The sequence below is a fragment of the Tetrao urogallus genome (genome assembly GCF_951394365.1).
Source record: "Tetrao urogallus genome assembly, chromosome: 11".
NCBI lineage: Eukaryota > Metazoa > Chordata > Aves > Galliformes > Phasianidae > Tetrao > Tetrao urogallus.
Window position 1 is genome coordinate 8,562,352 of NC_136824.1, and position 576,716 is coordinate 9,139,067.

A 576,716-nucleotide genomic window follows, 5' to 3' on the forward strand; every position below is an offset into this window, starting at 1 on the left:
GTCCACTAAGATTTGATTTTGCAGCTTCAAGGAAAGAGAGTAAGCAAGTCTTACTAGAACACAGCAATCATATTTAAAGAGAAAAGGAAAACAAAAAAGCAGGTGAAAAAATTGGCAGTAGGAAGGTTTTACAAGTTTTTTCCTCTGTTTATTTAACATTCCAGCCATCCCAGCTCAACTTCTTTTTATCTTATATTATCTTGACAATGCAAAACATCGGCAAACATCACAAGGGAAATTTTTTTTTTTTGCCAAATCTAATTATGGATAGTCTAAAATAGTTGTAGATGTATGTATGAGGTGAAGCTAAAAAAAAAAAAAAAAAAAGGAAGATAGCATATAGGTCTATGCATTCATACTTTTTAAGCATCTGTTCCCCCTATAATCTTATAGTTGTTAATCGTTGTTTCTACTCAGTAATCCCAGAACTCACACAATTATGCAACAAAACATTATATACATACAGTTAAATAGCAGCATGTTTGTGGAGTACAGTACACTGACAGAAGTCTCTGTATTTCAATCAAGCAATTAAAAATTCAACACTAATATTGCAATAACAGTTATAAAACATTACCTATGTAGAAAGCTACAGAGCTAAAAAATCAGCATGACATCATGAACTCTTTTTGTACCGACGTGCAGTAATTTTCATCCATTCTTGCCTGGGCAGGTAGGAGGTTGTGCCCTGTTTAAGTTTACTTAGGAACACATGTTCCTTATGGATGATATCATGTTTAGTCATATACAAATGAATTCACGTACGTATTGGATATGTTGTGTCATTTTTTTTAGGTATGAAGTGGACTAACTTTTGACTAAGACTACCGTACACTGCCTATGGATTTTACAGCCTCTGAAGAGAAAGATGATAGACTTTTATGAAGCACTAGGCAATATATAAGCTTTTCTTTATTTAAAAAAAAAAAAAAAAAAAGAAAAACCACCAGAAACACAAGCACACACAACTTTCTTAGTAACACTGTGTAACTACAGAACGTACTAAGCAAAGTCATATGGCATCACTAGATTTTATTCCGTTAGGGCACCTATAACGTTAACACAGAGTGGGTATCTCAAAGACCCAATAATAGCTACCTTCTCTCATCTTATTGCCTTGAGCAACCAGTGCCGTCTCCAATACCAAAAACAGAATAACATCACATTAAATATGCAAAATCCAAGAAGATACCAGCTTTGAATACTCTTTGATCTTTCATAACAGAAGGAAGTGTAAACCGAGATCAAGTTTATTAAATACAGATAAAAGCACAGTCAAGTTCCTTTCTTTCCAACAGCAGTTAAAAATTGGACTTAGATTTCTTAGAGACAATTAGTTTTATATTTACATGTTACTCCTTCAATATACTATTCTAATTCAAAAATCCAACTTCTGAACACTAGAATCCATATTTCTTCTGCTTCTAAACTGGAAACTGCTCTTTCTTCCTAATGTGAGGGCATAAGTTAATTGAAAGTATGAACTTGTAGCACTCATATGGAGAGGGAACAAAGCTGTTGCAGTAATACAACAAAAATAAGAAGTTTGAGCATTATTTTAAAGTGTACTTTATCCACACATAAAACATCCTTCCATCCAATTCAGTTTTCATTGCATTTTAGTAGCAGGAGATTAGGGGTACAGGTTAGCAGAAGAGACATTGACTATTAAAAAAAAAAAAAAAAAAATAGATCTCTCCAACCTTGGAAATACCTTGAAAGCCTTCTGTTCCTAGCACCATGTGAATTCATCACTTAAATGCGATGCACAATAAACAACTGCAGTGCACTTCAATTTCACTTTTAAAAGCAGTTTAGTCACTTTTTATACTTCAAGGATTGTAATTCTTTACAACAGCAGCTTGAAATGCATTATAATGCCTAATTCATTTGAGACTTAATTGTAGAAAGCTTTTAATATGGCCTTTAAGATAAAACACAATCTAAGTACCATAAAAACCTTGCAGCTTCTTCCACAATTAAACTCCTTCAATGAAGAACACTATCTTGTAATTTTGCAAAGCATCAGTTGTGTATGCTAGAGCACAACACGGTGCAAGCAGATGCCAATAATGATGGAGGCTTTCCCTCAGCACACAAACAAGTATGACACCAAGGTAGGTGAATTATATTCTCTTCTCATGTATGCGTATAAATATCGGCTTGAAAAACAAGTATTTTCCTTACTGCTTGGATCATTCTCATGGCACTAAGCAAAAGGTTTGAGGTACTGTTCCTACTGATACCAGCAGCATAGGACTTGCTCCTTGTAAGGCATCACCACCCTGAGCTTTTGCTGAATGAATTCAGCCTTCCTAATGGTTAACACATACTAAAGTAGACTATTTCTTGAAAGATCAGTTGAGAGGTATGAGCAATAATAGTTAAAATTCAAAATTCAGCTGTATTAAAACTTACAGCCCCAACTCTGCAAATTAACATTTTCACCTTTCTGTCCCCTTTACCCCAAGCCTCTCTGCCACAGCGAGCCCCATGCAGCAATGGCTGGGTTGATAGAAGGCTGAGTTGTGCCCTGGGCTGGTTTCAAAACCATGAGGCAGAATGGCACCTATCCATATACATGCTCACCTATCATTACCACGTGATATTCAGCTCCCTCCTAAGATTGTTTTCCAAGCATACCTCAATATAAAGAGGTTGGCTTTTGTGTTTCGTTTTTATTAAACAAACAACAACAAAACTGTTTTAACAACAAAAAAAATATATATCTATTCATAACTACAGCCAATATAGTCATGTCTCTCTGCATTCCCAAACCAGTTGTGTAAGGTTGTTGCCCTTTTGGTAAGATAGTTCACACTGGCACTTCAGAAATGGCTGCAGTTTCCAAGAGATGACAGAATTTCACATCCCCGCCCTATTCCCTCTCAGTGCCAGAACCCTTCCCAACGCCTGCAGCAATGCTTTGAAGTAGGTGCAATTGCAGCAAATGCAAAAGATTAAAGGATTCTGGAGCTCATGAAGAGAGGTGCAGAGCTCACTATCACCAACAAGGTACATCTGAACATTTGAATTTTTTATTTTAAAATTTTCATCATGAAAAGAGTTGTACCATAATTCCTTTCCCCAGGATATATTTTACATAACTGCCTATTCTGTCTGTGACTAAATCCTTCAATGCATATAAATGGACACACATCTCAGCCTTCCATCTTCACTCTTGGGAGATTGTGCAGAACCTCACTCACAGACAACAGCATATCAAGAACCAAGAGGATGAAATATGTTCAAAACATACAGAAATATTACCACAGCATTTTCTTTTTTTAAGCAGCTCTCACATAGAATTCCCACATTTTAAACACCCTCCTATAAGGAGGAGCTGTAATATTCCTCTGACAGATTTTTGTTTTTGTTAAACATTTTTGTTTACTCAGTATTCTGTTAGTTTAGAAACTCTGAATTGAGGCTTTGAAAAAGCAGCTGACAACACACCAGCACCAACCATCCTGTGTCTCTCAAAGCAGCCTACCACATGCTATTCCGTTCAGAAAAAGGATCTCTACCTGATTTTCTACCTTTGCTCAAAACCTGCTCAAGTCCTCAGTTATGACTTGCCCACATTACTAACCAATCCTGAACCTCCTGGCAAGGGCCAGCACAACTGCACGCATGTATGGTACTACGGTACATTCACAAGAAAGCCTATGACAAAGGCTGCAGCAGATTTCCTTCTAATCTATAGCAATATTCAAGAGATATTAATATATCTGCTTGCAAGGAGCAGATCCCATGCTGCAAGGAGCTTTTGCTGTTTAGAGGCAGGGATGACAGATGAAGAAACAGGATCAGTCTGAGACAGACGATAAAGTAGTTCTGAGAATCTGAAATCTTCTGTTGTTTTATTATTTCTTGACTCTAAATCTTGGGGTCCCACCTCTTCCCTTCCATTATGGCACATCTTGCCATCCCTAATCTCACCATCATTTCCTTTTCTTCCAGCTCTACAGTCCCAACCCACCACAAAGCTTTTCACCTCATACTCATCTGTGCACCTTTCTTACCCTCTTTCCTGACTCTGCAGATCCCAGCATTGCCTCAGGTGATGCAGAGTGCATGGCTCAGCCAACAGTGGTGTCTTCAGGCAGTAACACGTTGGAGGTATCTATAGCAGCTGAGCTATCATAACCACAGCAAGCTGTTTCCACATTTACTGCTGAGCTCCTGAGCAGCCTGCTGGCCCTGATCTGCAGTTCCCATGAATCAGCTGGTCCTGGTGTAGAGAGTGAACTGCTATTACTGATGCACTTTGATTTTAGTCAACGCAAAATATCCAGCTACATTTAACAAAGACTGAACGTGGATTTTTGCTGAAGTCTGCTGCTTGCAGATCTTAGTTTCTCCTCCTGAGCACTTTATGCACATTTGTCATAAGACACTCGGTTACAGCTCTTTACTTGTCCCTCTATCCCCTCCATCCCAGCCAGAACTGCTGGAACATTTCACAGAAACATTATCAATCTCATTATCAGAGTCCAACTACTCCTTTTTTTTGAACCATTCCCCATTGCTGTATTACAAGGGTAATATTTTAGAAAAGGGGCAAGAGCAGAAAAGAAGGAATCACAGAGGGGTGTTGGTTTTATAGTTTAAACATCTGGAAATGCTGAAAGGCAAAGAAGACAGTAAAACTGGTAGAAATATTAGGAAAGATAAGCTTAAAGCCCTAACAAATAAACAGTACTTACTGAGTTACAGCATTCTATGTTTAACAGTCAGCATGAAAACCTTAGGGCTACAGTAAAGTCAATAGGCACAGAAAACAAAAATTGTGTGCTATTGTTTGAGACTATATCTTGTGCACATGCTGCTTCTGACGTGACTAGTTTTTACCAAAGGTAAACAGGAACACCAAAGAAAGTATCAACCTGTGGCACAGCGTTATCTAACTATTTGGCAAAATTACAAAGCAAGACAATACTGAGGAGTTTTAAAAATATTAATTGCAAAATGAATTAAGTATAGCTATTATATTTTGGATGAGGGCTAATGAGGTCATTTAAAAACATAAAGATCCTTCACTTGTGTACAGCATTTCAGATATTTCCAAGAAGGTTGGTGCCAAGAGATTATGAAGTGCGTCTGCTTCTCCATCCGGGCGGACACTTGCTCTCCCCAACCCTTACACCACAGCCACGCTAAGGGCACAACACTGCCTTAGTTGGCACACCCTCAGATGTTCCCTAGCCTTGGGAGCTAGATTTATCATTCTTAACGAGTACAGTAGTACTTACAAGCCCCAAACAGCAAATAGCCAGCACTCTCAGTAATGTGTCCCTCTTCCTCCCCTGCCCCCTCCCCCTCCCCTTTTTTTTTTTTTTGGACAAAGCTCTAATAACCCAGAGGTGTGAACAGATGAAAGTGATACTGCCAAAGCCAACAACTCAAAATACAGAATAATTCTATTCCCTGCCTGGTGACTTCTAAATTTCCTTGGCCAGTCCTCAAAGTTTCTCGCAGAGACCAGGGGCCCTTATCTGATGGAATTCAGTATCAGTAACTTCAAAGTTGTGCTCTGCGGGTGTGATGGGGAAATCAATCCAACCACGATACACAGTGATTAGATCAGCTATTGCCACTCAGAAGAGAAATGTGTGGACAGTCTTGTATAAGCGTTAGCTCAGCATTCATCAACAAAGGAAAAATGAATCAGAGGAGCAACACTGCAAGCAGCAGAGAAGGAAAGAAAATACCTTCATGTCTGTCACCACAAATCTATGGTATGCGCATATTTGTGGTTTTCCTATTTTATCCCCCCCCCTCCCCCCCCAAACTGTGTTAAGTTTTGCTTCTAACCCCAGAAGAGCACTGAGGGAAGTGAAATTCTAGAAGAAAAGTGTGGTTAGAGATACCAAGTGCCATCCATGCTGAAAGAGTCTATAACTACGGTATCCTTTCTGACTAGAAGAGATATGATTAACGTGGGTAGATAGTATCACAGAACAGCTCTAGAATTAAAAGCTCTCCTTGGCAATAGAACATTTCCACAAAGCACAACTCCAAGGACCCAATCTAGAGCTGATGAGCCACTGCTGGGATCCTCATTCATGGTCCCCAGTTAAAAGGCCATTTGAAGTAGCTCACAGCAGAACATGTACAGTAACTTCCTCACCACCACCCCCTCAAAGGACAGGATCAAACCAGGCTGACTTGGTGTTTTTACCAGATGGTGTGCATCAAGAGGCTTCCAACAGAGTGCTGGCTAGAAGTTAAAGCTGGCCTAAAGATAACGTGCAATCTGAAATTGGAGACTGAGCAAAGACACCACCTGCTCTGCCCTACAATGTAAGCCAGCCTCTGGAGTGGAGCCAATTCCAGGGGCAGAGATTACTGCAGTTTGTTCACACATACATGCATATGTGACGGAATGCATTTTTTCCTAGTGCAGAGCTGTTATTCCAGAACACACGGGGGCATTGGATTCCCCCCCCCCACTTTGCCTGAGGTAGGTGCCACGCAGTCTGGAGAGATGAAAAAGGGTGAGGAAAATCTATATCTTCTTAAGAATTCTCTTTAAAAAACAAACTCCCTTCACTGTCTTAAGCAGCAGATTCAAGTCAGGGTGACTTTGTGCTATTTTACCTTCAGAGAGTTCTCATCAAGACCAAGCTAACAAATACATTCCATAAGGGACAGGATCGCTGTTTCCCCTAGAGCAGGCCTGTCCCATTCCAGACTGCTGCTCACAAAGCAATCCAATGCTAAGAGCTCCCTCACCCTTTGAAATTCAAAATCAAGAATTTCTGCTCACAAACTCTTTAAATAAGGCACATTGGTCTAAATCCAAAAGCTTCTGATACAAGGAATTGTTTGTGTCTACATATCCATACTGCAACTCTAACCACAGCCTTACTGGACCAAAAGGTAAATTAATTCACAGCACCTGAAACTGAGTTATTTGTTTCATGTGGCTTTTTCAGCCACCGTTATATTTTGTATCTCTCCCTGCTACCTACAGCAGTTACAGGAAAATCTTGCCACTTTCTTTCCAGCCCTGGGAGCAGCGCACCTTCAGAACATCTGTAAATGAATTTGAACTCTGACCATTTGTCTGGTCCTGGAAAAGAGGTTGTCAAGCCCCCCCTTGGCATGAACTGGTCTGATCCATCAGATCAAACCTGAACTTAAATAAAGCTTTCACTTCCCAATATGTACTCCAGTGATCATTTCCACTTCTGACATAAAAAACCCTACCATCAACTGCCTCTCCAGATCATTAAGCTTGTTTATCCAGGTCAGCTGTTTTACCTACACTACTGAATGAACAAATAATGGAGGTTTTTGCTTTGTATCTAGCAATCTCAAAACAGTGATCTGAGCAGATGCTAAAAGATGTCAACTCTGAATGCATACCAATGTTTGTTATTCTGTCAGCAAAAAGTCATAGATTTGAGCAACACCTCAGGAGAAATCAAGTATAATCCTTGTGCCAAGCAAGATTTAGTTTGAATTTTGGACCACCAGGGTGATAGAAATGACTGAGGGAGGAAGAAAACACCGTGATCTGAGCTAAATTATTATTGAACTGAACACCCCTCTCTTTTATAGAGGAAGATGAGCATGTCAGCATGGTAATTATTACCTGACAGATCTAGTTCACGTGGAAGTCAGCTGCAAGTCTCAGAGAGTTGCAACACACTAGCCTGAGGAAAATGGAAAGCAAATGCTTTAGGTACTGGTATAAAACGTAGTCAATAATTTTGATAGTGAGCAACACTTCCAAGGAAGGGCATTCTAAAAGTCACATGAAATCACCACTCCATTGCTAAAGACTGGCCCTGTGAAGGTCATCCAAACTTAAGTACAACTTCAGTTGCTCCCTGGAGCATCTTGCACTGCATGCTTGAATTCCGTAGTTTTGGCTTCTTCCGGGAAACCACAGCTGCCTTACTTTGGATAACAACAGGTCATTAAGGTTTTCACAAACTATTTCAATCACTTTGAGTGTCATTGGTGTTTGCATGGGCAAAGGTGAAGGGAGCAATGTGTCAAATTTTGCCTTACTGGCTATCATTCTCCCAAATTGCAGATCTCAGGAAAAGACACTGAAGTGTCAGATAGTTTTCCTTCTGCAGCTTCCCACCCCATTAAAATGCTCTGCAAAGGTGTAATGTTTGAACAGGGGCAAAGCACCACCTCCTGAATCTTTACATCACCTTGCTCTTGCTTTAACATCATTTGATTGTATACTGCTGTATAAAAGTCAGATGCATTTGCCTGCCTGCATTGCAGAGTAAAGATACTTGCAGATACATGGCATAACCTTTAAGGAGCTTTATCCAACTATTAAATTGCAGGAAAATATTCTGTTGTCACTTTCAGCTGAAACTGCTGAAATGATCCTCTCATAGAAATAAGCAGCTTTGAGACTGTTAAAGAGATAGAAAAAAAAAAACCAGGCCTGATAGAAAAGAGATAGAAAAAAAAAACAAACTCCTGACATGGAGGACAGCTGCACAAAACAAAATTAGCAATGCTTTCACTGGTCAGAGCACATACTGAAATAATAACTAGAAACCCAGAGTGATGATATTAGGCTTTTGTTATATGACCTTGTCAGAACTCCCCCTAGCTGGAAAGAGTCCTGCCGTTTTGTTCTTTCATTTCACCCCTAGAGCCAAGTATCACTAAGATGCATCTATTTTCCCAGCATGTCATTTTAAGAAGTTGAAATTTTATTCAATACATTAAGTTGTTCGTCTATTCTCAAGAAAAAAAAAAGCCTCTATCTAAATTTGTCAATAGCATATCGAAACAGTAAGTAAAATTACTGCACTAAGAATGCATTTCATTACCAACCATTCAGACCGTTCTTTGTTAGGAAACTGTGAAGAATAGCACATTTATAATACAGGCTTTGTGTGTTCTACACTATGATTTGCCCACAATATCCACGCTCAACTTTCCTGCCCACTTTTGCAAAGGCTACAGTTGCTACAGAATCAGGTGAAGTTCCTATTTATTTTCAGGCAGAATTTCTAAACATACACATTTGCATTACAAATCCTGTAAAAACACAGACAGAGATGTGAGGACCTGTACATTCGGTCTTCTGTATCCACACATGCTATGCTGCTTTCTGCTTACATGGTTAATATTTACCTCCTTCCTTCTAGGTGAGCTATTGCATTGCATCTCCCATCATGCTTCAGTTATCCAAGGAACAACCTGGAGTGGCAGCTAAGTTATCGTTCTCCTGGAATCATTGGAAAAGCCCAGAGGAGCATTTGAAAAATATTAGAAAGAAAGCATCTCAGTAGAAGTATGGATCAGTTCTGACCAAGGGAGAGCCCTGGACAACCACTGTAGACACAACACTTCTACACCAAAGTTTAAGGAGCTTGAACTATTCTCAACACCACAGCAAGTCCCCAGTCCTGTCAATCAGGCCAACACAAACAACTGCATCTAAAGAAACAGTGTCATTCCTGGGCTATGATTGGCCTAGACAACAACATGATACAGGAACAGACTTCCTTTACTAGCAGCTTGTTTTATCATCTTTTCCTCAGTCTTCCGAGTGTATGTGCTGCTTTTCTAACCATATAATTAAACCTTATTCTGCTAAGCACCATATGGTCATGAGCCATTGAGTGATACTCTTTAGGGGTCAGAAGGAAAAAAGCAGAATGTCTCATCTAAAGGTCAGCTCCTATTTGTACCACCTGCCTCTCTCTGCAGGTGCTCACAGCCCTGCCCTTTCCTCAGCAAAAACCAACAGAATGGAGAAGGCTTCTGGTTGTCAGCTACTCACACACACCTTGTAGCAAATCAATCCTAGGAACTGAAGTTCCACTGCAGGCTTCAGCACAGTTTGGGGAACCTATTTCTCAAAGACAAGTTTCCAGACACACTGAGCACATTCAGCATTCATTAAATAAAAATATCTAAACCAACTGGCTCTCCAACTGGCCTGTCTATTGGTTTGACCATGGCACTCCAGAGTTGACATATCTCAGATAGCAGCAAGTTCTGCATTTCCACAGCTTTCTATCCTCACCAGGAAAAGCTCTCTTTTTTTTTTTTTAAAAGCAGTTTTCATATCCACTGTGGCAACATCGGGGTGTGATCCTAACCCACGTAACTGACTCCACACCTGCTTCAAGAGCAGCAGCCTAAGACAAGACTTTTACCAAGTGCCTTCATTCCTGAGGAATTAATTTCTCCCTCAAGACATCTACCCATTTCCTAGGATCAGGAGATCTTCCTAAGCTGTTTTCAGTCACCTGCCTGCTCCCTTTACACATGCTGAGTGCAACACAAACAGTTGTGAACAGCAACACCTGGATGCACCATTCTTGCCTGGCTCCCACAGCTGGAATTGCACAGCAAAGAGCAGACAGAGCTGAACTCACTGATGAGCCTCAGTACCTCTCTCTCCAAGGCTCATCAGAGGCAAGGAAATCCTTACACCAACTTGGTACAGAAATCATTAATATTCTTACGGAAGACCTATGTGGAACTCAGTGCTTGATAATTGCAGTTATATTGTCCTGGGTATAGAGACATCAGTCACGCAGGCCTCCACTTTGATATCTGCAGATGTGCTTGGTGAGCTTAAGTCACAGGGAGTCTGCAGACCTAGTGTAGATGCCTTGAACAACCACAAAAAAAGTTTCCAGCTTTCATCTATGATAATTTCCTGATTTAAAACGTCATGTATACAGAAAGCTTTTACTCTTCTGGATATGGTTTCTTTTTAATGATTTTTAGCATATTGTACTTAGGTGAAGTACTTCAGGAAAATCTTCTCCTTTAATAGTTTGCTTAAGAGGATGCTATTGCAGTGAATTATCTTTCTTTAGCCACAGCTGCCTCCCAATGGATTTCTTATGTTTCTTACAGGGAATTTAAGAGCAGTCTCTGAAGTCATACAGAACTGACAAACTACTCATTTAGAGAGGCTCCATGCTGGGTGACTCCCATGATCTCCTTTGCTTTACAAACAACATTTCTTTTAAAAAGGTACAGAGTTTGTTTCCATATGCTCATGATTTCTCAATACTGCTGTTCTTACAAACTAGTAAATGAATGCCTCCGGCTAGCACTAACATTTCTATCAATGTAACAGCCCAGCCTACAGGGATCTAATTTACTGAAACTGGTTAAGTGCTACACAAACATCATCTAGAGAGATTAATTGGCTGTTAAAGTTTGATTGCTTTGCAATCCCTTGGTCATGGTTGGAAAATGAAAAAGTGATCTTTTGTCATTACGTAAATACCTTAAGGTATAGAATATATGCAGGGCTTTGTTTACATTTTCTAAACAAGCAAGTCTTCAGCGGGAAGGAGAGCTATGACCCATTTATTTACACTGAAGTTTATTTAGTATATTCATTATGAATGACATTTTCCTGAAGTTTATTTAGAAGTAATGTCTTTCCAAGCTGTAATTAATCCAAATTAAAACACATTTATGCTGATCATTACAGCAATTTGTTGCAGACAAGTTTCCATTTGAACATTTCCCAAAGTCTGTTTTACTGTACTCTGAATCTTCAATTTCCGAAGCGCAACTTTCCATTTCCCCTATAAATAGCACAAACCAGATACCCCTTTCTCCTGGAGTTCTTTCACTCAAAAGTTCCCTGAAGTTCTATGGTAATTTAGTATCACTCTTATTACTCACTTTTCTTCATTCTTAGTCTGTGAAACTCTTGCTTAACCATCAGTTTTGTAACCTTTCCTTTCTCAAGGGAAAAGCCTTAATCAAGTGTAAGAAAGCCTGCAGAAGAGCTCAAAGCTCTGTTCACAGACCATGCTAAAAGACAAGGTGAGGCATGAGAACTGGAGACATCAGCCAAATGAGTTGTCAGTGAGTCCATTTCATACAGCTTGAGCAATTAAAACTAAACTATTTCCATAGTGCCATTCCATGGATACAAAAAACTTCTTTTCCTTGACAAACTTTCATCATTTATACACACACTACCTCTCTGACAACACACCTACAAAGAAACCTACAGGCATACCCAAAGCGATGGATGCCCTCATTATTGTTTGTACCAACATTCAGGATTATCCAGTAAGGATCGCAAACATGTAGACACTGGGGTAAAAATAAGATTAAGATCAGAATGGAATTGGCACAATTACTATTAGCAACATGCATAAGAAATAAAATTTACTGTGTTCCAGATACAGGAGAACTTGCAGCCTTTCTACACAGCAGGAAAAACTTTTCTTTCTCAGACTCCAGAAATACGATCGGGAATCAAATGCATTGCATATCAGACCCTCAGCATACCACATTCAATTTCTCTTCTACTGATATGTGAATAAACGGCCATAACAGTTCAGCATCTGGATTGCATGCAAAGCTGTAATGCAGAGAAGGTGGAGAAGAACTGAGAACGAGGAAGACAGTTCATATAAAACGGTTATGAAATAGTCTCTAAGACAGGGGCCCTACTGCTCCATTAAAATTAAACATTTAAATGATTTGAAGATAGCAACACCATTGTAGTCTGCATAGATAAGAAATAAACACAGAACTCCACCCTATACAAATACTTAGTTGTATGGATGCATATGCCAGCCCATTTACTGCAGAACTTCCACAGCTCTAAAGGAAGAAAATCCAAACAAACCATTTCATTCGGGTCATAAAAAAAAGCCCTCAACCGGTGTTGAAAAACAAGCATGAGAAAAGTAATGGAAATACACGTATATAGATAGTTTGATTCCATGCGTCAGCAGAAACTCAGAAATTATCAACACAAAAAAAGTGCTCAGATACCATGGTGATCAACACATTACAAAAACAGAGTGCCAGCATATCCAGAAAAGGTGCAGTTCTCTAATAGATCCACCAAATGGGCACAGGCATAGTTTTCTCCACAAAAAAAAACAAAAAGTCAGCATAGGAGGTACTAGGTCCTTTCGGAGGAGCTAAGTGCCACACTTGCCATTCTGACTGCAGCTTTGAACTTGATTTTGGCCACTGTATCCGAAGTTTGATAAAACAGAAAACGTAACATTTGGAAGCCAACTTTCCCCAAGCTAGGTGTAAATATTAACCCTGAAATTGTTTGAGGAAAGTACTACATGGACAGACACACATCCCCCTTCCCACTTTCTTGCTGCTCCCCTCATAGTTCTGCAGAGCCTGGAGAGCCATCCACATACCCAGGAGCACTTTGTCCAAGAGATACCACCTACATCCAGAGGACTGCCACTAGATTTGGTAGCTGAGGGATGCTTCAGGCCAAGCTTAAGAGTGGACAAGGAAATTCACTGTTCACAGAAGCAGTTGGCTATCATCTGCCACACAGTTTTTTGTCAACGCTGCCTGGGCAGCTGTATTGGAAGCCTGAATTTGCACAGTTCATCTGGGTGAACACACCAAACACTACTCAGAATTATTTAAAGGTACCAAACAGCTGGTTTGGATCATGTTTGTATAGAATAGCCTGCTCAAAGCCTCAGATTGCTTCTCCCATTGAGATTACATTCTCCAGTCATTGCAGTATCTAAATGAAGTGGTTTCAAAATAGAAACCTATATCACTTAGGGGAAAAAACAACCACACTTTAAAAGAAGCAATAAAACTGTCTCCTTTCTGCAGCAAAAAGAATCCTAGCTTCCTCATGCTTACCAACATCTCCAAGATTTATGGTGTCAGTTGGATTCACCTCCCTCACATCCCATTAAGGGTGGCTATTTCCTGTCAAAATTACACTGAGCAGAGCTGCCCTGCACTCCTGCCCCAAACAGCAGACGCTGAGAAAGGCAGCCCCCCTTATTGACACATCTCCTGCACTGACGCTGTTTGCCTTCTTTACTGCAGCTGCACATGTTGGGATCAGCACTTCAGTGATTTTTATGTTCACTTGAAAGTGTCTTTCCTGGGCAGCGCGCTCTGCAATCTCACCCATAATATATGAGGTTTTAACTGTTTCCTTTTAGGCCTTTTTTTTTTTTAAGCCTATTTATAGCTTCCTAACTGACTGCATTTTACAATTTATGAGCAACTTAAATGACCTGAATCTCCTGTATCTAATTGTAGTGGGAGAGGCCTCATTATTTGTCGTGCCTTTTCCCAATCCCTCGCTTTGAAATCCTTGCTTTGTGCCGCATTGTCAGAAGTGATTACAGCACGAATAAAGACTGCACTAAAACCCACAGATCTTGCGTTACGGGCTCTTCCCATCCTCTAGGGATGACTGATGGTTAATTTGCCTCTTGAATTTGGCTTCCTGAGCCATTTCTCCCCCAGAATATTAGCACTGAGAGATTCTAAGCATGGGCAGGACTCCCTCTCTCTCCAGCGCCTATCAAGAACAGTAGGATGCATGTGACAGAAGAGCTACCAGCATTCTGTAATACCCAGCATCACTTCTATGCAACATTTTTCAGAGCTTTAGTGGTTGTGGAAGGTTTTATTATTACTTTTGGCTTTCCATCCTCTTCTGCAACCCACCAGTGGGACTGGTCTATGCTTCAGCAGGTAAACAGTTAATCATATGACATTTTTCCAAGTGTTTTCTCATTTGGGCCATTAAAATTCACTTCAAATTTAAAACAACTTCTAAGACTTTCCACATGAATGACATCAAACAGTGCAGCCTAATGTTTTCCAGTATGTTACTTGACCCTCTCAAGTGAAGGCATTATATGTTAGTCACATTCTAGACCTCAGGAATCTCAAACTGAGCACTTCTATTATTTATATTTATTTGTTTTAAAGTCTGGTTAGAGCTACAAAAGCTTTTAATCTTTATTTCCCCACATAATACTGGTGGGTACTGATTATGTTTGCCACATGTTACTTGCTATTTCTGTTATTTGGAAGCAAACTGTTGCTCTTCAGGTAAAATACAACCTTTGCACTTTTAGCATACATAGTTACTGCATCTGCAAACCTTCCATCACAAGTCAGAAAAATTTATTCTTATTTTTCAATCGTTGCTTTCTCACTGGAGCTATAAGACTGCCTTGCACTATACTTTGGCCTTCTAAATCCAAAGTAATAATAGCAGGTTATTCCATCTCTATAGGCAGCCCAGTGAAGGGCTCTCTCAGTCCCTCTATAAAGCAGCACCCATTGCTAGGAATCTCTTGTAGCAGTTGTAGCAGATTCAGGTTGGAGCCACATCCTAGATATTTTCCACAAATCATGCCATAAAATAAATCTTTAACACTTTTAGGTGTTTTCTGTCAAAGTTTGAAAACAAATTCAGTATTCAAAAGAACAAGGTTTTGAGGTTTTTTTTTTTTATTTTTTATTTTTTAATTTTCAAATACTGTAATTTAGCATTACTTCTCTTCCACAGTTTTTAGCCTACTGCCTAGATACATGCCAGAGCCACAGAAAATGTGAAGTAGTTTCAACTCTGAGCCTCTCCCTGCTGTGTGGCATTTGATACACAAAATATGGCACAAACATTGAAGAGCTTAACAGATTTCCAGCTCCTTACATTTAAAATATTTTGAATTTTCAGCAGAAAAACAACAGTGCACATTATCTTCCATTTCATTCCTTCTCAGCTAAGTCTCCTTTGACTTTTCAACATGAGGATTTACACCAATATGCTAGAATATCTACAAAGACAATCAATACTGCCCACTTCATTTATTTTCTAATCAAGCCTTACAAAGACCAAAAGCCAACAGCTAATGTACACAACCCTCATTGCCAATCACTGGGTACCTGACTTTCCCTAGTCAGTATCTCCAATCAGAGCAAAATGCCAACTAATAATTGGCATCAACATCTGGACTGTCTGGAGGTCACCTCTTTTCACGTCAAGCAAAGAAAAACTCATACAACTTTAGGGTGGGGTGGAGTGTTTGTACTCTCACTGTTTGCATAACAAATCTGAGATGTTTATAAAAATATCTAAACATAAAAAAAAAAAAAAAAAAAATCAGTCATTTCAATACAAGTTTTCTAACATAGCCCTGGCAGTGCTGGGATTAAATTTTTGACAGGAGTTCATCAGCTCTTATAGCAAATACGCATGATGCTCTTCCTAAAGTATCCATCCCAGCAAGCAGCAGGTAATTGCCCATTACCACAGCCTGAATAGTACAGTATTTCTTGTCATTCCTGAAAGAATTGCTGTAATACACATAGCACTATATTCATATGGCACGAGCACGAGCACAGAGCCATAGTACAGCCTTCCAGGCAATTTGATCTCTGCACTGATTATCTTGTTTTCACTAGTCAGTTGTAAGTGACTGACTCTGGTACTACGATGCCCAATTTATTCACATCAGCTTTACTGAATGCTGTGCAACCCCACTGATGTGCCATTTTGGAGGATCCACACCTGCATTAGCCCAAGGTATCCATTTTCAGAATCAATATTAAACAGAATAAAATAAGAGGAAGACGAAGGAAGAAAAAAACAGTTATCAAGATCACATTTAACAGCAATTCTAGATCACAAAGTTCCTTCCTTCAAGTGACAGTTATAAGTTCTCCAAGGAGAGCATAAATGATAACTAAATTTATTCAAAATAAGGTTAATTCAACTATGATGTCTGGCAAAATCATTTTTTTCACCAAGAAGGGGATAAAATTCTGAAGTCAATCAGAAGTTTTAAAGATCATTTGGTTCAAAACATTTGCTCATGTGTCTCAGTTTACAAAGGAAATGTTTGCATCACTTACACAAGTATGGTAATATTATAAGGGCATATTAATATTCCCATTATGAGTCTCGATGCTTGAGTATCACAGATGTTTCACATTACTCACAGAACAACTTTGATTATTTTTAACAAACAGCTCAAGCTCTTATTTCCTCACTTTTGCCATGCGTTAAGAACTAAGAACATCTCAAAGTTTTTAAAAGGCCATTTGACTGAAAATTGGAAGTGGTTGACATTCTGATGCAATTTTAACTACCATGCGAATATCTAATTGGGCAATCCCTTAATGGACTGTTTCGAAGTGCTGCATCCGCAGAGCTAATGACTTTGATTCAGCACTGTATCAGCCCACTTTTACAGTACAACTAAGTCAGATTAAAGTTCTTACCATCCTACAACGAGCTCCTTTAAAAAGCTTAACCATTTACCAGTTTCCTTCAAGATATTTCTCACACCTTCTCTGCGTTATTTGGAAGAAGAATGGAGAGTGAAGACCTCTTTAGGAAGGGCATCTGATATCACCAAGCCCAAATAACATCTAAGTAAACAAATTTCACATTAATCACAGAGTTTAAATGTGTGTACAGCTTACGAAGACTCTGCATATAAAAGAAGTCATACCTTGCTACTAAACCATCAGTATTAAAAAAAAAAGAATACTTCCTAAAGAAATATAGTATGAATTTATGGTCTCAGTAACACAGCACATCTGTTCAGAAGGAAGTCAACACACACAAGATCTCATAGTTAGTGTTCTGGTCTTCTCATGTTCTGCAGCATCTTGCCATTGCTCGTTCAGAAGCATACCGTGCTTTCATAAATAAGAAATCCATGGGTAACTCAGTGAATGTTCATCACTTGGCTCTGAATCTGTCCCATTGATATTTTGAAGAATGCTGAGCACAGCAGACACATTAGTCCTTCAAATTTAAAGACAAGATGTGGGAAAGACAGACAACTTACCTAGCACTGATTTTTAAATCAAAGGCTAAAGAGAAGAGAAAGCCAGTAGCAGGATTTGGAATTGTCCAGAGACATGGAAGAACTAAATTGATTACAGCTCTCAGGAACTGCATATCATCACTCAGCTTTCTGCAGTGCTAGAACTCTGCCCATCCTTTCACTGAACCGGAATCGTAGTCTGCCTGCATAAAAAGGCCTGTGGATATAGTCAGGCTAACACGAAACTAGGGTGGTTTTTTTTTTTTTTTTTTTTTTTTTTTAAACCATCTTAATTATATTCTGTAGAAACACGTAGAAACATTGTGGCCCAAAACCAAATGTCAAAGAATACATTTTTCTTCTGATGGCTTTGTCATGACTCTAGAAGTTTCTTCATAATAGAAGACATTTCATATTCTATTATGAAGTCATCTATCCTATTCGTCACATGGATTTAAATATTCATTAAATGCTGCCAACTGATGCCAACACTGGGTGCAATAAAAAAGAAAAGGAGAAAGACTGAAAGCTAGCTGAAGTCTAACCAGATTGAAAACTTTGCAAGGTTTAGTTCATGCTGAAATTTTTAAGAGGAAATGAAAAACTTTCTATTTTCTTAAGTAGGTTTAAATGTTGTTTGTCTTTCTGTGTTCAGAGACTGGGGTCAGAAGTGGAATCATCTGTTTATTCTGAGTCATGACAGTGTATTTTCACTTATGCTTTTTCCTGGGAAATGCTGAAGCCAAAGTCCATTTAAAAACAATCTTTATTATATTCACTTCGACACTATAATTATTTTACCTACATCAAAACAAGCTTTGTATTTCTTACATTTCTGCCAGCTTCCTCTGAACTCAGGCATTGTCACCACCGCTGGTTTCAACACCACAATCCCAGAGCAGCAGAGCCCATAAAGGAACGTGGTCCTGAACAAGTCAGCAGGCATGGGCAAAAGGTCTGCAAGCAATGTCATGCTCCAAGCCTCGGCAGTTCACTTTTCATTTGCACCAGTATTTCTATTTTTACTATGTGGCAAAAATACCCAGAGGCATTGGTTGGAGGGATTTTTAATCTATGATTTGTTTAACTTCAAAACAATAAATAAAAACTAAAAATCAATTAGAACAGCCAGGAAGAGAGAGTGCTGCTTTTGTTGGCTGGAAATGAAGGAGACTAATATATCCTTTCATAAACAAACCTCCTCTATACAAGATTTTCTTGTAACAACAGGCAGGCTTCAAAAGACGTTTGGAGGTTTGGTTTAGGATAGGAACCCAGAAGTTCAGAAAATTCAGTTCTCTGCAAAACAGCATGGGAAGTCTTGCGAACAGCTTGAGTGAAATTTCTAGTGCTTTCCATGTCTGCTCAAGCAGAGACAGTACTGCAAAAACAACCTCTCAGGCCGCTTTTCAGGAAACTGGCTATTTTTCTGCTGAACCAGCCAGAAACCATTATGTTCAATACATAAAATGATGAAAAGAGAAGTTGGCTGCCCTCAAAGGTAAACAGAGGTCAAGGTGGAGCTTGGCATGCAGTTATTCTTTGGATAAAGAAGTACCATTAGAAGAAAAAAAAAAAAAAAAAAAAAAAAAAAGGGTGCTCCATGCAAATCTACTAAAATTAAAAGAAATAATTTACATAAAGTTTATGAATTCATCTGTTCATCTTCCAGAAGTAATTCAGTGGATGAGATTATTAGCAGGGCCATTAGCAGATCTGAACTTTCAAGGAAAAAAAAAAAAGAAAAGATTTGTATGTCTAATAAAATCAAAACCATAATGTTCAGTTTCAATTTGACCAACTAATTGTATATATACTTTCTAAATTAATAAAAATGAATCTCAGTAAGTTCTATTCAGCATCAAGTAAGCCATATACCTGAGAAGATTGAACGATCAGCAAGCAATGAGAAGAGGTTAAAATGCAGTGAATAAATCACCTCCAGAATAGATTCTGCAGGATATCTTATCCAAATAGGTTTGCTATTCCTTGACTGACAATAGTACATCTTCTGCAGTTGTAACAGCTCCTGTGTTTAAACAACCAGGAAAAGGGCTGGGCATGTTCATAGCAACAGAAAGACAGACTAAGATGTTCTTCCAGAAGCCTTGATTGACTGACCTCCTTTTCATAGGTCTCAATACACAATCCCCTGAATGAGCACAGGTGCTCAAAACTAGTATTTGCAGGTCTCAAGTTTTTGTGCATGTAGATGGAGTTAATAAAGCTACCAGGGCTCAGCCACTAAGTACAGTTCTCTTCTTTTCCTTCTCACCCTGCAGACAATCCCATTTTAATTACTGCCTAACTCTCCACATATCTTCATTCCTCACTGTACTCTTCATTATTCTCTTCTCCAGCCTCTTTCTTGCCCCAAGGCAAGACTGAGAAAGCAAGGACTGTCAGAGAAAGAAGTTGGAGGGGAAGCCCTTCCCCAGCAGCCTGGGACAGAACAGAACAGGTTTTCAGAAATCCCCTGCTTTCTCATCTCAGACAGTGCCAGAGCAAATAGCCAGAGAAAACAAACACCTGAGCCCATGGCCAGGCTCCCCCTCACACAACCCACCAGCCTCTGCAGCCTGGTGGATGCGATCAGACATGTTCCCAGCTCCAAGGAATCTCTGAGCGATAGATTTTACATCTCAACTCTCCAAAAGAAAGGTGAGGGTGATCAATCACAAGCGTTATTCATTATCAGTCCTCAGTGCTGCTAACAGTGCTACTGGCTGTAGGTGTATTTTCAATTTCATCACCCACTGGATACCTATCTAATTCCCAGGCTGATCAGAGCAATCTAGCTATACCTATGGCCTACAGAGGTTTTGGAACAATCCAAGTCAAACCACCCTTGCCTTGGAAAACATTAAAAATAGATACTTTGATTGCACTTGGAAAGGAGGCATGCTTTGACCCAGACAAGCCCAGGCTAGATTGCCCATGACCTTGACTAATCCTTTCTTGGCATGTTTTTGAGTGCATCAATTCCCTTGAGAACAGCACATGCAGCACTCCCAGTTCCTAATGCAGCTCTTTTTTTTCCCCAGGCACACTCAGATAAAGAACTTGAAGCAAGGCTTTCCTTTAAGGGCAAGGGAGGACTAGAAGTTTAGATATCCACAGTAAAACTCTGGGGAGGAAAGAAGTGTAAAATTGGAAGGTCCTGATCATATAAGAACAATGAATAAGTTCCCAGAGGGAAGACTAGACCAAGAGTTATGATGCTAGGAAGAAGGAAGCACTGGAATAGGAATCACCTCTCAAGAGAAGCTCTGTGTCCTGAAAGTAAGTCAATGAGGATTCCTCCTGAAAGGAAGGGTGCTAAGGCTTCATCATACAGCAGCATTAGGCTCTGGCTTTGCACCTTCCTGTCCTGCCTCACTGAAGCACCTACAACCATCGTTTGAACTGGTTCTGTAAGCATTATAATCCTTGGAATTTATTTTTCACTCTTTCTTAGACAAGATTCCAATGTATTTTTGCTGAATCTACATTTATTTTGCAACTTTGTCTACGTGTTAAAGCACAGAGACGTGTGACCTAAGCAGTGCCTACTGTACAAAAGGATGCAACAACATTTAGATCACCCAGGTAAATTAAGCAAGGAAGAACTGCATACAGTGTTCCAAAGACTTCAGCTAAGGTGTAATAAGTTGCCCTAGCCAAAAATCCTCACCCCTGCCCTTGAGCTATAGTTCAGATATCTTAATTCACAATTATGCAGCAACTTTCATCCTATGATCACAAAAACCTCTTACAGACTGTACATACATAATTTTTGCATACATGCATGCAATTCAACAGATGCAGCCTCACTGAAGTTGAAAGCAATATTACATTTTCAAATCTCGGTGAAATTTGAAGACATGTTTTTTAAGTCAGATTTCTTCCTTTAACCAAAGAAGCACCACACACTAAGTGGTATGAATTCTCTTATACAGGAATAAGGTCCCAATTATTGCTTAATTTTGCCAGTTCCTATAATTCACCAGGAAAAGATTAAAGCGAAAGTAAATGTTGGTTCCTTGTGTTGTTTACAGTAATCAGCTCAAACAAAGTAACCTGAGTCACATCATTAGAAGGTGCATATGGTTACATTTTTCTCATTAACTTTGCATAGAAGAAAGGAGATAGATGCCTGCAGACAGAACTCCCTGCAAACAACTGTTAGTCTGATGAATTAAGGAAGTCTAAGAATGCCGAGCCTGCCTACTAATGCAGTGCACCTTTTCCAAAGATTCACATCTGAGCTGCTCCCAATGACAGGTATGAGTAGTGGCAGTGGAGAGTTAAGAACATTGCAGAGAAACAGAAAAATTAGCCTTATGCAGACCAGCAGGCTGATGTTTATCAGCAGTCAAAGATTTTCTTGGTGCAGCCAAGTGGTCAATAAGTAAAAAACACCACCTACCAACCTCCCCTCTGCAAAGTATGTTTATCCTGAAAGCTGGCTACCAAATTGATTTTCCAGGAGAGCCTTAACATACAGAGCAAGTAACACTAAACATACTACATCCTGCTGGCATTCCTTTCACCCCATAGGATAATCCAAACAATTTAAATCAAGTATCTTTGCCTTTCTGCTCCACCATTTTTTTCTTAAGTGTCCAGATGTTTGATTATTCCTCTCATTGGATAGTCGGAAACTGAGCCAGAGAATCAGGATGAATAGCATGAGGATGAGTGGGCACCATTTCAAAAAGTCTGTGCCTTAAATCCATTAGTATTCAAGATGTTTAAGCACCATGATACTCAATTCATTTTATCACAACAGCATAATGGCAGAACAGGCTATTTTAAGTCAGATAATCAAGGATGTAAGCACTTTACCTCTAAAAGCTTGTACAGCTACACCACCAGTTAGTAATTATGGGTGTGCAATAGTACCTAAACACTTCTTTAAACAGGAAGTCTAGGTTCTCCCCCCCCCCCCCCCCCCCCATTGGCTCAACTCTTTTATTTACTGAACATTAAAGACATGTCATCTCCTCAAAAGTAATCAACAATTATGACACATTGCAAAAAGATCTGGCCTTTGAAGCACAACACTGTTCCAGTGAAAGAAAAGCAGAAGAGTTCACAGACTCAACTGTATGAATCTCTCACAAAACTCTGGAATTATAACCACAAAGAGGTGCTTTGGTGCAATCACCCTATCAGTCCAATCTGAATGTCAAAAAGAGAAAGCTGAAAAGTTTGGGTTCAAATCTGGCCAGCTTACAGGCTACGTTATAAAAATATCTCCACATTTATTGTTAAAAAAAAAAAAAAAAAAAAAAAAAAAAAAAAACAACAACAACAACAAAAAAAACGCAAACCTCAAAGCTCACTGTTTTCCTTTTCCTGTAAATAATCCATTTCACCCCTTTGCCCAGAAGCAACCAACTTAACAGTGGAATGCAGCAGCTTGTTCCTAACACAACTATATTGAAGCAAAAAAAAAATGCTATATGGAACAAGATCTAAAAAGGAAAAACACAGTCATTCACATGAGATTTTGAGCAAGATGAGGGCCAGCTCAGTTCTCCTCCTGGAGAGGAAAGAAATCCCTTTACTTCAGAATGAATGACAGGAGAGGTTTTTTGATCTGTGAATGCTGGCAAGGCACAACCTTGCCTAAGCACAATTCCTGGACACTGGCTTGCTCCCAAGCCTGTGAACAACGTCACAGGATGAAGGCACAGAAGAGCTCACAGTTTCTGTAGCAATTCCATGTAGTCCCTGCTTTCCAAGGGTATATTATAAAAAGTATGCCAGTTTTTCTTTTCTGCTCATAATCCCCAAATTTTTTTTTGAATTCATCCAGCTGCTTGCTTACAAGATTACCAGGAATACTTACTTTTATTTCACTCAGTTACAAATCAAAGTCTGATCAGCACTTCTACTGGAGTCCAATGATTGAAAAATCTTTTTCAATCATTAAATAGCAATAACAGGAATACCGTTATTCCAACCATTAATATTTTAGTAGGAAGAGTGCCCAATTACCTAGATTAATCATGTTAAAGGGATTAAAAGGAATGGTATTTCTGCATTGCTTCCCCGGGCACGTTGCATTCCTCTTCCATTGAATCCCCATACAATACTTTTTAAAATCACTACCAATTTAAAGAGCAAATGTTGCTCTGAGTATAACCAGGAGAGTTATTGGTAATTCCTTTCCAACAGCAGTTGTCAAAGATGTTTGATCTTTAAGAGTAATTGCCACTGCATGTTCAGCAAAATGATTTACGATCAAACCTCATAATTTTATGTGCTCCATTCTTAAACACTCACTGCAGCAACCAGCATGTCTTGCCACACAAAACATTTTCTTAAAACCTGAGGACTCCACCATTCAGTGACAGCAGTCTGAGGACATCTCAACTTGCTAGACAGATTTTTTTCAGTGCTAACTTTGCTGAAGACTACTTTGCAGTCTTTAATTTGGTGTCTACACATGCCAAGCACTTCTCAGCAACATCTTTTTGCTTCCCAACACCATGAAAAACTGCCAAGTTGCATCAACTTCCTGTTCTACAGTAAACCAAACCCTCCCACCAGCCCATCATCCTTCCCTTACCATCCTCTTTTAGAAAATAAATAAATAAAAAGGGGAAAGCTTCCTATCAAAAAAAAGAAATCACACCTTTCAAACATCCACAAGACTTGAAATGTTTTAGATCTGAAAGTCTTAGATTAGTTTTCAACTAATTTGCTACATTCAGATGATCTATCAATTTTCATTCCATTTGACAGAGCTGATCAAGCTTTAGAATCAGTTTTTAGCAAATGCCTTCACCAGTCCAAGTGCTGGCTTTGCTGCTTAGTTGTTTGTGTGATGGTGACTCAACAAGTAGATACTCAAAGTATTTCTAAATGAGAGAAGTTCCACAGCTATCAGTATTCCACAAGAGGCAGCACTTAGCAGAAATTATCTTGTAATGCTTTACATAATCTATTTGTAACTAGTCATTTAGCTTTCAAAAGATAAAATAGAAGCCAAGTAGTAAAAAGAGAGGAGTCTCTGCCATCCATCTAGAAATAACGCCTAAGCTGTGCGAGCCAAAGTGGCTAGCATTCACCACAGAGTGAAAAGTTATCAAGCCATCCATGATGAAAATTAATAAAATGCATTTGTGATTGAAGCTGTTAATTAGCAGTCAATTTTCATTTGAGATTAGAAAAATGGGAGCATGTACCAGCTCCAGCCCTATCCTACATTCACCTGCAAGGGAAAGCTGACCAAAATAATCAACCAAGCTTTGCTGAATTAGTATGTTATAGAACTATCTTCAGTGAAATGTGCAAATAGTACCAATGCTTCACTCACGGCTCTCTATCCAGCTGACTACTATAAAGGAAAAAACATTTTTTTCCTCTGCTGCTCATGAGGTTTTACAGGAAAAGCTCCAATGCTCCCTTAGCCTGTGTATTCTGAAGTCCAGTGCTGCTCCCAATTAGGCCAGGACAAAAGCTTGTAATAACTCAGTCTTTAACTGGATTTAGGCTGTTTCCTGCTTTTTTTTTTTATTCAAGGCCAAGCAGGCCTGTGTTTTAGTGCAGCAGCAGTCCTACTGGCAGACCCACTAATAAATAGGCAGGAGCCCATCCATCCAAGTAAGTTTCAGAACCATTTCACATCGATTTAAACATCTCCCTCTAGTCCTGAGCCATGTTTTCCTCTACGACATTCTTCAAACACTTCTTTCCAGCATTACCAATTGGGTCTAGACATTACATTGCATTTTAAAATGAGGTGCTGAGCTTCAGGCCATACCTCTGCCCATGACAGAAGGGCACTGATGACGGGCACAAAACTTAGGAGGTGTTACAGAGCATTTTATCTCTTAAGCAGAACAACTCCCAGATGTGTCAAGCAAAGAACTAGAAAGAATGAGGCAGTTCAGAAGGCAAGCAGTAAATAGAGGAATTGGATATTTTGACAAAGCAGAACCAGGCAATTCAAATTGTTTTCAAATAATTTGTTTCCTCACCAGTGAAAAGTATGAGAACAAAGAAAGAGAAACTCGGCATGTTTTCCCTTTTCCTATAAACCAGCACCAAGCCACAGACTTCCTCCTTTTAATACTGTTATCTGGTGCAGGTAACTGCACTGTGAGGGGAAAGAAAGATGAGTGGGAGACTAAGGACTGACTTACATTAGGAAGATTATCAGTAACATTTGCACAGAGGTAAAAGTAGATAACAGCACGATGAACGTCAACCAGAAATAGCAAAGATGGTGCAAATGACATCTTGATTTCATCAGTCTGCTTCACATCAGCCCTTGGCCACTAACAGGCAGTTTTTTTTCTGGAAATTGCAAATTAGCACTTTTGGTATATGCATGCCTGGATGGACAGGAGACAGAAGACAACGTTTAAGAGCATTTTAGTGTTCAAGCACAAACGCTCATTACTGTAATCCTTTGAAATGAGGAAAGAACTCTTCTGTACTTCTTCAGTTACAGCTCACCACTTATCCTAAAAACAAGATTTCCTGGAATAGAAGTGAAAAGACTTATAAATTGTTTATCTCTTTCAGAGCTTAAATCAGCAAAGTTATATCTTAAGCTGTAAATTATAGTAGCTATGCTATCTGTTGCAGTCCGTTTCTACAAAATACCATTATTAACACTTATCACAACTCTCTTCTTACTTTACATCTTCTGTCTGGCAATAACTTTCCTTATAAAGAAGTAAACAAGCCACAGAGCAGCCTGATCTGTCCTCTGCATAATTGCAGTAACCCATTACCTGCTTTACAACATCAGTAAGGTGGCCCCATCAAGGACAAGGACCACATTGCCCTACATACAATGGAAACAAACCAGAAAAGACCATCATTGCCCCAAAGCACCTTACTGTAAGCAAAAAGGAATCTAGTGACAGAACCAAGTCAGAACTGACTCCTGCGCAGAACACAAAGAAAAGGTAGGACTTCAGTAGGATAAAGACCTTCAGCAACTTTTCTTCCTTAGGTTAACTTTTTCTGTATTAAATGTAGCTTCTGTAACAAATGCATTTTCTCCTGTACTAAATGCATTAATATTAGAAGTTGTCATATCCTCATATAGAGCAAAATAACCTCATCTCATGTAACAAGAGCTAATAGAAAAAGATGAAAAAACTTTAAAATAATTCATCAATTGTTAATCCTAAAGTATCATAGTTTACCAATGTATATTTATATAGCATAAGCACAGCAGATACACAGTTGGTAATAACAATGTTGTATCTATAATATAACAGAAGGTTTCCAGTACTGATAGAGGAACTGAGTAGGACAAAGTTATCCCTGAATGTCGGACTTCCAAGACACATTGTGTGATATCTAAGAACAGGTATCCCAAAAAAGCATTAAAAACTGATGCCCACCCTTGGGCTCTGTCATGATTGCCATGGACCTCTGCACTCCAACACACCTTCCTACACAGAGACCCATACAAGATCACCTTAACAGCAGTGTACTCCTGTCAACCTTCACTGACCCCATGCAAGAAACTGAAGATTATAGAAACGTCAAATGATTTTAAGGTAGGAAAGATCTTTTCTGAGGTCTTTAAACACTGTTGAGAGATGACTGAGGGCTCAGTATAAAACTATAGATGGGCAAGTGGTTCCTTCTTACGCTTCTCAAATTCATCCCATGAGGACAAATCTAAAGATACCCTGCATTTGTTGTACAGACATAGATTAAACATTCTTATCCCAAATCTACAAGTAACCTAATTGGTGGGACTGTTGTAATTATTCCACACAATTTCATCATGCTTACCTCCACATGAGAATGTTAGAAAGTAATAGGAATGTTAAAAAAAAAAAAAAAAATGATATGCTGCATCTACAGTGAAAGTCTCTTAAATGCTTATTTTGACCTTTTTAATTAAAGATTCAATTTTGCCAAAACTACAGATACCACAAGAAGAATGATCATTGAATCAGGAATTTGAATACAAAAATATTAAATAGGAAACCAATTCTCTCACATGTGAAGTGCCAAAATCTTGACAGTAAGGTGGAAGACTGTTAGAAAGAAGCATGAGGTCAAGTACTCAGAATGCAAATAATCCACCCAGACCTAGGAGTTTATATCCACAGTAACCACATTGAGATATTTGCCAAAGTTGAACTGCAGCTCAAGTTTCACAGAAAAAAAAAGCACAACGGAAGACATCCATTTAGACTTGAAAAGGGCAGCTTTAAAAGATGCAAGAGCAACATCTCACAACGAGAAACTGAATCTGCTTTAGTAAAGCACAGCTTTCCATGAATAATAAAGAAGTACCCTGATGTCCTATGAAATGCAGCTTAGTCATGAAGTCTATCTGAAACATTTGCTTACAACATTTGCTTTTGAATTAAAAAAAAAAAAAAGTCACAGGCAGCATTTAGCAAATAATCTAAGGCAACCACATACTACAGTGATAACCACAGGAAGCAAAACCAGAAGGACGTTCTAAGAAATGAATAGGCTAAAATACTTTTTCTTCATACTGCTGTAGTATTCAGGAGCCCTAATGAACCCAGATCACACCGTGCTAGACACTACTGTTCAGCCAATTTATAAACCAGACATGCCTCTCAATGAACAAGAGAAAGTACATGCTAATAATGTTATTACAGCATCACAACAGCATTATCTTAGACAGTGAGAAATGTGAAAGTTTTATATGCTTTCCTTATTGTTATTAAAAGTAGCACTGTTACCTTGGCAACTGCTGAACCACTTGGGAATTTGCTAAAGAAACCCAAATGTTACTTGTACTTGCACATTTGCAATCAATTTAGGGGAAACAATTGGGTTTTGATTTTTTTTTTTTTTTTAAATCACACATTTTTTCCTTATGAGGACTATGACTCTGCAACTGACTTCCCCCTCCCCCCCCATGTATAAGTGAATTCTTGGAATTAAGCCACATCTTGTCTTATTTGCACCCAAAGCAATCTATACTTCAGTATGCAATAAGAGTCTAGTAACCCACCTAGGTTATGGACCAGAAATACAATGACATCATCCACTACACACAGAAACACACATCAACAGGCATCACACCAGTCGTGCAGGGACTGGGAAGACAGACAAGCATTGCAACTGGAGGGCCACTTAAAAGGGGGAAAAAAAAAAAAGGGAATTGCAGACAGCCATTTTGTAAGTGTTAAGCATTTGGACAACACCCCTGGGAAACACAACAAAGCGTAGGTAAGGGCACAGTATCCCAAATATACTATGCAGCCAAATACGGCTTTTATCTTCATCAGTACTGTTAGTACACTGTATTTCCTCTTATCTTATAAGTAGATCCTGCTAAAGAAGGGTAAGAATTAGGTGCACAAAGATAAGACAGATCACAGGAGGATCAGTCTGTGAGATATAGTGACTGTATAGGATAGCTGTTTTCTTTCTAGTTTTCATCAACATATTATTTTGAGTACTATACATGCCAACAGCAAAGAAAAGCAGAATTCTGGGACAGGAAAGTTGGGATTTATCAGTACTTTGTGAAACACAACATGTCTATGGAAAAAGGGCACTGGTTTCAGATAATCTCCGTATCTGAAATAGAGAACCATCATACAAGAATATCCTAATCAAAATGCCTGTTTTTCTTAAAATAGGAACAGCCTAGGCAGGCTCCTTTATAATGTATCAGCTGTTCAAGGTATATTGAGTGAACTGGATTAAAACACAGAAGTTGTATAGAAATCTTCTCAATACACAGGATGAGCCCCTTGCTTCAGTCAGGCTTTTGGCATCTTAAATTTCTGCTGCCTCATCTGAGTCCTCAGGAGACCATCCTCCTTTCCATTACCTCTGAAGCTTGCCTGGGGTTACTCCTCTCATCACCATCCTGGGCAGAGTTGCTGCTACAGGCTGCCTACTTGCACCTCCCCAAATCCTCCATCCCTGCAAGCCATGCAGCAACCTGCCTGGTAACCCACAAGGGTTTCACCTCTCCTGGAGCAGATGTAAGGAGAAGATAAGCAAGCTGCAGCTCACCACCAGCTATCATAACAGGACATAATATACCATGCATGCCCTCAACTGAAAGCTAAAGAGCAAGCTGATAAGCATCACCAAATGGATTAGAGTTGCACATCTTCTCAGCTAAACTGCTGAGGGACATGCAGACAAAAGGATGCAGTTCCACAAAAGAAGCATTCTTTTACAAATGCTCTGCAGAATGAAAGTTAAGTTTGCTTTAAAATTAAGAACATCTATTTGTTCTGCTGCCTGTTTGTCATGCTACACTCAAGAAGCTCAACTTAAATCATAGCCAGAAGTATTCTTATTTTAAATGACTTTTTTTTTTGATACCTTTCCTGACAGAACTTATTGAAACCTGCCCTCCAGAAACCACAAACACTCAAGAGAATGTGGAAGACTAGAATTCAAGTGTACTCAAATACAAATTAATTGTTTCAATATGAATCTTGAATAACTAGAGTCTTTGTTATTGCTACTTCATTAAAAATTATGAAGGACAGACATAGAGCTGTTGACACATACACCACAGGACCTAGTTAAGCAAAGATGAAATAAATATTTAATATCAATTCACAAACTTAGTGAAAGTAATACCTGGTATTCCCTAGTATTAGGAACTGAACAATTTAATTTTGTTGTATAATAATTGAAATAATGAATGAATAATAATGTAATATAATAATTGTTGTTGATCCACCAACATACAGTACTGTATATTTGCTTACAAGCGTACAGCTCTGAGACAATGACTCAGATGCAACCTTAGCTTTGAATTCTTTTTCATTTAGATCTCTGAGACAATCACATGAGGGTCCAAGTATTTTATTAAGTTCTAACGCAGTCTTGTAAAAATAGTAAATGAGGAGTTTTCCCTAAGTTTGTTCGTGGAGATAAGGGAAGGCATTACTGGGTAGTGGGCTTTTTGGTTCTGTTGTCTATGAGGCTAATACACGCTTCACATCAAGATGAAACAGCATTCAGACTACTTTGTTAGGATGCTCATAATTCTCTCATGTCAATGCCTATGACAATTTATTCTGTCAGTCCTTCTCCTTTAGTATGACTCTTCTGTCAGTCAATATTCCTGTGTGCTGAGGATGTAGGGACAACAACCCCTTGACCTGAGGCTGCTGTTACCACAACGTCTACATATAACAACAGTACAGTCAAATCACTTTTTCTAAGAACTACAGTATTGGAATGGAAAACTTGACAGCATAGGGGAAGTAACATGAAGAACAGTCCTCTTCCAGAAAGAGTGAGAGGTTGAGAGAAATAAAAAATGGCACCAGGACAACTGCCCTGGAATAGAGATTGATAAAACGTGCTCACCAACTTGCACAGACTCAAAGAACTTTCCTAAGTCTGTTAAGTCTCAAGTGCTATGACGCACAGTCAAAACAAAAAAACAACACTGTACGACACAGGAACACCAACAGTGCCAGCAAGAAAATTCAACATGCAGGCAGCAAAACCTTATGACAACTTGTTACTGGGAGGAACAACTTTCAAAAGAGGGTTGGCACAGACTCTGCCAAGTGTCCCAGAGAAGCCTGCAACAAGAGGGAGAGAAGAACAAAGACTCACTGCTGCCTATTGAACAGCACTTCTCCCTTTGATCTAGATGAGATGCTCAGGGCCATGTTCTGATGCAAATTCCTGCAGTAGGAGCTAACTACAGCCCCCAGTCATCTGCCACAGCCCTCCAGCCAGGCATCTCTGCTGACTAGGCCCAAGGACTGCAGGCAAACTGATATTCTTTTCAAAGTCTGAGAGCAACATAAGTTATTAAGTTTTAAGAGCCTGAGAGGTATAGCACCTATGTGCAGCATTATGCCAATCAGGTTAGTGTTTTAGTGAGAGAGCACAAGGAGAGGCAGCCATTTTCCACTCTCCACATGCACCTCATAACAAGCACTGAGGCAAGATGGCTGCCATGTTCTGCTCAGAGTTTTGCACAACCAGGTGAATACAGAGTGAAGGAAATCCGCCATGAGTGCATTATGCTTGCATTTTAATTATTCATACTAACCTAAGTCTATTAGACTAGTACATTTACCCTGTATCACATAGCACCAACACAACACTCAAGGCAATTACATCTATTTACAAGATATAATGAATAAACAGCTTTTAGTGCACAACATCCAACTGCAGAGCTGCTATACACTCCAAGATCATCTCCAAAAAAGGGCCAAGAGGGGCACTGAGTGTTGTTCGCTCCACAGAGGTGAGCAGCTACCTTACAGAAAACACGTCATTGCAGGGAAGGTAATAATTATGGACTTCTACACTAGAGAGAACAACATGCCACATGTTTTTTGTTGCTCTAGCTCCATAGTCCCTTCCTGCAGCCGCTGCAATGAGAGGGCAGGAAGAAGGGTCACAGATGAGAGCAAAAAGAGTAATGTATTCCTTTGACCATTCCTTGCCTTTACAGCAAGATGCATGGCAGCATCTGCATTTTCTTCTCCAACTTTTCCAAATCTCCTACCTAAAAGCTGTTCACCATTAGGAGGACACTGCCATCTGCTAGTTCACCTTTCCATTTTATTCCAAAGTCCCACCAAGCGAAGCTGGTCATTCCATCATATTTCCCCACAGCAGCACAATCAGTTAAAACAGATCTCACCAAGCAACAGCTCAGAAGTATTTATTTTAAGAAAGATCAAACATATCAGCCTAACAGAAGAGGGAGCCTATCATTATGGATCAGGAAAAAAAATTCCCCTTGCACTTCAAATACGTGCAACCTTTACAGTGTTAGTTTAGGTGTTTTTTTGCTCAGGTTTTCTTCCTCTTTGCATCTCCATCCTAAGAGGAAACCAGGTTATTTAAAATAGATAGAAGCAGAAGTGTTTAACTGCATCTGCTTACAAATATATATGTATTCATTAAGCTCTGGCCACTACGCACAAGATGATTCATAGCAGCACTTAGTTTAAAAAGACTGTAGAGAGCTCTTGCTAACTGGTGAATGCAAGCAATTATCCAAGAGAAGAGCATAAGCAACTCACTCTTTGCCTCCGCATAGCTTATCAAGTTTATTTTGCACTGTTACATTTCTGTAACTTACATAAAAAAGCCAGCAGCTATTTGGCAATATTTACATCTAGAAACAGCAGTTTTATCATCTATGAAACATCAGGGCATCTGGATGCCTCAGGACATTGGAAACTTCTCACCTCCCACTAACCTGTCTGAAACTTGCCTTGGTCGTGTTAATTGTTAACCAAAAATAGATTTTAAACGTGTTCTTATATTTGGCTTGTCCTTCTAAAGAGAAGCATGAAGTTTATTAAAGATATCATATGAAATATTGAATGCTTGCACAGCAGAAACAAGCAGCATGGAAGTTCAGCAATTTTCCTTCTGTAGTGACATAACTGATCTAACAAAGCAAAATTCCTGATGACTTCACAGCCAAGCAGATATAAGCTGAATGACAGATCATTAAAAAAAAAAAAAAAGCATTCTCCAAAATCATACTTGAAAATTTGACTTTTCTCCTTAAAATAATCAAATGCAATCACATCTAACCTTTATGTAGTAGCTTATTAAATATATCACCTTTGAAGACTGACTTAAGGATACTAAAGTTTTGAATGCCAGCACTACAACTAGCTAATTATCTCATTGGAGGCCATCCTTCATTTACTGCTGTTATAGATCACAGAACTCGTAATCACTCAGGCCTCTCAGAAGCCTCAATTCATTCTTCTTTAAAAACCCTTTTTGTGGGCAACAGTCGGAAAGAACCAGAAATTGTTTGATGCTCATAGAAGTGTTCTAAATCTGTACAAGCCTGCATTACACATGGCAACAGCTACCCCTCATGAACACTTGAGGACTGGGGTCAAGAACAGGAAGGGTGTTAAGTTGGCAGCATTAGCTTTTTAAACATGGGTCTAATGGCTGCCATATCAAAACTGATAGAGAGCATGGACAGTTTGTTGAGATACACTTGAACCATGGATAAATATCTCTTGCTTTGTTAATATTCCACTTCAGAGGAAGATGAAAATTCATATTTTAAAGTTTGGAAGGAAGAAAAAGGAAAAGCTTGAGTTCAATGTATGGCAAAGCTTCCCCCTCTAAGCAAAAAAAAAAAAAAAAAAAAAAAAAAAAAAAAAAAAAAAAAATTCTGCCACTTACCTTGAACTCTACTTCAGAAGGAAGATATAGATTTCTTACTTAAAGAAGTTACCCTTCTTTAATCTCTCTAGAAAATGAAGAATCTTGTCAGGAGCTATAGCCTTAAGGGGAATTTTTTTTTTTTTTTTTTTTTTTTTTTTTTTTTTAAACTACTCATTTTTCCTCTTTCTTTTTAAATGCAATCAAGTCCAGCACACAAGAGAGCTTGTGTAGATCATAGAGAAGCTTGAGCTGCAGAAAAACATGTTCATCTTAACACCAAGGATGGTGGAACATCACACAATTTCATTGTCTGATATAAACAACAAGGCTAAACCTCACCTCCTCCTATATATTCAGTTGCTTGCCAAACACTGTGTTTTGCTGCCTCAGCAGTAGCAAAACACAGTGCTTCAAAGCTGTTTCAGCATCCTAGATCTCCAACACCTGTCCAGCCCTTGCAGAACACTCATTAGGCCATTTTTACAGTTGTGTTCTTAGAAGAAAAAAAAAGAAATCAGACTAAATAAGTTAAATTGGGAACTCCTCACAGGTGCCCTGTTTAAGATGCACTGGAAGTAATAGAGAAAGCAGAGATAAGAGTTCATTACACTCACAAGTAATTCAATCTGTTGGATTTCTCCAGAAGCCCAGGCAATCGGCACTAATGAGATAAAATTCTACAAAACAGTGATAATAGAAACAGACCGATTTTTTTTTTTTCTTTTTACAAGCATAACTGAAATTTTAAAGTTTGGCTCTGTGTTGCACTTTATATCTTTTTCTTAAATCAAAAGGCATTGTGAATATCCATGCTACAGGTAACTAGTTATGTGCTCAGTTTCTTTCATCTCAGAAACCCAAAAGGATTCTCACAATCAACCTACTTAAATCTAATTTAAAACAACAGTTGTAAACATTAATAGGTTTAAACCATAAACGTGATTTGCCTTGTACTTCCATTTATAACCAAATCTATGTTAATTCACAGTTGATAGCTAATTTGTGTTGTGTCAGAAGGAACCACAGATGTGCTCAATTACTGCGTCCAGTAAACTATCAAGATTGGGAAGACAATAAATCCCTAAAGAAACACTGTGTATTAGGTATGTATTTTAAGCATAAATTTAATTTCACCACAAAAATGAATTTACTCTCCAATAACTTAATATTTGGGAGTTCAATATACTGAGATAAGGGTACAGAGGAATAATTTTTACTCCTACCAGGCTGCTGCTAGCATTTGTTCTCTATGCTGCTCTTGTCCATCTTCTTCTTCCTTCACCTATAGATGGTCCAAAAGGAACAGCTATTTCTTGCCATCTTAAACACAAGATATTTTGTTGTTCTTCCCAGTTAGCCTGCACAGTGTCATTTCAAATCAATGTTTGCAGGAAACTGTTCAAAATTTTAATCCCAACAGGAAAAACCAAAGCTGGACAGAGATGTATTATGCTGATCTGAGACAGTTAAAAAAAAAAAATCTGAAAGCCCACAGTACCTATTAGCAATCTAAGAAGTGCAGCATATGAAGAACCACTTACAAAAAGGAAACGCTTAAGATACTTTTCAGATTACATAGTTATTATATACATATATACATTATATATACACATTATATATATATTATATATTATATATATACATATATATATACATTATATATATGCATATATAATATATACATATAAATTTATATATATTAATTAAATTCATATATATTTATATGTATATATATTATATATATGCATATATATAATGTATATATATGCATATATATAATATATAATATATATAATGTATACAATATTATTATGTATTTTAATATTATGTATATTAATATGTATACAAAATTATATATATATACACAATACTTACAAGATACTTGTAAACTAGAAGCAAGATCTCTATTTATAATACATAAGGGAAGCAGTAGAACATAAATCCTTCTTTTGCTTCTCCTTCTCATTACTTTCTATTAACATGCTCTACTTGGTGATGTTTCAGCAATAAGATTTTTTTTAACGAGTTAATAAAAGAAAAAAGCTACAAAAAAGCTTTGATTCTGAAGCTTTGGAGCAATTTAAAATATATTTTAAGTGCTTTTAATTGTTCTCTGTAGGTTTTTCAGAACGTTCAAATTTGAAAAAGTGATTAATGTAGAAAAGAGGCGTTACTTCAACCAGACAGACTATGCTGTAGCTGACAGCAGTTTGGAGGAGGAAACAACAAATATGTTCTCTCCAAAGGACACAATCAAACTATATATACAAGGCACATTTGTTCTGAAATGCAACAAATTTACACCAACCTTCCAGATATTACTCATTTAATTTAAGCAAACAATTAACAGCTTTTCAGTTCACCCTTCAACAGAACAGTCGGCTGAATCTTACATCTGAGAGGGTGGAAATGACAATTTTCAGAGGCCTTTGAACAAAGAAGTCATGTAATCTATTAAAAAAAAAAAAAAATCAGATAACAACTGAATTGGACATAAGTCTTCAGATTTGTTCATTATTTCTGTAGTTTATTCATCCCTTCTACTTAATGTTGGCACAAGAACAAGAAAAAAAGATGGGCCTACAGAGTACGTGCCTGTGACATGTTAGGAACAAGTAGTAGCAGACAAATACTTATAGACCAACAACATTTCAGAATTCTTAAAGAAAATCCTCATACACTGAGAAAGAAATAATACCTCTGGCCCCCCACCTCCTGCCCTAGCTTTTGCAGAATTGCAGCTACATAAGACTGTTCTGTATATTTATATGTTTCATATGCAGGCCACCCAGAATATTTACATAACCTACAAAAATCCATTTTTGCAAGTAACGCATTAAGACACACTCAAGGTAAAATTGAAGTTCTCTTATTAAAAAAAAAAAAAAGTTATTTCAAAGTGAAAAATTCAGCATTCTAAACTTTTCCTAATAATACTTTCTGCCTAATAAATTTCCATCTCATAAAAACTACACAAAACATTATTGGTACTGTCATAAGATGTCAAATAATTACAGGCTTATTTTTTTATGTACAAATTTAGAACTTAAATGTAGGCTTTCTAGGTTTATTTTCAAATTCATTTTGGTGATTTACCACAACTCTTTCCTAAGCTGGCCTCTAGTTAATAAGCCTTCACATATGGCCTGACTTTCTAAAGGGCCTATTAGCAAAGAAAGAAAGAAAAAAAGAAAAGAAATTCCATTACTGTTTTCGTGCTTTTTCATTGAACCATCACTGCATTTGCTTGCAATAACTCCAAAGGAGGATTATAAAAGTGCTTTCCCAGAACGTGTACTAAAATGAAAGGAGCTCCAAACCTGGAAAGTATCTGAAAAGGGCCTCTTATGAAGTGAATTCTCCCATGCAGCCCTTTGAAACGCTTTGCCTGGTGAAACTGCCGGGCCACCGCATACAATTAGCTATGACTGCAGCTTATCCCCAATACTTTCAGCAGCCCATCGCAGCAGTAATTAGTAAAAGCCTTACTACACATCTTCGTATTGGTAACAGATCTGTTTGCAGAATCCTACTTCAGTACAGAGCAAATCTAAACAATTTTCACTTTCTTAACATATCTTCACTGCACTTGGGCTTTTGAAGAGCCACGTGTTTGCTACTTCTCTGCAGTACAGCTTAAGCGAGCTCTCCAGATATTAAGGCTTCAGAGATAAGTATTGTGGTTCTGTTTAACAAACTGAAAATGCTTCCTATTTGTAAACAACATGAGGGTAAACTGAGCCTCCCTAAAAAAAAATAAAAATAAAAAAAAATAGATATTCATTCACTGTGTGTGCTAGGAGATACAAATGAAGTAAGAGTAAGAAGTACCATCTGTACTGTTTACCATTAGAGAAGAACATAATAAACACTACGTGATTTCAAAATGACCAGACAGAAAGAACACATCAGAAGGGATCAAAGGGAAGAGTTGGGAACAAGAGTTTCTATATCAAGTTGTAGCAAAGACAGTGATGTAGCAAGTCTCTATTTCTCTACGTTGATGCTATTTATTTTTAAGAACATTTCCCAACCAACTTCTTAGAGGGATTTACTTGAACAAAGTAGTTGTGCATCACCAGCTACCCCTATCACTGAGAATCCTAAATCTCCTTATTGCTTTATTCTTATGCATGAATAAATTAAAGGAAGACAGAAAACATTGTCAGACACGCAAGAACCCCTGAAGACCGTGAATTGAACCAGAAATCCAGAACAGAATGAGGTCCCTGCACATTTTCAGTGTTAGAACCAAAATCTGAAGGAATGCAACAATACACCTTAAGCCACATTACTTCGGGGAAGAAAATAAACAAAACTCCACTGTTTGACAGCCACACAGCATCTAAAAAGCAGAACTGGAAAATCTACAGAGGTTGAAGAACTGCCAAGGGAAACAGTGGAATTTGCTGGAAGCTTTGAATTGCAAATGTAAGGGGAAATCCTCTTCTGGAAAATATATTCACTCTATATTCAGAGCACATGAATGCCAGAAGTAATCTGACACCTCTCTTTCACCTTTTATTTTCTTACCCTCTTTTCCTAACTCACTACTACACTCTTGCTTCTTTTTCATTAACCAAGCATTGTCATTGCTGCAACTTCACTGCAAGAGAACGTCTGCCCTACAAAAAGGAAGGGCTCAGTTTTCCTCAGGGGACAGAGAAAGCCCTGAAAAATTTCTCACATCAGGAGTTGTCCCACAAAGCTCTTGCCTTACACACATATTGCTTTTTGCTGCCAACATGTAGCTCCATTTGTTTTATCATTATTTAGGCTATCCATCAGAAACATCTCACCCTTGTAATGGAAAAGGCCAGGAATGATCCTACAAGCTCTGGTGCTGCATGGCACCATTACTGGTGCAATCAAGTCCCTAGCACCAGCTGAAGCAGGTTGGAAAGCTCCAGGAAGCAGGGAGAATCCTCAGTACAAACCCCAATGGTAGTAATTCAAGCCATAAATATGGATATACGTAAATGAAGCTTAATCTCGTTATCTTTACAATCTTACTGTCCAAAAGAATTAAGATAAAGAGTAAGCTCCTTCCTCAACAAGACAAGTAGTATGCTTTCAAGCACCATTAAGTACACACCCACAAATTCATCCTGCACCAAAGAAGTTAACAATAGCCTTCACATTATCATCACTAACTGCAGAGTTCTTAAAACACAACTAGGCATTCCAAAACTGCAGCCCAACACAACTGCACATGTGTTTCCCATCAGTGACTAATGGTTACCTTTTCACTGTGAAACCTTGTTTTCAGATTTTGACAGTGCTTGGAGATGGAGGGCCAGTACAGCTTTCAGCTGCTGCATTTGTAGGACAATCAGTTATGGAGTCATATAAGCACATTGTAGGCTTTATCACATTTGTAGGCACACAGTTCATTAAGTTGTACTGCAGTATTACTTCCCCTATAAATGATAAGTCCCACACATAGTTTTGGCTAAATAAGTTTAAACCAAGTACCTGGAACTTTGTCTGTGACTCCCCATGAAAGTGGAGTGGAAGCACAAAGCGCCTTGATGTTAGGAACTAACCGACTGCCCTTGGGAGATAGTACAGAACACCCCAATCAAAATAGACCACCAGAAAGACATCTGTAGACACACCACTCCTTCCTTTGCCCAGCCACATCAAGAAAAACAGAAATTAAGTTCACTCCTACTTTCACAAGCAGACCAGGGAAATGTGCTCATAGCAGGGACAAGAAATGGGACTTACATACGTACCAGTAATCAGACCTATATTAACTAGATATTATTGTCTGCTTTTGTGACCAGAAAAACTAGGATGCAATTGCATCTGTTGAAAATATCCTACTAAAGTAATTGAAGAAGGTGTTCTTTCTACTTACCTAACAAAATATGTCCGTACATTAAGAGAGGAACCAAGATGCCAGGAGCTACCTTAGCCACTAAATTCTGAAAACCTTTCTTGTTTTTAAAAGAGATTCAGAGAAAAGAAATCTGAATGCTGTTGGGGGAGAAGCAAGAGAACTTAAACCTCTACAAATTTTTCTCTACTATTCTAAGTTCCTAAACTGGGACAGAAGAAAATTACTTTCTGGAATAAGAAAACACATAGCCAGCTTCTGAGAACATTACATGTACATGATTTTTCTAATCAAACATTTTAGGAGATTACAAAGAAGCTTACAGAGTTTTCACAGCACATACATTTTAAATTACAACAGGCTCTGAAAATACCTATGCAGAGCATCTCTCCATACCACACTAGAGAAAAAACCTACAATTCTTATCTAGGTAGATTAAGCATTCATCAGTCTTCAAGCAAAAAATATTAATTTCACGTGCCAAAGATCAGAGAGCCGCAAGCTATACCCTATTGTAGGTTCAATTCACCTTCCACATCTTAGCTTTCCCCAAGATCAGCAAGAAAGAAAACTCCAACCCCTCTCTCTATACTTAGCACACAAATACCCGATAAGGAGAAACAGCAGCAGACTTGACTCTTCCATCTAGTGGTCCCTTAGACAACCTCTGCCCCTGCCCCCCTTTTGGCTAGGGCAGCAGAGCTACAGCAGCTGCTTCTAATCAGCTTCTCAGTCACAGCTGAGGAAAGTAATTAAGCCCTTCATTAGTTCTTTGCAGAGGATTGCTTCTAAGGCACACCTGTATTGCATCTCATCACCAAACACCAAATAACCTGTGTGAGGTATGGAGAACATGACTTTCATCACAGTCTTTAAATGTTAAACCTCTGTGAAGCAGCCACTTTTCTACAAGAAAGCCTAACAAAAGGCACAGTTCTGGCCACAGCAAAATCAGCTTTGCTCTATTCACTCACGATGAGAAATATCAGTTCTTCATGTATGCCTGTATAGGCCAGGATCCAAGGTGCATGTGGGCCACTATTCTCCTTCTTTGCTCGTATCAGCATTACACCAATCTGAAAGCTAATCATTTTCTATTCAGTTACACTTCCACCCAAATATCTTAAAGTGCTTCTCAAACAATTAATTAACCTCTATGTCCCCCTGCAAGGTGTGCACATGTAGGCAGAGGAGTGGGTTTGTGTGAGAATTACAAGCCGTGCCAGGGAGCAGCTGGAAGGCAGCACAGCTTATTCCTCCTCTTCGTTCTAACCCCCTATGCCTGCAGAGTGGCTGCGTATGGCCCAGTTTATAGATGACGGAAGCAGACATTGGGAAATTGCACATCATAAACCACGGATATGGCACAGCCAAAAAGCAGGTCATAGTGCATTGGGGATGCAGCTCTAATTAAAAATAATAAGGCAGGTCTGTGCTCTAACTTTCCCTGTGCTTCTGCTGAGGAGGATGAAAAAGAGGGTTGGTATTTCTGCAGCAACAAGGCTGCATTCTCAGCTTCTTCGCCCCTAAGGAAGACTTCAATTATTTGCTCTCTTTTTTTTTTTTTTTTTTTTTTGGAAGCACTGAAGTCCTCAGATAAAATTGTGTCTGTGTGCCAAATTTTGTTAGGCAATTGTTACAGTTGGAAAGATTAACATGGTGGAAGGGCAATACAGGAACGTAACAGCAAAGGGACTAGTACAAATGGAATGGTATTACAAAGGAAATGTGCTCACCCACCTGTGAAGATCTAGGCTCACTAGTAAGACTCCACAAAGGAAAGATCTCCAACTAGAGATCCTTCCCCAGTGGCAGTCAGCCCTTACATTAGGTCTAAGAGGCGCAGCCAGGCTGCACCCCTTCCACTCACACAGCTGAATTGCCTTCACCTGTGCTCCCAGGGCTGACCAGGTCCTTTCCCCAGCTGCTCAATCACCTTCAGTTCAGGCCGTGACTCAACAGTTCCCATACAGCAATCTATGCACCTTAACAGCATGTAACAAAGCATCTCTTCCAAAAAGTTGAACACTGTGCAGAATAGCACAAAAGACTTTAGGAAAAGTATTACACTGTCAAAGGAAAATTCAGGAACTCTGATGTGAATTCAGCAGGATCCCTGAGCAGATCCCACATCACGAAGCTGCCATCCTGCAGCTCTGCACTCTGCAGCACAGCCAGGTCTCTGTCTATTCTCATCTTAAGGAACCAGTTCAGCTCTGATCCTGCAGACAGCTTCTCTCCTGGTTTGCTACGTTGATTTTCAGTTTCAACACCCTGCTCAGGACCCGGGCTGAGCAGCCTCAAACATTTTCCTGCTTGGGAGGGGACTTAATTCAAGGTTGTCTTTCCTAAGTATAACTCCTACTATCGTAACTCAAAAAGATAACATTATCCTCTAGCCTGTGGATTTTCACATAACTCTTAAAAATGAAAAAGAGGATTTCAGCTGCTTTCCTTCCAGCTCCCATTGTCTTTAGGCTCCTGAGATATATTTGTTAGGTAATGCAAGATAATCGCCAGTTGTCGAGATAATTGTCAATTGTCAACTACTCCAGATAATTTCTATGTTTTCAACCTTTGCTACATCCCTGCATGCATACAGATGTTTAGGAACTGGAATATAATGTGTCTTTTTTTGTTTGCCATTACATGGGGCAGGATGCAGGTGTGGGAAGGGATTTCCAGCCAGCCTGCTTGTAGCTGTAGTACCCTTCAGCTTTTTATTTTTTCTGTGCGTATCTCTCAGCAGGCTGCCAACAAAAGACGAAATCAAGTGGCAGACTGTGGGGCAAATGCATCCCAAGCGTTGTGCTGCAGTGCTATAGAAACTTCACTTTGGTTGTTCTTGTGCATCACTGTAAAAGATGGGCAAAGCAGTCCAGCCAGCCCCAATGCTCCAACTGCGTAGTCCTGCATTTTCTTCAGATTTTCCCTTTCGAAAGGTAATTTACTTGGACAAAGAGGTGTCTTTGTCTCACCCTCGGTTATGAAATTCAAATGACAGCCCTTTGCCTTAGGTGCTGCTTCTGCTTTTCCTCTCTGCTTCTTTCATTTCTCCTCCCTGCTGTTACACTGGAGTGAATAATGCATTTTTTAGAGAATTTCCGTGGATTAAGTTTCCAATTAATTCAAGTCAGTTTTAAAGACTTTGCCAGTTCAGGTTGCTAAAATTCACTAGGAATTATTGGAGCAGGCTGGGGGGGTTTCCTATAAGTTTTTCTCCAGATTAACTACAAGAATATAGTGGAAAGAAGTTATTCATTTTTACATGTGAGTGTATACCATCAGCACGCATAGGATTTGTTTCAGCCCAAACTGAATGCGCAAATTACACTCCCTTCCTTTCTAAAAGGCCCAGACATGGTTTCACACCAACTGACAGTGGTAGTAATTAATGTGGAGGACCCCTGGGGTCTTTTAACCTCCTTTCTCAGCTTTTGATGGCTGAGACAGCCACAACCTGTGTGCCATTTAACTATCTATAAAACAGAGGGGTAAAAAGCATTTAAACACGACACTGAGTTTTCTTTAAACTCTCTAATGAGCTCTAGATAAAGCGCCAAGACTTTTACTGAGGATTTTAAGAAATGCTTTTTTCCCGTCAGTTGTTCTCCCTGGAACAGAAGAGTATTTCTGTCTTCTCATAGACAGACAAACTCTAGGAATAGCTTCCACAAAAACCAGGAGAACTGATGGTGTGCAGTAGGACCATACAGTAAAGATGTGCTGTACGACCATTTTATCCCTTTCATCAGCTTGGTGGTTGTCTCTCTTCATCACCAAGATTGTGACAAGTGCTTTCCCTTTGTTTGTTTGTTTGTTTGTTCATTTACTGCAAACCTCAGGACAATTCAGCATTATTTGTTCAATTTTATGGGACTTTGCTTAACTTATCACTAAGAGAAGTAGTGATAACTGTGGTTGGACCTGGGGTTAGGAACTCCATTTTGCCACCAAACTGTAATACTGGGCAAATCACACAATCTTATCCCAGTACTCTTTGTGCTACTTAAGAAAGGAAGCATCCCCCTGGCAAAGCATTTCAATATCCTCTAACAACGGTCGGCCAGGGAGAATTTGCTTTTAGCTTTATTTTCATTTCCAGTTCAGAGATTTCAAATTGCCAGTATAGAGGTAGCTTACTGCTAAACACTGTAAAATATTGTATATTACAAAGTAACCTCCCCAAAATACATACATTAAAGACATGACACAGATGCAAAATAATGCACTCATACCCTTGAATTAAACCTGCCCGTACCAGAGGTCTGCCTGATAGACAGACCCCACTCTGCCTCGTGTCTGTGCTGCATGGCAGGAGATGCTCAAGCACAAAACATCAAAAAATATGGGTTTCACCTGACAGCCCTGAACAAAACCATGCCAAGGGCAGCAGTTCCCTACACTGCCACCCAAGCTCCTTCGCAGCACCCTGGGCTTTGTGGTGTCCATCTGGGTGTCTGCTCGTGCATGACCACAAAGCTTCAACCTGTCAGATTCTCCATGCCAGTAAATGGAGTATCAGGTGGAGCAAGAGCTACACAAGAAAAAGGTACACACCTTCACTTCTCTCCCTGTTTTGTCGAGAGCCTGAAATTCCTCGTTAAGGCTGGAAGAAGAACGCAAGAATCTTTCTAAAATATAGCCATCTCTGGTTAATGATGAGAACAGAGAAGCAGTGCTCTAAGCTCTATATTCCTTTTATTTATACAATGCTCTGATTTACAGAAACTGCTTTATAGAAAATTTTGACACAGCCTCTCCCTGGAGATGAGGATAATTTAAGATTCTGTATCTGAAGCTAATTAAACATAAGATACAGCAGGTGAATAAATTGATTTTCCCATTTTGTGGTTTTGAGAAAAAGAAAATCAAGAAAAAAATGGAACAGAAAGGAAAGCCACTGCCGTTCTGGCAGAATTATTTCATTAAAAAAAAAGTTAGCTATGTCTTCCTACTCAAAGTGAAATGTTTTGAAAGTCTGAAAAGCTTCCAGCTATAAAATAATATGGTTTTATATGCTAAAATGCTATCCTCCCTCAGCTTCTAAATTTTGGCTGAAACAATTCCCCAAATTTACCCAAATTTCTGAGTATTTCAGTCTCCAGGAACTTCATTTTCCAGTGAAGTCACTTTACTTGGAAAGCTTTTAAACTTTTAGTCTTAATGTCAGAACAACTACTATGCAGTGACACAGTCAAACCATCTATTATTTATTTATTGTGATCTACACTTTAAAAAGTGTTTCGTGTTCTGACTGTCCAATTTGAGATACCTTCCTGAAATCTTATAAGAAATTAGACCCAGCTGACCCGTGCCTACACGTGTGTTTTGGAGGCAAGCCACCCCACCTCAACCCAGGCGTTTATGCTCCACATATCAAACCAGCATACAATCTTGTTTAATTCAATTCAGAAAGGAAGAACTAGAATTTTGTCTTCCAGTGTGAACCCCTTTATAGGGATATAGGGCTTGAGCCAGTAGTTAACTCTTTGGGCAGCTTCACACCACAGTGCTGAAATGTACTCCAGGAAACCATAATAAATTTGTTCTGAAGAAAAGCCTCCAAAATACATGCAGTACTGCAGTGGTACTGTACTAGATGCAGAATTCTCAGCAACAACTTCTTTAATCAACTGATCTGCTCCAATTTCACTGATTTATTTGCGAATGTGGCCATAGCATGAAGACATCTCATGGTGAACATCACAAAATTCTAACAAATCACAAGGAGTTCCTGAAATTAAAAGCAATAAAGGAGAGCAATTTTCAAGATAAATTGAAATAAAACAGGAAGGATAATGCAGTAAACTCATGGAATTATTGAACTTATATTTCTTCATAGTGGTTTCTTGGTCAGGGCAGGGCCTAATAATGTCCTGCATTAGTATTAAGGTGGAGATGTCTCAGTCACACTTTGCGGTGACATTAGGCAATCTTTGCATAGAAAACCAACTTTGCTGCTAACTAATTTCAACAAGAGTTCTACCAGCAGAGAGGCTGCAAAATCAGACTGCATCTGAGAAGCAGAAAATGCCATCGCTTTAATAGTAAAGTATTATTTCTGGTTTTTCTGAATGTTCCTTTAAAAGTTAAAATAGTGACTGTGAATGCAGCTCAGTATTTTTAATGTGACGTCACACAGCAGAATCTTGACTGGAAAAAATCTATGACATCATAAGTATTCATTACAAATCCACTAACTGAAAATCTACCAAAAAATTTTGGAGCAATTATGTTGGCATAGCACTGTAATTATGCCAACATCTCAGTAAAAGAAAAAGAAAGATGTTACTCATCTTTATGCCAAAACATTGATATAACAGTGAAGTCTACCACCAAAGGAAGACTTTTTAAGACGCTGAAAAAGTTTGCAAAATCATCAGCTGAGGTCCTGACATAAACTTGAGATCAAAAGGGAGACATTGTAGATGTCTTAGCTACACCCAAAGTTTTTAGTGCAGATATGATGAGATACCACGGCAGGCTTTGCTGTAATGCAGTCCTTGCATTTTCAGGTGAGACCCCCATGGATGTTGGCGGAGAAGAGAGAGTACATCAGTCAGGTTGTATGGAAAATGATCTCTGGCAGCTCAGCCATCCAAGAAGTTTGGTTATAGCTCATCCTGATAATCCTGAAAGCTTTATGCCACTAAATTAATGGCTAAACCTCAGTTTCTACAACATGTAAAAATGAATCAAGAGAAAAGTTGGCATCTGAACAAACTTCCATGCAAAGGCATGGAAGCTGCATAAAAGTTGAAAGTCCTCAGGAGTTGTTTTCTGTCTGTAGTTTGTTTTTGTAGCTTACAAAAAATTTCAGCTGAGCTTCACTTCTACCACAGAAGTGCAGTTTTCTTCATTTACTTTTGTCCAGTAAATGTGTATGCATGAGTGAACGCATGGAAGCAGCAGTGAAAAATAAGCTAATTCTAGCTAATGTGGGAGTCCTAACCAGCAAAGGAGATCTCCTTCAGCATCAACATTACTGTTAATCCTCTCTGCATTTCCTGTAGAACTATGACTATGAACCAACAATTTCTTCTTTTTTTGTTTATCACATTGTGAAAAAAACAGACAAAATAAGTTAGAACTAAAATGTCTTCTAATTAAAGCTGTATTGTTTTCTTAGAAAAGTTACAAGGGCTGCCCCATGATTAGACAATGAGCTGCCTAAATAATAAATGCGTGCTGCCAGCCAGGAGAAGTCACACATCCAATCCTTTAGGGTGACACAACTCCTTGCAAAGTGAAAAGCGCAAAGCCTGGATAACACTTAAGTGCTATTTTAAGAACTTCTGTACTGAACAAGTTGGATATGCAGTGGGTAAGTGTCCCATAGAGCCTTACTGTTTCGGAAGACAAATCTTCAAGTACTGCAGAAGACACTTTGAAGCGCTTTAGACAATAGAAAGTATTGAAGAAAATAAGAATGTCCCTGCCTCAGGATCTGATCCAACACTGAGTCTGGAGTTCCGCTTTTCAAACATGCTATTAATTCACCCATTAGCAAGTTCCACTAGCCTCTCTCTGTACCAAAGTTAAATGTAACCTTTCATTCCTGGAGCTGCAGAGAGGGCTGCACTGCTGGTAATGGTAAGCCCATCGGCCTGCTGAAGTTCTATAGCCATAATTCTGTAGCTCAATGCCAGATAATATTATAATACGATTTCTGTACTTACTTTGTACCATTTCAAATACAAAGCAGGCATGTCTCCTACCATGTCTCATAAAACATGAAACCAGTGTTTATGCCTGACAACCAAAGAGACCTACAGAATGTTTACGGTTTGTTTTTTTGAGAAGTAGAAATTTTTACCTGCAGAAAGATAATGAATTAAGTAAATCTAATGAGATTTACAGTCCCGTATTTCAGGGCCAGAAGATTTTATGGTTTCCTCTGCAGTATCATGTCACCTTCCTGAGTCCCCTAATCCTCCAAGCACATGCTGGAAGAAACTCTAGTTTGGGGCAGCTGGAATGAATGTTTTGGATAAAGCTTTAGTATTGGCTACCAAAAACTTGGGTCTTTTCCTAAGTGTTCTTGAAAACATGAGCAAGTGCTCTTGAGACTATTCCAAAATCAAGTTTATTTACTTTAATGATTAGAATTAAATGTGCAGAGAATGGTTCTTGCACGATAGGGTGGGGGTGTTGTACAACAGAGCAGCTTTCAACATTTATAAACCAAACATAAGGGCTGTATCCATAACAAACCTCTCTAAATTCCTCAGGATGACGGTATTTGCCGAGTATGTAACATACCAGATCTCCAGCTCATGCTCGCACCTTAAGAAATTGATCAATACTAAACAGTGAATTTTCCTGTTATTCTAAATAAGCTTTGTTCTTGACAGGGTGTAACATATTAATCGAAGAGTACAGGATTTTCATAATATTAAGTAATGCTGTGAAGTTCTGCAGTTTTAGAGCTTACCCTTTTAGCTGTGCAGGAGGCAAGCTGGATCTGGGGGCTGGGTAGGACAGTTAGAGAAACCCGTGTAGTCAGTAGGAATCATGGTGGGTGTTCCTTCCTGGAGACAATTTCACATGCACCACATCTGGGCATATTGCTTAAGTAATGAACAACAGAGGGAAAATGGACTCTTGAAGTTGCAAGCAGGTACTGGAAACTCTACTTAGAACTACCTTTCATGACCCAGTTTGCAACTGAAGAAAAACATATGCTGATAGAATCATCATAAATGTAAAAAAAACATATATCTAAATGCCAGACTAAGATGTACTGTCTAAATGCAGCTTAACACAGCTTTCCAAGGCCTTAGGAAAACAACTGTGTCAGTCTCTTTCATGTGTGAAATGAAACACCATTCATTTTCTTCTGAGAAGGATATTCAGGGAGATGAGAGGATCCGTATGTTCCTAAAGATGGATTGCAAATTGTAAACAGTACCTATGTGATAGGCAATCATTGCAAGTGTATACATTATTTTATCTAGTATTGTAATTGTGAAAAGTGAAGGTGATAATATTAATCAGGAGACAAGGACACAGAAGTTCTGACAGAAGAACTGGATGGCTGAAATGTAATGCTCAGTGAGTGTTGCAGGAAATCTCTTTTCTTTCTGGAGAGGGAGGATGCTCACAAAAAAATGAAGTACTGAGGTACATCCTAAGAGATACACATTCTGACGTTGTTCTAAAACTTGAAGACTAAAACGTTAACGTGTATCTGTGTATGTATATGTATATGTATACTAAAATAGGAATTATGCTTTTCCAGCTTAAGTGTACCTTTCCTATCATTGTACATCCTCATCATAGAAATCACCTTCTTCATGAGAAGCAAACTATGGCCCTTGTTGCTCTACAACAGAACTCCTCCGCTTAGAACTAGCAGCTCCCTTTTCAAGCATCAGCTTCATAAAACAAGATATATATATGACTCCACTGTAATGGCTTTTATTAGCCATTAGGAGTAAAAATATGAAGCAAATACAGGATTGTGTCCAATTCGCCTCAATTCTGGTAGAAAATCAAAATGATTCAACCAAGTTATTAAATGAAATAATGCTGAAATAATCACTGACTGTGGATAATTTTTTTTAAATATTTGTTTCGTGGCTTAAAATAAACAGTAATAAATAGAAGTTTAAGGTTCCTTCTTTCAATGCTTCATAATGGAAAACCCCAAAATTGAGAAAATGTTTTCATCAAATTTAACAAATAAAAAAACTCCTAATTTTAATCCATTGACAATCTCCAAGTCTAACAATGAAGCAAAGCATCCATAATTCTGTTTAACTCTGCTTGATGTGAAGGCTTTATTTTGTGATCATTTTAGTGTATAAACCCTGATGAATAATGGAATTTTCGAAAAAGAACCCCTGTTGAGTCAAGCTTCATTGACATCTGACTGGTAGTCCAAAAGCCTGCAGAGAGGGTCCAAAGCAATGCATCACAGCCTCCCAGCAGGTCATTAAGGCATTACCCAATTAGAAAGCAAGGCTACGGGGCGACATTGTTCACAGCAGAGCAAACATAATTGATTTTTATTTCAACTGGGGGGAGAACCTCCTTACTGAAGAGCTTTAGCATAATTTCTTATTTAGGAGAGGTTTAAAGAGATTTGTGCTAGAGTATTTAATTCCAAACCCTGGGACAGTCTCTGGCAGTTGTATAAATTAAGGGGCAGTTGACTTCACTCATTCATATACAGAATAGAGACTCGCCTGTTGCTCAAAAGTAGCATGAAAATTTCTGAGCAATGGCATCCAACACCAGCTGTGCAGGGCATAGTGCTTGGGCTCCCACAACCTTTATATGGTTCATGCAGCCAACAGCAAGCCAGCTTCCTACTTTAAGAGTCATGTCCTATGCATTTTAACATGCTAACACGCTAGGCAGTCAGGAGCTCCTTAAGAGCGCTGTGCAGATGGAATTTTCTCCTGAGACATCTTTATCACTATCTATCTCCTCTTCATTTTCATCTTTCCCAATTGGAAATTTTTGATCCCCTTGTTCATGGGCACGATGGGTAGGAATGTGCGGAGACAGCCAGCTTGCAGTAAGAGGGGCTGCTAATGAACGACAGCTCGAATTCTCCCAATTTACAGCATCACCGTATCAGTGGAAAATGTTACCTCTGATACCTCTCATAAGAAACCTGCATTGCCACTGCATATGATTCACATGATGCCTTTTCTCATTTTAAACCACATAAGACTGAAAAGTCCTTCTAAAGACACCAAGCTCCAGCTCTTAAACAAAACAGATCATAAATCATACAAAGAACACTTATTTTAATTTACTAACAGTGTTTCAGTGGCAATGAGTAACTTTTCAGAAGAGGCTTTTTTTTTCTGTAGACTTTGCATTTAAGGTCCACTTGAGAACACAGAGCTGGAAAATGCTATAAAATCCTCACTTTTTACAAGACCCAAAGCAACACAACAAAAATTTTTACTGGAAATATTTGTAGATTACTATCTCTAAACTATTTATACAGTAGACTTCAAAAAATGTATTTTCCTGTATTCCTTTTACTTCAGAGCAAATTAATTGCTATTTTAAAAAACAGAATTTTTCAGCTGCAAAGGCATCAGTCCAAGAAGCAGTGAACTTCATGTGCTGTGTCTATACCCAAGAATCACGTGATTCATGACTCTAATTTTCTGTTTTCCATCACGTTTCCAACAAAAATAATTATCATTTTCAACTTGACGTATGCCTTAAACACTCAGTTTTTATTCTTAGTTAAAGAAAAACATTGAAAAAAAATTTACATGGCATTTTCAATTCCAAGTCTGCAGCAATACAGTGACAATTTTATTCCCCTAAGTTGTTCACAGCACTACTCTATCGCAGTTAAGTGCTACTCTGAAATACTAAGAAAGCAAAGATATGGTGTAAATAATTTTTATAAACACTTATGTACTCAGATACATCACAAAGCTACTAGCAGCAAGGGCAATTTAGCAGTCATCTGTCTTAGCACAGCACTTTGAGCCCCAGGCACAGATTGCCACCCCTCAGTGTTAGTCACGAAGCCAACACACATCAAAGAAGCAATCACTGCCCCTGAAAACTTCCCCTGTAAAATTTATGCTCAAGACCAGCTGTTGATGAGTTTATCCATATATTCACAATTTTGTTCCCCTTTTTTAATGTTAGGAACAACATCAATTTTTACTGTTGTGCACATAAACACGATTATAAAATTTCAGCAGTGACAGCAATATACCATGCTGCTGCTTAGTCAAGTAGCAATGGGCCTAATGAGCTTCTCTGAGGACTGCCAAGGCACATCCAGTGCCCAGCTCACAACAGGACTGCCTTCTGTCTTTCTCTTGTGTTAGAAGATCTATGGCTAACACCAGCTTCTGTAGACATTTTACCACAGATAAATTTACTGTCAACTGGCAGTCAGTAGGGTTATTCAAATACACACGTTTATATAACTGACTGAAGGATCTGGTTCTTTCACGACATGAATACTAATAAAAAGAACGCCACATTTGAAATATTTGTGACAGAAACCATCAGTGCATGAAGCACTGAGGCCGTTTGTGTTAGTTGTATCTACTTGCTTGCTACTACTACTGCTACTACTACTACGCTTGCTACTTCATACTCTTCCAACTACAGCAATTTCTGGTAAACGTTCATTGTTCCTACCAGCAAACCAATAAAAATACTGCAGAGCCATCAGTACCACAGGTAGTTTGGTAACGAATAAGTTAAAGCCACAGATATCCAAAGATGGGTCAGGCTTAAGCCGTGCCTTACCTATCATGAGGTATCATTACCGTGCCTTACTTAACATGAGCCAGCAGTGCGCTCTAGCAGCTCGAAAGGCAAATGGGATCCTGGGCTCCATCAGGAGAGGGGTGGTCAGCAGGGACAGGGAGGTGATTGTCCCTCTCTACTCGGCTCTTGTGAGGCCCCATCTGGAGTACTGTGTCCAGGTGTGGAGCCCTCAGTACAAGAAAGACATGGAGATTTTGGAAAGGGTCCAGAGGAGGGCGACTAAGATGATCAGGGGGCTGGAGCACCTCCCCTATGAGGACAGGCTGAGGGAGTTGGGCTTGTTCAGCCTGGAGAAGAGAAGGCTGCGGGGCGACCTCATTGCAGCCTATCAATACCTGAAGGGAACCTACACCCAGGAGGGGAGTAAACTCTTCAAAAGGGCTGACAATAGCAGGACTAGGGGAAATGGATCCAAGTTGAAGGAGGGAAGATTTAGGTTGGACGTTAGGGGGAAGTTCTTTACAAGGAGAGTGGTTAGGCCCTGGAACGGGCTGCCCAGGGAGGTTGTGGATGCCCCGACCTTGGACGTGTTCAAGGCCAGGTTGGACGGGGTCCTGGGCAACCTGATCTAAATGTGTATGTTTGGTGGCCCTGCTAGGCAGGGGGGTTGGAACTACATGATCCTTGAGGTCCCTTCCAACCCGGGTGATTCTGTGATTCTGTGATTCTGTAAAAAACCTATTATCTGAGTTAGTGGCCCTCTACCCTTCCCAGTTTGTGATCCTCTTTTTTTTTTTTTTCTGGCTGTAATGAAGCCCCCCAAGCATAGAATACTAAACAACTTGGTTTTTTAGGCTGGTTATACTTGTCATGTACCCCTTAGAATCCATCATCAACAGTGGGGTTTGTAGCTCCAAGTTTAGCCACCACGGGTCAGGTGGGTACATTTAAAGTACAAAAAGTAAGAGTACAATGGGCAGGCCAGAGAATGTGGGAAGAAAGATCTCATGTGCTAAAAGCCAGACGTGGGTAGAGGATAACACCCTTTCCAGGCTGTAGAAGAATAAATGGAACAGTTTACATCTGGAATTCATAGGTCTCCTGACTTAATGAAAATAGGCAATACTTGCTTTTGTATGGTAGGTTAGAGTGTTTGGATTTGTAATGAGGAAAGTAAGTGTAGCATACACTGTACATTGCCATGTTCTCCCACAGGTGTGTGATGTGTGGGCTGGAGAAAACGGACTAATTTTAGAACTTTCACCTTGTTAAATGTTTCTGGATTTTAACTTTGTAATAGGAGACATGCTGATACTACAGTCCTTGAACATTCCTCACCAGTGAGAAAATAGAGGGAAATGGTCTGAGAATTCAGTACTTAAAATGATAACTATAAATTATACTGTAACTTCAGTCATTTTAAAATGCTTATTTTACTGGAGAATGTAGAGCAAGGCTGTGTTTTTCTCCAAGGAAGAAATGCTGTAGTTCACCACAGTAAATCCACATGCTGGCACTGAAGTTCACAAGCAACCATTATTTAGTCTATAAAATCCTTCCATAATATTCAGTAAATTGTGTTGTTGAATTCTTAAAAAGAAGTCTTGGAAGACCATTCTAAGTCTGCCATTTTACATAGTATCTTATATACCAGTTAATCTTCTACAGCCTTTATTCATATGCTTCACTAACTAGCTAAGTGCTCAGAGTTCGACAAGAATAGGCATAGAATAGCTGCACACACTGTATTTATTATGCTTATTTATATCTATACCAATTGAAAAACTAATTTCCAAAACGAGAGACAAGAGGAAGAAAGAGTCACTTGAACATAAAGAAGCTCTAAGAATTGTTGCCCGTGGAAAGAGCAAGTTTCTGAATGTCTGAAGAACTCATGAAAGGTCACCTCTAAGAGCACCTCCATCTAGTGCTTCAGGAGCAGCGCTGGAGGGAGAAAGCCAGAGGCACCAAGTTGTAACACACTCATTTAAGAGGCCAGAAACTTACTTCATCTATTTGCTGTAGTTTTGCCAAGCATTTTGCCTGAAATAGAAGAACTCATTTCTTAAAATCAGACGACGTAGCCCTGAGATGCTTTTTCTGATGTAAGCCTGTTCTGAAACACCCAAAATCTCAGTCCAGTTTTCTTCTCTGAAAATCAGAGTAACACTTAAGACTTCTGATTGCAGACAAGGGTCCTTCTATAGTAGATGTTATGCCACTGCAGAGCAAAAAGAACTTAAAATTTAATCAAAGGTTTACTCGATAGGACAAGGAGTAACGATAGGAAGTTTTGCATTAACATGTGGAAGAGCTTCTTTACAGTAAGGGTGATGGAGCACTGCATCAGGCTGCCCAGAGAGGTGGTAGAGTCTCCTTCTATGGAGATATTCAAGACCCATCTGGACACTGACCTGCGCGACCCTTTGTAGAGTACCTGCTTTAGCAGGGGCGGTTGGACTCCATGATCTTGAGGTCTCTTCCAACCCCTCTGATTCTGTGAAAAGTATCTCCTAAGCTGAATCTCAGTTTTCCTTCAATGACCTTCGAAATACTGATGAAAAATAAAGGAGGCTAGCAAGAAAAATGATCCCCCAAAATATGAATGAAATATGAATATGAAATAGCACAAAAAGTGATCCCCCAAAATATGTCACCAGTTTGAAGGCTGCTAAGTTGATATTACAAGACCAAAAAATTCTTTTGGAAAATCTGACAAGCGTTCCACCTTCTCCACCACATTTCCCCTAGTGACATTACAAAAATGAATTTGCTGTTCACTCTGGGCCAGGGAGAATTCTATCCTATTTCTAGAGGCCTAATAGCAAAAAAAAACCCAAAACAAACAAACAAACAAAAAAAACCATCAAACTCCACCTATGATCGCTGGTCGTTTTTTTCACTTGAAAATTATGTTACAATTCTTTGAATGAATAAAATGAAGCAAGCAAATGCCAATGCAAAAAAAAAGCCTTATTTGACAGCTGCTAACTCACTTCTACAACCACTGCATCCTCCTCAAACTTCCCACCTGTCTCTCACAAAACAGAAACTGGCATTTACATGTGAAGAAATGAAGTTCAGTGAAACAAATACAAGCCTTTATTACATGAGGAAGGTATGCATTCTGTTCTTCAAAACAAAACAGATCAGATTTTAGGGAAGTAAATGGACTTTTCTATTAAAACCCTTTTCTGAATGTAAATACAGTAATCTGATTGTCTTAACTCAAGTTTTTTGGTTGTTTTTTTTTCAAGTAATCTATATTCAAAGACACACACATGCACTGAAATCTCTGCTTGTGTATCTTGCATCTTTGGAAACTGCCTATTTAAAGATGAGCTTTTCCTGAACAGGAGTAGAAGGCAGAAGGAATATGTATACAGGACGTTAGGAGGTTTCTGTAGCAATATTTCTTTTAGTGCAAACTATTGGTGATAAGTGGACGATTGGACTAAATATTCTTGTAGTTTTTTTCCAACCTCGGTGTTTCTGTGATTCTGTGACTAGTACTGAAGCAAACTAATTTGCAATAAACTTGTTCACTGTAAGCAAGTCAACAGCTATCGATATTTTCATCACCCATAACAGTGTTCTGAATTGCAGCACTTGTCCAAAATAAAAATGTTAACCTTCACTTATTTCTGCAGTGTTTCATGAAAATCTTGGTACTAAACTACTTTAACTTTACTGATTTAAGACATGTAGTGTCCAACAATTTTATGTAGATCAAAAAACTACAAGCTATGCTGAACTATTTAAATCCATATTAAGAAAAGACACAAATAATGAGGTCTAATCACAGAATACTAGCAGTAATAAAATGAAAGAACACTATTTTCTTTAGCTTAGTACAGTAAAATCAAAGAAGAGTTGTGCCAGTAGTGATTATTTCTGATCATGGAGTTCAAACTCCCTTTAAATGGTACAATAAGGTCTGTCTTGTAGCTCCACAAAAAGTAGATGGCACACTAATGACCCAGGCCTGCAAGTCTTTGAACCTGCAGTGCCGTGTTCAGAGTTCATTGATGTCAGGGCATATCTGTCACGTGCCTTGGGCTTTAAACGAGGTCCATAAATATCAAGCTTGAAAGTGGTCAAAAGTCAGATGGAGCCATAAATGAAAACAGTCGAGAATACACTTGCTTGAACTCATTTCAGGCTCGAGTGCATGCAAAGAGGTCAGACCTTACTCAAAGATGTATCAGAAAATGATGTACAGTTCTTCACATTTGTAACACGCACATTGGTACATTTTCAGAAACTGGAATGTCGTACCAGATTCTATCATAAATTAGGAAGCACAGCTAAGATGTCTTTTTTCCAAATTCCCAACTCTTCCTAAACTTCCCCCTTAGAGCTGACCAACTTTTCCCTGTAGAGTTCTTACGGCTCTATAAGCATTTCAGTCATTCACAACTATAAAGAAGTGGTCAGTGTGGCATTTATCTGTGCATCATTTTTTGCATTTTGTACTTTCCATGTTCCTCAACAAGCTTTGGGATTATGCGTGCGAAGATATTTGAGGAGAATAGATTTAAAAAAGCTACAACTATGGAAAGTGGAACACTTTTCAACTTTTAAATACAGGGAGTGAATTTGTCCATCTGATGAGAAATATATTATGTGCCCAGGAGTCTATTCATTTACGTCACAAGTAGAATTGAGATAAATTTTTTAGCTATGATACCTACAAAGACATTCATGAAACTTGCTACTGTGTCTGGGCAGTTTAATGAAGCTTGCATATTTCAATAAATTATTCATTGGGATTTATTTTCCATAACTAAATATCACAAAAATTACTGATAAGTCTAGTGAAATCTGACGGCTGAAAACATCTGTCCTCCCATGCTTATACATCTTCATTTTTCTCCTTCTCTTTGTCTTTATTTCTCCAAATTAACTATGCCAAACAGCTTAACGATACAGTATATTTGATTGATGCCATGCAAAATAAAACTGTATGGCATACTATACATTTAGAAAGGATACAGAACATACTTTCCAAGGCTGGAATTGTCTTGGTAGAAACTCTAGCTTTTTATGCTTATGGCTAATGAATTTATCTCCTGAAATAAATGTATTTTTTGGACTTGGATCAATGCATGCCTTAATTAAAACCATGTTTCTGTATGAGCATCTAACAGGAACACATGAAGGAGCTATTTAAATTGGAATAGTATAAACCTGTACGGCTTTTAAAGCTAACTGCTTCCAGGTGCAAAGAGAATAGAGGTTTAATGCTGTTTCCATCTTAATGCTTGAATGCCTTTGTTCTTGAAAGTGTAAGGTTTCCCTCATTCTCAGTTTTACAGCTGCAGGTTTCTATGTTGCGTAACACCCTATAACAGAGCACCAAAGGGCTTAGTTTTATTGTTTCGTTTCATTTTATTGACTGCATGTTTTATTCAGCTAATATGTGCCATAGAGGCAGGCAGTAACATCTCAATTACAACACCAGTGCTCTTCCTTCTCTGTAAATGACCAGCTTCAATCTGCACTTTATTATATTCACATGCAGATGTTAAAAAGCAAGAAAAGAGTGATGAAGGAAGTCAGAGTTGAAGCAAGTCTTTTAAAGCATTCTGGTTGGAAAGGCTTTTTTCCCAGGTAATCCTCTAAAGACAAGCACATTCCAGCATATGATATTAATGCCATGGCAAGCCACCAACCACCAGCAACTATTGCAAAGAAATGGGTGTGAGAAAGTTCAAATCTAAATAAAAATCCCTCCAGAGTTTGATCAGAACTGGATCTGGTATTCCACTTTACTCATTTCTACTATTGTGAATCCCTGTTGGAGAGCCAAAGAGATTTTGGCAGCTCAACAAGTATACAAGCAAGAAATTGGCACTCTCAACAGCTTATTCAATGTCCTGAATATTAAGGTTTGTTTTACTAAGAAGGGAATGCTGAACAGGATGACATTAGGAGTCTTCATGGTTCTTTATGTAATGCCATTGGATTTTTTCATTCCCGCAGGGGCAAAGAAACAGACTGGCTCAACATTAGAGGCTGATAAAAGCTTTCCCTGTGAATCAGAGATACACTGAGCTGGTGGGGTGTCCACCTGTTGGCAGGGGGAATAGGTGGGAAGAAAATGCAAAAAAAAAAAAAAAACACCAATAATCCATTAAATAAAGAGAAACATGTCATTGCTTTGCAAGTGGAGCAGTAATCAAAGAGAATCAAAAAGGAAAGAACTCCCTTGTTTTATCTAAAGGCAGTCAACTCCTTCAATGCAGCAGCATCAATCAGTTCAGCATGAGTCCAGGTCCTGCTAATAGACTTGAAAGTTTAATATCTGGTTTTCTGGCCACTGACAAACAGCCAGATACCAACAACTACCAGAAAACACTGTCCCACCTCCAGCAAAGGGACACTAAATGTTGGAAGAAGTGTCTTTCTCTGCCTTCCCATAGGAAATGACTGTGAGCCAGCAATGTTCCTGAAGAGACAGCGGCATTTTCCAGCTATAGACTAGAAAATAATCTTTACACTGTTTCAGAGATACTAATAAATATTTCACCTGAATTGCTTATACTGCATTGTAAGCATTCCAGAAAAATGATATTTTTGCGTTGTTTATAAAAAACTCAACTATTCAATACCTAGCTCAGTTATAGACAACTAGAAACAGCTAGATGTATTTGCAGTGATGCTTCATGCCAATGTGACAGCAGTGAGAAAGAATGATTTCTTTTTAGTCTGTTATAAAGGGTAGCTTTTTACACAGACATTTCTCTGTCTTCAAAGGAAAAACCTGGCTCTGCTTTTTCAGTCTTGTCCCACATTTCGATTGTCAGCATACTTTCATCACTCTTCTCCTATGTTGGCCATTTTTGCCCAGTTCTTGCTTCCAGGTAGAAATGACCTGCTCAAAATGATTCTTAGCAACAGAGTCACAGCAATAAGTCCAAACGCCAGCATATATTCCTCACACAGAACTTCAGGTCTGTCACTCCACTCACTCCCTAGATCCACAGGATTTACTGCAGGGGAAAGGGAAAAGATTTCATGCCAGTGCTACAAGAAGTGCATTTCCTGCAAGTTGCTACCAGCGTTTGATCCTGCTGTGGCCCTAGGAGCCAATATTTGGGGTGAGACCTTACAGGAGCAGCATGCACTCTAATTTTACCCCACTGACCAACTGAGAGAGCTAAGAGCTGATACTCAAGTCTAAACAGAAGCTAGGTGGGGAACTTTTATCCCACTTTTAACCAGTTTTGTTCTGAAAGGTCAACGTCAACTTGCATCTTCAAGGAGGTATGCATTCTGCACAACACAGGCAGGAAGCTTCAGTCTATGGAAAGCCCAAGTAAATCTTACAGCATGACAGCAACCAATAATGACAGCAACCCCAATAAATAGATGGGAGGCATTTGAAGCAAAGCGGTTGCACAGTTAAGTGCTTCATATCAAGTAAAGAAGATGAATGAAGTCTAAAAGACTGTCAGAAGAAAGAGAGCAGGATGGAGTCCCTGGCAGAAGCCAGAAGCCCTTCATGTTGTCCGTAAGCAGTGTGTATAGGAGCAACATGCAGCAACACTGGGACCCAGCATGACGTGGGTCTCAACATCAAAGACTTATGCAGGACAGCTTCATAGATCAAGTTGCTCTGACTTCACTGTTGTTTATGATTATTTATTGAGTACCAACAGTATCTGAAACTGTACAGAGAACAAATAGAGAGCCCCTTTCCAAAAATGGAAACAATCAGACTTTGTATGAGAATCCTGAAATCCACCCAAATAAAAGGCTTTAGTCTCTGAGACTGCTAATTCAGCACGTATCATGAGCAATAAATTCACTTAAGAAGTTCTGGAAATCAGTGTTTGTTCTTTGACAGCTTGCTCCTATCCAGAAGTTATAAACCAGAGGATGAAATTAAACACAGTTTCGACCTCCCTCTCCACCTCAAATCCCCCAGTTTCTGTTTTGCCAAAGTATGTTAAAATAGAGTCAATATCTTTGACATCCAAATATGATTTCTTCCCCAGATTTTATGGCCACATAAAGATAATATCTTTGACATCTGGGCTGGATGCTCTGCTGATGTAAATCAGCGTCACACCACAAAAGCCAATTGAACTGCATGGATTGAAATCATGGTACAATACAGACGTATAAATATATTTGTTTTCTGAAAGGAAAAAAAGGATTGCAAGGTTTAATGATTCAACACATTTATTTCCTGCTGATAGAAAGAAAAACTATCATTCCAACTGTACGTGGTACATAATAAATTATTGTTATTGAATTTTCATGTTAAACCCCCAGTAATCTGAGTTCTGTTCTGTGGTGAAAACTATACTGCAGCTCTGCTACTGATAACATCATAAATACAGCATTACAATAACTAATACTGCCCTGCTATGACACACTGCAAATTAAGAACATTATTAACAAAACCTGAAGTAGATGCATGTGTCAAGTCTCAGTAGATGAAAGTGTTTTTTTTCAGTGTTTTACTGCTATACTCCCATGACTATCACAAAAACACCATTTTCAGCTCTGTATCACCATATTTTAATATTGTACAAATAGAAAACCTGTTACTCTATCCTATGCTTTGTACACAGGAAATCTCTTTAACCACTACAGTATTCACCATATTCTCCATTCTAAATGGAGACATTTTTATGTTCACTGATTTCCCCATTTCTGCCAGAAGAATGTCTTCAAGTCCATTTTCACATCTAAGAAGAGGACAAAGAATTCACTTCTACACACATAAAGTATCTATAGCTTTTTTCCAAGTGGTCATTTTGATTGATTTCAAAAAGGCTCCCAGCTTACACTGTGGAGATGCTTTCTTATGACCACATGCCCTGCACACTGGCGCAACACAGGACATTCAGTGTCCAGTATTATCCCCATACATTTATTTAAACAGTTGTGGAGTTTTACGTCACTTTGTTGAATCAGGTGAAAAAAATAAATTGTGTTAACAAAACACTACCAAGTTACAGACATTTTAATACGAGGAAAGACATCCTTTGAAGAAGTGTTCACAGAAAGCTCAATCTTCACCCATGTGAGATTCTCTCCTTTGCTGGCACAGACAAGAAGCCATGTGGCTGGACAGGATTTTTTAAAGTAGGCATCACAGCAGCTGCCTTAGTGTGACATTTTTACTCTCAGATGGGGAGAAGAGACACCAGCCATCAAGAGACATGGACTCATTCAGCAGCACTGCTAAATAAGTCAGTGCCAATTAATCCCAAAGGCTGGAAGAGAAGCCTGGTGGAGCTAATACTAGCTCTTCCTCTGGCCTGGGAAAAAGCAAGAAAAGCTATGATGAGACTTTATGGATTCTGTTTTCTTCCTTCTTACAAGAGATGCATTCTTAATCCATTTTGCTAGCACAAGCGGGTATCTGTTTATACCTATTGCCTGAAGGAAACACACACCAACACATTCAGCCACCAATTCCCCTTTTATAACTAGTTACACATGCCCTTAAGTAGTCAGGAAAAAACAGCCGTGCAGAAAAGACCACTCAAAGGCATCTCGTGAATAGCTGGAGCTGAGAGCTTAATAAAAACTCTTTTCTACCACAAAGCACAGCTTATAGCATCGTGTTCAAAATATTTCTCCACATACACACTAGTGAATTTCTGGTCCCACTGAAGCCCTTCACTTCAGTGGGGTGTATTTCACCTTTTGTGTTTCATTGCAAATTGTTAGGAAAAAGAATAAATTACACTCTGTTAAATCCAGGCACAGTAATAATCAACAAATTCTTTTTAAAAAGAAATAAATACTACTGGGAGATCTCTTTATATCTAGCTCAAGTCTTACAGAAGTTTTTGTTGCATTTTTAAAAGGTGTTCTAAAAGTTATTTTCTGATCTACTTTTTGTATTCCTGGATGGTTTCACTGCATTTATATCAAACCAACTGCAACAAGAAAAAACAAACATGGAAAAGGCATTAAGAAACAGAAGACCAGATTTAAAAGCCTTTCACAATCATCCACTTAAAAGACCACACTGTTTAGCTAGCTTGTCCAAATTTACAGTGTAGCAAGAGCAATAATCTCCATCAGTACTGCTTATAGTCCCTGCCAAACTGAAAGCAAAGTTTCCATTGACTTCTGAATGCAGATCAGTGCCTGGAAAAGAGGGATTGCATTTCAGAGTCAGAACGGTTAGATGAATGGCTGTAAACACTGAGATAGAGATATCCTTTCTCTTCAGGTTAAGTTATTTTGCCACTAACAGAACATTTGAAGTCTGTAACTCTATGGTATTGAGACAACATGCCCGTCTTTCAAGGCAGATTAGAGTTCATTGCAAATGGCACATAGCATAACTTAAGCCAAATGTCCAGAATTCCACTTGATGTTGGTAGCACACATCCTGCCTTCAGTCAAGTGTCTGAACACATTCCTAGCAAGCTTAAGCAGAGTGTAGTTAATAGAATCAGACTATGGAAAACTATCACAACAGTGCCATTGGAGGAGGTCCAGAGGATCATGAAGATGATCAGAGAGTTGGAACACCTCTCCTATGAAGAAAGACTAAGGAAGCTGGGCTTGAAGAAAAGAAGGCTCTAGAGAGACCTCATTGTAGCTCATAAGGGAGCTCATAAGCAGAAGGGGGGTGACTCTGATAGTAATAGGATAAGGGGGAAGGGCTTTACATTAAAAGAGGGCAAATTTATGTTAGATGTTATGAAGTAATTCTTTACTCAGCTAGTGGTGAAGCCCAGGCACAAGCTGCCCAGAGAAGCTGTGGATACCCCATCCCTGGAGGTGCCCAAGGCCAGGTTAAATGGGGCACTGGGCAGCCAGCCCACAGCAGGGGGTTGAGACTGGATGGGCTTAAAAGTCACTTCCAACCCAAGTGTTCTATAATTCTATGAATGCAACACAAAATTTCTACTTCAGAAGCCAGTCAGTAACTTGTGCTAAGAACCTCAGGTTTCTTCTCTCCATCTCTTCACTGTCCATAAGCCTTCCATCTTCTAGTTCCTCCACAATATTTTCATTTAGATATTTTCATTCTATCACTGTGTTTTATAGCATTAAAAATGCTTCCAGTCTATATTTCTTTATCATAAAACATGTTAGTGTTTATGTACCATTCACCAATGCAAATACAAAAATCAATCTAACCCATTCTTCCACCATTCTTACCACCCAACTAATTGATGCACAGAACCACCACACCGTTTCTTTCCATCCAACCCTTGGACAATCCTCTGTTGATTTACAGACCTCAGCAGGAAATTTGGGAGCCAGTTTTCTGTAGACTACAGATTTTCATTGGTCAAAGAAATATGTGCCATCAGCAGGAGAGAGACTGGAAGTGTAGTACTCCCTCATTAGTCAGCACTAATGCTCAGAACAATTATTCAACATGTTATTCATGTTTAACACATCAGTTCACCAAGCTGGCACTCTCACCCAAGTTACAAAGGTAAATGAAGACTAGAAGGGGCCTGGGAAACTCTGGAGCTAATGTGTAAGATCTTGGCACAATCTGCTCCTTCCAAAGAGCTAAAATTAATAAAGAACTCATCACACCCCTGCTGAGTGCAGGAATGCCAGCACACAGTTCCTGAGAGATGCACGCAGCTTTCAGCCATATTTTAGCCCTGTTGATATATAGTTTCTGCCAGCTTTCTAGGATGTGGAAATTTGAGGCATAGAAAGAACGGATGTGAGGTGTGAGAGGCAGCAGACTGGGGCTGCAGCTTTCTAACCAGGACTTCCCAAGGAGAAATATATCCCGATGCTCTGAGCAGAGCAGGACTGGGGTGATGGTGTTTGGGCCATGCCAAGTAACTTGGGCACATAGCTTCTGCAAGGGACAGCATCTCCGCATCTCCAGACTTTCCAGGTGCCTAAAACATTCAAAAATAGTCAAAGTCCTCAAAATTGAACTAAAAGTTTCAGGTGAAAAAAGAAGCTCCAGGAAGCTCAGGTGAACGATAGTCCTTAGTGGACCATAAGGCAATGTATCTGCTTTAAATCCAGATTCACTGTCAAGAAAAAGGTTGTCTGATCTCCTCCCTACTTCATGCTCCTTTCAACTCCATCCAGATGATGCTCTGAGGCCCCGTTACCCTGTGCATACCCATCATTATGCCCTCATTTAGGAGATGCAAGTCCCAGAAAGACACTAGGGGACTAGTTACATAGTGCTGCCATCAGCACGTGGGAAAATACAGTTTGTGTTAAGCAAAGCAAAGAATTCCTACCTCATTTTTTTTCCACAAAAGTATAGAGATCATAGAAGAAATGTATATTGTATTAGACATGCCACTGCAACAAACAGAATTTTTTGCTATTTTACTCAGAAGACATTTGCATGATTTTGAAACTGTGTAAGCAGACTGCCCAGCTATTTGCTTAGTTGCACAAGAGATCTCATGCTGCTAAATCCTTTTCAGAATTATCTTGCCCCCACTCCACTCCTCAGAAGAGATTTCCAAAATAAAATAAATCATTGATCCAGTGTCAGGAAAGCTGCTTTCTCAGTGTTATCTAGTCCCTGGGTGTTCTCTGTAGGACTGTTTCCTACAGATAATTGGGGTAACCCTGAGGCATTTTATGGATCCATACACTTTGAATTTTACACAGTCCTTTGCACTGATACCCATGTTACCAAAGATATTGGATCCCATGCACATTGGAATTCCAAAGACACGGACAGTAACAAAATTATTTTCCATACCAGAAAGTGCTACAGAAAATCAGAGGTGTGCAATGGATGCTTGAATTGACCAGTTTAAAATACCTACTTTGCACAAGAAAACTGTCCTATAAGAACATCATTGAATTTGCACAGTAAAATATTCAGAATGTGAGAAGTGTGAGAACTGGTTTGCTTGGCACACCATCTGCGCACATCCTGCATATCCCTTCAGTGGGGCATAGCCCCTGGAGTGTTGACCTCAGTTAGGTCCAGAGCAGCCAATTGCCCCTGGGTTTAGCAGCTAAATATCCCAGAGCTGTCCTTCTGGGGCAGTTTTGGAAATTCCAACAGTTTAGCCAAATATGCATAGACTAGAAATAGTAAAACATGTATCCCTAGATAAAAAGCCAGATATTCTTTCCCTTACCAAACTTTGTGTCCTGGAGATATTCTACCTTTTCAACATTCACCACATTGTTTTGCCCACGACATTGTTCTCCATCTCTGTTTTCAGACTTGTTTCGGCTGAGTTTCCTGAAGAGCTCAGCTTGATGGAGATCCTCAAAACAAAAAAAATTCCCTCCAAATTTAATTCAAAATGGTTGAAGCATACACCAATCAAAACAGGGGTTGCAAGAGGCAATGTTACACAACCTTAATAAGACACATCAGCAGCTCTGCCTGTAATATTTTTGCCATTTGCCTTTTCCAGACTATTAATTGCATCCTGAGAAGTAAAATAAGTAGCACGAAGAGGAGGAGGGTTTCCAAGCAACTGCTTCATTTTCATTTTGAGCCCATGCTGCAGAAGTGTTAGTAAATTCAGGGGCTAGTCTCAGCCCCAGGCCACAGGAGATTGAAGAAAGTAGGTTACAAACAGTAATTTTTTTTCACATAACCTCACATTGACACATAACAGAGGGATCAAAAGGAACAGCATTTTAAATCATTGCACCCACATTCAGTATCTGTATTCAACACAAGACGCAGTCAACAAAATGTATTTGTATGGTCAAGGCACATTTCCACTGATTTCCGAGTCCCCCAGATCTCAAATGAATAGGGAAGAAAATAAATGAATAAATAAATAATCCAGCATCAATATTGTCCTTTTTTTTTTTGTAGCTCCTTGCAAAATTCTCCCTTCCAAGCCCATTTTCCACCGGGCTCTGCATATCACCATACGCTCTCAGAGCTTTCCTCGCTCAGAAACTGCTTACGTTTTTCTCAAGTTTTTTGCTGAATGGTGCCTTGGGTCTGCCATGAGCCCAAACCCAGACCACCATACTTTAAACTTGGGCACCAAACAAGCAATTTGATTTCCAGGAGCTGCCGAGCAAGGAAACAGGACTCGCAGGCGCCCTGCACGCCCTGGAAATCAGGCCACTTTCCTCTGTGCTCCTACTTTCAGTTTTTTCAGTTTTTCCTCCACCCAGTGGCCACTGACTGAAATAAATTGCTTCGTAAAAATACACTGTCCTACCATCCTAGTTACTGAAATATGCTCTTAGCTTGGCAGCTGGCTGCTGATTGTTGCTTACAAAATGGGACATGCAGGGGGTAGAAACACCTGTGTGTGTGTGTGGATGGGAACGTATGCATGAGCAGCCAAAAACATTTATCCAACAAAGGAATATACAGGCAAAGAAACACAGCCACGTTCAAATACAGTCACCAGAAGTTATCATTGTCATTTTCAGCAGTGGAAATCAAAGATCAAAATGAATTGAAAACTGCTGCCTCAGCAAAATCTCAGAAACCTACATTCCGTCATATAAATCAACACATTGGTGAAGCCTCCGGACCAGTTTTATAGTGGTACAGGAGGAACACAGGTTTCTTGGCAGTTGTCTGCCTCACCTGTGCAGACATAGTGAGCCACAAGCGTGGGCTTCAGCATGGAGCTACGGACACACGAGAGGCAGAGTTCTTTTCAATCTGCTATGGACTGCTACAAAACTCTGGTAGTTATGATTTAATTTTGGATTTTAACATTCAGCCAGAGATTAGAAAAAATTGCTTCTGTAGATAATGAAAGCACGTTACCTTAGCCAGCTGGCAGAGTTATAAAGTTGCATTTATGTCTCATTACTAATAGCTATTGAATTAACTCTCTAATTGATTCTTTAAGAAAATTTGCAAGATATCCATATAAATCCGTACAGCATACTGCAAAGTTCTGTGAGCCTCTTGCAAGGCTAGATGAAAATACCAACATATATGCAGATGTACGTGCAACGTGCATCAACTCACACTTCTACACTTATGCATATGCACTAGAGAAAGACCAAAGAAGAAATGTACCACAGAATCACAGTGGCTTGGGTTGGAAGATACCCTGAAGCCCATGCAGCTCCAACCTCCTGCTATGGCCAGGGGTGCCACTCACAAGCTCAGACTGCCCAGGCCCCATCCAACCTGGCCTTGGGCACATCCAGGGATGGGATTCCACAGTGTCTCCAAGCAGCCAGTGCCAGTTCCCCACCATCTAGTAAAGAATTTCCTTCTAAAATCTAACCTAAATGTTCCATCTTTTAGTTTAAAGCCATTTCCCCTTGTCCTGTCACTATCAGACCATGTTAAAATCTAGTCTCCCATTTGGCATATAACTGTCCTTCAAGAACTGGAAGTCCACAATGAGGCCTCCCCAGAGCCTTCTTTCCTTCAAGCTGAGCAACCCCAACTCCTTCAACCTTTCTTCACAGGAGAGGTGCTCCAGCTCTCTGATCATCCTCAGATAACATACACCTTTCATCAGTATAGAATGTGATTCATCCGATCCATAATCAGGCAGGCTCCTTCATGCCTGCACTTACGTAAATTCCTCCCTTTAACAATCTCAGTGCTCAGAATACACATCCAAAATTACAAAAATATTATTCACAGTGTGTTTGACCCACAAAAATATGGGCAATGAGACCATACATTCTCTCTTCCTTTCTACAAAGTTCTGGTGTTACTTGTCAAAACGCATTATTTGTCTATGCTGAATGACACGCCATCACTGTACAGTGTTATTCTTTGCTTACACAAAAAAAAAAATGTATGGTTTTTTTTTTTTTTTTTTTTTTTTTTTTTTTAACCCTAAATTCAGTCAGTGTTTGGCCTACACCTATTTGGTCACATTTCCAGCCCCAGACTGCATACTCTTAGATCAGGACACCAATGAGCCAACAGCGACTATCTGCCATTTACTTGCTCCTCACAGCCAGCCCTTCTTCCACTTGGTGGCAAACACCTTCCCATACCAAGAAGGACACTCCAGCAGAACACAGAGCATACCAGGTACCACTGCACATTTCTGAGGCTCACAGCTCTTTTCACTTTTGTTGGGACCTTGGAAGAAGTCATCTGCTCAAGGCCAAGACACCGAAACCCCTCAGACAGAGCACAAAAAGCAAATAGGGGCTGGAAATACCATCCAGAGATTAAACCTTTTTCTGTTTGAAGGAACGATTGAGAAGACTTGCCTGATTATTTGCCCAGCTCTGCCTGTAAAGATTTAAACTTGTTTGCTATTTCCCTCTCACCTTGAGCCTGTGGTTTATGGCAAGCAGGGATGGTGCCGGGCAGGAGGAGCCCAGTGACTCCATGGTCCTCAGAGGACAACATCATAAAAGGGATCAGGGACACAGCTCTTAGCCATGACCTCTCTCAGCAAACAAAGCAGTAATTACTGGGCAAAAAACATTGCTTACAGTATTGTCCCTTAGAAAACACCTCTCCAAGAGCCATTGTGCTGGGTAGCAGCAGGAGGCTGCGTGCATCCTCCAAGTCAAAGAGCACAGGTTTGCACAGCTCTTTCTGACCTGGCACTCCCATACCAGCCCGCAAAGCCACAGACCTGCCACAGAGTTTTGTGAATTATGTTGATTGAGCAATTTTCAGTATTTCTCTGGCCGCCAGCAGCAGCGGTGCTCTGTCTGCCAGCACTTGGTGAGACAAAGCCGATTTAGTGTCCCCCATCTGGTAGCTGAACTCCACATGCAATCTGCACACAGCCACACAGCACTCAGACTGGGATCCTCACAGGGCTCTGACAGTGCTTCCAAAAGGAAAGCCAACACGGCATGCTGTGGTAAATCTGTCCTGCTGGGGAGTGAGTTTTACACCTGGGAGGAGCAGGAGTGGGGACAAACAGCTAGCCAGGACTGCAAAAAGCAGCTCTAATTGCTATGCAGATCAGAGAAAACCCACAGAGTTGGCAACACTTCTAGGAATTGTTTATACTTAATAGTGAATGATGGTTAGTACTAATATCTTGTTTAAAAGACAAGGCTATTTAATAGTCAGCTAATGATATTTTACTGTCCTAAGGTAAAAGGAATTACTGCCAGAAGTTTGCAATTAAATAAGCCATCATACTGTGCAAAAATTACAGCTTTTGCCCCCCTAGGTTGTTGCTTTGAATCCAGATCAAGTCAGCAGTGACCAAACCTGTCTACCTGCAAGGATGCTCAGTGACCTGCACAAGCTGTGCTTACAGGTACAGCCTTGTGGCAGGGCTGCTGCCCATCCTAACAGCCATCCTTAAAAAGCTGCATTACCACACTATCAATCTGATGTCACCTTCATCCCACATGATTGATTCTGAAATGACCTGAAACTGCAGAAAGTTTCATCATAGGGAAAGAAAGACTAGATGTTATCCTGACATAAAAATGAGTCAATCTAATTTTGGACTATGACAAAACTATTACAAACCACTGAACCTGAATTATCTCAGTTTTTCTTCCTGCTCCCACATTTCATTCCATTACTTTACATTGCAAGTGCATTCTGGTTTCAATCTGTGCAAGAAATTGTGAATCCACGTAACACTGGCCAAACAAAAATTGTGCAGCAGAGCCCTTCCAAAAGCAACCTGAACAGCCACAGGTGTGCTCTGCCCCTGCCTTCCAACCTTGGCCTCTGCCGCACGGCTTCCCCTGTTCATATCAGGCAGTGCCAGGCAGCATGAGGTACACATTGCTTATATGAGGGAGATCTCTCCCAGCTGCTTGTTGCTGCTTCACTAAGGCCTTGTCAGACAGCATGTGTAAACTGCAGCTCTTTGTCAAACGCAGCACTACAATTAGAAGAAAAGAAGCGCAGCTCCTCTTGCTTCTTCCCTCTTTCAGCTGTGCCAGTTTATGCATTCCAATCATTTCATAATTTTCTTAAATTTAGCACTGGCATATTCATTCTACCTGGATAGACCTACACTGGTTCAGTCCAGTAGTGTAATTACACAAGAATTGTAAATTCTTGTGCTCTCTAATCAAGATGGGGAGACGTACAGACATGGGCAGGTAGCACTGCAGATTGGTGCTGAAGGCTCGTGCCCATACAATAGCTGCCCTTTACACCACTGTACACCAAAATCCTCTTTCATCTTCAGGGTCTCCTCCAAAGTCAATGACAGCCTGAGGTCTAAACACAGCCATAGAAGCAAATCATTAGCAGCTTGGGCACCTGACTGGCTGAATTACCACCATCCAGAAGCTCAGTGCATCTCCAAACGTGTATGTTGTCATCTGTTTAACTCTTCCCCACCCCATTTTCTTAAAGAAGCAGTGATTTTTATGACAGCTACGTGCACACACACTATGCAACACATTTGATTCCCAGCTTCTCTAACTGAAGGAAGCTCTTCCTTTACTCACAAAGAGACAGATTTAAGATGCCAAGGTCTGCATCATGCTCTGCCAGTGCACAGTGACTGCACCATCATTAGCACAGCCAGAACACCAGGCACGAACATTCTATTGTGCAGTTTTATTCTGAGTGAGGTGATTGAGTAAGCCCACTAGACAGGCAGGCAGAGAGGGAGGGCAGCATTGGATCCTTCTTGCGCCTAATTAGCTGCAGGGCAGTAGCTGTCCTGTCTCCGCTGACTCTCTTCATTCTTGTCTTCAGGCTTTGAATAAATGCTGTCTGCCTGCCACACCTATATAGTTTTAGGCCAGCAATAAAATGCAGACATGAAAAACATATTGATATAAATCTATGCGGGATTCATAATTAATGGAGAAAAATTAAAACTAAAATGGCAAGTGTTCCAGTCTTCGACAGTCAGCACTTGTTCATTTGTTTCTTAATGTGAAACAATCATACATTTAAAATATGCGGGGACGCACACACAATTTGTATGTATAAACATACATTATTTAGACCAGCTGAATCCTCAAGAGCTGCAAATATTCCATGAATTATTCTGCAATTTACTTCCCATCTGAGAGTATACTTTCACCAGAAGATTTTTCTTTTTCAATTAAAATTCATTATGTTAGTGTCCCATCCAAGCAGACAAAATAACAGAGGGAACACAAGGCGTGACCCACGGGCTTTGCATGTCGGTCTGCTCCCAGATATCATTTTCCCCAGAAGCCCCCCAAGGCACGAGGAGAAAGCAGGCTCTGAGCCAAATGAGCAATTTCCTGTGCACACATCTCCCCGCCAACACCTTTTTAGGAGGCACCTCCAACACAACAGTGGATTAAGACCAGCAAAAGCCTCCTGCACACCCACAGAGCTGATCCAAACACCAACAGCAAGTCAGCCCAGCTGCTCCCCATGCGCTTGCTGGCTCGCCCCATCGCCTCACTGTTGTGAGATTTTAGGTACCACTGGTGTAACAAATGTTTTTACTCTCCTCTGTGATGTTTGTGTATGTTTGCGTGCTAACCCATCACTCAGACCTGGTTTCTAATATAAAATTCCTGCTGCACATAAATATCCAACTTTTCTTGGCTAGATCATCCAGAGAGCAACGGTTTCCTTTCTGACATGACTGCTCAGCTCCTACACCCTGCACAGCACTGTGACCATGGGGGGGCTGCATGCTCCTGTATTGTACTGAAGGCTATGAAGCTTCTGCTCCTAACTCAGAGCTTCTCCATTCCTAACCATGTTAAAAACAAAGAAATTAATTTTTCCTCTTAGCAGTGGTGTGTAAAGCAACACAAGAAGATACCCAAAAAACTGTTAAGGGGGAAAAATAAATAAAAATTGTTAACATTAAATATTAATACTTCTTCCATCCTAAAAAAGACCCTGGGAAGACTACTCAAATTGTGACTGCACAAGGAGATGATAGTTAAGCTACAAAGAACAAAGAAGTTACCAGCCAGGCTGGTTCAGATCCAACGCTCTGCTTGTTCCAGGAGCACCTGCTGCATCCAAGCACTTGGACAAAAGCTATTCTTCTAAAAACCGAATGCCTCCAACTCTGAGCTGTGCTTCACTTTTCTGTCCTCAAAATCCCAGGGGAATTGTGCAGGAGGAAAAAGGGAAGGAGAACAGAAGCAAAAGCAGGCTTTACATTCCTGTTATTTTTAAATATAATTACAAAAAAATCTGCAAGTAGAAAGCAGGGAATATTCAAAGCTTCCCAGACTTTTGTACAACGTTTTTAAAGCCCAAAGGGAAAAACAAAACAAAAAGGAGTGGTAGAAGCCAATTTTAAAGTTTCCTTTGCAGGTCACTTTTGAGATGAAGTCAGATTTCCTCCGCATAATATGGTCTGAAAATACATTATAAGGATATTGATGGTTTTTACACTAAAGCAGCAGTGCCAGAAATTGAACTGGAGCACTCCAGTCTTCTTCTCCAGAGCACTGACAAAGAGCTCAGTCTGAAGTCTTATTTTCATTTTAAATTATGATCAGATTAAAAATTTTTTTTACAGCAAATACAAACACATTAACACTTCTTACACGTTAGAATAGAATAACAATATTGGTATGAGCCATAGAGGCCCTTTCTAATGATTCACATCCAACTGCACTGTAGCACCCTGCACAGTGCAGGTGCTTGACATTTGAGACAAGTATTGTGATGCACCTTGTATAGCAGGAGTTCCATGTTGACAAATTAGCTTCTCCTATTTAGAGATACCTGAAAGCAATACAAATGGCCCATCAGAAACCAGCAACTCACTCTTAAAGCCTCTATCAAGGGTTCAGTTAGCATTGAAATCCTAATTAGGTTTATTTTTAAAAAGTCAGGATTGATGTGGAACAACACAGCTAATCTGAATCTATGAATGGTTTCCATTGGCTTTCACAAATTAGTGTTTGTCAGAAATCAACAAGGCCACTTTTTCCCAGTTTCATGTTACTATGGAGCTCACAGAATGGCTTGGGTTGGAGAAGACTTCAAAGATCATCTAGTTCCAAGCACCTTTCTACCAGCTGGCTGCCAACCACTAAATCAGACACTAGAACAAGTCCTCATCCAACAAGGCCTCGATCACCGCCAGGAACGGGGAAACTCCGGAGTATTCAGACTACACAGAGCTCAAAACCTTGTTGAGTTGGAACAAGATAATATTTGAGTTCCCTTCCAACCCAAGCCATTCTATGATATGATTATATGATAAGTAGTCCCTCGCACTACCCAAAAACATCATCTTTCACAGCTCACAGGAAGAACCCAAGTATCCGGACTGTGAAGGGTCTATTTGCAAACATAAAATTCTCCAGTCCTCCTATCCTCCTATCCTATCCTAAAGATATTTTAAAACTTATCCATTTTCCTTTGCTACTGCAGACCTTTCTGAACAAAGCAGCCTGATTGGAGGCTCAGATTCGTAATGAGGATCTAAATTGCAAATGGAAAATCCATTAATTATGTGTACCCCTGGAATGTATTCCTGTGCATTTTCTAACTGTAGCTCTTACAAGACCAGACATGGAGCCATCTTCCAAAAAAAAAAAAAAAAAAAAAAAAAAAAAAAAAAAAAAAAAAAAAAAAAAAGGAAGGACTGCAACTTGCAGCGTTAACATTTCTTTCTCATTTGTGTTCCACTGCTCCCCAGGACTGCCAGCAATGCCCAGCTGATCTCATGTGATCTGTATCAAACACTGTCTTCACCTGACACTGTTTTGTCCAAGGGGAGCTCTTCAAATTAATTCCACAGTCTTCACAGAGCTTTGACAACTCTTTTTTGATCCTCTCTGCTGCCTCCTAACACTTCTAGGGATGTTTAAACCCAGCCTGAAATGAATGGAAACTCTTATAACTCTGTCTCTATTGCTATGGCTACTGAATTCCCCTCAGACAATAATTACAGGCAAAACCAGGGCACTACCCAGCCAAAATTAGCACTATTGCAAATATTCCCTTCCCTTATCCATCAATCCCTGTTCAGCTGGGAAGAGCTGGCAGCACCAAGCCTGCTGTGGGCAGCTCCAGCAGTGTCCTGCCCTATGCCAGGGTGGCTTTACTTATTCACTGGAATGAAAAAAAATAAGCTTTGCTGCAATAAATCCTGTCTGCACAAATTCTATCTCCATGCTGAAAAACCTTTTAAAATTTCAGGAAAAGATCTCATATTAAAAAAAAAAATTGAGGGTGTAGCCATATTTCAAATATTCTAAATTAAAATAGCTGTAGTAGCCAGATAACCCCAGTACCATCTCAAAATATTTGCCAGTAAATTAGGCTCATCTCTTGCAGGAATGGCATGAAATAGATTTTCCTGTTCTCACTGGGTTCATGATTGGGTTTTGTCTCATTTCAGACCTTCTCGAGGATTCGTTAGGTTATGGGCGGGGAGAGCACAGTACTTGAAAGCAAAGAGTTTTCCTGCTAAGGCTAATAGCCACCATTTCCAAAGTTGGGCTAGCCAGATCACAGCAGGTGATTACAATAAATCCATGGCATGCAGTAGAAGGAGCTGAAGAAGTTCAGTTTAGCTGAATTTCACACCATGTCAGAGTCCTATTTGCAGCTTAGAAAATGAATTTAATAAAGCTTTACTGCTGTAACATGGACTGTCAGCTAGCAGATTCTCTGACACCTGCTGCTCTTTGAATCTGATACCATATTGCAGCATAATGTGGTCTAAAATTAGACTTCACACAACACACCAGGTTTCAATCTTTCAGAAAATAATTCTGCTCAGCACCTTTCATTCCCTAACCGTGTTTTAAGACATGTCCCTTCTCCCCTGACTCTCCTGGAATAACACTGGAATATTTAAACAGCATTTTAAATCAGGTTTGGAGGAAGGAAAAAAAAAAAAAAGCAACCTGGAACAGCCTCATTTCCACTTGATTGCAACTCACACCATGAACTGTACATGTGCCAATTTATATAGTTGCTTCCTACCTGCACCCCCCCAGAACAGAGATAGAGCTGGAAAGCTTTCAGTTTTGGGTGCAGAGAATTATTGTCTGAGAAGGAAAAATATCCGAAGCTTAAATGGCAGTTGAGCGCTGCAATATCTATTCAAAGACTGAGAACCAACCACAGGAAGAAGCCAGTGACAGCTCCTCAAGATAATGTATTTTTTCTGTATAAATTTCACTAATTACCAAAGAAAAGAATTAACCTGCTCTACTTCTTTCTCTAATCAAGACATATTTTTGTATTATGAATTAGAATGCAATTAAGTGATTGTTCATTCCTTTTTATAGAGGATTGACTGCAATTAATGCTACTTCTTACACTAAAGAGTAGTTAGACTTTTTTAATAACATGCCTAGCTTTGAAACACCAAATTGGCTCCAAAACCCATCTCTTGACTAAAATCACATAAGGAGCTTCTCTCACAAGACAAATTCCTGTCTTGTCTTTCCCAGCCTATATGCAAACAAAATGTGGAGCTAATGTGCATAGCATGAATAACATTTTGTTCCAAAGAAAGCTATCACTGGATTGTACACTCCAATAGACAATCTGTAACTTTGGAAGAATTTAAAAGGAGGTGTAATTTAAATACATATAAATAAATTACAAGTAGATCCATTAAAATGGATGGAATTTACTGTAGCAGAACAGATACAGTCCGTTCATTGGTGAGGAAGATGTCTGAGATATCCAATAGAATTAGTAGCCGTACTCTCACCTTGGAAATTACAATCAATCTGCTTTTTGTATTGAAATCAACTGCTTTCCAAACTTAGAATGCTACATCGTACTTCAGCTTGCAAATGAGCTAGAGGGAAAAAAGTAAACAGATCACTAACACTAAACTGTAAAAAATATAAATAGCATGCAAATTGAAGCAAATAAGGTGTCTGGTGAGAAAGAGGGGAAAAAAAAGCAACTTCTCTCATTTTAACTGAATGTCCAGAGTATTGTTCTGTATGGAACGTCACCAGTAAAATAGAAGCCGACTGACTGCCGTAGTCAATTCCTGAAACCTTCCTTCACCAAACATGTGGAAGGAAGTGGATAACCTTTTCTTACAGCAAATGAGAGAAATTTCACAAGGGCAGGGAAGAGGAGCACTGCAGATTCATGCCTTACAAATCGCAGTTGAAGCAGCACTGAAGCCATGTACACAGATTTCAGCTTTCCCCACATCTCCCAAGAACAATGTTGAGTGCTGATTGGCTGATAAACCCAAACAAAAGCCATGAAATCAAAGTTTATACATTCAGATCATTTCCGTGGTGTGAAATTAATTTATTTTCTGTACACTGATAGCACATTTTAGTTCAAGAATTGTACTAAAAAGAATGGGTTTACATTGAACAAATTGCGATCTCACCCTTCTCTCTAAAACATACCTTTCATCGTAATGTTTCTGCATCCACCCAAGAACATGGAGAAATGGCTGAAATTGCTTTCTGCATCAATCCAGAATCCCCATAAACTATCAACCTTTTCCTGAAATTTCGATGAGTCTAATTATCTTCAGCATAAACTGAAGACAAAGGAGAACATAAAGCTTCTACACATTTCATTTTGTTTAAACTAGCTTCGCATCTTTTTGAAAACGCAATCAACATATTGAAACAAAGAAACCATCTAATGGCTACGTTACAATAACAACTACTGCCATCAATCTACATTTACACTCATTCATCTTGCAAAAAACTGGTGATCTGAACAGAAAGAAATTCCTCAAGTACTCTCAGGTTATTCACCCCATCAAGTCTACATGTATATACATGCTCACATCCCATTTTAGAGATAATCATTATGCTCATCAGAAGTATTTTGTCTCATTCTTCATGTTGGGATACCTATCTATATTATTATTTATATCATTGTTTCAAATTAGCACATGTACTTTTTTTTTTTTTTTTTTTTTAAATCCAAGAACTTTTAATTACTGCAACCTTTCTGACTCAGAGGTGTTCTGCTAACATTGAAAACACTAGTGATGAAACCTTTCAGAAACATCAGTAATCCAGGATCTACTTGTTTGGAAACCTGGATTATAGCTGTGTCAGAGTTTGTTTCCATTTCTTACATGAGCTCTTGCTTCTTCTTGTACTTAGATGCACCTCTCTGTAAACCCAGGGTATGACTAAGCAGGCTTAAAATGACTTGAGCAGATTCATTGACAAAAAGTTGTATTTGTAAAATACCGAGCATACTCTGTTAAGGAAAAGCACGAATTTTAGAAATAATTGTGTTCTTAAACTACACTCATGAAAATAAGTATAGCTCGTGAGATAGACGTATAGAAATGTTGCTGTTTGAGACACATTCAGATCCTGGAGCAGAGAGCCAGGCTCGAGTACTTTGGGTACATGAATTCCTGAGGTCTGGGCAGCAGCTTATTAGCATCGTTTTGTGGCCATCCAAAGTTGAGGAGGGAGTTAGGCATAAATCATTTATCCTTTATTTTAATGTTCTTTCACGAAAACCAGTTATTACATTCTGTTTGATTATGGTGCTGGTTTGCATTTTAATCTGATTTAATCATCTTGAATGCTATAATTAAGAGGAAAGGCATAAAGGGGGTAGATCAGGACAGGCACAGTCTTATCAGATGTTCTTTACTGAACTGAGCCTGGGATCCCAGGCTGAAATTCAGGCACACGCTGAGAAGTAGCCCCAGAATGGTAAGATAGCAACTTTCTTTTGTCTGGTAAATCACTTGACATGCACATGGCCACAGGGAACCCCCTCCAACAGGGGAAAAACAGGTATTCACCCACCTGGGAGGAAATACATCCAAACCCTGACCCCAGTTTAACCCTGTATGCACCATTATCTGCTTAAATACCTGAATTAACAGGAAATGGGTTTGCCCAATTTAATTCACATACAGCGTTTTGGATGAGCACAGTTGAACATCTCGACCAGTAGGCAGGAAGAGTCCCTGTTAATTCAAGACACTAAAGGCACACTCATGCAAAAAACGAGATAAGGAAACCAGCTTTAAGCGCAAACTGTGCTTAACAGCCATGGACACAGCCAGTGTATGCACTGTTTGAGGCTTACAACACTGTAAGAAACAATTTCAGTTTTCAGTTTTGATGGATATATGGTTCTGTACTGATGTACCATTCCAGAACTAATTAAAATGGAGTCTTATTTCAGAAACAGGACAAAGTCATAGTTATCTAGCTTGAACTAATGAGTGGCAACACAGTTCATGGCAAGAGACTGGAACTAGATAGATGATCTTTGTCATCCTTTCCAACCTAAGCCAGTCTATGATGCTATGGTATGACTACTGGCTTCACAGGGACTCTAGCAATACAGCATTATAGGGTAAAGATTTGTTTACAAAAAAAAAAAAAATTTAAAAAATTGTTTATACTGTAACCATTGCAACCAACACCAATGTGCACACATTTTCAGTAGTATAAGGATGCCTCAAACTGATATTTACTTCATTCTCTGCTGGAGAATACACCAGAAGAATACAATCAGATCCACAGAGCAATAAAATACCACAGGTATTCAAGAACCATAGAGCAAAACTGCACAGAAATCGTTCATATGCAGGAGCTACAATAACAGTGTGATGTGGCCACCACCTCAGTGATTTGCAATGACTGTTCTCAGCACAGATCCTTGCAAGTTGCCCAGATCAGGGTACGCAGAGGAGAATGCAGCCCAAAGATGCACACTGTCTGGAGGAGCAGGGATACAACATTAGAGCAAGTGGGAAAACCTGAACCAGCCATACGCTGCTTTTCTGAGCCAAAAAAGAATACAAAGTCCTTTCTTGATTGCAACAGTCAAAACACTGAACCAGAACAAGTAAACAAAGCTGTTAATTTGCTGTTGACTTGATTGAGCAGCCATTGTAAATAGAAGTTAACTGATGCTAATCAGTTGCCTCTTGCTAAGCTATAGAGATTGAGGAATGGATGAAAAATATATAGCTGTTTCATACCTGCCTGAGTAGTGCACAGCCTGTGCAAAACTCCTGCCAAACTGTAGTGTACGTCATCTAGGATTTGGCTTTTCTATCTAATTTGAACGTGAATAACAGCAGCTGAAACCACTGGGTGGATGGAAGCTATGATCTATGACTGAGGATGGACAATAGCTCTGTAACGTGCCAGATATTTTTTACTGGATCCTCATGAAGTCTTCCCTAACTTACTGTTGCTAGGTAGCTAATCAAGATGAAGACTAAAAAACGTTAAATAATTCTATAGTTCTTAACTATTGGCTAAAATGTCTTTTCAGCAACCTAACTGCCTCATCCATGATTCTTTCCCCTGAGATTCAGTCCATCAAGCTGTAACGCAGCCAAGACTTGGATGTTCTCCGATTTTAGCAGAGGAGGAGAAACACACTTCCTTGCACCCCTTTACCATAAATGATTACCTCAACATCCAGATGGTGAACACAAGACTGCAAGCAAGCATGTCTGAAACAAATTCTCAGTGTGGAAGGGTAGAATAAGCCATATGTTTTCACAAATTAGGGGTGACTCTCTAACGCCTGAGTGATGAAGCAGATCCAGAAGTAAGTTATTCATGATCCTCCTCGATGAGTGAAGAGAAATGTTTTATTCAGTGCCTCATGCTGTGCGCTATATTTATCCCGAATGTATCTTTGTACATTTTAAAATGTTATCTATTAAAGGATGTTGCAACTGCAGCACAGGACTGCATATACTGTCATTTAAAATCCAAGAGCTTTGGGAGGGCTACATGCAGCCTTGATACCACCCAGCTGTGGTTACTTGTCCAGGTGACTCAAAAGCCCAAGACCTTAAAATCCAGCTAACAAGCTGCCTTGGAGAAAGTCTTTTTCACCCATAGACAAGGTGCAAAACCTCCAAAAATCAAGCACAACACCTTGCTCTCCCTTTTTTATTTTCTTTTATTTTCTTTTATTTTTTTGATGTAACAAACTGCCAGATATGACAGTGTGTTTGAGGATTTGGGGTTTGTTTGTTTTTCTTCTTCTTTTTGTAATCACAAACTTCCAGATCTTTGGGCTATGTTTGAACAGTGACATTCTAACATCACCTTTTTCCTTCTTTTACCTAAAGTCTCCCTGAAAGCTCAGGAAAAATTAGACAAACTGAAATTACTCCTTTAATCTCAGAACTGTGATGGAGAAATTGCAAGCCTCTGATGATAGCAAAGGCTGCTCAGGTGGAGAAGAACACAGGAGTTTTCTGCATGCCCACAGCCTCCAGCACTGCTGCCCTGCTCTGCCTTGAGATGCGGCTGGCAGCCAAAAGGAGACACAGCCAGCAGCAGAGCCATACTTCAAATGCAAAGAGAATAACAGTAAAAACAAAAGCAAAGATCATTCTGACTGAAAATCCATAGCTATCTTTAAACATAATAACTACAATCACATTTATTGACCAAGCTGCAGAGTTAGAGCCCATAGGCAAGATCATCAGCTAAGATGGATTGCTATAGCACCATTAACTTCACCACTTCACCACTCCACCCTTCATCTCACCCCACTGTGTTCCCAAAATGGCCATGGAATACAATTTTTTTCCTTTTATTGTACAAAGTCCCAACCATTTCAAGAAGTACTCTTGCTATACAGCTTACTTCTCACTTATTTTACACCTCACTGTAATTCATTCACCAGCCTTATCTCTATCTGAACATATGCATCAATGCAGTCCGCTCGCATCCTGCTTATGAAATTCTTGGACTAAAGGGACCAGCAGAAAAATTTTGGAGCTATCTCCTGACCTTTTAAAATCACTTGTTACCTTCTGAACCAGAAGGTCTCAAAGCTCAGCTGCTCTGAGTTCTTGCCTGTCTCATGTAATGAGCAGATGTGGCAAAGTAAGGATTTGTAACACTGGAAAAGTTATGATGACAGGTCTTTCTGTGCCAGATTTTTGTTTTTACAGGCTAACACTCAACTGCAGCACTTTTTTTTTTTTTTTTTTTTTAATTCAGCTTCTGACAAGAACACATAAAAAGCATATCAAAGGCAACAATAAATCTACTAAAATATTTCTCCTGATGCAAACCAGCCTGCACTTCACAGGACTGTGCAGATCACATTCAGTTTGAATTTACTTAAATACCAGCACCAACATCTCAAGACCCACAGTGCCCTGCATGTCCCTTCTAGCACCTAAAAATAGCCCCGTGTGCTACTTGGTGAGGGGAATCAAGATGATGATATGGAGGAGTGTTTAATTGGCAGAAGAAGGAGAAAAACCAAACCCACTGCTGAAGACAACGATAAAAGGAAACAGTCCTCTCTGTCCCCTGGGCAGTAAAGCAATTACGAGCGAGAGAGTTGCTCCATGGTTATTATTGCAGGCTGAAGTGGTAGCATTCTCCATGATTATCACAAATGTCTCCACTGGGAGGAGGGAAGTGGGAGGATTTGCCAAGCAGCAAATCCTCGGTTTCCCTGCCTCTGTTCCCAGCAATTCCTGCTGAACAAAGCTCCATACAAAAGATGGAGCAGCCTTGGGCATTGCCTTGCCTGCTCCCCCAGAGCTGCTGAGCACCTCCAAGGTAGGAGTTGGGTATTCAGTTTCTGATGTTATCTCTTGAACTTTCTGGCTGAAAGCCAGGGAATCTTAGTATCCTCTTACACGTCTTTAAACACTGCCTTTTATCCTTTATGCTTTGATTCAGGCCACTTCAAAAAAAGTTTTATGAAATGAAAAATTCCAAATTATTTCTCCCTAGAAACACCAGAATTCTTCATCTTAGCATCAACATTTCTAAGTGCTGTTACTCAAGCAAAACTTTGCTCCAAATATTTTTTTATAACAAAAATGGAATGAGTGAATTAAAACATGCTGATAACATCTCACTAGAGATTTTAAAAAGTGAATAGGAGGTTTTCCATCTAGCTGAAAAAGTACCCAGTGTCACCAATGCCTATCAGATCCCTCTACTAACCAGACTGGTCCATCTCTGTGCAGAATCAGACAATAACTGTGTCTACTTATTAAGCACACGCTTGTGCAATGCTTTGCAGATAGACAAACTTGTTCGAGCCATGTGCCAAACTAAAGATAATCCAAAAAAACAGTGAAGAAGTTTGGCAGGATACTGAGCCCAGAGCAGTGCTCTTTGCCACTTAGGCCATAGAGAAGGTCAGGGCTGGCCCCATGCTAACACTGCTTCACAGCTGCTGCCCAGAGAGAAGCTGAGCACAGATAGCTTGCACACGCCTGCTGTGCAAAACCCCAGAAACTTGCTTCTGAATGGCTGCAATATGATTAGGCTAACAAAAAGGCTCACCAAATTTAAAATACGTCACCATCCCTAGGACTACTTCCTCAAGAAGTGGAGTGTGTTATTAGTGGGGTAGAAGAGGGAAACAGTTTGCAATGTCTGAGCAATACCTGGTTCATTAAGGAAAATCTGCCTACTGGCCTGCTGGTTTAGTGTTTTCCTGGCTAAACCGACATATGGTTCATTATTATTGTGCATTACGATAGCCCCTAAGGAACCCAGCTCTATCAGGACCGCAGTCTGCTAAGCACTTGTACAAACACAGGAAAGGAGCCCCTCCTCTGAAGAGCTCGCTGTCTAAACAGAGACACACAAAGGGCTGCAATGCTGTGAGAGAGTTTGCAAACATCATCTTACATTCAAGGCTCCTTCCTCCAGTTGGTTTTTCCTCTTCTCTGAGGACGATTTTATTTTTCGAGACACAAAGGAAAGCAGAAAGGAGAATGAGGGACAAAGAAATCTGAGACGAATGGGCAGTGTGAAAACCAGAAACAGGGGCATTAGTGAGAATAAGCTGAGATATGAATAAATACATGCAATTTTTACATTTCCAAGAGGAAAGGGAGTATTTTTTCATCATATAAGCAATACACGAAGACTAATGAGCTCATACTTGTGGGAAGAATATCCGATAATATAAGAAAACTTTTGTAAAAGTAAGAATAGGGAAATCCAGGGGCTGACTACTAAGAAAGATGACAGCAGTCCAACACTGGAGGTATTCAAAAACACACAGAAGAAACATTTGTCAGGAATGACCTAGAATGAGGGACTCTGCCCACAGCAGGGGGCTGAAATCACTGACCTTGTAATCCCTCTGCCAGTCCTGTTATTCCAGGAGCATCACCTCTATTGCAGAGTTTTGAGCTAGAATAAATGCTCTGATGATGGCTGTACATGCAAAATAAGCAGGTTTAATCTCAACCAGAAACAGTCAGAAATGAAACCATTTATTTCCCTGTGTTCTCATTTAGTTCTGTATTCATGCTTTCCCAGACACCTAGTTATCTTGAGATGTATGAAATGAAATATGCCCAGAAGTGGAAAAGCAAACTCAGTCTTTTAAACTTCCTGCAGCAATCTAAGCAGCTGCTGAAGCCTGTGTTACATTTCCTAGGAAATGCTAAGAACCCCATGAGTCCACCTTACATCCTGCAAGCATGGAGGGCGGCTCTTCAAGGACTAGACAGGAAGAAAAAGCAGCAAACAGCAGTGCCAGCTGAGGTGAAAGACTTTGCCAATGTCTCAAACAAAGCCAGGACACTTCAGGTAGGGCTGGCATCATAAGAAATCCACTTGATTTGTGAAGGATCTCTTTCTACCTCTTAACTGAGGACAAAGTGAGCACTTAAGATAACCAGAGCTGGGAGCACTCTAGTTTATGACAAGGGGAGCCTCTGAATCTCTTCCTTGTCTTCTAAAGCATCACTCCTGTTCTCTGCTTCTCCAGTACAAGATCTTTTCCTTTTTCTAAGGGAAAAGAATAATTATTTCTCATTCACATTCTGAATTATCTGAGGGGGAAAAGGGAAGGAAATCCTACAAATTCCCTTTGCCCTTCTGGTGCTCATTGTGAAGTGGGCACCCCATCTTAAGAAAAAAAACTACAAATCAATATCTATCTACTTTTCCCCACAGTCACGAATAAGTGCATATTTGAGGTCCTATAATGCATCAACTGTGTCATTTGTATTTTGGACTTGTAAAGGATAACCATGTTTCTGCATTGCTACCAACTTCTCTTTTTTTTCCAGCAGGACAGTCTCACCCCTAAGATCTGCTCACCTGCTTCACCTTTATTTTCCTGCAACAATTTGTTCTGACAACGAGATGATGTTCCTTCTCCCCTCCTTTGAGACTATTATCCTGAACCAGAGAAAGGCTCACATACTGCATGTTTTATTCTTTAACAGGAGCCTTCCCACAGTCAAGACCAGCCTTCTGCAGAACAAACAGCAGTTAAGAGCTTTCTGTATCTGCTTTCAGCATCATAGATGCTATTGTTAACAGAACAGCACTTGGAAGGAGTGAAGTGCTCCAGACGTGCTTATCTTTATGACCTGCCTCTAGCAGAGAACTCAGCTCATTATTGTTATCTTAAATTATTTTTATATTAAAAAAATATATATTCTTCCATTGTTTGGATCCCTAGAACTCTGCTCTGTTCAGGGTGGCAGATTTCTTGTTAGCTTGTTCCAAATAACCTGAAAAAGACAGCCTACATTCTACTGAATCAAAACAAATTTTAGAATTGCAGAGATCTAATGATTCAGTTGCTTCTGCAGCCTGAAGGAAGCATTCAAAAAGATCCTCTCACCAAACCCAACTTTCCCCTCTCAATCACCTCCCCATCCCCACTGGAATAATTATCCTCAACAGTTAAAGAGAAATGGAGGAGAAAAAAAAAAAAAAAAAAAAAAAAGAAAGAAAACTAGACTCCAAAGCACATAAGCCTGGAACTCTTACTCTGAACATTTTTCCTTCACTGGTTCATCTGCCTGCAGGGAATTCAGTTGGTTACATTGCTAGACTAAAAAACCCCGAAGCTGTCCTTGAAATGAATGGCTCCATTCATTTAAGTGGGAGTGTGTTCTGGTTTTATTACCTGACCCCTTATTTCTACCACAGAATCACAGGGCAAGTAAAATAACCTGCTCTCAACAGTGGTTGTCTGGTTATATCCTCCTATTACTTTATTTTTTGTTATTTTTCTAGGACTAATTCAGTGCAGTAGAAAAGAATAATAACCTCCACCCTCTCGTGAAAGCAGTGTTCAAATATATTCTGAATGATTTAATGCCACTCTGCCCATCGAATTTCTGTCTCAGTAATTAGAAGGAAAATCAATTAATAAACTGAGAGGCTAAAAAAAAAAAAAAAAAGTATTTTGAAATAACTACTACTAAATCTCACTATAAGCAACAGCCGTCTTTCCATCATCTTCCATGGACTTCACATCAGATCCAAACCACGGTTGTTTGCTTCAGATGAAATAGAGCTGTTAAATTAAAACCCAAGAAAACCCCAGCAGCACTCGCACAGGTGAGAGGATGAAGAAATGACACCTCAGACACGTCAGTGCATGCATACACCCACGCCTACCCTGCTGCTCAAAGTGATCTCTCCGCATGGGCACCCTCCCAAGCCCAGAGCTCGATGCCTCCCAGCCCACCAGCAGCTCGTGCCAGCTGCCCAGGGCAGGCGAGGGCTGTGCACCCATGGGTGCTGCCCATCACACAGTAGCTCTATGCCCACTGCCAGCCTGTCTGCACATACAGAAACAATCAGCCCTGTATTTCTGACACAATAAGCAAATAGATCTGCCTCATTAACAAGCTCTGTAGCAGATAAATATACCTTGTAGACTAAATCATTATCTAGTTTTTTTTTTGAGGATCCAGGCAATTATTTTTAAGCCTGCTATGAGGAATAATAGCTGACTTCCCGGGGCTGGCTGTGAACATCCCATAATGCCTGGGGAAAATCCAAGCTGAAATGCTCTGTAGTTTAATGACACATTAGATAGAGAGAAAAATGTATTTGGAAGGAAATACCATTAAAAGAGATAAGAAACAAAATGTTGTACTGTAAAATGCGTGTAAGTGAAAAAAAAAATACCTGATTATTCAATTTTCAAAAGATTTCAGTCCTTGTCTGCTTTGTCTATGATCAGTAAAGCAAAGGAAAATATCCTGGTCAGGACAGAGCTGAAGATGACCTTGCAGGACCTTTTTTGTTCTGAGAGCAAACTAAGGAAGGTAAAACAGGTGCTATTGTTAAGAAAGGGATATTCAGCTGTAGAATGATGATGATTCTTCAAGCTGTAGAACTGCAGTCAGAGAAGTCTGCAGCAGCTTCACCTTCTATTAATAGTACAGAAGCATGTTCTGACATTAAAATAATGAGGAATGCTAATTCCAGATCTCTTTTGATCCCACTTTTTTTTTTTTTAGATGACATATCATTCTTCTTTCTTTAGTGTTTCTGATTATTCAGTAGATAATTTTCCATAGTTTCCAGTAAAACCTGTTTAATAACCCGTTTTCACTTAGCATCTCCAAGCAACGCAATTTCTAATTTCTAACATCAATGGTCACTTTTCAAAGATGACAGAGACCTCCCAGAAACACTCCCATTACAAAAGTGCTCATTGGATTTTTGGACTTGTAAGTCACAGCCTGCCTGTTGTATACATTTTCTACAGAGCCCATTGGGTAGATAAGCCACGTAAGGCTTTGGCATTTCCAAAGCAGCCTGATTAGACTCCCATTTCCTGACCATCCTTCAAGGAGAATTCTCCAGCTGGGGAATTCAGTCTCTTTTAAAATTCTGTCTGTATAATTGTTATTTTTCAAAAAGCAGATAATAGGTATTTTGCCTGCAAGCAGAAAGGCCACATAAATTGATACTGCAGCACTAGAAGCTCTTTCAAACAATTAAAGTCTTGATTGAGAATTCACGTATCAAGAGACTTATGAAACAAAAGATTTCTGCAATCAATACCCAGTAGCTCTTGTAAAACATAATCTTGAGACCCCACTGCAGCCAGCACCTGGTAAATGAGCATAAGAAAAACCCTCAGCCCCAGCAAGCTCTCGGTCCACATTAGGAAAGATTCAACAGATAGAACTTTATCTCCTATGGTGTCCTACTTGTTGTATAGTGGAATACTGGCATGCCCAGGTGTGGATGCCTGGGCATTGTCATAAAATGGGGAAACAGGGAAGATTAAAAAATAGTCAATAAATATAAAATCAGAAAGACATAGCAGAAAGGAAAATCTATCAGTAAATCTGGTTTCATTCATATGGACAGGTACTCTCAGTGATCTGGCTGCAAGATAAGAGTGACTGAATTAAACAAATATGAATTGTTAATGGAAATTCCTTTCCAGTGTTGCCTTTCCAAAGAGGAAAATGGAAGATGACAGGCAAACACCTGCCACCCAGAGCAAGGAGGGAGTCACTCACCCCTTGTGTGGCTCTTCCACTCACATCTCAGTGTTATCAAAGCAGCAAGTGAAGTGCAGGCTGGTACACAGCTACTCTCCTCGGGCAGTTATCAGTGTCAATCTTTATCTGTCTGACTGTGACCACAAATAATGAATGCTAATGGAAAAGCATGTGTTCCTGTGTCAAGTATGGCACGTCTTATTTTGTGACTCAGGCTAGGAGTATTATTGATACAGCACACTAGTGTAATCATCAACTCATAGCAAACAGGTAGATAGATGCAAGAAACCTGCAACAACAAGATAATCTGAGTTCAGCAATGATAAGAGAATGACAGCGTTTGATAGCCACAGTATTTTAGAGAAGTTGTGGAAGGTTTTTTGAAGTAGCAAAGTAGGAAGTTCAATACAACATTGTGCAATGTAGACTAAAATGCTCATCCCACCATTCAAATTAGCTGGAAGAGGCCAAAGAGACAATAGATTTAAAAAAAAAAAAAAAAAAAAGAAAGAAAAAAAAAAAAAAACAACAACAACAAAAAAAACCAGCATGAATTTATTCAAAATACTGCAGGAGGGAAAGGGCAAGAGCAACCATTACTGTCCAGATGCAGATAAGGAAGTTGAAGGACACAGATAATAGAAAGCAGGTTATGCTAATTGCCCCATAATCACCACCTGCATACTACCATCCCTAAGTCAGGCACAGGTAAATTTACTTTCATTAAAAACATATAGGGAATAAGTAGTTGTGGTGAACAGATGAATGCATTTCCTAGCAGCTGCTGTCTTTGAGATGTGAACGTCTTCTGTTTGATGTGGCAAAGCTCTGCTAATTTCCTTATGGAAATAAAATATGCTCCTGTCCACATGGGTACAAGCCTGAATGAAAGGTTTTCAAGGCCTCCCAGCTTTGCTGGAAGAGAATCTGGGAGGGGATTCAGTGAAAGGGATTTATTTGGGGGAGTTTTAAAAGTTTAATACAGAAGGGAAGATGTTAACATCAAGAATCAGATATAGATCATTGGTAACTGTCAGTCAAATTCTTGGTCTTTATCAAGAAATAAGCCAGTTCAAGAGCTATCAGAGGCCAAGGCTGTACTCAGCAAGGACTAGACCCAGTCCAGCAACCTCCAGTGAATATCAGTTCAGCATACTGTGAGCCATAAAAGTATCTACCACGTGCTGACTGTATGGCACAACCAGGTGGCTGCTTTGCAAGTCAGTCTGACAGAGCGAGGATGTACAGACATTATTACAGACACTATCTCTAAGCAGTGGACTAGCACCATACAGGGATCTACTGAACACACAGTCAGTCTCTCTGGATATATTTCAAATGACAAACTACACACAGTATAAGACTGAAGCCTCTGAAATGAAGATTAGTCACTGCAATCTTTGTTAGCAGGTACTGTAAGTAACAAGTGTGTTTCCAGTTTAGTGAAGCAAGTGCATATTGCATTTAACTTACCCTCTGTAGTGCTGTCACCTGTCAAAATCTCTTCGCTGTGTCATGATACCTCCCATAAGAAGTACTGCAGATGGGAACACACTGCCTCATGGCAAAAGGTTGACATTTCTTGGTGAGGACTCAGCCTCCTGCTGCAACAACAGCAACATCCTCCCAGAAAAAAAAAATCATTAGAGTGCCTCTATAAGGAAAAAAGAGTCCTGAAGATAAGAATAAAGAGCAACTAAAAAGCATGTCCTCAGAGATGTTTTACAATCTGGATAAAGGTAGAAAGACCATGCCAAATCAATTTTAAACTCAGGTGAAGCAAAAAGTCTCTAAGCAAGAAGGAAAACAAGCAAAATAATTCCATACCCTGAGAAGTGCTAGACTGGAGGAAGGTATTAGGAACATCTAACACTTTTATATAGTTCATTAGCAGCTTCACAGCTGAAACACCACAAGCCATGGAGTTTTCCATTGATCACTTTCACCTGCTCCACAGCACCCTGATATTCAGATGCATAGAAAAGCAGATACAACCAAAAACGAGCAGTGTATGACATGGGAAAAGGGTGAAAAATAACATACAGAGATGATGATTATTATTATTATTGTTCAGTACCACCTAATAAAATTGCCTGCTAGCTTCCAAGCAATTTCCAAGTTTGAGTTCATTGAAGCAGGTGCTACCTTCTAAGAAGTTATTTGACTGCCTCCTGGCTCAAGATGCTCAAGTTCAGCTTGTGACTAATTCCCTTTTCCTGAAGTACAGCTCAGGTGACAACAGGAAAAATACCTTCCTTTATAAGATTATGTAGATTATGCATAAGGTGTAATAACTTAAGCCGGGAATATATTTACACATTGCAACTCCCAAAGATGTTATCAAAGCTAGTTTTAAACCAGCTCTGTAACTGATGGTAACAACTTAATACAAGTTAATCACCAAAGTCTTTATGCAGCTTCTTGAGTGGGTTTTACACCTGCAGTGACATCTGCAAAAATGTATGAAGATGTGAATATGTGTCTGAAGCAATCACTGCAACACAGACATAGCCCTCAGTTGCACCAAAGTAGCAAATCAGGATCTGGTCTCCACACCTGAGATTCATGGAAAGCTAAGGAATATATCTCAATCCAACATAATTCATGAGCAGCACAGGACGCCACTGTTAATTAACTTTTATCACACCAGAAAAGGAAAGAGTCTCTCTGTTCCAGTTTTTGATACTTCAGCACATTTCTTCTCTGTTCCATACAGAAGTTGTTTTTATAACACGGATTTTGATAAGGCCCAGTGGTACAGAAAACCAAGGCTCCTTTGATTCTCAACATAACAACACATTTAAGGACAGCTTTGATGTTTTCCCACTGAAATACAAATATTATTTGATGATTTCTGTCTGGAGTTTAAGTATCAGCCCTGAAGAACTACTTGTGTGGCTACAGCTACAATCACGGACTTTCATTGTATCACTCAGTCTAACAGAAGATGTTACCTTTAGTATAAAATATGTATTTCTGAAATATTGATGTTAACCACCAATATAAGGTGCCCAAAAAGGGATGAGCTCTCATGCTTTTGGTAGCAATTATTATGGCCTGTACCATTAATCCCATTGATTTCTGGCCTTAAGTGTTATTTTTGGAGGTCAAATTTTTGTGACTAACCACTTTCAAGTCCTTTCATAGACCTACAAACAGAATGGAGAGCTATTCAGTGTGAGCAAAAACATCAGTTCTGGTGTAGATGCTGATGTTTGATGCACGTGGCACCAGTCCCAGGGGTATTAGAAGAGAATCTCTGATGAACAACATGAGAAACACATCTTCCCTTTTCTTTTTATTTTGGTGTCTAGTCCACTATGAAGTAGTGAAGTGTTAGAAGACAGCTGTGGAAACAGGGTAATTGTGTGACTTGTTCCTGACAGACAAAAAACTACAAAGGTACAAAAATCACACGAGGGGCATCTCAGCTTTTGCACTGGAGATTATAAGAGCTAGGTAGAATGTGAAAGCCTAGATAAATGTCTCTGAGCATTTCCACTGACCAAATGTCTACTCAATGTTATTTACTTGTATTGATACGGAATACATATTAACAGTACTATACAGGTGCTTTAAATAATTTCAATCAGGTGCAGGCTGGCACGGAAGGTGTCAATGAGCTTGTGATGGCTACACAATGGAAATCAGGATGAGATTTGTTAGCTGGGATGCACATTGATGCGGGCTTGTAAGAGCACCCTGATCAGCCTGTGAGGCTCAGAGATTGTCTCACTCTGTGCAACCGCTGGCAAACTGCTCCCACACATCAGCATATCAAAGCATGCACCAGCAACAAAATTAACAAAATGCAAAGAATGAAGGAAACATGCTGAAACTGAATTAAGAAACCAGAAAATAACCACACCTGCTATCATTTCCACTGCTATGTGTTCGTGGTTGAATATAATGAGCCCTAGAGAAAGCAAATCTGTGCGAGGCGGGTTTGGGCCTGATTCTACCTTACGGAGATGTTGTAATTGCACAGGTGACAGAGTGAGACTGTAGATGCTTATCTGTCTGTGCATGGAAGATGTACCTCTTGAAATTCTTAAAGATTCTATCTCCAGTCGTGGCCTGGTTCGGTATTGTTCATTCTGCTGTGTGCTGCTATGAATAATGAGGGATGTGGCAGTGCTCAATTAGCTTGCTGCTTACTTCAAATGGCAGCCTGTGAGTGCAGCAGTTTAAATAAACGAACCAATTTAATTCTGTAAATGTGCATAATATATTGGCTAACTAATAATCTAATTGCTATTTCCCGTGTGTTTATCCCACCAGCAAAGGGTATCAAAATTCTAGGAATGTCAAAATGATGCTTACAACGTTAGTTCACATTTTTTGTATGTGAACTTAGTGAAAGCTCCCTGCTTTCCATCCAAGTCCAACCTTATGCAGTAAATGTTATCTCTCTGCTATATCAAAGTAAGAATTAGTGCTCTGTAAGAGAATGCTCTATCATATTAGCATCTTTCTAATCCTATAAGCAAATAAATAATCTATTAATAAAAGAAGATTTGAGTTCAAAATGGGACTGTACTCTGTGCATTTGTTTTTTCTCAATTCAAACAAAATGGAAATCGTGAAAGGCCCATTCACCTCTGACAAAGGGTTACAAAGGGATAAAAAAGAAATCTGCTGTATCAAAATAATTATATAAAACATTAGTCTCAGAAGAAAAGGCTGGGATCACAAAACCCATTCAGCTTTCAGATGTAATCTGTTTAATATGAAGCTAGATTAAACAACATGAAGTGAAAGGGTTTAAGTATAAATCCATACAGATGCCCAAAGTATTTACAGTGTGCATTAAATAAATCATTTCATGCAAAAGGACAGTTATTGTTACTGGAAAGGTTTCCTAATTCACTTTCAGATAAAAATAAAGAGGGCTGCATTTAGAAGCTTTGTACACTTTTTCCCTTCTGACAGCTTTCAAGTGGCAGCATATTATTTGGTCTCTGCTACATACAAAGTGTCTTAATTAAAGGTTGTCTAAAAATACAGAACATTTTCACAGCCACATCTGCCATTAACTCTTCTGACATTCTGGTGGCGTTAAGTACCAGAAAATTCTTCTCGTATTAAATAGCATTCCTCTCTCATGCTCTGCCTCACAGCAATCCTAGCACATTTTAACAGCATGTTGCCATTGGTGCGCACCATCGTTAGGGAGGTGGGCACAGCCTGCTCTCAAGCACAGCAAAATGGCTGGTTTTCCATGCTGCTCCTAGCAGAGACAGCAGCCTGGTGCTGTACATGCAACCTGGGGATATTTGGGCTGCCTTGCAGCTTTGGATTGAGTCTTAAAACAGGGCAGCACAAGGCTGACCCACCCCGGGAGCAAACAGAAATGATGATGCATTTTCACCCTTCTCCTTCTACTAGGGATAAAATTAAAGCTAAACAGACCAAGACACAGCAAAGCCAAGTGTAATGGGATGTGGCTGGACTATCCTTGCAAGGTGATTTTCTTCTGCTTGGTTATTTATCCTGAGGAGACTTAATGACAAATGAAGTCATGAAGGTTATACTGTAAGAGAATATCCAGCCAGTTTGCTTGTGTACATAAAGGCAGAAGTTAAGAAAAATGCAGTTTTCTTCAGTTATGTTTTCCATATGTGGTGAAGTGTTGGATTCTCTGGTGTCTAATAATACAACTGGACTAATTCTGCAATGTTTTCCCTAAAGGGAGCACTAATTCATTTTTCTTTCTGCTGGACTGCCTCTTCTTATGAAATCTGGAAGACTGCAATATTCTTCAGACCTCCAAATTTGATTCAAATCAGCCTTCCCCAAACAAGAGTTGTAACACTGAAGAGAAGCACTGGCCAGCAAAACCAAAGTGTGTATTTTTATTTCCTCAAGAACGTTGGCTAAATTAGGGCTGGTTCAACTCATTTAGCATCAGGTGCGTTTAAACTATAGGAGAAAAAACATACTGCTGGCAGAATCTCTCTCTCATTCTGGCTACCTATTCAAGCATTGTGGCTCATAGGTACTTGCCATGTTTGCAATTATCTGCAGCAAATACAGTTCATGGGTTAGGAAAAGAGCCAACTCCCCAGCAAAATTAGGGAGTACTCTTCTTCCAAGTGCCATTCCTGTCCCCGTATGCAATGTTGAGCAAAATGAGCTACAGAGTTTAACTCCTTTCTCTCACTATACTCACTCCAAAGGCTCAGCTTTCGTTGGTGCTTAAGGACATTAACTTTTTAGACCAGATGTGTGCTCCTCTCTAGCAACTGTTTCACCCCTGAGAAGCTAAGATGCACCCACTAGAACAGAAATTAATTTATTATGCATCATAAAGACAAATCATTGTTATTTGGGCTTTTCTGTAGTTTGTTGCTGATGTTGTTTAAAAACAAACAAACAAACAGGACTGCTTAAGCCACTTGCATTGATTTTTTTCAAAGGTTAAAATACCTCTGGTGGATGTGTCCTAATGGAGCATTCAAGCTCAAAGAACAAGCTGTGTGACTCACCAGCAACCTTTAATGCACAGGATTCTGAGAACTGCAAAGAATATAGCACTACAAAGTACCTAAAGCTCCCTAGGAAGATCCTGATAATAAGAACCACGTTGTAATATTATTCCACCAGACAGATAGGTTGATGGGCGGGATGGCTGGTGTCTTTGGGGAAAAGGTGTTTCCACATAAGTGAAACATCAAACTAGAATGTTCCTTTATTGTTCTGAAGGGGGCTTGGGATAATTTATTCAAGTATGAAAACCCACTGGAAAATTGTTGTGAAGCTTACTTATGTTATAAACATTCAAATTTAGGATTTATCTGTTCTCTGTAGTTGTACAGCACCTAGCACAAAAACAGTCAGGCTCAATTAGCATATTTCAAGTTTTTATACTAAAACTGACCTTTGATGCTCTTACCATTATTTCATTCACTCACTATCTCATGTCCAGCCAGACCTCCTGAGAGACAATGTTCTAGCAGGAATATAGCAATCAATTTTCATTTTTATTGAAAATAACCCAGAGCTTCAAGAAATTGAACAATTCTGAAAAGCTCTTGACTGGCACAGAATTTAAAATCCCTCTGTGGAGTTAAAAGATAGAAGGTTAAATTTATATGAAGTACATGTAAAATGCAGAATGGTATGATTTGGAACATTATGGGCTTAAAAACAATTGTGGCAGAGGGAGAATTTGCTTTGGAAAGAGAGAAGAGACTGGAATCAAAGCTGAAGAATTCACGCCAGTATGTTTCAGCTCAGCGTGCCTGTATTGTAAATGCTTCACGAAGATGATCTAGGTAAAAACTGCCCTAGTAAATCTTTTTTATTAATCTGCCTGTTCAGAAACAGACACTTTGCTAGTTTCACTCATATCCTTTGCCCCTTCAAAAAGACTAATTTTCTTGTGGTTTCAATGAGGCCAGTGTCTTACACCTTGTCTCTTACAAAATCAGCAGAATAATGTGATCAGGAGTATGTTATATCTGAGCTTATTACTGCAAAAGTGCTCTGTTATTAATGCTTTTCAGTTGTTTTAAATTAAGATAAACGTCTGAAATACAATGGCATTATATTTGAACTCCTTACTGTTCAATATAAGCAAATTTCAAACAGGAAACTGATGGTCCTTTTGAATGTGAAATTCTGTATTAGAACCAAATGTAGCTTTTTAATCTCATTTTGTACATATACTAAAGTCATTATTACTTTATGAAACCTTTTTAAAGATTTATATATTCCATTGACTTGGGCTTATATGGCAACTACTTTTTCTTTTAGGTTTAAAATTAAAACAGGAAAAAAAATCTTCCACATTCTCAGAACTCTTATTTCTTTCTTGGCACAGAAAGCTGTTAAATGAAGTCATTTTCTCCATTGTGGAACAAAGCTACAGCTACTTGTATGTCAGTCAAAATATACTTTACCCAGAAAGCTCATAGCTGCTTTGTTACTGTAAAACTGAGGTTAGCCTCATTGTTCCAGTCACACAGTCACCAGATATAACCTTTGAAAGGGAAAAATAAAGTGCATACTATTGCTGTTAACTAGATTCTCTTACTCATGCTGAGAAGTCTGGCAATTGCAATGGAATTGAGCATGGACTAACATGGTTGTTACAGCCCAAAGAGAGGGTTGAATCCTGCCAGCATTTCAGGACATCTAAGAGAGAAAAAACTATGCAAGAATTTGAATACATTTAATGCCTGAAGAAGGTATTTGTCAAGGCTACAGATTATTACATGAGAAGAAACAATAATAAACGCATTAGCCATCTGATCACTCAGAGCCACGTTCTGATTTTCTAAGAAAGCTGTAATGTCACGTAAAAGCTAAATAAATATTCCTAGAGGTAGGAAGTAAATCAAAGAAAAAATACATCGTAATAAAATCCAATGGAGAGAAGAACCTCACAGGCATACTGTTTGAATACTTGCTTCTGGTTTAGTTAACTGATTGCCTGCGTTACTGCTGCTAAAGGCTGCATAGACCTCGAGCAAGACTGTATCACTCTCACACTGGGTAAATCCTAAACAAAGAGTAGCCCTGCTCAGTGGATGGATAATAGAAAAAACAGCTGCCAGATGAAGCATAAGCACTGCTATCTCAATTTGCTTAAATAAGAAAGGGAGGTACGGAGGAGCCAAGTGACCTGCATTAAATCACAGTGATGTTTGTAGCAGACCTGCAGGCAGATCTGCCACAGTTACATGCCTTGTCCAGAAACCACACTTTTACTGGCTTTTGGCTTTTGTTTTTCTCAAGTGATTATATGCAGTTTAGATTCAGCTACAGCCAAGTGGATTCCCAGGTCAGTCAGCTTATCTGGGGAGAACAGAAATGGCAGCAGTTAAACCATGTGGAGAGATCCTCAGCCAATAACCAGGTTTGGCTCAACAAAGGTAGAGCAGGGTCAGGTGTTTTCTTGGCACCTTTCCTAGATAATTGACAGATTTGAAAGAAAGGTGCTTTCCAGAGAATAAGTGCGGGCAGCAGGGTCAGAAAGCTCACCATGGGGAAACCAAAGCAAGAACTTCTGTGCAAATGCCAGTGCTGACTCACTCTGACAGGGGAAGGGACATGAACTCTCTGGAGAAGCAAAGAAAATAGCATTTCTCACAGAGAAACTGAAAAGACAACAGAACTGATTCAGATTTCTTATTTAGGTGAGTTCCTTTCTCTTTAAATAGTGTAAATAATGAGATTTAAACATCAGTTGAAAAGATCATTTGTGTATTAATGGTCAGATATAAATTATTCTTGCAGAATTCATCTTTATCCTGCACAGCTGATGAATCCTCTTTCACAGAGGACAGTCAGCTGTTTCCTGTGATCAGTTCAGATCAGCAAGTTGTCGTTCAGAGTCAAATTCTGAAAGCTTTACTAGGCCAATTTTGACATTCACAAACAGGCAGGAGAGCTCCACTGGAGCACAGTACTACTCAGCAGATGGGTGGAAGAAGCTGTCTTCTATATGACTCAGCTATTATCGAAGATGACTAGATTCTTCCAGGAGAAAAAGACAATTTAAAGCCAATACCACCCTGTACTATGAAAACACATGGCCTAACCCCACTCCAGCAATTCCCTGCACTGCAGCTTTCTCTTGTGACGTGAAGATGATGAACATATGAGAAAGCAGTCAACAGAGAGGCTCCCCAGGTTTCAGATAACCAGGAAAAAGACCGATACATCAAAAGAGTTGCCTTTTTTTCCAATGACTTCCCCTTTTCCTTTATACCTTTGAGTGAGAGCAGCCATGTAACAAACAGAAAGATGGGTAATCCTTCCCATGAGGAACCATGAAGAGAAACTTCTCTTGCAGTTACTGGTTTAGAAAGGAGGCAGGAAGGCATGAGGGAGGGAAGGAAGGAGAGAAGGATAGAAAGGAAAGGAGAGAGGAAGGGAGGAGAAAGGAGGGAGCAAACAACCAACCTTTGCGTCAAATATCTTTTAACAAACGTACATATGAAATAGTTTAATCAAACCTGCAGAAACAGATCACAACGCCAGCTGTTCAGAGTTACTCCTATCTGAATTGATCATCATGGAAAGCATGTTAGAAACAATTCTAGAATATCAGCTTTCAAAATGGTCTTCCTCTTACTATTCTACAAGAATAGGTGACCACAGTGGCTCAGGCTGTTCTTCCAATCCTGACCGACAGAGCACTGATGGCAGAAACCACAGAGAAACCTGATGTCATTGTCACTCTTGGGAGGTTTTACAGTCTTGCACCAATATTTCTGACTTCTTTATTTGTTTCTTTATTGTCTTTAAGTATGCCCAATGTGGGTTCCAGGTTTGAAGTGAGTGAAAGACTGCAGTCAAACAAGGTCTTCAATGGACCAGACCCTGGAGAGGCATCACTCAAGTGAAAGCAAATTATACTAATGAAATCAATGAGGAGTCAGTCCGTGGCCCTGCAAGAAACATGCCAACTTCTTCCTACCTGGCCGCTGTCCACAGATGTTTGTCTGGCCGTCCCTTTCCCTCTCACATTTGATTTACATGGGTCATCTGGTTGTCTTATTAGCATGTGCATACTGAGGAGAAGGAACCCCTTTCGGCCTCACTTCAGATCTACAGGTTTCTGACACCGAGTAGGGACAGAGATGGCTGGAGGAAGTCTTTAAAGCCAATGGGGAAAATCAGCAGCAATTTTAACAGCTGCCTCCAGGGAATGCAGCCATATCTGAGTTTAACGCAAACTCAGATACTAACCTACTGTTTCAGGCCAGCTCATTCTTCTCTTGTTCGTTGTGCTGAAAACATCTGCAGTTTTCCTTTCAGAATTAACTTACGTACTGTAAAAAAGAACCCCAAACCAATCTCTTGCCCACAACTAGGTTATAGAGCCTCTTTGTTAGAGCCTCTTTGAGGCTCTCCACATACAGACACAATCAGTCCACACCTCTCATATGAATTTACATGGTACCTGCTAAGGCTGCCACCAAACTCCTGCTCTGCTCAGACAGGGGCTCCCACAGTCCTACACATTGGAAAAAAGCTCAGGGAGCCGTGGTGGTTTTTATGGTATTACGTGACCAATGGATGGAAAACACTGAGCTGATGCAAATTCACTTTGACTTTGTAAATTTGTTTTAAAATGTCTAATGGGGTAACTTTGTAATGGAAGACTTTATACCAGATCAGCTTCTAACCTTGTCTGGCTCACTGTCAGCATCCTCCCACTGCAAGCATAAAGTTAATCTGAAAACATAAAGCTGCATAAACTTTGCATCATTCATCCTAGCTAATTTGACAGAAGTGTGATTGTGCAGCGTCTCTTGATTCAGATCAAATTTATGTTACCAGCTGAAAACTTGCATTGTGAACAGGCCCTTACTAATGATAACAGCATTTGTGAAAATGCACCTTTGCCATTCCCCAGTGTTGGCTCACTCAAAGTCAAAAGCAAACTTTCTTCTGAAAAGAGAGAGAGAAAGAAAAACAAATTAAATTTACAGCACAAAAATTTCCTATTTTTGTGCCATTTAGAGCACTGATCTGGTAGGAAATTTCTCCAAGAACAAGCAGCTTTCCGAGGGCAGTGCTAGTGGCTCTCATGCAGTCACTAGATTGCAGTGACTTCTCTATAAAAGGTCTTTTCCCTATCTCTACCAGACACTTGGTTTTTCCTCTGTACTGCTTTCTCAGCACACCTGCATTTTTGCCTATTTTGCTATGTCTTTTACATCTGTGCTTCTAAAGAAAGCCTCCCCCTTTTCCATTTGCATGAATAAGAGTCTTTCCAGACCGGTTTCTACTAGTAGGGTTTTTCCTCAAAATTAAACTATTTGAATTTAGAAAGTTTAGCAGCACTTGTACATAAGTACTAGCAGATGATCTGGAGCAAACGCTCATTTTCCTGAAATGCACACTGTACTGTGTTACTGGAACTTCTTGATTCAAAACCTTTGTTCCTCTTCACTGTCTTCCCTGTCTTTTCACTTTTCACATTACCTCTGCAATTGCTCAACACGCTCAGGTAACTGCTTGCTTTAAGGAAGCTCCACAGTCCATGATTATTTGTGCCTTGGCCTTCTCTCTCTGGCATTACTGGTCATTCGCTGCTGAACTCTCAAATTTCTGTTGTTTAAATAACATAGCAAAGGTGGCAAAATCCCTCCAACAATGTCTTTTGTCCTGCACACACACTCTACTCTGGTCTCTGAGGGCCGTAGCAGTATGCTGTTTACATCTCCAGTCTTAAATAAGAGCATTTTAGAAGGCTGTGTAATGGGCCGCAGCTCAGAACAAGTTTCTCTGAGCTGGCTCTTTACATCTTCTCCGTCTCGCTCAATCAAGATTAGCACCAACACCTTGCAGGGTAACACAACCCAAACCAAAACTGTCACATCCAACCACCCTTTCACCCTTGGGCATCCCTACTGAGAAACTGCTGTTTCCAAAGCTCCTCCTCAATATGCAAAGCAAGTCAAGCTTATTCTTCCTTCTCTAGGAGATATCTGCAGGCACATCATCCCCTCCTGGATCAAGGGTAGAGACACAGCTCACATATCACCCACCTGCCAGAACACAGATGGGGTGGCTATGTGAAGTGTAAGTCTTTGCACAGACAGCTTGAGCTGGGCTTTAGGACAGCACTGGACATGGCATTTCCAGACCCCGGAGAAAATTCCTCTCCTTTGATTTTTCTTCTCTCATTTCCCAAGGCTCTCAGCTACAGCAGCCAGACCCCTCCAGCCCTAAAGTCTAATAGGCCCTATCGTAATGTTATTCTTATTTCTTTATTTAAGAGAGTCATAAGTAGTAAAAAATAAAAAATAAAAAATGAGACAGGTGTATAAATACAACAGTTGAAAATATACTAGCCTTTGTAAACATTCCCACAGCAATAAGAAAAATTATGTTACTCAGTCAGGTCTGCAAATGGAAAAGTTTTGCTATATTTCAGCAAGTCAATCAGGTGAAAACAGGGTCTGGAGTCTTCAGCTTTAGAGGCTTTAACTTAGAAAAGCAGAAAAGATCATCCAAAAAACAAAAACAAAAAAACCTGATTCATAAAAATGGGTGGGGAACATTTTCTACCAGAGGTGAGTCCTGTACCATTACCACGGCTCCCCATACTGATACATAAGAACAAAAAAAGCAAGGCAACACAAAAAAAAAACATTACTGACGTTTTCAAAGTCCAAGCATATACCTAAAGGTAGTGAAAAGGAAATGAAAAAAATAATTAGGTTTTTAACGAGTGCATCAATGTAAGAGAGACCTGGCAGAGCCTAATCAAAAGAAGATATGCTGGGAGGCAGCTTGGTTACTACAGCAGAACCAAAATATCCAATAATGTGTTAAAACAAAATCTTACATGCACTAGCAAGACCAAAGCCAGATTCAGAGCAAGCAGGGGAAAAACCATAAAAAAAAATAATGTAAATAGTGATGTATCACAGTGAAGAGAGACAAAAAGGATCTGGAGGAGCTCCTTCAAAGGGTACAAATGCACTCTCTTGCAGCTCTTGATACTGCATACAGAACCTTCACAACAGGAAAAGCATGTTTCTGACTGGTGACAACACACACTCCCCAAGCTATCAGCTACAGAGAACGTATCAGCTCTGTGAAAACTCATGCATGAGATCACAGAGGTAAAGAAGCATTTACTTGCCTGGTAGGCAGCAAACATACACGACAGTGAAGTCCTGAGTTCACTGAGGTCAGGAACAAAGCTCACGTTGACTCAGGCAGCTGAGGATTCACCAGGATTTTTAAAATGTTTCTGTGCACCAGGTCAAATCCTTACCATTTGTTCACATTTCCTCTGATGTAGCTTGCCTGTAAACTACCATGACCTAAGAGTTTAAAGGTAGGAGAAAGCTCAGATTAGAAAAAACAGGAGCTTTGTACATGACTGTCTGCTAAATATAAGTGTTACCTGTTAAAATTAAAAAAAAAGGTTAGCAATAGAAATAGAAATGCAACATGATAGTACAGCTAAAGTCAATAAATAGAGTCTGATAGTAAATATTAAAAACAACACAAGTTACTCAACTTTTTGATAACCCAGCATGCAAGATATGTTCATCTTGCACAAATCGCTATTCAATTTTTAAGACATACAGAAAAGCCTCTCTGGAACACTGCAGATGTTGCTGTGCTGCTGACATCAGAAAAGCAATCTTAGAGTGGTGGGTATATCTTCTCCTACAACATGGTGTAGCTATTCAGCCACAGGAATTCAGTTTTATGGAATTCAGTCAGCTCTAGCAAGAAGAAATAGTAACACATTACACAAAGTTCTGATAAACTAACAAATCAGAATGCTGCATCGCTCTAGCTGCCATCAGTCCAGTCACTGTATTCTTACTGTCACTGTATTTATGTCCTTACACAGAGAAGTTATTGTTGAATGCCAAGGATTAGCCATGCTTGCTAATTTCACAACATCTTCACACTTCTAGTAAGCTCTCCAATGCAGAATTGTAAGCATAATTTAATCGAAGTTAACTTATCTTCCCAGCACCCTAATGCAGCACGCCAAGTTATTTCCCAGTTCAATCAGTGAGAAGCAGCGATTTACTCACACCATGTGGCACAGCTGCAAGCCCAGCTTAACTCTGTCCTCTGCGTGTCCCGCAAGAGCGTAGCAAATGTTTTTGCTCAGTATGATGTTCTTAGAAACACTGGAAATGGCTGAAGGATAATTTTTTTTGGCTCAGTTACCCCATTAATTCATTCAAACACTTTGAGCTGTCTGCTTCTCCAAGAATGGCTGACCCATCTGTTGAAAGTGGACAAAAATGGTGCCCTTCACCGCCCTGAAGAAATGCCACACATCTCAGTATTTCTGATTGCTTGACATTATGGAAGTAAGACATTTTTGTCATAGAGAGCACAGTGGCATCCCTCATCAAAGATGCTATTCAAGCCACGGAGCTAAGGTGGCCAGATTCAACTGTCATTTACAACAGTTTGGAGCTAGAAATAACTAGTGAGAATTATCACCAGTGAAAATTTGCTGTACTTTCAGAGATTCCCCCTCAGAAGACACTGACAAAACAGGTCTGCATTTCTCTTAAATACACAGACTTCAGATACGAGCAATTACAGTAATGTCAGCAGTGTGAATTGTGATTTATGCTTGCCAGAGATCAAAATTAGATCTAGTTCACTTCTAAGGAGAAAAAAAAGAAATTTAGCAGTAAAGCATAAGAGGCCAGTTCCACTCTCACAAAACACAGGTTTTACAAATCTGTTTATCAGTGAAAAGCATAAGTGCTGTGCTTTTAGGGTGCTAACTGGAAGATTCACCAGTTTTTCTGGTTTGCTGTCATTTTACCGCCACTGCTTCAATAGTTATCTTAGCCTCAGATGTCAAGTCTTTCTGAGCCTCTTGGCTAGTTTCCTGAAGTTTGCTGTATGATTTTTGCAAATGCATTGGCATTCCAACCTACAACGTAACTACCTTCCGATACCGACACAGAGATCTCAGGTTTACCAAGTTTTGATGTTTGCAGAAAATTATGCCTTAGATAGTAAACTGATATTAACTGCATATTTCTCCACAGCAGTACAATAATCATCCCTCAAATAATCATCTGTCAAATTCTAGAGTGTTTTAAAACTCTGAGTCATGTAAAAACACATGGCTCAGCAAGAGCAGAGGAGATTACAGAGGGCATCTTTAGTACGAGTTGATCCCAAAACTACAGGAAGTGCAGTAATGTCAGGGAAATGGCTGTTAACAATTGGCAAGACATAGGCTATCTGCAATCCTATCACTGCAAGTATGCCACCTCTCTGACCACAGCAGAAAGGATGGGTGTCTTAACTTTTTCCATAGGCCTGGAAGATTCCTCTAAATGGACTGGGACGGCAGTACTAGAGACATACCCTGCAGGGTCCAGGAGATGCAGAGAGCTGCTCTGCAGAACCAAGACAGTGGCTGCCAGGTGTGCTCAGGTTGCAATGAAGAGGTGCAGGGGAAAAGCTGTGCAGACTGTGAGCAACGGATCTGGGTCTCGATGGACTGGAGACAGAGATCACTGGTGTGGCTTTGACTCTAATACCTGACACAGAGCTCACCTCACAGTCAAGCAGTGGCTGGGAGAGGACAGACTCTGGTAATTCCTACTAAAGAGCTTCACCCTTACAAGCTGAACAAAGACTTGGTTTTCCTCCCTCTCAACTTCTGGATAGAGCAAGCTAGAAATGAAAACGAACACTATGACGTTTAAGTGTAACCTGATGCATTTTGGATTGACAAAAGTTCCAAGCAAGTCAATGGGATTGATACATTGAAACCTTAAACTTGGTTATGATTTTTTCATGCAAAAAGAGGTTAGACTTTTTTCCCTCTTCAAGTTGTAAAGTAAGGGATATTCACTGATATTACTGTTGATTTAGGGGGAGCTGATTAAATCAGTATGGATCACAGGATAGAGACAACTGTGTTATCACTATAATTAAGAGCTCTACTGTAAAGGTAAACCTCTGTCAGCTGAAAATGGGTCTTTGCAATTTGGGGTTTGGAATTGAGACATTTTCCTTCTAGAAAGAAAATAGAATAAATGGCATTTTGGTACTTTCACATCTTCTTTTTTGCTCTCTACTTAGAAAAGTAACAACCAGCATCTTAAAAAACTAATTTTACCAGCATTTAGCCTTGAATACATGCCAGTGGTAGTTGATACTTTAAAAGACAGAAAACTTTTTAAAAGGCAATAATGCATAAAGAGAAATGCATACAAAGAAAGAGGATCTTAAACAGTACTAAAAATAAATGTAGCTTAAAAAGATCCCTTAAAAACAGCTGTTGACGTTAGAGATTTAATTAAAATGTAATTAGTTATACATTCTCCTTTGAAATGAACAAGCATATTACAGCTTTCATCTACAATGAATTCCCTTTTACATTCATACCTTGCTTTTGCCTGTAAAAAAGGCAAGGTTTTACAGGAAGTGCTATAAAGATAGGATAGTTCTACCTAAAATTTTACAATCAAAGAAAACATAAAATGATTTTTTTACATACTGGTACAGCACCACATTCATTGTGCATTCAGTGTTCGTGAGGTACTTCACAAGTGTTCCTAAATGCACAAAACAATAGAGGAAAAGATAGAGACAAATGGATGAGGGATGGTGCTCTCCATAAATAAGCACTTTAGTGTCTGGAGAAGGATTCTGCAATAGGTGACTAAAAACTAAATCAGTTTGACTCCTCGCATGTCATTTACCTGACAGAGAAATGCACCATGGGCACTCACCACACGTGGATTTGTACAGGCAACGTGCAGCCAATGGCTTTCCCTGGGGCTAACACTTTAAGGAGGAACATTGACCTGGTTTTCTATGGAAACTACATGGAGGTTTTCCGTTCCACCATGGAACTGCAGCCTCGATCATTGCCATCAAACTCCACATTAGACATTCATGCAGCATTAGACATCCCATAGCTGCCAAGGGCCACACAATGAGACATTGTCTGACCTAAAAGTCACATAATTAGGCTTATGGGAATGACACCAGTAAATGGTGAATTAAGCATATCCTAATTTTGCACAGACCTATTGCCTATTTGACTACCAGTCAGCTGGGGAAGAAGCAAAGTCTGCTATTAGCAACAATTTGACTTGAAAAATCTGAGTTGGAGAAAAAAGTGCAGCCTCATAACTGATACACACTCACAGACAATGAGGGGACCCCGCTTTTAATTACATTTTTATTTTTGCAGAGTGGGTGACCCTAGAAGCCAGCTCTTTAGTGAGATGTCTTGTTTTCCTATGATGGCTCAGTATTGGTCCAACATCCATTGTAATGCCCAATACCAAAACACTTTTGAGGTAGCAGTAGCAGAATGAATATAGAGCTTATGGCTGAGAAAGAAGTGTGAAATTCCTCTTATTAGCAGCACTGCACATTTGTGCACACACTCTCCCTTCAGAAGGCTGACTTTCTGCAGAGCCAAGGAAGGGCTTTCCAACAACCATGTGACTTCAAAGACTGAGGACATTTTCTGCTGAAGTGGGTTTTTAATTCAAATTAGTCATAGAAAGTTACATTTTTGTGGCCTGAAAACATACTCATCTGCGTCAAACATGAAGCAGTTTCATAATTGCATGTGATTGAAATATATTTTTTAAAGAAATGACATAAGGAAAAAGAAATCAGAGTGTCTGTGGGGCTTTAAACCTCCTTCTTGCATCTGTGCAACAACCACAAAGAATTCCATAAAAATAGCTTGTAACTAATATTTTCAACAACAAAAAGTGTCATTCAGAAATCAGCGTGATTGGTCTCTGAAAAGAAACACAGGCACCAATTGAATTCACCTGTGTAACAATCAGAAAGGTCAGTGTGGTGGAAGGGCAATACAGGAGCACAGTAGCAAAATACAAACGGAATGGTGTTACAAAGGAAAAGTACTCATCTGTCTCTGAAGATCTAGGCTCACAGGGAAAACTCCACGAGGGAAAGATCTCCAACCAGAGATCCTTCCCCAGGAGCAATCAGCCCTTCAGTGAGGTACAAGAGAGGCGCAGCCAGGCTGCACCCCTTCCACTCACACAGCTGAATTGCCTTCACCTGTGCTCCCAGGGCTGACCGGGTTCTTTCCCCAGCTGCTCAATCACCTTCAGTTCAGGCTGTGACTCAACAGTTTCCGTACAACCTGATTGTCAACTGCAGTTTCAACATTAGGAAAAACTGAGTATGGATTCCATATTCGTTAATTAAAACAAGGCTCATGCAAATTCTGCTGTTTCCAGCTATTTTTGCCATTTTAAAATACATTGCCTAAGACCTGCACAGTTGTAGCCATATCATTATGCAACCAGCATCACAGGCGAAGAATAGATGTTATTAGGAACAATTTCACAACATCAATCCCCTTCCAGTTCTTTACCAAGAATTCATTCCTCTTTTTCTCCTCCATGCAGGAAAAGCTCTGTTCAGTAAGACCCACTCACATACATGGGGATTACTAGATCAGTGCTCTATGCTTTTGCACAATGCTATTTTCATGTCCATTTTTTTTTTTAAAGGCATTCAATTTTCGAGTATTAGTGATGTCATACCAATGAGACAAGAAAATTTCTATTCAAGTTGCTTTGCCATAGCTACAACAAAGACTATCAGGCCTCTATGTGTGTGGCACTGCAATCACATTTTTTCCCTTTGTTCAGCCCCCATACCTGTAAAAGCCATAAAAAGGATTACACTTCTTTACACTTAATTGTCCCATTAATGTATTAAAGACAGAAAACTGAAAACAAACAAACCACAGCTTTCAAACATAATCCAGTTATGTGTTTGTTTGCTCTAGACCAATATGATTCCCACACGCTAGCTACTGTTAACTGATTAATTAGGAACTATCAATAATAATATTTTGTACTTACATCAGGATTTCCACCTCAGGATATTTCAATAATGTCAATTAATTAATTTTCACAATGCTGCCTTTAAGTAGGTGCCATTAGTTCCTTCGCAGATGAAAATACTGAAGCATATAAAAGATGAAATTAATTAGCTGAGATGATACAATGACTCTGCAGCAGAACTGAAGATCCTGAAAAGTACTTCTCCTTTTCTGACTCTAAAAGTGGCATGATTTACTTACCCTTTACAGCTAAGCAGTGGAAATGATTTCCAAATGTGTAACGGAAACTTTTGTGACTCTATCAAAAACACTATTTCTAGGTCGTGATCTCGGTGATATTTTCTTTTGATTAAAATAACTTCTACTTTTTAGTACAGCCATTCAAATATAAAGAACATCAAAACCAAATAAAATCTTCCTCTAGATCTATAACAAACTGGAGCATTGCTATTGCTTTATCAGGTTTAAATTAAGGCTCTTTTGCAGAGCGTGGAAGTGAATAAAACATAAAGACAAAGGACAAAACAAGAGAAGGCAGACTATTCAGCCATTCACAACAATCAAATTTACAAGGCAATCGCCATTCATGCTAATGTAAAGTGGGCCAGCAAATTCTACCTCATATGAAAGGCAGAAGAGCCCTTATACATGAGAGAGAGGAAAAAGCACTTACTATATTTTACCTCTGTCACAAGTGGAATATCAAAAACCTCTTCTTGCCCTCTATTTACAACTGACAAGGCCACTTCTTAGTGCTATCTTTTATAAAAGTCTGTAAATTTCTAGAGACAGCAAATCAATCATGTTTGTACTGATGAAGCTATATGGTGCATTTAGTACAAATGTATTTAATTGGCTGAATTTTTTTCACCAATGATCTATGTACTAGTGGAGGGCGATAACTAACTATAAAAGAAACAGAAATAATTTCCCTGACAAAACAAACAAACAAACAAACAAACACCCAAAAACACACATCAGTAATGGCGAGACAAATTAACTGAGCGCCTTTGATGAGATTCTGTCCATATAGAAGCCTTTTTTTGCCAAAGTTCCATTTATGGGGAAATCAAATTGTGATCAAGTGGCACTTCCAGTGGTTCCACAGAGACCAAAACTCTCTGTTCCGTTCTCTGGAATGCAGTCCAGTATGGATAGAAACAACTTCTGGTGCCATGGCTCCACCTGATGCTGCATAAGGCCACAAACGTGATGTGATTTGCTATTTGCCAAAACTACACAGATCTTTGACGATCAGTGCTACATTGTACTCACAATATGTATCTGTCTTTAAATCTATGTCATAGAATTGCACCTGAAACACATGTAGGGGTAGCATTAAATAATCCATATATCAAAAGCCTAAATGTTTTTGATGCAACTTCATCACTATATAACACATGCTGCTAGAATATAATTCCCTAAAACTAAGCCAGAAAAAGCTTTTTACATTTTAATCAATCATAGAAATTAGATGCAATCCAATTATTTTACATATCCAACTGTGAAATCTCATTAAAATCCTTAATATTGAGTAATAAAACTACAATAAAACTTTTTCTAGTTTTTTTTTTTCCAGTGAGTTTCCATTAACATTAAAATACTGAAAAAGAAAAAACTTCTTACTCCATATTTTCCTGGTGGATTTTAAGCTGCCATCAATGTACATAGGCATATACTGAACACATGGTCATATATACGTATGTGTACATTTGTATATACTTAGAAGAAAGAGAGGGAACATAGTAGCTACGAGTGTCTTCTCACACTGCTTACCACTGGATAGAGTGCTGGTCTACCTGCAAACCCAGCCTCTGACATTTGCCAGGTAGACAATCAGAACAAGTTAAATCAGAAATGCAAATGCTTATACAGCCTAAAACACCCTTTAACCACATTGAATTTGAAATACTCTTTGTTCTTTAATTAAATTATCTCTGCTAGAAAGACAAAGAGTACAGGAAACACAAATAAGCAGAGGCAGGGTGAATAATTGCTTTCTGCTATTTCTAGATTGATTAAATGCAATACGCACCAGCATCCTCTCCAATGGCAGAATTCCCATTCCTTTCACTGACAGCAAAGCTGTCATTTCAATTTCCAGAATGTCAAGGCAAGGAAAATGGAGGAGGGAAAGAAGAAAAAGGAAAAAAAAAAAAAAAAAAAAAAAAAAAAAGAGGGGTAAGGAGGGTGGGAGAGAACAGTAAGAAACATCAAACAAAAAGCAATCTAATTGAAGTACCTGACTGAACTAAATTCTTATTGCTAACTTTAAAGTTTGCTTCTAAATGTTATTTTCATTGATTTGCCAATATATATATATATCTAAAGAGTACACTTAGATCAAATTGATCATTATAATTTATTTGGCAACAAAATAATATATTAGAAAGACCTTTCTCCTAGTAAATGGCTCCAGCTTTGATGTCTGATTGTTATGCAAATTCTGTGGAGTACCAGATACGGACAGAGACATAATTAGGCTCAGGGTTTTGTATATAATAATTCTCACAACTGAAAACATATCCTTTTTTACAGTAATGATGTGTTTTTGCACTGGAAACCAAACCCGTACATTTGTGAGGACAGGAGAGCAGTGGGTGCAGCCTGCACCCCACAGCCCCCCATGGCTGCCCGGAGCCTGGGGGGCTGAAGCTCCCAGCCCAGCTTTCATCACCAACGCACAAACTCTTGGAAAACAAAGTGATCTTTGTTCTGGAAGACAAACATTGGCCGTATACATATATGTATTTCACAGCACTCAATTAGAAACTGAACTTTGCCCCTTTCTCAGGCTTTGAAATCCTCCTGCACCAAACACGGGCTTGTGCTCTCCGGTTGTGTGGGCACTCCTCACACACACCATATGGCCCCAGACCCTCAGATGAATTCTGCACTGATTTATGGCCCCTGCAATCTGAGGCACTGACCTGCAGCATAAATCTGGCCTGGGATGTGCACCGAGGGGCAGCACACGTGCGTAGCCTGTGCGTTGCTCCCATGCTGGCTCTGCTGAAGGGCACCGGTCACCATGGGCAAAAGGCAATGGATTTTACACACTGCGTTGCGTGGAAGCAACAAGAAGATGAAGGCAAAGGACACAGCACGTCAGAAAGGCCCTCAGAAATGGGCCCTGCCCAAGGCTGATGGTGGAGGAGCTGCAGGGGGGCACCGTTAGTGCCTGGCATGCCCTGTTGAGGGCAGGGCCTGAGGTGCTGACTGGCTCATCAGACACCGAAGCACGAGCAATGCAGACCAGTTCCTTTGCAGGTGGAACAGCTGCTGACAAGGAATGGGCACTGGCAGTTGTTGTAAGGCGCCACAGGAGTCCCAGCAGGCCATCTTCCCTCCTCAGAACAACACACAAAGAACAGGAGCAGCGCGGCCCAGCGGTGCCAGGAGGCTGAAAGAAGAGCTGGGGGCATGGGCGGAGAGGTCACTGGCTCCGTTTTAGCCACAGTTTAGTGATGAAAATAACAAGTCCTGCAGGATGAGCGCAGGCACCGAGGCTGGTGGCAGTTAACGAAGCAGGGAGCTAACATCAGCCATGCTGAACGAGGCCGCATTGCCCAGATCAGGGCCTCGGTGCCCACCCCACAGGGGCTGCTCCTCAGGGGCACAGCTGCTGCCCACACTCCTCTCAACCACTGCCATTAATGAATGCCACTGAGTCGCACGGAATTGTACATTAGGGGGAACAAAAAAGGAGAAGTATTTCGTTTTCACTTTTTGTTCACCTGTTCTTTACCTTTTGGTGTCACTGATCCTGGGAGATTAAGCAAAGTGATCAAATTCACTTTTTTATTTTTAACCATTTTCACAACCTTTCCCAGACACCAGCACGAGATGCTTACATTGAAACAAGAAGGGGATTGAGCACGTTTCCTAAATGTTCATCATTAAGAATATACACGCTTGGACTTAAACTTTCTGACCCCTTTGAAGTAAGAGATTTTGTCAAGGTCTTTCAATAGCCGTGCCACTTCTGCATTTAAGCACATCGTCTCTGCCACTGTCTGGACTCCATTCTACAGCATTGTATTTTCTGTTCACCATTCAAATGACAAGCTTCCCAAGACAAACGCGACACTTCAGTGAGGAATTTTAACTCTGTAACTCAGACGATGCCACAATCACAGCTAAATGAAAGAAGCAAAAATCAAATCAAATCAAACAAAGAGATCCCATCATCCCCTGCCGCATCCTCCCTCCTCCCCTTCCCACCCAACTAGCAGCTCTGGATTCCATAAAAGAGATCAGAGCGGAGCAGCTCTGGCATACACTGCTAAGCACAAAGTAAAACATATGAGATATGCTACAGTTTGGGTTTGGTTTGTTGTTTTCGCTCGCCCGCTGCAAAGTGCACCAGCACGTTCAAAAACAAAAGTTTAAAATGATCTAGCTGCCTTTCTGAAATCTGCTCTAACACGCTTTACCCAGCAAGTTCACTTACACACGTTGACTACACTCAGCACCAAAATGCTGCAGTGTTTGCCTGGTGGGTTTGTTGACACGTTAGTCAGAAAGCTTCTGTACTTCCTTTGCCCCTATACGAGTGTGGGCATCATCAAAAGCAAACAAACTTTACACAGCAATAAATTTTTTATTCAAATAAGCTTGTCAGCACCAATTATCTGAACCACAGCTGCCAAATACCAAGAAGCAATTTCAAGAACTCAGGGAAGACACAAAAGCCCTTGTTCTGCTCTAGGAAATACTCAGACTGGGATGAGATTCTGAAACCCTGTGGAAGGATGGAGCAGGACTGGCTGCATTCACAGCAGGACCGGCTCTATCAGCACATTACAACAAAGGACACACCCCTGCTCTGTGCTTTTAGACCACAAACCCAAGAAGCTGCAAGCTCTTCTTTCTTACATATACTCTATTTGCTAAATGTAGCAACACATATGAAACCAAGTATTTTTCACAACCACGATTCTTAAGAAACAGTATTTTAACACGTGGAATAACCTCAGGGATATGCCATATATATATATATATGCACAAATGAAATTATACCTTTTTTTTTTTTTTTTTTTTTTCCCTTAAAAACATGTTTTACAGTATTATCACAGGAAGGACCACCATGGAAGCCTTCACAAGCTGAAGAGTTCCAGCAACACGAACATGACACAGTTCACACTCAGAACACATCTCAGTGATACAAGTGGGCAACAAAAATTCCAGAAGAAACTCTCAGCGCATCAAATCAAATCACCACACAGCGTACTTTTTTTTTTCTGTAATATTTTATTTATATAGAAATACTTAAAAAAACATGAAGTAGCACCATTACTTAAGTTTTACTTTTATTATGTAGAACTTTAAATGTCAGAAAAATAAAACTCTTGATACAATTTCAAATCTTGTCTCAGCAAATATAATATTAGTATTTGACCATGAGGTTAAAGGCCCTTTATCATAAAATAAAATATACTTTGTTTTTAAACTTTGCTCAGTAAAGTACATTTAAGCTCAAGTAACGTCACCTACATATACATAAACAAGTGGTAAACAAATGTATTAAAATAGAAATACTAAAACTATAGTGGTGCAACAGAATTTTTGTAATTTCCACTGAATTCTATTTATACAAATGTTAGAAAGCTTCAACAGTTCCTTTTGACATATGTTTATACATTTCCATTTTTGTAATAATATAGAATAAAATATGCTTTATATCACTGAATAGAAAATATGCTGGGTGAAGCAGATTTAAAAGATTTTTTCTGAACCTATAAAATCTCCATCCCAACAGAATACTGTTCAAAGCATTACACATTTTATGGTTTGTAATTCCGTTCACAATTGTGTGATATTAAAATAATACAGTGTTCTTTGCCATAAGGCCATACTAAAATAAAAAAGATTTAACCCAGCTACAAAAAAGTTCACTGAACTTAAATTAAAATACTTGTAAACATCTTTGCAATATGAAATATAATTTTTCAAGTCAAAAAAGAATAAAATACTTCAATCTGTATTAATGCAATTTATCTTTAAAACCTTTAAACGTTTTAATATATATAAGAGATATGTTACAGTTTGTTTCATTTTTTTTTTCCTTTTTGTTTTTTAAACTTTGATAAAGCTGCAGTATCATGGTTTTCACAGGAACTTCTTGCCCTTTCAAGAACATTCAGAAAAGTATCCACCCATAGATTTAATTATTTTGTAATACGCATCCTAGAAACTACCAGCACGTTTTACTAAGAGTCCACACACCATTGTCATCATCATAAGCATCTCCTACTTTCATTTTTTTTCAACAGTTTTTGTTCTTTTTTTTTTTTTTTTTTTAAAAAAAAGGAAGATTTGGAAGCTTCGTATTAAAGTACAGTGTAAAAACTAGCCTAGCACTAGAATGGAGTCGCCCGTTATTATGTATAGCATGCACCGCACAGCACCCAGCCGGCCGCCGGGCTCAGGAGAAGATGCGGATGGCCTGGGTGACGGCGCTGTGGCACACGGGGCACTGCGGCTCCGTCTTCTCGCAGATGCGGTTGGCGCACTCCATGCAGAAGAGGTTGTGGCCGCAGGGCACCAGCGCCGCGATCACCTCGCTCTCGAAGCACACCGAGCAGTCGCGGCTGCCCTTCCGCCGCACGCCCGACGACGAGCAGGACGAGCTGGACGACGAGCTGGACGAGGAAGAGGAGGAAGCGGATGAATCGGAGGGCAGACCTGGCAGATGGCCGCCCAGCCCGTTGGCGTACAGCGGGTAGGAGGCGGCCAGCAGCCGCCCGCCCGGGTCGCTGCGCACCCGGCGTGCCAGCGGGTGCTCGGGCCCCGCCGCCGCCGCGCTGCCGTGCAGGGGCGGGGAGAGCCGTGCCGGGGGCGGAGCGCTGCCGCCCCGCCTCGGGCCGCTCACCAGCAGCGCCAGGTTGGCATTGGCGGGCGCAGCGCCCGGGAAGGCGGCGGCGGCAGGCGAGGGCGCGGGCGAGGGCGGTGCGGCTGCGGGGCCGCGCTCGAACTGCGGCCAGAGGAGGGCAGCCCCGGGCGGCGGGGCGGGTGCCAGGTCGAAGCCAGGTGGCGAGTCGAAGGGCAGCTCGGAGCAGCAGTCCGGGGAGGAAAGCACATCCCCACCGCCTCCGCTGTAGACGTAACCGTTGGCACTGTTGTTGTTGTTGTTGCCGTTGTGGGTGAAGCTGAGCGCCGGGCTCGGGGGGCTATAGTCGGCCAGGCGGGCCCCGCCGCCCCCCGTGCCACCCCCGAAGTAGGAGTCGGTGGACGCGCTGCCCAACGAGCTGGAGCTGTCGTTGCGGTAGTTGCAGAAGGGCTTGCGGCCCGGGGTGGGCGTGATGCTGGGCGGCGTGGGCTTGCTCCACAGGCTGCCTGTGCCATTCAGCTCGAAGCCAACATCCGTGCCGTTGGCGTGGAAGTCGTTCTCGTCCGTCAGCTCGATGATGCCGCCGGTTCGCATGGCGATGTGCGCCTCAATCTCCTCCCGTGCCCGGTCCACGTTCTCAGGCATGCCCGTCACCTCAAAGACCGGCTCCTTGTCCCGGCTGGGCGTCACAATGTAGGTGTGCGTCTGCTGCTGGATGCGCTTAATCGTGGCCCCTTTGGGCCCTACGACCAAGCCCACCACGCGATAAGGCACCCGCACCTGGATGGTGGTTTGGCCGGGCAGGTTGGGGGGGCCGGGGACGGTGCCATTCAGGGCTGTGTTCTTGTTCCGCGAGGCTCGGATCATAGAGAAGTGCTCGGCTGCCGAGATGATCTCCCTGCGGGCCATGGCCACATCTTCCTTTCTGCCCGTCACAACAAAGAGCGGCTCCTCCCCGCGCACCGGGGTCTTGATGTAGGTGTTGGTCTTCGCCCGCAGAGCTTTGATTTTACAACCTGGGAACGAGATGCGGGAGACGGAAGGCGAAGGGGAGGGGAAGGAAAAAGCGCGGGGGAGAACCGGTTACAACCCATTCTTTGGGTGCAGTTGGGGGAGGCGGGGGGGGGGGAACACACCCACCCGCAGCGCGCTGCCCCTGCCCGGGGCGATGCTGGCACCGCGTCCGGGAGCGACGTGCAACGCGACGGCAGCCACAGCCCTGGCAAGCACCCAGCGGCACCGCGGGCGGCAGCGGCACAGCTGCGGGCACTGCCCGGGAGCTGCCAGCGCGCAGCCCCGAGAGCGGCGGCAACAAAGGGCAGCGTGCAGGGAGGCGGCACGGCCGGAAAGATGAAATGCAGTGCGATGCAATGCGATGCGATGCAATGCGAGCAGCCCGTACAAAGCCGCTGCTTAGCCCGCGTTCCTGCTAAGCGCTTTCCTTTCGGAAAAATAAAATCGGTTCTGAGGAAGGTGAAGAGCAGCGGCCGCACCAAGTGAGCCACGCTCCCCTATGCGGATGCTGTATTGCAATCCCATTGTTCCACTTCCCCGCTCCGTTCCTCTTCCTTAAAAATAACCCCCGGTTTCCCACTTCGGGGGACGAAACCCGCGCCGGGGCTCGCCTTTGTCCTCGTTCCCTTTAGCAAACCCAACTCGTGTAGTCAGATTTCGCGTTCTGCCCCCATCTATCTTCTCCCGGCGCATCCCGGCGCCCGGCCGCGCTCTTTGTCCGCCGCTCACCCACCTTGCCTGCCAACGATCTCCGCGACGTGCTCCGAGCTGGGCACCGGCACGCACTCCGTCATATTCACGCTCTTTTTCCGAGGCTCGCTGTCGTAAATGGAGCCCGCCTCGTCGTTGTCCAGCCCCAGCAGGGAGAGCTGGTCCAGGGCGATCTGCAGGGCTCGCTGGTCATCCAGGGTCTCTCCCCCTCCGCCTCCTCCTCCTCCGCCGCCGCCGCCGCTGCCGTTCCGCTCCATGTCGGCGAAGAGCGAGCTGGGCATGGTCCGCGCCGCGCTGCAGCCGCCGCCTGCGCCGGGCTGGGGCGCGGGGCTCCGACACAAAGGCAGCCCGAGGCCAGCGGGAGCGCGGGGCGGGGGGCGGGCGGCTGCCGCAGCCGGCGGGCGGTCGCCTTTCGCTGGGATATTTTGTATCTTTCTTTTTTTGTTGTTGTTTTTCCTCCTCGCTCCGTGCAATCCGGTTTATAAGATGGTTTCGGGACCCCCCCCCACCGCACGGCTCCCCCCTCGAGGCTTTTTCTTTTTTTTTTTTTTTTTCTTTTTTTTTTCCCCTTTTTTCCTTTTTTTTTTTTTTTTTTTTTTTTTTTTTTTTTTTTTTTTTTTTGGCTGGGGGTGGGGTGGGGGGGCGGGCAGCGGATAGCGAGAGGAGCTCCGATCGCTTCCCCCCCTCGAGTTCCTCGCCGGCCACAATGCCAGGCGATGGCAGCGTTTCTTTAAGGAGCCCCTCCCAGGCTCCACTCCACTCACTCAGCGTTTTTTCCTCCTCTCCCCTCCTCTGTCTGAGGCACCGCCGCAGCCAGACGGCCCGGGAGAGGCGGAGGCAGCGGGCGGAGGGCGGGGGCGCGCCGGGCGCCGGCCGCTGTCAGCCCCGCGCCGCCGCCGCCGCCGCCGTCGCCGCGCGCTCCCATTGGCCGCGGGCTGCGGAGGGGGGAGGGAGCGCGGGGAGGGGCGGCGCCGGGCCCGCGCCGCTCTTTGTTGTCGCGCGGAACAATGCCGGGCCTCAGCCCGCCCCGCAGCAGCCGGGCCTGCCTCAGCAGCGCGCTGATCGGGGCCGGTTTATTCCGTCCTCCCCCTTTTTTTTTTTTTTTTTTTTTTTTTTTTTTTGTCTTTCCGCCCCCCCTCCTTTTATTCGACCGAGGGGGGTGTGTCGACTCACAGCGCTTTGTCTCCCCGTTAAGGAGCGGTGCCCGAACGGTCGCCCGAGAAGGAGGCAGCGCCCCGGCCACACCGCCGCCACAGCGCGGCCGCACTGCGCCTGCGCGCCCCTCCCCCCCGCCATGCGCACTGCGGGCCCGGTGCCCTCGGCGGAGCGGGGTGCCGCGCGCCCCTTTGTGGGGCTCCCCGAGGGAACTGGGGCGCCGCCGTGAGGGCGCGGGGCCGCCCCTGAGGGCTCTGCGGGAGCCGCGCGCTTCCCTCGGGCGCGGGCGGACGAAGGCGCCGAGCCGGGGGGGCGTGGCGGCCTCGAGCCTTCACCGGCCTTCACCGCTCGCCGGGCTTTGCTGCGGCGCTCAGCGGGGCGGCGGTACGGCGGTACGGCGATACAGCGGTGTGCCCGCCGACCTCCTCGCCGGCCCTGCTCGGTGCTGCACCGGTGGCACACGCTGCGCCCGGCCCCGCGGCTTCCAAAGAGGGAGGGGTTGAGAAGAACGCACCGCGCCGAGCTGCTCCGGCGCAATGTCACCAGCGCCTCGGAGCCGACAGACAACAAAGCACCCGCCGGGCCTTGCGCACCCACACCCGGGCGGGCAGAGCAGCTCTTAATGCAGGTTCCCTGACAAAAACCTTTCCGTGCGCTGCTGGAGGGACGTTGCGGCCACCGACCTCGTAAAAACACTGCCCTCACGTGTTGGGTTCCAGGTTTTCTCCAATACCTACCGCTAAAGAGCCCGTGTTCTCTGCGCCCTTGCCAACTATCATGGGCAGAAGTCTTCCTGCAGAGAAAACCAAACACCAAGTAACTGTTTTACTGTATCCAGGTGGATGGGGACAGGAGTTTACAAGTCCCCCCCCAGAGCTGCCCCACAAACAGCTAACGAGATGCAGGTACTCGTTTACATGCAGTGTTTATTGCCAATGACTGCTACTTCCTCAGGATGTTTGCATGCTTTGTAACAAAGCCCCAGCAGATTGTTTTCCATCAAGGGCATTTACTCTAGGGGTGTCCTTTCCCAACTGCTGAGGTCGTCCCCTCTGCTGAGGAAATTCTGTAGTTTCATATTTTAAAGATTTCCTACTTTGCACATTTACACTTCCAGCAGCGATGGTGTCTGTGTGGGAGAATGATCTATTACTTACAAAGGCTCAAGGAGCCTGAAACATGTTACTATTCTGAGCACTGAACATCTTTTTAAAACAAAAAGCAGATGGACGTAACCTTCAACGGCAATAGAGATAATGCTCCTTATTATTAAATAAAAATGATAACTCTGCTTCTCTAGAGTCCTTTTAACTCTGGGAACCCAGAATCTGACAGGATATCTGTACCCATTTAGCAGATGGAGCAGGACAGGACAGAAGTGAGGGGACTGTACCCTTGAGACAAAGGCACGTCAATATAAAGGATTGCTCTTGTTGACATCTAAGACACCAAAATGCAAAGATATGAGCAGAGCGGTTGGGACGTACTTGGATTTTACCCGTTCCTTGTTTTGTTTCATTCTCTTTTCTTCTCCCCCGCTTCCCCTCACATCTAAACCTGTGACTGGGTTTCTGTCCCAGTTCCCCATGACTGATGAGCAAAAGAAAAACAAGTTACCCTCACGTTTATGTTCCTCTCCAAAGAAAGCGTTATTCTCAAGCAAGATCCATACAGATCTAGCTTTATATTTTAATGTTAAGCTGGAAGCACTAATTAAAAATATCTAAAATTAAATTTAGCCCCTTCTGTAGAAGAAGCTTTCTGGGAAGGAAGAGGCAGACCAGCAGACTAAGAGTGCACTGGTGTTTTAAGCCTCCTAGGAACCCTGTGGAATTGTCCAACATCTTGAGGGCTATTGCTTTTCTTCCTAACTGTTTTTGAAAACATTTGAGAGCAAACTACATGGAATAAGAACAATAGCACAGTTAGGCTGCTGTACATTAAAACATGCATACACCAAGTGCATGGTGCCCTGGGAACACAATCTATGCACTAGCATGCTCAGGTGGCAACAAGCAATACACACAAGACTGATGTGAATGTACTGCATAGAAGTAATTCTTCAGAATAACTTGATCAGATCTAAATTAAAGAGTATCTGTTTATAATCCTTTTCATCCCATACAACCTTGAACAATATGCAGAATTATAGTAAAGTCCATCTCTGGGGGAGAGACCAACCAGCAACCAATTAACAGCAAGTTAACAAAAGCAGGAAGGGAGGATATATTACAGGCAAATACAGGACTTATTGCAAGAGGAGTGTAACTCTCAGTCCTTTATGTTTCTCTCTTTTATCATTTCCCATTTGTGACAGAGGTAATAAAACTTCCTTCCTCCAACCTTTATTTAATTAAAGTGTAAGGTCTTTGGGGCAGTGAGCTTACTGTATGTATACACAGCTCTGAGCGTGAAGAGGTCATGAATTAATCCCAGGCCTTTAGCTGCTACTCTAAATACAAAGCATTAACAATAATAATAGAATATAATTTTCATTTAGAATAAATGGGATCTGCATTTTTGATGCATCTTCACAAAGAATAAATCACAAAGAATGCATCTCAGGAATGACTAAATTAAGGGACGAGGAAATCTCTTCATACCAGAGATTTGCCACTCTACTCTATCCCACATCCCTACCCCAAAGGACACTACTGCATACTGTTACACCACTTACTGTGAAGTTCTTATTTACCATAATCTTGCAAAACAATGCCCCAAATCCCACAGGCCAGATTATCAATCAGATTGGGAGTACAGGTTGTTTTCTTTGTTTTTTTGTTTTCCCCCAAGACAGTGCACATAATTACTGTGATAACACACCCAAATTAAACTCTTGCCTCTGCAACAAGCAGCAATTAGCAATCTGCAGACAACTGACAAGTTCCTTCGTTTCCTATAATACTTAACAATACAGAAGCCAGATTTCCTATTGAATCCCATATTAACCTACATTCAATAGCCATGAAATCTCAGAGCGCCGTGTCAGAATTTGTCATCTTTGATGATGCTAGCTCAGCCCTTCACACCTCTAGACGAGATGTTTACAAACAATTCATCCAGAATCTGAATCGCAGCTGAAAATGTCTATTATTTTCTACTACTTGTTCCATCTACACTTTCACTACTTGTTTGGGTGTTTCATGCTAAGGGATGAGCAGAACTCTCCAAACACTGTGTGTGGCTGTGTTAACAAACTAGATGAAATAAAAAGGAGATGGAATAGAGAGCGATTTAGTGATACATCTGTCTGGGAGATGGAAGCAGCTCAGGGGTGGGGAAGATGCAAAGTGCCCCTTTCCCCTGTGATACTGAATGTCACGTCTAGAAATACAAACAGGGAGATGGTGCTGATGGCTTTCTCTATCAGCACTCTCATCCCTATAACTCTACACCTCTCCTTGTTACAAAACTACAAAATTAATTTGCCTTTTTTTTTTTTAAGCAAAGATCTTCTGAGACAACTCATGAAAAGAATTTTGCCCAATCCAGAAAGTCTCAGACCTTTAAAGGTCACAATCGGTCTCAGAAAAACATTGATACTGTAAAGTTTTGCTAGTTGCTAGTGGCTTTACTGAAATGTTTCTTCCTGGTATATCAAAATGAAAAAGATTTTTGTAATGGCCATCACATGCTCTGCTTTCTTCACATGCATTTGCTATGTGTTTGACAGCAGTGATCAGAGTGTGGCTGTGTGCAGGGGATAAACTGCCTTATAAGAATGCAGTCTTGTTTAACGCGAGTGATGGAAGGCAATTCACAACGCCTACAGATGCCTTTATAATAAATCAGAAGTAACCATCTAGAACAGCTGCCCATTTTAAAGCTCTCTCCACTTGGAGTCTAAGTGGCCTCCTTCACTTAGTGCTCCATTCTGCCTCTCTGTTAAGAACAAAGGTTATCGCACTGCGTAGCCAGTTAAACGCTGTTCAGCAGTAGTGCCGACCAGAGTTCAAACCTGAAAACCCATCCTGCCTTCCCCCTGCTCTCACATGATGCAGCAGGGCCGGGCTCCCGGCTGCTCTGTGCGCAGGTCTCAGTGCAGCACTGCGCTGAGCGGGATTGGAGCTCTTTGTTACCAGGGCCCTTGGGCTGGCGCTCAGTGGGTGATGCAGTGCTGGCATCTCATATCTGTAATATACCCATCACAGTGCTGGGTCTGGGCTATTAAGCAATAGATAGATTAAAAAAAAGGATTTACATCTGTATGTTTAGACTGAGCTAGGTGATGCATAGATCTGAGATAGCTCATAACCGAGGGTTTTTTCGATCAGTTTTAATCTAGGAAACCGTAAATTATATTTTAATTCACTTTCAATCTCTGAAATAGTTAATTAAAATTACAGTCATAAAACACGTAGCCTTTGCTTCCCCTGCCCCCAGTCTTAGTGCTGTTATCAGAAGGATAACACAATTGTTCTTTAATGCTAATTGTTTATAAACTCCCTTGTAAGAGACTATAAATATGCAAAATGCCTCGTCAAACTCCAGGCACAAATGCAGTACTCATAATAAATGAGTGAATATTATGGCCCTGACCATAATTCCAGTGCTCTTCAGTAAAAGGAGATCTAATTCTTGTCACAGAATTGCTTGTAGGTGAAAGTTCAGCTTATAAATACACATGGGCTAAGATTAGATTTTAATTGATAAGTATTAATCATCATTCATTTCTGTCTCTGCATGAAGCACGGTGTTTGAACATCTAGACAATACCCTGTATAATGGATAACCTTGAGGCAGAACATTTTGCACCTGCCTCTGCTCAAGAAAAAACCCACATCAGCCTTTGTTGTAGTGAGATACCCTGACATCCGAATGGAATTGCTTCTGTGGGAAACCAGACCATCTCCAGCACAGTCCTGCCTAACATGAGTCTGGTGCTAAACTAGACATGGGCCCAAATTAAAAATCTTTATCTGTATACACCTGTCCGTAGAGATGTTTGAAACCTGGTCTGAGAATGCTGTGGTTGTGGCGCATCTCTGCTCTAAACAAACAGATTTCTCATGTGATGCTCTCACTGCAACCACAAAGCATTAGCACTCACAAGAGCATCATTGAAGATACTCAGGCTGTTCATTGAGGACAAAGCCATTAATGATTAATACTACAATAGGAGAAAATGTGGCAGTATTTCTTGGCAGCTGCAATGTGGCAATGCCTCTCCTACATGGAAAAGACTTATAAATACTTTTAGCTCTTCGTGCATCAAATGGTTCTTATTCACTCTGTGGGAAAAAATCAAACAAATTCCTCAGATTAAAGGAAAGTGAAGGCGATTTTCACATCTAAGACTGGACATACACAATACATCTCTCTCTGACTGACCCAGCAGATGCAGAGATACATTTAAGTATCACAGACATTACTGTCCCAGCAGATGCTGCAAAGTTGTCACTGATACAGACACTCACTGTTCCCACAGATCTGTATTTCGGGAGGGAACTTTCGTACCACAGACACTACTGTCCCTACAGAACCACATCTGCTGGCAGAGCCATTGTCTCACATACCCTTCTGCCTTCATCAGATGTGTGACACTGCCAGGACGACAGGCATTTCTGTCACAGCCAATCTCCAGTCACAAGGCATGAAACTGCAGCTTGTGCTGCTGTTATTACTGAGCCCTGAGAACAGACCTAACTGATGGAGAAACAACATAACCCCATGAAAATATACTGCTGGATACCTAGCACATCATCATTAGCTTTGTATAAATATGGTACTTGGAAGTACTGTGTTTGGGAATGTCAGGAGGAGAAAAAAAAATCTCCTTGTATCCTCCTCCCACCTGTCTTTAACAGGTAGACATCCTGAACAAGAAGTTTCAGTTTTTCTTCCATATTAGCATCAGAGGATTTGATTCCCGAATCTGAAGGCATGAGAGAAGACATAAAGAGAAGGAGGATGGTTTTCTTTCTTTTTAATCTCTTTAATTTAGGCCCCCACCTTTTGAGATGCGTCATCTCAGAGCTAGGGTTAAGCAGCTGTTGGCATGGGGAGCTCTGCTGCAGCCATGAAGCTGCACTGCCAAGCAGGGACAGAAACAGCTCTGGTATGGAGGTCAAAGGACAGCTGTCTGCTCAGCTTTAGCAGATCTCTGAGAACTGCTGCTGCTTCCAACATGGAAAATGCTCAAGCTGGTGTCAGAGGCCACGGCCCATATGCCACAGCACTGGTTCTCACCTGACTGGGGTGCACATGGCTCATGTGGTGCTCAGGGAACAGGGAAACCACCAGAGCTGCTCCTGGGAGCTGCAGTGCACCCATTTCCAGCCTGGTCCCACCTCTGGGGTGACAAAGCTTGGAGCTGGGCTAGGATGTTGCTAAGGCTAGGACATCCCTTTGGAGTACACTTGACCTAAGGCTCATACCAGAGCGTGTACTTACATATAAATAGTATGTATGGTATGTGAGCCTGAACCTGAGCAGCCTTGGACCTTTGTTTGCCTGAGTAGATGTATCCTTCTTGATTTGGTATGGGAGAGAAAACCTCCCCTGGTCCCCTGGTAATTCTGCAGTAATGTAAACCCCACTTGAAGAAACATCATCTAACTTTGGAATTCCCCTGTGGGGAATCTGGGCATTTATCTTTATCCGAAGCATCAAGGGCTGTCCACTGGCAAAGGCAGGACACACAAATTCCCAGAGTAATAATCTGATACAACACAGCAAAACCTACATCCTTAGAACAGATTGTGGGAAAGCATCAAGATTCTGGTGATCCTGCCAAAGCAAACAAGATGTTTTGAACCCCATCATCTGCTCTCCAGTTCACACCCTTCCAGCACTATCTTTCTCAGATGCCATGCCACACTGGTTAGTGGCAATGGTGCTGTCATGTGTGATTCATTCAATTGTACTGGAAATTAGAAAACCACACGCTGCACTGAAGAACTGCTTATTTATGTAGTCACATCATCCCAGAGAGCATGCATCCTGCCTTTATTTGTACACAAGATCTTTCATCCAAAATTTGGGAAATACTTTTTTTTTTAAAAAAAAAAAAAACAGAGTTCATTCAGAGGACAGATAAACCAATAGCACGTTGGTTTTCCAGCACCCATTGAGCCCTTAATAGCTTCCAGTGCCACCCTGAAAAAGCAAATGGCATTTTGAAAGAGGGTATCTTCGTCATGACAGGATGTGTGGGAAGCAGAACTGAACAGATAGCAGCAGAACTGCAGTTGTGCTAACAGGAGTCTATCATTATTTATTTGTGCTCTGGGCAGGTGAATTTCATCCACAAAGGAAAATACAGACTACTTTCGTCTGTTTTTCATGAAGTGCCTTTATAAACCTCATCAAGTGTTTCCTGAAGAGATCACAATGCTACATTTACCACAGCTATTAATTCTCAGTATGAATGATGAACTGACATGTTCAAGGACAACAAAGCAAATGCTAAGAGATGCCAACAGAGCACTCTTTCTTTGGAATAAGAATAACCATATAGAAATATTAATAGTATTAAGTAATATTTTCTGGTGGCAACAAATAAAGCTGGCTAAACTCTACTTTGAGTTCTAAAGCCCCGCTCTGGAATTATGTGTGTTTTCAAATAATTTCACTTCTTAGGAGATGAGTTTTTCTACCCTTTATGAAGTCAGTGCTAGTGAAGCAGTGGCACCAGAATCAAAAATCAGACATGACTGTGTGATTGGCAAAGTCTGGCCTCTCCAAATTCCTAAACTAGGAGATTGCGTTACTGTCTGCAGAGATAGATAAATCCAGTCTTATCTTTAGATGAAGAAACTACTGAGATGATTCAGGCAATACACCATTATGAAGGAAGAAAATAGAAATGTGAGCCATTCTTTTTTAAAGGTTAGCAAACTGAACCATTCTTGTAAATATTTATTGTCATAACAGACCAGACCTTCTGAAATGTTTTAGCCTTGCATTTGGACATCCACAGACTCCCCTGTACTTCAGTTGTATCACATGGCTGCAGCGGAAAGCAGAATTGAGCAAGAAAGAGGAAAAGACACAAAGTATTTCAATACCATTTGGAAAAAGTAAGAAGGTTGCTTTCAATGTTACTGACTGCCTTTCAGGACTCAAATTAGAGCTCTGTTTTATTTTAAAGCATTGCTTTCAAGCTTGCTGGAAGTGTCAGACGATTTGAATAGATCTCCATTTTAATTTCCAATCTAGCAATATGGAACAGCTGCCATAACTTGTGCAACATGGAAAATTCAACATCCTCATTCCTCAAATGACAATCATTGAGAGGGGACTCTGAAAAAGGCACATTATGCTTCCACTTTTACTGCCTTTCAGTAATTCCCAGACAAAATTATGAAGAACCCTCAGCAGTACTTCTAACTTGCACTGCCTACAACTGAGAGCAAAGGCTTTCGGTGGAAGCTGAGGGGAATGATATCAAAAGGGTGAACGGAGTCGAGGAAAGCAACACTTTGGGGTTCAGACAAAAGTTCCCCATTCTGGCATTATCTAGACAAAGACTGAGGCAGTTCAGACATATCCAAGGGAATTTGTAGGGAACAGAGTGTGCAGGTATCTTTATGATTACAAACTCCATTTTATACCTAGCTTGAGAAAGACTATAGCTTTTTTTCTTTTCATAGTGCTGTAATGCTGATGAGTTGGTCCTGTTACAGGAATAACGTCCTATCTAGTTCACACTTTCATTCATTTCACGTTATTCATTATTCATATTATTATTCATTCAGTTTACATATTGTGTGCATCTAGATAAAGCCACCTCCCACTGTTCCTTAATTCTGAATAGAAGGCTCACAGGAGTGTTGAGACCCACCACCACACAACACTGTGTAGCCAGAAGAACATCCAGCAAAGGTACTTTTGCTCCAAGACAGACCATTTGCTTCAGTACAAACAAAGAACAACTGAAAAGCCTCTAGCAAAGCTGTTTTCATTCACTTAATTAAAATCTCCATTCTCAGTTTTGTAACGCTTCTCTTCACTGAATTCATGGCTTCTTTCCTTCCACGTGACCAGCTTTCAGCCCTGAGATTCTTCCCTTTGGTAGCCTACATTTCTCACAAAACTCAGTCTCCTAGCATGACACCCACACTTACTAATCTACTTTCTGTTACCAGTGTACTGACAGGCACGTTTATACATTGGTGAGGATGCACACCAGGGAAGCATGGATGTCTCTTGCTGGAGTTTGTCTCTAAAAGTTACCTCTCAGCCTGAGAGCCTCATCTGCTCCAGACACTGTAAGTTGCGCAGCTGTTTTCATCAAACCTCTTGCAGAACAGCCCTCCCCCACTTCCTTCTCAGCCAGCTTGCTTTAACGCAGGCAGACATAAGTGAAAGGAAAAACAATGTGAAAGGAAGCTTGGGAGGGACAGGTTGGAAGGAGAAGGAAGAAGCAAAAGGTCCGACTCTGCAGACCGCGTGCATGACACAAAGCATTTGCACAAATAGCCTAATTTCATTCGGGGGGAGTGTGGGGCTGAGTAAAAGTACTACAAGTGCAAGCAACAATTGTAGAATCAGGAAACAAGAAGGAAAAGAAAGGAAAAGGAAGCTTCACAGAAATGAGACACCTGCACAGAGGAGAGCAGTCTCATACACACCAGGAAAAACAAATCAACCAAAACACTAACTGCCTTTGAGTGACTGCAGAAATGTTTATAGAGCCTTTCCTGACCTCTGCCTTGCTTCCTGGCAGGCAGCACCACAGAAAGAATTCTTACCACTGGCATCCCCTTCTTCCACCAAACAAAATTCAGTCCCTTCCTAATAGCACAGCAAAGCCAGCTGCTGTGCACAGGGGTGGTCTGGGCTTTACCTGAGGAAGGATGGATATCCAGTCTGGGACACGCTTGAGAACTGGGTAACTGCTCTCACAGGGGGATGGGCATCTCTTCTGTGTGATGAGTTGTGGAAACAGCATTAATTTTGAACAGTTTACTGTCAGCAAGGAGTCACCCAAGTCTCCCAGCAGCTCACTTTTTTCTTGTCTTTACAAAGCATATGAGGCAGTGAGAAGATGTGGATGCCCAGTAACTTGCATTGCTCCTCTTCCTGTGAGCTCTTCAAGGAATTCTTAAAACAGCTTTTGTGACAGAGCAATTCTAAATTCCTGAATCATTAAAACAATGTATTTATTTATCAAAAGCTCACCTCCTAAAATGAAACACTAGGGAGCAATGCAGTCATTCCAATGAATGCATACATTTGAATTCCCAGGGCTTATACTAATTGGCACTTCTCAAAATGTTTCCAGTTAGGTCTGTCCACAAACTTGAAAAAGAAAATCAAAATACGCCTCTCTGAGATGGGCTGATGTTTGTGAAACAGAACCATTAAATCAGTGAGATTAGGGACTGAATTCAAAGCAATAATGTTTGGGGATCATACATTAAAGATGACAGGATCTTTCTAAATCGCTCCAACACAAAACACTTTCAGTACTAGCTTACAAATCTGAAAAATACACACTACCACCTACTGGCAATTATTCGTATATGTTATTTACACACTGATAAATAGTAACAATATATGCACATTGGGTTTGCGAGAACTTTGCTAGGACTAAGATTAGTCTTCATTTCTATGTTTATTGGAATCGCATTTGAAGAAAAATACCTTCCTGTGCATGCAGTTCTCCAGTTTGTGACCAGTTTTCATTCTCTTCAGTAAGAAATGAAGCAATAATAAATGAGTAACATTTAAACAAACAGCTAAGAGTGTCATTTTGCAAGCAATTCACTTTAATATGAGACTGGTTTTGTTGCTTAGCAAGAGAAGGTTGGTAGCATGGTACCAACAGGCTCCATACCTTGCCATTTATATCCACCATTCTTGAAACTGGGCACAAATACAATAGTGGTATGGGACCAGGGAGGAGAATCTGGTTAAGTTTCAGTGCTCGGTGTGAGCTCTCTTCTGCATCAAGCACACCAACCCTCTGACATGGAGGGCCATGGCTGCACAGAGGTGATAATACCAGGGAGCAATTGCACTCAAACGCATTTTCTTTGAGTGTTTTCATCTCGATAAATGCCTTCTGCTGCAGCTCTCACCTCCTCGCCCTAAGGTTCGCTGTGATGCCTTAGAAGCACCTTGGAGGTAAAAGGGCTGTGATGTATACATCAGGAAGTAATGCTAAAGAGCCACATGCGAATAACATGACAGCAGAGCTTAGATGACATGTTTACAGCCTGTATGCTCTCTCTGGAGTCTTTTGTCTGTTGGCAAAAATCTGATTGCTGATGAAATGCTGGTGTGGATGATGAGTAATTTTGGACTACTTACCACCAGTCAAAATATAAGGCTGATGCTAGGACTTTGTCAACATGACCCACAGCATGACTGAGTCCTCACCTGTGAAGGGAAATGTGTCATGAGAACCGAGAATGACACCACTGTGTCACTCTGGAATCCACAGCGCGCTCGGACTCAGCCCTGGTGCTGCAGCACAGCTGTGGCCACTCCCGTGACATCGCCTCCAAGAACGTGGGCAGCAATGTCAGCAGGACTGCCTAGTCCTGAGCTAAGTGCTCACTGAGGGCTGAAGGCTGACACTGGGAAGAATCACCCCTGCAGTTTTACAGGGGGCACTGCCCACCACGGCACTAAGTTAAACTGAACACAATAGCTATCAAAAAATCAGACTAGCAGCAGTCCAAGCTGATTGCCAGGTACTGTACCCTGCAGTAAAGCAAGCTCTTTAGTGCCTTATAAATAAAACATTCTATCCAATAATGCCATTTTGTATACATGAATAAATGATTTTTTTTCTAAATTATGAACTTTGATATATTTATAATTAATCAAATTTATAGTTTGATTATACTCTTGTTTTTTGTTCTTTTTTTTACCTTAGCAGACTTTCAAAATATTTTTTTATATAACATATCTTAATTAAACACAAGCCTTCCTGCTGCCAAATACCAGACTAGCTCAAGACAGACCTTCAGATATGCTATGCTAATGCCTGACACTCAGGAACAGACACTTTTCGCTCTCTTCAATGTGTGCATTACAAGTAGTATTTTAATTGGGTTCCCAATGAGCCTGTGAGTCATTTTTACAAGTTGACTCACATGCTGCAAAACTGAAGAATTTGGTGCAGGAAAAAAAAAAAAGAAAAGAAAAAAAAAGGTAGAGGGTGGATTTCTGCACATCACTGTCACTGGAGAGAAGGGTGGGTTTGGCCCTAGTACCCAGCTGCAGCAGCAGGGTGGGTTCTGCAAGTGCATTACTTAGAGGAGGCTTTTTTTGTCAGTAACTGTTAAAGGGTGCTCTTGGAAGGCTTTTGTTTCACGAGAGCTGTGATTACAAGATTATATAAAGTATTATAATTTTGAGCTTCTTTCCCCTTCTGAAGAGGGACCAATCCTCGCATCACAGAATGCCGCATTTCAGTGTATTTCAATCAGTGCATTTCAGTGATTCCATTTCAAGGCTTGCTAACACACCAACAGCAGGGAGAGGGCTGCTCCTCTCCCTTATGTGCCAGCTCTGCAGACTCAAGCTCAAGCTGGAGACATTAAGCTCTTTTCTCCCTGCACATCACCAGCCTCGGAGCCTCAAACCATTTGCAACGGTGCAAAGGGATAGGATCTCAGTCAAAATAAAGGAAGTGGAATCAAATCTACCCTTCCATTTTTGCTGTGTCAGCTTCAAACAGTGGTAAAAACCATAGTTGCTTACTGAAGCAAGTAAAGGTGAACAGCAGTACACAGAAACTGCAGGTATGCTGAGTAAAAGGCTTTTTTGAACCGTCTTTTTTTACTGCAAATAACCACATTTCAGTATTTTTCTTTCTGTATTCTTAGAAGAATCCATACAATGCACAAATGAAAGGCAGATTCAGTGAAGGCAGAAAATACCAGAGTGTTTTTCACTGTCCTAGGGACAAATGCCAGAGCCCTTCTGGGACGTTCAGAACATCTAGTCACTGTATCTTATTCAAGGGAAAAGTCATTTGTCAACAAACTAATCACTGGACAGATTTTGAGACAACGGAACATAAAAAGCCAATACAAACGTGCAGATGAGGTTCCAGTCAGCAGCTAGTCATAGCAAACAAACAAATGTTTGTCCTCAAAGCATGGCATTTGGGCCCAGCCATTTTTCACACAAGTCAAAAGCAGAGCGGGGATGATGCAAAGTGATTTTCAAACTAACTTCTGAATCAATCAACATGACTATGGAAAAAAAGGTGGGCATGAACCAAATGTGGAGCCAATCCCTGCCTACTTCAGCCAGCAACAGAGGCAGAATTGGGTATGGACAGAACTGAGCCTGCTGCCACGTTATTAGCAGCAGTAAAAGCCCCACTGTTTCATATTTAAACTTAGAATAGCACTGATGCTTGACTCCTGGCTGAAAGCAGCTTTCGTTTTTGATTAGAAACACCACGCCAAGGGAAATAATCCCAGTGACTCACATTCCTGGTGCCCAGGATTCATCACCATGAAAAGTGAAGCATCTGCCCTATGGTGTGTGGGCCAAACTCCTGTATTTTTTCATGACTATCTTCTATGACATGGGACTCAACCTGAGAGACCTTTCCTAGCCTTCCTCTTGCAAAAGGAAAGCCCTCTGCTGGTTCACCACAGTCACACTTTCCTTAAGAACAAAGCCACAAAGAACCCTCTGTAAAGGAGTTCCTCAGTGACGAGGCTCTGTACTTGCTTCTTTTTTCTAAGCCTTATTTCAGAATATGCATGCAAATAGCAAAAGGATTCAATTATTTTGTTCTGCACCAAATCCTCTTCTCAACTGGTGAAAAAAATCTGAACACTACAGAGGAATATCATGGCATTTTAGGATGCCAGTGTGTACCATGTCAAATGCACAACAGTGAGATTTCAGTTTCAGCAATGTGGAACACAATAGAATTTCAGCTTAGCATGAGTTGAAATCGACCGGAAGCAGTCAGAACTTCTGAGAGCTAAAATCATAATTGCTTCCTTAAAGGCATCGCCTGTATAAAATTAAATGCATTTCTCCAAAAGCTTCACTAACACAGCAACTGATTGGTCCTTGAGGACTCCTATAGATACTTGTCATTCAGCATGAAATCAGGTCAGAGCTAAAATTAAACACCCACCTCTACCCTGAACCGCATGTGGAGTCATCGCTTTTAGTATCGCTCAGCCTCTGCCTCCTCAAATGGGCTCCTTCTTACCCCGAGCTTAAAGGATGCCTTATCAAGGAGCATTGATGGATGCAGTCATTCCTGTTCTGAGATGAAACTGTTGGGAATCAGAGCGGCAGTCCTGTTGACTCCATCTGCATTGATTAGCTCTCAGGCAGCCTGCCAACGCAGTGCGCTGCCTCTTACCCCAGCCACTGTTAATCTGCCTGAGCGAGGCCTGCAAGCCCTACATAAACTGCCATTTCTCTTCATTAGTGTGATTCTGCCTGCATGGATCTGATAACATATGGGATATTATCATAAAACAGCCTATTTCACCAATTCATTTTCTCTTTATGAAGATTATGAATGTACTGCAAGTGCACTGGGCAGGATGAAACAGAAGATCTGCAGTACAGTTCCTTTGATTTTGTTCCTAAAATGCAGATAGCGTTCCTTTTAAGTTCACATTTCCCAGTAATCCTCTGCTAATATATTATAAAAACTGCTGACTCTCTCTCCCTGATTTCCTCTAGTTCATTACAGGCCTAATCCACAATACAAGCCACTGCCTAGATTGAGACTTTAATGATCAACAGAGCTAGCAGATGCCTCACAATGGAAAAAATGAGAGGCACAGTAACATTTAGTCAACCCTAATCAGTGCCACCGTCTGACTAAGCATGACCACGAAACACAATCATGGTTTGACAACAGATTATGTAATTCCCAACATGTGCTTCGTGCCCCCTCGCTTCCTGCCCGTTTCAGATAACACCCGATGACCACAGTGGGCAGTTCTGGCACAGCTGAACGAGTGCTTTGTCTGGGAGTTCTGTGGTTGCAGGTAGACACCCACCTGCATCTGAGATTTATTAATTAGCGCATGTCCCCACTGAATGAAGTCTGCATGCCCTCTGCTGGTAAATGCATGCATTCCCAAGAACATCCACACCTAAACTGAACCAGTGACATAATTGAAGGCTACTGCCTTACATACAGAACTACTGCTGCAAGCCCCTCGACAATGCATGCACAGCGTGCTTGCCCTGGCATGCTTCCACATGCAATATAGAATAAAATGAAATTAAATCCCCATTCATTCTAAACCCCACAGCTGTTCTGCGCTTATAACTGCGAGGTTGTTTTCATGCCTGCACTCCGAGGGCATTTTCTGCTGAAATGTACCATTATAACTGCACAGCTCACATCTCCTTCAGAAGAGATTTTGAATGCATTGATCCTTTAAGGAGTTTGAATAAGGAGACATTGCACGGGATGGACACAGGAGCCTACAGCAACTACAGACTTTTGTTTAGAGCTGCTCCCAAGAAAAAAAAACATGTTCAGCTTTCCAGGATTAATCCATTAGCAAAAGCGACACTAACTCCTGGCTAATCTTTATCAATTGCTGAGTACAGATATGTGCAGCAGTGGTCATTTTAATAAGCAGTTCACTCCTTAAATTACTTCTACTGCCAAATCAAGTGAAGATCACTAGGAATCATAACCAGCTTAACCCATCTGGCATCCTTTTCTGCAGAACCTTCTGACTATTTTATACTGTCAAACATACTATTTCATACTGTCAAAAAACAATGGCAACAACAGACCCGAGAAAAACATAGAATGGCAATTTCTATTATGGAAAAGCAAGATACAGCACAGGCCAAAGGAGAAGCAGGGTGAAAGGAGCATCAGACAAAGATAAATATGCCCACAGACTACCAGATGCTGCCAGTGCCCAGAGAGAAACTGTTGGATGGTTTCCAGGGCAAAGGGGAAATACCCAAGTACCACTCATACATGGTAGCAGGGTAGAGGAAAAGCATCTTGCTGTGCTCTAGACCATGACAAATTCATCAAAACCCCTCAGAAAAAGAATATTTTCATGCTTCGCTAATGACATTTAAAACAATAACCACAACAAAAAGGAAACAGTTGAGTGCAGAGCTGACTCCCTGCCTTGGGAAGTGTGTCGGTGTACACTGATCTGTTCCTGTCAAGTGCACACCATCACTGGCACAGGTGAGAGTGCATCAAAAGAATTAACCAGTGCACATCAAAGAGAAGGTGCAGGCATTAGTGTAATTAAAATCTGGCTGCCCCAGGACATATTAAAAGCTGTATGAATTTTAAGTGCTGCTCATCTACAGGACTCAGCTCTGAACGCTGATGTACTGACCTACACCAGTGAGGTTTGCTCACAAGAGGAAGTTATTGCTATGATGCATATCAAGGACATCTATCTGTTCTTTCCTTACCTTTCAAACTGAGCAAAAGTTGTTGCATCAGTGAGTGAGTACAAACCAGTGCAAAGACAGAAATGTCAAATGGCCTCTCAAGAATAGAGATCTATTGTATTCGGTCCTACCTGAAAGTGTAGGACAAAAGGACCTATACTGGCATCTTCACACAATCACAGAATGGTCCGGGTTGGAAGGGACCTGAAGGATCATGAATCTCCAGCTGTGCTACTTCAATATTAAACTTTATTCTCTCTGCCATCTCATCCAGACTAGAAGAGGTCATGTCCAAACACGTTAGCAAACACAGCATTTCCCACAGATTTAAGCCCAGCGTACAGCTACTTCAGCTCCATCAAAATATTGTGGTCTACCCTGAAGAAGGAAGGGGAACCAAGAGAAAAGTGTAGCCATGTATTTGTTCAGAAGTGTTGAAAAGCATGAGTATCTAAGCAGAACCTGGCAAGAAAGAGATGAGGGTTCAGCAACCTGCAGAGGTGCTAATGTATTTTGAAACATAACCAATTATGCAGAACACTGCTCTATGGTCCAGGCATGGGAAGCTGTAAGTGTGGGTGAGCAGAGCACAGGGTCTGGTCAAACTGGACTGAGACAGCTTCCTGTGATAGACACAGAAAACCACACTGTTATTTCTCCAATTCCAGGTACAAGCTCATTGATTTCTTTTTCAAGAATTCATACACTGTTCTGGAAACACATTCTTGATAGGAAACCTCTATCTCTACAGGCTCAAATTGTTTTCCTGTAGGTACTGATGATGTCTGTTAGAATTGTATGACTACCAGTGCTAGCAGTATCCTCAGTTACTAAACTGTTAGTTACCGGAGAGCAACAAGTTGCTTAAACAACTCTAAAATCTTCATTCCAGTTGTACATCTTCCCTTAGTTTTACAAGTATTTAGATGGATTTGTAGGAGACCAGACCATTTCCTTTTCCTCCGCCTGTTCAGAAGATACAAAGGAAAACTAACGCAAGAGAGAGAAGACTGTAAGAACAGAGCATTTTGAGACAGCGACACAGTTCAGGGAAGTCAGCAGAGGAGAACCAGTTCATACTTATAGTTTATTTATGCGATTATATATATATAAATACATTTAAAAACTGGTCCACTAGTCAGACTAAGTTTCTGAAGCAATCAGATCAGCTTATGGAGTCAAACGTGAATTTTCTCACCTATGCAAGATTAAGAATGATGGTAGGTGGGTCTTCTGATTTCCTTTTATCATTCTTGAAGCTAGTTACAAATAAAGAGGAAGTGAAAGAAATAGCAGCCTTAGAAAGATGAGGTTAGATAATAAATGCCAGAAGCATTACTACAACTTTCAGCGTGTGAGGACATTAGTGAAGATCATTTCAAAGATCACAGAATGGCTTGAGTTGGAAGGACCTCAAAGATCACCCAGCTGCAACCCCTTGCCATGGGCTGGTTGCCCCTCACCAGCTCAGGCTGCCCAGGGCCCATCCAACCTGGCCTTGAGCTCCAGGGATGGGGGCACCCACAGTTTCTCCAGGCAGCTGTGCTAGTGTCTCAGCACCTGAGTAAACAATTTCCTCCTAACATCTAATCTAAATCTTCCCTCTTTTAGTTTAAAACCATTTTCCCTTGTCCTGTCACTATCAGACCACATAAGAAGTCAGTCTCACTCCTATTTTAAGCTTCCTATAAGTACTTCCAGGCCACAACAAGTCTGCAGTTTCCTACAAGCTGTACAAGCGCAAATCCCTCAGCCTTTCCTCATAAAGACATCGAAGCACAGAGATACAGAAGACTGTAGGTGGCACAGTGGGAGTCCAGTGGTCCTTGCTAGTTACGGGGCCATTCCAGCTCCTCATTACTAATGCTCTATTCTGCTTTGCAATGAGTCAACAGTATCAACTTGGATATACTATACTTGGATATAATAGAAACAGTCATGGTTCAGTCTTGAAATAGAAAAATATTCATCACTTTCCTGGATGTAGTTAATGTCCGAATATTTGACTCTTAATGTTTACAAAGTTGCCTGCGCCTGGTCTGTCTTCACTTCTCCTACACATCCTGATCAAGAACTAGCACTTTATATAAGTTTGGATTTTTTTCTTTTAGTCAAAACAAGTATAGAAAAAAGATCTTCATTTCCTGTGAACAGACCTGGCTCTCTTAGAGCCTTCTCAAGCCTTAATCCTAAGCTTCCAATGACCTTAGCACTTGGCACCTGTTACTGCATGTACCCTCTTCTCTGCTAACAACCAACCACAAGATTCACTGAAGAATCAAAGCAGTAGAACTTTTCTCTTTTTGGTAAAAAGGAAGTAGACTATTTCAAAGTTTTAAGAGCAGTTCCTGTACTCAGAAAGATCTTAGAGTTTAAAGTGAACTGAGAGTACTCATTAACAGTGACCCATTGATAAACTGAGAGAATGAAGTCCTGTTTCCATCCAGATAGCAGATAGCTTGCGCAGTATAAGATCTCACACTTCCACCTCAATCTTGCTCTTACGTCATGTCTAGGACTGAGAAATTTGCTTAGTCTCCACATCCATTCAATCATACTATTCTTGGAATTAGACTTGTGCCTTCAGGCTCCAACCAATTCAAAATTCAGTTGTATGAAGCATTCATAACGCAAGGCAGTCCCTGCCCCAAAGAGCTTACCATATAAATAGCACTTTCTGAAGGCAAAGAGCCCACAGTCAAGCTTTATATTTCTGTATCAGACCATCCGCAAGGATGCTAATTATTGCCAGGACAACTACAGTTACATGATGTGAAAAATCTTGTCTATTGGGAATCGAGTCTCATATTCTGCAAAGCAGTCATCAGAGGACGGTAACTATTTTTAGGCTACTTCTGACCTTTCCGAGAGTAAGGACTGTTCAAAAAAGATGATTAAAATACTAAGTAAATTATGCAGAGAGTTCAATAGTCTGAAGAAAATGTAACTTCATTTAGTCTTGCATAATGCCTTCAGTAACACGGTTAGATTCTTCTAGCCCTTAACAGTCAAATTTTCCACTGTAGTGATGAGACGTAAGTTGGGCTGGTTATTGAGTAATAGAGAGGGCTTTCTTATTTGTGCAAATTTAACCTTCAAGAGAACAAAGATTAATCAACAACATGGAAGAGGTTGTTGTCATGAGATCCAGTCATAAGATTTGTAGGGACTGGTGTAGTGGTTGCAATCCTTAAAACTTGGTTTGGAATAAAATCTGAGAGATGGGAGTCCACAGAGAAAATGTTTTCAAGACAAAATCCAACATCATTATTAACAATGGAAAAAAGTAGGCTCTACCACCACAGAAAAGAAATCCGGACAGCAAAATCCAGTTCCAGTGCATGAAGCAGGTACTGTGAGGACAAGGGGAAATGGTTTTAAGTTGAGAGAGAAAAGATTTAGGTTGGATGTCAGGGGGAAATTCTTTACACAGAGAGGGGTGAGGTGCTGGAACAGGCTGCCCAGAAAGGCTGTGGATGCCCTGTCCCAAGAGGTGTTCAAGGCCAGGTTGGATGGGGCCCTGGGCAGCCTGGTCAGTATTGAATGTGGAGGTTGGTGGCCCTGCATGTGGCAGGGGTTTGGAGATTCATGATCCTTGAGGACCATTCCAACCCTGGCCATTCTGTGATTCTGTGAGGTTGGGATAAACACAGACAAGGCCACCTGGTTATAAATTTGGCATTTAAAGCATCTCAGAGACTTTCAAAGCAAAAGCTCCTAATTCTGAAGCCATCTCCAGTGTACTTTTTGACTGGCTTTTCCTTTAGGAAATTTTTGGCGTTTGGAAGTGTTACCTGTATCCAGAGCAAAAAACATCTCAGTGACAAATGGCTGCATAGTACTGGTGAACACACACATGTAGCTGCACAGTCTACAAGGTTCCAAGAAACTGGGGACAAGATTTCCAAGAGACCCAGTTTGCTGAGCCCACTCTGCAGTGTCAGTACTGTTTCTTTTAATGGGAGCAGATCTTCACAAATGCTGTGTAAAGCCTCAAAAGGGTGTTTTGTAGCATTCGAAAAGGGGAGGGCGACGGTATTCACACAGCCCACAGACAGACCGATCTGCTCACAGTGGTTGAACTTGAAATCTTAGCAAACACTCCTAACATAAGATGGATCAGCAAGCGTTTGAAATTCCTTAACCAGGAGAAAAGCCTCATTTGCAGGCTTGTCACATAATGCAGCCTGGGACGGGTGGGCTCAGTCTGTCACATCACTTTTCTCCAAGCTGCTAAATATCTTTCATTGGGGCTTACAATAAAGCGCCTACTGCTACCTGCGAGTCAGTACAGCACCCATCAAGTTGAGGAGCTGGGACGAACCAAGTCATGCTCACCATTAGTTTATGCTTCCTTAACTCCCTACAAAATCACCACTTATCTATCAGGCAAAGAGAAATCTGGGTATTGAAACATCAGAGGCTTTGCTGTCAGATCTCTCAAAACAATGGAGAAAGGGAACATGTGGGTAGAGGGAACCAGCAAAAATGAAGGAGCTGAACTCAGAGAGGACTGGCTTAGAGGCGTCAGGAAAGCTGGAAGCAGCTGACGTGCACCTGACTGAAGGGCAAGTTCCTGGTGAGGAACCAGGGGAAGCAGTCATAGCACCAAAGGCTGGGCTGGGTGCACGTCAGACTGTGCTTCATCTGGTTCTACTGTGACAGGAGCAGGCAGCTCCAGACTCACATGTTGTGCCCGAAAGCATCAGGAGCAAACGGGCCAAAGATCCTGGTTTCTCAGCCACGTCTAACAGGAATGAGCATGGCATAGGAAAGGAAGCTGCAGCAAGCAGGCGCTCTGTCTGGAATGTTTTGATGAGTTTTCCCGGGGTTGTCAGCAACTCTTTGAGCATTTCAGGGCAGACAGAAAAAAAAAAAAAAAAGAAATAAGAAAACCAAAAACCACAGGGCAAACTGAAGGCAAAGGAGTGAGGGCTGAGCACAACAGCCTGCACAGTTCCTCTGAGTAGCTGCGTATCGGCGAGAGCGTGTGAAGAACCGAGACTTGCCTTTGCAGGATCCAGCGGTGGGGACACAAAGGCTCATAGGGAGAAGAAAAGCAGAACCAGGCACTGTGCCAGCTCAGATAACCAAGGGGACCGGAAGAAGGAAAACCACAGAGCTCCACAGTAAGCACAGGGATTAGGAGAGGGGTAGATGGAACAGTCAGACCCAAAACTGCCTTCTCAAAACTCAAGATTTGTGTTTTAAAAATACCGAGTGCACTTTCCCCTTCTCCTACTTCCTACTGTTTTGATTGTTGTTTTTGCTTTTTTTTCCCCCTTTTTTAAGGGGGTGTTTTTTAAAAAAATAAATAAATATATTTTTTTTAACACTTCCTGCTTTTTGCTTAAGTTGGATAAGAAGGTGCCAGAACACTGCTAGGATATTTGCCTGTTCTCAGTGTTTCTGGCCCAACCAGGAGTAGGAGAAAGCTGGACTCTCTTGAGAGTCTGTTTCCATTTAATTTCCAGGACAGTTTTGCAGACTTACAAGGTCAGGGTAAGGTGCCAGACTTCTGGGTGCTGCTGAAAAAACCTGAGCCCTTGGAAACTTATTCTTTCTCAGCTGTCAGGGGAAATAATGTAAACACAGAGGGTAGAGAGCTGAGGAAATGATGGTGTCACTGGTAGGCTACTGACATCCCATTGTGAAACGTGGGGGATTAGAGCTTCGCATGCCACCTGCTTTATCAAGTCACTCTTTCTTTCTTTTCTTTCCAAGACCAGGTCTGTTTCATAACAGAGGCCTACATGATATTATTCAAAGCACTGAGTCAAGGATAGCTCCTGGCTGGGTTGCACAGTACCAACCGGCCACTAAATACAAATGATTCCATTAACATCTTCATGTTTCTTCTAGTTCTGTATTTCATGCCTTTAAAAAAATATCAGGGAAACATTTGTCACTGTGACTTGGGCGATGTGGGTAACGCCTTGTGGAAACAGAAGGTGCTGGAGGACTTGATTGGTGAGAGGCCCCTGTGAGCTATTCACTGATGCGCTACAATTCCCTGGGTGTCATTTTGGGGATGCCGGAGAGGAAAGCTGTTCACAGGCTGATGACTGAGAGGCAGGAAAATCCTCCCCAAGAGCAAGCAGAAGTAAAAGCAAAGCCTCCTGGGAGCTGTCAGTGTGGGTATAACCTGCTGGAGGTTTGGGTTTTTCCTCCCCTCCTCCCACAGCAGCAGAGCCTGCTCTGGTACCTCACTTTCAGCTCCTGCCATGGCATTGCTCTTACACAGCTTTGCGATCACTGTAAGTCATGCCAATAAAGGGAAACTGTGCTGAACCTGCCACTCAAGGGGCTTGTGGAATTAGTGCAAGAATTTGTCCAGCTTCTCTTAAACACTTCTGTGGGATTAAATTCTCAACCCTTTTGAATATGTTCATTTTCTTTCAGCATATTGAAGAAATCTCTTTTACTTCACAAAAACTCAACTCATCCATGGTCAAAAGGTCAGTCACATTTTCTAGAGTCCAGGAGACAGAACAAAGCAAGTACCATACTACTACTACTAGTACTACTACTACTAGTAATAATAACTAAAACAACCCACAACTGACCTTATCTCTGATGCAGCTCAGACCTTTGTCATTTTCAGAGTTTTATTCTTCTAAAGCAATCTACTTCAGGTCAACTCTCTCTAAGCTGCCAGAACCACTTTCACACAGTCTAAAGGAAGTAACACCTCTCCTTGCTCTGTTTATGTAACTGCTACATTCAAAGCAGAATGACTGCACCAGCAAGTCCAGCACCAGGCTCAGAGCTAGCAGAAAAACAAGACATAAAAGCAGCTGCTTGACTTAAGGTAAGCGATGGCAACACATGACACGTGGAAAATGAATGTTAGGAACTCTGAAACACTCCTGAGAATGAGCGTATCTCAGTGAGAGCTTGCACTGAGCTTATCAAGGCACTGGGTAGAACAGGATTTTCCTCTCCTAACGTTGTATTTAGTGTGTTTAACAAATATCACTTTTCTAACTCTCTTCTGCCACCTTTTCAACTGTTCACCAGCCTATGTAACTAAAAAAGGGAATTTTTACACAGGGTGACAGAAGAAAAAGCAGTTGGAGTTTTGTTGCTGGAGGCATTTTGGAAATACTTGGGGGGGAATTGTCTGAAAGCAAACACTGTGAGACAGCACTACAAGCACAGCTTAAGATACAAGCATCTGTATTGCTATTCCAAACCTGGATTTGCCTTCGTAGAAGATGCATCATATACTCCATACATTTGAAGAATCTAGCAAAGATGTGAGAAACAGCTTCACTTATTAAAGACAAGGTGCAACACCAACGGTGAACCAGCTATAAGAGTTCCAGGTGCCAGCTACACTGCAGTGTGCCTCCAAGCCCAACAGCACAAACAATAATAATAATATACCTAGAGGTTCAAAGTGAAAAGCCACCAACACTGTACAGATATCTGCTCAATCTATAAAGTGTTTAGAATCAGAAAAAGGGAAGGCTAGACATTAGTAAATAGCACAGCTAACAGAAACCTGGGCTATTAATTTTCAGAACTGCAGAGATCATAGGAAACAAGTGCATAAATGGATATATTGAAAAAAAAAAAATCAAAACAAAAAACAACCAAAAAACCTCAGCAAAGAAATTTAATTTTCAGACTTAGAGCTTTCCAGGCACGTCACAGAATCACACAATTGCAGCGGTTGGAAGGGACATGTCAACTATGGTAGTTACAATACATACAAATGCTAAATGAAAGCCCAGGGCTAAAAGAGAAATCCAGGAAGAACCACCTGACCATAGTGATGGCATGCAGTACCATCTGCCTTCTCAGAAGAAAGTATTTAAAAGTTCCCTGAAGATAAAGAGCGTTCTGTAAATACAACTTTTGTGTACCAGCATCTTGTTCTGTGGTTGTTTGAATAGGAGCAGGTTCCATCATCCTCTCACACTTCCGGGGAGAAGGGCAACGACACAGAACGATGTATAAAAACACAACTTTTGATGCTACATGCTGTCAGATGATTTTGAGAATTGCATGGCTGATGACGTTAAAATTATTTGGTTTTGTTTAAGTATTGTGGGCTTTAACATTGGCAGAAAGGCTTAAGGCCTCCACAAGCTTTAAGTTATAAGCAGTAATTGTAAACTAACATTCTGAATGTTTTTTGGTCAGCCCACAAGGACTAGAATATATCCTTTAGTGCACTCAGCCTTCACCTAATGACTACCTCCAGTGATCCACAAGCAGGGCCTACGGCTGTAGGCACTGAACTTTAGGAGTCTTTGAAAGAAAGCCATAAGACAGATCTGTAATGCATCTGACAATCCACAGGGGAGCTCAAGTAAAACGCTAATGCTTTACCCAGCCATGTAGCTTTCGGCTTCTGAAGATAAAAGAAAACACATTAATTATTAAAGCCACCCACTCTTCCCAGTAATTTTAAATCATGGACTGAATAAACATTTTGTCTAGTTCAATAATGACATCTACATATCTTGGAAAGGAAGAGTTAATGGCCGCAGCACATGATGGAGAAACCACCAGTGCTCCTACAACACAACAGCCGGTGGGTTCACGGCAGCAGCTGCAGCTCACAGCCCGCTCCCCAGCTCAGCTGTCTCACTGCACACTGGGATGCGAGGAACCTCTCCTGGCCTAGCAGCTGTCTCCCTTAACGGACTGCCCGGCTCACTGCTTCCAGACATCATCAGTTTTCTCCCTGCTCAAACCCTCTTTGTACCCTTTCATGCAGCTCCGGGTTCAAACCTGCCCTGCGGATACACAGTCAGATCCCTCTCTGCCTTCCACAGGTGAGAAGCAGAACGCTCTCATTCTGGCACTCAGGCTGGGAACCAGATAGTCCTGTAAACGAGCCGAGCCACCACTTTGAAGCTTTCGGAGAAAACAGTTACAGTTTCCTAACAGACTTCAAAATCAGTATGGTAAACACGTGCCCAAGGCAGACCGCCCTCTGAAGGATACCACAGATAGCATCTTCCTAAGCAGATCTCGACTTCCTTCAGTGCAAACAGAACGCTGGGGATAAGTGCTGAGACATGTCTTTAAGTGAACTGGCATTCAGCTCTTATCTCTGTCATCTTGTCACTGTGATAGGAGCGGGTGAGCAAAGCCAAGGTTAGCTACCGGCCTGCCAACAATAGCAGCATGTGGTGCCTTTCAGAGCATGAATGCCCGTTTTTTACTGCAGGTGCTCTTGTGGTGCGGCCACAGGAGGAAAGCAATAACTGACATCCTTTTCCATTCAATTTACGGTGAAAAGAGTGTTTGTAATTTTGAAGTTGACTGGCTGAAGCTCAGCCCATATGGTGGCTGTTGTTCGACAAAGGAAAAAAAAAAAGTACAGTGCTTAAAGAGGAAAGAACAGGCAGTCTGTGCCTGGCTCTAAGCTACAAGGGGTTCTGGCCCACTTTCATTCATATTTAAATATATGTGTTCACACTCGGGGGAACAGGGACACCGAGAAATGTTTCCTAATATTGCAAATTACAGCTTTCCTCTTGGTCTTGTGTGTAATGCACAAAGAAAAAAACTGAACGCAGATTTGCATCAGTGTCCCATGAGGAACGTTAAAGGTTAGAAGCACAAGCAGCTGGAAAATGCATAAAGAGCACAACACAAAGTACAGTTCAGTTCCTTCTTTTCAGAATATTCCCCTCCCATTTGCCTTCTGATCAGCAGCTCTGAAAGGCCCAGAAATTGCTGTCTACAGCACATAATCCTGTGCACAAACGCAAACGGCACAGATCACTTCATCTCTGTCGGTGAGGGGAAATGTAATTCTGAATGGAAATGCCTGTACGTAGGAGGACAATCTCACTTGGTTTTAGTTTTCAATTTTCTTATCTAGGTTGCTAGCAACATTTCCTTAAAAACAGGTACACAAATTGAACATGGCAAATACCTCACGTAGACTCTTGTAGTAAAGAACACTTTGAACAAGAAACTGGAACAATGACATTGAGGTGAAGAGGGGAGAATGATGACTTCAGGTTCGGCTCAGACTAAGTTAGCTATCAAAACAGCGTGCAGTGGTTGCACAGTAGAGCCAAGAGATGAACAAACTGCACAATGTTCAACACCTCTGGGGCTTCCTAGGAAAACAAGGAACAAAGTACAGCAGACAAAGAGAAGCAGCAGCAACCTGGAAGGAAGGGAAGGACAAGGTGACAAACACTATCTTTTCTACACCTGGATCTCACTACTGTCCAGCACAGTTCTTAAAAACATTTATAGGGGGATCAGTAGACCTGAAACTGACATAACTTGAAGATGTGGCAATTTCAGTAGCTTTGTACACAATGCTTATTAAGTTGTTTTTCCTGTGCAATGTAATCCCAGAGATAGGAACTTCATACAATTGTACCTGCATGTCACTGTATGCACTGGCAGCTACTGCCAATCAGCTGCTTTTGTCTGTTTTCCCTGCAGTGCAGGGCAGGACACGGATCACATTAATAAGCCAAAGAGGATGCATGTCAACCTCTAATGTCATCAATCGAAAATAGTCAATAACAGCATCTGCAGCCTCCTACCACTTCCCAAACTGCCCATCACAGGTACCTTGTGCTCGTATCTTCTTAGGGACAGCTTTCCTGTAGTGTAGGAAAGGCCATACAAACAAAACAGGAGTGTGTCCAAACATGCAGGGCAAGGAGTGAAAGCGACTGTACACAAATCAATCTGAAAACATTGCTTTGATTTTGTTGATTTTGATACAGTCATTATAAGACATTAATTAGGCACTGGAGTTTAAGACCAGTAACACAGGAAGGCAATACTGCCCTAGAGACAAAATCCACATAGGCCAGCCCATGTTGGCAGGGCCAACAAAGGCAGAAGGCTCCCTTTGCTTCAACCTGTTACAGACTACGGCAAGAAAATTCAGTTTTTCAGACTCAGAAAAACTGCAGGATGACAACATGAAGGTTAGTACTAAAGACAGTAATAAACACCACTCAGAGGAAGAACCATATCTAAGAAGGTCCACTGAGACAAGCTGTGTTAAACGAGGAAATTACATTTGTTGGTTCCCGTAAGATTGCTGCCTTCTATAAATGAAGGACACTTGCTGTAGGTAAAAAACAATAGACTGATTTTTTGCTATGTGTCTGAAATTCAAAAGTTAATGTTTGTGGAGAAGAGTTTCTTTGCTGTTGTGTCTCAGATAGAGCTATTTGGGTGGGAATTTAAAAGATGTTTGTAATACATGGGTTGACTTATATGGAGTGCGTTAGGAACACTGAACGTGACTACATGGATGCCAATTTACTATCTCTGAAATGTTATTTTGAGCAGCTAAGGTAGTTGCACATCTAACAATATTAACATAAGCATGTTGAGCTCTGCCCCATATTTCTGAAGGTTTTACTAGCAAGGCCAGGAGTCAACATCAGTGATTTACAGTAAAAAGGGTGATGTCATTGAAATGCAAAGAAGATCAGAAGCCCCAGAGACAAATTATCTTAACAGCAGAGTGAGATCATTCCATATACTCGTCCACTCCAAGGAGCAATAATCATACAAACCTACACATAAAGACTATGTTGAGCATTAGGTAAAAGCTACTGAGGCAGCACTTCTTCCCCCGTAATACAGCAGAGTGCTGTAGATTTTGCTCTGAGCTTCACCATGAAAAAGCTTACTCTGCAGAAGCCCTGATAGATTTTTGTTAAACACTTTTTTTTTTGCTAAAACACTATGAAGAAAATATTCTAACCATATGTAAAGTTGAACAGAAAGATTTTTGGGTTCCATTTCACACAGAAACACTGATATCTACATGGAACAAAATAATGGGGCTCACTAGGAAAAGGAAGTTTGCCTTCAAACCTCTATGAATGTTTTAAAATAAAGCTGCTCCCTGCACTAAAATTCTACAGGCTGGCTAAGATCCAAATCTATGAAAAGAATGAAATTCCCTATTGATTTTCATAGGTTCTCAATCAGAATTGTTTAGCTTCATGGATTTCACAAAGCTCCATTACCAAAATAACATTAGCTGCCAAGACAACAGATTTATATAAGTTTACAAGTAGCTGAATAAAGATTCATGGTTACTACCAGAGTAATTTACACCAAATCCTATTGGATTTATATCTCCATTATCTCCTGCCCATTTCCATAGGAGAATGGTGGTTGTGCTTTGCAAAGAAAACTCATCTCTCCAGAACAAGAAGACACTGTTCATCTGCAACAAGAATGAACAACTCATCAGCATTTAAAAATAGAGTTTTCAAAAAATGAGTTTGTATCACGAAGTCTCCTCTCATGTAGAAATTATAAGCTTTGAATTATTAGCTTGTCTCTTTCACCTCAGATGAAGCCAAACTGCCAAAGTTCAGTGCTTCCAAAGTGAAAAGGAAGACCTACATCATTCATCTAATAAAAAATTGCAATTGTGCTCTCACATGAGCTCGCTCGCTTCCTGGATGTGGGTGTTTCATCCAAGCTTCTAGGAGGACATCAAAACACGTTTACATGAATATACATCACTGCTTCCGCTGGGTGATTTTAATGCATCTCACAGCTGTAAAGGAAGAGTTTTCTCAGTTTTCAAAACATTCTTCTTTAGAAAAGGTGTTATAAACTCATTCCTTTCTTTCTACGTACATCAATAAAATTAGATCTACCTCTGAAACCCCTTATCATCCTAGCATCAGCCCCCACCTTCTTCCCATTTACCCTGCCCTAAAACTCTGATACTTTTACCTGACATTTTGTAACACATTCTGATCTTAAGAGTGAACGCTCCTCTAGGTGGTAGGCATGATCCACAGCTATTCCCTCCCGATGCCATCATAAAATCAGGTGCTTCTATTACTGATTAATATTGCTGTGCTGGAAAGACCAACCATCATGAGTTAAGAGACTCCACTGTCAAATAGGTTTCTCCTGGGTATTCCTTCCATAAGACAGGGATAACCTTGGCAACAAAACCTACACCACTGTGGCTGTTCCTCCGGTAGAAAGCATCGAGCGTAGAAACACATTTTTGGACTTGTCTCACAAAGTATTTAACTGTGTGCTCATCTGGCAGACAGTCTGCGTGGGTGAAGGTGAAAGATGCAGCCCTATCGGCTGATCTCAGGCATGTGGTCCACTAAAGAACCATCCTGCCTTGAGGGATGCCACAAGGTCTCTTGTGTGGAAAGTTTTATCAGTTAATGCTGCACAAACCAGTAATGACTTCTGATTAGGTATTATAACACATCTTTGAGCAATCAGCATAGAAAAAAACACCCCAGATTTTGCCAACAGTTTCTCCACTGCTGCACAATCCACAAATCATTCATTTCACTTCCCACAAGTGTGCATTTAGCTTTTTAAAAGCCATTGTATAGCAAATTATGCAGCGTTTAAGAAGACACTTGCCAGGATTGAAGGAAGAGAGAAAATACATTTTTGATCCATTGATGAGATCCAGAGATGTTCTCCCCTATTTTGGTATCTCAAAGGAAAAGCAGCATTCTCTCAGGGAATGTAACCATCAGCCAGTAAAAATATCCCATCACAAGGAGGTCTGACATAGCTGCGTCATCAGAAGAAATACGGCACAACAGGGAAGTCTCCATCTTCACCTTGAAACTCTAAAAATACACCTGTGATTAAAAGAATTTCCTTAAATCCACAGAAAAAAAGGAAATAAAACACTCCCTCCTTACATCGCTATAAATCTAAAAAATGCTTCCTAAAGGATAACCACATAGAATCAAGGCACAGAAAATATCCTCTGATTTGGAAATTTACACAAGTTACAGTATGTCAATCGAAGTACAAGGAAATCATTATTTGTGCAGACTTTCTCTGCAACAAGTCCACCAACCTTTCCAAAATAATGAGTTATAGAAGAAAAGGTTACTGAACCTTCCAAATTCTTATTTTCTCTGCTATAACGTTACTTCTAGTTGCACAATTTCCAAACTAGAGCTTGCTCATTTCTCCAGTAGCCATCTCTCCATCTTCTGGCCCTGGTTACTGTTACACCTACAACAGCATTTATTGTCAACAAAACCAGAGTAAAAACCTCCCACTGTGATCTGCTGCCCTTTTGTTACTTATTCAGAATAATTAAAGCTGACCTGAAATACTCAAGTTCAAATAGAATTTTACACCTAAAATACCAAACATTATTTTGTTTCTTTCCCTTATGTTGCAAGACTGTCTAATGGCATTGTGCAAGACTGACACATACAGTCTTTTTTTTACTGAGCAAAGAAGAAAGGTTGATTTGTAAGAACCAGTGAATGAAGGAAAGCTCCAGTCCTCTTTATAGTCTCATTCAGTACCACTTGCCCAAGTACCCCAAAGATTTCACCTAAGCGCTTCAATTCATGGAATTCATCAACTCCCTCAGTAAAAGCACAGCACAAACACATCTGCTCTAAGGCAAGCAAGAGGCTAAAGGAGTTGTAGCTGTGGTGTTGTGCTTTGTTTTCTTTTCTAAAATCCTACTTAAGTCACAGAATCATAGGGGTTGGAAGGAACCTCCATTATCAGGGCACCCTCCCCATCCAGCAGTGGGTTCGTGTTGCCCTAGTCTTCCTTTTGCCACTGAGATACTTAAAAAAGCCTTTTGTGTTGTCCTTGACCTCTCTTACCAGATTTAATTCCAAATGGGCATAAGCCGTCCTTGTTGCATCCCTGCATGTTCTGACAACGTTCCTATATTTCTCTCAAGTGGCCCCTTTTCCACATTCCATAGACTTTTCCCTTGAATTTTTCCCATGAGCTCCTTGCTCATTCATGGGTCTCCTGCAACATCTGCCCGATTTCTTACTACTAGAGATGCACAGATTTAACTTGGAAGAAGTGGTGCCTGAATGCCAATCAGCTTTCTTGGGCCTCCCTACCTTCTAATGCCATGAGATGCCTCCATGTAGGTCCTGGAAGAGGTCAGGTTTGTCTCTCCTGAAGTCCAGGGTTGCAATCCCACTTTCCTCCATTAAGATCCTGAACTCCATTATCTAATGGCTGCTGCACCCAACACTGTCCCAACCAGTCCCTCCTTGTTTGTAAGAACAAGAACCAGCAGCACACCTCTCCTCACCGGCTCCTCCACTGCCTGCATCAGAACTTTATCTCCCACGCACTGCAGGAGCCTCCTGAGCTGTGTGTGCCTGAGAGCACTGCTTTTCCAGCAGATACCAGGATGGTTGAAGCCTTCCATGAGAACCAGTGCCTATGATCACAAAGCTACTTCCAGCTGTCTGTGATAGTCATCATAAGGAAAACGCAAGGTACAAAAAATAAAACAAGATCAAGTACTTGAATATTTACTTTGATAAAAAGAAGGATTAGGTCAGCGTGAAGAAGTGATGAACAAAAACTAGCAATAACTACCATTTTACCCCCCAAAGCAGCTCAATATTTTAGGACAAGAATTACTGTCAGCCTCCAACCCTTCTGCTTTGGAACATGCAGACTCAAAGCAAGAATTAAATCTAAGGAAGAAGGCATCTGTTCAGAGACTATTAGCAGTTCTTCGTTTTACCAAGTGACCAATGTTTTCAAAGTATTCAGCACCTTTTCTTTTTAATTAAGGATTCTGCAAGAAGCTTATCTGCAATCAAACAAACAAATAAATAAATCCTTTATAAAAAGTATTACAAAAGTCACTTTTTCAGTTACAGTAAAAGACCACAACACAGACTTAAGAGTCTGCCCTTCAGAACCACAGGTCTTTCATTTGCTTGGTGGTTTGGGACTTTTTGTTTGCTTTTTTAAAACAAAATACTATATTTGGAGGTTCTTGTATGCATTTGGGTTTTTTTTTTGCCATCATGACGAAGCTGCAAACATTTTCAAGTTTTTCTCTAATTTGATGCCAACATCAAACTGGAAAGTTGTTGGGTTTTTTTTGTTTTTTTTTTTTGTTTTTTTTTTTTAATGAAAACAGAGATTCTGATGAAATGCAAGAGGTCTTTAGGAAGAACAAAATATCACGAGATTTGTCATAAAAACATGGAGCTGGCAACAACAACAGCCTCTTCATACACAGTAGTTTGCTGTTTGCAAGAGTGCTTACAAGCCTGTAAAAATATTTCAGCTCTCCAGTAAAATAAAAAATGAAGAAAAAAAAAAAAGGCTCAGCTAGCATTATTACAAGTATCTGGTATTCACTAAATGAAGCATCACAAAAAGCAGCTCTTCATCAGGCAGAAAACAAACAGGACTCAACTGAAGCAACAGAAGCCACAGCGATTTTTTCAAGCGATACTTTGGTACAGAATCTCAACCTGCATGTATTAAATCTGAAAGTTAGGCTGTGTTACATACCACACTTCCATGTAATCAATTGCAAAAGGAGTGCAAAACTTCTACAGAGGCAACTTGCCGCTCTAATGCAAATGCCATGCCAGCTATATGGCACACTGAAGACTGTCTGAAAATGTGCCAACACCACTATTAAAAGTATGCATGCTTTTCTTCACCTAACAGCTCCTCTGTTGTGCTTTCACTTTTCTCCCAGCCCAGGTTATAGCAAATATTCAAGTTCACTGAATTTCAGCTCTTTTGGTCTCTGTTTTCCCTTTGGCTGCCTGCCCAAAGGAAATACAATCTCTGGCTCAAGATGGCCAAAAGCATGACCTGGGTAACTCTTTTTTGATTGTCTACGAGTGACTCACACATCATATGACAATGACATTGCTCAAGTGCAAACTATCAATACTAAAGCTGTTTATACAACAAAAGCAAGGAAAACTTAAGGTTACTTCACCCCTCAGACATGCTTAGAAGATGCAGCCATTTGCCAAGTCAGCTATGAGAGAAATCTACAGTTTCTTTCTTTCTGGCCAGAGGAATAAGTCACCCACAAGCTCTAGAGCAAAAGCAGAGTCCACTATGCTGGTCTCCTTTTTTCACAGTTCAACATTTTCCTTTGTCAAGCATTGTTCTGGCATCTTCCCTTCGGCTTGGAAGAAATGGTGTTGATAAGCTCAAGCACAAGTGTCAGCTATCAAAAAGCAGGACAGTTGCTGTACTTTCCTCTTCTATGGCCCAAACTCTTCAAAAGCCCAGGATGGCAAAGGCCCCTTCAAGTATGTAGCAGCTTTGGGGTGCTCAACTGGGAGAGAACACAAGAGCAGGAAAATCATTATACTTTCCCTTATAACAGTCTCTTATATGCTCTTGCATAAGCTGTGGATCTCCGAACACCTCTTCAAAGATTCCTCTGAGCAGACACTCTTTACTTTAATAGAAGCCATGATTCATTGCTGCGTCCCTGAAGAAAGGGCTTGAAGTTATACAGAGCTGCTTTCCATGCATCCAGGAAATCAGAACTCAGGGAACTGCTGCTGCTGGGAACGCACAGCTCCCATCATGCTTTCTGGAGTGATGAGACTGCCACAGCCCAGGGGTTTCTGTGAAATCTAAACGACAGCGAGGAAGACAGAGAAACAAGTGACAGAAGTTCCTTCTTCATGCTTTTCTTCACAGAGGCAAGACTATACAGAAGAGATAATCTGAGTGGTAGTTACATTCTGTCTGTCAAGACAGCATCTTCCATACTGCAGACTTGCATACTACTACTGAGCACTTTCAGAGAAACACTGCAATTCCATTATGCAATTGCTACAGTTGCTATACAGGCATCCACAGAAGAAATGTGATGTGATTTTTTTCATTACATTCTTACATTTCTTCCCTAGCCTTTCTCTTTGACATCAGCTGCAGTTCATTTACTCACTCGCCTTGATGCTCACAGTGTTGGATGTGATAGGAACAGACGAGACATTGTTTTAATACAGGAAGGTTAATCTAAAATAACCTTCCTAAGCTGTTCATACTGCACGACAGTAACATTACAAGAGACATGGGTTCACGAATAGGATCAGCTTGCAATCCCCAGACCAGTGATAACAGCACTTGTCATGAAGATACTGAGCCTAGTCTCCAGGGGAAGTGCAGCTTCAGCTGCCACTTAACGCAGCTCCTTCTGTCAATCACTCCATGAAGCAATGCCAGCTGCTTCTTCTAAAAAAGTCATTTTCTTCACCTCCTAAAGGTAAATGCTATCATGAGAAGAGATGAAAGACGGGAAGCAATTTGCTGCAAATATGCTCCATAGCATCCCCATCACCTGTTAGTGTATTACAGCACCATGTGGCTCCGAATACATCTGTGTCACTGAGCAAATAAATCAGTCTTTGGAATTAGATGGATTATTATAAACCCATCATACAAGGGAGTTTTAGAAAAATAAAAATAAGGATTTTTGGTCAAACATGCATGAGAGGCAACAAGTATTCATTGCTAAATGAGCATATCATTCACAATACAATTTGCTTTTTTTTTTTTTGTCATCTCAGTCCATACTCCTACATGACTGATCTTTACTTTAAATGCTCCCCTTCATAGCAAGTAGAACTATAATCTCAGAGCACTAAGCAGTAAGCCTAGTCCAAAAGTTACACTGCCTTCACACATGGCAAAGAAATAGACCTCCTGAAGCTGCCACGGACTTTAAGTTCTCTTTAATCATGACTAAATCTGCCTTTTCATCAGCCTTCGTGCAGCTCCTATAAGGACAGCACTTGGGCTTGCACCACAAACCATTCCAAACCATTTTCTTGAACCCTACAATTACAGAACAGCTGAATTCCCCTTCTTCAAATTCTATGAAGTCATCGAGAGAGCAAAAAATTGTATTCTGACCTCCTAGTTAAGAGATCAGAGATCATTTGGTACCATCCCTCTCCAAAATTATTTTTGTCCCTCTAAAGCCATCTTTTAAAATGAAGTTTGTGGGTTTCATCTTTTGCAAGGCGTGGAGGCAGGAAGCTACTGTCTGCAGGAGAATATGGCAGAAGGGACAATGGTGCACATGACTGCTGTAAGTCATCACTGAAGCTCAAGGCCTCCCTAAGCCTGAAGACCTGTACTACAGCAAAACGAACGCCATAACATTCCAAAGTAGCAGTTTACACCAGTGTAAATCATTCAGAAAGCAATGAAACATGAGTGACTTATTCACTACCTGACTTCATTTGTTACAGTGTAAAAGAACCACCAGTGAAATTCTGGAAAGAACTCTCCACAGAAAGGAGAAAAAGGCCAGCATTGAACTGGTGACAATGATCACTCCACCTCCCATTTGTAACTTCTCTTGAGGAGATGCATATTTCAGCTGTGCTTTGTGACCACTTCATAAAAAGCAGCATAACATTACAGAATTCCCCTCCCTTTTGCAGGACAGCAAATGTGTTTGTGAGCATGTAGGAAATGCATAGCCTAAAAAAGGCTTTGGATTTTTTCTTGACAGAAGTCTACTTTCATTGCCTTTGTAAATCATTATTTATTGTCAGCTTTCTACACTAGCAGCTTTTCTGAGGGAAAAGAGAAAGCACCTAGGAATCTCACTGAAGAACAATGAGGCATGATACTTTTGTAAGGGTGAAGGACAATCCTTTTATGCAGCCACCAAAAATGCAAACAGGAAACACTACTGAAACTTGGCTCCTCTTCTTTTTGGTTCCGATTCCAGAATCAGCAAATCTTTATAAAGACGAGCAGCTTCAGTAATGATATTTCCATAAATTGATAATAAAAAGACTCCTCTAAACGTCAGTGAGGGGTTATGGAGTTGGATCCCTCAGGAAAAAGGAAGTCAAGGAGGAGGAGTGAGTAGGGAGGAGGAAAGAGAAAGTAAAAATAAATAAATATACAACGCATCTGTAGAAAAACAGGATAGGCTGAAACAAAAGTCTCTGCCCAAACCACACAACTTTAAGGTATCTATTTTTCCTTCCTCTTTGTCATGCTTTGCAAGAGTTTTATGATCATGGAATGATACTGCTGTAAAAGATGAATGCCTCTACACTTTTCAGTTCAGTTGATTAACAGAAACTATAAAAAAAAATCATTTTCATCTTATTTCCTTTAGCACAAAAGGAATCAAAAAGCACACTACTCACAATGAAGAACATGAAGTAGTCACATAAAATAGAGACCAAAATTCAGAAATATTGATAAATTAAAATCGTATTTACATGTAAATGTTTTATCTTACATGTAAACTATTTTTCTAAGCCCCAGTGGAGTCAGTCAGGCCCATACAGGCCTACACAATCATTTCAAGTTACTATCTCAAGGGATAAGAAGCAAATCACAAATACTAACAAGTTTGAGGAGTAAAACTGCAAACTGGTGAAAAATAGCACAATCAGAGATGTACGCACTTTTCGTCACTTCACAGACATAAGTATGCATCTGGATCTAACACCAAGCAGTAGAAAAATTAATAACATTTAACTTCAAAGAAGAATTTCAAAACATTATAAATACCAAAGGATTATGTGTCAACACTACAACAGGTAGTGAACAAACTTTAGTTGCTTTCTTGACTGTCCTCCCTGACATAATGCAACGAGGAAAACTATACTTCCTTGCCTAAATTCAACCCTTCTATTTTTATAAGCAGTCTGAACAAGAACCAAAGTGAATCAGAAGTTACGTGAGAATTCAAATCATGCATTAAAAACAAGTGCTGACAAAATAACTGCATGCATTCATATCCTCTCCTCCACATGCTTTACTTCTGCTTACAAGGAAAACCAGCAGGAAGCACAGAATAAGTCTACACAGCATTATGAACCACGCTGAAGTAGAACAGAGAAACTGTAATACAAGAAGCAAGTCCTCGAGATACCCTGCTCACAGAACTCAGTTTGATACGATCAGAGTCAAGAGAAAAGTCACCTGAATTTGCAGTTCCAGTCCAGCTGCCAAGTCACAGTGCAGAAGGTTTTATAATCTGCAAGCTTCTGTTCCTTAGGTCACCTCCTCCATAAATGGCACTAGGTTTACAAATGAAAAAAAATTCAGGCATACTGGAGAAATAACTGCCTAAGCAACAGTGCTGTTTACTCACATAATTGCCAATTGCTGTACCTCCTGCACACAGTACAAGAATGAAACGGATGTTCAGATTCTCAATTATACCAGAAACATCTATTCTCTCATCTACTACATTATCACTTCATCTGTGGAAAGAAGCATCATTCAGCAACAGTTGCAGTTCCTTCATCCTCATGGGCTTGTGGGTCTCAAGTAGCTGCACAAACAGGTGACTCCTTGCACAATAATTAGACAACCACATGTTCTTCAGGCATGGCAATATTTCAGGCCTAGCTGTAACGTACTCCTTAGTTTAAGGCTCCTTTTCAATCTGTTTGTCTACAAGATGAGCTAAAGATGTCCCGTGCAGTACCAAAGATTACCAGGGACTTGAGACTGTATTCACATCTAATTTAGGGATTCTGTTTGGTGCAAAAATATTTTACACTCGTGGTGTCTCTGCTCTTATCAGCATTAATACTGATACTGTCCTAAATGGACATAGACTCATAGGAAAGAAAATACAGCACAGCATTCTAATTACACTCTGATTTCTCCTTCAGACTCTTTAAGAATGTGAAGTTCATTGAAAAAAAAACAAAATTCTGTGGAAAAAGATGGCCAACCACCTAAATTACTAGTGCTTGAAAGATTTTTAAAGCTAGAAGATAAAAGCAACATCCAGAGTCAACAGGAAGGGTCTTGCTGGCCACTGCTTGGCCTTCATTATTTTTCACTGGAGAAATAAAGCTCCTTTTTCTTTTTTTCTCCCCCCCCCCCCCCCCCCCCTCAAAAATATGGAATCACTTGGGATACCTTCCCAGTGAATAACTGCCATTCTCTAATGAATATTACCACTTAGAAACTTATGTTGTTTTTATACATTATCAGTTGCAAGGAAATTTGATTCTCCTAAATATAACAGAGCCAAATCAAACCGAGTGCTTTTTTTTTTTTCCACAAAGTTAAAAAATTGAACATTTACCCAAATGAAGTACCTTAAAAGTCGTGTATGCTCATCTTAAATATGCACTATACTTAGCAATAAAACTGATGATAGAAGACAGTATAATGGCTACTTCTCAAGCCAATCTTTCCATCGCTTGCTCCATCAGCAAATTACTTATTCTGCTTGGCAGAAGTTTTCCAAAATTATCTCATATATATGTAACAAAGATAGGCAAAAACCAGCTACAGCAAGCTAAGTTTCCAATAATCCAGAGAAAAAAAAATTCATTGTATATAAGCAATTAGATTTCCTTGGCACTAGAAGCCATTACTAAAGATAAAAGACCTAGCACTTGTAGGATGGTTTGATTTTCTAGCGTTAATTAGTGGAGTTTTTGCCCCTTACAAATATTAGGGTTGGAGCATCCTTAATTAATTCTCATCTTCATGCCGTTTGAGATGCAATCTGAAAATAAAACAAAGTATGAAAGCTATTGATAAATCTTTTAAAACCTATGTTAATGCTCTTTCTGCTTACATAAGTATAGTATATTACAGTTAATGATGTGGTCACAACAATGACCAACACCTACCCACCTCTGAAGGGCTACTTCAGCTGTGCAAGCACCTCTGTTACTGCAGGCCAGACATCCTTAATTGCACCCTGGATTCAGCTGGCAGAGTAGTTGTAGTAGGCAAGGGGTCATTAAACAAACATTTATTTATGTCTTAAGCAGTTTCTGTAGGCTGCAGTACCTTCCACAGATACACAGCTGGCAAAGCCCGAACAACGTCAGTTGTATTTGTATAAGCTCTATTAGGGCTGCTGTGCAGATATACCCCTTGCAAAACAGCAAAAATTTATGGAACAACCTTCTAAGGAAGGTAAATACCATCTGCTTGAATAATTCATAAGCAACATCTTAAAAGGAAGCATTTCCATAATGAAAGCAAACAAACTGGAGAAGAAAAGACTGCTATTTAAAATAAAAGCTAAGCAGTCAGAGTTATTCTACTTGTGAAACAAGTAACAGTTTTCTTTCCCCTGAGGAGCAGAAGTGATATGAGTAACTTCTGCCTACTGCATTAATCGACACAGAGATTATTTATTCAGAAGGACCAAGTAGGTGCTAAAGAAATGCTAAGCAATCACAAATTAAAGTGGCTGTACTCTGGAAAGAAAAGAACAACCCATTTGCATGGTTAGCTGAAACACAACACTTTGCCAATAGTAAGATAAGATTTAGCAGAAAGTCAGTTGGCACAAGATTCAAGGACTTAATTACTCATTCATTTAAATAAATATAAGAAACTCTTCAGTCATCCATCTATTCAGCCCTTTCCAGTTTAAAGCAGTCACATGAGAAGACATGAGAGGTCATACAGCACGTCTCTCTTGGGCAAGATTTCCATTTTCCTCAACTAAAACTTCCACCCTTTGGGGAATTTGTTAGTATTGGTCTGAATCACTCTGGGACTTCAACATCTAGCCACCTGCAAACAGCAAAACATTTTGTATTATTCCTGCAAGCTTTTCTCCTCACTGTATTCAAGACAACAGGATAAACAGGTATAAATGTCTGCAAAGAGTCTGTAAATACTCAAACAGGATTGGCAGGAATAGCTGTGTACCTCGTTCAGAGATGGCAGCTCCCAGCTTAGGATAATTATGTAAACCTTTTTTTTTTTTTTTTTTTTTTTTTCTCCTTCTACAAGATGCCTTTCTATGGAGAAGAAAAACGAAAAGCCTTGTCTGGTTTGCAGTTCTCAGTCTTCCACATGTGCTATTTTTGCCCTTTGGTTTAAAGGACAATGCATTGCTACAACCTGGGAGCAGAGACTGCATCACCACTTTTAGGTGACTGTTTACACTAGGAAAAGAGTAAAACAAATAGAAACTCCAAGAAAGATTACATGTTTGCATATAGGTAACTATGGAAAGTGCTTGAGGGCAACAAATACATTACATAAATGAAAATTAATTTTAAAAATAGAGACAAAAACATTGAGGAGCTAAATTCATTGCATAGTTTATTTGCAACAGACTAGGTAACCAGCTCTAACTGCAATTACATCTGAAAAATCAGAAAGAAACCAATTAAATTAGGAGTTCCCAATCCCGTGACAGCAACAGTGCAGAAAGCTTTAAAATCTGAGACCAATTCTAAGAAATATGCCTATGATTTAAGTAAATAAACTATTTTCTCAATATAAAAGTTGGAAAGGCTCATGTTTTTCAAAACATAAGCCATAAACATTAGAAAGCGTAAGAAATATGGTGTAAAAGAACAAGTCCAGAAGATATTTTTAATCTGCTGCATAGAAAACTTAGCTGAACCAGGAGAGAAAGGAAGCAGATGCAGCTACTTATTCCTACTGAGGGTTCTCTGCTTTTCAGCATGCTCCACAATTTTTTCTTCTACATAAAGTCCCTTTCGCTTTCTCACTGCATTCATGTACTTGCGGGCCTGGTTCTCAGAGTCTGCCTTTTCCCCAAAGTGCAAATATTCTTCTTCAGTGGTTGGTACCCAGAATGGATCACTTGAAATGATCTATAAAAAGAGAGGGAAAAAAATAATAAAGTAGCATAAAGGTTTCCAAGTATTCTTAGTACATTTCAGGTAATTCTCATCTTTAAAGTACACAGATGAAGATAGAGTGGATAGTTTTCTGGACAGTTTATTAGCTACTTAAGCACAATACATGAACTAGGAACACCATGTAGCGTTCATCACAGAAAGCATGGGACAGATTTTGAAATTCAGTTGTATTTATCTATGTACAAATTTATTTTAAAACAAATTTAATGGCCAGTCGGTAACAGCAACAAATCACATTTATAAAATTTTTTGTTTTGAAAAAGGAATTCCTTCTTTAGAATATTATGTCACCACGACCTTATCAGAATTTATAAGAACTGAATGTTTCTGACTGTAGATTTCCTCCCTAGATGCAGCTATAGGTAATATTTTACCAAAAGAAGAACAGAAACGCTGCATCCATTAGTTAACCAAAACCTCATGGGAGAAGGAGCACAGTGCATGTTAGTTACTGTGAGAACAGCAATAGTTATGGCAATAATTGAGAACATCACTCCATGATCATTTCTGAAGTCTAATATTAGCACTGACAAGGACAGAAAAAACTTCCCTACATTCTGACTTAGTGTAATAAACCATTTATTCTGACAAATACTTTTAACTGCCATATGCTATTTCAAGCCAAACAAAATTACCTAAAGCTCATCTAAGTGACATAAATCAGAAAGAAGGAAATAAAAAAAAAAAAAATGAAAAAAAAAATTGGGTTAGGACAAAGATTTTTCCTAGAAAAAACAAACACCAAATTTTTTACTTTGGATGCTAAATAACACCTAGCACTATGAATGGAATTACATATACAGTATATAGAAAGTTAGGACAATAACTGCGGTACATAGCCTGCCCCAGTAGTAATGCCTCCTATTTATTTCCACAGAGACCTCATCAGATACGAAGAACACAGTAACACATTGTGTTCCTCAACAGAGCACATTCTCAGCTACAGAACAGTATTCCTCAACGCAGTCTCTGCTGCCATCTCTTACATGGCAACAACATGTTGCAGAATATTGGTGGGAAGGTTCAATCTCTACTGCCATACCACCAACATCCAACACTGACCTCACGAGCCAGTATCATAAAACAGGAAGCATTACTTTTGGAGCAGTCCTCATAGAAGATGGCTACTTTTTATTAGGAAACATTGCAGGTTAAATCCTGCAAAATAGAACGTTAAGCCTCTAAGTTAAAACAAGCAAACAAACAAAAAAAGCATACTAACTTGCTACAGTTAAGTACATATATAGTCCTGGTAAATTAAATGGGATATCATTCATATGCTAAAATAAACCTGCAGCCTCACTTATTTAGGTGGGAAATGAACATACATAAAGTTGTCGAGCTCAAAACAAAGGCAAGCAGAACTCATAAATAAATGGTACAAAATTTTGGTTTCCAAATGTTTCTGCATTTATTTTTAACATACAAATAAGAGTTGTCTAAGCATAGAGGAATCCACATGAGCTATACCCATTCTGATGTCTTATACAGGGCCTTTCTACCAGCGCCTTGAAACTTCAAGGCAGCTCCTTGACAGTATATGCCAGTAAACAGAAAGTAAGGGGGCACCATTATGCACTTGAAATAAAGAAAAGGACAGTGAAAATTGCTGGGTTTTTTTGTTTGGTTGGTTTTCCTCCCAGCTTCTGGGCAAACACGCATGCTGACTGGATCAGGTTGTTGTGATGTTCATACTAATCATCATCATGCTGGAAAAACACCAGAGACTTCCCCCAGTCAGGACCTATCTAAAGCGCCGAACAAATGAAAATGTCCAAGTTCAAGAAGAAACACAGGAATGAGAAGTGACTCACACTCAATAGACATGCTCCAGAACTACTGCCAAGGGAGAGCATGCAGCTACAAACTATACCAACTTAAAAGGCTGTTACTATTCCCTTTGATTAAGTTCTTTCATATCCGCAAGTTACCTAACTCCCAAATTACATTCTGAGAGAAACAATGAACAGTGGTTCCTAAAGAGAAGTGAAAATACACTCAAGACTGAACTTACAGATCTAACGTACCACTGCACTGTGCAGAGCAGAACTGGAAAGAGATCAAAATCAGGTTTTGAAAGCCACATCAGTACCTGCAGGGACTGCCTTTGCATCTCATCACGTCTAAATAGCTCTGGTATTACATTCTGCTTCTGGAGCAAGTTATGGAGGCACTTGAGAATTCCTCTTTCTGAGGATCAGAACTCCAAAGCAAGACGTTTCATTAAACATCACAACTATTCAAACTAACACACCCAGAGAGCAATGTCTCCCAAGACTTGTTTAGTAACAGCATGCAGAGTAACATGGGCAAAACAGCTGTCGTTTTCTTTTAGCCTAACAACTTACACACTAAATATTCAAGCAATGCATGCTCCTATCTTTTTCAGACATAATCTGAATGCCTGCAATAATTAACCAATAAAAATGCAAATAATATGAGTACTATTTTAATACTGAAAGACAATACAATATATACTAAATTCTGCAAGTGATTATGTAAGTTCATCCAACTTTTCAAGACTTGAGTTAGAATAAATTACTTTCAATTCCAGAGAACTCAAAATTTTAAGCCTTAATCCGAGGATGATTTATTATTTGCATTTCAGTGGCACCCAGCTGGCTCCAATAGTGGTCTGGGTCCCATTGTCTGGTGTATTTCACAAAACCAGGCATGAAACAGCCTCTGCCTCAGGCAGTCTAATTATGCAAAAATGAGGTTGAGGGATGCATCAAAAGCAAACAGACTGGATCTGCCTAGTTCATCCAAAAGGTCAGGCAGATCTGGGAACCCAGCCATGTTGCTGGTAGCATTTCCCCTCCTGGTCCTTACTGTCTGATGGAGACAAAAACTTTCTTTTGAGCCAAGTAACATCAATGTGGAAAATGCTTTAGTTGGACCACAAATATAAAGAGCAATCTTACTCTATCCAGTGAAGACTACAAGACTAGCAAGTAACATGTGAACCACTGTGAACCATTTAAGAAGGCTCAAGCGTGACAAAATTCAGCTCAAGCACTACCAAGGATAGCTTCTGCATGCCAGGAACAACACTGTGCTAGAAGTGGTTTCTCACAAACAACCTCAGCAGGACTGTCACACACCATGTCAAAGGGCATATGCACCTCAGGGTATCAGAATCTTTTCTACCTTTGAAAACTCAATGCTAGAAAGACACTTCAAGAACACTGACAGTCCAAATGGTGGCCAGCACTCAGTAACGGCAAAGACTATGTAACTAATATGCATATTGCTGATATGCCTTTTAGATACCTGAAGCAGCCTTGTCAATTAGAAATTACCCCTACTTTTCATGTAAAATGGCAGAAGTTTGCTGAGGTTTATGTGAAATGTGACTTTGAAAAGCTGTCATCTCCAAACTGAGTTTTTAATAATAAGCTGAGTCATGCTGTAAAAATGCTTCTGCTTTGAGCATAACAAAATGGTGAGAGAGAAGCTTGGATGCTGGCAGTGTTTTTAGCACATAGAGCACCAGGAAGCATACCCAGTAAGATTAGGTAGATTGAGCTGCACCCATTTAATTCCAGTGGGAAGCAGGTGTCATTGCTGTTCCCACTTAGGAGTACTGAGCAACTGTGCAAAGTGCTGAGCACCTGAAACACTCATAAAACATTATGCTGGGGATGAGGATGAGATGGTAGAGGGTGGGAGGAAAAGTACATACAATATACTTAGGAATTTTACAGAAGTACCTACACATAAATGTTCTTAGGAAAAAAAATAATAGTCACAGTTATATTACTGAAACACAAACTTTCACACTGTACCAAATACTTTGTGTACCAGCTTGTCCATTTTATAAATAGCTAATCTCTATACCATATCCTGAAAGAACAGCAAAAACAAACAAAAAAAAGAATTCAACTCATCTTCAGCCTCCCTTTTTTGCCAGTTCTTTGACAACTCTGTAGTCAAACCTGGGCTTCTCAGAAGGATTTGACCACTTTGCATCACTACACATCAATTTGTAGCAAACAAATAAATACATCTTCTTGAGATTATTACATATAATTCCATAATATTGATAGCTACCTTCATAACTTGACAAAAACTGCACTTTTATTTCTCTCTGTATCCTTGTATTTTCTTGCAAAAGCTCATGATTGTAAATTACATGGCTTTGAGAAAATACAATGAGAAAGACCAAGAGCATACAAGCATAAATCCAATTCACAAGTTTCATTTCTATAGTCATTTGACAAAAGCCTGAAAAAAATGAGAAAACAATCAGAAGAGTTTTGTTTCAGAGAGGATTTTAGAGAATATGGAATAACTTACATTCAAGCTTGAAGCATTTAACCTGCAGGTTAATGACTAGAGTGCAGATTCCCTATAAAGTAACCCCAGTACCCAAAGCTCTTCAGAAGAATCTAGAGATTCCAATGACAATATTCAAAAGGGTTGGCTCAGGCCTTAAAACATATGAAGTCAGATATGACATTGCTTCTTTCAATAAACACTGTAATAATGAACGTTTCCACATTTAGTTAGAAAATAAACCCACGTAAGTTTACTTTGGCTTAAGAACATCATCCTTGTTTGTGCTCCAATCAGTGACAGCTGAGCTTTAGCTGTGACTTCAGTCAGTAGCTACAAACAAGGATTAGGGAATTGGAAAGAAAACAAGGAAACCTGTGGCTTTACTGTTGCGTTTTTTCCTGTTCCTTAAGAAAATCAAAGCCACACAGCTTTTATTTACTACCTTCATTAGCTTCAGATGTTCTGGTTAATATAAAGACCTTTTCATACTTGAAAGGTTCCAGGTCACTCCTAGAATTTCTTAGCATGCCTGAGCTGACACTTGTGCAACGATGTGAAGTCACAATTTATAGCAAATAAAGATTCATGGACTCTTATGAGTCTCTCATTACATTACCCTGTGTCCTGTTTAATGCTGGCCAAACAGCCTCATCCAGCAACTTCCATATTAAATCCTTATCTTCTATTTGACTTGTAAAATGACAGTAGGAATGAATAAAAAAATTAGAGTATAAAACTTCCAGTGATTCAAGACACATCAGATTCTTATCATATATAACTTGCAGCCCTTTTTTTTTTTACCTCTCTGCAGAGCCTTACAGCACAACCTAGGCACTATTCTGCTCAGAAGGAATAGTCAAACAGAATTTGGATCAAACATATTTACAGATCCCCTCCTCCCCCAAGAATAAAAGACAGTCAATGCAATCTGAGAGATGTGCGTTAACAGGAAAACCATACATTTCACAGCTTTACAAGAAGCAGTTCTTTGAATATTTTTGCATTTGCAGACAATTGTCATTCGAATTGAGCCACATGCATTATTTTCACTATAATGCATTTCTCAAATGGGATTAAAGCTCCATTATTCTAAGTGCTGCTCCATCATAAATATCTTCTTACTCACAGAACTTCATGAAAAGACAAAATGGCATGACTCAGTGCAACAAGCTACTGCTCTACTAGAGTTACACTCTAACTGAATGTATATTATTAATTCAAAGATTAAAAAATAGAAAAAGCACTAATTACTTCAAAGCTATATACTTTTAACTAGGAATTAAAAAGAAAGTTTAAATCACAAGCAAAGAAAACACGGCCAAGTCAACCCAATCCACTTAACACAGGGATAGCATAAGGAAAATCACACGACTACCTTTTAACATGTATTTATTTAATCTGGGACCAAACTGAAAGCTCCCACTGCTGGTTCCATTCTTTACAGGCAGAAACAAATTTAAGTATGACAGGAGAAGTGAATAAAACAAAGGCGTATCTGACAAGATAGACCTTGATACATGTACTGCTCCATTCCCTGGGGCTGGAGTGATATGAACTACACCAGACAAATTAACTGGAAATCTCATTTCCAGAGACTAATTTAAACATCTGTGCCATCACTGATCTCCCTTATTTTATAGTCTACAAGACATATTAATGAAATAATAGTAATTTAAAAAAAAATAAAAATCAATCCTGATTTCCTTAAATATACTTCATACATATAATTCCTATGAGATTAAGTCTTTGAAATTTAAAAATACCAAAAAGTGGTATTTCAAATGTAAAATGGGGAAAACAAGGTCTTAGAAGCAATCTGTGCAGAAAAACCCAAGTCCTGGGCATCCAGGTAATGAGCAAAGCACACTGAGGAAACACCACCTGGAAGCAATGCAGAGTGGCACAGAAGGGATCACACAGAATGCAGTTAGGCAACAGACACACACTCAGTAACATAGCAAATGTGAAAGAAAACCCAGTAGCTACCACACTGCCTATCCATCTTTAACACAAAGGAAAACATAGTATGAGATCTCACAGAGTTCATGCTGTATCTTACAGTATGATACATGAAATAACTGGCATGCAAAAAAAAAAAAAAAAGAATGGTATTTATTAAGCATACACCATGGATACTATGAATATACTGTGACAACTCACCAGTAATTTTAGACCGCCAAAGTCACACCTAATACTTGATGAAAACTGTTCTCTTGTTTTGTTTTTAGCAGAAGAACCAGAGAAAAGCTTCACAAATTTCTCATGTGATCTGAGACACAAACTATTTCTTCTGGCTTCCCTGTCATACCACCACTAGAGATTCTGAAAATGATATTTATTTAGCAATTTTGCTGATGAAGTGAGAATAGAATACATTCCCTCTGCCATGGTTGCACAGAGCCAACATTGCTTGTAGCTTAGTAAAGGGCTCATTTTGTCAGGAAAAAGAGCAGACTTTAAAAGCAACAAAACACAATCCTCCTCACCAGGAAAGGTGACCGGCTTCCACAGTCACTTTTTCTACTACCACCACATTTTAACAAACTAGCTATAATTACAACCTCCCTTGAGGATCAATTTAAGAAAATGTCACCAGATGCTGAAATTTCCCACTCCTATTCATGCTTGTAACTTTCTTTTATGTGAAATTCCTAACATCTGACAGTGTGAAAATGTACGGTACAGTTTAGGGGTAGAAGGGAAGGTCATAGAGGCAAGGGATTTCGTTTTTTGCTTAGCAGTGCGGCACAGTAGCCACAAATCCGAAAGAAACTGGCACAGACCAATGGTTAGCTGGAACTATCGTACTTCTGACTGATTTCCCTCTGGGGCACTGATACAAGAGACACTTCAGACAAAAGACCAGTTAAGCCACAAAACCTCAGCAGCTGCACTTCAGACAAGGACATCCAAAGCTGAAACAAAATCTACTGTACACAATTCTGCCAATTGTTATGGGTTTGAAGTATCTAATCTGTACTGGCTCACATCCCTATATACACCGAGTTGTTGTCTATTTTTTGAACACACACTATTTATATGGGTTGCATTTATCCATTGCATTTTTAGCACCAGTAAGGTGGTGCTGTCAAAGGAGATGAGAAGTACTGTTTCAAGGATTCACAACTCTTTTGATAGCACATGACTGGTTTTTGGAGATGCTCTTTTTCCAATTAGGACTTGCACAAAATTCCTGAGGCAGTTGCAGGAATTGCTAAGAAAGAAATACTGCTACTGAAGTATTTAACAAATACTCCTATAAGGACAATTTAGCTACAGGAAAATGAGGAAGAATATATGCAGTGTGAAAAAAACAGCGCATATTTTGCAGAGAAACAAAGGTGAATGGATCATACCTGGTAACTGCATGGAGCACTCCTGGCCTCAAAAATCTGTAGTTGTTTGCACTCACAGATTTGACATTTGTCATAAAATTGGAGATAAAACAATAAGACTTTCTAATCCATTTATCAAAACCTCTACAGTCCTAACATCAAATAAAGGAACATCTGACCTTGAAAGAATTAAAAATCTAGACTTTAATTATTTTAAAAAGCTCATGTTATTGGTTTAGGCTCTTTCCCCTGAGCCTATTTTTAGTTCCTTCAATTAAGTCTTCCAAGGCCTCCTACAATGCAGCTTTGTTTTTCTTTAACAAGGAACTCTAATTTAAAGCTTTCCATTTTACTTCTTGAAGATCCGCACTGTAGGAACAAAATGAAGTGCATTCTCAATTGATACCAGTTCTTATTAGCTTTCCCATCTCAGTATTTCCTTTACACCTCTTCTTAAACCTGTTCGTTTCCTTAAGTGATAAAGATGAACAAAGGAAATGATTTTGAGGACACTTCCATCTACTGTGATCAGACTTGATTTTGAAAGAATTGAATCAATTCCCTTTACCTTTTAACATGGAAACATATGCTGAGTTGGAATACACAAGCACAAAAAAAACCGTGAAGTATCTGTCAATCACTAAGAGGATAACCATCAGATAAATCAGATTTCTTATTAGCAGTAGTATACCCCCTCCACCCAAATAGGTTTATCAGATAACTTATTTTAAAAGGCATGTAAAATTTACAGAAACCAATTTATGAAGAATCAGTTCCATTTCAGAAGCACTTAGTTGATATTGAAATAAAAAGCATCCCATCTCAAGAAAGTATAACTCCATTTCTGAACAGCATCATCAGTAAATTAAGTAAGACCAATATAAAGCTGCATTTTTTCCTCTTCGTTTCAAAAATGAATTACTCAAACATCTTGACCAAAACTTAACCTTTTCCACTTATTATTCCCGTTTGCCACATCTACAGGAAATAGATCACCAAACCAGATGGAGCAAATAGATATTTTTTACCTCCCAGTGGCTGAACACCAGCTGCGGACTGGCCAGGCCACTAGTTCTCTTCCTGATTTCATCAGCAAAACCAAAGCTTTCTGCTACTGGCAGCACTGCCTTAATAATAAACACATCCGTTCCTTCTTTCATCTCCTCTTGTAATACTCTGCCTTCTCTTTTGGACAAGACGGCATACACACGACCTGCAAAGACATTACTTTGATGAGCTTACCAAGACATTCATATTCTGATCTGTTAAGAGAAGTACATATTTACTCAGGAAACTTGAGCATAATATAAAGTACATCATTTCTTTGGCTCTCGTTCTTCCCTGCAAAATTTTAAGCAAATCCATTAAATTCAGACAAACAACATACTCTGCCAATACCACATGCAGAATCATACAAATAACAGTTAACAAACTATAGCTACTGTATGAATCTAGATAACACACGTACTTTGTATATTTTTAAACACAGGCATGTGATAGCATCAAAGGCACTTTGCCAGATTATGTGCCAAACTTGCTTTACTTCAGCTAATCAAATATTAGAGAAACATTACCAGCTAAGTGATGCTACTAAGTAATAATGCTACTCAGAAATCACATCCCAGCTACCTTTAAAAGTTTATTTGGTTCAATGTTTCCCTATAAGCCACCTGTGTCCCAAGTGCTGCAGTGCTACTGTAAGGCACAGAAAACTTGTTTATTGGGTATTTATTACATTTAATGTGTCCCAACTAGCATTTAACTAATGAATCCTTACATTTGTCAGCAGCAATTTTTACTTTTCTTTCCCAAATATCGAGTCCTTTGAAATACACTGCAGATATCAACAAAGCACTTCTGAAAAACGTTCAACTTTACAGAAAGCATCACGTTAATTTGCAGTTAAAATGTTTTTGCAGGTTACAGACAAAAACTCACAACTACATTTCTACTGATGAAAATAAAAAGCACAGAAAAATATATACACTGAAAAAAATGCTTTAGAAATGCCTTAATTTACAAGTATGAATAATCACTCTTAGATGTACAAATTAACTTTAGAAATACCTTACAGCAAAGAACAAATTCATATCAATTTCTAAGATGTTCAAATATTTTATACTCAACTGAAAAAAAAAAAACAAACCAAAACCATGGACACGTACAGGCAGCTTTTAAACAGTGATCCTTCCTGGAAATAATTAGGAATATCCATTACTTCCTAATTATTCTCACCTATTCTGAGTTGGCGGAAAGATACTATTAAATATTATAATCACATGCATTGATTTGCAGATCTATTTTAAGCCTTCTACAGGATATCAGAGGAAATATTTGCATAGGTTTATTTGCTTTTATTTTTTTAAGTATAGAATCTGGTCCTTGGTAAGGAAATCTAGCACACAGGTAGTGCAGTTAAATCTTCCTGTCAGGTGTGGATGATGAAGCATGAGTTCAATACCAACTGCTGCAGAGTTTCTAGTTCTCTAATAAAACATGGGCTGAAGTATTCTTCCTATCATCAGTGATGATTTTATCTGTTCGTGCCCTTACAGGACCTCCTCACTGCTCCTCTGGCTGAACGTCACCTTTACTACACACAATAGTCTTCCTATTGCTTGAGAGGAAATGGTGGAAATACTTAAGATTCTACATTTCAAATGACAGGAAGATTAAAGCATGTTGCAGAGAAGTCACTCGAGTCTGCCATGCAAGGAGAGCCTTTGTTCGCATAACTAAATGACTTCAAGTATAAGAAAATTCCACTGACTACAGAAAACTCGGAGCTATGAAAGGGTCACACATCAGCACAGCTCACAGATCAGTAAGTGACTTTGGTTAAGCACATACTGCTTTAAGATTCAAGTTAAATGCACACATTGCCAAAGAGCATCACTGTTTATACGTTGTGGATGAACCACACAACGTGCATTAAACACATTTGTTCAAGCAAGTAAGTCCAAAACCACTTTATAGGTTATTAATGTTAAAAGTCAAAATATTTATTCTTTTCATTATAATAGGTAGGACCTAGAAAAATTTGATTTATATTAATAAGAAAACAATTATCAGAAAGCACTTTAGATGAACATATTTTCTAGACATAGTTCGCTGAAGACTGGTCTACCAAAACACAGAAACCAGAAGCCAATTTATTCAGCTTACTTCGGGTTTCCAGCAACACACATTTCATTCATGCAGCCTGGAGTACTGTCTCAGTTTAGGCTATCACAAAGAAGCTATGTGAGGCCTTCAGTTTTACCACTACGGGCAGGTGCCAATATACTGGAGAGAAACAGGTCCTAATTCTGCACTAATAAGCTGGAAGAAAGAATGGCTTCAGCAGCAGCAATCCCTAAAAAAATGCCATGACTTGCTGTTCAAAAATTGTTGAAACAATTACTTTGAAACAATGATGTTACTCAAAAAAAAACCCCTTCAAGATGCTGCAACGTACAGAATAAATATGCGCATAACAGATTCACTTTAAAGATGTCTTATGTTCAGCTCCTTAAAATATTTAAGTCTTGTTCACCATTTCGCTATACTGCAGCACTCTTCAGAAGGTCAAAGGAAAATGCCAAACAATGGCATGGATGCTAAAATAACTTCTTTTAAAAAAACAAACAAGTTTCATACTGGATAGAAATAGTGTACAACACGATCAACATTTTCAGGTCTATGGGTGACCATAAGCTTAGCAAGCAGGGAAAGGAGCTGCTCTTCTGTTTTGGAGTCAGTGTGTTTTTACTTAAAGAACGGGGCCAGAGATAAAACTGTGAAGCTGTGTGAATTGTTCCCTTAAGTGCTCTGATCTTGCTTTCTTTTTTTTTTTCAAATACTAACATGAGCATTGCTATCAAATCCAGAAACAAAGCCACAACACTGTCTGATAAAATCGTTTCTCAATTAATTTTCATTTGCATAAGCAAAATGAAAAGACAGTCTAGCTTTAAGTGTTCTAAACACAAAAGAGTTTGCTATAAAATCTTAGAAACAAGCAGGTAATACAAAGATGCATTAAGCTCAACTGGATATCAGTGCACGGAACACCAACAGAAAAAAATTAAGTTATAAAAGCCAATGCTTTATCACAAGTCAACTGTCAATCTTTACTGCAGAGCAAGCATGCTCTTCACTCACCCTCAAGGACACAGTTTATTGGCTTCAGCTTATCCATAATAAAGGACACAGTTTATTGGCTTCAGCTTATCCATAATAATGGATTTGTAATGAACCAGTGCATGTCCATGGCTATCACCATCTAACACGCATTCACTTAACTGGACTAATCTGCTTGTACATCTGAGTCCTAAACCACACTCATTAAAAACATATCCACGTATTAGAATGCCGTGTTTCCATTTCATTTTATGGCACAACTGATGAGATGATGCATGTTAATCACATCACTATAAACAATCATGCAGTAGTGGGCATTTTTTGTAAACAGCAATTTAGATTATGTTTTTCTCATTTAAAATTGATACACTTGCTTACAGTGTCAAGTATCATGCTTGCATGCATGACAGCAGAGTTTCACAACAAATAACTACATTTTTCACTATATCAACTTCTACGGAAAACTCCAGGAACAAATGTTAGGGTAAGCTTAGTGGTATTGCAAGGAGGCATTAGAGAGTCATTGCAAAAATCTACCAGAGAACAAAGAAAAACCTCTGACATTTTTCTCACCTTTTTCTACCTTCTGATTCAGTCAAATTTTATGTATCTAAAAATTCATGCATTAACTCAGAAAGCAAATTCTTGACAAAGGGTTGCGTTGTCTTACCTAGAACTTCTGCAGTAGCCATAATTTCACAGGTGTACATTGCTGCCATAAGCCTCTGTGGTTTTGCTTGCAAAGCGTAACGACAAGCTTCCTTCATGGTGGCAATCAGCTGTCCAGAGAAGGGACCATAACAATCCATAAGTAAAACTTCTCCCTTGTTTTTACTATTTTTTTCAAGTGACTTTGGAACACTTTGACTGCTCTGTTCATGTTCATTCTCACTGCAAATGTTAACAGTGCAATTGCTTGTTGGAGAAACAGTATCTTCACTTTCTTTATGTTCTACAGCACCACATTCCCCTGAATTCTGACTTTTAGTTGGAAGTGTCTCTCCAACCTTATTCATTTCCCATTTTTCCACTGTAAAACACACACCCATGAGGGGTTCTTCACACATGGGACCCGAAAGCGTAGCCAGCTGAAATCCACTTACTATGCTGTTGTCGAAGTCTCCATACTTACTTACTTCTTTCTCAGCATTTTCAAGGCACTGCCACACAGAATTTTTATAACCCTCAAATTTATGTAACAAAATATTAGGCCCACATTTCCGTGGTCCAAATGACCAGATATGATCAACCGCATTTCTCCACTTCCTTCCCTGCAGATTTTGCTCTAATTTTTGTTTGAATTCCTTTATCTTGTCCATAGTCTTCTGATCTATTTCATGAGCTTTTTTATCTTCATTCAGAGACGTGCTGAGTTGCTCCATAGTTCGAATCAAGTCGCTGTTTTCTTCAAGAAGTCGAGTTACCTCCTCAGGAAGTGGCAACGCTCTTACACTGAGAGTAGCTTGTTTATTTGGAGTAGACATTGTGACAAGCCCATCTGAATCGACCTGAATTCCTTCAGGAATTCTGTTCTGGTCCTCTTTTGTTTGGTGTATGACAGCAACTTTCTGCTGCTTTCCTATTTCTTCATTTACCATGTCGACTTTTGGAGGTCTTGTTATCGTTTCTCGAAATGGAATAATAGGTGCTGACACACTAATCTCTATCTTTGCAAACCTGTAAAATAGAGTTTTTTAATTAGCTTAAATTTTAAAATTACTTTTAAAACGAGGGGTTTTGGAAGATAGGGCAGTGGCCTTAACACACAACAGATGTTCATGAATAAATTGAACTGCAACACGGATTACCAGATAATGCACTTCAAACTATTCAAAATACCACGTACTTCAAAAAGGAAAGTAACAGTACAAAACAAAAGAAAGTACTGTTACTGAAAGTCACTGTATAAATCACTGGTTCACTCACATCTTGAAAACTACGTGCTGTTCTCCTTCCTCAAAACAGCTATAATAGAACTAGAAAAAATAAGGTATGAAAATACAAGTAGTCTTCAGATGTTTCAAGGATGTGATAGAAGCCTACAAAACCATGAGGGGCATAAGGAAGGCTAAGAGGGATTAGCTGATAACCAAACCACAGCAGGCCCTGAACTGTCCGTGAACTGAAGACAATGAAGGCCCAACAGAGTACCAGTAGGAGTTTTTACATCTGGCTGCTCTGTTTTCACTCTTTCCTAAACATCCAATTTAAGCCACTCTGTTGGACACATGGAGTTAGACAGACATTTGGTTTGAACTAGAACACCTGTTATTACAGTGAGTTGCTCTGAAAAAATGCAGCCCTGGGTAAACTGAAGAGTTTTTTGTAAAGAAGTATGGAACCATGCTAGAACCTTTTGGGTTATACTAGAGCTAATCTAAATAGCATTTCAAACCACAACCTTTCCTCTTCACAGTTTAGTAGTTTACTAAAGGATACCACTATCAGAACTCAAAAAGCTAGTAAATACACCTTGCCACTTTTCCTTTTGGGAGCTGGTATCCAAGTGAGAAAAGGCATCAGAAGCCATATGTCAAGTGAATCAGCAGTGGGAGTCCTGCCACTCTGTGCCTTCAGGTGTTTCTCGTTTCTGCTTATGACACTACAATCACAGTGTTCACGTGCTTTGTCCATTTGGGACATCACAAAATGATGACTCTTGACACCTTATAATTCTTTTAAAAATCAAGTGAAATGGCAATTCAGAAAAAAAAAAGTCAAAATCATGTTTACAAAAGAAAATGTTAGACAAGTAAATACATAGACTGCTACTAGCTGCTCAGTAACATCCTATGTCGTCATCATTTAATTATTCCAGTAATTTTTTTTTTCCAGAAGTTGGAATAATGCCAATAATAAGGATTTTACACACCCTGAGGAAAAATGCTGTGCAAATTGCAGCAGTACATCTGTTTTCAGAAACAATACAAATATATTGCACTAAGTCACAATAAAGATACTGTTAAAAACCTATTCTAAGTAATTTGGAAGTGATCCATTCCAACTTCCAGAAGAAGTAAGCATTGTCTGATACTAACCGAAATTGGCACAATCAAGAGCAAAGGAACAGGACTTTGGTCTTGCAACCTTCTGTCACATTACTTCCTAATTTTGGGGAGTTCTGTTGCCAGACCTGGTTCCTCTCACAATTTCTATTTTGTGTGACTTACATCATTACACTCTTCACCGGAATCCTGAAGCTACTGCCATTTATAATTTCCTTGAATATGGCTTTATAAAGGCAGTGAACTAGTTGCCTCTGCACATCTGCACACACTACAAAAAGGTACAGTTATGATCCAATGGTGAAAGCTGTTTCACCGTAACATAAATCAAAGATGGATGTATCTAACTGACAAAGGAATAGGAAACAGTTACTGAACAAAAATATTCCATCTCCCTGACCCTTCTAACCTTTCCTTTAGGTCATCCAAGCAACGCTGCAGATGAACTTCTCCTGCTGTCACTAGCACATGCTCTCCTGTCTCCTGGATCAAAACTTGGACGCATGGATCAGCTTGGTTTAAAAGCTTCATTCCTCTCACCAGCTGAGGCATATCACCTGGCAAAAGAAGGTATTATCAACAAAGAAATACCGAGGAAGGAATACTTGAAGACAAACATATTTAAGTTGAGGAAACAGTAATACTCATTTTGTTGGGAGTCTAAACACAAATGCATAGTTAATCTGAAAGTTTGTGAATAACTTTTAAGTTCTAAGGCGCTTCTACAGCAATTTTTTATTTCTATTCTGCACTTAAGCATTCTGAAAAGGAGGAATGGCTTTTCTTTAAGAGTTTACTGTAACCATACAGGTACCCATGAGACAACATGCGAGCCTCACCCCAAGACTATATGCAGTTTAACAGGAAACTGATCACTTCCAAGCTGAGCCTACAACAGCCTAATCTTGCTTGTCTTCTGATACTTCAAGCAGCACCTGACTTTTAGGAACTTTCACAGGTGTAGATAAAATTTTTGAGACTTCTGTATCTCTAACAAATCTGGCTCAAATAGATTCAGGAGTTACTGAAGGAAATAGTTGGTGATTAAAGAATGATACAGCTTTATCTCCTCAGTGAGAAAAAAAGGCTCTCTAGAATTACATGGTAATTCTAGAATTATACTCCTCAACAATTTTCAACTTAATATCACACTTACTAGAGCAAAAAACTTTAAATATTTTCTAAACTGCTTTATCAAATGAGGATATACAATATTTAACTGTATTTAACTATTAACCAAACATGAGACAAACATCTGCTAGACTCTCCTACTACTTTAGAAAAAAAGTAAAAACTGAACAAGAAGAAGCCTATGTAACTTTAATGTTAGAAAATTTTGGATCTGAATTGGAAGCTAGTTATTTTGTTTCTACTAACATCACAACAAAAAATGAAAACTGGACTGAAACATAGGCAGAGATATGCTACCCTGGTTTGGGTAGTGGGTAGGAATCAATTAGAAACCCAAAGTAGTAGAAATACTGTAAATCTGTGTCAAAGGCTTAATGATATAGCACAGAATGGCAACAGAAGTGAAGAACACAAAGATCACACACTTTACTTACCTTCACAGTAAAGGAATACTGAATTGTGAGCATCATTCAGTATCCTACTTGTGATATAGCTAAGTGACCACAAAATGTGCAGCAAGATCTTCTGTAGCTCACCCCTTACTGAGACATGGGCAAACCAGCTAGAAGAATTCACTAGGACAATGAAATACATCCATCTAGATTTATTTGATTTGTATTGGACCTATCACTAATGTTAGCATTAGAACATACAGTAGCTCAATCAGTGAGAGTGGGAAGCTGAGTTGCTGTCACACTGAATTCTCCTTTCAAACTTACTTGGATGTTTTGGTTCAACAGCTACCCGCACAATCGGTGTAGCTTCAAAGTTGAGAGGTGTAAAAGGCGGGCAAGCTGGTGATGTTGACAAAGTTGCAGACTTTAGCACAAAATCTTGCAGGCCTCCTATTCCTAAAAGAAATTGGAGAGGAAAAAAGAGAACAGAAAAGAAAGTGTCAAATGAAAAGAGTCCAAACACACAATCTTTAAAAAAAAAAAAAAAAAAAAAAAAAAAAAGCTGAAGTTATTCCAATCACAAAACCAGAATTAAAAACTCCTCATTGTTCTTATAAACTATTTAACTATTTGTTAAAATGTGTGCAGTAATTTTTCCTGCACTATTCTTCCATAAAAAACAAACATTTCAGTACATCTAATGATGTACAAATTCAATACACATGTAATTTAATATGAAAAAATGGAACCTTTAGTTCATATTCTGTATCTGATTAAAATTTAAAGTTGTATTTGGAAAATGCAGGGACGGATCTGTGCTCTCTCCTCCTCACTCTCTCCTAATGCCAGAGCAGGGATAAGGAGAGAAGCTCTTAGCCTCAGCCCTCCATTATCACCCTAATACTGTTCCAGGTTCTTTTTTGGCTTTGTCTTATTTATTTGAGAACAGAAACAAAGAGAGTCAGCTTCCACCCTATGAGATCATGAAGGAGTTTAAATTCTGAAGAGCCTGTCTGGTGCAGAGTTATCATCTGCAGAATCAGACTGTTTCTAGAGCTCTGAAGGCCAAGTGTCTGCCCAGCAGGGAATGCCAAAATCTGAAAAGACGCTATTTAAGAAAACTTGCCTCAAAAATAACTGGAAGCAGAACAACATTCAAGGGCTTTAAATGCAGGATAGCAGATGCTACAGTGAAAATAAATCCATATAAACTCTGTGTTGCACCTGACCTCTGACCAGCATGTATTTCCTTTTTTCACTTATTCAACATGTGGTTTAAATGAAAAACAAATGCTGGATCATCATCATCACCAGGGACTGAGTAAAGGGATGGTCAGTTTTATTCTGATCTTCTGCAGCTGGTAAAAAGAAAATGATTTAAAAGGGAGGCAAACAGCTTCTTTTCACAATGCAGTGTGAACCAGAACAATCACGTTATCAAAGCTTGCATCAGAGAGACTCAGCCTTTTCTTGACAGACACAGCACTCTCACTACCAAGAAGAAAATCTAAAACTCTCTGCTCTTGTTTTGCATTTGAAGGCAAAAGTACAAAATTTATACCTGTGTCTGGCAGTAGTAATACACTAAAATAAAAAAAAGATCTGTTTCAATGTAAATCTGTTTGATTTACAGCCTGAGTATTTTGATTGCTTAATTGCATGTCCTAGCAGAGAGCAGCGTTCAGACCCTGGTAATCCATTTATTTTAATAAAACTATTGGTAATGAATGTTTGCAAAATAAAAAAAAATAAAAAATAAAAAAGACAAAAAAACAACACGCCCAAAGATACAAACTTCTTGGACAATTCTTGCATTACATAATTAAAAGCAAATGCTAACATTTCTGAATAATACTACAAGAAAATGTAACATAACTAATTCCAATGTACCACATGACAATAAAAGCATCCTACTATTATGCTGCTGCATCAATCTTACCACTGATCCCATTGAAACATTCTACTTCATATTTAGCTTAGGATATTAATGTTAACTGGTTGAATGGATTTAAAAAAGCCACTCCAAAATTATGCTTGTATATTTGCCTCCACTTTTAAGATTTTGATGTGTTCAGCCCTCCTTTGTACATTTATTTTCAAAAAGAAAGGAACCATAGAGAACAAAAATCTGCTTATGCAAGAAAGATGACAAAAGCAACTGCTCTTATGTTTTAGGTGAGACAAGAATGAAAGCAGAAATACAGTGCTGCAAGTATTTTTGAGTAGTTATATCTCAAAGAGCAACCTAGTCCACTGTGCTCTGTCACAACTAAATAAAGATGCCATTAGGTAGTTTGTTGCACATTGGTTTTATTTATTTTATTAAGATAAGGTGGAGTTAAATTATCATGGGAAGCTTTTAAATCTGAGAATTAACATGATCAGGAAACTGCTCCTTTTTATTAACTCTGCCTTGTGACAAATCATGTAAATTCTGTACGAGAGTAAATGCTGAAGTCTGACTCTTCTGAGGAGTGTTTAAACTTCAAGACACAACAGCTTGTTGTACATGAACTCCTTACCAGAAATATCATATATTTCATTACATACTGTGCAACAGCCTTCACTTTGCAGAACAGTCAAAGTACCTCTACAGATTCTGCAACGGATGGCAACAAGCCTCACCTACTAAACGGGTTAGTACTGTATATGTCTTTGTCCTTTTACTAGAAGATAAAAACAACATGGTAAAATCAGATAATATCATAACAGGACAAGGGGAAATGGTTTTAAACTGGAAGAGGGCAGATTTAGACTAGATATTAGACAGAAAAATTTTCCTGTGAGAGTAGTGAGACACTGCAACAGGCTGCCCAGCAAGGCTGTGGATGCCCTCTCTGTGGAAGCACTCAAGGCCAGGCTGGATGGAGCTGTGAGCAACCTGGTCTATGATTCTATGATTGAAATCAAATTTTAAGACAAGACTCCATGCATTTTTTGCTTCTGTGCCTCGCTAGTAACCACTACATTTTCAATGCTAATTTGGCATCCTTGAAAGGTAAAGCACACTTTACCCGTTGAGTTCAGCTATTAGGATCCATAACAGATAAAGATTGATGTAATTAGTTTCTTTTGATGTCAAAAGACTTAGCATTTGATGTTCTTTCCAGACACAAAAAATGAAGCAGAAAACACCACGTACAACTTTTTCAATCAGATAAGGAAACAATTCACTTTGCAGTGTCAAAATCAAACAAAGAAGAATGAAAGCTGTTTAAATGTTGACTTCTGCCACATTGTTACTGGCCTCAACACATCAGTTCAGTGGATCTCTATCTTCTCCCACTGATGATATCACCACTTAAGAATCCTTGGCTGCACAGGAATGGAGACATGTCAAGCTTTGACAGTGTAAGGAACTAAGAAATGCCAAGAGCTCATGTTAATCTTCCCAGTAAGGCTCTGTCTCCACCGAAATACAGTTTCTTATCAACACAGTTTATTTGAAAAGATTAGAACTTTACAATATGTAAAGCCTCCTGGTTTAAGCACTCCTGGCACTGCACTATGCATTAGTGAAGAAAGGCCATGCGGGCCCATTCATCGTTTGTGTAAAAGGAGGCGTGATGTAAGCTTTGGACATCTACACAATATAAAATCTTAAAATCAGTGTGTCCTTTTTTTTTTTTTTTCCCCCAAAGGGAGTTTACAAATACTAAGACCTTTACAATTTTCTTTGGACTGTAACATAAATACCCTTTTCATCCTGCTGAGAGATCTTTTAAAAGAATTTTTTTTTCGTTAAAGATATTTTAAAACACACAGTAGGAAATAAAATTCACAAATCCACCTTAAAAATGTAATTTGCTCTTAGACATTTCCTGCTTTTCCTCAAGATAAACAGGCTAAAAGCCAACAAAGACAAACAGAAGGGTAAGATACAGTTGCCAAATATTAAAAAATTCATTAAGAAATTAATGGCAATAACTCCATAGCAATCATCATTCTCACTCAGACCTATCTAGAGAATTTGCTGTTGCCCATTGTCTAACAAAAAAAAGAAGTGGATTTTTGCAAGTAGGAACTGATGTCTGTAGGAGTAGACTCAAATATAATAGCAAGTCTTTTTATTTTCAAGATACCTCAAAATGTTTTACAGATTACTAGGATTAAATGACAGCAACTCTGGGGACTTTGGACAAGTAAGTAGCTACTATGGCTTAAGAATGCTTCGTATTATACATTTATTGTATGAGATTTTAAAGCATGTTTCCATTGAGTCTCATGGGCACTGCACAGAAACATCTGAGGGCAGAACTTGACCTTTCTATATTAGAAACTGTTTCAGGAAGAGAAGGGAATGTAAATCAAGACACAGACCACATTCTAGTTGAGTTTTCATCAACTTTGCCATAATACAGACCACATGTTAGCACAGATTGCTCGTGAGCCTCCTCATCTCATCTGTGTACTTATCCCTCAATCGTTCCTATTTGCTTCTGAAGCAAGTGAAATTGCTTGTAAAATAGAATATTGTACAATATCTGCATGACTTTATCTGCTCTCAGTACTTCGTTTTACAAAAAAGCTAATTCAACACGTTTTTTTTTTTTCATTTCATTTCCTCTTTCCCTGCTTTTCTTAAGAATTTCTAATGGTCACTACTATCCAACAGACTTTAGAAGCCTTCATCCTAGTTTCTTCTTAAGTTTCAAAGAAACCTACCTAAAAATTCTACCTAAATGCTAGAGATTGCCAACCAGACACCTCAATTCAGTTCCTCAATACAAGGGAGTTAAGTTGAAATTTCATTGTAGAACTTTTCCAGTAGGATCACAATTTGGGGGTAAATTGAGTGTTAGCTTTCTGATCAGATGAAAGTAAACCCACATTATAAAGAAATTAATTCCCCAATGGACACAGTTACATGATAGAACATTAGATGCAATAAGCAACTTTTGATGGAAGAATCACCTCAATGCTTTACTACTGCATCACTGAGCAGCAACAAAAGATAGCATGGCAAACCACTGAGTTCTTCTAGAAAAAAGTTTATGGAACAAATCTTTGCATCTGCTTTTACAAGACAACACAAGGAAAGCAATAGTGTGACCTAAAACACAATCCACTAAGATTTCCCATTGCAAGATTACAGCTTCAAAGAGGATTGCAAACATATATAATTAGTAAACAACTATCATTTATCTTGTGCTGAAATCCTTAAGAAAATATACTATATAGTTGATGATACATTTAGACTGCATGATAACATACAACAGTTCCAAACTGCTGATTGAGCTGACAACTGTAATTAGGATATTTCCTACACTTTCCTGAGGCTAAAATAAAAACATTTTAAAGGAAACTATAGAACAAATAATAAAAAAAGAATCACACACAACCCTTTATATTAAACAGTAAAATATTACATATGATGAGATGGATGTAGAGGAGGCCCACCTACAGCCAGTCTTCATCTAGAGTTGGGAATTTCATTGCTAAAGTACAAATGTACCTTAAAATAAACAGAATGAAACAAAACTCAGTTCACTTTATGAACCTGATTTCTGCTTTTACAAATAGGTATAGCCAGCATTAAATATTCATTTCCTTAAGTTGCTCAATGAGACAAATAAATAGAGAAGATCAAAGTATTTCAGATAATGATAGTTTTGTTATGCTCCAGGATTACTTGCTTTGGCAAGTCATACTAACTTTTGGAACTCAGAACTAAAGGGAACGATGTTGTTTTTTAAATATTTATGGCTCAACATAACCATAGAAGTATGGAAACTTAGAAAATCCATGCTTACATCTGTAACTCTGCTACATTTCTCTTTGATTACTATGAAAACAATGCACTTATTTGCTGGCTTGTGACTTCAACAGAAATAAAAATGAAGCAAGAAAATCTTTACTCCCATTTAAGTTACTTTAATCTTTCAATCATAAAGCGCTTTTGATATAGGCACTGAACAGTGTGACTTCATAAAAGTGTCAGTTGTTCTACTCGGGAGAACAGATGTTTGGCCCAAGCCCATGCACTCTAATTCCTTTACATATAGTAGCTCAACTTAATGTAACAAGCAGGAATACCAAACAACAATAAATATGTGGACAGACTGTTGTACAGAGCGACAACATAGGCATTGGAACTAACTTCAGTTACCCTGTACATCAAATTAATACTTCCATTACTGCATGTGGAAAGCATTTAGCACCATACAAGAAGTCTTCAACCAAGTTTTACATTCATAATTACTTTGAATAGATGATTTTAATTTGACTTGACAGCAACTCGTCTGAATTTACTTAATTTATTTTTAATGACTACCAGAAGTTTAGGTGCAGTTCAACACAGATGTCATCCCAAGCAAATGGAATTTAAAAAAGGTTGTTTCAACATATTTACTTTGATAATCTAGAAACCTTTTTAAAGTATTGTTTTGATGTGGTTTTAGTTAGCAGTAATAAATGTGTTTTAGTAAATAAACTCAAATTGCATATTGTACTGGAAAACAGAGCAGCTCAACTCATATGGAACATCTATGTAAAGGAAAACATTTTGCCCAGCCATCCTCTAAGGAAAAAGAAAAGCTGCCAGAAAACAGAGCATTAATTAAACTCTCTGAAGCACATACACAGACTGCGGAGATGAGAAATTGGTTACTAGTGTCACTCCCGATATTCCTAGAAACCTTTCCTACTTTTGTCATGCAGATAAACACACACACATCCTGATGATTTCCACTGGTGTAGTGTGAGAAATATTTCAAATAAAACAAAATAAAAAAAGAATCTTTAATTTGTAACTCCTATACCTAAACCCTCCAAAACTCTAGCTATAATGCCGATATCTGCCTAGCAGAAAACAGAAAAAGATGGGGCTAATTACTCTTCATAACACCAGCTAGTACATAATTAAAATTTTGTAATATATTTTACCCATGGAAAAAAGATCAAGAAAAATAAAGAAAAAGTTGAAGTATTTGGTTTTTTTTTTTTTTTTTTTTTGTTAGGCTTGATATTAATTTCTAATTAAGTTTGCAAAAGGAACATACACTAAAAGATACAAAGTACCAGAAGGACAAGAAAAGTCTATGCTGCAGAAGTCCCCAGCAAAGATATAGTTTACATTGGTTATATTCTGGAAATAAAAAAACAAATCAAAATATTTTATATAGTAAACATCTGATTCATTCTGATTTATTCTAAAATCAGATGAGTTACAGCGTAGTCTAAAACCAAACTGACCCTTAAGAAAATGCCCTTTTATTTTTTATACAGTTGTAACAGCGCATCCTGAAAACCAGAGGACTTCATGTGTATATTGTTCTCTTACACTGTAGATTCTAAGATGTAAGATGTTACTAGATGTTACCTCCCAAAATCAATTATAAATGGTGTCAAAATTAATGAGGCCTTCAGGCACTGATCTTGCAAAGAATTCATTGTAATCTTAGCTGTCTTGGAGGTTTTGACGTGTCTGTCTAGAAAAGGAGATATGAACATATTGGTACAACTGCTGCACTACACAGACAAGGTAAGTGGGGAATTTAAAAACTACTACAATACCAGTTAGAAAAGATAACGGTAACTTTAAAAGCTTATTAATTTCACTTTGTTTCGTGCTGGATTTTAGAATTTGTTTAGTTGCAGGATCCCAACATATTCGATTCACACCTCAACCATTAAAAAAATAATCTGATATCTTTACCATTCAGTATATTCAGTAAATGCAAAGATATGACATCACAACTAGAAGCAGCGAACTAATTACCAAATGTGTTTAATATCCTATGGGAAATGTTCTACCCAATCACTGACCATTTATCCTGTTAACTTGTAAGACATGCAGGTAACTACTTAAAATTAAGTTTTCCTAGATCTAACCCAATGCCTTATTTTCTCCATTACAGGCAATCCCCACACACATCCCACTACATTTGACTATAAATGATTCCTGTTTATTTTGTTGCCTTGGGAAATATGGCTTGAAGTGTTGCAAAGTACCATGAAAGATAGATAATTTCAATCTTCATTATACAGAAGCTGATGTTTATTTTAATTACAATAATTGCCAAGATGATAAAGGATAATATAAAATGTCTTGAAGCTAAAAGAAACCTTTAAATATCTGATCACCACTTACATGAAAAAAAAATTCTGGGGAATATTTAATTAGAATAAAATTTTAACAAAGGAAAGTACCTTCCTAGAACCTTGGATAACAACTATTTGACACAGTAAGTGTAGAAATAAATGGCATGTGATGAACAGGGAGTGCCTTTGACACACTTGTTATATTAACAACTTCTAAGTTAATGATATTAAGTTATTTGTAACTAATTTCAGTTTAATAGCAAACCAAATTCAGAAATAAACTGAAATGCATTTAGATGCAAAAAAAAAAAAAAAAAAGTTATTTCTGCAAAACAGCCCATGACTGGGACATAAATACTCATTCACACTGAAAAAAGATGCGCTTGAAACACCATCTCATAATGTAGCTGGAGTAGTGACAAAATTTTTAGTGAACAGTAAAGGTGGGATTTCAGAAAGTTAATTAAAAATACACAAATTAATAGTTAACACTGCCATTCTCCCCTCCAATACCTCATTACTTCAGTTACCATATTGCTATTGAAATTCATAGTCCATGTAACTTCGGCTTCCTAACATATTTGCTTTTATTAACTTTAAGCTGAGAGAAAATGGGAAAAAATATACAGAAGAGATCATTTCTAAGATATGAGAATTCTTAATGACAGTGCAGAAGACCACATAATTGAATGGAGTTTTAAAATGCTCCTCTATTTCAAAATAGAGAAATTAAATACAACTAATCTTGACTGTTAGTGCTGCTTACAAAAGGTTCACCACTGAGGCTTAATTTTACTTACAACTCATCAGTCTACATGCAGTGACAAAATCCAGTGTTCTCCTCAACTGTTAAAGGCATGAGCAGAATAGAGCCTTATTTTTTCTGCCCATTAATGTAGTATGTGGAGCCAACTACTTATCAAAGAATCATAGCATCATTAAGATTGGAAAAGACCACTAAGATCATCTAGTCCAATCATCAACTCACTGGACCATGCCCACTAACCACATTCCTCAGTGCCACCTCCAGCCTCTTCCTGAACACCTCCAGGGACAGTGACTGTGACACCACCCTGCGCAGCCTGTGCCAATACCTCACCACTCTTCTGGAGAAGAAATGTTTCCTAATATCCAACCTGAACCTTCCCAGTGCAACTTAAAGACACTGCGGTCCAGAGACGGGTAAGTTTCTTTCCATGTTTCACTGTCACCCCCTCAAGGCAGAGTAAAGCACAGAACTTCAGATACTTTTATGAACAAAAGAAATGAGGCTATTTGCCACTGCTAGGCAACAGCTTTAAATGCTTAAGAGTTCTGGTGTATGGCTTTCGTTTCCACTGAAAACTTGTTGATTACATAAGCGACTTTCTTCAGTTGAGAAGCACTGTTTCCAACGCAGTATGTCATGCATTGTGATGGGATGCGCATACAGAAGAATCCGTTTAACATGTTTTTAGTCTCTCTTCCAAAGAAAATGCAACTGCTGTAATCACATATTCTCCCTTCTACGACTTTTAAACATGCTGTCAACTTCCACTAAGTTTAACCATGACTGAGAGGAGAGGGTTCAGATATAATTAAGATTCCACAAGTTATGTAAGAACCAACGGCTAACTACTGAAGGGAGACCAAAATCGGTAAACTCACACAAACAAAAAAAAGGGCAGGCAAAGCACAATGATTACATACCCTGCTTGGAAGCAGCTGCTGGCGAGCAGCATGCACATCCTGGCTGGCCCACTGGGATATACACAACTGAAGCATGGGAGCAGCTTAGAAGGAAGCTGAGCATCTTAAGGACAGCAGTTCTCAGGAAAATCCAGGCTTTGTTAAGGTCACTGCTCAGACAGCTTGCTTCTCGAGCATACCACAAAACAACTATCCTTTTGTAGAAAAGCCCTAACAGCCAAAACCACCAGGATTTCATACATTTTAGATCCTGTTTTATATGCTTCTCAAGATAGAGCACTTTGCATCAATGAATCATGTAGACTGTCGCTGGAACTCATCAGATGTGCTCTCAACTTCCTTGTCCTCAACAGCTCCAGCAGACTAGAGAACAGGGAACCAGTTTGACTGCCATTGCTGATATTTTGAAGACAGTAACTGATGTAACAAGAAGAACCAGTAGGTTTACATTTCCACTCAGATTAATGGGTTCACAGTCACACAATGGTTAACCAAAAACTTAAACATTGCATAAAACAGTATTTGTACAATTTTTATCATACGACACTACCAAAGCAACCAGGATTTAGCCAAATACTTATTCCTTAATAACATATTTCAGAAGTACAATTAGTCACTGAAATTGGACTTCTATCAGAGTTTGCAATGATGATAATTCAGCCAGCAAAGCTTAAAATAATAGGAACAAATAAACTGACTTATTCTCAGTGCACTAACTTAATCATACATCTAATTACACATTCTGAGTGCGGGTTTTCTTTTTTCCTCCAGAAGTACACTGCCTTGGTTCTGGCCAACCTACACTGAAGACGTGTGTCTCAGCTCCTTAAGGAAAAGCTCTCAGGTCTCAGCTGGGGCCCTTATCTTCTTTACTATTTTTTCTAATGAAATCTTACAGTCTTTGTGTAGACAAACGCAGAGAGATGGCAATACAAAACATTCACTATTTAATTAAATGAATTACCTACCAAGTATATATGCCTTAAGAATGGCTGCCAAAAACGAAGCCCTGCTAGAGCCCACGCCAGTTATGACAGGAGTGCTGTCTTAGAAAAATTGAACCACTGATTTTTCAGATGAGCAGACTGATTTTTGCCCAAGTACATAGCACGCCTCACTGAAGGAAATAATAGATTAGGGAACAAGAAGAGTTAGAAAAGAACCAAATTTCTTTTAGTCAGTTTTAACGGTGCAGAAAAGTACTTAAATTTAGTTTTATGCCAATACCAAAATTTCAAAATACTGTCAAGACACAGCTGTTCTGTATCTTAAGACAAAAACTCAAAAGCTTTAATCTCTTAAACATTACTCTTGGCTACTATAAGTGGAATAGAACATTTTTTCTAAAAGCAAATTCTTAGAAATGCCATTTCTGAGACCCATAAGGTGCACAAGAAGTCTCCTCTATGCTTACTGTTCTCATTTCCTGCAGTTTTTAAGACATTACCAGGCAAGTAAAAACAGCACTGAAAATCACACAGCTCAGCTTGCAACCTCTGCAGAGGAATATCTGTAGCAAATATACATTTTCCAGTTATTTACTGAATGATAAACAGTGATTGCACAATCTAAACCTTGAGTCTCAACTACCCCTGTAGCACTTGCTAAGCAGCGCTCCGCAGTTTGACTTCGGTTGATACTCCTAAATATAGCTCTGCCTTAACTCCCCCCCACAGTTCACAAGCCAGACAAAGCCAACTTTATGACTCACACCCTGATACAGGCCAAACAAGCCTCACAACACTTCTGCAATTTAACAAGAAGCATGAAAAAACATCAAAATCTCAGAAAATATTTAGAAAATAACTCCCTGAAACAGCCTTTATTAACAGTCTCTTGACTTGTAACCCTCCCATTTTTGGAACAGATGATTTCTATTTTCCATGCGCAGTGGGGCTGTGTGCAGAATTAATTCCAAACTGGTCTTCTTCACTCACACTCCCATGCCCTCACTGTAACCTCCTCCTGCTTCTCCCGACTCCTTGAAGAAATTCTGGTAGCGGCAGACAATGGAAGGAAAAGAAATATACAGAGTAATGAAAGACTTTTGTGGCTAGCTCAAATGCAGAAGTAGAGGCATTTCACAACCACAGATGGTATTTATTGCAAGAATGCTGTATGCTATGAGCACTGGGTCTATTACACAATAAGATAAACACTTTTTCACATGCGGGTATGAAAGCACAAACACTGCTTCTCACTCCATTACACAGGAGGCCCAACTAAGATTAGGAAGTGTTCTAGCAAGACTGTAAAACGTATTCAAATAAATTGCCCTCGTGGATTAGTGGTTTATATTGCACAAACAATGCCGGCTGGGAAAAGGGCTTTTGAATTTGCTTAGGATGTCACTAACTACAATATTCTCAGAAGCAACAATATTTTGTATTATTAATATGATTATCAAGGCAGGCTGGTTGTGTTATTTAAGAACGTGTTGGGAAAAACTCGTTGTTCTAATTGAGACTGTAAAAAAAATAAAGCAGCAGCACTGCAAATGAGGGCTGGCAAGAGCTAAACTACATTAGGAACCAACATCCACACACATTTCAAATAACTCCATGATTTAAAAACTGGTAACTTCATAGGCTTATGTAAATTCTTACACCCTCCAATTCCAAACTCTGATAGAAGCTTGGGCCAAAAGACACCTATGAGACATCAGTCCGATTGAATTTCTGTTCAGCTACTTGCTACAAAATATGCTAAAGGACAGCATGCTTGATGCTGTGACTTGCTACGTTCTTCAACTACTTTTGCTATGAAGCCAAAAAGTTCAACTCATCTGGCAATACCTAAGCTTCATCTGACCAGAAGAGCTGTAGTAACAGCCAGCTGAAAGTACATGTTTTTCAAACATCACTATGTGATGCAAGTACACCATCACACAAAATGTACTTCCTACAAATAACATTGGAGAACTAAAACCTGTTTAAGAACAGAACATTTTTCTGCTTATTAAATACAGATATCCCTCAACAGATTTGATGTATGGTGTCTTCTAAAAATTTGAATTGCTATGCATGGATTTACATGTATTTTCAAACATATTTGCACAGATCCACTGACATCAGTGTCACAATACCACACAAATATTGTTATACAAAATAGTTCTTTTTTTTTTTTAAATCATCACACTGAAGTGTTGTTCAGTGTCTGATTTACTGATTTACTATCATCACTGAACAACACTTCAGTGTCATTAATTAGCATTGACTACAACAACTCAATCCTAAATTTTTTTTTAATACATAAATAAAAAAAAATATGTAATTTTTTTTTAATATGGAAAAAGGGCAGATATCTGCAGAATAGCTGTGTATTTATAAATGTATACACATACACAACAGTTTTTCCTCAGAAAACTGAAATTCTTCAGGTGCAACAATGTGTGTTACCTACGTACCTCAGGGTGACATTTACACTAAAATGAGAACAGTTAATTTTTTGAGCTCAGTGTGCTAAAATCATCGTGCTTAAATCAGTGGCAGAGATGAAAATTTTTCTGTGCAAAGCATATGTGAAGTTAATGCTTCTTTTCTGGATTGGTTTTCCACCCATTAGTGCTCTGTGGAAGTTTGCAGTCAGAAATACTTAGAGGGACAATAGCTCCCCAACAGCAATTGAAATGTTCTTTTTGTATATGTGAGTAACAAATTTCAAACCTGACTCAAGAGTCACACGCATCCACTGGGACAGAAGAACTGTTAATACTTTGGCAGTCAAATCACACAGCACAGCTTCACATCTCTTGGCCATTTACTTTGGTGCTTTGCTGTCCTAATTCATTCCTGAACTGATGCTTCCCAGTTCAATATGCAGCACGTCATAGCAGCACTCACAGGCAGGATAGTCTTAGATATGGAGCTCCAACAGTTTGGAGTGCAAAACCAAAGTTACTTTGATTCATGTATCACAGATCCTTATTTATTAGCAGATACAAACATCATCTCTTTAGACAATTTTCTACCAGGAAAGTCAGATATATCCTCTTAGACCCATGTTTGTAAGAAAGGAGAAAGCACATAGCTAAATCACAAACAGTCACTCAGCAAGCTACTGATGCTCACTCTCCTTTGAAAGCAAATGCTACTAGTTAGAAAACATGCAAACAAAGACACCAACAGCACAAAAACATGACCCATGTAATTTGTATAAGTAGGCTGAGGAACAGAATATTTTCAGGCTCTTCACACAAAATGTTAAGGAACTTACCCAAAATCAGCTGTGGTCTCACTGTGTTGGACAAATTCCTACATACAGCATTATGGATGTGAGCTCAGGCAATGGCCTCGGAAATTCACCTATTATCATTTTACATTGGTGGAAGTAACTACTTCAACACTCCTCATACAGCATTGGAAAAAATACAAGGTACATTACCCAAATAACTGTTTCCCTTTATGAAACAGAACATGTTCACGTATAGAGGGAGAGACTGAGAACAATGCATCAATGCTGACTAAGGAAAGTATAAAGCACTAGGGAAAATCACCATCCTTGCATATTAATTAAAAGAGACATGAAAAATCACACCCAACCAAGCACTCACATAGAAAACTTGGAAATTTTGGAGATAAGCCAGCAAGTATCTGGGATCTAAACCCACAAACAGCTAGCTATTGAAAGGCTGAGTAGCATCTGCCTAGAGGCAATGACTGCACAAGTCAATTCTCTACCCTTACACAAGAAAAAGAAGTTGTCTACTGAATTCTGATCCAGGCTACATTCAGTAACATATATTGATATAATAATAAGCATCTAATAAATCTGAAGCCCCAGGCCAAATAAAAATAAAATTAAAAAAAAAATCACTTCTTTCTGGAGCAAACAGGAGTGATAAACAGAAATGACTGCCTGCACCTCAACCCTCTGCACAGCCTATTTCTGGATCTTATCCATTCAGCAGCTCCAGAGCATGTGCATGTGAACTTCTTCAGGCAGCAATGGAATGAAATTGCCTTGATTCTTCTGTGTCCTGCTGCTGCCCACAGGCTCACAAGTAGCAACAACAAACACCAACAAGTCTGGGCACTTTTCCTCCTGGTTTGGGAAACCTCAAACATCAGCAGCACGCACCTGCATACAAACCTTAAGCAATCAGGAATGCTCACATCAGATTTGGAAGATTATCTAGAAATTAATTTTCATTTTTGCAGATGATAATAGCTAAGAGTTGCTTAAAAACTGATTAACATACTTCACTACATTATCTCCTTTCCTCATGATGCGGGATTTCGGATAACACTCAAAAACTTAATTACTTGAAAATTCTGACATCGCAATCCAGTGTGGTCAAGAGCAAATTTAAAGGCGTTTTTGGCCAGAGGAACATGTGATTTTATGATAAATTACCCCAATACAGCTCAATTTTTAAATATGACAAAAAAAACGTGCATACCAGTGGAGAGACTAGACACATTTTTAAGATCTCATAATAACCCCTGAAAATTTGAGCAGAGAACATTCCAGAAGCACTACAGAATTTAGAAGTGGTTTTCTTCAGAAAGAATTACTACACATGTGATTTCCTTTTATAGTCTTGAGAAGCTACGCTCAGAAAAACAGAAAAAAAATGAAGCTACTGAAAAAGCCACTGAAAATCTTCAATAGAAACTTAAAAAAAAGAAAAACAACCATAACTTAAGGCTTTATAAGGAAACTATTAACCATACATACTATTTCTTCTGAAAAAACTACAGCTATATCAAAGACACAAACGTCAGTGTTACATCTCTGACCTCAGACTTGTCTTATTTTTTCCTCTCCATTAATCTACGTATGCCCTAGTGATGCATTGATATTGGTTCAAAAACAAGATAATTAATCACTTCTATTGCAATCCAGTTTATGAAGTCAAATCCCATGAAATGAAAGCACAAATAAAGTGATTAGCATAACAGTAAAGCAAGCTTATCAGCAAAATACACTTCCTATGTCACCTGATGCTAGCTGTGTGCCATGCCATGTTACACTGCCAGTGAGTACAGGTACGTTCCTCAGCCTGCCTGAAACAACGCCATACAGAGAGCAGGAACTGCAGGAGGACAAAATCCACTACAGCAGAGATAAGAGCTAAGAAAATGGTTGTAGTAACCAGCATAGAAAAAGGCCAAATTACAGATCAACTACTACACCCTTATCTCAAAGAAGCAATTTTAATATGCTCAATTTTTCAATTATTTAACTATTTATAAAAACACCCATTGGTAGGAATTCAGTATAAATACAACAAAGCCAGGTAAACACAATGGTTCACAGACATAAAACGTCATCCAATAACAAAATCTTTTCAATTAAATATCTTTTCCCGATTAATGCTAAATCACATTTTTATTTTAATGAAGTTGTAAGATGGCAGTTAGCAATTCAATCTGTAAGTATACCAAAAGCGAAGACAAAGGGTTGAGTTTTCTTTGTTTCATTCACTATTTTCTGCTCATTTCAGTAACATTCTTGAGAAAGACTGCCCTCCTGTGTTCACTGATGGATGCTGAGACCGCCCAATTCAGCTCGGATCACTTGGGTTTGGTCTTTGTGGTTTTGTTTTTTTTGTTTTCTGAATAATCGCATTACTGATTCAGAGATCGAAATTAGCCCACCAAATGTTTGCACAGAAATAATGGGCTGGTGCAACAGCAGTACTGTTCCTAGGGCTTTCACACAAGGTGGTAATGCTTGCTACTTGGCATCAGTCCTAGAAAGCCATTCTGGGCCTTTAAAATGGCACCGCTGCTCGCAGCTGCTTTTTGCTCTTAACAGAGGCTGCTTATTAAAAGCTCCTAAATCGTTCGATGAAGCCCTCAAGGAATAAAATGCTTGTTAGACACCTCATAATGAGGTTAGCTGCACTAATTCATAGCAGCTCCTCACACTGACTGCATCTCTAGAGCACCTATCTTTAGAAATCCAGAAGTATCAATCCCTAATTACCTTGTTCCCATGTTATACTGCTTAAGTTTCAAGAATCCTTCAGTTGCTTTATAAATAATTAAAAATTGAAAGAACATTGTATGGGGAAACAAGCATTTCAGAAATGGAAAAAAAAACCCGAGGGTACTCACAGTCATTCGTATGGGAAATGAGTTCATAGCAAGCTGACAACAGGAGTGACTTCTATCTCTGCTTTTAACATCATCATTTGATCTATTAAAAAAAAAAACACTCCTAATTCAAACACTTGACTCACATGGCTAACTGCATTTCAAAATATAAGGAAGTCATCCAACCTCTGAGGAGCACTACACCAATGCACTATTGAAGACAGTAGAAAACTTCCTGCAGTATTCAAACACGCAGAGCACTGAAGGAAAAACCCAATTTCCGTACATTAGCAAACATAAGACTACTGCTGTGGTACTTGTGAACAGAGAGCAGCACCTCAAGTTTTTGGATGCACGTTATTTGGAACCCATGTGCACACTATCAGAACAATTATTCATGTATGCATGAATATATGTATATATCCCCATGTATAAAGCCATGCTTTAAAAGTACTGCCACCAGTGTTCTCACAAACACGTTCCCTTGCTCACGTCAGTATTTGCTTAAATTATTCAGAAGTTTGAACCAGCACAGGAATTGTGGACCTTTCATCCTTTCATCTGCTCATGGCATCACAACAAACACTAATTCTTTTTGCCTACATAAAAATATGTTTTTGCATCACCTCCAACACCTACTTTTGGTATTGAATCACTCTTTTTTTTCTTTTGAACAGAAAGAAAACATCATTTCACCTTCAACAAAAAGAAAAAAAAATAAGACTAGGCCAAACATATACAACAAAAAGGAATAAAAAAAAAAAAAGAAAAAGCTGTTTTGTGCATTTGAAGAGCATGTGCTTGCTCAGCTTTAACTTCTGAGCCCAGATTATTGTTTTCCTCACAAACTGCCTTCTAATATTCCTTTGCCGCTTTGAGGATCACCCACTACGTTCTTTCTATCCTTTTCATCACATCAGAACAACTTTGGTGAAGAGTTCTGAACGTTAATTCCTATCTTGAATTTCTAATGAATTCCTCCAAAGACAACAAACCTTGTACTGACATTTCACACTTCTGTATTACTCTACTATGTTTCTGTTTATGGAAAAGTCACATCCCATGGAAAAGTAGTTTTCAGCAGTAGAGAATACTCACAGTAGGGTTTATATTTGTTTATATTTCTTGAGATTTGGCCCTACACAAGATGAAAGATGTCACACAATTTTCAGAGTATTTTCTTCTTGACATGATGCAACTGTAGGAGTACTTCCTATTTGACAAGCAGACAGATGTATCTATCAACATCATTAGTGTTAGCTGGTATTAAACGCTTAAATATGTTACTCTTCCAACATTTTTTTGTATAATACAGCAATGTTTTCACTGTAACATTCTGAAAACCATAATATATGCATTAAACAATCTTGTATTTTGGTGTAGTCTATATTCAACCACAAATGAAAAAAATTCTAAATACTATTTTTGATATTTAAAAAAGACAAATGAAGGACAAAACCAGCAATGAATGTAAACAATGCTCTCGAGCAAAACTGTTCAAAATATAACTCAGTGACTGCAATGACTTAGCATTCAAAAACACGTGCATGGAAAATATTCAAATCTGCCATAGCCGTACCAGAAACAATTTTTAGCACCACAGGTCCAATAAGAGAACTACAATTATCCACATCAGTAGAAATGTCATACTATCGAGCTTCCACTGCTGCAAAAAAAGTTATTTATAATCCTCACAGTGTACAAACTATTAGACCTTGCTACAGCCTTTGGCAATTCCTGGCAGTGATGCTTACCTGGCAATACTTCAACCTGAAGATAACAGTAAATAAAGCTACTGCAATCCCTAGTTGTCCGTTACTCATGCATTTTTTCCCCATCTCATAATTATAAGTTCATTGAAAACACAACAATTTGAGTGCCTTCATTTTTTGCACATGCAACATAATTAAAATCACTCAAATTCGTCTAGGTTCTCTTTCCTTTAATCATATCAAAACAAATCTCAGTGCATTTTGGATGATGTAAGCATTCAAGCTCTGAGAAATTAAAATGCATTGAAGTCTTACCTAGAACATTTCCTGCAGGCACTTCTTCAAGCTCTTCAAGTTCTCTTCCCATGAGCAAGTATAGATTCTCCAATGTACAGCAAGACATATGAGGTACTAATGGCAGATCCTCTGTAGCAGAACATTGGGATGACAGCTACACAGAATAAAACAACCAGTAGTGGATATTTATCACCTACTTCTGATACAAACCTCCTCCTGAAAGCCTCCTTGAGCCCCAAAACTAAGAAATACATTCTAAAGTATTTTCATTTCATAAGTTAGACTTGTATACTTAGTTGTTTCCCTTCCGAGAATTCAGTTTTACAGCAAACAAGCAAATGGTACCCAGAAAATAAGAAACTCTGCTTGCTTTGTTGCTGTTTAAGTGCAAACTACTTGTCTCTTACTGTTCATCGTCATTAACAGAAAAAATGTTTTAAGGTAATTATTTTAAGGTAATTATTAGCTTCATGATTGCAATCAATACATTTACCACCACTTTTTCAATATCCTTTTTTCAATACCAGCAAAATCAGTTGAATACATAAAACCAAAATATATCATTATAGTAACAGACTTCAAACTTTCTTTCAAACAAGATAAAAGTTTTTATTGATTAGCAGTTATTCGTCTGAGAAGAAAACTTCCTCTAGCAGGTTAGAATGTACTTCAGTAAGAAGCTTTTACTGGACTGGACAAGTTTTATGCTTCGCTTTAAAATCTGCAAACCAATTTTATTCATACAACATAAAATTCATATTAAATAGAAAAATAAGGGCAGTTTTATCCAGATGTAATGCTAGCAAATTCCATTTTTGAAGAACTGCTTCTGCTTTGGAGGTACTTAGATTTACTCTATTGTCTAAGACATTTCAAAGACACAAAGCAAAATTAAATCCAACATGAGCTGGAGTCAGCCATATCTAAAATGTTTCACCTTCATCGGATTTGAAATAGTTACTTTCAATAACATATTGCAAGTGAAATCTTCAAGCAGATTTTTGAGCCACTACCTTCACATTCTATGATGAAATTAAGATCATAAGTGCACATCTGGTATTTACTAAACTATTTCATCATCCTAAAGAATTAAGCTAAATGAATGTTTTTTTAAACATCAAATAATTAACTGTGGAGATTAAGCAGGCAAAGTAGGAAAAAGAATATCAGAAGAATCAACAAGATGGAAAATGCTGCATATCCGTAACATAACGACTAACAGCTTCCAGCCTCTCAATAGTTTAACAGGTCTTAAAATACACCCTTATTTATATTGTATTCAAATCTTTACACAACTCCTCTGTCCATGGATATGCAGCCACTACGATATAATTATTCTCATTGCAAACCTCTGGGTTCAGCATACAGCTGAAAGTCAAACAATAAGCTTTGAAGCATCCTTTGTGCTTACAAACGTGTTCAGACATTTTGTCTTTGGTTTCATAGGAGAAAAAAAAAAATCAACACAAGGTTTTAAATCAAATTATCTTGAATCTAATTAAAAACAGATTATACGTGTAGACATTTAACTGACGTCTCTTTATAGGACAGCAGAAAGTAAAATATCTTTTATTAGGCACGAATAGGCTATAATCCTTAGATTAAGGATTATCTATTTATCTATTCCTCTTAAAGAAAACATACATAGGCTTGAGATCTTTAGCCAAAAAATAATAAAGAAAGTCTATACCTTCTTCACAACAGCAACTTTATTACTAGAATAAAATAAACAATAACTTATATAAACTACTTCCCTAAGTTACATTGACTCTTCTTGGAATTTCTGATTTGACCTTTTTTTGGAGTAGGCAATACATTAAAAGTTGCCAATATTTCAAAAGAATGCCAAGTTATGGTAACATTTCACTATCACCTCTTACCTTATGCAAAGATTCAGCAGGATCATATTTGGGTCCCAAAACAAAGATCTTTTGCCCTCTTCGTACCACACCACTGAACACTCTAGCAAAAGCAATGAAAGACTCCTTGTTGTCTGCTTCCTGTTTCGCTGCCTTTGAGGTCACGACATCCATTTGATCAGTGAGCTGTTGCTCTTCACCTAATCAAAGTTACAAAAAATATATCAAGTATAAAGGCAGCTTCTATTTCATCAGCTGAAGAAAAACAAAAAGTCAGTTACATACTGTGGTATTACATCTGACGACACACCGAAAGACAGAAAGAATCCTCCACTGTACCTCATAGTCCAGCCTCATTTATCAATCATTGCTTCTGCACCAATTTATTCCTAGCATTTTCTTCAAAAATACAACACATACTCTCATAAAAGCTTTGAGGAATTAAAAGTTGTATTGGCATAAAGTATGTTAGCAACAAGTCTGTAATGCAAATTTAGTAGCAGCAAACCAAATAAACCTGTCACTATCCACATGGGCAGAAATAAACCATTCTGCATTCCTACTTAAAGTGAAAAACTATTTTTTCTGCAAATTATCCCCTAAAGGCATCATCTACCCACAAGTGACTCCAAGACTATGCACAATAGCAGGCTTATAAACAGGTATCCATGACACTATTACAGCATTTATAAACTATCAGCTTGCCAGTAACTCCCTCCTCACTCTTCATTTAGTCCCACCTATTGAGCTGTTTAGACTTGACTGTTCATAATCAGCCACTTGACAACACCCAAAAGCTACAATTATATATACTATAAGGAAACAGCTATCAGATCATTATATACCTTTCTTATCACCAGTGCTTCCAGTCCCTTCAGATGAATTTTCACTTGGGGGCCTTTCAGAAACCTCCTTTCCTTGACTTGCTGCCATTTTTCCTGCATGCCTCTGTTTTGCAAGTTCACGTCGTTGAGCTATTTCTTCTTGGGTTAAAGGCCTAAATTGTATTTTAAAATATTAGCATTTGGAAATGCCTTTTACTTTAAAACAAATTAAATCACACCAATTAGAACATTAATTTCTCCATGATAATACGTATTTTAATCCAGCTAAAATAAACAAACTATTCCTCTGTCATGTTTAGAAAGAGGTTACCACATTAAGCTTTCATATATTTCATTAAAATAAATGCAGTTGCTCCCAGTGATGTGTGAATTCTCACTTTTTCTGAAAAAGACTCAAGCCAATTTTTTAAATTGCTCTTTACATCACGTCCAGTGTATTATTCTGAGCTAGAAAGACAGCTAAGACTAAGTAGTGTGCAAATCTAGACTTATCTGTACCAAGATGGTCAGAAAAACTTTTCTTCCAAATTTGCAAGAATCAAATGCTCTCATTTTAAATTACTTGTGATTTCTTTTTTTTTTTTTTTTTCATTAAACTATTCTTGGCTGGTTTTACAGCAGGTGTTAAAATGCAGGAAACAGACTTTGCCTGCTATAATATCCTTCCCATAAAATAACCTGTCCATAAAAGACAAGAGCCTTGACTGAAGCAACAACAAAGAAATGAATTCAAATATTCTGATGCCATTTCCATCGGCTCACTGGTAAACCCTATCTCAAAATAAAGGGCTTTAACATATGATTTAAAACAAAAAAGTAATAACAAAATAAACATATAGATAAAATAGCAATATTTAAGACAGGCATTTTCACCCTTCCTTAACACAGGCAGCACAAAAAGATGTACTTTTAAATACAACCCTTCCCAAGCAACTTAAGCTGCAAAGTAGATACACACCCATTAAATCGGAAAGTGCTGCCTGAAGTTGTGTGCTTGATTTTTGAATCTGGCCCTAAGTGAGAATCTGTGAGATGAGGTTTTCAAAGCCCAAGGAAGTTCATTTCAGATACTGGACATCTGTCATTTCTGTCCCTTCTCTGCTTCTATTTCCCTCATAAAAGAGCTACACACATTCTTAAAAATAAGAAATTCTGTTTAGGAAATTCAAGATCCTCTATTTCTTGTGAAACATGGTGTCAGGTGCCAACACCAAAAACATTTTCATTATTGTGGCTTAAAAAATTGGGGAAAAAAAATGTTACGCAGATTTTTTATTTTCCATTGGAATTAGAATGTTTTCAATTTATTATTCCCCATTGTGAGCAACGAAATATGTACTGCCTTCCAGCATTAATAAATTTATTTCCAAAATAACAACAATGTATTTTTTCCCATTATATAAGTATTTGTAAGACTTCTAACCTAACCTGAGACGAGACAGAATTCTCTCTACCACCCACCTGCACTTGTAAAGCACAAGCAGACCAGCAAATCACGACACATGAAGTGCTTGTTTCTTCTCAAGAAGGATAACATAATCCCACAACAAAACCCCATCTGCATTTGCTAATGTGACGAGAGCAAGGACAACAGCTCTAAGTATGAAGATGTTTTAGGGTTCTTTCAGTACGAAGCACACAGACCAACCAACAACAGAGAGAATCAGAAGTGCCCTATTAGCTTTATATTGTTTAGTAGCTGCAGACAAGTCACTGGGTCTCTTTAATTTCCACATTGTGAAGTGTAAACTATACTCCTCCTCTGCAACAAAACAGTTCAAGATTTGTTGAACCCTCTTGGATGCAAAAGAGCCGTGTTTCTTCACCAAATGACAAATAAATATCAACTTTAATTAATGAATGAATCACATCCACATATCAAATCGACCACCCCAAATGACAAAGAGGGAAACAACCCGTCACTAAAGGGTCAAAGTTTTGGTATAAAAGTACAGACAGCAAGGACACTGGTTGGACATTTACTCTGCCCCTAATTGGATTAATTAGATAGCCATGGGTAGATGATGTGGCTGAGGCCAACTCAGTCTCAATTCACCTTTTATATCATGATATGCATGTCTTCTGTATATCATACATTCTGTAGTAAACTATTTATTAAAAAAAAAAAAAAAAAAAAAAAAAAAAGTTTAATAGAACACTTCATTTTACCAAAATACTTTCTAGAACTTGAGAAATACACTTTGAGCAGTTATATCAAACCCAAATAGTAAACTCAAAAGACCACAAAACTTACCTCTGAATTTAAAAATACCTCTAAAAATTACCTAATAGACACTCTCTAATCCACCAAGAATAGAATGCTAGAATTTGAAACAGTTTCACAACTTGGAACCTGGAAGAGACACATTACATGCCACGGGAAAGGCAAACATGACAAAACTGCACCCATAAACTTCCCAGAATGTTATTATTAGTGATTTAAATAACCTCTCATATAGCCATTGTGACAGAATCAAGAATCTGCATCTCTGAAATTTCACGCAATGTGTTCAATTTGTTTATTTTATTGCAAAAGAGAGTGAGGCTGAACAATAGAAAACGCAAAGCAGATGGTGAAGAAGAAAACTTTTTAAAATGAAGACTTCTGTCCTGAAGGCAGTTGTTCAAAGCTATTTAAGGGTTTGGAATGCCTGAAAAATTCCCAGGGGTAAGAGAGTGATAGGAAAAGTAGTGAGGAGACAGCCAAGGGATAAATGCAGCCTGTATGCGAAGGCACAGAATGCACATGAGGATGTATGTATGCATTCCAACACATTTTATTATCCAAAAATGCTTTTCATTTGTGTAAATAATTCCAAGAGCGCAAGTAAAATGTATGCTCCCCTCCCATCTCCTCCTTATATGGTACTGTTATAAATATCACTGCATTTAGGTGTCAGACAGCCTTTACCAAAAATCTCAAAGGTGTCTCAAAATTCTGAATGCACAAACTGCAATACACACATAAGCACTGTTAATCACATTCTCAATTTTATAAGAAGCAGATTGAGTGTGGGCAGGTTTTCAGCTAGTAGGTAAAACCCCGACTTCCACCCTAGTTTGTGTCAGCATTGATTTTCATAAAATTAGTCACCCCTACTAGTATCATCAGAAATCAGAAAAGTGAGATCATTGAGATCATGAGATGCCAAATAAATCCTTACATAGAATTGTAACACACTCAAGCAGAACACAGCACAAGATAAATGCACAGATCTGCAATAATCCCCAGGTTAAATTATACCCTGATTTATTCTATTTGTCCAGTTGGTAAAACCAATGAAAGTGCATTCAATGTTGAGCGAATGGTGACCAAATCAGAAGAGCTATTCTCTTCTCTTCCTCTTCCCTAATTTTTTTTTTTCCCTCTAGTCCATAAGAAAAAATACAGACCACAAGAAAAGCCGATGAAGAGAGTCCACATGGTCATAGAAAATGAGTAAATTTTGGAGCAGAAAGGAAGAGGTTCCCTGCCTACAAGAGATGGTACAACACGCACACTGTACACATGAACCAGGCACAGTGGCCAACCACATTATTACTAACTCACATTAAGCTCAACCACATGGTAAACAAGAACTATGGAAATAACATGGCAAGCAGTGTAACATACACAATATTATCACCCAGCAGACTGTTGATGCAAGAGACTTCAGGTAAAATAAACAAGCTGATGACAACTATTTTCTTACTGCCACATTCCTCATGGATAGCTCATTCCTTTCAGACCGAATGACAACTAAACTTCTTCACTCCATCAATGCTATGAATGATAGTTTTTCTGCCCTTCCATGTTATGAAAGACAGATTCTGTTGGAAAACATTTGAAAAATTCATAGTCAGAAATCACACACAAATTGGCCTCTGGGTTCTAAATAAACGACTGGGTTAGGGTTTTTTGTTTTTGCTTTTCTTTCTAAATTTTAGACCATTTGAAGAAGGAAGCATCAGCCAGAACACCACTTCCACAGATTGATACCGCCTGCAACAAGTGTCTGCAGTGCATCTGCCACGCCTTTGGAGGATGAGGATACTTTCTCTCCATACAGTTTCTAAACTTGAAATTACATGATCTCATGGGCACATGTTTGATTCTGTCAAACTAAGGAGGCTTAACATCTTAAAATCTAAGTAATGGAACAAATTGCACATAGAGGTTGTGGATGCCCCATCTCTGCAGGCATTCAAGGCCAGGCTGGATGTGGCTCTGGGCAGCCTGGTCTGATGGCTGGTGACCCTGAACATAGCAGGGGGTTGAAACTAGATGAGCATTGTGGTCCTTTTCAACCCAGGCCACTCTCTGATTCTAATTTATAGAGAATCTTCTGGATTGCACTTCACGACACCAACATAAGCATCTTTTTTTTAACGTCACCACAATCCCTATGCAGTTTCTGGTAGAAATCCATGTCTATACACAAAATGAACAACCAAAAATTACCCAAAACAGTATTTACGTAAAATCTTAGTGGTCTTACAGGACTCCAGAAAAAAAAAGGAATAAATGGATAACTTTTCATCTTCCATTATCATACACTAAACATCATTCACTCAGAGATGCAAAACAAAACTAAGACATCAGTATCAAGCTGTCATACCTTATTCTGAAAAACTGCCCTGACTGACACACCAACCTGTGATGTACTGGCATATTAAGTGCACGACAAAGAGAGAAGAAACTTGAAACACAACTCCTTCAGAATGCTATATGCTTTTCTCTCCCAGGCTCACAAATACAAATACTAAATTATGCCCGGAGTTTCACATACCAGCTCTTAAATCAGTTCCAAAAATTCAAGTGCATTCTGGATTTAAATGTACATTGTTACAATGACATTTATTTCACCATTTTGAAAAGCATATATGACTCTGTCAATGACACAACTGGGTGCCTCTCCAAATGTAAACCTGTAAATACGACAAGCTGTTTGAATGACTCAGGGCATATTCATTTCTAATGCACCAGCTGCAATTTAGTACAAAATTCTGTTTAATGCAAACAGAAAATGATGGGTTCAGCTCAAACTGAAGTCACTGAAAAGCATACTGTCTTTAACTACCTAAAAGGAAACAGTAATTCCTTAAAGAGCATGAGTTTTTATGACTGTTACCTACTTATAATCAAGACAACGTAAAGTGTTTTCAGTTGAAGTCAGGCAAAAATCACTGGATTTGCATGTTTTCTGCAATAAAGCATTTAGGAAACAATAGAAAGGAGACAAAGTACACTACAGTCTGCTGGTTTAAGACATGCAAACACGGGAAAGAAACTATTATAATAATTTCATGCAGAGTTGTATAAGAAAGGACTAATCTCAAAGTGACACAAAAAAGACAAACTCTGATTTCCAGAGTTTGCACTGGAATGTGGAGAATGCACTATCTTTCAATACTATCTTCAGGAAAATGCCAAGGATATTATAGGTTTTATATTCCTTCTGCACTTATGAAATACCATTTTAGCAGCTCAGGTTATTAGGTCAGCAGGCCTTTCTTTACTACCATTTAGAACTAGAAGTTGAATATGTAACAATAAATAAGTACAGCTATCACAAATAATTGTGATCTTTTAATACAAAGCAAGGAGATCCAGAGAAGCCAATCTGGTCCTATTTCCCATTAATTTTGGTTTTAGGTATTTTTAATATCTAAGGTGAAGTAGATCATATTGCACTGTTTTAGTAGTCTCTTAATTTGTTTGCCTACTCCACCCAACTGAGGGACCAGCAATTTTCACAAGTTTACTGAACTTAATATCTTCAAGATCTCCACCTCTGTCTCAATTCATTGGAATTAGCAAATAACTTCACAAGTTCATCCAGAAGAAACTGGAAGAAAAAGCATGCTTACACAATTCTTATTTCTTAGAACACTGACAAAAAACTCAGTGTCACAGTGGTACAAGAAGTCAAATTCCAAGTCTTCCCAAAGTGAGATAAACATAAACTGCCAGCCAGTTGAAACCTGATCACAAATTCCAAAAATTCATTTTCTACTTATTCTAGTATTATAACTTCTGGCAAATCTTGTTATTTAAACAGCAAAAGAAAAACAACAACAACAACAACAAACAGCAATTTTAGTATAGAAACTATTGATTTTTAAAGTCACCTTCTAGACGATATTAGTTGCCAGCAGCAGTCTCAAAGGAAGATGGATTTTTAATTAAAACAACCTTCTTTATCATTTACTGAATGCCCTGGACATAGAAAAGCCTTTCTCTTTTCCCAGGCCGCGATTAAAAAGTATTACAGGCAGGTGGAAGAAATAAGACAAACTATAAAAATAACACTATAAGACAAAGTCAATTTGCAGCTACAAAGAAAACTACAAAAAGGTAACATTACACAGTAGCACCTTGCAAAAGGAAAGGAAAAGAAAGCAAAAGCATGGATCTGCTTGTTACCTCTGGAAGCACAACAGCATAAGCCTCCCGAAACAAAACAAAGAAAAATCCAACAAAGAACACAATGCACTCTACAGAAAAGTATCTGTTTCTTTACATGCTTTAGCACATTTAAAAATACTCCCCCTCAAGAGGATGCAAACAACCTAGCAGACAGGTCCTGCAGTTAAGCATCAGAACACTCAAGAACAGTAATGGCCCTTGAAAGTCAACATGAAATCGAAACATACAATACACATATCTTTTGATATTAGCAAATATGAAACCACTGTTATAACACACTCTTCACCTACATAGGTTAAGCATGTAGCTCCCTCTGTTCACACATCCTTAAGGAGGATCCTCAGGGAGCCTTATTTGATCCTCCTGGTTTCAACACTGCATCTCAGCACAGCCATCACAGTCTTTGCTGCGCCACTGTAAACAGCACATATTGGCCAATTTATTTTAAAGCACATTGAGGGACCACATTACACAATTGTATAATTTTAAAAACATTGGTATTTTGTTGCACTGACAATATTTTTTTCAGTTTTTCCTTCTTTTTTAGAAATAAACCCATTTTCTGAATTCTTCAAGAACTGCTTATCTATAGAACCTTAACCATTAAAACATTGAATCACACATTCAGTTACATTACTAGTTTTCAAAATAACGGGATCCAACTATCACTTCAAAACAAACTCCCCACTGTTACCTAATCAGCAAAATTAAATGGTGAGGATAATGACTGGTTACTTCGAAAGTAAAGTCAGGCGATTTCACTTTAATACAGACAACCAGTAACTAATTGAATAACTAAAGACTTCAAGAAAAACCATTCAGAAAAGCTAATAAGAAAAACACCACAGTGTTCAATTTCCTAAATAAAGGTAGGAAAGGACACTGCCTACAGTCAGAGCTGGTATCCTACAAATTCCCCAGAAACAACTCCAAGCCAGTTCTCACTCTGCTGCAATATTATCTCAAAAAAACCCACTTTTCAGTGATTTAGTCTAGACACATTTACCTACATTTTGTTACAATTTTTGGATGAGCTTCGCATCATTAGAACTATCACTCAAATGTAATCTTCCACTCAACTCAGTAAACAATTTGATGTTTTCCAACCCTGATCAACGACTGTCAGAATTCCTGAGGGTGTATGACTAAAGAAAATTTCAAAAAAAGGCAAACGAGAAAGATGCAAGATGAATATTGGAAGAGACAGGGAAGCAGAGTTTATCCATGAGTGGTCATGGGGAAGTATGCAAACTATGTAGAATGAAAATATTAAGTGCTATCCATTAGTCCTGGGAAAGTCACAATCTCTCACACATGGTCTTCTGCTTGAAATCACAAAACAGGACCTGTAGTAGCTCATTTCATTGTTGTTGCTGCAACTAAAATCCTGAAAATGTGCCAAATACTTTCTGTGTCTGGTATATTTAAAAGCTACTGCTGCCTCTGTGTTGCATCATGACAAACAATCTTGATTCTCTCAACCAATAAAAGAATGGATAGCTATCATTGGCAGAATAGTGAGAAAGTGGAAGCCTCAGTGTATTTGGAATGAAAAATAACTCTTCTGTAATCGAGTACCTATGAAGGAAAGCAGACAAAGCAGGAATAGCAGCGCAAAACTGATGCCTGATCACACTCAGCATCACAATAGAGAACTCAAAGCAAAACAGCACCATCTAGTGTCTTGTCAATCCACAAGTGTAATGCGCTTGTTAGGTTTTGTTTTTTTTTTTACCCTGAAGTCAAACTTAAGGCAGGAAAGAATTTTTGGTGGAAGATTTTAGATAACCGTGACAGACAGAAACAGATTGCGGTCTGGGCAGTGAATGAAATAATGGAAAGATCTTCAAGGGTTGTTACAGCAAGAGTGTCATCTTATGCACATTCAAAAGTCCAATCTAGTAAAAAGCTTAATATACTGTGTTACTTAGCTGTAAGTAACAATACTTTTAGCTTTGAGATCATAAAAACATAATTAATCCCTGAAGATACTAACGCAGATTAGAAGTGACATGACCCATCTCCTTACCTTGGTTTATTGTGCGGCAACGCCTTTGCATCAACAGCAAACATTTTGGAAACAAAAACAATCACCGGGGCCGTTCCTTCACTACTGCATTTCAGAAAAGCTGAACAAACATAAAGGTTATTTGCAACATTTTTTTCCCCCAACTGTATTGTAGCTTTCCATGACTGTTACAGGAATTACTGTACACAATAAAAAGACTAAAAGTGTAGAAAAATAGACCCTTCATAATAAAGCACAAAGTACACATACTCCAGCTAAACATATTGTTATGATACTTAAAAATGCGTTTCATAGACTGGTTAAGATCAAAATGAAGAGACAGAGAGTAGCTTAATATTTAGACTGCACTATTAATCCAGCGCCTCACTGTATTATTCCTCCAAGGCAAAAGTCCTGCAAGCACCTAGACACTCATGGCTTCATGAAATTCCAACAACTCAGCTGCAAGAATGGATCTACTTCAAGTGTTAACACATTCAATACTTAGGAAATACCTTTTTCCCCATCAAATTTGGAGCTCATTATCACAATCAAAGCAAACAATACTTTTAAGACTTAACAACATATGAAATAAATTGTATTCTAATGCTCTTTTATCTTTATCTTTTATCTTCTACACATGAAAATATTGTAGTCATAAGCACTTTACAATTAAGAAAAAACTTACTATAATGTGAAGTACCCTATTTTCATAACCAACAGCAAAAAGACCCAAGTTTACAAAGGCAACTTTCTTGACTTACACTAATAAGATACTTTACATTGTCCTGAGAACACATTCATTGTACTTCAGAGAAGGAAGAAAGCATCAGTTTCCTCACATCAAGAAACAATTCCTAGCAATCTCTCAACTTGACATCTCCTCCCACGTGGACATTTGATATCTCATCCCTCTGGATTCAATGAAGCTCTCTGTAAAACACTGTCTCTCTGTAAAACACCTCTTATTACACTCCCGGAGTTCAGAAATTGTTTCAACTGCTCCTAGTTTAAGCGTGCTAGGCCCCACCTGACCCAGCTCCATGCTGTCACCAGAGAGCAGAGATCAGCACTGCCCCTCCTCTCCCTGTGAGGAGCTGTGAGCTGCCATAAGGGCTCCCCTCAGCCTCCTCTGCTCTGAGCTGAACTGAACTACATGTTCAGTTCCACTGTTTAGCTATAAATACAAGTATTAACCTTGTAACTTCCCAAAATCCAGAGTCTGAGTCTTAGACTTTGTCATTTGCAGCTTGAGTTGTCTAAAAGTAATGAATATATGAGATTGAGGAAAAATATCAGGTGTAAAAATAAGACAACACTATGACACATCACAGATAAACATCAACAAAACTACAAGTGAAATAATTATATACGTCTAAATAGAGGTTACCACACATCTTACAATCCGAAGACAAACCAAATAATCAAGATTGAAGCAAAGCTGTGCTCCTGCAATGGCTGAGCACCCACCGCTTTTCAGTTCCTGGGTTTCTGGTGGTAAAGAATCAAAGGTTTTAGCTCCAACACACATCAGCTTTTCCACTCTCTCCGCAGTGATGTCAAGAGGACTGGGAAGTTTACTACACACCATAGCTAAAGCATATTGCTAAGGATATAGAGAACCTTCTTTATATTTCCTTACTGGAAGACAAATGCTTTCAATCTCTGTTTCTCTGAATCAACATCATCATGCACTAACTGCCATCCACGACAGATCCAATCCCTGTCTCTCACAGCACACTTGAGTCAGCAACCATTTCTGACATTTGCCCACATGCAGAGCACAGAGTTAAGTAGGGATGGCCCACTCTGTGTGCAACTGGGAAGCTAGGAACTGCACAACTGATAATTTATAGAGCTAGTATTTGTAAAGCATTAATTTGCACATATCTACTGATCAATAAGTGCATGTAAATGAACATGTTTGCATATGCAGTTATTAAGATATTCAAAACTTTTTGTCTAACAGAAGAAGGTTCAAGAAGTAAAAATCTCAATCATGCTATGAATTTATTAACGTCCTCCTTTTTGGTGGCAATCACAGAGCTCTGCCTTAGATAAGTGTTGTAGCGAACACTTGTTCCCCACTATCACAATAATATAAATGTCTTCCTATGATTACTCACAGCTTCTTCATCAGTACCTTCACTTATTATGAGAAAGTATGCAATACAAACTGTCTGCCCTCTTTGCACTGTCTCTTACTTTTTTTAGTTTGTTTTCAAATCAAGCCATCATTACTTTGGCCTTTATTTCTAACACTCCTAACATCTTGAAAAACAATGTCAGATCAGAAACTATCATTGAAGGGAAATGTAAAAGCAGATATTCCTAAGGAATTTCTCAAATGGAGGCATCAGAGAATACATAAATAAAAAAAACCCAGCACTGGCAAAGTACCATTACAGCTAGCATCAAATAAGCCAAGTCACTGCACAATTAGAATGCACTCTTTCAAGTCCATGAACCTCCAACAGAACAAAAAGCTGCATCTTCCTGAAGGATACAAAGGACTGCATCAGATATAGGGAGCCACTGACTACAAATGGCATTAAGATGAACTTTGGGGTCTGCATGCCGTGATTCCCGGGGACCAATTTTTAAGCCCAACGAGGTAACGATCTTCTCAATTTTTTCTTTATCTCTGTAAGGAAAATACAAGCCACGTCAGTAATATCTAACATGCATTCCTTGCTAGAGTAGTCCAAAACACCACTGGAAAGGGATTCTGTGAAAGCTTTACAGGTTCTTCTCACCTTTTCATAACAGCTTCATATAGACTCCATATGTTGTCCAACACCAACTGCACAAACAAGGGCTTCTTTCCTTTTGACTGGTAGAACATGAAGAGACATGCAGCCAATTATCAGCACTTCCATATTTTTCCAGAAGGCTTAAGGCTCCACTTTAAAAAAGCATTTTCCTAAGTAGTATGTAAAATCTTTATTCAAAATCAACCCCCTATCTCCTGTTCCTACACAAGATCAACTCTTGTCTAAGAAATGGCATAAATCACTAAACTAACGGAATTTTAAAGTGTAGAATAAGGGTTTCAATTTCAGAGAAAGAGCCTGATAAACATAGAATACATCCACCTTAAGCATGGTTATCTTCTCTTAATCCTCACCTACTGAGGAAAAAAAAAGTCATTAGATGAAAATAGGGAAACTCCTACCCTCTGAATGGTAGAAACAATGCCCACAAAAGTACTGTTCTCATGCCAGTGTTTCAAGCACAGCCTTCAATAACAATTTACATCTCAGTATGGCAAAAATTCTCTAAAATCCCAAATCCTCAGTTAAACATGGGAATCCTAAATCGGGAGCTGCAGAAGCACTCTTCAGTTCAGATGACAGAGGCCCATTCACTACACTGGTTCCTACACTACCAATCTTGCATTCCTCTTCTGTGTTTTGCTGTATCCTGAATCCCTAAAGCTGGAAACAAAAACAAAAACAAACAAACAAAAAAAATCAACTAAATAAACCCCAGGTAATAGTTCTGGCAATTGCCTACCTGATCACCTTTCATTATCTTCTTTGCTTTTGTATTTAGATAATAATCTCCCCATAAAGTCTTCAGCAGCACTGCAGGCTTGATTCCAATCTTTTGGCTGTACAGCTTTGCAAAATGCTCAATGCTGAAAGCAAACAAAATGCATCTTGATTAAAGTGTAATGCTGTTTACGCGTGCTTATCAGCCTAAGCAAGCGACAGCTTACACAAATCTCATGACCTTGTTTTGCTCCCTTTTTCTTTCCCCTGCCTCGCCTTCACGTTAGCTCCTGTTTTTTCACATTTACACCTACAAAAACATTCAATGGCAACAGCTCAAAGATGCCAGCAGTATTTGTATGTTTTTGTTTAATTTTAAGTCAGTTTGAAGGCTGAACTTGTTTTAACTAAACAAACACTTGTACAACCTCTTGAGAAAAAATATCAAATACAGTACAAAAGTTTTCAGTATTTAAAGTCACATCCCTCTAACTTATCCTAAAGAGGTACCGCTATACATTTAACTGTGACCAGAATGGTTAGAATTAAAAATCAAGTACTTTTTCTAGCCATACTTTAGCCATCCAATGATGGCAATTATTTTCTATTTTAAGCACTTCTTAAAGCAGTGTTCCAAATAACAACATGTCTAACCCACAAAACAACACAAATTTTAAGGGGAGGGGATACAAGCACTGTAAACTTATGAAAGTCTTAAGTCAGAATATGAACGCTTTCCTTAGTAGATGTGAAAATGGATTAGAACTACATGCAGAGTACTGGGTAATTTGCAGTTTACGTTTTGTTTTGGAAGCCTGCAAAAGGAAATATATGCAAATAAAAACTAGCACTGTGGTTCTCAGAAGTTGAAAGGTGACCTGGGTTTAATATTACCATTCTAGGTATGTTGTCAGACAACAATACACCAAGATGCAAAAGTTTGAAGAGTTTTTTTCAGTTTCCTTCACTGCAGTGATAAGAGCTCAAGTTAAGACTAAAACCGTACCAAATAATGAAATCCAAATTAAAGCCTGAGCTTGGCTTACGAATGCCAGAGTTTAAGATTTTACAACAGCTAAGAAATGTATTGGATTACCAGGTGAATCTCTTTAATTACAGACTCGTGCTAAAGCTGAGGACTCCACCTTGTGGCCAGCCAGAACAGAGCGCGTCATCCTAACCATAGCATGCTGCCCTCCAAAACTGGTTGCTGAGAACAGGACTGCAAAAACAGAACTTAGCACACGCTCAGGTCAGTCACCCTGCTAATCCTGTGAAATTGTTCTATCTTCACATTTAGTTTTACTTCAGTCATAGTGTTTCCAACTGTGTAGTGTTAATATATATTAACCTACATATATTAACAATATATATGTGTATATGATGTTGCATATCACAAAGGGAAAGAAAAATCACAAGTAGGAATGAACCCAAAATACTTCAAATCTGAGGTTACCTGCAGCAAACACATATTAAAAAAAAAGGCAACAAAATTAAACTTCATACCTACCCAAAACCCCAGCCATCAATTGCACTGGCAAATACGACATTTCCATGGTCTGGAGAAAAATAGAGGTGGGAATCATCAGTATCTTCCAATCCAGCACTCCAGTCATAAATTTGATCTCCAGCTGCTGTGTCAGAACTACTTTCACTTTCAGCTTCTTTTTCAGCTCTTTCTTCTAAGACTTTTGAGGTAAAGAGTGATCCAGTGACTGCATTTATCTATGAAAGGGCAGGCAAAAATACCCAAAGATCTGTACACTCCTTCACAGCACTTGTAATTAAAACACAATTCCCCCCACCCTCCAAAATACATAGGGTTTTGGTTTTTTCTTTTTTAAGAACTTTGTGCACTTATGATTCATTCTGCAATCTAAAACACAGACCTCGTGTATCTAACCCTGTCAATCTGAAGACAGTGGGAGTTTGACAGACTAACATTTCAGCTTACAGTAGGTTTTCTGATTCACTCAGTCATGTCAGGATTAAATCAGCTATAGAATATCACCCAGTGTTTCTCAGAAGAAGGAATGATGAAATATAAACACATAAATGCCAACAAACAACAACAGAGGGCAAAGGGAAACAATGCAGGTAACTGTTGAAGGAGCTCCGAAAATAGTCTGAAGGCAGTTTACCTTACAACTGAGAAGAGTTAACTTCACTCTGGCATAAATCATTATCAATAACAGTCTAAAGATATTTGTCTGGCCTCAAAGGAGCTCAGGCAATTTATCAGGGTAAGACACACAGCATGTTATTTCTAAAAGCAAAGAGATTTCCACGATGCCTTGTCCAGTGACATTTCAGTGTCTTTTCTCCATCAAAGACACTCAGAATGAGCCTTATATCATTGATTCATTTTCTTTTCAGTTGGTTAAATGAGACAAGAAGTCCCAGCGCTCTGTTCCACAATGTAAGGAAAATTGGTTTTGTTGCAGTTATAAGCCACTGAAAACCACAATCTCTCTCAATACAAGAATGGAGACAAGCCGGGGGGGGGAACTCACAACCAAGTCTGCTGTGTGAACATGACACTAAAACAAGAATACCTGTTCTAAAATATTCTTAAGGTGCATGTATGCCTCCTGAGGGGTTAACTTCAGCTCCACAATCAAGCGATCAATTTTATTTATCACCAATACCGGACGAATATTTTCTAGCCATGCCTGCCGTAGAACTGCTTGAGTCTATTAAGAAAGAAAACAGTTTAAAAGAAAGCCCATTACAGAAAGCTTGATACCACAAGAGATAGAATGTTCCATAGGGATAGTTAATACAGAATTCTACAGAAAAAATTTTTACAGCTAAAAAGCCCACCAAACTAACCCACATTCCTATAAAAATCATTTTAAAAAATATATCATTATTTTGCATAATTCTTCCATTTTCAATACTCTAAAAGAACACAACCATATTAAATAATTTGCTTCAGACACTGACTTTTTCTCTACACAAATATTCTATTACCAGAAATATTACGCACAGTTTTTCAACCCTACACCACTACACCCACTTAACAGCTTTACTCAATTTTTCAGCAAAATCAAAAAATAAAATTGCCCTCTTTCAGACCTTGAGTACTTGATCATCCATTACAAGTGTCCAGAACTCCTTACGCCAGCTTAACTTTTATTTCCACATAATATATTCAGACATATAAACAATTTTTATTTGCTTACTCACTCTACACTGTTCTCTTTCACTAATATGCTTTTTATTTCACCTGTGGACAGACGCCTTCAACAGCATCCACCACTATGATGCAACCATCACAGAGTCGGACAGCAGTAGATACTTCTGAAGAAAAATCCACATGCCCTGGGGAGTCTATTAAATTAATCAGATACTCCTGACCACCTAGGATCAAACAATAAATATTTCAGAACAGTTTCCATAAATATGTAATTTGGCCAGGTTGTTATACTGCTAAGCTAGTACTGATTTCCAAGGATAAAATTTGCAGTAACCATTAAGCTCAAGAAAAACTTAAACAGGCCCGGAAAACTGCCAGCAACATAGCATCCAGTGGCTTATATATGAGGCAGTTTATCTTGTAACTTTTAAGATGAATTAACTTTATCCCTGCACAAACCCATCATTATCAGGGAAGTCTAAAGGTACTGTCTGTCTTTAGTACCTTGGTTAACGTTTGGATACATGCCCAAGACTTTGCAGAATCACGTCTAACACAGAAACATACAATCTACATAGAAAAAGATCTCAACAGTGACAATAGAAAGATGGGGGGAAAAATCCAATAATCAGTCAGTTTTGTACTTGCTGGCATCAACAACTTACCTTTCTCAAAGTGCAAAGAAATCGCACTGGATTTCATCGTTATCCCTCGGACCTGCTCATCTTCCCTGCTGTCCAGATATCGCAACTGAGGGCAAAAACAGAAGAGGAAATAAATACAGGGAATTATCTTCACGAGTTATCAAGTGCTAAAGAGTGTAACTGCACAAAGATAAGGATTAACAAGACTAGGAGGCGGGCTTCCCTTCATCATCACAGTTTTGTTATAGATGAGCTGGGAACTCTACCTTTCCTGCTAAGCGGCTGGAGATTATCCCATTGCTGGATATCAGGCAATCTGCTAGTGTGGTTTTGCCTGAAAGGAAACACAAATTACTAAGTTTAATTACAGAAAACAGAAAACGATGTGACAGCATCACAAACGCTGACACTAGCGCAGAACAGAACCAGAAAATCATTGAAGCTGGAAAGGATTCTATGGTTCTACACATGCACGTATTCCATTTGTGCCAACATTCACCACCACGGAACGTTCAGTTTCAGCTATGACAAGTTATTTCGAAGTTATCTGTCCGTACCGAGACAAAACCAACGCGTATCGGCACACTGCCCGCTCATCAGTACGAGGCGCTGAGTCGCCGCACCGCTCACCGTGATCCACGTGCGCCAGCACACAGATGTTCCTGATGCCGGCAGCCTTTTGCTGGAGTCCCGTCATCTTCCCCACGCTCGTAAGGACCATGGCTGCTTAGTCCTGCGACAGAGGGCAGCGCTCAGCCGGGGCACCGCGCGACGATCGGCGCTCCGCTCGTTACGTAACCGCGCCGGCAGCGGCCCCTCAGAGCGCGGCTCAGGCGGGGCGTCGCGGGCTCGGACACCGCCCGCACGGAGCGGCGACGCTTCCGTCCATTTGCTTTCGGACCCCCGACCCCCACAGCTCACCGGCTCACCCCCAGCTCCCACCGCGGGGCGACGGGCGCCGCCGAGGAGACGCACTCACCGCCACCGCGCTCCGCACCCGGAAGCCCGAGCCGGCTCCTCCTCCGCCGGGCCGTGACGTTGGACGGCGGCCGGCCGAGGCCGATCGCGGGGACGCCGCCGTTGCCACGCGACGGAGCGCCGCCTCGGTCGGAGCGGAGCATGGGGCGGCCGCGGTGCCTGTGCGAGATCTGCACCTGCGGGTAAGAGCCCCGCTGAGGAGCGGCCTGCGGCTGGGAGGCGGGAAACGGACGTTCCGCTGCGCCCGCGCTTGGCTTCGTTTTGTTAAGCGATCTTAGTAAATAGGAACTGATGTGCTTGCGTTTAACCTCCTGAGCGGATTCGCTCCTCTTAAATGAATTTGCTTGCGTTTAAAATAGGGAAGGGGCAGTCTTTTAGAGCCGGCCTCAGTGCCGCTCTTGGAGTCTGCACCACTACTGAGTTCAATGCAGAAAGGAGCTGTGAGAAAAAAAGACGTGCGGTTCCCAGTGCCATGACTGGTAGCGTGCCCTGGGGAGCATCAGAACAGCCAGCGGGGCGAGGAAGGCGGTCCTTTTGGTCCTATGCTCTGCCCCAGGGGCACAGCTGCGGTGCTGTGCACAGCTCTGGGCTCCCCGATTCGAAAGGACAGCGATCTCCTAAAAGGAGTCCAGCTGATGGACACAAAGGTGAGGGCCTGGAGCATGACCCTATGAGAAAGGCTGAGATACCTGGAGAAGGCTGAGAGGAATCTCATCACTGTTTACAAATATCTGAAGAGGGGATGTGGTTGGGCTGTTTTTAGTACTGTGCAGTGATAGAACAAGGGGCAATGGGCAAAAACTAGAGCTCAAGAAGTTTTGTACAAACATAAGGAAGAACTTATTTTCTATGAGAGTGATGGAGCACTGGGACAGGCTGCCCAGAGAGGTGGTGGAGCCTCCTTCTGTGGAGACATACATTCAAGACCTGTCTGGATGCTTTCCTATGTAACCTACTGCAGGGAACTGCTTCAGCAGGGGTTGGACTTGATGAGCTCCAGAGGTCTCCTTCAACACCTACAGTTATATTCACAGGGTCACAGAACAATTTGAATAAAACACGCACAAAACATATGGTTTTAAGTAAACATCACTGAAGTTTTTATACTCAATAAAACTTAAGCTGTTGTTGGGTTAGGCAGCACATTGTTTACTTCAGTGTAGCTATAGAGTTTGTTTTCAGTGGCAGCGTGGTCACTTGGCACTGTTACCTGGATATTGCAATGCACACACCACTTAGAGATTTTGAGATGAAGGAAACTCCTACAAAATATTAGATGGTCAACTCCATTAAGTTTTCTTCAAATATAAGTACTGTTTCATTCGAATATCAAAGTGGAAGGTAACAATCTTTCCTAGCTGGAATTTATTCACAGAAGAAAAAAAAAACACGGACTACAAATACAAGGGAGGAAAGACAGAACTACATTTAGCTTTCTCTTTACACAGAAGTGGAAAGCCTTCAAAATTCCAGAATGACATTTTTTCCTCACATTATAACATGCATAATCCACTCACTAAGAGCTGAACCTGGGTGTTATTGTTCATACTTCTGAATTGAAGTCTTGAGCCCTTTTAGAAACAAATAATTGTTAAAGATTTTTGAGAGTCTATTCAGATCCCTTTTCCTTGGGCTGAATCTCTTCCTGTGCTTATTAAGTGATCTTTTTTCAAAATCAACAATTTTAATGCCAAAAGCCACTGGAAGTGCTCAGCGTGCTCAAAGATCAGTTTACAAAATATACAGTACTTCTTGGATCCAATGCTGGGCACTTCACTATTTTAACAGCTCTCAGAAGTTCTCTCCTCTTCAGCTCAAGGCTTTAAGACTCTTGCACTCTTTGTGTCTGTTCCATTAGCACAGTATTTTGTGCTCAGGAAAAGAAACCCTTTAAACACCATCTAGTGACGTCAAACCATCTTTCTCATTTGTTATTGTTTCCCAGTAGATAACAAATGATATTTCCCCTTAAATGAAGCTTCTCAAAGCGATCTCATCTGATGTATTTTGCCCAGGCGCCATCGCTGCCCTCATAGGCCCACAAGGATTTATGATAACAGACAACAGCTGTGCCTCACAACAGAATATGTGGAAAAATACCCCAAGTATAGCAACATCTCTCCTGCCCGCAGCCTTAAGCCAAAACAAGAGTACCAAGCACATCGTGGGAAAATGGAAGGAATTACAACATTTAAGTAAGCATTTTAAAGCAATGTATTTTACTATCACTTTATAATATTTCTCATATTTTCTCTTTGAAGGGAGGGGAACACTGAGCTTTGTATTGCAATTTTCAATCATTGCACCCCTTACTCCTTCAGTGTATGTAAAAGCAAAGTTTAGAGTGTAGGTTTATAATTACCCCAAAGAGATGATAAAACATAATAAAGCATGTTTACAAAAAAGTCCAAGAACCATACTCAGAAAGCTCAAACTCTTCTGCAAAATTGTTTGTGTACTACATGTACTGTTTATACACCTATATATAATACACACCCATTTTTCGTATTGTGCTTGTATGAAAATGACCCATGAGATCCACAGTGAAATGCTCTCTCTTCATATTCCATACTCTTCCTGCAAGAGGTAAATGTTGCTACCTGTGGTAGTTGAAGTTTGCTCTGTTCCTGCTTTATGTATTATTTCTTTGTAAAAATATAGTTTTACAATTCTACTCTCAAATATTTTAAAGAATATTTTTAACCTGGGGATTGAGGCTTGAAGTGTTGAATAAGTTTCTTCATCATTTACGTTTGAATAAAGACGATACCTTGCACTGGACAGCCTAGATTTATGTGGTATCATTTCCTTTCTTCCTTACTGCTCTCTAACACATTGACTGATCCATTTTTTCAGAGCAAACATTGTAAGTTGTTTTTCCACACAATGGGAAATGACATGGGTGACATCATGAGCAAAAGGTATTTTAACTGGTATTTTCCTCTTCCTCAATTCAGATCTGATTATTTACCATATGATATTGTGAAACGACCGTTTCGGGAACAAGAAGAATATAAACCAAAGACTGGAGAGCTAGAACTTGGAACCACATACAAGAAAGATTATTATGCTCATGAAATACAGCCGGTGACATTAGTAAGACCTTTAGAGAGAAAACACACTACAGGAGGAAAATTGGATACCATACCGACCTATCAAGGTAATAACAAATGCCATCTTTAGAAAGAAAAGTTGCCAAAGACTAAGGATATTTCCTGAGTTTTCTATACAAGAGATGTGAAACTGGATTTCTTAGTTTGGGCCAGAGAGTAGGGCATAATAATAGAAGGTGACGATGCTTTAAGATGTTCAGCCCTCCAGCTGTTTAGAGCTGACAGTTACAAATTCTAAAAGAAAAGCTATCTCTGGGATTCTTTGGCTAGGAGACTCTGACACACATTTGTTAGGCTATCTCAGACATAAGTTTGCCATCATTAAGCTCACAATGTATCTTTCAGTTTCAACTATGGTAGCACAATTTTTTTCCACAGGTCAGAAGATTTCAGATTTCCTTCTCCTGTATTATCTAGCTTGCATATTATCCTATTAATAATCTGTCTTGACAAAAATTATCCTAATAGACTCAGTGCAGACACTAAATCTGTGTTAATATCATTCTGGCGAGTGACCTTGACATACTTTATAAAGGCATAAAAGTTTTTACGTACAATGTTTAACTCAATTTGTTACATGTAATGCAGCCAGACCCTAGATAAAAGCATGTAAAATAAAGGATGAGATGTTATCTACAAGAGCTGCCAACCAGTAATCAAAATAAATAAATAAATAAATAAATAAATAAAATCAAGATATTCTTGGCTGTCAGGACCACTGTTGTTGAAAAGACACAGCAAGAGATAACAACAAACTGATACAGCCATTAAAACAGGAAGTTAGAACATTTGGTGGAGAAAACTTACTGAGTTTACGTCACACTTTTTTTTATTTGAGGAAATAGTCAAAATAAGGCATCAAACACATTTTTTCCCATTTTTGTGAAACTATTAATAGAAGACAGGTTTGTCACATCACAGAGATAACGTTATTCTAACTCACACCCATTTTCTTTAGTTCACAAGCCTTAGTACCAGAAGTTGTCTTGATTTCAAAGGAACGTTCCTAAGAAATAACACTTATATGGTGAAGTTTTGTTTTTGCCTTAAAGATGACTATAGGTCATGGGAAGTTCAAAGAAGGGAGCCTGTTAAAGTGGATCATGTCTACCACCCACCTACAGAGAAATTTGGAAATCCTACTACTTTTCAAGATGACTTTGTTCTTAGGGAACTGAATCCTAGACAAAGTTTCAAACCTCTGTGTGTGCCCAAACTTTCAGATGTGCCTTTTGATAGCACTACGAGTCATCGCAGTTCCTATGTTGCTCATTGTCTGGAACCAAAGTTTGTAAAATCAAAAGAAGAGTACAAGCCAAGCAGCCAACCCTTTGAGGATCTCACAACTCACCGGAATGATTTTAAAGGGCTACCTGGGCCACTTGCAAGAAGCTGCAAGCCCGAAAATGCGAAAGTCCAATCCAGTGATCATTTTAGTGGAGTCACTGAATTCCAGGATCGTTTTCAGCCCTGGCCAGTCTCCTTGCCTGAGGCACGCAAGTCAAAAGAGTACGTTCCTCCCCCAGGTAACATGGACTTCAACTCCACAAGCCGCCTTCATTATGTTAAACATAAGATTTCTCCTGCTGTCCCTGTAAGGCCGATTTCTAATGCAAGAAGAACCAGCGCCCCTTTCCAAGGGAATACTACTATGAAGGAAGACTTTAAAGCTTGGGCCAGCTCCCGGCAAGAAATTATTAAGAAACAACAGGAAATTCCAAAACCCACAGGAAAATTCTATGATTTAACTACATTCAAATCTCATTACATACCACATCACATCGTTCCAGCCCAAAGTTTCAAACCTGTGCACGTCGTTCTTCCTAATTTGGCTCATTTTCAGGATGAAACTATGTATCGCACAGAATATACACCAAAGAAACAAGAGATCTGCCCAGCAAATTACGCATCTCCTCCAGGTTATATCTATGTAAACACAGATTCTCATGGTCATAAGTTCTTCCGACAGCTCACTCCAGAATTTTCTGAGTTAAATAGTAATCACATTCCAAAGGAAGTAGCTGTTGTGTCATAATACTTACATCGCAAGCATCCTGGTGAAATACCTGGAATGCCACCAGTTTGTTTTTTCTTCAAATTACATCAAAGCAACCTAAATAATGCAGATTTTGATTTGAAAAGCATTTAGACTGATAATTGAAGGAAAATCAAGTCAAACCAAAAGATTATTGAAATACTTCTGGAGATTTGCCTGTTTTTGTCGGAGTAATCTTACATGGAATCAAGATCATAATCTTTCTTGATTGTGCATTCCCGGTTCCTTGACTTCCCAGATTTCATTCTATTCCCTCTCAAACCTACTTTCCCATTTTTAAATGATTTTCTGCAAGTCAAATCATTGTAGCTGCATTTTTTAAATAGTAGTTTGCTTTTCAGAATAATCAAATAAAACGTTGAATAATAACGTGCACATCTCAGTTCTTCATCTCATCAATACGTTGAGTGATCTGATAAGAGCTTTATTTTTCTTTATAGTTTGTTGGCCAAGTTATGTTGGGCATTTCTAGATATTCCTTTAAAACAATGGGTTTAGTTTTGCCATGATTGCTTCTCCTGAAGCAATTCTGAATCTAAAGGTCCCACTGTAATTTCTGACAGTGATTAACAAGAACTAACCTTGCTCTTTCTGTACATATACTTGAAATCACTGACTCAAAGCAGGCCATTAGACTCCTCCTCCTAATTTTCCAGATACACTTTTCCAGATCCTGAACCCACATAGTTATAAATGCCTGCATGTTCTACTGGCAGCAGCTTCTCCTCAGGGTCTGTAAGCAAGCCCCAGGTGCATTGTGTAACTTTCACAGCTGGTTTTGCAGTACCCAAGTAATTTATTCTTTTTCCCCTTAATTTGTGAGAAGTCATTTGCTGCCACCTACCAGCATGTCACAGAGAAATTTTGAGAGCAAATGGAAGGTGCATTCAGGCACATTTAAGAGCTCCTGTACAGATGTGTACGGTAACTTCTTTTGGTTGAAGGAGATATATTCTAGTTTTATCCTTGAATTTTTCCCCCTAAATTTCAAAGTATGAGAAAGTACCCTTATTACATTACAGTAGAAAGACCACACTCTGAAGATTATGCTTCCAAGAAAAACATCAAATGATATTACAAACCTTCAGACACTATTCAAATACTTAAGGTCAACCTTCATAAGCAAGATATTATCAAAATACACACAAAATACACACAAAATAAACAGCGGGCTGGAAAACTAATGTTCCTCAAGAAATAGTTGTTAAAAGAGTATTTTATGATATCATGCTAACACATGTAAGTGGAAATTACTTGTGGATTCAATAGCTGTTCTAGAAGTGCTTATCATGCACTATGCTACACCGTATTTTTTTTTTCTTTTGAAGACTATAGAGAAAGAGTTAGTGAAAAAATCAAATCAAATCAAATCATGCCCCTTTGCAAGTGCTACAATCCAGGATAATTCTACAATACCATTTAATTGTTAGGCATTTTCAACTTACAAAAATTATGGAAGCATAATGCGATGGAAAGTGCAGCAACCACAGCAAAGTAGCAAAGTCCTGGGCTGTAGCTAGCAAGGGCTTGCTCTGATGTAACAGCCATGGACACAGAAACAAAATAAAGAAACTGCTTACCCTTAGAAAGCCTCAAGTAGAAAGGGATCTCCAGCAAGATGCTTCACCTCCACTGCCAGCCCTTGGATGAAATCTGGGAAGCGGTGGATCCTGGCTGCACCCCTTCCACTCACTCAGATGCATTGCACTGCATGCACCTGAGCTCCCCTGGGTTGGCCCTGCCTTCCCACCAGGTGCTTAATTACTGTTTCAAGCCGTGACTTAGCATTTCCACTACAGGAACTGTCCTTTCTAAAGGCTATTACACATACTGGAGATTCTGAAATAAATTTATTCATATTGCTATTGCCACTGTCCACCAAATATAAAACATGGAGGTGTTCCACTGGTCTAAGTGAACACTTTGATGCAGTACATGAAGCCTGATGAAGAAACCTAACTTCTTTCCACCTTTTTACAGAATCCTTATTCTAGATTTCCATGAATTAAAGCTGACTGCTCAAAGCTGGGTAACATCTCTGCTGCTTCTTAACAGATGTGCAAAGCTGAGAACAGCTGTCAAAAGTAAGAACTAAGCCTTGAAAATCCCAGAATGATGGACATGGTAGGCTGACAGAGTAACCCTTGGAATGAAAGCATGACTAACGTGAAAATCATAGTAATAAAGAATCTCTGAGTAATCAGGGTGTTGAATAATCAAAGTAGAGTTTATTTCAGAAATATCAAAACTACGCTCAAGAAAGCAAAGTATTAGACACCTTCAGTTACTGCAGAAGCAATAAAATAACGTACAAAGGAATGTCATGCCAAGTGCAATAACAAACATTTACAGCACTGCTTCTGTATAGCATGCATATGTAACCAGAGACAAAATTAAAGCAACAAAAGAATGCTATATGTTAACATCTGAGAACTTTAAATATAAAGGAAAAATATGAATAAGAAATTTTGGTAATAAGAAAAAATATATGTCCAAAAATCTTTATTAAACACTGTACAAAACAAAATATTGCACTTTAAATCAGACAATAAATATCTACAAAAAGTATATTACAAAATGTTTTTTTTTGTTTGTTTGTTTGTTTAATTTAAAAAAAAAAACAAAAACAAAAACAAAACTGCTTAATAATCAAGACCCATCACTGATTAAAAAGGTAATGATCAGAAATATCCTCTCCTTGCAGTCAGCCCTGGACACAATAGTCCATATTAAAACATTTTCTATACAGTAGTGCTAGTCTAATTTTCAGTGATGCAAACCCATAGTGCAGGAATGCTGCTTCTAAAATTGTTCTGACAGCATATGCACTAATTAAAATGTAGTGTGGTTCAGTAATGTAACAAAAGATCCAAGTCTAGACTCACATTCAGGCTTCCAAGAAGCGCAGTAGTGTGGGAACTCCATTAAAAAATAAAAATAAAAAATAAACCTATCTGCTGCCTTCTGTGGGGTTTTCTGTGCTTACAGCCCAAATGAGACAATTTGCAATACAGAAAATAACATATCCAGAAAAACCGTAACCAGAATTCTTCATCTTGCAAAGATTCACGTGGTTAACGGTCATGATAAAAATTCATCTTGAAGGAAAACTGCTCAACACAGATTTTTTGCACTTCTCTATCTTCATAATTAGTAATTCTTCCTTGGACATTTTTCCCTATTAATAAAGTGTTTACCGAAGACAGAAAATCTGACAGGCATGTTTGGCTGTTTGTTGGCTCCCTGTTTGACTGTGATAGGGAACAGTGCTCACAAATGTTTAATTCACAGCTCTGACAAGGAAGCCTTGTGTCTAATTCAAAATCAGTAGCAAAGTCTAACCGTGCCAGAACTTTGATTGTACTTCAGTGACTGAGCAGAAGAATAGAAACAATAGATAATGACACTTCATTTTTCAAAACAAATCTATTGCTGTTTTGAAAACTGTACTGACATCTACTTCGTCTACAAAACAAAAATTCCTAATTCAAACATGGAGATGTTTAAAACATTAAAAGTTCCATTGTAAAGAGTGGATAATAAAAGTTCCTGGAAGAAGTACCCTGCCCTGCGTATCAATCTGCAATACTGTTTTTTTCATTAGCCCCAAGTTTCCATTTAACTGTTATGACTAATGTCTTATTTACAGGTATATAATTGGAGCAGGATAGTTCAATGAACTTCTCATCTCTTCACTGCAGTATCACGAATTTTCCACAGAAGAGTTACATCTCTTGACATGACTGACAACATCTCTGTTTGTAGACGTCTATCAAGCATAACCTCAGTTGCTTTGCAAATGTACAGTAGTGAGTTGTATCCTTGCATTCATCTTCTGAAAAATATATTTGAACATTAAAAAACTTTGAAAATGAACACAAGATGAATAGCAGAAATCATCACAACAACCAATGGATACTGGTAGCTTTGTAATTATTTTACTTTACATTTCTGACAACAGCTAAAGTAGGTCACACATAAGTGGTGTGATCTCACTGCATTCATTTCACAGAACCCCACCTTCCAGGAATTAACAGCTTGCTCAGAGATTCATGAATGACTCATAGCTGGCAGTCGTGAGGGAAGTTTGCATAAAACAACTTCCTACAAATCCTGCTTCTAGAAGTGCTTTTGAGGCTTTAATATCAAACTGCCCTAGTCATGGAGACAACTAACCCCAGCGTTATCAAATGCAGCTTGGAGAGTTCAGTTTTACCTTTGAGATGTACAATCAAATGCTTGCAGAATCACTAACGCACAATTGTGAGGTGCTTTCTTATATAAGTGCTGGAAACTATCGCTATGCTCAGATAGAAATAAATATTTACATACTGCCACAGGCTGTGGCACTGCAGTGCTGCCAGCTCACTGGTCTCTTTTTCCATCCACAATACTGATCGGCCACAAGTTTGTTATTCTTTCTGTGTACACAGTACACTCGTCTAGACTGAAATCCGCTCCCACACTGCACACTGCAAGGCCTCCAAGGCCCCGTCCGCCAGTAGACATCGCAAACTTCTGAGGAACAGTTTCTTCTGACAGCAGATCTGTGGGGAGAAACAAATGGCAGTTGAATGCTTATTTTTATGCTAAACCCTTATATGCAGAATCATACGATTATGGAAGGGACTTCTGCAGATGTTCCAGTCCAAGCCTGCTGCTCATCACACAGTAAACTAGTCCAGGCTGCTCATCTCTTGTCTGTTTTTCAGTGTGTCCGAAGGTGGAGACCCTACAACCTCTGTGCAGCCTCTTCCAGTATTAAGAATCCTCAAAGTCATTTTTCTTTCCTTAAGTTCAATTTCCTGTACTTCACATCATGCCCATTCATCATAGAATCACAGAATCACAGAACAGCCTGGGCTATGTGCAGGGTTGCCAACCACATCGTGCCTCACTCATGACAAAAGAGAAGCTTCTGCTCATTTAAACTGAAACCTGAAATAGAAAAAATGTTTTACATTTTGGAAATTTTTACTGACCCTGAAAGGCTGTATTTTGGATGCTGCAGGTGCTTTAAGGGTTTAAGCTTTAAGGCTCCTGAACACAAGTAATATTTCTATGCTGACAAAGAACCCTCTTAAATGTTTGAAGCTGCCAAAATGAAATCCTGGCTTATACTTGTGAACGGAAGTTTCATCATTTTATTCTGTGAAGCCCAAATTTCTTTCTACGTCCTTCAAAAATGGCCTGACATGTTCACAACTCAGAAGTAGGTCTATAGTAAAAAGTATGAAGAGCTGGTTTTTATAATCAAGGGACAATGCCATGTATGTACTTGATACTCAGTCACTGTTTGTTCTTCACTGCCCTACCTATGCTAGGTTTTGTTCCCCCAGACCACTGTGTTAAGAGTTAATTTCTCTTTAATTCAGCATTTTTGAGATTGCAATGTTTTATGGACACTGCCCTCCATCCATGTGCAACAGCATAGCTCCCAAGTGATTGACATTCTGAGGGGGGAGTAAAGCCTGTATTTTTCCTTTTGTGAAGAGCTATTTAGAGACAGGAAAGCAGATTAACAGAATTCCTACAAAAATAATAAGAAGAATAAATGCACACCTTGAGGTAAAAACACATATTCAATTTTAGACTCACATGCAACCTTTAACTACCTTATCTGCTACTCCTGTAACATACTTGAAAGCAGAATTAAATCTATTTATCTGGATAAGTATACCTTATATGTAAGTATTTTATTTAAGTGAATTTTTAGTAGTAAATTTACAGGGACTATAAAATAAAGCCCAGGAAAACTCTTATAAAACCTCTTCAGCCACAGAACTGAATAACAATAATAGCAGAAGGGAACTGGCTCAGCAGTAGTAACTAAGTTATGACAGATTGCTCCAGTTCGTGCCTTTTGTGGAAATCAAGGTTCTCTCACTTTCTTTCTAGCTTTGCCATCAGCACAGGGGAGGACAGTGATCAAATCCATTTCTCTCCTTGGGTTCCTGAATTTATCCTGTGTACACAAAAGGGATTATTGTCCCCTTCCTTTGTATTTGATTCATGAGAAGAATTTGAGTATTTATACAGTGTTCATGATATTGTAACTTTAATTTGATCATCTATAGACTTCAACTTGTACCGCTTCAAACTGTGTACCTCTTTCTTTCATCACAAGAAGAGTTTGGCATCAAGGATCCGTTATGAAGTTGACATAAAAAGTGGTGATGCTGAAAAAGGAGACAAAAAAGGCGGTGAGAAAGAAAAAGAAGCCATCAAATTAATTACAATAAAATCACCCTTCTAAGCAGCTACCCAATTGCACAACCCAGTCACAGTTCTTGATAACTCTGCCTTCAGCCCTCAGTCCATGTCCTCAGTATTTGGTTCTCCAAGATACCGACCTTCCCAACTATTCAGAAAGATTTACAACCTTGTCTTGTTAATAACTGTATCTGGAATTCAGCAACAGTAATTCTCACTCATTACTTTGTTTACTGAACAGTAAATACTGCACTGACAATCATAGATGTCATATCAAAATGAGAAAAAGTTTACTGTATAAACAAAGACGCAGAACATAAGGAAGTAAAGTTTTCCATATTAAGGATGACTGCTTTTGAAGCACACATCTGTCTCTGAGGACGTCACAAGTTCAGCTACACTAATTGTGTTTTTGTAAGACTGTAATGAAAACAATATACCAGCTTAAAATTGGAATTGGTAACAACAGGTTAGGTTATAAAACATACTGAAACTAACACTTGGGTTTCAGATTGTGTTCTGCTCTCGATTCCCTGGTTTTGTTGAATTAAAGTAACACAAAATCAAGAAACAAGGCTTTGTAAGTCACTGTTCTGAAGGCAGTTACAGCTATTGCCACGAGCCTCCATCTTGGCTGTCAAGGTGTTAGTGTGGTAGCAGCAGCAAGAGAATACAGATGTTCAGACAACGGAGTGATTGCACTGATGTCTTCTACAATCTCTGTAACCTACCTGTTCTCTTGTCTGCGCTGTCCCTGCTGTACATGAATAACCTGTACAGGGCTTCCTTCCCGCAGGACGATCTTGGTGCATACAAGCACCTGCTAGCACTGTCACCACGCTGCCGTTGGCTTTTACTTGTTGACAAGTTATTTGCCGGTAGCGAAAACCACTGCCACAAGTTGCAGAGCACTCAGACCATCGACTAGTTACCCACCTACAGGAGTGCAGAGACAATAATAGCAAATATGAACGCGTTGCAACCTTGCTGGTAGTTTGCAGTGACCCCTTTGCAAATAAAAATCAAGAGAGCTGATTTTTAGGTGGGTATTTAGAGTTTAAATGCGAGAAAAGGCAGAATCATCTTTTTCAGCCCTTCCCCCAGGTTGGACAAACTTGTTTAACTGAGGAGTTCTAACACCCATGTAGCTCAATATACACTGACTGAAGTTACACTGTTACCCAGAAGGTGATAGTAAGTAAATCCTATGGTCACTGCTGATTTATTCTTTTTGCAGGGAAGCACAGCCTGCTATTCTGTAACTTGTAAAATACCTGGTACTGATTTAGTTACAATCAATGCAGTAGTAGAAGTAGGTGTCGTAACTGATTCGAATTTATTACATCAAGATCCTGCTAGATAATGGCTCAAACAAAACGTTTTATTTATTGATTAGAAGTTGCAAAGATTTATTCTGCCTTGACAGCCAGGAACTACCAGGGAAGCAGTAAGTGGCAATATAATTTATTCTGCTTGATCTTTTCATAAATGTAGGATAGAAACACGGAATGAGACTATTTGTAGCACCTCTGTGATAACAGGAAAAAGATTCTATTTTCTTCAGCAATTATCTTTCTTACAGTCAAAGATTTCATACTGATTCAAAGAAGATTAATCTTTTGCAATCTGGACTCTTTACCTTTTAAACTCTTACATTTACCTCACTGTAATTGGATGCTATGCTGGAGAAAAGCAGATAAAATGCACGGCAGCATCCTCATAACTCTGTCTCATCTGCTCTGAATAGATGGATTTTAGAGGGAGCGCTGCAATTGAGAATTTGTGTTTTAAACTATTCCTTCTATTTTAGTACATTTCCACTGGCAAAAAGTTCACTTGTTATGGGCTGGCTAAACTTCAGACTTGCAATTGAGGATGATCTGTTTTTTTGGCTTCTAGTAATGAATACAAACAAACTTATCCTGATATTTATCTGTTGCCATGTTTTCTTAGAGAAGAGTTCAGAACATTCTGGCAGGATGCACTCCCATAATGTCACTTAAGGTCTTAACACCTCTTTCCAAAAATTTTCCAGCGAAGGACAACTCCAAAACATGTGCATGACTTCTCATGGATTTTACACTGACACATTAAGGCCAATCCCTCTAAGCAATTCAAGGCATTTGTTTTGAGGATGCATGTAGTGCCTCTTGTTAAAAACCGAGCACTGCACCTTGCTGAGATAGAATGCTCAGTGTAACTGATTAAATAGACTGGTAACATTTGGGCTTTTGGAACCAAATACTATGGTGGTATATTTGCCTGTGAAATAAATATGTTATGCCACAAGATCTCTAAGTACACTAGTTGATTCAGTCAGAAAAATGGCAGAGAAGCACATGCAAGGTGGGGGGGCACTGGAGAAAAATGAGGCATTCCAGATAACCATACTACTCAGAGCTTCTCTGCTAGCATGAAAGAACAGGAGGTGAATACAGACTCAACTCATGAGCATCTTGGCTGCTGTAAACATGATGATTTTTCTTTCAGGGCATTGGCACAGATTCCACACAACAGGCACATCTCAGGGGCCTCCCGTGGCTTTCACAATGTTAGTGTGGTAGCAGCAAGACCTGCTGCAGCAGCATGGACTTGTAAACAGTCTAATTTATTCAGCTGAATCACGAGCTCCCTGACTGTGATCCATTTTCACACCTCTCATGCTTTAGGGGTCACAAATGAAATAAAACCCGCATTTCATACTCAGCACGCAAACACAGAAGCAACTTCGGGAGATTGTGAGCTTAACACAGATAGAGCACATGGAAATACAGTAGGCAGGAGTTTACCTGGCAGGGCAGTCACCTCTGTTGCATGATTGGTAAATAAATGCTGGCTTTTGCAGATCTCTGCAAAATGATTCATTTACTTTCTGCTCCTCTGAATTCATGCACTGTAGTTTCCTGGAGCGGGTTCCTGAATTGCCGCAGTTAGCAGAACAAGTGCTCCACTCAGCATATTCCCACTTATAATCTAATTATCAATAAGAAAAACAATCAAAAGAAGTGTGTGAGAGAAGCATTAAACATTTTAACCACGTCACATGTGAATCGATACGGCAGCATATCCTGTCAGTGAGACAGACATCACAGTCCCTGTAGAAAAGTGAATATTTCAGCTTCGTGAAAAGGAACCAAAAGCCAGAGCAAAATGTAGCCCTACTCTGCTTCCCCTGAAGTTCAGCCTCTGCATATGAGCATGAAGTTCACTAGAAGGCAAATGGGATCAGCATATGTGCACCTGAAGGGCAGAGTCTGGCTCACAGTAGGAACTGATGAACTTCTTTTAAAAGTTTCATAACGTTTTTATACAATGAGCATTAAAAAGAGGAAACTGTAAATCAGGCTCTCTAGGTTTCCTGCTGCTCTATGCTAGGTTTATTTTAAAGAAAACTCACCTTACTCCAGACATTGCACAAATGTCAAGGTTTAAGAAAATCGTGTACTAAGCTATAGAAAATTACTTAATGCATAATTAGTTTGCCACTGAGGCCTCTGGCAACATGAAAAAGAAATTGGTTTTAAAGACCATTTTGCATTGAAAATCAATCGCCCCTAACAATTACAACCTTTATATTTAGTCACAATCCCACACTTACCCATTCCCCCACATTTTTTTTTTTTGACACTTGGTAAAAGATGAAGTACTGTGCAATGCTGACAGATTTTTATGTGATCACAGAAGGAGTCAGATTTTTCTGTAATAACCAAGAATAATTGATAGCTACCAGCTGTGTCCACAGGCTCACCCTTCCAGCACATAATGAATTCTTTAACTTATTGTTTTTCAATGTTTCCTTATTACTTCTAGGTTTCTTAAAATAATACAAAAGGGCCTTTTTCAAAGTAGAAACAGTTAAATTTACTGACTGCAACTATGATGGAGAGACTGTATTGTTTGTTTAACTAGGAAGATACTACTCAGAAGTACCCTCAATATGCCTACTGTGCAAAAACCACCAGAGGAGATTTTGCAGTCTTAAAAATGCACGGCTATTCCAGCGATGAAACGTTTGCACAAGCAACAATCAGAGTCAGAGCTAATGAAAGGAAAATGGAATCCTCCCAGAACACTGACCAGTCTCACTGAAAGGCTATTGGGTGACCAAAAGGCAGTTCGGCTGGAGAATACAGATGGACAATTTAATACCCAGTTAGTCCTGCCCAGAAATTCTAACTCTAATGAGCAGATCTGTATTAGTATCAAGGTCTGGACATCTTTTTTGATAAGTTCTATCAGGATATTTTATGATTTGTTTCATTAATATTCAGATAGATCCAATTTTGTTTTCAGACTTATCACCAAAAGTAAACGTTTTGATCACAGATATACTTCAGTAAAATTACTTTGCCACCTCATTCATACAGACCCAGCCTCACTCACAGAAATGATCCAGTGGCAGTCCCTGTCGAGATTTACAAGATCTCATCTTAAATCTTCTTTCATTCCTTTGTTCACCCACAAAGCCAAAATATATAGACAATAGATAAATAATACATGAGAACCTTCAATTTCAACAGAGACTTCTTTTTAAATCTGATTTGCATCCCCTGCATACAGGGGATGTTTGCTTTTTCTATTAACCTGTCAAAAGGAATTTGGTGTTTTGTTGCCAGGATCTTAGGATCTAAATTCTTAACTTTAAATTTTAAAGTCTAGCAGTTATAATGCTATTAATTTCAAAAGCACTTCAAATATTTACACACTTCTTGAAATGTCTGTAGATGCAGCCTACTGTCCTGCTGCTCATTCATCTGCAATTCTCAGTTCTACATTTTAAAATTTTCTAGTGAAAGTGGAATTGTGTGCAAACACATTACTTTGGAGGACATTAGAAAATGTTCTCGAAAACTTAAAATCTAAATTGATGAGTATGCAGGATGCCCCATTACACTGGTATGTTTAAGGGTGACTATAATAGGAGGGCAACCATACTATAACGATGCTGAAATATGAAAAATTGTTCTTACTGTCTTAAGATGGCCTCAAGGACTGTTTTCTTTCACTTTGGTAGGATGTTGTGGTAGCATTTACATGATTTGCTGAAGTTGAGAAAACCTACTGATTTAAAGCAGCAAGACACCTAATGAGGCAACATCCTCTAGGATTTCCAGCTGCACAGGTAAGGAAACCCACATCCCCCTGTCCAATTCAACATTAAGAATGGATGCTGTCTATTGGCTTAGGTGGGACTGTGCATATAGGTGAAGTTAAACATGTTTTAGTGTATTACTTTCTTGTTATAAAAGTAGGTTAGGGTTCAGGGAAGTCCGTAAAGAGTGAAAGAAAGTAGTATTTAAAAAAAAAAGAATTTGTCATATAATTTTCAACAAACCTTCCTTCTTGACATTTACCCAAACTGACACTGGTTTTGCACTTGTTGAAGTCCAACACTGGAATTGCCCAGCAAATTGACCCGAGTTGGTGTTCACCTCCAGGATGCGACCCCCAGCCAGGATTCGGTATTCCAAGGTTTTGACTTCCTCAATTGGACTACCTCTGAAAAGCCAGTGAACAGTGTTTCTGGAGCTGGGTAGCACTGGGCAACCTAAAAATTGATGGTATTTTAGCATTTTTTTTCCTAAACACAGCAGCTGCATTGAAAAGTTTGGACATAGTTATGTATGACTGTGATATTCTATATAGAAGTCATCACTAGTCTAAATAAAAATAAGAATATGCATATTGCACTGAAGTCCAAGCTGTAGTCCTGACCACCCCGAGGCTTTTCAGTTGGCATGCACCTATCACAGCTCTTTATATTTCCCTTGCAGTAAGATCTTACACACTCCATTTATATATAACTGAAGAGGAGCAGTGGAGAGCGATTATTTAAAAGGAATTAGGATTGCACTCCAAACTCCAGTTTATGCAACCCACCAAACATGGATTCTCAGGAATCCCATCCCCACTTTTCCATGGGGCCCCTCTTCTTTAATGAACAAATGTTATCTTTCAAATGAGAAAGCATAAAAGGTAACATACCTATTCTCAATGGATCTCCAGGTACCACACTAACATTTGTACCAATTCCAGATGCCATTAGGACACGTTTTTTTCTGCTTCCCTTTGATAGTAAAGTATTATTCTCTGTAAATCTTTGTTCTGTAAAACAGCATACAAGATCTCTTCTTAGGAAGAGTTACATCAACATACTAAAAAACAAGCATCCAAAACATCCACTATGAAGAACAAGCACGATAGTGCTTTGAATTGATCAACCTACTGATTGAATTGTCCATGAAGCAAATATACTTCAGATGTGAAAACAGGAAAAGCACAAGATGTTTACAAGGCTCCTGCCTGTTTTCAACATAATCAAATTTGTTGAATTGCTTGTATTTATTAGCAACAAGAAGCTATAACATAATAAGCTATAAGCTGTAACATCAGTTAAAGAAAAAAATTTACATGATGTATAGTGTATTTACTGTTTCACAAGACAATACTATTTATGTTTTAATTGGAAGCCATTCACACACAGAAATTTTAAAAAATATATTTTTTCCAGTGGAATTAAGCCAATTCCTCTCTTTTTTTCCCCAGTGGAATCATGGCAAAATGCTACAATTAAGAAAAAAAGAACAAACATATTTTAAGATCTCATTATGCACAGTGCATAACATAGGCAGAGTCAGATACCAATCACTACAGCAACTCGTCCTTTTCATCATATGCCAGAAGAGCTGCCAAGAATACAGGCAATCTGTCAGTAGCACACAATTCTTGTCACGTGGTCCAAATTTCCATTCTAATGAGTGTGCTTAATATGCACAACTCTCCTTCCACAACATTTTTGATCATTTCTTTTATTCTAACTTTTTTGGGTTATTTTCAATTGACTGGGTTGGAGTATTGAAGATTTTTCCTCAAAGTACAAGGTCTGTATAAAGCTTCCTGCTTGTCCTTGTATGAAGTCTACACCAGAAGTAATGCTTCCCATTTTATGACGTTGGCCCATATCAGCAGAGGCGGATGTTGGTGGTATGGCAGTAGAGATCAAACCTTCCCACCAATATTCTGTTCCATCTTGTTGTGTGACAGATAGCAGCAGAGCAGTCTGACAAAATGAGGACTGATATAGAAGACTGGTACAGAAGTGCATTTGAAGCAAAGGTATGTCATTGAATTCCTTGGTGCAGAAAAAATAGCATGCACTTGACATCCATTGATGCTTGCTGAACATTTATGGAGACCAGCACAGTGATGCAGTGAATGGTGCATTTCAGCAGTGGCAACAATGGGTCACTCCACTGGTGCCCATTTTTACAAGCATGGCATGCAGGTTCTGGTTCATCACTGGTAAAAACACGTGGCTAATGGCAGAGACTTGTGCTGAAGAAAAGTGCTCTACAGCTGAGAATGTGTTTTACCAAATACTGCTACTGTGTGCTTCTATCTGTTGTAACTTCCATGGAAATAAATAGGAGGCATTACATTTGGAGTGACCTACATAAATGCTGAAACAGAAGTCTCCACAGAACTACACTGAGATCAGCCCCATACTGGCACTGACCAGCAAACAGCTACTTTCCTTGTCAGTTCTTAGCCACTTCTACTAGAAAAGGCTGTACAAATTTTGCTTTACTGCTCAGTTTCCCCAAGTCAAGCAGTAATTGCTGTGGGAAAGTCTAAAAGTCTGACTTGATGTTGCTTTAGACAACGGTCAGTGTGATCTGCAAATCTTGATAGCAGAAAGTCCTCCCATTTCACCACAGCTTTGTGCAGTCAAAAAAAAAAAAAAAAAAAAAGAAGCAGAATTTGGCATTCTTCTGTCTACTCAAGATTTATTTAAACTAATGCCATTTGATCACCATTAGAAACGAAGTTCAGAAACGTGTGAGTGAGCTTCCCAGACACATCATTATAATAATATTCCTCTTTGGAACATGTGAAATTTCGACCTAATCCAGGAAAACTGAAACCAAGAAAACAGCTTCAGTCTATGCTCATCTCCACATAGAGACTCTTACTATGTCTCTGGTACATCTTCCTTGGCCAACAGATCCAAACATACTTAACACGTGCCTTATATGTGTGGTTAAGAAAGAAAACTTTGTACCAGGATTGGCCATGTATGACTGTGTTGTACTTTGTATAGCAAAATGGTGAGAAAGTTAATCTCCAGAGCTGAATAATCCATTTATTGGAGTTATTTGCAAGGCATGATTGTGTTACAGAGTATTGGATTGTTTCTCTACTAACAACACAGTCATTTAAATGGAATTTTTCTTTAAATTTTCTACTTTGAGTTAGCAGTTCATGCTCAGATTTTTTTGTTCTCAGTATTCCTTTGTTTTATTGGCCTTTATGATTAAAAAGGAAACACCACCACCACTTTGCTTTCATTTCACTACGTTTCCCTGCAGTTTCCTCCAGCCCACTTTGTTTCTCTATATGAAAGCACTAGGCACAGTGCAATACGACATCGGATTTAGTTGTCTAATGTGTTTCTGGGCTTAAGGGCTGACACTTACTGCCCGGAAGCAAGAACACAGAACAGTTTTTGAAGAAATCACACATTAAACTGTACCCAGATCCAGTATTACAGGAAACGTAAAACAGTGAACAGCCCAGATCCCAAGGAGTAAGATCCAGTCAAACATTCCAAGTTCATAAGAAAGTGTTAAATAATCACCCACACCACCCCAAACTAGTTTATCACTAAAAAATTATATTAAATGTGATCAGTGAGGAATTCTCATTTAGCACCAACCTCGTAAGTGGAGAACGGATGCAGCCTCAGCTTTTCCAAGAGCATTAGTTGCTCTGCAAGAATATGTTCCTGCATTTTCATAGGAAACATTCCTCAGAAATAAAGAGCCATTCGAAAGAAAGAAAGAATTAATTGGTAGGATGCCTTTCTTCGTAAACCATGTCACATTCGGATGGGGGACACCTTTAAAATGTAGATAATTAAAACATTTAGGATGAAATAAAATATATGATCTATAGTGCTGTTACCATAACAGACAAGAATCACTACTTCCTTCATCATTTCACAGATAATGTAATGACACAGCAGCAAAACTGGCAGTTTTTCCATTCACAGACAAAAACATTTTTGTTTGAGGCCTATTAATAGTTCAGCATCCCACTGAGAATAAAGGGTAAGCACGGTAAGGCAAGCTCCCAGAACAGCTTTAAAAGCTGCTACCAGTCCTACAAAAGCAACATGATCATGTATCTCTCCACTGAAGGATGTGAGACTGCTAACCTCAGTCAGAACCAATTAACATAACTATCTGCATCCCAGAAAGCAGGAAGGAAGGAATTAATATGATGAAACAAAGCAGAAATAGAAATTGAGATAAAATGTTTCTCTTGAAGGAAAAGTTTTATATTTATCCATTAAAATAGAGAATGTAACACCCCAAAAAAGCCTCTAAAAACATCTCCATCTAGCAGATGTCATAAATGCAGCTTGTAACAACGCAGTGTGAAGGAAATGGAACAGAAAAAGCTATTAAGAACTAAATTAGGGGCTCAGTTGTTAAGCAATCTCATTTACTACATTACAGAAAGCCAAAGATCTATCATCCTTTTCACTGCTAAGCTTGACTACTGAATTATTCCATATTCAAAGAAAACTTATTCTAAATTTTAATCGATGAACGGACTTTGGATATTGATTTTTAATTAGGTGGATTTTCCAGTTGCACAATATTACTTTAGTGGAAGGACTTCTCCTGTTTTCTTTTCCACAAACATTTGCCATTAAATGATATTTTGAGAGCTGGCAAATCAGGCACTTCACTGTTTGCACTTCAGTAGAGCCGCCCCAGTAGGAGTGCTCTCTCAAAGCTCCAAAACCTGGGATAACTCTGTGGGTAGGACCAACACGTGGCACGATGACCAGCCTCAGCAGTGTGCAGATGCACAAGGCATGAGATGGTCAGAGCATTTAAACCATCCTTTACCTGAGCTCTGTTTTCTTGTTTAATTATATTGATTGGTGCTCTCTGAAGGCTACCAGAATGGTCCTGCTATAGAAGCTGACCTGAATGTGGGACATTTGGAAGTCTCAGCCATACTGAATGTTAATTCAGTCTCCTTTCTTCACAGATCATTGTGCAGTATTACTTTACAGATGATGTCTTCATGATGTGGAATCGCCTTTAGGAGCAACTTCAACATTTCGATCACTGGCTTAGCACTTCCAATGCACACCTCAAGATTTTCCTTTACCGTAATAAGAACCAGACAAATTTTTTGGATCCTGCTATGTCAGCGAAGGAAAAAGCTCCCCATACCATTTTGTCTAGAAAGACAGCAGACAGAAACACTCTCCCGCATAATCATAGTTTTAAATTCTAGGCAAATTAGCAACTGTTCAGTGCTTTCAAACTCATAAGAATGTGATTTACTGAATACAATTGTGTAAAACAAGATACAGATCCGCAGAGCGCACAGGGATCCAAAAAAACCAGGCTGTTTTTCAAGTTTCCAGAAGAAGCTTTATGCCACATCAAAAAATCCTTTTGGAATTAGGAAGAATTCTTGTTCTAAGGGTCTTTTTTCCATTATATTCCATATTTCTGGCTAAAACGTATCATTCTCAGACACATTTTCCTTTACAGTGTATTTTCCAAGGCCATTCAGGCATACATTCTTTCAGTACGGATGGGCTGAGGAGGTGCCATAAGGATGCTGAGCTGAGGCCCACAGATTTGCAGCCAACCTACCCTCACTGGCACCAAAATCCTGCAGGCTCATCAGAGCCAAAAATAACCAGAAGCAGCACGCTGGGAGAGGCCCGAAGTCAAAAGATTTAAAGTTGAACTCCACAACACACAAAAACATGAAAATGCCTGCAAAGGGTCAGATTTAGGCTTTTAACCTCGGCCTCTATCAAAATTCAGCCCCAAACATCATCCCACGATAGTCTTCTCTTTGCTTGCATTCAGAAATGTACCCCGTCCCTGGGATTTTACTTAAGTAAAATACTTCTTTCTTCCAAACTTGGTTTGTATTTATGCCAGAAAAATTGCCATGTCTCTACTCCTTTACCTCTCTCTCTCATTCAAAGAGATGTTGAGTCTTAAAACCTGAACTGGAGTTCAGATTGCAGAAGAAATCTGCAGAACAGCTTTGCCTCTCATTTTAAATTCAAAAATTGGGTAGCTGTCACACACCCTTAAGTCAATTTAAGCTACTAGCAAGTGATTCCTCTTCTTTTCTCTTAGAAACTGTATATATTTCTCTTCAGGGGAAGCAAGCGAGTGGTACCACACACACACACACAAGTAAATCAGATCATTTCTCAAGTGAATAATGTGAATGCACAAGTATAAATTTCAAGTCTAAGAAACAGAAAGGAGGAAAGAGATCTTCACGGCCGTCCAACAGTCAGTCCAACTGAAATGCACAGTTAATCCACCCAAGTAATCTTAGATGTGCTGTCACTTACAGGAAAAGCGGCAGAAAAGTGCACTTAGAATGATAGTCAAATGCATCATGGAAAACCAATACTGTTAAGCATTACGTGCCATTAGCATACGTTGCCATTATAAAGCAGAGCTAATGTTATCTAGATACCTTCAGAGTGCGTTCACAAATCTGAGTTTGTGCTGAAAACAGCGGTGAGGATAATCAAAACATCTTCGGACTGTATTTTATCCCAAATTGCCAACAGGTAAAATTAAATCTCAATTAACAATTTTATGTGAATTGTGCACAGTCTTCCTTCTGAGCTGGCCTACTCACAGTCAATTCTGAGGATCCTTCAAGTTTTTCCATTCCATTTTTCCATTCCTCCCCTTTCAGAGAGGAGTTCAGGGACCTGTAACAGGCAGGTTGTACTCATCCTGCTGGAGTACAGAGAGCAGGGAGGGCACGGCTCTGCACACTGTACAGGCAGGACTCAGCTGCCTGTCAGAAAGCAGGGGCCTCCACCTCTGCCTTTCAGGGGAACCCAGAACTGGAGAGCACAAGTGTTAAGTCAAGTTTTCAGAGTCATGCATCCAGAGAGATGGGGTGCAGAATCTGGCCAGAAAAAAAAAGACTTTAGTGCATACTATCTTTTCTGGAGTTCCTATCAGGAGAAACTTTTCCTGTTGGAGAATTCCAAAAAAAAAAAAACCCAACACTTTCTGGCAATACATTCACCCTTCTCTGCTTAAAAGTGCTTTGTATAATCCTTCCCACAACACAGCAAGCAGTGCAATCCCAGCATGCAGTCACCATATATACACTTGCATTGAAAAAGCTTCCATCATGCAGACTTTTGATGCCTTTCCTTTTGATATTTGACCACATATTTACTATTCCTGAGGTAAGATGCTGCTTCCCTGCCAGTACTTGGTGCTGCACATTGAGAGAAGCCTCATTCACCAGCTCTTGTGGGAAAGCAGACAAAATATACAAAGCCCACATTTCTCCAGTGACAACACTCTTCACTGTGACATACGCTAATTTTCCTTCTCAGAAACTGTATGATACAGTGCAAGCATACCATAAAAAATGTTCTTTTTTTTTTAAAAAAAAAAACAAAACAAAACAGTCAAAATAGTTAAGGCCTTTCTATTCTAAATGGCTCATTCTGGGAAGCATTTCTTAGACCTTCTCTTCTGGACAAAAAGTAAATCTTTCAGTTTGCAACCCTGGAAGGAAGTCACTCCCTATATACACACAAAAAAATACTGCTTTCAAGCTGAAGAATTCCTAATTTGATTGCCAGCCAGTACAAAAACAAGAGGTAAGAGATGGCTGGTAGCCACCTTTGTTTCCTTTATACCCCAACTTCACTCAGATGCAGCTGAGGATGAGCCTAAAGGTATCGACTCACGCAAATTACGAAGGATTTAGAATCCCTGAGTACAATTTAGATCCCAGTGAGAGCTGGAGGTGAAATGCTTTGCTGACTTCAGCCAGCAGCAAAATCGACCAATCATGATATGGTTCCAAGTCAGGAAAGAACTTAAGCACAGGATTAAATTCATCCCTAATAGAGAATGCAATTAAACACGTGCTTGAAATAAGGCATGGCTACAATTGTCTTCTATGAAAAAAAGATGCATTCCTGAATGGAGACCTTCTCAGACATAGAAAAACCTTAAAAATCAGAATCTTAATCTTGCAAAGGATCCAAATGCTCTGATGTTAAAAAATTTCTACTATAGACCTAAGCAGCTATAAAACTTTAAAATTAGTCTAATCTATTTTTCTGACATCAAGAACAGGTTATTTTCCACTAGCATTGGAGCAGCTCTAAAACACTCAATGTTCCATAAAAAAAAAAAAAAAAAAAAAGTCATTTTCCACCATCAGTGGCCCTGGGACAGCAAATGTTATGGAAAAAAACTCTAGCTCCGGATGGGACTGTGAAACACATGTTTAAAAAAGGAAAAAAAAAAAAAAAAAAGGAAAAAAAAAAAAGGAATCTGCACTATAGGGTGCCCTTAAAATATTCAGTGTTCAAAAACAAATTTCCTCCAACCTTGAAAGCCCTATGAAATATTACACACCATAAAAATCTTGGCCTACTAACTAGTCGCTCTAAAACACTGGATTTGTCTTCAGATATTTTTCCCCCAGCTATGTAGAATCTCATAAAGTATTCTGTATTTCCCATTCAGGAGCAAGGCAGAACTGAGGAACTGTGCTGGCACAAATCACTCTTTGCTGCAACTCCTCTAAAAGCGTAGAGGATAACTGCACCTCTCTAAATTTAGAGCATAACTTCATGTGTCATCTTTCAGAGGAAATGATTCTGGGTCAGTGCGATGCACACTGAAAGCCATCTGATTCTGCACCCTAACACCTACACCGAACTTATCGTAACTTACCGTTCAATTACTTTGATTGATAAATCTTATTTTCTTTAGCATAAATTGCAAAGTGCAATTTTCATCTCAGTTATGTTTGAGCAGTCCATTTCTCATGGACCCTAACAAACCTACTGAAATTACCTGCATGGATCTTGCCAACTTCATCGGGAATAATGGATGGACTGAGAGCCAGAGTGAGACATTTTGGCCCTTGCTATGATCTTCCCTCCTGCCTTCTGATACAGCCCTGCTCCTTTACAATCTGTCAAAGCTATTACCTCTACCTCTTCTATGCAACAATCCCTCTTCCTGGGTGGCAGCAGCATCTGGCACGGTTTTGATACACTTACCTACAGCTGGTGACCTCTTTGGAGGGATTCCTGGAGCAAGACCCCTCCTCATCCCACCCTTGCTGCAGCTCTGTCAAGTGCTGTTTAGTTCTCTAGCTGTCAGCTCAAAGAGAACTTAATCTTTTCTCCAGCTGTAGTTTAATACTAAGAATTTTCAAAACCAGACATTTAAAATAAGGCAACTAAATAAGGTCTGAGTCAAGTGTAAACTCAGAAATCACTGCTATGCAAAATGTTCTAGTCAATCTCCTGCAAAGCCTTCAATGGTGCACTTTAGAGCAGTTCTACAAGTCAGCACTACTATCAGAGGCATTTTCACCCAAGTGCTTACTAATCACACTTTCACATGGCTATAATGCCAAGAACCCTGTTAGTTACACTCATAAAACAGACATGGTCAGGGATTTGGACAATATAATTTTATCAAAATTACAGAATTACGTAGGAACGATCACTTTTAATCAGACCTGAACTCCATCTAAGCCAGCATTGTGTCCAATGATGGGCAGCTGAGCAAAGAGAAATGATGACATTTAGTGAATGACACTTGCTCAATGTATTTTCCTGTCTTCATCAACCAGAAGCAGCAATTAAACCACCATACATGTTTGCTTTAATATTTCCCTTCTCTCCTTATTTCTGGTACCACTGGGATGAAGTTAGCAAACAGGACTCATCACAGCTTTTAAAAATTGCCAATTTACATTTTCTGATTTGCCTGTTTCTCTGCCATTAGTTTTGACTTACCATTACGGTCATTGCTCAGGAGCATGCCAATGCTCACAGGGAACTCATCATCAGAACTGCACACACCTCTCTCTCAGTGGCAGCCATTCAGATACAATTCCTCCTGATTGCACATACCCATATTTATTTCCTCTATACATACATTTATTCTGAAAATAATTCCGAACATTCTCTGACCTCATTTAGCAATTAAACACTATCAGTGTGATCTTCATGGAAAGCTTTAGATCTGATAAGCCTTTATAAATCCTGATCCTTCACAACTTTTGCTGTTTCCATTCTTTTTTCAGAACTTTTATTGAAATGTTGAAGAACACAATTCCTGGAGCAGAGTCTTGGGGCGCACTGTTTGTGTTCTCTCCTCACTACAAGATGTGACCACGTGCTCCTTTCCTGTACTGATGATCACAAACAAGGTACTAACTAGTGAGATAACCTCACCTTTTATACTACTATGCCTTTTTTACAAAACTTTGCCTAGGGAAATTCTTGATAGTTTTTTACTACCAAAGAAAGAAGTGCCAGGGGAATACCCACATGCTTGCTCAGCCTTCCAGGAACTCTAATAGAGTTTAGAAATCTTACCTTTTTCTAATAATATCTGCCTGAATTCTTAGTGAATTGAAAACCTGAAGTAAAAGCCTACCCGAAAAATGTGAGGGACAGGGAAAAACACACATCAAAACAAGCAATGGTGCAAACCATGCCAATCCATGTATTTTTCCCCACAAATTACATTGTTTCTATCCACACTAGCAAATGGTGGAGAGCGTCAGGGATGTTCACATTACTTTGAAATACTTGGTGATTCCCTCCCGGCCCTTGGATATACTGTCCATGAGTATTTGAGGGTACAGTCTGCAGGCACATCTTTCAATTCAATTTCATCCAAAAGGATTTAGTTTTCAGGCTCCCAGAGTGTTCTGAGACACAAAACAAAGCATAACTAAGTGGGAAGGAGTGAAAGATTTACTGCAAAGCTTATGCCAGATCCGAACTAAAACTCAAACGTGGGTGTATTCATATTAAAAAGAAGCACAAGATCACCAATTTCCCATCATTATACAAATTATAAACACAGTCATGCTTTCCTCATTAAAGCATGACTTACCCCTTTAAATCTTTGCTAACTGCTTTTAGAAATACACACACAAAGAGAAGAAATATACAGTGTGCTATGTAACAAACTGCCATTCATTGCTGAGATGTTTTCTGAGGAGTTAAACATAGAAGACAAAAAACTGCATCAAAGCACAGTGGGTAAATGAAGGAACAGATGGAAAATTGAATTCTTGGTTTATACGGATCTGTTTCAAGTTCCAACAGTGACAGCAAGTAGCTTGTCCATCTTTACGAAACATCCGTGAGTAAGGATGACTTTGATTCAACAGGCTTTGTGTATTCCTCACTCCTTTTGAAAACAAGTGTTATTCTTTGAGAGTCAAAGTATATTCACAGGTATGTAGCATTTGGATCAACACAGAGTTTCTACACCTAAAAGCCTCCATCCCAAGTTACTTCAGAGAGCAAAATAACGTGTAGAGTCTAAACAACCATGTCAGTATACGTCCTTTCTGTTCTTTCACCAGAAGGTGGCACACAATGCACATTTTACGTATGTATTTTATATATGTACATATATATGTTCGTATTACTTTTTTCTTTTTTTTTTTTCCTTTACTATTTTACTTCAACTTAAAACTTCCAGGGTTTTGCAGTGGATTCTGATGGTTTCAGTTTATTTTAATAGTAATTACAAGAAGATATTTTCTGAAAATACAATAAATGTTATCCAAGAGCAATTTGGAGCAATCAGTATTGATATTTATAACATGTGTGTTGATTGAAAAGGTCTTGGCTGTAAGAATGGAATATGAATCTGTCCAGAATGTTATGAGTATCTTCTAGCATATGTACGTGTGGGAGCTATAAAAGTGAGTTTATTATAATTAGTGGAAAAAAGTTTTATTATACATTTTAAAGATAGAAGAAGCTGATACTACCAGCTTCAGCTATTTAGCTACATTTTCTTGCTTGTTCCTTCTATTTTTGTTTTTAGGATACATTGATCTTTGGCATTTCTAAATGTTTATCTGAACACAGTTTTAGTGTGCAAGAAAGGGCCAAAAGGAACCAAATCAGTAACATGAAAAGGAAGAAAACTGCTAGTCTGCTATCTCAGCTGGCTAACACTGTATGCAATATTAAACTTCACATCCTCTCCATTAAAAGCATCAAACAAGACTGTCCTGTGTTGCCTGGCCTAATGAACCCCGAGCCTCTGAAGTGGAACATACTTGGTTCTCTTCTGGCCTTGAATAATTGACGGGTATGTTGTATAGCTGTTAGCCAGCCAGTACAGGAAGCAGGAAAGTGAATCTTTTCCTACTACTTCAGCTCCTCTCTATCTTTCACAGCCCTTTGTCACACAGTTGGGTAGCTCTACTTTCAGCCAGAATTCCACTCTCAGCATGATGTTCTCCCCTAATTGAATGATTAACTTACCTGTTTTGCATATGTACATCATTTTTATACCTTTCATAAAGAAAAATATAGATCTTTCACAACTAGAGACAAAATGTAGAACTCAGCACATGGATTTATTCACAGAGAAAATCATGGCTTGAACAACCGTAAAGGATTGTAGGCTATTTAGCCTACAGAAAACAAACAAAAAAACAACTCCAAAAGCCTTAGAAGACATTGCAGCCAAGAAATGCAGAGGTAATTTAAGAATTCTGCCAGTGGCACGGCACTAATATTCTTCATTCACACAGGATACCTCATTCATACAACAGTTTTTCTTTTGCTCAGCTATGTTGTGGGCTAGAAAGAGACCAACAGTTCCAATGTATCTGCCTGATGCCACTGAGAAATCTGCATGGGTGAATCTGTGCTGATGGATACAAGCAAGTGTAGAGCAGAACATGAAGTCATATGTGAAGGCACACATAGCTACTTAGAAATATTTTGCTTACGATGCACAAATAAGTTGTTACCACCAAGAAAACATACCCTTCTTTCTGAGTGCTCAGGAGAATGGGCAGTGAGGAAAAGGCACCCCAGAGCTGGGGTTAAGGTGTACCTGAAACTCAACTTGTAATCACTCTTCTGTTACAGTCTGCTTTTAGAGACCCTCAGCTGTCAGTCACATTCAACCCCTGTCATTTTTATGTTAGATATTCATTATGAAGGCGTACTGCGGGTTGTCACTTCAAGGAGAAGATTACTACTGTGAAACTACATCTGATGAGGAAAGAACTCTTGCAGACACACATTGTGTGTTTGTAAGAACAGATTTTTCAGACTACATAGACATATTAGAAGATGATTAGATATGAGATACACAGACATGTGTCTCTTCTGATTCAAATGCTCACTTGTCTGATAATTCACATGATATTTAATTGGCACTTACATCAAAGTTCCCGTTTTACTACACTGCAAATGGACATATTTTTGGGTCCCACCCTATTAGACAAACATTAGCTGAGAGTGTTATTAAGTTCAATCTACTAAAGTCAGTAGTATATTACTTTTCATAAGGGAGATCAGAAATAACTCTTCTTACATCATTCCATAAGTTTTTCTGCCACTAAGCTAAGTGAAATTTTAAGACAGACCAGTTCTATTTTATTCACAAGCAGTAATACTTACTTCCTTGGCAATGACAGGAAATAAAGCAATTAGATAAATCATTTTTGAGTCAACACTAGTGTCTTACCATAACTAAAATTTGGCTCAGTAACATACACAGTATAAAGCATTTGGAAATCTATAGTCCCACATGAAAATATTAATTTATATTTAAATTGCTAACTGCTTACCCATCCTAACAATATTAATATTAACTGTGTGACACTAAGTCTCTGCTGAATTTGAGATATAGGTCAGTTATACACAGAGTTGCCAAACTATAGTTGGAAAATATGACTTCATCAAAAATTAGCCTCGGTACAACAGTGAAAGCAGAGTCACATGTCCCAACATACATTAGCCTGGCGCCACTACAGTATGCAGAATTATTTGTATAATATTTCTATCAGTATTCTGGTACAGTATCAACACTTCCTGATACACAGTCCTCCAGCAACAAGTGTGAAAGGAACGCTGACTTCTCTGAAGTCTATTTGCGTTCCACTGTAATGTTCACTGTTATCAGCACTTTCATGTACATTCAGCAAGGCACAAAAGGCAGATCTTCACTTATTAAATATTTGACAGAATATTGCCACCGTAAGTTAAATCTTAAAAATTAAACTTAAAACGTAGCTCGGATGGGACTTAGAATATCTACCTTTCATACACAGAGGACTAGAAAACAAAATAAAACAGTGAACTGCTTAATGCACATAGCTCCTGAGTAACAGTAATGCCACTCGACAGATGTTGTGCTAGACAATATACTTTCATGGCTCGGCACTTTTTGTTTTCTTACTGCAGCTGCAGACTGATGGCTCTGAGAGGTAAGTTTACCTCACTGTCAGGTTTAAAGTTCTATTAAACTACGGCTGGAGATTTCATTCTCAGTTTTAACAATGGTCTAGACACATGTGCAGCTCAAGAAGGGATAATGGAAAGTCTCTGATGAGAGAGTCAGCTGGCTATGCCTGCTAATGCAGCAATATAGTTGTTCACTTTGGTGGGCTTTAAGCTCTGTAGTGGAGCCTCAGACATCTTGATGGAAAGAAAAGCACTTTCAAATGAAAGCCTGTTTGAATGCATAACACAAGTAAAATAAAGTGACACGGTAAAGACACAGGACTGGTTGGGTGACATGCGTAATAAGAAATGACTTCTGAACAACAATTTGCTGCCTTGGCTGGTAGCTTCTTTCAAAATTTTCTTATTGTAACATTACAAAGAACTTCAGAGGAGTTCTTGCTTACCTTTCACAGGACATTCAACTGTAATATTTGCTCCAATTTTTGCTACGATTGTACCTCCAACAACTGCAGAGAGATTGCTAGCTTCCAAATTTGTAACGTTCAACATGGAGAACAAGATGACAGGAACCTCTTTGAAATGAAAGAATCGGTTTAAAATCGGTTTTTAAAAAGCTTAAAAATTATTTGACTTAAGTATAGATGCTGTGTTTAAATTCATCACATTTGAGACAGAATTCTGTTTGCAAAGAACCACCCAGAACTGTGTTGAGGTCTGCTCTGGTTTTAGAGCAACAAGACCGTCTCACTGTTACCTATTAAATCAGGCAGGATTTCATGGACTGATAGCAAAAGAAAATATTTCTAATTGAATCTGGGATAGATGTTTATACATAAAATGAATGCATACCCAATTCCAAGGATGTTACAATCCTACCTGCACGCAACAGTAAGGATGTTTCCATATCAAAACCAAAGTCATTAACAACCAGACATCCATATGTACCCAGCTCCTTCTCAGTAGGACTGCGAATCTGCACTTTTCCAATGGTGTCCAGGATCACTCTGCAGAGTATTCAAGAAAAGACAAATGTTACTGCCTGGGGACAAACACAGCTGGGTCTTCTTGCAAGAGTTACAAATACAGCACCAAAATTCCTCCCTAGGAATTTGTTGTTCTAGATCAGTGCACACAGAAACAGTTCTGCCTGCTCTTTGGTGACAAAAGGAGAGTGTTACAGGATTCATGCATGGAAGGATTTCAGATATCCTTCCCCTGCAAAGGCGCACTCTAATGGCAGCCCTTTGGAGGGCAGCAAGTTTTATTGCTGCTAACTAAAAACTCCCAGGAACATCAGCACAATTAGTATTAGGCTTGGCAAGAAATCCATTTCTCCAGAGCAAACTTTGTTTTCAGCAGAATCATGGAGTTTGCAAATGTATGGTCTAATCCAACTTCCAAATTACTGCAGTTTATCTGTTACTCTTAACATTATCATCATTAAATCTGAAATCTTTCACCAGATTTCTTGGATGTTCTACCTGCCATCTCATGGATAAGATATGAGAGATGGCTTCACAGTCTGAGACTAAAAACAGCAGCCTTGATGTTTCATAATTGTCCACCTTGTTACCTTTCTCAGCAATATGTTATATGAGTTGTGCCATGTACCCATCCAAAAGGCCTGCAGATTTGGCATTCTTCCACAGAGTACATTTACAAAAACAAGAGATGGACAAAAACATCTTAAAGAGATACTTGCACCTCAACCAAACAAGTCTAAAGTCCTCTCATGCACATCTGGAATATGGCCCTCTTTCACAAACCTAACAGATATACAACCTGCTTCTTGCTTCACAGCCTTTTTCTGCTGCAATACTATTACTATTTTAAGTACATATATTTATATACATAGGCACATGTATGTATAAACACACATACACGCACTCACATGTAAGGAACATTTCTCTGAAAAAAACAAGAAAGAAAACTGCTTGCCAATATATCCTCAAGTGAAAAAATACCAGCTAAAATAAAGGCAATTTATGAAAGTAGAATTAGGAATCAAATAGATGCTCACAAATAAATAAAACACCATAATATCAAAAAAACCCAAAAAGTATCACAACAAATTAATGGGAAATTATGCATGGTTCACAAACTAAACATAACTGCTGAGAGCTACATGGTTCCAAAAACATTTACTGTTTTAACAATGGCTTCGTTTGGTGTCCTTGCTGTAATTGATAGACCTGCAGAAGTATATTTTTCTTGGCCATATAGTTAATCAGTTAACTACGTTGAGAAGTATCCAAAAACATCTTTATCATTTCAGAATCATTTTTTTCATTACTCAAGAGCTAGCTACAGCTCCAAGAGGCTCTCACATGAAGTTTGTGTCAGTATTACCAGGTGAGCATCTAACTCGTCAGCAGTGGAGTAAAAGCATTTGCTGAGTCTTAATATATGAGTATTACATACATATGGCAGTAGTTCTTCAGTTACAGATCTCAAATAGGATGACATTACAGTTTGGGTTTTTTTTTTTTTTGTATTATTCTGTATTTCATGGCCATCAACAAAAATATGTGCAAGTTTTAAAGCATTAAAACAGTTGAGATTTTTTTTTTTTCGCAAGCAATTGTACAGCTAAAGGTATTTCTAAAAAATTTACTGTGTGTTGAAGGATGGTGAAGATAACACTGATATTTCCCCTCCTTAAGAGGCATCAGAAAGACTGATTTTCATCTGTACAATGGCAGAACTTAAGCCTACTGTGTCTGGTATGTGAACAAGTCCACTCAATTGTCTCAATTTAACTGACTATGAATCTGTTCATTTTCTGATGCAGCTTAAAAGATGCACACTTAGTACATACAAATCCCTTCACACAGTAAAAAAAAAAAGAAGTCATTCACTGCATATAACGTTGTGGAAATGGACATGCACTGGTGAAACAAAATGTGACAGATGTCTGAGTGAAAAAAGATCAAACTGCTTAAATAAAAGGCCAGAAGGCATAATGCTAATGCTTATCTCATTTTTACAACAGATTATGTTTTAATATTAAACAGCAGGACGTATCTTAACAGTTCATGGTAACAGCAATTCATTCAGTGATTGGAAAAAAAAAGATATTCACTTACCTCTCAGAGGATTTTAATGTCTCACCATCTTTTGTCCAAGTATATTTCACTTCACTAATACCAGCTGTTTCACACAGTAGATTGACAGATTGAGTATTCTTGGTCAGAAAAACTGTATTTCCAATTCGTACAGTTAGTGTTTTGTTAAAGGAAACTCCAGGAATTTCCTTTTGCCTCATAATAACTGGAACCTTCTGGTCAGACATTAACTTATCCACAGTTTTTGTGCTGAAACGATCAGATTCGTTTGGTGATTTGCCTATGAATTTTGAGGCCAATTTCTCATCCTGGGCTCCCTTCCATTTTTCAGTGGTTGATTGTGGAGGCCTAGATAACTCAGCGATTAACTGATAAATGACCTGGGACGCCAAGTCATCACTGACGTCTCCGGTTTCAATGAGTTGACTCATGTTCCTTATTAGTTCTTCAAACTGCACAGTGTCCATGCTGTAGGCACCCTGGAGAACTGCTGCCTCCAGACGTTTATTCTTGAATTCACGAGAGCTAAATACTCCTGCTGAATTACTCCCAAAGGCTTCAAGATTTCTCAGAAATGGTTGATCGTTTATTTGCCTCTCACCCAAATAGAGCTCATTTTTCTTACTCCACATTTGCCACATTTTGTTCATTTTATGCCATTTGGCCCCAAAGCCGTTGGCCTCATTGTGATCTGCATTTGTGATCTCACTGGCATGTTTTCTAAGACTTGGTGGTTCTATCAGTCTGTTGTCATTACCAATCAGTTTGAGCACAAATGTTTCATGCGCTGAGCCTGCAATACACCGGTACACACCAATATCAGTGGCTTCAAGACTGTGTATTTTCAGTGACCCTGACTTAGTGATGCCAAGTCTTTTAGAGTTTTGTAAGTGTTGCTCATCTTTCTCCCACCGTATAAGCGACTTCTGGAATCTTCGTACGGGGCACTTAATTACAACAGAAGTTTTTGGAAGTAAGTAGGCACGGCTTCCTATGGTGAAATTAATGCGCTTCTCTTGTCTCGTCTGAATGTACACACGGTGAATGCTGATAATCCGAGGTCCATGAGTAGAGGATTTTTCTGGAAGCTTTGGTTTAATTTCTGAAATAAAATGAAGCCTTGAAAAGTAACTAATCATCAGCACTCATGCATACAAAATCTGCTTCTCACAGAATGGCTGACAGAGTTCTTCCTGACTTTGTTCAAATCAGATTGCAACATGCTGAGCTTTTATCTGAGTCACAAAAATGCAAAAATACGGACAAGATGAAACCATGGCATTCCCCTGCTCCAGCCAAGAATTCTGTTACTTCTTCCCCCAGACTCCCAAGTATGAGAAAATACAGACAACATTTACCTATACAAAGGACATAGATGGTGCAAGCATACCTAAATGTATATATTATGTACTATTTTATACTATATACATAATCCTCTTATGGTTATGTTTCCTATTGCTGCCTCAGAAAGGCTAGGCATGAAAGGGAATGGAAAAAGTGAACAACAAAAAAAAAAAAATAAAAAAATTTGAGCACATTATTACTTTCCCTGCATTTGAGCACTGTTGAATGCAGAATGACCTAAATAAAACAAAATCTATCTGAAGAGCAAGGCTCCCTTGGACTGCTATTTAAATTGTTGGCTGGCCATGCTGGTTGTCTCACTAAGTGAAGCCAAAAAGCAACACAGGAGGTGAAAGGAACCATCAATGAAGACACAGTGCATGCAACAAGCAGAGCCACCCTGCAATCCTTGACTGAGGGTAATTTCTTCAGGTTGAAAGATGAGGTGTTTCACAGTGCTGTGCCAAAAAAAGAAGGGAGGGAAGGGGAGGAAAGAGGAAAAAGTCAGAAACTGGAGAAGCTGAATACAGCAATCAGAAGAATTAACACGAGCAGACAGCAGCACATAAAACATCATGCAGACAGGATACAGAGGCACTGGGTGTTGCGAAGCTCCTCCTGCGTTGTTCTGCAGGCAGCTGGATGTGGACAGGTTCCCAGGAGCTGCCTGAATGCCACCACCACAGGAAGGCTTGGCTTTCCAGCAGCAGCTGGACATCATGTTGGAGGAACCATGAGAATGACTGCAATGCTACAGATACCACTGCACTGACTCACTATTGGCAACTACTGTGCCCCATTATGATCAAACAACGGGTCTTACTAAGAAAATAGCAGGTAGGTGTGAAGCAAGGCACGTGAGAAGGGGAGCGAGGCACACACCCCTTGAGTTCATTCCATGCACAATGAAATTGGCCAGCTGGGGAGAGCTGGGAAACACTCAGCAACTTTCTAGCACTGGTGCTAGAAAGCAATCCAATCGTATTTGCTGCCCAGCCTTCTGGTATGAGACAGAAAAACTCAGAGCCTGCAAATCAAGTTGAGGAGCTAGGAAATGGACATATAAATCAAAATGCTTTCTCAACGTGCTTGAATTTGAAACCATTAGTACTATTTCACTTGGTAGGTACATAAATAAAATGACAACCACATTGATGGCACACAAATAATATTGGAAAACAGCATGCTTCTTAATATACATATGCTTCAAATACGCTGTGAAGAAATAGGTGAAAAGCTAAATGTTTCTAGCATTCAATAAGTGTGTACACTGTAGAAACTACACCCTAGAGTGCATTCTTATGCTTATAAAACAAAATGATTATTTTCAATGCTTTGGGTAATGAGTTCAGACCAGTGGGGATATCATGGTTTCATAATTACACAGCTTTTATATCAGTATTCATTATCCAGATATGTAGTTCCCTCAACTGTTTTACATGGTGCAACAAATAAATTGCTTTAGGCACTTGGTTTACTAAAATTATTAGGCTAGTGACCTGTTTTTAATAAGTTATTGGGCCCCAAATATTTATTTTAAGGGAAACGTTCCAATACTAAATTTTCGATTTCCAAAATCCAGCTTACAGACACAGTAAGTGTAACTTTAAACACATGAAATACTTCAGGCTGTGCTCTGTTTACACTACATGTTCCAACATGGAATTAAACCCATTGTGTACTTATAAATATGTTAACAAGTCTCATCCATTTCATTTCTTTAAAAAAGAAAGACCACTAACTCTCATTAGCAGTTCAACAGTGAAGGGTGTATACATTTTTACTGGCGCCTTGCGATCAAGTTTAGGAGTGAAATAAAGTTCAGAGCTGTGGATGGCAGGCCATATAGATATGTAATAGGGTCATATAAATATCTAAGACCACGTATGTATTTCTAGATCCTTTGTAACATCCAGTATTGCAGCTGCTGAGGTAAGGGACTGTTCGGGAAAGATTTTTCTACAAGGTCAACCTTACTTAATGATTAGACTGTACTGGAGCCATTGGACCTCATTATCGCTTGGTACAAATCCATCTGAGTCTCTGACCTCTAATGGTCCTGTGCAGCTTTAGCTGGGTGTCAGGCCCTGGTGACCTCAGAGCAAGACAGGTGTTGTTTCCTTTTTCTTAGTGATCACGGACTCAGGAACGTTCTGATATAATGGGACCAATATTAAGTAGAGAACAGACACAATTATTAATCCCACTGTAAAAGATCAAGCCTGAAAAGCCCCAGCACTGTCATGAGACAGCAAAAAAGGAGGAGCCCATTCAAGCTACAGATGAGAACAAAGAAGCCTTAATAGTATGCACACCACTCACCACCAGTGCCTCTGCTTCACTCTTTATTGCTAGCTGCCTGTCTGTCCATGGGCCACTCTACATTCCTGCCTTCTCTGCACTTCCCATTCAAGGAGTCTTGAACCTATAGCTGCAGGTGCAACGCCTCTTGCATTTTTCTTGAAACCAAAGCCCTGCTGCCCTGCCTCCTCCTGCAAAACCCAGATCATGACTAAGGGTATGGATACATCCCACAGCTTCCCCTTCCCTTGCATTGTGCAGCCAGTGCTTGCCAGGCAGTCCTAAGCTGCAGGGGTTCTCTTGTTCCAAACAGTTCTGGAGATAAGCAAAAAAACAGCGCTTTTATTTGTCCCTTCAATCCATACCCGTTCAGTATAATCGCACTCTCCATGCAACCCACTGTCCTGCTTTCTTGGCACTGCAGTGGAAGCTGACAGTATAACTTGAATATCAGTCTGTGCTAAGCAATTTGCAAACTGGCCACACTGTCATTCAACTATCCACAATTAATTAAATTCAGATAGATATGCAGCTCAAAATATTTTATTAAACTTTATGCCAAGGACATTCCTGAAAGTCCACAGGGCTTTATTTAAGTGGAGCTTTGAACCTCAGGTTTTTGGCATGTTAATCTGAAATGCAGGCCAGGAAAAGAAGTTTCATATTATGTATGAATCAGTAATTATTCTATTTTTTATTTTATTTTGTGAGTAATTTTAAAGCAAAGTCTCAACATTTATAAATTAGCTATTTCTTGGTAGTTGCATGAATTGAGTCAAAACACGTTCATTTTTGTGATCTGTGATCAAAAACAAGCTCTTGGTCTTCCCCAAACCTAAAACTGATTGTCTTTTTTCCTTTCTGTTCAGCTCTCTGCTTCTGAAGCCTGCATACTGCTACTCTCCTTTATAAAGGAATGAGAAGCCAAGTTAAGGCTTAAGGAAACTGCATTTAGAACTCCCTGTTCCAAATTATGCATGTAATTGAACATGTATTATATTTGCAAGGTATTTCCACAGCTGTTACGCATAAGCTATTTGTGCAACTACCATCACTATCATAAATATATTGTGCCTAAATTAAACAATTCCTATAGGCAGCTTTTTCTTAAAAAAGATAATTTATAGAGAGAAATAAAATACTGGATTTTTCAAGGACTGTTTGTACTGTCACCACTTCCTGCAAAGCTCATGGACTGGCATTTTCATTTCTACAAAGAAAGATGTACATTATACATAAACTTATCACTGGCAATACGTTTCAGCTTTTGAATCCCACCGTGCAAAACTAAAAGTCCGGTTTAATACAAATACACAATGAAAAGAAAACAAGCCAGAACTGCATTCTTATCTTTTCTTATGTCCTTCATAATTTATACTCCATTCAAACTCCATTTTTAATTGTTGGTTTGGGTTAGTTGTTTTGTTTTTGTTTTTGTTTGCGAGTGAGATAAAGGATAAAAGAAAAATAATCAGAGCAAGTATAGGTGAGTATGAGTGAGAGGCCCAAGAAAGTGTGTTCAAAAAACACTCCTTTAGATCATGACCTATACTTCTGTCTTGTAGAAAATAAATTAAAAACAATCCTGTTATCACTGGCCTACTGATTATGATACTCACTTTACACCAGATTACTGATGTTGTTAAAGTACAGGCAGACGAGTGAATTAACCTGTATACAGATTTTACTGTATAAACAGATCATTCAAAATCAGCAGGAAACTACATAAAGTAACATACTTACTGTTGCAGGCATTCATTTGACAAGACCTTACAAGCAGTGAAGGAGACAAACCACTACACATTGATTCATTTACTGCAACATATTGGCCTTTTGCTGTTCGGTTTTGGCAGGCAATTTTCCTTCTCTGGATTCCAACACCACAGCTTACTGAGCACTGTGAAAGGAAGGATGCAAACTAAGCTTGGTGTCCCATGGCACATATACTAATTTGAAACCGAGAGAGACAGAGCTCTCTACTCCATATGAATCCTTGTGTTATCAGCACTTTTCCAAGCAATAAGAATATTACATAGCTAACTTGTTCCATCAAGCAACTCAGGAACAATTAAAATAGCATAACCATATTTCTTTTTGTTTAACCGCAGAGAAAATATAGCAATGCAATCCAGTATCTAAGAGAAAAAACTCAGCATGTTCAAAAGAGTCTGCGTCAAGTCTCTCCATCCATTCTTCTAGTTTGTACTGCACAAACTTTTAGTTCCGTCTTCTAAAGAGCCTTTTCAAAAATCTGTTTGAACAGGGAGTTACATTAAATGGGAAAGAAAGAGCATGACAGAACAAAACAAAGATTTGACTTTCAGAAGCCATTTCTCTCAGCAGCTCAAACACAGCTCTGCAGGGGGGGATGTGAACAGCCTACTTATAGGCAACTCTACGCATAGTTTAGTCCTGATATACATCCTGTGAAACCTTGTGCTACCCTGTGAACTTCCTGCACCGATCACCCACTATTTACCCAAGCAGATATCGTTAGAGATCACGTTGCAAGTGAAGGTTTTGGTTCAGACTTGTTGGGAGCTGCTCACCTTGGACCATTCTCCTACAACCAGCTGAGGAGGACAGTCTACTTTTGCGCACGATTTGGTAGTTGGCAGTTTGGGTTCCCGGCAGGTGTCATCAGAGTGTTTCAGGAAACTTCCATCTGTCAACAGCTGCTTACAGTACACTTTACGGGTCTGAATCCCTCCTCCACAGGTACGGGAACACTGAGAAGAAAAAAAGCATAACATGCACACCTGCACATGCACCTGTGCTTGCACATCACACCGTTATGGTTACATAGACACTGTAAGACTCCCCGTATTTATGCTCTGTTGAAGAATGACATCCGGATTCAACAAAAAGGCAAGCAGCCTGTAGAAGATTCTTCAGTTAAAATGTTCACCTAATACATTAGAATTGAGGAGAACCTAACTACTAAGTTAAAAACCACTATGGAGTAGAAATCCTGAAGAAAAATCACGCGTAGTTTTGACTGTGCCCTACATCAGTTAATATGTCTCCAAAAGCAGATAATTACATTTGCTGTGTCAAAAGAAGACTGATGTCTGCACTAACTGACATCCAGCCTTCTGATTTCCTAAAAAGAACTTTCGACCTCATCCTCTCAGTATTCAATAGCACAGTGGTGAGAAGACTTTTTTTTTTTAAATCTGGATTAACTTGTTCCACTGAAATTAGTTGAAAATCTTCAATATCAAAGTTTAGGAGCTACCAAACATGTTGTTTGGGATGAAGAATTTTAAATACCTAGACAGAGGAACACTGCTTACACTTAAACTCCTTCTCTAACCCAGTCATACCTGTTGCCATTCCTCAACATGCCAAACAGGGGGACAATCAATCTGGTTACAAGCTTGCAAAGAATGAGGCTTTTTGTCTTTACAATCCTCAGCAGCAACAGTAGATCCTCCTGGCTGCTGGCAGTATACATCTCTCGTCTGTATCCCAACTCCACAAGTTGCTGAGCACCGTCTCCACAGACCAGTTTGCCACCTGTTCCAAGAACACATCCATCTTTCAGTGAAAAGCTAAGGAAAAATCATACCCAAAAAGAACTTAGTAAAAAATAACAGGATATATTGATTGATAGATGGCCAAAACATTCTTTTGGTTTGACTGTAAGGCAAAATTATAATCTAGATTTATAAACTTTCAGGGAATAAAGAAATGCAGAAGTTACTCACAATAAAGTAATAAAGGCTTATATCCAAGTAAATTTACTGTACTCCATAATTTACATGAAAAATGAATGCTTCTCATAAAAACAAACAGCCTGTTGGCAACCTACTGATAAGTACGTCTGTAAATGTAAATACATAAATAGACCTTTCTTACATTTACAAAACATAAATTATGTATTCATTTTTTATACTAAATCCTGCTCCTATTAACTTTTGTTCTCTACCTTTTGCAAGATTACGCTCCTGCGGAAGCAGTTCAGAAACAATATACCAAAAGATCAGTATGTCAGAGACACATATGGGACAAGCAAGGCAATACATATCAAAGATTCGTTTGCAAGCGACCAAACTAGCTAGGTTTACTTGGATTTGGATTGCTTTTATTCTTTCCCTGGGATTCCCATACAACTGTAACAAACCTGTAAGAAACGGATGGGGATACTAAAAAAGCATGAATTCAAAGTCACTTTAAGTCATAATTTCACTGATTTTTTTCATCCAGAAAGTAAATATTCTTTGCTTCTTAGTTTCTCAGTTAAGTCTGTTTTTTCCACCCCTGGCAAACATCTACACGAAATAAATCTATTTCAGAAGATGGCAAACATGAAAATGTGGAGTGGAAAAGAAGTAAAGATCAAAGAATGAAGCAAAACAAAACAATGAAACCAAAAACCCAACAACATAACACAAAAACCTTGTTTAAGACAGAAAAAGTGAAACATCATCCCAAAGCAAGATTGCAGTTCTGCAATTTGACTCCTTTCTGTGAAAGACAACATTTATTCAAGTCATATTAACCATTTATTTGCTTCAGTATGATTCCATTATCACAGTGTACCTTGGAGGACAAAGCTTCATATTGCAAGCATGAGTCATTGGTGGTGGTCTTTTGGAATTGTCACACAGGGTTTCATTGACAGCTTGCTTTGTCTCTACATGCAGACACATTGCAATGGCTTCTTGTGTTCCTGGAAGGAAAACACTCATGAGACACTGAACACAGAAAAGATTTTTGTAATGCTTACTCTCAAATAACGCTCAGTGAAAAAGCTCCAAATACTGATTTTGATGGCAGGCTTAAAAACGACCTCTTGAGTCAAAAAGAACACTGAGATAGCTTATATAATTTAAACTTTGAAATTTATTTGTCAATTATATGCTGAAATTTGCTCCTGTATTATTGAAAAGGCTTGATTTGGCATTCTAAATCTCTGAAAACAAAACAGAAAACAGATTACATTCTCTGCACCAGCAGATGTTGCACCTGCTTGGTTTTATAATGGTCCCAAGCCATCAAATAATTAATTGCCAAAATCAGGGTTACTCCTCACCTTGACTTTCATGAGCTAGAGATCTGCAAAAAAGAAAGGAATTCAAAACATGCAAAAAGTTTGCAGAAGTTAGGAGAGTCTGACTGAATGTAATCATTCTGACAAGAGTCCTAAGAGGTATGATGGTTTTGTTGAAGGCAGCAAATCTGACCCAGACCAGAGCTTTCCTTTCTTGTGACCATTCTTGGCACCTTCTGATCTGCAGCTCTTGCTACTTGCATCTTCTAGGTAAGCAATAATAGTGATCATAAACCAATATGCACTGAAAATTTGCATTTTATGTTTTCCAAGTAAAAATGGCACCGTTCAAAGAATTCAAATCCATTTCCTTCCTATCTTTCACTTATTCCCAGTGATTTTGAAGGACACAAAGTCTCTTTCAACAGCAAGTTTTCTGTCTCTTCTCATGACCATATTCTAAGATTTCAAGGGGGCTGGCATTTTAACCAGAAACCTTCAGTAACAGCATCCTGTTACCTATGACATTACCTCAAAACATCACCACAATTGCTACACAAAAGCTACTAGGCTACTACTCCTGTACCTCTCAGTTGTACATCAGGAATGGCTTACTAACACTGTTGATCATTATTTGTTCTGGTTTCAGTGAACTCATTGGTTCATTTGACACAAAGTTTTGTCATTCTTTTCATAAATCAGCCTTTCCTCTACCTACAAAAAATTCTTAAGTAGTGGAGCATATAAGCCAGTCCAGGTCGCAGTACTTCTTTGGGGTATTTGAATCAGTTCAACTATTTCAGACGCTTTAGCAGGTACAGACCAGCAGTGATTTTTCACAGTGACATATTCCAGTTTCTTTCAGGCTCTCTGGTAGACTTCTAGATCCCCTCTGGGACTCATTTTCAGTTCAGAAAGATCCTGTTATATAAATGTTTTGACTGCATCTACAAAGTCATGAATTTTTATAGAACAGAAGACCTGACCTTAAATGTGATTGACAACCTATTCCTGTCTACTATATCAAAGTATCAATAATTACATTAACATAGGACACACACATTGAGTAAATCGTATTTCACCCTCAGGGTTGAGAATAAGCCTTTAACACATATCATAAGGTAATAATGCAGATGTGAAAATGCCCAAGCAAGATAAACCAATAAACAAACTTTTTTTTTCTAGAACTCTACTATTTTGTTACGTACAACAACAAAAGGAATCAAATGTTTTCTGTCCAACTGATCAGTATGCATTTGTTTAACAAGAGCAGCATTCCTGTCTCCTCACTTAGACATGAAATGTCCACCTGCCAAATCTCCAGAAGAGAAACAAAGATGCAGAAATTACATCCTGGCAGAACGAGCCTATGAATTACATTGTCAGACAAGGAATGAAGCAGACAACGAGCATCCTCACAATCTCTATTTTAGGTCAAAATCTACTCTGTGCTACACACCTTCAACTTTGCTGATCTCACTGCATTCCTGTGGGAAGACATACTCCGAGCTGATGTTGCTCTGTTCCAGGCTGTGATAAGTAATATCTTAATATCTCACACAAAGAAGGGGAATGAAACGAAATTCCTTTCAGACCATCTAAGTCAGCAGTAATCCCATAGGAACTTCATATCACCGTGTTATAAAAACAAAACTGGTCAGCCAAATGAACAAAAGCCATGCCATTCCAGGTGACTGCAGCTTGCCACCTGGAGTTCATTAAAGCACTTCTGCCTTGCAGCATGACCCACCTAGCTTTCACTGAGTTACCAGAAGAACATGCTGATATGCTATCTTCTATTTGACTTAACTGCAGAGCAGTAGTAGCAACTTCTCCCCACCGAGGCCTCATTTCAAGGAAGGTGGCACCTCGTTTTGATGCAGTAAGCACAAAACAGGTATTACAGAGCTGCTAAAACAGACCACAAACCTCCCTTCCTGTTCCTTAGTTTGCAGTTTAAAGACACTGTTCAATAAATAACTACAGTTAATTGACACAATATTTGCTTGAACTTAACTGTCAAAACGTCTCAAAATTAATCTGATTTCTCTTCCTCAACTGTAATTTCACGTTAGTTGGGAACTTCAGTCGTGCATGAATTTTTTATTCTATGTAAATTGGAAAATGGAAAGATCTATTATTCAGACAAGCAAAGTTTTACATGTATGACTTTCTTGGCTTATAATATAAACATAGTAGATAATTTAACTAAAATATTATGTATGCAGCAGGGAGCTTTAAGTATTTTTACAGTAATATGATGCCCTATTGTAGTAATTATCCTACTATTCAGTGAAACAGAATATTTTCTATTTTAACCCAGCATTCAAACCACATTCATTTACATTCTTTTATAAGCTTTTCTGTGCAGCGAAATACACAGTGTATGAAACTGTGTTAAGTGCTAGAATGCTAGGGAGAGAAAAAAACACTTTCTGCCTTCTTTTTATAGTAAAAAGAAAATGGGGGTTGAAAGTTGCTGTGCGTGTAAGAGGACGAACGCCTTCAAGTCTGTGTCTTGAAGAGGAAGGACATTTATTTTTATTAGACAGACTCATTTTGATGACTGCTTAGAAGTATGAAGTATCAACCAAAAAAAACTCAGAAGAAATTCCAAATCTTACATGTGCTTCAGCCTCTCTGCAAGTCTATTGCCACTGGCAATGCTAATGTATATTCCTGTAAAAGAATACAATGTATATATAATATATAATATTATATATAATATATAATATACAATATATAATAATGTATACTCCTGTAAAAGAAACAGCTTTTGTAGTCAATGAAACTAGTCAAAGGAGTAACCAGCTACCAAACTGCTGACTACTTTACAGAAAATGCTCTCAACTTTATGTGTGAGCATGAGCCTCACAACAATCATTGTTTTTTCCTAAAACTCTTACATTTGGCTTGAATCCATTGCTTTTCTAAGAATCTCAGGTTTCTTATAAATCAAATAGCAAACTTCTAGCCATTGTGGTCCAGACAAGAGCCTAAAAACACAGCTTGACTGTACCCTAAAGGTTCCAAAGCCACAAGCTTTGGAACAAGGAAAAAAATAAAAAGGAAATGCTGATGTATTTATTTTTAATCTCACTATTTTTAAGCCAATATAATGATCTTGGGGGTCTTGAATTGCAATTTTTGAAGCATTTGAAATATGAATAATAATAGTAATGATAATTACATTAAATTACCAGAATTAATCTCTTGTAAAGAGACATTTTTATGCCTCTTATGTCTACAGTAAAGGCATTTCCAGAGCAGACATCCGGGAAGTATGTGATTATTTTTTAAGTGGAGAGCATCTCTCTGAAATATTGTAGAGTAATTAAATGATTGACAGCACTAAAAAAATGTTGCAGTTTACATGAACAATTCTTATTCCCACCAACTGTACTCTTTATTCTGATAACAGCTACTGCATCTCACTAGTTAAACTTGTGCTTGTGTTAAGGACTCTGGTATCAGGGCCAAAGGAGTTCATACTGAAAAAAAAATGAGGGCAAATCCTCAGAACTCTAAGCAATTTCTACTACAAAGATCACTCCTCATTGTCTTTGTTGCCAGAGCACACTGCTCACTTATTTTCACCTTGGGATTTCTTCAGGTACTAAAGATCTTTAGCTTTCAGGATGACTACAGAGTTTCCTACAGATGTTAAAGGTGATATCTGCCTCGTGACAAATTAACATGGACAACTTTTATTAGTGTTTATGGAAAGATTGATGAAAGAAGAAATAATTATGACAGCAGTCATAACAAAATGTAGCAGTCCTCAAAGGTAGTAAGATTTATGGCATTCGATATTCCACATGACAAACCACGTAGATTTGATGCAGAAACATACACTAAACTACCAATGTCTAATGCTGTCTATGTTTTAGAAGCTGGTGAATAGGAAACTGGAAAGTAAAGATCATGTTTGAGAATGAGCTGCAGACTGATCTCTCTCTATAATTCTAATGCCTCAAAAACAATGTTACCATCTGCAATTTTACATTTGCTTTGGAGAGGGGCCAGAGGAGAACTTAAATTAAAAGTCTAGTCTGTATCAAGATCTAAAAAAGAAAAAAGAAAAAAAAAGGTGCAAGTGACAAGCACTGAAACAGAGATTCAGTCCTTGCTTGAACAGTGGCTGTAAGCCTTGCAGCTTTTTTTTAGACCCTGCAGACTTTTCCCTCATTCAGAGAGGTGCAAGCAGTAAGGAAGGGAGGGAAGTTCCAAGGACACAGAAATCCACAGGAATTTATTTTAATAACCACTGCTAGACACATAAACATTAGAGAAAAAGTACCTAATATAATTTACATTATACTGGGATATTCCAAACTTAGATAGCATTTCTTCCCGGTAACTAAAGAGTTCATCTAATTGAAGTGAGATTTGAACATAAAACTTAGCAGAAAGGGATCTGATCCTTTGAACTACGCAATGGAAACAGAGTAGACACAGTGAGATCGTTAGTCAGTACACTGCAGTAAGTTGGAAACTGAAGAGATGTCTGGTTTCCTTAAAACTACTTATCGGCAGGTAATTTTCGGTCTGTTTGAAAGTGCTTGCCAAGGCAGCACGAGGACCAGAACTGATAGAAGGAAAAAATTACTATTACCTAACTAGCATAACAGCACAGAACTTCTCAAGCTGTTCACTGATAAAGCATTCTGACAACTTTCCTCATTTCCTGGGAGCAGGACATAAGAGAAATGTCTAGGTACAGCACCAGCGATACCACAGTCGTCTTCAGAACACAAAAAACCATTTCTTTTCAAACTTCTATAATGACTTATTTCACATCAAACAAACAATATTACAGGAAAATTCTCGGTCAGGCAACCTCACGAATTCATGAGAGGACCAGAAGTCGACAGCCAAATCCACACTCAGCTCCACTGGGAACAAAATAAAGCCAGATGTGATTCTGTTAACCAGTCATTCTGAAGCTCCTTTGTGCTGGCAAATGAATCTACTGTCTTCAGGAAATTCTCCTTAAATTGCCTTTAGTCTGCACTCCAAATGCAATTTGTTATGTGAATGCTTTTGCACGGACAAACTCACATGTGAAGACACTAACAATGCAGATGTGCACGTGTAGTGACAGGCAAAGACCAGAAGTGATTTTAGCTGAACTTCTACTGATTTCAAAAATAAAAATTAAAAAATGTGTTTTTTTTTAACATCTATGAAAAGACACTGGCTAAAAAGCAGTAAAATAAATCTAAAATGGCAATGAAATAATTTTACATTACAAAAATCCGTCAAGAGCTGAAAAAACCTGCAAATGTCATAATAAGAAAAGCCCTGTTTCTGCTTTAGAGTGTGATTCCTTGTCTCTAAAAACAATTCCCTCAAAATAAGGAAATAGAGACAGTAGCTGCTGCTATCACGCCATGTTCTATACGTACATACTTGGATTATACCCTTGCTGTTTGTCACGTCTACTGAAGGCAATAGAAGAAACTGATACATTATTTTTTGTGACTGCACATGCTGCTATCCCTATGAATCAATATCATCAGTGTTAAATAAACAAGGCACTTGTCAGTCACTTACCATTCTGCTGACAGCATTCAGGGGCATCCCTCCCAGCTTCCATCTTCAAGTTTTGAACTGGTAATAATACAAAGGCAGGCTGCCTTCTATGAGCTCTAGACTAGGCTCTCTGCTTCCAATTGTAGTTGCTCTCCCCTTTCCTACATTTTTTATTTCTGCTATGGGTACAACTGTCTTCACTTCCCACTGATGTCATCGTTCCTGTCATGTATAGGTGTGCTCATAATTCCACTGCCTCCACTTTACACTTCATAACTCACTTCTCTGTTCAGTTCCGAAGTACAGTATGTAGTAGCAACACCAGCAGTCTTGTCTAGTTACATGTACTTTGGACGACAGGGAGATTCGATTACATCCAAAAAGGAATGTGCTTAACTACTTGCAGACAGACGTATGGCATGAAGTTCCTATAGAGTTATATGGTGTACCAAGACCTAAACAAACTCCTCTTCAATCTCCAGACCAGTCAGATGGAAAGCAATGCATAATATTATAATTTTATCTATGTGACAGTATATAGAAACTATAATTTTGTATCCCTACTGTACTGAAGAAAATTGCAGCATTTTGGAAGATAACAATATGGAAATTTTACCTACAAAATGATAAGCTTTCAGTTCACAGGAAAAGAAAGTTCATTTTTTTTGCCCATCACTGCATTAAACACACTGGTACAACCAACTGCCTGGCAGCCAAGATCCTTGCAGCAGTAAGACTGTAGGAAGCTGCTGTAGCAAAAGCTTCTTGTGCCTTACGTAACCAAATAAAGCCTGATGCTTGAACACATTAAGAACACTCTATTAATAACCAAGGGGGGGAAAAAAAAAAAGCTGAAGCTGCATGTTTTCCTAAATATCAGCATTACTAATTCAGGTTAACGCTAATGGAAAATGTGGCAATTTCAAATACCAAGTTCTTATAAGTCAGGATTAAAAAGAAAGGGGGAAAAAAGATAATAAAAGTACCTCCAAGACAGGTGGCTGAACAAGGAGTAAAACCAATGTACTCCCAGTCGTAAACCACACTGCCATCTTCAGCACGTGAAAATTCCGGTGTGTAGGGGACAGGATCACTGTCACAGGGTGCCTCGTGACATACTTGTTCTGTGAGGGGCTTCACATCTTCACATTCCTCCTCAGGCAGTTCCACCTCAGTCTGCGTAAATGAGAGAAGAATTCGGCACTTCACATCCCGCACCTGTATGCCACTGCCACATGTGGCACTGCATGGAGACCACGGCTCAGGAATAAACCTGCAAATGAGCACAGCACAAATGAAATGTTTGCATTTAACTCTAGAATGTGTCCGCATATGCACAAGTAAAACACAGCTAAAAAACATACATGCAGATATAACATAATACATAACACTATTTCGTGTTTCAAATGACTGCATAATTAAATATGGTTTTTTTAAGTCTTTCACTTTTCTCCTATCCCAGATCAGATTGTTCTCTATCGGAAGAGTATTGACAAATCGATTAACGGTTTTGTCTTTCAGTGCTAAAAACAGCAAACGTCCTAGAACTGCAGAATCAAAACAGAATCATAGAATGTCCTGGGTTGAAACGGACCTCAAAGATCACCTAGTTTCAAGTTCCCTGTCATGGGCAGGGTCACAAACCATTAGGCCAGGCTGCCCAGAGCCACATGCAGCCTGGCCTTGAATGCCTCCAGGGATGGGGCATCCACAACCTCTCTGGGCAACTGTGCACGCCAGTGCAACCTAAAGGCCTGCTGAGTTCAACAGCAGAGCTGGCAGGAATCACGTCCAGATGCTTTTGATAACAAATTTTAAGTGAATAACTACGGGAAAAGGTGAAAAGAAAGGCTTGCTTTTACTCCAGCAGATAAAATCCAAGTGGCTCTGAAACAGCAGATCTCACAGTCTTCCCAAAGACAAAGACAGCCACACAAACTAATTAGGGTAGCCACGGAAGTGAAATACTTTAGCATGTGCCTAACTCTAAGCATATCAGACAGTCTTCTCAAATCAATAGGACTATGATATACTCAGTGTTAAACTTGTGCTTAAGGACCTCACTGGATCAAGGACTTCGTGCACAGGCTTACAAAACTGTATGCATTAAGGTGCTCCAGAAATAACCTATGGTGTGTGATTCTGAAATTCTGTAGAGTGGAGAGACAATTTTGAGCCACAGCATCCATACTTAGAAAGAAACTCATAAAAATTGAAGCATTTTTTCTTTGACTTATAGCAAACCTATATCATAATGGAGGTTTTCCCATTGAATATCAGTGCCTGGGATTTTACAGAGAAGTTTAAGATTAAAAGAAAACACATTCAAATACGTTTTATTCTACTTCAGCATTTTTCTAATGTAGCCATGTGACTTTTTAGCTCCTAAACTTCTGCAACACAGGTACCTCAGACACAAGCCAACAGAGATACGAAACCCAAAACGCATACATGTATATCTGTATACACAGAGACACGCATTAAAGAAGGAAGTGACGAGTGTGTGAGAACCCTGGAGGTTAGTGTTGTATCTGAATTTTGAGTTTAGAATTCTTTTTCATTTTCTCATATTTATTTTTCAACACATTCTCAATCAAAGTCTGTGACAGGAATCATTAAAGCAAAAATCATCAATGCAATGTAGTAATCAGTAGTACAAGTATTTCTCTTCCACAAGCTACTTTCGCATATCCACCACTTTTGGGTTCTAAAACAGAACTGTACTTATTCTCTTATTCATTATCCATGAAAATATGACACAGAAGCAGAGAAAGACAGCTGTAATAAAAGGATGGACTGAAAGCTGGGACTTCATATTGCACTTCAAGTTTGGACAACAAGAGAATAACTAAAATTAAATGTGAAGGAATTGTACCAAGGAAATCGTAAGACTCCTGTAAGACAGAGAAGAACTATGAGATACCACATTGAATTATGCATGAATTACAAAAAAAAAGAAAGATAAACAAATCCAAACCAGAGAGATATCTCATCATCTATTTGGGAAGAAGCGACAACCTATTGTTGGAGTTTCTTCTTCGATTGTAAACCCTGACACAGAAGTCTTACTCGGGCTAGAAAAGACAGGATCAGTTAGGGCAGTTAGAGCTCCTGGGCATGGGTGGAAAGATGCAAACAGGTTGCCACTGGCAACGAGATTCTGAAATCACAACAGGATTCTGGCCGTGGCAACAAGCCCACCAAGAGTAACATACAACTCTTCTCAGTGCTCCTGCTGTGGCAGGGCTCTAAAAGTGAAAAGAACTGTCCAAAATCTGGCTTTGCTTGGAGTGGCAGGTAGCCTACGGCACAAGGTAGAACAGGTGACTCAGCACAGAGATTTTAAGCCTTACATTTGGCAATGTCTGGCGCGAGGGCAGAAGACTTATCTGACCAACAGGCTCAGTCGAGTCGAGCACCAAGTTCAGATGCCAAACAGCAGAAAATTAAAAAAAGCTGCAAGACAGACAGGCTGGACACAGGCAAAAAGGAGGGCTTCTACCATGAACCTCCGCTGCAAAAGCTTGCAGAGTACAAGAAACCATCAGGAAAACGTAAGTGTAAAACAAAACATTTGGAAGAGCAGGGGACAAGAAAGAGGCCATGCGTAACAGAGGATGAATCCTTTGACACTGAACATACCGAAGATACGGTCGCTGTACCAAAGAAAGTGATGAAACAAGCAGAGTCCACTCAGCATCATGGCTCCTTGCCTGCCAAACCCCGCAAGCAGAAGCAGCGCAAGCAGCTGCAGCAGTCCACCTTGCTGCCAAACCCCCAGCAAGAAACACTGCAGGTGCCCAGGCCCCGCCAGCCCATGCCACGTGAGGCCCGCTCCATCAGTGTTAACGAGAACGCAGGTGAGAGCCTGCTGCAGCGGGCGGCTTACCTGGGCTACCAGAAAGTCGTTCTGTATTGCCTGAAAAACAATGTCTGTGACATTCACCACCACGATGACTCGGGTTACTGTGCCCTGCACGAGGCCTGTTTCAGTGGCTGGCTGAGTATCGCCAGACTTCTCCTCAAGAACGGGGCTCATGTGAACTGCTATGCGCAGGGTGGCATCGGACCAATCCACGACGCAGTATTAAATGATTACTTAGACATAGTCCGCCTCTTACTGTCCTATGGTGCCAACCCACTGCTCCCATACTCAGGGATGACCATTTTTCAGATGACCCGCAGCAATTCGATGGCGACCTTCCTTGCTGAGAATTTAACTGACTTGTATGGTTGAAGTGCCCATGACCCTGAATTGTACTGGGATTTCTACAGCAGCTTTGTGTGCGATCCAATATATGAATCTCAATTTGATGTCCTGGAAAATCCCCCTGGTCCAGATGAAGTTGGTAGCGCTTACAACTGAACTCCAGACTTCGTTGGGCTCCTTCCCTCACTGCACAACAGCTGTTTAATGCTTTCAAATATTAATATATTAGTGTTTTAATGTTGTGGGTTTTTTAATAATTTTGTTCTCTACAAAGTTACTTAAAACGCAATTATTTCTGTAAAGAAAAGACACTATCATATATGAAAATACATTTCCTTTAGATAAGAAATCTGCATTCCAGTTGGACGGATTTTTCTTTTCCAGTCAGTTTTTACAAAACTGTTATACGTTTCTTTAAATACACACAGGCTCTCGTGTAAGTTTGTTACCACTTGGAATTATTTTCTTTTTTTATAGAACACATCCACACATGGACTTAATTTTATACAGCACAGATTAAAGCACAGATTACACAGAACACACTTCCGTACTTTTTGTAGGTGATGCAAACAAAGTCATGTGGCTTCTTTGGGAGATAGGATTCGGTAAGGCACTTGATAATATTATTATCACTTTTCTCAATAAAATAAAATACTTTCACAAAAAAAGGTGCTTGGATTAGATGATCTCAATGGTCTTTTCCTACCTTAATAATTCTTTGATTAGTAAGGATTATATAATCAGCAGGAAGCAACAGGAGAAACCTCTCAAATGTAGGAGACGATGCCTATAGAAAATGTGATGGAGAGGCTCCTGGGATGAGATTAGGATAAAAAATGACCAGTGATGAACATCGAGGACTCCGGGATAAGCAAAGAGGAAAAAAATCTAAGAAGTGGCAAAGCTGCAGAGCTTTGCACTGGGATCACAGGTCTGCATGCACATTGTGTGGCCCAGTGGAATAGATCAGCCACGTCTAGATAGGCATAAAAAACTGTCATCTTTGCATGGAGAAGGTAAGAGAGAACCCATTAAAATGATCCCAGCTCAGCTCTACTATATTCTAAAGACACTCTGAACTGGCATGCTGCGCCCCTGCCAGTTCTCCTTGCTTATTCTGCCACACTGCTCTTGAAGGATTGTAAAAGCAGACAGACTACACAAGTACATGGCTGCCACAGCTGATTCTGTAACACTAGAGATTATTTTCTTTATAACCTCATGCTGAACCCTTTTGAGAGGCAGCCTGCTATACTTCTAATCTGACATTAGACATTCAATCTGACCATGTGGACATTCAACTGGCACATTTGATTGCATCCCTCCATTTCACAATCACATGTGATTTTACATCTTTGCCACTAATCTGCTTGAATTTAGGGCCACCAGTCTGGGGAGCGAAATAACCCCTCACAGTAGGTTGACCCCTGACTTGGGAGGCTAGAGCAGTGAAAGGATTCAAGTACAGCCACCATAACTATGCAAACACCTGTTTGGCAAGAGGTTTCTCCTGTGTGTTGCTGCAGGTGTAAAGATTTTATTACTCATGATCACACCTGCTCATGCATGTGTGCCAGAAATCAGAAACCCTTAAATGGAGGAAGAAAAACAGGAGGTTATGGGGCATACTCAACTTTCAGAGAGAGCAATGTAAATCCAAAGTCATTTCAATAAGCTCACCTAAATCATTTTAAACTACAACTGCTACAAATGAGTGCTGAATCTGGCTAAATACAACAGAGTGCTTTTCAAAAACTCAGAAAATACAGAAAGTTGTATGTTAAATATTGAATATACAAGTCAAATACAAGCAGGCCTGTACACAAGGGACACAAGGAATTCTGTGCATGCCCTGACACACACAGGACAGGAACAAAACCTAATTGGATTTAGTTTAGGCTTCCACACCCAGGCCATAAGTGTTGTCAGGCTTATCCCCATCAGCTTTGAAGGAGACTCAAAAAATCCCCCAAAAATCCAGGTGGTCTTTTGCACACACATGTGTATGTAAGATGTTGCAACTCATCCCCACAGATTTAGCTAAGCTCAGAGACCAGCAGCTTTTTCTCACTTTCTTTATGCACTGGTCTCTCTCCACCAAGAAAATTCTGGCAGCCCAGAAAGTACTTCTTAGTTTCTGATAAAACCATTAACATTCTACAGGTAGCAGCACACTGAGATAAAACTGAAAATTACTATATATCAAATGGAATGCTTCTATGTGCATTAATTAATCTTAATTTGTTTAAATTAATATCACTTTATGTCGCTTGAACGATATACGGACACTATTAGTAGAGTAGCTAAGCTCTATGTCATCCAAAACAGGAGCTCCAGAAGCAAAGCTGTCGAGAAGAAAATGAGGAACAGCTCATAATACAACTCATCTCCAAGGAGGGCCAAATGTCAAAGCAAACTGCAGAGCCAACAGTCATTCCAGATCATCTGCAAAACATGCTGGAAATATTTCTTCACTCTATAAGACAATGTACTTACGTTGGCTCTTCTGAGACTGCTCTGGTCTCCTCCATTTCGTGTGCCTGTTTAAACCATGGGGATTTTGCTTCCACAGGACTTTTTTCTAGTCGAGAAAAAATAAACAACACTAGGGAATTCCTCCAAAAAGTGAGATGACAAGTAGATGTTAGCATTATATACCTTAGCACTTCATACTGTACACTGTCTATTGATCTCCTTACTCAATTTTTAGAATATAGTGGAAAATAAAACATCATTTATTAGGATATTTCCATCCTGATACCATTTTTTACTGAGAGGTTGCCAATAATCCGATTTTAATTCCTATGTAGCCTTTGATTTCTTCTCCACATCTTCCCCAAGCACGGGCATTTCCTATTAGATTGTAGCTTATCTGTGTATCATCACCATAATGTAACTTTACAGCTGAACCAATCAGAAATTTACAAGCCCGACTAAAGCAAAAATACGTTGTTCTCCACATGGACTGCCCTCATTAAAAGATTTCCATTAGATAAATTATTTTTGCTAATCAAATTAGCTAGCTTTCCCAAATACAGAATTCAATATAATAATTAGAAAACAAAACAAAACAAAACAAAACAATAAATTCTAGCCTTTTTTTTTTTAATCTGCCTAGGTATCCCAAACTTCTGTGATGTCTTTTCTTGGGGCAACATTAGACACTTGAGGACCACCTCCAAACTAAAATCCCAGAAAGCTCTTTAATTTTCAGTGCTGGTTTCCACCTCATGGTTTAACCCTGAATTCTTCATGCTTGAAGAATAGCCTAGAGTCTGACAACATCCCAAAGAGAAACATTAAGCTGTCTGCAGATAATTTGCACTCTTTGAGTAAATCTTTACAGTGAGTGTCTGAAACATAGTCTTAAAGCTGAAATAAAAGCTGAAAGGAACAAAAGTAGAACCAACCAAAATTTTCTGGGCACAGAGGGACAGAAATGAGTAAAGGACAAAATATATTACTTCCTCCCAATCTTCCCATCTTTGTTTTTCCTTTCACCTTCACGTCTACTTTTCTACATCATATCAACTCTTTCAGAGAATATTTGTCAATTCACATAATTGTGACAAACGTAGTAAATATACAAAAAATGTTTATAACTTAATGAACTGAAGAGGTCCACATAGAAGACTGATAATTTTAATGAGATGCAAAAGAGCAACATCCCAGCTGATACATGCGAGCATCATTTGTATTTCAAGTGTTACTGAACAACTCTTCCTTACCATCTTGAACTCATTAACTCTGGTTTTCCCAGTCTGACCAAGTTGTATAGGTACAGTTACATGTTCACCTTACAACTGCCTGGCCACATTATCAGCAAAAATCAGCAGGACACTTCTAGCACCAATAATTAAAATATCTGTTTCTGCCAAGACTAAAATAAGCCCCAGTAAATTCCAGCTTCTGGCATTTCTGAGAGGTTACTAGGGGCTTTTAATTCTCTGAACAAAAATGTATAACAATAACAGACTCCAATGAAGTTCCATTTACCTCTTGGCTTGTAACAAGGTATTGGCACGATGCACTCTTCTTTTATGTGCAGTTTAAGTTGTGGATTACAGCCACCAACATGCTGCCCACGGTGGTCAATGCACAGCACTACACGGTAACGTAAACCTCGTCCACATGTCACTGTGCACTGCAGGAGATAAAGCAACCATCTCACTCTCTCTTTTATTTTATTTATAAATACTGATGAAAAGCAAGTTTGAAATACTGATTATATGTTTACTTAAGTCTTTCCAGAATTAATCAGATATCAGAGATGTGACTATGACCTTGCATTTTTGGGTGAATAAAGAGAAGGCTGATGCTTGAAGAAATGCTAATTTTTGGAAAGAAAGTGGCTTATTGGGGTTCTCTAAAGCTTATCTGATTGGCAAACATCTAAAACAGAGGGGTTTGTGTACTGAAGATATGCTCTCTCAGAGTGGTCATTTTCAGTTTAAGCTGGGTCAGACGTGCTGTGAGAACTGTTTCTCCACTACAAGTCAGTGATGTCATTTAGATGAACTAAGTAGTTACAGAAGTGTTGAGCTATCTGACTATCAGATAACTACAGCCAAGATGAGTTGGCTCTATGTTCTTGTTACTATAATGAAAGGTAAGAATGCTGGAAAATCACCCTGGCAATATATCAGCCACTAGACAGCCATGCCTTTAGCTTTTACATGGTGTGAAAGATCACACTTATCAAGAACCGAGAAACAAACAACCTGATTGCAAAGGAGTCTGACCTCTTACTCTAATTTCTCGTCTTTGTAAAGCAGGAATTAAAGAAGCATAAGTAATTCAATATGTATTTTTATCTACACAGACGCCTTAACTTTTATTATTATTATCAGGCCAGGTTAATTAGAACAAACTTATCCCATGAAACGCTATGAATTTTGCCTGTATTTTTTTCCTGTAAATCTGTACTCGTACATGATAACACAAGATTAGATGCTTTTTCTTTTTTTTTTCTTTAAGAAAAGGATAATAGTCTGAAACACTTTCAACTTACCTGAGACCATTCCATTGCAACCCACTTAGGACAATCAAACAGATTGCAGGTTTGAATGACTTTGGGTTTAGGGGCATACATGCATTTCCATTCTTCCACTTGCAGAATCTCTCCATGTATGGTTTCCTCTACACACACAAAACTTCTCCTCTGAATGCCACCTCCACAGGAAACTGAACATGCAGTCCAAGGGTTATGTTCCCACCTGGAAAAAAAGACTAGTAGATTAAAAACAAGACTATTTTTTATTCTACTAACCTCTATTAAAAGTGCAAAAAAACTGAATCTAACCTCAATGTAATTATATTACATTATTTTTTGTTTCTTAATTCTTACCACACATTTAATACAAAATTGAATTATAGAGTTGTATTACATTATTCCAGGCTTAAATTCATGCATAAAATGAAAACACAAATAGGACAAATTTAAGTAAGCTTCACATAATTGAAAATCTAATTATCATATTTAAGTTCCTAAATATACTGAGTTTGATTACTGGAATCGTTTTCATTCGTTCTTCTGCATCACCTAAATACAATATTTTTCACGGTTCATTTTTCTTACATTTGTCAGAGAACATGAAGCATATGTACTTGAGATTATATGAAGTACAGATACAGAACAGACTGGTGACTGAGGATGTTGTTGCTGCTCACTACTGCCCACACTGGTGCAGACTGCTCCTAAAAATTTGTTCAGGAAAGCATTTTGGGGGAACTCCAATACTTGTTTTGGGAAAAATCAGCTATTTCAGCACAAAATGTCCTCATCCTTAAGGACCCTGAACATATTATGTTGTGACGGATACCATTTGGCTGGTTACTACTGCAGTTCTGCAAGAGTTTTCCCACCTACATTTAAAATGCCATTGAATGAGTTTGTATTCAGTCTTTTCAACTTAAGGCTACTTAACCACTGCGGCCACTCCAAGTAACCTACCTGATTTCTTCTGAAGCAAGGAGATACAGAGATTAAGGAAAACTCACAAAGCCCTGCCAACTAGCAGAGCTATGGTTTAGCAGCTTCCAGCAGAGGGATGACATACAAACTGGTGGGAAAGAATGTCTTTAAAATGAAAATTTACCCATGGTCTTAGATGTGAAGATGGAAACTGCTGTACCATCTGAAGTGAGAATTACATGGAGGTGTTTAGGTTACAAGCTTTGTTTCATTTATTTTTCAGTCTTAGCATAAATGCATATTTAAGCAATTATTTTGCAACAAAAACAAATCTCAGTGCCCCATTCTTGCCACGCTTACAGATTACAAGCCTCTGTCATAGCATTTATCTATAGCATACACTCAGCCCTATGTATTTTTCTCACTCTTTGCCTCCTGTTTTCGTCCCACCATCCACTCAAATTAAAGCCAAACTCTGGAAAATGGTTGAGTTTTGGACCAAATCTTATAATTCATCAGTGTCTTGCTAAAAATTATTCATCTGACTACTGCAGGGGTTCACAGAGGATTGTTTATAAAAAGCACATCCATTATGAATAATGGACACAGTAACTACAATACCCCACCAAAATCAGTTGATCAGGAGTAACACAGCCATCTCAAAGAGGAAGTCATAGTCTTGGAGCAGATGGAACAAAGTACTATAATCCTAGTTAAATTTAAATAATCATTACACATTTTCTGTGATACAACAGGTAAATCAACGATACTTTCTGTTTTAAGCATTCCTATGAAAACATTAATCATGTCTAAGGTCAATAGGAAAATGAGCATAGTACAGAGAGCAAGCCACGTAACGTTAACCAGACTATACACTCAAACACATTCAGAATAAGGCTGTATGCATAGATATCATATCACTAGTGTAAAATACACTTTTCTTTAAATGAATGTCCAGTGTTAAATCATTTTCTTATAAAAAAAAAAGAAAAAGAAAAAGAAAAAGAAAAGACAGGAAAAAAAAGGGGAAAAGAAAAAGCCAGGAACTAAAGAGCAATTAACTGTTCGATGAATTAGCAGCTCATGGATTTATATATATAAGGCTCACTGTGCTATGTGTAATACTAGCCTCATAAGTGTTTATAGCATAAAGTTTTATAGTTGTTTTTCTTTATCTCATCAGTTTCAAACACACTCCAGATCCCACACTCCCAAAAGCATTTTCAAGATGGAGTGAGGTCCATGGCTACTGGGGAAAAGGGGGTCTAGGACAGGCAGTCAAGGAGATACTTTCCAGAACCCACAGCTGTCAAGGGATTCTCAACAGTCCAACAAGTCTGAAATAAATGGAGGCATTCCAAAAGCTTTAAAACAAAATTTTCATCCTGGGAAATTTTTCTATTTATTTCAAAAGAATTCTCCATCTGTAAAAATATTTCAGTGGGGCATTTACAACTCGAGCCACAGGAGAACTCTTTCAAGATCTTGTGGTGTGCACCATGATTTTCCCACAACTTCCTTGTGTGAATGGGCAAGTAGTGGTAAATGCCACAGGACTGCAGATGGCCCTTGAGTTATGTAGGAGGTGTGATGTACGATTGCTGGTCAAGGTGAGGTAGTCTGTACAGCTTTACTCAAGCATATCTACAACACTTGTTTTCTGCCTGCTTTGCAAGGACAGTTTTGGGTTAGTGTGTGAACAGATAAGAAAAAAGCAAGCAGAAAAAAGAGGCAGAAAAAGCCCTGTAGAACTGACACAAGGCAATTGCTTTACAGGCAACAACACAGAGAAGGAACACCTTGATACATTGAAGCAAGACTTACATCCACACTGGACCAGATTCACCTCATTGATGCAAGTATTTCAGAAATTTCAGGAAGAAGTGGTGCCTTTACACCTCTGATGTGTTTACTCATGTATCTTCCCAGTGGAAGGAGCACAGTGAATAAGTCTGTCCAATTTCTCCTCTTTCCATCCTAATGGAATGAACTCTGAGCCCAGCTTGGCCACTTGCTTCCATCTTACAGTTCTTACTCCTGAGCACTGCACAGAAACACCATGACATCTTCTGATGGTACACATAGAGGTGTTGAAATGAGGTGGGTCTTTATAGTTCTCAATATTTGAAATAAGAGAACCTGCCCACAGCTTTATCACAGACATAATCCATCTCACCAGAGTGTCATGCAAATATGCTGAGCACAGTACAGCACAGAAAGGGGATTAAATTTCTCTTTCAGCTTGTCTCCAGCTGAGTGGTTCAGAAGATGAAATACTCGTGAAAATAAATTGTGCTGACTTTCAGAGGAGATCTGAACAAAAAGGAACTGACAGAAGAATTGGCAGAAGAAATGGAAGGAGAGAGAGACAGAACAATTACAGAACTTCACGGGATAAAGATGTAACTGAAAAGATCCCAACCAGTGTATGAAAGCCAGAATACATCACAGGAGAGCTGATCCACAGCAAGCGTAAATTGTTACGGAAATAAACTTTGCCCGTTTATACCAGCTGTAATCAGTAGCTCCACTGAGCCATGCAAATCTATGATTTCATTCTCATTACTTCACATCTTTAGTCATTTAGAAAAATATACATTATTCATTTTGCTGTATTCTAAAGCAGTGCTTCAGTTAGGATAAATACACATCTAAGTCCACTGACTATAATTCTTTACATTAACACTAAGTCTGGCTCAATGCTTTTTAGTACAAACATCTTTATAAAACATTTAAACATTTCAGAGATACCTTACAGTTTTGTGACTGATGGGAGATATAAAAAAAAGAAGAAAAACAATGAACAAATAAAAGGCATTTATCTGTACTCTTGCCCTAATTTTAGTCAGTAGACATTTAGACAACAGAGTATCTTTAAACTGTCATGTCAACCTTGATGTCATTAGAGTGTAAGTCTAAATAGTAAATAAGTGAAGGGGAACCGAAGAGTCCTGTAACACAGGAAGACCAGTTGTATTTGCGGATACATTCACTGCATTCATCTTCAGACTAAAAATCTTTCAATAAAAGAATCCATACAGAATTTTAAAGGAGATGCCCTTCTTGGCAGCACAGCAAGAGAAGGATTAGGGGAACAACTCTTTGCTGAAGTCTTTCAAGTTGATATTTTCAAGAGCATATTAACCTCTTACTGCTAGGCTAATTACCCAAAGTGCAAGATTCAAAATCAAAATACAGGATTTTGTTACGAACTTGCTACTTACAGCAAAAAGCATCATAAGACAACATTCAATGATGTAAGTACTCAAATAATGAACTTACAGTCAAAACTGGGATAACACTGAAACATACGCTGTTCTGATTGTACATACCGAGGAAGTGGCTGGAAGTGATCATATGGCATGATTTCTTTAAATCCATCACTGTCAACAAAATAAATATTGCAGCATTATTTCTTATATCCAAGGCTCAATAGCAACTACATACATACTTACACACAATCATGTTTCAAGTAATTAATTCCCAGTGTGAAACGAGGGAATCTTACATTCACAGCATGTTACCTACCTCTGTAGCCAACAATGACTCATACAACCTTAAACTTTCTGGAGAGAGAGAGACATCTATTCACCATACAGTTTCTCCACATAATTCCACAAAAAAAAAAAAGAAAAAAAAAAGAAAAAGAAAAAAAAAAAAGAATGAAAGAAGGAATGCTTGAGCAGAGAACTGTGCTACTTTACTAACAAGAAATACATATTTATATTGTAATGAAGACCTCTGAGGAACATGTGTGGCAGTGAAATAAATGCAGCTCAGAATTAATTCTAGATAGGTTTGAATGGTGCTTAGGATCCTTCTACAGCAGTTTGCTTGAATTGCCAGCATAAAGCCTTACTTCCAATACTAAGAAATATGGCATTCTATCTAGCAGTAGTCCTCTTTTTCTGTCTGTATACAATAAATTTGAAAGGAAAAAGAATTACACCCTTTCTTATTTTCCCAATCCAACTTTGCAATATTTGGCACCTGTTGCCATTAAGCTTTACTGAAGTCTTACCACTCCATAGAGTGATCAGCTATCCAGGAAAAAGTCTTGAAATCCTGCACATCTATAACTGTTAGAGGTCACTATCAACGATTATGTTCAGCAGGAATGAAAGGAAACGGACAGTTTAGCTATAGGAAATGAAATCCATTGAGTGTGTTTCCTTTTCTTCTTCCATATAATTCTAGTTCGTCCAGCTGGCATATTACTGTGAGGTTCTGGGACTTGATACTGAGATGTTATTTTAAGATTCTTTTAGCACAGCCAGGAAACCTCATCAGACAATCCAAAAGTTAGTTTGAAATACTGTAGTGCAATTCAATACAAGTTATGTATACCGCAGCCTTTATAATTTGGCAATAATATTCCGCTCTGTTTGTACCACGATTAATAATTTTTTTCTATTCTTAATGTAAAAGTAATACTAACAACAACAGCAGAAAAATGTGTGCACACACACACACACACAAAAGAACAAAGTCCCAAACTTCAATTATTGTCAACTCTGCAGTACAAAAAAAAAAGAGACTTTCTGGTAGATAAATGAATAAACCAGGATAAACTATAAGCAAAACTTGATTTCATTACAAACTGCCTGTTTGTAATGAAAAGTTCTGAATGGCAGGGCTGATAAAATCAAAAACTGGTATACAATCTTTCCTCATAAATCATCATAAAAACCTCACACCAGTGCCATCACACTTAGTAAAATAAATAAGATAAAATTAGCCTTTGAAGAAAGGGCTAACAGGAACTCGTAATGTTGGTATAATGCAAAATCACGTAGTGCACAACACTTAAGAAATACTACAAACCCACTGACAATGGTGCCTGATGCCAACCTTCAATGCATGCAGTAATCAACCAAGACTGAGTAGCCTTAAAGATTAAAAAAACCCAAATTAATGAAATAAGACAACTTGTTCCTTAGTTAATGACAACAGCATGTACTTTAAGTTATTTCTCATACATACCTAGAGGGACAAGGATCCATGTTGCATTCTTTTAGCTTGGGCTTTGGTTTCTTATTTTCTGGGTGGTAATGACAATAATGATCAGGAACAACCCGCTTCAGACGAATATCCACACATTCAGCAGAATTAAGCTGATAACCTAATGCAGAAGCAAAGTTAAATTGTAATAATGGAGATAAATTAAAGCAGATTTTTCTTTCTCCCTTTACCACTCTCCCCCCCAAATCGCTCCAAACACTGTGGTTCCATAGGGTTAATTTCCAGTATTATTTTTCCTTGGTTTGCTTTTAAAAAAGGAAACGTTGCACAGGAGCATACAGGGCTAGATTTTCATTGAAGGTAATTCAGTGCAACAGTTATGTTAACTTATCCTAATTCTACATGAGACTCTTACACATTACTCTAATAATACTCCAAGGATATAAGTAAAAGCACACATAAATGTGTCACATGTGACATAATGGAACAGCTCACCTGTCACAAGCCAACCCTACAAAGTCATATGGTTCTATTACACATTCCATGATTTATAACAGCCCTCCCCCAAGGAAGAGTTAAAGTGTATGTTAGTGAGAGCTTTATTACATGGTCATGCATGCTGAAAAAAAAAAAAAAAACAAAAAAACAAAAAAGAGAAAAACAACAACCTTAAATCAGAAAGCCAGAGAAATTGAAGATGAGATTCAAAAACTATGCTCAGTTAAACTGAAGAAAACCAAGAAATAGTTTCAAGAACATTCCTAGTTGAAGAGCCAACAAAAGAAAACTTGAAGTAACTACTCGGTGAAAAAAAAATAAATATGTGGAAAGACTGGTTAACAGAAGGAATCTGAGTTTCATAAACCATTGGGTTTCTTTTTTGGCTAAGAAAAAAAAGGCTCATTCAGAGAAACTGACTTGGACTTAACGTGAGGAGAGAAGGAGGATGTTCTGGTATGTGCAAAGAAAAAAAAGTTTGAAACCACAAGAATGAAAATCCAAATGGAGTCAATAAACTAACAGCTCAAGAGCCAGTGTCTACTGAAATTGCTATAGTATCATATATCAATGGCTTCACTTCTGTGTCTCTTGGCTGATTCAAAGTGTCATCATGCATGAGGGTGATAACCATAAAGAAGAACTAAGCAGTTCCAGTGCTCAAAGCATGCTCCTGTTCTCATAAGCACTGAAAGGACCCAGAAGATATGCCACTTGCAAACAAAATAAATTAAATTTTTAAATGTTCTTGTTCATTCGAGCTTGCCTGTGCTTTCTGATATGTCCCTGCAACATACTCTCCCCACACATGAAGATTACAGAATTAAACATATTTTAATTCAAGTGAGGAATGGCGGCATGCTGATTCCAGATTACAGGTTTAAGTCAGGCAGCTGCAATACAACTCCCCTGCGTGCCTCAGTAATATGCCATCCCTAAGACTCCTAGTTCTGTGGGTAGTATTAGCTCAGTTTTGTGCTTCTTCACTCACGAGCCTCTCTTCTCTCAGGACTGCTGTCAACAATGTCAATCTCTGTTAACAAAGATACCAGATTCAGATCATGGATATGCAGCTACAAATGCAGCTACCGAAAATACTGACTAATTTCGAAGAGAGAACAGCATGGAGCTGCATCAGGGGAGGGGCGGGTCGGTGTGAGGATCAGGTCTCCTGGCCGTGGCACCATGCTGCTGGAGGTCAGGAAGCATTTGGACAATGCTGTAAGTCACAGTGGTGTCCAACCTTTTTGCTTTCCAGGGCTACACTGAGAAAAGCAAATTGTTTTGGCCACGCCAGGCTACACGGAGGAGCTGCTGCCATGATGGCGTGGGGCAGAGGGCAGGGATTATCACCAACTTCCGCAGTCTGTGTGCAGCCTGCAGGGCCGCAGGTGTCTGTAGCATAGGGTTTGAGTTTTGAGCAGCTCTCCGTGAAGCCAGGTGCTAGGCTCTGCAGTCCTCATGGGTCCTTTCCAACTCAAGATAGTCTACAATTCTGTGCTCAGAGAACAGCTATTGCTGCTAACAATTCACAAAACAAGGTATCTTAAAAGATGCAGAAGTTTCCTATGGGGCTGCATGTCATCTTCTAAACATGGTGCAAGTATCAAAATGGATGGTCTGGCAAAAGCTCCCCAGAGTCTCTGCTTTAAACATCCTTAACACTTTTAACTCATGTCCCAAGTAACTATTTAGACTATATCCGTACTGGGTAAGGAAATCACAAAATCACTATGCCAGTATTGCTGCAGGATCTCCTAGTTTGTTCTTCAGGTGATCTGGGTAATGTTGGCTCAAGGGAAATAAGTGTCTATGATGTCAGCAATTCCCCCCGTGACAAGGCAATGCTCTTTGAAGAACCAGATTTGACAAATAGTGGGCTTGCTTGGCTGAGCAGCAGTCAAGCTGCAGTTCATCCATTGTATAAATAGTAGTAATTAAAACAGGAGTAGAAACTACAGTGCATTATCTTCTAACTAATATCAAGACCACATTTCCAGAGCCACAGGTGTTGATAGTAATTGTTTCTTAAATTCTGTTTATTCTGCTTTCTCCGTAGTTAGTTTCGAAATTAAGTGTTCTAATACTGCCCCTCATGTCCACCACTGCTTCAGAAACACCTCCTTCTCTTAATCTTCTGATTATTTTTTTATTGTATTTATTTGTTTACTTTCCTAAAATACCATTTAGGAATTGTTATTTTCCACTCTAAATGTCATGTCTTTATATCTGAAGATTTGACAATCAATCCAATTATGAGAACATGACTTCCATTAATACATGATAAAAAGTTATATTAACTGAGGAAAAGAACAACTTCCTTTCTACTCTGTCATCAATGTTTTTGAAGAACCACCACCACCAAAGTGCAAAGAAACACAAACATTTAATCAAGAAACATGTAGACGAAAGCTGTAAATCAGCAACTTTCTATCTTCACAAGTAAACACACCTTAAAAATTGCCATTACTTACCTCCTCCACATGTCGCTGTGCAGGGGAAGAACTCTGTTTGTCTCCATTGATGACTGATAGGTTGATAGAAAAAGAATTGAACCACACTGTCTTTCGATCCAGAGTACCTGGTCTAGAGAAAGTTCCATTAAAAGACATGTGTATAATGTACTCAATTGTTTATGACATTTCAAAATAGAATTCATAGGTAGAAACTGTGCAGACAGTATTATGACAACAGCCATAAAACTTCAAGAATATCCAATAAATCTAAATGTCCAGTAGTCAAGAGTTTATATGTCACTTTGTTTATCAAAGTATTTAAGGTAATAATATTACTATTTGATTATCAATACTTTATTGACAAAGTTCCCAGTTGTATTTTTTTGTTTTACCTTATCAGCAAAACATTAAGTATTCTGTATAGGGAGAACTAGAACCGACCTATTCATAATGGTTCATGTTTTGGCAGGTCTAAAAGCACATGTGATATTGGAGATGCAAAATAATAAACATTACTGAAAGCCTGTTTCTACAACAAGAAAAATAAAGGCAAGTGAGGTGATAGTAATCACCTTCCATTTCCCATGGAAAACTGTATGACTGCCTTCCTTTGTCAGTTAAATATTGGTAAATTTCTACACGGCTACAAATGCACATACATGACACAGAACACTGATACGTGGTCTGTGTATAACAGAAACTAAAAGGATTAGAAACAGTCAGTAGCTGGACTATCAGTTGTCTGAGTCATTTTAGGGTGCTACAGGAAGCAACGTTGAGATTCAGCAGGTGGCAGTCTTCAACTGGATTAACATCAGTACAGTGCACAGCAATATTTCAGTAATATCTAAAACAAAAGTCCAGGACATTTTTACCATTAAATATCCTGTCATGCTTTCTACTACAGCAGTGACATTGACCTCAATAACATTTTAACTTGTCAAGATGTGATTAGTATAAATTACCTCTGGGTTTTAATTCAGATTCCTTATTTACTATCTAAAAGATTTCTTGTATTGCTACAACCAATTGACAGCTCCTTACTCTGCTGCATATACTTGCAATATCTTTGTAGATTTGTACACACAGACATCCCACCTTGATAATGAAATCTGCACCAAGAGGTCCTAGGATCTTTATGATTTCCCTGTCTGTAGTCTTCTGAAATTCAACAGTTGTATTTTCTATGACAAATGTTCCAGGTTCATCAAAACTGTGTTCTCCCTTGTCTCCTTGTAGTGTCTTTGACTCTATAACTAGGGAGGAAATATGCAATTTGTAAATTTAGACAGGCTATTTTTTCTTTTCAGGGAAGTCAGAAAGTAACATTTGCAACTCTACATTGCAAGTATTAGCAGAATATATGCATTAAAGAATATACCAAGTAACTGTGAGAATGTTAGCCACTTCAGATTATAGGTGGATGCATGATTGCGTGACGTGTCAGTACAGGATCACACTGTTCTTCCATACCAAAAGCTCTTTGGAGACATTTTTTCCTAGAAGAGCACTCTATACATCTATAAATCAATACACTCAGCAGGACAAGTTGAAACTCACAAAATTAATAGAATCAATACATTTCAAAAACTGATTTATACTTGAAACAACTAGAGCGCAGCAGTTTCAGTAATCAGTGTCCAGAGAGGTCTGAATGGCATCAAGCTCACCACTCACCTCAAAAGCTGCGTAACTCTACTCACTGCAGAGGTCATTCACTGAACTCCAAGTATTTCCCATATTAGCAAAAAGCAAGGCCAGGAGGTCAGTAGCTGCAGTGCTGCCTGAGAGATGTCCCTTTCTCAAAACAGGTGGTGATGAAAACCCTTTCTGTGCTGTACTGCATTCCTTGGAAACAGATTAAACTAACAGACCACAGCTTCCAGAAGACAGACGAAGCATTTTAGGACTGAGTCATTTCCAGCAAACTGACTGAACTATAGGCAGACAAAGCTAAAAGAAGATATACTTAAGGAAATTAGAATTTCTGGGATCTGCATAACACAGTGAATGCGTACAGCAAGTCACGTGAAATACAACGGTTGGGTTACAGTCTATCAGGGTATTTATGAGAAAGGCATGGACGGCATATTACTGTCAGTATGAAAACTGCTTTTAAAACTAATTTTCAGTGAAACTGCTGCATTAACAACTTCTGATCATTTGAATTTATGGATACAAAGGCTGTTCTGTTTATAGCTCACCTGACATGTGGGTCAGGGAGCAGCACAGCCACTCTGCTGATACCCTGCTGTGTTTCAGGCAGGCAAGATGAATGTCAGTGTGAGAATCATACTTGAAGACTCCACCTTCATCAGAGCTACTAACCATAGCTCAGCTTTATATCCTCTGCATCGATGAATTTTCCAGTTAGCCACTTAATTCTATACTTTCCGTATGTTACACAAACAAGAGCTGACTATACTAATATAAGCCTGTCATGGATGAAGCTGTATCCGAACTGAGTAATTTCATACCAATAAATAACGTCCAGACAAGAGAAATAAAAGCAGAAATGTTGCTCTGAAGCATCTTTATAATTGTTTCAAATCTTGTAAGCTTATACTGTGTGAACACGGTTACAACAACCCAGTGCTGTTTACATCATGTAATGTGTGTAGACAGATCTTCAGAGACAGCCTAAGATAAACTAGTCTTTCTTTTGACTGACTCTTCTAAACTGATTTTGAATTAAGAACATCTCTTGTTTCTTACTCAGACTATAATGGAGAATTCTCCCTTCAACTGTTCATTTTTTCAAAGAATTACAGCTGTTATTTTGCAATGCAGAACATGATTTTTTCAAGAAATGCATGCAATGCACCACTAATAATCTATATATACTCCTCCTTGTCCCTATTCAGATTGATTTATGAAAATCAAACATCCTTAAAATTAGGAAGGACTCTTTTCATTTGTCAATAAAACACATAGACTCTTAAAAATGGTAGAATAAAACAGCCAGTCAGAGAAAAGAACAATCTGGCAAGCAGTAGGTTATCTTTAATAAGCCACTTAAATTAAAACTATATATATTTCTAAAATAATTACAAATTGATTTCATAATAATAGTAATAATAAAGTGAATCAGACTCAGAAACTTTATCTTAGTAACTTTAGTATCAGATATTGAGTAGAAAATCTAAAAATCAAGGACTAGCAGAGCCCATGACACAATTGTACAGAACACTGAGAAGAGAAAGCTTTCCTGAAGACATAAGGAAAGATCTGTAAAACAAAATAAATAATAATAAAAAAAAGCATAGAAAAATTATGTGAAAAATCAGAATGAGGCAATACTGACCAAATTCATTATTTTCACTGAAAGCAAAGGAACCTGGGAAAGCAGGCCCAACACTTTGCCTAGACAGAAATATTCCCAAGAGCATTTGTGTAAATGGTATAAATAGTTCACTAATTTCCTTAGAAACAGGCAAACACACTGAACATCATTTAGAGCTGATGTGAGATAATGGAATTTACCCTTTTGGAGACTTGGTGGACACCTACATAAATACATTAAGTTTTGCTTTGAAGTGATTTTAAATGTCACGTGTACTTCTTGAATTAGCAGATGTCTTATATGATAAAATCCAGCACCAACATTATCTCTGATTTTTTTGTATTAGGTTCCACTACTCACAGATACAGCAAAGATCCCATGCATGGCTGGAAGTTTAAAAAAGGACATATTTCTACAAAATGACTTTACCTTGGTCATAGGGTAGGAATATGGAGATGAATCAATTTTGTCAGAGAAAAAATAAATCTCAGGGAATCAAAGCACACCCTTGTCCAACCCATCTCCACTAGGATCAAAGACTCAGATGCACAGAGTCACAAGGACAGGGAATTCTCAAGTAGTCACCCATGCCTGACAAGATAATCACTGGTGCTGAAGACATACAGCTGTCTTATTTTGTGTTACTTCTTTTGTCAGAACAAAAAATAAAAAACTGTTTTCCCAAGGAAATGCCTGCAGCTGGAGGAGCCACTGCAAAAGCATCCATAATGGCATATAGATACATAGAAGAATTCCAGGGAAATGGCTCTTGCTTCCAGTGCAAGGAGGAGCAAATAATGTTCCTGCTCCAAAGTTTTCTTTCTTGTGCAAATTACTTGCACAAAATGCATGACAGAGGACCCAAATAAACCAATGCATTCTTTGGAAAACACAAGCAACACTGTCATCCTCCTAGCAATTCTTTGAAGACAAAGTAATTCAAAGATTTGTAGCTAAATATTGTCAAGTAATGCAAATCTCTGAAAATTGACAAAAAGAGGAAAAGAGCTTCAATATTTATTAAAGTGAAATGTAACCTGCCTAAGTTCATGAACTTGGTTATCTAGCATTGGCCACTTGTAAAAATATTAGCTTCTGGTTTTCCTGTTTCTTCTGATGGAGGATTAGTTTCAGAGAACTTCCAGTTTTTCTTTTGATTATAATGCTCCTAAAATAACCAGTCAAAAAGCCATAATGTAGTCCAAATCAAGAAAACAATACAGTGAAACAAACATTTTATTCATAACCAATTTTATATAAATTATTTGGTTATTTTCAACCAAGCCATTTACTAAACCCTAAACAGAAGTAACACCTTTGCTATCTGATGACACTTACAGCATTCATAAGCACAAACAAAATATCAGCTGAAAAGAAACGAGTCTTTCAGCATTAGCTGCTGACTGTAAAACAACCTTCAGGCCATTTATTTGTTTCAGATCTGTTATGCACTACCTCTCTAACCAGCTTTCCATTTTTGATTAATCCAGCAGCTGTGTTTCCCTGGAACGAGAGTAGACCATAAAGCCCAGGATGAAGCACAAAATAACGCAGGACAAAGGGAAAAGTGCCAGATACTCTATAGTGCTCTTCAAATGTTGCTATTGCTGCATTTACTTGAAGAGCAAACATATACTGGAGGCAGTACAAAATTCTGCAGTAAGTAGTCCCTACTCCACCTGTTAACTTCACCTCCTTACAAGCCAGGAAGAACATGACTAACAAATGGAGCCTGCAATTAGAAGTGATTGTTCTGTAAGTTTTGCATTTAGTTGTAACAGCACACTCTCACCAAGCCAATAAAGTTGCAAAGCAAAGATTTTCCAAGTGAAAAATAACACCCTCAAATGTACATGCAAGTCAGTAATGAGGGCAAGCAAATAACACAATCACCTCTTCTAGAATAAAGGTTCTTGAAGATCTTGACTAGGAAGCAATGCGATTTCCATCCCCTACTCTAACAGCTCCCTCTTATTTTCTGCCTCTGCCACTTTAGGTAACAAATGCCTAAATCCTCAATGATTTGCAAACAGATGTGCTGGGGGAAGTGGTTAAAGGAACATTTCACAATTCTCTTCCAGCTAGAGAACTAGCTAACAAAAGTAATGCCAAGCCACAGCTTCTTTATGGAACCACCCTGGATAGGAAGCCAGGAGCACTCTGTACTTAGTTAACGAGTTGCTGCTGCATTCCTCAAGAGCTTTCCAGAAATCCCCCAGGAGCCACTGAATCCAGTTCTTTTTCCTCGTGAAGTTGAAACAACAGCTTTCTTCTGCAGAATTAATTAAGAAATAGCAAAACAGGAGTCTTGACTGGAAGTGCTCAAGATAACACCCTCATACATTTCTTCCAATATTTTTTACGCTAATATTATATATTGTAAGGGTAAGTTATGCTTTTCGTATCGTTAATATCAGTGTGACACCTAGAAGACATTCTGGAGCTATTTGTAAATAAGAGTCTTATTTTTTTCTTTGAAATGATGGTGTTTTCTTCGAAGCAAACAAAGAAAATGAGTGTTTTTCAAGTAAAATGTATTTCTTTCTTCTGTTTACATATCACATAGCAATAAAAGTCATTTTTATTTCTATGATTTGGACTAAGCCTTCCACTGCTGCTAATAAAAATAAAATGCTGCAAACATTAAATGAATGGTTTATTTCACTGCTTGATATATCAGTAGTATTTATCATTGAAGTGGTTAGAGTTCTATATCGAAAGCAGGTCAACGGGTAAAGAAATTACTGTAGTTATTACCATCAGACTCCTAGAAAAGCTGACAGAATAATAAGCTGTTTCTCATTGGCACCACAACCAAAACTTTTACAAGGAAACTGTGCTTGTGTAGATTCTTTGTCTTTTGTTTACCTTAGCTCATTTTACTTAAGTTACTTCTTCTAGAACACTGCTCATCGACCAAGTGCTTTATTAGCTCTTAGGTCAAAGTTGTAATTTCAATTAGACTATTTGCATCCTTATTATTAAGCCTGCACTTTAGTGATCAGCTGAATTAAAGCTAACTTAGCCAACAGCTTGAAGTATCAAGCCCATAGTTGTCCACAGTCAATTATACTTCCTAAAAGCAAAATCCCAGGACTGTGCTAACATCGAGAGGGAACTAAATCACAGAGTTTCCTTTCCACAAGACATGGAGGTTATCAACTTTGGTCCTTTTATGAATTTGAAGAATTGTAGTGGACTGGGGAATCCAGATCAAGTCCCTTCTCCATCTCAAACTCTTCAACAGAAATCTGGCATTGGCCTATTTAAGTGCTATCAGTCCCACACAAAACCATTTAGAAGAATTTTGTTGGAGCTGTTTGCATGCATTTTAAGATTGTACCTGATTACAGCATCCTTATACAAAATCTATTTGGTTTAGATTAATGAAGAAACCACCAGTACCATTTCTTTGATTCTATTTCTACTTAGTAAATAGTCTTTTGGTGTTCTGTAAGACAATGTCAAAGCTGGATATTAATGACAGGAATGGAATCAAGGTTATGATCTTACCCATATTCTTAAAATTTGGATGAGTTCAGAGACAAGGCTCAGTTTGTATCTTCTGTGTGTGAATAAAAATAAAAAACTGCTCACTCATACCAAGGTGTGCTGGTCCTTTAAGTGTAATTCTCACACTGCGGCTCCCATGTGGAACGGCAATCATGGTTTCTTCCCCTAGGAAAATTAAAAAACTATTTTAGAAGTTATCCTGCATCAGGGAATTTGCACATCACATAACTAGACTGAAAACTGTCAAATGTGACTATGAAAACATTTCACAGATTTCACAATCTTTATATTAAAAATAATCATATTTTATTAAGTAGAGTCTACTGAGTCTGTTTGCTATGCTCTGCAACCCTTATAAACCTACACACAGACTTGTAAATCTTTCTTGCTATTGGAAAATTATTTGCCATTAACAAAAACAACTGAAATGTCAGTAGTGTATTAAGAGTATATTTACACTCTGTTGTCTTAATTTTATTTCCTAATCACCAAATTGACAAAAGGAATCTGCTAAGTAGTGCATCCCCCTTACAAAGCACTGCAGCTGTTCAGTCTCATTTTGCCCACACCTCATTTCCTGCTGCAGGTCACAACTTTAATAAGTGGCAGGACTTACAGGAAATAAATCATCTACTTAACACCAGCCCTTAACCAATTACAGACCAGTTAAGAGCAAATATATTTTTGTTATAATGTATATATTATAACACAGTATCTACATCTAACATACCATATAAGATCATTCCTTCCAGTAAGAGCCCCAATTTAAAATTTAAACCAAACTAGACTTGAATGTCAATACAAAACAGCTCTTGGCTGCCTGAATAGCCTCTTCACATATAGATGTACAGCACACTTCAGTGCACTTTACAAAAGCTGAAAGTTACTACTTTCCACTTCAAACATAAGAAATCTATAATTGACTCAAACTGAGTGAGCAATCAAATCAATCACCTAGATCATGCCAACAAGAGCAGTGCTCTTAGAAAAGGGTACACACAATGCACGACAAGGATCTCCACAAAAACATGGGAGAAGACTCCAAACAACGAGTACCAACAGGCTTCATGCCATTTCCATCTGGCCAAGCTGCAGTCCTGCCCTCAGGAGGGACCTGCAAACAGAAACCTTTTCCAAGCAGACTCCACAGAGAGTGCACTGTTCAATAATGGCATGAATATATAATCAGGGGCAAATTCAAAAGTACAATGAGCTGAAACACTGTGATACATTGCTCCAGAATTAGTCATACAACATAGAGAGGAAGAATATTTGAGTTTAGTTTGAACTAAAAAGTAGTTGAAGAATGTTGCATTCCACTTTAAACCAAACCCTTTTATAGTAGATGCTAAATTATCAGCTTCTGGTTTACATCTCCTTAGCATAAGTATGAAATTCTGCCAAATGTTCGGGATACATCAAGCAAATACTGCAATTATTTTTTCTAAAATAAACACCTTCTTATGTTTCAACTTTTATATCACCAATTTCTAGGAAGGTCATTTAAATATAACAATTTATTTTGGATGTAATAAAATATGACCTTTATTAATTTCATACTTGGGTATTCCACCAGAGTGCAAAATACTACAGTAAGAACAATAACAGTTAAGGAGCCCTGGAAAAAACATTAACTACCGAACCACTTAATATCTTCTTGCATCTTGGTTTTTCATCAGGCGAATTGCTAAAGATAGTCAGAAGGTAGTGGATGTGTATATCTTTAAGCGAGGAAATAACTACTGAATTCATTTGTGCTCTACAGCATTTGAAAGAAAGCAGGTTTGAGGGGCCCATCTGTCCCTGCTTGGTCAGGGATTGCATCCTGTCTTGACAACCAAACGGCAGCTTACAGCACAAAGCTTCACATAAGAGTCTGATCCTACCAGTTCTGAACACATGCAACTGCTGTTTTGAAGTGGAACCAAGGGCATTCTGCACGTAATGGATGAAGGCCAGATTTGCAGATGTGCAGAGATGTGTAGGACTGCTCCTCTTGAGAACAACCAGGGTCGTTCTGCTGCTCTCCCTCCACCTCCTTACAGCAAGCTCTGCTCGCTTCAGCAGGCCTTGTTGATCCCTTTTTTCAAGATGCTTCACATTCTTTTAGCAGTACTACAGACATTCCAACCTCACCAAAGCACTCTCTGATATGGTCCAAAAGTCTCACGGGGGTGCTAAATTTGGTGTTTCTCTGCAGCGGAGACAATATTACCAGAAAGGATTTTATTTGCATTAGAGGAGATGATTAAGTTCACCACCACAACAGTGCTCAACCTCCTCAGCCCCACAGAACTGTCAAGAAGTCTGGCAATAGGAGATGCTTGCATCTTACAGAAATGGTTACGACCTAGGACAGTCTTATGAGATAAAATAAATTATAGGGGGAAAAAGGTTAGATGTTTGAAATTCTGAACTGAGATAAGGAATTGGAAGACAACAGGAATTAAGTGACCCAAACAACTCTTTTGGTTTCTCCAGAGGACAGCTTAAATTTCACACCAAATGGTAGCTATGACTGCCCAGGTCTGGCTCCAAAACAATGCATTTCAAAGGTCTCTGCTCTTCAGCTGACATAATGAAATTCATATTCTTGAAGGGACACAAGGCTGTGTGCAAACTACTTAAAAATGGTTCTAGAGCTGTATATTTTCCACTAAATAAATAGGCTCTACATCATTAAAACTAGTTAACTCTTAAGAAGACCTAAGAGGAAACTGCTGCACTGAAATCTGTACTCAGAATTCCAAATTACCTTTTTTTTTTGTTTCTTACATATCTTCAAAAGTTAAGTGCTGACCTTGTCTCAAATCATCTGGAACGTACAGAAACACTGGACTATAAAATCTGACTTCAGAGTCATAAACCTCACCTTAAAAACTAAGAAACAGATAAGTGAGACACTGTCTCTCTATCCTAACACTGCTTCCACTGTGCAGATTCCTGAGGGAGGATGGGGTCATCTTTTTCCAGCTCCTGGATGGAACACATACTCTGCCTTGAACCTGCAACCCTCTCAGCAAATGTATGTGCACAACACTACACACAGAACTTGCTGATTAAGCTCCTGGATTGCTTTTACTTTAGATGGCAAGGTTTGATCCTGTTTCTATGGTGTTAATGTGGATTTAGATTTTGGATTTCAATGAGAGCAAGATCAGACTCCCTGCTATGGTAAGACTGGGAGCTAATCCCCAGGATCAAAATAAAGGAGCCACATTCCTGAGCTCAATCCAATTCAGCAGGTTTTATTTACTTTTCCATGTGGGTCATGGCGGACCCATTTACTGTTTCACATATGGGCCAGTTGGGACTTTTCCCTCTCTTCTCTTATAGCAGGGCAGAGGATTTATTTCAGGCCTATAAAAACTTTTTCTTCCCGTGTATTTGCTCAGCACTTATCTGTTGGTCCTCCAGGTCTGATTGCAGGCCTCTGTGCTCTCAAAACACAAAACACAATGGTCCAAGAACAACTGTCAGCACAAGGGAACTAAAAATCTCAAACTGTTTGGAGTCTTTTTGCAGTGGCTCCCCTCATCTGCTCTGACATTATGCTTAATTTCAGAAAGTGGGGTGTGCAAAGCCAACTACATACTCTTTAAAAAGCACCTGAACTCATTAGGTGTGTGCTCCTGAAAACAACAGCAGTTATGTACGCTGACTCTAAAAGTCTGTGGTAAAAAAAAAAAAAGAAAAAGAAAAAGAAATAGGAAAAAAGAAAATGCAATTCCTCTCTGTCCTCAAGTTCTACCCTCTCCAGCCTTATGCTCATGATTGGTTACTCTGAGAACAATTTAACAGTTTTGGTTGAAAATGACAGGAGTCATCAACCCTACAGAACAATTAAGTTAATTACCAGATACAATCACTTGAGACTCCAACTATGTGAAGTAGTATGGAAAACTCTTCTTTGTAGCTCCCCAAAAACATGTAGTGAAAAAAAGGCTATATCTAACTTCATTTTACTGCAGAATTACATAAAAGTCAGTATTTTCAGGCTTTGCAGGGAGGCAGTAAGAACTAAGGAATGAAATAGCCAATGTCCTTACGTGGGAACTTGTCTGTGTAAGGTAGCAGATGATGAAAGTAAAGGAGGCCTTACAGTAACTACAATTGCCCCAAATAAGCCAAACTAAGTGACAAAATGTGGCAAGTATTCATCCAAGAAATAAGAAAGTGCAGTAGACTGTAGAGTTTCAGAGATAGCTGTTTTGTTTCAGTTCAGAAAAACAACAAAAAAAAAAAAAACCACAAAAAACCAGAAATAATTACCATACAATGAACAACTGCTTCATTTCAAACCATGCAGTACACTTCACATTTGCAGAGTGCACCCTCTAAAATCACCTGTGCAGACCAGCACTCTTCAGTACTGCAGCACATGGCACAGACACTAACAGAAAGCATTACATTTACTTGCCACAAGAAATGGCCAAGATGTATTTATGCCCTGTTCTTGGGATTATCTTCTTTAAAAAACAAACATACAATAACTACTTTGGCAAAAGAATTCTAGTTCTCTTGCTTGCTTGCCAAGTGCTAGTCCATCTATGCCTGCATAACTAGCAGTGCAAGAGGAGAGCAATAAACCTGCAGACTAAAACAGCTGGTGCTGAAGAGCCAGCATCTGCTCTACGCACATATTTCAGGTGCTTTACTTTGAACAAACTCTAATTTGATCCGATAGATTACATATCATTAGCTGAAGGAGAACATTAGGTGCTTTTCTGGAGCACACCTTCTAAGCTACCTTCAACCAAAATATCCAGTTCTGTGCTCTCCAAGACCACTCCATGATGCGAATTGATGAACAATATGTTAGGACCATCAGGCAATTTGCTTCAAAAAACATATTCCTTATCCAAACTGAAATACTAACATATTGGCATTCTATCCCTCCTTATATACAATTTTCCTGCCAAATCAGTCCCAATTCCCTCTTTCCCTCTTCTGGCTCTAAATACAGTTCATTTCTCCCCTTCCTCTCAGACTGTTTCTCAATTTGTCTCCCATCCCAGATTCCTTATCTAATCTCAGTCTTCCGTTCTTACTCTTTTTCCTTGACCCAGTGAATCTGTACAGTCAGTGCTGAATTTTCCTCATACCTTCTCATATCTTTCTTTCGCCATATGACTATAATGCTAATTTCTCCTGCTCAGCTGTTCTCATCTGGACATTCCCTCTCCTTATGTGCTCTCATCACTCCCTGTCAGAAGCCTGAGTAGGTAGAGCCAGAAGCTCTCTACAGATTGGTTTTCATAATGTCTGAATGCAAGTTCAGAGGCATCGCTGATGCCTCAATCCCAAGTACCCATCTCACAGAGCATCAATGCCTTAGAAGGCAAGGCAAAGCACAAGGTCTCTCCTCAGTGTTTCAGCTCTGCAAGAGCAAAATGCCAGTTTACTCAAAGGAGATTGTACACGTACAGTCTGTTTGTGGTTGGGACATGTAGCAAGCTAGAGCATGCTCAAAAAGGACAAGCTTTTCAGAAATGTTAACATTAACATCCAAGAAACCTCTATAGAGCCTGAGGGGAAAGCAGTGGCTTTTTCATTTATTTATTTATTTTCGTGAAAGGTTACAATAAGATATGTGCCGATGTTCACAGATATTACTAAAAACTTATCCACAACCAGAGGAACACTGCCTGCCAAACTTCAAATCCCCAATCTGCTATCAGGTCCAATAACGGGGGATATTGAGACATACTAAAAAAAAAGTTTTCAGGAATGTTTAGACAATGGGAAACAACATGTTTTTCTCTGCCGTGTCCTTGGAATACGCTGAGTTATTTTGGCTGAAATTTCTCCAAAACATTCAGCACCTGGCATACAGAGTTTTTGACCCAACTGCTAAATTTTGGCAAGAAATCAGTAAGCATATAAACATATGAAGTATGACAACCTTGACAATAAGGCTCACTAGCTCCATGTACGGAGATTTCACAGAAGGAGGAAAGATGTGAGGTAGCACACTGCCATGAAACTGAGCCAGATGGCGGTACTGAAGAGAGGCTCACAGTGGATGGGTACAGGACTGACAGCCTTACAGAAGGCCTCAGTTCAGTTTTTTAATAAGAATGCTTAGGGTGATGACATACAAGCATGTGACAATAAATTACATAGTACCATAGGAAACAAAATGCACGGCAAAAAGAATAAAAAATAGTTACAAATCTACCAACACTTAATTCTTTTCCATGAAGCTTTTAGCAAAAAGTTAGGAAAGCTAAAACTCACAAGTGCTGCATGGTTTTTGAGAATCAAAAGAGACCAGATTAAAAGTCTGAGCCTTCCACTTCATTCCTTCAGCTTCACAACGTTAATTTCAGAACCAGCATCTTTACTTTTTCCTTGGTATCAGAACCAGAACTTTCCTACCATTTCTTGCCAATAATGGTGCAGAAAGCAGACATTAGGGCCCAATCCTACCATTTTTCCATGTGCACAAAGTGCAGTGGAGTTAATGGGAGTTCCATGCATATTGTACTAGAAACATCAGGCCCGTGATAACTCATTTCCCAATGGGACGGTACATTTTACAACCTATTACACTTTCTGTTTGAATATCATTAGTCAAACCTTTAATCATTTTACCAGAATGTTAGAATCTGGCTTGGCAGAAGCCTAACTTACTTTGTCTTTCAAAGGCAATTAAGTGTTAGTGGAAAAAAGTGAAGAACTTTTGAAATGACAGTTCATTTCATATTCACAGATCAGTAAGTTTTCTTTCTAAGCTGTTTAGGCTTCTGATCAAGGAAAAGCATTCATTTGGTATAAAAAGATAGTAAGACAAGTTGTGCTTGAGAAATCATTTGTTATCAATGCCTAAATTTCTTTATTTCCAAATAAGGACCAATATCTAGGTGCTTTTATTTTCCCTAATGTCTCTTTATTTTCATAATAAAACCTTTGGTTCTCACTTTTCTTCCAATTTTTTAATTTGCCTCATTGCACAGTTAAAATTATGATCCTGCTCACAACCTATCTGGCTTCCTCTTAAATACATGTCTGTCACATCTTGCTATTTCACTTCTCAACACTAGCTTCCAAAAGAAGATTTGGAAGATATTGCGTCTCCTTTATTGTTCCACATAAAGCTATGCTCTCTTTTTGCTTATTTCTATATTTCATTCACACAACGATGATTATATATAAAAATTTCTACATAGTCTTGAACAACTTGACCCCAAAAAGATTTTGACACTAACAATGCCAAGAAAATCAACATTTCTGAGTTGAGTGGTGTGTCATTTTGTTTACATGAATGATAATTCCATCATATAATCTAGCCAAATGCAAGGACAGATAAAACCACAACTTGACACAACTGACATCTTTCCCAAAAGAGTCTTTCTTCAAATAATTTTAAAGAACTACTCAAGAGCCAGTGAATTCTGACAGAGTTAAAAAAGGAAGCATGGGTATTCTTCATAACATACGCAAAGCACTGGGAGCCACCAAGGGAGGTCAGATCTAGTCAGCTCTTTCCTGTGCCAGCATACCACGAGAAAAATTAAATCGGTAGTCTGTCACAAAATGACACTTTGTCTTATCTTTATACTTACATATGAAGCAGCAGTAAGTTGTGAACCTTTTAATTTTCCTTATCGAGAACTATCCAGCCAGATTTGCCAATGCATCAAGTTTAGTTTGGGTTGCCTTAAATGAGCCAAGGGTGTCCTCAGAGTCACCCTTCTCTTGGAGAATTGCTGTTGCTATAAAACTGGCATAGACAGTGCTGTCCTTTCTGTTCTAGCTGAATAGCAACAGGGAAGCAACAGGGAAGACATATTTGGTGTATGTACTTCCTTTATGTATCTGTCTACACGCAAACGCATAAAACAAGTTCAACTTGTTGATACTACAAAAATGTTATCCAATCTTCACTGCTTGACAAGTGCTTGTTCTGCACTAAGCAGAAGCTCTGGGCAGTTGATATGACAAAGTGAACAAAGAGTAACCCTCTGTGGAAACTCTGCTCAGTGTAAATGCTGAAGGCATATGCTCATTGTAGCATGAACAGCAACTTTATAAATTACTGAGCTACATTCTCCCATCTGAAAAAGGCTTCTAGCAAAGACAAAGCAACTGCTGACACTGATAGTCCACCCAGAGCATTAAAAAAAAAAAAAAAGAAGGCATTTTGACTAGTGATAAATTCTGGCACTGAAGGATGTTGGCACAAAAATATTCGCTATTTAACTTAGATTGCTTTGTTGCTTTGTTATGTGATTTAATACATGTGTATAAATTATGCAATACAAATGATCACACTATGTTACCATGCGTCAAATTAACATTATCCTTTTTGTATCATGGAAGTACTCACTTTGCCTCTGAAGTTCAACTGTCTTTAGACATTAAGAAAAAAAAAAAGCTAAGTTGAAAACCAGACACTTTCAATCAGACACCACAATTTCCATAAAGCCATCTATAAGATGTTTCCATGATTTAAAAACGTTTTGCTGCAGCATCACACATATTGCAACATGAGGACACTCTCTAAAATAAGGTGTGTATCTTGATAGTTATTCCTGATAGAATGAATTAAGTTGCTCTACAAAAAATGCATATCTCAAATTCTTTCCTAGCTATACCCTTATGTGTGGTATCCCTCATGGAATTTCAATAGACTAATCTAGCACAGACTTCTGAGTAAGTAGCTTTGGAAAACTGCAAATAAGTATATAGAGAAAAGGTCATACTCCGCAATACGTATGTTAATATACAAGCAGAAAACAGTCAAGGATAAATTATCACAGTATCAATTTGCAACCTACTTTTTTCTGGTGAGACATGTGCCTTAGCTTGTCCCCTCACAAGCCTGCATGTCGAACCATCTCCTGCACAGATTCCACAGTTGTCTTCCTTGGCATTGCTCCCAAGTTGTCGATCACAGCCTACTGCCTGCCAACATCAACACCACAGTCAGAAGGAGGGCAAAGCTGTAGTAGACATGCTCAGGTTTCTGGAATTTTATTTATTATGTTATCCTTTCGATTTTATGAGCTGGCCTCATTTTTTCAAAGCATATCTTGCCATATATTTTAAAAGCACTGTCATTTCCACAATTTTAATGATGAACCACAACAACTGATATATTAAGGTATTCAAGCACAGGCAATATATGAATCAGTTTCCCATTATGTGAATGCACACCACGGAGCGCTACTCTTTCTAACACAAGGGACAGCTATATTTACAATTTGTTTTTCATCACCTGTTTAATTACGTCTGAGAAAGGATTAATGCAGTGAAATAATCCAAGTTGAATATTTAAGGGATATTCAGGCTTCAGCTTTACAGACAAGCAGATATGGGCAGTGCTTATAATCTAGTGTCCTGGATATTCAGAATATAAATGACATCAGTGTAGATCTATTTGCCATTTACATCAAAACCTGCATGAGTCTGTCTTTGCCTTTGGATTTTTCATTTTTGTGTCTGAATATGAGCCAAAAATTTATAAAGCCTTGCAATGATTATTGTAAAAACACCCAGATTTAATCAATGACCGAAATTCCAAAAGCAATTTGTTTGTTTTTTTAAAATCTGTCAACTGAAAAAGATCCAAACTACGAAGAAAACATTTTTATTACTTTTCCTTTTTCTTCACCTCAGCCACCCTAAAAGAAGTATGAGAGGAAGAAAGGGAAGAAGAGGAACAATATTAAACTTGAAGCAATTTAATGCTGAAATGAAGATAAATATTTAGTCTCGCCTATCTTACTCTTTAACGTTTTTAGGAGAAATTTGCAGGGAGGACCAAATGTTGAGCAGTGTGTCAAAGAAACTATTCTGCAGCTTCAGGGTTCTTCAGCTCAGCTTCTTATATACACACTTCCCTGAGAAGCAAGCTAATTCATTACGGAAATCATATATATATATGTTTAAACAAACTCAGAACTGACAAATGGATAGAAAGTACTATGGAAACTCACAGTTAAATGCAGTGCTAGAATTCTGAAATTGGCCAGTACACTCCTGTTCCTATATAAAAATGCTTGGAAGGGGCAATCTTAGCTGCCAAGATCCACCGCATCTGTGCTATGCCAGAACTGACACATGATCCCCATGGAGAGGTGGGGATCGAGTCCACACGTAACAGGCAGGGTTGGGTCTTCCAGTCTCCAACAGATGCACACGTGCTGCATGCCTACTGCCAAACAGGGAGAAATGTAACCTCTAAGGTTCCATTTTCTGCCCACCTCCCTCTCCTGGGCCCTTGGTTTCCCAGTTCCCCACATCCTTCACTGCCTTAAGATGAAGGAAAGCTATTTGCATTAACTACTGTGGCACGTGAGTTGAGAGGTGTGCTGTGCTGAAAGGCAGGCACCTCCCTAATTTTTACTTCTTTTAGCTGGCCACCTCACAGCAGGTCACAGAGAAGCAAGCTTACTGGAGAATAGCTTAGACAGTAGTGAATAGCTTACATCAAAAATCCCATTTCCATATTCCTTTTTGAAGAGCAAAGTCATGCTGATCTTCTAGTAAAGGGGCACACAGCGTTCCTGTTTGGTAGGCGCGTGCAAGATGCGCTGGTGGAACTAGGTAATGGTAGGAAATGACAGGAACTTAGAGGATGTAATAAGGAATGAAGATCACTGGACTCTTCGTTAACTTCTATCAAACAGCCACTATCTGAGACTGTGGCCTCCTGATTGGCACCCAGGCCATTCCCAAACAGATCTGAACATACTGCTGGGCAACGGCCCACATAAAATGTCACTTGATTGTTTGGGATGACAATCACTTACTCAGAAGTTATGTACTGCTGAATACAAACATGATTCTGTAGCATCGCTAAAGAAACAGATTAAATTCAATGATTTCATGTTAGTGAAGTTTTAAATGCTAATAAGATCTTAGTTTTGAAAGGCAACAAGTTAACAAACAAATCAGACCGCCTCAGAACAGGTGCCTGTTTACTGCATAGAAGCAGTATATGAATGCATACATGTTCCAGTACTGTAATTCAGGAGACTGCATTAGAGATTAAAATGTGTTTCCAATTAAAGATTTTTCTTTTCTTTTTTTTTTTTTTTTTTTACTTTAGTTCTTGGCTCATCAACTAAGAAGATAAAAAAAAGACTGCAAACGAATCTGAATACGTTTATCTTCCCATTTTGTCACCAATCAGCACAGGGAAATAAAAGAAAATGACAGAATTTCAGAACCAGAAGCAAACTGGGCCATTGTGTGCATCAGAAAGCTGACAAAACTTCAAGGAATATAATAATCCAATGGTTGGCATAGTGACCTTAGAGTTGACAATTCTTTCAAATTCCAGTTCCACAACAGACTTTCATCTCGACCTTTGAACAGTTCCTTTGCTTTCCAATTTCCAATCTGTGAAAGGGGTAAATTTGCAATTCCCCACCTCACAGTTATGTTGCAAGAACAGATGTGCTAAAGATTCTGACACATTCAGATGGTGCTCCCAGGATGCTGGGGATAAAACCAGTACTTGAAATAGCCTCATCTTCCTTTAAGTAGATTTTTCAAATGTTTACTGCTCACCACTGCTTTTCCTGCCCTCATTCACAAAGGTAATCCTAGCTCGTGGAGGTAAATTGTCAGAACTACTGCTACTACAGGCTCTCAGTAGATCTTACAAACACGTTTCCATTTTATAATGTAATCTCATTTTCTAAATACTAAGAATATGTTTATTCACTCATCAGTTAATTCTCCAAGGAAAAAATTCAGCTGCATGCTGTGATACTGTATGTAAGGCATTGGTATTTTTATTAGATTCAGCCGTTGTATGTTTGTAGGCTACAGATCCTGCAGTCCTTTGGTGAGAGGAGGGTGTTGAGCAAGCAAAAGACTCTCAAGACCATGCCATTAAAAGCCAACATGACAATAATAGGCAGACAGTATAACAGAGGTATTTCACATATCCACTATGAAAACAAACTCTCATTCCATATAACAAAACAGTACAACTGTGCAAACACAAGGCAGTATTGTGTCCAATGTGGAATGTAAGGGAAAAGATAATCAGCACTGCAGCATACTTTCCATAATTGTTTCACAGGGTATTATGGCTAAATTTTTAATACATAAATGCCACAGAAATAAAATAGGAGTGCTGGCTGCTAATGCTAGGGATTTAGGTAGAGGGAAAGCTTTGCAGCTCCCCTGCCAGCAAATGTAACACGTCTGACTAGATCTATGCACCTCCAGTTCTTTCAGAGATTGTGTTTATATCAATTATTATGAGTATACAGTGATAACCCAGGATACAATTAAAAAAATAACTCAAAGTAGGATCACAATTTATGCCTGTAATGAGCAAAGAATCTCAGACTGTTCAGCATTAAGAACCCAAAAACACCCTGCAGAATTTAATGTGACAAGCCTTCGATTTTAGAGGTAGTTCAGTAAGTGTGCAAACCATACGTCAGCGCTAAGGTAGGGGGTACTTCAAAACTGAGTGTCAAGACTTGGCCTATTGTATTTGTTTCTAAAACTTTGACAGCAAAGAATTTCACACAAGCTGGACAGCCATGGATCACACTAAAAGAGCAGGAAGCTGCAAGGTGCTGCTTTAGAAATCAGGCCCTTGGCATATCACCAAGGATTGTAAATTAAGGTAGGAATTATTGTCAAGAAAAGGATAGATGTGGCTTAGGGACATGGTTTAGTGATCATGATGGTGACGGGTCTAGATGATGGTGGTGGTGTTGGACTAGATGATCTTAGTGATCTTTTCCAACCCGAACGATTCCATAATTCTACCACAGCCAGTAACTTTGCTAGAAAAACAAAGACAGCGTTCGAGGAAATGTTTTGAAGAGTACATGTATATTTGCGTACAGAGCTACAACAAGGTCTAGAAAGTGATATATGGCAACAGCCTTTCCCATCTCACACAGCACTGCAGCAAGCCAAAGGGGTCTGATGATTTTCATGATTAAGGTGTTTGTTAGGGTTAATTTAGCCCATATTGCTAGCTGTTTACAGAGCAAAGGGATCAGCTATAAATATTATAGGCAGATTGGGAAAACATCTGCACACTTTTAGGGTACAGTCAAAAATAATTATATTAGGTGATAATAACATAAACTGCATAAATGAAACAAGTGACAATACAAACCATGTAATAGAAGCATTGGGACCTCGTCAAATTAAAAGAATAATCCAGAAAAAAAGTCGTAAATCAAAAAACGGTTCAAGTACTGTAAAGACTATATTGCAAGTTCCTACACAAATAAGCAGCTGGGGAAATAGTGACCATTGTTTAGCAAAATGGACATGGAAATTTAAAAAAAGCTTTGAGACATGATTACTTTCTGTATTTAATAAATTGATAATGAGGGGTTATGAATTTGGACGGAGATTCTTTTCAAACTGGTGCATGATATGCGACTATTTTAGGACATTACAGTATGTTTCTGCTTTTCCACTATGCAAAAGAATATTACTGTTTTGTCACAAGTGAGCAGAAACACTCTGCTGCAACAAACTTCTGAACCAGACGGTGCTATTGTGAAATGCACTACTGAGGGGTGTGAAATGTTTGTGGTGTGCTCAGAATGCTCATGTGAGTTCAGAAAGGCAAAGGAAGAGCAAAAGGTCAGGGTATAAAATATAGTAATACAGATGAAAGATTAATGAAATTGCTGCTGTGTTAGAGGTGACTGCAGAACATTACAAATATCTTTGCAGATATAAATCCAAAAAATGGCTCAGAAGCCTCCACAGATGTTTCTTTAACATTTAGAAGGGTTTCAAGATGAGGCATTAGACTTAAATGAAGAAATGAATATGGCATGTTAATTCTGATTTATGAAGGTCAAAATATAATCTGTTAAACTCAAGGTTCTTCCTTTCTTAAGGAAATATTTATAGTTAACTGTGATGAAAAAAGTACTGCAAAGTGACAAATTTATGACAGATTCCCATACAGCAAAAAAGCTCTGTAATAAAAACCTAGCAAACTTCAGTCCTCCTTCAGTGTACCCTTAATGACTAGAAACTGCCCATGCAGAGCAATGCAGATACAGGTTTTGAAATGTCAGTTTTTGCTTGTTGCTTTAGGCCCCTGTAACATGGCTATTCCCTTAACTGACTACTCATCTCCATCTGGAGGCACTTTCTTTCAACACAGGTATGACACCATTTTTTATAGAATAAACTCCAGGGACATGAGTTGTCAATTATAAAAGTATTACGTGTCAATCATAAGAAATATTTTTGGAATGCTAAAGATTCAAGATTACATGCTTTGAATAAAGAGCCTGAAGATGTACTCACACTCCACATAACAAGAACACTGAGGTGAAACATGAGAAAAAAACACCAAGATTTTGCATAACAAGCACCAACTGTTATCACTACTGCTATTGAAAATATGAATTTATACACAGCAATACCTACAACTATATACAATATTTCTGTTTGGAAAAGGACTCCCTGCTTCTCTGTCCTCTGGAGCCAGAGATCTAGGTACAGTCTGAAAAGACAAAATACTAAGTTGTCTAAATTGAAGCTACAAAAAGAACAAAAAAAACAAAAACACAAGAAATCAAAACTCTGCTGCTGTTATTTGTGGCAGATAAATATATTCTATGAAGTCGCATTAGCGTTGTTCTTTCTCTCTTTCTCCCTATCTACTATGTCTTAGATTATTTAAATGTTCAGCAAATATCCATGCTGAAGTCAAATATGTGTTAAGTGCTACCATATTGTTCTCAAATGACTCTAATGGTATTTTTGATTAATAGTCTCATTTATCAGTGATGATTAAGGGGATAACATCAGTGAATAACATTTTTTCATTGCTCTATTTTTGCCCAAGAAACAGGCAGAGATCAACGTAAGGAAGTGATGCTCTTTATCAATGTGATTGACTTTAATAAAATAAAAGCAGAAAATCAATTACCAACCTTTCACAGTGACATAATTAGCATCCTTCTGGAGTTGCTTCACTACACAGAAATCCAGATGAAATCCACTCTCACTACAATTGCACTTTTGTTTATTCACTAGCCTGGCAATTTCAAAGGATGCACATCTGTGTGTACTCATTAAATAGATTGCAAATAGTGGCACAGATGTACAGGTGACATTTAGTGAAATTCAACGAAAGTAAGAACTCAGCCAATGTAAGAAGTGCCCGATATGCCTAATGCATGAAAGAAACAAGGAGCTGCACTGCAGAATGCACAAATAGAGACAATTATTCTTCACAAAGATACGGTGTCACTGCTACTGAACTGCTGAAGGGTGTAAAGACTGAAAGGTGTAAACCCAGGCACAGTTGGCTTCCATTGCCTGTGAAATTTGTTAAGATGTGAAAAATACTGAGTGAGAATTGAGTGAATATTACACCAAACAAATCCAGCCCGGGGATGGAACTGCCATACCACCAGGACAGTAGAGCTCATGTTGTCATAACAAAATGATTTATTTTCTCAGAATTCAGATTGAAATAGAAGAAAAACATCCAAAGGTTAACAGCATTGCACAAAGTACAAGATGCCATCAGAATTGTTTCTGGCAAAAATGATTTCCAAGTCTTGAAACTTAACTAAGAAAGGACATACATTTTACTTCAATATCTACTAGTAAAAGAAACAAGAAAATAGTGAAAAATTCCTATGTGCTCACTAAAATAAATCTACATTGCAGTTTCTTAGAATCAATCTCAAGAGGGAAAATTAAAGTCCTTGGGGTCTCACTCACAAGAAAAAGAATTTCTGTTTTACAGACAGACACACTAAAAATTCCAAAACTCAGAAAAATTAAATCTGTATTTAACTATACAGGCACATCTGCTATCCCACTACACAGATCTCACTGCATCAGTGTCAGCTATTTGCTGCATTTTCTCCTGCTCTACTTGCTTTACCCCAGAATCACAGTGCAGGCAGATGTTAGGAATGTCTGCATCCACACAACAAATAATTAATTTTAAATATGGCTATGGGAATTTATGGCAATAAAAACATAAGTATAAAATTCATCATGGGAAAGTTCTGCTCTGCCTTAGCTAGTATTTTCCATTTGCCCTGCTATAGAATCCAGAGGCTGACATTCAGAGCCCATCTATTCATTTACTGCGCAATCTCTGCTCACATCCCTTGCTTTGTGATAGCTTCAGCTTGTAGCTTATTTCTACATAGATAAAATATGTCCATAGAGAGAATATACAGTAAAAACCTCCCACTCTTTCCCATGCTCATCATCAACAACTAAATGAACTTCTACAAACAGGAAGAGATAACAAGATAACATTCCTCCAGTTTAGAATGTTACTTGTATTTATTTATTTAACGTAGAAGAGTTTCTACTTTCAGGTAGAATCCTGCTTTATCCTCATTGAAGATTTAATTTGGTCTTAGCCATGATTTTGCTCTTATATGGCCTCACAACTCTGTCTTACAACTCTTCTGTTACTAAGCTCAGCCTATCAAAGGCTGAACCGTTGCACTGGGTCTCACATCTCTACTACAGAGCTAGCACAGCTCAGCAGCAGCCCCAAGAAGCTGACCTGGCTGTCAGCATCTGCTAAGAAGCAGAACATGGCCCCTTCAGGGACTCTAAGCATGCACTGACACTGAGTCCATCACCCAGCCCATCACTGCAGGGCCGGTGAATGCAGCAGACCCAGCTGGGAGTAAGAAGGTGTCTCTTGTGTGTTTTCAGTTGTTTGTAGATAAGAAAGCAAGGAGTGGGGCCAAAGTGTGTCAATATCCAAAACTCAGAACAAAGGACAACAAATATGTCAGAACGATGGGCACAAGCAGACATACCATCATGCTCAGGTTTCTCAGCCCTCAATACATAGAAAAAGAATGCAAAGCAATAAAAAATGAAAGGTAAAACATACAGTGCATTAAATTCATTGCATACAGAAGGGCTCCTAAATGGACTGTCCACGTATTTTTACAGATATTTCATATGTGAAGGCAGGAGGCTAAAGAGCGTTCTGTAATTCTGCAAATCCACTGCTATCAAACAAAGTGGTTCCAAAACATGTAAGTCTTCCTGCAGGATCTGCCACATGCTGGAGCAGCTGAGAGCCCATAGGACCACCCAGCAGGAGAGCAAGTACCCTTTCCTATATGATTCCCATTTCAGAAAATACGCACATGCAGACACGGAGGGTAGGACACAAATTCCCACTGGACTTCCTCCTTGTGAGAATGCTATTGAAAAAGAAATCAATATATGGAATCAAGTTACTTTTCTGACTTTCTGACTGGTTCCAGCCATATCTGCCACAGCACCAGGGGATCTGAAGACTCTAGTTCAACAAGATATCCAAATCATGAGTTACTGTACTGACTTTATCACGTTCACATGCTGCAGGACCTTGCTAGGCTGGAAAATAAAATCATATTTATATAAAGCTCACCAAAACAAAACAAAACTTGGCAAAGAATCACTTAGAAAAAGAGACATAGAGATAAGGAACTAGAGATTAGAAAAAAACTCACCCCTATCTGACAGAAAGGATAAACTTAGACAGTAAGAAATCCCTATGGGCAGTAATCCTCCATTAGAAACAGCGGTGTGGAGAAAAACAGAAGGTCTGAAAACAGACGACAATTTCTAGTAGCAGTGAACAGCTGCTAACTAAAAGCAAGTGATTCCAAATGACATTTTCAGTATCTGTGAGCACCCCTTGTGCCACACAAGTCCTCCTGCAGGTTGCCAATATGATCTCAAGTGAGCTGCTATCTCACAGCAGGCTGGGACATGAAAAGGGTTCGAGTGCAATTCTTACAGTGCAGTCTGCTGGCTTGGGCAGTGCTGAGAGCCTCCATGGAAGAGGAAGCCAAGTCTAGGAGTCTACAGAGCAGAGCCTTGGCTGGTCACACAGGACATGGTAACCCGTGCTCAGCCCTTTCCTTCCATGGGACTTCTGGACAGGCACCAATGTTTCCCAGCTGATTTGCAGCTGGAGCTCCCGCTCGGTTTAATGGGATGTCACGTGTACAGTCACACGGAGATTTCGATATGTAGTTCTTTGGGCTAGAAAGATTTATTGAATCTATGTGAGCAAATCCCATAGTCATTCTGGATAAGGTCCAGTCTGCCAGCACGAGCGTCTGCAGAATTATGTGGATGGAGTACAGGTCTCTGCATGGGAGTCCCAGCACTGTATGCTGTTGATGGGCTATTTATGGTACTGGGGAAGGATGCAATATGAAGGCTGGCTTAACAGTAAGCTACCTCAAAATCGATTCCTCCTGTAAGTTACTTGAGGTGTGAAGGCTAAAGAGGTGAAAGGCAAAAACTGTAATGTGGACATTTTATTTTTAAATATAAAAAAGAGCCTGCAAGTGGTTTGTTGCTGTTGTTTTTTTGTTTGCTTGCTTGGTTTTTGTTTTTTGCTTTTCTCTGATGTTCTTTTATACTGCTACTTGAGGAACAACTACTCCAAGTAGAATAAAAGAAAAGATTATCTTAAGTAAAAACTCCTTCAGTATGATTACTCTAAAGAGTAAGAATTAGAAGATATAAATCTAGGAAGCTATTTAAACTCCTGAAATTCAAGTTAAACACTAGAGTACATTCAGGAAAGAAAAAAGAAAAGTAGTATTTTTAAGGAGTCAAATCCCTCCTTTAAAAAACAAAATATTCTTTGATGCCTCATTCTGCATTATAAGAATAAAAAATTAGAAACTATTAAACAATACAATATTGTATTATATTCCTCTCCTACATATACTTTTAAATGAGATGAAATCCTTTACTCTTTGCTGTGCTTTTCACTGGGAAGTTTGCAGTAATATAGGATGGAAAGGAAATGTCCCTTTCTCGGTATCTGAACACCAGACCTTCCTGTGCACTTTGGGCAGTCCTTTAACATAGAAGCAATAAGAAGTATCCACAGGAACCCACAGGGGATGTATGCAAAACAGCCAAAGTGAACAGAGAGCTGGGAGAAAGCAGCTCTCAGAACAGAGGGAGTCAGAATGAGAAGACATTATCAAACCTCTATCATTTTAAGTTGTAACCATAAGCAGAGCTCACACAAGATCATGAAAAAATGTGCTGTCTTCCAAAGGCTTACAGCAACAGCTTTCAATGAAAACTGACAGATATTTACATCAAGGGTAAAAACACTTTGGTGGCAAGTGTGTGAGATACCTTCTTGGTATATCATGACACATGACAGAAACATGGAGCATGGCAGAAGTCAGCGGCACTCCACTTGACATATGAGATGTGCTCTAATGTCAGCTAAATTTATGCCATATGCTACAAAGCATAGTGTAGTGTCTGCCTTTCCTGGAGCACAAACAACTCACTGACACTAAATGGAAAGTTCATCGGAGGATTTACATCATCCTTGACCTAACTGTGACAGCCTAGGACAGAACTACTCAGACCGCTCCGTCGGACTGGTGATGTGTGGTTTTGGGTGATGTGTGTATTTATTGTCCAAACACATTACTCCACTTTAGAAAAATTATCAGTGTAACCATTTTAGGTACTGAAACAAGACCTAATTCTGTGTTTTGGTAGGAAAAAAAAAAATCACAAACTAGAATTAAAAACAAAAATCAAGGCCAGGCAGGGCCCCAGCGCAGGCGGAGTAACTGGGTAAGCGTTGCCCACACACGTCTGACATGCAGATGTTTTTAAATGTCTCCACCCACATCCAGATGGGCACAGCAGGAATATATTATATGAAAAAATGTGTTGGGAGTTGCACAGAGAGTAGAAAAAGTATCAGAAGTGTGAAAATCCTCCCCAGCAGTGAAGTTTTGACCTGTCCCTATTTAGCACAAAAAACCCAGATATTTGCTTTGGTAACAGAAGAAAGGCAGTAGCAGACAAAAACAATAAATTAAAAAAATATATAGAATAAAATAACAATTAAAAAAAAAAAAAGGTTGAATTAAGCCTCAGACAACCCCAAAATGTCTTATTAACTTTCTCAATAAACTTTTCTCTGCTCCACCACCCTAGGATTTTATTTTTCCCAAAGACACAGAACTCTTACCCAGAAACCAGTTTAGTTTCATTAGTTTTTGGACATAGTTATTTAGTTTGGGTGTACTTGTTAAGGGAAATGAAGAGAATCAGAATTGAAGCTGGACATGGGAAACTTAATGTCTCTGTACATTTAAATTCACGCTCTGCCCGGGAGATTGATAGAACAAGAATCTGAGAGGAAAGCTTTGTGTTGCATCCCTATCTTACCAACAGGAAGGAAATGGATGAAGTGCTTATGTCGGGGGAAACTGAGATCTTATAAAACTTGCCAACATTCTGAGACAATAAAAGAGCAAAACCAGCACCAGTTTGGAAAAGGACTCAAGCAATTCAGTTTCCTTATACTCACTCTTCAGTGCTCCCAGGCATAAAAGCGAAGATATCCACATCAGCAGTATGACATGTTTATTTAGATGAGTTCACTGTAAAAGTGCTTGCCAAGTTACTTACAGGCTGTGCCAAGTACATGTCAAAGCCCAACAGACTGATCTTATAGCAACAATACTGAAGAATCAAGGTTTTTGCTGTCTCTCTCTCTCTCTTAACAGAAGTTGACTAAACAACAATATTTTTCCAGGAAATATTAGATGTCAATTTGTTTTCTTTTCCTGCTTAAACAGGAGTAGTAACAAAGACTGGTGTCAGTTTCTGAGGAAGCCCTCCCTAGCGCAGTCCTTTCACAAGGAACCAACATTTCCACTCTGCCCCACAAAGAGAAAAGAAGTTATTCAAACAACCAAGGACTTCAAAGGTCTTCAGTAAATAAAACTGCAAGTGTTGATAATGACAAAACTACTAAAAACAAACAAAAAAATCTCCAAGCTATTCTTGCAAGACCTCAAAGTACATCAGATTCAGCGTAATAGTGTGGCAACAGACACAAACAGCAGAAGCTTCTGTAGATGTATCATCTGCAAAGTGTATTGGTATCCTCCAGGTTCAAATTTTGTATTAAATAAGGAACATCACTAACAATATTGCGAAAGAAATGTATTATTTTGCAAGTGCTTTTAGTGTGTATAAAGGTACATCCTATCTAAATACGCAGTGTAATGAACACTGATGGACACCAGTGTGAAATACTATTGACAAATGTTGTCTCTTGAAGGGCAAGACTGTAAGGAACTCTTCTTCAATTACAGAGGCAGCAGATGCATTGTGTGTTGGCATGATTGGTATTGCAAGTACTCACAGCAAGGTCCAGGTCATATATTAATGCTGCTGTCACCTGCACACCATAGTTCTGCCAAACACGTTGTATTTTCCCCCCATAATGAAGCTCTTTTGCTCATCAGGCTGTGTCCTGTATTTTTGAGCTGCATGTGTTCTAGGCGTTTAACAGAACAAGTCAGAGAGAAAAAACTAATTATAATAATATATCAGTAACATACCATTAATTCAGTCTCAACTTCAGCCTGTGTAATAATGTTTACCACCCTTGGAAAAACTCAGAATGACTGATTACAAGTTATTAAGTAAGAAATTGCTTCAGAAAGTTGTTATGTTAAGTTTATTAATATCACCTTATGTGCCTCTTATACACTTGGTACACAGAGCACATTTGTACAATTACTGTGGGTGTGCAAGGACAAGAACCATAGCTGCTTCCAACTGCCCAAAGCCTTTAAGCTGATACAACAAATGTGGTAATACAGAGACAGACAGGGAGAAAAGTAGGGGAAGGACTGGATGGAACTAGGAACAACGCTGAATGACCAGCAGCTGGCTAGTACTAAAACTGGGGTGAAAAATGATGACATTCAAGCCTAAGAACTGCAATACTGCCTTCCCTCATAAATTTCTGTTCCCCAGTTACAAAGGCAGCACAAAATACTGGGATCCTATGCTGCTGTCTGGCTTTGCTTCAAGGTCATAAGGAGGCTAGGGCTCCTGATCCAGGACAGTCAATAAAGATACAACACCTCCTGACAAGGTGCTAAGCCTGGAGATGAGAAAAAGCAAAGAAGCTTCAGCTGGTTATGTGTGAAGTATTACCCATCTGCCAACCAGTTTTGTTCTGGCACTTGGAGCTTCTGACCCAATCATCAGATTCCTGGGGACATTTGTCTTAAGTGGCTGGATATCAAAAGCCTGAGACTACTTCTTCCATCAAAGAATAACCCCAATGAAGTCATGTAAATCAAGAATTTGGCAGCTGAGCAAGCCTTGTTTCTTATCTTTAATGCTTTTAACAGAGGTGGAACCTCTTCTCTAGAACTGAAATCTATAAATTGCAAATACACAATAGGGATCGCAGGAACTTAGGATTCAGATCTTTAGAATGTACCCTGTTAAAAAAAGAAATACTACTACTTAGGCATATTCACTGCATAAACTGTGAGCTTCTTAAAGAAATGAAGAGACAAGAGCAACACATACAGCAAACACACTTACACACACACGCACCATTCTCAGCAGGAGCCCATCATATATCAAATTTTCTCCTTAGCAGAGTTCATGAGATGCAACACTCGGAGAAGGAGATTATTACTAGTTTCTGTAATTTTTACATGACTAAAAGTTACAGTAAAAGAATGAGTGAATGTTATTGACCTGATATTGATATTGAGTATCAGTGGTTAAGGCAATCAGGAACTTCTGCATAGAACAGAAAGTGAGTTATCTACGATCCAGCTGGTTGTCCTTGCAGATACTTTGAAAGAAAACTGATGCATAGAGATGAAAAATAACCGAAAAGCATCCACTTCATGTGCAAAAGCAACTCAGATCTCCACCATGAACATACCTGGCATATTCCACTGATGCACATATCCAGGGATTCCATATTGCAACGAGTACCATCTAGTACTTTTGGGGCAAGCTCCACAATCAAGTTCTTTCCCAGAGCTTGACACTTCAGGGCACATGGTGCAGTAGGGTCATTGTACACGGGGATCCACTCATAAAAATGCCCCTGGTACTTGACATCATTGTAGGCTGAACATTGTTGTGCTCTGAAGTCACCAACATCTGAAGGGCAGTCCTGAAAACAAACCAAAGGAACTAATTTATACAAATAGGCAGCCCTTTGCATTTGTAGTAGTTATCTGAAGAATTATGCTGAATCTGTTAAGGTAGGCTTGGTTCAAGAACTGATCTGCTATGACAAATATGTTACAGTGTTCTACCGCATGTATTAATACAATTTATGTTGCTTAATCCATTCCTTGCAGTACAGGTAATAGAATATTGCCCATATTCCAGTATTAGCACAACTGATAAGTGAGAGTAATTAAAAATGCTACTTTTATGACACTGTGTGACACATTCAATTTTAAAATCTGGTTCTGTAGTAAGAATTACCTTCTATAGGAAGCTATGCCTTTTAAGTGACTGTTGTGAGATAACTGATATTTAATATTTTTCTTCCCAATAGCTTTCTCCACTTAAGGATTTCAAAGCATTCTGCACTCATTCATCAGTTCATACACCTGAGTAGTGACAGATGTATAATGCTGATACTTACACACTAAGAAATGAAAATGTGTCTGATCAATTGTTCACTATTCCTCAAAAATGGGGCAGGAGAGTTAGGAAGAGACATCAGTGCCTCTTCCTTTAGTACAGTTACAAAAATTTTTTTTACCCTAAGGGAAAATTCATATCTTATTTTGTTGAAATAAAATAGAATTTACATTGGTGTTGATCTAAAGAGATAGTTCTAGAATTTATTCCACACACAGCCTCAGCAAATATAGATGAAACACTAAATACAACAAATGCTTCTTTGACAATATTTGAAATGAAATATTCTAAGACATTTCTTCTGTTTAAAGCATTGCACACAAGGACATTAATATTAAGCTACAGCAACAGGAAAGAAGATGAATACTGATTTGTTCAAAAATAACTTCACCAAAGTACCGACAAAGGAGTTGGCATGTCAAACAATCTCTCACTCTCATTTAAAAGTATGTCCAGTGTCAAACAGTCCATATGCCAGACCAAGAATTTCAACCCATACAAGCCAGCTGTGAGGCTGATTTTAACAAAGACTGGTTTCCATTGGATATAAGGCTGAAAGCTTTGTGATGTGTTCCCTGAAAAAAAAACTAACAAAGGGCAAGTGCATCACTACTGTTGGAAACATACACGAGAAAAGCACAAATTTCTTTCCAGTGCCCTCAATAATACTGTCCTGACACATTTTTGCTCCTGAGTCTGGGTGGGTTGGTAGTGCATTAGCTTAATACCTTGCCAGTACCTTAGATTTATTTTTTTCTTTCATCGTAGGAAACAGAAATATCTCTGGCTTTTTTTTTTTTGTAGACTGCAAGAAACTTCTAAGATCAGTGGTGCTCTTGTTGAGCAACACATGGGGCTTCTGCAACGTGCAGTGCTTTGCAGCACTGTCCAATAATACACGTTAGAGTAAAAATAAGTCAAAGTTATGTAATATATTTTGTTTTATTTTTAATCTGTGATAATTTTAGTTTGAGTCAATAAAATGAAGTAAGACAAGGAAAAAATGCAGTTACCGTAAATCTTCAGGTATTTTATAGAGATAAAACCCCACAAGAGAGCACTTCAGAAAAAGTCAAGTAAGTACTGTTAAAAATCACCCCTATTTACTATAACTTCAAAGAAAGCCACCACATTTGCATGGGTGTAAATGAGAGCAGAAATTGGCACTGACTTATCTGTCACTTCCCATTTACCACAACAGAAAGTCTAAAAAGCAGAGGGGACATCAGAGTTTATATGGATACCATATGGTTTTCCCTTCCACCAGTGGAAATAAAGGAGCAGCTACCGATAAAAATAGTTGATGTTAGATTCAAGCAAAGCTAGAAGCAACATTTTGAAGTAGTGTTATTCAACCACGACACAGAGCTAGATTTTCATCACAAAGAACTGAAGCACTATCTGTAAAACAGGCAGCAACATCTCTAGGCTGGGCTTTGACAGGCTGTTGTTACAACTCATTATCACAAGGTGTTGTTGCAGTGCCAAGACACAAACACTGCAGAGTCAGGATGTCGATCCATGGTTACCCTGTGTTTCTCATTGGTTCAGCACAGTGCAGCTCCTTCCTTCCACTCGCTTCCTGACTGCTTGAGAACAAGTGAGTTCTCATCTCCCTCTTCGGCTTTGGCATTTTCAAAGCACAGAAAGCAATTGTGGCGCTCCATTCACATGCCAGCCCCACCTGCTTTACATTCGAGCTGTGTTCAAAAGCAGGAGAATAAAAAGAGCATCACAGAGAGATATCAAAGGGCTGAAATTATCATTTACATTAGAGTTAGGATAGTATGGTTAGGTTGTGGTTGAACTTGATGATCTTTAAGGTCTTTTCCAACCTGAGCAATTCTGTGATTCTGTATCAGAATTTGGGTAGCAACATGTTCAGATGCCTGTTTTCCTTGCAACAATATCTACTTGTATAAAGAAAAGAGTTTATGGTCTAAGCAGCAAGACAGGTGCAAAAATGAAAGTAATCAAGACAAGAGGTCTCAGAAACTTCAGACTGGAATAGATAAGAAAAGTAAGAAGGAGATTAAAAGGAAGGAAGGAAAAGTGAAGGCAAGGTGTGGGAGAGGCAGGCAAGGGAGAGACATGAGAAGTGGCAAGACCATCATCAGCCCACAGTACATGGGCCCTAATCCTTCCCCACTCTGTCCTTTTGGTTTTAATCTATTTCAGATATCAATTCAATTCCTTTGTTCCCTTTATCCCATCAATATTCCACACTTTTTTCTTTCTCTGTTTGCTAAATATTTTTGCTACTAATTAGAGATTTTCTAATTTCAGCAATAGTTTTTTTGCCTTATGCTGAATCCATTGAACCATACTGGAGAACTGGTAGGTTCACACACCACACAAGGATCTGAACACGCACCAATGATGCCTAATACCTCAGAATGCTGGCAAAATAATCATATACAGATTTTGTCATGGAATTCAATCTATTTATGACGAGTTACATAACATATTATTAGGCAGATCTGAAAAAGATGCTTCAGACATGACTACTGTGAAGGTTAAAAAATATACATGTGTGTTTATGCACTCCCATTCTTTTTGTGACAGAAGATTAAAACTACTGCAGTCAACGGCTGGCTTCCTATGAAATGTATTGGTTAAGTTTTGGCAGTCACTTACTCTTAGACTTTGAAAACCAAGCTAACCTGGGAAATCTGTATCTTTGTAGGCTACGTTCGTGTACAAAACATGAAGGTTGTATCAGACCATGTGATTCCTGCCAACAATTACGCTGCTGAAAAAAAAAAAAAAAGCACAAAAAGGCAGCAAGAAAATTCCCAGTAAAAATGATGACACCAAAGAAAGTCTGGTCCTTTGTCTAGGTTGGTTCTTTGAATCTCGTTTTGTTGAAACCGAGCCAGAAGCGATGAAGTCATTGTTTTGTTTTCTTTTTGAAATTAGCTGCAGGTTCTATGTCATTCACAGGCAATTTTCAGGCCACTTCTGAGTAAAATCAAGATACCTGAATAAGAAACCCTAGCCAGGAGAGTTAAGGGTACATCAGCATTATGAAAATAAAAAATAAATGAGTAGATTAGACAGAAACTATGTAACTCAAGATGAAATATTGTAGGAACAGAGCAGACACAGTTCAGCCAAGATTTTTTGGTTGGGATAGGTGATCTGGTTAATGAGTGGATGCTGGGTCAGTAATATGATGAATATACTGAACAGGTGTAAGCATTATTTGTGTATAATAAAAGGTTATATTGGAATGAAACGTGAGAAAATCTGCAACAAAACAGTGATTTTTTTTTTTTAACTGTAGGAGAGTCATTCTGGCTTACGTGGAAGTGACTTTCTGGCACATAAAAATGCAAAATTTATGGGGAAATGGCCCAAATAATTTGTTCTATGAATAAGACCCTAAAGGATTGTCTTAAGCACTTCCATATAGTGTACATCACAGCATTAGAATGCAACGGTATACACAAAAATGGAAATATAAAAAAAAATGGTTTAAGAAAGACTGAAAATCTCACTGAACAGCATACAATGAATAGTTCATAGTTTATTTCTCTGAAGTTTCCGTAAGAAAAGTTGAAAGCAGACATGCAGCTTCAAGAAATCCTGCACCCGACACACCATTTACAACAGAAAGATAAGCAAGCTAAACACAAGCCTTAATAATCTCAGCAATTATTTCGTTGCTAAGACTCTGAATTAATTTTTTGATTGAAATATCACTAATATTATTCTGGAACTATGCTTGAGTTCAATGAACTTACTACTATTCTATTACAAATCCAGATGAAACCAATTTTCTGGTGAAATGATTCTTGCTCTTTTCATTAGAATGACACACGCATTAAGTTGTGCTTCATTTGTACTCCTCAATATAGATGTTAGTGGTGTAATGTATCATGTAGCAAAATTACATTTGCAGACAATTTTACACAGTGTATATATACTGGATGTCTCCTGTGGTTATCAATATTTCCTAATAATATGGAAAGAAGCGAGTTTAAACTCTTAATTTTCAGACTAAAGTTTTACTCTTAAAGCAAGAAGCATTCATTAGAAATGATGCTTTGGGGAAAATTATATCATTTGAAACAGAACAGGTCTAGCCCTAGGTTGGTGTTAGGTGTAAGCTCCCATTTCAAGGTTAAATCAGGTCTAATACTCAGTTTGAATTCGGTGAGGCCAAATTCAAAGATCAACTTTCCACTGTACTAACAGTGGAAATCTCATGAAATTTATTTTTCTCATGAGTTCTCCATTATCTGACCTATAATCTAGGAAAAACAGTTCCTGAGAGATTCTGGCTCTATCTGAACTAAAATGGAAACCCGATCCCTCTCAGACATGCCCCAAAAGCAGAACTGTAAATGCAGCTTCCTGTCTGGAAATTAACATTTGAATCATCATAAATTCAAACAGATTCTCATACAAGATGCTAGCCACTTATCGCTTTAAAATAAGCCCTAAAGTTATAAAACAGGTCCCAGTGACTTCAGAAAAACCCCCTTGGAGTTCAGAAAGGATATGGTAATCATCTTAATTTTCTCTATGATGACGCATACGAGTGCCTTCATTCTCACCATAGATTTTTTACTGTATAATCCTGAAAGCAACCAGTGTCTGCAACTGCTCAAATGTATCCTAAAAGCATGCAGGCCTCTGCTTATAGCAGAAGTTATGGACAAATGGATCTCATCTTTCTGCTTTTTCTGCACACTACATGGCTTTCTGTTCCTTTCGCAGGAGGACCAAGGGATGTGCTACGTTGAATTTGTACAGTTGCACGGGAAGCCGTAATGCACAGCATCAAGCAGAGATGTACTACTGTATAGAAAGCAAATGATATATTTAGCAAACATTTAGACAGTGCCTGTTTGTTTACTGCTTACATACTGACTGGCTTATCTAGCTTATCACGTGGCTTTACAAGATTAAGAGTCTTCCATGCACTGCACTGTTATTTCTGAGGTAAAGGCACTGTGCACTGAAGTTCTCAAAGGGCAGATGGCAGAGTTTGTCTCTAGGATCTGGCTTCTCCATGCAGTTGGCCAGAATTATTAATCACTTCCACTAATTTCTGCGGAAACTCAGGCTGTGGGCTGCTGAGGTGGAAAATCCATCCAACACCAAAGAATGGAGTTAGAACAGTTTGAGGTGCTAGCAAGCTTTGCTCCTGAGGAGGAGTGCAGAAGCCAGCTGAGGTGTGGCATACTTCAAAAGTGAAGATGGCCAGTTGTCCCAGGAGACGCCACAGTTCAACATATGCACTGAGCCAGCTCCAGGCCTCCTCAGGAGCACACGTCATACTTCCTGGCTGCTGCCCCTGGTGGAAATCGCGAGGCTGGCAGCAACATGACCATCATCTGCTCTTGCCTGGGTATAAGTGAGCTCAAGGGAACAGCAGGGCTCACCTTTTTAGGGGTGTTTGTGTGACAAGTGCTGCCTTTCTCCCAAATCCAGAAGCAAATGAACCAACTGCACTACAGAAAAGCAGATAAGATGCTTTTGCTTTGCTCATCTTCCCTCTTTCCTGGAATGGGACTGTAAAGACACCATATTGTATTCTCGGGTAACCCATGCCAGAGGTGCCTGCAGATCATAAACCAATGCATTATGAATCACTGTGTTGGTACACGAGTCTGCTATCGGTGGTATCACAAAATCCTGCACACCTTGAGCAGACTACAACATCTGGGGTGAGCGAAGGCAGCTGTTTAAACAGCATAAAGCATCACTGCAAATCAGTGGAGCACAAGTCATGAAGTATGCCATATGTGACTGGTTTTCATAAAATATGTCTGTAAAAATAAAGTTTGATTGCATCATAGTAACAGCAACTGCTTTTTCAAATTTCCAGCTTCATATTCAGCCACAGAAACGGTCTGTGCCAGTGTACTAAATATATGCATTTTATACATAGAAATATAAAGATCTAGGCTTAGGCAAATGTAAGGAGGTAATGCAAGTAGTAATTATGCAATTTAAGATTTGAAAGCAACACCCTCTTTGCTCACATAATGAATGCTGTTGTATCATTAACAATCAAAAACGTTCAAGAGCCCAGCTTAATGCTTCACCTCAGACAGAACCTCGGGAAAGACACTTGCTACTGTAAGATGTGAGCTGATTTGTCAGTACTCCAAAGTGTGTAATTTTCCTAACAAATGATATAAAGTGTTCTGAATCACAACTGGCGCTACGATTTGCAAAGAAAATGTCTATTTAGAAACCTAAATTTCAAACCTCCTGCAGATATGCAGAGTGAAATCTTTAAAATTGGTAATGATGATCAAAAGAAAGTCATCCACCGTAAGATTTTAAATAACAAACAGCACTTTTTAAACTGTAGCAAATCATCTGAATAAGTAAAAGAAGCTATAAAAAAGGATTAAATGCCATACTCACATTACTACTGCAGGTTTTGTATCGAATATTCCGACCTTCACAGTTCCTGAAAAACAGAGTAAAAGTGGTTACACAGCAGTACAGCACAACACAATCCTGAACATTTTACAGCCAGTTATTCTCTTGAAAATTTGACTTATTACTACCACCGTACCTTAATCTGGATTCAAAATACAAGGTCTGAATACAAAGAGGATCTGGGGACTCAAGTGGTTGCACTATCTCCTCAGCAAAGAACATATAACTTCCTCTGTGAGCCCAATTTACTAGATATCTTATGAAAAAAACACCTGAAGCCACATCAGTAGAATTCATAATTTAAGTCCCTCAGACTGCCTGCATTCCTAAGGTACCCAGCAAATATCATTTGTAAAATCTAGGCAGTCCAGCTTCTTTGCAACAATTATTATCACTAGGTGAAATAAGAGGTATATAATAAAGTCACAATTATTTATTGTTCTTTCATATAAATACTGAGGTGCGTGGGTTTCACACCTCTTTAGCAAAGAGTTTGCCAGACTTCAGGATAATCGACTGGTAGTTCTGCACAGGGCAAGGCATTCCAGTTCTAAATGCAAATGGCAAAACTGAGCCTCTGAAACAACTGAAAACACACTCTTCATGACTTGATAGGAAATAATATTTAATGATGCCTCCAAAATCAGAAATGATGTTTTTGAAGAATCCCTTCAAAATGGAAAATGTCTGTCTTACACTGATGAGAAACGAATGAGCAGCTGGTCATTTACAACTCCTGGACGACGTTTTTCGCTTTTGTGTGGAAATTAATTGCAATTATTGAAAAGTTTTTTAAATTTGAGAAATTGAAAAACACAGTTTTAAAAGAAAAGTGTAACGGATGCCTGGAGCAAGCGCTCAACCAGCTCAGCTGAAAGTACAGCTCTCCAAGCTCAAGATATTACGTGTCTCAGATTTCCAATTTTTGCAAGAATGATCATATCACAATATGCAAGTAAAGAAGGTTTATGACACATACAAATGTGAAAACTTTGTTTCACAATCACACATTTCCTGGACATTACAACAACAGTAAAGCACAGAAAAAAAACTTTTAAAATACACATTAGTCAAGGTATGGAAAACACATGTTTTTTCACAGGGGAACACATTAAAAATATTAATAAAACCACAGTGGAATTTATATTGCTACAATTTATTGACCTCATTTCAGTCACCAACACGCTAGCAGAATCTCATGGCTTCTTGCTGGAAATAGTAATATTTTCAAAATCTCTGCATTCTGCACTAAAAGAAACAGGCAGCGTTTTATTCAGTAATCTTTAAAACATGCATTTCATACAAACTGCAGATCACACTGTAAGCCTTCTTTAAGAGAAGCTGACTTCCTGGATGAAATCACATTTAACTTGAAAAAAATCTCAACAAAATAGAAATGCGATCAGCAGTTTTAACAAACTGTTTAGGAATAATTCAAATAACGTGAGCAAATATGTATGCCAGCACAGATGCTTCTAAGCTGGTTGGGATCTCATTTTGCCTCTTGCATTACTCACACTTTTGGGATCATAGTAACAAGTCCTATACTAGTTCAGTTTTACTACTGAGGTAAATGCTGTTCTCTTCAAGGTACACTGAGGATTTCCCAAGAAATCCATCAGAACCACTGAATTGAAAGAACCAGCAAAGGAAAAGACATCCTTACAGAAAGCAGCAATTGATGCATCCATATATAGGGTAAGTCAGTTGTTTTTTTACTACAGGGACGAGATGGAAGATCCTGCACGTGAACATTACTTCAGATCCAGTTTCTATGCAGGTAATCCAGAATTTGCTTTACATTATGCATGTAGAGATTCCTCTTAATACTTGGCTATAATAAATAAGTCACTCTTGCTATTTCATTAGCGCATTTAATAATATACTTAAGATCTATCAGAGTTGAGGGCTAAGATATTTATCTAATATAATACAGAAACATATTAAAATAGAATTTGTTGAATTGTAGAATCACAGAATCATTAAGGCTGGAAAAGACCACTAAGATCCCCAAGTCCAACCCCTGCACATCCCCACCATGCCCACTGCCCACGTTCCTCAGTGCCACATTCCCATGGTTCTGGAACACCTCCAGGGATGGCGACCCCACCACCTCCCTGGGCAGCTGTGCCAGCACATCAAAACTCCTTCTGAGAAGAAATTTTTCCTAATATCCAAACACTTGACCGTTGCATTACATTAAGTTCCAGAAAGAGAAGAAGCAGTGCTTTTCCATGAACACAGAAGACAGAGAATTATGGCACAGCTGCAGAAGAATAAATATACACAAGCATGTAGCTAACCTGCCATTTAAACATCTCCTCAGTGAGTAGGAGGCTCCCCCACCGCAGGTCCGTGAGCAATCACTCCAGGCTCCCCAGGCATCCCAGGAGCCATCCTTATCTTCATCAGAGCGGGTGATTCTGGAGGTCTGAACAAAATGGAGGTTGGAGAGGAGAAAGAAACTTTAATTGACTTGCTACACATTTTACTTCTTGACATTAATAGCAGATTATGTTACTCTGCTGTTTATTGACAATGTCTCAATTTACTATTTTAATATACAATAATTACATGGAAAAGGAAGCAGTGCTTGAAAAGACAGTGTATTTGATTAATTTCCTTCTGCCCAAACATTGTAGCCTCCAAATGTTTGGTAATTCCCAACATACAGACATCCAGCACAGATTTTTCACAAAGTATAGCCCCAGAAGTGCAGGTAGGGAAGCAAACCAAGAATGTAGCTTCATGGCAAAATGTCTTACTAACTTGAAAGATATCAAAAAAGAAGACTTCAAATGATTTGTAGGCTACAGCAATTAATCAGTGATTTCAGCTTCTCACACAGGCTTCAAAAAGATATTATTTCCAGACAGCACAAATGTAAGAATAATTTCAGACCAAAAGGAAAATAATCTGCTAAAAACCCCTAAAAAACTCATTTTTTCACTTGCATTGTATCTAGTTGAAAAAACCTGACATTTGCCAGAGAAAATTATCTAAACGTTTTAGAAAAACAGGTTTTTAACGTAATAATTCAATACTGAAAAGCAATGTGATTCAATAATGTTCTGGTTTAGGAGAGTACTGCTTTTAATTTTATAAAATTCTTTCATTAAGAAAGCATAGGAAAATCGAGCTCAGACTTTAACCAACTATTTCTTTCTGACTTCCCTACAATTGTTCAGCAAGCATTCCACTTAAGTGCTATTTCTATTCTTCCATCCACACAACCCTTACAAGTTCTCTCGTGGAAAAAAAAGTGCAGATTTTTGTAACAGTGTCAAATATAATTCCTTGAGAGCTGTCAGGCATGTATGATTGGTGCGTTACACAGAAATTAAGATTACAACCCTAAACTAAACCCATCAAACAGAGATATAACTGATCCTTCTGATCATCACGGCAATAACATTTTCACATCAGCTACTCCAAATGCAACAATGTGGCTGATATTAATGTCCTTAGGAATGAGAGCTGTACTGTGGATAGAAATAATACAGTGACAGCAATTTATGCCAAGTACCAGAGAATATTTACCAATGTTTACCATGCACCAGCATAACAGCAAATGGGAGAGCATAAAGGGTTCAGCCAAGCTTTACTGAAACAACTATTTCTACAGCCAGCAGTTCATTCCCATCGACTTCAGCAGGCATCCAATCAGACCTCAGCAAGAGAAACAAAAGCGTTACATCCACAATTCTGTTTTATTTTTGACTCCGTAGAAGGGCAAAACTTCTGAAGTCTTGCAGAATCTTCATTCCCTCTTCCCAAAACACAAATGCACAGATACACCAGCCAGAGGGCTGTCAGTCAGCAAACAACACAAAGAAGAGAAAGAAAAACATTACTAACTAAATTACATAGAAGTAAGCATTCAAGTCTTCACAGATGCCAAATAAAAATAAATGAAAATCTTTTCACTCTTTTAAACATGTGTGACTAAATCCAAAGAAATGCAAGACATTTGTATGCATCCCAACACTAAACCAGATGAACATATTTTAGTAATCCGTAGTTTTTTCAAAGAAAACTTAAGTAAGCTCATGAGAGAAGACTCAGTCCTATTTTCTTCCAGAAAGCCTCACAAAAGTAATTTGAAAGGAAGTAAGGGATGTATAATTTGAATCTTATGGTGCAAGAAAAAGTAAGTAATACATAACTCTCCTTTAAATTTCAAGAGCACCAATAAAGTCAGCTCATCTTCAGCCACAAAGAAACTTGACTCGGACAAAAGTCTAATAACTCAAAGTGAAAACAGCAAACAATAAAAACAAAGCTGTTTTCACAATGGCACCACACAAGGAACATGATTCAATACGGTGCTGCGGAGACAAAGGGATTTTCTTCTAAATATAACAATAAAAATAATCATGTGCCACAGGAATTGAGCATACTGGTCTGTTTGGGGGTCAGCTGTCACCCAGGCTGCAATCGCTCTGCGGTCAGAGGCTTAGTACTAAACAAGTGCCTTTTTAGAAACCCAAATGGCACAAAGTTAAATTTAGCCACATTTAAACATAACCAAGGACTACTCGAACAAATCTCGAAGGGATTAATAATGGTGTAACTGCAGTACTCCCTGTAGCTGGACTGTTAGTAGAAAAAGACAACCATTTGTAAATTTTTCCATCCTTTCCTCAAAACACCAAAGCTTGTCAAAGAATTTTTGCACAGCAAACTTCAGGGACTGGTCTAAACACTCCTTAACTTTCTTGCTCCCCTAAGTTCTCAAATTTTAAAAAACCTTACTTTGCTTTAAAAGTTTACTTAGGCCAATCTACTTCCAGAAATGATAGAGCCCTGCTCTACAGAGATCCCTCAGGAATTTTTGCACTGGCGTTGGGCTTACTTTACATCAGAAGCCAACTCTGAAATGTCTGACACTGAAAATGGAACCAATCGCCTCCAACCTTGAGCAAAAAGAGCTCAGCACTTCCCAACAAATCACTCAGCACATGAAAATAAGTCACAGGATGAACAACTCACTTCTTTAATTTTGCACTCGTAAATTTTAAAGTTTGTCCTCTGTACTCCCAAGGAAAATGATTGAGTTTTAGTATGTTAAGAACTGATTAAACTTACAATATTAAAATAACAATACATGTCACTCTCTTTTAGAATAGCAAGTTTCTTTGGACAAAGCAGTGACAATGCCTAAAATAATTCCAACTTCATCATTGTATTAAAGCCATCCATGATATTAACAGACAGAATGTCATCTAGAGCCCTAAACAATGTCCAGTTGTTCACTTACCAAATTGCTTTGATAAAAGCCATTGTTCTGAACTGTATCTAATTAAAAAGCTGTAAATACTAGAATGATCAAAGCAGAAGTTTATGCCAACAAAGCCCTCTTCAGAATCATTGACTAATTCAGTGTCCACAGTGTTGATTTAAACTCCAGCTAGTTCAAACTACTTGTCCCATGGGAAAGAGTTAAAAGCAGCTTGCACGCCTTAGTAATTTACTAGCAAAATAATACTGATTTACTAGCTGTCTGGTTTCATAAACCCTGCATATTACATTTGTCTACACCATGGTACCAAGCTGAAGTAAAATAAAGAAAAGATCACCACCATCGTGATTTAAACTAACAAAACCTTGGAAACTCATTTAGAAATTAAATCAAGAACTAATTGCAATTGGGTACAAAAGGGTTTTGTTGTACTTCAGGACTGAATTCATGTCTTGCTTTTTAACTCCAATTTTTCATGTTGTTTTAATTCTAACATGCCTCAATTGTGATCCTTTGCTACGTGTTTTTAGTTTAGAGGCTTAGTTTTCTAACAGATGCAGTACTACATATCCATTATGTTTATTGCTTACATGCTTCACTGTGAAAGTATGCATGTTCCTATACATGCATGTGCACATGTGCACCTGTGACATAACATGATGAAATGAAGCCACCAGTGCTTTAGTAAATCCAGACAAAATAACTTTAAAAAGCCATAAACATAGCTTTAGGGAAAGCTTAGATGATTTGTTGCTCTTTAAGTAGAACTAGATGGCAAAAGGCACCATGCTTCTACTTGATCCAGCCACACTAGCTGGAGTTGTATCCATTCCAAAAGCATCAAACATAGGGTTACCATACAAGCATATAAGGCAAGTGTATTCAGAACTCATACAATGTTCTCTGCAGAAATGATTCCAGCATTTATGATAGTTTCAAAATATTCCATCTCAAACTACACATCCAATATTTAATTAATTCTCACAGTAATAAAAGGCTAAGTCGTGACACCACACGAAGGTCTTGAATTGCATGAATTAGGGGATGGGGGATAATAAACTACAAGTTTTGAGGCATTTCATGACATCGGCTGAGTCTCAAAGACTAGGATGACAGTATGCCAAGGTTTCCTCAAGGCCTGAGGCCCAGCAATGTGCAATCTGAGCTTCTGCTGACAACCCTTAACTGACAGAGACAGCCTTGTTCATGGAGAGTTCTTACTGAAAGTGTGGCACTGGAAGATTTGGAGGGGGGAAATATTAGTGCCAGGTTCTCTTCTTCTGTCCAGGGCTCTGTTTTGCTTCTGTCACATATGGGCATATACAGTAACAACACGTTCTGCAAACTGTGAGTGTTAGTATGCAAGCTGTACTTGCCTTGCCCTGTACTGCTCAAAGGAGCTGAGTGTAGCAAAAGTGGGCACTGAGGTAAAATAAATGAAATCCAGATGTTTGGAGGGCTGATCATTAATCTAAAACAAGGGGATTTTTACTGTCACTCGTAACACCCAGTAAATAACAACAGCTACATTGACACACATTACAAAAATCAAACACAGTGCTATTAAATGGAGAAAAATGACTATTTGGCCAAACTTTTGTTTGGCTGTTATGAAGGATGACATAATTGTCTTGAATTTGGTCATGCAGACTTCAAAGGAGATGTGGTGCCAGAGAATGAAGGTCAGCTTATGCAGTTTTATTATTATTCAGACATCCATTACATAAGGCTTGGATATGTAAATGTTTAGCATTCGGTGTAACAAAGATTCAGCTTCTCAACAGAAATGCTCTTATACCTTAAATGTTTGTTTTCCAGAGCTTTTACATACATTTCCACTTCAGAGACAGACACGAGTATGTAGTGTTACAATAATTCCCATGTATAGAACAACATGCAAAAAAAGATGCACATACACCCAACGTTCAGTTTCCTCTGCATGAGTCCCTCTGCCAGGTATTACATTGAAGCCCCCATAATCCCAAACCCTACCTTGCAACATGCCCCAAGCACTCCGTCAGTGCAGGCAGCCCATCTCTTACAGGTTGTACAACCATTTAGCAAAACTTCTGGGCAGCATTTGCAATGCAGGCCACGTCCAGTGCCAGATAGTCAAAATGCTCTACACAAACAGATTAGAGTGATGAAGGATGAGAGAGAATAGCTTCGAGTTGCGCCAGAGTATGTTCAAGTTGGATATTAGGAAAAAATTCTCCAAAAGAGAGGTTGATCACTGGCACAGGCTGCCCAGGGAAGTGATCAAGTCACTGAACCTGGAGGGGTTCAAGAAACGTGGAGATGTGGCACTGAGGGACGTGGTTAGTGGGGAGTATTGGTGGTAGGTGGATGGTTGGACTACATGATCTTAGAAGTCTTTTCCAACCTTAATGATTCTATGATACGGTTCACAAAATAAGTCTCAGTCATAACCATAAGGACATGGTTAGGCAGGACCAGTGTACCTGTTGCTATGCCAAAGTCACTGCTGCTCTCTGGGTGAGCACACTTTGGTTTTTCTCATGGCTTCTTATCGAAGTAGTTTGCATTAGTTTGAGAAAAGCATGCCAGACTCCAGAAGAGAATCCCCATAAGGAGTTACATTGGCACAGCCGTATCCTATGGCTATTCAGTAACACATGACATGAAACTATATTTCTCCATACAGAATTTGATTCTTCAGAAAAAAAATTCACTCCAGTGAAAGAGCCTACTGAAAAGTATAAACACCACTTGGAGTCCCACTGAAGGACTAAATTAAGCAAACCCAAAGCTCTGGCCCTTTTCCCTGGAGTGGATTTCATCCTTGATGGTATTTTGAACAGAGATGAAGCATTTCCTTTTTACTGCTTCTTCCCACTCTCACAACCCATAAATACTATTAACACTATCCTGACGTCCAGAATCTTCCAAAGCACAAGATATGGTGCTGTTCACTCATCTTCACACACAGATGCACTGTGCTATGCCATTTGCTTCCCCTTATACCTACATGCCTACAAACAGAGGCAGCTCAAGGAATTACTGAAGGGAAAATCTCCTGCCTGAGTAGCAGTGATGTGTTTCCCAGATTCCTCTTTCCAGACACTACACTTAATGGAAAGGTATCAGATCACCCTGTTGACTGTCCATGAGCAGAGTGCATAACCATCAGAACAAGTATTTACCTGCAGATAACCACTGCATGCACCATTCAGCCTCGGAACTATACCCTTCACTTTTAACTTTGGCTGCCATGTCTATAGCCTTGCAACAAACTGTAGGAGAAATCTCCTTCCCTGCTAAGGTTCACATACAAAAATGATTTTCACCTCTATGTCATATAATCTAAGTAAGGTGTAGAATGTGGATTATAGATTTAGGAAAAAAAAAAATCAGTTGTAGCAACAACTAAATTAACTAAAAAACAGTCAAAACTTATTTCCAGACAAATAAGAATTATTAATGAGATTTCACACTGTTCCATTAAGACTGATTTCAAGACATTTCCTGATATATTTCTACTATTGTTGAGTGCATTATATATTACCTAACAGTACACTGTATATCTTACTGACTTTAATAAAACTTTAACTTACATATACTGAATCAAACTATACATTATTCTTTACATTAATAAATGACATACCTGGAATTATAAAAACCTTGACAGAAGAACGGGAGAGAGGAAAAAATAAAAATAAAAACTAAAATTAAAATCCATGCATCCTTTTAAACTGATAAAAAAACACAAGGGAATAAATGCAACTATTTTAAGCAGATGCTTAGAACTAATTAGTCTGAATATTATTATTTCAGTCACATTGATTATTCCTTGCATTTGGCCTTGCCAAATGATGTCCATGTTCTAAGAACCAGTTGCAAAATGGATTTTGTATCCAGTAACAAACAGTGTTTTAGAAACACAAGCTGGTAAAGCTCAGTGACAGATCAGGAGAATCACCAGGAAGAAATGAGCCAAAAAGGTAAATAATGGATTTATTCAGCTATGTGAAGGAATACATCTGGGGTCTGAGATGCAGTTTAAAACTCAGTTGAATTCTGCAACATATTTTCATTCTACAGCAGTTTTGAATAATTTCAAATTCAAGTTTTGGAAAATAAAGCACACAGAAGAGTCACACACACAGAGGAAATATTTACAACGTAATTCATTTTGATACTGAACTGAAGGCAGATCTCAGCATGTTTTTCAGTATTATACTGCATCCAGATTTTCCATTGTCAGTGTATTGCAAAATTTCATATTGACAACACAGGCCTGCACTGCAGGAGTTGTCAGGACAAAGTTGGAGGTTTTGGCAGGTGGAGCAGGGATACTTGAGGCTTTTGGCATCCAGGAAGGGATGAAATGTTGCTTGGCTGTTTGGCACCTATGAGCTAGCTGAGGCTTTTGGCACCAAAAAGAGTCTGTATCACCTCCTTCCTTCTTTGCGAGCAGTAACAGAGAGAACTTGGAATTTGTGGGCATGCAGAAGGAATCATGATTCCTGCCCTAGCAACTGGTCAGAAAACAGCTGCAGTAGTATACCCAGCTCCTGCAGCTATTTCTGCATCTATCCACAGCAGCTAAGTTCAGTACCTACATGTTCTTGCTATAAAGCAGCAGCAGCAAAATACCTGAAATATTTCTTTGAAATCCGGAAATTATTACTTCAACAGATAAAAGTCTAGCAAAAGAGAAACCTGTTCTAAAAGCTGATAAGCAAGCCATAGAATCATTAAGTTTGGAAAAGACCTCTAAGATCATGTAGTCCAACCATCCACCTACCACCAGTACTGCCCACTAAACAACGTCCCTCAGTGCCACATTTCACATTTCTTGAACCCCTCCAGGGATGGTGACTCCACCCCCTCCTCCCCTGCAGCCTGTTCTAGCATCAGAGAAGAATCTTTTCCCAATACCCAACCTGACCAAAATACAAAGTATTGGCAGTGCACCTGACAAACCAGAGTTAGCTGCTCTGGAGGCCTGGTTTTCCATATTCATAAATAATAGAGTCCTGAGGACAGGGATGTAGGCTAACAACAGTTTTGGTGATATCCATTTCAACTGTGAGGCAAGAAGTTCGTGCTTCTGTAGTGCTCTCAGGTCCAATCATCCAGGACAGCTGACCAGGATCAAGTGTATAAAAACTTTCCCTTGAGTTTCCAGTATTTCACTGTCTTCAAAATCTAAAAGTATAAGTGAATATGTAGCTGGAAATACACAAACCTGAACTCTCAAAATATACCCATTCCTATGAATGCTGGAGATTCAGAAGAATCTGCAAGATAATGTGTGTTACGGGAGTAGCACAGCTGAAAATTACATCTTGGTGTCCAAAGTCTGATCTCAATGCCTCTTACTGAGCTTTCTCACCTCCTGTTTTGTTCATATAAACACACTGTCCTTTCTGGTATGTCTGTCTGCAATAAGTACAAAGTATGAAGCGAAAACATAATCTTCAGGGCATTTTGATATGTTAGTTTTCTCTGAACCTGCTTATAAATCTGCATTAACAACATTCCATCTATTTCCTTGAGTCCCCAAAGCAAGAAGAATTCACGCAAGCTTTGCTGACTGCTTATTCAAAAGTTGCACCTGGATACTCTGGGTTTTTCCACCTTCACACTGTATACCACATGTTCCTCATCCAGCATAAACAGTGTGATGGTTCAGCCAGAGTCCAGCATGCAGAATTCCTCAGGTGCATAATAGAAAAAGAGATTCCAATTTCTGGGAAATATATCTGGCATTATTTTTTTTTCAAGTTACCTTATTAAATATATTTGCAAACTTCCAAATAAAGGTGCTACTAAATACTTTACCATGCATTTTTTTCCTAACTCATCTCAAAAGTTAAAACTTCCATCACTTTGGCACATGCAGTGGAAAAGAACAATGATAAAAGGATGAGCATTACATTTGTGAAAGTGAAGGACTTCCATCAGCTTCCAGAGGACTCTTGGGCACACTCCTGCCACTATCAAACATGCAAAGACTTTCCTGTTCTAAGCTTCTTTTTCATTTCTTTCATATTCTGATGCCATGTAAAACAGCAATCATACTTCAATGATTACACGCTTCTGAATGCTTTAGAATCGTATTTTCCATCTTCAAAATGAAGGAACTAGTTAATAAATAAAAAAAACCCACATTTCTCCTATGGTCAAGTATCTCATCTAGAAAGACCCATCTCTTGATAAAATACCTGTGCCAGCTAAGGTGCCTCTTCATTTGCTTTTTGATCTGTTCAGTTGATAGAGGCCCATTTTAGTTAGGGATTCATTCCAGGGAAAGAAGCACAATGGCAGAAACATAATTAAAATCAATGAGGTAGTAAATCTACGTATTTCAACTGGGAAATAAAGGACAGGAAGAGCATAAAGTGATATTTCTCCTTAATTTACAGCCTTCAGGTAAGTTGTAAGAGCACGGAGAAGGACAGACCATGACATAAAGCCAGATGCTGTTACCACAATCATCATCAAATTTCACTCTTGCTGATTTGTGGTGGTCCTGGTGATATTTGCCCAAATTAACACTGCAAACCCTGCAATATGAGGACACTTACACACTGACTATACCCGGATCCTAAACCAAGCAGACCGAATCACTGGTGTCTACTTGTTACTTCAGCCAGGTCAATTACTGTATCATGCTGAGTTTGTTTAGGATTTATTTGCCAAGGCACTTTTGTATGACACTTTTAGAAACAGTACAGAAAAGTAAACAAAAATAGAGAGAGAGTACGGACATTTAGAATGACTTACATGTTGCCTCCTATTTACCTTGCAGTTTATAACAGCATATACAAGCTTTATGCCACCACAGTATTATGTATTTAATTTAAAGCAACAAGCTAAAAGGCAATCACTTAGAAATACACAAGTCATCAACCCTTAACATTTTCATGTAAACTTGAAAATAAACTTGTGATTTTTATTTGTAATTGGTTGCAATAATTGTTTTTATCTTTTTTTTTTTTTTTTTTTTTTTTTTTTTGAGGTAACAATTTGTTTAGCGGATACACAACGAAAAACACCCAAACCAAAACTTTTCCTCAGAAGAAAACGACTGCACCTCTAACTTCGAAAAGAGCCTCGGTATATATCATATACTTTAAAAATTTGTTTAAAATAATTTTCCTGACTTCAGACGCTGTCTGCCAAGTTCCAGCTAGAAGCAAAATTTTATGGCCAACTGCCAAGACTATGAATAAAAGGAGTTTATAGGGGAAATACTGACAGAAGAATAAACTGTAGCAAAAGCAGCCAATGTAGGAAAGTCTTCCCTGTGCATTTTGTCTATCCATAATCTGCAGTATTCATAAACCTGGATTACTGGGATATTGCACTCCGATATGGCTCAATTTCATGCCAAGATTATCAGTAGTGCCAGACTGTTTGATGATTTAGTTATAGGTATTTTTACCATACTGCGCAGATGAGACCTCCAAACTTCCCATTTGTGAGCTATAGATTCAACTCATGTCTCCTGACTCACTCTGCTATTTAATACTATATGTAGCACATTTAATGGCAATATTTCTATAAAAGTAATGCAAAGCAGATTACAGAACATAAGCAGATACACCTGGCAACAGAACAAATCTGTCAAAAGAAAAAAATATTAAAGCCATATTGCTAGCAGATAACAATTAAGAATCCCCATTTTTCTTTCCATAAATGTACAGCAATTAAGATTTAGTTATGAATTTTAGTGATTGTTTTATTTTGATACACTTCTCACTCTTGATTTTTGAAGTAGAGATCACTGTATAGAGTGTTTTTAAATTAATATATTTAAGGAGAAGACTTATTAGGCCCATAACTGAAAAGCAGCCTGAAGTTAATTTTGCCCAAAGTAACTCTAAAACTTGTCAGCCTGATCATGGTGCCTCTTTACAGTGGCATAAATCAAATTTAACAAGATGAATTTTCTTTTCAGGAAAAAAAAAAAAAAACCCCACAACACGGTTCTTAGCCTATTTAACTGTGAGCTGGTCTTTGGATGACATTAAGCAGTGATATAACTGATCCAAAATCAAAATGCAATTTGAAGGTTTCTTTTTATTACTCATGCTTAACTTGGGGACAAATTTAAGATTTGATTTTGCTCAGTTTCATTGGCTGATTTCCTACACTCAAGCAGTTTTGATCATCCTCGAGAAAAGCCTGCTTTGCACGAGTGTAGCCTGACTTGGAGATGTTTTAAGTCTTCTACTGCGTGTACCTGTGCAAACAGAACGCATCCATAAGCTGCTTCTGCCCGGGTTGATGTTCCTGGTATTGTCAAACTTGTAACTTTTGTCTGATCATTGGCTATTCACAGTCAAAAGGATGTATCAGTTCCATAATCTCATGACTGCTCCAGTTGCGTTTGCTCACAATATACAGCAAGATGTACTTAAGTTCCTCAGAAAGGCTTTGTTTCCTTGTTTTTAAGATAACTGTAAGACCTTAAGATGTCCTGCCTCCCTTTCCCCTTGTGGAAAATCTTAATACATAGAAATTACAAGACAATACATCTTTTGAGGGTAGATTTTTGGTAACAAGGGACAGTATTCCTTGGAAATATTCAAAATTAAATTCCATATAAAGAGAACGCAGTTTTCCAGAAACATATTTTGTAATAGCATATATTGTAATAGCATCTTGTTGTTCCTCTCCACTTGGAGCCAAATAAAACCATTTACTGAAACTCATTTAATGTCCAGTGAATAGTTTCCCTTTTATTGATCCTCTATCTTCTAGTCAGGGGAGCAAAAGCAAATAAACAAGCTTGTCAATGGTAAAGCTACAATGGCAACACCAGTCTAGATCCAATTCCCAAATAGGCAAAAGAAAAAAACCCTACTGACTTCAAATAAAAGATGATGAGGACTCAATTACATGTGTGGGGTAAATATCTACATTCTCCATTTGGAAAAACATTAACACGATTTGCTCTCTCTTCTGAATTCCCAGATTTTAATTCTCTAAAGACAGAATTATCCAGTCAGTACAATCTATGGTAGAGAAAGACAGCTTCGTATATTTCAAGTATGACTGACTCCATTCCAAATCTCTACTACTGTATATGTTTAACAACAGTATCTTTAGCACTCAGCAGAAGCTAACAGCTTTGGATATGGAATATTAACATGACTCTTTCCATATCTGTTCTGTGCCAGTATTTCCTATTATCAGTCCAATATTTTATGGTTATTGTATTAGCTTCCCAGCAGAACTTTCTCAAGTTCTGTAGCCTGAAACCTCCATTAACAGATGCTAAATACAATAGTTGTTTTTCATTTTTAGATCTTGTGAAAGCCTATAAAAATGAGTGGTCAGTTTGTCCAATTCTCTAAAGAAATTTTCCAAGATTTGAATGGGCAACATATAAAGCCACTAAAAATACTCCTGGCAGCTCATTCATTTGGATTGTGTTCTTTCTGCCAAGCCAACTAATGAATAGCTTATTCCAAGATAGGACTTCCGCATGAATTTTTTGTAGTAAAGGTAAGAGTATCTATTTATATAATTCCCTAGTTGCTTGTATTCAGAGGGTTTAGCAAAGGGAGGAAGGTTTGAGTTTTTTTCATTAGAAGGGACATTAACATTTCAACTTATGGAGAATTAAAAAAAAAAAGCCATTCTCTGGTAAATAAAGGAAACTAAAATATTACTGGAAAGGAGTTAGTGAATAAAGCCTGATTTAAAAACCATTAAAACTAATGGAAAGTATCTCACTGACTTTGTTGGACTTTGTATAGGACCTACAAGAACCACCTGAATTCCACGTCAGATATAGCCAAACTAGAGTTGTGGATGTGATTTCTTAGACATATGGGCAGATAAAGATCAAAGAAGAATGGAAAAGAATTCTGCATACTTTTCTTAACTTTATTTCTTCAACCAGCCTCCATTTATCAATGTCCTAGCTATAAAGTAAGTATTTGGTATCTGAGCTGCAGTCTAGGGTTATCTTTCAAACATCCACAAAAATACCCACTTAAAAACACCATCTTTTTTGACTACAAGAAAGGGGAAACATCAGCTCTTGGTTATCTATCAAGGCTAAGTTGTGCCTCAAGCTAGCAAGGATTCCCCACTTTGAAAATCAGTTCCGTTTGCTAGATAATTTACAACTCTTTTACCATTATTGCAAGGAGTTGTCAGTTTTCAAAATCTTATCTCACTCTCCAGAGTAAACATGTAAATACTTGCACTGATACTAGATACGAGTGTAGAGAACAACAAGAAGTTTCAAATAGTTCCCAACACATACATTCAAACATGATATATTTTCAGTCCCTATAACATTGAGGAGCTCTCCTTATTCTTTTGTGTGAAATATACCCATCTTTATTACTTTTCACACATCTTATACAGAAATTTGAAAGTCTTCCTCATTTGTGTTCTCCCTTCATCCTCCAGCAAATAAAGTAAAATCATTTAAGTATTTATGTGAGGTTTCCCAGAGAGCTCAGGAATCAATGAGCTATATAGCCCATTATATAGGACTAACATACTGTATACTAGTCCATTCATTGTCATATTCCATATACCTTTGAATACTTCAGGTTTTACGGAATTAATTTTCTTCAAAAAAATATTTTCCCCAAGGTTTCTCCCTTCAAAAACGAAATCTTGCTTTCTGTCAGTCAATTTGAAGAGCCCTGTATAATGACAGTTTACCATATTTGTATTGCAGAGAAGAAATGGAACGGCACCTAGGTTGCCTTCCTCTCACTTACGCACCAACTCTCATGTTTTTTCCATGTACATCATTCATTTTCATTACAAATTATATGTGCAGCATTGCATTGGTTCAAAAGCAAAGAACAAGCTGGTCAGTCACTGTGAAAATGAGTAATAGCCAATGGATATTGCACTCTTATTCTCCATTCCCTTTAGTATGCTCATAATCACAGTAGAAGCTAGAAAGAATAAAGAAAAAATAAGAGAAAATCTTTAATTATAACAATAGGTAAATGCTGGTTTTAGGGAGGCTGTGCAATCCTGATCATGGAAAGCATTAAAGAACAAATTAGACAAACATCTTCCAAGAACAGCTCTGTTGTAGTTGACCCTACCTTGGGGCAAAGGGTTTCTTCCAAAGCCAGTTGCTCATTGTTTGATCTATACCAGACATTGAGTGGGGGCGGAAAGGCTAAAATTTAGCTACTCCAAAGGAGCAATCAAGGATGTTGAAAACAAAAGTAAGGAAGGAAAAGTCTCTCTGTTTTGATTGCTGTGCCTCACAGTGACTCATATTTTGCTTGGAGACAAGGTCCACCTCTCAGCCTTCTGTTCTTTCCCAGATGTGTACCCTGGTTTATGCCTGCCAGAAGGAACTCCATTCCAGAGCAAACGATTTCACAATACATTTCCGATTTTAGGCAGCACTCTCCAAATCCTCTATTTGCTGTTTTGCTTTACCCTTCTATCACATTTTGTTATATTCTAGGTCACCATGGACTACCATCTTTCTTTGGATGATATTTATAAAACATTTGGAAACATCATTAGAATCAAACAGCTGTCGTCTGTTTTAATTCATCCCCTTTCCTTCTCTTTGTCTTGGCTTGCAGCATTTGAACATGGGCATCACCATGTGTTGAGTTAGATGCTGAGCTGCATTTGAGAGCCACACAAGTCACAGAGCAAGAAAAAAGAGCGAAGAGGCATAGCCACCCAGCTACACCTGTATTTTCAAAACCTCAACTGCTGTAGGGGCTGATCCACCTTCTTTCAACACCTCGTTACAGCAGTTCTGTGACCCTTCTGGAAGTTCTTTGGCAACTTAGGATGCCTACTAGCCATCGGTACCACAGGTACCAGTCAGTATCATGGGCATCACGGTTGTGTTGCACACAGTCATATATCACTACTGAGCCAAATAGATTTTCCTTAGCCCTCTGCTTTGCTTTCTTGAACAAATGTGTCTTGGGGCACCACACGAAACAAGATCAGTCCTGCAGCTTTTATTTCATTCTGATAGCTGATTGCTTTTAATCACTGTCTCCTGCCTGCTGCTAAAGGGATAAGTAGCTATACTTTTATACATCTATACATTGTTGGTTTGGGACTTTCAGCTAGACAATCAGAATTCATATTAGATGCCAATAAAGGGTTTTAAAAATAAAACTATGAAAACATGACAAGGATTTTAAATCTACTTTGTGTAATTTGGCTAAAGTTATCAAGTTGCAAGGAGATCTATTCATAGGCAATCCTATGGGGCTTTTTTATTCTAATTCTCACCAGGGAATATTTTGGAAGAAAAGTATAAAAAGACATTGTTTCCTTATTATATAATACTCCTGACTTACGCCAAGAATATTCTCATCTTAAGTGTGTTCATAATCTCAAAGACCGACACAGCTATTGCATTACTTATGTCTATACAAGCGCAGCTTCTAAAAATATGATTCCTTGACAGTTTTTGAAAGGTGACCTACGGTATGATAAAAAAAGCTGTGTGCTTATGTTACGTTTCTGATTTGCAAACCCTATCTGGTAATTAAAAGCAGATCTCAAGTGTGTCTGTACAAATGCAAAATGAATATGGTCTAAGTCAGAGACATATTAAGGGGAAATGTGATTTTGCTGGTAGATGACTGCTGATTTGAAGAGGACAGAGGACATACAGCCTTGTCATCTACTTCTACATCTTATGGAATTCACTCTCACTGCTGTACTGAGCAACATGATTACACTACTGCTTCCCATTCTTGCAGACAGGGAAAAATAAGCACATCCTGTGTCAGACATGAGGGATACTTTTCTACCACACAACTCACATTTTATTATATCCAAAAAAACTAAATCAGAAAGCAAGCTGTTCAGTATTTCTAGACTAAAATAAAGCTTCCCAATACAGATATAAAGTATCTGCTTCTTGAATGTCACATTTTTTGCATTTACAGTTACAAACTCAAATCTGCTCTCTAAAATTAGTTTCCAATACTGAAGCATTCTGGTTAACCAGGACAAGTCAAGAACAAATCCTTTTTGCAGTGTGAGAGAGCTGACGGTTTACCTGGAGAACAGAGTAGTAGTAAATAAAAAAGTCAGAAGGAACAAAAATAATTTATTTGGTTTGACACAACCAAATTCAAACATTGTGGCTCTCCCCATTTGCTGGGCAAGTTCCCTTAGCAGGATTCATAAGAGAAGTTGAATAGAATATTTAATACTGTCTTTCAGAAGAGTGAGTGGTATCTTCAGAAGACAACAGCGTGTGCTTTATCTTTTTCCTCTAAGGGGATAATCTTTAAAGTTGTAATAACATTTCTACAGTTTGTTGGCTAATCACCGTATAAGTAGCAATCCTAGGCTACACTAAGTGACAGATAGAGCAATTAGAACAGTCTGAGGTGTGTTTCTGCTATACCTTTTCCCCCATTTTAGTGAGCTTCTGGGGCAGGGACATCGGGGCAGAGAAGAAACCTTTGCTTCCACTATGTCTTGGATGATTTTGACAAAGAACTAAAGGGGAATAAAAATTACATTGCTAAAACACAAAAAATAGTTTTCCATCCCTTGTAGTACATAAGCCTGTGCAAGAAGAAAATGTTTCAGATTCCACTCCTTGCTGCAATAATTGCTCCTTGTTCAACACCTTTTAAACCTAGCTGGGAAACTGGAAGCATCGTCAGGACCACAGTGAGGAGCTCTGTGCCTGTAAGCACCTGGTAGCCCCATCAGCACCAGACAGAGCCAAAGCCCCAGCTCCGTGCTGACTGCAAACCCAGCCTGTCATAATGTTAACCTCCCAAGTGAGAGCAGGAATTGTGTTTTAAAAAAGCAAAAACATGTGATCTCCTCTGCCAAGCAATCCCTGTAACTGGCCTGGTTCCTCTGCATCTGTCCCAGCAACGTTAGGGAAAAAACACAGTAGACAGACAACGCCCTTCAGCAATTCAAAACCACAGAGCAAAGATACCCCGTTGTCACGTACATGGGACTCCAGGATTATAATTTTTGCTTTGAGCCACCTTTCAATGTATACCAAATGGAAGTAAAACTCATTCCAGGTTGTTCTGAAGCCAGATTTGTGTCTCTGACAATTATGGTTTGAAACCATAATGACAGATTACAGGAAATGAACATATGGACAGGGTGATTTATAAACACTTTTAAACAATGTAACTTTTATCAGTTCTGCTACATCAATCACAAATCTAGGAACAATTATTTTTTTGTACATGATACTCTCAAGAGCGATCAGGACAGGATTTGCTGACAACCTATCTTAAATACTGAATTATAAATTGCATTCTGCTCTCTGTTTCAATGCAATGGCTCCACATAGATAAGGAAAATCACATGCTTTTCACAAACAAAAAAGCATTAGCAGAGAACCAAGGAAAAATTTGCTATGTAAAACAATAGGACAATCTTGTGAAATAAACCTGACTTCACATTTTGGTAACAGGTGTGGCTGGGGATTTAATCATGGTCACAAAACATTTCAAATTCAGTAACTCATGTGATCTAGCATTTACCTGCTTAAATTTTAAAAATTGAGATTTATAATATCAATAAAGCATATGCTAAATTAATTTAAATGACTGACAGATTTCAAGTGTCCCTTGCCAAGGAATCTACATCAAAGGGAAACTTGGAGAGCAATTTTGCTGGAAATGGTATTAGGTCTGATACTATTCAGCATATATAGCCTAGAAGAAAATAACTGCTGGACAGATTTGCAAACCACAAAAAGATTGACAGTAAAAAACATTGAGGAGACAAGAGCCATACAGCACAGTCCAGATTGCTTGCTTGACTGAGTCCAAATAAAATAGGTTTTTAAGCAGATCAAAGTGAAAATAACGTATCCAGGAAAAAAGCAGAGTCACTGATAACTAGAGAACTGGAAAACCATGATTGACAAAGAAGCAGGCACAATTATTAATAACTAAAACGAGGTAAGGTGAACACTAAGTTGCCAGTACAATTAAGACAATAATTGCAACAGCAGTTACAGATTTTGAAGCTGAATTTAGTGTTCCTTCCACAATTCTGGTGGCCACATTTTAAAAAGTCATTGACAACCTGAAGGTCGAAAAAGAATCAATAAAAATGGCCTAAAGACAGAGATGATGTCACCTGGAGAACTTACACAACCACAAAGATCTCAAGATTGTATCAATCAAAACATCTTCCCAAGAGAACACAACACTCACTAACAGCTTAATTGTATCTATGAACTGTACAAGTATAAAACAGGAATCGATTATTGGAAGCTAATGAACAAATTCAAATGAGACTCAGCAGGCACACATTTTTAATATAGAGGTGACTACTGGATTTGACAGAAGCGTTAATTGGAAGAATTGGACATATATAAGGTCATAACCCCTTCTCTTCCAAGTTCTGTGGCCATCTTGGGAATATGGAAAATTAAGTGTAGTGTAACATTCTACTGTAGGTATCCCTGAGAGCTAGAAAGAACCATGGAAAAAATGAAAACTACAGCTAGGAATCACAGTATTGGGAGATCTGCAACACAAAGACGGATTACGAATAATAGACAAGAATAATCTTTTCATTGCTTGCATTACAAGTAGAAATTGTTCCTTTCTTGTTACTAAGAAACTAAAAGTTACAAAAACTCTTGTGCTATTATGCACCATACAAGCGAATAATAGCTCTACTCAGATGTGCATGATAAGCCACTAACACTGGTAAGAAAACAGCACTGCAAGCTGGAAATGGGCTGAAATTCTGAAGTAACTACTGCATTAGCACACTGTCCAGAACAAAGTGGCAAGTTACCTGGCCCACCAGGTAGTGGATCTAGAAGTAAATCACACCTTTAAATAGTGAACAAAGGAACAAAGTAGAACACGTAGGCTGGTTTATGTTTAGTTATACCAAAGAAGTGCCACACAGATCTAACATTTCTGCCTTTGTGGGCCAATGGTCTCTGTAACGTATCGGATTTTTAAATATTAAATGTTTGAGAGGACATGACTGAATTATTTTTTGAGAGTGACAACACTCAGCACATCGTACACTCCATTCCCAAAAGACAACTTGAACCGCATGGTAACAAAAAGCCTCAGTTACTGTAAAAGTATCAGCCACAGCTTACAGACACCAAGATTTCTTCCTAGAGAACAGAAGCAATCAGAGGGTAATTCAAGGAACTTGAAAAAAAATACATATATATAGTTTTTAGAAGAAAGTGAATGCAAGAAGAAAAAACAGGAAAGAACAAAGGAAAATGAAAATCTATTGAATTCAAAGCTGCCTCAGAGAGGCACCCAAATCAAAATCCTTTATCCTGATTTCAGTGGGAGTTGAAGTGGCCCTACTGAATATCAGATGCTATGTGATGAACATTCAAAAAAAAAAAAAAAATCAAGCAGTCATAAAAGTTTATTTTACTTATATATACACACACACTCCAGTATATACAAATAATCTACTCTACATAAAACACAAAATCTTCATAATCTCAACCTGAACTACATTTAAACATTCAGGAGAAAAAAATGACATCAAATTAATTAGTTTGCAGTACAGTGTATGCCAATTACTCTAGCGATCATTGCTACTGACTTCTCACCAAGAGAAGTGCTGGGTCTTTTTGCCTGTAGACAAAAGTAGAACAAAATTAACCGTGCTTCTACAATAGCAAAGTGACAGCATTATTTTAATGAAGCAGTAGAGGGCACTGAAGCATAGTGAAGCTCAAATACATTGGTGAAGAGAAGCTGCCTATAGTTGATAACTTACATACAGCATGGACCAGCTAGAACACAAGATCTGGGATCCAGACATGTACTTCCATGTCTGAGGAGGAGCAGCCATGAGCATTTGGATAAATAACATTTTCTGACTCAGTTTCCCAACCAGTAATGGGATTGCATATGACTAATCCTAAAAACATGCAAGGCAGGTGTGTTTCTCATAAGTTACAAACATTACATTTGCTTGAGTAAACAAAGACCATTGGAGACAGTTACAGAATGATAGAGACACTTAGGTTGGAACGGATCTTAAAGATCATCTAGTTCCAACTGCCCCACCCCGCTGCTGATAATAAGCATTGAAATGAGTTATTTAGATACAAAATAATATTACTACAATCTATTCTTCACAGCTAATGTGGAAAGTGATTACTACATAGTGCAGGACCTATCCTATCTTAAGATATATTCCAATTTTTACTATTTCAAATCATCGGACAAATCTCAAGGTCTCTCACATCAGGGTATGAAACCAAAGTGTGTAATACTTCCTTTGGAGAGCTGCCTGAGGTAGATTAACCTCACTGCTTTTCATTCCTGCTTTAAAACATGTTTCAGCACTCTCCTTTGCCTGTTCCAAGAAGCTGACCATCTGCTAAAGGGAACAATTTAACTCCAGGTGAAATAGGCACTGAACATATAACTGAAGATGACTAGACGTCCAAAGAAAGTCTTTATGGGAAATAATCTACCTGGAGATAAAGAGTGGTTATAAACATTAAAGAACAAGCTTCTTCTCTTCATTTAATACCTCCCAGGGCTGCTAGCACACACACAGAGAAAAAAAGGGCAGTGCTTCTCCATGTTAACCCAAACATAGAAACACAAAATTAACCCTACTCACAAAAATAAGATTAAAACTGGCTATATATTTACACGAGGAAGCGTCTAATAAGCTGCACAAAAAGGGGTAAGGAGGAAGACAGATGTTTCTTATTTTCTTTAAGCAGTTATCAAACTTTTTTTTATGTGCTTTTGTGGGGATAAAAGCATTTACACTCCTATAATGTGCAGCAACCTCCCACAGAGACTGGAGTCCCAGTGGAAATTTTGACCAGTTTAGCTTCTACCTACATTTTGGTTCCATAAAGCTGATTTACTTTGCATCAGTCGCGTTTTCTGAAAATGACTTCGCCTGACATCCGTGTTTCAGCACTCCCATCCCGGACGGCAAGCCAGCACTCCTTGTGAGCAATCCAACCACCCCAAGGCAAAAGCCATGGGACCACAGAGACAATTCTTCAGTTTTAAACAGCGGTAGAAAACCAGTTTAGGATAGGCTTTGTTATGAGGTCTCACCAGAACAGCAGGAAAACGAGGAGACAGTAGAAAGCATTTTACATCGTAAAGGCCTGGCTGTTGGGTTTTTCAGACTTCACTAAGTCATACCCCAGGGTCAGGGGAAGACCCGACCACAGCCCAAAAAAGGAGACTTTTCGAGCATACTCAAAGGATAGCTATGTCTGCTCTCTGTCATCCACATCTTATTCTGCAATAATAATGAGGTGACAGAGATTTGCAGCCTCTTAGGCCACACTGCTGAACCTATCTGGAGGCCTGCAAAGAACAGCACATTCCTGGGTAAACTGGTAAAGAGTACAGCAGCACAACTGTCTTGCTAGATGTGAAAACAAAAAAATTTTTTCTGTGTGAAATAGGGGCTGAATACCCTAGTAACACTTTCCTGGGAAAGGCTTAATTTAAAAAGCCTCTATTACACCTTCCTCTATTCGCGCTGAGCTACAGATTGAGCACTGCATTGAGGAGTTAGTTTGGTTGCAACACAATTTGGAATATCTGTATTATAAGTTTAGTAATCTAAAGCAGCACAAGATTTAAATACATCTGAATGTTTTTTCCTCTCAGATCTCCAGTGGCATCTGCTGCCCAGATCTTGTCTTTCTTTGCTTACTGTCTTGCACCTGAATCATTCTAGAATTCTTGACAGAGATATAAAGCTGCCCTATAGGTTGCTGTGTTTAAGTAGACCCAATCTGGTTTTGAGGCACTTATGGTAAGTCATCAGCCAAAGCCTCAGCTGAATGCAAACCATCCACAAGAGAGAACACGAAGTGTAGATATGAGATTAAAATAACAAACTGGGTTATTTCAGTTGTGTGCTGTCAAATAATGCCTCTTCCAGAAGCTTGTTTAAAAGCTGTACCTTTAAAAATTTCTCTGGGCTATGTTCCTGATGATTTTTGGCACTAAAAACAATGTTTCTCTATATTAACTTACTAATGATGAATAGAAGTAAATCACCAAGTTAAAGGAAAAATTTCTTACTACGTATTTTGAAAGTTTATAAACCATGTTGATTCCTTCTCTTCTCTTTTCCCCAGAGAGATTCACTGGGGTAGCTGGAGAGATTTACTGTCCGTGTGAGATTTAAGGTAGACCACACTTAGAAACAAACACGAAAGGTAGCTTGGTGGCACTGTGTGAACTGTCCTTCAGACAAATGTAGAAAGGTGCTCTTGGCAGAGAGAAGAGTGGCACAAAGAAATTCAAGGAGGGGAATGAGCACCAGTCCTGACATGAATACATGGGAACTCTTCTGGCCTAATGCTATTTTGCTGAGTAGAAAGAACAGCTCTTGTACAACTCTGGACTCTTCCACCACTACAGAGTATGCTTCTGTTAGAGAAAGGGAGTCAGCAATAAAAAGCTGTGTCATTCTCACCCATTTCACAGAGATGTTGGAAGAGAAGAAAGCAGCATTATATAAACAAAACAGAGCTACATTCTATTGTGAGTGGATGGAAAGGAAAGCAGATGTTGCAAAAAGTAAACAAGAACAGTGATTTGTTGTCTACAGAAGAGATATCAACAAAAGAGATAACAGTATCAGAGACAAAGTACATGACAATGCAGTGCACAGTAAAATTTGCAGGGGTAACAGCGGGCCTAGGAAAATGATAGCGTCACCTGACTAAGACTATCTAAAACCTAAACCTGTATCAGAAAGTTCATCCAAGTTTCTTAACTGGGTCCATTGAGTTCAGGATTTGATTCTTAAAAGGGAAAAATCGGAAACAGCTGTCCCTGGACTTGAAAAGCAGGTGTGATGCATCATTTCAAACAGACATGAACAGAAACCTGGTAGGTAAAATTACATCATTAAAAAAAATTAAAAGAGCAGAAAGCAGTTTTTAAACTTTCCTCTTAAGCACTAAGGTTTTTGTCCTTAGTGTATCTGATTCCAAACATTTAATTGAATGCCAGGAAAAATATACTTTTTATTCTTCTTTAAGTGAACATTTTGGTGAAAATTTACATTATTATTTCTCAATAACAGTTTTCATAACTTTTTTATTGCCAGAGTTAATTAAAATGAACTTTTATAAGGAGGGTAACTTAATAAAAAGAATTAGTGTGATAAAAACATAGCGGGGAAAAAGTACCCAAAGATGGCCAACAGAATAAGTTAAACAAAATTGCTGAGCTAAATTTGGTAAGCTGAACTTCAAGGTAACAGAGCAACAAAGAACCCACAGTCCACAATTTGACTATGAAATAGTAAAAGATACTACAAAAATTTTCCCTCTCACTTATTCAATTACATGTTTGTCATTCCTAATTAGTTTTGTCATAGAGTATACACATGGAGAAAAGATTTATTAAAGAAAAATAACCTTACATATACACAAAATCATTCATTCTAATTAAGGAGCACTCCAGACAGAAATACTCTCTCAGCTATGGACCATTTCACCAATAGAAGACGAAAACATTATAGACGAAAGAACAACTAAAAATATAGCCCTTATTATTCAGTAAGGGTAATAAGAAGGGTGTCACAAGAATGAACAAAGGGGTTTCCTAAGCACATGGTGCAGCTTTTACTCTAGCTACTGCAGAAGATGCCAGTGGATGCTGGGAAGTGCCTGCAGAGCAGATGAGATGGAGAGCCATTGTAGGTTTGCATCCTGGGGACAGAGCTAACAGAGGCATCCAGGGAACTATCCAGGGTGAACCCATCCAGGGTGAACTAGGTTGTCTTTTCTAACCCGATATCCTCAGAAATTTGTCATCTTGGAAGGACCATCATCTACTGACATAGAGGTCAACTAAAGATTTTTTTCAGACACTGACTAGCAAAGGAAAATTTAGAGCTGATGAAAAGCAAAAAAATAAAAGGTCTCTGCATTTTGTTTTCAAATACTTCCCCATCTTATTCAAATCTTAATCACTCCTGACTGAGATGAGGTATTGTCTGACTCACTAGAGGCATGATGAGATGCATGTTGAATTTGATCTCCAGCACCAAAGCTGGCAGAAAGGTTTCTGTTCAGATCACCGAACAGCCAGAGCTCTGTTGGGTGCATGACAGCACCACAGCTGTCCATATGCTGGAAGGCACTCAGAGTTAATGCAACAAGCATGCATTAAAAATGCTGATTCTTCTGTCATTTCCACATTTATTATAATGAAGTATTTACCAACTTGTCCACTAGGAGCTCTGGCTCCTGTACAACCTTATAGGAGATCATTTCAGGGGATAACAAAGCATAACTATTTTCTTCACAGTCATTCCCTTCTCTACCAGCTCAAATCAGTTGGATATTTATTGAAATAGCTTCCTTGGCTCCTCTTGTATTTGGGAGAAAATGGATAAACTAAGATGTTCAATATACAGGCCTGTTTAAATACTGGAGCACGTTTCAACTTCAAGGTTGAAGTAACAGTGCAGTCAAAATCATTGTCAGGCCCATAACTACTTATCCAAATAATCTCAAAGGGCTTTATTTCCATTTATACTAATTGCTTTTTTGAAATCATTGTGTGTCAATATAACCACTTCCATGCTAAGAGCCTGAACTGTTTTGGAAACAGCATACCTCACAGTTCTTCCTTAACCATCATGTGGTTATCTAAACATGCTGCAATATATCATTAATTCAACCGCTTTTGCTCTGTAATACCAATGGGGCTATTCCAAATAAAATAAAATACACGGTACTATAAACTTGAAATAAAATGAATACTATATAATCCTCCAAGTTCAAAAGGCTTTGGTTTAATTGATTGGTATTAATAGCATTTCTGAGATAAGCATTACTAATGGCATCTATGAGATAAGCATTCACTACAAAACTGTACCGTTTTCAAAAAATGACAAGATTAAATAGACATAAGGCTCATTAAAGATTCAATTGTCAGAAATCAGCGTCTAAAACTGGCAAAAAAAGAAGATTTTAAAATACAGTGGAAGAAAAACAGCAAAGGAAAAAGAACACAAACTCCTGGAACAGCCTTTTTTGGTGAGTGCAGCTTCAAGGCAGAGCGCTGTTATCAGAGCCAAACAAAAATTCTCAGTTGGGAAAGGAGGTTTATATCTGGCAAGGCCGATATGTTGGGGACTACAACTAAAAAGTCATGTTAACAACTCTTAAAATGTTTTTTAAAATTTGACTGAAGTTGACCCTCAGAGAACTATGGGATTTTTCCTGGTACGTCAATAAATGTGCCAAATTTACACTTCCCAGCCAATGCCAGCAAGGTTTTCTAGAGCTCACAGATGAGGGATATTCAAGGCAGAAGAGTCAGGGTGCACAGCAAAAAAATTGCAACTGCACAGCTTGATGAGGTACCTCTAGCAGCCTATGTATTGATGTCTTTTTCAAATCTGGGTTAAATTTGAGTTTCCCCTCAGAAAATACACAATGTGCAGTTCTGACTGCAATCTAACGCCCTAAATGTAAGCCCTGCACCTGCACCACAGAAATAAATAGTATTTTTTCCATACTTCTTATGTGTTATGAAAAGCAAGATCAAGTCAGCATTGCCTGTAAATGCACACAGATAGCTACAAAATCCAAAAGTTGGTCTAGCAGAGGTTTACAAAACAGCCCCTTTTTACACAGCAACGTTTGTACTGTGAGGCATGGAAGAGCAACTCTACGAGCTGCTCTGTCCCTCAGCAACCATATCTCCACTGTCAAGTCAGCATGTGCTCACCAAAACTGAGCGAGTCTCCATCCTCCAAAGGTCTCTGCCTAAATGTAACCTTAAATATATGAATACTACAAAGAAAGGCTGTACTTTATTTACGATCTGGCTCATCTCTATGCATTTCCTTGCTTTAGCTCTTATGAGGTTCCTCAAAAAAAAAAACAACACAGCTGATGTCATTTCATCTGGAAGAAGTACTACAGTGTTGTTCTGTCCTTTCTTTTGTGTTCAACCTTAATTTCTGCAGCATAATAAGCACAGTGCAAGCAGTATTAAGCAAAACTCAGATTTTAGGATTTGGAAAGTCAGAAAGAGTTTAGAATATTAAATTCAGAAAGAAAATCCAAGAAATGATGTAAAGATAAATAGGGATGGTGAGTATTTTCATGGTATATGTGAAACAATTTGCTATTACCATAAAAGGGGCTTTGTATATAGCTTATAAGGAACTTGTGTACAGCCATATTCCCAAATACACTATAGCCAATAGTAAAATCCCTGCAATCAGTGATGAGTCAAAGGAAAAACTCTATCCAGAACCATGTGCCAACAGACAACTGATTATACATGGGTCCCACAGGCTGTTTTGCAGCCAATTTAAAAGCCAGCAGCATCAGAGCCAGCCAAAGCAGCAAAACAGTGCCAAGTACGTACTATAATTGTTTGTGCCATTAAGCATACACAATGCCATTGCTTCCCAATCTAATAGGGAAAAATGTAACATGGGAATTGTAACAACTACTACACTATAAATTACTTCACAGAAACCTGTAGTCTCATTATCCCAGTATTAACATATCAGAAAAGGAATTTTAGGGTAGTTTTTATTTTTAACCATTTTTTTGGGTTGGGTTTTTTTGTGTGCGATTTTTCTCCCCCGCTCCAAGATCGGGCACAAAGTTTAAAAAGAGTCTGGTCTTCAGCAATGCTTTTTCTTCTATGAAGCCATACAACATCATACACAAAAATAAAGTAAGAGTGAAACATGAGCACATTTTGTCTCTGGATTTGGAGAAGGCATCCAGCCATGCCTAGTGCCAGGCCTCCTAACAGAGATGCACCAGTAAGCCAAGACAGAATACCAGCAATGTGCCCTTTCTTCATGCCATAAAGATACTCAAGAATTTTCCACACTATGCAAGGAATCACCTGATGCGAGAGGCTCATTTGCTTTCTTTCTAGTCTGTTGTTACACACACACACATTATGGGTGCACTGACCTATTCTGTGTCCTGTGGGAACTGGCAGCTGAAGCAGGGATCTGTTATAGATATCTGTTAGAGTAAGGGTGTGCCTATTAGCATGCATGCTTTGTGAAGTGAACCAAAAGCGTTACTACATTTTTGTACGTCTGAGTCTAAGACAGACTAACTATAAACTCTTCTCTAAAGGGAAAGATATAATGAGAAAATTTTAATGCAATAAGCTGAAGTCAATTATGTTACACCACCTTCCACTATAAACAAGGAAAAACAAAAAAGAGCAAAGGGTCCAAAAGAATCTTGGCAAATCCAGATTTCAAATGGAATGTTTATAATATAGTTATACACACACACACCTTTTAGCTTAGCATTCTATAAGCCGTAAGATATCAAAGCATACTGCATGATTTTAAAAAAAAACAAACACCTGTTGAATGCCACAAAAATCACCACCTCCTCTTCCGATTCTTTCTGGGCATTATGATAGTTGCTACACACTTTGAACCAGGCTCAATTTGTGGGTTGTTTTTTTCATGTTCATTTCTTATATTCTATCTTTGTCTATTCCACACATTTTTTGAAGACTTCATTTGTCTGTAATGCACGTTATAGACATACTAGCACCACACTTCTCCAAACTCAGTAGTAAAGCCTGTCCACCCTGCTGCCCAAAAAATATAGCTCTGTGTCCTTCAATATTTAACGTTAATTTCAACTGATCCCAAAGTACTTTTTGCTCTATTAACAAGAGCAGCAAGTGGCCTACAGTCCAAGAACCATAGCCTTAGTTCTGGGAGATACTGCCCTAGCACGTCCCTGTCCTAGATGAAGAGACGCCGTGCACAGCACATTTCCACCCTGCTTGTGTTAATCTTCATTTCAGCACATACTTAAATAAAAATGTAGATAAGGCATTCCATTTTCAAGGAGCAAGAACTCCTCTCAGACCTAAGGGGGCTAACTGGATATAACTGGAACTATTCCAATAGATTCCCCAGGTTGTACTGAATGATCCAAACTCTTTGATAATGTGACGTGCTATAAAGGGAGAATTATTATTCCATTACATATTTTCACAAGTATGTTGCTGTCTCTGGAAAGAAAGAGGAAGAAAATTTCTGAACGGTAACAATAGTTATTGTTAAATAAATAATAATTTCAGTTTGTTACCATAGTGGCTTCAAAGACATGTTTCAACCAACGATAGGCAAATATTCCAAAGGTTATCGCCATAGACTTGAGCATTAAATTCCTTCTGTTTACGAAGCCAAAAATAGCAACCATCTTAGATCTGTTATTTATGTGTGGTTTTGATGTCTTTATCAGCATTATGCTTGTTACATACTCTGCAGTACACACAGAAACTATATATATCTACACAAACTGACAGCATCATCAAATGAAAACTATTCAAGCCTCTTCACACACACATCATGCATAAGCCACACTTCAGGAAGGAGAGCAAAGCAGTGGAGAATCTTCTCCCCAAACCTCCAGGTCTAACATGCAAAACATAATAAAACTCACAGCAGTGTTGCAGTTCATCTCAGCTGCTGAAATCAGAGCACTGGGGCACCGTTACGTGCCTCAACAAATTGCATTTTAAACGTGACCTTCAGATCCATCCTGCTGAACAGAAGCCAATCTTGAATGGCTTTTAATTAGAGGTGGTCTACACACGGAAGTCATTGCAATTGCACTGATTGTGTGAAAAAGAGAGACAACCATAACTCGCACATCCAGAAATGCACAACAGCCATAAAAGTTCCAGAGAGTGCAAACTCCCTTAGCTATGCTGAACGTACAGAGCATTTCTTCATTTGCACATTTAAACTTACCACTTCGGGATCTACTAATCTTCCATACATATACTTCACTTTTTCTTGTTGATGTATTGATATCAGAGGTCCAGATCCCATTACTTCAAAGGAGAAAATTATTTTCTTCTAAATTCTGAGAGCATTGCATCACATTGCTTACCTAAATTCCTTCATAAATTCAAACATTAGCCCTGGCACAACCACAGCGTTTATGTTTGAGGCTTTTTCACAGTCTTAGCTTGTTCATCTTGTTATTACAGTAGTGTTGTCTCAGGGAAAACTGAATTAACTCCCTCATAGATCTCAGAGAAAGAAAGATATTAGAAGTTTCTATGATAAAACTCTCATTAATCAAACTAAAGCCCATTAGTGGGAGTTTTTAAGCTAATATCTTAAAAACTACTGCTCTGAAGTCTATTAGTTCTCATATTAAAATAAAACCTGACCATTTCCAAATGATAGCTTTGGAAAAAAAAAAAAAAATGATCTCAGAGATAATGAAAGAATTGGTTTTTAAATGAAAGGCTGGATAATTATATACATTTCTCCTGTGCTACTGAATTAAAAACTAGTCAAGGACTTGCTAGTAATCCCACCTACACAGTTACGTTACAGTGAAAAAGCAGTAGCAAGATGGTCCCCACTCAGGTTGTTAGGAACCGATTAGTGTGCCAGAGTAGGACCCTCTAAAAAGATACCCTACAGATTAAATAACACATTGTACTTCTAGATGTCTTAAAATAATAACAATTTTTTAAAAAAGTCTAGAAGGGAGTTTTTCCACTTGATAAAATTAGTGAAATGCTGCTGTGAAAATAATTCACGAACACCATCTGTGCAACACTGAAGCATCAAATTCAGTCTTACATTGCACTTTAAACGCTAAGGACTGTACATATTATGCCTATTATGCCTTTTTGAAAAGGCCCTCAGATTTATTGAAAAGGTAGATAACTTTCTGGATCTCTGACTTTTCATTAAACACATCAGATTCTTCCTCAGAAACTACGAGTAAAATGTTCATAGCAATTCAAAAAACTCCTATTATACAAAGGAGATGTAACAAATCCTCCCCTATCCCAAAGTCCCAGTACAAGGCCAAAGCATGCAAAGTAGAGTTTACAGTTGTCTGGGTTTCAAGTTGGAAAGCTTACCGCTTTTCATATTACATAGGATACAATCCTCACATTTCTTCTGCATCAATGCATGAGGTGGGTCACATAGAGTGCAAGAGAAACTTCTGGCATATCAGGCAACATGACATGAGAAAAACTGTCTTGGCCCACATGATATGTAAAGGTCATCGTACAGTACTCCTTGCTCAAAAACAAACCAAAAGCAGCAGAATACATCACTTTGGCACTTCCCCCTGGTCAGGGATTCCAGTGCCAAATAGAAATGGAAGGATCTGCCAAACCAGCTGTGTCTGGAGTCTCTGCAGAAAGCCAGAGCCCCGCAGTAGCGGAGAATGAGCTCCAGCTGCAAGGAACAGCCCCTTGCAGAGTCTCCCATTCAACACCTGAGACTAAGCCACCTGCAGAAAACCTTGGTCAAAACCAAAAATCTGAGAACATATTAGGATTCAGTGGCTGTTGTACTTTAGCCACAAGAACGCATTCTCTCCTGAAAGCAGTTAAATATGCAGATAATGAATATAAATGCACACACGCCCCAAGACCATCATAAATGTATAGGTTATATAGACAGATTTACACATTTAGTTTTGAAAATATCTACGTCAAAAGCCTGGCATTTTCTGCTGCAAGATAAACTGCACAGGTAAGATGGATATTGCAGTTGTGCCATCACTTCATGCACTTTTATGACAAAGATGGGGTGAGCAACAAACACCTGTACAGATTCAACTGTGCCGGAAACAAGAAAAATGCTGAGAAATAACATGATTCTCAGTCTTTATGGTACCACTTCCATAGCAAACTTTGTACAAACCACACATTACTAATTTTGGTAGGGAGGGTCTGTTGCATCTCAGACAAATTTAGATTAAGTCAGAAAAAAAAAATAGTACGTGAGCACTGAGACAAGTGCTCAAGCACTGAGACAAGAGCACACACATTTTTCTTAATAAGGGACCAGGTTAAAAAAAAGCAGCTACAAATTAGGAGTTGGACATGGAAAGTCAGAGAAGTCACCCAGTCCTGAGCAGGAAAGGCATTCAGTTAATTGCCCTGTCCACAAGGATCCATCATCTTTGAGAGTCCTGGGCATTATCTGAAGGCACATACAATCTGTCTCAAACACACTCCTGGTTTAGGCCACAGATAAAGTCATAAAAGCTGGCCAGTTTTTAAGTCATCCATTTTATGACTGGCAAACTCTTATCTTGACTCATTCTTAATAGCGATTTCTACTCATATCTGAGAAAATACAGAATATCCTCAAATGACCTTATCTACAAAGTGAAGATTTCTAAGGCTGCGCAGAGGAGCTCTGCTACTTGTGTCAAGCGGATTCCTTTTTCATCTGGAAGGGAGAATGCTGTACATGCCAGTGGATTTGAATAAAGCAACAAATGATAGCAAATGTATTCCCAGAAAAAAAAAATTTTAAAAAAAGGTCAATTGTTAACAACTATGAGGATATATTAAAACATTAATAGCAGTAAAATTTATTTTCATGCACTTTTTTTCTTGGCAGAAATGTTGAATACCAAAACCACTCCCCATAACTAGTAGAATTAATATGAGAGCAGATGACTCATTAACTCTAAGATAAACAGAAAGCTTTTGCTTCTGTTGCCTTCTTTCTTATTCATGATTTTAGGCCAAAATACTGTTTGGCAAAGCAGATGTAGTGCAGATATGCTTTTGTTATCGGACAAAACCATTGCCCACACTCTAGGGAGTTTATCTCATTAAAAGCATTTAAGCAGTTTGAATCGCTCTCCACAAAACATCAGGTACAGCTGACAAATATAATGTCTCCCAGCTATTAGCTGTCAGCCTCCCACTTGAAACCTGGTGCTTAATTGTGCATTAGAGAAAAAAACAGGTCTGGAGACTCTCTGGATAAAAACCTTAGGCTTAAGGGACTCACACAATTCAAACATACAATACGTGAGGGCAGATGATTCCAGGTACACCACTGATATTGGCACAGTATAACATGTAAAATAGTTCAGTTGTACTGGAAATCAACAATGCCCACCCTTGAGCACGAATGCAATTTCAGAGATAGATGTGGATTTAAGTGGATCTATACTCAATCTTCTGCTTTTCTGGAACGCTAAGGTCACAATTCAATAATCACTACTCAAAGTCTCAGTGCAACTGCTCCCAACGTGTGAATTATAAAATATAACATCTTCATGTAAAGAGGAGAAAAAAATATATATTTCCTGGTTTAAAAAGAAACTCATTGAAGGCAGTGGAAGAACTCCCACAGTGACATCCCAATGCTTTTGCTTTCAATAGTTTTGGACCAGGTTTTAAGGAGAAAATGTAAGGCTAGACCAGAGATGGATAAAAGGAGTGAGATACACCATGAAGCCACACCTAATGACAACTGGGGTTATATTGTAATACATTCTGTACGTTCTCAAATACCATCCCTTTGTGTCTCGTACTGACCTTTAAATAGTAAAACATTTCCTTGATTAGCAGTGATCTTTAAATCTGGTCTCCAAGAATTTACCAATCAAGAGGTTCAGAAAATGAGTTTCACTAACATCTGCCATTTCATACAGGCTATAAGAGAAAGTAACTGATATCTTCATTGTTGCACAAAAAATGAATGGTTTCAAGCAATTTTCTTTTAAGAAAATATATTCTCTGGACAATACTTAAAACAGCAGGAACCATCCTAGTGTAAACATATAAATCTATAAAGTTACAGCACTGTTGCCAAAACAACTTGAACAGTACTGACTGTATATGTATTACTGCTCATTGGCAAAAAACGGCTGGAAATTTTCTTCATCTCTGCATATCATCTATGAAATGTTTGGTTAATGGAAAGAATTTTATTTTAAACAAAGAGGTTAATAACTATAAAGGTTTCTTTGAAAAATTATTGTAACAAGGAAAAAATCTGAACAAGCAATGGACAAATACTTCAAGTGATTCAGGCTAGGAATGCCCCCTGAATCTACCGTTATTACCATGTTTAACTGAATACATATTAAAGCAAATACAACATACATAAACTAATTTTACACTGAAGAGATGCTGATTCTGTCTGTCAATCTGTTAAATGTCTCAAATGTGCGTGCCTGGACAGCATGGCATATATTCCTCCTAACTGGTACTCAAACAGAACGCAGGTCTGGACTGAGACTCCAAATGCAGACACATTCAGCAGTGTCCCAGCCATTTCCATAAACAACAGTGTGTCATGATGAAACACGTTTGTTTTTTCTGCCCCTCTCAGCTCTCCCATAGGGAGGCTACCCCAGGATCTCCCTCAACTACATAGTAAGACTAATTGAAGGCTGGCCAGCCTGTTGGTGTTGCTCTCATCTGTAATACTGCTTCTTCTCTTTTCTCAGCTCTTTCTTATTGAAGTCAAAGACAGCAATTATGTCACCAACACTTTTTAGCAAGAGGATGAGAGGGAATGGCCTCAAGTCTCACCAAGGAAGACTGAGGTTGGGGATTAGGAAAGATTTCTTCTCCCAAGGGGTGGTTAAGAGTTGGAACAGGCTGCCCATGGAGGTGGCTGAGTCATAGCCTCTGGAAGAGTTCAAGAAACATTTAGATACCATATTGCCAGGCATGGTTTAGTGGTGAAATACTGGCAGTAGGTGAATGGTTGGACTGGATGATCTCGGAGGTCGTTTCCAACCCTGGCGATTCTATGATTCTTCAACACGTATAACCAAACCTGTTGTTACATAAGCTGTCCACTCCCTAATCATGCTAACTTTTCTCTATACTTTTTTTTAAGTAAGTGTTTTCCATATGAAACCTTAGGTAGAACTAAACTCTGCAATGGTGGTTTTTTCCTCCAGTTTTCAGCTTCAGGAAGAAATTTCTGCTGTTTTTGCTACATACACAACAATGCACTTGGTCATATTACTCCCAACTTCAAGATCATCTAGTCATTACTATATAGTCTCCTACTCATTCCTGTTCAAAGTTCCTCCCAATTTATCATATTATAAAACGCAATAAATCCAATCTTAATCTGTTTCAGTCATTAATGAAGGTACTAAGCTTTAGTCCCAGGGTGGTTCTGTGCATAACTTATCTCTAGGGAAGCATCCTTTTGGCACAGTCAGTTATCATGCCCCCTCCCATTTCTTATTTGTTTCCCAGTTCACATTCCAGCCTGCATCTTCTCTTAATTTCAAGAGTGACAAATAGCTTTACTGAAGTCCAGGTTAATGAGATCTTTTGTATTCCCTCCACTTAAGGAAATAAAAAGAATGATCAAAGAAAGGTATAAAATGAGCCAGGTTAGGTCAGACTTCTTTCAGATAAATACATTTTCTTCAATTTTACCTTTATTTTATTGATTATTCCTTCCTCAAAAAAAAATAAAAATCCATAGATTTAAGCATTTAAGATCAGACAAATATGCTCAGAATTTCCTGACCCTCTGTATTTCAGCACTACATTTAGCTATTCCCTGGGCACTTGGTACCACCCATGTTTTGATAGATTTCTTAAGAATTCCTACTCTCAGAGACATGATTCCATGAGCAGATCTTTCAAATTACTATCCAGAATTCTTATCAGATCCCCTCCATTTGAACACATCAAAGCTCATGGTTTTGCCACTTCTTTGAATTATGAAAACAATTCCTGAAAAATATCATACCCTTGTAAAATTCCATTTATGGAGTTTTAGCTTACATGATTGGTAGTCAGGTTGTTTCATTTAAATAAATACTTATTCCTTAACTAACAAGAAAGCATTTCCACTTCAGATTGAGTGTCTACATAGCTGTGTGCAATAAATACAAAGAGACGTCCTTCTGGTCCTTGTACTACAGTTTCATACCCAAAGTATAATTTGTTATAAAATCTTTTACAAGTTGGTCTTTAATAAATAAGGTGTTGACAATAACCACAGGTTTCTTCTAGAAAGTCTACAGCTGTTATAACACGATTATTAAATTCCAACCAAGAACTAAGCACATCCCTCATTTTCACTGAAAGTATTCCTCCAGTTAAATCTACACTATTTATGTAAACCAATATCTACTCCCATATGGTTTAACTTAATTCACATAGTCTCTTACTGCACAGATAAGGAGGACACAGCAATCTTTATCTGCATTACAAGCAGAGGATCAGATTCCAAATACAAAAGCTTATGAAAACAACTAGTAGCCTTCAAATTGTCAGAAGTCTCCCCTCCTATTTCCAGTCCCACTATTTCTTTTTCTTGTTTTTAATCCAACCTTTCCCATTTAAATATAACAAACAGCAGTGTGAGACTGGGAAATGTTACCGAAAAAAAAAAAATCACGCAAGACAGTAGTGCTAACATGATGTTAGTCCTTAATGTAACATTTAGCTCAGGTGGCCACTCTGTAGTTCTAAATACACATTATTCACAGTCTGGAAAAAGTGGAAGTTATCCTAATAGAACAGGTTGGGAAGACTCGTTGGTGTACCTGAACGCTTAGACACCTGTGTGTGAAAGCATGCACTGCTGTCTGTCTGGACAGAGTAGCAGAACAATCAGAAGCAAAAACACACTCAAGAATTCATTTATTCTACAGCAACGCTTTTAAATCTGCTGCAGAAAGAAGATAAATACAATACCACCTGTGATCCCAGCCTTACCTTTACTGCTATGTCTCCTAACTGCACACGAGGGTCAGGGTTTTATTAGAGGTTAAATCACGGACACAAAAGGAAAAATCTTACAGCAATTTGCTAGTCAACAGTATGTGTGGTCAGCTCACAGCCAGAATACTCTATGATGAAAGTATTATGTTGTTTTATTTGCATAACAATTCCCAGCAGATACTATAAAGCTGGAAGGAGACAAAAAATGAGATGGTAACTACAGTAAGAAACTGAACCAGTGCTAAGGAGCAGCTCAGCCACTAGAATCTGACTGTTTTCTTAGGTACTGGTCATGGACAAGAACAGTAATTATGGGGCTGGTTGTATTAAATGCGGGAGAAATATTTTTCCAACTTACGGATATTATTAAAAGAAACACCTATTACTGTGGAAAACATTCAGAAATCTATGTATATTAAGTACATAAAAGCAGAGAGAAAGACAGAACAAAGGAAAAGGAGAGAGCAGGAGTTCATGTGCCTTTACCCCCTTTAGGATTTTTCTTATATTGGTATACGTGCAGATGTACACGTATGGATGTAGAGTTGTAATTGGTTACTTCTGACATTAAATTTAAGAAAGAAATATTGTGGCTCTGATTTAAAGCTTTGATTTTTCAATCAAGAATTTTGAGTGAATTAGAATTATTCTATAACCAATCAATTATACAGAGAAGTGAAATGCAAGCATACTGGCTAACAATCCATGCAGATCATGGATATTTCCAGCACGCTGCTAAATACGAAGTATGGTAATGGCAGATCCTCCCACAAAAATATCTGTTCTTTTCAAGCATGTTACTTAACAAGTGCCATCTACAATTAGAGTTTGTTACTACTGTTTTGCATACCAAAATAACACAGATATTAACGGGCATTTTGCTGACTAGCCCCAAATTCACTAACACAACCGACAAATTTTTCTGAACAAAACGAAAGAGCCACAAGATTCGCAAGGCAAAAACTTTTGCTCCCCTTCACTACTTTCCTACAAATAACTAAATATTTTTGTCTTAGTACCATGGAATCAATAACCTCTGCTGTTCTAGTTTCACATGATCTTTTCACCTTAAGCTTCAGCATTATTTACACATGTACCTGCACCAACTCACTCACAAGTGGATTACAAGCAGCATCAGTGACACCGCCTTGCAGACAAATCAGCTCAGTCCTCCTCAGTTGCAGTCAGTTCAGATCTGGCCTTCCTACCTCCAAATCTGAACCACAACCAAAGTGCAGCTGCAAAAGCCATCTCTCCTCCCACTGCAGGTCCTTCTCTGAGACTCTGTTGGTTTCCTGCCAAATCATATTGAAGTAACTTGTCTTCACCTACAAGATCTTGCCTAGTAATAAATAATATAGAAATAACCACAATGTGCTGAGGAATTATCAAGTAAGTCCTTCTTAAAAAACTGGAGGAATAAGACCTTACATTACACCTCTCTCCATCAATTACAGCCCTGTCACATTTCACATGCTATGTCCTCCTCCACTTCACACTCCCTGGCCACAGCCTGGGACTTGCAAATTAGCAGTGCAATGTCACAGGCTCCCTCCTGTTCCAGCATTCTACAGGAAAAATGCAGATCGGGGAAAGAGAAGTATCCAGTGCTGGAAAACAAAGGGAAAACAGAGCCTGCACTCAAAGGCGCTTCAGCAAACTCCCAGAAGCAACTCTGCACCACGGTTGGCCCCAGTCCTGCAAGCTTGTTCGTCTATCCCAAAACTGGCATAGAGACTATAACATAAAACTTACACAATGCTCATCTCATAGTGGGACAACAAAGAACACAAAGGGAAGGGAACGGCAAGCGTACAGGCTAACGAGAGTAGTTAGAGGATGCAAATGCACAGAAATCACCTTCCATTTTAGGGTGGGCTTTTTCTGACCTAGCGTTAGCCTGTTCAGAGCTGCTGTAAGCAGATACCTCTCCATTGAGTCCTGACTCCAGCTTTGCTGGGCTTGTCTAGCAACGCATGTTAATTAGTTTGTAGATTAGACAAGCAGAAGATTAACCAAACCCTAAATAGAAAAAATAAAGCAGGCCTTTTGAGACATAAATCTTGCAAGTATGGTTGCATATAGCACAAGTCCAGATTCCTGAATGGTTTATGATTCTGTAAAATCTTCACTGTGCACGACTGCATATACTTAAAATCTGCAAAGGTAGCAGCTTCAGTTATTTCTAGTCAGCTCATAAAAATTTGTCTTTAGTACTTTTTTCCTAAAAACAAAAAGAAAGAAAACCAGACATACTCTAAGCTCAGTGAAAAGATAAGATTGTGGACATATTACCAATATGACTTCAGCCTTTATTTTGTAAAGGTTCAAAACAACACTAGATGAAAGTTTATACCTAAGCATAAGGAAACGGCCAAAATGAAAGTGAAAACCCAGCAAATTATACTTCAGACACCTTGACGTATTACGCACCATGCATGCTGTCAGCTTCACTGTCCTTTCCTTTGCTGTAGGCCGAATGCTTGAATACCAATCTTATTAAACTACAACTCTGAGTTTATCCACTATATATAACATTCCAGATGTCGTACCAGCTGGGAACAGGCCCTTAGGCCATCTTTGGTTGATCTCTTAGTCACTCTCCAGCTTTTGCCAGGCATTCATCCAAAAATATGAAGGAAAGTGCTAAAAACAGATGTCAGAGTTAATGGTTTTTTTTCTTCATGGTAGGAAATACAGAAAACTTGCACCCTACACCTACTCTATGAAATATGAACGTTGTCAACAAACCATAAGTTAATTTTAAATTAAATCATAATGCAGCAAAGTTAATTCATATACTATTTTTCTGACAACAGGCCAGTCTCCATCAGTCTGTTCTTTGAAAATATTATGCAGTCATTTGGATTTTTTCAATAAGTTGGAAAATTTTCTGATGTCGGCTATCTGCAAAAATGGTTTCAAGTACCTCATTTAAGAAAAAAAAGTCATGCTTATGATGTAAACTAGACTGATTGCAATTCATGGTAAGCTTTATGACAATGTTGGAGTACTGGGAGTTATTAAAACCACACACTTTTGAGCTATGAAGGAGGAAGACCTGTTGGCCACATTTCATTGCACAAAATGATTTCAGCTTCCGCTCACTGCGGCATGAATGGGAGATGTTCAGACCTTCCCAAGAGGTGCTCCCTCTGGGGTCTTCCAGAAGTTTAAGCATGGAATTTCAAAGAACAGGGCTGGAAATAAGGCCCTGATCCTGCCAACACTTTTTCACATATGCATCTCAACTTCTGTGGGTATTTCACTGACATAGATGGGAGCCCTCACGTGAATTAAGTTATGCATGTGAATAAGCGTTCGGGCCCTAGACTGTAAGGCCTGCAGAAGAGAGGTTATCCATCGTATCTGCTCTAGACAGTGTTCCAACTTCTGTCCACACCAAAATATTAACAAACATATGTAGAAACAATTCCCTGAAAGACTTCATGGTGCTGCCAGCAAAACTTCCCTGCAGTATGCAGGAACTCTGTCTCGCACACTGCAAACTACAGAAGTTTGTTTCAGTTGCAGTTATAGGTTATATATAGGATGAGCACCCCGTCTGACACTCTGAAGACATCTGCTTTGGGGGAAGAATGTCTAGGAAATAGCCTTCATTTAAAGGAAGTCCTTTACACTGCATAGAAAAAGGAAAGCTGTTTATAAGAAATATTTTCATCCTACTTTTCCTCTCATTTGAGTACAACACTGAAAAATACAACACTGAAAACACGAGAAAAAAAGACTGTCATACAGCCTCAGTACCAAAGGAGCAGGAGAAAAGCAAGCATTAATTGGCAAGTTCATTGTTAAGCATAAAAATATCTGCAAAAAACAAAACGAAACAAACAAAAAAAAAAACAACACTTTTCAAGTTGGATGTTAAAAATATGCAGACCAAGTTTAAAATTTAGTCCTAGTACATAAATTTGCTGCATGGGACATAATTCTGACTCTTACGTTATAATGCAGTATTACTCTAATGCAAGCAGCTACAACTGAAGCCAGTTCACAAATGTAGTGAAAGTGTCATGGTTTATAGGCTAATTTTTGAATATATTACATGTAATCTATTGTCAACAGAAGAAAAAAAAAAAAAAAAAAAAATCAGTCCAATGCATTGTGCTTCTTGAATGTAAACTAGCACACTTGTGCAGTGTAACCTTTTAATTCCATCTTATCAAGTAGTAAAATGGAGGTACTACATCACATAGTACATACTGTTGTGATGCATTATAGGAGCTGTCTGAAAGAGCACAATTTATTTCTTAAGATTTATGCCATATAAAAACATTCAGACAAAGACCACTGACCTCTGTACCGCACAGATTAGCAAATGTGCATATATTTAGCAAAAATGGTTTGAGTGCCGTAGTAAACTACATTGTGTCAATATTTTGTGATGTGATGGATGTAAAACAATTAATCAATAGATCATGGCTATTTTTCAAACAGATCTTATGTCAGCATTCATGGCATATGAATTAGCTTGCTTATATAAATCTGTCAAAATTCAGTGATCTTCATCAAATTTACCAGCAGTTGATTCAAATAACAACAATTACTATACATCTTTCCATATCTTTTTGACACCAGATTTGGAAGAAAAATCATGATTGAATGTCTTCCTATGAAGTTCTGAAGCTCCTGCAACAGTGTTTATGTTCTATAGCGTGTTCCACTTTCTTTTAATACATAAAATCAAATAAAAAAAATCTGAGTTGTCACAATATGGAAAGGCTATGAATAATAATTTACTTTTTTATTATTATTTTAATCCAAAATAATCTTCCAGCTCAGTTACTGCAAGTCACAATCAACCTCCGTATCCTTAAATCAAGTGCTGATAAGCCTCCAAGGCTAGAACTAACAGCAATGGTGATGGGGACCCACACACGCAACTTGAGATGTTAAACATGCTGAATCAGGCTTATATCTTATATTATTTCTTCCACTTAGTCTTGTTCTGATCCTGAAGCTCAACCTGACTTGCCCATCCCATGACCTATCCAGCAAATCAGCTCTTTCCATAAGAACGAACTATTCAGTTCTTTGAACTTCTCCCTTTCCAACAATCACTAGCCTTTCAGTCCCTTAAATAACCAATTAAGAAGTGCATTACTGCTCTTTGCAATGGCGATAGTTGTTTATAAAACAGTGCAAATATCCTCAGAGCATCTAGTCACCAAAGGAGAAGGGAGCTTGTGCTATTCATGGCCATACTGCAGCCAGATCACTGGATTACTGCACACAAACATTTATTGACGGAGACACAAAGAAAGATGGTTGCTGAAAGCTAGGAAATAGAAAAGACAATCCCCTCATTTTGTTGTTATATCAATAGATCATTGTTAACGTGTGTTGTGACGCCTGGTACAGTTTGTTTCACATTAGGAGTATTAAAATGCTTCAGATCTTACAGTATCACAACCTTTAACGCTTACTAAGCTCTGAAAATAATAAATACAGCTGTCAGCAGTGATCCTCTCAGGAGCCTATATTTACCATTTGGTTGCTACTGCCAAAATTGGTAATTAACGTACGTAATTTTCTTCCTTGTGAGCAAATAGCTTTTGAAGTCTAATAGTTAGTAGGAATAAATCAGGTTTACTGGCAATGCTGACACTTATTTTGAAATAGCATGAAGTGATAGAACTGTCTGAAGTGGTAAAGAGATTGTTCTTTAGCTGTCTCAAGGCTCGCTCATTACACAAGTGCTAATGATATCAAGTACCATTTTAAGCATTTCTAGAAACAAAGCCAAGATATGCAGATTTCTTTTAAAAGAAAGCTTTTTACTGCACCTTCCAATACTAGTGACACACGAATGAGAAGAGACTCTTTACTTCCAAGTGTTTATCTCCACAAAAGTCACTGTGACATCCAACCTGAAGCATTTTAATCGTGTCCCTTATGAAAAACATGCATGGCAGAGATGGTATTAAAATAAGGAACTTTAAAGTTTTGATTTAAATCAGATTGAAAAGGATCAAAAATACAGAAGTGGCACCAATGAGCAGTCCAAAGAGGAAAGAAAAGTGTATCAGAAGTTGTATCTTCGTTTACTAGAAAAGATATGATTTTTTCCTCCCTTGGTCCCTACAAATAATCCATTTCCCCTAATCCGAGTCCTTTGTCCTCAAGTCAGTGGTCTCAGTCGTACACTGGCTCCAAGCTGCTCCCAGCAACTCCCCGAACAGGGATATAGAGCAAAACTTTATATATAGAGAGAGAGCAAAGCTGTGCGTACTTCTACACCTTTGTATCAGCGAGAGCAGCCCTGGGATCTGCCTAGCACCCAGGGGGCAGGAATAACAGAAGCACCTGAAATAGTTTTTGTCCTTTCTCACTGAAAAGTCATTTTGGGGAGGAACTTGAGAAAGGTTAATTTAGTGGTTGGTTTTGCTAGCTGGGAGTCCTCTGCCAACTGGGAAGGCCAGTATTATCACAGCCCCAGAAGGGCTAAGGATGCAGACCAATGAATTTTACCACAGAATTTATTGGATTCAATTTTCAGCCTTACGTACTATTCATAGAAGATATTTAATCCTAACTGAAATGATATAAAATGTGTTTTCTGCTCAAGTTTTATTATTACAGATTCCCTGTGAAGGCATTTATCCCACAGGAGGCAAAGACCTCAAGCAACGATTTACACACAGAGACACTTGGCAGAGTTGGACTAAAATGCAGAAATACTAACAAAATAAGAAAGTTTGTAGCTCTCAGTGCACAAAGAAAAAAGCCTTAATGCACAGCATTCAGCATTGCCACTGTTTTCTCTGTACAACCAAATCCTGAATTTAAAATGTTAGTTGGTACCTTAAGAAGTGACAGCTTCAATTTGCCAATAAACATAAGTATGTTAAATAGTTTCCAGTTCATTAAGCAATCCACCAAGCACAAACATGTATCACCAATTATATAATTTGTGCATATGCTAGTCACACGCTTCCAGCAAGCAATTAGGCTAAACAAAGTTTTTTTTCAATAGGATCATACCTACTGACTTATACAAATACCAGTCTGTAAGGGTAGTTTTGCCTGAAACTGTAAGTGGTTTTCATTCACAATTAATCCTTGCCTCCTTTGCTTCCCTGCTATTCCAAATCAGAAACACATTTCACTTGATTACAGAGCTAATTTCCATACCCAAGTTACCTTAAAAGTAAAAATTCTTAGAAGAGATCCAAATTAAGCCTGTAAACATAAAGCATGTAAAAAAAAAAAAAAAAAAAAAAAAAAAAAAAAAAAAAAGAGGCTACAGACTCAAAAATATGAGGAAACTTTCAGATAAATTTCTGCTAAATATACATTTTTGTCTTCACAGAGCCTTACAAAGACTTGGCTCTGAGGTATCTGAACACGATGTAAAGCTCCTCAGTAACACCTGGAGGATCGGTATGGGGTACCACAAGCCTCGCCTCAGAATTTGTTGCTCGCACAAACAAGAACAGTTGAGTGGAACTACTTACAGGATTCGGGCCAGGGGTGTTTGTGCTCAGTTACTCTAATAGCGCTGCTTTGGTTGAATAAGGACTGCAAGGTCAGCATGTTATTCAGCCAAAGGGGAATATTTCTAACAATACTGAAATTCAGGTAGCCAGGCATTCGATGTTACACCACTGGTGTGTGGACAAAATTATCAACTCACTCAGAATACGCAAGTGAAATCACTGGAAGTGTTGTTTGGTGGAAGTTTTGCAGCATGGAAAAACACCCAAAATAGCTTGCATCCACTTCAGAACCGCTTGCTTCATTCCAAAAGAATCTTTAAATGAAGAGCTAATGATTGGGATTCAAGATGTTAAACCTTTTTAATAGTTCTGAATGTTCCTTCAGGATTTCAACAAAAATGTCATGTCACGGTGTAACACAGAAGGAGAACACTGGGACGCTATGTACTAAATACAAATCTTACCCCTTTGTCAGAATTAGAGCTTGTCTTCACTAATGTGTTAACTGCAAATAACCTTCATCCCTTACACTGCTCATCTACAAGCCCAAAAATTTCTATCTCCATTTCCACTGAGAGAAGAACTCATTGGGAGCAGCCCCACAGAGAAGGACTGGGGGGTTCCTGGTGGATGGAAAGTGGGACATGAGCCAGCAAAGCGTGCTTGCAGCACAGAAGGCCAACAATAAAAGTGTAGAGAGGAGAGCAGCTGACACCAAATCCAGGCTGTGATGCACATTTAGTTCCACAGGGAGATCAGTGGGGATGGCAGTCAGCAAGGACAGAGGGAAAAGGAGGTGGGAGATGCTGCTAAAGAAACATCAGTCCGGATGGATTCCTAAGACAACTTCAGTCCATGCTGTAACAGTTCATACAACATGTAAAAGCCACAGCAAAACCCAACATAAAATGCAGGAATGACAATGGAGTATTTCCCCTCGCGCAGAGCAAGATACACGTCAGGATATTCAGTCTCCTAACTTTTGCCTTCACTTTGCAGCAGATTTCTCTGGCAAGTCCAAAGAAACACTAGTTATAAAAAGAACTGCACCAGCCTGCGTATTATAACTTGCACATCTACTTGGAAACAGACTCATTGGCTTCTACCTCACCTCACATATCTAAACACACTCAAGTCTGAAAGTGCAGATTTTCATTATTTTAATTGCTTACTGGGTGGTTTTAAGATGCCAATATTTACCATTCTCCCTGACTGCATTTTTTTTTTTTTTTTTTTTTTTTTAAGATTTGTTTAGAAACACTACATTTCGTTGCCAAGATAGGACTACTTAGTGCCATATGTCTGATTCCAGAATCAGTTTCCTTATTATATGTTTAAATTGGTAAATGTCATAAAAATATAGGAGAAAAGTCAGACAGAAAGCTAAGGGATCAAGTAAAAATTTCTGACTTAAAAGATAACATTTATCTTCATTTTCTTTTATTTTTTTCCCATCCCCTAGCTGTCTCTTTCAGCCAGCCAATCTAAGTGGAAAGGTACTTCAAACATTCAACACAACCAAGCTTTCACTGCTGTCCTTGTTGGTGGTCCGTCATATGGAATGGTTTTAATATTTGGAAGCTATGCCTTAAGTGTCAGAAAACAAGAACATTTTATTTTTGTAAGAAATCTTTCCAGTACTACTGGTCTTCTAGAAGAGAAAACAAAATCTTGTAGTAGATTAGAAGTTAAAAAGCCAAAAGAAATCAGAAAGAAAACCAGGAAACTTCCTTATGGCAAGGTATAACTTGTATCTTAAAGCTGGGGGAGAACTATTATTTATATACTTATTCAAAAATTCATTGAGAGTGATAGCAGAGGGGCATATTTTTTCAGTCTCAAATTTCTAATGGCAAGTGAAGCCTTTGGCTACACATCAAAATCTATCTGGTACTTTGTTAGATTTAAATTACGTTGACTCAGTAGAATTTTAGAAATGAAGTATACTGATACAAGACATTGCTTGCTGGACAATGTAAGAGCTATAACAAGATATTCATTGCACATATATTTCTGTTCTTTGGAATCTTTCAATAGCATTTGCTTTGAATCACTGTTTTTGTTTTTGTTTTTCCTGAAGATAACAGAATGTGTCAAAACTACTACATAATATTCCATTCAGATGCCACAAAAATACCTCAGTGAATAAAGGTAGCAGTATCTGATCTGTTTTCTTCTGTGATCACAATAAAGGGGAGTAAGAGACGTATTAACTGAATTCAGAAACTATCTAACCCAAAAATTTCATCTGCATGCAATTCTTAAGTGCACACATAGCAACCGAATATGCAAAGGGGTTACTACAATCCTGTGCAAAAATGAGAGCACCCTCCTTGCCAGACTAAACCAGAACAAAATGTACTGTCTTACATGTAAAACATGAATCCATATGTAATTTTCCTGGGCTAGAGCAGAGCACAGTGTGTTCCCCTTAATATTTACTCATCTTCCAGTTCAAACTGTAAGCTTTGTCTTTTCAGATAGCAAACACTTCTGAATATTCAAGTAACAGCTAGTTCTTTTTTACCGAGATTACTTACTAACAAAGGAATGAATGATCCTGATTAAACTGGCTCCCTGCTTGAAAAATATCACACACAACAGCCAAAGAAAACCCCTCTGAAACATTCCTGCACTTGGAGGTTGTAAGGAAACTAATCTTGGATCACGATGATGATGCTATATAGAAATAATACCCATCCATATATCAAACTGGAAATTTTATTGGAATAGCATTACAGGAGGACACACTTGCAAATATATGGAATGATCATTTCTTCTGCAAGGACCTTGCTATCTTGTTGACTACCCAAAGGACATAGAAGGTCACCAATCTTCTCCCACTCCTGCACAATAGTCAGGAACTTCTCACCAATTTTCATCTATTCTGTTCCCTTCCATGAACACAGATGGAGGGATGATGTTCAGAATGGATCGGGTAAAACTTATTTTCTGATTTGTTGTAGCCAAATGCACAAGTTTATTTTACTGTTCCAATTTTCAAGTGAACTTAACTTAGTATGTGCAGGAATACCAGGATCTGCATCGATGCTCACAGGGAAATGGAACTAATGTATATCCACAATGACAGCATAGAAAGTGAATTGCTGAAATTAAACCGAGTTATGATGTGTAAGAATAAGCTATTGTGGTTTTTTGGATTAGGTGGCAACATTTCTACACTGATTCCATTCTAGTGTTGGCTGTATTGCATATTTAAAAGTGCCCTGACACTTTACATAAATCCCTCTTTATTCATAGGCACATCCTTTTGAGATCTACCATGCTTGTCAGCTTTTCAAGCATTAAGAATGATTACAAGATGTCCCATACCAGAAGTGGTGGTTTCATAAACATAAGAAGATATTTATTTTTTAAGGTATTTGCCAGTAACACAACAGACTCCAACAAAATTGAGTAAATCAAATGGCTCATAAGAAAAATATACTATTCCTCATGAGTATCACCACCAATCTACAAAATTCAAGAAATTAACCAGTGAAGGAGTCTCATCCTCCACTTTAAGTCTTAATTCCATTCACAGAGCAAATGTAATTGAAAAGAGTACAGTGACATTTAAAAAAAAAGAAAATTCACAAGTATATGAACATGTCAGCAAAAGCATAAATTATAACTGCACATTATTATAATTCTATGATCAAAATCCTCCACAATAATTGTTTTCAATTTATAGAAGAATTCTTGATTTTCACTAAGGAAGGAGAACCAGACATAGATCAGTCCTTATCTGGCTTTCAGCAGATTCACATTTTTTTAGTAAGTCTTGATGACCAAATTTCACTTCAGAGAAACTAATAATAACATTAATAGTACATCTGCCATTATTTTCAACTTTCTGATGTTATATCACAGAACCATAAAACCACAAGGTTGGAAATGACCTGTAAGATCATCTAGTCCAACCATCTCCTCATTACCACTGCTACCACAAACTAAACCAGATCTCGTAGCTCCTCATCCAGGTGCTTCCTGAACACTGCCAGGAACACCTCCCTGGGCAGCCATTCCAGGGTCTGACCACTCTCTGCAAGAAAAAGTTTTTCCTTGTGTCCAACCTAAACCTCCTCTGGTACAACTTGCAGCCATTTGCCCGGGTCCTGCTCGTTGCCTGGGAGAAGAGGCCAAACCCCTCTTTACCACAGCCTCCCTTCAGGAAGTTGTAGAGTGCAGTGAGGTCTCCCCTGAGCCTCCTCTTCTCCAGACTAAATCCCAGCTCCCTCAGCTGCTCCTCATAAGACTTGTGCTCTAGATCCCTCACTACTTTCGTTGCCCTTCTCTGGACATGCTCCAGGGACTCAATGTCTTTCCTGTAGTGGGGCGCAAAACTGAATGCAGTGCTCGAGGTGCGGCCTCACCAGTGATGAACAGAGGGGGATGATCACCTCCCTGCTCCTGCTGGCCACACTTATCATCACTGGGTTTCAAGAGCTCAATCTTAAATTCATACTACTCATTATTCCTGCACTGATCTGTGAAGGTCTGCGTTGCGTTTGTGAAAGAACAGCCAGCTCTAATGAAGATCTAATTCAGATCCCAAAGAAATAGATGGAAAAACTTTCCATCAAATGCAATTGAGCTTGTAACAGGCTTCCGTATACAGCTACACTGCTATTTGAGATTTTATGGAGAGTGGAAATTTATTTTTTTTAAACCATCAATGCTATTCACACAGTCAGTCTATTTGAATAGACTGTTTGTACTATCTCTCAGTTACATCTGATTTATTGTCTCAGCTAAAAAATGCTGCATTTAATGGAAGCTGATTCTGGTATATATATATGATTTCACAGGATTTTTCTACTACTATGGCACTGAACGCAGCCTGGGTCACAGCTGCATTTTACTGTACTGTAAGTTATTACTTTGCCAGGTTTTCGTTGTTTGTTTTTTTGTGTTTTTTTTTTTTTGTTCCCCCCCTCCCCCCCCCCCCCAGGGAACATCTTACATGTAAACTTTCCAATAGGTGAATCGAGATTCTCAAGTACTAATTATCATAAACATATTATAATATATTCAGCTAGCTTACAGGAGCTCCACACACTTTCTTCTTTCACTTCCTTTTGTCCCCCTAAACAGCTTTTCATTCTAAAGTTTAGTTGCCTCAGTTCTCCTCCTTCTCTACAGCAGGCAGCTGATAAACAAGCTTTCTCTAAATAGCTTCAGCAAGGAGACAGTCTTTGAAACTCAAACTGCTAATCACTATATAGAATCATACCTTGTCACTGCAAAGCAAGTTTAGCTTTTTTTGGAGATTGTTTCCTAAAAAATTGCCTCCTCTTCCACTAAGACACGTACTGTAAGTGCCTATGTAATTCAGACTGTTTTGATGTGAAGTTTCAACTGACTTCTGGAACACATTGTGTATGAGTAAATTTCCACAGCATGTCACGCATTTCCTAGGTTTACTTCAGATCTTTTGCCAAGATTAACAGCATTTCTTTCATGTTACTTTCTTTACATTTATATCTATATTCCATGTTTAACATAATGTTTCAATGGATCTGGAGAAAGCGCTAAATGCCTAACTTCAAAACACATAATTTGTTGCTTTCTAAATACTCTGCTTCACGCATTATTCTGCTCTGCATTCGTTTCTTTAGAGTGCAACCAAGCTCCCCTGCTGAATGCTTTGTAAACAGAATTTTTTGACATTTCACAAGAAAGAAAATGTGATTAAATACCTCCAAGAATAAGTCAGTTAAGGATAGGTCAACCAATTCACAGAAATTACAGCAACCTCTAATTCCACGCATTTTAGAGTACTATAAACATGTATTAACTCATAATTAAAACATAGTTGCTTTCATCTCTATTATAACCTCTAAGATCTTCCACAAGTTTTTTGATCTTTTTTTTTTTTCTTTCTAAGCTTTTTTATTACATTTATGTTACTATTTATTTTAAAAGCCTTCATTTTCATTTTGCTCTAGCTTGTAGCATCTTCTAAGGACGTTATACACAGTTTCTTAATTTAAAGTAATCCATGTGTCAGAGTTCCATGAATGTGACTGCCATTTTCACGTGTAGCTTACTGACCTGGTCATCGTAACGGTAAGTGAGGAACTGTTCTCCTGTGGTATCCTCAAGAAAACTCCCTTGTGGAGAAAGGGCAAACTCAGGCAAGAAGTATGCACCTTGGGACTGCTCTGCTCTTGTCTGAAACAGATTCAGAAACATCACGTTACTGCTACTGCAGACACAAGACAAGACCTTAAATATACATACAGAGAAAATGATTAGCTCTGAACTTCTGAAGAAAAAAAAAAAAAAAAAAAAAAGAAGCTACATGTTCTTAAAGCAAATTAAGCAAATTATTTAGTGAGGGATATTTTACTCCTAAAGTCCATGACAAATATTCCAAACTCTTACAGAAGTTCAAAAGCAATCAAAATATCTCAGAAGCAAAGATGGTATATTAGTTACATAGGTGGTTTTAACTTATCACAGCTGAAAGATAGTGAAAATGACACTAAAAAAGCAACATGCTTTCTTTTTTCTTATATGCTTCATTAGAAAGACTGCTGCAGAAAACACAACATCTCTTTTCTTACAGGACAGCAGAAGAGCAGAATCACAGCTTTAAAGACAACTTCTAGACCAGCCCTCCTCAAAATAGGCTGACTGTGACACTGAATTACTTTCCTGTCTGCGGGAAAAGATTGTTGCAAAGAAGAAACTGGATGGTGAACCAAACACTGGGCAGAGGTCCATGAAAGCTTTTTAAGTCCTTCGCAGTTGGTGAACTGCTTTTGAGAACAGTGCAGGAGAAGAAGAGCCTGTTTTGAGCTCTAGAGGAGTTAACTGTCTGCACCTGTACCTCCAAGTTGGCCATCTGACTCCTGGACCCTTATTAGACAAAGATATTTTTCCTAAGTAATCTATGCATGTTCAGAAGCCATAGCACATGTAGAAAATGCTAAGCGCGCTGAACACATACTGGTTGCATGTGCTCTCATTGTATTGCAGGTTTAAGGCATACCAGACACAGCACATGTACCACACTAACACATCCTTCATGTTACTTTAAGGCAGGAGCCCTATCCTAGAAAGCTATTTGTTCTGTATGTAAGAGAAAAATGAGCAATCATATTTTGAAAGGAGAGTACTGGAGGGTCCAGCTAGGGTAGGTGAAGAGTAGGAAGAGCAAGGACATAAAATTACCTTCCAAGAGGTTGAAACCTTCTAGGGAAGAAAAAAAACATGAACTGCACAAGTTACTGCTGGATGTTTCCCAAAAAGTCAGCTTAATAAATGGGGTTTAATTAAACTGTTTCTTATATTTTGACATATGTAATAATTTTACATTAACGGCTGCCATCAACCAGTTTCTAGACTGTTGGCTAGAGCTTTACCAAGCAAGAGGAGTGTAATCTCAGCATCAGATAACTGGAGACTTCAAAAATCATCTATGTCATTCAACCAGTTTGTAGCAGGAAAGAAGGCAAGAGCTTCTGTAGTTCCTCTCTTGTGCGAAGAATTCACTTGCTGAAGCTCACAACTTATCTCATAAAAAACAGATGACAAGTCATTCACAGTATGGGTCTGGAGAAGCTTACACTGCTGTTGCTTACTCTGTTCTGCAAAGATGAAGCTGTCAGCTTCTCAGACTGTAAACCTCATCATTCGTGACAAGCATTAAATTAACATATTTGTCCTAAATCAAGCAATCTTCATATAAACTAGAAATAGCTAGGACATGTCTAGACTAGGGTAAAAGGTCACACGCTAGCACGCAAGTTTGAACACAATTTTAAAGAGGATTTTTTTCATCAGACCTGCATGAGAGCAATTCCAGTTCACATCACGTTATCATGACGTTCTCTGAAGCCTATTATACCAGCAGACTCAATTGTACGCTGTAGCCAACTGATTTTATTTATGCCGAGGTAAATCGCAAGATACGAAGAATAAAACCTCCATTTGATAACAATACTTTCCCCATAAGGTAACAAAGAGAGGTTCACAGTTACAGCTTCGTGCTGAATCCAAGCTGGCTGCAGCTCACGCAGGCCTTGACAGGTTCAGCATAGCCCAGACATGAAGCTGGCTGACATAATCTGGCATTTTTCCCCACTGGTGTCAATGGAAAATCGATAGATCTTATGTGAGGGAATATGGCAATGATGTAATCCTATGATTTCAGCACAGGGCTAATGGATAAGAGATACGCGTTCTAAATCTCTAGTGGCCTGGCTTAAAGTACTTAACATTTCTACCTCAGTGTCCCCACGTGAAAAACGCAGTTACAATGTCAAGTGACCTGTACTAACAGCGCTTTTTAAAGTTTAGCTTATATTTGTAAAATACTTTGGAAAGGAATAGTGCTAATACTAGCAATTTATGACAATATTTTGGAAAGAGCTGTCGAACTCCAGAACAGAAGAAATCCAAATCACTCCACCACACTTCTTAGAAAAATGTATATATCATACTGCTGCTTAATTTCCCATAAACAAGTTTGCCAGTAGGATATGCAGCGATTAACTGGCTTGTGCTTCTCATCTTTATAATATAAATATTTAAAAATAGAAAATCGTTGGACATTCATCAGTATTATGCTTTGAATATAAAAGATGCCAACATTTGAAGCTGAAATAATGAGGTAATAAATATTACATGAAAAACAAGGGTTTATCCCACACACATTCAATTTCTGTATCAAAAGCTAATAAATAGCAAGCCAGTGGAGAAGCAGAAGACTATTTGCTAGATTAAGGCAAGCAATATTTCCAGTAACAAAAAACTTCAGGGCAAAAGATGAACATTTTCTAAGGTTAAACAAGAGGCTCTAACTGGAGACTGATCTAACTGCAGCAATAAGCACTTGTCAGCGTAACTCAAGTGAAAGAGGAATACAGCAAAGCATTCAGTTAAAAACAAAAATCTACTAAGACTAGAGTGTGTTGTCATGGCAAGCTGATGTTGAAGCCAAGTAAATACAGCTGATACACAACCTAAATCAAGAAGTTTGTCTTTAAAAAAAAAAATCATAAAAATTCAAAATAATAAAATAACAGCTCTTATTTTTCAAAGATCCCTTTTGGATCAGTGTAAAATAACAAAATATTTTCTCCGCCACAGGTAGAGGCACCTCAAAATAAGCTGCACGGTTCCTGTCTGAAGCTCTCCAGTATTTTTTCGTGTATACGTTGTACTGAATTCAAATTGCACTGTTTCCTTTTAGTCCACTTTAGTCCCCACTGAGGAGCCTACCCATGTTTCTTTTGAGTCTTTTATATTTCTATGGGCCCTTTTGCCTAAATGCAATTCCAATTTCAACAGTCTGTGTGTTTATAGCATATTTGGGATCGGCATGACTTTGCTAATCTGTTATAAATTCACATTTTAAGCTAAAGGCTCTAAGTGCAGGTTTCAAAAAACAATTACATTTCCTGCTAGTGTTTTAACTCTCTTTAACGGCCAGTTTAACATTAATAGCTTCAAGTTAAATGTGTCAAATTACAATGACACCTAAGAAAGTAGAAGACAATGTAACTAAACCAGATAATAATAATCACTGTATAAAACCTGTTAAAATTAATGCATCAGATAGCAAGGAAGTGTGTACTGCTGTAGTAACAAACAAGACAATTTTAAAATTGGAAACATAAATAGATGCTTTAAAACCTTATCAGAACATATATCTTATTAGTCAGAAACTGAAAAAAAGAATAATAAAGTCTTCCATGCTACATCCCTCCACCTATATAATCAAGGAGAAATATCCTATGAAATAGATAACGAATTTATGTTCTGGGAAGTGTAAAATGGCACCATGCCTATTCAAAGGCTTATGCTTTGAGCACAGCTTTGATCTCAGGTTGTGATTTCTTCCTCACTCATCACTCTCCATCCGAGTGCTTGAGGATTAAATTACTCTTCCACTTTCAATTGCAGAAGGTAAAACATACAGCTGATATCCAAGTCTCTGGCTCTGAGATCTCCATCCACTGAGACTTGCCTGTTGCAGCTTTTACTGCTGCCTGATTTCATTGCTCTAAATACAACTCTGAATAAAAGTATTTTTGCAAGTGGAAGTTGGTAGATTAGAGGCTTTTATTTTTTTATTACTGCAGATAAGAGAGGGATGGTTGCTGAGTGCCTTCCACTAGTCATTAGTAAGTAGCATGATGAAGTACCACGGAGCGACTCTGAAGATTAAAAGGTGCCTAGTACCAAAAACCCACTTGATGCTATTTGGAGGAGAGGACTTTATTTTAAACTAGCTGCAGACAATCACACAGATTATCTATCAATGATAGGAGCACATTAGGTATGCTGCTCCTGCACATCTTCTGACTCAGTTTCATCCATGAAGATAATTATTAGCTTACTCTGAAACCACTCAACAACGTAAACTACTTTAACTGTGTTGTGTTTGTTTTTTTTTCCTTGAGTACCCAGGATTCACATTAATTATTGCCATCCAACTCCACTGTAATTGCCAAATCAGAGCAATTAAAAAAAAAAAAAAAAAAAAAAGGTAGAGTTTCCCTCTGAAATTAAATATTAATCACTGCTTATTCCTTCCAAGGTACAGATTAAGAATTTCATCCAAGGATTTAAACTGTTATTGTAATTTCAGATAAATTTAAAAATGTAGTTTAGTCTACAACTATTGGAGATTATTTGATACAAAGGCTATTGCAAAGTTCAGTTGAACATCATAATAACATGCCATGACTCTATTTAATCACAGCTACTAGAAGACTGGAAAGTAATTGTTCTGTATTTATATATAAACAAGAGTGGCTTTAGAAACTGAGCTTTCTGCTCACAGGAGTAAAGATTGAAAAGATGAGAAAAAGAATAACTGTTTCAAAGAAATGACTTGAAGATAATTAGAAATGCACCAATAATCTTCTAAGTACAATTTTTTTTTTAATATTTTAGGCGCAATAGTTTAATTTTGGAGTTTTGAAGCACCAAAAACTACATTTTATAGGCAAAACGAGAACTACACTCATAGATAAACCTAATGTAAATTGACATTACCAAGACTTAAATCAGCCCTTCCCTAACTAAGCCTATGTGCTTGTTAGAATATGAAGCAAAACAAAACTAACTGCTTTACTTGGCAATAAAAACAAAATGAAAACTTCCAAATGATCAATTTTGAATGCTAAAGACAACAAAATATCACACTGTTCCTGAAATTGCATCAACATCTTGTTTTTAGAGGGGGGAAAACAGATAAAAGACAATGCTCTGTCACCTAGAGCTTCACAGCTATGAGTAACTGCACTGTCATGCTCAAGGTGAATTCTGAACCAGCCAGCACAGTGAATGCACTTAGCTCCATGTACTTCCACAGCTCTTTTAATAGCTCTTGTTGGAAGGGGAAAAATTAGTCATGGTATTTGAAGTATTAGTTTTCAAAAGCCATTTTTAAGGAAAAAAATAGGAAAAAATGACAAAAGTGAAACTGCATCTGCATTCTGAATTACTTGTAAATACGTGTTTGTCAGATCAATATGCACAGCAAGTCCAACCGTATTTTAAAAAGCCTTCACTTTAATTGTTCATGTTAAGTATCTGCCCACTAAGATGTTGTAGCATGATGTCTGCCCCAGGTTACTAACATACAAGCTAAGCAGCAGTTCAATTTAATGGATTTTCAAGGACTCCAGTACAAAAAAAAAAAAAAAAAAAAAGTTAAATGGAGCACAACACTCCAGTCTCATCACCACATCTAGTGCAACAGAATATAATTCCACATCAACAGCTCAAAGCCTCAGACCTTGTCAGAGCAAGCAATGTTAATGAATAAATATCTAGTGAGATTCAGATGAGCATCTGTTATGGTCAAGATTTAAAAAACAAAACCCTACACACCAACTTCTTAATGCTAAATGCTCTGAAACGTTTAGAGGGCCTTGGAAGTGAGCTGGCCATAGATCAGGCCAGCTATTTAAAATAGTAATTAAACTAAAATGCCAACGTTTCAAACCAGAATTAAGATACTGAGCATCATTCTCTCCTCAAAAAAAAATAAAAAATAATAATAATAATAATAAAAACCACTTGGCAAAGCACAAAACTGATGAAAACCAAACAGTTCTTCACAGTAGAATCCCCCAGAATTCTGGATATGACAGCCAAGGTTCATCATCAAGGAAGTCACAGCTGAGATCAGACAGCCTGAATGCTGAACCAGAAGAATTTTCAGAGACAGAACTCAGGCGTGTGACTGAAGAGCTATGTTCACAGCAGTGCATGTTCAGGTCTGCTGAAGGTAGACTTCAGATCTGCCCCAATTTAAGACCAAATCAAAAGATGTACATATTTTTTTGCTCTTATCTCTCGTTCTAGACTTGTCTGGAACAGGTAAAGATCAGCTAAGGAAAACAATCCTGTAACTTGAAGATGCATTCAAAGATAAGCAAAAATTCATAGGCATAGTACTTCATCTACCTATTTGTGTCGTAATAAAACATTGTCAGTAGGCAACCTGCATGTTAAAATTTCATCAATAGCTTGAGAAACGTCTACTATTAAAAGCTGACTTTAAGCTATACGTACAGTTATATACACAGCTGCAAAAGAGAAATTGAACACATCATTTCTGATACTCAAATCAAGCCCACCCTGCACCCATTCAGCACTAGGAGTTATTCCCAAATTGAATACATTCAAGATCACATTCTCACATAGAAAATGGTCCTCAGCCACCAAAACATTTTCAGTGCTGTCTGTACTATTTAACAACAACACAAGATATTGGATATATTTTTTTTTTTAATTAAGGCACTATCTTTCAGTTCTTCCAGAAAACTATTTCTACCAAAATTCCTCTAGATTAAGTTTAAATATATTTTCTTCAGCGGAACTTAGGCTACAAACTGAGAACACTCCATTTTGAAAGCCCCTTTGTGTACCTTTTAAAATTTGTACTAGTAATTAAGCTTCTGAATATTTATCAACAATTACTTGTGTTTTCTCTCGCTGTGGTCTGGGTAAGAGATTAAACTTTTTATTGAAAGGCTGCAGTAGTATTTAGCCAAAATCTCATTTACTTTCAAAACCCAACTTAAGTATGAACTTTGCTTCGTATTTCTTATGGAAATACAAACCCTAGAGTTTTCCTTCCTCCACTGAAGCCCCTTCTAACCTGTGTTAGGCAGACTCTGTTCTTTCTGAAGGACTGAAGGGCTCAAAATTTGCTTTTGAAAGATTCACACTGGGAGACCAAAGTTATTCCCAGTTATATCAGTGCATATTACAGCAGGACTACACCTCTTGTAATATTACACCTACTATTAGGCCTGTGAATAATGTTACTCAGTACTACCTAGTTTCACGTAAAAGAAAAGCCATCATGAAAATACAGCACTCTTAGACAAGATGAACCTGACACAGTTCATTTCCAATTATTGTCAGAAAGTCAGCAAGTGTGGATCAGACTCTGCTTTCAAAATATGCAATGCCTCATTATATCCTGAGCCTTTAATTCAGTCTGTGGGGAAACGGGTACAACAATATTTAGAGGCAGTTTGAAAGCAATTTTATAGCATATGGATAAAACATATACCAAGAAGTCTGGATGTTAAGGGTACAATTACCAGTGAGAATAGAATTACATACAAAAAGCGTATGTCAAGTCTGTTCTTAAGAACAAGAAAAAAGGCTCACAAAGATATGGATTTACCACGAGGAAAGAGGAAATTAGGTGCCAGAAAGAATAAGAAAGTAATTTTGATCCCTGTCCCCCGATTCCCTGCCGCAGCGGTGGCACAATTTATAAGCACAGCACAGTATGATATCTACTTCTTGTCTCCCTAAGGATGCTGAGAAACTGCACTGAACACGTCGGGAGCATCACACTGAGAGGCTGCCAGCAGCGTGGTGAGCAGAGGCTGTACCTGCTATGGAGAGAAGGCAATTCATCCTTGAGCCCGTACCTCCTGAACACAGTGTGACTAATCTTATTGGTTTTGTTTCTTCACTTGTTTACTGGTTCAGCAACTTATCTTAAAAGCGCTGGATTATAGCATAAAATTCTAACAGCTTTGAATGGTAAAGAAAGAATCCACTTGTTCATTGGTTGGGGCTTGTTCCTTTAAAGGGCCAGGAGAGTAGATAAGGAGATGTTTTCATTTCATTCTTTATACTTTTCTCAGGTTGAAGATGCAAAAATCCTTAGATAGAACAGAGTTTTATGCCTAAAAAGGGTGAAAGTGAAGATATCTTTTTAAAAAAAAAAAACAAACAAAAAACTAGTAGTGAGAAAACACTATTTTGTTAATTCATCTTCTTGAAGTTCTTCAAGCAAGACAGATGTAGCTAATTGAAGGTTCTAAAACAGTCGTTATCCCTTCTTTCACCATATGTTCAACCTATCCAAACCAATCCCACTTTTTATTCTTTATTTATTAAGCTAATAATTGGCAAAATTCTTGTTGTAAATCAAATGCTCTCAGCATTGTTGGAGTACATTCATATGGAGCTCCCATTCATTCACTGAAAGTTTCTAAGAGTCTTACGGTCCCATAGGAAAAGAAATACGTTACAAAAATACTGTCGGCATTTTTAGCAAGGAAATTATGCTAAACTTATTATTTACAGTAATATATATACTATTGTAGTATTGAAAAAGCTTTATTGTAACTTCTTTTATCATGACCACTATGCGGTGAGAGAGCTTTTTTCTTGCTCAGCTGTGATGTTGCTACCAAGGTAATGGACTCCATTGCAGGAAACAACCTTTGTTGTTTCTCTATGGACATGACTGCACTCTGCCCATGTGTCTCCTTCAGTCACACTCTGAAGGAGACTGGAGCATAATCCTTGAGGAATAGCAGATTTATTTACAAAAAGCAAGAGAAGAACATAATTCAGGTTATGCAGGATCACTGTCAGAGGCAGTGGAATTACAAAGCAACACGTGCTGATTGAAGATACTCATATTGCTTAAGGATCAAAGAACAAAAAAAAAATGAGTAATGATTTAATGCATTCCCTTCACTGAGCAGCAGGAGATTCTATCATGGAGGGCAAGAAAGACTCAGACATGAATACAAGGTTCAGAATTTAGGGAACTGTATCTGAGATGGACATGGTCAATCTGTCCACATCAGGTTTAAACATACTGTGGAAAGCAAGGCAGGTGGCCAGCAATTCAAGTTTTTATATGCAAACAAAATGGCACCCAGCACATTGTCACATACTGGAATAAGGTAACTGTAATCAGATAGATATGCTATTGGTAAGAGAAAGTAGGATAAAATCTTCACACAATACTTTGTTCATCTGCAGAATATTATACCTAGTGAGAAAATCTGCTTAGTTCTTCCATGCTCTGGTGTTATAATGCTATTCATCAAGAGATCTCATATTACTCAAAGTTGTCACTATCCACCTTTTACAATGACTGTTCTCAGGAGAGTCTGGCTAAGTATGACATTGCACTCCTGACTCAGATTTTCCTGATTCTTTTTAATTTAAATTATAACCTTAATGTTATTAATGTTATGTTATGTTGGTGTGATTATTTGTATTTAATTTCCTTTAGAGTTTTTTCTTTAGTAGTGATATAATTTGAACTGACACAGTAACATGCTTTTCATATACTTCAGTTGAAATTGTGCCTAAGGGCAGTGAAATTCTCATCCATACACTGCATAAGGAAAAGAATTCTGGCGCTCAGAAGCCAAACACCTGCTAGAACTAGTGGCAGATCCAGATTTTTAAGAGAATTCCTGTTGCATAATGAAAGCACAAAGAAGGGAAGTGTGTGGGGCAATGGAATGGCATTAAAACCACAGCACTTAAGGGGAAAAAAAAAAATCCTAAGCCACTATGTACTTCTGTCATTGAAGATCGTGGCATTAAATAAAGATGTTCACAAAAGCAAATATAAAGAGAGGCTTTTGTGAGGTGAGACAGGCTGAGCAGTGACTCGTTAATAGGTGTCACCAGGCTTTGCCACACCTTGCACAGCTAATGACAGGGAGCTCTCCCTGCCCTGTCTCAGTACATCTGCTTCTGATTCAGGTGGCAGGGGAAAATTGGCAAGTAATCCAGACCAAAAAAAATCCTGCCTTAGCACTAGCAATTTTTCATCATTGCATACCGCTCATGCAGTGTTGTCATTAGCAACAGTGTGGTGCTTGTCATTAATTAAACAGGGAGATGCAGCATATGAATTTGCTCTGCTACTGTAAATGACTACAGATTCTCATAACAGAAACAGACCTAGAAACAAGGGCAAACTCACTGCCACAAAAATCTGAAATAGTTGGTGTAAATCAAATAGGCCAAAAACTGAAGTACAACTAAAAGAGCATGCCAAGTAAATAATTTTGACAGATTAAGAAGACAGATTTTTAAAAATCAATATCTATCACAGTCTCAATGAATAAGACTGTCAGAGTCTCTTAAATAACATATAATTAAGTATAATCCGGGTAACTGAAAGAAAATTGAATTTTATGAATAAGATAGCGAGGTTCCTCTCCAGAGGCAAATCATTTTACTGATGGATAAATATATTAAATACATAAAATACCATTCTAAGAAAAAGAATATACTAAGCATACAACAAAGGTCACTCAGCTACACTAAAGTAACTGCAATTAAATGCAAGACATGAGAACAATCTTACTGATCAGCAGTGTTTGCCGACCTCCTTCAGCGACTTCCAAAAAATAAATACACATAGATAAGACTGTGTAAGGGCTTGTGCACATCCAGATTAAAAGAGTGAAATCGCTCAAGTAAACGCAGAACAATCTCAGTGGCGCCAGAACTCCTCCAGCACGTTCCAAGAGCACCAACACAACCTCCTGCACAGCACTGCCACAGAGCTGGGTGGGTGAGGACACTGTATATATTGTACAGTACTATATTGTACTATCCTTCACAGTCAGAAATGCTTTTCTCCCTTTTCTTCAATCAGGAAGGAAAAGGACAGTTCACGTGGTGTGTAGTGGCCAAATGCTTATAAACACACTGCTGGTACTGCCAACTCATGGAAGAACAGAGCTATACTGATGCTGTCTTTTACCTTCCTTTATTCAGAGGAGCACTGAGAGCCCTGCTGCCATCTTCTAATAGATCTTCAGATGTCCCAGAATTCCAGTTGAAAAGACAGACCACCCTGAATAAAAGTGTAAATAATCAAACTGCTTCTCCTCTGTTACTTCTAGTAGATGAATCCTTTCTCACCTGAAAGAAATTAGACTGTAGAGAACGCCCCAGCCAGATGTTCATTCTCAGGCCAACTTATGATTTAGAGCAGCTAACCACATGAACGTGCCTAACACATGAAGAGGAAAATGATTTTTCCACCATTAGTTTTCCACCACTTCTGATAATTTTGGTGATATTAACCCAATTCTTCATCTACCTTTCTTTCCCTGTTGCAGTAAGTACCTCTGCAGGGTTTATGGACTAAGCAGCCCGGCACATTGACTCGGCCAGGCACATTTGCACAATAAGGAAGCAGTTAAATGGTCATGGCTTGGCTGTAGGAATGTTGGTTTAAGGCTATTAATAAGGCACGTGAGGTGAATGCCTTTCAGCCAAGCGCCCTCCACATGCGCACACCTGTTTCAGCAGGAATGTAAAGAGAAATTCCCAAAAGAAACTGTTCACAGCACGCAGTCTCTAAGTATCAAATGCATTTTGCAAACACTCCAGAGCTTTTGAGCTTTTTGTTCTTACCCTCAGTAATGACACATCAGCCACCAGGCAAAGCATACAACTTCCTAGTAGAACTTCTTTAATCCCTAAAAAATCATTATCTTCATCTTAGTAGCGTCTCTGTTCTTGTCATCTATCACTGAGTTCTTCACCATAGAATTCCAGGCTCTTTGTCATCCCCACCAAACCTTTTGCTGTTGAAATGCTTTCCCTGACTCTTGCCCACTATTCAAATGCTGCAATTCACTTTCTTCAACCATATTTCCATGCTGTTCCATATTTAACTTACTTAGCTTCACATTCACTTCTCAGCTGAACTCTCTTCCCTCAGTCTAGTGAGGCCAAATGTTACCCTGATCCATTCCCTTTCTCATTTCCTCTTTATCTTTTTGAGGATGGGATGAAGTTGTGCTCCAAGTGTACTTTGTCTTCTGTTTTCTCTTGCCAGAGAAAGCATCTCAAGCAGGGCAAGGATTTAATTGCATATTGTATTGAGCCATACACACTGTCCAGCATTAACAAAGGAAAGGCAGACTGGAACAAAGTCAACGCATGAACGAAAAGCAAACAATGTAACAAAAGCAGCAGAAGCTCCCCAAAAAAACAGTCTCCAAATATGAAAAGACCAAGTATGAAAGACGACCTACCATTAATCTCAAGATAGTCTCCTTCTGTGTCACAATTCTGCTAAGATTAACTGGCAGTATTTTATGTTTACACTTCCTAATAAGCTTTGATAACTGTGCTTTAATGCCGGGAAAAAAAAAAAACACCAATTGAAAGCTCACATGACAGGCATTGCAGTCATCTTTTCACAGACAACCATTAAGACTAATGGTCATTAGTTTAATGATTCTTTTCTGTTCTTCTAAACGATGCGGACAGTAATGCTGGAGGACTGATATGGTGGAGGGGAAAGGGCTCTTACCGAGGTGAGAAAAGATAAACACAGATTCGCTCCTGGGAGGAATGGAATAAAGCCTCCAAATGAAGTGGAATTGCTGAAATGTTAGAAGACACAGCTGAGCAAGTCAGAAAATGAAAATAGAAATGGCTAATTCAGAATAGGATGCTTGCCTTAATCAGAATAGTTTAAACACTACGACTATCACTCATCTTCCATGACCAGTAAGTAAATTTCATTAAGCAGTTTTAAAATGATCCAGAGGACTAGAGAAAAATGTTCAATAAACATGGAGAGAAAAAAAAAAAAAAAAAGAATAGGTAATGCTGAATATGGAAGGCAACATATTGACTAGTATTTTGGAATCAAATGAAAAGTATGAAACCCTCTTAAATGCACTGTATTTTGTTGTTTTAAACATTTTAAGCACTATGTGCCTTCACTATGACTGATCTCACTAACAGTCTTAACCCTCTCAGTTTCTGTATTTTGAGTGTAACCAGTAGCAAGATCAAGTGAAAAGAGGTATCACATTGAAAGATGGGGCATGTGATTAAACTTTTAGTCATCCATCTTGTATTCTCATTTGAGCAGCTGATGTTGAGTGAATTGCTTCACTGTGTGTGCATTACTCTGGGAACTTGGCTACCATATCCACAATATGCTATTTGCCAATACATACCACCTGCATACTGAGGGGAACGGAAGACCTTCCTGTGGAAGAATATCTTCCCATCCTGTGTGGGTGTGCAGGAGCAGATGTGTACGTACAACGGATGGCTCCCAAGACACATGAATTGAGGCATGTCATAAGTCAAACACTGTTTTCCAATAACGATTATCTTTCTACAGGAAATTTAACAGAATAATTTTACTCCTTCACAATACTGCACCAAAGCATATGATGGCATAAGAGATGGCTAGCAAGATAAACTCTCTTTTCTAGCAGTTTGAACTGCAGGATTGATCACTTCTCAGAGTGCACTTAGTTACTGGCATTTCATTGGATCTACTGGCACCTCAAAAATTAGAGGGCACTGAACATTAAGTGAAGGCTCTAGTCAAGCTGCTGAAAAGTTCTATACCATGACCAATACAGGAAAAGTTCTGGAGGGACTGACCTTCACAGTTGCTGCTGGTATGATTAAATCTCTGTTAATGCATCTGTCCCACACACAAAATGAGAAATTAGCTCTGGCATACACAACTTGTAGGCTAGTGTTTCAGCCTCCACTGTTTCAGCAATTCAGTTGTAAACATTACTACTTTCCCTCAGAAGTAGGAGCTCATGTGTAAACAGCTTTTCAAAAGCAGATTTATTGAATTTACCAGAGTACACATAATCTTGGTTTGTCCACTTGACCTTGTCTTCTGAAAGGCTGCCATGCCTCTTACAGGACAAGAGATACTCAGCTCACTGCTTTTAAAAACAGGGGCAAATGCAGAGTTCTTAATACATGCCTGACTTCTATAACCAACAGTGCAAACCCACCTTTTCTTATATATCCAGCAGCTTCTCTTTCACTGCTACCATTTGCAAATAAGCTTAAACTAAATTCTTGACAGCATAGTTTAATTTTAAAGATTTACAGAAGGGCACTATTCCTACAAAATATTTTTCAACTATTCCTGAGCAGTTTTGGATGGATCTGTGGCAATAACCTCCTCTGAATTCTCTTATCCACAGTCAGCTCTTAGTTTGCCAGTACAAGCTAATGTGAGCTAGGAGGCCAGCCCTAACAGTCCAATATCTAAAGCTTTAGCATGGTTCCAGATTCTCATATGTTTGTCTTCAGCATTCTAAAACTTTTAAAAATACAGACAGAATCCAAGAACAATGGACTGTGTGAAGAAAATAAATTCTTCTGCCTTTATATTTAATTGCAGAGGATTCCTTTTGCCCTATGTATCTGTTTCTTCTTCTCAGCCTGAAGACGTCCATGACACTAAAAACCACTGAAACAAGAATCTATACAACTTAGTGAATTTGCAAACAATGGTAAGGAATACTGTGCTCTCGAGTCAACTGATGTGTTCTTATTCTGCATATTTATACATCTCTTCACATTCTCCATTGCTTTGCAAATTGTAGACAGTGAGATAGTTCACTCACAGTTCTGCCATGCTGAAGTTAACTGTGGCAGTAATTCAATTGTTTTCATTTGCAGTCTTTAAAAGGCCTGGTTTCCTCTGCATTCTATACAGAGTAAAATGTTATTATATGAAACTTAAACAGCATCCATTTCAAATAATGAGACCCGAACATAAATCTTAACCTGTGTACTTCTCCGCAACTTTGGCTGTACTTGGAATTATCAGTCCACAACATCTCTATTTCAGAGCCCAGTTATTTTCGCCAAGATATTCTTTTATCCTGATTATAGTGAATAAAGCCAGTGTGCTGGCCTGACTCAGGCTGTAATTCTCTGCCTTTATGCAAGCTTTTTATAGCTCCTAGTAGGAAGACTGAAGGGAATCCTACACATCCACACGAGGTCTGAAATTTGTTGCTATCTTGTAGAAAACAGTATGAAAATGATTGAATGACTTTGTTTCTTCCCCATGCTTTTCTTCTTAGTGATGCATGCAGCTACTTCCTTCATGTTATATGCTACTCCATCTTTAATAAAACAACAAGGGTCTGACTGCAAGTTGTTCTATTAAAAACAGAATCACAAAAAAAAAAAAACCCACACAATTCCCTTCCTAAAGTAAATCCTCAAAGATGACACTACATACATTAAATGGAAGTAGGGGGCAATAATAAAAGCCGAAAGTCAAAATGCCTAGGCCAAGAAAATTTATTGTGGTCTCTGAATCTCAAAATATGCTAAAACCATTCATCAGCTGGTCAGAAACAAGGAATCATTCTGATTGGTCTTAAAGCTGTAAGGATCCAAACCAATCACTAGCATTTCAGATTAATCAAACACCTCATGCAGACTGGGAAAATGCAAGGCTGCACTGCTCCTATTTTTGCTCCTTCAGCCATGAGACAAAACCTGATACCTATTTTAAAGCAATGCGTCCCATTCTGCTGTTTCCTGGGATCAGGGAGCTGGCAGAGAAGAGAGAACCTTTCTCCCAGTTCTTCACCAGGTATAAATGTCACATTAAAAAAATTCCACCAATATAACAGGAAACCTTCCACTTAAATCCTTAAAGTCTGCTGTGAGTGAACAAATAGAAAAACAGAGTACCCCACTTAAACAAATATTCACCTAGCACTACTGCTAATATTTTTTCTCCCCTCACGTATATGAAGAACAGCAAAACGTGTACTATTTTCAGAATAATAGTCAAGGAACAAAGGAAGTTATGTACAGCGCTTTTTAAGCACAGGAAAATTACAGAAACCAAAATCATCTTTGGTTGAGAAGTATTTTAAAGACATTAATAGAATAAACCCTTCTCTGTAAATCTCGTCTTATAATTTCCTCTAGTAAAAGATAACAACATATTGGATTTAAGTCCATATATAACATATCAAATGCTCTTTTTTAAACAGAGGATCTATTCATAGCAGCTTGTATTCGCAACATATGCAGCAAATTATACTATTAAACACTTAATCCTAATAAAGTTTAAATTTCACCCTTCACAATAAAGCTTACACAAATCTTGCTATACTTGAAATAGGATTCCAGGAATAAACATTAAAAGTTGTAGGTAGCTAAAGTGACAGGAGTGATTGAACACTTGAGATGTAAAGTTGAATGTTTAGATCTAAGTGTTCTCACGAAACATTAAGAATAATTATTAAAAAAAAAAATTGGGGGGTGGGAGGGAAAGAGGGAGGAGAGGGGAGCCCAATTTGCCAAGGTTTTAGATTTTCAATTTACAAAATACAGGAAAAATAACAGATGGCTGGAGTCCCATGAGCCAGTTTACACACCTCTGAGAAGTCTGAGCTTGTACGGGCCCTCTGTACGGAGGCCAAGAATGGACTGGTCTCCTTGAGAGCCCTTCACTCTTCACCTCCCACAAGAGCTGGGCACAGCACCAGCCCCAGACTATTCAGAATGAAACGTCCACTGCAACATTGATGCTCAGTTAGTTACAGCTCGTGTCCACAGCACAGTTTGCTATGGCAAAGGAAGAGGAACGGATGTAAATAAGCATTGTAAAAGAGAAGGGGCAAACCTGAGTACAAATCTCTCCACAAAGACTATTCTGTTTCTGAAAGGAAGATCCATTAAAATCACACATGCCCAACCAACCTAGATTTCATATGAACTCTAGCACTCCATGTGTCAGATTCCAGAGTGTCTGACCTCTCTAATTATCCAGTTCTGAATAGGATTTTCTTCTATCTAAGCTACTTGAAACAGTGAGTTTCAACACACAAAACAGATCAAACAAGTGGCCCTCCATTTTACAAAACCAGTCATGCCACTGCAAGCCTCATTTCAGAGCAAGTATTCAGCCTAACAAGCTGCATCATCCTTAAACACAAAGCATCATTCATCATTTCTCCTTAGCCATGTAAGAACATCTGGCTGCATCTACTTTCTCAACTAAAAATAACATCAATGTAAATCACAGTCTATTGTTTTACACAGCAGTCCTCTAACTTACAGAGAAGAATCTATCAGGAATCTGCAGTTCTGATGCAGACAAAAACCGCAACCAAACCTCATTTTGCCAGAGAACATTATAAAGACTTCATTAGTGCTTTTACCTACTCTATGCCTGCATGTTTCCACGTAATATACCTATAGCAACAAGTATATACCTGCTCTATTGCAGTAAGTTGAAAATTGCAACACTACATACCACCACCTAAAAAGGGGAAATACACTTTTAGAGGTTTTAAATGTTCTTTTAAAAAGTGTTCTAGATTCTTTTCCTGCAGACAATAAAGAATAATGCATTTATTATTTGACAGGTACTAGCTATAGTCCACTTCTGATTTACTGTAAGGATGCAGGTGTAATTCCTCATAATAATAAAGATGGCTAACTCTCAAATCATTTGACCTTGAATGTTGAAAACATCACCTACAGTTTTATACTTTTACACAAAGAGAGATTAATGGAACAAGGCCTACCCCATATCACTTGGGAATCATGATTGTAAGGCTTCATAGGATGCTTCGGTAGCACAGAATTATTCCACAAAACTTGGAATGGTCTGATATCAAACGGGGAAGAATTAGCAGGTGCAAGGATGTTATACCAGGGAACTCTCCACTGAAGAGGTTGGGTAGACTTGATGACATGGGTTGCCAACATTCTACAGAGTAAATAACCTTGAAATTCCGGGTAAGTTGAGTTCTGAAGACGGAAGAGACAGGCCAGATCATTACAGAAAGGATCTAATTGAATGTTGTCTGTTTTACTGTCAAGATGAAGGGTCAGTGCCATTTATTCATTGCTGCCAGCCTCTCTTTTCCTCCTAGCTCCCTTCCTTCTCAGACCTATGTGGAGCTAAGATACAGTAGTGAAAATCCCACAGAGGATTAGTTCTGTGCAATCAAATATGCTTTCCCCACATTTATGCAGTTACTTTTAAGAGCTCTTCACAGTTCCTTTGTTCTCATAGTAAGGTTCTCTTCAACCAAGGCAATGCTGAGAGGTAAGAGTGGATCCTAAATGTTAGCTTCAACTATTCCAAATCAGACACATGCACTAACCAGAAATGTTTGTATAATTCACTCATGTTTTGTACAACAAGAATCTTACTTCATGAGTTAAATTTTATTCATAGCTGAAGTCTACATTCAAAATAAGACCAGGATATTATGGAGGAAAAATCTTATAAAAATTGAAAACTCCCTTTGAAACACATGCTTTCCAGTAAAAGCAGCTAGCAAAATGCAAAACATGGTCAACATTCCAACACCATGATGTCAATTTTCATATGCACAGGCAAAATGCCGCATGCAGAAATCAACTCTCTATCATATCTTCCTTATTTATGATGTGCTTGTGTTTCCCTTTGAGTTCATTAGCAGAACTGCACCATGCAGTGGAAAGTGCAACAACTTAACAAGTTCAAAGGAATCTTTTGAATATAATAAATCTGGCAAAATGCCACATTGATTTTCAAAAAATGGATTCCCACGTTCTACTTCAGTTTTTTCTTGAAAAAATAGTGTGCTTGCTTTAAGGAATAGTTTTGATGTTTCCCTCTGCAGTAGTTCAGAGAAATTCCTGCCAACAGGGTCTGGAACCCCTAATAGAATCCTCTTCAATGACACCTAAAACCTGACACATATACAAACACACACACACGGGGGGGAAAAAAAAAAAAAAAAAAGAAATTGCCTCAAAATTGTGCAAGGTTTATAAGCAAGAGGAAAATCATATTTTTAATTTTTTTTTTCCAAAGGGACAAATGCAGCCAATTTTCAAGAAAGTTCACAACTGCAGACACAGCTTTAAATGCCATCTGTCCTTCGCAGACACACAAAGAGACAAAATGATTCACACCACACCACAGGAAGCATGATAACCAACTCATGAGCACTAATGAAATACAGCCCCATTTTTCTTCGTATGGGCAGGTCTTACTCAGGAAAAACTCCCACCTACGTCTCAGGCAAAGAGCCTACAGCCTTCACTGGCACTGTTACTCAAATGCAGAATGTCACGCCGTTCAACTAGAAAGCCTTGTACAAATGTTACAAAATAAGGTCTCTGTTGTGGCACAGTAACCTAATGAAGTCCACAGGGCTCCCCAGGCTGAACTTCATTCCAGGACTGAGGTTTCAGGCAAGTCCTCATACTACACCACTGAATAAATCAGTATGAATTTTTGGCAGACAAGGAATGATAGGACACTCCTATAGTAAAGTTGAAGATGACAAGGGCCTTCCTACAGTGTCCTCATGGGAGGCTTAATGTTTGAAATTATAAAGAACTCCACAGTTCCTACATTTTTCCCATTTCTAAATAGTAGTTTCTATGTGACGTGATAGATAGCTCACAGAGGTCTAAACTCAGCAAGAAAAATAAGCAATTATAAACAAATACATCATTGGTGTTTGCTAAGGACATAATTCAAGGAAGTTCAAAAGATCACAACAAGGCCCATATGTTCTGTTATCCCAGCTATAGCCCTTCTCAAGATGGTTATCTACAGGAAGAAGTTTTCTCCAAGAAAAGCTTAGCATTCCCAGTACATCTTTGTTGCCTTCAAAAAAACTATGGAAACTCTTTTTAAAAAAATAAAAATTCAGCTCATATATAAAAATTAAAAGTATACAGAAATTTTCCCTTTCGAGGTAGTGCTGCTACCTATGACGAGGTAAAGATTTAGAAGGTTGCAAGTTAATAACAGGTGATGCTAACAGGATGTTTGAAAGGCCCATGAGACTTCCAACATTAAGTAAAATGTATTTGCCTACTGATCTAATTGCTTACTAATTTTCAAATCTATTCCCACTGGATAAGTAAAGGCATTTTAAGCCTAGCTCCTGGCATTAAAAATACATTCCTAGTTTCCTCTTAGCAGAAGATAAACAGCTGCATGGTAAAAAGCCATACATTAAGATGGCATTCCGTAGGTTTTTGTATGGTTTTAACCAACCTATTGTGTTCCAAGTTTAGCTGAAAGAGGTAGGAAGGGGAAATGAGAAATACATTTGGGTGCACAATTTCACAGTGGGGTGAAGGCAAGTGCTCACTCATTCAGAAAAAATGTCTGGAATATCTGTGTCTTATGGAAGGACTTATCACGTAACGAAAGTGGAATTTAAGCCAAGAGTTATTTTGTAAAATAAGAAAATATTGCTGTATTTATCTTACACAAGAAAATGATAGTTTGTTTAAAAATAAGAAATATTCCAGCCATCCATTAAGACGATGTAAATTTAAGTTTTGGAATTTTTAAAGGACATTTTTAATATGCGCAGAAACAATACAAGCTTTTAACAAAAAAAAAAAAAAAAATTATACAAGGCAGATGAAGGAGAAACTCAAATATAGCTACCTTTTTTTATTTTTTCCAAGGCTATGCCTCTAGTTGTGCTGAAGTTTGGAGAATATATTTCTTCAGTTTCTAAATGATGAGTCGCAAGTGACAACAGTAGTAGGTTCTAGCTTCCAATTCAGTGACCTTCAAGCATAACCCCAATGAACACCAAGATGGCATAAGAACAGCTGAACTGGCGTGGACTAAGGATGCATACTACACCATCAGCTTCCAACATTCACTGTAAGCAGATGCCCAGAGAACGACAAACACAGAGCAAGCAGATACTATACTTTGCTGGAGTAATTTCCTGGACTTGTGTACCTGTCTTTTTAGCCAGACATGGTTTGTCTATTTTGAAATACTGAGTGGGTCTCCCAAGCACTTGTCCTGTTGTCTTCTGAATTCCTACATCCTTCCACTCAACAAAACCCCTGGCAAGCAGTACCAAAGACCATTATATAGAGGACAATCTCTGTGTTTACCTGAAAGCAGTTCCCAGTAATTTCCAGTTATAGCACCCAGTTGTTACACTGGAAGAAAGAAGCTGCCAGCTGATACCTGCCTAGATTTTCAGCCTCATTCAGAAAAGGATCAGAACTGTATACCGCGCTTAAGTGTGGGCACACCAAGAATTAACACAGTGAGAACATAACTCTCCTTGCTTTGTGTCTTCCCTTTATAGCATTTCCTAGTGTTGAATTTACATTTTTGATTACTGACGAGCTCTGAGAGCTAGCCCTTGAAGAGACATACCTGGGAATCTCTGTTCTAGAGGAAAAGTGATGGTTCTTCACCATTCAGAAAGCACCTTACATTTATATAAAGAAAACTATATAATCAGGTACGTACAGACAGAATCCATTCAAGCAGTCTTATCAGTTAGTGGTGTTAGTCAAATCCCTACACAGCACATGGCTCATCTCTTCAGAGATCGATGTATCCCCTCTTCAGCTTTCTAACAAAAGTGTTGATGAGATCAGCTGAAAAAAAAATCAGTAACCAGCTGGACGCATTGCTAGTTTCCAACCAGAACATCATGTAGTAAGCAGGCAATACTCAAGACACTACTACAATATTGTTTTGTTCCAGCCAACATTCATGTTAGTCAACCAGGGAGCAGTTTAAAACTATTTGGAGACTCAAGAAAACAAAACACCAAATGAATAATGAGACTTTGAAAACATCTAATGAAAGGAGACTCTCAAGAGAGGAAGCCAAATCATATCTTAGCATATTTTATTTGTTATGTATCCACAGAGAGCAGTGAGCTTGTTTGGCCTTTTGTTTCCACACCACTGCTTCATCAGCAAGAGGCTGCAGTAGCTGGGATGAAAGGACAATTCCCATTGGAACAGATGTATCTGAGTACATCAGAACCCTGACTTGCATTACCGCTTCTTATTTCTCCATGCCATTTGATAGCCTGGTGCAGCCACACACACAAGCAAGGAAACTGCAACAACAATCAGAAAAAAAAATGAGTGAAGACATTTTTGGTGCTAGCTCAATTCCTTCTGAATCAGTTAGCTGGGAATAAAGCTGGGTTCTGCAGCCTTCTGAAGGGTGCAGAGCAACACAAAGAAAGCAGTCACCTTCTCCTGGCATTCTGTGGCGGTGCAAGTGTACCCGTGTCACCTTCATTCTCAGATACCGAAAGGCAGTTGACCAGGCAGCTAGAGCTCTGTTCTCTACGTCTGCATGTTCAGAGAGAATCTCCGCAGTTTCTTCTGCATAAACACATTATAAACGATACTGTTCTGCCTGCATGCACTGACAAGAGACTGTATCCTATAAATTTTAAGCAGCTTAGATTTTTGGCAAAAAACATTACATAAATACAGAAATACATACTTCCGCATATAAACAAATGCTTTACTTATTCAAAGCTATGAATCAGCATCATTAACCAGTTGGGACCTCCCACCATGACACAAATGACAACAGTTAGCATACAACAACAATCTAGTAATTGCAGTCATAAACGCATTTTTAATATTGCTTCACAATTTATTTGAGCTGACTGCATTCACTGTGTTTCTAATGGATCCAGAAGCATGACAAACTGACAATTCTTGGAAGCCACATTTCTCAAAACAGACTGAGAATGCCGTTTTCATTCCCTCTCCATAATGATGTTAAATCTAATAAATATAAAATTAGAAACAGAAATAACATTGTTCCTAAACAATTTATGTAATATGCTGTCTGGAAGGAATGTATTAAGCCAAAGTTTCAGAAACTACACTCCGTTTATCAACACTTGATGCTTCTACTTGTACCTCTCAAATTTTAGTCAAGTATCGACACATCCAGGTACTCAAACTCACACAATAGATTCCTATTCTCTCTTTTGAGGGCGAAAGTTTCAGTTTAATGTTGAAATATGAAGACAGATGGTTAGCCAGGCTTTTGGAAGTGCCTAAGGCGCCTAAGTGCCTGGTTCTGATCATACTAATGGAAATTTAGCCTGTTACTTGTTTTGAAAATCCTTTTAGGCACCTACCAAACAGCTAAGCACTTAATAGTATTTGCGTTTAACTTACAAGGACTTGAAGATTGCTGAAAGTCACCAAAATAGAGGTTCCACATCACGCAGACCCTTCTGAAACAACAGTCCTATCTGCAACAAATTTAGCACCCTGGTGTAGTTGACAGTCATCAAAAAGTTTGCAGAACCATGCTTGCTCTTAGAAGATGAATAAGGCAGTTCTGAAAATATAACTCTTAAATCTAAGAGCACTTAACAACCCACAAGCCTTCATTTAATATCAAGAAAAGTTCTCTTCTTCCAAGAAGGAAAGTCCTTTACAAACTTGCTTACAAACCTAAAGGAACTATTTGTCAGTGACAAAGTACAGAGGTTATTTCAGAACTGCAATGCAACACAGTTCCCACATGGGTCTTATTTATGAGAGTAGGCCTTCCTTTTCTAAGATACATGTAAAGTTTAAACTCTTTCTTCAAGAGATCCACAAACGCGAGATGAAGAGCATTCTTGATGCAGCACTGCAGAAGTTGGGAAACTACATCTCTAATTAAGACAGTGCTGAAAGTTCAAGTCTATAAACATGTTCTGTTCCATTCTAAAACAAGGAAAAACAGGTTCCTACTCCAGAACTCACAAGAAGGTTGAAAATGCTTTTCAAAATAAAAAACCAAGCAGACAAATAAATACTGAACTTAAAAACCGTAGAACCTTCAAAAGGAATTTTATCTGATGTTGATATGCATGCAGAAATCCAGTTAGAGCCAAATCTAGACTGATTAAAGCCTGAATTTTCCTTCCAGCACCTGTTTGCTTCTTTTCCTATTTCCAGCTGCAAACTCTGTTGTCCCTCTAGAGTTCCATAGCTATATCCACTGTGCTTCCCAGAACGCCGTTCTCACTGGCAAACCGCATTTCAAAAACACACCCACACTTTCACCACGCACAAATGGTTTTACAGAGATCCTTCTTAGCAAGTATTACTCTGAAATTGTTGAAGTATGGCAGTGTCAGGCTGTACATGGCCACAGGAATCCAATTAGCATAGGCTATAAAGTGTCCTAATAACGCACATTTAACAGTCAAGTGCAACATTTGCAACACACTAACATACTCATTCCTAGGGGTTTCTCTCATAGTCCTACAACACAAGCAATGACAGAAGCCCAGCTATCAATCTGCTCCCACTATCGCTGTAATTAATATACTTACAGCCACATTATATTTGATGCTTTGTAAAATCCTAGCTCCTGGATTCAGTTGAGTGCATAGGATTTTAAGAAAAGCTTCAAGACTCTGAAGGCTTGACTGAATGCAGATAAAGACAAACACATGGATCTTTTAGGTTCTAGAAGCAAATAAAGATGACTCCAATTTTAAAAAACATTTCCTTTCAAAGCCAAACTCATTATTTTGGATGGCCAAACCACGATTTCTAAACAACTGATAAAAGGGTTCCAATACCAGTACAAGCCACCATGGACATTTTCAGTGCTGTAGAGGCAGAAACAGAATTTGGTGCACTGAAAAATTGCTCCATCAGTGCAGTTTATGCCTGATTTTGGTAAAGAATATGCAGGATTCAGATGCACCAAGCAGACCTGAATGAGTAATTATCAATGACTAAGTTTTCAAGTATCTGCTAAAACCAGAGGTCATCCTAGAGCTATTCCTTCACTTCCTAACTACTTTTCCACAGAAAATTCTAAGTTGTGGGCAGTTGTAAAACATTGTTCTTACACTGAAGCTTCTCTAAAAGCATCCAGCTTCTGGAACTAGAAAACTGAAGCTTTACACAGAACTGACTTGAGAATCTCAATCCAGATGATGCAGGGACCTCGTCAGAAACTCATCAGGAAGCAACGATACTCATGTCTGAAGATGCAGATACAGAATTCTAACTCTGCACACAGAAACTAAACCACTTTTGTCTTACTGGAATGAATGATTTGGGGCTATAACTCAGATGAATAACCAAAGCATGATTTTCTTGAGTTGTATCACTGTAAGCATTATTCATATTCACTACGATAAGAAACAGTTATTGAAAACAAAAATAAAGAAAAGTGACTTTTACATCGGTCTCATCTGGAATTTTGGTCATCTCTCACAGTTGCTCAAGCTTTTAATGAGAGAATATTCTTAGAAGTATTCAAACATATTTTGTGACTCAAGTCACAAGACAGAATCATCATAATTGTTTGCCAATAGAACTCTTTTGGATTGTAAGCAGGGGGCAATTGCAGGTCAGACTCTATGGCCACCGGTTGAGCAATCATTATTAGTCACAAATTCAAAATGAGTTAAGGAACTTTAATGAGTTTTCTGAGAATGCTGTCACTGAGTTAAAATATTGTTATTGACAAGTGTGTAAGTCAGAATACTACAGAGTCTCAGAAGTGTTATTTGTCTGCAGTAGAGGTATTTCAACCTTCAAACAAGGAATAAAACCACAAAATTATTGAGGCCAACGGCAAAATTGCACAGAATTGGAAGGAAAAAAAAAAAAAAAAAAAAAAAACTTTTTCAAATTCAGCCTTGGATTTCCAAATTATATCCCAATTTTTATTTTTTTTTAAAAAAAGTATTTTTAAATCTCCAGTATGTTGTACAGCACATAAATTAATCTGTTTCCTGATGTTGATGTGCAACAAGTTCAGTGACTGTAAATGGATATTCCAAAGGTTTTTTGCAGAGGTGGTCTTTAAGTCCACTATGTCATGTAATGGACATCAGATTTTTGGCCACAAAAAAACTCAACCTTAAAGTCATTTGCTATGTTGGTAGTTTTTGGCAGATAGGCTATGGCAGAAACATTTCAAATAAGATAATGTTTTCAGTATGTGTATCTTCTACATCCAAACCATCATAGATAGTCAGAATAAAATAAAATACAAGTAAGGATTGCAGAATCATAAATCATGAGAGCAACCAATGTTTTGTTGAATGCAACCTATGAAACATCCCCTTCCAGAGAAATCCAGAACTAATTCTTCATAAATACCCAGACATGGTGTGTTTGCTATAATTCCTCCCCCAGACCTTAGCAGTCCCATGGTCTTCAGAGACGAGATGGACCAACTTATAGAGGGCTTAACTAACAATCCAGGAACGTAAGAAAATACCTGCATAGTCCAAATTTGAAAATAGCACAAGAACAAATGTAAAGTAAGCCCACATGCAAAATCTTTGATGATACATATCTCGTCCACACCATTCTACTAGCAATCGTTTCTCGTTGACATTAAGTCATTTGTAAGAATATTATACATACATGCTTGCATGTATTTCATAACATAAAACAGCATCTAACTGTACTGTGTAATAAAACATCACCATGAGATTAAGAAGGGAGGAGGTACCAGGCTGAACACTCCACCTTTTCAATTACCAATGGTTGGGCCTTGGGAGCAGTGAAACTGCCTCTGATAAGTTCTTTGCAGTACTAGGCAAAGCATCATTAGGAATATCAATAATCATATATAGAAAAAAGGTGACTCACCCAACTGTGAAGAGGATCTCTAAGTACAGAATACTCCTTCTCAGGAAATAGCCTTCATCCAGGAGACATTCTCCATTTGAAAGCTGGCCCTTAAATAAGCCCAAAGAGGGGTGGACCCTGAATCTGGTCAGGTGGGAAGCACAGGTGATGAACTGATTGCACCTGTGCTTCCTGGGCCAGCCACCCCCTTCACCAGGTGCTCAATCATCAGTTCAGGCCATGACACAGCAGTTCCCCTACACCAATGTGTGGCTATATCTTCTTGAGAGGTTACTTAACAATTTTGGATTTAAATACTCTTACTTTATTCATTCTCTACTATTGATAGCTCATCTGCTACCACATGAGAAAAGTAGCCTCTTACACCAGATTTACTAGTAAGCACACATGATCAGTTCAAGCCCCTAGCAAGGATGTAGCTTGCTAATGATCACAAATGCATGTAATCTGCAGAATACAACTGCCTTGGAAGTATTCATCATTTAAATCTATAGAAGTAGTGAATTGTTCCATTCTGCTCACACTGCTGCCTTATTTTTTTTATTTTAAGACAGACTCACAGACATCATTTGCTTGGGTCACTACTGGCTTTAGGCTGAATTCATTTCCATTCATTTCACTTCTATTGGCAAAGCCAGGAAAAGGAAGCCCTGTGTCTGCAGATCACAGCCAAAGCTAGCTTGCAAGTGATCTCTTCCTGAGTCAAACTTATGCCACTGCTCTTGCTCTCAGGACAGTTTTAACAACTAGCAGCTCAGCAGTGCTGAACAGTAAACTGTTTCCAGGTTGACCTATGAAACCTGCTGGTGTAGCCACTAATACACCCTTGAAAAAAGATTTTGTCATGAACTTGAGACGCTGCGTGTCCATAAGTTCTGAGGTCAGATTGGAGCCCAGCTAAACACTGTGCTATGCATGTCACCACATTACTGAGGAATCAGAACAGATCCTACAACCAAAGTTCACTTCCACTTCTCAGTAATAGCTACCTCTTTTTCACAACTTCTCATATTAAAGTTTTCTTTGCATTACATTCGTACCACATTTCCACCACATTCTTTTTAAATGGTTATTATTTTATACTGTACCTGCCTCAAGCAGGATGAAATTAATCAATTGCACATAAGTGACATGACACGGATTTGTGACCTTGCCCAGCATCCAATTGTTTCTAATTGATTAGCTCCAGACATAAGCACTTCAATAGCCAAAAACAATACAAGTGGAAGCTATGGTACAATATTAGGGTAGAACTGTGTGTGGTCCATACAGTACGGCCCCAAGCAACCAATTAAAGAATTAATGGATATTGAATAAAAAAAAAATGTTATGTTTAAATAATATGAGATATCTTTCATGTAACTAAAATTGAGATAAAACACCTAAAACATAAGAGGAGAAGGGATTTCTGCAAGATTGGAGTTAAGTGTTAATGGCCCAAATATGTCAAATGCCTTAGAATAATTAAAAGGACCATCAAGACAAAAAATATTTGACCTGGATTGAAGTGTTCATAAAATTACTCACAATGGTCTATTGATTACTACAATGTGTTTGGGTTGTTGTTTTATAAGGAGACAAGTGAAGCTATGCCAAACCATTTGTGGAGAGGAAGAAACTATGCCTCCACTGGTTCCAGTACTACAGTAAGAAAAATATGAAAGAAAAAATATGAAAGAAAGGTATTATAAAAGAAAAACCGGTCTGCTCAAAACCAAAAGGTCCAAACACAAAGCTGACATTTCCTTTCCCTGTATTTCTATTCTCATCTTACACGGAATTGTTAAACGAACTTCACATACTACTTTGTTTTATAGGGCTGGCTCTTACAATATCATTCAACTTCTTGCACACAGAAATACAAACAGCACAGGCACAGAAAATCAGTAAATTGTTTGCATCTACGTGAGAAGCAAGTGGAAAAAAAGAGACCCCTCTGTTGTCCTGTCTGCCTGGACACACACAGCATTCAACTGCCCAGTTAGAAAGAACGCAATAGCTTGTCCTTTATGACAAGTCCTTTACTCAGGTAAACAGGTTTACTTTCAAAGCCAGCTGTATTGCTCCTGTGAGCAACCATAGCGTGGTACAGGAGGTGCTCAACAAGTAACTGCCAAACAACTCGTTGCACACACTGCACCAGTGCTGTAAGTGAGTCGCACAGCTTGATCCCACTGCCTTTTACTTCAGAGTCCATCACACACGGATCACAGCTTACTGAGCTGGCCAGTACTACCTCCTCATTTCTTCACATTCCTTTTGAATTTACTTTTGCCTGCTGTATCAAGCCTTTGATTCAGAAGTATTTGGGATGTATGTTTAAATAATGACCAGCACACTGTGCTCCAGTCTGACCCTTCCATTTCTCAGCATTGCAGAAGTACAAACAGCACACAATGATAAAATAACATCAATGATTTTCTACACAGCCAATTTAAGTTGTGAAAACTACCACAATATTTTAAAAACTGATACTATTTATTTCAAAAAAATATTCTCCAGTTCATTTAATTATCATTTTCTAAGTACTTCTTGATTCTGGAGCACGTGAGACAGAATAACCCTTGAAACGTTCTGTACTGTGGGAACTATCACTGTGGGGGATGACAGACTAACAACATCTCTGCCGCACGCCAGCACACCATATTTCTTGAAATACTCACTTCTTGGAACTGATTAGGCTCATATGTCAGGCAATAGATCAGTTGGCAGCTACAGTTTTCCTCCATGGTTCCTGTATTCATTGAACACTTGAAGGAAAGACCTTTTTGGACCTCCCTCCTCCCAGGATACTCACTGACTTCCAAGTGCTTTACATGTTTCTTCTACACAGGTATTTATATAACCCTTGTCACTTACAGTATCTTAACGTTTATCAGGTGCTAAATCTCCTGTGGGCAAAGGGCAGCTGTGTTGCCTTGGGAGACCCCAGGCATTACACATCTGGCAAGATCTCCCTTTGGTCCCCACATAGTTGAGTCAGGTACAATATTACTACAAAGAAAGAAAATATGAATTTCCCAGATGGATGTCTTTAAAATTAACTTCAGTGACAGGGAAACCTCGATCCCATTCTCACTGGGAACTTTTTATTTACAATGCAGATACTTCAGCAGCGTTGTTTAAATGATATTATTTGAAAGTTTGCGGCAAGATCACCTAAAAAATACCAAGCACAGCAACAAGTCATCACCTACCTGGAGATGAGCACAGATAGCAATAGCAAGCCAGATGACCTCCCAGAAGAGCCCTGCACCGTTAGGGCTGGCCATCCTCACGCCTTGGAACTCTGCTGAGAGAGATTGTTTCAAGTTACAAACAAAACCAAGTGGGCTGCGCCAGGATTTCAATGACTAAAGCAAACTAGGCAAAGGGACAGAACCAGCGTTTGGAAGAAATGCAATACAAACATCGGCGTTTGTGCTGGCCAGTGGAGCAGACTAGCAGCGCATGCCATGAGCACAGCCTGCAGGGTGATGTCGTTCCGATTAGGGAACAGAAGCAGGGTGGGGACGAGGGAAGGTTTGGAGAAGCAGGCGACAGGGGGCGAGTTTGATCGCCTCCTGCATGCGAGTCAATGTGTCAGATCGGCCCCTCCCGTCCGGACCTCTCACTTGCACCCATTCAGCGCCGAGAACCCAGCCCTGGGGCCTCTGCAGTCATATGCACTGCATTTGAAAGTTCTGATCGCTATAGTCCCAGACAGAGAAGAAAATGATCCAGTATAAAGACCCTCACCATTTGTGGGCCAACACTTAACTGCCAGGCACTTTTACTGAAAGCTTCAATTTAAAACCTTTAACAAGAAAAAAATGAACATGCAACAATGCTGATAATTCTGATAATTCTTAGTGCTTCTTTTTGCCTCAGCCTATTTGTTACCACTGCATTCACTGTGTGCAAGTTCCACACACCCCAACACATGCACACAGACAGCCCTCCCTCCCCTCATCCTCCACCCCTATTTTAATGAGGATCCACAGTGAATGCAGATCTTTCCCTCAGAACCAAAATCAGACACGTCCTTTCTAAAATATCAGATGGACCAAAAGAAAAGCAGCTACCCAAACAACCCTTGCACCTGTCGACTAAACATAATTAAGATTCCTTACAGAAATGAGTGTTTAATTCCGAGAAGAGAAGAGAAGAGAAGAGAAGAGAAGAGAAGAGAAGAGAAGAGAAGAGAAGAGAAGAGAAGAGAAGAGAAGAGAAGAGAAGAGAAGAGAAGAGAAGAGAAGAGAAGAGAAGAGAAGAGAAGAGAAGAGAAGAGACCCTCTTTCCATCCACCTACTTCCAACCTTCCACGCTCCTGAATGCTTTGGTCATTCAAAAGTTTCAGTCTCCCATGTGTTAGAGACGGTTCCTCCCCTCGCCAGGCACTGCCGAGCTCCAGCCCAACACCCCGCGCTCCGGTACCCTTCAGGTGCCGGGGCTTCCCGGGGCTCCCGAGCCGCCCGCCCAGCGGCTCCCGCAGCGCCCCTCTCCGGGAGGCGCCCGCCGCCCCCTGGCTCACCCACCTGGAGCGGCGCCGGCCTCGGCGCGGAGCGCAGCGCCGGCCGGTGCCGGGGTCGGAGGGGAGCGGCTCTGCCGGCGCCTCCTTCCCGCTCGCGGGTCAGGGGAGAGCCTCGCCCGTCACGGCGTCGGGGATACGGCATCCCGCACCGCGAGCGGCGGCCCCTCCCTCACGCGAGGCTCCGGCCCACCGCCGCCAGTTCACCGAGGTCCTACAGGCTGCTGGCAGCGGGCCGCCCCTCCCGCCGCCGCCGCAGCCCGGCCCCGGCGAGAAGCGCCCGGGCGCCTCCACCTGCGGTGCGGGGCCGCCACCCGCCGCCGCCGCCCGGCACCCCCTCGCGGCCCCGGCCTCCCCGGGCAGAGCGAGCGGGCGGGCGGCCAGCGGGGCCCGGCTCCCCCCGGCTGCGGAGGCGCTGGCTCCGGCAGCCCGGGACCGGGCGGTTCGTCCTCCCCCGAGGGGCGAACGCTACCGTGAAGTCAGCCCCCGAAGCTGATGCGAAGCAGCTTCCAAAACCGCAACCGTCCCGCGTCTCATCTCCAAGCGACTCGGACAATACAGCTGCAAATCCGCTCGCACGCCGAGGAGGTCTTTAATCACGCTGCCCTCCGCGATATTTTTAGGTTTCCTACTGTAAATCTGACAAGTACGTCTCATCCGACAGCTCCGCTCGCCTTCCCCTCTCAGTCGCTAAGCAGTAACGGGGTAAAATCCTCTACCTTTGCGCTGCGGCTTCCACTGGCGTCCCGAGCTTTCGTCGAGTCTAAGAGCAACACACAGAAAAAGGGCTATTATCCCTGCCACCGAAGTTAAAAATACGCTCCGGCGAACTAAACATAACCGATGAAGAGTTTGTTCAAATATGTTGCGCTGGAAACTTTTCCAGCGTGTTGAGGTTTCTCACCAGCGAGGGAAAGCGCCTCCTCCATCGTTAGGAACAGAGTGCCCTCTGCTGAAAGTCGGCGGCGAGGACGGCAGCCAAAGGGACGCGCGGGTAGGGAGCGGCCCCCGGGCACCGCTGGGCACCGCTGGGCACCGCTGGGCACCGCTGGGCACCGCTGGGCACCGCTGGGCACCGCTGGGCACCGCACGACCTTCCCTTCTTTCGGGTCGCTGGGACATGAGCTGCCCTCATAGCGCAGCTGTTAGCCGCAGATAACATCACAGAGTTGGGCCCTGAGATTCTAATAGTTTCCTAAATTTAAATGCTGATCAGCATTATTGCTTTTCTTTCAGCGCTTCTTGCCTGCATTCTTTACTTTCTCCTTACTCTGATAGCTTCCTACAACATTGCTTCTCCTCACTCGCTTGGTATAACGCTAAACACAAAAGATAATCAAACATCATGTTTGCAAGTCTTAGAAACACTCATTCATCTCCTGCAATTAATTGGAGAAGAAGTGAGTAGTAGGGAGCAGACCAGGTCAGACAGCTCCAGCAGGCACACCAATTTCAGTGGGGCTGCTGTTGTGTCACACACTTAATTCCTTGCATGATTTTGGGCTTAAGTTATAAGTTCTATGTCTGGATGTACAAAGCATGCAAGAAAACAGAGGTAAGCAACTGCAAGCATCCCCCAAGCCCAAAGGATGATTTTCAGAAAGCATTAGAATAAATAACGGTACACTTGGCACAACAGTGACCAGCAATATGTCTTGCCTGATCTATAGACAGCAGTTTTAGTCTCATTCTCCATCACCCTCCATGGTTGGGGTTTTTTTATGTGGTTTGGCTTTGGGGTTTTCTCGTGTTGGTTTTTTTTTGTTTGTTTGTTTTTATTACATAGAAATCTTTGTGTGTGTGTGTGCACATGCATGCACGCATGCAAGACAAGCAGCAGCCCAAGAACTAACAGTATTTATCTTCGTACTGCTATTACTTTCACCTACTGCTGAAAAACCATACAGTTGTTCTGACAACTTTCAGTGCAGGCATTCCTCTATGTGAAGCCCACTCTCACATCACAGCCACTTGTTTTCTCCTGTTTCTCTGATTTCTTCACCTCAGCCTCATCCCCCACCGTCTGCAGTCTCATCTCTAGGTTTCAGTGAACATGACAGCTTTGGGATTTTAACCCCTGCTGGAGATCTCTATTATCCCTTCTGCTGAGCCAGGCAAAAGGTGAATGAAACCCAGGAGTCCAGACAAGATCTGTCAGACAAAACCACTTCAGAATTCTGAGCACCCATGGCAGACTCCTTCAGTATGTGTTCCAAAGTTAAAGGCCACAAGCTTACAGGTTCCAGACGGCTCATTTTCAACTCTGGAGGAGTTTGTCAGCAATCCTAATAAACTAATTAACCATTAAATGAAATCATTGCTTCTAAGGGAACAATTAACTTCCTTTCTGCTCACTGTCCATAACCTCGATGGATTATAAACTCTTCAAGGAATGATTTATTCTGTCTTTCCAACTGCTTGCAAAGCTCCTCGTCCAGCATCAGGTCCTTGAGTACTGCTTATTAGCAAACCTGTCACACGTTGTCCTGACTGACACTCATGCCATGTTAGTCTGGCAGAGCTGCTAAAATATTTTTGAACAGGAAACTACAGTGAATCTCTCAAGAGTTCACATACGTAACTCCAGTATTTATCTCTCACTATTAATAATGTTTTTCTATTACATATGCTTTTCTTTCGCTGTTCTCTAAAATACACATCATTTAAATGACATTAAATATGACAGCTGTAAAGCTCTTGTACTTCACAGAATTGAGAGATATGGACATTTGCACTTATTTCATTGAACACAATCATGATCTCATCCATCTGTACAGCTGGCACAGTCTCATGAAGAACCTGGTTGGAAGTACGATGGTCTTATTCTGCTTTCTATGTACTTAAGGCCAGGTGTCTTTAGTACTGGCTACAGTCACTAGCATTTTGTTATTGACTGATTTACATTCAATCGTGACAACAAAAGTCTTCATCTGCAAGCAGAAAAGGAGGGAAATAAAACCCTGCAGGATACAGATATGGGCCAAATTGAAGCAAATTACATCTCTGGTCTGGTAAATAAAGAATGTTTGATCAGATGCTAATCATCAGATTCCACTCTTGGAAAACCTGAACACAAAGCTTTCAAATCTAGAAAAATGCACGTCTCTATTTACCTCTGTCCTGAAATGCAGGTGTACACCTTCAGCAGACCCCACTAAATATAAACATTCTCTCAAAGCAAGTTCAGCTAAGCCAATCTGATGATCACGAAGGCCATTTTTACATCATAACAAAAGTCTGTACTACTCAGGGAAAATGTGTTTGGCTAAACTACAAATTCAAAATCCACTGAAACAGTGCAGAACAACATTTGGCTCATAAATCAGGATTAAGCCTAATGAATACCAAAGCTGGAAGTATCCTGCTGAGGCCCCATGCAGAAAGTGAATTTTGGTTGGAGGCCTCAAAGTTATCAGTAATAGAGCTGCACCTGATTGACTAATAAAAGGAAAATGTTAAATTTCCTGTAACGAGAGTCCTGAGAACCCTGATAGGGCATAATCAGTTCTTTGACCCAGCATCGTGTTTGTACAGGGCGCCTGTTTACCCTGAAATAACAAGCTCTCTGGGGGAGAGAGCAATCCTGCACTGTCACACTTCACAAGCGTTACATGCTGTGGGGAGTAAAGACTCTGTTAGTAAAGGCACAAAGTTCACTGTGGCACTGTGCCTTTCATTCCCAAGTGCGAAGGAACCCCTGTGTTCCATGCTGATGGCTGCCCTGGGCTTTGGAAACACCTCCATCAGAACAGCAAGGAGAAAAAAAAGCCTTGTGGCTTCACGAAAAATAAAAGCATACTTATGTGCAGACCAAAACATTATAACAAATTTCTGTTTTCGTCTCAGCTTTGTTCAGCTGAATCCATTATTAATAAATACAATACAAACCAATGGTCACTACTGCAAGGGTTTGAATATTTACCCTTCCTTGTCTCTCAAATTCCATTTTATCTTCAAGCAAAACAACTTGTGGTGCATTTGCATATTTATGATCCTGTACAGTAGTAGCAGATGCATTAAATTTCATGACTTTCCAGAACAAAGACATTTTGTTTCAGATGGAATATACATAGTTTGTTTTTCAGTTCAGTTTTCAGTACATAGCCCTAACAAAAATGCTGGGATAGACACGTTGAGATCTACTTTTAATACAGTCAAATAATCGTTATGCAATTTTGATGCCTATATTTTCACGTGATTGTTGTGGGCGTAATTGAAAAATATTTAAAAGATACAAATGCTTTAATATAAAATACATGAAAATACGTACACTTGTATGCAGATAAGGCAAAATGAAAAATTGCAGAGGTAAAATTTATTTAGTCTATTTGGACTTTCTCCTCCCCTAGTTTGCAAAATAGACTATCTATAATAGATACACGTATACATACAAACACACACATATATACAGACCTACATAGAGCCCCTCTGAGGACTGTGGGAATGCCAGATGTGAGTTCTTGAATTTATCTGCCATTTTCTTCTCATGCAACAATGACAACAACCCACCTTCCTTAGAAGCTTTGATGTCCTTTACTTCTGTGTTTGTTGAGAATAAAACATTATTGAGTGCTCAGTGAAATAAGCAACACCTGGTGCCTAAGCAGAGCCTCTGAAGGGATGGGCTACGTTGCATGTCATGAACATCACACAAAACTCAGTGTGACAACTGGTTTTCCTCAGTAGATCATTGCAGGTAGGGTAGGAAACAGAGCAAAGCAGATGACCAAATCCCAAGACAGCTGCCACATGTCACTATGTGTCCTGATACACACCAGTATGGATATGGAATGAGAGAACAGTGAGATAGACTGGGGGGAAAAAAAAAACAGGAAAGTTTGGAAGAAATACCTTACTGGGAGGAGTTCAAGTGACAAAGACAATGCAGTTATGAAAGTATGGATGAATGATTAATATAGGAAAATGCAGCAAAGCCAAAGGAAGTAATAAATATGGGTAGGAGTTGAAGCAGACTAAAAAAAGCAAGAACCAGAAATGAGGCCATTGGAAAATAGCTTCAGGAAATAAGTGACACTGTGCATCAAGTGGCTGGCAATAACAAGAACAAGATTCGCACTGTCTTGCATACAGTCTGTATGTCAAATTACAAACACAGAAAAGCTATAACAAAACCCACCACAAAATGTTTGTGCACTGCTCTTGGCTTGTGCAGGTGAGAACAAAGCAGCAAAAACACATTGTGCTCAAAAGAGAAAGCAGGATGGTGTCTTCATTTAAGACAGAATTCCTGGGCCAATCTATACTTTCAAGTTCAAAGCAAATATGAGGAGAGAAAATTTGAAACCCATTGCTGATTCTTCTGTTCTCTTCTACCCATCAAGTTCTTCTGCCACTCTGTCAATTGCTCTGATTTCTTGAGTTGCACAACTACAGTCTTCGTTAAGAGACAGAACTCTAAATCTACCAGAGGAAAATCATCCCTTTTCCTCAGCACAGGCTGGCTGCATCCAAGAGGTTCATGTGAAGGTACCGGATCAAGTGCAAGAGGAGCAGGATAAGCTATCTGCTCTCTGCAAAATGAATGCAATACAACTCAGCAGCCTTGCTTGGGAAAAAAAATAATGAAGATCACTTTGTTATTACATTCTACTAAAAGATGTGGAAGTGATTTCATTGTCACAAGGGACTCAGATTGGACTTAGTTGTGGAGGATCAGAGGAGGTTCCTGGCTCCTGTGGGAGCCAGCAGATGTACTAGTTCTTATTAAGATGCAGTGATGACAGAAGTGAATACAGCCTACTTGACAATGAACAAGGATAACAAAAGGTTAGAAAAACTTGGTGGATAGAGGAAAAGTTTTCTGAAACTCTGCACTGACGTTTTGGAGATACATAGTTGCTGGAAAACAAACAGACAGCCATGCAACTTATTTCCCACTTTTCTGTTCTCCTTTGCTGGCTCTGTAAGAGAATGTCAAATTTTCTGAAGTTTCTTCAGTCTGCTGCTGATATTAGTAAAATCTATAGACCAACTGTATTATTGCAGACCTGTGCCTCAGCTATGACCTCTTTTTTTTCTCATTCTGTGTAGACACCCCTTAGAGAAATTGAGATACACTCTATGTAAGACTGGACAAGAGCAGGTACATTCAGACAGCAAGCCAGATTCTAGTCATTGCTGTACCAATATAAGGTGTTCCTAATGTGTAGCTCCTTCTCTGAGAGCGTGGTTGGGCACTGAAATTAACTCCTAAGGGAAGAGGTCATGGCACCAAGCTGCCAGAGTTCAAGGAGTGGTTGGACGACATTATCAGGAACGTAGATGAAGTTTTGGGTAGTCCTGTGTGGAGCCAGAAGTTGGGCTCTGTGCCCCGTCCCTGGAGACACTCGAGTGGCTCTGAGCACCGGATCAGCTGCAGGTGCTGTGTTCACTGCAGGGGATTTAGAGCAGATGGCCTTTAAGGGTCACTTGCAACTCAATTCTATGATCCCTTTAACTCAAGATATTCTGTGATTCTGTGACTCTCTGCATTTGTACATGCAGATGGAATTTGTTCGCCAGTGAAAATAAGACAGCCTAATGTTATCAGTTATTAACTACAAAACATAACTAACAGATATATTATCCATATGATATCTTTTACCAAACAAAACTTATTGTTTACTTTTGCATCTAACTACACTACAAATTATTGCATGATGCTCAAAATACACTTCTATCCTTTTATGATCTATCAGCTGCTGGAAGAGCATTATTCCAACACAGGCAAAAGCCACTGTGAGCTGGCTGACTTGTGCTACTTAATTAGTTAGAGAAGCAGGAGCAGAAGCTGAAGTACTGCATGGGAGAATGACACTTGCAGATATCTCAGCCAGAGAAAATGTCTTCCTCTATATATTATTGCTAATATTACAGAAACAGTAATTGCCCTTCTACCTTTCTGGTAGGCAGACAGCAATTCTCTCACATAGCCTGCATATCCACAGTACTGCTGTTGACCGTAGCCTTCAACCATCTGCAGGCTAACGGGACTCAATCTGGTTTCATCAGCTCCAGGCGTGTGTGAGTCACTAACATCTGCCTGTAAATAAGCTGTTTGGCAAAGGGCTCTTCTTATGTTTTACTTTTTAAATAGCACTACTGCTGCATATGCAGACTCCTTGAATTGCCACGAAAGCTGAAGGTTGTCCAGTAACACCTTGCTTTGTTTCCAAAATATATTTAGGAAGAGACACTCACGAATTAGGGAGAATGATTGTCAGAAACAAACAAACGAAAAAAAAAACACACTGAAAAGCTACTGAAATGTGTCTCAAAAATATTTAAGACTTAAAAAGTAGACATAAATTTAAACATTCTGTATCATGTCATAAAGGCATCTAAAAAATGCTGCTTCTGTCAACCAATCTGGACTCACCCATGACTACAGCAGTCAGGGCTCCAACAAAACTGCCCTCCCAGGAGGGACCAGAGCCAGGTCAGAGAGCAAGGTCAGCAGAGCACAGCTGCACCAACTCCTGGGCAAGGTGAGCAGAAAGGCTGGAAAGAGCAACAATAATGAGCAAAGACCTCAGAGAGAACCACAGTAAAAAAAGGAAATGTAAACATAACCTAAAAATCAATCTACCCATCAGCTGAGCTCACAAAAGGAAAGCCACCCCAACCGGAGAGCCATGGAGTTCCTGTGCCCAGGAGCAGAGGTGTGGGTGTGTGGCCCAGGTGAAGGAAGTCAGGGCCATTAAGGCATGTTAATGAACTCAGAACCCTAACAGCATTTTGGAACTAATTTAGCAGATCACATGGGTAAAATTGGCTAGCAGATGTATAAAGAAAGGGAAAGCAAGAAATTTGGTTGATGTTTTCTGGCTCTTATTTTACCACTCCATTTTTTTTTTCTTCTTTCCAGTGACTTTTAACAACTTAAGATCTGAAAAAGATGCTTAAAAAAGCCCATGAATATTTTGCATTTTTTTTCTAATTCCAATTTAGTATGATCTACAACATTGTCCAGATCTCTCATATCTACATTTTTCTGTAAATAAACTATTTGTAGAAAAGCTTTTACTGTGCTTTAGCCTGATAAGCCTTTTCCTACAGCTTTTCCGGACATGCTCTATATCTCTTCTTAATCCTAATATAGTTCTGACATCTTTATACTAGAAACAGTAGGAAAAAATGGCATAGGGTTATCTCTGTAAGAATTCCTCAGCTCCATTTGTGGTCTAAGCAGTGCAGATACAGTCCTAGGAAAAAAAAAAAAAAAAGGAAAAAAAAAAAAAAAAAAGACAGCATGAAAAAGAACCAGTAACTGGATTCCACTAACACACTGCTAAGATGCCTTCATACAACAGATAAAACTGGCTCAGACTATTTTTGGACTATTTCTTCCAGCTGTTTTTGTTTGTACTGCTACAAAGCCCTGGCAGGCAAGAAAAATATTCTTGGAATAGCAATTTCTAGCTTTGTTCTGTGTCTGTTCCAAACCCATACAATGTATTTGAACAGCTGGCCAGTGCATGCAACTGTCAAACATGACAAGGATATATGAGCACAGTGTTGCTTTTGGAGGACTGAGGTTTCAAAGCTGAAGTATGCCCTCAGACATACCTATCTTGGTCTTAGAGGTACGTATTCAGATTTGAATTATACATTTTATTTTTCTTGACTTGAGTTTTCTACTGGCAGTGAAGAACAAACAAGTACTTGTTATAGCAAAATAAAAAGACTGGAACTGCTTTGCAGAAAATAATTTCCTCATGCTATTGCTAGGACAAGAACCAGAGCTCAGTCTGGCCATACACCACTACTGTGCTACATACATTTGTAGCCTTGATGCTTTTTATGCAAATGTGTAAGGAAGTTGGGATAACCTCCTGATGAACATCTTTCCATATCTTCTCCAGTTCCTTCCCCTACTTCATCTGCCAGGGCACCCATAGCCTAATTCTAAAATTCCTAGTTACTGTCCTGGAGCCAACTTCATTGTTGTCCATGGGACGTGCCTCTGGACCTGGAGACTGGTTAGAACTTACCTCTACAACATTCATAACATCCATCTTTCCTTTTAGTGAACTCTAAGATGATGTTAAGGCACCAAAGCTGTATTTTGGAGAGTACAACTCATACAATTTAGACTGTAAGTGCAGGAGTTCACCTGCTTGTGTAGAATCAAGCTGTAAAGATCAGAGAGTGTAAGAGGAAAATTCAAACAGCACAGCCTGAGATGGTGAATCAAGCATATCAGCCTGAAACTGCAACTTGCTCTCTGACAACAGCAGAACAGCACACACTCAGACTGCAGTGAATACCACCTTGCTAGGACACTGGAAGTAAGCAGCAACAGAATATGAGATGCTTCCAGTGTGAAAGCACAGCATCTAACAACTTCTTGGTGCCTCTGGGACAGCAGCAGCTGAGAAGTGTTGCTTAGAAGGAAGCCAACCAAACCAATGAAATGTACCACAGAATATAGGCCTAGGACAAAGAGCAGGCAAAATGAAAAGAAATGAAGGGTGCCCAAAGAAATTCCTGACTGCATAAATGGTGTAGATAGGCAAAGGCTATTTGCCTTTGCAGGAAATAGCATTAGCCTAAGCTCTTAAGGGAACTTTCTTCTAACTGCTGGAACAAACCCCGTAATTTACACTTCAGATATTTATGCTCGTATTCATTGGGATCCATGCAGCACCTGCTCTCCAAAGTGTAAGTGAAAATGAAAAGGAGTAGTTAATTTGCTATTGGAGATAAGTAGCAACTACCACAGCACAGGTGCCAAAACAACTTTCCTACTGCACAATGATTTTTTTTAGTGTGAGATTTTTTTTAGTGTGATTGGCACGAACGTTTGTGGCCGCTTCACACGTTTGTCCTGACTTCCTCTCCTCTCCTTCTCACTCTTTACATCAGCTTTCTGATGAAACACTGTAGCTCCGACGTACTACAGCCGGGCCTGAAGCCTTAAAACGCCGATAAGCAACAAACAAAGATAGGGGACTGTTACCGTCAGCTGAGCAAACTGCAAGACCCAGGCAGAAGAAGCAGAGCGCAGAGCCGCGGTGTGCCCGAGCTTAGCAGCAGCTGTGCTGCATCCGTCCTCCCAAATGCGGGACTGTATGACCCGACCCCTGTTTAACGACGCAGAGCGTTTAACAACGCTGAGCTCCGAGCGGCTCCTCCTCGGCCCTCTGCGATCAGCGCTGCTAAACTAACGAGATATGGCAAAGAGTGTATAGAAAATAGAGCAAACCCAAAACGAAACGCAGAGATTATCCACTGGGAGCCGCGGCGCCCCAGGGCGCAGCCGTAGCCCTTTAAGCTGCCCACCTCCGGAGGCCGCAGCGGCAGCTGCCCGCTATTTATACTCGGCGGCGGTGCCGGGTGCCCTGCGCGGGGCGGTGCTGAGAGTGGCGGGGCTCGGGCCGAGCTGCCATGGCCACGCCGCTGTCATCCACGCCGGCGAGCGGGAGCCGCAGCCGCGGCGCCGTCGCCGCTTTCTCCGATCAGCCCGACGCGGCTCAGCCGGCTGCAAGAGAAGGAGGAGCTGCGGCAGCTCAATGACCGCCTGGCCGCCTACATCGAGCGGGTGCGGACTCTGGAGGCCGACAAGTCGGTGCTGCAGCAGCGGCTGGTCGACCTGGAGGCGGGTAGCGGCCGGGAGCTGGGCTGCCTGCGGCTCCGCTACGAGGCGGAGCTGGCCGACGCCCGCCGTGCGCTGGACGACATCGCTATTGAGCGGGCCGCGCTGCAGGTGGAGCTGGGCAAGATCGGCGAGGAGCACCGGCAGCTGCACAGCAGGTCGGTGCCCGGCCCTCCTGGCCGGCCCTCATCGGTGCAGGGCTCCCCGGGAGGCACCCCCTGCTCGGGGCGAGGAGAAGCAGGTGATGCTGCTTACCGGGACCCGTGCCGGGAGGAAGGCTCTGTGCTGTCAGAGCAGTGAGGTCTTGGTGAGGCCCCAAATGTTTGGATGGTAACGTGGGGTTGGTGTGATTTGGGCCTGGAGGAGTCTTAATGTGTGCCCTGCAGAGGCACTGCTGTGATACCTCTACACTGGTGCTGCTGGACTCCTTAGAGTTCCCTGGTAATGGGCATGGGGTTCCCTCAGAGCTTGGGGAGCTGGGAGGCCTTATGGACCCAGTACTGCCTGAATGCCCAGCTGACTGCATTTAGTACTGCACCTGTGATTTGTAAACAACCAAGAAGCTGCTGTGCTGGAAGGCATCTAGAAAGTTATGGGGGTAGGGGAAGTAAGTCTCAGAATAGAGTCAGTTCACCTCTCTTTGGGGGTTATTCCCTTAGACATTTCCAGGGGGAATACACAGAGCAGACAGTCCTGTGAGCAGGATAACCTTCCTGCTGCAGGCTGCTACTACACAGAAACTATCCTAGCATGACCTGCCTGTCACTTCAGGCTTGATGTTTTCATGACCAGTATATCTTGCCTGGAATCAATTTGCTGTCTAGTTTCCTTAAGTGGGGAATAAGGGAATGGTCCAACATAAGTGCACTCGAAGAAAGTAGACAGTAAAGAGGAGGGAACAAGAATAAAACCACAGTAAACATTCTCTGGTTATATACAACTACGTATAGTATGCAGTTATTTCAATGCCCTATTGTACTACTAAATGAATTACAGACTTTCAGTAACTTGTGTGTCCACAGTTCCTTCCCTCCTTCCTCTAAGTCTTGCTATGAAGTGTTGTCATAGCACTGTTCAGTAACAGCTTTTTCTTTTAATATTTATAGTATGAAGCAAGTTCTGCCTTCTACTGATTCAGTAGGACTTAAGTAGCTGTTCTACTTGGGAATGAAACATGTTTTTACTCTAAGCTTTGGTTTTCAGCTGCTTGGAAGTTATTGGGTTTGTTTCATTCATGCTGGGTTTTAGCTCATAAATTTGTTTCATAAATCTAACCAGCCACTTGATTGGATAGTGAGGAAAAGGCTAATGCCAGTTCTGAGATCTTTCTGCTGCTCTTTGTGTTTGTATAACTCAGTGGCTTTGTTTGTAAAAGCTTTAGGCTTGGCAGGTATGTAATCCTCCAGACTAATCTACTTCTTTAGAGTAACTGGGTTTTAAAGTGGTTAACTTTACAACCCCTGGGAAATGATACATTGTACATGCAGCTTTCTGGGTGGACTGGACTGAAGTCCTAGTATTAACTGTTACTTAACTGGGCAGTCTAATTGCAAATATCTCAGGTGACTGGGAGCAAAATCTTTTGAGGGTATCATGCTCTTTATATATATTCCGTAAATAACCTGGAACTCTTATGGGATAGAATATCACTAGATAACTTCCCAACAGCATTAACTATTGACTCTTCTTAATCACTAATGAAGAGACTTAAACCTTCAGCAACAACTGAATGTCCTTGCACTCCACTTTTTTCCTTAAACAGTGTAATTGGAAGTAGGCCAAAGATGTTTTGGAAGGAGGAGTTGCGGATAAGCAGATCAGTTGGTTGAATTCAGAGTCTGAGGAAGGTCAAAGCAGGAACGCTAGCACTACAGATAGCAGCAAGCATAGTTCTGTTCTGTGTGAGTGAGTATAAATGTGTATTTTGGTACTGAACTTCTCACATATAGAGTAGCAAGCAGAAATTGTAAGTAAATTTGTCAAGTCTGTTTTAAATATTTCACCAAAAGAGCCCAGGTATTACTTAAATTCTCCAGGCCAAGTATATGACACCTTAATTTATTAGATACGTGGTAGTCAATAACTTCACTGTTATCATTTTGCATCACAGCCAAACCTTAAAATGCTGCAACTGAAGATGAAATTGTCCACTTCACAGTTCACTGGGGTAAGGGATTATTCTTGCACATTATTGCAATAAATATATATATATATTATTAGAAGGTGTACTTTGATAATGCACTCTGATAGTATGATTTTTCATGTTAATATCACAGATAATACTTACAAATAGTAATAGCAGTAATGGTCCCAGAAGGAAAGCAGTTAACTTCTAAGCTAGAAAAGAGAGAAAACTGTAAATACAAGGGGAAAACTGAAATATGATCTCTTCTTATTGCTACTACAGTACTTGCTTTATTCATAGACTCTCTCTGCAAAAAGTATCTTTTACCAGTAAAACATTTGGTTATGCATTATGGTCACGAGGTACAGAGGCGATCAACAAATGCCTTGAATAGCAGAGCTAGAAAAGGCCTTGGGCAAGAACCTCATCTAGCCCCATACCTCACGGCCTATGGCAGAACCAGGTGTACCTGCATCACTTCTAGCAGATGTTTTGTGACCCTTTTTAAATTCCAGGTAATGAAGATTCCAGAGTTTCCCCAGGCATTGTGCTTTAGTTTTGAACTACCATTAGTTTCCCCTCCAACATCTAACCCAAATATTTCTCCTGCAATTTAAACCTACAACTTCCTGCCTTTTCCACAACAGACATGGAAAACAGATTCCCTTCCCCTGTGCAGAGGTCTTTACACACATAAAAGACTTCTGTCTCCTGTCACTTTTCTGTTCTCTAGACTAAACAATACTTACTTTGTTCCATCTTTCCTTGTATCCCATGCCTTCTAGAGCCCATCCCTCCCGTGGAAGGACTTTGGACTCTCTCCAGCTGGTCTGTACAGTTATCAACTGGGAAACTCATTGTATAAATTATCGCAACTTAGCCACCTGGCAGAACAGATTTTGCTAAAATAAATGGAATGCTTGACTCTTTAGAATCTCAAATCTGTGTTCTGAGCAGGAAGGAATTCCAGCTCAGTGTAGGTCAGGTAACTACAGGAATAAAAGGCAGAGCAGACTGGGAAGTTATCACACCTGTCTCTCAAAGACAGGAACATGGTGTGCACCCAGCACTTGCCTATTGTGGTGCCAAGTTTAAAGAATAAATCCATAGACATTCAGATGGTATCTGATTGCTCTGTAAGTCAGTTTCACATCTGTGCAAGGAAGGAGGGGATTTGGACCTGATGACCTTTAAAGATCCCCTCCAACTCTAAGTATGTGGTGATAACTGGTTGCTAGCAGAAGGTGCAAGAACTTTCTGAAGAAAATGGCATTCTGTAGAAAGCTGAGCTGTTCTCACCTCATGACTGTGAAGGTACGAAGAAGAGGAGAGTTTGTGATCCATCATGAGGGCAGAGGCCCTCTCTGCTGGGACGCTGCTGTGAGGATGGTCTGTGTGGAGACTTGCTGCTGTGTGGCGGGAACTGGTGACTGGAGCAGGCCAAGCCTGGCTGAGGTGGTGACCTCCTGGAGCCAGAGCTCCTCCAGTGCTGAGGAGGAACTTGGTGCGGAGAGAAGCCCTCAGAAGTTGCTCGCTACCTCCAGGTGCAGAGGAGGAGTGTTTTGCCATGTGTGACCAGCACTGCCTGCCATCCTGCCTCAGGAGAGCCGGTCTCGGGCTGCATGCACACTGCCTTCCCGCCTTCAGGTAGTGGCCCTTGCTGAGGAGCACGGCTGTCGTGCTCACACCTGGGTGAGGTGGCTGCAGGGGCTCTCAGACACAGCAAAGGTGCACTTAAATGGCAGGCGGGCACCTCAGCTGCCTTTCCTGCTGAAAGGGAGTTCTTGTTTCAGGACTTGATGCAGTAGTGGCAGCTGAGTGCAGTCCAGTGAATGCCAATTCTGAATGTGACTCTGTTCTTGATGGCAGTGCTGTGGAAAATAGCTGGATCCTGCATAGGATTTGCACACAATCAGCTGGAAAATGGATCAGAAATCTTTCTGGTTAAACAAATGATAGTTGTCTGTGACTCTGTCTGGTTTGTTTCATAGAGCCTGCCCTGGGCTCTCACCACAAGTCTCAACCTTTCTTCTGATACAGTTCAACCATAGACCCCCCCCTTAAAGGTAAATGCACTGAAAGCAAATATTCTCCCTCACTAGCTGCAACTTATGAATGTGAAACTTTCACTTGCAGGAATTCAAAAAAAGAAGCTGACCTGAACCTGGCACAGGCTCGTATGAGAGATCTTGACGCTCAGCTGAATGCAAAGGAAGCTGACCTGGCAACAGCTTTGAGTGAGAACCGGACTTTGGAGAACGGCCTCCGTGAGTTAAAGGATCAAGTAGTCACTGTAAGGCTTGTTCCTGGAATTTCAACTTTGCTTTTGCTCCTGAAGTTTTGCTTGTTTTATCTCAAGCTAGTTAGAGATTAAAAAGTAAAATCAGGCAAAGGCTATTATCTGTGACAGTGACAGGTGGACAAAAAAAGATTTCTCCTCTTGCTGAAAGCAAACGCTGCTAATAGTTGATCCATTAAAACTTCCAGCTGTTGTAAGTACCTTTAATTCTATTCTATGACTGTAGTAGCTATGAATTTTCATCTACTGACAAACAGTGATGAAATTTGAGCTGCAATAGGCCCTGTAGTAAAGGGAGGATTTGATGGACCCTGCTTCATTATGCTTGAATCTCTGCAGAACGAATACAACTTGACTGTTTCTTTGAGCTCTTGTGCTGTTTAAGTTGCTACTCTGTCAGTACTTTCCAACACAGTATCTTCATTCTTTAATATGATCATTGATCTACTTCAGGGTCTTTACAATGAAAACTTTTTTGTCCAATAGTTTGAGTAAAATAAGTTTATACTTGGAATAGTTTTCATGTTAAGAATCAATAAAAATTATATGGGAAGGAAGAAGTTGGGAGAACTTAGTACTGTGAAAGGGAAGAATACTTGCAGATGGTACAACTTATTCATCAGAAACACTTTTTTTGCATTTGAAATAAAGCTTAGCTGGTGCAGTGCAGGGCTGCATACATCATCTGCAGGAGATCTGGCCTACATAACAATTAATAACATTTCATTGCAAATGTGCTGGATCCCACAGAAATTGGCCCAGTAGAACAGTAGAATAGTCAACTTCACTTACTGCATTTTGATTGCTGCAGGAATTAAATTGAATAACCTGTAATAAGTTGTCTGTCTTAGTTTGGAAGAGTAACCTTAATTTTGACTACCCTTTTGTCTTTCTCTTCTAGCTGGAGCTGTCACTGGAAGATGCCAAAAAGCATCTCCATAGTGAAATGTTGAGAAGGGTGGACCTGGAAAATCATTTGAAAACTTTGCAGGAAAAAATGACCTTCCAGAAGTGTCTTCATGAAGATGTACGTTTTAGCTTATTAACAAGGGTTTTTTAGGTGTCTATGACCCTTGGATGTCCTTAAAAGCAATGTTAAGTTGTGCCTTATCCTTAGAAAGATAACTTAGCAAGTCAACTTATGGTTCAATAAAATCTAACTAGGAAGACTTCAAGACAGTGTACAACTTCATTTTAAACTGGCATAGTACCAGTAGGTATCTGGAATATAAGAAATTTCTCAGGCTGCAGTTCTGAAGGTAACTACAATCACGGTGTACTACTTTGTGTAATTGAAAGTGCATACATCACAGTTGAAGTTCACTGATTTTTAGGCTTCTTGCAAGCTCCAGGAATCACTTGAGTTAACGTTTTTTTAGTGTGTATGGGAACTGTTGAGTCATGGCCTGAGCAACTGATTGAGCATGTGGGGAAAAGACCTGGTCAGTCCTGAGAGTGCAGGTGAAGGTAATTCAGCTGTGTGACTGGAAGGGGTGGAGCCTGACTGCACCTCTCGTAGACCTCATTGAAGGGCTGAGTGCCAATGGAGAGAGATATCTTTCTGGAGATCCCTCCTTGCTGAAGCTTTCCCCTGCAAACCTAGAATCTTCTGATGTGTGAGCAATCTTTTTCCCTTGCTTTATAGCACCTTTCTATTGTGCTAGTCCTTCCATCATCACACCTCTGTTGCAATGCCTCTCTCAGTGTATTGATCTATCCAGTTGCTACAATAAGAACTTGCCTTCCCTTCTTACATTCCCTTCGTCCTTAAAGTTTACCAAACACTGTAAGCATTGCATTAGGAGTTAGTACATAATATGGAACTTGGAAGTGAATGCAAACCAAATTCCTTCTGAAAGGAGTCTGTGTGTGATTTCAGTGATAAAACTCCAATTTTTCTAACCCAGTTGCTGTAAGTTTTTGAATAAAACAAAAATAGGGAACTTCTTAAAGAAGCTGAAGTACACATGCATCTAAAGAAAAGCAGAGAAATTAATATGGATCAAAGAATTAATCTCCAAATTAGATGCAAGTTGCTTTGCTTAGTATTTTAACCAATGTTAGCAGTGAAGAAGCAGAATCCAGCACAGCTACTGAGGTGTAGTGGAAGGACATGTAAGCTGTGAATTGAGGAATTACCATGCACTCAGTGGCAAATCTGCTATGGGACTGAATTTCTTGCTAATCTGGTTCAGTAAGTCCACAGTGTCAAACTGTTTTGGCTTGCTTATTCTCAGAAACTTTCTCTCCCAGGAGCTCAAGGAAATGAAAAGAGTCCATGAGAGCAGAATAGCAGAAATGGAGTCTGGTCGTCGGAGAGAATTTGAGAGTAAGCTCTCGGATGCTCTGCAGGGGCTCAGAAAACAGCACGAAGAACAAATTCAAGGATACAAGGAGGAGCTGGAGCGAACATTCAGTGCAAAAGTGAGTCTATGAACAATAAAGACGCCAATGTAAGTTCTCTGCACCTTAATATAATTTGCCACACTAGAGTAAGTGGCTGATGGAGGCCTTGCATTCACTGCAGAGCCTCTAGGCATAAGTGTGAAGGGTAATTAATGGCACTTACGGGATTTCGAAACAGCATCAAGTTTGACAACAGAACTTACTGCTACCAGCACTTAGCTCCAACCAAAATTGGTTCAAGTATAAATACTGTTTCTTTGGGGAGCAGCTAGGAATGGCTAACGTAATAAAGCTGGTGATCATTCAGTCTACTAACAAATAAGTGTTTGACAAATTCAGGACCAAAGTGTGCTACATTTATATAAAGAATTTTCAGAATTGTTGAATAAAATGTAATTAAAAATAATGCTAGTGAAATACATGGCATACTGTGTTATTACAGTTCTATAAGTATACTTCTAAAGTACAAATGTCCCTTGTAAGCTGTAACGCTGTATAAAGTAGGAAGGGTAGCTATGGAAGTAGTTTGACAAGTTGTCTTCCAGAAAAGGTCTGCAATCTTTTTTCCTAGCATAAGCCTTGTATTCAGGTAGAAGTCATACTTCCTACTTATAGTGTTGTAGGAAAAATCCCAAGGCTTCCTGGATTGAGTGCAACATACCGTATTGATGTGCTGATAGTGCAGAACTGCATGATCTACTACGTCTGCTTAGGAGTATTTTTCACTCAATGGTTCTTCTGGGTTCCTCCATGCTACAACTTCCTGTAGTATAACACCCTACTGAATTTGTTTGGATGCTTCTGTCCATCTAGTGTAGTGTTCCCTGGAGATCTGGAAAGTCTCTTATAGTAGCATGATGTATCTCAGTGCATGTTTTTTCAATTCTTGGAAAATATCAGGATTGACTTGCCCTTAAAAATAGCTTAGTGCTGCTTAGAGTGTGAAGTAGGAACTGTTTATTTACAGAACTTTTGGGGAAGAACAAGAGCTTTCTAAGCATACTTAGTATCTTCTAGTCTTATGCTTTGACAAGGAATTTCCAAGCGTTCTTCATTGTTCTTCTGGAGAATCCAGTGACTTCATATCTATATAAGTCTTTCCAACTTTGTAACTGGAACATCCTAATCCAGCACCTCACTACCTGAATGTTGTTGGGTGTGGGTTTTTTTTGGTTTGTTTTTTTTTTTTTTTTTTTAATATGAATGTCAAACTCATGTAAATCTCCTTGAAAAGCAATAAAAAACTTTCTTATTTGGATCCTATTGGTATCTGCATAAGGTAAAACAGCTATTTCCACATATAGCAGCTGGAAATCACTTTTTCCCTTTATTATTTAAAATAGATGATCACAAGCAACTCATTTCTAACAGTGACTTTACCCATAGGTGGAGAATGCCCAGCTTTCTGCAGCAAGAAACAGTGACTTTGCCAATGCTGCTCGAGAGGAGTTAATGGAAACAAAGCTTAGACTTGGTAATCTGACATCTGAAATTAATCACTATCAAAGCCAGGTACTATCTTTTTGTATATTCCTAGTATTATATACCCGATACAAAATATTTTATTTCTAATACTCAGTGTAATTGTTTTGGATTATTTTTTTTTTTCCTCTAATTTTAGAATGCTGCTCTGGAGAACAGAGTGAAGGAGCTACAGGAGATGCTGGATAAAGATCGTGATCTACATCGAAAGCGTATGGCTGAAAAAGAGAGAGAAATGGCACAAGCCCAGAAGAAGGTTCAGGAACAGTTGGAAGAATATGAGCATCTCTTAGATGTGAAACTGGCTCTAGATCTGGAAATAAATGCCTACAGAAAGATGCTGGAAGGAGAGGAACAGAGGTAGGTTATAGCAAGATCTTCATGTGAGGACTTGCCCCATCCATGGTCTCTGCACAAACTGAATGTATATTCAAAAATGCAGTAGATGCAAGAAACAAATGCTGTTTGCAATGAGGATCACCATTTAGCTCAAGTACCATCTTCTGTAGATAAATGGTCATATCCATCACATCAGGTATGAAGATAAAGTAACTTGACAAACTAAACTGAAGGTTCAAATCCGCTAGACATCCCTCTCTAGAACTGATTACTTTCAAAGTTTTTTGTACTAAAACCTAGAGTTGTATCAAAGATGTATTGAAGTCTAAAACAGCCATCCTTTTCCCCCTTATCCATCAGTATTTGGTGCTGATGTCACTTTGAGATGGAGTAATTACACAAAAACTTTAAGCATGCAGCATATAAGGGTATAGTCAGTGTGGGTTTTATTCTATACCCAGCTAGCTCAGAAATCCATTTAATAATCAGAACTTCAGCATTTGGGGCTGTATGCATGAATGGAGATGATAACTACTAGCTCTTAACTATCCAGACACTCCTTAGTAAGAACAACATGAACTGAGTTAATGCTAAGGGTCAAGAGTTTAAATAACTTCTATTAAAGTGTGTGTGTAAGTAAAGAACTACAGTTGAAAATTTCTTATCAGTATAAGCTTGCTCTGAACTTTAGGTCTGGGGTTGTGTTCCAAACCTAACAAGCTACTTACTCAGTTACTGTTGCCAGCAAAAATAAAGTGTTATCAAGGCTTCAGGGAAAGCTTCAAGGTAAGAAGCTGTTAGGCTTGGCTGTCCTGATAGTAGTGAGAAGAAATAACATTCACTTGAATATCTACAATGCTTATTTTGCTCCTTCCAGGCTGAACATATCACCTAGTGCATCTTCACATAGCATTGCAACTCAAGCAACAAGTGAAGGGCGACGGTTTCTGCACGGGAGAAAAAGGAAAATGAAAGCCAGAAAGAGAGAGCATAGTCCTGGATTTAAGACTGTTCAGCATGCTTCATCTTCTGGAAAAGTGTCTATAGAAGAAATTGATGCAGATGGGAATTTTGTCAGGCTTAAAAACAACTCTGATGAGGTACTTGTTCAATTTTGTTCTTCCTTCACTGCAAAGTATGACTGCTTGTGCACTGATTTGTGGCTTAGAGATTACAACAGGGAATTACAAAGAGATGAGAGCTTTCCAAATGTTTCTTGAACTAACTTGGCTACTGCCAATAGATGAGGACCAAGTGATATTCATACTGCAAGTGTCTTGCTCTCAGACTTTTGGAAGAGGAGCACTGGCATCTATGATGCAGAAGCCTACCATCTTTAGTTATTTCTCATTAGAATCAGGGTAAAAGTATTGCAAGCACTTCATATCCTTGAAAAACTAAATAAGGATTAGTAAACTGGATGACAGCTTACTAATTAGAAACACAACTAAAAGGTTGACTAGGACTGACGGTATCTAATCAGTGTAGAGGTCTTCACTAATGAATTGGATAACTCAACTGGTTTAATCTGCAAATCCAGAGTTGTTCCAATTATCAGAACTCCAAAACTTGCAGCTGATAGCCCAGGTGCCTTAGCCTGGAATGCCTTAAACCTTCAAAGACCACTATATATATAACTTATATATATAGCTTAGATTAACATGCATAAATACATACATGCAGTCTGAGTTAAGCTGGTCAAACACATCTCTGGTTTATCATAGCCCTTCTAGAAAGAATAACATGATCCTGGTTAGAATACTATCCCTATTGAACAGATGTACCCGAATTTCTGGGGTGAAGAGTAACCCTAAGACAGTACTAAGAGAATTCTGGAAATTTAAGGTAGCTTTATAATTGAATATAGTCTTCCACCTTATAGAAGAAGGACCAAGTGACCCTTAAGACTGAGGAGGGTCTTACACTTATGACTGCTATAGTGTTGGTTTGTAATGCTGAGAAACTTCTTATTCTGCAGGATCAGCCGCTACATGGATGGGTGCTGAGAAGACATCTTGAGAGTGTGTCAGATGTAACATACAAATTCCCCTCACAGTTCACTCTTCAGGCAGGCCAAGTAGTTACGGTAGGTCTGTAACACTCCATCAGTAGTCTTGATTCTTCTTGAACAGAAGAACTAGCCTGCCAGGGATGAGAGTAGCTGAATTTGTTAGTGAATGTCTTTGGTATTGGGGTACTTGGAGTTGTATGTGTTAGAATGGGTCAGATGTAACTACAAATAAGAAGAATCAACATTGTCTCACTTCAAGCTTTTTGCAGATCTGGGGTGCAGCTGCTGGTGTAAGCCCAGGTCCTAGTGACCTGATCTGGAAGACTCAGAAGTCTTGGGGATCTGGGTATAACATTGGTGTTACGCTCATCACAGATGAAGGTGAGGTAAGTGAGTTGCAGTTTCTGTCTTTCTACTAAAGTGCCTTGATGTGCTTAACTCTTAAGCTTCCTTGATGGTGACTTAATTGCACTGCAGGAACTGGCAGAGAGAAAACTAATGCATGTACCCAGAGACGAAGAAAGTGGTGAGCAAGATGATGAGTATGAAGAACTAATGGGAAGTGAAGTGGAGCTTCCACCTCAGGTAAGATGCCTGAAACTTAAATACAAGCAATTGAAGAATTCTGGTAGCCAATTTCTTTACACTGTGTGAATATACTTCCCCAAATATGACCCAAATCCAATTCTTACCGTTTTTCTTGATGTCAGACCAAAAGAAGAAGAAAAAAGAAATGTTGTTTGGTTTCATGATAGTGATTCCTGTGAGCATCCGTAAGCAGGTGAGATCAGTGAGAACTGTGCTTGCCATCTCAGCTTGCTTCACTAATAATGCTTTAGTCTCTTGTCCCATGTAGGCTGTAGCTTGCATGGCTTTGCATCAGAAACGAAATTGATGCTTTTCTTACTTTTTGGCTGAATATCATCAAATAATTAGAGACCAAACAATTAACACTATTGCAGAAGAATATCAGCTTTTTGTGTATTTGAACATCTATCTCACGGCAAATATACTTGCAAGCTGTTATTCCAAAAACAGAATGCAAACAAATATTTTCATTCTGTGGGAATGAAGTGACTTATCTGATGCTTAAAACAGTGTACTGGACTTGTTCTAAAGTACCTGACTCAAATTCACACTAAGAAAATAGAATATTTTCTTTCAAAAATACCAAATTTAAGGCCCTACAGGTGAATCTGGATAGGCTGGGGTAACAGTAGGCAACTGCAGGAGCTCAATCACTTTGTCCAAGTCATCAATACAGATATGAAACATAACAGGCCCCTGTATCAACCCCTGCCAACTTGATTTCCTCCATTCACTACCACTCTCTGGACCCAGCCCTCCAGCCAGTTCTTTACCCAGCAAAGTATGTACCTATCCAAGCCATGAGCTGCCAGCTTCTCCAGTTACCATCCCTGGAGGTTTTCAAGAAAAGGGGAGGTGTTGCACTGAGTGACTGGTTTAGTGGGCATGGTGTGAAAAGTTGACAGTTGGACGAAGTGATATCAGTGGTCTTTTTCTACCTTAATGATTCTATGATTCTAAAACGCTGAAATCAAAGTTCATGGCTGTAAAGCTATAATGGGATGGAAAGAACTGTGATAATAGCAGGGTAGCAAGGATCTCCAGTGAGAGCCCTCATTTCCACTGCCAAGCCTTAAATGAGGTCTGGGAAGGGCTGGATCCTGGCTCCACCCCTTCTGGTCACTCAGATGCATTGCACTGCATGCACCTGAGCTCCCCCGGGTTGGCCCTGCCTTCCCCCCAGGTGCTCAATCACTGTTTCAGGCTGTGACTTGGCATTTCTGCTATAGTGGTATATTGACTGGCTACTGGTTTCTTTCAAACTTGATCATGAGTTTAAGGCACTCCAGTGTGAACTTTGTTTCAGGAATTACTGTCTTATTTTGGTGTGTGAAATAAGCATCTTAGCTGTGCCTTACTCTTAAATAATACTTCCTTCAATATTTCCTAAGTAGAAACAAAGTACAGATACAAATCACGCTAATAGAATTAACACATCAATAAAATGAGCATGTTTTAGCATACGTGTTAATTTTTGGGTGCAACCGATGCTGAAATGCCCTCTGAAAGACTCTCCATTGCCTCTGAGTTGCTTCTGTCTGATCATATGAGCCTGAAGTAGTTCATTTTGAGCTCTTCAAGTGCACATTAGTACACTAGTAGCTTTTTTTTTTTTTTTTAACTTGCTTTATATTATGTGGAGTTATTGCTGAAGTACCTTGGGGTACCATCTTTTTCAAGAAAACTGTACCTCAGAACAGGCAGTTGTCTGCTTAGTTCTTTCCTTGTCCTTTTGAAACTGAATCTGAATATCTATTTTACCATCTGGTTTAGTGTCCATCAGAGTCTTACATTGCTGGTGTATTTTCAGTCTCACACTGTAAAGGATAAGACCTTGTCTAATAGGCTACTGAATACTGTTCTGTAATGCTGTGCACTGGAAGCCTGAATGGCATACACCAAAATGCCTGAATGTACTGGTGGAAATAGTGTTTGAAACAGGGCCTCTCTTCAGTATTTTGAAGGCTCTTTATTTTAGTTGACTGATAATATGGCTTGTCCTGCCATCAGTGATGGAAAGCAAAAGCAACTTTTCTTTATCTTCACGATGAAACACTTACTGTTTTATCAGCAACTTTACAGTACAGTTATGTGCCACTTATGGTAAGAATCCGTTCTAATACTCCTACTCAAATACTAACATCCTTCCCATCTGCTGGATTACTCTTGTACTAGTGACTGAAGTTTACCTATGTTTGTGCAGTGTAGGTAATACTGAGATAACAGTTTTTTGTTTGTTTGTTTTTTTATTAACTAAGTTGTTTAACTTCCTGTAGACAGCAAAATGATGTAAAGAATGCACGGTAGTGCTTTAAGGCAGGGTTTCCATGTTTTGCTCTTCTTTGTTTCTGCTCCTCTTCCAACGTGAGTAGCATGAATTTGCATGTCAGTTCAGTTCTGATGCTTCCAGAACTCTGGAGTACTGATAGCTTGATACTTTTATTTAGTTTTGATTTTCTTTAACTAGCATTAAATAGGAAGTTTGTAGAAAGAATGCATGCTTCTTAGAACTAATGTCTTGATATTTTATTTCTGCAGCAAAATGAAGATCCCAGCTGTTCTATTATGTAATATGGACATGGAGGTGATCACTTGAAAACACTTCTAAACCTCAAGTGACATTTTGGACTTAAGTGCGTGGTGGTACCTTCTGCAATATTTGAAAACATCTTGGAATTCACATCTCCCATCTGACCTCTTTGTAAGAAAAACTGTCCATGACATAATGCCTTCTGATACTGTACCCTGTGCTGGAATCACTGATATGAAGATCAGTAGAATACAAGCTCTGTAGGAAGCTCTTTTACTCTGCCACAAGGATTTGATTTCCATGACCTGCTGAAACAAGAGTGTGCACAGTTCACAAAGCTGTTTGATGCATGTCCTAGAAGGATGATAAATAATTGAGACTGAGCATAGGCTGTCTCAGCTTTCTCAATATTCTGGCATGTTGTTTCTCCAAAGGCGATTTCTGTTTCAAGCCAGAGTGGGTAACTACCTGTGCCAGATCATGTCACAGCTGGGATGTTGTGAGCAGTTGGCTGAAGTAACACATCCTGAAGAGTGCTGACTATCTGAAATGGTTTCTGCTTGTATCCTGATGCTGAGATGTCTAGATCACTAGCTGAAGAACTTCCTAGAGTAACAAAATTTTTCAAGTCAAATCAAGCTGTGATGTATTCCTCTTGTTTATTAAATGTACTGTTTCTTTATTCTAGTACATAGAAATTACCAACTGCAGTATTTCATGTTTCTAGGTGCAGCATAGCTTTTAGTTCTGATTTGCTGGAACAATAACATTGACAGATATATCCTGCAAATGTGAAACATTCCAACAGAAGGTACTGTAACTAGCAATACTAGCACTCTGGTCCCAGAAAGCCAGCATTCCAAGTGGCTTGGAAGAAAAATACTGATAAAAATCAAAATGACAAAGGTGCATTAAAAATATTAGCTCTTAATCGCTGTGTACCGAAGGTCTGACAAGGGCAGTCTGCAGTCCTGCTTTGTATGTCTAGCTGGGAAGTGGGGGCAGAGTGCTATCTGTTGGCCAGTACTTAATTTAATAGCTTTGTAGCTATCTGAAGGTTGACCTCTAGCCCTTAGAAACCATGTGGTCAGCCTTCATAATCCTTTCTTTCAGCATCTGTTTACCAAAATGCTTACCTGGTGGTTATATGGCAAAGAAAGAACCTCAATGAGCCTTGCAGGTCCTCTTCTCTTTAAGAGCATAAGCAGCTGATGTTGCAGATCAGTCAGTGCTGGCTTTTTTGTCTGCATCTGTTATCTTACCAAAATATTAAGTTCTGAGTTTTGAGATCTGTTCTATAGTTGGATGCAGTTATTAATATGAGGATTTTCTTACACTAGCTTAATGTTCTTAAATTAAGCTGTTTAGGTCTTTAAAAAGATGAAAACTAATGCTGATTTAATACATTTTATCAGTTTTGAACTCCTGTTATACCTTTTGCTCCATAGAGAAATAAATGTTGCTATATCTTTCTATATTTATCTTTATGTTGAACTTTTTATTGTTAAAGAGATTTTTCATGAACAAATATTAAAATCTAAGATATTTATGGGTAAATTAAATAAAAGTTGGTTTATTGATGGTTTTTTTTTTTGAGTAGCTCAAATGATTTGGAGTAATACAACTCCCTGTAGAGCTTTAAGAAACCTCCACCCCTCCACGATATTGTGCTGTTTGCATCCATCACTCAGTTCCTCAAATAAAGCTGAATTGTAATGAATTTCATTTAAGAGTAGCACTCAGTACTTTACATGACAACTCTAGACAAGGTAAAGATGGCATGAAGCAACAACCACTGCGTGGGTCTTGACATAAAATAGCTAGAGTTAGTAATGCTCATTAGGATGCAGTTGCAGGGTGCTCAATAGGGAGCCACAGACTGCTGCAATGCATGCCAGATGTAGCTACGCTTCATGTTTCCTCCATGTTTAGATTTCTGATTTTATTCCAGTGACAAGGCTGTTCTACCCAAGGCACCTTCTAAGTAATGTCATTACCAGCTTTAGAAGATCAAGCCATTTTGTTAACTATTCTTCTCCCTGGCTACTGCTTATTTGCCAAAGCAAAATGCAGGTGGTGAACTCTAGTTCATAACAGCTTTACTTCTTGGCTGTGTGCACTTGAGCAACAGTCCTGTCACTGCTCCAACCCCAAAGCACAAGTAGAACAGCTGTACACTGAGTTGTTTGGTATTTAGCTGATAAGCTGTGAATCTTAAATACTTTAAAAGTCCAAACATTTTGTACTCAGACCATCACAGCTACTTTTGTTTAAGAACTAGGTTGGGCCAGGTTACTTTCTGTATTGCTGCTCTAATAACTACTAGTTACCTGTGAACTTGGAAAACACCTAATACATCTCTGCCTTTCTGGAGTTATTTACTAGTAATTAGCCAACTGTAGCCAAAGCTTTAAAGAACAGTCCTTCTCTTGTCACCACTGTATCAGCCAAGGTCAGAGATAGGAGAAACTGGAAAGGCGTGGTTTGGATAGCTGGTTACAAGCTATTTATGTTTCTCATATGGAATAGTTACTGCACACATGGTACACGTGAAATTCTTTCCTCTCTAAGGAACACTGCTTCTGGACTACAGAACCAAGTAGAGCTTAAAACACTGAAACTGGATTCAAGCCCTTTTGTCTATGAAGAGTTCGCTTTCCTTTTTTTCATTCCCCTATCTTGACCACAGAGTATTGGACAAGGTTGGAAAAAGATCATGTTTGTCTCAGGATGCTGAATTTTTCAGTCATTACTACATCCACATTTCCTGAGAAGCAGGAAAAGGCTAGCAGAAGAATAATTAACTCTATACTCACTTTGACAGTGCTTAAGCCTGAGTCTGTCCTTCATTTTGAGGCCTTTTTTGCATGTTTCAGTTACAACATTTGTCTTTTTACCTCTGCCACTTTTCATCTTCATCATTCTCCATCCTTTAAAGAAACAGACAATAGCAGAAGTGTTGCTAACTTTTCATCTGTTTGCAACCATGACCAGTGATACTCACCCATTTATCTCAATGGAGGTCTATGCAAGCGGTGGAGCTACAATCAGTTCACACTTGGTTCAAAGGACTCCTATTCTCCTGCTATAAGAAAATGTTAACAGATATTATGAGTGTTACACAGCCTGTGACAGGAGAGCAAGATTATTACAATTCCAGTTGCTGAGGTGCCATAAAACTAATAGTTTGGGGTATTTTTGATGTTCTTCCCCCCTTCCCCCCCACTGAAATGATTTATCTAGCAAGAGTGACCCTCCAACACAAAAATAAAAGCCAGAGCTACAGGAATAGAAGTGGCAACCACTCTTATCCCACCGACATATTTATTAAGTTTGGTCAGCAAATTATAGGAATCTTCAATTCTGAGAACTTGTACTTAGTACAACAACATCGTAATATTGACAACAATCACTTTGCCTTTTGTCAACATACAATGTGAAACATGGATTAACTTGTTCACAATAAATTACAGTGTGATAGATGGAAAGGGCTCAATGATATCAGTAACTTAGGAACTCATTGCAGTTAGCTTCACTTACAGTATTTTTAAAAATTGTTTTTAATAGTAAAATCATTGCAACAAAAGACTTTTTTTTTTTTAAAAAAAAGGAAGAAACAAAACCATGTACAATATTAGCAAATAAATGCATTTTGGGAGCAACAGTGAGCTACCAGTAAACACTTCATACAGTGATCTTCAAGGCACAAAGCAAAAAAACTGGGTATGGGTTTTTTTGCAGGTTGATGGTGTCAGGGAAGGTAAAATTTTTTTGGAATATAAAATAAATACATTTTAAAAAGACGCATACAAAAGTCAGTAAGTCAGTCAAATAGCAAGGCTTTCACAGAATGCCACACTGACAACATTTGTGAATCCATTTCAGTCATGAAATCATGTTCACAGCTTGAATGACACAATCACTGAGGCAAGGGTACCATCACTTCAACATAATTAATTGGGAAGAAGCCAGACTCTCCATTTAACATCCCTTCATACCAATTCTCATCAATCTGATTGGTCAAAGTTATGATGTCCCCTTCCTTAAACCCAAGCTCGCCTTCATTTTCTGGTTCAAAGTCATAGAGAGCTTGGCAGCAAGGCTGATCCACGTGCATTGAAGAACCTGCCCCCGTGACAGAAAAAAAAAGTATTACAAGAGGCTTTGCAGAATTTCATTATCCACAAAACAAGAAATTAATAGGCTAGAAATGCAGCTGCCATGATTTTTGCACATGTGTATTTGCAGGAGCAAGGCTTCCAGGTGCTCCTGCATAAATGCTTCCTACTGCACTTTGCTTGAGCAGTGAGGGACATTTCTGGGTTACTGCTCCCCAGGTTCACGTGTTCAAGTCTTCTGCTATTTGTGTCCTTTATCTGAACTAAAGCAATGGTTATGCTAGTAATGGTGTTACCTGACTAAGTCCTACAGATGAAAACAAACAGCAACTCTACCAACACACAACCTGGCTGCTCTGTGACTTACACTGCTTGCTCGCATCCTATTATAACAATCTTCAAGCAACATTACTCTTAAACACAGTAGTAAGGACGTACATTTACAGGAAAAAAAAATACAAATTAAGATAGAAAACAATCACCATTAGCAAGAGAAGTTAACTTCATAAATGCAGTCACCTAGTCACTGTCATGAAGAGGTGGTTAACTGGTTTGGGTCCATGGCACAGACATGTATGTAGCACATTCCTTCATTCACACTTACAATAATGTATTCTAATAAAAGGTAATCCAGTGTTTAAACTGTAAAGCTCAGCAGACAAGGACTAGCGAGAGGTTCAATCACAGTTCAGCCATAACAGATTTTCAACAGTGTTGGCAGAATATCCAAGCAGAAGTCTGCTAATTTGAAATATACTTCTACATGAAGAATAGGAGAAAAGACCTCATGCTACTGCCACGTAAACTGCAGTAAAACGCACTACAGCATGACAACTCTTTTAGCACTATTACTAGGATTACAGTGGTTAAACCTTTGAAGTTATTGTGGTTGTCCCACTTGTAACATCGCAACAACTCTCAAGTATCCCAGTGGTAGCTCAGCTATCACACTGGTAATCCTGTGGTCAGCCTGAAGACTAATTTTTGTCTGCATCAATACAGCAATGCAGATAAAATGGCTAAGGTGTTAAAAACGCTGGTCATGTTTTCTAATCTTCTAATCACAGTAATGTACAGGAAACTACTGAAAAGTAACTGCTGGTATTTTCTAAGAACAGGGATCAGAAGACTTCTAGGAAACACTTATTCTGCTGGTCAGTAATAACATTTGGTGTTAAAATTGGAAAGTGGGAATTTTGTTTGGGGATATGTTCTATCCTCTATAATAAAGGTTCTTTTCTCCTGTTCTAACAATGCAAGAGAGCTGTCAACACAAAGACCCCCTTCAAGTAAGCCATCCCAGGGTACTGCTGAAACAAAACTGCACTCGGTCTCTGCCTGTGGAAAGCATGGGGTAACAACAAAGTTTCACAAGAGCAAACTGAATTACGGCTTGTCCAATACAATGGTGCAGGCCAAAGCTTGTTTCAGGACATATTTCTGCTGCAATAGTCCATTGACAGAAAAGATGATAAGCCACAGTTTTACAACAAAAATGGACTGACTGCATTCAAAAATAGCTGAGCTATTTCCAGAGTCTCTGCCAAGGTAGAGCTGATACCAACTCACCAGAACTGTCAGCAGCAGAAGGCAGCACTCGGAATAATTGACAAAGTTCCTCGCCTTACCAGCTGCTCCGATGGGGCTAATTTATTATTGCAAGTCAGTTCAAATCTGACAGCAAGGTACCCGATAGGAGATGGATCACATTTGGTTCAATTTAAGCTCCAAAGGACTGAAAAGAAGTGTCTGGCAGCCTGGAAAGATTTTAAAATAATGGTCACAGCCAATACGACCGGTTTCACTCCAGGCTGTTGGATCAGTCAGAGTCTTCATTAGAATCAGGCAGCTGCTGCTACTGTATAATCCAATGAGACAAAGCTTCCCTGACAAAAGTAATGGGGGCAGCGCTGCTTGACGATCTGCAACACACTCTGTTTAACATCACAGAACTGGTGACATGACTGCAGCCTTTTCCCATCTATTAAATTCTTGCTCTTCTTCTGTTGCAGAGACTTAAGCTAAAGAAATCACACTTTTTTTTCCCTGAAGGCAGGTTTTACGTTAATTTGCAGCACCAGGCCCATCTTAATTCTGCCACCGTGGAGATAAATTGTCACATTTCACTGTGTTCAAGGATGACCAATCATAGTACACAGATCACTTAAACCTGGACAGTACAAACGGAAAAAACAGCACCAAGCAGGCTGAGCAAGTAGCTGTCTGTGATTTCTGAAGCATCACAGGATAAAACCAGAGCAATGAGTGTTGGTTTTTTTGTTCTTGTCTTTCCAAAAGGAGTTACTGCCCATACCTGCACATCCTCCTCTTCTACACCAAGATATATGTACTTGGTAGCAATTACACTTTAATCATCAGGAGCTGGAAGCTTACAAAGATAATTAGCCCCAGTCTCCCTCACAGCTGAAGTGTGTAAACATTTAGATGCCTATGTTAAAATCCAGCACATGGCAACCAGACCCAATTAGTTCATACCACAACCCGACAAACAAAAAGAATGAAATGCATGATGTAACACAGCATTTAAGAGTTCTAGAGCAGATGATGCTCACAGCCCCAGCTGATTAATGAGGGTAACAATGAATTAGAATAAAAAATTGGAATAAAAAATTGATTTATTGTCTGTGCTTAATCAAAGTAACTAAATAATTTACAACATTAAAAAGACTTTTCTGTACACATTTGCAGGGCTGGAGTCACAAAGTCATTAGTAGTGAGTAATCTCCATGTGTTAGGAACTGCATAAAGGAAAATACCATTTCTGCTCTGAGAAACTAATACTTAACCTAGAAAGCTATAGTGAAACACAGGAAAAGTCATTTCAACACTCAGAACTGGATCATGGTAGTTGTGAGTGTGTCACACCTTACTTTTAACTGTTCAGTTGATATTTGTGAGCTCACTGAATGCTAAGATACTGCTACCTTCAATGATAGCAGCAGGGAAATTAAAGGTCAACATCTTAGTAGAGCCAATGTGTAAACAGGGGAAGTTGGATGTGTTGGATGAAGCTTTCTAAGCAGAAGAAGAGGATGATTATGATGCTATCCCTCCATCACACGGAGATCTTACAACATTGTACAGAGTTTTCCTTCGAGCCACCTGGTTCACATTTATAAATCACAGACCACAAATCAAATCAAATCTGTTTCACAATGTTAAGCAGCAAGAGGAAGGCTCTCCATTTACAAGCAGGGCACATTCACCCCACTATAACTCCACAGAAATTCATCTGGACAACAGAAAGAAAGAAGATAAATAATGATTTCAGGAGGCAAACAGAATCCACAGCTTTATAATCTAATGGAGGAAAAAAAAACTACTGAGTCTAAATCTTTCTAATACTAAGTGAGATTAATTTAAATCTTTATACTATTAACAACACTAATTGCAGCAACTGAAACTAAATTTTTCCTATACTTCCTCTTTCTCTCTTTTATGACTATGTTTTCTTTTCTGTTCTTTTATGACTATGTTTTCTTTTCTGTTCTGAGAGTACTGACTGAGCCAAGCAGTAAGTGAAATCCCATCATTAAAAGCAAGCAGCTGCTGCTGTAGTGTATGAATGGAATCGACAAATGGAATTGGCTCACTCCTTTCCCACCTTAGTTATCAGTGGCCATTCATTTTTCAGTTCTTTCAGTAAATTTTAGCTCATTAAAACTGCCTTTTTTTTTTTTTTTTTTTAAGTAAGCAAGGTGGCAGCATCCTTGATCTGTCACCACTCACCACAGGCATGAGGGAGATAGGGCAAAAAAATTTATTCATGTGGAAATGTGGAAAAGTTGCTTCAGTGAGTAGTGGTAACCATGCTCATTATTACAACTTTCACACACAACTTTCATGGGCTTTCAATAGTTATTCCCGTTTTTTCTTTATTTTTTTTTTCTCCCCTTCCTCGATAGAACCAGGCTCTGACCACAAGAAGGAACCCTACTACCACAGCAAGGGATATCTAACAATCAAGGAATCACAGATTGGCTTGGGGGAGAAGAGATCACTGAGTTCCAACCCCTGCCACAGCCTGGTTCCCACCCACTAGATCCCTTTAATCCAGGCCTGCATCCAACCTGGCCTTGAACACCTCCAGTAATTCAGCTAAAAACCGCACACATTTCCGTGCGTATTTCAGGGGAATGAAAGGACATTAAGGTAAATTATGTTAACAAAATTAGTTAGGCCAAAGTTAGTCTCCCTGAATTCTACATGGCTAATAGTCAAGATCCTGAGCTGATCACTTACACAGAGAGTGTTGAGAGAAATTAGCAGCTGGAGACTTTCCAGACAGTGATCTAACACACCCAATTAGGCATCTGTCTTTTCAAGAAACAAAATGCTTTCTGCAAGTGATTCTCTCTCCTCTTACCCTTTGTGGCAATACAAAGAACCTAAAAAGAACCAGAGTGCCACACCTCAAATTCAGATGGTAAAAGATGGAAAGAGGAACCCTGGCTTCACAATTCCATTTCCAAACCTGGGGAACAAACTGGAGTCAAATACCTGGATACAGACACACTATGAATCCATCATTAGCGTGATACAAGCAGTCCAACAAGCAACAATCTGGTACAAAAAGCCACCAAAATGTGAAGTCTGTGGCCACAGGCTTACCTGATGACTTTATAGAAGAGCTATAAGCAATCCCATTGTGCTGCTGATTATCACCAGTTTCCAGAGTTGTAGTTATTACAGGTTTGGGCTTAAATTCACGTTTAGGCCGACTAGATGCTACATTTATTCTGGAACACAGAGAAGAGTGGCAAGAGATTCACTCAAACAAATACAGTTTCCACCCAGATTCAGTACTTTTGTATTTGAGAGGTAAGGAAAAACCTTTCTACTGTGGGTTTTTGGACTTCTATTAGATTTTTTGGAGGAAGGTGTGAGGAAATGTTATTCACTAAACGCTGCTCAGTTCTAATGCACATGAGTTTCAGCAAGGCCCTATTTTATTTAATGCTACGGTCCTGCTGACAGAGGTAAAAAAGCTTAACAGCCTGAGTCTGAGAAGTGCTGAGCATCCACAGCTGCCACTGAGTTCAGCAGAAGTTCCAGGAATGAGCTGTCTGGAAAGCTCAGCTGTAAATGACATATGCAGAAGCCCAGCCAGGACAGAGGCCCAGGGAATGCATCTCACATGGTGCATTTTCATTAGAGAAAAAAAAAAAGCGGGAAATAATCATTTGAACAGCAATTCTGCCACAGCACCTCTTGCTACATGTGCATGTGGCCCTACTGAGACTACCCCATTACAATGGCCCTTCAGCTGGAATGTTGCAGGGTATACAGGTACTGCTACTCCCATATGGTACTCACAATCACTTCAATTCTGTTCTCAGGAAAGTCTCAAAGAAGTTACATGACTCTGACTGTACTACTAGTCTATGCTACAGCAGTGCACAAGTCATTAAGGTCTCCTGTTCCCTGTTGCTTTTCTGAGTGACGTACAACAAATTAATGACAGCAGCTTTCTTCCTATTAGTATGACACAAAATATCTGGCTTTTCACAAGTTCATTACATCACAACTGTATTCCTCGCCAACTGGCACGTTCTTTATTTTGCTGCAGAGTTTTGTTATGCCCATAATCTCAGTGAAAACAGACCAACTGCCCAGCAAAGACTCCAAAACAATGTTCAGAAAGTATGCAAGTTTTAAAAAAAAAATCTACAAACAACCGGAGGCTGTCCTACTTAACTGCTGCAGATGTGAGGGGGAGAGTCTGCACACTCTCAAAGCTTGCTGGACAGACCCCATGGCACATTAAAGGCTCACGGTCCAGCAGTACATTGCCAGGTTGTAACGTTTTAAAAACAACGAAGCCCAGCAGGGCACAAGAGCACAGCAAGCGTGCATCTGTTGTGCTACAAGATCTGCTGCTACCAGATCTGCTGCTTCTGTGACTTTTCATATTCAAGAACCTGAACTACAAAAGAGACTCAAAGTTTTCTTACGCGTTCAGTCTTACCGGTTTTGCAGCTTGCTCTGCAGATCCTCCAATATTTCTGTAGATTGTTTGTGGTAATCTAGTGCTGCTTCTACAAACACAGCCAACTGGCTAACTTGCTCTACCTGAAAGACAGAGAGCAAACAGTTTTTAAGAGCCTGCAGTACCTTCAGCTGAAGGATAAACAAACATCATTCAAAACAGATTTGGTATCTCAAAAGACCGTGATACCTTGTGGGACTATTGAAAAAGAGCATATGTGATTTTATCAAAGGAACTGCCAGTTGGAACCTGAACAAAACTGAGGTGTAACTTCTAGTTCACTAACTCAGGGCTGGGTCCTTAAGTCATTTCCTTTCACAGTGCACAAATCCTTTTTGCTTTCAACTTCCAAGCCAGCTGTCTGTCAACACCCAAGGCTGAAACAGTTGCAGTGCACAACCCCTCAGCAGGTGAGAGAGGAGCCTTCCTGATCAGCAATGTTGGGACAAGTTACACTGGGACAACTCTTGTGACTCAGACCCATTAGTGCTTATTAGCCGTGTTTATGAACTACAGTTCTGAAATCATCTGGACTTACCTCACTAGATGGCAGCATTTTATATGTAAACCGATAAATGAAACGTGATTTATCTGCTATTATCCAAACCTACTTGAAGAAGTATCAGCAAGTCATTCAAGTGTATGAATGCTAAGGAAGGATGTGAAAGAGAAAAAACAAAAAAGGTAATAACCTCATTCCTCTTCCCCGATGCAAACTGAAAAGTTTAAGATGTACTACCAGGGAACAACAGCAAATACTTATTTGTTCTCCTTTTTTGCACTTTTCCTTTAAGACGAGGAGGAGGACAGAGCCCAAAAGTCTGATATGTTCCCATTCCACCATGTCTTCACATGCTGGATCACAAGAAGGTGTCTGTAAAAGCTTTCTGTTAAAGTTTTATGGACCCATGGCAATTTTAAGCTCTACTTTTTCTGCTTTTACTCAGTTTAAAACATTATTAGAAATTCTGCTGGGACTCCAAGAGAGCCAAACATCATCACACAGCATACAGAAATCAAATGCAGAACCAAATTAACAGCTGATACAAGTCCATCAAAGTCAAGACAGTAATGTAAACCAGCTGAGGATAACACACAGTGTGCCTGGGGTTTGCATGGGGTGGTCGGAGAAAATAGACAGACAAGGACTGTCAAGACAAGATGAGTGAGAGCTGGGAGGAGTATGGGGACTGGGAAAGAGCCAGAGAGACTTGTGGGACTAAAAGGCGTTTAGCTTGAGGAGCCTGAGACTGGATGAGTGGGAAAGGCAGGAAGATGGATCTGATAAGAAATGCATGCAAAGTGTCGGTGTGGGAGGTCTGGAACCAGCAGTGAAGAAAAAAAAAAAAAAAAAAAAAAAAAAAAAAGAGAGAGAGAGAGAGCAAGATGTGTGAATCAGGACTGTGTTTGGGTGAGGCACCTGGCAAGGTGTCTGAGAACCAGAGCATTGAGAACAGAGACTGCAGGGAAACAGAAAGAAAGGGAGACACTTTGGGAACATGGAAGGACAGTTAGGAAGTGACTGCAATCAGAGTCTCTGCAAACCAATGAGAAAGACTGTGGTTAGGCAAGAAGGCTGGAATGAGAAGTTTGAGGGTGGGAGGCAGATGGGGTCAGCATGGAACATCAGAAGGAAAGAGCGCAGTTTTCTTGAAAGATAAGCAAAAGAAAGTGAGGATGGAACAAGACCTCACAGGGACACCCAGTTCAACTCGCTCCGAAGGCAGATTCATTCACGCTGGTAAGTCATTCCTGATCAGTTCTCTCGTGGCTCAGATAATTCACTATAAATCCATGCGCTGCTTCATCTTTTGGTTTGGTTTGGCTTTGGCTAATGATAAACACCTGAAACACTTCTCAGCTGCTTATGCAAAGAACTATAAGACACACTGGCAACTTGGTAGAGCCTACAGTGGGACACCAGGAATAGTGCACTGAAATTATTTATAGAGGATGATTAATTTTTGCTGCCTTCATATCATTTGTGCTGGTAAAACGGCAAGACAGTTTTCGACTTACACACGGCTGTAGCAAACGCAGCCCACTCACAACAGTTGGGAGCCACGGGTTAGTTTATAGCTGGCTGATATGCAGTTAGACAGAGAGGTTGCTTGCATTGAAATGACTTTACTTAACAGCTCCTCCTTTTTGCTTTTGTCCTTCGTATTTCAGCCAAAATATATATATTTCTATATATATATATCTACATCTATATTTGTATCTGATGGAGACTTATTAGAAGAAAAGGATATCCTGTATTCTGCCTACAGATAGTAAAATGGCCTCTAAAAGCATCTACCCAGCTTATTCTCACCCAGTTCCATCATTAACACAGGAAGAGAGCACACTGCTATTTTCTGTATGTGCACTGAAGAGAGGGATTATCCTAAAGACCACAGCTGTTAATTATTTAGACATAATTTCATTGTGGACTTGGAATCTGAGCCAAAGTTCAAGTACCTGAGCACAACCCACATAAACTTTATGCAGTAATTTTTAGAACCAAAACGTAGTTGTAATTTGTGGAGTCCAAATCACCCAGATCCTTCAGATCAGCAACAAATTTTTCTGTATAAGTGAGCTGCTCCTGCAAATCAGTGCAGGTTACAAATCTCTTGCTCCCAGTTTAAGCAGCAGCTCTGTGACTGTGTTAGTCCCCATTCTTCCTCCCACTCATCTCCCTGCATTCTGTTTGCAGACAGTTCACTGCTCATAGATAATAAAGACACATGAAACCTCTGTGTCAGCCTTGTCTGATCTGCTGAATTCTTGAGTTCTCCCATGTGCTGCTGTGCACAAAGTTCCTCTCCAAGACAAGGAGAAAGGCACATTCTCTGCCTTCAGTCCTTGCCTTCTATAAAGGATGAGACAAGCTTCATCCAAACCCACATGCATTTCCCATCTGGATATACCGCTGTAAACAAAAACGAAGGACAGACTTACATCATTTTCTAAGAAATTGAACATGCTTCTTTCAGCTAGTTCCTTTGACTCCTCAAATTTTTCTACAGCTTGTTTAACTTCTTCATCTGGTATCTTTCCAAGACGTTTCTTTTTATAATCATAATCCAAACGCCGTCCTTCTAGTTTCTTCAAATGATGCTAAATAAGACAGAACATTTAGAAGAAGGTTCAAATGAGATTGGCCAATACAAACTCATTGTGATCTAAGGAAGTCTCAGCTATGGACGTGATTACAGACATATGCAGAACCAAAAGAAACACCAGGCTCAGAGATTATCCAGCCCAACCCTTTGATCTAAGGCAGCATCAGGTATGTCCAGGACTGCATACATGAATACAATTTTAATTTGTACATACTTTAAAAAACCAGCCATCTGCTAAGGCTCAGGAAACTGGCTACCTTGATTTGCTAAACTTAGACTTGGAATGGACTTTACTAAAATGTACATCATCTCAGATTGGATCCTGCTTCTAATTTAGAACATCTGAATGTGCCACCCCCCGCCTCCCCTGTTCTATACTTAATTCAATTTTACCTCTTGTATTATATGCAATATGACAGCTAACAGTTAAAGCGTTATTTTCTCTTCTCATTCCCTAGGCAGTACTCCAACACATCTTATATTCTTACTTTCTTCGTTAGGTGTCAACTTGACACTTCTATCTGACATCACCATGCAAGCTTTCTGTTGCCAAAAACCATGGGACTGACAGTCTTACAGAATGGGTGTGAGAGTAAAAAACTCATTAAAGCTAACATCAAACAATTCCTTTCTATCAGTTCAGAAGAACTACAGCTGAAAACAGTTACATGTCATAAGAGACAGCTACAGGCATCAAGGCACAGTTACTGCCTTTTGCTATGCTTTTCACTTCCATTTACGTGTTAACAAATAAACCAACTTTTATTTCTGCATTTCATCAGGGTTTCAACTTGCTTATTACCAAAGCCTATTGGAATCAACAGACTTAGATGAGATTGCCTGCTTTCTTTTGAATTGTCATTTTGTAAACAAAACCTCACTTTAAAGGTTAAAAATATGTTCCTCACCATCCTATATTTTTTCCCATAGTGGGATATGGCACCCAGCAGTTGATGGCACTTTTCAGATCATTCTGTGATTGCTCTGAACAGCCTTCTTCAACAATCATATTCAGCCTTTATAATAAACAGCCATAGGTGACAGGCAGCAAGACAGAATAATCGAAGTAAATCGCAGCCTACTCACGTGTTCAGATCAATTAATAACAAGTGTTGGTTAAAACAAAACAGTAGAAAAGGAATATATTTTTCTTCACTACTGAATGCATAAGCAACATAACAAACTGAGCAAGCTAGAGTATGGTAAAAAACAGCCAGACATTGATTGTAAGCAGATTTCACCACTACTTTGCTAGAGAAATAAGCTTAAATGTAATGATATTTATTTACCTTTAGGTGTCCAAAAAAAACCTCCCAGAGAACTGGAGCCTGATTGACTCTGATTACTGGTAAATGAAGCTTTACTCTGCATAAACTTACCCCAATCTCTTTTAAATCTTTGTCCTGCAGTAACTGTAGGGGATCAATGAAATTTTGTTTGACATTAATATCAAGCGAGTCCTTCACCTCTGCCATTTGCTTCATGCTTTCACCAGCATCCAGCAGCGCAAGGCCTATGGTAAACAATGTGCTACTTATACCTCAGTATACACGAAACAACAAATGCATCTTATAACAAAACTCAAGTGGGCACCTTTGCACTTGCTGTAGCCCTTGAAAAGTGAAAAATAATGCACTTGCTTTTCTCCTACAGAAAATTAGTACTGGAAAATTCTGCTCCAAAGCACACCCTGTGTTCCTCTCCCCATCTCCCTTAAGCCCTTCAAAAAAAACAAACAAAACCCACATCTTATAATACAGTTCTTTTAAGGAGGTATATTTGCGTCAGCTGTAGGCCTTTGGAAAGTAATTGCCTTTCCCTCTCCGTCCTCCACCTCATCAAGAAAATCTTTACTTCCCAGATACCATAGAACTGCCTGGGTTGAAAAGAACCTCAAAGATCATCCAGTTTCAACCCCCCTGCTGTGTGCAGGGTCACCAACCACCAGACCAGGCTGCCCAGAGCCACATCCAGCCTGGCCTCGAATGCCTCCAGGGATGGGGCACCTACAACCTCCTTGGGCAACCTGTTCCAGTGCATCACCACCCTCTGTGTGAAAAACTTCCTCCTAATATCCAACCTAACACATTGCATATATGGATTGCTCTAAAGTATTCTTTGGCGAATTAGAAACAAAATATTTATCTTAATAATATCAACTATGAAACAGAATTAGTTACAGATAGAATCCACCTGCAACAGTGGTGGACAAATACACAGATGCATTAGGTATTATTATATCAATCATTCCCTAATCACTGTACTTAGCTTGCTCTCTTACCTGGATTAGCTATTTACACAGGTTATGTCAATGACTAATATTCTGTGAAGAACTTTATACGGAAATATTCTCAAAGGAGGTGCACAAACTCACCAAACATAGAATCATCGCCAAGCTCTCTGCCATACCGTATCATGCAGTCTCCTAGGAGTCCTTCTGTCTGAGGATAGCCTGTAGTTTTAACTTGTCCTCTTATCTTTGACATAGTGTTCAGCATTCCCAGCTTGGCTCTGTATGCTAAAAAGGACATGAACATGAAAAAGAACAAGAGTTATAGAAACAGTTTTTATATTAATATATTTAAAGCAATAAATCATTTAACAAGCAGTCTCACAAAGCAAGTCACTGAACTGGTTTGTATAGACCCATAAACCTTTTGCTGTCAGTATTTCACATTCAAAAGCTGAAGTAAGATTCCATTCAGCAGTGAGGGTCATATGAAATTGCTTTATTCTCAGCTGGATGGGCAACATTTCTCCAGACCTATACACAGGGGCAATGTTTCCTGCCTCTTGTGGATATTCACATTCCCCTGGCTATTTCTGTTTGTGAAGTCTATTAAAAACACCACGAAAAGAAAACACAGAATGGGTTCATAAAAGTACAGCCAACTCCAACTTCATGCTCCTGCTTATGAGGACTTTGCAGGACTTCTTTCCCCCACTGTTTTAATGGTTCCAATACTCAAGACTGATTTTTTTATTCTTGCAGAAAGGACAGATGCATGCAAATTACTTTATTTTGGGGCTGCTCATATCACGACAAAACCATGTGGTTATTCTTGGAATGTTTTCCTGTCTACTCCTATTATCAACTCAACAGCTACTTCACCATAGTAATAGCCAAGGGTAGGACAATTCCTAAGAAATGTGAGCATGGATGCTCACTATCTTGAATACCCTAGCTGGGCCTTGCTGAAGTGCTGAATATTCTCATCATGTTGTAAGCACAACCCATTAGTTGCTTCTCCTATAGACATTAGCAACATATTGAATTTCTCTGGTGATGTGCATCTTGTAAGGTACCCAAAACAAACAGCTATCTCTTAAATCACCACATTCAGCAGAGTAAACATGAATTCAGTCAGACAGTTTTCAAAAAAAAAAAAAAAAAAAGAAAGCTCTTCCAACTGATAGTTTGGACAGTAATTCCAACTCTTAACAGATAATCTTTGTGATCAACAGTAAATGTAGATGTGTTGTCTTTCTCAAACCAAAATTTTAGAAACCTGTTAACTGACTACCAAAAATCCACTCAGACCTCACAGTGTCCAGAAAAAGCAAAGCTTCACTCAGACTCTGGGCAGGAATGTAACAGCCCTGTTCCCCATAGCTACATAACCTGCAGTACCCCTGATGTCAGCGGTGCATGAGTTAAATTCAATGGCATTCTCTTCACTTCAGGGATCCACATCCCACTGCAGGAAATGCAGCACAAATAGGAACGCCAGTAGTGCTGTGTTTCCATCCCAGGCCATCCAATACATGTCACACACACACAACCTACATGTGCTCAGTAAGCCCCACACAGTGTGCATTCCTAGCTGAACACATCCCAGGATGCATGAATACTTTATAGTTTCACTGTACAGTACAGTTCTTCGTGCACATAGGTGAGGTACTCTGGGACATCCAGAAGCCTCACAATAATAATCCAATCAGCTTTTATCCACTTAGAATGAAATCTGGAGTAACAAGATAACTTTCAGCAAAATTTGACCCCTACTGTTAGTGCAGTACCTGGATTTGGCTGAAGATATTCTGTGGATTTCGACAGAAGCTCTGCCACAGCTTTGTTTGTAACATCAATTTTCTGAAAAAGATAAGTAACATAGTTAGTAAAAGCAAATCTATTTCTAGAAATTTATAGTTAGATTAAATACCCTATTCCAGCTGCTTATGAAAATATATAAAGCAAATCTGTTTGAGACAAGATTGCACCAAAAATACGTGAATTGGCAGTTAGCACTCAGAAGGAACAAACGTTTCTATTAAAACAGGGGGAGCTACTTATCTTTCAGGCTCATCAGTCCTGAATACTGCTTATGCGTTCCAGACTGTGTTTTCCTGCCAGCCCAACAGTTGTTACTATGACTGTTTCTCTCACCAGGTGAAAAAGATCAAAAATAGCCTAGCTCACAGTCTTGGGGTCAGGGCCATTTAAATCAGGAGTTTACACTGTCTTCCCATTTATGTTTCTAAGTGCTATAAAAATCTTTCATGTGCATTGTTTCCCTTTTTCTGCAATAGCAGAATGTTGAAAAACACATGTTGTTTTCCTTACCCTTTCCATCTCTTGAAATTCTTCATCTAATTTCGTTCCTTCTGCTCCACTTATCTTCTCACTGAACAGCTGTAAAAAGAAAAGTTGAACAACAAAAAATTGCTTTTATTTTATTTTATTTTTTAGATAATAAACATCTGTGAGAGTCAGAAGAATTCACCCCAGGTTAGAAAACAACGCAGCAACCATTTGTAACAACTGTGCAAGAGAAGCCTTCCTCGTGGAAGCAAAACACTGATTTCAATAGAAATAAAGAGGCTTGATATGAATTTACAAAAATTTCACTGAAGTGATGCTGCTAAACAAAAAATGACTTTTGTGCTTCACAGCTTGTACCCTAAAGCCACAGCCAACACAGCATATTTCAGACACTGTGACCAGAGTGTGAGAGTAACCCTTCGGGGCACATTTTTCCAGCTCTACCTCTAAGAGCATTCTGGTCCTGTATGCCATTAAGTCTAGGGGCAAAGTCCCATTCCTCCTGATGGGAATAACACACTGTGCAGTTCTGTGGATGGAACAGACTTGTGAAAACTGCCGCACTGTGATCACTTGTGTGACTGAGCATGTTTATGATACTGAAAATAAAAATGCCACACATCCTTCAGAAACTCCGAGCATTAGTTTTAAATAGAGGATTTCAATAAACCTTCTTTAGACAGCTATAACATTGTCCAACTTTTGTACAAAAAGCTCCAGGCCATCAGACAGCAGCCCTAGGTCATGGCTGGGAATCAGCACTCAAGCAGCACTCGGCTGTCTGCTTCCTGCAGTGCGGAGCACCTGTATTGCAACAGAATGAAGAAAAACCAGGCAGACCTGTGTGAATCAGCCTTTGAAGCATCATTCCATGATGATACAAGTGGTCGAACACACATTCACCAAGTTTAAATCAGAAATTCCTATTCTGGCAGGAATTATCCTGGTAGACTGTAGTTTTAATGGACTCTTAGCACTGACCGTTCACAGCTGGTTTAAATCTGGGCCTAACTCCTTGACTGAGGCATCACCAAACATGCCCCAGTCACGCGTCTTGCTCATCCTCAGCACCTTCTAAAAGACAATTTATCTCACTGTATTAAAAGGGCCTTGGGGACTTGCACAATGTGAAAATAGGTCATGGATCTTTGCAGCACAGCACTTCTCTTCTGCATGGCAGCCTGCATGGCACAGGTGTGCTGGGAGCATGCTGCCTGCCCAAAACCCAGTCAGGAGCTGATGAAGCAGAGCTGGAAGCTGACCTTGCACCAGTATCACTGCTACCACACAGCCAAAAATTATACCTGCTTAAGGGAAAGTGTGAGTTCAGGGAGAACCACAGTGCTAATTACATCTATAGCACTCGTGATTGTTATGCTTAATATGCCAAACTCTGGAAACTTTAGGAGATTATTTATTTTCCAGAGCCCTGACAGAACAAACACAAGAGCACACTAAAGATGAAGCAACGCAGGTAGCAGTGAGTCCTTACAGCCATCACCTTGCTGCTGCAAGGCAGCACCCCAGAGAGGCAACCCGAGGTCACGCGTGGAGGGGACAGTGCCCAGATCTCTGCAGGTGCGTCTGAGGATATGGGATGAGATGGAGAGAGGTGCTCTTACAGAAGGTGAAAAGCAGCCCAGCAGAAACTGGGCAACTTCTCAATGCTGTGGCAGTGCATCCCTTTTCTGTGTGATGTAAATTCCTAAAATTATCAGTGCTGTTTTTCACAGCTTCACACGTCTTGTATCTCTCCAGCAGGCACTGAGCAGATCAGTGGTTTTTTTCTGGCTGGGGGCAGCAGGGGAATTATCCTTCTTCAGCTGAAGCTCAGAAATCCAGTTCAGTACCTTCCCAAAACTATCTCATGGCAAATAATCCATCTGTGTGTTGGCAAAGGGTAAATGCAGTGCTGTAGCACAATTGCTCAACTGTGAAAGAATAATTAATAATAAATTACCGCTGCAAATGACAACAATGAAGCATCGCATTCTTGGGAAGAACTGGACATTTCAACAAGAAGCACAGTGAAGGGGTAGAAAGTCCACTCGCTACTGGCATTGACAGAGAGCAAACAAACAAACAGAAAAGCCCAACAACTCCATTGAGTCACTGGAAAACCATCAGCTTCCTGTGCTCTTTTGCAGGACTGCAGCCACAGAAGTAAGGTTCCCAGTGGGAACAAGGCCATGCTGCCAGACGCCATGGCACCGAGCTGCGCTGCCCGCCTCTGCCTTCACCTGCTCACATACTGCCCTGCATGGGTACTGCTGCTTTCTCTTCTGAAGCACTGCAAAACTCCTCGCTGTGTTTGTAACGGAGAGAAAAACTACTTGCAGCAGCCCTGAGTCCCTTCTTATGAGAGAATCTTTGGGCTTGTTGAACCTGCAGGGAGCAAGGAGAGCACTTAAGTCAGGTCCAGAAGGTCACAGAATATCTGAGATTTTCTACGCACCAGCTTGCAGAATATCTCTTGTTCTCCAAATCTACAATCATAGAATGACTTATGTTGAAAGGGACCTTAAATATCATTGAGCTGCAACCTGCCCAGGGCCCCCACCCAACCTGGCCTTGGGCACCTCCAAGAATAGGGCACCCAGAGCTCTGGGCAGCAGTGACTGGGCCTAGGAGAGGTTAAGTGAGTACCAAACAGCCAGCTCTGAAAGGAAGGCAAGTCTGAAGAAAAAAAGGAGTTTGGATAAAAACACCTCAGCTATTATTTCTATTTGAGCTCTGTATCCAACAAAAGGCAAATTGCAGTTCTGTTAGTCTTAGAAACCTGCAAATATCTATTTTCTAAGGAATTTCTATTCCAAATTCTCTGTGAGAACATTTTTTCCATAAACATAATATCCAGATTTTATTCTCACATCTCTTTTTTACTTTAATTTCTTTGAGGTAATGTCATTTTCTTCTCTCTTCTTGTAATGAAGCAAGGGTCTATCACACAAATTGTCTTCAGTTTAAACTGAATCCCACACCTCAACAAAACTGAATGAAAAAGGTCTCAAGGTCCCATCTAATTTTCACTGCTTTTTATTTGAAGTATGTTAAGATTTATTCCTCTTAACCACACAAGAATGGTGAACTTTCCATTCTCACTGGGGGTTGTGAAAATGCCCTTCAGAAAAAAAAAATGCTGTCTTATCCAATGCTTTCTATATTGCATCCACTAAATATAAACTCTATTCACTATTTCACTAAGGAAGATTACTGAATGCCAGAAACTGCCAAAAAGACTGAAGACCAACAGAGAGCTGATAAAAATCTCAGAACAATTACCCTATTTCTTATATATCCACTGGGCATTTTGTAACACCAGTTCATACAATTCTTACCAAGCCAATAAATACCTGCACACATGCTCTGACCTTCTTTTTCACTTGTTTTGCCTGTGTTTTGCAACAGATGATTGAACCATCACAGGGCTTTTTTGTTCTTGAACTCCACTTGTTCCAACAGTAGCTGAGCAAGTCCTTAATTAGCCAGCAATTGTCTTGTCCAGTACTGGCAGAGAAATCATCAAAAACTATTTAAGGACCGAATGAAAGGTATTGCATCCTGTTAAAGACCAGAGAGTTTTTCATGACCCTTCACCAAGTAACAGCATTTAATTTGTTCAGAATCAGCTGTTGAAATTATCTGCTGAAACTTTAATGGGATGGAAAATTCCTTTGTTTGTCATAAATATGCACAGTATCAAACCCAGGAGGCAAAACCTACATTTTAAGGCAGAAAAATCTTTTAACAAAAATGCCAAAGCTATGAAAATACTTTCTCTATAAAAACGGAAATAAGCAATCAATTGGGAAAAGTAGTAGATTCATCCCAAAGTTAATACAGAGAAAGCCAGGAAATATTATAACTATATGGCTGCATTTCCCACAGAAACATTTTACTGGGCCAAAGTGCACAAATACATTAAGGCATATCTTTAAATACAGCTAAATTCTACATTCCTGTACGGTTAACACATAATAGCTACGCTTCTCTTAATAAATCATTAAAACTTTCAGTTCTTGCCCCAGAGCCACATAATTGTTTTGTTTGGTGTTAAGCTGTTACAGAAGATTTAATGCAACGTGGCAATACTAACGGCTTTCTGAAGAACCTTATTAAATGATATGCCTATCATGAACAATGGCAAGAGTAAGGTGGCTGGCAGGATTTCTTCTGGCTGAAGTAGAATCTCCTTGCAGTGTTTGCCCTCCCGAGAGGAGAGGGATTATTTCTTTCCCTTTTCCACAATGCTCATTCAGATTGCAGAACCAAGATGCCAGACTTTCTTCCAGATCAAAAGTACTTTAACTTCAAACATCTGTCATCCTCTGTTTTGTGCTTCCAGGCTCCTCTACAGTGCGATATATATTCGCCGGTTTTCCTCCTTCCCATGGCCCTGAACTGAGAAGCTAAATTAGGATGCACATTTCTAACACAGACCTAAACAAAGAACAAAAGAGACAGTGCTCTTTGCTCCTGGAACAGCAGCGGGGGACGCCAGCGCCAAGCAGGTAGGAGAACAACGGCCTCCTCAGATGTCTCAACCTGCACAAGGACTGTCCCAGGAAGGGGCCTGCAGCCGTGCAGACATAACAAACCTGGAGCCACAGAATGTGGAGGATCATCTCCAAATGAAAATGGATACTCTACACCTAAACAAACATTTTCTCAGGCTCTTGGAAAAATACGGCAAGGAAAAAAGATTACAAAAATGTACCTGAGGACATTCCTGTAGCAATACTGACACAGCTCACGCCATCCAAATGCTTTGGAGAAAATCCAACAACCTCTTATTTCAGGGGCTAAGCACTGAACAATGGCAAGAACTCCCTTGTTGCTTCAGTACGCTGTGTTTTCAGAGAAAACAGGAATGTTATTGCTCTGGTATACTCAAAAGAAAAGATCTACTCCGCCCCAAAAATAAATCAGGGATCTTCTACAAAGTGCATATATTTGTTTTGTAAATACAGAGCACTCTGGCTTACCTCCTGCAAACCAGCTACGATTGCACTTTAACAGGCACTTATGTGCATTGCAGGACCAAGACCAGAGTGCTCAGTACCTGGCTGTATCAGCTCAAAGGGCAGCACCTTTTCAAGGAATACTTGACGGCTTTTTTTTCTACTAAATTTCAGGCTACACCAGCACTGATTTCTCCAAAGCACTTGGGGAATTAGTCACAATCATTTCTGACAGCAACAGTGAGAAATGTTTTTTGAAAAAAATAACCAAGAAGCTAATGGGGCCCTACTGCTGCTAAATGCAAAGAAGGGAGGGCAGGAAGATGTCCTGAAAATAAAACACTTCTTATTGCTCTCATGGCCATGTCAGCATATAAAATTTCTCTGAAATCAATAGTGCTCACACATAGATGTGTAGCAGTGAGGGTAACAGTTTGTCTACAATTCTAAAATGTAATACAAGGTTTCTGAATGTGTGAGTTGCTAACACTGATTAAAAATTATAATCATGGTTACAAACATAAAGATTAAAACTACAATATGGCAGTATCTACTGCAGAGCATGTTTTCATGGGGGGTTGGACTCGATGATCTCTGGAGGTCCCTTCCAACCCCTACAATTCTGTGATTCATATGAATGCAGGGAGACAGACAAAAAGGTGTTACATCCAATGGAATGAATCTCTTCTAACTCTCCATCCATCACATACAGCTGCACCAGAGCTTCAGAGGAACACATCCATGGCCATAGGAATTCACATCCCAGCATTTTACCAAACAGCTCTATTCCCAAATTCTCCAAGTAGAAATAGAAATTTTGAGCTAGTATGCGTCTGCAATTGAAGCGAAGCTCATGGCTGTGCTCACAGCATTGAGGGCATCTGAGCTTCACTTGGGGATTTGTGATGGATCCACCAGCAAATCCTGCCCCAGTAACAAACAAAAATCAAAATACCAAAGAGGTATGTAGGTTTTAAACACACACACACACACACACACACACACACACACACACACACAGGTAAGGCATTTAAAAAATAGAGGTGTGCTATATTTGAGGACTTGCTAAGATACGTTTCATTAAAATATTTCTTAAATTGTATTTTTTTAAACTGGAGTGTTTATCAATATGAAAAATAAGAACCAGGATCCATTTCATTGTAAGAGCACAGACTTTTGTAGGAATTCTATTTTGTACTAAAAACAAAAAAAACAAAGCCCAGATCTCTATAAGGATATCAAAAACCTCCAGGGACTGCTTCCCAAAACAAATGTCACCTTGTCTAAGAAGAGATCTCTGAAACACTCACGAAGTTCAACAAAAAATAAAAGCTTTTGTAATTATAAGGAACATCATTATCTCACTGATACATACAAACCCTTGATTTAGTTATTTGTAGTTTCTGACAAACAGAACCCAAAGGGTTGCAGTAGATTATTTTTAGGAAGACAGATGAACTGAGGTAGGGCACAGGAAAGGCAAAAAGGAACAGAAGCGACTTTTGTGTGTGACCCATAGGAAACAGGGATCTGCAGATCTCCTGCAAGTCACCTTGTGCTGTGACATCAGTCAGCCATGAACACCTCGCCCTTAACAGGTTCCATGCAGGCCAGTCTTCCACAGCTGGATATGACCCAAAGTGCAGGGAAAGCCCATGCAGCAGGCAGCTGCAGCTGCTACAGACAGCCCCACAGCTGCCAGCAAGAGTGGACTCAGTCCATCAGAACTGCCCATACTCTCTTAAAAAAAAAAAAAGAAAGATCTCAACTGACAAATGGAATGCAAGGCTGCAGCTGCCATGCTGAGTCAACCAAAGCCACAGGGGCTGAGCTGCAACTGTACAATTCTGGCAATGGCTCAAAAGTGGCAGCTCAGCTTTATTTAGCAAGGAAGCTCAAATTGTGCAAGCCTTGTATTCTGGGATCAAGAAAGCCCTGGCAAGCACTCGTACCTGCAGAAACTTTTGAGCAATTACATCCTTGCTGATGCAGGAGTTTCAGCAGGCAAGTCGTAGGGATAACCCACAGCATCTCTTTCAGAAAAAAAAAAAAAAGAAAATTTAAGAGAAAGTTTAATTGACTGATCAATTGCAGGTTCTGATGTAAAATTAATGGTGCTAGAAACTAGAAACTCATAGCCATGTAATAAGTGTTCTCAATGACTTTAATTCTTTTACATACAGTTCTGTATGCAGCACTTAGTGCTATCTCCCCCCACTTAAAATAAATTCATATGAATAAGAACTGCTGAAGACACCTCAGTATATCTTAAAACGTACTTAATCCAATATTTATATGCTTAGGAAACCATGCTGAAGAAGAAAAATGCACTGAACACAAGAGCATGACATAAATGAGGTTATCGGCTGCAGAGAGCCACCTTTTCTTCGGGAAGGATTTACACAAGAGAAAAAGAAAAAGATGAAAAGAATGTTGAGAGAGCAACAAGCTGATCAACCAAAGATTTTTGCATGGTTAAAACAAAAGTTTCTTCCACTCAGGAGTGTTACCACAACAGAAGTTTTTCGAAAGAGAAGGGCATGCTGCTTCGACCAAACTATGGAGCGCATTACATAAAGACCTGCTGGTGCTGTGCGTATGAAAGGGCCGTTTCTAAAGTTCCTGGCACCTTTGCCATTCTTTCTGTTATCATGATTGAGATACACAGAATATTTTTTTTGTTCCTGTTCTTTCAAAATAAAAAGGAAACAGATAAAAGAAAAGCAGAGGTCTGAACAGACCTGAGAGATTCTGTGGAAGTACTTTGGAAAATCTTCACCTCTAAAGCAAGGGGCAAAAAATGTGGCAATACCTCGTGCTCTAATGAAACAGTTACAGCTGATAGTGATGTGAAGTGATGGGAATTAAACAATTAAGTTAGGGGTAAACACAATACCAGTCGTGGTCCTGAAGTTTATGAAATCAACAGTAACCTCTAATGAAGTATTCTCCATGACTCCATTTGCTTCTTGCTGTACTTCTACAAATCAGGTCTTTCCACGTCTACTTTCTCTGGCAGCTACACTGGGATTTCATCCCATAAGACTCCTGTGCTCTAATTTATTTCTCAGATGTAATATTCCATGAAACTCCAGATTGCACATTACAGCCCTAACAGCCCTTCAAGTTGTTCTGCAGAAAGCTGGACACCAGAGCTCTGTGCCAGCAAGAGGATTTGAAGTAGGGTCAAGAATGCTGAATGTTTATGTCCTACTTGGTCAATAATTAAAATCCTGTATGCAGCTGACCCTGCGAGTGATCAGGCAGTCTTATAATTAACCTTATTAACAAAACTTAGCTAAAGTATTAGTAAATACAGACTGTGTAATCCAGACTTTTACAAGGATGGCTGTACACTGAGAATTGTGCTTGTTCATAGTTCTGGATTCCAGACTTTCTGCTCTAAGCAAGAACCACATGTCAGCCACTGCTATAGGTTTTGATGTTCAAGGAAAAGTGAGAGGCAAGTTGGTACAGACACAAACAAACATTAAGCTCCTAATATGCCAGGAATTTAGAGGTAGAAATGGAAAGCTAAGTACCTGATTGAATTTGTGGTAAACTGATGCTTTTGGCCACACAGTAAATAGCTAGAATGCCAGCATCAGATCACCATTCTTTCCCTGAAGAATGCCATCTATGTTCTGAATCTATTAAAAGAATAGAACAAAAAATGATAGGAAAGAAAAAACGAGAAAAACAGCAGCTCTGAAATAGCTCAGTAGCTCATCAGACTGGGATGGAATGCTATTTCCTATCAAACTGAGTGTGCTTTTGTACCAAAAGAGCAGAATTAATCAACAGCTTTCACACACATACATGAAACCCAGGAGGCATTCGAGACCCGGATGCTTTTGAAAATCTCACCACGTGCTTATGTAAATCTCAAGGCATTTAAATGCTTCTTAGAAGTCTGGCTCATGAGACTCAGAAGTGCACCCAACTCAGAACACTGCCAAAACATGAGCTCTGTTTAATTTCAGATTCAAATCATAAAGAGCTGACAGTGGCTGAACTAACAACTACTTTATTATTATCACTTAATGCCTTCTTAAACGGTATTTTCTCCTTGCGTTTCTTCTATTAAAACATAGCAGAAGGTTCCCTTGTTTACAGTCACAAATAATGGCTGCACAGGTGGTGGGTCCTTTTTTTTAAGATCTGTGCAGACACAACTTAGCAGAACCAGAAGTCATAGAGGATGTGAAGTAATCATTTTGACAACGTGCAAACATGTTTCCATAAAAGTAAACTACATGTTTGAAAATTACACTCTGGAAGATCCACAACTCACACAGCAGAGCTCAGACGGATGGCTCACAGCTCATAACATCTCTGCTAGCTCAAATGAACAGACACGTTTTGCAAAGAACCTGTGATCTGATGGCAGTCCTACCTACAAGAGAGGCATGTGTAACAATACTAAATTATAAGAGCTTCCATTTTCTACACCACTCTTTTCCTGCAACGGATTCAGGAATTTCTTCTGGGACTTTCCTTCCCCTCCTCCTGTTGTTACCTCTCAAATCCCAGTCATCTGCACTATAAAATTAGCTCAGCTTGGCACTTCTCTTACTTATATCACTACTGCCAGAGTTAGAAGAATAAAGCTGTACAGGAAATTGGCTGAAACTATAACTTTGGAAAGGGTTAAACATTTAGCACTTCACAGTCAATTCATTTGAAATCCTATTTAAAAATTAGCACTTTGATTTTATATTTTATTTGTGAATCTGTAAGAATTTAGCTCTACTTTAACTAAAGCTTGCTGCAAACTCTCAGCCTGAGGATCCCAGTCTCCAAGTCCTGGCAAGAAGAGGTCCATGGCTGTGCCGACCATCCTCTGACAGCCAGCACAGCTCTGATAGAGGAAAATAGGCACAGGGATGAAAGATGTCCCTGGCAAGAAGGGATGCAAGCAGCCCAGTACATTCCCTAGACAGAACCAGCTAGGTTCCCACAGAGCCCCACTGACAATTAAAAGCTTGCTGAAGCTCCCAATGCAAGACCAAGTAGACAAATTGGGGAAAAGAAAGCAAAACTGGTGTTTGTCTGAACCACCAAGGTTAAATCAATGCCACAAACACAAATTCTAGGGCCAAAACCTGGTCTTTGTTAGAGTATCATCATCTTCATGGACTGCTCAAAAACTGAAACAAGAAGCAGAGAAAGGGTGAGCAAGAAAATCACTTTACCACAGTCAATGACTGTGTTACACACAGCTCTGTGCCAGGGGCAGTCAGTCCTGTTAAGGTACTAAACTCCTGTGTCAGGTTTTCCTGGCAGCCCTATTTGCATGCTCTTCTCAGATCACAGTACATAATTGCAGAGCTGTCACATTCCCCCATCTCTTGAGTATTTCTTTTAAGCTTTGCAGATTTTCTCTGAGAAAAATTAAGCAAGCCAAGCACTGATCACTGACAGCTCCGCACATCTTTCTTTCTCCCCATTACCATTTAAATGAGGAGAATTCAAGTCCCCTTTCTATAGTTTTTGTACATTCTTTGTATATTTTAGGGCCAGTAATAACCATTTTCACCCCTTACATTTACCTGGTTGCCTTCCAGTTTAGTCTCTTTCCCCCAGTACTGTTTTTCCATTTAGTCTGTCCTCCTCCTAGTTGCCTTACCCCTCTGTATGACTTCTATCTCTTTGCCTCTTCTTGGTTTATTAGAGTTCCCTTTCTATTATGACACACATTTCTCTCTCCACCTGTGGTATTCGTAAGCCCCTGCTCCAACCCCACACAAATCACGTGCACACAAAGAGAAACATAAAAATAAATCTTTCCTATTAATTTTCTTCCACAGGTAGCTCTTCAAATTGGTAGCTTCATGAAACGGATTCCAGGACACTGTAGGTTTAGTGTTACAGCCATCTAGAGCCCATTTCCCATAGATGCACAAGCTCAGTTCACACACAAAATATTGACACCACTGAACCACAGAAATTTCAAAGGAGAAGACAACTTTCTCTTACATTGAAGTTAGAAGGATTGGAATGGGATAAAGAGGCACTGGTGTAAAACATAAAGGCTGATTTTGATTACAGCAAGTTTTTGGTCTTATTACAGTCTACTTCTTGTGTCCATCTTATGTAGTGTAAAAATAAAGTTACCAGCATAGCCATGTCCAAACTACCTGTCACAGCACTCCAACAACAAACCCTGCTGCGTGATCTGAGGGTTCAGATGTCAGGTAAAAGCAACTCTGCAGTGTGCAAGTCCAGATGTGAAGCCAAGTACTTCATTCCATCTTCAGAGCAAGACTCAAACCAAGCTTAAATAAACAACACTGGTTTTCCTCCTTGTAGACAAATGGGGAAAGCCAGCTTACAGCTTATATTCCTCATTACCTTCCAAAACCAGCTGGAGATCAGAGTCACTGCAGCAAGATTTGTTTTTCCTTTTTCTAGTTGGTTCCATTTCATTCTGGGATACGCGTGCATTCACAACGAACTGAAACCAAACCAAGTAGTGCTGAGCTACACAGTCTCCAAGCAAAACACATCACTCACTATTTCCAAATTTATTTTAAAGTTACTTTTTTCTGCACATCCACCCCACAACATATTGCCACTGCAAACGCAGTACAGTTTCCTGTGTCACAGCCAGTAGCACAGTGATATGGGGCAGAAAGAGAAGTGCTTTGCTGCTTCTTATGCTGTCAGTATTACAGTTCCTAATATTTTCACAGTGTCTTGTTTGGGACAGCAGGGTCCCCATTCATTTCTTTCTTAAAAATATGACCAAGGCTTATCAGACAGGTGCCTTTGTACCTTTCAAACTACCACACATCCTACAGCCAATGTCCATATAAAATATTGCTTAGTATAAATTCCTTGACATATTCTGTAACTGCAGATGAGTTCCTATGTATGAAGTCTGTTCCTACAGACCGTTGGTTTGTATTTGCACAGGCATAGACAAGTGTTGAAAAACAGGTCCATGATACTATAGTGAAAATAGTAATATAATGTTTTATTTCACTATAGTATTGTTTTTATTACAATGGAAGTACATAAATTAGCAAAAGAATTCAAGGAACCTGTACAACATATTTATATAAATATATATAATTTTCTTTTTTTTAATAAAAAGTTCATCTATATATTCAGGAACAACCTCTTTTCTGAAAGTGCAGGTGGGCACTGCAGTGGACTGCCCAGGGAGGTGGTGGAGTCACCATCTCTAGAGGTGTTTGAGAGCCATGGAGATGTGGCACTGAGGGATGTGGTCAGTTCACAATATTGGTGGCAGGTGGATGGTTGGACCTGATGGTCTTAGAGATCTTTTCCAACCCTAATGATTCTACATTTAATGATTTTCCAACTATGATTCTATATTTATGTATATTGACATAAACTCAACTAGAACATAATTCATGGTAAGTATGTAAGGGCATTCTTATGCCAATTAAGCCTGTTTGACTTAGTCAATTCAGGTTTAAACAGCAGAGGAAAAGTAACTTGGTTTTTATACCTAATTCTTTCCCACCTCAGTGCTTGATATAGATTGATAAAGGCTTGCAAATCTGATGGACGCACATTTTTGGTAGTGCAGATGTAATTCCATGCCTATTAGACAGGTTAGCAGTACATGTTCATTCAACAGTTTGTAAGCTATTTCCCTAAGTCACCAATTTCCTACCTTGAGATTTACAGTCACACAGCAAGAGCCTGCTTTGTGTCTAATAGGGGTACCTTATGAATGATGCCTTCAGGAATTGCTCCAGATGCATGTGTGTCCCTTCTGGTCTTGCCATCAGTATGTATTCATCCTATGAAATTGTTCATAATTAAAATCACGTAAATGATGATAACTCATCCCTCCTTTCCTAAGTGTTCTCTCACCAGCCTTCCCCAGAAGGAGCTGCACGTAATTCTGTACTCTCCAGTACTCTGCTCGAGTTCATACCTATGTTCTTTATTGATGAGAAAGACTGCATTACACTTAATTTATATAGTCCTCTAGCTCAAGGTTGAAGGAATGAAGAGTCCCAGGACAAGTCCTGTAACAAGCATCCCAGAGAAGACTACGCTCTTGCTGATATTTTGAGAAACAGGTAATAAAGAGAAACAGCTAGAAAGCTGTCTTTGCTTTCAAAGACGGCTGCAAGAAAACTTTCCTCAAGTTACTGCCTATCAGCTTTTGTTTCTATCACCATGACACGCACTGTTTATGACTGTTTCACTAACTTTGACCTTCTGCCTTTAAACGGCAGAAGTTCTTTCCCACAGACACATGGACGCTTGAACTTGAGGACGCAACAGATAAGTGCAACTGGTTATGTTAACTGCCCACACTACTTGCCAAACAGCTTATAAAGTGCTGTAATGCCAGGTCCCAGAGAAGCATCACAGCCTGAATTCTCAATTATCTGCACGAGTGAAGGACTCCAGTTGGAGGTCTGTCACATGGACTAAACACTGTCATCATGCATTCAATTCTTCAGATGTGAAGTGGAACTCAAGTCTCCTCCTGCCTTCAGATCTGTCAGCAAAACACATTTTGATTTAAGCTTTAAGTCAGGCCCTGGAGCAATGTGGGTTAAGATTACTAGACAAATACAAAATGAGCTAGAAGCATACATGATTAATATTTGAGCAGAAAATTTTTTAAGGAATGTATTCCACCACTTCTACAAGGCTACAAGGTATTTTTTTCCCCCTCTTAAAATGCATACACTATTCATTTAATACCATTTTTCTCTACTAAGCTTCAACAAAAAATGTTAAATAATCAGTAATTATATGCAGATAATTTTGGCAAGACCCTCAACTGTCATTGCAACAGTGCTGCTTTTTCTTTCTTTCCTACAACATGTAGTAGTTCTCTCAGCTTCCTAATTATGTGTTTGTTATTCATTTTAAACATTAGCATGGAGTTGAGGAACTAGATACTGAATCACATGAAAAGGAATGTGTTGTACGATTAAAGGAAAAAAAAAAAAAGAGCAGCTGTCACCAAGCAGCAGCTTGATTACAGCAACAGAGTGCTACCACAGCGCAACTGCAGAGGGCTGGTGTTTGCTTTTCCAACAAGCTCTGGCAAAGGAATTGAGCTCCAATAAAGAACAATTCAAGCCCGGGGGTTTTCCACCTCTCCAGTGCCCCACAGATGAGCTGGACCACCCAAAGGTTATCAGAACTTGCTAGTTATGCCCCCTACACTATCTGTTATACTATCTGCCTCAGCACAATCATTGTCTTAAAGATGGACATTTATCTCTAGGTCCCACCGCCTTTTAAACCAGCTGAATCTGGGCATAGCCAATTTGTCTAGCTCTACAGCTGTGACATGCAGTCACATCCAAAGTCTTTCCTTCAGATGTGGTGAACTATCATTCCAAGTGCCTCAAACCTGGCATCTGTATGAGCCTCAATATCCTTCCCAGGCACCTATGCAGGGGAGGTGTGCTCAGGGCCCCCACCATCTCTGTAACTTTAACTTTGAGTACATCAGTGTGACGAGAAAGCAACACAGGCTTCATGTACGAGTTTCTAAACCACTGTGCTTTTCCCCTCAGTGCCCTCAGGGGCTACTGAACTTTGGGGGCAGCAAAACCACTGAGAAGTACGTTCCAAAAATTGAGTTCTTCCTGATGCAAACCCAGAGTTTTCAGATTTCTGTGCCTCCTACTCCTTCCTGCTGGTAAGTCCAACTTATGTGTACTAAAATATACATCCATTCTAGAGAGCAATATCCTTTCCCTAATTATAGCCTTCACCTGTGTCACGGGCACGAAGCTCTGCACAGAAAGGCTGCCTGCACACGTGGTCTTTTGATGACTTCTCACTATGGTTCTTCAAAGCAGCATCTGATAACCTTTCCCACTCCTTACAGCTCACAGAACAAGAAATAACACTGGACAAGCCCAAATTAATACAGCTCTGAGGCGGTATTTTTTACATATTACAAAAAGGCCATTTCAGTTTGACAACCATACCTCTCCTCCAGTCACTGAAAGAAAGTGGAAAAGGACAGCAAAATGCTGAACCTCCAGAAAACAGAGGAAAACTTTAACAATTAAACATCTGATGTGCGTGAGATGATGCACACACCAGGACCCAGCGTGGTATCAGTGGGAATGAATTAAACGCACAGAGATATTGAAGAAAAGCACAGTGTTGTGGACAAAGGAAATTCTTGTCCATATACAAATAAAGTGCAAGACTCTGGACTCTATAATGCGATTTTACATTTCTATAGAGAGTGAGTCACTTCGCACCAGGCACTGACACGTCACTGGGTGTTTGACTAAAACTTGTCTGCTAAAGCTATTCTTTGGCACATGCGCTCTACAACAAAAACTACTTTGTGTTCCCCAACCTTGAACACTTCCCTGACAAATCTCCACTGTGCTTCCCAAAGAACTCAACGCTGCTGCTGGCACATGCATTTATAAATCAGCAAATTGAAAATGATGCTGTAACATCTCAAAAGGAAAACATCTCTGTGAGAATTCACATACACCGCCACAAGCCAACCTACCTGAATTTTTAGGGACATTACTCCATATCAGTGCCTTAAGACTGTGGAGTGATAATAAAGTGTGAGACTTGAGACTGTCAGCTTTTCAAAAGATGAGATACAAATGCATTTCATGAATCCTCTGACAAAAATTCTGATTCATTGATCTAAGACTTCACATGGGCAACAACAATGACGTACACGAAACCATAATGCTCCACACAGACAGAAACATACTTTTACTTCAGTATTTTATTCTGGAAATCTAAAATAGCGTTCCTTAATCTGCTTAAAATCTTGCTGTGTATGGAGCTGAGCATATCTGCTGAAGGAGCACGTGTAAAGGCACCAAAGAGTTGACAAAAAGTCCTTAATGGTTATCCTTCCTCCCTTCCCAATTTAACTGTTTCTTGCTCAATTCCAAACCTCTATTAAAAATTAAAAAATGAGTTTTCTTGTAAAGTCAAATTTGTCACTTTGGATTCCAAACCATGACCTGCTTTATGCTCACTTATCCCACCAGAACACAGAGCAGCAGCACAGGAACAGCCCTCCTGCTGGGTGACAAAGGCTGAGCAGCGGAACCCAGAGGTGGGTGTGAAGCTGCACCACTTCCTGCCCCCTTTGGGCACACTGTTCCACATAGAACAAGATTTCATCCCTTGGATGAAAGGATGAAAGGAATTTCATGCAGAGCAGCTGGAGCAACGAACAACAAGCTGTTCCAGAGAGAGTTCCTCTGGGTGTTAGCACATTAACACTTCTTTCTTCCTTCAAAAATTCACTTGGTAAAAAAGCAATCCCGATTTGGACTTGAAAGAATCCCTCTTCAGAAAGAGGGATTTTCTCTCTGATATTCTCTGTGCCCATAGCTAAGGTGTGGCTTCCTTCTGACAGACCCCTATGTGCCCACAGAGAAGATGAGAAAAGGTGATTGCACTATAAAACAGAATACCTAACTCTGAAAGCTGGACATTTAAACAGCTCCACTATGTGCTCCCTCTCCAAATAACATAAGGACCCCTCATGTTACCATTGCCATTACTCCAAGCCCTGCTCCATTTGAGATGTTTCTACATTAGATGTCTCTCATGACTACATGCAAAGATTGCTTTTACAGATGCTAACAAGTAATTGTCAAAGTGGTCCCTTATGACACTATTTTACCCAAAGAGCACTGGAAGAACATGAAGAGTTATACCACACCTATTTTTCACTGGTCAGATTGCCTCTTGCTGCCACAGAGTCGCTTTACAACCTCAGCCCAACTCTCCCATCTGTTTTGCCTCATTTGCCGTGCTAGCCCTTACCTAATTGAGCAGAACTCCTTCCTCTGGTACTCTCAGTTGAAATAAGCTTACTCTACTCTGAAAGTGAACAAAACATTCAAATATTCTTTCAAGTGGCTTTTCAAAGCTGCTTTAAGCTCTCTAACTCCTCCTGCACCCCAGTGAGACCCTTGCCCTGCCACCAGCTGCAGCGTGGCCAAAGCGAGCTGCTCCAGCAGGTGACCCACCTGAAGGCCCAGATTAAGGCTGCTGCAAACTGCCATGCAGCTGTGCAATCCCCAGATGGAATCCCATGGTTGGAGCTGCTTCCAGGAACACAGGACTTGCCCACGCAGTAGAGAGGGATGTGCATACCAAAAGCAATCCAACCATCCACTTAGCAGGCAGGTATTCTTAACAACCTCCTGGTCCCACACAAAATAAGCTTTGCATTACCTTGTTGATGCAATACCTCTGTACTCACCAAATGATACCTAGCAATTGTCACTCATTCTAGTGAAAATCTATGTTTCATTTTATTCCAGAACATGCTGGCACACTGTCAGTCACATTCTGCAAGAGTGCACTGCTCTGATTCATAGCTCCTTAAAGAAGGTTATTGCACTCAGTGTTCCCAGAACATCATCTGAACAGTTCCAGCACAATGCCCTGGAAATAACCCCAGAAAATGGATCCTTCATTCTTTTCTCAGGCTAAACTACCCCAGCTTGCTCATGTAAAATGGCTCCCACTGGCTCTCGTGAAAGCTAGCATTAAATGCTGCACTGATGATAGTACAGCCTGCACTCAAGAAAGGCCCACCCAGCTTTCAGTACACAAGCAGCCCACAGCCAGCCTGTGCTGAAAACCCCGCTGTTTCAAAAGGAGAGAGATCAGTCAACACAAAAATCACAGCTTGCATGAGCATAATAGGCAGTTAAAATACTTAAATCATTTAAATTGCTGTTTATTCTTGAAAACACTTAACTACATTGCATAACTCAAATATCCAATTGCCCTGCTGCATTTCCCATGACCAAAGATTTCTGCTTTTTAGACAGCTGAAAAACTGTTGACAAACTATTGAAAACTCATGGAAATAATAATAAAAAAAAAGAGATTGGTATTTATTTCAAGGCTCAGTAGAGAGGGCTTCATTACCAAGATGCGGAGCATTGACCACCTCTCCCTAGGGCCGTACCTTAAGCACACCCTCAACACCCAGGTGTGAGCCAAACCACTCACAGCTGATTTCAGGGAGCCCTGCCCAAGTAAGGGCCTGGGGAAGGTGAATTTGCACTCAGCTTTGGGGCTGACCTAATTCTGCTTTTGTAAAGTCATAATATACTTACATCACCTTCACTAAATTCCACGGTATCATTATATACTCAACACCACAAACAGTAAATTTGAGTCTCAGAAATAAATTGGCAAGCATTTTTACCACCAAGACAGTTCTTTTGCTGATGTCAGTCACAGGAGAAGTAACACAGACAATACCCGGGCACTTTTAGTAATGATTTACAGCTCAAAGTATTTGGGAAAGTATTCTTAAATCTGACCTTAAAAACTGCTACACTGCAAACAGTTAGGACTGCCAATCTGCATTTTAAAGTTACTAAACAACTGTGTGTTTAGGTAAAGCTTGAAGTTTCCTTGACAGCGCCATCGTTTAAAGTGACAGTTTTAGCAAAGCCATTATCAGTAAATAACACAGTCATCATCCACTGCTGAGCTCCCTTGTGGGCTGTACAGAGGAAGGAGAGCAACAGGACTGCCAACAGAAGTTTTATGGCCAGGTACACTGATGACCAAAATCAATATATATATATATAAATATATACATTTTTTTCTCTAGTTTGGAATTAACTTCTCACATTACCATATATTGCTCATCACTGCTTCAGAACAATGCTTATTTGCAAGTATACATTACGTGCATGAAAAGTGACAAACCAGATCTATTTATTGCTCTTTCAGGAGCTACTTTTCTCACCATCAGGCAGTAATTCTTATTGAATTCCATTCCCACATAATCAACTTATGATTTGCCCTACAATGTTATTAAACTACTGCTTACATTCTTAGCCCATACGCTAACCCTGTGGATTTTATTCAGTTGCTGTAAAACTGATTGATAATTCCATCACCTACCCTTGCTTTTTACTGCACGTTATTTTGATTTAAGTGCCACCATTTCTACCTTTAGAGCAGCCAGTCCCATAGTGTACACTTTTAGTAGATCGTGAAACACCCAAACCATTCTGCCATGCAGTCAATTGCTGTTACTTCCTACCTGTTCCTGCTGTATGGAGATTGCATACCTTCCCTTTGACTCAGCAAGATCTTTGTTTGCTCAGCTTGAGGGGTTTTTGTTAGCTTGTTTTTATAGCCATTTTGGTCAATGGTTTCCACAGGCCTTGAGGTTCATATTCAGCATTAGAATACTGTAAACAACATGCTTCCTGGTCCTGGCTCCTCTGCAAGGACACGTGACTTTTTAGTGAGGTTACAGTTTCATCACCCAAATACTATGAAAAAATCCCAAAATACACTCCCAGCTGCCTTGCAGTGCTTTTGACTGCATTCAAGGCTGCTAGCAGCAACAACCAAGGGAGGAACGAAAGGACTTTGGGTATCTTGCTCTCTTGGTTGATGCAACCTGTGCTCAGGATGAGTTGCAAAATCTAAATGGAACAGACAAATCTCTGACACTTTTGTGCAGCTACAAGTTTTTAATAATCCATACTCCATTCTTTCATATATTAGAAAAACTCTGATATCACAGTTTAAATAAATATATATACACACAAACACGCACGCATCATCTTTTCATCTCTAAGATGGGTCTAGAGATGAAGCCACCATACGTTTTTACCCCATTTTCACAACTCGATTTCAAAACACCCTGGTGGTTTCAGGCAGCAACACTTTGTTACACACAATACCACAAACTAAAATGCAATTGGGGACCATTGGGTTTCACAGCCCACAGGTCTAACAAAGACATGAATTGTCCTGAATGTCCACGAGGCACAATTCCTTCTGATGGAACAGGAACCCTGCAGAAACGCACTCTGGATTTCATCCATGGGACAGAGAAGAACTTCCCTCATCACACACAGAATTACCTGTATTCCATTGTTATCAAACTTTATAAAATGCCATCTTTAAACAGAAAACATGGAAAGCTGGAAAAAGATTTCCAGTATCATCTATGGAGAACAACACAGACCCTTACAGAGATCCTGGAGAAGCTCTGAAGCACTGCTGCAAAGGAGGTCAAAAGGCACTGTCCTCCTCTATGCTGCCACATGGCTGCTGCTTTTTTTTTTTTTAAAGGGGTTTTCTGCTACAAACCCATTGGTGCCAAAACATGTTAAACTCCAGGAAAAAGGAACCTTTAACCACAGCTTATAAGATCACTGATGGGCAGATCTCAATCGTTTACAAACTCACAAGTCAAAACTCTTGCATTCTTCTTGCCAAGCAAAGCAGCATAAATGGCCTTTTCAATCTTGATTAAAATTATGTGATAATTAAGAATATATACAGTGAAATGTGCTAAGTATTAATAATACAAATCTAAATTGCTTAGTATACAGAATCATGGACAGTATTCCAAAATGTGAAGTTTCTGCTTGAAGAAGTAAATGGAAAGAAAAGGAAGATTTGCTGCTTTCCCATCCCTTTAAGATATGCCATGTAGAACCTAAAGAGTAAATGAATGCCTTCACTGGTGCCTATTTTTTATAAATTTGAATAAAAAACAAGAACAACAACAAAAAAAAAAAAAGCCACCCAAAACTTGGCAACACAAATCCATAGAACTTCACCATTTTTTGCAAAATCATTTCCTCATTTTCTTAATGCCATTTTCACGTAATCAAAAAAAAAAAAAAAAAGCACTTCCCAGAAGCAGTGCTGCTTTTGCTTAAGATCAACTATATTTATGTGCACCTTTTTCCCTACTATCAACAAACTTTTTGTTCATCAGATAAGAGATCTGTACTAGTCCTTTGGCTGCTTCCCAACCATGCAGACAGACAAAGAGGTGCTAAGTGCAAAGTCACAAATCTGTTATGCAAGCCTTCCTTAGCACAAGGCTGCTGGAGCTGAACTTGCTCTTCCTCCTTTGCAGTGCAACCCACTCGCAAGCCTTCATTTCTGCAACCCTGCACTAACCTAACTGAATTCAGCAGAATGACAATAACTAACATGGGGGCTTGAAAGGCAGTTTCCACGTAGTCAGTGTCAAAAAAGCAACGTTAGAAGCAATGAATATTTCTGATAGAGCAAGCATGCGGCAGCTCAGCCTAGACCTTTGGCAGAAAGTCAGCCACAGAGCTGCGCTGCTCAGGGCCAGTGTCATTCCACACAGTGAATTTCAGATCTTCTCTAAGCAGAGCTGGCTCGGAAATATTCCTCTGGAGACCGAAGGGCAAACTGTTTACCTTCTAAGTAATGTCTAGCAGATATATTTTGGGCAGAGGCTATCTGTGGGGAGCGCTCCTATCCAAAGGCTTAAAGACGGAGGAGGAGGACGTAAAGGTTATAAATACAACACAGTTGTACAAAGTAATGGAAATGCTGTCATCAATTTCCATTTACCCATAATAAAACTGGGGCTTGGAGCTTTCAGAAACAGAGAGGTAAGCCAGTTCACACCCATAAGCTTCAGGGATTTCCAGATTTCAATGTGTTTCAAGGTTTTACTCTCAATACATTAACAAAAACACCTTGAATAAAGGACAAATGAGGGAGAAAAAGTTTCTTCCACTGAGAAACAGTGTAAACAGTCTTTGAGCATGTGGAGAGCTGCAAGAGAGATCAGGGAAGAGGTCTGGTTTGCTGCTCCTCCTCCCACCTCCAGAGAAAGGGGGAAAAAAGCCCACATTCAACATCAAAGAATGTAATTTAAGTTTATTATAATTTACATGGGAAAAACAGGTAGGGAGTGTTGTTAAAGCCACCAAATGATGAACAGCTAACCTTCAAGGTGAGCAGCGCTTGCTGTGTTCCAGTGCCTCCAGGCAGACACCCAAGCAGCTTACACCAAGAGCAGAATTCCATCTGCTGTCTAAAGAAACCTTATCATATTTTCTTTGGAAGGAATTTCTAGAGAGCAGAACTGGAACTGCTGGTTCTGGTCTGATGAAAAGTCAGCAGATTTGATTAATAATTCACTTTCATGGGGCTTCATCCCCCCACCATGCACACACCTACCAGAAGCCAGGCCAACAGGTGCTGCATTCTCCACAGGAAAGAGAAAGTGTTCCTATGGCTGTGAATTCTCTGGTCTTAGAGACAGCACAGGCGATGGATCTCTCACTTCCCAGCTGTCTCAGTAGGACTGAGAAAGGCAAGTTCACACTTCTGAATCAAAACAATGAGTTTCTCACCTCCAGTCACACACTTGCTGCACTAATATTGTCTTCCCACTTGTTCTCTGCTGGGCAGATACCGTTATCTGAAAATCTGAGTTTCTAAACCTTTGCAGTTGCAGAGGGATATTAAAACCAGAAATGTCAGGTGAAATTACTAACCTTCAGCTCTGCTGACCTTGCTCTGAGTCAATGGAATGACACCATTTCTGTAGCCTGGAAACACAGAATCTGACTTTGGTTCTCTCACTGGCTTTCTCCTTACCTCCAAAGTCATGTCACCTTCAAGTACCTTATTTACCTGCACCTGCTTGAGAAAACAGTGGGAACAATGAGATCTACTTGCCTCTGCAGAGGGATAAGGGGTGCTCCTATCTAAGGCTGTTTATACTGTCTTTTCTATTGTTTCTTTCAAGAAAAAAAAAGATTTTTCACCTTTTATCTATAACCTGAATGCACAAGGCCAGAAAATCTGACAATCAGAGAAATTTATAAGCTTTTGATTCTTATAATTGTGCATAGTTCCCAACCAGGCTAATGTCCCTGCAACCACTGCAGCTCATTACACCCAGGTATAACACAAAAAGCATAATTTAATTTGAACCAGGACTAACAGGGAGCAGAGGCTTGGTATTGTCCTCTGAGTAGAAAACATGCAAGGCTGAGTTGCTGTCATGTTTCACATACGCAGCTGCTGCTATCTGAGATGCTGCAAGAAGTTAAAGGGTAGATTCTGCCATTAATATGTATCACTTAATAACGTTAGTAATAGAAACACTGTACAGTGATAGGAAACAAGAAGCCTATCAAACAGAATTTGAAGTGTAACCTAACATCTGATGAGCCCTTCCCTAACTGGACTTGTTAAAAGCACTGCTACAACCTACATCTTCGGCTCTCAACTGTCATAGAATTGCAGCAGTGTCCTCCTTCCCTGGACAGGAAAGAGCTGACCAGTGGGAACACAGCACAGAATGAGATGAGCACAATACACCGGGGTGGAAGTGGCATTATATAAATAGAAGCAGATTGATCTTAATAACATCACTGTAAGCCAAAACTTTATGCTATAGGCTTGCTGCAGAAAGTACAAAGAAGGGACATATTTTATTACTTGAACTACACCAGTGTTAATAGAAGGTGCTGGTGTGGCACAACAGACAAAATATTGTACTAAAAATACTTCCATTCTTCAGCAATTCTTTGCTCTGGAACTGCAGCTATATCACACCACTGAATCTATACAGCTTTCTTACACCAATAGGAAGCAAGGGTTTGGGCTGAGATTTTGCTGTCATACCGTTATGCTGCTTTTGCCTATGTAGAAGACACTGCACTGAGTCAGCCCAGATTTCTATCAGCATAATTAAGCAGAAATCATCCTGCTGTACATGCATTTCAGAGTCTGTCTCAAATTCCATAGGGGAGTACAATTCATTGTAGAAATGCATCTGCTTAGGATATTTAAGCAACTTGGAGTAACTCCTAGCAAGTGGCACTAAAGAAAATCTGAACACAACTGCGTTGCTGCACTTCCCTTATCTATTTGCTTTGCAGCACTGCAGGACTCTCAAGTGCCTGCACTGCAATGCATTACCCAGCATGTGCTGCAATGACTCAGGCAATAACAGCACGAGTCAGGCTCCAGCTCCAGCTTGCAGGATGCCTGTGTAGCACCCTTCAGCAAAGCCAAGAATCTATAAAAGGAGATGTGTTCAAGAAGACAGTTCAGCTTCCGTTCCATCATGCTGTACTATTTTCTGTTGCAATGCTATTCAGATTTTTACATATACATATGGTACATGTAACCTCCAAATGAGAGCTGCATCACTGCTGGATTCCCAGCTTGCAGCACAGATGATCCAACTCCTGCAGGCTTTGAGAGCTGCATTGCTAGAGGTTGTAGAGGCACACAAATGTTGTGTTTGCTAACTTGTATGCTGGCTGAAATACTCAGCATTTCTTTTTCCTACAGTTATGCCTTTCTGCTAGCCTGCTTAGCAAGTTACAAATATAATTGTTAATATAATTGTGAATATACTTAGAAATTTAAATCTTCACAGCTAGCTTCCCACTCCTCCCAACTCTATCAGACTTGTGTTTTTAATATGAAAAACCAGCTTAGTGCAACAAACAACTATCTTTATATTTTGTACCTATTGGCCTCGTACTCCGGTCCTGGAAAACCAATCAACAACAAAAGAAAACCCAGCAAGAACTCCATCCTCAAACAAGATCTCAGAAACTTACACAAATCCTCTCCTCTCATCGTTTCAGGAATACAAGATGAGCAGTGCATCATCAGCTGCAGTACAGTTTTGTAGTTACCTGATTGCATAACAGGAGTTTCCAGCCACAACACAGGTAAAGATGAGCAGCAGTGACCAGTGTGATATCTTCATGTACATAGAAGACAGAGGAATGTCATTTTGTTGTCCCTGCCATTGGTTGAGGATTTATTCTGCTTTATGAGCCATGTAGAGGAATTAGAATTATCCACTTCAAAACATCTCCAACAATAAACTCAATGTCTTTTCTCCACTATTATGCTCCTATTATTCTAACAGATTTGCAAATGAATACCTCAGATTATGTAATAAAGTCTAGGAACAGGATAGAAGGTGTCCCTGCTGAGGTCCTGGATTCATTGTGCCCAATTCAGGTTAGATGTGAAGGAACAGTATCTCTCACAGCTGGATGTTAACAGCTTCTAGTTGCAGGACAGAAATAGATCTGCATGTACCACTCAGTAGTTAGTAAAGGCTGCCTTTTGGTGTCTCAAAGGCAAGGTCAGGTTTTCTTCGTGCAAAGTCTGTCTTTCCCTCAGTTCACCAAAGCATTTAAAGTTTGTTTGCAACTTGTGTTTGTTTGCCTACTTGTGTAACCTCACTTTGTGGGGTGAGTGGCAAAGTCCCAGGCCGCTGCAAAGTGAGGACAAGCCCAAACACAGCAGCTAAGGACACAAAAATGAAGGAAGAATATTTGCTCACCCTTGAAAGGCCTCAGGCCTTTCAAGTATGCAGGGACCTCCAGCAAGATACACCTCCCGTGGGTTGGCCCTGCCTTCCCACCAGGTGCTCCATCACTGCTTCAAGCTGTGACTCAGCACTTTTTTTTCTTTTTTCCCCCCCTTTTTTTTTTAAGCTTTATTTTGTCAGGAAAGCAAAGCAAACAAAACCCAACTAACAAGATTTATTCTGTGTGGGTAATAAGGTCTCCATTCTGATCTGGTTTTCAATCCAGCAGATTGGATCAACATGCCACATAAATCAACAGAGTAACAGCAGAAATCTGGGGGAGAACAAGCATCCTTGTAACTGCTGGTGAGCGCCAAAAGCCAAGGAACAAAAGCCAAGCACACACGATAGAAAAAAGCCTTCAAAAACATTGCTACAAACAGATGACAGATGCACTACTTGAAAAGACAAATGCCATTGAGGACAATACAAGAGAAGTGCCCAGAGCATATAAGCTAAACCACTTTCAGAAGTAAAAAATGTTGTACTAACTCTGCTTAGAAAACCTGTTCACATTTATGCTAATCTACAGGCAGAAGAAGCAACACCTGAATAGCTCTGCCCTTTTTTTCTTCACTAACAGTTAGAAAGGGTTTAAGAAGTCAATCTGCATTCACTGACAATCACTGCTCATGCTTACATTGCAATTAAGATATTCACAATAATTGCAGTCCTGTGTTTCACAAAAAAAAAGTATTGATTTCTACAGCCTCTGAGGAGTCAAGCCTAAGAAATACACTGCTAATAATCTGTTGATACTGAGACTGCTGCCATAGACATACTTCTAACACAACTAATTAAAAAAAGACAAAAAACATGAATTTAAGGCCTTACAGCAGTGTCATGGCTGAGCACTCAGAACAACTAAGGGAAGGGAGGCTCCCAACACCCAGCCTCCTGCTTTGAAAGGGACCGACATCACAGCACTGAGATGCCAGCCTGGCTGAGCTGATAGAACACAGCAGAAGCTACAGCAGCACCTGCCGACTAGGAAGGCCATCCTATCCATGCTCTGTACTTACAGTTTTTCTAAACAGAACAGCTCTCTAAAAATACTCCTGGTGAGCATCAGAAGGCACAGCCCTCCCACTGCCTGTGCTGCGCCACGTGCGCAGCCGCACGGAGATCCACCCACCTGCATCAAAGGCTGCACATCGACAACAGGAAAACAGATATGTCAGCATCTGAAAGTGACAGGAGGCAAATTTTCCATTGAGAACACAACTCCCTGGGGCTAATTAAAAAAATCAATCTATTTGAAAACACATCGACTTGAATATTTCAATTCAAACTTACAGTCCACGTAATAAGCACGGTAAAGCTATTTCTAGCACTCCTAAAAGCTATCATCTATTACGCCACAGACACACAGCTTGGTTTGAGTCTATCACTTCTGCATCCCTGATGAAGCAATTGGCAGGGTAGACAGGCTGCAGTGCAATTGGGTATTGCAACGCACACACAAATAGCCCAAACGTTACTGCAGCAGTGCAAACAAACGCCCATGACTCAGAGCTGCCTTCCAGCCCTTGCCCCTGAGCAGGTGAAAATCTACACACTCACACCATAAAGAACTGCTATTGTGAGTTTATGGATCGCAAACATGGAGATACGGGGACTTTTTAGCATGTTACAGCGTGTTACATCTGAGCTTGGGGGAGGGCTTTAGGAGCCATACAAAGGTGACTGCTGACCTTTTTGTTAAAGTGAACACCTATTTACTCAGCAGTAACTTCAGATAAACCACGTTGGCATGCATCAGACAAACATCCCAGAAGGAATAAGCCAATAAACCTCTACTGCACACATACAATCAAAAGTATTGGTTCCTTTTTTTACCTCAGAGTCTAAAGCAAGACATACAGAAAATGTATTTCCCCTGGAAAAAAAAAAAAAAAAAGCAATAAAGAAAAGCAAACAGTTCTGCAATAAGTGAGTGGCTGTTAGAAATGCTACACTAAATGATGTATTTGGATTTCTTCTATAACTGTGTGGTCTATAACCCTAGATCTACATCAGTCTATAGATCAGTTGGAACTGCGGGTTATTTCAGTTAAATAGACATCTGTTGTAACATGGAAATATTATCTTCTGAAAATATAGAGATCTTGTCACTTCTGTGATATGTACTCACATTTTAAAATCAACTTGTTAAATACAGACTGTCTTAACTCACTTGCTTCATCCTTCAGACTTTTTTTGTCTCTAGGTTCTGCCAACCTTCAAATATTCTCCTTCAATCACGTGTCCTGGCACAATTCTCATTCCCCTCAGTATTCCTCAGCGTCCTCTGGGAAATTTGCCAGTTTTGTCATCTGCCCCCATTCTCCTTTGGGAACATTAAAGCAAGGAATTAATTTCATTCTCTCCCCAAGCCATGCCTGTGTCTGCTGTTAGTAGTTACCCTTGGCATCTCTCAGCCTTTCAATACACAAATGATACACCTCCTTAAGAGCTCCTACAGTACTTAAGAGATTCATAAAACGTCCTGCTGAGAGATATCTGCACTTGCTTGTTTTAGCATCGTGCAAAAGAATTAAGCTGAAAGATGGAGTACCGATATTTCTATTATGTGTGCCCTCACCATCCCACTTTCTGCTACTTTCCACAATTGTTTTCCACGTATTTATATATTTTTATATCATTTTGCTCAATGTCTGATCTGGAGTCTTCCAGAAGGAACTCCTAAGAAGTAAATCGTGTTCTCTTAAGCACCAAAGAAATCCAGTTCCAATATCGGCTTTTTTCCTGCACGAGCATTTTCTACTAAGGAACATTTCCTTCTTGAAGAAGATGCTATTCAGATCCGCTTCCTTTAAATTGCATACTCACTTCTTCATTTGACAATGAAAGGAAACTTCGCATTTGGCCAAAGATGAAGAACGTTATCAAATATTAGACTTATGCATCCCAGTTTCCTACTGTAATGAACACTGGAGGACGTACCACAGCATTTCAGGAAATACCTGGGCAAGTTCAATATATCCTTCTGTTCCATTCTGCCACCAACGCTACCTTCTCCAGCTTCCCCCTCGGTTATTTAGTTCTTTGCTATGTGTACGTGCCCAGATTAAGCAACCTGCCACACTGTTGGCAGCCGTCAGACTGGAAGCATTTGTTGTGGTTACCTCTTTAACTTCCGCACTAAAATACCATCTGTGTTACCAACTCGGCACAGCAAAGGCTGCACCATTTACAGTACGGTGGCTGCAGAACAAACCAAAGCCTTTGCTAAGCTGTCCTTGGGTTTGTTTAACCAGAGAGCCCTCATTTTTGCAAAGAGGCAGTGAAAGTTGACTAAATATCTAGGTGTGTGGCATTCCTTGAGACTGATACAGAGCACAGAAGAAATAACACTACTGACAATAAATGTTAGATACAATTACTCAGCCTGTCAGTATCTGACCAAAGCCATGTTTGGGCTGGAGAGACCCCAGCTACCGGCTGCAGGACCTGCAGAAAGGCAGCTCAGCGGCTCTGAGCCTTTATTTCCCGTGCTCCAAGCAGGAGCAGCTGTCAGCTTGGCCAAACAGGTTACAGAACTCATATTAGTACTGCCATCATCATTAAGGAGAGGCGGCAGGAGGACAGATCTCCGGGGAACTCACAAACTCCTCCACTGGAGAACCCCACCGTGCAGCACTGCGGGAAGGGAAAGTGGGAAAGCTGCAGCAGGAGAGAATGTGAAGGCTCAGGAAAAGATTTGAGTACAGCATCCAGAGAAGGAGGGAAAACTCTAGAAACGCAGAGTACCCCCTATAGGACAGATGCGTGGTATGCCAGGTAGGGAAACAGCAGGAGTCGTTCAGAGAGGACAACGACGAACTCTGTGGGGACGGCCGGTACCTCACAGCCCCCGTCTTTAACTGAGGCCACGGGGCACAAACCAGAACCAGAGCAAAAGAAATGCCAGTAACAAAAGCAGTAATTGGAAGCGAAGAGCCGGGCCCCAGGAGATGGGAGGGCAGGGGCGGCCCGCCTCGCACGCTCTCCTCGGCCGGCCGCGGGGCACCCAGCGAGATGGGGGCCGGCGGTGCAGCCGCCGCCCCGCAACCAAAGGACGCGCCCCGGGGCGGCGATGCCAGAACCCGCACAGAGGGAGAACCCCAGGGAGCCGCTCCTCCGAGTCCAGCCCGCCGCCGCCGCTCCCTTACCTGGCTGGCTTTGTGAAACTGCTTCTTGAGCCCCGCCACGGACATCCTCCCGCCGCGGGCGGCTCCCCGCGGAGCCCGTACCCCGAGGCGGCTGCCGGCGTGCGGCGGCTCCGGGCAGCGATCCGCGGCCTCTCGCTGTGTCACCCGCACCGCCGGCCCCGGAGCCCCGCGCGGGTGGAAACATCGCGTTCCGAACGGGCTCGGCGGTGCCACCCTATTGGCCGCCGTTCGTGCCCATGCAAATGACACAGCCGGAGTCGCCCGCCCATTGGACGCGCGCGGGGGACTATGCAAATTGAGCGCCCGAAGACGTCTACGCTACGGTGTTGTGTGAAGACCGCAGAGCCGGCGGGCTCGGCCCGCACTGCGCTGCCGGGGGGCGCAGCGCTGAGCGGCGCGGGGGTGGCGGCGCTGCGGGGCTGAGCGGCGCGGGGTCCGGCTGCCCGGGGTCCGGCTGCCTGCTGTCCAGCTATCCGACTGTCCAGCTATCCGACTGTCCAGCTGGGCCTCCTTTCCTCTTTGTAGGTCTCACTGCTACACGACATCTTAATGGATGCTCTTAGCGCATGAAAGCTATCGCAGCAGTCCAGAGCATGACTGCCTGGGGCTGTGCAGCAGAATAAGCCCACTCTGTGGCTGTTTTTTAATTATTATTATTATTTTTAAAGGAGCAGCAGGAAGGCCAGGAGAGCTGCGCAGATGGGTGGCTCAGCTGTGTGCTTGGTTGCTGCAGGATGAAGCGATTGCACGTGTATGTCTGGTTGTGGGTCAGCAATGTACCCATAGGTAGGGGTGGTCTTGCCTCCCCCAGCAAAGAGCTGGCACTGGGCTGTGAGGTCACTTGGCAGTGATGGAGCTGGGAAGTGCTGAGAGAGAACCCTGGGTGCTTGCAGGACCACAGAGCTCTCACTGGCAGCCTGCAGGTTTCATTGGCCTGGGTGAGCGAGATGTTTGCAGAGCACGTTACAATTAGCTCACAGACTCATAGAATTGTTAAGGTTGGAAAAGACCGCTAAGGTCATCTAGTCCAACCGTCAGCCCGTCACGCCATGCCCACTAAGCCGTGCCTCCGTGCCACATCTACTCTTTCCTTGAAAACCTCCAGGGATCTCCTCATAATAGCAACGAGGACAAGGAAATGATAATAAAGAAGAAAAAAAAAAGAAAGAAAAAAAGAAAAAAAAATCAAGGTAATTGTCCTGTTATAAATTAAGAGTAAGGAATCGCTGTCCTACCTGCAACAATTACATACCCCTGATATCAAGAGACTTGCCTCTGAATTAAGGAACTCCAACTGGCTGCTATTTTACAAAAGAGACTTTGTATCTGAGAGGCAAAAGCAACAAAAGAGAAAGCGATGAGGATAACCAGTTAACCCCCTGTGGAAGACAAATTGCAAGGAAAAGTCCTCTCAGGTTTTTGGACCAAATAATACTTGAAAGAAGTCTGCAGTCATGGTGCTGCCGGATGGCACTTAGTGGGGAGGGAAGGAGCGCTTTCAGCCTCGTTCCACGGTAACACGATTACACCACAGGCACCTGATTTCAGCACCAAGCTTTCTTCCTAATCAAACCGCAGCACGGTGCTCACTGCCCCGGCCACATCAGGTACGGCGTGAATTAGTGAGGCATTCAGAGAGGCCGCAGATGGCAGAAATGAAATGAGCTGTTTTGAGAGAGCCGGAGGTGCTGAGAAGAGAGAGAAAAAAAAGGCCTGAACTGAGAAATTGGAGTCTTGTACATTGTATTAAAGCAAACTCTGAGCATACCATGGAATCAGGAGAAAGCTCTGGCTAATCTTTGGCTGGAAGAAAGGGGAGACCAGAAGGAAGGAAGGAAGGAAGGAACTTAAAAGAAGAGACCGTGCAGGAGAATCGATGGATTATAGTCACTGCAGCTGTTAGCTGTAAAACTGGGTTAGATAAAAACTTGAGTAAAGCAATATGTCTACAGCTCCCTCTTTTCATCCAGCGTTACACTAGGGTAGGAGGCGTGCTGTTTCTGCTGAAGTGGTACAAGAATCTGCAAGTGCCCTGTGGAAATCCAAGTTCGTAGGCTAATTGCATGATAACACAGACAAGGTGAAAAATTAATTAAAATCCAACTTGAGTGGCCCAGGTGTTAACAGTTTGGTAGAGACACTCTGAAAAAGGCTGGTGTTCAGTTCAGATATAAGCAGCAGTGGTAGCTTGTAGCCAGTAATACAGACTGGGTAAGCAATATCTCAGGCTTTGTAACCACTATGGCTGTACATCATGGGAAAAGGGGCTGTGATTTGCTGGATAACATTCTTTACGTTTTGGGGAAAGTTGCTAATCCGATCTGTAAAATGAGGGAAATCAGAAATAAAATAAAAACTCCAGGAAGTGGTACAGCTAAATGCTGACATGGTAGAAAAGAAACTTCTGTTAAAAAGAACTGTTATAAGCCAAAGGCAGGCCACTACATGGCATGGTGAAAGAATACTTTGCAGAGCCTAGGAAACAGGGGGCCTTTGGTGAAAGAGTTCTAGATATGTAGGTATTTAAACAACTGCAATCCGTTCCAGAAATTTCAAAGCACTTGAGAACTACAGATGATGCTCCAACACATCTGTATAATCAATGGATATCAAGATGTTACAATCACAAAATAAACAAGAGAGTTAGGTGACGTGGACTATGATAACAAAAGAGAATAAATGGAAGGCTTATCCTCATGCTGGGCTCACCACAAAACACCAGAAGGAGGGATCTCCAGATGACATCCTTCCCCACTGGTAGCCAGCTCTTCAATAGGTCTAGGAGGGGGGGAGCCTGGCTCCACCCCTTCCGGCAGCACAGCTGAATTGCCTTCACCTGTGCTCCTTTGGCTGGCTCATGGCTCGCCTCAGGTGATCAATCAGAGGTTCAGGCCGTGACTCAGCAGTTCCCATACAACATTGTTGTTTTAAAAAGGATGGTGAACTTTGTACAAACTGAGAACTCCTAACTGGATTTGAATCACAGTGGTGACTGGAAAATATGTGCTGGCTGCTTATGTGGTAGAATTGGGCTTGGAAATTGGTCCCGTGAAATTCAAGCAACATAGGTATCTGGATAAGTGGATGCATTCATAAGTCATTGGATTTCATTGTGGCTATTACTTTGTAAGAAACCCAGCCTGCAGAAATTCTTCCTGAAAATGATTCTGGTAAAAGCAAACAACCTTATGGGCATTTGGTTTCCAATGAAGACGTTTTAAGAGTTGAAACTGCAATAGTAGCCATGTGAAGTATTGGGTTTTGAGTAAAATAAGTACTGGTAGTGTTAAAAAGAGATCTAGAGACAGCTTGGCAGTTGATATTACTTGCAACCTGAAGCCAATCACATCCATGTTTACTTCAATGTCTCTTAAAAAATATGAGAAATCTGATAGTCACATTTGGTCTGGGTCTTCAGTATTTACTGCCACCAAGGAAAACATCAAAAAGGAGAGAAAGATGAGTTTGTGATGAAGTTCCGTGAGATTTGATTCCAGGCCACACTGACTATAGGTAGAACACTTATTCTGTAAGACATAAATATTCAAAACAAGCAACTGTGCATTCACTTACCTGGCAATATTTTTTTACATGTGGCATTGGAAGGAGACTTTGGATGTGCTTGTCTGATACAGGACAAGAATAGCTCCAGGGGAAAACAGCCTATTGAGTAACCATGTTACTGCTTACCAAAACCAGGGTCGGTGAGAGAAGCCTGTGAGAAACCCACAAATGGGGCTTCGTTTGTAATTTAATTAGAAATTAGCAACCCTAATTTCTGGATTTATAACAGAAAAATAAACGAGAATTATTTATGAATTATCTTCATGTTGAAGAAGTCCAATTTCCCATTCTTTATCTTCAAAATAGTGGCAATGGAGAAGGAAAGCAAAATAAATATATGTATTTAAAAAAAAAAAAACAGTTTGTATTGCAAAGATGGATTACCCCAGGTAGCAGGTATGGCATTAGTGGAGCTCACTGGAATGGTTGGTCAAGTCTGATTTCCATGGAATGGTACATCTGAAGTGTACCATTTTTCACCAAGTTGTAAGATCCAGTAGAACATGTAGGAGAATTTTTTGAGTCAATCTATCTTGGTAACTCTGTTACAGTACCAAAATTATTTGTTGGCTCCTCCTTCTAATCTACCTAGCATCTGATAAGAAGGAAGAAGATAGAAGGTAAATATGGCAATTGGAATCAGCACCAAGCTAAGTAGCACCAAGCTAGTGTTCTCATGAAGGAAAAGCAAGGGGAGCATAAAGTGAACACTATTGCTCCCTGAACTTGGGTGTGACAGAGACTACATGCAACCTTTTGTATGAAATACCTAAAGGCAATGGACCAAGTGGAACTTGATACTTGAAAGAAAAAACTGCTAGAGGGGACTCACAGAAGGCTTTGAAAATTAATTTGGCTTGAATATAAGATTGTGTCCTATTCTGAACATGTGAGAACTTCATTTGGTTCCACAGCTTTAGAAAGAGGATAATCTTGAACTGAACTGACCTTTCTGCAGAGTACTGGCAATTAAATGAAGTAATACATAGCACAGTGTTCTAGAGTGAAATCCAAAGGACTACAACACTTAAGGAAATTCATCCTGGGCAGCCTGGTCTGGTATTAGATATGTTTAAAACAAAACAACAACTAAAAGGAATTAAGAAAACGTGTGTGTATAGGTAGGAGGAGCAGACTAGCAGTAGGGTTTTGCTTCTAGACCATAAGTAATTCTGTGTACCATAGCACTTGCAGCGCAGATACACTGATTCAGGTGTTCCTGATGTGGCTTTGCACTGCAATGTACATTGCACAGAAAATGGAAAAAAAGCCAATAGTCTTTTCTATACAGCCAGAATTTGGAAAGCTTCCTGTTCCATATGGACACTGCTGGCAGTTGGAGCAGGACTGTGTGACCCTGGGGCCGGTAGACACTCTGGCTAACCTGCTTCATTTGTTTTGGATGCTTATGTTTGCTCTCCAGATCTTCCAACTAAATGTAGCTAGTGCATTGTTTCTGGCATTTGTGTTTGTTCTTCTCAAGCAGAATTTCCACGTATTGCCTTACCATTATCCACATCTTTGCTTTTTGCCTCATCCCCTTCCTATATTTGTTCTCTACACGCATCTCCATGATTCTGTGGATACTTTCTATCTTCATTTTTAAATTCCATGTTCTGCAAGTGTCAACAAAAGAAGAAAACATACTAGGTTTTGTGCCATTAGATAATAAATACGGTTCAATTACGTCTCTTTCTAAAAGGCATATAAACAAACAACTTAAAATCTAGACAGATATTTTTAAAGTTACATATTTGTGTATTATAAATAGGCATTCTAATTTTGAAGAGAACACAACAGCCTTTTCTTCTGTGTGTGCTGTTCAGTTATGCTGCAGCCTGTAAAAAAATCTGCAATGCTGACGTTGCAGAGTATACGATATGGATACCTGAACAGGTCCTAGTTGGAGGTCCTGTGACTTTTAGGTGCCTGTACTGCTTCTGATAGCAGTAAAAATAAGAATTGTTACTATGAATGTATATCCAGGAAGTCAGTGTTCACAGACAGCTCTACACTGTTTAACAGAAATGAGTTATCTGTGTAATTTAGAATAAAGACATGAATGCCCAAACAGACTCCACTTTTTTACGGGCCTTTCTAATGGAGTTGTCTCTTCCTAAAGAAGAATGAGGCAAAAAACCCTGAAACTTAAAATGAATTGGTGTGATAATGGGCAGAAATGCTGCTCTACCTTCAGAAAATTGCTCCTGAGTTCTGTGCTGCTATTTCATGTGTCAAAATACAGCTACCCAGTTTTGCACAGAGCTGCCTCTGTTCAGTTGAAAATACTGCAATTCTCGTTGTTGACAATGCCACAGCCAGGGAGAAATCTGAAACTGCAGAGTCACAGGGAGACTAATGCCAGCTTCTGGATGTGTCAAGGATTCTCATCTTTGTTGGTACTGTACTGTGTCTGCTGATGAGTCCTTTGAAGCAGAACACTATAGCACTGTGGCGTGAACTGGATCACATGTGCTCTTTGAAATCCAATTCAGAATTTCATGTCACTGCTCTACCGTTACAGGACAGAACTTTAAATATCACCTTTGAAAGTTCTGGTCTTCACAATGGAGAAAACAAAACTGTCCAGTGGAAAAAGGATGCACTGAAGAACAACATGTGCTACCTTGCATTGCTTACAGGATGCGGTATGCAAGCTTCTTTCATAATGATTTATTTAGCTTCAGCAGGTAGAAACATAATCAGCAGGAAAGATGAGTAAAAATCTAAAAAACACACATCTGTATTGTATATAAAAAAGGGAAACAAATGGTAAATAAATCTGGTGGCTTAACTTCTTGTATAAATACATGCCAATTCCATTTTAACTTGGTATGACAGAGCAGAAAGTTGTATCCACTCTTGTTACAGTGAGTCCTTAACACAGCGTGGGCATTTCAAACAATGTGACCAACGGTTAACAGCAATGTGAATATCGATCAGTAAGTACCTTGTAGCAAGCTTGCGAATATTCAGACATACCTAGTTTTAACAAAACTTTTATAGCAAGGATGTTGTTTTGTTTTCAGTGTAATTTCATAGGTCTTTTGGGATCTGCCATGTTTGAACATCTGGGAATCATCACATGTTGTCGATAAATGAGGCAACAGGAAAGGCATGATGTGTCACAGATGTTAAATATGGCAGTACTCCACAGGCTGACAATCACAAGCCAGAATGATCAGACTTTGAAAAATCTCATTAAGATTCATTGACTAGATAAAATTCAACTTTTTTCTTAAATTTCCTAACTGTTCTGATGATGGGGGGTGTTACAGTGGTAAACGATTATTGGAAACTGGTTTATTTTGAAGAACAAAATGATAGAGCTGAAGACAAGGACCTTGACTATCAAATACTTCACAACAAGATGAATGCAGCTTGTCAGGTCCCTGTCGTTTCATCCCAAAGATTAATGGCTACTACTGGATAACTCTACCACTCCTAATAAAACAATGAATGCATAAATCAAATTTATTGCATTAATTTAAGCATTGTGGTTAATTGAGAAACTTGAGCAGCCATACTAAGATACCCTCTTTTCTCCCCTTGTATGCGGAGAGTATTCTGGTTGCTATAACTGTTAGCCATGAATGCCACCTCCTGGCCACGTACAGGAATAGGGAAAATAGCCCTAGCCCAGCTTTCATGCAGCAGATAACCATTGAATAGATGTTAAAAATATGTGAAACACAGACATGACTGCTGACAGACTTCCTAGATGGCTTGTGGAATTTTAAAGGCACTCTGATATTTACTTTTGTAAAAAAAATTGCGTCATTTAAAAAAATAAACACACTTGACATTGACTTTCTGTAAAAACAACCTGGAAACTGTTGTATTTAAAGGGAGCAGCTGAATCAATACCACGAATGAAATCCTGACCTCAATGAAGCCAACAGGACTTCTGCCACTGATTTCAATGGGGCCCAAAATTCCAGCCCATGCTTTATGAAAGCTGCCCTTGTGTGTCAGCATTGGAGTTATTGGCAGATTTTAACAATGTTGGGCATGTGTATTCTCTTGCAAATTCAGTGGGAACAGGATGTTAAAGAGGACCCTAAGAAGGTCTGGACCCACATAACCATGAACTGTACTTCAGGGTGGTAAATTTTTCAGCCAGAGACCACTTGTTCCCTGTGCTCAGACAAGAATAGCTGCTGCTTTCATTGCTTGAACTTCGCCAGCAGTATGCTCACTGCTGTTAGTGCTGCTAGTACAGGTAAAAGCATGTTGTACGTACCAGAACATGTTCCTTGAAGCAGTCTTGTTATCATGGTGTAATGGACTCCCAAATCAAAGCAAACCTCTTCTATGGCTGCTAGGAGGATATACAGACAGCAGGGGAAACAAGCCAGGGAATTTCTCTCATCTGGGGAAGCAAATAAGAAGCATTTCTACAGTGCATGAAGATGAAAATTTGGGCAGACAGTAGCTGAGATCCCCTGCAGCATCAGATTGTGTTATAACTACTGCATTTAACTCACACTTGGCTTTTATTGCCTAGCTGTTCCAGCCATGCAATCTCTTCCAGACCTGAATTCTCAAGTCATAGTTAATAGTAATTTCCTGCACACAGATACATTGGTACACTGGTGGGCAATCAGTCATCTCCTGTTAGGTTCTTTTTTGCTCTCTAATGATTAGCTTACTTTGTCCAGCATAACACAGTAGAAATTGCATGCAAACAGACAAATCACTTAATGCACACAGTAGACAAGTTTTAATTTGCCTAATGTTCTAATGTACGCTAATGTCAGATGCAAAGTCTTCTCAAGGACTCAGTGACACAGTGTACATCAGAACAGATTAAAAAGTAACAACACCTATGTACTTGGGAACCAGCATGCTCAGAAATAATTTGGCTGATACATTTGCAGTTTCCAACATTCCCAAAGCATGGCAATTTTCCTTTGATACGGGTCATTAGGATCCGCGTGCCACAGAGGCAGTCAGGTGTGTTGGGTTTTTCTTGTTTTGTGTGTGTAGGGTTTGTTCGTTTGTTTTTAATATAGGGAGGGACTGAGGAGAGAAGTGGGCAAGGCAAAGAGAAAAGAAGAAGGTAGAAATCGTTCCGCCATCCAATGCCAGTGATACTATCTCCAATCTGTAGATGGCAGTGATCTCCCACGACCTGCTGCAGGAGGGAAGGAGAAATCCTTAACACCGCTATGCAAAGCAGCCGTGGGGAAAATTAGAGGTTAGCTTCATGCTGTAAAACCATCTCCTTTTTACACTAAGACCTGCTTAAAGAATATTAGGAAGTATATCACTTATTTCCTCCATGTAATGAGAAAATGCTTCATGCCACTTTTGATCTGTGTATTTCTGTACTGAAGGATTTTGATGACAAACTCCAGAATCCCATCTTACGGAATTTATCTGTGATCAAATCCCAGCGTTGGCATTCTGGACTTTGTACATACGTTTGATACATTTCATTATTGTAAGCTGTTTATTCAAATAATACCTGGATTTTTCCTCCCAAACCCATCTATGTACTCAGCCACCTCCCTCACCAGTTGCTCAGCAGGTCTGTGCCATCTGGGGAACTTTCAGCTGCTTTTCCCTGACACTTACATTAGTTTTCACTTTCCTTCCAATAAAAGGTGTAAGGAAGGCTGTTGCAGAATGCTTTGCCATGGGGTGTGATGTGTGCTGAAATCAGAGGGTGTTTTTCAGTGGACGTGGAATCTCGCCTCCCAAAACCTACCTTGCTTGATGGCTGTTGGAGAGAACTCTCAAAGTAAAACATAAATTCTAATCTTTCCCTTTCGTGCATGTTTTCAGTTGTGGGTTTTGCACTTTTCTTCTTAATTAAAAGATTCTGTCTATGGGACTTTAAAATACACCTTTTCATGAAGACGTGACTGCAAAAACTACAGTTTGTGTCACATAGGCTTTTATCATCAGGTTTTAAAAGATACCTAGACACACTAGTGAGATGTCCAGAAGGACTGCAAACAGCATCTTTTAAATAGCATTTATTTTATTGTATGTTTTTCTGGAGATCTTAACTATCAGTGAGATTTGGGGTTTTGTGGGGAAGTGCCCACAGTGAATGAGTTTGCAAAATGAATTGTAGAGAAGTCCCTAATCCAGTTAGTAACTCAACACCCATAGGTTGCAGTAGAAAATGTACAACTGCAAAGAGCAGAAGTAGAAAACTATTTCTCTGCTTCTGAGGCAGCCTGGGTTCCTTTAATGGCAGGAGCATTGGATGGCTCGCAGTGACTCCAAGTTGAGACATTCCTCAGCAAATCATGAGAATGATCTGTGTCAAGTCCTCCATTTAACATTATGCCATTTGGTTACTTGCTGCAGAAGAGACTTTTTGCAGTACCAGTACACCTGCTTTGCAGTCACTTTCGTTTCACTGCAGTTGAATGGAGTCTTGTCACTGATACCAGCAGTGGCCATTTTGACAACTTTTAGTGCATCACTTCAGTCTTTTTTGGAAAGCTTAGCTGAGGCTTACTTCCTTTTGCACGAGTTGGATGCTCACCAATTGTAGTAATTATTGTCCACCAAGCATCACCATCTTAGGAGCTTTCTCTACAGCAACACATCTTTTCTCCTCTACATTTCATTACTTTTTCTATCATGCTAAATAGATTTCCTTCTCCTTTTAGATCGCACTTAACCTGCAGTTATAAAAAAAGGATTTACTTTTTAATGAGTGAGTGTTCAATTCTTTCTATTGCATTGTCAGAAACTAATCCATTGATCTATTCCTATTATATGGTACTTATTTCATAATAGGCACTCTCACCCCTAAAAAAAGAATGGGAAAAGCTAGTTAAGGAAGCCTGTATAGCTTTTTTCCCTGTTTATTTACACGTGAGCCTGTGTATGCAGCCAGGTATGCTCTTCTCTCTGGTACAGGCAGAGAAAATAGGGCACAGTACAGAAAATTTAATTTTTAAATCCTGTCATATTGCCCCCCATGTATAAGACTGTAGTGGAATATTAAATAAAACTAAGGTTTGTCACACCTACTCATGCTCTAGATACACAGAGTGAGGTCCCTTCCTGGGAGTTATTGGCCACTGTGAAAAAGCTAAAAGGAGATTTATGGGAAAAAAATAGTTTAGTAAGTAAGCTGTTGGCTCACTTTTCCTTAGATATAAGTTTACCTGCAGCATGAACTCAGGGTTGCTAAGACACTCCATAGCTGTCCCATAGCTCCCAGTCACGCTGCCTGCACTGTTACTGTCTTTTCTCCCTCCTGCTCCTTCCCATTCCCTTTCTTCTGCTCTGTCTCTTCATCTTGCTAATTCATTCTACATGTCCTTGAATATGTACCATGTAAGCTGCTGTTTTGCATTCAACATTTGTTTATCCTGGGACTTATCACAGTATCTGAGAATCTCATAACTTTCACAGATTTTTATCCCCGTGAAGCCTTTGTGAAACAAGGAAGTATGTCAACTTACAGATGGGGAGTGGTCACAAAGCAGATTAACTGAGGTGCTCAGAGCCCTGTTTAGTCGTGGGAGCTTTATTCAAGTATTTCTTGGCTCCTGATTTTCTCTATAGATTGAAGATTCTTGTCAAGCTACATCTCATGCAATGCACCAAAGTCTCCTTTCCCAGTAAGGACAGGGCATCGCTCCATCTTTTTGGCCTCAGTGGCTTCTTGGAGATGCAGACTGCCCAGAGAGACTCCTTACAGCGGAACAGGGACAGGCACCAACTCAAAAACTTCAGAAAGCCCCATTGTGACTTTTCATCCAAATTACGAATAGATAGAAAATGAAATCTGTGGGGAAGGGGTTCGAGTATCTGACATATATTTTCATCCCTCTACAAGAAAAAAAAAGCATCCTAAAATATATATAAATATTAATCCTGTGTGCATTAAGCAGATACTTCACTCAAAAACAGTTAAGGATCCGAAAATGCTGACTTCTGAGGAAAATTCTGGATTGGCCTGGTTGTATCATAATAGGGAAGAAAGAACACATAGCTAATAAGGATTGCATTATGGCTAATCCTTCCTCCTTGTTTGAGAGTGTCTGCTGTAAGGAAAGTACATTTTCTGCAATAAAAGTCACTTATCTGTAACATCAACACAGTTAGAACAATATTTTAATGTTGGTTCTACAGAAAGTTTTCAGGCTTGCTAAACGTAGGGACATGCACCCAGGTTTTACAATTCAGAGATAGCTTCCCAAGCAGCAGACAGAAGGCTCACATAAGGACTGAGGTTGGCAGTGTGCAACTGGAGTGCCAGACTATTAGCTATTCCAATTCAGCCATGATGTGGAACTGCACAGCGAGCTCTGCAAACAGCTCTGCTGGTGCTGGGGTGGTGACCTTGGAGCTCTCATGTGACTGGGCTGCCAACGGGCTGTCTGGTCCACCAGGGTGCCACTTGCCTTTGATTTATCTTTGAATCTGAGGAATTTTTTTCAGTGTAGTAAGAAAATCCTATTTCAAATACATTATTAGAGCTATCTATGCAGTCTGGCCCCAGTGGATAATTCCTGCTAACTAGATACGCATTTTCTATGGACGTATGCACTGACTTTAAAACAACCCTCATGTAGACAGATACCTGATTTTCCTTAAAAGTAAAATAAATGAGGAAGAAGACAGAAAGCAGAATACAGAATAGTTCTCTTTCCTAAGAAAACTGTGGTGTAAGCAAATATGCAGCTAATCATAGTGCTCTTTACCCTAAAAACAAGTTTGGTTTATAGCAGATATTTTTATACAAACCTAGTGATAAAACAAACATTTCAACTACTCTGAACTTTAATTCAGACCAAATGAAGTTATCACACACACAAACAATAAGGCAACTGAACGCAGCGATTGTATTTGTATAAAACTACCCTGGTAGCAAGCCAGTGTCTCCCTCTCTCAGGGCTCAAACTGCTTAGCCTTGCGGAAAGGTTTCAGAATTGGCAGACAGAAAGAGTCTGCATTCTGCTGCAAGCGTAACTTCCACTGAAATGTGTAAAAGTAAGGCAAGATACAATTTCTACACTGAGCAGAAAAGGTTATATTACAGTCCTGTCACTGCCTTGATTGATAGTGCCTAGGAAAGGTTTTTTTAGTGGATCAGTTTAGCTGTTGTCTGTTCAGTATTAAAAACATTGCAGTCTAATAAAAAGCTTCTTGTTCTGCTGTGGAGATGCATCACTACAGGCTACAACAAATGTCCTAAATCTCTCCAGATATCTGATCTGAGGACTTCATCTGTATGCTGAAGCTTTGCAGAAGTTATCTCTGTTGTGCCTATGCCCAATACCCAAAATCATAACTTCCAACACTATAAGTACAGCTTAGTCCCTACTCATCACTGTGCACAAGTGAAACAATTAGAGCAATACTGGCAACTGCTCCACCCAGTTACAGCCAGTGCTGGATGGTCAGATGCCATGCAAGGAGAGCAGTCCTGCTGGATACAAGAAGAGTGTTTAAAGCTAGGAGCTAACAAAGAAATAGCATCAGCTGATCTGACAGTGAATATAACACAAAGAGCATTGCTCTTTAATGGATTTTCCTCAAAAAATTAAAAAAAAAAAAATCTGTATTTGAATCAGAGAAAATTTGGAAGGCTGCAGCTCAAATGAATTTTTCTTAATGCTGTAAGCCTACCACACATGGCTAGACATGATATAATGACATTTATTTACATTATTGGGCTTTCCTTACATTTTCACTCTCTATCTTATTTCTCAACATCAGTGTTGTCTATTTTTGCTTCACATGTTTGGATATGTAAGTACGTGGAAGTGTCTTACAAGAGTAAGCTTCAAAGCTCCCTCCAAAGCAATTCTTGGATTATATGCAGTCACTTAAGAAGTTCTCTTCTCCATATATTTTCTCTGAACATTGGAGAAAACAGATGCATCAAACAGAACCCTGTGCAGGTATGTGAGTAAACTGAGAGAACACCAGAGAGAAGAACACAGAAGGGTCATTTAAAAGACGATGAAAGATGAAGCATCAATTAAATAGTGCCAAATATATGCTCGGCTCTTATCTGTTCTTACGAGCAGTACTTTGTTCATACATGGAAGAAGCAATGCGAAACCATGGCAGCTGAGTTACAGGACTATTGATATAATGGCAAGGAAAAGATGCCAATGAAGTACCTTTAATGTGCACGTTAAACTTAGCTTTGGTTGACAGCGTGCCCACTGCAAAACATACATAATGCCTACAGGAATGATAAACAGAATCTTCCCCAAGGAATATTTTATTCAACTCTGTATGTCAGTTAATAACTTACTGCATAACTTACTCTATCAATTCCTTATCTATAAAACTGATGCATCAGGTCTTCTGTGAGTCTCGTGCAGATGTATCTGAGCAGGTGGTATCTTGCTAAGTGCATTGCATCACACCTGCAGCCACCAAGCCCCTATCAAGACTGGGGCCTCAAGCTACAACTGCCATCACCAACACGATATGAAACAGTAATTTTCTTACAGTAGCTGCTGCCTTTAAGGCTTCGAAGAAAGAGCTGAAAAATGCTGTTGTAAGAAAAACAAAGAATACGAAGGTAAGAGTTTTGAATAAGCTTTAAAATATTTTCATAATATTTTCCAATCCTCTAGATGCACTTGCTATGATCACATCTCTTTTCAAGTCTTGTAATCTAAAACTGTCTTATTAACTTTTAATATATGAAAAGTATGCACTATAGGAACGTAATATTACTAATGAGGTAAAGATTTTTTCCTCGCTGTTATTTCCTGTCCATCTCTGTGGTAAGTAACCATGTATCTTTGTCTCTGGACATGTACAAGCTAAGTGGAATAACTACTTACCCATCTTCAGTCCCTGTGGGCCTCTATTAGCTAGTAAAAAGGCAGAGGCCACATCAAACCAATGCTCTACAGAAGAAACCCAAAGAAGTGCATTAAGATTCTTCCCTTGTAGTGCCAGCCAGGGAGATTTTCACATATGGGGAATACAGACAAGGGTCTTCTAACACTAAAAGGTTTTGCAAATCAGAGTTTTGTCCTATCACCTAGTAGCCAGTAATAGAATAAATAGAAAGAGATCTGCAATGAAACTCGTAGTGAATGATCCTTCTTCCAGAAAATGAATCAGACTGTTAATTTAACAGCAATATTACCACTGTTATAAAAGTGGATGAAATTTACTTGCTTGTTAAACACAGCATATGAAACTGAGAGGACTGCATACAGATTCCAGCTACTTTTCCACAAGCCACATACAGACATAAGTTTTTCTAAAATAAAATGTAACTCCTCTACATTCTATTCAAAAGTTAGACTGTCAGTCATCAAAAGTCACCAAAAAAGGTCACATTATATTTTCATGGTTCCAGTAACTTTGGAAGTTAATTACACTGCCTGCACACTCTGTGTTCCTCACAGAATAGGAACAATAAATGCTGATGTTGGAGGCCACACAGGCATGCCCTTGCTCCCCTCCCTGCTCACCCTCTTGCTGTCCCTTGCCCTGCCTGGCCAAAGATTAAGGGCAATGAGCACAAGAAATACCAAGAGTATCTAAAGGCTGCTGGGGAGCCCTGCTAAACAATGAGCAGGCAATGTCAGCACTGCCATGGTTAGCAAGAGCAGAAGAGTGCATTGCAGGCCAGGCTGGAAGTATGGACATCTGGTAAAGACTGGAAAGGAATTCTGCCTGGTGGAAGGCCAGGAACAGCAAAACATGCCCTGCCTCTCCTCCAGCCTGGTCTATGAGGAGACAGTGCAAGGCTAGAAGTTCTGCATCTCTCATTCCAATGATCTCAACTCAGTTCTAAAGGTTATCCAGCCTGCAGTGAGCTCCCAGCTCTCCTGTCATTCCCATTTGGTTGGAGAGGGCTTTGTAGCATTAGCAGTGCAGCAGCACTCTTGTCAGTCATTTTGTCTTAGTTATTTATTTGTAAAATCAGGCTCTACTGCTGGTACATAATTCCAGTTTTTATTTATATTACTTACACTTTTTTGAGACGGAAGAATTTTAGGAAAACATGGCTTACAGAGGCCTGAAACAAAATTATATGTCATGGTTTGCAACAAGTCATGTCTCAGCTAAACAGATAAATGTTTTTAGACACCTATTAATCATGATTAAAGGGTCTGTAGATCATCAGCAATCAGTCTCACAGGCAGAGGAGCAGATCATAACATTCCCTTCTTGCAAAGGGTTTGAAAGTTTTGTTGCTCCTGAAAACCACTGGAGGAGATGCACCTGTACATGTGGCTCAGCCAATCCACAAGGTGTAAGGGATGTCTATAGGCAAAAAAATGAATTGCTGTCCAGATACAGAGACAGACTGACTGCAGGTGTTGGGAAAAAAAAAAAAAAAAAAAAAAAAAAAGGAGGATTTCAGAAGATATGAGATTTGCTTGTAATTAAGCTAAGAAGGTCTCAACAAGAAGCAAAACTCTATTTTAGAAAAATAACTCCTGTCAAAATCATTGTTACTTTCCTGGTTAGCAAACTTTGAGCTAGGATAACTGCTTCAAGAGAAATTCTGTATGTTCTGAAGAGGAGAATACTCAGAGGATAGATCCAGTCAACATAGACCAGTAAGGTACAGAAGTGTTGCTTCTGAAGTTGACTTCTCTCCCTGCAGACCAATGGCAAAAGACAGTGAGAGAGAAATAGCGCTGGAGTTGGACACCATTTTCGGGATTTCCATTTTTATAAAAGTGGATTAAAAGGGTTAAATATTCCCATTGTTATACAGGTGGATGAAATGTATTTATTTGTTAAACACAGAATTCCAAAACGAGTTTAATACCACTGAGACAATGATAAGTCTGAAGGCAAAAGCATCAGAAAATTATTTTTATTATTTGCTTTAGAAAAGCTTCCTTTAACATCATTTATACAAGAGCTCATTCATCATAAAGCAATCTCTTCACATTTTAAATATAGATAATCTCACTTTTTCTTTTCTGAGCCTGAGAAAAACTGGCTTAAACCACTGGTCAAAATTTAAACAAAAAAAAAAAAAGAAAAAGAAAAAAATCAAACAATCCACCAAACCATGAAGAGCAGACCAAGCTCTGAACTAAAGCCAACTCATGTGAATTTCAGGTCAGCTAATGGCTAATAGCAACTCCACAGGGATTAGAAACACTGCCTGGACTAAACTGAGCAACCATAAATGTAAACTCACTCATCCATCGAAGTCATGTTGAACACTTACTGAAGCATGACTTAAATCAATATGCAGAATTTCAGATAAACTGGTGAAAATTTGTTCAGCAAACAAATAGAATACAGTATGATTTTACAAAACTCTTCAAATCCCCCTGACACCACCCACTGTTTCAACTTTTCTTAAAAGGTTCACTCAATACAGACTGCCTTGCAGTACTTCCATGAGCTTCAGGTTTCTGGCACCCAGTGAGAGGGAGACTAACTGCAGTTTTCCTGGATGTCTGAACGTATCTTGTTTGGCACATCAGGCATTTTGTCACTATGTGAAGAGCAGTCCTGTCTGTGCTGAAAATTACTTTCCGTAAATTAAATAACGTTTGTAAGTGGCAACAGTATCAGACAATCTCTATCAGTGTCATGCTAAAGTATCTTTGCTCTTGTTGACACAGATTCCTAGATTAGCCTGTTGGAGCTTTCCAGAGGGATAAGGGAATTATTTATAAGATCTTGTTTACCTGCTCATAAATTATTTATAATCATTATAATAATTCATTTTATAAATCAATTAGCTTTCACTGATATCCTTCCAATTTACAGATTTAAATATCTTCTGCCTATTTAAGTTGGATAAATATCCTTTAAAACTATTTCTTACACTCGGGGATGTTACTCTGAGATTTTATTTTTTAATTAAAAAAAAAAATAGAAGGAATATGTAACCAGACGGAAATATCTTCCTTAAGGAAAATGAGAAAGAAAGAGCTAGCACAAATGTGCAGAGTGCTCTGCAACAAGCTTCTGAACCCAGGGAATCTCACTGGAATCTGGGTCATTCAGTTAGAAAGTTTGGAGTTAGTGAAAGTGAAATGACTGCCGAGTATAGCAGCCAATAATGAAACTTGATTTCAACAAAATATAGTTTTGCTATTTACTATAAACTAAACTTATGCACACTGCAGATACAAACAAGCTGATGAAATTCTTAGCCAAATAAACAATGGGGGAAGATATTAAGTATTAGCAGTTTAAATACAGTATAAAGGGGAGATGACAAATTATGTCAATAACTTTCAAAAACAAAATCCATCTTCTGTGTCCCACTTTTTCTCCCCATGTACCAACACAGTTGAAAGAAAATAGCATGCAAAATGCATGATTCTCCAAGAGTACCATATAGCAATAATAAATTAAAATAGGAATTTTGTAGAAGTGACAAGCAGAAGCATGGGCAGTTCCTGTGCTCGCTGCACGTGGAGGCTGGATACCAAATGGGGCTGTGTTTAAAGTTCACTAAGTAATTGAGGGGGAGGGAAAAAGAGTTTTCAGTAGTCACCAGATCAAGCCTGGGATGAAATTGAGCCTTAGGTGGCTTCAGTAATGCTGCGGGGGTGCATAATCACTAATTAACTGGTTCATCTGGGACAGCTGGGAATTTTGCAAGAGCTGGCACTTTCGATCTGGTTTATCTCTCCTTTTTTAAGGTCCCCATAACGTTAATCTTACATATTTTGATATCAATCCAATCCTCTGCTCATCAGAATGACTCCTTCCCTAGAAGAGCAGTGTTGGCAGCATGTAGTTCAGGCACGAAAATCTCAGTTCTCTGCCATCTGCCCCATGTGGTCTTTAAAAAAATGACTGCTGCACGATTGTTCTGCACTTCCCTGTAGCTCTCGGGCTGACTAAATATCTTCGGGTGTGTTAAGGTATAATGCCAGACTAAAATCTGCCTTATTAAACAAACTCCCAATAGCTCTGATATCACTTTTAATTTATATTATAATTTCTAAATTCTGATTGCTCCCTGGTGACTTTTTTTTTTCCACAAGTACGTCTGGAGCTGACAAATGGTTTTGTGCGGGAAGCAACCATGTGTAGTAAAGGCACTCTTCTATTCCTCTTGCATTTTGTGTCATCTGAGCTCTCACCAGAGTAGCCAGTTGAGCCCCACAGCTTCTGGGCAGTTTGTACTGTTTTACCTAAAGCAAAAAATTCCTGGGAGTATCCCCAAATCTGAGGCAGCATCTGTTACTTTCCTATTTTTTCTTCTTTGAAAATGTAAACAGAATGTTAACTACTTTGCCCTGATTTTATCCTGCTGCTCGGTTTGTTTCCTTTTAACTTCTGAATCCATTACTACCTGCCAATTTGTCTAATCCTGTATGCTGGCAGACATTAAGGTTTTAGCTGAGCTATCTGCAGTGATCACGAAGGAAAATGAGCTCTAATCTGCTGGGTCATGAAGACCCGGTAACCCAAATCTATTTGCAAAATAGTAACTTCATCATTTGCAGAATTTGAAATCTAGACACACAAACTTATTTCATAAATGTGCTCACGGATTCATTCTGGGGACTTTGAAGATCTCTCACATTGAATTAAACCAGTCAAAGGCTTTGAAGATGAGTTCTTCCAGTGCTTCCAGACCTCATTGCCTTTTTCTTGGCCACGTTTTGCTCTTAAATGAAGAATAAAATGAAAATTTAAGTAATCAGAAGATTCCTCCCGCTTTCTCAGCGCACACAGAGGAAAAATGGCTGATTCAGCACTTTCACACGTGCTCAACTGTAATTGTGTGCGGCACTGAATTGGAGAGTTATGCTCAGGTTTCATATTTCAAGGTCTACTTTAATTTTATACAGGCAAAGAAAAGAGGAATATTTTATACTATATTTTAATAAATAATTAATATTAAACTGCATCTATTAAATAAAGGTTCAAACTTGCACAGTGCCCTAAGCTCCCACTGGATGGTGTTTATCAACATGCAAAATCAGGATCTGGTACAATGATACTTGAAATGCTCTTCTGTTTCATACTGTGCCAGTTCAATATTGCTACCTACAGGTGTTTAAAAAGCATAAAGTGGTCCATCAAATATCAAAAGACGAGTTTGATTCTTGCCAGATCTCTTAAAAGTAAATAAATAAATTTGGGGTTCTGCTTATTTGCCTTCTGATTTTTGAAACTCTTGGGTTCCATTGGCTCGTGTTTTTATGTTTTTCTTCTAACAATTTTTTTTTTTTTTAATGGAAGCTGAAGTTTGCATCTACTTACTAGCCTACAGGGGCAGACTAAGAGAACATCAAATGTCATTAAGGCTCATGGGAAAACTGTAGGAATGGGCCATGCTGCTTGATAACTTACTAATTTACAAATGTTAGTAATAGAATTAGCGCTTTGAACCACTGATGTGAATTAGCCAGGTTCTACGACTTGCTTAATAGTTCATATTCTTTGTGGCATTGAAATTACTCCACAGCTCTGAAACCTCCCCTACAACTGAACAAAATGTTGCTTGTCATATGAAGGAGAACAGTGAGTTTTTACAATTTTTGTTGGAATTGAAATAGTATTTTAGGGCTAGATCTTACCCCCAATTCTTTTGATGAAAGCGTTGGTTTTCTCTCCTGTTTCAGTTCTATGCCTCTATAGAGAAGTTCTTCGAAGTCCCATGTGATGCCATGCACTGGCAAAAATGCACAGCTCACGGTAGTGACTATGTTGAAAGATAGTGCTTTGTAGCTTAGAGCTCAACTCGCTCTATCAAGTGGTGCTAAGGTGCTCTTCATAGCTGTAGTAGTTTCCATGAAAACAAATAGGAACTTTTGGAGCAATATGCATATATAGAACTTCCAGAGATAAACTTTTCTGAGGATGAAAAGTTCAACCTGAAGGCTCATTCCCCTGCCATTTTTTCATCTCACTAATTTAATCATTCTCAAGAGTTTTAAGAAAAAAACAACAAAGCCCTAAAACTTCTGGACCATTTTTAACTCTGTACTGTAACAACTCATTTCTTCCATAAGTTAGTTTAGTGCTTTAATTGGCAGCTGTGTGAGGTAGAACACACAAAATCTCACGCTGCCTATCGTGCCTTACAACCAATGTATGCTTCCTCAGTCATATGAATGAGATTGCAACGGTTCTTTTAAAAACCTCTCTTGTTGTTGCTGGTCTACGGTAACTATAGGTGAATTATGCATAAAGCCACCTCATGTAAACATGGCCATTTTATGAAGAGTAACCCAAAGCATTTCATATTGTGAGACAATTCAGTGTCTAGATTTACTCCTTACTGATCCATTCAGTTTTATTTTATTTTAGGCTTAACAATCCCCCCATGCCTCTAAGCACTCCTGGAGTACTGAATCAGTACTTGTGCACTCCTGCTGTGACAGTGTGCTGGAAGGCAACCTCAGCATAAATATTCCTGCACTGTTGTGTTTTCCATGGTTGTTTCTAAGGATCAGTAATTATGATTAACAGCTGAATATGCAGAAAACCATTCACCCACTTAACAATATTTGATATTTTATATCCTAAATATGAAGAACTAAGTGCCTTAAGTATCAGTGCTATATTCTGTTCATGCAGAATTGTACTTGAGACCCAAGTGAGGAATGAATAACCTTGCATTTAGTTTGTCTGATACCTTCTGCTGAACACAGTGGGTGTGCAGCCACTTTCCTTTAGCAGAATCGACCAAAGTCCAACACTGAAATCATCTGATTTCTGTTAACATTCACAACCTGTTCTTGAATATTTCATACTACCCATGTTAACACAACAGTAATTTTATGTGGTTGTTTTACCAGTAAGGTTTCTCCTTATATTATTGCAAACTATACATTCATTATCATGAGAAAAAAATGGACATTTTTAGAGCACTTGTATGAAATTAGTGGCAGTTTGGAATGGACAAAGCGTGCAGGATTGGGCTTTGCTTTAGCAAACATTAATTACACAGGTATTTCCTGCATAAGGAATGAATCTCTCAGAAATGCAGAGCTGTGCTGCCATCGTCAGTACTTCAAATAATTTTTTTGGTTCTGAAGGTTTTTTGCTTCCTAAAGGGATATTTTTCTCACAGTTCATTCACTGTTCGTTGTTGTGTTTACTTTTGTTTTCCCCCCAAAAGCGGGATTTGCAATCCTTCTGAGTTCAGGATTTGCAGAGGATTTGAGGGCAGCTTCCTAGCGAAGGAAGGCTTGCAGAACAGGGCATAAGTACGTACTGAGGTATTTTTAGTTGTGAGTATTAACGTCTCACCTATCAAAAAATGCACTGTCAGCTACTCCTCAGCAGTGCTCGGTGTGTTTGGAGAATGCTGATACCTGGATGTGTTGTACTGGGTGTAATGTAGCCGTGCTTCAAGCAGAAGTTCCTTAGAAGAATGAGCAAAGAGAACACCAAGAGGAATGGTTTAAATTCTTTTTAAAAAGGTTACATTTTTCTTCACAAGGGACATGAATAATGCTACAATTGATACAAACAAAATGTATAGCAATATGTATTTTAATTTGGGTACGGCATCTGATTTTACTTCTATTACACAATGGCTGCAGCTGTACCTTTAGCAGGTAATTTTCTAAAGTAAATTCTATCACATAAGAGTTACATCACACACTTTTTGATATGATTCTTATTTCAGTTTTTCATAATGCTCATGAATATCAAGCTGTCTATTGATCCCATTACATGTGCAGGAATGCAGCCAAAATCAGATTTTCTAGGGGCTTAGAGAATGTAATGTGCATCTCTGTTTCCCATCTACTTTTCCCTTGCCCCATCTAAAAGGAGAGCACCTGCACTTCTGCATAAATGTGTTCTGTCAGAAATCATCCAGACCCAATAGCAACCTTCTCTGCACTGACCAGCAGCCCACCAAGCCCAGCAGCCTTTTGTCTAATCAAAGCCAGTATTGACTGAAAGCATGCAATTGATTTCAGCCTGTGAAGACCTCATGAACTGAAGCTGGCAGTTTGCACGTAGGCTTAGAATAGTTTGTTTCAGACATTTTGTATTTAAGAATTCGGGGCTACTGCAGAGAACTTTATTAAGATCTGTGTGCAAACAGAACCAAACCTTTCAAATTGAGTTTAATGTCAATTTTTGCTTGTTTGATGCCTGCAAAGTGTATTATGAAGAAAGCACATCTGCCATGGCTGACCACTGGCACTAATTACTAACTTCCAATGCAATATGCATCAAAATTGGCAGATGAAGAATATCTTCTGTTTAACCTGCCTTCCTTTAAGAAAGAACAGATTTAAAATAACCAAATCCTGCAAATGAAATAAAATCATAAATTAAGATAAAATATCACTCTTTTTCTTTTCCTCTCCAGCCTCATGCATTCCTTTCAAACATGAAATAACTTTTGAAGGAAGGATGGCTGTGGTGAAAATCAATATTTTTCCTCTAGCTGAGCCTACTTCAGAGAAAAGTCAGATCCTGCCTATGCCCTCTGCTTGCATCTAAAAATTTTAGGTTTCATTCCCTGTGGTAACTATCATAACTATACGGCTACTTCATACAGTATATATTGACTTTGTAAACTGTGGTTGTTCTCTAGTGCAGGGATCAGTATTCTGGACTGAGCATTCAAGTGTGGAAACAGGAAAATTCTGACATGTTATTAGATGCGTCCTTACTCATGCTCTTTGTAAGATTTCCTACATATCCCTGGATAGAAAATCAATGGTTACGTATGAAGTATCTGTGGTTACCTATTGGAAAGCAGCAAGATGCTCACTCTATTTGTGATAGTAGCTCAATTTTCTTGCTTAGCAATGGAGGACCATAAAAGATAAAAATATAGTTGCTATATGATAAGATTTAGTTTTGCCAAGCTTATTGTGAGAAATACCAAAAGACACAACGAGCAGGAAGTGAAGGGCTACATGTAAACACTACCCTGTTAACTACAGCATAAAGATTTGCCTTTGAAATGGAAAGGCAGAAAAGAATTAAAGTAGAAAAGTGCACTTGTATCAGAAGTATTAGTAAACCTCAAAACCTAGTATAAAGTACTTGAGGTGTTTGAAGTATATTTTAAAAAAGAATAAATAAATTAAAGTGAAATAAAATTAGTATTTTTAGAGTCTCATATAATCATCAAATAAAAGACGATTTTCTGCTCCAAAGAACTTTCCATCTAAGTGTTAGTCAAGAGCATCAGTCAGACGAGTATATGGTTAAGCTCTCAGTGTTTGCATCCATGAGTTACTATGTATAAAGCGTGTGCCAGACAGCTCTGCAATACAAGTTCTACCCTTCCACACTGCAAATGTGAAAAAAGTAGATATCTGCCCCTACTAGGTTGCACTGCAGCTAGAGCTGAGGAAATATGTCCTAGCAAGTATTACATTCTGCCATATTCTGCCTCTGGTTATATGCTTTTGCCAACCCAGTGACATTATTACCTACAAAGTAATAGAAAGTGACACAGGGATTAAGCATTTTTACAGCTTAGAAAGTAGCGAGCTCACCTAAGAACATTCAGACATTCTAGGCTTAACTAGTTGTATCTTGCAGCTGCTAAATGTTCTTACTGCACAGAGCACACGTATTACACAGCATGCAGGTGGCAGTCACATCCTATCACTACTGTAAAAGCAGTGCATTAAGCATACACAGTGTGACAGGGAAGTGGAAGACAGCCAGGAATTTCATCTTACCTGGTGCTCTGTGCTGCTGCTTCACGGTCTCTTACCATGCTCAGAAGTCCTATGCTTTGTATTTGCTTCAGGCCTAGAGCGTCAAAGTGTATCAGTTCTTTTACAAAGCCACACAGCATCAGTATGACAAGTGAAACTAGCCAGTTCTACAGCTCCTTACACTTCGAATGTTTTCACGATATTGAGCCTTACAACAAAAATGTCATCCAGGGCTGATCTTTAAGCCTTTCTTCATTGAATCAACTCACATACGTCACAGATATTTAACAGTAACTGCAGAGATGGGTGAACCAGCTAGCGGAAAATCCTGACCCAACATGTGTTTGCTCCAAAAGCCTTCCCAACCTTCTCTAAAGCTCATATCACATCAGTGGGAATCTCCTGATTTTCTTGTTTCTCCTTGCTGATTTCCTTCTTGTAGTGCTGCTTGCTGATGATACAGAAAAGCCGCCGTACCCAAGCCCTTCAGCTTAGTCACCCCTCACAGAAGACTTGGGAAACTTCTCTGTGGTAAGGCAGATAGGCAAGCACCCAGTGCAACGGGTAGCAGACGCCCTGCTGAAATGGGCAGCATGTTTCATACACTGAAAGTGAAAAATGCACTTAAATGCTTGGCTGAAATTTTCTTCTTTTTTAATAACCCTCCTTTTTTTTCCATAGGAAGTAGATTGGGGTGGAAGGAGACATCTAGGAAGCACAGGCTAGCAATGTGTTCGCTATTACTCATGTTTCTCTATGTTCTCTGTTCTACCATTTCATACCTTCCCTTTTCCACTGCTTTTCTTTCTAGGCTTTCTTGCCCTTTATTTTCTGTTCACCTTCTTTTTGCTGACAGACTCCATGCGTGCAAGGGTTTAGCTTCATATCTTTGTCTTTCAAAGGATGAGTTTAGCACTTACCCATTACTTTGCCTTAGATGTGTGCTTACCACTGTCCACACAGAAGCCAATGCCCTGTGCGAACACTGGTGCATACCTTGCTCTCTGTTGCTCTTAACTGCCACCACAGATGACCTTTCAGCCTGAGTTTTGAAGCTCAGTCATGAGATGTATGGTATTTTCCAAGCTATTTGCACATGTTTTAACTGAAGGCTGTGTGTATGTGTATGCAGCCATGGGTCATTACACAAAGTGAAACCACCAGCTGGTGTGTCGTAGGCCACCAAACAGTCACCAGCTGATAATGACTCTCCATTATTACTAACCAGGGTCAAATTCATGCCAGTGACCTAGAAGGAAAGGGCTCCATATCTCATTACCAACATTCTGAGCTCTCTAGTTCTACCATCCACTGCATTTTGGTCTTTAAGGAAAACTTGAAGTCACAAAATGAAAATTCAGGAAACTAAACTCGGGAAACTGAAAAGCATGCATTGTATCTTGCCACAATAAAAGCCATTCAGTGCACATGAAATCTTTCCTTTCATAATCTGATAATGAATTCACAGCATACAAATATCTTCTTACGTAAAACAGCTGCCTAACCTGTGGACAGAGGTCTCAAGGTATTTAGTATGATACAGAAACTGTTGAAAGAATAACAGACATTTATAGAAATCCCTAAATACTTTTTTATTTGATAGTCCTTAGCTTTTCCTCTGTCACTTTGGTGTGTTCAGTACATAGTAAGATTCATAGAAACCCACAGAGAGCGTTATAACAAAAGTAGACATTTTGAAATGTTCCTTAATTCATATCAAGTTAAACTGTTTATTGAAATTAAACTTTTAATAATCCCAAGTCATCAGTAAACTGTGCTTGCAAATGTCAAAGTGGGATCTCATAATTTTAAAACAGCATTTTTAATCTTCCCTCATTTCAAGGTCTTCTGCAGTTCTTCTGTTTTCTCTTTCGGGATTAAAAATAAGTGTTGCACTGCTTCAGGATATTTAGATATAAAGGACTCAGAGCTGGAAAATAACTCCAATGTTGAAATTATTTAGCAAAAAACTGAAAATGTGTGGTCTGCTTCATTTAAACTACTGATTGCCAGAACACATTGCATTTTTTGGATTCAGTCCTAAAGGGTCTGGGAATATAGGAACTTCACAGCCAAACTAATCTAACTAAAAGTATACGCTCATCTTTTTGCCCTCCTTTGCTGATTAACAGTATAGAATCCCAACATGGAAGTTCTTTCCTATATTGTCTGTACTAATACGTAAAACCTTTCTAATGTAAATAATCCTAACGCTGTCAAAGCACTTATCAAAGTAGGAGAAGTGATAGTTCCTAAAATAGCAGTTATGCCATCATCAGGTCTGTTGAAATACTGAATCCTAACTTGGACTTGGGCGAGTAAGTAGAGGAATTAATCTTAAATATTTTACACATAAAAAAATATATTTTAGTTTATTTGTTTTAACGTATTTTTTATAGTTAGAATCATTCTGTTTGTGAAGAGTACTTCATTCAGCTACTTATTTGGGCTCTTAGGGATTTTATTTCCCCTTTCACTAAGTCACTAGCCATCTTCAATACAAAAAAAATGTGTTGAAATGTTGTGTCCAGATCAGTTTGTATGCCTGAAAGGGGATGGGAGGGGAACAGTGAGAAAAATCTTTGGCTGTGTTATGCTAGGCTTGATAGTAGCCTTGCCAAACCCAGGTGTTCAAAAACCAGAAGACAGTTCCCCAAAACACAAAATTGGATCGAACATCACAAGATTAATATCTATCTGTTTTTCTTTTAATTTACCTTATAGCTTCTGAGACTTAACTTTTAAATGAAAGCTGAAATTCTTACCTAACCACAGCAGTTTGGAAACCTGTGCATCAGAAATGAAAAAAAATAAAAAGAAAGATCTGAAAAATCCTGTGATCCCAACTGGTAATTCTTACACTGGTGAAGCAGTGCACTAAACATTTGTTTTTAGAATCTTTGTTTGAATTTACTTACATAAGGAAAATTCAAACATAGTATATTGTGTTACTGTGCTGATAGGGAAGAAAAGTTTAGTAAGTCTTTTCAAAATAAGAGTTTAAAATGCGACTATGACAAAAAAATCCTGCGGATTAAATTTGTAACCACTCTTAAGTCCATGGTTTCAGTGAATTAACATCAATAATTCATTTATAGCACTTTGTTCCAATGGACAGGCCTGTGCCTTCGGTATACCAGAGGTCATCCCAAGATGTTGATCTTTCATGGAGCAAGTAGCTAGGAGCTCCTGAACACCAAATAAAAATTCAACCTACTTGAAGCCTACATATTCAGCCTAGAAGAATAAATACGTACCAGTTGTGTGACCAGAACTCTATGACTAGTTCTCATGCAGCAAAGAACTAAATGCAACAACTGGTTTTACTACTGCTTCTTCAAAATTTATTTCCCAAATGCATCCCATGAGGTTTCTGTTGCACACTTCTACAGCACCAAAACTTTTCCCTAGGTGTTAGCATTATGTGCTTTAGAGACTGTCCTAGTTTCCAAGTTATTTCCGTGATATAGAATGTGGAAGGAGAGGCAATGAGAGTGTGCTGACATGGGCAAGTCTCCTTGGAACCACTCCTGGGGTAGCATTATTTACAGTGTTCAGGAACCTATCTGATCTCTGAATCTGTTTGTCTAGTTTAGTCTAGTGAGTACACACCTAAGTGGCACACTAGCTTAGTCTAGTATTCTGAAAGCATTACTGCTTTTCTATCCTAATCATCCCAAGCTTATGCAACTCTGTTTTCTGTCTTTCCCACTGCCTTCTGAATCTGTTGACCAATCCCAAAAATTTGATAAAAGAGTAGTGACCTCAAAGATATTAAATTATATCCAGCTACATGAAAACTGATGACTAGATAGATGACTGGCTCATTAAGGGAAAAACTGCAACATGAACTCAAAAGTTCTGTTTTGTCTGGCTTGCCAGCCGGACAATCAACACACACACATCTCATAAGCAGCCACAGGATGTGTTGCCTCTTGCCCAGCTAGTAATTAGGGATAGCAAAGAGACCTCAGGATGCTGTGGGCAATGAGAGAGGACAAGAAGGCACAGATGGAAGATTTGAGGTACTGGATGGAAGAATCATAAGGTGTGTGAGAGGAGGGAGCTAATATCACTACTGTGGAGCCACACAGAGACATAAGATTACAAGGCAGAAGAGTAGGTGTTCAGTGTTATGAGAACATTCTTTGTCACAGGCTAGCTTGTAGCTGATGGTTATCAATAATGCGCGATTCTTTCTTTTTTGAATCTATCTTTGTGAGTCTGATATCTGGGTTAGATCCTCAGCCTGAAGTTCATATACTCAGTTGTGGAAACCAAAGACGATAAGAGAGAGTGCTAAGATAATATTCCTCATTGCAAAAAAATATGTATAGCTTAAATTAGAAATTTTCCAGTGCACTTCAAACTCTGCACTGACCATAGCACATCAACCCTACAAAGTGCACCATTGCATGCATGGCCTCAAGAACATAGTTTGGGTCCAGAATATTTTACAATTTGCTGAGTTTTCACTGGCATTCACTGTTGGTGAAAATCACATATATACAAATGGCATAGATTGCCTTCTAGGATGTGCAGATGCTTGAAGTTATGGTGTTTGACATATCAGCGTATGCTAACAGAATAGAATAGGGACTGCTGTGTGACATGCAACTATGCTCTGTGATAATATGTCTAAATACTATAGGACTTACAAACTCTTCATCAATACGTGAATATCTATAATGATATATGCTATACAATCTAACTGCAGTGGTCACAGATAACTGAACTTCACACCCTTATTCACCACAGCACCGTACATTTTCATGTTATGCGTTACTCTCCCATAGTGGTGATTATTGTCACTGCAACTTTCAGGTGTTCGTTTTCAGTGTGTCATGAAAATGTGCTGGGATCACAAAGGTGGGGCAACATTTTCAGTAGTTACATCTCCTGATACAAAACTTCTATAAAACGATTACTAATGAAATAAGGGAAAAAAAATAACAGAATGCTCTTCTTTATCCAAACCTATGGCTGTATTTTCTGCTTTTCCACATCTTATAGCTTAGTAACATGAAATGGAAGATATTTTCACAAAACTACTTATGCAGGTGGTTTTGTCATAAAGCAAAATAGTAAAATTCAGTTCCCAAGCCATTTTTTCCTTTCCCTGAAACAAATACCTGTTGCTTTCTTGATTGTCACTTTCAAGGCTTGTCAAATCTATCACATGGATAAAATATTTGTGTGGGTCTTTTGCCAGCTGACAGTTAAAAACAACACGGCTCACTGTGAAAATGTTCTGCCTGGGTTTTAAAATCAGATCTAGGGTTAAACTAAAGATTGTACCAACTGTATGTCTTAAATCCATTCATTCCATCTGACCTGCAAGTACACATCTGCTGCATGTTAGCCTTACCCTGCTGTCTGACAGTGGCACACATTTGAATCCTCATCATTTTGATTAAAGACTTGGTTTTGTTAGGATGTCATGTACAGTATATCAAAGGAGATCAGTAACCAGTCTGAAAGTCAGATGACAAAGAAAACAATCAGCACATGCACAGTTAAGCAGAGTTTCATGAAAAGAAGGCTTAATGAGTTGTAATTTGGAAAACTGTCTTAAGTGGTCTCAGTACTCAAAACTCGTGGTGGGCAGTTTCAGATTTTAGAAACAGTTAGGAACTAAGTTTGGATAATCAAAATAAGTGTGCTGCTTTGAGTACAAATTGGTTATCTCAGGTAATCCAATTGTAGAGTATGCAGATAGAAGACTCAGGACAGGCAGAGCACGGTATATTTCTAAACATTTGGTAATAATTTTTTTAAATTATTGGGATTTGTCCAGCTGTTCAGTAAATGAATGGAGATTAGGAAATTGTCTTCTCTTTAATCAATGGATAATGAAGAGCATTTGTTTCAGACTCGTAAGACTAACCAAAATACTGACTCTGCCTTTGTTCGGTAGAAATACCATTTTTTGCCTTACCACATTAAAAAAACACTGTTTTCTGCATTTCTGATTGATTTCTGGTTTTAACATCTTAGCCTATTATGTTTTCTATTTGTGTTTATTAGTGCACATGTGAGTGTATCTACGTCTGCGTGTCAGATCATTACTAATCATAGTAGAGGCAGGAAAAGAAAACTTCTAAGCCACTGGAAGAGCAGTTCAGTAAGTTCAAGGCCTACTAGGATTAAGATTTGGCTGATCTGAGCCACTTGTTTTTCAACTGAATGCAGAAAGATGTGAATACTGTTCTTGAAGAAGAAGCAAGGATTAGTTAGTCTTGGGAAAAGACATATCCAGATCTTTGCAGTGTTGGCTGCCAGTCATACTAAAACAAAGTCAAAGGCCCGCTGTTCTTAATGGTTTCCTTCTATATGTCTTTATGTGATATTTAAGTGGTCAGAATTCTTAAGGAAAATCTTTATACATGAATTTGTTTCCCAAGGTATAGAAGAAAATTGAACATCTTTCAGTCAACATTAAAACTCCATGACTAAATTGTTTTTAAAAGAGAAATCGACGTTTTTATGATCAGCCGATTTTTTAGGTTATATTATTTCAGGATTTCACAAGAGAGTAACTCATAATCACTTGAGCTATCCATTGAAGGATCAGGCTTCCATCCAGTATACACATGGCACTTGTGCCTTAAGGCTTTGGGGTTTAGAGTCTGCAAAGAAATGCAGTCGTGCATAAAGTGGACTAGCTGTGATCACAGAACACACGTTCACTAAAGAACACCTCTGTAAGAGGGAAATAGTGCAGCAGATGGTAAAGCTGCACCAGGGTGGATTTGCTGAGGTAACTATGCTAAGTGCATCTGGAAGAATAAAGAGCAGCTTCTTCAACACTAAGAAAGACCTCACATGAACACTCCTACTAACGGGCAGTTCTGACCTTGAACATATGATTAGCGCATTTCCCAGGTTTTCTTTTAAAATCATCTGTGTTGTTTTAATGCAGTTAAGGGAATTCTGTGTTGTATCTTCTGCACTGACATCAGCAGAGAATTTTCCATGGAATGCACTGCTTGTGCATGATCTTCACCAGCAAGCTATTCTTTGGTCCTGTAAATCATGTGCTATTTATTATAGAACATGGATCAGAGATGGTATTTTCACAAGCAAGTATGTGAATGCAGACCACAAGTCCTCTTGACTTTAGTAAAACTCACCTAAAACATTCAGGTACTTAGAAAATTTTAGCAACTGAGTTTTGAAAGCTTTTGGAAGAGCATGTTACAATCCTGTAGTTCATCTTTTTGAAAAGATTGTTCCTTTTGATACTCACTCCCACTGTATCTTTAGACCAGTCTATAAGCAAGAATAACATTTCCTTACTGACCTGAGTTCACAAGGCTTTGTAAATGTTCATTTATCAATAGAGCAATGGTGGTATTTCCTTGCAAAGATCAAATCTCTTCATAGCCATAAGTAAATGTAGATTGCTATACAGGTGAGCTCATCATATCATAAGTGACTTCTAACTTGTCCTCCTTTTGTAGGATTCATAACTCCCCCAAATGTCCAGGTTCTTAGACCAGGATCCATGGATTAATAGGATGGTAGCAGTAAGTTATTTTTCTGTTAGTTCTTTGTTAAGCTATTGAATTATTCTCTCTGAATTGAGTCATTGGAGTAAACTTTTTTATCTTGCTGTATATGACAAAAGAATTAAGGTGATCTTTATTGCAACGGACAGCATCAGAAATTATAATGCAGTTTAGGGCTCCGTTACTGACTGTAGCAAAGGTTACATGCATTAATCCTTTTCTCTTCTGTCTCAACTCTTTCTTCAGAGTGACTTGGATCAGATGTTTGCATCTTGGAGCATCAACAAACATCTCCCAACGTTTTTTTCCAGGTTTCCTCTTCCTTTCCCTTTCCAGACCACTGGACAGGACTTCATATATCTGATCTTTTTCAACTATTCATGTATTTCGGTATTAATACATGGATAAATCAGAGATTACTTGTAAGAACTTCCAAATATATGCCAGTGCAATACCAAATTCATTGTGGTTTTGAAGTTCCATACTTCATACTTTCATACTTCTTCGATCTCCTCTATATCCACACTGAACACGTGGTACCACAGCTGCACAACGTAACATCAGGAGTTCTTTCTGAAAGGGCATTAGAACAGAAAAATGATCCCACTGAGTGACACAAAAGTCTCTCCTGCCCAGTATCATATCCTCAACACAAGTGGATGCCTAGAGAAGAGTAGCAGTAAGGCAAATTCTGCAGAACACAGTACTCTTGGCACTGCTGATACAAAGCGTCTGAAAGCAAATCTTTGCTTAGTTCCTCTTGCAGTGAGTATTGCCCTTTACGTTCAACCTGATGCTTTATTCCAGTTTTAATGCCTTCTTCCTTTAGCAAGTTGTAAAATATTTTAGGAAATTAAGATCCTATAACAACAAAGGATGCTATTCATCATTAACAAAATGGACCAACACTGGCAGAAACAATGGACTTTGTGAGATTTGTCTATTAGGTGTAGTTTTCTATTTATTTATTTTTTCTTTTGTGTCAGAAAAAGCACTACTCTTTCAGGAGCAACTTTGTGGAAGCCCAGTTAGAACACAGGCCTCCAGAGGTGTGTGCTAATTCTCTTATCTGGTGCTTAGCCAGTAGATGGGGCTAGTAAGGTCACATGCATGAAGGAGAGAAAGAGTGTAATCTGAAAAACAAATGAAAGGCTCGAATAGCAAATGAAAGAAGTTTGCTTTGCAGCTTAGAAGAGATTTGGGTGCATTTAAAAATACAACAATCTATTGTATTTTTTAAAACCAACGTGCATGTGGTGGAGAGTGAACTAAAGGAACATATTCATTTCTTCTTGTGAGATGCTTGTCTTTCCAATTGTATTGCCTGGAATAAATCTCTCCCAGACAATTAATCTCATTTATGTCAGTGTCATACTTTAAAACTAAAATCTCCTATGAAAAAAAGAAAGAAAGAAAGAAAGAAAGGAAGGAAGGAAGGAAGGAAGGAAGGAAGGAAGGAAGGAAGGAAGGAAGGAAGGAAGGAAGGAAGGAAGGAAGGAAGGAAGGAAGGAAGGAAGGAAGGAAGGAAGGAAGGAAGGAAGGAAGGAAGGAAGGAAGGAAGGAAGGAAGGAAGGAAGGAAGGAAGGAAGGAAGGAAGGAAGGAAGGAAGGAAGGAAGGAAGGAAGGAAGGAAGGAAGGAAGGAAGGAAGGAAGGAAGGAAGGAAGGAAGGAAGGAAGGAAGGAAGGAAGGAAGGAAGGAAGGAAGGAAGGAAGGAAGGAAGGAAGGAAGGAAGGAAGGAAGGAAGGAAGGAAGGAAGGAAGGAAGGAAGGAAGGAAGGAAGGAAGGAAGGAAGGAAGGAAGGAAGGAAGGAAGGAAGGAAGGAAGGAAGGAAGAAAGAAAGAAAGAAAGAAAGAAAGAAAGAAAGAAAGAAAGAAAGAAAGAAAGAAAGAAAGAAAGAAAGAAAGAATAGCTAATGTTATTGTGATTGAACACTCAGTACTAAATCAGTATAATTTCAGTGTTTGGAATTGCCATGAGAATAGCTGAGTTCTCATCAAGTTAAGTCTTGCATAGATAGCAGTCCTGCCTCTCATTTCCTAATGGTGCTGCCATCACTCCCTTCCCTGTTGACTATTGTTCAGGTATAATTAGAATGTGCCTGCAGATATTCCATTAAATGCCTAGCTTCTGTTTGTAAATTATATGCATTGTAAAGCTTATGAACTGATTTGTGTGTTAAAAATTCATAGAAGAATTCTGAATAAAAAGCTAAGGCATGACAATATTATTTTTCAGTAAATAAAAGTAACAAAGATAGCTGCCATTTCAGTTACTTAAAATGGAGATTTTGGACCTTTTCTCCAGCTCAGACAAACCTGCCTTTCAAACAAAGGACAAGAGAGCATTGCCTGAAGGCTGTCAGTTTGCAAGCAACACAGCCAGTGAGCAATTTATTTATTAAGGGCACAGGAGACAGGTCATTCAGCTGCACATTTGGCTCAGGCACAAATCCCAAAGAATGCTATTAAGGACCTCAAGTTTTCTTGAATTGCTCCAGACCTTACTCAAACTATACTGCTGGAGTAGTTTTGTTGCTGAAGTTGACTTGGCAAGTGGTAGAAGCAGAAGAGGTTTCTTTGTCTTAAAAACAAAAAACAAAAAAACAACATAAAAACCCCCCACAAAGTTCATCTGCCCACAGATGTGAAATTGCACAGGACATTGAAGAAAACATATATAAAAGGCAGAGGAGAAAAGAAGAGTGAGGTCATCCTGCTCTTTTAGCAGTCTTGTCTGTCTCTTTATCACTGAGATGTTTATTAGTTTTCCACATACCTTTTGTCTGGAAGGTTAGGGTTAATACCAGCTGAAAGGTATATTGCCCACTAAGCATTCAGACTGCCCAGCTGAGCAGCAGCCTGTAGCTGCGTCATTTTACAAGATACAATCTATCAAAAATTTTACATGAATTCTGAAAAGTTTAAGTTCTGTATCTAATGTTTATCCCTAACTACAAAATTATAGGCTTTCTTACCTCAACTAGTTTTTGTACATTTAGATGGGCTGAGATAGAGAATTTAATCCAATAAATCTGGAAATAGCAAACTATTAGACATAAGGCCAATCTGTAACTTTTCAATAGCGTACTACTTCTTGCCTTACTCTAGAGCTGAGAAACATGGAAATGCTGGTACTGGTACATCAAAGCATTGGAAAAATTTAATCAACGGCACCTTCAAGCTATTATGCATATCAAGTGGCAAGATAAAATCATGAATAACAAAGTTCTGCAAAGTGGTTGCACAAACATTGTTGAAGCAATCTTATAAAAGCGCAGTTTGCTGGACTGGACATGTCCTCTGCACTGAGGACACCAAGCTCCCAAAGGAAAAAAACGTGCAGTAAACTTTTAATGTGTGAAAGATCAAGAGACCAAGTGAGGCAGAAGTAAAAAGATGCCCTGGAAAAAAAAACAAAAAAAGAACCTCACCCATTGTGACACAGGTAGCAACACATGTGGCAAACAAAACATGTTGGCTGCTGGCGAGGCCTATTAACATCTGCTGCAGAAAGCCTGGAAGAAACACATGCAAGCCAAGAGGAGAATAGGGTAACTGGCAAACAGAGAGAATGTGAGAGTGGGAGCACGTGCAGAGAAACTGCAGAAGCGGCCAGGAAAACTGATCCCAACGTACAGATGCTGATGTCTCACAAACTTTGCTTCTTCATATCCAGAACAATGGTGACAACTTCACATTCGGACCTACATGCCAACCCCTAATTTGTAGTGCAACAGCTAATGTTATTCTTGGAGCTGGACAGTCTTGCTTAAAGGAGCAGCAACCTAAAAAATCCAGCTCCATTAAAAAATGTGGGTGGGGTGAAGTACATGGGAAAGAGGCAATCATGAAAATGATCCATAAGGAAGTTTGTTTCATGCTTCTGAAAAAGACTTGGCAATAAGCGATCGGGGATTTTCTGATTAGGGAAAGGTTCTAAAAAAAAAAAAAAAATAATAATCAGAAAGCATCTACACAGCAGATTAGAGAGAGAAAAGGTTCAAAATAATCAATTTTTATAAGAGACATGATTTGTTTTTTTTATGTTTACTCCATCTTTCCCTGGCAATGCCAGCTACTTTTCTTTGTTACTGAGCTTCAGAGACGTTTACCTGCACAGGAGACATGAAAGGACATTAAGTTCACGTCACATCTGTGAACATGTTGCCATGTCAACAGGCAATACTTTGTGGCTTAATTATTGATTGACTCATGTTCCTTTAGGACATAACACAAGCAATAACAGCACACTGAGCAGCTTTTCTAACTTCAATACCTATTTATACCATACAAGAGGTGTGGCACTTCAAACCTAAGTCTGGCTAATGTCTATATCAGTCATATTATAAGACCCTACCACAGTCATCTTGCAGGAAGAAAGCGACGGTCTCACACTTAATTGCATTAATCACGTTGATGAAGAACTAGGATTAGAGCTGCTGTCTTCAAGATCAACATCTCTATCCTGCACAGCTTAAGTGAAGAAGAGCTCTTTTAGGTAATGAGTGGATCAGTTCCTGCAGTCACTCAGTCATTCAACACATTAGGCATAGCAACGAGAACAATTTATTTCCAGGCACTCACTGTGAGGTAAGGAAAGGCATGAACTTACAGTGTGTAAACTAATCCATGCTCACTATTCACTCTGGGTACGGCTTTTCTTATCTTCTTTTCATTGAGCAGCAAGCTATCTAAAATTACATGATGTTTACCAAGATGGAAGAGCATGTGAACTTAAATCACACAGTTTCAAATACTACAAGTTCAGCACCCTCACAGGTATTTGTACCCACATCTACGTGCCAGTTATGGGTCTACATGCACAAAGTCAGCAGACTTCAATCAGGCAGAGAGGAACACTGAAAAGTAAACTAGGATTATCTATGCAGAAGTCTTAGGAAGTCTCCTTTGCAGGAGTCATTTCAGATCCTGCATTAGAAGTATAGTCAGGCAGGATTCTTAGGCACTCAGAAATAAAGCAAAAGGATAGGAAAGCTTCTACAAAGTAAAAGGCATTTAGGAATGTAAAATGGATCTCTAGTCTAAAAGTAATCTTTTTTTGTTGGTTTTTTTGTTTGTTTGTTTGTTTGTTTTTTGAACAGTTTTAGGCAGTGCCTTGGAAAATTTTACCTACCACTTAAGATTTTAAACTTTTAATGCTGGGAAGTAGATGTACAGAATGAGTCAGCCAGCATCTTGGAACATCCTTTTGATGTGTGTGGTCATGCTCACATCTTGCAAAGTTTAGTATTTCAAACCCAGGTTGTACACATAGTGATTCTCACACTCAATTTATCACTGCTGTACCGTTATCTATATGTTATAGGTCCAAAAAAAAAAAAGCACTCTTTGCCACTTGGTTCTCTTATGGTAATTTAGAAATACTTCAGATGTGGTTGCAGCTTAGAAAGTCACATTTGAACCTAGAAATTTCAATTAGGAATGCTGCACCATTTTTTGCAAGATCTTTTTATATCACAGAGCACTAACTGTTCTAAACATACTCTATTTCTTACAACTGCAATTCAAATTTATGCTGCAATATGCACTTGTACAATAAACTTTACATCTCTATTTTGGTTAGAACATGTATTTATTCGGAAACACATTCCACATTTGTCGGCAATATTTGCTTTACGGTGCATGATTTCACTGTTTGCAATTTACTGTTCCCTGTGAAGTATCATCTCTAATTCAGAAAGCTGGTCTAATGCCTAAGAAAATGTGTTTGTTCATCTAATCTATTGATTCTACTGTTGCTCAGTTTGCCCGGACCTCAGAACCTCCTCTACATAATGAGGAAAACAATACTTCCCATCCACTTGTATTCCATATTCCTAACATACACAGTACTTTGCACACTGACTACAAATCCTGTTAGGACTTCTTAGTACTAAAAATGAACGCTAATGAGCCTATTATTTTCTCAGAAGAGTAGGTCCATACAAACCACTTATGCAAACTAGTAATCCTGATATACAAAAGTGCTGCAGCCTTAGAAATTCTGTTTCTACTGGTCCATAAAAATGATATTTTAGCTCCTAATCATTGTTGCTTAGAACTACTTTTCAATTTAATGAGCAAACAATTCTCCTGCCCCTTCACTCCCCTCTCTTTAAGCATTAATCTCTGGGGTAAAGCACTGTCAAATGACTCCTGAAAATCTAAAACTGTAATGTCCACTCTATGCCCTATCTTGGCTGTGTTATCTTCAAAGAGCTTCAGAAGACTAGTGAAGCATGCCTTCTTTTTTCCTAAACCATGTGTGTACAACTAATCAAACTGAAGGATGCTTTTACTAGATACTCCTTCTCCTAATCTGTTAGAATTCTTTCAAACATCTTCCCTACAAATGAATTTAACCTAACTAGTCTGTAACTCCATGTGCTAAAACATTTACTACACGAAGTTCAAAGTTAAAGAAAATAATGATACAGAAGAGCATATAATTTGTGAGGGCTTGACATACACAGCTAGCATAGCTGTAATAGAGCCAGAAAAGTCTTGGTTTGCCTCAGAGTGTGTTGTCTGAATCACTATGTCATAATGACTCAAACTTTCTTCTTTCTAAACACTGGAATTATGCTGACCACTGATTGGCTTGGAGGGGGTCCTCTTACTGCCTGGAATTTCTCTGCATGGAGGTAGAGGAGCACACAAGGAGTCTCATTCATAATTCGTATAGCCTGAAGAAAGCAACATTCCAAACTGCTCTTCTCTTGCTAATTTAGTTACAGACATTGTCACTGGAAAGGAAAAGAACCATAGACCTGGCATAGATCCAGCAGCAGACGTGAAATTCTTCTTGCTACATTCTCTGGATTGATAGAGCTTGACATTATCCCCCAGTGATGTCCTTGAAAAGAATATGCATATATTCATACACCTCAATGAAAGGTAGCATTCGTTAATACTTTGTCACAACACCTTTTTTCCATCTCCTATAAGGACAATTGTACAAAGTAATAATGCTACTGCCAGCCACAGAATAACAAGCCAATAACTTGTTATTTCTTGAAGTTCCCAGTTTCACCATTGCCAGCCATATTTACGGACTGCAGAACCTCTCTGCTGGCTTATGACAAAAGACTCTGTAGCTGGGATTGCATTATTAACCCATTGTTTAGCTGAATGACAACATAACTTCGTGCATTCATCTGCAGTGAAGGTACAAAAGGAAACAAGATGAACCAGAAGTTAAACAGCACGGTATCACTTCCAGCTCTGTGTTTAGCCTGTTTATTTCTTTACAGTTGGTCACACATCCATCTTATCTGCTAGCTGTGGTGAGTGAGCCAAAATGCCAGAAATGCAAAATTGTATGAGGTCACCTTGGCATTAGTTAAATTTTCTACTTAGGGGAGACCTCATTGCAGCTTTTCAGTATTTAAAGGGACCTTATAAAAAAGATAGAGACAGACTTTTTCCATGGTCTGATAGTGTTAGGAGTAGGAGGAATGGTTTTAAACTGATGAGGAGAGATTTAGATTAGAAGTTAGCAGGAAATTCTTTACTCAGAGGGCAGGCAGGCCCTGGTACAGGCTGCTCAGAGAAGTTGTGGATGCCCCAATCCTGCAGGCATTCAAAGCCAGGTTGGATGGGGCCCATGGCAGCCTGAGCTGGTGAGAGGAAAACATGTAACCATGGCCATTGCACAGGGATTGGAACTAAATGATCTTTATGGTTTCTTCCAATCCAAGCCATTCTATGATTCTGTGATTCTATGATTTTAAGACACTTGTTCATTCTATTGAATTTACTTGCTGCTTTATGTATATATAAAATTTTTAAATATTCCTCTACCAAAGTTTCATGCAAGAATCTTTGTAATGGCTTAACAAAAATGCGCAGCTGGCATAAATTACACAATTTTTTTTTCCTGGTGGTTAGAACAGTGATTACTGTTAGATGCATTTTACAGTGATTTCAACTTACCAGGTTTGTTTATCAAATGCTATCAAGAGTGTTTATTATGTAGTTAAAATACAGTAATTATTACTGTGTGACAAGGCTGACTCATAGCTACTACTGTACCCTGATAAGAACAAACATTTTCTTTTAATGTATTCTAAACAAAGTTTGGGTAAATGTAGCCTCTGTAGTCTGCAATAGCATCTGAGTGGGTAGGACTGAGCAAAGTTGTCAGAGTTCAGGACAGAAAATAACTAGAGGGTAAAAGGAGACAAAAGATAGTCTGATGTCTCCTTGCATGCTGGGGTCTACAATGACAGTGTGTTAATGAATGAACAACAAAAATGAGAATAAAACGTAGTGATTTCTTGTTTCAAGAAGTTAGATTATATGCTCTAATGAAGACTTAAGTTTTCTAAGTCCATGTATTTTCACTTCAAAGATGTATTTAGTCATGATTTAAATTCAAAGAGAAAGATTAAAAAAAATGAATATTTGAGTTTCTATTTAGCGTTGTATAGTACAAATTTCTACATGATTGAAAAAAGTGTTCCAAACGATACTTGATAGGGCCTCACAGATGTGTGGTTCCTCATATTCCTTCCTCTGCCAAACAGAAAAATTAACCACGAGTATTAGATACGTATTTGAAAGCCTACTGATGTAGGAATCTGTCATGTCATTCAGCTCTAACTGTTGCCCACAGAGACTTTCACAGACAGAATGGGTGAGTTGATGGCTCTTCTTGTCACAAAAATTTGAGATGAAATCATTCATATCAGTATAATTCTTACTGAAGAAGCAATCTCACATGATACGTAGCATAAAAGAATAACTCTCATGGTACTGTTGCTCCTTCTGATTGTTCTTCTTCTGTACATTCTCACTATTCATGATGGTCAGAAGTAAATGACGTAGGACAAGAACAATAGCTAGGAACTAATATTTCAGGAACACAACTTACAATTTTTCTTAGGCAAAAAATCTCTCCATCAGCTTTGTTCTCCCTGCTCAGTAGCCTAGCTTGAACTCCTTTGAGCAAGAAATATTTGCTTTCTTTTCCAGCTGCCCTAGATAGGGTGCTGAAGATATGTCAGTGTCCCATTCCTTGGGCATTCCCACTCTGAGTGGTCAGCAATGAGCAGCAGGAACACAAAAGACAAGACAACTTTCCTGAAAGTGTTTAAAAACACAGTTTCCAAAAATTGTCAACTCTAAACCTTCTCTGTAACTTTCTGCTAGCTAGCCTAGTTTGTGGGAGCAGATCTATCTGCCTGGCCTTCACTATGTCTCATTGCTCATGCATCCTTTGAAAAGTAGAAAGAACAGACTTGGGGTTTACAACTCTGACTCTGACTCCAAGCTCTCCAGTGAGGAGACTGTGCTTGCTAGCACACACCTCTCCACTTTAATAAATGCATGTTTTGAAGTAAGCAGAAGTGCTCATTATATTTGCATTCCCAAATATTTACGTTTATATCAAAGTAGCAGAAACCAGTATTCAACAAATACTAAAATGGGCAAAAACTGCAAGTAAGCATCTCAAAGATTTGGTTTTGATTTACTATTCATGGAATATTTGTAGCTGGTCTCTCAATTCTGGTGGCCAGCTCTTTATTCCATGGTTTAACACAACACTGTACCGTGAAGGAAACACTAATTCACATTCCAGCCCTTTCACTAAATGGATCAAAAACTGTACACACTTATCCCAAGTATAAAATAATCTCTTCCTAGAGCTCACTGGACTATCAGTTTCATGATGATTATGAGATAAAACAGGAGAACTGTACATTTCATTTGGACTAGAATGAGTTGTCCACAATATCTCTATTATTCACATGCATTTTGAAAGGACCAGTTTACTCAGAGAACATCAGGGCTATTTCAGTGACCGTTGGATAAACACTTATAAAAGATTAATATTAAGGAAATCTTCTCTGTTGTGTAATTCTAACACTTCTAGTACAATACTAAATATTAATAAAGAGTAGTAGTAGCTTCACTTGCAAGATTAAATCAATATGACTTTTTCCCCCAGACTGTTTGTTTTCTGAATCTGAAATAACACAGGGAATTCAAGAATTTCAGTGTGGGTATCATATATATCGTTTTGATTAAAACAAAAAACAAAAAACCCAAAAAACCCAACAAAAAAAAAAACAAAACCCAAATTCTAAACCTGATACTAAACCATTCTATCTCCTCAATTTGCATGCTGTAATACACTTCAAATCACATTTTTGCCTCATTATTAGGTTGAATATGCAAATGTTTTCTCCTGTGATTAACTACGTGTATTTGCTGTATCTAGTCACCAGGTTCACTGATACTCAATGATGTTGCAAAGGGCATGAAGTGATTAACAGGCTCCAGTTTTACACAGTGTGTGAGTATACAGCTACATACATCTGATGCTACAGGAGATAATATATAGTGATAGTATAAAGTACACATTCCTTAACAAACAATAAAAGTGTGAATGCATAACTATTTCTAAGTAAACTAACGCAGAGCTTCTGCCGTTGCAAAGCCACTAGTTGCATTCGCGAGGTGTTCTTCCTCTATGGAACCCACACATGCAATTTGTGCAGAACAGAACAGAATGAGGCTGTAATAGCCCTTTTCACACATACAGCGATCCATACCTTGGACACAACGTTTCTACACAAGCAGAAGGTATCTTAGGAAGGTGAACAGGAAGGGACAAGGGTTCTTCCTTCAGCTCCTCACTGTATGAAGAGCCCTCAGAGCCGCAGAAACCTCTAAAAGAAGAGGAGATAACGATTCATTCTCTTTTCACTCGCCCAAGTGCTACACTGCTGTAAGTTCACATCCTGAGGCAGGTTCTATGGGGACACACCGACTGACAGGACGGGCCATCTCTCCTCGAAGGCTCCTCACCGCCTTCCCCCGCCCCCCATCGAGCGTTCTGGAAAGCGCCTCGCTCCGCTCCGGAAGCCGCGGGGACTGCCCGCTGCTGGCGGCCGTTTGGGCGGGAAGCGCCCCGCTGCCAGGTGCGTGGGGTGGAGCGGGCCGGCATAGCAGGGGGTAACGGCCGCACAGGGCACAAGCACCTGTCACCGGCACGTGGCCCGGGGAGCGGGCGTTAAATCACAGCGGTCTGAGCCGCCCCTCTAGGGGAGCACGCGGGTGCTGCTGCTGGCTTGCACCGCCTCTGGAGTGGCCCCCGAGGTGGGTACCTCGCACCCCGTCGGACATGGAGAACGTAAGTACCGCGCTGCGGGCTGAGTGGGCTTCGTGCTGAGGGAAAGGGCAGCGCCGTGGGGTGGGATGCGTGGCGGTGCCTCACTCGGCCGAGGGCTGCGGTGCGCCGTGCTGCATTCCTTCGTGCCTTGCCTCACTGACCCGAAGGAGCGGAGAGCCGGGCCTGAGAGGTTGGTTCTGGTTTCTGCAACTCAAAGCATGAAAGTTTGCTTTTGGTCTTGGTTTTTTTGACTATTTATTTATTTATTTTAACTTCTAGAGGATGCTATTTTTGCCCGTTAGCATTATGCGTGTAGCTGCTGGCTGATTGCTACCTTGTAAAGGTGCTGATGGCAGTAAGGAGGAGGCTCTGTGGTGGTAGGAAGGTATTGATGGTCTGCAGTGTTGGAGGAAAATGCTGGGTGGCCCTCTGTTTTGGTGTTATTGCTTCTGTTATTTAAGGCTAAAAGCTCAGATTTAGCTTTTGGCACTGAGGTTGTAATGAGTTAAGTGAAAGCTCTGTGCCATGGGTTAACGTTTCCTTTATTTTTTTCCCCCTTTACATCCTGATGCATTTTTCTCTTGGAATCCTGCAACTCATCTTGTAGCCAAATCAGCACGTATTGCCTTCAAAAGGTGGAGCCTCGCAGGTGTGAAACAGGCTGTCTTAATTACAGGATTTCGATAGCTTCAGTTGGTCACTGCTTTGCTTTCTTTATAACTGCTTTGAAAAGCAGTTCTGAATTATCAACTCGTGGTATTCTACTCTTTCAATTATGCCTCTATTAAAAAAAAATAATAATAATTCTAACTTTTTCTGCCCTCTCCTTTATTTTAAGTCGTTGCGACTAGAAAAAATTGCAGGTATTTTGGTTGGAGCAACAAATGTGCAGGTTTTAATACTCGTGTAACAGCAGTCTGTCAGCTGTATGTGTGAATGCCCAGGGAAAGGAACCTATGACAGATAAATCACAAAGCACCGCTGCTCAAAGTCAGATGCCAAAGGCAGCTTTGGAAGTCTTCAATGAAGTTAATCCTTAGATGGGAAAGCAGACTGCTTGTAAGTTTTGACCATTTATGACCACTGATTACAAATGTGTCACCACCTTGCTAATGCAGAAATCTGTGCTTGAGGAAGCAGAAGAGAAAAGGTGAGGTTGCAAGCCAGATTTCTGGTTTAGGGATCATGTTTGGGCAGTCTTAATTCAGCCCCCTTCTGTGTTATGGTGCTCACTTCATTGTTTATCATTGTGTCAACTAGCAGATAGTGCTCACACTGTACAAAAAATACTGTTGACTTGCTGGGGATCTTTGGTATATCTTTTGTCCCTTTTAAGGGAATAATTAGATTATCATAATAAGACATAAAATCAAACTGTGGCACATACATGTGGGCAAAAAATTGGTGTTTCTTAACTGGGGGAGTTTCAGCTTTGTGGCCTGTTATCTTTGTTGTTTTTTTGTTGTTGGTTTTTTTTTTTTCCAAATATGTACTTCAATGTTCTGTTGAACTGAATATATGAATAAAACCTGGCAACTTGGGCCACAGAGCTGAGCTTGCTGGCCTGTAGAAGGAGCTTTGCGTATCAGGTGTTTACCTCAGTAAGCTTACTGGCAAGAATGAACAGGCTGTTAAATAAGCTAATGCAAGAGAGACCAGGGTTCTGTTCTCTGGGTGGATTTCAGAGATGCTTGCTGACAGCACTTTTCTGAAAACCTGTGTTCCTAAATTCAGTACCATTCTGTGTGGGCCCAGCTATTCCTATCCCTCCTGTATTCCCTACGATCTGTCACTTAAGTGTGCTTTTTGTCCTGTGTTCTCCACAGTAGGAGCAGTTTCTAAATTTTTTTTTTTTTCTTAATTCCTCTGTGCTGTTGGGATTTTCTGAACATGATGCCTTTTGGAATGGTATCTTCTCTCTGTTCTGGTACTTGTTGTTATACTGGCCACTTCCTTCATCTACTAGAGGTATTTTGATTAACATTCATGTTCAGTCCCTTCTTCCCTTGCAGTCCAGAGAACGTGCAGTCTCAATCATTCATGAATTAACCCTTGCAGTAGCTCTGTGGTAAAGAAGCATTCATTTTCCCGTACCCGAGAGAGGAAGGAAGGTGTGCTGATTGATGCAGAGGTACATAGCAATGGCAAAGCAGTGGAAATTCCATGTGAAACCCCTGGTGTCTTATCACCAGTTTGCCTAAGGAGCAGAACTTGCTCCACAGAGCTGTGCTTTCCCCACCTATTCCTCCTTCCTCAGTGGCCAGACCTTGTTTTCTGAATTTTTCATCACTTTCCTTCTTTAGTACTCCATTGTAGAAGCATCAGATGCATAGTTAATGAAAGGAGCTGCCCTCCACAAAGGAGAAGCAAGAGTTCCAGGCCTGTTCACCTTGAACTTAGTCTTTGTAGCTTGAAGTGTTTTACAGGGGGAACGCTTACATCCTGATAAACACACGTTGAACAGTAAGCAATGTGTTGCAGATTATATCAGTCATATCCATAAGGCATTGTTTTACTAGGAAGGAAGAAAACAAGAAGATTATTTTAAAATTAAGAGAAAACTAATACTAACACTTGAAGTTAAATCTCTGTCTAATAAAGCCTTTAAACCTTTCTTGATTGTACAAGATTGGCATGCTGTCTCACGTTATTTGAAAGGCTTTGAAAACTGCTCTGACGTATCTAAATATTTCAGTTAACAAAGTTAATACATCTGGATGGTATGATTTTATGGATGTTTTTTCAGAAGTTTGAGTCTGGCATTTGAAAAGCCTGAAAGGATAGGGCCCTGGCAATTAGATCTTATTTGTTTTCTTTTGTAATTGTCAGCAAACTTTGACACCCACAGGTGACGACACATCTAGGACTGTATTTTAGGTATTTCAAATGCGTGTAGTATTTTTTGATGGGAAAAGGTTTTCATTAGAAGCTGATGCTTCTATCTTTTGCTTTTGTTTTCCTGCTGTTGTTACAAGCAGGTGCTGTACTTTCTTTCCTTTGCAGAATACACTGGGAAAAAATCAATACTGCACCTTTATATTGAATGCAGGTCAGTTTCTGCTGGAGAATGGCTGGGCCGTTCCTATCTTAATTTTGTTTGTAAATAACACTGAAGTGTTGTTTCCAAAAATTTCTGAAGTGTTTCTAAAATACTTCTAGTGCTGGGCCCTCAGTAACATTTACATCTATTTCATCCTGAAAAGTCTCTCGTCATTCTGGGTATTGATTCACACAGTTGTACTTCTTTTCATCTTAGTAGGTAGAGGATTTTGCTTCAGACACTTCTGTATCTTTTTCATTTATTTAAGTGCAGACCTGCATATCACTACATTATTACAAATGTACAGACTACTTAGCAGATGATGTCTTGTTTATTTTATTTTTTGGGGTCTATCCCATATTGCTTCATACTTCCAAAGTCAGCTCTTACAGCATGACTGGAACCAAATGTTACTTCCTAGCTAAAAGTAATGTATGATACATGAAGTGTCAGGCAATTCGTCAGGAGTAAGGAGGAGATGGCCTTGAGGCAAACAGTTTGCTCTTTAGAATATAATGGTTACTTAACCCTTTAACTTGTATTGCACATGTATATAGAATAAACTTGGGAAAAACTTGTTCTCAGGATACTCATGTGAACCACACAAGTAGATATTAATTCTGCATCCAGAAATGTCAGCAAATTAGAACGAGTGTGCAGCCCATCAGCATCTGTATAGACAAGCAGTTTAAACGATTAACAACTCTGAGTTACTTTCCTGTGCACTCTTGTTGCCTTAAGAGTTGTAACGTTATCAGTAACATGTTTCCTAAGTTAAAAAGACTTGTCATGTTTGGTTTTTATGATCAAAGTTTGGCACTGAATATTATGTTGCTTTCCAACAGTATGCACAGAAATAATACTTTTGGTGTACTTTCTTCTAAAATGACATAGAACTGAAGTCTTTTGTTTCTAATTGTGTAAAGAAAAGCTGATAGCCAACCTGAATCTTCTTGGAAAGCAAATGAATAGTTATGCTAGGAAGTGAAATGCTTGGTTGGTGGTCAGTAGTGTGTTACCTTTGCAGTGTTTTCTACCAGCACCTGTTTCTTGTATGAAAAAGCCACACACAAACTGTGAGATGTGCATGCTGTGTTCAGGACAGCCTTTGAAATGGCCTGGATAGCTGTTTGCAAAGCCATGCAATAGATGGAGTGAGGACTGGGGTCGCTCTTATTCTTGGAGCTGTGACCTCCTGCTTGCTGTTTGTAGTCACAGGTCCTGTTATCCACAGTGCTGCATCATGAACCTTGAACACAGGACATAAATATGGACATAAAATTGGTTCTGCCTTTCTATCTAAAGGGGTTTGCATTCATGCTGATGGGCTTTTAGCGACAGCTTTCCTACTGTTCGGTCACTGGGTACTTTTAAGAACCAGTATGTGTATCTTGTTATACTTTTTTCTTTAGAGCACTATTTCAGAAGGCAAATTGTTTTTAACAGTGTTATTTTTTACGTGGCTTCTGTTTTCATTTGTAAGTAGCTGTTTTAGACCCTAAGTGAACAAAGTACTTAAGCACATGTGCAACTTTACGCCAAGGGACTACTCACAGACTCAGAAGTTGCATGCAAATTTATGTCCCTGGGACCAGATCAAACCCAGGGAAACAGTTGTAGAGTTTATGGTACGGCTTTTGGATTAGAAATCCTGTTGATTTAAGGCCCGAAGAGTCTGTTTGGCTGAAGGGCGATTAATGGGCATTTTGATTCCAAGGTTAAGCGGTGTGCTTGGTATGAAAAAGGGAGCACAGCGAGCAGAAGTTGGAGAGCAGTTTCATTTTTTGATAAACGTATTGGATCGCAGTATGGTACGAAAGAAGGAATGTAATGCTAACTCTTCACTTCTAATTCTCAACTTTAAGGAAATACGAGTGCTGATGGACTGCTTATCGCTGCTAGCTGCCTCTCTGTCTCTTAGTTATCCAAGCTGTATTAAGCTGGATCAAGGTATTTTCCCTTCTTTCTAACGCACAAATAGCAAAGGCAGCTCCGTGGCCGGGCGCAGCACAAAGCCCAGGCTTGTCCCGAAGGGGTTAAGGCTGCAGAACTGGAGACATCTGGCAGAAGCTGTGGGTGTCGGGCGTGGCAGATCCCAGGGCCGTACCAGTCTCTACAAGGGAGCTGTCATGCTGCTGATTTATCCTTCCCTAATGTCACGGGTATGGATGTTGAAACTGCGGCTAGAATGTGAAATACGAAAAACATGAAGATTATGATTTAGTGTCTGGGGAGGCTCGCTGCTGGCCTCTGTTCACAAGCTGTAAGCACTGGAGGTAGCTTGACACAGGTTACAAATCTGGTATGTAGCACGGGGGGAAAAAAAGACAGGAATATTTTGGCGTTTGGAACTTCTACATATGTTAGTGCACAAAAATGAATGGCAGCAACGATGGAATCAAAGGCTGTGCTGGTGATATATCATGTTGGAGCACATCGGCACTGCTTGTAGATAGTTAAATAAATGTACTTTCTGGTCCTTCATTTGCAAATAATTATAACAGAGGGATGAAGAAAGTGGAGAATTAACTTTATTTACAAAATGTTGGATAGTTGATGATACTTTAACAATGCTCAGTGTAAGCATATTATTTCACTGTCTGACATCTTTTTGTACCTGAAATGTATAGAAAGTTAAATTCTAGCATAGACTCACTTGTATGTTTTTATAATACAGCTTCCTTTATCCTTTATTTTCGTCTGTCCTGATATGGTGAAACACCCAATAGCAACAACAGCTGGAACTAAATGAGAGTCGTGGGTTTTTGTCCAAATGTCCCCATTCTCTAAATAAGTAACCTGGTAGCTAAGTGGAATGAGATGATTGTTTTTCTGATGGGGTGAATTATTTTTGCCTCTTGAAGCAATATACTTGTCTTTATTCTTACTGGAAGCAACACACCGAATGTTGTTGGTTTTCCTGGTGTTCTTAACTGAAATTGAGACACAACCCTCAACGTGGCAGAAGTGTAATAAAAATAGCAGCGTTCACATCTATAGCATAGATTGATTTTCCTGCTTCCTAATCTTATAACGAAAGGGTAAATACAGTTGTTCTTTCATGACTGTAGAACACAGGTGTAGTTACTGAAGCCATTATTGCTGAAGTTTCAATATCATATATGGTATCTGAAACTTCTTCACATGGCATGATGTTTATGAAGTGATATGGGTTATGATCTGTCATTTTGGACATCTTTTTATATATTTGTTTTGATGGTGTTTTCAGCATGTATATTCAAAGTAAATTAATTCTGTCTAAACTCCAGCTTTCTAAAACATTGCTTGTTTCATAAATATGCTTAGAATTCAGTATTACTTTTAATCTTGAATAAGCTCTAACTTATCCACTTGCTGTGGAATTGGATTCTGCTCCATAAGTAATTCCAAGCCAAGAATTCTACTGGAGCTGGGTACAAAGTACATTTCTGGGCATGAAGGGCTAGGCTGAAATCGGGGATGCTGGCTTCTTGGCCTTTGTTAAGGCAGGTGCAGGAAAGGGACCTGAGGAACCAGCCCTGGTTTTCTTATGCTTATGGTAAAACTGACTGTGGAGCAGCAGCTGTGGAAAATCCTTATTTAAAAAATAAAGTAAGGCTTCAAAATATATGTAATTTTTTTTAATCCAGTTTTAGTTTGCAGTTATTAAAACAAAAATAATAATGTGTGAGGTATTTTTTTGATATATTTTGAGGTATTCTAAAATTTTCTAGCCACAGTAATTTACACTGCCAGCTGAGCAGTTCTCATCTCATGCATTAGGATGTGGGGCTGAAAATGCTGCCCATCAGTTTATATACATGGCAGTGTCTGTGAAACCAGTATTCATAGGGATGTTGTCAAAAGTGTTTAGAAATTTACAATGGTTTGTGACACTTAGGGTAGGATTGTGTTTTGAAGCATTGCTGACATTATTGTGCTTTCTAAGATGTTCTGTATTTGGAATTATGGTGGAACTGCACTTCAGCCTGATGTGAAGTGGCAAAGGAGCTGCTTTTCTGATACCTTTCTCTGTACACCGAAGTCGTTCTTAAGTATCTCTTTATATTAACTTGGACTGTTGTAGGTCGTATATTTGATGCAATAGAAGCTGAAAAGCAATGAAGGCTTGGGTATCAAATATGTGTGACTCAGTGGATTATCTTTCTGATCATCGTTGCAGTCTGAATCTTGTTTGAATCACTTGGTCATTTGATTTCAGTTATATTTGTTGGGATCTGTGCATAATCTTATCATCCTTTTGTGTTCTCATATAGTACCATCTGAGCTCATGCACTGCAATTGTCTGGAGTAGTCTGGTGTAGTGGAACATGAAGCCAACAAGAGTTTATTAGAACAGTATCTCAGTAGTTTTCAAGTCTTGTTTTGTTTAAAATCACAATTTCATAGGTATCTCACTTCAAAATTATGTAGATTCAGATTTGCCAGGATATCTGGAGAGAGCCTGAACCCAGAGAAAATGGCTCTGTATGTTAGCACCAAATAAAAAGAGAAAAATAAAAAGTATATAACTTTAAATATGTGTATAAAAGAGGAAACAAGTGAGCTGATGAAGTGTAAGTTCATACCACAATGTGCTACTAAATAATGCCAGCACACGCAGCATCTTTTGTAAAGCACTGCTTTTTAAAAATATGAAATCAGCGCTTCTTGGCAAGTGAATCTTTGCTTTTGATGTCCTGCTGCTCTGCTGCGTGTGTGAGAATGAGAGGTTTGAGAAGGCTTCTAGCAGCAGGGTTCTGCTGCTTTGCTACCTTCACAGCTGTGTGCGTGACTAGAAATGCCTACAAATGCCTACAAATGATGTTAGATCTGATCTTGTCATGGTCAGAGGCCCTGTTACATCTCTAAAGTGTGTTTTCCCAGTAAGTGCTGGTCTGGACAGTGAACACACAGGCTGCCCTGCTGTCCTGCTTCACCTGCCTGCAAAAATGAGATCAGCTCTTCCATTTATGGATGCCTTCATTTAGGAGATATGTTGGAACAAGCCATAAGTTGTCATGGTGTGGAAGAATCATCCCTACAAGCTGCAGAAAGCTCATGGGTTTGTGGGTTGAAAGGCTTTTTTAATTACAGTGAAGGACCTGGGTTGAAGGTTGGCTTTCCAAAAATCTTGTCTCTCCCATTTCATAGAGAGGAAATCATGAAACTGGGCCTTCAGACAGAAGCTGTGCAGTGCAGGAAAGGCATTCTGTGAAAGGCTCCTCATCTGATAAAACACAGCAATGTTCAAAAATCAATGAAAGAGCACCGATAATCTTTCTGCTTTGGCCACTGCCATTTTTCATGGACAGAGTTTTGATTTGTTCTCAGTGACAAATTAGGAGATGTGAAGTGTTGGCTAGGAATAATAACATCAATAGCATTCAGCCTGCAGCGTGGGTCAGTGTTGGCGTAGAGAATATGTTTAAAAAAAAAAAAGAAAGAGCCTGTGGTATCAGAAGCAATCTTCTGCTTCACCTAACCTGTTCTTTCCCTTAAGGTTAAGAACGCAGGGAAACAAAGCTGGGGGCTGGAGCCCACAGTGATTGATTTACACTAATGGAAATAGGACGTCATTGGTTTCTTTCTCTTAGTATATACCAGTATAACTAGGGTTTTGGCTTCAGTATAAAATTTGGTGAATTGAAAGATTTGGCAGTAAGCATAACAAAAGTTGAAATTGAAGTTATGTTTCCAACAAGGCTGCTCTTCCTCAATCTCCTGATACGTGTTGGTGTCCATATGGTTGCAGAACAGTTCTGGAACTTGATATCATCAAGGCTTTTTTGTAATCCTCCAGAATCATCAATGATGATTTGATGGCATTAATGGTACATTATAGCTAAGCATCAAACTGAACTGCAAAGAATACTTGCAGGAAAGTCTGGGCAGCATTTGAGGAAATGTAGCATGACTTTGAAGAGCTGTGTTTCACATGGGTAAATAGTTAGAAATACTTTTTTATACCTTTTTAACAGACTGCTTTTTTCTCTACCTCACAAACAGATAATAAAGAGACCTTCATTGAGGATGAATTCATTTATTTTTACACTTCAAGAGGAGTTTTACTTGTTACTATCTTAAAAATAAAATGTGTGGAAAATTCAGTAGAATGCAAGCAGAAAAGGGGTGTTCTGTGGCAAAGGTATTGCATGCGTTTCTGAATTTTGTTTTATATAGAAAAGCAGCTTTATTTGTGCAAGAACAGGTAAATGTTATGTTGGAATGCGAGTTTGTCTTACGCAAATCCCATGCAGGGCTGTGAATGTTTTTGTTAAATCTTCGATCATTTGAGTCTTAATACATTAGTCCAGTGTAGTTTGTTCATCCTTTATAATGAGTGTTTCAATCACACGCCTAATTTGGATCATCCATTTATTATTTTTTTCATAACGATGCTAAAAACAACTTTTGTTGTTGTTTAGATTTTGTCTGTGGGAAAATACACAGGAAAGTATAGTATATAGCCTACTTCAAGTCTCAACATGATCACTAACGTATATACAACGAAATGAGGCACCTTCAAGATTTCAATCTAGCCTGTCAGTTGCCACATTACAGTAACTTAAAATCTGTAGCCCCTTCCTAGGGACAATTGCTATTAATAATCCAGATTCTGATGTGCAATTAAGCTTAGTATAATATCCTTGCTGTCTTTTTTAAACGTAAGATTCAAATTCATCATAACTGAGGACTCATATATTTTCAAGGAATAACACTTCTGACTGGAGCACAGGGTTTTGGGAACTTCTGTTGAGCCATTACATTCTTCAGCACTGTGATAAATAAGATTCGGGTTGGAAATCACTTACTCAAACTGAAGCTATTCCTCCATTAAATCAATGATATTAGTCCTTGGAGTAGCTTTTCAGGAGCGTGGGTAAGAGGTTTGCAATCTGTCTGTAAAACCACATGCATACTTTCCAATAGTGTTACACCTTAGCTTCTATTTGGTCAAGCAGTTGCTTTCTGTGTAGCTAAATCTGCAGCTTAAGGCGAATGTGACATTCTTTGCTTTCTGCCCTGAATATTACATAGGAGTTCTGTCTGCTGTTAAATAGATTTCATTCTCCACCCAGATGGAGCAGTATTTCAACAAAGAGTGAAATGATCCTCGTGAATCTCTTTCCTCACTTGCCATGTGGGCAGAGAAGGAAGAATTTAACAACTTGGTTGTAAAGGAGTTTGCAGCACTTGCACAGAGCATGCTGCTATGGAGGTATGAAATTATTTACTTTCAAGATGAGTTTTCTTTTAGAGATGGTTTAAACATTCTGGCTAATACACAAGACGTTAAGTCTAAAAAGTCACTGTACATATCATTGGAAACAGCATAAGACCTTCCCTCCATCTTAGGTTTATAGCAATAATAAGCTTTGCAGATGCTTTTCCTGGGAATTAAGGACCAGCTGGGGTAAACAGACCTCAAACTATCCTCTTAGCCAGTCATTAATCTTCAGGGAAAGCCTCTACTTTGATCATTATTGCTAAAATATGCCTGTGTAGCCTGGCCTCACATGCCAGTAAAAGCAAAACAGTATTTTGCCAAAACATGAACATTGCTTTGTTTTCCCAGTAGCCCTGTGTCTTGGACTTGCCTTCAGAGTGTGTGAGCACCCTCGTGTGTATGTGCCCACACAGAGACATGAAGGGATGAGTTTGCAATTTGATTTATTCATTCTGCGTTGGTACCACTGTGAGTTCTGTCTCCTCACGTGGGTTCCAATCAACCTTAAGTTAGCTTAGGTTTATCTTGCAAGTAGTGTCTTGGTTCAAATAACCTTACTTCTGGAAATATAGGAAATAATCTATCCAGTAATGATCTTTTCAAGACTTGCTTTAAATTACACCAGCAGCTTCCATTGACAAGCATTGGGAAGTGTGCAACATGTTACACCCCAGCCTGTGCTTTCCTGCTGCAAGTTGCTGAGAAGAGTGTGGTGGTGATGTATTGTGTGTTAAAAAGCTGACATTTCCTAAATATGTCTCAATACGTGTTTTTTGGAAGGCATTTGTTGCCGTACAGTGTGTCTAATAAATGATTATAGATTTTATTTTTTTTTAGATGTCAGATGTGCTACAGTAGTCCTGCATGAATGGCCCCAAAGCTGAAAGTACAGCCTGCTGAACTTCTGGGCTTCAGTTTTCCTGAAGCTGTACAAGTGCAGAGCTCCTTAAGACAGGAGAACAACCCTGCTTCCATGAGTTTGCTTGCCATATGTTATATATTAGTTAATGAATGTTGTCTGGTTGAGAACCAACCAAAAGCAGTGTGTTCTTCAGCTGTTTGCTGCTTTTTGCAAACGTACCTATATTTTTGAGTTTCACTACAGCAGCTGTTCTCAGTGATTTTGGACTGCATTGGTGTCTCTTGAAGGAAGCAATTTAGCAACTGCATGCGTGTGAGGAGACAAAGTTATTTCTACTTTGTGTTGTCTATCAAAAGTAAAGGTCTTGCATAAAGAATTGGGCCCTGTAGGAGCATTTAAAAAAAAAAAAAAAAAAAAAAGTGCAGTCAGGTTTGGAGAGTTTACAGTGGAATTGTGTTGAACAGATCCAGAAGAAGGGAGCTGTTACCCAACCTGCGTCCTTTGCCCTAAACGAGACTTTGGGGATCTTCCCTGCTGCCTCCAGAGAGGACTGTCTTTGTTCTGTGTCCCCCAAGGGGAATCATCAAAGCAGCAAGAGAAGGAAATCATTCCTATATATTCTTGCCAAAAAACATTTTCCCTATTTTACTATAAATGAGCACTGTGGAGGAAGTAGAAAGAATTGGAGGGGGGGAAATCCTGCAGCTCCTTAAGCACCCTGAGCAAACTGCTGTGGACGAGAGTGAAAGCTGTGCTTGCCTTGCAGAGTCCCACAGAGCTGCTTGCAAGCAATGGGGCAGTTGGAATGAGGATGGCTCCTGACAGCAGGCCATGGGGTACAGGCACTTGCTGCACAGTGCTATCAGAGATCCAAGTGCACTGTGTACAACATATGTAATATAAATCCAGATTTTTGTTTAAATCATATATTTTAAATGGCAAGAAATCATCACTGCAGTGTGTTGCCTCTGGCTTCAATAGCCAGAATCCAGTTGTACTTCATTTGATAACAAATGCAGTTGTGTGGTTTGTTTTTTTTCCCCCATTGTTGTATGAAAAGGATATTTGAGGAACCTGCAGTCTAGATACAGTTCTGTCTTCACAGTGGAGGCTTTTGTTGCGTGGGGTTTTTTGTTTCTTTCTACAGCACCTCTCTCCCACAGTCATAAATGACCAGGCTTGGTGCGCTCTATGAAGAGGCTTCTGACCCTTCTGCTTCTTAGTGTGTATTTAACCTTGCAGATTTCCAGCAATCCTTCTGCTTGATGCTATTTTCCTATGAGGGAGAAGAGAAGCTGCTGCTCAGCTGTGGCATAGTTGCAGTGTTGGCCTTCTTTCTGATCAGTTCCTGGACTATTTCTCATGCATCAAGGGAGCGTGTAATTGGCATTACCAGTTGCTGTCTTACTCTTTTTAATTCATCTCAGGTAGATTTTCTCCTTTTAAAAACTTGTCTACATTGTGCACGCTAGCAGCTGTTGAATTTCTTTGCCCCATAGAAGCTTTGTCAGGAGTAGGTAAGCAAATTGAGGTAACCAATGTGAAGTAGCTACAAAAGCTGTGTGGTTGTTTAGCCCATTCCCCTCATCCCCTTGCAGTTAGTTTATTTCCTTTTTAGTAGACACCGCTGAGCCTGGAAAGTCATTTGAAAATTCCTATGTGTTTCCCGCACTACAGGAAAACTGCTACATGTTCCCCAGCTCCACAGAACCATTGCCAGCATTTTTCATTTGCTTCCTAGCAACTGCCAATTTGGCAAAACGAATGTGTGGGACCTGGAACACTCTAAGCTGAAAGAGATGCAGAAACAAGGGTCTGTTTGTATTGCAAGGCTATGTGTTATAGTCTCCTCAATAGCAAAGAGGTGTCAGTGTCACCAGCCTGCCAACAAGAGAGATCAAGGAATAAATTTTCAGGGCAAAAGATATCCCCTCCTCTGTAAGAATAGTGTTTGCAGAAGTGGCAAAGACTGCATGAAGAAACCACCAGTACGCAATGTGCAGCAGCATTCCTGTTTGACTAATTATCTTCAGGCATGGACGGTATGCCCACACTGTAGTCAAGAGTGTGAAAGCAAATTTAACTGGGATGGTTTTAAAGAGCTCCCTTATTCACGTACTGTGTCTTCAGCAAAGAGCTCACAGTCAGAGAATCATCAGAGTGCCTGCTCACTTGGATTTTGCAGCCAGCACTGAGCTTTGTGCTTGTTGCATTATTTTTGGTTTCAATGCAAACAGAGGCATGTTGGCTGCTGAAAGCATTGGCTCCAGCATGCGAGTGTAGAACTGCCACCTCTGGCACGTCCTTGGTGCAGGTGAGGGATACCTGCATTGTCTGCATGGTCTTTGTCCTGCTTCTCACTCTAAAATAAGTCTTCTGTTCCTCTCTCCCTAAAATTGCCTCATGTTTGTCAAAAATAAGCAAAATTTTATTTTCCTGATTTCCACTCTGCACTCGCATAGTCTGCAGTTGTGCTTATCCATATTATTTCTAATGCCAACCAGGAAGCAACTTGTTTTGCATTCAGAATTTACAACTAAATATTCTTTTTTAATGTTTTGTTTCTATAAGCACATTTAAATTCTGATGTTTGAAACACCCAATTCAGTTTTCTTTCAGGATGTTGGAAGCAAGGCATCCCCTGGCTGAGATCTTGTACAAAACATTTCAGCCTGCAGCAAGCTTTTCTTTTCAAGTTGGAGTTTTAGTAAACCCTCAAAAAATTGGGTTTATAATTGAAATGACAGCACAGCCCTAATTGTAGCACTACTGGCACACCTTCATAACCAGAAGCATACATTGCAGCATTTTTAAAGAATAAAGTTAATCCTTAGTATGCTGAGCGATGGACTTTATGCTTCCTGCTGTTTTGCTAAATTTGGTGTTTTTCGTAAAAAGCTGAAAATGGTACAATTTGCAGTGCTGAGGCTGGACTGTGTCTGCAGTTGGCATAAATCAGTGTGATTCCACTGCAGGCAGTGATGTTGTGCAGATTAGCCTGAAGTGATAGCAGCATAATAAATTTTAAAAGTGTAAGTTTGTAACATGAAGGGAGTTTGTGTTTTCTCAGAGTAGGTGGGTATATCTGATTAAATTGTTGCATACGAAAATACTGAAAGCAGCTGAGGTTTCCAAGTCTCGTTTAGAGAGTTTAACTGAAACAGCTCTGCTCTGGGAGTATGAGGAGCTGCTTTCTTTGTAGCAGGAAGCATCTCCTTTAATAAACAAACTGAGGCAGTTTCCTTAACCCCACTAACTTTTCTGTGAGTTGTTGAGTTCAACAAAAGTAAAGCTGCTCTTTAAGAATTTGGGTCATGATCTTCCATCAGAGCTAAGTACCCTGAGCTGCTGGGTGATCCCCAGGGCACAGCATCCTGCCAGCAGAATTTCATGCCACGTAGTAACAGATATGGGAAAGAAGAATGACCAGCGTAATCTTTCTTCTCGGGCACATCTTGTATTTACCAGCATTACAAACATTCAGCTCTTCATACCATCACCTGTGATTCTTTGTGCTGTAACATCTGGCCTTGGACTCTGGGCCTTCGACAGGAACATAATAGCATATTGTATAGCCCTTGTTTGTATCAATTGTCAAAACTGACAAGACCACAACAAGAGAAAAGCGAAGGGCTTTGAAATGGCGTTCAGTGGAGCAGCCAGAAGGCACAGCTTTGGGGGCAGCTCTGCTTTGGAGAATCTCTGCTAACAGCTCCCACTTAGCTGGGAGCCCAGCTGGGCTAGAGGAATTGGCAGACATTCGCACCCGGGGGGGCTGCTAATGTTGGCTTCTGTCTCTTGCTGTGGGCCTTCTCCAGTGCTTATGCAGCCGCTGCTCCCAGTGTGAGGCACCGGCTGCAGGCATCTGAGCTCAGCCCTGCCTGTGGCCACCATCAGCCCTGGGAGCTGTGTCTCATCAGGGCTGATGGGCCCATATGGGATGGGCCTTTGGTGATCTGCATGTTGTGGCTGTCCCCAACTCGTACCTGATAGATACACAGGAAGAGATTAAGCAACAACTTACTAGCAGAGTGTCCTTTATGACTGGGAAATGAAGGCTGAGTGCTGCTGGCAGATAAATGATTGTCCTGACTTAGAAGAGTCTCTTTTGGCCCAGGTTGAGGTCAGCCTGTGCAGAGAGACACTGGAACTATTGCTTGTCCTGCCTTGGGTGTGTGAATCGATAACCATTTTGTCATTTAATGGCTGGTAATCTGGGCTACCTCAGAGGTATTCTCCTGAAAATGCACATAAATGGCAGTGTGTATTAATATGCTTAGAGCACTTGAGTCAAGCCTGCATGTAGTTAATAGTTTAATAGCACAGTTATAAATTTAACGTTGCTTAACATTCCTTGATAGCTATTACTTCAGTGGGAATCCTGCCCCTCAGATCAAATAGCAAATGAATCTTCCTTGAAGAGTAAAATGAGAGTGGGGAAGGAATTGCTTGAAGCACACTAGGCTGCATCGCTTCCACCAGCCCTTCTCACTGCTGTTATCTCTGACACGTTGGAGAGCTTTTTGCAACCATCACGCAACATCATGCATAGCAATCTGTTGCTAACACACTGTCCATCAGAAGTGTTTACTCAGGGTGACAGCTAACACATCTGGAGGACATACTGTGTTTGATCTGAAATACCAGGCTCTGTCTTCTTTAACAATGACAAAACCATGCTGCGGTTGTGCAGTTCAAAGCATAATGCTTATGGACCATCTTGATGTCCAACTTAAAGTATTTATATGAACTCTATTGATAATTAAAAAATATAGAATAGCAAATTGTATAAAAGGGAAAATAACACTGTGTGTGTCATATTTTGTACAGAAGGAAAAATAGAGTAAGTAAAAATAAGTCAGTAGCGACAGACTTCCCTAGCATTCACTTCATCGTGTGCCTTTAAAGCATGATTGGTAATGCTTTGAAGTTTGAAAAATTGCTGTTGGAAATAGGTTTTATGAACGTGATGTTTAGTGAATGCATAAAACCTGTACAGCATAGGCCATGGGCAGTCTATCTTACCATTTCTGTTAAACTGCTCAATTTTGAAGCCAAGGTGTCTCCATGGTCATCACAGCTGCATGTTCACGTCAAAGAAGTGAGAGCTGTCATGTCACACAATTTTCATGGAATCCTTAGAGTTGGAAGGCATCTTTTAGAGGTCATCTAGCCCAGCTCCCCTGCAAGGAGCAGGGACAGGCCCAGCTAAATTAGGTTGCCCAGTGCCTGATCCAGCCTCGCCTTGAAAGTCTCCCATGCTCCTTTTGCAGCAGAGGCTTTTTGAACATGGGCTGTATACTTTGTGTACAGGAAGGAGGACTCTGTAGATGTTTGCTCACCACCTGGCAGCTTCACACAGGCTTTCTGTGGCCCTGGCTCTGAGGAGCAGTGCTCCATTCGCTCCTGCTGCTGTGCCTTTAGAAATGTGCTATCTACAGGATGCTGGTATAATTCCCATCTGTGCTTTCGTTCGTACAGAACAATACTTAAAAGTAGGAAAGTTGTTATAACAGGGAATGTGAACACTTCATGGAAAAGATTCAAGATTCCCTTCTACTTGTTGTAGATACCTTAATAACTCTCAAAAGTGGACATCTACATCTTTTCAGAATGTAAGCGGAGATGACAGCAGGAAATGGGGGCAGCCTGAATGAGACAGAGGAGATCCAAGACAGGAAATAATGACTTCTGCTGATTTCTTGGCTCATGTTTTGCAGTTTTCAGTCTAATGAGGATTTCTGTGGGGTGAAGAAAGCTAAGATGCATACATTTCTTTTTTTAAGTTGAAGAAAGAATCAAAAAGTGCTGGGTAGTTCATTTAGGATGGTGCTGTAAGGCAAGAAAAAGCATTCTCACATGTCACATGAAAAAAATGATCAAATAGATGTTTTGTGACTGGAAAGATGAGTAACAAAGGGGCCTATAGGACAGGAGAAATAATTATGTAGAGTTGTCTCAATTCTACCTTTAATAACCACCCTCTTTTCTAGAGGAGCTCCACCTTTAGACAGAATGATCACGAAAAGACTGTAATTTATATAATTTTATCCTTTGAAACTACTATTCTTCATAAGCCTAAGAGTGTCCTTATGCCATAATTATTCATTCTAAGAGGTAAGGATATATAAGAGCTATTTTGTTGGGCTTTATTTTTTTTTCCCCTTTGGTCTTTTACAACCTTGGGGAAGAGCTTTCTTGGATTTTATTTATTTATTTATTTAGCACCAGATTAAGTCGAAGAGGAAAATGTAAAGGTAGTTCCGGCATTTAATAGAAATTAGAGCATTATTTTCAAAGTGACACTGCACTATGAAGTGGAATTGACAAGGAAGATGGGGGGGGGAGGAGTTGAGAAGACAGACGTGGTATGAAGGTATTCCCTGGAAGAACTTGATTTGTATCCCAGGCTAATCATGAGATTTTTGGAATCATGAGATCTTTGGAAAACTAGGGAACGGCTCTAAGCTGCCTCTGTGCAGGGACTTGCAGGATGCCATGGGCTTCCTAGCCATGATCATGATCAGCTTGCTGGCAGCAGATTTCAAGCAGTGTTGCCTCTTCCTGATCAGCAAGATGGAAGATTTCTGGTGTGAAAGCGACTGGACCTGTAGATCCTTGCATGTCAGATGAGTGGCTGTGCTCTGTTTTCTGCAGGTGAATTGTTTCTGCAAACTAGTGCCCTTCATGAAATTCCTTGCTATCTTGTAGCTCTAAAGCTGTGGTTTACGAAGTGTCTTGTACTATATCTGGTTTCTGCTAGTGAGTATCAGTGAGGAAAAGCAGCAATAAATCAATTATTCTGACCCTGAAGAAATTGATTCAGGATTTATGGCATGAACATGAAGCACTGACACAGTATTCTGATGCCCCCTTTCCCCAATTTGTGCAAGTTACAGTGATTGAAGTAATGAAGAAGCTGAGCGACGTTTTTTTTTCTTGCACAGAAATGATTCTTGTACTCAGATGTTCACTTTATAAATAGAGCCACATATGCATTAAAGGTATATATTCGATAAACATAACAAAATTAAAACTAGCACTGAGAAAATGACTGAGTTTCCCCTCAACTAACAAGAGTCTCCTTGTTTATGTTTTCATATATTTTATTGGACAGTTTTTTTATTTTAAAGCCAGCTGTCACAACCTGATGTTTCACAGCCTTTGCTGTTGGAACTTGCATGTGTTCTGGCATCAGTCTATGTGGAATATCTGTTTGAACAAATGCAGTATCAGGACATGCCAGCTATGGCCATTTGTGTTTAGTTATAGCGGTTGTTGAACATACCTGAAGGGTTGACATTCAGCAGTGAATGAAGTCAATTTTGGCATCTCACTAATAATACTTCAAAATCTGTACTTCAGTATGTTATGGGAGGAGGGGAAAATGACCTTTGTATTAAGAGTGGGATAGCTTGCTTGGCTGCTGGATCAGCATAGCTGCAAGGTCTCAGTTAACAGTTGGATCATGAAGGACATTGCAAAAGCTCAACTGAAATACAGGTCTTAAACTGAAACTCTGATTCCTAAGAAAACTGTAAAACCCACAGAACCATTACCTGCCCCCGGACTGACTCCTCCAACAGATTCTTTCTAGTGCATTTCTAGTAGCAGTTCTCATGGGGTGCAAAGAAGAGGAGTTGGTTTGTGTCCTCTAAAGGAAATGGGGGCAATAAACCCCAACTGGTCTGTCAGTGTTAGAAATTCTTACAGCTTTCCTTCAGTTAAACAAAAAAGAGCCTGGATCCCAGCATGTTGGATGTGCTGAATCATGACCATTGTCAAATTGCTGCAAGGAAAAAAGCTGAGGCTTCAAAGTAAATCCCAGGATTGCATACTGTAGGCACTGGTATAGAATCCAAGGATGCCAAATCTGTTTCATATTTTGGCGTGGAGAAGGACCACTTATAGCAAAGTTACTAGATTCAGCATAGTAATGTGCAGATAAAATCTAAATTTAAATACCAATATGCTGCTCCTGATAGCTGGCACTGTCTGAACCAGTTTGGGGCTAATTGGCTTGGGGAAGTGGCATAGCTACCCGTGCGTAGTGATTCTTCCAAGCTAAAACCCCTACCAGGAAGGTTCAATGCAAATGTGAGCGTATGGCTTCCAGGCTTGAACTGGTACCTCCAGACAGGTCTGCAGAGCTTCAAGAAATCTTAGGGGGTGAGTCAGCACTCTGCCCCATGCGCAGCTATGCACTTTAGATGTGATCCAGCACTCGTGGGAGTCCACGGGCCAGGCGGTGTTTTGCAGGCTGGGTAAACCCACCAGCTGCCTGGCACTCGAGCTGTAACACCGCTTTCAGTAATAGCGTTTTTTACTTGAGTACAGACCTCCCTGATATACCTTGTGTGAGACAACGTTACTTTCAGATGAAAAGGTTTTGCAGGGCCAAGGCCAAAGAAAGGAAAATATGCAATCGAATTGCATGCAGGATATATTGTATATGTGTATTATGTTAAAGTTGCATTGAAAAAGATACTATAAAAAGAAAAATCTGGAGAACTGAGCAAAAAAGCCCAAGATCTAATCACCAAGTTCTAATCATAGGCTGATTTCATTTTCTGTCTTCAAACTCCTACACAGTTATTTCACTGCGAAAGAGAAGTACTGCTTGATATGCGTCTGTGGGACAGACTCCTAAAAGTATTTATTTAGGATATTTCAGAGCCATCATAAATAATCTCAGCCTGTGTACACATATTAACGTGTTATGATTGAGGTGGAAGGGGACCAAATTTCAGTTGTATTTTTATCCTAGTAATTTGGAGAGAGATTTGTCTGAGTGCAAAGCCAGAGGATTTTGGTGGTGTGTGTGGCCATTCTGTAGCACTACATTTACTCCAGAGAATCAGGAAAAGGAAAGTCATGGCTGATTATTTTGTTTTAATATGGATATGTGTATATTCCAATACATCATAGTCGGACTCTGTGATGAGGAAGTAGAACACTGACAAGTATGGGTCTGGTTTCTATAGGCAGCTGTATATTTCCAGTAATCAAAATGTCAATGCTTTGTCCAAAGAAAAGCCTTTACTTTTCTATCTGACTTGAGTGATTTGCATACAAAGGATCTCTACGGGGGGGGGGGGGGGAATCCAAACACTTAAATGTCAGTATTTTTATTGGTTTAAAAAGAGTTGCGTCTGCACCCTTCATTTCAGAAGATCAACATCTCTCCTAAGATCTGTGTATAGATAGCAATTACAGAAAGCAGTTCGCCCACACATACGGTGGCTTAACTCTTTAATAACAGTCTATTTTTGCAAAAAAGCATAAACACCTCGATCACATAATGTTTGTTATTCTGCAGAATTTCTTACTTCCCCTAATTCCTCAGGAACATGAACTACTAGCAGCACTGCATCAGGGCTGCAATTGTGCTCAGCTGTCCATGCACACCCATGGGGGGAAATGTTCTCTGTGTGTTAGTCCCAAAACAGAAAGGAACAAAGAATGCTCTTACAGCATGTGGTACAGCAAATTGGTGGATATCTATAAATGAAGACTAATTTAACTTTACCCTTGCTAGTACTAAGGCAGTATAAATCAGCCCTGGAAAACAAATGCCACCATGTGACATTTTGATGGTGTTTCGATAGTGCAATGCCTTGTTTTGACTTAGTGTTTTAAAAAAAACAACAACAACAATCATGCCTACTGGTAATCTTCAGTACTGTTTTGTGCTATCTTTTCCTTCCCGTGTCAGCTGACACACGTGACACCTTGCACAAATGTTAATGATTTTGTTTCACCTCCTGGATGCAGTTGTGCCACAACAGTCGGAGATGCAGCCCTCAAGAACCACAGGGAATGTCTTATTCCTCTGCTGATCCCCAATTGTACTCCACTGGAGTCACAGTACATTCTTTATCAGCAAGAGGAACAAAAGATTTTTCGGTGCAGAAGGCAGTGCTCAGCAATTCTTTCAGAATCTGTGGAAAAATCATAGTTGTGGGGCTTTACTTATTTCTTATTAATTTCCTTTTGTAAAATGCTTTCCTGCTCTATTTTCTTCTTACATTAATGCTCTAGCAGCAGTATCAAAGAATTTGCTCTGAAACCACCTGTAGCAGAGAAAAAGCCTCTGAAGCTGTGGAAATGGCAGATGGCTTCTATTGAGGTGGAAGCGAAATGTGCTAATGGAAGCTATGGATGATGCAAACGTTGTATACCTGACACGGGAAAGCCGTTTGGCATAACAGGCCTTAGTAATGGAGCAATGGCAGCATGTGGGGCTTTTAACTTGAGAAACTGAGGCCAAGGAGGTGAGTTTCAGATGCACAGTGGGTATTTCACCTCCCTAAGCCGGCACAAGTTTTCTTAAATCTCATCCCTGTTGATAGAAGTTACCAGGTAAATGACCAAGGATCTCTTCCCCTCCCCCCCACCCAAGTGGATGGACTCCTCTTCAGGCAGAGGACTTCTGTCTGTTGTTTGAACATGAATATTATTTGAAGTAACTTTTTTGGCCTCTTGGGTATAAATGGAACAGGTGTGTTTGCCACAGGCCACAGCTTGGGAAAGCAATGTCAAAGCACAATGAAGTCATTGTGAAACATCAGGATTCTTTCAGAGTCCTGGCTATTGCAGGCAGGAATACTGAAGAAAGCTCTGTGGACTGGATTCCAGGTGATAGACAGAAAAGCCTTGAAGAAAAAAAGAGAAGGAAAAAAAAAAAGCTTTGCATCTGCTTAATTGTGTTTGCCTGGTGAGAACTACATCTAATCACTGATGCCTGAACAAGCTGTTTGAAACAGCTCCTGTCAACGGCCAAGTGGGTTTGCACATGCCTGGTGTTGGTCTGATCTTGGAGTGCTAAGGAGATCCGTTTTCTGTAAACAAATCGTTCTCTATGTGGACAAGATGAATATTTTTGCTGTAAAGTGTGCTTTGACTTAGAGTGTGTCAGGAAGTACCGAACCCACTAAGCGATTGCTAAATGGATGGGTGGGAGGAGTTCCCAGGCGCTGCAGAGACAGCTTCTGCCGCTGGCCTCTGAGCTGCCACTGCCAGCCCTCTGCCAGGAGTGAAAGAATATGTTGTATAACGCACTGCCTCCACCAAGTACATAGTGGTACTCTGCAAATAAACTTTATATCCAGGTATTTTTGGACGTCTGCCTCAAGCCAAGTGGATAAGGAGCATTTATGGCTCTAGCAGTAAAACTGTGCAGATGTTCTCTTTTGCATGTGCAGTACTAAAAAGGAAAGCCACGTTATGCTTTTATCAGATCAACTTGAAATCAGTACAGGGGTAGCTCAGGGTCAGGATTTGTGCTTTCACAGCAGCATATCTTTTGACTCCAAGAAGGCTTTTTCAGTGTTTGTGCTTGAAGTCCCTCACTAAGCCCCCCAAAGTGACAACAGTACGGCTTTCTTTGTGAGATCTGAATGTCTGGATTAGGTCACTTCACTCTTTTATAGCTTTAACCAGCTTCAACTTGCACCGTGGTGACACACATCTGCTGACTCGATGGATCAGTGCATTAAGCTTCAGGCTGACTGGTGGGCCATGCTTGAAAGACTTTTGGCATGTGCTGGTGCCTGCATTTTTCACCCTTGACTGAAAGCATATGCTTCATACAATTGAGACAGTGTTAGCATGTGGGTCTCAGGCAGCCTCCTACACATCTGGCAGAGCCTGGCCCTCCTTCCAGGTGAATCATCTCTCCTGGGAGGGTGGCTTGCAGCACTGTGGCATCTGCAGAGTGGCAGGAAGTGTCTGAATTCATCTGAGAGTGATTTTTATCTTCACATGCTTTTCCAATTTCATCAGGCCCCTCATGCTACATTCCAAGTGACATGATTAAACCTGCCAAAGACAAAGGGAGGCTGATTGATAAAAATTATCTTTGACCCTTCACAATCTGTCATAGCTGAAGATAGTAGTAATAATAGTAGTAATGATGGAATGAAATAATAGCTTCCTTTGCATAACACTTATTGTTTGAATAATATTCTGTAAAACAGGATTACTTCCTTGCTTTTTGTTTCCATTTTATCACCCAAATTAACTTGTCATCGGCATAATAGAGGAATGGACTACAAAGAATTATAAACTTTGTATTAAGTGCCATTTCACTTTGATTTCCATTGTTTTGGTCTTATTTTGACACGTAAGTTTGAAGGCACAATAAGGATGCAGACTGGCAGCAGAAGATCAGTTTTTACAAGGAGGTCAGACATTTAGGCAGGGGTGAGTTGTTTTTTTTTTTTTTTTTTGGGGGGGGGGGTTGCTTTTTTTTTTTTTTTTTTTTAACAAGAAGTATATGGATCTATTTTTCCCAGTATGAAAAGAAAATCCTTGAAGGAAGGCTCTAAACATAACTTGCACCGCACAGCAAATAGAATATTTTATAAGCACAGTACATAAAAAGTATTTTTATTCTTTAGTCTGCTGCACTAGGCCAGGCACTTGGGTTATATTTCATCCCAACCAAACATCTGGACTGATACAGATGATCTGCAAGGAAGGAGATTAACTCTTTGCACCCCAAGATGTGTTGCAGATCTGTTGCATGTGCGTTTCGGTAACGCCAGTGACAGAAATTTGGCAGAAATGTATTCAGTCTCCTGCTTTCTTTATAATCTTGATTTTGTCACAGGAAAACAAAGAATAGTTGGGCCATAAAGCATAGGTAATCTGAAGCATTAAGAAGTGCATCTGCAGAAGTTGGAATGAAAAGCAGTGCGAATGTTGCTCTTGGTTAGCATAGTGTTAATGAAGGATAATTCTGTTGATTTCCTTTCAGTTATTCTGAACTAATGCATGTAGTGGGGGCAGCATCTGACCTACTCCGCTTTGATGTGTGCTCTGCTCTGTCAGGAGCTGCTAGGTTCTTTTGAACAGATGCCTCTATTCTCTGATACGCGGGGTCATTAAAAAGATCAAGATGACCAAGGCTGAGCCATTTGGAGATCTGCAGACAGTTGTGTGCTGCCCATGCAGTCTACACGGGGGTGGATTCTCCATGAATTTTCCCTCTGAGGTTAGAGGTGTGTGGGAGCACTTTGCATGCTGACCACTGCCAAGCCTCACCCCGACGGCTGGATGTACGAAGGCGAAGATTGCAAGGCATGGTTCTCTGAGAAAGCAGTGGGTTCCCATGTATCATGTAGGAGGAAATCCAAGCAGAGCTTTTTCTAAGCAGTGCCCTTGAGAGACTTGCAGGGCTTTTCCCAGAGAGACCAGGCAGCAACAGAATAGTTGCTGAGTGAGCTGTTTCTGTATTTACCCAGGTTTGGTGTTCTGTAAGCGCAGGACTTTGAGCTTCTTGCTCTCACAGCAAAGCAGCTGAGTCAATGCTGGGTGGCCTGGAAGGCTTCCTTCCAGGTAGTGCATGGAGGAGTTGCATTGCACAGGGTGCTCAGATAGCCTCAAGTGAGCACAAGGAATACCAGCTATCAGCTTCATCAGGAAACAATACCTCAAATGTTGCCAGCCTGCTAACAAGAAACTTCTCTGGGGCTCTGGCTAGCAGCTGAACCTTAGCAAGGGCCAAACATTTAATTCTACCTGTTCAGCTCTGCATTTGTGCCTTTTTATCTCTTTCTGCTGCTGTCTTTGTTCAGCCCACTTCAGCACCAGCATATGTAGATTCACTGGGTCTGTGTTTGTTTTTAACTTTAAGTCTATTGGAGTTGAATAGAGTAGTATATGAATGCGTATAGCTGACAAAAATATATAAGCAGAATAGAATTATAAAATTAAGATTGGAAAAGTTAGTCCAACCATAATATAAAATACATCATTCAGCATAGTAAATGTTTTTTGCTCAATGCGAATACAGTTCTGCAGCTAAATTTAGCTCAATATAATAATTCAAACTAATACTTCAAAATAATACTTCAAATGAAAGCAGAATAAACCATACTTCACTGCTCAGACAATGAAGCATGAGCTGCATTTAAAAAAAGAGGAAAAAGAGAGAGAGAGGACCTATTACACAGTTGGGATGTTTCTCAGCCGTATTTCCTGATTCAGAAGCCTGTTGGGCTCAGCGTGGCAGCAGCTGAGGCTGTGGGGAGCAGGGCTGGGTGCAGCACTGGGCTGTGGCTGGCCCAGGCATCCCGCTGCTGTTTCTCACCTGGCTGGAGCAGCAGACAGAACACGTGCCGCGTTTGAAGAGCTGCAGGAACGGCCTGTGGGATGGCAGCTCGATAGCTGTTCTCATTTGGACCTACCCAGTTTTGCAGAAGAGAAGGAAGCGAGCAAAGTAGGCTGACACTTGATCCTTCTGTTGGCAGGCCCCTTTCATTAAGTAGCTGCTGATAGGAAGTGTCGTTCAACAACTGTAAAGCCTTGACAGTTGCAGATTGGTCTCTGGGAAGACTGTTGGCAAAATGAATGTGAAGCATAAAGACTTGAGGACTGAGAGTACTGGGACTCAGCTTCACTGGGTTGCAGCCCTCAGTCTGACTGGTACAGGGCTTCCAGACCTGGACTGTTCTACAGAACTGCCCTTAGTAACCTTGATGGTAACTTTACATCTTTAGGAGACATCGCTGCCTTTTTTTTTCTTCTCCCCATCTGCTAAGGTGCAGGAATGGCAAGCATTTCTTGCCATTCACCATTTGGCACCTGGTACATGCTCCACGCTACTCACATGCAACAGTAATTCTATCTGAAGATAATTGTAGAAAGGAGTTTTGTCTCATTATGTTGTGATGGAATTATCCCTTCTCTCTGATGAAAGAAATGAGGTTGCCAGTTGGGCTTGGTTTTTTGGTGGGTGTTTGTTTCTTTTGCTATTTTCCCTGAAAACAAATACAGTAGCAGTTTACTTACAGTTCCTCTTTCCACTGCTCCTGACTCCTTTTCTTTGGTCTTATTCTCTTATTTGAAATCTCTCCGGTGCTCAGCAGTTTTCCTTCTTCTCACATGTGCTTAATGATTGCCAAGATAGTGCATTCTAGGACAGGAAAAGTTAGAGCATGTACAGTTGTGCACATACATTCACGCGTGTAAAACTTTGCAAACTATATACTAACAATTTCTTTTTTTCTCAGTTGTCTTTGCTTCAGAAATTGGTGTTTGTGAAGCAATACTGCATATCTGATTGTTACTTTCAGTGTGTGAGCTGATGGAGCAATCTAACATTTTTGCTGTTTTCTTCATGCTTACTTGGTTGTACTCACAGCAGTGTATAATGAATGGATTCATTTAATCTGCTAAGCTCAGGGACTGAACTGAAAGTGCTTCTTCCTCCCCCCAACCCCAAGTGCCCTTGCCACAAGGCACCAGTCCTTCTCCAGCTTGTGTTCTCTGAAAAAAAAAAAAAAAGGGCTGACAAATAGGTGCTGGGTGTGGGTATGCATGCATGCACATGTGCATGTGTTTGCTTTACTTTCATTTAAAGCCATTAAGAACTTGATCCCACAAGGTTCTGAGCATTTTTATTTCCTGCTGGCTTTTTGGGGAGAACACCTTGCAGAAGGCATTTAGCCTTGATTGTAGCAGCCACTGGGGAGGGAGAAGGGGGGAGGGAGAGGGGAATAGGATGGGGGAAGAGGGGAGGTGAGAGAAAGCAAGCAGAGGAATGTGACCAAAAGCACCAAATCTATCATTGTTGTTTCTGCCTGTCCGACGTGCTTGCTACCTTCAGATTTGTGACAGCAGCCAGTTTGGAGGTGGAACTTTAAATACAGGTTAATAGGTGTGGCTTTTATCTACCACTGCCTTCTGAATAGAATATGAGATATGATATTTCAGATATCTATTTGTAATAATTCCAGTCTTAAGGTATTTGAGACTCCATTAGCTCAGACAGAACATCTTTAATTTTGTACAGGAAGTAATATACAGCCTTCTGTCATCCAGTGCAACAGCAGGGTGCTTGAAGAAAGCACTCCTGCCGGTGTTAAACACAGCTGAAGCCCCTTATATTCTCCACTTGCAGATTTAATAGGTCTCAAGTCAATGAGTGAAATATATTCTTAGCTTTAGGAAAGATATAATTGTACTGACTCTTCTCTCGCTCTCTCTCTCCCCCCCCCCCCCCCCCCCCTCCCTCCCCCCCCCTCTCTCTCTCTCTCACACACACACACACCCTATAAAGTAAAAGTTGAGTTTTCAAGTAATCTTCCTTTCTGTAATAAGTTATTTGAGGGAGAGAAAAAAAAGCAATGGTTGTAGCTTAATGTTTCTTTTTGTTAGACAATTTGTGGCAAAAAGAAAGAAATGGTATTGCTTTTTAACTTCTGTCATGGAATATAATAGTGGCAGGAGCTAGAGGTGGTCTGGCTCCTGCTCAGTTGCAGGAGAAAAACTTTGTGGCCGTCTGGCTGTTTCAACAGCTTTCCCTTGAAATAAAGCAAGGGACACAATGAAACAGCAAGCAGTAAGAGCCTAACAGGGCCCTCCAGGGAACATGAAAGAGTGCCTCAGTCATTTTCTGTCTTGTTACTCTAAACACCAACTGCATTGTCTCAAGTCGTTTTCCCTTGCGGGAACACTTAGCCTTACCAAACACAGCTCAGCCTTACAGGTACATTCCCACCAATTAAAGAGGAGGGGTTCCTCACAAGTCCTGCCAATGCACCCACCTAGCTTGAGCAGAGATTGCCAAGTATAACAAACAGTGCCAAAGTGTGTGGTGGTTTTAGGATCTGCTCCAACGGGGACCGAGATGAGACACTCAGTCACAGCTTAGCCTTTACATAGAGCCAAATCTTTGTGTATTCCTGAGGATTAAACCTGGAGTCATCCTCATAATGTAATGGAGCCTAACCTGGGTGGCTTCTGGCCTCTTCTGTTGGCAGAGCTCTGCCCTGGGAGAGCTGTGTTTGCTTCTGGTTTAGGCTTAGTTTTGGGGTTTGCTGTTGGGTTGGAGAGTCTGGTTTGTTGCAATAAAAATTCAGATTCTCCTCCCAGGATTTTTCAGCTGTGAAATGCATGAGTTTTATGTGGCCTTGGAAAATGTCCGCCTCCCAGAAGATAGAAAATAGGTACCTTCCAGTCCTGGATCTCACGTGGAACTGAACTCAGAGGGTGGGGTTTGGGTGAAGGTTCAAACCCAAATTCCCTTGAAATCTGAAGGGGTTTGGGTTCAGCATTGTGGTTTTGGATGATCAGCAGTGGTTATATACAAATGATTTTTTTGCTCTAAAGAGCACAATAAAATGTTATTATACTTGCTAATCTCCTTTTTCATATCATGCCAACTGAGGACTGCTACAGTACAGCAACACAGCTGGCATGGTGGAGATACCTGTGTTTTTGCCACTCTTTGTTCATAGGGGAATGAGGCCAGCTTTCTGTACACAGCATTCTGCCCTCCCCTGAAAACATCTGAGTCACACGGCTGTTCCCTGTAGGATCCTCAGCTCAATCTGACTGTACATCAAGAGGTATTATGCAACACAGACTGACAAACTTGGCTAATGATACAAGCTGCAAAGAAAAATCTTACAGTGGGCAAAACTTTAAGAGATGGATGTGCCTTGTCTTGGTGCTGGTGACACCTCATTACCTTGCAAGCTGGTTTTGCTGAGGGTTTGATCACCAGTATCTCTTGTTGCAGTAGGCTCTGCCAAAAACAGCTTTAAAATCTGCTTGAATCTCAGCAGCTTCCATGGGCTCTATGCATGATACCATGGCACCCTGGGCTGCCGCAGCTGTGAGCCTTCCCAGCTCACTGCAGAGGGAAGCTGGGAATGCTTTCTACTGCTGCAGCCTCTCCCTGCTCTGCTGGCAGAGGCCGCGTGTCCTGGTTTACATTGGCAGGAGCCAGCATAGCTCAAGGATGAATTTAGCCCTTGGCACTCCTTGGAGAGCTGACTCAGATGACTGCACATGAAAACTACAAGCTGGTCTCTTATTTAATTCTCCTGGATGTTCAATATTTAATTATTTTTTTTAACTTCAATTTATTTGTAAGAACTATTTTCATGTTCAGTGGAAGAGCTTCACTGCTGGGATGTTTTGGAGTTACGACAGGAATGGAGAAATTATCGATTTCACCTATACAGGGCCTTATCCTAGAGGATCTCAAGTCCTTTCTGAGCTCAGCCTCACCTGTAGGCCAACTGATGGGTTGTGGCGAGAAAAGGAGCATGCAGAAATTGTAGGTGATGTGCTCAGTGGTATGTGGCAGATCCACTACAGAACTAAGGACAGGAATATCGTGATTCCTTCCTCCAAATGTGGTAGGCAGAAAAGTGGCCTCTGGCCAAGATTTCTGCTGTCAACTGCTGTGGATCACATTAAGATATGGTGACATCAGTTTTTGTCTTGGATGCATTTTGAAACTGATTACTTCAAAATACAAGGTGAAATTCTGAATTGCGGCTTTCTGCCTTTCGCTCTTGTAGGGAGTAGGAAGCTTGAAAGTATGGCCAGAGATTGCCTTGGAAGGTCCTGTAGGCTGCTTAACGGGGCTGCCTGGCAGTACAGCTCTGGGAATGTACCTCCGCTGCTCAGAGTGCTACTTCTGGTGTGCTGCGACCCTGCTGTGCCAGGTTCTGTAGTGGGAAGGGGCTGTCGGAGCTCAGCCAGCCCGCCTGGCTGGCATGTGGAATTAACGAGGGTACGTGTTGGCTGTGACACCCAAAGAAAAGGAAAGCCCTGTCCCCAGATCTGCAACTAGAAGGGAACCTTTAGTAAAGCCTCAAACATACAGGAGTTGAAAGTGAAGGAGACGTGTGCTGCCCTGAGTAGGAGACAGGGTCGCATCGTATGCATGTTGTGGCATGTAGCAGCCTTACTTGTTACGTGGCAGGAGTTGTCTTTTCATCAGGCAAACACGATCTCTGCCCGGGTCTTTAAGGAGGCTGGGGATCCTCATACCACTTCTGCTCACATGCAGTTCTGCAGCGTTCAGCACATTCCTTCAGATTTTGAGGTAGAAAACCTGAGCTCCGTCTTTCATGCTGTGTAAATGCCTTGGCCTCGGAGAAGGCTCTAGGCAAGGCCAGAAGGAAACAAGGTAGATGTTTTGCCTCAGAAATAGAATGATGCTGCCCCTCTTGCCGTTTGCCCACGAAACTGTTTCCTGCCAACTCTGTGCCTGATGCAATTTATATCGGAAGCAGAATTGGTTGGGGCACGTTTATGATTATAACTGGCATTTCTGTCATGCCTCGTGCTGAGTGCATGGCCTCTCCCTGCATCCTTGGTGTCTGAACACATTAGGAGCATCACAGGGAGAAGTGAGCACCGAGGCAGGGAGCCACGGGGCCGGCGGCTGCACAGGGCTCTGGCAGCTGTTCTCCTGCAATCTGCAGGGGTGAAGGGCAGCACATCCCTGCTGCAATGGGGCACAATAGAGCTGCTGAAGGGGGATATCTGTGACAATATGTGTTTTTTGGTCTCACGTGCAACATGAAAATGTGATTTTTTTTGTTGTTGTTGTTTAAATGAACAGATGGAACTGAAATAAATGGATTAGTCAGTAGGGGAGAGGCAAATATTTCTACTGCCACTTAACTGAAGAGTTACCCTGCTATGTGGTATTGCTGAGTTCTGTTTCTTAAACTAATCATCTCCCCACTGCTCTCCTTTCTCTTCTATTCTTAACGTGTGCTTAAACTGGGACTCCCCCGTACTGGTACGGCAAGCACACAAAAGCAAGTGAAGCACAAGCTTTGCAAATTTCAGTGCTTTGCTCGTTCCTATCAGTTAAACTGTGTTGCTTTGATAATTTAGTTGACTTTATTAGATTTATGCCCGTACATAACTTCTCCCCTTACTGGTAGATTAAGTAAATGCTCCGTAATGACCAGCTGCTGTTTCTTTTTTTAATTTTTTTTATTTTTTTTAATTTTTGTCTCTGCTACAAGGAGAGATTTGCTTTTGATTGAATTACATTTGAATTTCTTACTACTCAACTGCAGAAGACACATCCACACAGAAGCTGCTAAAGTACAGCAGTCCTTGTTGGAGGTTCCCACTGTCTTCCACCTTCATTTCTCTGTATTAAATTTGTGTTACAAGAACCCAAATGAATTAGACAAAAGATACAAAGGGCATTTACTCTCAAAGCAAAATATTTAATTCATCATTTGATTCAAACTATATGATTCCTTTTCAGTGAAACTTCTTTTTAATGTCGTACAACCAAAGCATTCAGTTTTGATGAAGTTTCACTATAGTTATGCCAGTTTAGAAATCTGTTGATGCTTCTCTGAGCCAAATCCTGATATATTTTTTTATTTTTTTAATGAAGAAAGTAAATATCCATTAGGAATTAGGATGGATTAGCCAAACTTCCTTTGTGTATGTGCCAAGCTTTCAAAGGTGAAGGTCTGCCACTAACCCACAAGCCCCTTACCACAAGCAGCACCACACTACTGTAACTTGTACTTCAATGACTGTTAATAACTTACTGTGTTACTAGTGCAGAGTTGCTTAATGACTTTTCAGGCAAATAGATAATTAAACCATTAAATGCTATAGAACTGAAAATTGTGTCCCTAGTGAAATTCGAAGTTCTCTATCTCCATAATGGACTGAGAAACCCAAGCTTGGGTCTGAATCATTTACAATCCGAAGTGGAAAGGGGCACAGTAGAGTGTGGCCTTGGATTTTGTGGTCTGAGCCATTTTCCTATCAGCTGGTTTTTGAGTTATCTACCTTGTAAACTCATATACAGCTGTTCCATATAGACCTTTACTATTGTTTTGGAATGTGAAGCTGTTTCTGTATATATAAGGCTTTGGTTTAACTTTCTATCTCATGGAAGAAGTCTAATAATCAGTTGGAAAGGAAAATGCTGTGTGACGTAATTCTCATGGAGCTGCGCTTTTGGATTCACAAGTACAGGTTTTCTAATACTGTGGATTCTCTGTAGCCTTTATGCTAGGTGCATTCTTTTCCTGAGATAAGGCAGAAATTATATTCTGAAGCTGGCCTTGTTGCTCACGGGAGGGGAAGGGGTGAGCAGATGCATGTGCACTTACACTTAAAATGGGAAGATGCTTTACTGAGGTCTCCGGTACTGCTTGGAACCTCAGGCATATGTCTTACTTTCTTAGCTTGAAAATTCAAAGCACACAAACAGCAGCAAGAATGGCAAATACCTTAGACCTCAAAAGGCAAAGATTGGCAGCAGTTCTTTTTTCCTTATGAAAACAAATCACAGGTTTGGTCAGTAAATTCTATGTAATTGGATTATGCATTATTTAATGTATGTTTATATTCTAGTGTGTGCTTTGTAGCCTAAAACTGAGCACACTGATGCAGACCTAAAAGCAGAACGAAGCATCTGTAAGATGAAGAGATGAGGTCATCAGGACACAAAGTGTCTTCAGTTCACCCTCTGAAAATGGGGGAACGTATTGTAGAGCTACATAAGCATTTTCAGAAGAAAGTAAATCTGACTTCTAGAACAAGACTTTTATTTCTTACCACCTGTCTGGTTTTATCACATCTTCCAGTTTTCAAGTAACATTAAAAAAAAAAAAAATCTCTCTGAGGAGGACCCTTGCCTATAGCAGGAAGTATAATCTCCTCATTTCTCTCTCTCTTTTTCTCTCTCATTATATGCTGGCATGAACGCTCTGACATTGCTAATTGCCTCCATGTTACGCTGGCTGAATTCCAACGGTAGTGGCATAAAAATTAATGAACAAGACTGAGTTCACACATAGGGAACATATGGTGCAATACTGGTCAATTGCATTCTAGTTTTAAAGTAATGTCTTGAGAGAGAAATGATCAAAGCAGTCTCACAAAATGAAAAGGGCCAACTTCTACCTGCACTGTACATCTGTGCTACCTTACTGTCCTGTGAGAATGCTGATGTGAATGAGATTCCCCAAACTGTAAATACAGGCTGCCCTACAGTTGTTTCTTTTGCAAATACGCTATGAATTTCATCCACTGTTTTAATAGTGAGAGCTGGTGCCAAGTAATATTTCTGCTTCTGATTGTGAGAATATCTGAAGCAAGAGCAGAGGACATTCTTAGAAAAGTAATCTTCAAAGATTTTATCATCTTTAAGTGCCTTTGCAGAGCAAGCTATGCAGTTTATAGAGAGGTGACACACAGTTATTCCCCATTATCCTAAAATGTGCAACTGAAAGTTAACATGTTGTTTTTATCTGTGTATATGCTTCATACAAAATCCAGATTTTGGAGCAATTAAGATAATGCTAATATGAGGTTCTCTTGAGATTCTTTCAAGTAGGAGGTTTGCTGAAGATTAATGTGAAAATACAGGTTTTATTCTTTTGCCAAAGTAAATGCTAGGTAACCTCTTGTTAACATTAATGGGAGTTAAATATTTGCACTGAGAGGAAAATAGACCCCAGTCATGATAGAAGCAATGATTATATTATATAATATAAATAAACACCACTTTTAAAGTATCTTTTACTGCCTTAATATGGAACAAACCATTACCCTAGTTGATTTTTATTATATTAGAGATTTCCTATCTTTACACAAGTAAAATGAGGTGTTCTTTGTCTCATGAGATTTGAACAAGAATATTATTAACTTATATCGGCCAAGTCCTTTAGCAGTTTAACGAATGACCCAAATAAATCACTGCTAAGTGCAGTACTTCATATGCGAGGAAGGGTTTTATGTCACTGCAATGTCCCTATCCTCAGCTGCCTGAGGTGCTTGGGGCTGCACCCGGGGTTAGAGCAGGCAGGCTGTTGCCCAGGCTGAGGTGGCTGCGGATGGCCCCACTGGGTCCTTGCAGCACAGAAGAGAGCTGGAATGCAGAGCCGCTCAGGCCACATCCCCAGCATGCCTCCTGCTACTCTGCAGGAATTTCCTTGGGGCTAACTCTCTCTGGCTCGTAGCCATTTCCACTTTAGTTCATAGCAGGATAAAGCAGAGGTGGGACAGCTCACTGGGGCCGTGGGGATGAATGGGAGACAGCTCTTCATGTGTCTGGAGAAGCGTTTTATTTCTGTTTGAATTTTTCTCATCGGCTTTAAAGTGAGCATTTCTCAAGGAATTACTGCAACACCCTTTCAGTAATCCTGAAATAGCAGCTGTTTCTCATCTGGAATTTGTGCTATAATATGGATTCAGATTAGGATTTTATTTAATTGTTCTAAGGCTACATAGGCACGGTTTCAATTTTACCTAAGACATTACAAATTCCCTTTCAAAGGAGAAGTGATGCAGCAGCTGAAAGCAGAGTTCGATGCAGTGCAGAGGCTTCAGCGTAACCCATTCCATTTGCAGTGCAATTAGACACCATTCTCCTCAATGAATGGGCCAGATGACATTCCACTGATTATAATAGGCTTCCTGATATAAATCTGAAAGCTCAGATTGATACTGAGACTTGTGGAAGTGCCTGTGTTGCAGCGGTGCAGCTGGAAGAGGAAAGCTCCGTCAGAGCTGCTCCGCTCCTTTTGCTGGTACTGTGTTTGGCCTGTGTCAGAGGAAACGGGCTCTTCCTCTCCTCGCTTTTCTCCTTGTTCATAAAAAGAAGGCAAAGGGTACCAGATGGCATGTGTTACAGAGCTTTCCCTTCTAGCACAGAATTTATTTCCAAGATGTAGAATTGTGAGGATTCCTTCAGTCATCCCCCTAGAGTCACCGGTTTGGTATCTCGCCAATGGCATGTAATACACTTCCTGGCATGCTCTATGAGAAGTAAAATTAGTTCAGAGCTTCACTTTACAGTTGAGGCTTTTTTACTGTGTTATTTGAACATGCCTGGAAAAGGATCAGTTTTTAAGATTTATTAACCATTTCATTTCCGATGCAGTCATAGCCTCCCACCATGGTTGTACGTTTGGACAAACGTCAAAATCTGTGAACAGTCTGAGTCTTGTTACTGAATGTCATCTGGAAGTATCGTTCATCTCTTGTTCTGTTTCCTTGGTATGGAGGAAAGCATTGGGAGGGAATTGGAAGTGATACTAGGAAAAAGTTTTGATCCATGTGGCTTTTCTTACAAAAAAGGCATTACTGGGAAAACTGTATTCAGGACTTGGGTTTTCTGGCTGTATCTTCAGGGGTGCTTTTGCAAACAGAAGATAAGGAAAACCCATACTGGAAAATTCAAGTGCATTGGTACTGTAGCTCATTTTCCCTAATAAGAGTTTCAAGGGAATTTAGAGGCATGTCAAAGAATTCCTCTTTGGAATTTGGAAATAGCTGTCACAGCACAGTAACGAATGCATGCAAGTAGGTATTTCTCTGGTTTGCAGATTTGGGTGCAACTGAGTGAGAAGAACATCAAGAGAAACCTTATTACAAGGGGCTTCTGCAAAAACTTCTTTTAGCGCTTGGGATATTAATTTGCCTCTGGAGGACTTTTTCTTAAACAAAAGTTCTTAGTCATATTGGAATTTTTGTTTAGTAAAATGTGGAAAACTTCCTAGGTTTTTTTATTTTGGGTTGTTTTTTTTGGTGTTTTTTTTTTTTTTTTTGTTTGCTATCTCATAAATTGCCTTGTCACTTTGTGGGTATGTTGCGCTGTTATCTCATGAGCAATGCACATTGCACTCTATGCATGTAGCTGAGTGCATGTTTATACAAAAAAGGAGATTGTTTCTGTCTCTCTATAATCCATGTTTGTACAATTCTTTCAATGTCTTTAATTGTTTTGAACTCTGAAATGAAATGACTTCTAGATAAAATGAGCTTTCAGCCCTCTCGCTTTGTGACAGATTCCAGAGCATCTCTACCTCAAGGCAAGCTTGGTCACCATTTTGCCTTTGTGACCCTTCCTAACCTGTACCACTCAGCAGGCTAGCACTAATGTCAGTACTGTTTACTTGGGCAAGACTGATAGCATCCAGGTGGAGTTTCCAGTCCTCTTTTTCTTTTTCTTTTTTCTTTTTTTCTTTTTTTTTTTTCCTTCCCCCTCCCTTCCTTCCTTTATCCAGCCCTGGAATGCATGCCCTAACTGAGCAGTGCAGTGGATCTCTTCTGCAGATCCACCAGGTCTTTATTTTGCAAACCAGTCGATGTTGTCGTTCTCTTTTGCATAAAGAGGGGACACAGCCCCAGGTCAGTGGGAAATGGCACGGTCTGACTGACCTCAGTGGTTGTTACACAGCTTGGAATGTAAAGGACATGACTTGAAAATCTGAGTCTTCCCTTTATTTGACCTCTTCCAAATGAAATTTCTTCCCAGTTTGCAGTGGGCTTGTAGACTGTGCTTCTCACTGAAATACCAAAACCAGCACGGCCTTATTTTGTTGATTCTCTCATTTGCTGGTTTAGCAATACCAGCTTAATCAACTGCACTTTCTCTGGTTTTCTTTCATTATTTACAGATTCCACCTTTATGAACTACGTCATACAGATTAGTATAAATCAGTCCTCTTACAACTTCTAACTCATTTCATTTAAGTAGTGAATTACTGCCTTGACAGCTGAGAGCAGAGCGTTTTCTCTCCCTTCTGAATTTAAGAAAGACTAGAATGTAATTCTTGGCAATTAATAATAGATCATTAGAAATACTCTATGCACAACTGAACTGCAGAAGTGGTGTGACTAACCAGAATCCTGCAGAGTCCTGTGGCAGTAGCTGTTAGGGAAAGAAGGGCCCCTGGCAGGAGCACACCAACCTTTGCTGTGTCACTCCTCCAGGCAGCATGGGAGTGGTGTAGGACCAGTGCTCGGTCGTAAATGCATAGGCCCAAAGGTATTTGAGCTTAAACGTGCACTGGGAGGCTTTGCATCGCCCTATGAAGAACCATTCAAATACTCATTGGGGTACTACTGAAAGAATGACCTTTTCTCATAAGAGTGAGTCACCGTGCTGCTGTAACAGCTGTGTAGCTGCTTGTAGTGCCAATGTGGACACTTTGTCCAAGGATAAGAAGTTTCTGACATTATTGCTATCTTTTGAACTGGGGGCTGGGGGCAGAAAAAGCACCAAAAATTGCGCCAGTAAAAACATCTTGCATTATGCCTAAGGTCGTTAACATCTGGCTTTGGGAATCTGCCAGAGGGAATGGATTTCAGAGGCTGAAACTATTAGTTGAGAGCCTGCTGGTCCCAAGGGATCTTACCTCAGTCTTACAGCAAGAGCTTCCTGGCAGCCCTAATGGCTGTGACAGTGCTTTCAGGGAGAGGATATCGCTTACAATTGAACCTAGAACTCCCAGGGACTTTGCAGAAACTTTCCAGTGCAGTGGATGGCACCGGAGGTAACAAAGCAGTGCAGGGCCTGAGTGCAGGTAGGTGTGCACACGGGCTGTGTGCTCGGGGGGAAAGCAGGTGTGCTTTGCACCTGCTCTGCTTCCAGCCCAGCTAAGGGGAATGCGCTGCATTCATCTCGTGGAGAGGTGACCAAAGCAAGCTGAATCTGGTAGTCTCTATCTCAGGTGTAAGCAAGCTGGTCTCTGGATGAACAGTGTTACATATAGATTGCTCCGAAAGTAAAGCCTCCTGTTTATTTCGATGGAAATTACCACAGATACAAAGAGCACAATAAATTTGATAGAGCAAGTTCTCATCTACAAAATGATATTTTTTTTTCAACGCGATCACCACCATTGGCTTTGTACTTTCACCACTAATAAACAAAAGCCTGCATGCTGTACTCATTAAGCAAAATCTGCACTGGCAGAGGTGACCCGCTGTTGCTTTTGCCAGTGCTGTCAAGGCCCTCAGTGTCCCTCAGGCGCTGAGGATTAGATCTGTGGAGATGAATGTTATCTGCCTGTTGATGTGACACTTCAGATCAAAACGTGTGCCCATACCTTGCATCTTGGCATGTGGCAATGAGGACAGAAGCAGTAGACTTCTGGGGAACAAGCAGTTGCCCCGGGGTCTGCTGCGGAGCAGATCCATTCCTTTGAAGATGGAAGCGTGTGTATGTGTTCTAGCACATAAACACAAAGAGAACTTTGGCTGAAAGGCATACAGTTCAGGAAGTGAACTTCCAAAAATGAAATCCAAATAAGTAAAGCAAACCTGCAAGTCAGATACATGGCTGGTGTAGTTCCTTTCATATGCAGTTTTTTTCAGTACTTTGTGTCCCTTTTCTAGTGTGCTTTTGTACTCACTGCCGGTTATTGTTGTTTCAGAACTTTAAAACTGTGGTGTTCTGGCCTTATTGCTGATGGGAGCATGAAATGCAGTGATTACAGTGGATAGAGGTCCTTGGCTTCTTTTACAGATGGTTAAGTAAGAGGCCATAGGTACAAGTGTATTTAATGGTTCACCAAATCCTGTCTCGCTTCACTTTCAAGTTCACCCTTGTGTTGTTCTCGGCTGTTCTTAATAGATCATTGGTGATCCAGGTGCAGTTGGAAGAAGTGCCTGAAATCATTTGCACCACCAGGGAAGTGGGCAGAGAAACATGTGACATCTGCTCCAATAGCATTTTGGTGTTGCTGTATGTAGAGGTGAAATACATCTTTTGCAAATCAAAAACATCACAGAGACAAAATGTTGGCATTTAAAACTTAACCTGTGGCCCATCACTCTTCTACGTGAGATCATTGCACAAGCAGAGTGAATTTCACAAAGCATACTAAGAAAACTTTAAAATGGAATGGATTACTATTTCTTGCTTTAACCTCAATAATAACTGGAAACTGTTGCTCCATGTAGAAGTGAAAGTTGATAGATCTCAGTTTGGTTCCCATATGGGTTTAGTTTAGTTCTCATGTGGAAAGGTGTGCACATCACTGACATTGCCATCTTTTTCCTCTTGGATTCTTTTTTTTTATTTTTATTTTTTTACTTTTGTGTATGAGATCATATTTGATCATATTCAGCAGGATCAGGAATAGCAAGGATTTGAACCAGCTGTGAAATGAGAACATGTTTCTCTGGCGTTGGTCTCTCCAGAGCGGGATTTGAGTACTGAGTGGGAACACTGCACTCACAGGGCATCTCTGCAGATCCCTCAGATGTCCTTTTGATGTCCTTTCTCAAAAGCTGAAATGGGACATAATTGTCTGCTTGCTCTTCTGTGAAACTTGTGGATTTTGCTGTATGAGGAGCTAGAAATGAAATCTTGCTACAATAAGGCAAAATCTTTCTTTCATAGGGTTGAGGTTTGTTCATTTGTATTTCAGTTGTAGGTTCAGTGCCATTAAACATCTGGATCATTTCTGCAGTTTTATTTGTAGGGTGGTGGCACTTGGAAAGTAACTTGATGGTCTTGACTGCTGAACTTCTATTCAATGTATTTTTTTAAAATACAAAAAATTAAGGGAAAAGAATAATCTATTTCTAAGTAATCTAGATATAAAGATCAGCACAAGCACTGTACTGCCCTGGAGCCATGGCTACACAAGAAGATGTACAGCCACACCATTTCCACTTACAGCATCCCTGCAGGATGCTGAACCCCTCTGTGTTCCTCAGTGAGCTTTAGAGATGTGGAACCTCCTGATCAAGAATCACACCATTTCAGAGAGGATGAGCGATGGCTTTTTTTGTATGAATGCCTGTCTTTATTCCAGGTTGCTGTTATTTTATCAACTTGTTTCTTTTTTAGCCACTTGCAAAGGAAGAGTGCTCAGAGCTTGTTGTAGATTGTAAGATCCCAGCTGGCAATGACAAGTCCTGAATAGAGCTGTTAGTCATCTTGAAGTCTGCAAAGTGCAAGTCTTAGTTAAATACTGCTCATTTTATACTGTGCTCATTTCCTAGTGAGGTAACAAAGCACATATCTGGTGCATACTCTTGATCACAACAGTTTACCTATGCTCACTGTGCCTGTTTTTCTAATGGTGACTGGCTAGGCATGATGTAACACTTCAATTGGTAAGTAAAACAAGTGGAGTGTTCTACTGCCAATGGCTGGGCTGCACAGAGCAATTACTAATCAGGGTAGAGAGAGCAGCACCAAGAACTGCTATTTTGTCAAACAGACTTTTCAACAGCCAATTTACACCATACATTCTGTGTATAAAAGTAGCTTGCATCCCTCCTCCCCCGTAAACATCTATTTCACATTCTGTGAGACTGATGCTTCAAGATGAATGCCATCCAGATAATGTGGTTTGGAGTCCAGAGAAAATATCTTGATAAACAAAATGCACAATTTCTAAGGCTGTAAATGAGTTTTCAGAGCTTTCTAAAGAAGCTAATTCTTTTAACAGCTGTATTGCAAAGGCTGTGCTATTTCTCTTTACTGGCCAGTATAATATGATGATTCTGAACAAAGGATGTCTCTTTCTAAGTCTATAGAGGAAGTGCTGTTTATAGAGGTACAATCCCAGCTTTCACAACAACTGTTGCTTGCTAAAATGGTGGTCAGAAGAAAATGTTCCTCTCAGTAGGACAGAGCCACAGAACTTTCTGTGTGACAGGCTGATTGTCACGGTTTTATTATATAACTTGAGGTACAACACAAATCTACCACCTTGTGAAAGGGAGATGATGCTAAGTGTAATAGCTGTTGGTGCTTTTTAATAAAAATGATTTGAGTTTACTTGAAAAGAATGGCTTCACAGAGATATGGAATTTATTACAGATCTGGCATAAAATGTCTTTCTTGGAACGAAACTGATTTATACTGGTGAGGATATGAATATGATCAGAGTCCAAAAAGGCATTTCCCTCTTGATAGTCCCTTCTACTCTAGAGAAAAGATCACACCAAATATGCAGCCATGTGAGCTGGATGCTATTCTTTGAGCTTAGACTACAGCTCAAAAAGAATATTCCCTTCATCTGTTGGGTAAACTGAGATGGAGCCATACAGAGGTGAAGAGTTTAGTGCTAAAAATGTATGGTAAGGCTGAGGCTTTGGAATGAGGTGTGTGGTTGGACTAATAAAAGTGTCTCATGGTTGCTGAGGAGAGCTTGATCCAGCTTCCCTGGAAGCAAAGAACACAGGTGACACTGGCTGTGCAGCAGCAGGAACAGGACCTTCAGCTTGTGGAGGTCTCAGCAGCAGGGACACCTGCCAGATGCTCTGAAAAACACATTCAGAGTAATCTCAGCTCCCATGTGGCCTCAGTGCAGCCCACTGCGGTGTGGTGGCCCTTATATCTCACAGGACTGTGGCCGCTCGGCTCTTCTTGAGAGCTCGAGGCCGCTGTTGGTAAGTGATGAAACACCTTCTCACCACTGTATGGTTCATTTTTAGCAGCAGGACAATGTAAAAGAGAAAGAGGTTTGTGAAAAATCACACAAGCCGTGTGTGTGTTTAATACACCCGAAGGCTTGTTACTTCCTTGTGCTAATCCTGCCTGGCCTACTTCTTCAGTCCCTTCTGTGTGGGTCTGGCAGTCGGCTTCCTGCAGGTATAAGACCTAAAGCCCCAGCTTCATAAGAGCCTTCTGTTTTACACCTGCCATGGTCCCTTTAATTGTACGATTTCACACCTTGTTCTGGGCCTGGCACTCCTCCAAGCAATCCCCAGGCATCTCGTAAAAAGTGGTTGGTCTCAAATCATCTTTCTTCTTTCCCTCTTCTCAAGCTATGCATACTCCCCTATTATTTTAAACTGGTATATTGGTGGAGGAAAGCCCTGGTAACCTGCCCAGCACCTCCAAGCTGTTAACAGGGCAGCTCCAATCTCACCTTATAATAGGCTTGTGCTTGTTCAAGGAGCCTGGAAGCTAAAATGTAAGGGACTCTGTTGCTAACACCACGCTTATTCATAGCAACCTGGGTTCTTGAGCTGCTCCTACCTGTCGCAGCATTCGGAGGTTCCCACAAGCACTTCTGTTTCCAAGCATGCAAGCAGTCTAACCTGGCATCCTATCTGATATACAGAGTCTGTTGGCGGATCACCGAGATGCACACAGCCGGAACTGACAGGGAACTCAGTTCCAATCTGAACGTGTTTAAGTTAATAATTTCCAAAGTGAAACACTGTTAGTAGTGCTGTGTATAAAATATCTGGTAGCTGAGAGATTCTGGCTTTGTGTGAGCAGCCTCTTGTCAGAATGCTCAGCAAGGGAGGGGTTGGCAGGAGGAGGCAAGGGGTTGGGTGTCTGTAAGCAGAGCCCGGGTGTCTGCAAGGCAGGAGCTCAGGCTGGGCAGCTGCTCTGTGTCCTCAGGTTCAGAGGAAGGCAAAGTGGTAAGGGGTGAGAGGAGGGAAGCTGCAGAGACGGCCTGGGCAATGGGGCAAGGCAGCACTGGAAAATAAATGAGAGCTCCTGGCAGATGCCGATGCCTGAGCCAGCTATTCTTGGCAGCGAATAAAAAGGTTAGAGCAAGGAAAAGTTATATTTATTTATAGATGTGTGTGTGCATACGGATATGTATGCATGTGTTTTATTTTTAAAAGGTTGCTTTTATTTCCAAGTTTTCAATTATTTCAAAGGTTGCGTATGCTGGAGTGCCACAATAACTCATAGCTTCACAGAGACAAATCTATTATTGCTTATATCACAGAAATGCCCAGAGGCCTCATGTAGGGACAAAGCTCCATTGTGTCAGATCTTGTGGAAACATCATGTATATCTTTGATTCATAGTGGATTTTGAATTACTCGTAATAGTTTAATATTTTTTTCCCATCTGTTAATTTCAGGTTTCAAGCTCTGAAAGGGGCTTTTACAGCAGTTGTGGGTTCTGGCAGAAATTTCTGCAGATCACTACAGCCACTTCTGCATACCGTTTCTATATACGACCATTGGCAAATATCAACAGCTGGCAATAAAAGTAGATATAAGTGATTCTGAGAATGTATCACAATGGTGGATTCAGACAGTAACAGAAAAAAAAGAGTAGGGTAGAAGGAAAACCTGACATTTTTGTGAGTTAATCCTGGTATGGTAATGTCACATTACCAGCAAAATAATAAGCCATTCAGATATTGGGTTTTGTTGTGCTTTTTTTTTTTTTTTTTTTTCCTGTGACTAGGAATGAGAGAGAGAACAAGGTCATAAAAATACCAAGGGATCACTTGAAAAAGTCCAGTAACATTTTCAGTAAAATATTGTCAGGCTGAGTGTAAGATCTGTCCTTGCTGATCATAAGCCCCGTTTTGGGAGGGATGCTATAACACACTGTAGGCTGTCCATACAGTGTGGCATTGTCATATTGAGCAGACAAACAGTGGGAGAGCTGCTTGCACCATTTAGCTGCATGCTCTGCAAATAATCTTTTGAAGCCATTGGGAATATTTGTGGATTTTAAACAAGCTCTGTAAAGTTCTGACTTTGCCCAGGAATGGTTGTTTCATGCTTTATGTCAATGTAGTGACTTTGAATCTGTCCAGCATAATTCAATAATATCCACTGTGCACATTCAGATGTTGAAGATACTTGGACTGTGGCTGCATAATGTGTCTGCTTGTGTTGTTTGGGCTGGTTATAGCTGGAATTCCAACATTTTTTGTAAATGCTGCTCACATCATCGAGGGATATCCAAGACTGCACCAAATAACTGGACAGCTTTCTCTGACAGTTTTTCACATACTATCCTCATGCACTCCTGTTTTTAAAGCCTTACATCCCTCGTCCATAGCCAAAAGCTACTAACTTGGAACAAAGTTCAATCAAGACCCAAACATAATGAAGAAGGAGAAATCGCAAAAGATGGAGTTAATGGCTGCAGCTACCGCTGCGGATCCTTTTTGCCACAGGCTCTGAAAGTCTGGAAAATTAATCAAAGTTCAATCAGGGATGTATGATATTGCGGCAGCTGCAGCAGCAGTGTCTGATGTCACCTGGGAGCTGTCCATTAAAAACAGCTCGCTGGAAACTATGGTGGTATCGATGCGGCATCCTGCTGAAAGGTAGTCGGATGCTACTGCAGGACATTGCTGTATCTTCTGCTTTTACGACTGGGAAACTTCAGGAGTTTGATGTGTATTTTGGACATAAGAGTAACATAAGAGTAGATGCGTGTTTGGTGTAGGCTAATAGAGTAGGTAGCCTTAAGGAAGTCATCTAGATGGAAGATGGGGGGCCGTTTTCAAGGAGTCTTCTTGAAATATCAATGTAAAATAGAAACTAAAATTTCTTCTTCCTATTCAATTAGATAGGGATTTAAATGCAAAAAGATATGAGGAAAAACAAAATTTGGCCATAGTGTGAAGTTGTAAGATACATCTTACAGATTGGGAAAGCTGGTGAATAAGTGCCCATAATGAATACTGGTTGTCTTAGTAGTAACTTCACGTCTGGTTGTTGACCTCAAGTACTGCCCGGAAATGTGTAGATCGTAAGCTTGGGGGGAAAAAAATATATAGATAAGCTATATATATATATATTTTTTTAGATAAGCTATATATATATATATTTTTTTTTTTGCAATCATTCTTGTTTTAGAAATACTTGCCTTTTATTTTATTGCCTGGAAAAATGTATGTTGTTTATGATTAAAAGTTGGCAAAACTTGCAGGCAGGGAAAAATTCACCTCATTTTATCAGCCTGCCACTGAGACATGTCCTAGTCATCTCTATAATACTCTGACACTCCCATGAAACAAAGTAAAATTGCCACCACTGGTATTACTGCTATGTTACTCATCAGTTATTATATGCCATGGTTTAAACAGTTGAAAACCACTACCTGGTATTAAAGAGCAAAGGGGGAAAAAAAGGGGGAAGGAAAATGCTGGAGGCTGTGAAAATGAATGCAGAGCTCAGTGCTTTAGTTGAAGTATCTCCTGCATTGGTAGACTCTATCATCTTTATTGGGGGGGGGAACACAAAATGCCATTAATGTTTCAAGTATTACAGTGCCAACTCTCCTTTTCTTTAGCCTCGTGAATGAGTTGAGCCTGGTTTTATGGCAGTTGTATGCTGACTTTGACACACCTTTGGCCCAGTGTCACACCCTTTGGCCCAGGGGCACAAACATGGTTACTGACTACTCCTTTCATGACAACACAAAGTCTCTGGAATTCTGTCTAGGCACTTTAAATCAGATAGCATAAACAAGTCTTTCTCCCCATTGTGCTTCTGCCTGGATCATCGCTATATCTTAACTGAAATTACTGGCGTTCTTTTGATAAACTGTTTGTGTTAGGAAGGGGGGCTGAATATTTTTTTGTTAATTACTAAATCTCGGTGACAGACAGAATTGGCCTGTTCAAACTTGTGCTGTAATTTGAGGATTAAATGCTGCACATCTGAGAACCACCAGTATCAAAACTGATTTGCTTTAAGAGACTTAATGTTGTTAGGGGCTGCAGTTTGACAAAGCAGATTCCTTAATAATAGAGTTGGCAATTAAATGTCTTAAACTCCTCACAAGGCTTACAAGATGAGAGGGCAATTGGTAAAATTGTGCAGAAATAAAAGTGCATAGCCTGTACAGCTCCCACCTTAATTCCTGACACCAAAAGACTTCACCTCCCATTAATGTTTGGCTGCTAGATAAGATTTGAAAATTGCATTTCACTTGATGACACTTTTCTTATCTAGGCTGAAAGTTTGCAGGTTCATATCCTCTGCCAGTACCTTTGTGCTAACCCAGCCCAAGCCAGACTGACCATGCAGAAGATGGGCAGAGGTGCCTTGGGTGTCTCATCCATACTGCATCATGCCCGTCTCATTCTTCAGAGTGGTATCTCTGGGCAGACGTGCCACGTGTGAATACATATCAGTACAGTACATTCACTTATGACAAAATGATATGGCGTTTTGCCATGTTTTTAGATAGAAGTTGCACGCTTCATTGTTCAAAAAAATTTAGAAATTAAGAAAGAAAAAAGCAGTGGATATCCAGTTTTCTCTGTAACAGCCATGAGGTAAGGAGAACAGGGGGAGAGAAGAAAAATGTCTGCTGTACAAAGCAAGCATATTTTAACTGATCTGCCTGACATACTTGCAACATGTTGCAATTCATGTTTCTGTAACAGTTTTTCCAGTCTTTATATTCTCTATGTAAAGCAGTTGTGTTTCTGTGTTTTTTTCCTCCTTGAAGTTAGATTTTTGCGGCCGTTGCTTTACAAAACATCTCAAAGAAACTAATTTCACTGTTAAAGCTCTTCATAATTTCTTTTCTTTTTCTCTTTGATTGTATTGGAATCCAAGCTTAGAAAGCACCTCCTATGTAAGCAGGTGAAAGGTAGCGTATTCAGTTTAATGCTGCAAACTGGCAAAAAGACACGGAACGAGAAAATAGGAATAGTCAGTGAGTTTGCAAATGGCTGGTAGTTAAGTGGGTGCTCCAGGCTTCACGTTGGATCCGATGGTGTTTATTAAATATCTGGGGAGATTGGAGAGAGTACAGAAGGAATGCTGCTAACAGAGAGGATACATGGTTTGGACTCATTAAGACTCCAAATTCTAAATCTCTCCAAAAGGAGCTAATAAACCTACCTGAAGAGCAGATAAAGCTGTTGAAAAAATGCAAAGTAGAGCATGCTGGAAAGAAATAATCTGGAGGTTTCGTAAATGCTGTCAAGGCCTGGAATGATATTGTAAGCATTCAACAGAAAACCCCAGTTATCAGAAAATTGGATGAACTCATCTGAATGGTATATACAAGCAATGAATTAACTCTGTTGCTTTTATTAGGAGAGAGAAAATGCAGTATTTATCTGTTTGTCATCAAGCGTGTGCTGATTGTGTCTCTATTGCTCACTATAAAGCTGCATTAAATGGAGGAAACTAAAATGATAGAAAGCAAAAGGGTGGAATAGTCTAATATTTTAAGTATGTTTAGAACTGTCAAAAAGTCAAGTGGGACAGCGTATCCCTTCTGGTGATCTTATGACAGCAACAAGAAAAAAAGAAGTGTGCAAAAATTAGAAATGGGAGAATGAAAATGCCCGGTTGTTGGAAGCAGGGGAAAGCTCTGTTAGGAAGGTCACCCGCAGGAGCACTACTTCAAATACTGTTTTAAGCTATCCTGAGCTGATGAAATAATTCGGTGAACAGTTAAAAGACAATTTCTACTGAAGCTATGGTGCAAATGTAGGAAGTATTAAATCAACTTCATATTTTCATTAGGTTCTTTTTGTCTAATTACAGTAAATGGGATGTAAAAAGCTAGATAGGGATCAATAAACTGGGATCATACTGTTATTGGAAAATAGTTTTGGATACTGTAACTCAGAGTTATCTGCTTGGACCACGTTACAAAGTCAGCCTGGGTTTCTCTGTTGCTTACATGAGAGCTGCACTGCTGCATCTGAACCTTTCACACCTCTTGAGAAAGATTAAGTGCTTCGTGGCTTAAGCTGCTGTTTGCAGTTGGACTGGTGCTTATAACCCGTGCCCTTCTGCGCAAAGTTTAAAACTATTTTCGTCTTCCTATGCAAAAGTTCATTAACTTTTAGAACTACTGGACTTACAAGTCATTTGAAACTCAGACCCACAGCCATGTTCGTGTCCTGTTGGCACGGCCTCAGATCTGTTTACTGTTTTCCGTCCAAGCTCCCCAAACCCTGAGGTCCCTTCTGTTCTGGACAAGTGTATAGCCCCTGATCCCCTTGGCTTTTCTCACAGAAAGGTGATCTGCTGCCCATCTCTGTGGGCATCTGGTCATAGGGCTGACCACGAGCTCATGTCTTGGTGGGGTGAAATGCTTAATCCGCACGTCGCTCCAAGGTGCTCAGTGAGCAGACCATTAAATTAGCACTGAGGTGTTTGCCAGCACTGACTTAAGGAAAAGGGTCACCATGTATTACATGTTTGGAATTTAGGCTAAGCAGGCAGCACACAGAGCTTAATGCCATTTTGCAGCTAACTCTGGTAGAAGGAATTGACACAGACAACATGTGCTTGGGCAAGTTCCATGCCTGCCTAGCATAGAGAAGGAAGAAGCAGTGGTGAAGAGCAAACCTACTCTTAATGTGTAGCTTGATCTCTTTTATGATGGTCTTGGTAATATGACTCTTTTTTTCTTTCTTGAATCAGCCACCAAATCATGACAGGGAAAAAGGTTCCCGAGGATGATATTTGTGCTTTTATGCTATGCCACACTCTCTTGGTTGCAGTGACTCCCTATGATTAATACCACTTCTTAAAGAATGCAAGATAATAAAATCAGGTAAGAGCAGCAGCATTTTGTCTGTAATCAGTTTCATGTGTGGGAGCTCCTCTGAAAACTATGAGTACTCTGGAATTTGGTGAAGCAGTTTTAGCGCCTCGGAAGCTGCCCTACATCCTCTCACGTTCCTGCCTCTCTGAACGCAGGCTGAGACATGGCAAAGGAGAAACAGGCTGGGGCACATAGAACGAAAATGCAGCTCTCTCTGAGCTACATTGCTGTGCTGTGATTTTGGTGTTTACATTTGGATGTCACGGATTTCAGGCCTGGGGAACTTTTCCTTTGCCTTTGGCAATGTCCCTGAGAATACAGATGCCATCGTTTCCTCAAGGAGCATATAACTTAAATGCATTTAAACAAAAACAAAACAAAACAAAAAGAATTGAAATAACTTCCCCAAGAGTATCAAACGACGACTCGATGGCAGAGCCTCAGATTGAACCCAGGGCTTTTGGCTCAAGCCTAAGGCTCTGTCTTGAGGTTTATTTTTTCCCACAAGAAACTATTTCTCCATTAGGTTTTACTACTGGAAGAGGAATTATAAGAGTCTCTGACTTCTATTTTGGTCATTCTTCAAGACGTGTCTTGATAATTTGTTCTGTACAAGCAAGCTTGGACTATGAATCAGCTGAAAATACTGAAAATACTGTTAGTGCACTAATTCTTCTTTAACCAGTACATACAGGTTGTCTTGAATGTGTCACATTATGCTAGAGAGTGTTGGATTTTACTGAAAGGAACACAGATGGTAAAAAGCTGAAAAAGTGCTTATTAGTGATAGCAAATAGTTTAAAAAGAGCAATAGTGGAATATGCTCCCATAAAATATTCATTGAAAAAGCTTGAACAATGAAAATTATGCTTAAAAGATGGTTAGAAGATAATTAATTAAGGGGAAGAAAAAAAGTGAATTGGTCTAAATTGTTTGCTATGGAGAGTTAGCTAATTTAATAAGAATTATCATCTTCTAGGCAAGTGGCAGGTAGCTAATACATCAGGCCTTCCTGAGAACTGGATATCATTCAGAAGTCAAGTCAGACTTTTCGGCAGCTCAAGTAATCCTAAGCCACGCTTTGTCCTGTTGCAGTTTTGTTGCAGAATTCTCAGTTAAGTAGACTCCTTGGTTACTCTGCTGTTTGTTTCATTAGGAAGGAAATAGGATTTTAGTAACGAGGTGTGCCTTTGCTTTGAGTTACCATCATGAGAGGACAGTTAGTTTTGTCATCTCTACAACATACACGACTTAAAACGTTCAACACGACAGTACCGTGCTGGCCATCATTTCCAGTACTTTGTCCTGCTGTTGACGAGCAACTCCCCCCCTCCCCTATGACATGTATATAGCTGCACTGGTGTCTTGACAGGGTGGCCCTGCAGCCCATGCCTGAGCTGTGCCTGCAAGCACCGAGCTGCCGGCGGTGGTTTGCTCCTCGCACACTGCGATGTGTTTTGGCGGAAGAATCTGGCAGACTGTACTGTGAAACTAAATCCCTCTTTTTTTTTATATATTTTTTATTTTTTTATTTTTTTTAACTTTTTTTTTTCCCCCAAATCTTGTTAAATAGCTCTGTGGAAGAGGTAAGGTGCAGAATGGAGAAAGATAGGGATTCAGGGAAAGCGTGGGCTTTGTGTCGTGCTCTGTGGGACCAGATTCTGGGGTCACGTTGGCTTTATATGGCCTCATTCTAGTTACTCTGTTGTCTTTACTTCAGTATATAATAAAATGTAAATTAGGTTATCTCGTCAAGCGTTGGGCATATATCTACCAAATAATAAATAGGATTAGGAGACAAATTACCCAACAATTATTCATTACGTTAGCTCCCTTTTCCCTACAGCCATCTTATTTCCTGCTGCCATTCCTACAGGATTGCAGGTATTCATCTGATCAGGTACTGTCCTAAAACAGACCTATCGGTACGTTCCTAAAGGGTTCCCGCTGGGTCCAATGTGACTGATTCATCTGTATTTCTGGGCGTAGCATGGTGAGCTCCTCCTGGGTTAGGAGAGTGCCAAGAAATAATATATGAGAGGCAAAGGTAGAGGAGCAAGAAGAGTAGAAGTGTTTTCATCAGTTTTGTTTTGCCTTCTTAAATAGGTGAGGGATGACTATGACAAAAATCCTGTTCTAACCCATGAATGCAACCCAACACCTGAATAACTGAAAACAGATTTTGGCCCAATTACTGGAAAGTAATTCTCCTGTCTTTATGGCCTGCGTTCCTGTTAATAGGAAGCTTCAACTTCATAAAAAGAAACAAAATTCTCCGAAGTAAGTTGATAAGGGGGAAATGTTTTAACAAACAAACAAAAAAATACGCACCCCACTCAAAGAACCCTTAAGATCTGCAAATGCTTAAAAGAAGGGAAAAATAATCAGCAGCAGCAATTTGCAAAACAACCCTCTAATACTAGAAGTATTTTTAATTGTGAGCACCTCGTAGCTTATTTGCAGATAGTTGTGCACTACTGGAGAGGGGAAAAAAAATTGTAATAGGCCTTAGGTCAGCTGCATTGATTTAATGCATTACTTAGGCTGCCAGAGCAGAGGTAGAATCTCCTCGCACTGCATTAGGAGTGCCTCAAGCCTCCGTGACTCCTTTTGATCAAATCTCTGTGAAAGATGAGTGTCATGCCCTCTCCGAGCCAGCTGTGAGGGGACTGCCCTGCGACTGGAGGAGCACGCGGAGCGCGGCACCGCGGGGCAGCGAGGTGAGAGCCGGCTGCAGAGGTGAGAGGCAGACACAACTTCGTACTGTAGGTCTGGAGAACACCAAGGGGGAGGATCCTATTTCACTCCCCTGTGCACAGCCCGAGCATACATCAGACCTTGAGGTGCTCAGAGTCAGACAAGAGTAAAGAGGCGTGTGATGGTTCTGCCTTAGTACTTGTACAGACAGGAGTGTTTCCAGTACTTCTTTGTACAACTCACTGAGGGAATGGGAAACTGTTTTATAGCTCTGGAAACATAAGCACAGTAAGAATGTCTGAGGTAAGGAAAGTTCTTTGCAGTTATATATGAATGTGTGTTTTTACTGTGCAACTTTTACTTGTGGTTATGCACTGTGGAGATATAAAAATTCTTGCGATGGTGTTGTTTTGGGGTATGAACAATGGAGGTGAAAGCTGTAGTGAGCTGCACTCTGCATTTCTTTAATTACTAAGAGATATCGTGAAAGTAGGAAAATATATTAAAAAATTCTGTTTTTCTTTCTGCTGTGCTCTGTAAGCAACTGTATGACTTTTCTATCCTACAGTAAGTAATGCTGAATTGCAAGCTGCTTATAATGAGCAGAGCCATCACTTGTGTAATTGTTTTCCAATTGAAGTAGTAGCATGTAAATCATAAATACTTGACGATGTTTAATTGTACAAGTCCTCAATATACATTAATAGCAGTAAAATCTGTGATTTGTGGCTCAGATGTGTTCTGACTCAAGTGCTTTAAGCAGATACATTATCATTATTATGACGTATAAATGCACTGGAGAGCAGGCAACAATATAATTTCAGTAAGAAGTTCTTTAGAAATTACCACTAAAGTGGAACCTAATGTATGCCCTTTGTATACAATTTATTGCTGACTATTTAGCATCCAGAAAATAAGGCCGGTAATTCTGTTCTTAGATCAGCCTGTTTGTATTCAGGGGGAGCCAGAAGGGGGGAGAAAGGGAGAGTGTATGAGTATGTGTATGTGTATATGAGGGTGTCTTCTGTTACGTTGTTTTCTTTCTTATACATATTGAGCTCATTCAGAGGTTAAATGCATCAGAATAAAGGATGCTTATTTAATTTACTTTTAATTTTTTTCCATTGTGTAAAAAAAAAAAAAAAAAAAAAAGATGGTTTAATTGTCATCTTGGACATAGTGAGGTTTTGTTAGCTGTGTTTAAGGTACAGCATTTTATTTTCTGGTTTATTGATTGCCCAAATACTTCAAGTCCTCCGTGTAATCCTTGGTTTAAAAATGAGGAGAGGGCAGATCACTAACCCAAGGGAAGTCTGCTGATGTATATAGACTGTGGTTTGTCCTTCTGTAAAATCCTGAGCATAAAAGTGGCCCTTTTCTTTTTTTTTTCCCCCTTTTTTTTTTTTTTTTTTTTTTTTTTTAACATAAATCTATATTTGTTTTTTGAATAATCTGGAGAACCAGACAACTTTGGGATTTTGTGGAAGTGGGGGAGAGAAAATGAAATGAACTGGTTTTGTTCCAATTCAAATCATTACTATAAGGGCAGTCAGCAATCAATTTTCACATCCGATCGGAAGCTGGACTTTGGTGTGCTCATTTAGTTGAGATTATTGTTCGAGCAATTTATGTATAAATTTCTGCAATTCACATAACTACTTGGCTTCTTGAACCTTGCGAGCTGGTTGTTTGTCTTATCTTTGGTGAGCTAACTCTGTGCTATGTTGCAAAAACCTCGAGGCATGTTGTGTTTCTTCGTGTTCCTGCAGTCTGCAAGTGAAGTCAGCTTCATTAGTTTCATGATGGCACATCAGTGCATGGCTGGTGTTGCTGCTTCCTCCAAGCTACTCCCGGAGCATGATCTGGGCTGCCTTGGTTTGGATAAGCTTGTAAGGATTTGTCAGCCAGATGTGACAAGATTGTCAAGAGGCAAGTAAAGAAGGAGATCTGATATTAATCAGTGCATAGCTTGGAGCCAAACTTTCTCAAATGCAGTGTAGTAACATGTTCTTCTCATTTACTGCTTCTCTTTGTGGCTATAGAACTGCCACTGTCTGAGTTTGACGGTTAAAAGGGATGCCAGCTAATAGTCTTTAATTGTAAGGATATGATTCTAGGTGGGAAAAGATCATAGGTTTCTATTTTTAACCTTCTTTTTGAAAATACAGTTGTGTTTACTGCAGTTTGCTGGAAAATATGTTAGACAAGAGGCTCTGTTTCTCTGCTTTGGTTTTAAAACGCTGAAATTGTGGCTCATTCTCTGCTCGGGGAATGTGAGGTGGGCAGCCTCGCTGCAGGTTGTGCCGCAAAGTAGGATTGTGTTGTTTTTAACTGCTTACAACGTGCGTTGCTTTCCTTTGTTCTGGCCGTTAGAACAAAATACACTGAAGAATTCCTTTCTCATTTCTTCTTTTACTGAAATCGGAAAAATATTGGCTTTCCAGGATGCAATATTATGTGATACGTTCTTACAATTACTTACGTAATAGTAATAAATTTGGATTTTCATCTTTTTTAATATCAATATAATTCTGCATTTCTGTTTGAATCCAAATTTGGAGTTTTTAGCAGCTTATTTGGACAAAGCTTATTTTAACAGAAGTGACCAAGCAAAAGGTATCTCATGTTATGGAAGATTCTCTTAGGTCACATCTACTGTAAGAGTTTTGCTTGATTGATTTTTAAAAATTGTTCTGCTAAGTCTTTGAACTGCTGAACCATCTTCAGCCTATTTAGAACCATAAAGAGAATGGTATCTGCAAACATATCCAGACCTGCAGGAGAGCGACGTTGTCACGAACAGGAAAAATTATTCCAAATTTTGGGCCATTTCATGGGCTCTCTGTAGCTGATATCAAATTGTGCACTCTTAGGCTGCAGCAAAAGTTGGGCTTTTGATACCAAATATGTCAACTTCAGCTTCTTTACTGTTCATGTTAGTGTTGAAATACAGTTCCTGCAGTATTGAGCATGACATTCTATTTCCAATCAGGCAAGCCAGTCATTTAGTTTTGCTTTCAGTAATGCGGAGTCCAGAAGTAAATATATTTCTGATAAACAAATTAAAGAACATTTCTGTTCCTCAGATTACACTTCTTGCTACGCGTTCATGTTCTCAAAGCACCTTTCATGTTTTGTGGCAGGGTTAAGTATTTTTATGCAGATTTGAGCTGAAAGTCAGGTACTGATCCTGAATTCGTTATTCCAGCAAAACCCCCACAAAATGCAGTCGAAAAAAGCTGTTGGGTTTGGCCCTTTGGGTCATCTCCTGCCCTTCATGGCTTCGGTAGTGCAGTAAATGCCAGCTATATGCACTGTGCTGCCAGCAGTTTTGTCCCAAGCAGATGCTACAGCTCGAGTTCGAAAAGCTACATCCCTGAGTTCTAGTTACTTTTTGCTAATCAATATCTAAATACATAAGTATATATTTACTGGGGCTGAAACTTCAATCATCAAGCTCAAAGTCAATTATTTTGAGGGAGGAGAATAACTGTTCCTCGCTCATAATGGGCTGTAGTTCAAATTTGAAGTCAGAAATTTTTTGTTACCTATTGAAATTAATGTCAGTGTCAGAAAGCCATTTTAATTTTTCACACCTGCATTCCGTACAAAGGAATATGAAGTTTTAAATTGTGAAATTACCAGTGGAACTGTGCTGTTGTGTAAAATATTGTGTAACTGTAGGACTACAGAGAGAGCCATGCCTGTGTGTACAAACACTGAGTTTAAAATTTATGAAACTGCACAAAATGAAATTGCATTACAACAAATATCTTGCAGTGCTGTTATTTTCCTTTTATTCTCTAACCTGTCTCTTCTGTCTGTAACACAGAGGGAAGACTTTGAGCATGTTACTTTACGGCTCTAAGGCTTGAGCAGCACTGTGACGAGCTGTACACATTGGGATGGTCTTTGAAACATTAATTCACCCACATTGCATCTGCACAACATTCTAAATTCTCTTAACAGATAAAGGCGTATTTTAAAGGGTTTACTTACAGTTCGTTTTCGCAGATACTCTCAATTTCTCCAATACTTGTGCATATATCTTTGTAATGCTTCTTGTTAATGTGGGGCTTGGTATTAAATATTTCATTAAGCTTCAGTTCCTGGACGCATCTGTAGGTTCAGCATTTAACATGGGTTGCATGGCATGTTGATATGAGTAAGAAGTATGTGCGTGAGATACTTGCTAGGTTAAATAACACGTAGTGTTTTATAACAGCTTTCACACCGTTTCTATTTGGGGATCCATCCTTACCCCTAAAACATATGCAGAATTTCTCATCAATCTGCAGCAATCTGTTGTTCATTTCCAAAATACACTGATGTGAATGATTTTTCTGTAAGTTTATCAAAAAGGAAGTTGGGATTCTATTGATAAATACTGTTTAATAGTCAGCAAAATGTAAGGGTTTGTGATCTACACAGTCCTGGCAGGTGCACCGCAGGAAGCGTAGCACTGTAGTTTATTTCAGATCCAAATGTAAATCACAACTGTAAGATAATGATGGTGTGACATGTTTGGTTCTGCAATTTGTATGTCTCGTTATGTTTTCCTAATTGAACAGCAAAAGAAAAGGAGAGCTAAATGTATTTCCCAGTTTGACCAAGCTGTCTTTCAACACACCTGTTGTTAACAAGTGAGATTAATTGCAGTGTAAGCTGGTGTATCTACAAGCACCTTGTTCAACAGCAAAATGGAGCTCTGCTGTCCAGTGCTTTTTGTTTAAAGAGTAGCAGTTCATGTGCACACACACATACGTGCATTCTCTTCTTATAATTATTTTGACAGTACCGTTAATGAGAGGTGCCCTAAGGGGCCCTTTAGGGTAAGTGACATGCATGAGGAGTGATTTTCATCCCGCAAGTTATGCTGTGATTGAAGTTTGGCCTTGCAATGTGCTCCTTTCTCAAACACATCTCCGTTCTGCTTACTCACCTCACTGCATTGCCCAGTCTGTCCAGGGCACCTCTCTGTTAGCACCGCAGCTGCTGCTCAGCCAGGTCTGCTTTGGGATTGGAAGTCTTTGTTTCAGTCTCTCATCACAGCTATTCACCCTATGGTTTTTAACAAAGCGGTGATGCACAGGCAAGCAGCCCATAATTCAGTAACCGGCTAAAACTCTGTTAAATCCAAAACCATGCTTGATTTAAGAGTGCTGCCATTTCACAAAAGTATCAGCTAATTTCAATGCTGTCTCACCAAGCTGTTTCTCTCTGCCCCACCACCTTTTGGCCAGTTCTGAAGATTATTTTTTGTCTGTTGTGTCAAGGACAATTACGTGTTTTCAATTCAAGGTGCTAGACAGTACCTGCAAGAGGGAAGTTTGGTCCCATTCTAGCCAAAAATTGCTTCTTGAGCTCCACAAAGAGAGGCGGCAATACAACTTGCTGCAGAACCTGGCTTGCACTCTGCTTCCTTGTATGCTTAGGCTGGGGCTGTTTAAAAGGAGGTCAGGTTTTGGCATCTGACCCCAAATAAACATTATGGGTATATACATAAGGATCCTGATAATTAATGGGATGCATTCTGTGGTCTTGTCTAGAAAATATGTTCAAACTTGTGGCCTTTGTGTTCCTTCAGGAGAAAAAATCCTAATGGAGTCTCCCCACAGAAAAAGTGTAAGTGGGAGCGCAGTGGTATCAGCACCAGGCAAAGCATTCAGCACAATAAGGTGTTAAGTTTGACTCCGCAGTCTGTGCTGGGCCTGTGAAACAAAAGGGGTTTGTCCAGGTATTTGGAGGCTCTCGTACCTAGCAGAAGCACCCAGCCTGCTTCCTGAGGGGCCATCACCAATTTAGGCGCTCCATTACGAGTGTGACTTCATGTGCAGTGGAGCTGGGAGAGGCAAGTTGTGGCCCATCTCTGTCTTTCCCATCTCTACCCAGTTAGTCTCTTACGCAGGAGACAAGAATTTTGTTAAATTATTTTACTAATAAGCAGTTTGCCAAATGAATCATCTAGGGCTGGCATAGAGTGTGCTTGTTAGTGGAGAAGGTTGGAGCTATTTGGTCAGTGCTGTTTACTCTGTCACATCCACATCAAATTTTTCTCTACTTAATTGAAAGTTCCAAATATGCAAAATATCAGATGCTCTCTGAGTGCAGCAAACAGTAAGGCCTGTTTTCTTCTCATGAGAAATGTTTGTTGCTGCTTAGAGTTATTTTATAAAACACAGTATTAACAGCACTGTTACATTGTAAGGAATATTTCTTGTGAGATAAGAATGTGGAAATAGTTTGCGCGGCATTCAGTCCGATACAATCAGACATCCTCTAGGCACCTCTCCCTCATTTTAATAACTTCATAGGTTCATTTATTTTAGTCTCAAGTATTTCTAAGCTTGAGTAAAGAGACAGCAGAACTTGCAACAACCAGAAGTACTTGCAGTTGGCATAAATGTGCTGTGAATGGAAAATCTCCTGTTTCAAAGTGTAAGGCTTTCAAAGATGGCAGTGATGAATAATATCAGTGGTGTGATGGTTAATCAGTGTGTGATTTACCAGTACAGCTTTGTCCTCAGCCATACCTGATAGCCTTAAGCACATGATAACATGAAACTGAACACACAGAAATGAGCTGAACATGTGCAGGTTGTGGCACGGGGCAGGTAGCCCTCAGCTTGTCCTCACTGTTGGACCTGCGTATGTGCGTTATCACTCAGCGAACACCATTCTGTGTGTATCCTTCCCACTCTGCTTTCTTGCAGGGAAGGGCTTCCATCCGGGCACCTCTTTGAGGTGAGCATGTCAGAAGTGGCTACAGCCTGAGGTGCTGCATGGCCCTTTGTGCCTCCCCCCGGGCAGCTGGGAGCTGTGGCCTGCCTCAAGTTGGAGTGCCTTAGAATCTTCAAGGAACAAAAGATGCTTATACTAAGCTCTAACATCAACATGCAGAACTATTAGGTTTAGGTGTTGGGCTAAGCCTACAATAATTGATTTATGATTTTACACCATCTAGAGCAGTACACCAACTTTTGTGATCGTGATGGAACATATAATTTGAACCAACTGCAGGGAGCTCAACAAAGGAGCAGAAACCAAAGTCTGTCATGGAGAGCCATGAGGACTAAACACATACTGCAGAGTAGGCATGCTGAAGGTTACAAGTATCTGTGGGACAGGTGAAATGAAAAACTATTGATGTGGTGCAGGGAGGCTTGTAAAGTGGACAAAATGTAGATTGAAAACTTGCTTTAAATCATGACAGAACTTACAGACGGACTTATCTGTGCTGTAGATATCCAGGGAAGTGGCTAAAGCTGTCTGGCAAAGGAATGGACAGTGGAATAAATTCCTCTGGGACAATTAGGTGAGGTGGTTGTAAGAGATGTTACTGGAAACCCTCCATGATGACATGAAAAGTTCTTAGTGTTACATCCCACATAAGAAAAGCTGCTCTCACACATTTGTGTTCATGTAATTATACCCTTTTTCTCCAAACTTGCACTTTAAACTAAGAATTTCTAATTCCTAGTTGCAAGAAACGTCCGTGAGGCAGCACTGGGGGCACCATTTCATAGTTCATCTGCAGCGTGCAGCAGTGAAGCTCTGCTGTTTTTCGTGGGACAGCAGCAATCTGAGGAGAAGCCATTTCTAAAGCAAGCGATCGCTTTTATACAAAGAGAAGGAGAGCTTTCCCTGAGTGACAGGAGCGAGGTAGGGTGCTGACCTGTGCACCGCTGATGCGGGGTGGTACCCAGAGGAGCTGGGATTTGCTCTGCCATTCCTTGGTTCCTGCATGCAAAGCCAGCCTGTGTCCCAGTGTGGGCTCTGACGGCATCTGCAGGATTATTTACTCTTTAATTTGTTTCCCATGCCGAAGAGCTGTCAAACTAGATTCCATTGAACATGGAATGAGGTTTGATACAGTTATTCCTCTGCATCTTCGGGTAATCACAAACACTCCTCTTGCCCTTCTTCTCTTACTGCACAGTTTTCAGCCTGTTGTTAGTACATTGCGATTGCAGGTGAGCGTATGTCCACAAGGGCTTCAAAAATGCATAGATGATCACAGATGTATTTTCTGAAATTAAGCCTTATTCTTTAGCAGGAATCAGAATGAACTTGTCCCATTATCTTGTGCTTTTCTTCAGCCATGAAGGCTGAGAGTGGGTTGAAAAGAAATGTTTGGTAACTTCTGAAGCACAATTGAAACCACATCAATATCTGGAAGGAAAAAAAAAAAAGAAAAAGTCAGCAGTCATGACTTCCAGGCAGTGGAGGGCTAAGATTTCTTATTCGGTGATGAGCAGTTAGGTGGTTTTTGGTGGCTGGTTTAATGGTTAATCTCTCTTAATTAAGAGTCACCTGCATTAAAAATCCAAGGTTCAGCTTCTCACAGCTTTGCTTCTAAAATCACAGAAAATTTGATCGGAATTTCAATGCAAGAAAAGTAGTAATGTCACTAATAATGGGTTTGGAGAAATCCTTCTGGTAGGGAGAGGGACTGGAAGACAATAGCAACATCCTTGAGGATAGCAGAAAATTTTTATTTTTATTTCTATTAACATTAATATCTGCTCTGTGTTTCTGGAAAAAGAAATGAAATAATAGCCCTGAATGAAAGGGCTGCAGAAAAAAACTTTCCACTTTAATTTCCCTTTACATATCCAATCCTTTAATTATGATTTTGAAGCTTTACAGTGTAGAAAGTTATTCCTTTGTTCTGCAGAGTGAAATTGTGTGTATGTTCCACGTGCTGGGAAAATAAAGCTCGTTAAAAGACTCGATATAATTACAGCACCTTAGACTAGGCATACCAAGGATAACAGGATTAACATGCAAAAGACAAGCATTTTGATCTCATGGATTTGTTATGTTTTCATTCATTAAACTCTGATCTAAGTTGATTTGGGAGATAATCAAAATGCATCTTTTAGAAGTGCCTTTTTAAGTTGAGCAGTGAGCGAAGATTTGAAGTTGTGACTCGCAGATTGTTTTAAAAGTTAATTTTTCTGTGTTCTGTTCTGTGACTGTGTTATTGCAGATGCTGCTGGAAAAGTTTTAGGCAACAGACTCTGATAACCACGAATGATGGGAAATGCTACTAATACCAACTTGAAAATGACATTTATTTCCTCTTGAGGATTCTTATGAGTAATTTTATTTTTATTGTCAGCAACAGATACTGATTTAGGGGTGTTCTGATATGTTCACAGTATGCAAGCTAACCACATCTAAGAGTGGCGTCCAGAAGCTTTAATATATTGATTTGAGGAGGGCTTCATTCCACGCTTTGAATATAAGGAGGATGATGCTCCCTGTCTAATTGCTCCTTTCCCACATGTAAAACAAAATGCACCCCTTTTAACACGTAAAATCTTTCACACCTATAGAGGAAGACAGGAGGACAAGTGCACATACCATACAGCTTTTTTCCTCGTCTCTATTTCTGTTGTAGGATATGAGCTTTTGTAGTTCTGTCTACAAATGCGAAAGATGCATTTGTGGAATTCAGCTTACTGAACCCAACGGGATGGGCTGTGGAAGGAGTTCAGTTTGTACAAGTCACAGAACATTCTGTATTACGGAAGTAGAATTAGACTGTGTTATTGTTTGGTGTTTTGTGATAGAAATGAATCATCAGAAAACCATGCCTCTTTTTTTGACCTTTCCATAAGATATTTGTGGCTTTTTATTGTTATAGTAAGGGATTTTAGCATCTAAATGAAAACGCATCCTCTATTAAAGTGAAGCAATTCACACTGTGTAGGGTATTGATGCGTATTTTATGACTTCATGGGGAGCACAGAGCTTTTCTCAAGAATTCAGTATTTTGCAATGACTCCTTTAAAAGATTAAAGGCAAAACGATTCAGAGATTTCAATAGCACTGTTGCCACTTGTTCCAATCCTTCAAATAAAGACGAGTCTCGGTATCAAGATGTGCTTGTAAGCTAAGTCCTTGATAAGTAAGCAACCGAGACTTGAAAATTCCTGGCTGTCATGTAAAGCAGTAGGCATTCCATCTCCTGCACATGCTTGTTTATAGAAGACTGTTTTATGTAGTACACTCCTCTGTCCTGAGCCAGTCCCATTCTCCATATTCTCATTGCTCAAACCACCTTTCTTCCATGCCCTCTGTATTTTAAGCATTTCCTGTCTCCTTCTTTTGTACCATGATTGTCCAAAAACTTGCTGCTTTGTACATTTGCCAGAAGTGCTAGTGTGGGGATACCAGCACTGAGGAAAAGATGTCACTTTTTTCCTTTGAATCCTGTTTTTGCATTTTCTTGGATATTACTCAGTAATGGAAGATCCCACTTTGCACAAGACCAAAGGAGGTCTGAGCAGCAGCCAGTAATAGGCTTAACTTAGCCTTACTTCATATTGCTTCTCTGTACTTTGAGATGTAAACCATTTTGTTTTAAGAACAGAAAAATTCATGCGCATGTTGCAATCACATAATCTAATATTTCTTGTATTCCGATTCAGACCTCCTGTACATTAATGTCTTCTCTTTTCCACCCTCAATAAATATTCCTTTCAGATCTAAGTGTTACAGAGTCATACAAATGCTTTGGTCTGTGGCAGTGCCTATGGAGCTTTAATACGAAGCACCAAGTTGTATCTGCCTTCTGCAGCAGATTGGCATGTACAGAAGAAAGCATAAATACCAGGAAGCAAGCTTGTGCTGCCTTGTTGATCAGGAATTTTTGACTACTATTTTGATTTGTATTATATATGATCTTGGTGATAAAGTGATGCACGAATTGAGAAGTGCAATTGATTGCTGTTTGTGTGTTCTCTTTTGCCTGTTATCTTTCGAGCATTTCCCTGCAAAATGTAAGAGTGTCATTTCTGAGAAGATGGGAGTGCTTTTTGATGAAATCTATGACTGGGAAGCATCAGTGAACTGCACGACAGGATGCACGTATTCTACGGGGATACTGCTGGCTATGAGGAGTTGTATCACTGCAGAGCTAATATTGCTCATTAGCACTTCATTTGTTGTAATTATAGAGATTCAGCAAAACTCTCATCTGTGTGTCCTTTTCAAGCTTTCATGAAAAAAGCGATGCTTACATGAAGATCGTATCTTAGACAAATGTCCCAGAAAAGTTTCTTTTTGCTATAAAGGTGCATCAGCCTAAGCAGATCCTCAGGAGTGTTGCTAGGTATATCACTAAATACTTTACTATCATCACATTCCAGTGCTTTAGCTGGTGACCAATTTTCTTCTTTCAGTACTACCTCTGTTTGAACGCAGGTTTTGCCTGGACTAATTATATTGCATGTTAATAGGAATGAGCTTGTATGTTATCTGACTTACATATATATTAGGCTTGTCTTGGTATAATGTGCGTAGCTAGATGGTGCTTATCCATTACATATCAACCTTTCAATTGATTTGCAGGCTATCCGATGCACTCTGGTGAGCTGTAGTTGTCAGTGTTTCAAACCTGGGAAAATAAATCAGCGACAATGTGACCAATGCCGCCATGGATGGGTAGCACATGGTAATACTTATTCTTACAACCTATATAAAACATTCTACACCTTTCCTCACGTGTTGTTTTATTGCGTGTTGTACTGCCTTCCTCAATAGTCTTTACATTCAGTTTCATACCACTTGTTACTTGTGTTTACTTATGTTTTACGGTTTTATTTACAGCCCTGAGCAAATTAAGGATTCCCAACCTCTATCCATCAAGCCAGGTGGAAATAGTTCAATCCAATGTTGTCTTTGATATCAGTAGCCTCATGCTGTATGGAACGCAAGCTATTCCCGTGCGCCTTAAAATTCTGCTAGATCGGCTTTTCAGTGTCCTGAAGCAGGAAGAGGTGATACAGATTCTGCATGCTCTGGATTGGACACTACAGGATTATATACGTGGATATGTGCTGCAGGTATTGCATTAAGAGGGTTTTTTTAAATGTAACTATGATAATTGAGTCACGTTTCAGAATATTTTCTAGCTTGATATTTTCACTAGCTCACAATGTGCTAACCATGTAGTACATCTGAAAGGCAGTAATAGATTTGTAGAAGAGTAGCACCAGAAAAGGAGGGGTGAGTTTTTGGTCATTGCTCTCCTCTTACTTAAGCCTAACTGAAATCTTTCTTCTTTGCTCAAATCTATCAATAAAAGGAAACTAAGGAGCAAAATAAATAAATCAATCAATAAGGGGGGTGAGGGGGAAGGTTACTGGGAAAGGCTTCCAAATCTACTCAAAATATTATTTAACCAGTAAGTTTACTTTAATATAGCAGAATAATACACTGACAAATAAACTTGCCATCATTTCAAGCACGGGGGACGATCTTCATCACTGATGTGGTGCTCCTGAGCTTACTGGAGCTGCATCAAGGATAAATTGGGCCCTGTGTGCTTACCCTGATGTTAGTCCTTGCTACTATGGAAGTTACCTTTTATGTAAAGTAATATGATGATCTTACATTATGACACGAATCAATATTTAATGGTCTTGATAATCTTGCTTTTTAGTGTTAGGATTAAAAATATGGAATCAATTACCTTGAACCTCTACCACATGAAAAATTTATAATGTTACGTTCTTCATCATCTTAGAAACTCTTACATGCACTGTGAAAAATCTCAGTAGGCCATCAAATACATGTTCTGTGATAAAATATTTATTGTAGTTATTGGGAAAAGTTAGGCATAGCTAGAGTTTGAAAGAACTCCAACACTCCAGTGTAATTACAGCTGTGCTCTGTGAACACTGGCAATAGATCAATACAGGTTCATTTGTTCTCTGATCTTAGTTACTTGGAAGATTATTAAACTTGCAATTAAAGAGTACTTGACTTAAATGAGGAGCTAAATCTTGATCTGATTGCTCCATCTCTGCTGTCTATAGTTTGAGAATGCTGTTGTTCAAATGATGTGTCTTAATTTTTGTGGAAAAAGAGCAGTTTATTGGAAAGTATTACTATTAGTTCAGAAAGAAATAATAAAGCCAATGTGGTAAAATTTGAAGAAAATATCACAGAATTACTATTAATCTCTTGTTAAATAGAGTAATTTCATGATTTTGCTGAAGAGTTTCTAGCCTGTGGGGAGAGATTGGGGGAGAAGGGGGGAAGGGGTTTTCTTTTTTTCCTATTTCACTAATTAATTTTTGTTTGTTTGTTTGTTTGTTTTGCTGTAGGATGCTTCAGGAAAGGTTCTGGATCACTGGAGCATAATGACAAACGATGAAGAACTGGCTACTTTGCAGCAATTTCTTCGTTTTGGAGAAACTAAGTCCATTGTAGAGTTAATGGCAATTCAGGAGAAAGAAGGGCAATCAATTATAATACCACCACCTACTGCTAATTTGGATATTAGGGCATTCATAGAGAGCTGCAATCAACATAGCCCTAATTTTTCAGCTTCCTTGGACAAAATGAGCCCCACCAACATTCATCCCTTTGAGAATATTGTGAATAGCATGGCTTTCATGCTGCCATTCCAGTTTTTCAGTCCAGTGCCTCCACCTTTAATAGGTTCACCACCAGAAAGACACTTGATTGAGCAGGGTCAAGACCATAGCAGTGAAACTAAACAAGATATCCACCTACCTTTTACTGAAAGCAGCTTCCTTACTTCTAGTTCTGCGCCATTTCAAGTTGAAAATGAGAGGATCATAAATGGTCCAGATGTCACCACTAAAACAGAAGATGATGCCCTTTTAAGCGATTCGAGTTCACATAACGCAGCAGCAAAGCTTGAAATGACATCACTCTCTCCAGAAACCAAAATGAAATCTGTTGAAAAAAATGGCACTGGGCCGAGAAAAGGGCGTGTTTTCTGCACTGCATGTGAAAAGACGTTTTATGACAAAGGTACTTTGAAAATACACTATAATGCTGTTCATCTGAAAATAAAGCACAAATGTACAATCGAGGGCTGCAATATGGTATTTAGCTCCTTGCGTAGTCGAAATCGTCATAGTGCGAATCCTAACCCCAGACTCCATATGCCGATGAACAGAAACAACAGGGACAAAGATCTAAGAAACGGTTTGACAATTGCTGGACCTGGAGATAGTAAAAGGACAGAATTTACGATTCTAGCTCCGGATAGCAGAACAATTACCAGCTATGCCAGCTCTTGTACAGATGCAAAGGGCCAGGCTGGATTTCCCAGTATTGGACAGAATGGTGTCCTCTTTCCAAATCTGAAAACAGTACAGCCTGTTCTTCCCTTCTATCGTAGTCCAGTTACACCAGCTGAGCTGGCTAATACTCCAGGTACTCTTCCTTCTCTGCCCCTTGTTTCTTCCTCAATACCAGAGCAGCTTATTTCAAACGAATTGCCATTTGATGTGCTACCCAAGAAGAAATCCCGTAAATCAAGCATGCCTATTAAGATAGAGAAAGAAGTTGTTGAAATGCCTCATGAAAGTAGTGATGTTGCCAGTTCTGAAGATGATACACGTCTGCAAGTGGTAAGCGATGGAGAGCTTGAGTCCTGTGAGCATAAGATAGAGAAGCAGGTGTCCGGCAGGGTGGAAAATCACCCCCATTCAGGTAATTCATGGAAATCTGTCTCTGGGGTGGAGGGCCCAAAGTATTTTGAATCTGTCTTTGCGCCAGATAACCAATACATCAAGGATATCTCTGAGAATGAATTACATCACTGTGAGAAAGAGGTTAAACCAGAAGAGAATCAACCATTAAAAATAGTTTCCCATGAGATTGTATATGAAGATCCAATACACCACCAAAATGATGTTATAAAACCAATGACTGAATCCCCCATATATGTTAAAGAGCAGTCAAAACGCAGGATTTCTAAAGATGACTGCCCTGAATTACAACATCACTTGCTGACCGGGGGCTTTTTCAGCACTTTGTCAAACAGGGGTGCTGCCATTGCTTCTTTTGAAGACTCTAAAGATATGGATCATGTCAGCCAACATGCACTAGGGATTCAGAAGGAAGAAAGCCGCTTTCATTGTGACATCTGTAAGAAGACTTTTAAAAACCCTTACAGTGTAAAAATGCATTTTAAAAATGTACATCTCAAAGAAATGCATATTTGCACAGTTGAGGGCTGTAACGCTGCTTTCCCTTCTCGTAGAAGTCGAGACAGGTAAGAAATTATAAACAAAATTGTATTTATTTTACCATCACAATGGAGCCTAATTTGAAATTAAAATGAGTGTTGGAGGAATGGAGCCTGCAAAGATTTTCTGTGTATCCTCATATAACAGGTACGATAACTTATCAGAACATTCATGAAGTGAAAATCCATTGAAAGAAACATTTCCTTTCCACTAGACTACAAGGTATTAAATAAAGCCATGAAAATTTCACAGCTGATAAAGTCTTCAATAGTTGCGAGAATACTTTAGAACATAAAGGGAAAGCCACAAGGGTATGAATTCAGCTATTTTCCAGTAGGTGCATATGTGGACTTATATGTTCAATGCGTACTTCCATGCGTATTTTAAATTGTATGCAGTATTTTTTTAAATGAAAGAGCAATGAGATCAATTCAGGAAATCTTCACTTATACTTGTCCTTCCATTACACAAGGATTTCAAACAACCTTGTTGGAGAAATCCTATAATAAAAGATAGATTACTCTATGTCAGTGCAAAATCAACCTTACGCATTGCTAGTCAAAGTAATGCTGTCTCGTGTGTGTTGGTAGTGCTTTAATGTGAAATTGCATACTAAACCCTGAACAATAACGAGCCAAATTCAGTTTACTGTTAGCTGCAGTATTGTGTTGCTGTTAGTCATTTTATTTCAGTCTATTTTGCCCATAGGCTGAGAAACAAGAACTGAAGTTTTACTGTTGTCTGTCAGTTACATATCTGAATTGAGAAGTGGTAGATAACAGTTCTGTTAAAGTGGGACTAAGCCTTGTACGTTTTCTAACACTTCTATAACAGTGTTACAGCAGATCTTGACTGCAGAAAGTGTGCCTGGATAGTAGTTCAGAGTGACACAAGGTTTAGATTGTCTGTAATCTGCTAGGCGTGCTGGAGCCAGCTGATGTAGTCCAGAAAGGACGAGCCAGTCTTTGAGGACTGGCCGCTGCATGTGAGCTGTACAGATCCATCTGCTGCTGGCAGGGCTTCATACCCTGGTCTGCTGCCTGCATCTTCCCAGATGTGAATTCCTCTCCACGCTAATTGTGATATGGGCCACAGGAAAGAAGGCCAGCAGTAAAATTTGCATTCACATGCCACAAATTCCTTCCCATACCAATATATTCAGTTAATTTCTGTTCATTGGTGTTTTTTTTTTTGTTGTTGTTTTGTTTTGTTTTTTTTTAGAAGATGATTTACTTAATAAAGTAAATGAGCAGATAACTTTTCAAAAGGGGCACAAAAGTCAATCTACAAGG

General features: G+C 39.5%; 7 protein-coding genes across 8 annotated transcripts in view; 3 read left to right on the top strand and 4 right to left on the bottom strand.

Annotated features, from left to right (window-relative positions):
- Window positions 1-112,453: 112,453 nt before the first annotated feature.
- MEX3B (mex-3 RNA binding family member B) lies at window positions 112,454-114,864 on the bottom strand (the record flags this gene model as incomplete). Its single annotated transcript, XM_079540893.1, has 2 exons — window positions 112,454-113,874; window positions 114,606-114,864. The coding sequence occupies 2 exons, from the start codon at window positions 114,862-114,864 to the stop codon at window positions 112,454-112,456; spliced, it is 1,680 nt and encodes a 559-aa protein (XP_079397019.1).
- A 41,358-nt stretch (window positions 114,865-156,222) lies between these two features.
- On the bottom strand, window positions 156,223-210,631 carry EFL1 (elongation factor like GTPase 1; the record flags this gene model as incomplete). The annotated part of the gene is made up of 19 exons (XM_079540984.1): window positions 156,223-156,411; window positions 165,104-165,288; window positions 168,868-169,874; window positions 171,612-171,759; window positions 173,053-173,184; window positions 191,531-191,666; window positions 193,393-193,571; window positions 194,217-194,368; window positions 202,655-202,754; window positions 204,104-204,226; window positions 205,141-205,277; window positions 205,390-205,466; window positions 206,150-206,273; window positions 207,638-207,852; window positions 208,683-208,820; window positions 209,357-209,490; window positions 209,932-210,016; window positions 210,177-210,244; window positions 210,541-210,631. The coding sequence occupies 19 exons, from the start codon at window positions 210,629-210,631 to the stop codon at window positions 156,223-156,225; spliced, it is 3,420 nt and encodes a 1,139-aa protein (XP_079397110.1).
- A 398-nt stretch (window positions 210,632-211,029) lies between these two features.
- Window positions 211,030-216,036, top strand: SAXO2 (stabilizer of axonemal microtubules 2; the record flags this gene model as incomplete). Its single annotated transcript, XM_079540702.1, has 4 exons — window positions 211,030-211,070; window positions 212,904-213,083; window positions 213,846-214,048; window positions 215,054-216,036. The coding sequence occupies 4 exons, from the start codon at window positions 211,030-211,032 to the stop codon at window positions 216,034-216,036; spliced, it is 1,407 nt and encodes a 468-aa protein (XP_079396828.1).
- A 3,746-nt stretch (window positions 216,037-219,782) lies between these two features.
- Window positions 219,783-394,411, bottom strand: ADAMTSL3 (ADAMTS like 3; the record flags this gene model as incomplete). Its single annotated transcript, XM_079540837.1, has 30 exons — window positions 219,783-219,892; window positions 220,390-220,604; window positions 222,166-222,236; window positions 222,960-223,206; window positions 225,060-225,243; window positions 227,606-227,818; window positions 228,256-228,375; window positions 230,987-231,169; window positions 242,026-242,154; window positions 242,459-242,586; window positions 244,669-245,749; window positions 250,036-250,189; window positions 250,842-251,021; window positions 251,619-251,811; window positions 252,838-252,967; window positions 259,810-260,096; window positions 265,530-265,614; window positions 267,030-267,177; window positions 268,045-268,249; window positions 272,280-272,330; window positions 273,931-274,069; window positions 276,882-276,993; window positions 277,962-278,119; window positions 283,750-283,824; window positions 292,443-292,569; window positions 306,371-306,607; window positions 313,477-313,522; window positions 315,798-315,925; window positions 364,722-364,841; window positions 394,337-394,411. The coding sequence occupies 30 exons, from the start codon at window positions 394,409-394,411 to the stop codon at window positions 219,783-219,785; spliced, it is 5,331 nt and encodes a 1,776-aa protein (XP_079396963.1).
- An 11,627-nt stretch (window positions 394,412-406,038) lies between these two features.
- On the top strand, window positions 406,039-417,660 carry LOC306950412 (lamin-B3-like; the record flags this gene model as incomplete). The annotated part of the gene is given in 12 exon segments (XM_079540669.1): window positions 406,039-406,100; window positions 406,102-406,404; window positions 410,508-410,664; window positions 411,572-411,697; window positions 412,924-413,094; window positions 414,463-414,588; window positions 414,698-414,918; window positions 415,775-415,997; window positions 416,876-416,983; window positions 417,178-417,294; window positions 417,386-417,493; window positions 417,619-417,660. Coding segments are annotated over 12 exon segments (1,764 nt in total).
- A 6,285-nt stretch (window positions 417,661-423,945) lies between these two features.
- SH3GL3 (SH3 domain containing GRB2 like 3, endophilin A3) lies at window positions 423,946-467,104 on the bottom strand (the record flags this gene model as incomplete). 2 transcript variants are annotated; one of them, XM_079540980.1, is made up of 9 exons in its annotated part: window positions 423,946-424,151; window positions 428,777-428,904; window positions 430,134-430,237; window positions 433,098-433,256; window positions 434,641-434,774; window positions 435,636-435,779; window positions 437,282-437,354; window positions 437,826-437,894; window positions 467,060-467,104. In XM_079540980.1, 9 exons carry the CDS (start codon window positions 467,102-467,104, stop codon window positions 423,946-423,948), a joined length of 1,062 nt encoding a protein of 353 aa, XP_079397106.1. The 2 variants fall into 2 exon arrangements, with proteins under 2 accessions (XP_079397106.1, XP_079397105.1); XM_079540979.1 differs by having other exon boundaries at window positions 428,705-428,904.
- Window positions 467,105-562,390: 95,286 nt separating this feature from the next.
- The window catches only part of BNC1 (basonuclin zinc finger protein 1), a gene marked incomplete at both ends in the record, with an annotated part of 15,857 nt that continues 1,531 nt past the window's right edge, over window positions 562,391-576,716 (top strand). Inside the window, 5 exon segments of the mRNA XM_079541204.1 lie at window positions 562,391-562,454; window positions 562,457-562,467; window positions 571,763-571,865; window positions 572,021-572,256; window positions 573,523-575,450. Of these exon segments, the coding sequence (XP_079397330.1) occupies window positions 562,391-562,454; window positions 562,457-562,467; window positions 571,763-571,865; window positions 572,021-572,256; window positions 573,523-575,450 (2,342 nt within the window).